General features: G+C 39.5%; 2 protein-coding genes and 1 non-coding gene across 4 annotated transcripts; 2 read left to right on the forward strand and 1 right to left on the reverse strand.

Moving 5' to 3' along the window:
- Positions 1-7,261: 7,261 nt before the first annotated feature.
- LOC126355026 (WD repeat-containing protein 19) lies at positions 7,262-300,418 on the forward strand. Its single transcript, XM_050005172.1, has 25 exons — positions 7,262-7,677; positions 27,658-27,812; positions 48,005-48,229; positions 69,668-69,878; positions 83,698-83,810; positions 88,963-89,136; positions 126,084-126,330; positions 136,645-136,869; positions 149,437-149,559; positions 152,420-152,569; positions 155,327-155,474; positions 156,469-156,667; positions 178,704-178,801; positions 181,037-181,167; positions 213,594-213,745; positions 219,948-220,179; positions 234,108-234,254; positions 246,165-246,331; positions 250,699-250,945; positions 260,054-260,206; positions 260,338-260,434; positions 277,010-277,216; positions 277,482-277,762; positions 278,015-278,091; positions 299,733-300,418. The coding sequence occupies exons 1-25, from the start codon at positions 7,663-7,665 to the stop codon at positions 299,842-299,844; spliced, it is 4,086 nt and encodes a 1,361-aa protein (XP_049861129.1). The 5' UTR covers positions 7,262-7,662; the 3' UTR covers positions 299,845-300,418.
- Positions 177,101-177,175, reverse strand: Trnat-ugu (transfer RNA threonine (anticodon UGU)). Its single transcript has one exon. It is a non-coding gene; the product is annotated as a tRNA-Thr (tRNA).
- Positions 300,419-330,569: 30,151 nt separating the features above from the next.
- On the forward strand, positions 330,570-372,496 carry LOC126355028 (uncharacterized). 2 transcript variants are annotated; one of them, XM_050005174.1, is made up of 7 exons: positions 330,570-330,670; positions 350,937-351,118; positions 351,219-351,340; positions 359,275-359,351; positions 359,659-359,754; positions 359,841-360,062; positions 372,154-372,496. In XM_050005174.1, exons 4-7 carry the CDS (start codon positions 359,287-359,289, stop codon positions 372,335-372,337), a joined length of 567 nt encoding a protein of 188 aa, XP_049861131.1. In that variant the 5' UTR covers positions 330,570-330,670; positions 350,937-351,118; positions 351,219-351,340; positions 359,275-359,286; the 3' UTR covers positions 372,338-372,496. The 2 variants fall into 2 exon arrangements, with proteins under 2 accessions (XP_049861131.1, XP_049861133.1); XM_050005176.1 differs by lacking the exons at positions 350,937-351,118; positions 351,219-351,340.
- The last annotated feature ends 56,102 nt before the right edge of the window (positions 372,497-428,598 follow it).

Raw genomic sequence — 428,598 nt, forward strand, 5'->3', positions numbered from 1 at the left:
ACGCTCCGATCTGAAGGCAGCAGCGTCCACAGACAGGTTGGACAGCCACTGGTTCAAAATGGTTCAAATGGCTCTCAGCACTATGGGACTTAACAGCTTAGGTCATCAGTCCCCTAGAACTTAGAACTACTTAAACCTAACTAACCTAAGGACATCACACACATCCATGCCCGAGGCAGGATTCGAACCTGCGATCGTAGCAGTCGCGCGGTTCCGGACTGCGCGCCTAGAACCGCGAGACCACCGCGGACAGCCACTGGGTCTCGACGCCAGGCCACGCTGTGGGCCCCCACCACCACCGACGCTATACCCCCTTCCAGAGAAACGTGATTGGCCGGCCTACAGAAGCGGACGACGGCCAAGCAGCTCTATAAATATGCATAACACAGCATCCCAACGCTTCGCCAGAAGATGATGGATACAAACCTCATAGAAGTGTTGCGACAGGACTACGCCACCACTTGACTGATAACCCGAGAACAATTCATCATTGGAACATCCCGAGAAAGACTGCAATCACACATTCTTTTTGTTTGTCAACTGTGAAAAGAGTAGCAAAAGTTAAAGCTAAAACCATAAAAGTGAGGTCAGATAGGATTTTGCTGCAGTACTCTCTGTTTATTGCAAAGTATAGTTTTGCAAGAATACAGTGCCAGATTGTGTAAATGTTATTATCAAATTACCTGCTTCACAGGTGATAAAAAAGGCAAATAATTTAAGCTCATTTTAAACACAATGTGGCCTTGATTACTATCATGAATGATTCTTTTGAAGTTAATTAAGCTCAGTGTTGAATTTTTTGCCTTGATAAGTAGAAAATGTACTATTTCAAATGAAGTTAAGGAGTAGCTTTGTTTGAATTAATCTCTTCTACTGAAAAAATCATAGGGCTTGACTAGTGACATTATACTAGTTTGTGGGTCCCCATCATATTCTTCAAATATTAGAAAGACAATTTAACTACTACTGCTGCTACGGAAATTTGATTTATACATATAAAGAGGAGTATAAACAGTGTAATGATGATATCAATTATCTTTATTTGTGGTTTTACATATCAGTTAAGACAGAAGTCCCTCATGTCCAAATTTATTTCAGCACTTCATACAGTAACATTTCAGCATTGGTTTAAGTAAAGATCTTGAGTACAGCTGCTATGGGTTTAGTGCAAGTTTGCTTTCCATAATTACTGGAGTGTGCGTTATTGATAACTGCTGCTACACATAGCTGAGAGTACCCTATGCCAGTTTGTATCCTATGCACTATTCAAAGAGAAATATTGATGAAAGTAACTTTAATAACCATTATCCAATTTTCTTAAACATATATTTCCAAATTAATGCGCCCAATTGGGCTGGCGACCATTCATTTTTTTCAATATGAATTTTACCACTTTCATTAACTCCCAAGGTTAAAGCCTGTTTAGTTTTTCGGTTCATTTCACCATATTCAAAATTATAGTGCGATACCTTTACCCGTTAGACACATGCGCCTTCAAAATTCAAATCTTCTCAGAGGGTAACGTTAGCTTGTTCCACAGCAGGCTAGTGTTATAAATTGTGTATTTCCACTCTTCACTGCTGCTCAGACTAAGACACCCACTGATGTCTCCTGGATTGAGAAGATGCTGCTGCGCCTTTTGCCTCAATTCCTGACTCAACTGTCTATGTTGAAAACTAAACCAGTGGACACTACTGACATGCATCGCACATCTTGACACTGATCCTAATGTAAGTAGTCAGTATAACCATGTACTGAAATGAGACAAGGTGTTGTAGTTTCCCTTTTCATTACTATCCACTACTATAGAGACCTTGAAGTGATTTTAATCCTTTTATATTCATTACTTGTGAAGAAAGTTTCGGCTGCCTTTTTAAACAAACGTGTTTTAGTATTCTTTTTACTTTCATTGCAAATTTATTATATAATTCTATCCCCTGATATAAAATACTGTTTTGAGTTTTTTGTCTGTTTTTCTCAGTATATGCAACTCCAAATTAGCTCTTGTTCCATGATTATGAACAGAGCCATTAGTGCAGTATTTAGTAATTTTTCCCTGGTATGCACTACAGATTGGTACTCACTTGTTGGGCAACAATGCCTGATTTTTTAAATAACTGTTAATGTGTGCCTTTCTACAATTCCCAATTATTATTCTTATGACCCTCCTCTGTAGTTTAAGAACAGTATTCATGTTTTGTGTCTTCAACCCCTAGAAAAGAATATTCACCACAAGACATTTGCCATTACAAACTGATGCTAACACACTAAACGTATGTTTGCTGAAATCAACGTTCATTCTCAAAAACTTTGTGTTTGCTGCACAGTATATTGATTTATCATTTATGTTTAAAGTGGCAGAGCTGCTTTCTCTCTTTGTGCTGAAATGTATAATGTTAGTTTCTTTAGGTTCAATGTTAATTTATTTCATTCTGGCCAATTGTAGATCTCACTGAGAATCTCATTCGCTTTCTCCAATAGGAATTCTGATGTTTTATCAGTGACTATAATGTTAGTACACTCAGCCAAGAGAACTTTCTCTCTTTGTCTTACGCAGCCTGGAAAGTCACTGATATATATTAAGAACAGAAGTGGACTGAATATACTACCCTGAGGAAAACCAATGCTTATATATTTCTTGTTTGACAGTTGTGTTGCTAAAACATTATCATCAGCAGACGTGTAAAGCTTTATCGTCCTGTTTTCCAAGTAAGACTGGAAAAAAACCACATTCACCGTTCATCTTATATTAGATTAGATTCAGGTTTCGTTCCTTAGACCCAAAAATGATATGATTCTCTTAGGTGTGAAACATGCCAGAAAGTATAACATAAAAACATAAAACATTTGAATTTAATACTTACTACCCTCATGATTTGTCAGGAGATTGTCGAAATAGGTGAACACAATGCAGTAAACTAGAACAGCTAATGTTTATATAATTAACACACTGTCAGAATGTCACACTGTCATGCACTATTATTAAAATTATCATACACAAAATTCATAATCTTGACTGTTGTGACCAAGTGCTGTCACAACTGAAATCTAACAGATATTTTTAATTAAGCTGGCTTAACAGTCTCTGTTAGGATATTCATCTATGGAATAGAAGGAGTTGCCTATCAAAATGCATTTCAAACTCTGTTTAAACTGTACTGTATCTGAAACCAAGATTTTAATGGTTGCTGGCAATTTATTGAAAAAGTGTGTTCCTGAATATTCGACGCCAATTGGACCAAGGTAAGTGATTTTAGATATTTATGTATATTGTTCTTATTCCTGGTATTGATACTATGTACAGTCCACAGCTTGTGGTCTCGCGGTACCATTCTCGATTCCTGAGCACGGTGTCCCGGGTTCGATTCCTGTTGGGGTCAGGGATTTTTCCTGCCTCGAGATGACTGGGCATTATTCTGTCATCTTCATCATCATCATTCATCCCCATTACGGCCGGAGGAAGGCAATGGCAAACCACCTCCACTAGGACCTTGCCTAGTAAGCCAGCGTGGGTCTCCCGCATCGCTCCCCTTTGCTCAGTAAAGAAGTATCATCATCATCATCATTGAGCTATTGGTTGGAAATAGAGATGTATTACTTGCAACAAATTCCATTAAGGAATGAATATACCGAGAAGCAGTGGTTAGAATACTAAGTTCCTTGAACAGGTTTCTACATGATGTTCTTGAATTTACAACACAAATGGATCTTTTAACATGCTTTTGCATCATAAAAGCTTTTGCTCAGTTTGATGAGTCGTCCCAGAATATGATCCCATATGACATAATAGAGTGAAAGTAAGCAAAGTATACAAGTTTTTTTATATTTACATCTGACATCATTCCCACTACAAATACATACATGTTTAGGTGCTTAAGCAATTCTGTGGCATGCCCTTCTCAACTGAATTTATTATCGAGTTATAATACCAGAAATTTAACACTGTCAACCTCTTCTATCTGTATGTCTTCATAGGTTATACACATGCTGGAAGGAAATCTCTTACAAGTTCTGAAATGCATGTAGTGAGTGTTCTCAAAATTTAATGATAGTTAATTACCTAGCACTTCTAGGCTCCTAAATAGTCTACCATGGTCAACAGTGTTAAAAACCTTGGACAAGTCTAAGAAAACACAATCATCCCTATCAAGAGCTTGAAGTATCACTTACGTGGACTTTGCTGTGGCTGATGTCATACATCTACCATTTCAAAACCAAACTGTACTTCGTTGAAGAGATTGTATTTTCTCATGTAAGTTATTAGTCTCACTTGTGATTGCTTCAATTATTATTGAGAATGAAGGTAGCAATGAAACTGGGCTGCAGTTTTCAATGCTTTCTGCATTATTTTTCTTAACCAGGTCCAGGATGTATCTGGGAAAATAACTGAACTAAAAGATTATTTTTTTGTGTTTGTTAATTGGTGTTGTATGCTATCTATGCACAGCTTCAGAACGGAGACAGGAACCTCATCTATGCCTGTTGACTTGTTATTTTTTAATTGTTGTATGGTTTTCTTATTTTAAAGCTCATTGTGGAAATTGACGTCATTGTGCTTGATGTGTATGTCATTGTGAGTGCTACATGTGTTGTAGGAAAATATTTTTGTAGCTTCTCTGCAATACCAGAGAAATAATCATTTACAAAATTTTCCTAATTGTTGAGAACTTACTGTTATTCTATACTCATCTTTTATTTGCATTTTATTATCTCTGTATCTGTCATTACCAGTTTCTTGTTTTATAGCCTCCTACACCAATTTGCTTTTATTTTCCACATATATTAATTTGTCATTAATGATTTTTTGACAAGAGCAGTACCCTCCTGTATATTTTTTATAGCTGTGACAGCACTCAAGGAACAGTGGATAAGTGCATCACTTTTGCAAGGAACCAAGACATTTAAGTGTGTGTGAGGACTTTCTAATATGCACAGTTACCCGTCTATTTTCTGTACCTGCATCAACAGAAATGGCTGCTTTTGGAAATGTCATTTCCAAAATTAATTTAAACAATGTGCAAAATTTAGAGAACTTCACAGTTACGTTGCTTCGCACGTAGACTTATCACAGGTTGACATTAAGCTCATTTTTTTGTTACATTTCATTTGCCAATCGCCTCGAAAATGTATGTGTTTTATGCTCTCAGAAAATATTTTTGTAGGCATGCAGTTTGGTAGGCTTCACTGAGCATATCTGTACCTGTCTTGTCTGACAGTAGGATCTAAAATGCTAAAATCTCTTTACAGTTTTCCTTGTCAATTTTTACAAGTAAATGGTCTAAAATTAAAGACAAACTTTTTGGAACCCTTGTAGCAGTGTTTACAATTTGAGCCACATGGAAAATTCTTAAAATATTTAGAAAGTTCTTTATACTTTCACCCTCAAGCCTGTTTTAATGTTCATATCACTGTATAATATTAAGGTAGTTTAGGGGGCTGACACACAATCCAGGACTGAGGTTAATTTGGTGAAAAAAGTGTCCACATTACACTAGGTAAACGGTAAACCAACAGAATGATTAGTTTCTTATAAGCAACTATCGTTGTTACTTCAATGATTGACAATTCAAAATGGTTATCTACACCAATTGTGTTAGGATATTCTCTAGCTATAAAATACGTGCCAATCCTGGTATGGATTCATGATCCCCCATCCTTTAAGGTAGACCTACAATGGCAACTTGCGCATTCACATGATGATGATACTGTATGCTGCACTTAATGATCCCTACACCAGTGCTCTGTAATGCATACTACCATGCTGACAGTAGTGTACTTTATTTAATGCACTGCAGATTTTGATGAATAACTGACAGATAAACAATGTTCTGGGTTGCACTCCAGTGTGGGGCATCAATTCTTGTATACATAGCGAAGTAGTCTCTAAGTTGATTGATCCAATATTAAGCGTGGCAGGTTTTTGTCATTGTCTATCCTAAAACGACCCTCCTTCTCCAACTCATGACAACAGGTATTTGACGATGTGTACCACAGAAACACCTACTATACTCTCACTAATCAGCTCCACAAACTTCCTTACCCAAATCTGTTGGGATTAGATTAGATTAGTTTTTCGTTCCATAGATCCATGCTGAGGAGATCCTTGTGGATGTGGAACATGTCAACTATATATATATAGCTGAAATAACAATACTAATAGTATTAATATATACAAGGTGCTGACGATGCCTATTGTTCATTTCATTGATCCTTGATACTGAGCTTAGTTTCTGGTTACATCTCATGATGAGCATCAGGCACCATAGTTTTCTGGAACCATGGAAATGTCTACTTTTATTTCGTGTATGAATGTGATATTTTAGGTGAAAAGCGAATGACATAAGTGGTTATATTTAAGAGAAAGGGTACCTTTTCGAGCACTTTTTTTGTTTGTGTAGATTTTGAACAGTCATAGATGTCGGACCGTCATTAGGAGAAAAGTATGTTATGTTTTTAAACACATTAACCTACATAAAAAGTGTCATTCTGGAAACCTCCCCCAGGCTGTGGCTAAGCCATGTCTCCGCAATATCCTTTCTTTCAGGAGTGCTAGTCCTGCAAGGTTCGCAGGAGAGCTTCTGTGAAGTTTGGAAGGTAGGAGACGAGACACTGGCAGAAGTATAGCTGTGAGTACCGGGCGTGAGTCGTGCTTCGGTAGCTCAGTTGGTAGAGCACTTGCCCGCGAAAGGCAAAGGTCCCGAGTTCGAGTCTCGGTCGGGCACACAGTTTTAATCTGCCAGGAAGTTTTACATAAAAAGTGAATATGACGTGTTTTATTCATTTGCTTTTGCCTCTATAACGGAGGCAGCGTCCTCATCTATGCCTGCTGACTTCTAATTTCTTAACTGTTGTTGGCCTTCTTAACTTAAAGCTCAGTTGTTGCAGTGTTTATTGAATGGCATCCCGTCAGATTGGAAACAACTCTGCTACCTGCCGTTTTGTACTCCTGCTGTCTGTCTTCTTGATATAATTAGCTGTATTGTTTGTACTTGTGCGAAACCATGCGTCATTTACCGGACGTGAGTAGTTCCGTATCAAAGGCAGTAAAGAGAACGTCTGAATTTGTGACTCTTGCCATTAGGCGTATTGATCGAACGACAAACAAATGTAACAAAACCATCAGTCAAGGCACCAAATAAATCTTCACCTTCCTGTCAATGCTTCCCAAGAACCATGGAGGTATAAGGAGTCTTTACCTCCATGCCAAGAATATTATAACGATATCTTTGAAATTTGAGCGGAACTTACTGGCCAAACAGTGCCGTCCCGGTTGGAATTCTTTGGTGTAAACAATATGGTGGTGCAATTGAACAACAATTTAAGAACATTTTTGATCAAACGACAAATAAATGTAACAAAACCAACAGTCAAGATCCAGATAAATCGTCACCTTCCTGTTAACTCTTGGAATGTCAAAAATTGATTTTTCCTAGCACACGATAATGATATCTTTGAATTTCGTGTGGAACTGGTTAATTAGTGGCGTGTGGAATTCTTTGGTGTAAACAATATGGTGGTGTAATTGACCAACAATTTAAAAACATGTCACTGTAATTTGAAATAAATCACAATGGACACAGATATTTTACGTATTAGTTGTGCAAGAATAGGTAAATGGTTGGTTCAAGGCCCTGGTTAGCTGTCATCCGCTAAGCGCTCGATATGACGACAGAGAAGGTATAAAAAATTTTCAAATGCCATGCACGATATTAATGCCAAACACAGTCTTACAATTTAATGACCCTGTGACATTACATAATCCACTAGTGTGATTTACTTTACTGAAGGCGAATTAGATTGGAATAAATTATGGCAAATATATACACCAATTTTTGAATGAATTTGAGAGGTTGAAACAAAGCGCCAGACACCTTTTTACCGATTACGCGCCATATACAGTGATCGCACGTCGATAGCTAAGTTACACGCCGAAACCTGATCATCCCGAATATGTCTAATGCCATGACTACTGTCCGAAACCTGGCCCTCCCGAATCAAGTCTAGTACCGTTACCAAGTATAACGTAGCCGGTTAATTTTTTAATTGCAAATGATTTTAAGAACTTTTCTTACCATATATTTACCGTATTCATAAATTATAAAAACAGTTAAATTACAGTTGAGTTGCAACAGTTTTCTTCTAATACTCAACAGTGCTTTCCAACACTCTTTCATTCACCAACTTTAATCTACTTGTTTGGAGTCACTTTAGCTAGTTATTAATGTGTTGTATATATCATACAGTAATCGTTATGATGAATGTGTCTAATGAATAAATTGGGGAGAAAACTGCACACAAAGAAAAAGAAAATTATTATGTGAATACTGGCTGACCATATACATACGTCATTTTTTGCCCACAGTGTAAATCACTAATTATTTCTATTCAAAAATTCCTGAAAGGTATAGAACTTGTTACGGAAAAACTTCCTCGATCCACATTTGAAACTGCTTATGCTGTCAGACATTTTATGTGTATGAGTAGATAGTAGTAGCATATTCCATCCCTTTTCGTGTAAAAGTTAGATTCATTAGAAGATAATGCAGATCACTTTTTTCGAATTCAGATGGATTGTTGTTAACAAATTTCCAATTTGTAGGTATATAGAATGGAACTGTCGTATAATCTGTCATAGATAAAGCAGGTGGCAGATTGCAGTGCAATGGTTGAATACTAGGGTAATACAATGAGTCTCCAATGGAGGTAGCATACAAAACACTGCAACCCATCCTATACTACTAATCAAGTGTGTGCGTCATGTACCAAATAGAGTTAACATGGGATATTCAGCATATATAAAGAAGCACAGCACAAATGGTCTATTTTATTATACTCTGTTCTAGTTTGTTTGACGTGTTGGATAGTGTCATGAAGATGCTGAAAGAACTGAATTAGGCAGGTGTTTGAAGATAAATGCAATCGATCCTGTGGAAGCCTACCAAAAAGTTTCTAGAACCAGCTTTGAATAACGAGGAATATTCAGTGCGAGTGGTCAGCTTTTAGCCAGTGATGTAGAAAACATACGACAAATGGTGTGAACAACATGGTGGCTACAATATGATAGCAGTGTTGATTTTTTCAAACAGGTTGAGCTACAGATCAATCTGTCACCAAAACCATTCATTGGTTTTGCCAACTTACAGCCAAACTGTCACATTCCAACCTACCCTAGACCTCGCACTAAGCTACAGATCAATCTGTCACCTCAACCAGATTTTTTCTTTCTTTGATGTTTGTCAGCTTCGCCAACTAACAACAGTACTGTGAATATGTGTACCAAAATGTGACATCACAACAGCTATTAGCACTACATACTGTTCAAACTGATGACTCGTAACAAGTATTCCTCTTGACCCTCAGTTTTAAGTGAGGAATTTAGGATTATATTACACACCACTCCATATTGTTCCTGTAGGAAACATTAGACTAATTATGATGCTCACACAGGATCTTAAGCAATCATTCTGCCAATGCTCCAAGTGTTAATGGAACTGGAAAAAGCTCTAATAATTTGTGTAATAGGGTATACGCTCTACCATGCACTTCACAGTGCTTTGCAAAGTGTAAATGTAGATGTAGTGAATGAATGTACTGTGGGTAATGTTCCCAGCTGCTTAAAGATATGCCTGCAAGATGTATGTATGAAACCCTACACACAATATTAATTACTTCCTCTAGGGCAATGAACACTTTTTCCCTAAGTGAGGAGTTACCTCAGCAAATTATTCCAAAGACATCAGTGAATGAAAGTAAGCAAAATATGGTACCTTACTGACTTCTTTGGGCCCAGAGTTGGCAGTTATTCGGATGACAGTACATAACTGAACTTAAACTTTTTAGCAAGTGTACTTTTTAATGGGTGTATTTTATTGTTTTCCCCTCTTGAAGTTTTCATCAAAATATGCACCTAAGAGCTTGAATTTTGCACCCTTTGTAAATTATTTTAATAAGAAGTGGGATGTTTTTAACTATACAAAGCTGGATGAGCTGTGTGTTTTCCAAGTTAAAGCTGACCAGTTGTGTAAAACCAGTTGGGAACTTAAAAAAAAATCATCATTTATTATTTTCTCTATTGCTACTTCCTTGCTCGATTTTGCAATAGTGTTTGCATATCTGCAAACAGGACTACTTCTGCCTCTTGGTTCAAATAAAGCAAGAAAAGCAGTGGGCCAGTGATTGAATCCTGTGTGCCTCACAACCTAATTTCCTACCATGCAGATGGTGTGGAGTGTCCCTCTATATTACTCAAACAGCCTAAGATAACTTTGGACATTCTGTTTCTTAAACAAGAACAAAAACTGGCAAGTATTGAATGTAGTCAATAAAAACTGGATTTCTCAAATAGAATATTAAATCTGACTTAACAAAATGATCCCAGAAGATCCTAGCTGGTGATATTTTATCATGTAAATATTTAATAATGTGCTCAGATAGTGTACAAATAGCTGACTCAGTAGGGCAGCCCTTTTCAAAAACCAAATTGTGAGGTACTAAGTGTCCCACTACTACACTGGTAGCTGACTACCCTGGAGTTCATTGCATACTCGAAAATTTTAGAAAATAATGTAAGGAGTGACAGTGGGGGGTAGTTACTGACATCTGTATAGTCACCCTACTCATAGAGCGGCCTAGCAACAGCGAATTTTAAAGCTGTATAGGTAAACATTCTGAATTAATTATGCACTATTTAAGTGATAAACATTTAGTGTTTTAGGGACACAACCTTTTAGTGTCCTGTTGGAGATGTTCACCACCATATGAACTTTCACTTTTTATAATGATGATGATTTTCTTTATTTCAGATAGAAATGTAAGCCTAATTTTTAACAATGGAAAATCTAAGATTGAATGTAACAATATTACAAAAAGCACATTGCTACTCACAATATAGTGGAGGTGCTGAGTCACAGATAGGCACAACAAAATGACTCTCACAATTAAAGCTTTCAGCCATTAAGGTTTTTGCCAATAATAGGCGACACACACACACACACACACACACACACACACACACACGCGCGCGACTGCAGTCTCAGCTGCGAGAAGCAGCACCAGTACTTGATGGGAGTGGTGACTGAGTGGGAGTATGGAGGAGGCTGTAGTGGGGAGGTAGAAGGATACTATGGCGGACAATGAAGTGCTGCAGGCAGGGGAGAGGTGGAGTGAGGGGGGGGGGGGGGGAAAGAGTGGAAAAGCAGCATTCCCTTTGTAACTCAGTACCACCCAGGATTGGGGTACTAAATTACATTCGCCACTGGGGTTTCCACTGCATCATTGTGCCCTGAAATGAGAAATGTCCTGGCCACTATCCGTTCCACCCCTCCCACAGTGGTATTCCGCCATCCACCGAACCTAAACTATATACTCATCCATCCTTACACAACCCCTGCTCCCAATCCCTTACCTCACGGCTCATACCACTGTAGTAGATCTAGATGCAAGACTTGTCCCAAATATCCTCCCGCCACCACCACCTACTCCAGTCTGGTTACTGACATCATCTATCCCATCAAAGGCAGTGCTACCTGTGAAACCAGTCATGTGATCTACAAGCTAAGCTGCAACCACTGTGCTGCATTCATTGTAGGCATGACAACCAATGAGCTGTCTGTGCGTATGAATGGTCACCAACAAACTGTGGCCAAGAAACAAGTAGACCACCCTGCTGCTTAACATGCTGCCATGCATGATATCCTTCATGTCAGCTTTTCTGAATTGTGCAGGTAGGAACTTTTCGTGCAATACGTCCTACTTTCTCGTAAAATCCTGGCCTCGACCTTCATTAGTCACTGCCCTCACCCATCCAGCCCCTTCCGTGTTCCCTTCCAGCTCTACATAGCTGTCATTCCATCATCACACCCAGTCTTTTTATTTCTCTCCTTTTCCATTATTTCACCTCACCCCCTCCCCACCTCTTCCCTGCCCTCTGTGTAACCTCCAGCACTTCACTGTCTGCCACCTCCACCATACTACCCCTTGCCCTCACCACCCCAGTCTCCCCCTTACCCCCACCCAATTGCCACTCCCATCATGCGCAGTGTGGTTTCAGTTGCCTGAGACTGCAGTTGTTTGTGTGGTCGAAGGCTTTAGTTGTGAGAGTCTTTTTGTTGTGTCTGTCTGTGACTCAGCATCTCTGCTATATGGTGAGTGGCAAATTTCCTTTTCATAATATTGTTAAGCATAATTTTTGTTTTATTGTGTATTTTTGTTCTGTGCATTTTGGTGTAACTAACGAAGAGAATCCCATTTAATTGTTCTCATCTAGCAATTTAAGCAGAGTGTGTCCATTCATTATTAAGTTCATATTTCTGGAAACTTGTGTGAAACTTAAGTTGTTTGTTTTAGAAACTTTTGCAGTAGTAATTTGTTTACATATAGTTTGCATACGTTAAAGTTACAATAAAAGTTAAATTATATTGTGATTAAGTTAACTAACAGATACTGCAGTCAACTGAGTGCGGAGTTCTTGTTGTAAGTGCAAATAATTAACTTTTTATGTTATGTCATACACCAGAAGCACTAACCTTAGGCCTGATTTTTGCAGCCCGAAGATAACAAAAATTCGTTTAATGTAAAGTGTGGTATGTCTAGAATGCGGGTTGGAATTTCACTTGGGTGACTGTAATGGGGAACTAAGTGTGGTCCTCCTGTGGAACTGCAGGCTCTGCGAGAAAGACAAGAAATCAGTGAATGGGAGGCAAAGATTTATGTCCGTCTGGCTGAATGAGAACATGCAAAATGTGAATTCGATAGGTTGAAGAATGAAACAAATTGTGGGAACAGCGTAAAGGTAACCTGTGGGCAAAAGGGGAACAGCTCATCAGCTTCTTCATCTACATTTGGGCTTATAGTATCAAATAAATTTGACTTGTTGTTTGAAGTATCCAGCTGTAGATCATATTGGGGTGCAGCAGACTTCTAGCAAAAAAAACTCACTGTTGGTATCAAAAGAGCTTAGGAAGAGAAGAAAGTTGCTGCTAGGTAGTAGCTGTGAGAGGGGTGTAGGCCAGATGGCACATGACAAATTAGGAACAGAGTACCAGTTCACAAATATTGTGAAGCCCAGTGCTAGCCTTAGCAAGATGACAGAAGACATAGGGCATTTGTGCAAGGATGTTGGCAAGGAGGATTGTAGTAGTGAGAGCAAACAGCCTGGCTAAGGACAGGAATTATACCATTATGGCTAACTTGGATAAAAATAGGATTAACAACACCACACACAAATGAGAATTTTGTTGAGGCCCTATATTGCCATGACTGCCCAGGGCTAACATTGCTGGGAGACATGTGAACACTTGAGTTGAACTGGCTGCTGCTGACAGAAATGAAAACTCATATGAGAACTGTAGATGGTGCTACAGTTACGAAATGAGGGTGCACTAGGCACAGCCCACAGAAGAATAAGTTTGGCTTATTTCATCAGAATATTATAGGATTGAGTAATAAGGTAGAATAGCTTCTTGTCTGTTTGTAAAATTTAGAATGCTCTGTAAAGATAGACATCCTGTGGCTATCAGAGCACCACATAACCACAGTGTTGGATAAGTTACATGTAAAAGATTATAACCTAGCAGCATACTCATGCAGAACTAATATGGGAAAAGGAGGAGTCGTTACATATGTTAAGACAGAGCAGAAGTTAACAAACATTGAGATAAGTAGTCTTTGTAGTGATCAGCACATAGAAGCTTGTGAATTAATACTGGAAAGTAGTTCACTTTTTATTGTAAGCATATGCTGATCACCACTGGAAAATTTTGAACTGTTTATGAGGAATGTGCATTCCTTCCTATACTGTCTGTCACACAGTAGCAAACAGTTAATGATCTGTGGTGACTTCAATGTAGATTTTCGAAAGGAAAAGGGAAATGTATCTATTGGTAAGAACAAGTAGAGACCCTGTAGTAGTTGCACAGTGCAAAAACTACTCAAAATTACTAAGAAAAGTTATTAAAAAAATAAGGAACATGCACATAACATCACTAATGTGTAATTCCAACAACAGACTTAAGGCTCCACGAAAAATGATCTGGAAATCTTATTTTTATCCTACAATTTGATCTCGGTTATTAACTCTCCAACGTGGCTGTATAAAGAGAGTGATAGTGTTTTCTTTGGTGAAGCACAAAGCAAGAAAATAACTGTTTACCTAGTGATGTATGCTCTCTCTGATCATGATGCATAGTCAGTTAGGATAAATAACATATGTATTATACAGCACAGATACTCTCTCAGTGGAATCCAGTTGGAATAATTAATGACTCCAGGACAAATGTTTTTGAGAAATCTGTGATGAAACAAATGCTGACATAAAATTTAATCTATTCCATGGTAAATTCATTTATGAAAAAAGCTTCCTGCATAAGCTAATTAAAAAGGACATTAAATAGCCAAGTAAAAATACAATCGATCGCTAGAGGGATTAAAGTATCTTGTGAAAGGAAAAGGGAAATGTATCTATTGGTAAGAACAAGTAGAGACCCTGTAGTAGTTGCACAGTGCAAAAACTACTCAAAATTACTAAGAAAAGTTATTAAAAAAATAAGGAACATGCACATAACATCACAAATGTGTAATTCCAACAACAGACTTAAGGCTCCACGAAATTTAGTGAAACGAGACACTGGACAACCAGCCACAGAACAGCATAACACCACTATTGAACTGAATGGAAGGGCTATAAATAATGAGACACAGGTAGCAAATATATTTAATAATCATTTCATAAATATAGTAGAAAGTATAGGGACAAACTATAGTAGAAAGTATTGGGACAAACAGCTCAAGAGAAAAATCACAGCAGTGTGTTGAAAAGCAACTCTCACTAAATTCAATCATATGAATGTATCACCAACTTCTTATGAAATTATTAAATTATACATTCTCTCACAAATAAAAGGTCATCTGGTTTTGATGGTGCTTCCAAAAGAGTGATAAAGATTTCTTCCCATATAATAAGCCTGGTGTTATGTGAAATATGTAATGCATCACTAACTCAAGTCATTTTTGTAAAGAGACTGAAATGCGCCATTGTCACACCCTATTTAAAAAATGTGATAGAAGAAATGTCAATAACTACTGACCTGTTTCACTGCTGACACTATTTTCCAAAATTTTTGAGAATGTGATGCATTCTAGAATTAATAGCTCACCTGTGCGACAATAATAACATCAGCAAATCACAGTTTGGATTTCAGAAGAGTTGTTCACCTGGAATGCCATTTACATGTTCACTCACCAAATTGTACAAGCAGTAAATAATAAAATAGTGCAGGTTGGTATTTTCTGTGATCTATCTAAGGCACTTAACTGTGCTAATGACAGTATTCTTGTCAATAAATAGACCTTTTATGGGATGGATGGCATTGCCAATCAGTAGATGATGTCATATCTAACCAAAAGAATGCAGCAAGTTGTACTTAGTAATTCTGGGGGGGGGGGGGGGGGGGGGGATAATGCATGGGATCCTAGGCTCAATCTTAGGTCTACCATTGTTCCTCATCTATGTAAATGATCTGTCTAATTTACAACGAGCTGAATTACTTTTTTTGCAAATGATAATATTACTGTAATGAATTCAGCCATACGTAATGCAATGAAATAAATGGTAAAGTATGTCCTTAAAATTATTGTAGCATCAGGCCGCTGTCGTCTGCTGTGTTGTTTGCGGTGGTGGTGTCACAGCTGTCAATCATGCACCAACCAGTGATGCTGACTTCTGTACAACTTACTCTTGTCAGTGAATCTTGTACAGAGTAACTCAGTTTTTCCTTTCCCAGCTATGCTGAAATTTGAACGACCGTGTTATTCAAGTAAATAAAGTTATTACATTCTTGGTTCCTGAGAGTGCTAATTTGGACTCTGCAGCTCAGCTTGATAGTATAAAATGACAAAGGTCAGATTGCCGTAATTCAAGCAGTGTCCGACATGTGGTAACCCCTACTTTGCAGTACCTTTGACATCTAAGGAGCAAGGTGGACACCGGCACTGTGCAGATAATTTACTACACAACATTTGGATTTGTCTTTTGCCACTATAGGTTGAAGCGATAATAGTATCAAAAACGGAAATGCTGTCAGACACCGTTACACAGCTTGCAGGCTGGATACGGACGCCATCACCTCTGTTCAGTTTAGCACAGTAACAGAACTGCGCAGCAGTACAATGGCGACAGCAGTTGCATGCACCTAGTACAACTCTTTGCGGCAAAAGTGGATTTACTTTGCACACATCTTATGAAGCTTTTAACGCAAAACTGTGCCACCAGCAATAGAGGACAATACCATAAGAGATCTAGGAGCCATTCGCTGTCCAGTGCTGCATCCTCCAGTACAGACCAATCCACATGCTAGTACCACCACAAGTTCGGTGAATGGGTTTGGAAGTGTACAGTGCTGTGTTCTTTCCCAAATATCAACGGCTGCCAGTGTCATAGGTGCAGCGGAGTGCCTGTCAGCATCTTGGTGCCTGTTTGTCAGTGACAGAAAATCAGGTCAAATATATTTAGTGGACACTGACTCCAATTTAAGTATATTGCTCTGAAAGTTGACGCATCACTGCAGATGGCATTCTGTTCAACAGCAATGAAGCGTCTCTCATATTAGCTTACAGAACACAACGAACAGATTAGATCTGTGGCTACATCACTCTGTAATCTGGGATTTCGGTGTTGACATCATCTTGGAGACAATCATAGGAGCTGATGTTTTAGTTTATTATCGTCTGTGCCAGACGTGTTGAACGTTTGACTAGCGGACAGCATTACCTTCTGATTACCTTGGGATTCTGCTGCAGCACAGCGGTTCACAGCACCAAGATGATGAAAATTAGTAACTGTAAATACACTGCTCTGCTACAACAATTTCAAACTTTGATTAGACCTAAACAAGTGCTGCATAATACAGCACACAGCATTAAGACCCAGTTCTAAGCAAAGAAGGGAAATCAGAAAGGTGTAAGGAGTATATAGAGGGTCTATACAAGGGCGACATTCTGGGGGACTATATTAGGGAAATGGAAGAGGATGTAGATGAAGATGAAATGGGCGATATGTTACTGTGTGAAGAGTTTGACAGAGCACTGAAAGACCTGAGTCGAAACAAGCCCCCAGGAGTAGACAACATTCCATTGGAACTACTGACGGCCTTCACAAGAAGAAGAGATGAATACACTAAGCAGATTCAGAAGGATGTCGGTTGCAGTAAGTACTGGGAGATGAAGAAGCTTGCACAGGATAGAGTAGCATGGAGACCTGCATCAAACCAGTCTCAGGACTGAAGACCACAACAACAGCATTAAGACTGCTGATGACCCACCTGTGTAATGCAGGCACCCAGGCCTGGCTATTGCTAAAATCAAGTGTGACCCTATGCTGAAGGAATGAATTATCTATCAGTTAGCCCATTGTTGTCTCCTCTACATATTTAGCTGTATTCACAGATGATGGCAGCTGAGTTTGGGTTTGTTCAGCACACCTATGTCATGCATCCTCCAACAGCCGATGAGCGTTCAGTAGTGTTCTGAGATTCTGCTGTGAATGTTGTAGCTAATGCGAGCAATAAAGGTAGTCTTAATGAGCAGTTTTTTGGTGTATTGCTATTCCAGTTGTTGCTTGTTGTCATCACTTATGGTGGTGGTAAGGGACACATTCTGCATAAGGAAGCCAGAGACATTGTTTGCTGGGTATATGCTTTATTCAAGTGCTAAGTATGTGCTTGCATGTACTGCAGCTGTTGCTTTGAATCTGCAACAATGCAATTCCTGTCCGTGCCTCGACATGTGCAAACTGGCATAATTTGTGGATTGAACTTGAGTACCTAAGAAGTGTGGAGCGTGGTGCCCTTGTGGGGATTATCGTTCACTTAACACCAGAACTGAAGTAGACCATTACCCAGTACCATTGTTGTGCGACTATAATTACACCTTACATGGAGCCACTATATTTAAAGTCCTGGAATGTGCCAGAGCTTACACTCAAATTCCTGTTGCAGAGGAGAACATGTCCAAAATGGCTAACATCAGTGCATTTGGGTTGTTTAAAAGCATGCATATGACCTTTTGACGTATGAAATTCTGGCATTGGTTTATTGATTTGGGTTTGCAAAGCTTGCCATTTTGTTCTGCATACCTGGATGATATTCTCATTGTTTCTGCCACTGAAGAGCATTATTGACAGAACCTAATCAAAGTGTGCAAGCGATTAGTGCAGTACAGTATGGTTAAACATATGTTTGGACAATCGGAGACCTACGTTTACACAGATACTCTGCAAGCCACCTTAAGGTGCATTTTGGAGGATACCCTGTAGCACTACCTGTCATATCCCTTCCTGTTCCACTCACAAATAGAGGTAGGGAAAAATGACTGACTGCACGCCTCCATAGGAATCCTAATTTTTCATATCTTATCTTTGTGGTCCTTACGTGCGATGTCTGTTGGCAGCAGTAGAATTGTTCAGCAGTTAGCTTCAAACGCTGGTTCTCTAAATTTTCTCAATAGCGTTTCTTGAAAATAACGCCGCCTTCCCTCCAGGGATTCCCATTTGTGTTCCCAAAGCATCTCCGTAACACTTATGTGTTGTTCAGACCCACTGGTAACAAATCTAGCTGCCCATCTCTGAATTGCTTCAGGTCTTCCTTCAATCTGACCTGCTATGGATCCCAAACACTCAAGAATAGGTCGCACAGTGTCTTACATGCTATCTCCTTCACAAGTGAACTGCTCTTTTCTCCCAATTCTCCCAATAAACCAAAGTTGACCATTTGCCTTCCCTACCACAGTTTCCTGGGCCACCAAATCTCTTCTGGAGGCTCCCTACCATTATCAAAAAGGGTCGAAGCCATCCTGCCGATGCCAAAACTGAACATTGTGAAGGAGTTACATTGGGTTTTGGGGATGTTGAATTTTTATCAGTTGAACTGCAACAACCATTAACTGCAGTGATGTTTGGCCCAAATTTTAGAAACAATACTGCAGTTCAGTTTACCGATGCGATGAGTTCTGTGTTTGAAGCCGCAAAACAGAGAATGGCAAATTGTGCACTTCTTGCGCAATCCACGCTGGTTGCATCCTTAATGTTGGTAATGGATGCACGGCAGACAGCTATTGGTGCAAAAGCACAGATGACTCTTGGCAACCTCTTGCATACTATTCACACAAGCTGTCACTGTCACTGCAGAAGTGGAGTGTCTGCAGCCATGATGATCTTCCCCCTTTTTATCAGCCACATTCCATAGGCAAGCTTTCGACAGCTATACAACTTGGGCAACCTGGTGTCCGGCCAACTTTTCACCTAGTGTTGAAGACCCGGAATGGGAAAACCCTGCCATGACTGGACTCGTATTTGTCTACAACGCCAATGTAACAACATGTGTTACTATGTACATGCACCTGTCAGTGATTTCCCAGATACAGCCTTACATTTCGTGCATGTGCACATTGACGCAGTAGGACCATTGCCCCCCCCCCCCCCCCCCCCCGCCCCCCTGAACAACCAATGGTACTTATTGGCAGGAAGCAGTGCCAGTGTACAGTATTTGCACAGAGACATTAGCTCCCACTTTTGTGTTATCGAGGTTAGCTAGATTTGGTTGGTTGTCCTCTGCCCATTACAAGTGACTGTGGATGACAATTTGAGTCATATTTGTTCACCGAGCTCACAAAGTTCCGTGGATATGTGCACTATAAGGCCACTGCTATCATCTAGTGAAACAATGGCATGAACAAACGATGGTACAGTTTCTTCAAAGCTGCTCTTACGTGTCACACTATCTTCTGGACAACCACTCTACCAGTAGATCTCCTTCGTCTGTGGAACACTTAACAACCAAGACATGGATTCGTTTGCAGCAGAACTGGTTTATGGTGAAACATTGTGTGTTCCAGAAGAATCTATTGATGCCAGTTCTCTGGAATTATCATCTCATGATCATCCAGACTTTATGCAATGTTTGTGACACCACATAGCTCACACCTGTCCTCACAAAGCCTCCAGATATGGCACATGAGCACCATGACTTGCACATTGCTGGCATATCACAGCCTTCTTATATTTGCCCCCACCTTGTTTTAAAAAGAGGTTGTGGACACTAGACATTGCAGTGAATGGCAAAAGCACAACCTTCTCTCTCGATTGTGTTGAGCCCACCTACATCTTCCAGGAGGCGTTTCCAGTTGAAGCGCCACGAAGACAAGTTCATCTTCTTGTACCAGCACCATAATCACAACTTCAGAGACAACAACTGCCTGACACACAACTGCAGCTTGTGTGCGTGACTCATTATGGATGTCGTGTGCATTTTCCTACAAGTTTTCTTGATGACATTCTGCTTCCACCATGGGGCGCTCCTGTAGCACCAGACCACTGTCATCTGCTGTGTGTGGGAGACATAGTTGGTGTGGCTGTCAAATTTGTAATTAGATTCCGACCAGCAATGCTGTATGTGCATACTTATGCAGTTTTTCCTGTATCAGTTATGCTAATATTGGAAGGAATGTCCGGCATTCGTGTATAACGTTTACCACTCCTGTTGATTTGAGTGCACTATCCAAGAAAATATAGCCCTAATGTTCTTGATTCCAGAGAGTGCTAGTTTGGGCTCTGCCACTCAACTTGATAGTATATGATGATAAAGATCAGACAGCCATAATTGAAGCAGTATGCGACAGTATCATTGACTGCTTTTCTGCAAATAGCCCCACCCTCAACTTTAAAAAGGCGCAACATACCATATTCATTTCTGCACATATATGGGTTCTACAACACTGATAAGTGTAACACATGCTGAGGAAATAATAAATAGGGTTGAAACTTCAAAATTCTGTGATGTCCATATTGATGAGAATTTAAATGGGAAAAGCATATTATGGAACTCCCAAAACAACTTATTGCAGTCGCATTTTCACTTAGAATCATGCAAATCTTGGGAAAAGATGAGTCAGTAAGTTGAAATATTTTGCATATTTCCATTCAATAATTTCATATGGAATAATGTTCTGGGGAAACTCATCTTTAAGAAAGAAAGTCTTCATTGCTGAAAAAGTGCTGTAAGAATAATATGTGGTGCTCGCCCACAATCATCTTGTAGACATTTGTTTAAGAAGTGGGGCATTCTAACTATTACTCCACAGTGTATTTATTCCCTCATGAAGTCATTTATAAATAATCCACTGCATTTTGAAAGGAGCAATGATGTACATAATTACAATACCAGAAGGAATAATGAGATCCTTTGCTCCACATTAAGGTTACATTTAGCACAGAAAGGAGTGCACAATGCTGCAACTAAAATGTTTGATAACATACCCAGTGAAATAAAATGCCTGGCAGACAGCAAAACAAAGCTTTGAAAACAAATTGAAAATGCGTCTTCTTGGCTACTCCTTCTATTCCATGGAAGAATTTCTGTTATTTTAATGTGTGAAAGGTGGTGGAAAGGAATTATTAACTCACATGTGCATATTGTTTTCTCCTTAATGTTCAACATGTAGACATATTTACAAATTAATGATCAGTGGAACATGCAACTAACTCAATCACTAATGTCATCTGTACTATTTCTTGTGTAGTGTTTTGTTTTCAGTCTTAACCATTTGTACGAATTTTATAACATATTTAAAAAAAGTAATTATTGAAATTACCTACTTTATGTGAAATATTTTTTATAATGCTCCTCTTCTCTGTACAAGAAATAATGCAATCTCTTATGGCTTCTTTCTTTCTACCTTTTTAACGATATTCCACTAAGAATTTTTGGTATGACCTGTCAATTTCAGACAAAATGTGTTTGCTCCTGAACCTTTTTACAAATTTTCTTAACATGTTAGCTATAGTACTGTTTATGATATGAAAGTATTTCTGGATCATTACTTGTTCTGGCTATTTTGTACAGGCCCTTTTTTGTTGTGGAGAAACTCTGACACATTTAGTGATCTGAGGTTTCTTTAATGACTTCCCATGATTAGGCTACCCAAGGGAGAACTTCTTTCAAAAATGGTTACAAACTCATTAAGAAGTGTGTTCAATTTAGAGATAGCATTAGGCTCATTGTAAATTCCACCCCAATCAACATCACCTAAACTTTACTTAAAATCTTCAGTATTTTCATCTTTAATCAGCCTCACTGTTTTCTCAAGGTGCTTTTGAGTTGTACATGAAGCTAAGTTACATAACGTGATCAACCGTGCAGTTTGATCAGATTTTTTGGGTTGCAGCATGTATAACTTTCTTTGCCGAAACAGAGCATAAACAGTTGTGTCTTGTGAATTGTGATTTATTTGTTTCATAACATACATAATAAAAACCAATAGTAAAAACACTATGTCTAATATTAGTATTCAAATGTAAACATCATTTTTAACGAGTGATTACCAATGCAACTATAATAACACAAAAATAAAATTGGCATAATAATGACATTTAAACTACAGTAACATTCTTACCACTAGTTTAATAGCACTGAGTTGCAAGTTAGTATTGTTCTGTTACATAAAAAAAGATGCAGGTCTGTTAGAGTTGGTGATCCATTTGAAGGCTAACTATGTGTTATATTACAATGTATACTAATGAGTTTATAGGGACAGACTGAATTGTAGACTAGCTTGAGGTTAGTCTGTGAGTGAGTTGCTGAGAGTTAGGCAAACCGACAAAGGTATCATGACAAAAAGCTATTTTTGTTAAACTAACAAAGAATCATTCCCAGGTGTAAATAAAAGATATTGATGAAACTTCACAGATATGTAATGGGGTCAAAATAATACAATACATGTTTTTTCACCATGTCTTCTGCATCCTGTTGAATTTTGTTTTATGTTGTGTTGTCTGTCATGTGTATTATGCGAAGAAATGGCTACACTCCATAGAAATACTTTCAGAAACGACTTCCTGACACATAAATCTATACTCGATGTTAACAAATTTCTCTTCTTCAGAAACGCTTTCCTTGCCATTGCCAGTCTACATTTTATATCCTCTCTACTTTGACCATCATCATTTATTTTGTTCCCCAAATAGCAAAACTCCTTTACTGCTTTAATTGTCTCATTTCCTAATCTAATTCCCTCAGCATCATCCGAATTAATTCAACTACATACCATTACTCTCATTTTGCTTTTGTTGATGATCATCTTATATCCTCCTTTCAAGACAATGTCCATTCCGTTTAACTGTTCTTCCAAGTCCTTTGCTGTCTCTGACAGAATTACAATGTCATTGGAGAACCTCAAAGTTTTTATTTCTTCTCCATGGATTTTAATACCTACTCCGAATTTTCTTTTGTTTCCTTTACTGCTTGCTCAATATACAGATTGAATAACATTGGGGAGAGGCTACAACCCTGTCTCACTCCCTTCCCAACCACTGCTTCCCTTTCATGTCCCTCGACTCTTATAATTGCCATCTGGTTTCTGTACAAATTGTAAATAGCCTTTCGCTCCCTGTATTTTACTCCTGCCACCTTCAGAATTTGAAATAGTGTATTCCAGTCAACATTGTCAAAAGCTTTCTCTAAGTCTACAAATGCTAGAAACATAGGATTTCCCTACCTTTATCTAGCTTCTAAGATAAGTCGTAGGGTCAGTATTGCCTCACGTGTTCCAACATTTCTACGTAATCCAAACTGATCTTCCCCGAGGTCAGCTTCTACTAGGTTTTCCATTCGTCTGTAAAGAATTCACGTTAATATTTTGCAGCTGTGACTTATTAAACTGATAGTTTGGTAATTTTCACATCTGTCAAAACCTGCTTTCTTTGGGATTGGAATTATTATATTCTTCTTGAAGTCTGAGGGTGTCTTCCTGTCTCATACATCTTGCTGACCAGATGGTAGAGTTTTGTCAGGACTGGCTCACCCAGGGCAGTCAGTAGTTCTAATGGAATGTTGTCTACTCCCGGGGCCTTGTTTCAACTCAGGTCTTTCAGTGCTCTGTCAAACTCTTCACGCAGTATCGTATCTCCCATTTCATCTTCATCTACATCCTCTTCCATTTCCATAATATTGTCTTCAAGTACATCGCCCTTGTATAGACTTTCTATATACTCGTTCCACCTTTCTGCTTTCCCTTCTTTGCTTAGAACGGGGTTTCCATCTGAGACCTTGATATTCATGCAAGTGGTTCCCTTTTCTCCAAAGGTCTCTTTAATTTTCCTGTAGTCAGTATCTTATCTTACCCTAGTGAGATAAGCCTCTACATCCTTACATTTGTTCTCTAGCCATCCCTGCTTAGCCATTTTGCACTTCCCGTCGATATAATTTTTGAGACGTTTGTATTCCTTTTTGCCTGCTTCATTTATTGCATTTTTATATTTTCTCCTTTCATCAATTAAATTCAATATTTCTTCTGTTACCCAAGGATTTCTACTAGCCCTTGTCGTTTTACCTACTTGATCCTCTGCTGCCTTCACTACTTCATCCCTCAAAGCTACCCATTCTTCTTCTACTATATTTCTTTCCCCAATTCCTGTCAATTGTTCCCTTATGCTCTCCATGAAACTCTGTACAACCTCTGGTTCTTTCAGTTTATGCAGGTCCCATCTCCTTAAATTCCCACCTTTTTGCAGTTTCTTCAGTTTTAATCTATAGTTCATAACCAATAGATTGTGGTCAGAGTCCACATCTGCCCCTGGAAATGTCTTACAATGTAAAACCTGGTTCCTAAATCTCTGTCTTACCATTATATAATCTATCTGAAACCTGTCAGTATCTCCAGTAGAACATAAAAACAGTTTAAAATTTAACACCAAAGTAAGTTACACAAATAATTAGAATAATAATGAACTTCTAGATATTTTAATTAGGTATGTTGAAAATACTGTGACAGCACATTGTGTATGGCTTACTTTTCCAAAGGTGGTACCTCGTCAACTAGCTTTATTACATATGGATGAATGCAGTGTGAAACCTTTTTTAATTTGTGTTATAACACATGTTCTTATTTTCAAAATTAATTAGTGGTGCTCGGGTGTTTGACAAATTTTAAATTATTACAAAAGTTGATTGTACAGTTTTCAATAGTGTTAATTACATTTCAACTTCTGTATGAAACTCATTTCTTATGTGTCATTATCTGCAAGATATTCCCTCTAAACTTAACAATATTAGAGGAGATGCTGAGTCGCGATAGGCACAACAAAAAGATTTACACATTATAGCTTTCGGCCATTAATGCTTTTGTGAGCAATAGACATACACACACTCACGCAAACACAACTTGCACACTTGTCTGCAGTCTCAGACAACTGAAATCACACTGCGAGCAGTAGCACCAGTGCATGATGGGAGTGGCAACTGGGTGGTGGTAAGGAGGAGGCTGGGGTGGGGATGGGGAGGGACAGTATGGTGAGGGTGATGGACAGTGAAGTGCTGCTGTTTAGACGGATGGCAGGAGAGAAGCCTGGGGGGGGGGGGGGGGGGGGGTAAGTAGCAGAAAGGAAAGAAATTTAAAGACTGGGTGTGGCGGCATAATGACAGGCCTTCTAGAGGAATATTTCCTAAACCCCTCACCTGGTTCAGATTCATTGATGACATCTTTGCTATCTGGATTGAAGGTGAGGACACCCTATTCACATTCCACCAGAACCTCAACAGCTTCTCCCCCATTTGCTTCACCTGGTCCTACTCAACCCAAAAAGCCACCTTTTTAGATGGTGACCTCCATCTCAGAGATGGCTACATCAGTACCTCCATCCATATCGAACCTACTAACCACCAGCAATACCTCCATTTCGATAGCTGCCACCCATTCCATACCAAGAAGTCCCTTCTGTACAGCCTAACCACCTGTGGTCGTCGCATCTTCAGTGACGAGCAGTCCCTCTCAAAATATACCGAGGATCTCACTGAAGCCTTGGCTGACATAATTATCCTCCCAACCTAGTAAAAAAAAAAATCTCTCATGCCTTATCTTTACAGTCTCCCGTCACCTCACAAAGTCCCACAGTCCAGCCACAGAGGAGCATTCCCCTCGTAACTCAGTACTATCTGGGACTGGAGCAACTGAATTACATTCTCTGCCAGGGCTTCGATTACCTCTCATCATGCCCTGAAATGAGAAATGTCCTGCCCACTATCCTTCCCACCCCTCCTATAGTGGTATTCCGCCGTTCACCGAACCTACAGAATATACTCGTACATCCTTACACAACTCCTGCTCCCAGTCCCTTACCTCATGGCTCATACCCCTGTAATAGACCTAGATGCAAGACCTGTCCCATACATCTTCCTACCACCACCTACTCCAGTCCGGTCTCTAACATCACCTATCTCATCAAAGGCAGGGCTACCTGTGAAACCAGTCATGTTTTACAAGCTAAGCTGCAACCACTGTGGAGCATTCTATGCAGGCATGGCAACCAACAAGCTGTATGTCCGCATGAATGGCCACTGGCAAACTGTGGCCAAAAAGCAAGTGGACCAACCTTTTGCTGAACATGCTGCCAAACATGATATCCTTCTTCTCAATCACTGCTTTGCCATCTGTGCCATATGGGTCCTTCTTACCACCACCAGCTTTTCTGAATTGTGCAGGTGGTAACTTTCCCTGCAATTCATCCTACGTTCCCGTAACCCTTCTGGCCTCAGCCTTCGTTAGTCACTGTCCTCACCCATCAAGCCCCCTCCCTGCTCCCATTACAGCACTATACAGTTGTCATTTCACTGCCACACCCAGTATTTTAATTTCTTTTTATTTCTCTCCTTTCCGCTACTTAACCCCCTCCCCCCCTCCTCCCCCACGCCACCCTCTCTCCTGCCCTCCATCTAAACTGCGGCACTTCAGTGTCCGCCAACCCGACCATACTGTCCCTCCCCCTCCCCGCCCCAGCCTCCCAGCGTGAGTGTGTGTGCGCGCGTGTGTATGTGTGTCTATTGCTGTTAAAGGCCTTTATGGCCGAAAGCTATAATTGTGTGAGTCTTTTTGTTGTGCCTATCATGACTCAGCATCTCCACTGTATGGTGAGTAGCAACTTTCCTTCTCTAATACTATTACATTCCATCCTGGATTTTTCATTGTTTGATTTTTCCCTCTAAACTCAATATACCAAACTAACTTTCAGGGTGTGTTATATCCCTTAAAAATGAAATTGGGCTAAAATGAAAAAAAATAAGTATTGCATTATTTTGACCTCTTTGCATACGTGCCAAATTTAATCAAGGTTGTTTATTTACACCTGGGGGTGTTTCCTGTTAGCTTGTGATGATGGGCTGATCTCCAGTGTAGCCCGAGGCCTAGGTTAGCTTGGATTATGCCAGCTAGATTGTAAATTGGTGAAGCCAATGAATGTGTCATGTAGAAACATGTAATTAGAGTGAAATGTGTAACAATGAAATGGAATATATCACTATTAGCAACATATTTGGTAAACATTTACATTTTTCATATGTATAGGAATAAAAGAGAAGAAGATGCAGTTACATAAAAATCCTGGCTCTAATTATGGTTATGTTAAATGTTGCTTTTTCTTTAGCATGAAGTGTGTTGTTATTGTCTTTATATTAAATAATTCAGTTGTCTCCGTGTTTTATGTTGTGTTTAACAGGCAGTTTCATCTTTTCACTGTCACTTGTTTATATTGTTACAGTTGTTTAAATTGGATCTTACCTTTTTTATATTGTATTTAATAATAGTTTCATCTTCCAGCACTTCTCTCTTGTATTGTTACAGCTTGTTTTTAAACTGGATCACCCACATGGAACTAGTGAAGTTTTCATCAGCTGGCAACGAGGAAATGGTGTTTATCTGGCCACTACTGGCGCTGATCAGACAGTTGAAATATACAATAGACATGGGAAGAGAATAGAAAAAATAAGATTACAAGGGTAAAAACCAGCTTACTTCCATAAAATGGCTATTCTCTGTAAATTGTTATTAAATAGGAATTTTGACTAGTGATTCTTTTTGTATACCCCACTCTTTTTCATCCCAGTGGCCTTCAGGAATTTCAGAACTAGATAAATTGTTTCTACAAAAAAACTTATCCCTTGAAATAAATATGTAGGTCTGATGTGTCATTAACTGGTTTGGTGATATTAAAGTATGTCATTCTTAAACAAATTTATTCGAAATCTGAAAGGAGAAGTGTTTATTATCATTAGCAACAGCTTGTTTGGAGGTAATGTACCCTAGCATGTTCACTTCCCTCTCCCTGATACTAATGAATGTTAAATGATAGAGTGGATTTTAAATGGTTTACTGAACAGTGCTTCCGTAGTATTCTAAGTTGTTCTTATTCTTACACTATCTGTTTCTTAAAATATGAGCTGCATATAAAAACAAGTTTTCCATATATATTTGTGAGTAAGGAAGTGGCTTAATATTAACAAGAATTTGTTAGGGAAGCTAGTGTGGGCTATTAGTGGAATAAAGAAATTTATGTATGAAATACAACATAGGCTTGTACAGTTTTGTTTCAAGGTCTCTGAATACAGATGTTTGTAGGAGAAACCATTTTTCTTACTTTTGTAAAGGCAAACTACACTGAAAACTAATGGAAATGTACCCCAGTTTATTTGACAGATTGATACATTAAGGAGTCAATGACCTTGCTGCAGTGGTAGCACCAGTTCCTATCAGATCACCGAAGTTAAACACTGTTGGATGGGTTACCATCCGGTCTGGCCAGTGCTGTTTCCAAGTGGGGTACACTCAGCCCTTGTGAGGCAAACTGAGGAGCTACTTGACTGAGAAGTAACGGCTTCGGTCACAAAAACTGACAACGGCCTGGAGAGTGGTGTGCTGACCACATGCCCCTCCGTATCCACATCCAGTGATGCCTGTGGGCTGAGGATGGCACAGTGGCGGTCGGTACCGTTGGGTCTTCATGGCCTGTTCACACGGAGTTTTCTTCTTCTTCTTCTTCTTCTTCTTCCTCTCTTTTTTTTAAAAAAAACCTTTAAGTGAGCACTTGTATATCATAGTGGAAACCAAATCAGTAGAGTGGGCAATCGCGGTGCACTTCCATTGTGCCAACACTGGGGTACAGTTGAAACTGGCTCAGACCAGTCCTGGGCTGGCTTACATACAGGATTCTGGTAGGTTTGGCCTAATCAAGTTGTATTCCTGCTGACAAAATGCCATCTGCTGAGTTCCATGAAGGCAGTGGACAATATGTTATGACAGTTACTTGGTTTTCATAGTGATGTCAGGTTGTGGTACCACCCATCCCCTCTCAGCAGTGACCATCAGGGGGGAGATGAAGAAGCAGGTGGTATGTGGTCCAGCATAGCTGCTGCTGGGGAGAGCGGCAGATCGATGCCCGTGCGCATTGCAGCAGAAGGCCAGAAGCGGGTGAGGTTTGATGAAACTTGCATGAGCCGCCATGAGACTGGACTGTCTGATGGGGGCAGAGAAGCAGGCGATTGCTGACCAGTATAATGGAGGCGAAACTGATTTTGCTGTCACCACAGAAGGCTATGTGCAGAGACCACAATGTACCCCTGATGGGCAGATATTGTCCTGCGGATAGAGGTTTAATGGCATCTGAACTCATGGACTTACAATTGGGTGTCCACATGGAAGAAAGAGCCTCGGCAACAACATGTGCAGGCAGCAGCTGTGGCATATCCAAGAGGATGCTAGGGCAGGCATGAAGCCTTTTCGCTAGGCTGTGGCTTTGAATCAGGGTGACCCTGTAGGTTTCCAGAAAACTAAAGAGGGAATTAGGTACAGTGTTGGTCACCATTTTCTTATGAAGCTGTGTCTTGAAAGTGCAAAGTGTTGTGTGCAACTGTTGGAGACCAGCAGGTGAAATGGAGCAGTATGAAGATGTTGAATCATTTATTAGCACAAACTGTTCAAAGTTATGGAAGGTGAATGCCATCCTGCTGTCTGAAACCAAAGTGCACAGGATGCCTATATGTTTACCAAGCCACTATAGTACTGCCGGAATGGACCTGGGACATGCTGATCTTGCCTACAAGGGCAAAGTCTTTTTCCAAGTCCGCTGTAGTACTGCCAGAATGAACTTGGGACATGCAGAACACTAAAGGGAAATGAGAAAAGGAATCAGTCACAATGAACCAAGTAGAGCCCAAAGATGGGCCAGCAAAATCTAGGTGGATGTGCTCCCATGGATACATAGCTTAGGGGCCAGGCCAGAGAGAGACCTGTTGGGTAAATAGGTCTGATTGGCAGAACAAGGAAGTGCAACTTAGTAGATCTAATAGGCGGAACATTGGTGGACAAGGCAACAATGTCAGATTCAGTACTGGACCAGAACAAATATTGTTGCAGCGAATTTTTAATCTGGGCATGCTCCAGTAGTTAGTGTGCTCCTGTAGCAGTGCTTGTGGATGAAGAGAGGGTAGATTCAAGATGCAGTAGTGGTTCTCATCTGAGAGCCATAACCCAAAATACCTTCATTTGGGTGAAATTGATTTTATCTTGGTCAATAGGGATGAAAATTCTGCTGGGAGGTGTATGTGGCCACCCGGATCAATAAAGTGAGTGATGTGGCATAACTTTGGGTCCTTGTAGAGGGGCAGTCAGTGTCCTGTTGTTAAGGGGAAAGTTGAAATGGTTGTATGCAGATCTGAATCAAGTTTGAAACACAACATTTTGTGGTGGTCAAATGCTGGATCAGGTCCCGTGGGAATTGGGACAGTACGTCTGTGTTAGTGTTTAACATCGCTGCCTGATAATGAACTGAACAGTGATGATAAAACAAGTACGGTGGTCTGTGCTGGGTGGTCCAGTCCCATAAGCGATGCCTCGGACCAAAGATAGTGAGCAACAATTATTGGTCTGTGACAAGGTGAATTTTCTGTCCATAAAAGAATAATTTAAATTTCTGGACTGTTAAGATGATAGCAAGGGGTTTATGTTCCATTTGAGAGTAGAGATGTGGGGAGGAGGATAAAGCTTTAGAAGCATATGCTGTAAGGCACTCTATGCCATCTGGGTTTATGTGCGAGATGTTTGTGCCTGTACCATGGGGGGACAAATTGGTTGCTACTACCAGTGATGGACTAGAGTTACATGTTGCCAAGCATAGTGTCTGCTTAAGGCAGCCTTTCAAAGTCTGGAAAGCTTGTTTAAAGTTAGGTGACCATTCAAAATGTGTGCCTTGGAATAATGAATTCCTCAGGAGGTAAAAGTTTTTAGCTAGGTTTGCAATGAAGTGGCCTTATTAGTTGATCCTACCCAGAAACACTTGTTAAGTCTTTCACATTCACGAGTCGTCAATGGCCATGACATTTTCTTCCATTGTTGCAAGTCCATTGGTCAAGCATTTGAATGCCATATCTGATGAGGATGATTGCATGTAAGAACACTTGCAGGGTTTGCATTTGAGTCCTTGCGTTGCCAGCCTCTGGAACAGGACTTGATCCGTGCATGTGTGCGCATGCATGAATGTTGTGTGTGTATCTCTCTTTACTGACGAAGGCTGTGGCCCAGAGCTAAATGTGAGTGTTATTTAATCGTGCCTGTCTGCAACTTCATTTGTCTACTTTCTAGTAAGTAGCAATCTATCTTTTCCTACATTGTTGATATTGTTAACTTCCATCAGTAAAAAATACCCCACCTCTGCTCTGTCTCTCTTCATAGTCCTGCTAGGAGTGACTGTGGGATTTTTGGACAAATGTTGGTACAAGGGAATTTTGAAAAGTTCACAGAATCACCACCATTAATTCAATGAGATTCCTGCATAATAACAGCTCATCTTTTTTTAGAGGGGAACACATGATGTGTCAGTGTTCTGGGCAGAGTCTATGGTATAGAAATCCTTCTGTCATTGGTCCCATGTAGTAATTTGAGAAAATGGAAGAAATCAAGATTTGAGCAGTGATGAAGTATTTTGTAAAGAAAGCTATGAAAGCAAAGGAAATTCATGTAAGTTTTCAGAACACATTCTGCTTCTTTTTATTCAACTGTTACCAAGTGCACAAACAAATTTAAATTTGACTGGGGCAAGTTAGATGAAGATCCATATAGTGATTGGCTAAGATGTGCCACCAACCCAGGAAAAGTGGAGGATTGTCAGAGACGTCATCTGAATGGGGATACCACATTTTAATAGTATAATTGGATAAGGGTGTTGTGACTCTTAATGGAGAATCAGAAATGCATCAGAATGTAAATGTCCAGACAATGTTTGACCCATTTTTAGAGCAACTAAGAATTTTTTTGTGGCAGCTTGTGACCACAAATGAAACTTGAGCCCACTCCTATATTCCAGACACAAAACAGCAGCCAAAGCAGTGGTACCATGTTGATTCACCACCACCACCAAAGAAAGCGCAGGAAATATGGTCTGCCGGAAAGGTTTTGGTGTCAATTTTCTTGGATGCGAAAGGGATTCTGTCAGTATATTATCTTCCCATTGCCAAAAAATTATGGAACAATGCTGTACTAATCTCCTGGGCCAATTAAAGCAAAAGATACAAGAAAAAAAGCCAGGTTTGGCATGGAAGAAATTCATCTCTCAATAAAACAAAGCATGCCAAAACACAAGTGTCTTTTCCATGGCAAAAATGTATGAACTAATATATGAATAATTGCCATATGCAGCTTACTCGCCTGACTTGGCTGCATCAGACTCCCATCTCATCTCCACCTCAAAATTTGCCTCAATAGATGGAGATTCTCTTAAAATGGAGAACTAATAGCTGAAGTTGATGTGCCTTTTGCGGGTCGGATGAATCTAATTTTCAAGATAGGATGAAGGCACTGGAACATCACAGAGCAAAGTGCATTAGTGAACAGGCAGAATACATTGAAAAACAGAAAAGTTTGATGGAAGTAAGTTGTTACTTTCTATTTTTTTGACAACTTTTCAAACTACCCTCATACTTCAAACATTTCTGTGTGTCTACATGGGATATACTTCCTGAAGCTCCTCCTTCTGGTACTTATCATGAATAGAATTTGTGTCAGTGCCATGTCTGCAGTCCTTAGTATTTAAGATGATTTCAGGTGGTTGAAACATCTGTTAAATTTTATATTTGTTACATGAGAAGGTATTGTTTTTTGTTTACCTTCCTATTTTATTGTTGTAGAGTTGAGAGGTTTTACATTTCAACTACATATCATTATTCCAATTAAATCATATGATGAATTCAAGTGCATAGCTTTTAGAGAGCAAGATTCCATCACTGCAAGGAAACTATGATCCCTTTCATCAATGTGAAGAAAACTAAATTTATCACGAACAGACCATGAAGGCCCAATGGTACTGACTGGCCACTGTCATCCTCAGTCCACAGGCATCACTGGATACGGATATGGAGGGGCGTGGGACCAGCACACTGCTCTCCCGGCCGTATGACAGTTTACAAGACCAGAGCCACTATTCAGTCAAGTAGCTCCTCAGCTTGCCTCACAAGGGCTGAGTGCTCCCCGAATGCCAACAGTGCTCGGCAGACTGGTGGTCACCCATCCAAGTGCTATCTCAGCCTGGCAGTGCTTAACTTCGGTGATCCAACAGGAACCGTTGTTGCCACTGTTGCTAGGTCATTGGCCCTTTAATCAGTCGCGCAACATTAATGCATGTTTGATGTATTTCATAACCACATGTAGATCACTAACAGCTAAGGCTGCATCATAGCCATGCTGCCCCTATGTTTAACCTTTGTATTTACCTTTACTTTACCACTTCCATCAGTACTGTTTACGCTGAAGGCATGCACACTTCTATGATGTCTATGGCATGGTAAGACATTCAAGGTTCTATTACACTTCTCCGTTGATGTTAAGACATGATAATGTGGTGTTTTTAGTTAGTTCCCATAATTACATATGAGTCAGAAATTGAAATAGTTTCAGCCATCTTCCTAACACTTGAAGTGTGGCATGATCCCAGTCATCACTGTATATGACCCCTGCCACTTTCAGAATTTGAAAGAGAGTATTCCAGTGAACAGTGTCAAAAGCTTTCTCTAAGTTTACGAATGCTAGTAATGTAGGTGTGCCTTTCCTTAATCTATCTTCTAAGATAAGTTGTAGAGTCAGTATTGCCTCATGTGTTCCAATATTTCTACAGAATCCCAACTGATCTTCCCCCCGAGGTTGTCTTCTACCAGTTTTCCCATTCGTCTGTAAAGAATACGTGTTAGTATTTTGCAGCTGTGATTTATTAAACTGATAGTTCAGTAACTTTCACATCTGTCAACACCTGCTTTCTTTGGGATTGGAATTATTATATTCTTCTTGAAGTCTGAGGGTATTTCGCCTGTCTCATACATCTTTCTCACCAGATGGTAGAGTTTTGTCAGGACTCGCTCTCCCAAGGCCGTCAGTAGTTCCAATGGAATGTTGTCTACTCCAGGGGCCTTGTTTCGACTCAGGTCTTTCAGTGCTCTGTCAAACTCTACACGCAGTATCCTATCTCCCATTTCGTCTTCATCTACATCCTCTTCCATTTCCATAATATTGTCCTCAAGTACATCGCCCCTGTATAGACCCTCTATACACTCTTTCCACCTTTCTGCTTTCCCTTCTTTGCTTAGAAGTGGGCTTCCATCTGAGCTCTTGATGTTCATACAAGTGGTTCTCTTATCTCCAAAGGTCTCTTTAATTTTCCTGTAGGCAGTATCTATCTTACCCCTAGTGAGATAACCCTCTACATCGTTACATTTGTCCTCTAGCCATCCCTGCTTAGCCATTTTGCACTTCCTGTCGATCTCATTTGTGAGACATTTGTATTCCTTTTTGACAGCTTCATTTACTGTATTTTTATATTTTCTCCTTTCATCAATTAAATTCAATATTTCTTCTGTTACCCAAGGATATCTACTAGTCCTCGTCTTTTTACATACTTGATCCTCTGCTGCCTTCACTACTTCATCTCTCAAAGCTACCCATTCTTTTTCTACTGTATTTCTTTCCCCCATTCCTGTCAATTGCTCCCTTATGCTCTCCCTGAAACTCTGTACAACCTCTGGTTTAGTCAGTTTATCCAGGTCCCATCTTCTTAAATTCGCACCTTTTTGCAGTTTCTTCAGTTTTAATCTACCGTTCATAACCAATAGATTGTGGTCAGAGTCCACATCTGCCCCTGGAAATGTCTTACAATTTGAAACCAGGTTCCTGAATCTCTGTCTTACCATTATATAATCTGTCTGAAACCTTTCTTTGTCTCCAGGCCTCCTCCACGTATACAACCTCCTTTCGTGATTCTTAAACCAGGTGTTAGCTATGATTAAGTTATGCTCTGTGCAGTATTCTACCAGACAGCTTCCTCTTTCATTCCTTACCGCCATTCCATATTCACCTACTACTTTTTCTTCTCTTCATTTCCCTACTATCGAATTCTAGTCCCCCATGACTATTATTTTTTCATCTAACTTGACTATCCGAATAATTTCTTTTATCTCATCACACATTTCATCAATCTCTTTGTCATCTGTGGAACTAGTTGGCATATATACTTTGCTGCTGTGGTAGGTGTGGGCTTCGTGTCTGTCTTGGCTACAATAATGCGTTTTGTTATAACGTCTAGTTCAACACATATATTTCAAAAAGGCACAACACATATAAGTCACAGAGCAAGTTGACAAGCAAGACACGTAAACACGGTAACATTCAAATGAGCACTGAGTCCAAGTCTAGCGGCCGCTGGCTGGCCGGCTGCTTAGGTGGCGCGGCTGCTGCATGGCTGGCAGACGGCGCCGCATGTAGAGTACGCGTGTAATTGTGCGGAGGCACTTTGAATGATCGGTGAGTCACAACACTTTTCCCCCCTTTGAAATTTTATCACTGTTCTTGATGCAGGTGGCCCGTAGATTGCTAACGTCCATAGACATTGTTTGACTGGCCGTAAAGTCTCGAGGAGGACGCTTCCTGTACAGACGGAAGTGTCCCCGATGATAACGGTTCGAGATGACAGGGAGGTAGGGGTCGATTCTGCTAGGGCCCCGTGCACCAATCTGTCTGTTGCGGCAAGTCCAGTTGATATAACAGGAGACATAGGCGATGTGTCGGCGTCCGTAAGAGAAGGAGGCAATTAGATTGTCTCTGACAGATTATGGTCATCTGGTTTCTGCATGGGCACATCTCCTGGTGGCATCCGTTCTTGTACTGGCACTGAGATGATGGTGAGAGGGCTGCGTTGTGAGTAATGAGAGGTGCCAAGATCCCGAGCGTCAGGTAGAGCTGAAGGCGTCTTCCACAGTGTTGTAAGATGCGGCCCGGACTCCATTTTGGCCACCTGCCATATCCCCGTATCCAGACAAGGTCATCAGTGGTGAACTGGCCACGTGAAGGCACCCGCGGCTGTGAGGTGGAAGGCCGCAGAAGATGAAGTAGCATGCGGGGCTGTCGGCCATGTAAGAGCTCAGCCGGGCTGTGGTCGCCCATAGGGCGTGAAACGGTAAGTGTATCATCAGCAGCAGAATAAGTCAGGAGTCTCTGCATCTGAGCCTTAAATGAGCGGACCAGTCGTTTAGCCTCACCGTTTGATTGTGGATGGAACGGAGGGGCCGTGACATGCATAATGCCGTGATGAGCACAAAAATCCGCAAATCGGAAGAGGCAAATTGCGGACCATTATCACTAACAAGAGTAGAGGGAAGGCCTTCCAAAGAAAAAATGCGGGCGAGAGCACTTGTGGTTGCCGTGGTTGTAGGCGACGTGCAACGGACAGTGAAAGGAAAGTTAGAGTAGGCGTCAACTTCGAGGAGCCAATAAGTACCTAAAAAAGGTCCCGCAAAGTCAGCATGAATGCGCTCCCAGGGCGCCTCAGGCGAAGGCCACGGTGACAAAGATGACTTCGGGGCAGCGGCCTGTGACGCACAAGGGCTGCAGGCAGCGACCATGTGTGCTATTTCTCAGTTGATGCTAGGCCAGTACACATGACGGCGCGCCAGAGATTTTGTGCGAGACACACCCCAGTGCCCTTGTTGAAGGAGGCGCAAGACCGAAGCACCCAAAGATACAGGTACCACAACACGCGGCGAAGCATTGTTGGTGGATAGGGGATAACACCATCCCTAGCAGTGAGGCGGTAGCGCAAAGCATAGTAGTTCCGCAACGGGTCAGAAGTCTTAGCGGATGGACGATCTGGCCAACCCTTCTGAATACAGCGTAAAACTCGGGAGAGGGTAGGATCAGAACCCATAGCAGCCACCAGCCGGTCCCCGGTGATGGGGAATCCGTCCACAACCTGCTGCTCGGCAACATTCAGGTGGAAACACAAAAGTTCGTCCCTATCGAACGCCAGATCAGGACCCATGGGAAGGCGAGACAGCGCATCAGCATTCGCATGTGGAGCCGTCGGCCGGAAATGAATCTCATAATTGAAACGAGACAAGTAAAGAGCCCAACAATGGAGGCAGTGTGCAGCCTTGTCAGGAAGTGGCGATGATGGACGAAACAAGGAAACAAGCAGTTTGTGATCCGTAACAAGGTGAAATTTAGATCCATAGAGAAAAACACCAAACTTATGAAGAGAATAAATTATGGCCAAAGCTTCTTTTTCAATTTGAGAATACTTTTGTTGGGCATCCGTGAGTGTTTTGGTAGCATAAGCAATGGGTTGTTCAGAGCCGCCTGAAAAACGGTGCGCAAGGACTGCACTGACCCCATATTGAGAGGCGTCCGTGGCAAGAATAAGATGTTGGCCAGGTAGATAAGTAGCCAGGCACGGGGCCTGTTTCAGCATAGTCTTCAATTTCTGGAAAGGCGCATCACATGATGCGGACCAGTGAAAAGGTATGTTTTTATGCAACAGGCGATGCAATGGCTGAGCCACCGAAGCAGCAGATGGTAATAACGTGTGATAGTATGCTATTTTCCCCAGGAAGGCCTGCAGTTCTGTAACAGATGTAGGCCGAGGAAGGGCATCGATCGCAGCGACAGTTTGCTGAATTGGACGAATACCGTCCCGAGAGTTGAAACCCCAAGTACGTGATAGATACCTGAAAAAATTGTGATACCTGAAGAGTACTCTTAAGACCGGCAGTCTGTAAGACATGAAAAAGTGTGCGGAGATTCCAAAGATGTTCTTCAGTGGTGGAGCCAGTGACAACGATGTCATCCATGTAATTGATACAACCTGGGACAGGGAGCAATAATTGTTCCAAGAATTGCTGAAAGAGAGCAGGGGCACTAGCAACCCCGAATGGCAAGTGTTGGTATTGATGGAGGCCGAAAGGCATGTTAAGGACCAGGAACTGCTGGGACGCAGCGCCGAGAGGAAGTTGATGATAAGCTTCTGACAGGTCAATTTTAGAAAAATACTGACCTCGAGCAAGTTTGGTGAACAGTTCTTCAGGTCGGGGCATAGGGTAAGTGTCGATGAGGCATTGAGCATTTACAGTGGCTTTGAAAGTGACAGGAAGCAAGACCCCTGAAGTAGTGAGATGATCCAGCTCCCGTTTTATCCGATCACGAAGGGCCACAGGAATGGGCCAAGCCCGAAAAAACTGAGGCCGAGCAGTGGGTTCGAGCATGATATGACCTTCAAAGTCGTTTGCACGGCCTAACCCAGGAGAAAAAAGGGACAAAAATGTCGTTGACAAGGAATCGAATTGAGCATAAGGAATAGCATCAGAGACGATATTGACAGAGTCATCTATGGAGAACCCAAAATCGCGAAAGGCATCGAAACCAAAAAGATTCTCTGCATTACTCTGGTCGACCACAAATATGGGAACAGTGCGAACGACGGATTTGTAAGATACCTCAGCATTGAATTGTCCCAAGAGAGAAATATTCTGTTTATTGTACGTCCGTAATTGCTGAGTGACAGGTGATAGGAGTGGAGAACCCAACTGAAGATAAATCTGAGAATTAATTATAGTGGCAGCAGAACCAGTATCCACTTGCATGCGAACATCCCGGCCAAGGATTTGGACAGTGAGGAATAACTTCCCTGAAAGGGAAAAAGTGCAATTGACAGACAACACAGAATCAGAATCAGCGCCATGTTCGTGAACATCATGTATGTGGTCGGATTTGCAAACGGAAGACACATTACCTTTCTTTTTGCAACTGTGACACACAATCTCGTGTGAATGTTTCGTAAAACACTGCAGACATGAAGGAAGTTGCCGGGAGTTTTGCTTCAGTTTGTTAGCGGGTTGTTTATGGTAAGGCCGAGGCTGTGCGTGGGAGCGCACTGCGACCACGTCGGCTGGCAGGAACACGCCTCACGCGTCGTTAACAGCACACAGAGGTTGTATTTCCCTGACATCACCCCACGCCTCTATTTGCTTCCCAGAGGCGCGAGAAAATTCAAAAGACTGCACGATGGAGAGGACTTCATCTAGAGTCGGATTTGCCAACTGAAGGGCACGTTGCCGAACTTCTTTGTCGGGCACCGACCAGATAATAGCATTCCGTACCATGGAATCGGCGTAGGATTCTTTGTAAACGTCAGTAACAAATTGACACTTTCGACTGAGGCCGTGAAGTTCAGCAGCCCAAGTGTGATAGGATTGATGCGGTTGTTTGTGGCAACGATAAAAGGCAACACGAGAGGCTACCACATGCGTTTGCTTTTGAAAATAGACACACAAAAGTGAGCGCATTTCAGCAAAGGACAAAGACGCAGGGTCTTTCAAAGGAGCCAATTGCGACATCAACCGATACATTTGAGGTGAAATCCAGTAAAGGAATGGAGACTTACATGTTTGTTCGTCCGTGGCATGAAATGCCAAGAAGTGCTGTTGAAGACGTTTTTCATAATCAGACCAGTCTTCCACCGTCTCGTCGTAAGGAGAAAAAGGAGGTGTAGCAAACGACGAGAAGCGCCCCGCATTTGACGCCGTGACAAAATCGCAAATCACTGATGTTAGAAGCGTTTGCTGTTCAATGAGACTTTGCAATAATTGCTCGACAGTAGCCATGGAAAACTGTGGGTCAACGATGAAAAGGAAAAATCCCAACCTCGTCGCCAATTGTTATAACGTCAAGTTGAACACACATATTTCAAAACGACACAACACATGTAAGTCACAGAGCAAGTTGACAAACAAGACATGTGAACACGGTAACATTCGAATGAGCACTGAGTCCAAGTCTAGCGGCCACTGGCTGGCCAGCCGCTTAGGTGGCGCGGCTGCTGCGTGGCTGGCTGGCAGACAGCACCGCATGTAGAGGACATGCGTAATTGCGCGGCAGCACTTTGAATGATCAGCGAGTCACAACACGTTCACTAAGCTGTTCATAGTAACTTACATGCGTTCCTATTTTTTTATTGTAGTTTTATAAGGTGAACTTTGTCTGGTGAGTGGATCAACTGGAAAGAAGGGCTCTTGGATCTCAGTTGTTTGTGTGGAAAACTGTTCCCATTCTACCACGAATGATATCGGGGGTAGACACTTTCAGCATGAAGACACATGGGTTGTTATAAACTCCTGTAATATGCCTTTTTCCCATATGGTACCTGTGCCTTTGTAATGTTGTCGCTGTCAAATCAGTGCACTGAGTCACCAAGTTGGGTGATTTGCAACTGAAAGTTAAAAGCAATAGGGCTACTAATTTAAAATTCTTCTTAGTTTTCTCTTTACATTGTCTTTTACAGTCACATTTGTTGCTTGGTTAACCCCTGAAAACCAGTGGCGTTGACAAATTTTAATGGAAACTGGGAGCACTAGCTCCCTTTCCATTCTCTGATTGATATTTTGTGGTACCTCTATAGCCTTCATTTCACATATTTTGTGCACAAATACATATAGCATTTCAACAACTGTCTCTTCAAGGTGCACATCATTTCTTCCTTTGTTCAATCGCTGGACTTATGTATAACATAAAAATAATCGGATGCAGTCAGCTGAAGCCACAAAATCCTCCCCCATTCGGTGATGGAAGGTGGACAGCTAATCACTGGATTTAGCATCTCCACCCAACTTTGGACATGCAACATTCAACTAAAACCCTTCAGGCCAAGAACATATTTGATCAACGTTATCTATCCCCACACCCCCCCAGATGTCTTCCCTGAGAATAAATGTATTAAGTTAACAGGAGGGAAACTAGTTATCACATTTTTTACTTTGATACAAGAGAAAATATTTAAAGAATTTCAGCATGCGAAACAGATTTATCTAAGTGCATAAGTCTACTCATCAGTCAGATATTGGCCCTCATTCTGCTTGTAGTTGTTCCTGCAGTTCTGAATTCCGCAGGGCAAAGGCTGATATCTGATCTTACAAAGATCTACTCTCTGCCTCTACAGTGTCTTCCATCTGCAAGTGACGAGAGTGCGTTTTGTCCACTAAAGCTCGTGACAAAGAAAGTACAGTAAAAATTTAAATATAAACATGAAAATATGCTACAAGTTCTCCCTTGCATTCAGTAACTGAAAGATATTATTCTGCTCTCCTGTGGCTGTTGTATTCGCAGCTGGGCTGGGCAGGTCAGTAGGTGTAAAGCAGTGCTTTAGCAGCACATAACAGTAGTTGTCTCGACACCAAGGTGATGACAGTGCAACGAGGCATTAACTGTTTGGGTGGTGAGGTGTTGATCCAAGTGGCAGCAACTAGCTGGTACTGTGATGGATGCAGTTGGCTGCCTAAGGTGGTGTGGAAAGTGCTGCTCCCAGTGGCATGACATAGGCGTGGGCCAGCTGGCTGCATATCATCAAACTCTTGCATGGCCAGACTTTTGAAATAATAAATAGTTCACAAACTTTTTCCCATCTGTCTCGTTTTCATTTGACTGCCTGTTTTATAATCCTTACCTGATTACTGAGCTTCCCCATATGCTGTCCCTTATGTGTACTCCTCTGCATTCTACTCATTGTGATCAAACCATATTTTTTTCCCTTTTTTTTCTTTATTGCTAACAAATTATGCAGCTGTGCCTCTGAATCTTGCTGGATGTTAATTTGTCATTGAATGGCTATATAAGGGTACCATTCCCCTTCCTACTCTTCTTCTTGTATATGAATATTAAATGTATACAGAGCATTACTACTGTATATACTTTTAATACTCATATGTTTGCTTTTAAAGGCCTGTGTCATATATTTACGTTCATGGTGTGCACTACACAGTTTAAGTAATGACTAATGCTATATAGTGGCTCAAACCATTTTAACTCTCATCTATGAAGACGGTCCAAGACCTAAACCAGTAGATGTTTCGGTTTAAAATAAAAACAGCTGATGGTTTTCAAATATGCATTTTATACATTATGAGATACTGCCCAGATAACTATCATCCATAAATATCACATAGTGAAATCATAATCACTCTAAAGATATTGTATCATAAAACATGTAACATGCATAATAATCTAAACAACAATATAAGGAAAAAGATAGGTTGCTACTTACCGTAACATTAAGTTTCAGACTGGAACAACTAAAAGACACTTACGCATTAGCTTTCGGCTCCAGCCTTTTTCAGAAAAGGAAATACACACACACACACACACACACACACACACACACACAAGCACACAGGATGAGCTGCTAGAGATGGCAGTCGTGTGTGAGAGACGTGTTTACTTGTTTGAATGAATAAGTATGTGTGTGTATATATATCATGTGTGTTTCTATAGCAATCTAAACATTTGCTAACTCAAACATTCAATCCTTATGTGACATTCTTAATGAATCTTTGACCAGGGAGGCATGAAATGCAACCGGTGAAAGTACAAAGTTGCTTGATAGATCAAAAATACATATGATTAATTGCAGCTAACTACATTTTGTTTGTGACTACATTTTGTTTGCGAGTATAGTCTGCTGAAGATGGCTGGGAAAGAAATTTCTATGCTTATCTTAACATTTGTGTTTGAGTTACCTTTTCACATAACACTTTCATTTTATTCTAATTTGTCGTTATCTGTAAGCAGATTGTAGCTCGTTAATTTCATCACAAAACATTCAAGAATTTCCATTCCTTATTATTTGCGTAGTCCTATGTGACACCTGTTAGACAGAGACTAATGGTTTTGTTAAGTAACATTTGCTGATGTTGAAATGTGCCAACTGCACATCTGTATGTGTAGTGCCAGAACACACCTTCACATTATGATACATACAACTATTTTAATGAGATCGGCAAGGAAAGTTCACTGTGTTAGAAATACAAACTATGTTTAGCAGACTATTTAAGGGGATATGCGTAGAGCAGTGGTTTTGCCCCACACTAAATATTGTGGCCATGAACACATTTTCATGTTACGAACGTACAACTACTTGAACAAGATAGGCAAGGGAAGTTGATTGTGTTAGAAATACAAACTATTTGTCTAGCAGAATATTTAATGAGCTCTATGTAGAGCAGTTGCTTTGCTCCACACCAAAATTTGTGGCTATGCAGTGTCTTTTATCTGTACTGGTTATGGAAATACAGACTTCAATTCCAGATAATACTATTCTTGATAAATATGGCCATCTTGTCATTACTATCTGTTTTATATGAAAAACAAAGATTCCAAGACTTACCAAGCGGGAAAGCGCCGGTAGATAGGCACAATGAATAAAACACACACACAGAATTTCGAGCTTTCGCAACCGGCGGCTGCTTCGTCAGGAAAAAGGGAAGGAAAAGGAAAGATGAAAGGATGTGGGTTTTCAGGGAGGGGGTAAGGAGTCATTCCAATCCCGGGAGCGGAAAGACTTACCTTAGGGGGAAAAAAGGATAGGTATATACTCGCGCGCACACACACACACACACACACACACACACACACACACACACACACAGACACAGACACAAGCAGACATATTTCTGCTTGACATATGTCTGCTTGTGTCTATATATATATATATATATATATATATATATATATATATGTGTGTGTGTGTGTGTGTGTGTGTGTGTGTGTGTGTGTGCGAGTATATACCTATCCTTTTTTCCCCCTAAGGTAAGTCTTTCCGCTCCTGGGATTGGAATGACTCCTTACCCTCTCCCTTAAAACCCACATCCTTTCATCTTTCCTTTTCCTTCTCTCTTTCCTGACGAAGCAGCCACCGGTTGCGAAAGCTCGAAATTCTGTGTGTGTGTTTGTGTGTTTTATTCATTGTGCCTATCTACTGGCCCTTCCCCACTTGGTAAGTCTTGGAATCTTTGTTTTTAATATATTTTTCCCGTGTGGAAGTTTCTTTCTATTTTATTTACTATCTACACTCCTGGAAATGGAAAAAAGAACACATTGACGCCGGTGTGTCAGACCCACCATACTTGCTCCGGACACTGCGAGAGGGCTGTACAAGCAATGATCACACGCATGGCACAGCGGACACACCAGGAACCGCGGTGTTGGCCGTCAAATGGCGCTAGCTGCGCAGCATTTGTGCACCGCCGCCGTCAGTGTCAGCCAGTTTGCCGTGGCATACGGAGCTCCATCGCAGTCTTTAACTCTGGTAGCATGCCGCGACAGCGTGGACGTGAACCATATCTGCAGTTGACGGACTTTGAGCGAGGGCATATAGTGGGCATGCAGGAGGCCGGGTGGACGTACCGCCGAATTGCTCAACACGTGGGGCGTGAGGTCTCCACAGTACATCGATGTTGTCGCCAGTGGTCGGCGGAAGGTGCACGTGCCCGTCGACCTGGGATCAGACCGCAGCGACGCACGGATGCACGCCAAGACCGTAGGATCCTACGCAGTGCCGAAGGGGACCGCACCGCCACTTCCCAGCAAATTAGGGACACTGTTGCTCCTGGGGTATCGGCGAAGACCATTCGCAACCGTCTCCATGAAGCTGGGCTACGGTCCCGCACACCATTAGGCCGTCTTCCACTCACGCCCCAACATCGTGCAGCCCGCCTCCAGTGGTGTCGCGACAGGCGTGAATGGAGGGACGAATGGAGACGTGTCGTCTTCAGCGATGAGAGTCACTTCTGCCTTGGTGCCAATGATGGTCGTATGCGTGTTTGGCGTCGTGCAGGTGAGCGCCACAATCAGGACTGCATACGACCGAGGCACACAGGGCTAACACCTGGCATCATGGTGTGGGGAGCGATCTCCTACACTGGCCGTACACCTCTGGTGATCGTCGAGGGGACACTGAATAGTGCACGGTACATCCAAACCGTCATCGAACCCATCGTTCTACCATTCCTAGACCGGCAAGGGAACTTGCTGTTCCAACAGGACAATGCACATCCGCATGTATCCCGTGCCACCCAACGTGCTCTAGAAGGTGTAAGTCAACTACCCTGGCCAGCAAGATCTCCGGATCTGTCCCCCATTGAGCATGTTTGGGACTGGATGAAGCGTCGTCTCACGCGGTCTGCACGTCCAGCACGAACGCTGGTCCAACTGAGGCGCCAGGTGGAAATGGCATGGCAAGCCGTTCCACAGGACTACATCCAGCATCTCTACGATCGTCTCCATGGGAGAATAGCAGCCTGCATTGCTGCGAAAGGTGGATATACACTGTACTAGTGCCGACATTGTGCATGCTCTGTTGCCTGTGTCTATGTGCCTGTGGTTCTGTCAGTGTGATCATGTGATGTATTTGACCCCAGGAGTGTGTCAATAAAGTTTCCCCTTCCTGGGACAATGAATTCACGGTGTTCTTATTTCAATTTCCAGGAGTGTATTTCGTTTTTCTTAGATGTGCAGATGCAGAAAATCCATGCGAGATAGCGTGTAGCAGTTCTGCTTTTACTGAAACTGCAGCTAACATCTTGTTATGTAGCGATTACTGATAGGAAAGTGAAAGAAATGTAATTTAAACAAAATAGTATAATAAAAGAGGATGGAGACTTTTATTTAGATATCTAAATAGAAAAAAATTGAAACTGACATCTAGGGCCCTGCAGGCCCACATAGTTCATACATATCATGAACTCTTTTCATATTAATGGCACTTAACCATCATTTCTGCATGATTGTGGTGTCAAAAAGAACACCTAACACCTTATCTGGATACATCAGTCGATCCACACACCTCACTTTGCTTGATGTACGCACAATACCTTCTGCCCTTGATTTAAGATCTTCCTTTTCATCGTATTTTAATCCTCCGGGAATACTTAGAGTTAGTATTTGTCATATCATGGAGTATAAATGTGTAGTTAAACCTGATACTGTTTTTTTTGTAAGTAACTAATTTACTGAATATTAACAATAAATCATTTATACTTAATGTTATGAAAATATCAGTACATAACCTTATGCAGACACAAGACACTTAAGGAAAAATAGACACCACATGTCATGGGAAAACTAAAATCCAAGTCCCCATTATTAAATTTTAGGAAAAACTCTGTTACATATTTGTTCCACCAATTAAGTTGTGTGTTAAAATTCAGTATTCCGTGACAGTTAGGTGGATTAAATGCAACATATGACAAAGGTGGTATGGCAATAGTTATATCAATGTGTTGTTGACGCTCTAGTTAAAATAAATCACTGCTTTCCTCTTTCAGAGTTGACAATGTGGGGAAAAAAACAGCCTTACAAAAATCTGTTTCCTGTTTTGAATTATTTAGACTGAAATTAGTGTCTGAGGTTTGTTTTGATTCAATATTTAAGCAAACAAAATCTGTAATTAATGGATTTACTACAGATCAGACCTTATAAATATGCCAGAATGACAATGTATTCCATTTCATCTATGTGATTATTTATTTGTAAGGTTTCCTTTCATGATTTGCTTATGTGCCAGTTGAGTTTTTGATTTGTGACTAGTAACATGATTTTTATCTCGTCACCTTGAGCTTTTATATTTGTGTCAGTGGTGTCTAATCTAGCACACAGCTCATCATCATGAGCTTTAATAGTTGTGTTTAATTTGGCAACTAACTTTTCATTGAAGATTTTAAGTAATTCTTCTAACAGTTGCCCTATACTTACTAAGTACTAACTGTAAACCTGATCTTACCTTGCTAATGACTACCATTGCTTATCTACCTCTTCATTAAAAAAATAATATTGGCATTTAAAGTCCCTTACTAACCACCCCTCCCCCCCCCCCCCCCCTACCCCCACCTCTGCCCTCTCCACAAGTTAAATTTGGCTTTCACACAGCTCACATGGTGTACCTCACTGCAATGTGATGCTGATGGGAAGCTGGACTACTATGCTGAGAAAACTGTGTTGCTGGTCAGTGTGTGGCTGACGCAGCCACTGCTTATAGTGTAGTTGTTGAATTGAACTGGTTAAACGATCGTAATCCTGTAAAGTTCCAGCCACTGATATTCCATTTCATAAACCGTAGTAAGTTCTTTGACAATATAATTGTTGTTGATTGAATTAGTGTTTACTCATCGGCACACCAATAATCTGAGGTCTGTTAACTATTTTTAGACTCAATTACTTAACAGTTTCGGTGTGATATTCTGGCTCTTGACCTTGTTTCTGTGGACAACAGCAGTATTTGCCCTTGAAATCTTTCTTGAGAACTGCCAATTACTTCTTGATCTTCTTTTATTGTACTCTTCTTGTCCTAGTTTTATTAAATTTTCATCACAGAATGAAGTGTTCCCTGTGTGTGAAACAGTTTGTGTGTGTGTGTGTGTGTGTGTGTGTGTGTGTGTGTGCCACAGCTGTTCTTGTGCTGGAATCTGGAAGCTTTAACAAGCTCTAGTGCGCATGCACAAATAATAACAAACTTCCAAACAGTTTGCAATTCTAAGCTAATTAGCTAGTGTGGCAGTCGTCATTCATCAACTAAGTAAATATTGGGCAACAAATCACTTACCAAAAGTGGTATGTTACACCACTCTTCCTAGTCTCCTCATTCCAATCTCTCCCTTTTTATTCTTGTATGCAGTATGCAGCTACCTGTGCCTTTACCAAGGCATGATTCCTCCATTTTTCTATTCCTATCTTTTGCCCTTACTGCATCTCCATTTTGTTGCTCTTTTCCTCTTCTTCACTTTTCTTTTTTATTCTCACTGCCCCCCCCCCCCCCCCTCCTCCTCTTCAAGATAACCTACAGCAATGAAGTATTTGTTTTTGCACCTATACACTAAACCAACACCTGTACTGTACAGTGAGCAGTTGTCTTTATTCACTCCATTGCGTAACTTCCTATTGATTCACGCAAAACTCCACTAGAGGGCTAACATTCCAGACCTAAATTTCTGTTATTGGAAATTCTGAATGAAATTCTTTAACTGTGCAAAAATATGAAAATTTACATTCCGTATGTTATTTCCAGTGTGTGCACAGGATTTGACTGGGATGTTGATGGTGACCATCTTGCCATTATTACATCAAACTCCTCACATTTAACCTTGTGGGATGCAAACACGACAAAGAAGTCACACATTGATATTGGCCTGCGAGATCCTATGAGTTGCATCATCTGGGCCAAGAAGGGATCACTGGTTGCTGTTGGTACCTCACGCGGAAATCTTGCAATTTATAATCACAGTACAGCAAAGTTTGTATCCTTAACATTTAATTTACTTTATTTAGTTGAATGTCAACTATTCAATTATAAAGAGTTTTTCGAGAGTGTCTTTTTTTCCTACATTACAGCTAAGTGAAAAGAGCTAAAAGTGTGAATTATAATGCAGTGTAATATATTATGTTGACATACAATTTGAAATGTTTTTTACAACTTCTTGCATGTGCTTCTTTAGATTATTCTCTTAGCTAATTGTATATATGAAATAAAAACATTTTCCTGACTAAGTCCTTAAGTACAAAATGAAATATTATGCATCAATGATAAGATGAATAGCCTCTTAATAAACAGAAAGTCATAAGAGTACCAAGTGCTGCACACAGAATGTAAACTAATTTGAAGTGTTTGGTACAAGAGATATTTCATGAAATAATCATGGTAAGACAGAGATTTAGGAACCAGGTTTTAAATTGTAAGACATTTCCAGGGGCTTATGTGGACTCTGACCACAATCTATTGGTTATGAACTGTAGATGAAAACTGAAGAAACTGCAAAAAGGTGCGAATTTAAGGAGATGGGACCTGCATAAACTAACAAAACCAGAGGTTGTACAGAGTTTCAGGGAGAGCATAAGGGAACAATTGACAGGAATGAGGGAAAGAAATATAGTAGAAGAAGAATGGGTAGCTCTAAGGGATGAAGTAGTGAAGGCAGCAGTGGATCAATGGGTAAAAAGTTAAGGGCTAGTAGAAATCCTTGGGTAACAGAATAAATGATGAATTTAATTGATGAAAGGAGAAAATATAAAAATGCAGTAAATGAAGCAGGCAAAAAGGAATACAAATGTCTCAAAAATGAGATTGATAGGAAGTGCAAAATGGCGAAACAGGGATGGCTAGAGGACAAATGTAAGGATGTAGAGCCTTATCTCACTAGGAGTAAGATAGATACTGCCTACAGGAAAATTAAAGAGACCTTTGGAGAAAAAGGACCACTTGTATGAATATCAAGAACTCAGATGGAAACCCCGTTCTAAGCAAAGAAGGGAAAGCAGAAAGGTGGAACGAGTATATAGAGGGTCTATACAAGGGCGATGTACTTGAGGACAATATTATGGAAAAAGAATATAATAATTCCAATCAGTGTCTGTCCACCAGTGGTGCGGCTGAAAACCATTCCTTGGAGCTAATAACCTTGAGTAGAATACTTAGGGGACTTGTTCCTCTAACCCAACAAACAATCAACAATGGATACGCACCTTGTAAGAGATTTAACCCCAGGGAGTAACCAATCCCCAACTTCTAAGGAAATTAAAAGTAGGCATTCGGATTCTGGGTGCCTACAACAATGAGCGAAGGATGAGTCGGAGCATCCTGAAACCTGCCTTGAGCAAGCAAAAAATAAAATTAAACACAAAAATATAAACTACTTTGCAACGTTCAACGTAAACTCACTTCTAAAAACAGGAAAACTTAAAATGTTAATAAATTTTATAAACCAGAAAAATATAATGATAACTGCACTCCAAGAAACAAGGTATACTGATGAACATTCATTTGATTCAGAGGGATTCAGAATCTTCAAAGGGAAGCCAGGAAAAAGAGTTATGAAGAATGTACCCCAATTTGGAACAGGATTTATTGTAAACCAAAATATATTAAACTCGATAATAGAATTTAAATCTGTCAATGAAAGGCTTTCAACATTAACCTTCAAATCAGTAAACAAACTGTATATCATTGTAAACTCACATGCACCGACAAATGAGAAAAACAGAACACAAAAAGAACAAACAGAAATTTTTTGGCAGGAACTGTCAAACACCTTAGACTTAATTTCATCCAAAAACACAATAATATTGTTGGGAGACTTTAATGCTCAAATCGGCAAAGAACATCATCACCAATCCATAGTAGGCAAATTCCCTGCACATAAAACAACCAATGCAAATAGAGAAAGACTTATTAGTTTATGCAGAGAACATGACATAGTTCAAAAGTCTACATATTTCAAAAAACTCCCTAGAAAACAAACTACATGGGTATCCCCGAATCCAGTCTGTGGGGAGAAACAACTTGACCATGTTGCTATAAGCAGACTGTCTGCATCAGAGATACTCAATGCAAAAGTTGCTAAGAGTGCAAGTGTAGATTCAGATCACTATCTATCTGTCGTTAAATTCAAAATTAGACCAATATATAAAAGAAAGAGCGAATATCAACCTAAAAAGTTTGACACTCAGAAATTAACCAAGGAACACAATTTCAGGACACTTTTGGAAAAGAAAACACCTAAAATATGGGAACAACTTCAAAAAGATATAGTACAGACAGTAGAAGAAACCATTCTCCTTACCAAAAAATGGAAACGTGCCTGGTGGAATGATGAGTGTGACAAACTAATCCTAACAAGACAATGAGGTTGGAACATTTGGAATGCAAACAAAAATGATAAAAATAGGAACTCCCTAAAAGAAGCCCGGAAGCAAGCTTCAAAAGGCCTTAAAAAGATCCAAGTTCAATACATAAAAGACCAACTAGCATCAATAGACTCCAACTTCAAACAAAACAATGCTAGGGACTTTTACAAAACTTTCAAAACTAACTTAAAGGAATACTCTCCTCCTAGTCTATTTTTCACGGACCCAAAAATGCAGAAAACTGCATACAATAGCATAGAGAACTGTAGAATACTTGCTGAATATTTTGAAGAACTACATAACTGTTATCCACCGAAAGAAAAATTTAATTTCAATATTGTAAACCCAACACCACCAGACTCCAAGCCGCCAACCACAGAAGAAATAAAAGAAATCATAAAAGAGCTTAAAAATAATAAAGCCCCTGGAGAGGATAATATAGTTGCTGAACTATGGAAGTACTCTAGTGACAACATGATACAGTGTCTATCAGAAATACTAAAAGAAATCTGGACAACACACAGATTACCACCAGATTGGACATCTGCATTAATACATCCACTACATAAAAAAAGGGAAGAAAACAGATCCTAGTAATTATAGGGGAATCTCCCTCTTACCAGTGACCTATAAGATCTTGTCTAAGGTGCTTTTAAAAAGAGCAGAAGAGATACTTGACAAACAGCTAGGAGAGTATCAGGCTGGATTTAGGAAGGGAAGGTCATGTGCAGAACAAATACTAAATTTAAAGAACATAATAGAAATGAGGAAAATCAGGAACTTAAAATATGCAATTACTTTTGTGGATTTTAAAAAAGCCTATGATTCAATTGACAGAAATACACTACTTGATATCTTAAAAGAATTGGGACTCGATCCTAAAACAACTGCAATAATTAAAGGTACTTTGACAAATACAAAATCAAAGTAAAATTTAGGGGAGAGCTCTCAAAATCGTTTGGAATAAAGTCAGGTGTTCGACAGGGAGATGGTCTGTCACCTCTGCTTTTCAATTGTGTCTTGGAGAAGGTAGTTCGAGAATGGAGGAAGGCTATCAATACTAAAGGGATTCAACTAGGGAGAAATCCAAACAAGATCGCTGTCGACTGTTTAGCCTTCGCAGATGACATGGCATTGATTACAGATTCACTAGACAATGCCCAAGAACAAACAAGAGAACTACAAAAACAAGCAGCCAAAGTAGGACTACAAATATCCTATGAAAAAACAAAGTTTATGACAAACATCTGTGATGCTCCTCAAAATGTTGCAGTTGACAACAACACAATACACAAAACAGATTCCTTTAAATACCTAGGAGAGTGGATTACATACAATGCCAAAGAAAAGATAGCTATAGAAACTAGAGTGCACAAAATTGAAAGAGTGTTTCATATGACCAAAAATGTTTATAATAAAAAATCCTTGTCCGGGAACACGAAATTAAGACACTACCAAACAGTGGCCAGACCTGAAGCTCTCTATGCGGTAGAAACACTTAAACTAACAAGAAATGGAGATCTTGAGAAACTAAAGAAGGTTGAAAGAAGAATTTTAAGGAAAATACTTGGAGCTAAAAGAAACGATAATGCTGAATACAGGTTAAGACCAAACAGAGAGCTATATCTGAAAACGGAGAAACTAACTGATGTAATGAGGAAGAGGAGATTACAGTTTTTTGGACATATATTCAGAATGGATAACAACAGACTAACCAAGCGGATATTCACATTACTCAATAGCTACAAATCCAAGCCAGCATGGTTCATAGAGACTGAAAAGGACATTGAAAATGCTGGAGTTACAATAGACACAATAGAAAACAGAACACATTTCAGAAAGGCAGTTCAAAAGGCAGAATTTCAGGAGAGAAAGAAAATAACTAGACGAAAGTGGACTCAAGAAGAAAGGGAACAACACGCTAAAAGGATGAAGGAAATTTGGAAACTGAGAAAATCTAATACAATGAAGATTAGCCAAAGTTGATTCATCGTACCCTCCAAATGGGTTATTCGAAAGAAGAAGAAGAATTCCAATCCCAAAGAAAGCAGATGTTGACAGATGTGAAAACTACTGAACTATCAATTTAATAAGTCACAGCTGCAAAATACTAACATGAATTCTTTACAGACGAATGGAAAAACTGGTAGAACCCGACCTCGGGGAAGATCAGATTGGATTCTGTAGAAATATTGGAACACGTGAGGCAATACTGAGCTTACGTCTTATCTTAGAAGAAAGATTAATGAGACGTTACATTATAATTTAAGTGTCAAATACCTAACCTTTACATGCTCTTTTATTTAATAATGAGTCTGTTTTCAACAGCTTGATGTTGTTGTCATAGCTGCCTCTCTTAACAAAGATTTTGGACTAATTCTGCAGTCTAGAAACCAAAAGTGTTTTGGCACTACATTGCTGACACGTTCATCATGAGGCTCCATGATAGCCCTATGTTATATGAAGATATATAATTACAGGGTTCTAAGTACCATCAGATTTGGGGGTTCCAACTATCATCTGACATCTATTGTTCATAGTGAATTGGTTGACGGGTCCATATTGAGTCAGACACTGGCAGCCTCCAGGAAAAACTAGTACACCTACAGTCAGTATTAAGTAATAATGGATATTTAACTCTGCCAAATTAAGAATGCTCTGCAAACCATAGAGTTAGATTGCTCACAAAAGTGAGAAGTGACTGGGGATATTCTCAGTTTTTCTTTCGTACATTTCAATTTTTCTTAAAAAATAGCCAGAATTATGTAGAAATATGAGAAGAAATTGAGCGACAAACAGGCCTGCATAGCAGCTTTTTCGACATTGTATTACTATACAAGTCCAATCCCCCTCCCCCCCCCCCCCTCCCCATGAACCATGGACCTTGCCGTTGTTGGGGAGGCTTGCGTGCCTCAACGATACAGATAGCCATACCGTAGGTGCAACCACAATGGAGGGGGTATCTGTTGAGAGGCCAGACAAATGTGTGATTCCTGAAGAGGGGCAGCAGCCTTTTCAGTAGTTGCAAGGGCAACAGTCTGGATGACTGACTGACCTGGCCTTGTAACAATAACCAAAACGGCCTTGCTTTGCTGGTACTGCGAACGGCTTAAAGCAAGGGGAAACCACAGCCGTAATTTTTCCCGAGGGCATGCAGCTTTACTGTATGTTTAAATGATGATGGCGTCCTCTTTTGTAAAATATTCCGGCGTAAAATAGTCCCCCATATGGATCTCCAGGGGGGGACTACTCAAGAGGTCGCCGTTATCAGGAGAAAGATAACTGGCGTTCTACAAATCGGAGCGTGGAATGTCAGATCCCTTAATCGGGCAAGTAGGTTAGAAAAATTTAAAAAGGGAAATGGATAGGTTGAAGTTACATATAGTGAGAATTAGTGAAGTTCGGTGGCAGGAGGAACAACACTTTTGGTCCGGTGAATACAGGGTTATAAATACAAAATGAAATAGGGGTAAAAGTAAAAAAGGTGTCAATCACAGCAGATGAACAAAAGTTTGTTGATAGAAACAGGTATTGTATACTCTCAATAAGTGGTCGTAGTGATGGCAGTAAATTTACAGAACTTGTTAATGAACATAATAAATGTAGTTTTGAAAGAAGCAAAGTGAAGAATATGAAAATAAGATACAACTTCAGATCCTCAGTAAAAAAATGTAATGAAGTTCTGAAAGCTACTGTAATGAAATGAAATGAACTCCCAAAAACTAATGAAAAAAAGACGGTTAATAAGGAAATCGGGAACAGTTCACAGTGTGAACATAATCATGGCAATGCAGTCAATGACTCTTTCAATGAACTCTATTATCCTGGTACTCCAAAACACACGAAAGTGCAATGTGATTTACTCTCAGATAATGATGGAAGAAATCTAGCTGAAACTCTAAATAAACACAGTGTTGTAAAACCTTGCAAGACACTGTCCAAGATACCGACTTGAAAGGTAAAATGCTGCATAGCCCGCACTCCTCTGAAGAAGAATACCAAGTGCCCCAGGTGGGACACTGATTGTGAGAATGCACTCGTCAACAGGAAATTGGCATACTAGAAATACAACACTAGCAAGTCCCCAGAAAATTTTCAGGTGTTCAACGAAACACGAAAGACAACATCAAAAATTATTAGACAATCCAAGAGAAAATACATGAAGGAACAGCTAGACTATAGAGGACAACTTCTGCAGCTACAAGACAAGGGACTTCTGTAGGACGTTTGCACACCACCGAGCTTCTGCTTTAGAAATTGTGACGGAAAATTGGCACTAACGGATAAGGGGAACTGCAAGGTGCTGGCACAGTACTTCTCAGAACTTCTCAATTGCCCAGAACCCACAGAGAGATTCCCAGACGAAGAACCAACAGACACACACAGACTCACTATCCCCGACACAAGAGGAAGTCCACAGGCACATCCTCAGCCTCAAAAACAACAGAATATCTGGTGAAGACGGCATAGTGGCCGAACTACTGATAAACCTTGGACCAAATTAACTCTGAGAACTCACACAGATCATCACAGACATATGGACATCAGAAAAGTTGCCAGATGACTGGAAATGAGCACTGATACACCCTCAGCACAAAAAGAGTGACCCCACAGATGTGAAAAATTACAGGGACATCTCACTAATACAAGTCACGTGCAAGGTACCCTCAGTGTGCCTACTCCAAAGAACACAGAACCAACTGGAACGTAAGATCGGCGAGTACCAGGTGGGCTTCCATCTTGGTTGCTCATGTGCAGAACAAATCTTCAATCTGAAGACTACCCTGAAAATCAAAGCCCTCAGGAACAGTCCAGTTTAATGCACCGTTGTTGACTTCAAGAAGGCATATGTCTCCATCGACTGCCAGTCATTGTTCAACATTCTACATGAACAAGGTTTGGATGGCAAGACACTGCGACTGGTCAGACAGACATTGACAGATACGACTTCCAAAGTGAAGTTCAAGGGGAAATCTCCGAGCCCCTTGAGATCAGGACAGGTGTTTGCCAAGGTGTAGAAGTCTCACCGCTCCTCTTCAACCTAGGATAAGGACATCAAGGAATGGGAGAAAGAGCTGCAAATACAAGGCCATTGGAAGCCAGTGCGACTTGGATGACCCAAGGACAAGCTGGAGATTGGCTGTCAAGCCTTCGTAGACAATTTGGCACTGCTCACAGATAATGAAACTACATCAATCAGGCAGACAGGACTACTCAAAGAGTGCACAGAAAAAGTAGCTTACAGATTTCCTTTCAGAAAACTGAGTTCTTCTGCACTAAATTAAACATTCCAAATTTGAACACAAAGTATGGCAAGATCAACAGGATCACACACTTTAATTACCTAGGTGAAGTGCTCGAACCGACAGGAAAGGAGAAAATTGCCCAGAACGCTAGGTTATTGAAAATGAAGAAAGCCTTATACAAAGCACAGGGTATTTATAACAAGAAATTTTTGTCCACCTGCACCAAAATTCATCACTGCAACACCACCTGCACCAAAATTCATCACTACAACACTGTAATCAAACCTGAGGTGCTATATGCCAGTGAGACACTTATGTTACACACAAAGGCTGACCTTGAGCACATTCTCACACAGGAAAGAAAAATCATTAGGAAAATTATTGGGCCAAAATTCATGGATGATGGATATAGGCTTCACTCCAGGGACACCGCAGAAAAGTTCTCCAACATCACAGTGGACATTATAAAGAGGTGACTAAAAATTTGGGGACACATAAACAGACTCCCACAGACCAGACTCACCAACAGAATCCTCAGGTACATCCAGAGACCCAAGACCACTACACCCTGGATGACACAAGTCAAAATTGATCTGGAAAGAGCTCAGATAGATTCATTGGATGTCATGGACAAAGGGGTCTATAGACACAAGGTGTACAAGTAGGGAGTGATGTCAGAGAAAACAACACCTAAAGCCCAAAGGCCGAAGTGGACGTAAGAGAGAAAGAGAGCCTTTAGTGAATGAATGATGGAGTACTGGAAGAACAGGAAGAACAAGTAGTCATGAATGTTTCTCGTGGCCTGATAAAGGCCTGTAACATGTGTAATAGTAATAATAATAATAATAATAATAATAATAATAACAATAATGTATCCGACAAAAGAAAGAATTGTTATTGTGGAATTTTATTGTTTTCTTCATATTTAAGTAAAGTTTAGTGCAGTAACAAAATAATGTATAAGCTTTCACAACTGTCAATTTTGCATTTTTTTTATAAGTGGTACTTTTTGGTATTTCCATTTTTTTGGACAAACATACAAAATTGTTAACAGATGTATCAGTTCACGAATTTACTTCCAGGTGGAAAATTAGATATTCTTATGCTGCACCCACACAACAACTTGTGCTAACTGAACACATCCTTGTTAAATTTTCGCTTGTAGTCATGCTTATTTGATTTCCTCAGTCTCCCAATCTAGTTCTTCTGTGGGTAGCTTTTCCTGGTAATTTACTTTTCTGTTCCCATAATCAGATTTTCACTCTGCAGCTGAATGTGCACTGATATGAAATTCCATGGCCGATTAAAGCTGTGTGCCGGACTGATACTCGAACTCGGGACCTTTGCCTTTCGCAAGAAAATACTCTACCGACAGAGCTACCCAAGCGTTCCTCATGACCCGTCCTCACAGCTTTACTTGTCTGTTAGCATTTAAAAATAGATGCATCATAGTTTACAGTTATACTGCTTATGAAAGCTGATTCTGCACAGTAAAGAGCCAACTCCAAACACAAAGAGTCGTTTGTGGAAATGATACAACAAAAGTAGTGAAGTCTGCCAACATGGCCACTTGACTAGAATGCAAATGATGTGCTGAGATCCATAAGGGCCTAAAGCATACTACCGCCATTCCAAATGAATATCAGAGAAACCAGTGGTAATAGCTTTTCATGAATTTTCATGTATACAGTGTGGGTCTACAGCACAGACAAACCTGACTCACCATAAGATTAACAGATTTCAGAAGCATGAATAAATGCTACAATCTAAAATTGATTATGATGTGTGTTAGGCCCTTATGATTCTCAGTGGCACTGTATGATAAAAATCATAACTTAATATACTAGGGGCGGTATAAAAGTTTTTAGCCTGAGAGGGTTATCAGAATGTCTCGCACAAACAACACCATCTACTTTTATGGTGACCATTTGTTGGTATGCAGATCAAATTTTGCAGCTCCAGCTTTGTTAATTTTGCCACCAGGTTTTGTTGTACACCATAGTGTAAGCAAAATGGTGAATATCGGGAGAATCAAGAACCATGCTATGATTGAATATCTTCATTTGAAAGGAATGATGCCCAAGGAAATTGCAGGGGACATGCAGAATACACTTAAGGAGTGTGCTCCATCTTAGGCATAAGTGAAAAACTGGGTGTCAGACTTCAAACGTGCAAGAATGAGTGTGGAAGATGCGCCAAGGAGCAGAAGACCTGTCGTTGCTGCCACTGATGAAACAGTGACTGCAATTCATGATACGGTTTTTCAGGATCATTGAACAACATTGCAGCACATTGAAACTACATTTGGAATCTCCCGTGGGTGTACTCATGACATTGTAGTGGATATTTGGATAACGCGGTAAGTTTCATCTCGGTGGGTCCTGGAAGTCTTGAGTGCAGATCAGAGGCGGGAGCATGTTTAGTGTCGTGAATAAATCATCTGCCAATTTGAAGAGTATGAAGACCGCTTTCTTGCAAGGTATGTGACAGAGGATGAAACAGCAGTCACAACGATGGAAAGATCCTTCATCCCCTACCCCAAAAAAATTCCGGGTGCAAAAATCAGCCGGTAAGGTGATGGCGTCGGTCTTCTGTGATGCAGAAGGGGTAATTATGGTGGATCACTTGCAAAAGGCCGTAACTATACATGCATCATACTATTGCACCCTCCTGCACTATTTGAGGGAAGAGATAGAAAAAAATGGAAAATTAGCACACGAAGTTCTTTTCCATCAGGACAACGCGCCATCACACGAAGGTCTCGCAACATTGGAAACTCCATGTGACTGCAGGTTCGAATTGTTACATCATCCACCGTATTCTCCTGACGTGACTCCATCAGACTTTTTTCCTTTCCCAAACCTGAAAGCAACACTTACAGGATGATCATTTGACAATGATGTTGCAGCGATTGCTGCTGTGAATGCTTGGTTGGACTCGAAATCAAAGACTTTTATTTGAAATGTTTGCAGAAGTTATCTGAGCATGCCCAGAAATGTATTAGTGTACATGAGTATTAAATTGAAAAATAAATTGGTATTATCAAATTTCTGCAATTCTTCATTTGTTAGGCTAGAAACTTTTCGACCATCCCTCATACTGTAACTCACTCAGAAACCCACAAAATAGGTTTATTGTCAATACCACTTCAACATATATGGATGTCCAATCGAAATTTACTACAGTATGTAGTGATTGAATTAGCATATATGAGGAGTGTGCTATCATCTAGCAGGATTTATACCAAGTGAACGGAGATAAGAAACTGCCTCAGTGTGCACTGACATAAACTTCCAGTTGAGTGGCAAGGGCTAGCTGTGCACATTGTGAACCGTGCATGTTGTTTATCAAATCCGTATGTATTTTGCTTGTAAGGCAATTATGTCATGCAAGCTGTGCTTGCGAAGAAGCTCCTTAAAACAAACACAACTGTAGCTGTGGTCACTACCCTGATGCCAGGTTTTGTGGAGTCTAGAGGAGCAGTAGTACGGTAGATGTAAGTGCCGTATCTTTCAGATTGCAGCATCTATGTTACATTTAACAGCATTCAAAGAAAAATAACCAATAAATGCACAAGGTGCTGAAAGTTAGGGTGTTCATGTGCTTTTGTGCTCTTACACAGCGGCTGCCACTGCACACTTGTGAATTCAACACCAACAAGAATAACATGTGACTCTCAGGCATGTATTGACCACAGTATTATAAACTTAAGCAAGAAAGACATTGTAGTTAGAACCATTGAGAGCCACAATTCAGATCATAGTGCATTAGTCCTAGAGCTTCATATAGACAAAGAAATTGTATCTCATGGGGACTTTTACCTTTAAAAGAAAGCTAGACTGCCATGCATTGAAGGAAACCCTGGCACACACAAATTGGAATCAGGTAGGCCTATTGAAACAGAAGATATTAATAAAAAATGTGACAAATTTATACAATATTAACCCATTATCTTAATCAAGTGTGCCCAGTGGAAAAGAAATGAAGGAAAACTGACAGTTCCAAGAATCTTAAACTTCCCCCTGATGTGTTAAAATTAAAAGAAGATATTGAGTTATTAATATATTCTTTTCAGAGACACCAAACTGTAATACTTCCAATCTAAATAGAAAGCCTTTTGAAAAACCTACAGGGAAACAATGAAGACATTAAAAGCACAGATGTATGCAAAACAGATGAGGCAATCCAGCAATGTTTGCAAAACAGGGTGTAGTATAGTAAACAAGCAAAGCAGGGGAAACAGCAGTAGAGTGTGTAATAACATAATTATAAGAGGCAATGAAAAATAGGTGAGTGACCCACAGGAAGTATGTGAGAGATTTACAGACCAATGTAGTAAGGGGAGTAGGGAGGATGTGATTGACCTACCACAATTGCTAAATCCCAGTAATGTCAGTAATTGAGTCTTCCTGAGGTGCGTTACAGAATTGAAAATCGTGAAAACCATTTCCAAGTTAAAAGTAAATACATCTAGTGCCAGGCAAATTTCTGAGAGAATGCAGTAAAGAATTAATAAAGCCACTGGAACATTTAATAAGCAGCTCTTTCGGCCAGGGGTCATTTTCTGACTTGTTAAAAGTCACTGAAATAAGACTGGTACACAAAATTGGTACCCAAAATTATAGGCCTATTTCACTGACATCAATACTTAGTAAGTTGTTGGAAAGGCTACTCCTTGATCAACTTGAATCATTTTTCTACGATTATGATCTGCTAAAAAGCTCTCAGCATGGTTTCAGTAAGGGCACGTCTACAACAGCTGAGGCTACATTTTTTAAAGTGGCATTGTATAAACTTGATAATGGAAACAAAGCTAATGGCACCTTTTTGGACCATCCAAGGTCATTTACTGTGATTCATTTTGTTCTTCTATATAAAATAGAAACTTTTGGAGTCAGAGGAGTGGCGTTAGGTTTGTTAAGATCCTACCTTGCTGACAGGAGATAATATGTTAAGCTGTATCATACAACTAGGGGACATACACAAACAGTAAAATCATCTTATAAAATTCTTAACTGTGGAATCCTTCAGGGGAGGATTATAAGATTTTTTTATTGTATACTCACTGATATAATAATTCCACAAAAATAAAACCCTGTAAGTTATGGCGATGATACCTCGTTCATAAGCTGGGGCTCTACAAAACAATTAGAAGTGCAAAATAATACAGAGAACTTTAGCCTCATCACAAACTATCTCACCAAAAACAAATTGGCACTAGATAAGGATAAGACAATTTTGATGTAGTTTCTTCTAAATTATAAATCAAGACAAGTGGATGCTGAGCCAGAGTTATCAGTTAAAACAATTGGTAAACATAAATTCCTGGATATTATAGTAGCTGGACATCTTACATGGAAGGAGCACATCAGCTGTACGTGTAAAAAAACTCTCCTGCTAAAATGCCTTTCTAGCATAAAAGTGCCACCTGTCTTAAGGCAAATCTACTTTGGAATCATACACTCCCACCTACAATATGGTATCGAGATTTTGGATAGAGCACCAACGGTATAAATGGATAGGGCTTTCAGAGCTCACAAAAGTGCAATTAGGATAACAGCTTATACTAGTAAACGTCAGTCCTCTAGAGAATACTTCATTATGTATAACATATTAACTGTGTATTCATTTTATGTTCTCAGGACTATATTCTTTGTAAAAGAAAATATGGAGCATAGTATAATCAATAGTGAAATCCATAATTATAATACAAGAAAAGGACAGGATACCACATAAAATTTAGTAATAAAAGAGCAACAGATCGTAGTCCAATTCCTGCTGGAAGACATTTTTATATCAGACTTTCAAGTAATATAAAACTGTTAAATGGAAACATATTTAAACAAAATTAAAGCAACTGTTAAATGCTAAATGTTTGAACTCCATCAAGGATTTCGAATCTTTTTGTGTATAATTTATCTTTATTTGTAAGCTGTTATTAATGTTCATATATTTATAAACAGACTATGTCTGTGACTGTAAAAGTTATTATGGACAGATAAACCATCCATCATCAGTTATTTTACTGCCCAAATAGCAAAATACATCTACTACACTAGTGTCTCATTTCTTAATCTATTTTTCTCAGCTTAGCCTGATTTAATTTGACCCTATTCCATTACCCTTGTTTTACTTCTGTTGATGTTCTATCTTATATCCTCCTATCAAGATGCTGTTCATTCTGTTCAACTGTTCTTCCAAGTCCTTTACTATCTGTGATAGCATTACAATGTCATTGGCAAACCTCAGACTTCTTATTTCTTCTCCCTGAACTTTGTTTGCTTCTCCAAATTTTTCTTTGGTTTCATTTTCTGCTTGCTCAATGTACAGACTGAATGACGTCGGGGATTGGCTACAACCCTCTCAGTCCTTTCTTAATCACTGCTTCCCTTTCATGCCCTACTCTTATAACTGACATATGGTTTCTGTACAGATTATGTATAATCTTTCATGCCAAGAATTTTACCCATGGTACCTTCAGAATTTCAAAGAGTGTATTCCAGAAAACATTGTCAAAAGCTTTCTGTAACTCTACAAATGTATGAACATAGCTTTGCTTTTCTTTAACCTATTTTCGAAGACAGTGCTCAGTATTGCTTTACGTGTTACTGCATTTCTCCTAAACCAAACTGATCATTCCTGAGGTCGGCTTCTTATTTTTCTATTTTTCAGTAAATAATTTGTATTAGTAGTTTGCAACCAAGAGGTTGTAAAACTGGTAGTTCGGTAATATTCACACCAGTCAGTACCCACTTTCTTTGGAATTGGAATTATTTTGTTTGTCTTTAATGCTGAGGGTACGTCCCCTGTCTCATACCTCTTGCATGCCAGGTGTCATGGTTGGCTCTCCCAAGGATACAAGTAGTTCTGAGGGAATATCATCTACTCCACTAGCCTTGTTTCAACTCAGATCTTTTAGAGCACAGACAACTTTTTCTCGCTATACTGTATCTCTCAACTCATCTTCATCTACTTCCTCTTCCCTTTCTTGCAGCTAATTACCCTTGTACAGATCCACTATACATTCCTTGCATCTTTCATCTTTCCCTCACACAATTAATATTGGATTTTGATATCCATACAGCTCCTTCTCTTATCTCCAAAGGGCTCTTTAAGTTTCCAATAGGTGGTATCTATCTTTCCCCTAGTCATGCACACTATTGCAGCCTTGCATTTCTTGTCGAACTGTTCCTGCTTTGCCGGTTTACTCTTCCTGTCAATCTTATTTTTTGTGAATCTGTATTCCCTTTTTGCCTGATTTATTTGCTACATTTTTATATTTTTTTCTTTCATCAGTTAGATGCAATATCTCGTACATTATCCAAAGATCTCTTCAGGACCTTCTCTTTTTGCCCATTTGAACAACTGCTCCTTTCACTATTTCATCTTTCAAGGCCATCCATTTTGTTTTATGTTCTGTTCCTTAGCCCTACTTCAGTCTAATGCTTCCTAATGCTCCCTTTGAAACATTCAACATCTTTTGGTTCTTTCAACTTATCCAGGTTCCATGTCCTTAATTTCTAACCTTCTTGCAGTTTCTTCAGTTTCAGTCTAAAGTTCATATCTGATGAATTATGGTCAGAGTGCACAACTGCTCCTGAAAATTGTCTTACAATGTAAAATTTGTCTTGCCATTGTTTAATCAGTCTGAAACCTTTCATTGTCACTAGGTCTCTACCAGATGTCTTCGTTCATGTTTCTTAAACCAGTTATTAGTAATGATTAAATTATGCTCTGTGCAAAATTCTTCCAAGTGGATTCTTCTTTCATTCGTTTATCCTAGTCCATATCATCCTACTATTTCTCCTTCTCTCTGTTTTCCCACTATCAAATTCCAGCCACCTACCTCAATTACTCATTCCTCTTTCTTAATTACATGAATAATTTCTTTTATCTCATCATACATTCTTTCAATCTCTTGATCATCAGGAGAGCGAGCTGCCTTATAAACTTGTGCTATTGTGATGAGTATCGACTTTGTGCCTATCTTGGTTACAAAATGCTTTCTCTGTGCCTAAGGGATGGTAGGTCACCAGATTGTGATACTGAATTTCTCTCCTTCATAGGTCTTCAAACTGAAAAGGAAGTAGGCATTTTCCCACTCTGTCTACTCTACTATGTCACAAGAAATAATTACAGTGTGTTTCACAAAGTTTACTGACTTTCCCGAAGTGTACATTATGAAACACTGGTGACACAGTATGATGACATGCGTGGAGGGGGAGAGGGGGCATATTTTCCCTAAAGTGTGTTAACAACACTACATGGAATACAGATATGAATTAATAATAATACTATTGCAAGAAATGTGTATGCAGAGACTCTACATAAATCTCTGCACACTGTTCTACTCTGCTAGAGGAGGAATTGATTCTTAGTCATCCTGTATTGCAGTTGTAGCTTTCTTCCAGGAAAGGCAACTTCCCCCACCATGAGTGCTGCCTGTTTCTCATTTTATGTACAAATGACACCTCCCCAGTATTTTTGTTGCATTCTATTATATGAGTAGACTAAACCACTTCATTGAGCTCATCTTTATATAGTGGATTTATTTTCACTTTATTGAGTGAGTATTTATTTGCATTTATTAAGTGAGATGATGTGTAAACAAGCTAATCAGTGGAGCTGTCAAGAGTCAGTCACATTGGACAGCCTGCTCCAAGTGTGACATACTGTCAGTACATATTCAAGAATGTCTATTTTACTGTTTCAACTATCAGTGGCTGGAATGCTTTTTGCAGTGTGAGGGGTATAAAATCCTTTATCTCAGTCTCAGCTCTTCTGACATCTGAAGAGGCCTGGAGGCTTAAATTAACTCCATATGCAACAGAAGTTGGTCACCTACATTGTATGGAACTTAAGATATTTCAACAAAAGTCAAGGAATGCATTAAAGCAGATTACTGTTCTGGACTTAAAACATGATCTGTCCCATCTCATCAGTCAAATGCACACCCATCTCAAAATATATACTGTGGATTTGTGTTAAGTGGCTCTACTCAGTGCAGCCCACTCTACAATTACAAGCAAATTCTGAAAGGAAGTGATTTATGCAATCTACTAGTCACCACCAAGTGATTACAATATGGTTACATGGCTTTACAATATGCTGTCAGTGGTAGTAGCATAGTGCCACATTTACCAATCCAATAACTTTCCCAATGACACTACATAGCTCACTGACAACATCACACTTGCAATTCTTAGCTTTGTTTATGGGAAATAAAAATTCACTAATAACTATTCACTGAATAAATTGAAAATAATTCCAGTATATAAACACAAGCTCACTGAAGTTACTTTGTCCACTCACACAAGAAAACTGGACAAGAAATACTGGGGAAGTATAGTCTGTCTGTAAAATGAAAAATGAGCAGCTCTGATGGTGGCGGAAAAGCCTTTCCCAGAAGAATGCTACAACTGCCATATAGGATGAATGGAAATCAATTGCCCCTCTATCAGTGTATGAGTGTGCAGGAACATGTGCAGAAGCTGTCTGCAGCATGTAGGGCTGCATCAAACCAGCCTCTGGACTGAAGACCACAACAACAACTAATGATGATACAGTGCTTATCTAACTTCTTGATAGCCCTCTTTGTATTTTCCTATCAGAGACTATCCATAAATAATTTTTAGCACACATTGAAGTATTTACTTCATAACCAGTTATGTTTGTCTACAACATTGCCCCTGCTGTAAGCTCCTTCCTGTTGTAACAGGTTCTTCACAGGGCTGCAGTTTTCCCAAATGGACTGTAATGATGCATACAGAAATAGTTAAAATGTCTTTCTGAAAATCTCAGGGAATACACCCAATCAGAATCCTGAAAGATGGCCAGAAGTTAGGCAGACAAACAGAAATTGTTTCAATCAAATATTTTAATATGGCAATCTATTGAAGAATGAGTTGAGCCCACTTGAACCCTCTGTTATTTTAACATGGAGATAACTAGGCCATCCGCCCCCCCCCCCCCCCCCCCGCCCCCCCCACCCCTCCCATGAACCATAGACCTTGCTGTTGGTGAGGAGGCTTACGTGCCTCAGCGATACAGATAGCTGTACCCTAGGTGCAACCACAATGAAGGGGTATCTGTTGAGAGGCCAGACAAACGTGTGGTTCCTGAAGAGGGGCAGCAGCCTTTTCATTAGTTGCAGGGGCATCAGTCTGGATGATTGACTGATCTGGCCTTGTAACAGTAACCAAAACGGCCTTGCTGTGATGGTACTGCGAACGGCTGAAAGCAACGGGAAACTACAGCCGTAATTTTTCCCGAGGGCATGCAGCTTTACTGTATGGATAAATGATGATGTCCTCTTGGGTAAAATATTCTGGAGGTAAAATAGTCCCCCATTCGGATCTCCGGGCGGGGACTACTCAGGAGGACGTCGTTATCAGGAGAAAGAAAACTGGCATTTTACAAATCAGAGCGTGGAATATCAGATCCCTTAATCGGGCAGGTAGGTTAGAAAATTTAAAAAGGGAACTGGATAGGTTAAAGTTTGATATAGTGGGAATTAGTGAAGTTCGGTGGCAGGAGGAACAAGACTTTTGGTCAGGTGAATACAGGGTTATAAATACAAAATGAAATAGGGATAATGCAGGAGTAGGTTTAATAATGAATAAAACAATAGGAATGCGGGTGAGCTACTACAAACAGTACAGCGAACGCATTGTTGTGGCCAAGATAGACATGAAGCTCACACCTACGACAGCAGTACAAGTCTATATGCCAAATAGCTCTGCAGATGACGAAAAAGTTGAAGAAATGTATGATGAAATAAAAGAAATTAATCAGATAGTGAAGGGAGACAAAAATTTAATAGTCATGGGTGACTGGAATTCAGTAGTAAGAAAAGGGAGAGAAGGAAACAATGTAGGTGAATATAGATTGGGGGTAAGAAATGAAAGAGGAAGCCCCCTGCTAGAATTTTGCACAGAGCACAACTTAATTATAGCTAACACTTGGTTCAAGAATCATCAAAGAAGGTTGTATACATGGAAGAACCCTGGAGATACTAAAAGGTATCAGATAGATTATATAATGGTAAGACAGAGATTTAGGAACCAGGTTTAAAATTGTAAGACATTTCCAGGGGCAGATGTGGACTCTGACCACAATCTATTGGTTATGAACTGCAGATTAAAGTTGAAGAAACTACAAAAAGGTGGGAATTTAAGGAGATGGGACCTGGATAAACTGACTAAACCAGAGGTTGTACAGAGTTTCAGGGAGAGCATAAGGAAACAATTGACAAGAATGAGGGAAAGAAATACAGTAGAAGAAGAATGGGTAGCTTTGAGGGATGAAATAGTGAAGGCAGCAGAGGATGAAGTAGGTAAAAAGACGAAGGCTAATAGAAATCCTTGGGTGAAAGAAGAAATATTGAATTTAATTGATGAAAGGAGAAAATATAAAAATGCAGTAAATGAAGCAGGCAAAAAGGAATACTAACGTCTCAAAAATGAGATCGACAGGAAGTGCAAAATGGCTAAGCAGGGATGGCTAGAGGACAAATGTAAGGATGTAGAGGCTTATCTCACTAGAGGTAAGATAGATACTGCCTACAGGAAAATTAAAGAGACCTTTGGAGAAAAGAGAACTACTTGTATGAATATCAAGAGCTCAGATGGAAACTCAGTTCTAAGCAAAGAAGGGAAAGCAGAAAGGTGGAACGAGTATGTAGATGGTCTATACAAGGGCGATGTACTTGAGGACAATATTATGGAAATGGACGAGGATGTAGATGAAGATGAAATGGGAGATATGATACTGCGTGAAGAGTTTGACAGAGCACTGAAAGACCTGAGTCGAAACAAGGCCCCTGGAGTAGACAACATTCCATTAGAACTACTGACAGCCTTGGGAGAGCCAGTCCTGACAAAACTCTACCATCTGGTGAGTAACATGTATGAGATAGGCGAAATACCCTTAGACTTCAAGAAGAATATAATAACTCCAATTCCAAAGAAAGCAGGCTTTGACGGATGTCTGTACAATTTGTACAGAAACCAGATGGCAATTATAAGAGTCGAGGGACATGAAAGGGAAGCAGTGGTTGGGAAGGGAGTGAGACAGGGTTGTAGCCTCTCCCCAATGTTATTCAATCTGTATATTGAGCAAGCAGTAAAGGAAACAAAAGAAAATTCGGAGTAGGTATTAAAATCCATGGAGAAGAAATAAAAACTTTGAGGTTCTCCAATGACATTGTAATTCTGTCAGAGACAGCAAAGGACTTGGAAGAACAGTTGAATGGAATGGACATTGTCTTGAAAGGAGGATATAAGATGATCATCAACAAAAGCAAAATGAGAGTAATGGTATGTAGTTGAATTAAGTCGGGTGATGCTGAGGGAATTAGATTAGGAAATGAGACAATTAAAGCAGTAGAGGAGTTTTGCTATTTGGGGAGCAAAATAACTGATGATGGTCGAAGTAGTGGGGATATAAAATGTATACTGGCAATGGCAAGGAAAGTGTTTCTGAAGAAGAGAAATTTGTTAACATCGGGTATAGATTTAAGTGCCAGGAAGTCGTTTCTGAAAGTATTTGTATGGAGTGTAGCCATGTATGGAAGTGAAACATTGACGATAAATAGTGTGGACAAGAAGAGAATAGAAGCTTTCGAAATGTGGTGCTACAGAAGAATGCTGAAGATTAGATGGATAGATCACATAACTAATGAGGAGGTACTGAACAGGATTGGGGAAAAGAGAAGTTTGTGGCACAACTTGACCAGAAGAAGGGATCGTTTGGTAGGACATGTTCTGAGACATCAAGGGATCACCAATTTAGTATTGGAGGGCAGCGTGGAGGGTAAAAATCGTAGAGGGGGACCAAGAGATAAATACACTAAGCAGATTCAGAAGGATGGAGGTTGCAGTACGTACTGGGAGAAGTAGAAGCTTGCGCATAATAGAGTAGCGTGGAAAGCTGCATCAAACCAGTCTCAGGACTGAAGACCACAACAACAACAACAACTAGGCCATACTCATAATTCAAACAAAATTAATAGCCAATCATGTTTATGAGGTCAGGCACCATGTTAGTCTCAACTGAATTCCGTTAGAACATTGACCCAGTAGTTTGAATTAAAGGCCAAAATCTTCATTTTGTCATAATACGTATGATGACTAATGTATTCAGTGCTCTGCAACCACAGACTTGCTTCTCTGTTGTAAATCAGTGTGTTGGTTACGTTCGCTGCAATAATATTTCATGGAGCAGATGGTGTGATGTATGTATGTCAACCTGTAACTTCAGGGAATACCATAGACCTCAACCTTTTACATGTATAAATTTCTCTAACAAAACCAAAGTGGCCTGTTCAACAAGGAAGATTGAAAAACTTACTTTATATTGTGCCTTCTTAAAATATCATCACATTTTCCCAGTGCAATGCTAAAGGATTACTGTCCAGAGAGCCTTTTCCTCTCTCTCCAAACAGTTTTAAATTTAAGTGGGTTGATACAACAATTTACTACTAATCTGTTGCTCATGGAAGCTGTTCATGGCGAATGATCCTCCTGTAGATGGTATGGTGGGGTGTTAATCCCTGGATTTGCTCACATGCAGATCGTACTTCTATTTAATTTTGTATTTTGTCCTCATGATTGCTCTTTTATATGATCTAAAACAGCACAGTCCTGCCCACTGTAGGTTTAAATTGTGTAACACCAGAGTTGCATTTGCAGTTTGTGACTAGAGAATGTGAGAGAACTTTTATCTGCCAGAATGATGATTCTACTTGGCTGGAGTCAAATGGACTAAATATTGCTTTTAACATGTGTGTCTTCCTAAATTTACAGAAGGGTGCCAATTTTAGGCAAGCACAATAAACGCATCAGCTGTGGATCATGGAGTGCAGAAGGACTTTTGGCTTTAGGATCTGAAGATCGTTCATTATCTATCAGCAACAATGAGGGAGATACCCTGAAAATGATATCTTTGCGTGCTGAGCCGAGCGATATCCAATTTTCTGAAATGAAAATGGATGAGAGGCTTGGAAGTGAAAATACAGTATGTGCATATAAATAACTATGTTTCTGTAATTACCTTTTAAATAATAAATAAGCCATCCATTTCATATAATCTAATGATGTTAAACTGCTACTCTACATAGTTGGAAACATTGCATGTTAGATTATAGTGTGTGAGTTAATGATACAGTTAAATACTTAAATATTTTAGGTGCATGGTGCTGTGCAGCTTACATAAGTTTCATGGAGAACGTATTATTTCCAAAGAGATAACCCTCAGCCCCATTTAACTAATTTTGTTACCTGGGCAGTTGTTTTGACTTAGCCTGTCTTCAGGGAATAACACATAATATTTACATCTAATTTTGATTATTTCATTACATCTCATTAGATCAGAAAATCCAAATTAATGTAAATAATATGTATAAATTTTTTTTCTCCATCTGTTTATGTAGAAGCAAATCAGTGGTTCAATACATAGTCTTCTGAGCTAGTGGTCACATCATTGAAGTAAAACATGAGCTACATTACAGAACTCGTTCCTTTTTGAAATTTTACATAAATTTCTCCACCTAAGTAACTTGCTATGATGAGTATTTGAATTAAACTGTGAAATTAGTCTGAACAGATATCTAAGTGAATTGTATTTAATGTCTAGTGTGTTATTAACACCATAATCTAACACTTTTATTTGTGCACATTCTTTGAAGATGATCACACAAGCACACTTGTAAATTTTTCTCAGTTTTGAAAAATCCATTGGACACAGATTTTTTTCTGCCTGAAGTGAGGAAACACATTCTGTTTTCTCTTTCCACCTACAATTCTTCTTTTATTGCCTACAGTAATTTGTCATTATCTTACCGTGGTAAGGCTTTCTGCAGCATTGAGTAATCTGAATGAGGCAAATTTCAAGAATAACAGGAATCAAGTTCATTGATCTTTTTTAGAATTAGATATCTTCACAGTGAGCAAATGCTCCCTCATTCGAGGTTGTGACTTGTAAATTATTATTTTTTCCATTCATCTCTGCTTCTGATTCAACCACTTTCAACCATTTTTCTGTTATTTCAGCCTCCTTTTTACCACGAAGAAAATAAATATTCAGTGATGATGTTTGAAATTATCAGATTTGTTATATCTTTTGATCTTGTTGTTGTGAATGATCAGAACTGTTTGACTTTGCTTGGCTGTTACAAACTGCTTCCACATTCAGAGTAACACCTTAGTTTTGTTAATCTCTCAGAAGAGAGCTTGAAATAATTGATATATTCCATTTTCTTCATAATGTCTTGGAAGTGTACATACTGTGCTTTTCTCGTACCATTTGTGTCTACTTGACCCTGTGGATTTGTATTTTACTACCAAATAATCTTGGATGTCGAAGATCTTTCTTCTTTCCTGACTTTTTGTCTTCAAACATCAACTGTGTGCTGTCTTAGGTGAGCTGTTGAGGAGATCCACCACAAAGAAGTTGCTTCTCTCCAGAACTTTGTGGATACATTAGCTTCAAAGAATAGGCATCTCGCTTTACAACAATGAATCTGTTAATAACACATGACTACAACATTTTGTTCTCTGTTATGAAATATTGTGATGATGACTGACTCTTTATTCTTTCAGGAAATTATTTGAATTCAGATTTACAAACTCATTTCTGCTGTCAGTGATTAAAAAATGAATTATCTTTCCAGTTTAGTTTTCAATCAACTTTTTATAAAAGTTTGAATATATGTGAAAGTCCTGGCAGAATGTAAATATTTAGGAGTAAAGTAGACCACTCTCTGAACAGCAGAGGCACTGAGTTGTCAAGAGACACGCACAAAAGAGAATGAAAACTTTGCTATCTTTTGGAATAAATCCTTTGACAAACTAGAGTACAAATACACACACAAAAACACACCTCTTGATGACATTACACCTCTGTTATTCAGTGAACGGTCACTTTACCCCTAAATATTCTTGTAAAACTATTAATAGTTTGTGATATCTTTATTATGTTTTTTGATTGATGTTGTATCCACTATTCTATACGTGTCAGAATAAACTAATCTGAGAAATCTTGTACTTCAGTTGGTTCAAGAGTTCTCGCAGATTGAGGGGTGAAAACTGGGGTATAAGTGAGGAGTGCTTGATGTATAAATCTGTTGCACAGTGGTTGTTAGTAGATTCTTTATACACGAACCATTGGCCAATTTTTTACATAGAACTTTAATTGCACCGTAGTGTAAAAGTTTGCACCCTCATGTGTGATAGGAAAAAATCATCTCAAAATACTGCCTACATGACTTCACCTCATTGTTTCAATATTCAATCTAATTTGTTCAGTCCTTATAGAGATGGTGTGACAAAAAAGAAATAATCACCATATCATTAATACAGCAGCCGCAATTGAATGGCCTTTTTGTTTTACCTTGCTTACTGAAAGCAAATATGTATGTAATTTTGCTATGTAGAACTCTTCTTATTGCTTAATTATTCTCTTCGAATCTCCTGCAAGGATGTCAGAATATGTGAAGGTATATTCAATGAAATCACAAGTAGACAGAGTGGCTGGCCAGTACGTAACTTCAGAAGGAGAAATTATAACTGCTGACAGTTAGCTTTTAGAACTGTTAGTAATTTCCTCGGGGAGGAAACAGGAATAGATTGGGGAGACTCAGAAAGGAGAGAAGGTCACACAGACGTCAGGATGAGTGGAGCCTACATGTCCCTCTTTCCCCCCCGAATGGGTTACTACTAGTCCTGAAAACTAAGCTATGTTTTTTGTATTTCTGTGTGATTCTATTGGCAGTACATAGAATTTCATTTTTTGAAGGTAAGTAATGGGCAGCCATTTGGTTGTCTCATTATTGTATAATTCTCTCGAGAAAAGTTATATTCTGTGTTCACAAATTATTGAATTTGTGAACAACATATTGTCTTGCATGAATGTTATTCACTGGAATGCTTTGACATGTGTACAAATGCTGCAAGGTATACATTACCTGAAAATAGAAATGTGAAGAAAATGATTTCTGTTGCTGCTGTTCCTGACAGTGTATAGTTAGTCTTGCCTTTGCTGTGGCATATCTTTGCTAAGTGGCCATATTTGCTGTAGTTGTATCATCTGGATCCTTAGGAAATGTCACTTGCATCATTCTTGTGATTCTTCCTTTCATTCTGATGAGCAGTGCCACCAGACAGGAATCTGTTTCAAACGTTGCTGTAATTGTATCGTAATCAGGATTTCTGTCATAGAAATAATTTTTCTGAACCCATAATCATCAATTTGTACTTGTCTTATATCCCGACAGGCAACTCGAATGGAAAGGACCTATTTTTCTTTTACTGTAAAATTTAAATATGGTATAATCAAATAATAAAAAGTCCGGGATAGAATAATAATAGGTCAAGGATAGATTGCTACTTACCACGTAGAGGAGGCATTGATTAGCGGGGAAAAAATGCTAGAAACATTTCAGCTTGCAGAAAGAATCGTTCTTCGGAAGTAGAGAACCATACTTTCATGCAGCAACAATGCACATGTTGTTTTCTACTTCTGAAGGACTTTGGCAAAAAGCTGAAATATTTCTAGCATTCCTTAACACTGTTAAATGTTGTAAGAAAAGTTTTGGCAGAATCTAAATTATATAGGAGTGTGGGTAACAACATATCAGATAGTAGAGTCATTGAGATGTTGAATACACAATGCCAGGATTGAAGTTCAGCAAGTATTTGGGCTGTGAGGGGTTGTGTCAGTAGGTGAAGGGAGTAAAGATGCAGGGAGTGGGTGAGAGGTTTGGAGGAGGGTTGTTGATGGCTCAGAGGGAGGCAACAGGTGTACAAGTTTGAATGGTGGAGGGAGAGGGAGAGAACATAGCCTTTTGGCAGTGCTTTTATTATCTATATCATCATGGCTGGGAATGAAGGACATTCTACCCACACTCCTTCCCACTCCCTCTAAACTGATATTACACTGCCACCGAACCTCCACATTATCCTGGTTCATACCTATGTCATACACACATTTCCAGCCCATTGCCACAAGCGTCATGTTCCAGGGGTGACCCAACTGCGAGATCTGTCTGATTCATCCGTCCAGCTCATTCCACTCCAGTCCTGTCACATGATTATTTATGAAAGCAGCCATGTCATCTATCAGCTCTGCTGCAAGTCAGGCACAGCTACTACAGTACTTCTTATCCTGTGCTGCAATTTTCTTTTCTGAGTATGTCTTTTCTCAGACTTATTTTCTATGACAGATTCTCTGCTGACAGCCTAGCTGGCTTGTAGGATGTTGATTATGGCTTTCCGCACTTTACATCGCATATTTGAATTAACTTTTTTCATTCCACACATCTGTGTTTGACCTGTACCATTTCAAAAGTCTGTTACAGCACAAGTGCATGATTCACAGAAAGTTGCACAATACACAGCACTGTAGCCAGTCCGTGTGGGGGTATCAGGTACTCATACAGTGGTAGCCCTCTGACCATGAAAGGATCCCAGTAATGATGCCGAACTGTCATCTCCCCACACATCACTGGCCATCAAGGCAGATGACCTTTGCCCTGGCTGGGCTGCACATATAATGAGAGCCGTTGTTTGCACTAGGCTGGATCGTAGCAGATATTTGATCTCATGAAACGATCTAAGTTAACCGACAGACACAAGGCTCCAGGAATCTCTTCAGACAGACTGCAAACTGTTTGCAGTTTTTTTATGAGTGTAGGAACTTCCCCTCCTTGGCCATATCATGGCAAGGGGAAAAAAACCAAGTGGCTTGGAGACACTTACTCCCCTCAGTTCTGGGTTGTACACAAACAGATGTAGGGTCCTTTCTCTCTACCAAGCTAATGTTGTCGTAGAGAATGTTGAAAATATATTTGGCAAGCTCTCTTCCCTTAGTAAATTATGAATTAGTACTATCTTAATGAAGAACACAAATTGTACCTAGTGCCAGGTATTATTCTCTTTTTAACAACTTGGTGATGTTACCATAACACCACTTAAGAACCTAAACATGGTACAGGAATTGATTTTTCGCTGTAATGCTGAAGATAGATGGAGAACCATGCCAACAGTTGGAGAGGTGTGGGATTCTCTTTGTATGTCATGTACATTCTGGCCTGCTGGATAACTATATTGACACTGATCCTTGCATTTGAGGAGTTTAACTTCCAAAGAAAGTCAAAATTATGCTGCACCACTGCACTGTGAACCCATTTATCCCAACCCCTACGTGGTGCTTTAAATGCCAGCACTTAGGGCATATGTCTCCCCAGTGTCCATATGACCTGATTTGTAGAGACTGGGAAGCCTTTTATGCTGCCAAATGTCTGTGTCAGTTGTGGAAATGACCATCCTCCCCAATCCCTAAGTGTGCTATCCTAATCAAGAAATGCAAAGTTCAGGAATTGGCAGACACAGATTGCCCCTCATATTTTGAAGCTAGGGAAAAATATGACCATTTTTATCTAGTCCCAATAATATTGACTTTTTGTTGGTAGTGTGGCCAGGTTGTCAGCGGCACCTGGCTTATTTACTCCTTTGAAGTCAACCTCTGATAGCTGTGCAAATAAAATTGACCATGAGGACTATGGACCCTCCCCTCTATGTGGATCCGAGCACCATCTTGAGAATCACATTCTGCATCCAGCCTGGGAAGCTGCATCCACCACTGGCATTTACAGGTGGTAGGGCCCCCTTTTGGGAATCCCCTCCTCAGAAGTCCACTGTCAACAACCTGACAAGCCAGTGGCCGAAGTAGCCTTGGACTGTGGGTCCAAGGGCTGCCCACTCTTCATGCATTTGCACACCAGCAGCAGATTCTTGTCCGCCAAAAGTTGTGAAAGAGAAAAAGAAAAAATCTCAAGAGAAGGTTATTTCACTGAATATGGAGGTGGCAGGTCCTCCCACACCATCGGGCTTCAAAATGTTCTTTTATGTTGCTTCACTCCTACTGATGACAGACAGTGATCTGTGCCATGACCTGTCCTGCTGGCGTCTTCACATCTAGTCAGGACAGCATCAGTGTAGTGACCCAGTGGAACTGGAATTGATATTATTGTCACCTGTCAGAGCTACAACAGCTAGTTTACTCTTGTTCTGTGATCTATGTTGCTCTCCAAGGAACACAGTTTGCTAATAACCATTCTCCAACTTTTTGAGATTACCATACGTTCTTTCATAACCATACTGGTCCCGAGGGAGTTCCAGGTGGGATTTGTGTATTGATTTGCACAGATGTCACTGGTGAGTGGAATCCCCCATGGCGATCACTATTTCTAATGGTTGTTTACCTCCAGATAGGGTCAGTTACTTACCTAGAGCAGACCACTTTACTCCAACACCTTGCCCTCCTCTTTTCCCCTGTGAGGAAATGCCACTTCATCTGTGGCAGGAGCCTTCTGATATGTCAGCTTCTTTCTGATTTTGATTTGTGTCTCCTACCAACTCCATGAGTGCTTCCCGTTGCCTTTTCAAACATTGACCTTAGCATCTCTTCTTTCAGTCTCATTGAATTGCTACAGTGGCCACTGTGTGACACTCTTTGTGACAGTGACCACTTTCTGGCGGTCCTGTCACTTCCTTGTCATCACCCAACTTCGTGCTGGGCTCTCCAAAGAGTGACTGGCAGTTTGGTTGTTCAAAGAGTCAACTGGCAGTTGTATGTCTCTGCTGTCAACTTCATCCGCGCTCTGCCACAGTGCACCAGTGAGGTTACGGGAAATTTCTCTGATGTAAACACCCATTGGAACTTCTAGCCCCCCCCCCCCCCCCTCCAATCCTTTGGAGAGGCCCATTTTGCCTTCATCTAGTGCCATGGTGGGCCAAAGGCATTACAACAGCTGTTCAGGATCGCCAAAGGGCCTGTCATCATTCTTAAGTGTCTCTGGTACGACTCAGTATCTGATTAAGTGCAGTAAAAAGGAATACTGAGAGCATTACATCTCTCCATTGGGAACTTATGCCCGTGTATCCTAGGTGCGGGCCAAGCCCTTAGTCTACTGGGCTGGAAAAAGATTGGGTTTACTTCTTATGGTGGCATACCTACTGATGCATTGGTTCTTGTCAAACACCTGGCAACCCACTTTGTGCCTACATCAGCATCCCCTCTTACCTGACTTGATTTGTCATGTGATACCAACTCAGGCCATGACCTGCTTCATCATCAGATGAGTCAACATCTGAATATTATTCAGAGACTTCTTTTGCGTCTGTGTCTTCAACCATGCGTAGCTAGAAGGTTTTTTCCCTTCACAAAGGCAAGATAGTATCATTGTCCCAATCCTTAAACTAGGCAAAAACCGGATGTCCATTGACAGCAACTGTCTGCTTAGCCTCACTAATGTGCTCTGCAGACTGTTTGAAAGGGTGGTAGACCAACAATTATGCCAGGTTCTTGAATCACAGTGTCTTTTACCCATATTAGTGTGGTTTCCAGAAGAGGTGGTCCATTATCGGCCATCTGGTTAGATTCGAAACAGCAATCTGAAAGCCTTTTTCTAAATGCCAATACTTTATTACAGTCTCTTTTGACCTGCTATCAGCTTAACAAGTCACAGTTGCTAAATACTGTCAAAAATTCTTTTCAGAAGAATGGAAAAACTGGTAGAATTTGACCTTGGGGAATACACTCTTTCGAATTGTAAAGGTGACAGGGGTAAAATACAGGGAGTGAAAGGCTATTTACAGTGTGTACAGAAACCAAATGGCATTTATAAGAGTCAAGTGGGATGAAAGGCAAGAGCAAGCAGTACAGAAAACAAAAGAAAGCTTTAAAGTAGGAATTAAAGTCCAGGGAGAAGAAATGAAAACTTTGAGGTTTGCCGATGACATTGTAATTCTGCCAGAGCTAGCAAACAATTTGGAAGAGCAGTTGAACAGAATGGACAGTATCTGAGACATCACGGGCTCACCAATTCAGCACTGAAGGGAAGCATGGGGGGTAAAAATCATTGAGGGAAACCAAGATATGAATACAGTAAGGATATTCAGTAGTTACTCAGAGATGAAGAGGCTTGCATGGGATAGAGTAACATGGAGAGCTGCTTCAATCCAGTCTTCAGACTGAAGATAACAACAACAAGGCATACAACATTGCTGCACTATCCTGTTTTACTTACTCTCCATGACTGGGACCAATGAGGATCCCTACCAATTTTTATTGGTCAGTGTTTATGTTACTGTTTCAGATTGGAGTTGGTGCTTCACTCAGATCCCCATGGATCCAAGAGAGTGGTGTCCCATAGGGCTCTGTGCTGAATGTTAAAATTGCTTGCTATCTTACTGGTATCAATGTGCAAGTGACCTCTATTGGACCAGTGGTCACCCTTGAACTTTACCTTGATGACTTCTGCATTTGGTACATCAGTCAATCTGTAGTATTGGCAAAACACTAGTTCCAAGGCACCATCCACTTTGACTCTACCCCATTGCTTCCAGTTTTCTCCCATGTGAAATGTCGATTCTGACATAGAATTTTATGTGAGTACGCAGTGACACTGTCCTAATTTCTGGGACTCCTCTTTGAATAAAAGCTGATATAGCTACCCCACATTTGTCAACTAAGGACTAGCTTCATGTGAAAGTTTGACACTCCCTGCTAACTTGTCCACACCTCTTAGGGTATGGATCACTACTTTTCACTTCCAACTGTGCCAACTCTTCTTCACTTATGAAATCCATTCACCATCCGACAATTCCCTAATCACCCAACTTATGAAATTCCTTTTGCACGCAAGGGGCACAGCCCCATGACACCTGCCCTTGGGCGGTGTTACCATTTGGAATGTGACTCAAGGCCCTCAGGTAGAACCTCTGCCTAACATCCATAGAATGTCTACCTATGTTTACTGACACCCTCCTTGCCCTTTTTGGTAGTACCCAGTCCACACATTAGGACCAACCTGTTTGAAGAATTTTAAGTTTCAGCCACCCTATGATCTTTTTCATCATCTGTTCCTCGCAGTATGTCAGAAACTTCAGGGTGCTACCATTTCTTTTTGTCCTACTTTGTGTTGGTAGGACATAGTTTATGATCACTTGTACTGAGAGTAACACAGAGACCAGTGGAGCAATTCAGAGTGAAGCAAAATAGTTGTGAGGATGTAAAGTGTGTCCAAATAACAATTTGAATTGAAAACATCAAAAAGACAATGCCAATTACTCTATTATTAATAGCACATACTGAAAGATTTGTAGAATAGTGAGAAAACCGACAGGTGTGACACAATGCACTCTCACCTCAGTAGAAGTCCCTACAGGACATGCCTGTAGATGGGGCGGTGCTGCCCTGTGGCAGTTAACTGTGGCTGGAGTTTTAAGCCTAAGTATGTGTGTTCTGTCCTACCTATTAGTACTCGAGTTGGTCAGGGAATCCGAGTGACTGTCAAATACTACACCCCTCTCCGCCCTTAATCAGTACTTAGGGCCAGAAATGGCCGAGCCTGTGCCAGCTTCATTGAGGAAGGGTGGGAGAGAGGTGCCAGAAGCCCCACAAAAGGCTCCCAGGGTAGTTTCTCAGCGTGATCGACAGAGCTGGATGTTGGTGCTGTCTGTTGGAGTCTCAGCTGATCGATGGGTTCTGGGGTTCAGCTTGGTCCAGTCAACAGGGGAGAGATGGAGAGAACAGTTTGGCCTCCAAGGGATCTCAGTCTGAAAAGATTAATTTCCCTATTGACTGTCTGGAGGGAGCCAGAAGTGGCTTAAGGAGTGGAAGTGGATCCACCTCTAGCAGCTCCCTTTGCTGGTTACTGTCGACCCCCCCAGTCAACACCTGACACAAGTGCAGAGGTTGTAGAAGTAGCAGGCAGCCTTGTCCCTGGTATGGTTGCATAGGTCATACCCAGTCAATGACCATCATTGACATTAAGCTGGTGCCATAATGAAAAATAGGTCCACTATGCCAGGTTGGTGTCCTTAGGCAGGTTCTCTGGCCATTCCTGCCATACATCAGACAATACCCTTCAGAGTTGTGTATCATGACCTGTTTCTCTTGCTTCTTCACCCAGTAACTGGGAATTTATCAAGAGTGTGTCATTGAATTGCGTCTAAAGCAAAACGCTGCACTTTGTGCCCCTCAATCTCTTTATTTGGGCTGTAGAGAAAGTGGGAAAAGGTGTTTACATTTTAGTGGTGTATGATGAGTCAATAATGGATCTTATAGGTATAGTTACTAAGGAATAATGCCGACTGTTGCTGTCACTGTGCCATTTTAGAGGGGTATATTGGATGAGGAGAGAATGACATAAAGAGTGGTTGTGATTGATGATCAAGTGACAGTTCCATACATAAATGTTTGTGAAACAGCTTGCCATTTTATATTATAGCCATTGCCTCTAAGGTACTTTCTAAATTGAGAAAAAATCTATGGCTCTGATCACGCAAATTTAAAAACTTTTTTGCACAATGGTTAAGAGGATGGAAAATCAGGGCTATCTTGGGAATAAATTTCATGTAATAATTTATTTTGTCGAGGAATGACTATAGTCCTCTGAGAATCTTTGGAGCTTGTATGTTAGTTATTGCATCCATATGATCCTGCATAGGTGTGAGCCCTACTTTACTTAATATATGTCCTTGGTTCAATTGAACTACGTTTGCTGAGGCGACTACACAGAGCATGGACTCCAAGCCATGCAAGCAACATCTGTAGATCGCACAGATGCTGCTCGCACATGGCCCTGATAATTAGGAAGTCATCTAAGTACTGAACACAGTTGGGGATATTTTGAATGAGTTGCTCAAGGTATCTCTGAAATATTATGGGAGAACTTGAAACACAAAAGGTAGCCTGTTATAATGATACATGCTGAATGGTGTATTTATCACTAAAAACTGTTTTGTCTGGTCACCTGGTGGTAATAGGAAGTAGATGTCAGTGAGATCTGTCTTTAAGAAATAACACCCCCCACAAGTTCCTCTGGCCTACGAGTTGGATACAGACCGACATGTGACTGAACATTAAAGGTAGACCTAAAATCACCACAAACTCTTAAGTGATCCATATAGATTCTTAACTGCTCCCATGGTCATTGCCCATTGGATAGATGATGCTGGAAATATTACTCCCGTACTTTGTAAACTATCTTGCTGCACTCTAGCTTGATTGCACAGGCTGAAATGCACTGGATATGCTCTACAAAACTTAGCACTCTGAAAGCCTCAAGAATATGTGATTTTGAAAACTTGTCACACTACTTAATGTAGGTTCAAACAATTGCTTATACGCACAAATAATGTATCAAATTGTGGGAATTATATCACAGTTGAAACTAGATTCACTTGGTCTTAAATTTGGAAATCAAAAAGCACAAAACTGTCTAACAAAAAATTTTGGATGTCATCCAGTAGTTGACTATAGCAGGGTTAGTTACCGAACTTCAATTTTATACCTGGATTATGATTTGATCTCTCAATGGGATTGTATGTCCTAATCTATATCTCCATCTACATACCTAGTAGTAGTAGTAGTAGTAGTAGTAGTAGTAGTAGTTTCCTTGCCTATTTCACTCACAGATGGAGTAAGGGAAATATAACTGTCTGGTATACCTCCATTCAAGACCTTTTTGCGTCACTGACCTCACACGAAAGATACATTGGCAGCAGTAGAGTACTGCTGATATCAGCTGCAAATGCCAGTTCTCTAAATTTTATAAAGGGCATTTTGTGCAAAGAACATCGTCTTACCTCCAGGGATTCCCGTTCGAGTTCAAGCAGCATATCTGTAAAACTCACATTTTCATAAAATCTGTTAACAAATCTATCTGCACTCTTGTTAATTGCTTTGATGTTTTCTTTTAATCCAACCTTGTGGGCATCCTAGACATTTCAACAGTTCTCAAGAATGGCTTGCACAAGTGTCCTATACACAGTCTCCTTTATAGATAAGCTACACTTTCCTAAAACTCTCACAATAAACCAAAGTCAACCATTTGCCTTCCCTACAACTGTCTTTACATGCCTGTTTCATTTCATATCACTTTGCAGTATTACACTTCGATATTTAATCATCGGGACTTCGCCAAACAGCAAACCACTAATGCTGTATTTGAACATTATAGGAATATTTTGCCAAGTCATCTGCATTAACTGACATTTTTCCACGTTTAGAACAAGTTGCCATTCTTCACACAAAATAGAAATTCTGCATAGATCATCCTTTATGCTTCTGCACTCAACAATGATATTTTCTATGTACTGCTGTGTCATCAGCAAACAGTTGCAGATTGCTGCTCACCATATTGGTCATATGATTTATGTGTGTAGAGCACAAGAGCAATCCTATAACAATTCTCTCGGACACTCCTGACAATGCCCTTGTCTGTGACGGACACTCGCTGTCAAGGACAATAAAAATAAGTCTTTGAATAACTCACATATCTAGAAACCTATTCTGTGTGCTTGGACCTTTGTTAACAATCTCAATTGGGCATTGTGTCAGATGCTTTTGGGAAATCTAGGAATATGAAATCTGCCTGTCGCCCTTTGTCCATGGTTCACAGAATATCGTGTGAGAAAAGGTCAAAGTTATACCTTCTAAATACATGTTGACTTATGGACAAAAACTTTCTTGTCACAAAGAAATTTATTATATTCAAACTTTACTATATGTTCAAGAATTCTGCAGCATACTGATGTTAAGGGCATGTGCTGAGGATATCATAGGTGTGGAGAACTGATGTGCTGGTACATGTCCACGTTAATCAAACACATGGCTGTGCCTGTGCCCAGCTCGAATTCTGTAGTTGTTCCATTAATTTCCACCTGCAGCATGATCTTCTGCACCCCTTCTGCTGCTACTGCGGACCCTGGCAAGATAGCATGCAGCATACTGATGGTTATCGTTGTTGTTACATACCAGCCAAAGCAAACTGTTGTTAGATGCTCTGATTTGCAGCATGCTAAACAAGTGGTATTACAAAAGGGCATTGACACTATTGATTCCATGGCCCACGATCTGGGCACAATTTGATGACACCAACTTTTTTCGAGCCTTATGACAATTATAGGGAAAAACCATTGTATGAGTGGAGTTCGTGAAGTGAACGACTGGCCAAAACCAAAGTCCAGAGCATAGCAAAATCATTGTGAATGCGCAGTCCAGGGAGCAATCCAAATGAAAAACATTAAATGGACAAGGTCGGTCACTCTAGTATTCTTACACGTAGTCTAAAAAGTAATTACAGGAATCCTGTGTTGCATAGTGTTCAACACCAGGATGGTTACCCTTTTTTATTCAGCTGTAAGCTGTGAGTAATGTCGTCCCATTTCCCAGCAGTGACAAGAAATACAGCATCAGAATGAGATATGTCTGCAATCAGCAACAGCCTGTTGATCTCCATTCCATACAGGCATGTTAACCCAGGATTGATCATGGTGCTGCAAAACTTGCCCTGTATTCCCACTGGTGTATGCAGTTTCTCCTTTTAGCCATATCATTCCTAATACTGTAATAACAGTAGTTAGCCAAATTTTTGTAAAAAAATTTCTTCGCGCCCCACAATTCCTGTCTTATTTAGGAAAATCGTTACACAGAAGATGTGAAGTTCTCTGTCATCTGGTGAAGGTCTGCACAGTATTTGTGAAATGTTATCTTCTGCATGGTGTACCTTATACCAATGGGCCAATACCTGTCCCATGGGTAATCAAAACTATTGTCTTCCTTGTTACTTTTACTTACACATTGTTCTTAATGGCATGCATATATATTTAATGTGGAAATCCTGTTGTTTGAAGATAAATTTTTATATTTAATTTTGGAACTCAATATTTAACTTGCTTGTTATTGAATATTGATATTGATCTTGTGTTTTAAATTTGTAATATTATTTGTAATTCGAAAGTAATAAACCTCTTTCCTCTGTTTGTAGGTCAGTCTTCTGGTGGGAAAGCGAACACTTTTCCTTTATAATCTTCATGACCCTGACAATCCTGTGGAGTTAGCATTCCAACAGCGATATGGCCATGTTGTCACATACAAATGGTTTGTGTACCTTGAATTTTAAAAATAAATATTTTTCATATCTGTATGTTGATGGTAAGAGATGTGATGGTAAGAAATAATCTTAAGTTGTAGGTGCAAAGATCACATCAATGTTTTTAGATATGTGATCTGCCTATGCAAATAAATGAAAGGCTCTTTGCCTTTACAAATGTCTGCTTGTGTCTGTGTATGTGCGGATGGATATGTGTGTGTGTATGTGCGCGCGTGTACACCTGTCCTTTTTTCCCCCTAAGGTAACTCACACATACAAACAAAATTAAAGCTTTCGCAACCAACAGTTGCTTTGTCAGGAAAGAGGGAAGGAGAGGGAAAGACGAAAGGATGTGGGTTTTAAGGGAGAGGGTAAGGAGTCATTCTAATCCCGGGAGCGGAAAGACTGACCTTAGGGGGAAAACAGGACAGGTATAGACTCGCGCACACACACACACACACATATCCATCCGCACATACACAGACACAAGCAGACTGTCTGCTTGTGTCTGTATATGTGTGGCTGGATGTGTGTGTGTGTGTGTGTGTGTGTGTGTGTGTGTGTGTGTGTGTGTGTGTGCGCGCGTGCGCGCGCGAGTGAGTGTATACCTGTCCTTTTTTTTCCCCCTAAGGTAAATCTTTCCGCTTCCGGGATTGGAATGACTCCTTACCCTCTCCCTTAAAACCCACATCCTTTCATCATTCCCTCTCCTTTCCTCTTTCCTGACGAAGCAACTGTTGGTTGCGAAAGCTTGAAATTTTGTGTGTGTGTGTTTGTGTGTTTTTTTTTATTGTGCCTATCTACCAGTGCTTTCCCATTTGGTAAGTCATGGAATCTTTGTTTTTAATATATTTTTCCCATGTGGAATGTTTCTTTCTATAATTATTACATATGTGGTACTGTATTATAGTTATTCTTTTATTGTTGAGTCAGAAACAACAATTTGAAGGGCATCATTCATAAGGTTGGATTATTATTTGGTTCTACTTACATTTGTGATCTTACTGTTCTGTATGCATCATTCTGAAATTGTACTCATTTGTCCTGTGTACACCAGAATGACCAATTTTTTATATTTTCAAACACTTTTCATGTGACTATTTCACTTTCTTTCTTTCACTGTTTGTTGGTGGCTTGTGTTTACAGTGTGTAGTGTTGCCAACTGTCCTCAGGGTTTTTATTCATCTTTTGTTTGTGTTGTGTTGTCTTATGTAGTTTGATATTCACTTATTGGTGTGTGTGTGTGTGTGTGTGTGTGTGTGTGTGTGTGTGTGGTGGGGCCTGCTCTGGTAGAAGTTTTTAAAATGATGATCCTGGTCTTTTATAACAATCACAAGGAAGACACTTCATAGGACCTTTCAGTCTAATCTGTTATTGCAATTGTGAACAGCATGTAGCTATTAGAAGTTTTTATAGGACCCCCATTGTTCTTGGCATGCTGTCTGCATGAGAGACATGAGAGATTATAGATTTCAAACCTGGCCAGTAATGTCATTTGATATGAAGGACTTGCTCAGTTCGATAGAGGGGGAAAAAGGCAAACATATCCTATTCATAGAACCATCTTGAGATTCACCTGATGTGATTTGTAGTAATTCTGGAGAACTGAATGGCTGAATGCAAATCTAATTATGAATCCAGTGTCTAAATCACTGCGGCCACTAATCTCTAATTTTGAAGTATGTTTGCATACAAATTAAGTGCCTTGAGCAGTTTCATTTTGTAATTTGTGTGTTGTTTTTCTTCCATAGTCACAGTCTTTGTTGGTTCAACAAATGAAGATGTGAAAGTAGTTCTCTTAACAATGAAAGCTGATTCATATATTTAATGCTGGAGAAGGGGGTATATCGGTGCCACCTCAGTTTGTTATCCATTTGAATGCCTACTAAGTTCATGCAAGAATACCATTTATTGTGTGCCTGTTGGTCTTTACTCCTGGTGTCCATAAGTCAAATTTATTTGTCTGGATTTTTACATTATAAAATACTGCAAGGTTAAGATTGAAGCAGTTTCCAACGAATGAGTTGTAGTTTTATTGCAAAATTATCCAGCCTATGCCTGGTGTGGATGTGTTTATACCCTTTACTAGTACACTAGAATCTTGCTAAACTGTCCATTCCCTGCACACCAGATTAGTTGAAGTGCCGGATTGTTGAGAGTGTCTAAAATTTAGTACAGGCACATAGGGGATTGTATTTTATCAAATCGAAAGATACATTCATTTTTACAGAAAACTTAGTCGTTGAGTGGGATGAGAAGTTTCTGTCTTATTCAGGACACCTTTTTTCTGTTTTGTTTCACCCATACATGTTTCCGCACTTTTGTGCTATCATCAGTGGGTTTAATTTTTATTTTTAACTGTCAAATTTTCATTACATATTAACATTTGTGTTGTTTATAACATTATGTCAAAGTTCCATTAATAGCTTAATTGGCAAAAAGTTGATGTATGCATTATTTAACGTACCTTAAGGTATGTACATGGTCACTTGGGACTGTACTTTTACGATTTCTCAAAACATAGGCAGAGTTTTTGCTGCCATTACGTCTTGTTGTGGCTTGTGGTGTTCATTTGTTTTCTAGCGTGTTTGGCTGGGTGAGGCGCATGAGTTTGAATTGTATTTGGTGTCAGTGGTGTATGGTTCGTGTGGGTTTGCGTGTGCGTGTTGAGTACTGGAGCAGAGAGAGAGAGAGAGAGAGAGCGAGAGAGAGGTAGAAAGATATTATTATTATTATTATTATTATTATTATTATTATTATTATTTTAATTATTCCCATTTAAAGAGAGTGTTTGAACTTGAATTCCTCTATGATGATAATTTATGTTTTTTCTGATTCCAAATTTTCTTCATGTGTTTACTGTGTTGTTTCTTTCACTCCGCTGTCCATTTGCATCCTGGTCTTTTCTGTGTTGTAGTGTCAAATTTATGTTTTTTGATGATGTTCCTGAATTCAGTTCTATTTTCTGCATCGTTTACTGTTATGTGTGCTTGCCTGAGGTCCTTTCAACTTCTTTTATCCATTTTGTTTTTCCCCTGCCTGAATGGATGGCTTTAAGAATTCGCTTTGAAATTCTGTTTTCATTCAGCCTGTGGATATGTTCGTAGAACTGCATTCCTCTTTTCCTTATTGTATCCGTAATCTTGTCTGTGTATTTATATAATTCTGCTGTTGGTCTCTTCTTCCAGATTCCTTGCTCTTGTGTCAGGCCAAAAATTTTCCTGAGAATTTTCCTTTCTTGTTTCTCTATTTCTTTGATTTCAGTTTGCCCAACTATTTGTGTTGTTTCAGATGCATACAGTGCCTCCGGAAGTATGACAGTGTTGTAGTGCCTCAATTTTGCATTAATGGATATGGACTTTTTGTTATAATAGTTATTATTATTATTATTATGCTTCCATGAGTAGTTTTTTGTTGCACAGTGATGTGTGTTCATTGAGTACTTTCTTTCCTTGGGCTATTGATTTTTGGATGTGACAGTTATCTTCTATAGTTAATTTTTAGTATAAGCTGCTACTAGTTTTTAGCATGTGTAAGTCAGTTTCAATGTTTGTGGCTATACCAACATCAGTGAGAGACTTCAGAACCACAAAATCTGTGCAAGATGGGTCCCCAAGATGTTGCCTGACTAACAAAACAAAGCAAATGGTCACCACTTCAACATTTCTCCATTGCTACCATGGTGAAACAGAAGGTTTTCTGAGCATAATTGTTACAGGGCATGAGAAATGGGTCCATTATGAAACTGAAGAAACAAAAGAGCAATCCAAACTGTAAACCTATTCTCGCTTCTTGAGTAAACGAAAGATGTGCAAGCAAACCTTTTCCATCAGAAGGTACATGGGTACTGTGTTCTAGGACCAAAAAAGAATTTTGTTGAATAAATTTGTGGAACATGACACGATCTTCACTGCAGCCTTGTACAGTGTGACTCTTCATTGTGTATGAAGGGTAAGTCAGAACAAGCGAAGAGGAATGTTGTCATCAACCATTGTCCTTCTTCATGATAATTCTCAGCCACTCACTGCAGTTCTGACAAAGATGCATCTGTAGTGCCCTGTGGTGAAAATGGTTGGTGTCTTTGGTGTAAGAGGGAAGGTTATGGGTAATAGGCTGAAGTTGGTGGTCAGTGAGAGCAGAGATTCTCTCAGTAGGCACATAATAACCAGTCACAATGGGACTTACTGAGTGGTTGGGTTTATGGACATGTAGAAGGTAGGAGTGTCAGTGTGGTAGGAATGAGGGGGGGGGGGGGAGAGAGAGAGAGAGAGAGAGAGAGAGAGAGAGAGAGAGAGAGAGAGAGAGAATCAGTGGAGAGGTCTTTAACAGCCTCAGCACGATGGAATTTGGGAATGGGGCAGAAGGTAAGACCTTTGGTGAGGACTGATACTTCTTGGGGGGCTGAAGTTTTTGGAGGACAGGTTCACTATTATGTTGCTGGTCTCTTTAGGCCACAGTTCCTTTCCTCATTTCTTCTTCTCTGCCCCTCCCCTGCCCCTGCCCCGAGCCCCAGCCCCAGCATTCACCTGATCCAACTGCTGCCCAAGTCAGATGCATTCATAGTCAGGCCTTAATGTCTGGAGAGAGTAGCCACATGGGTATGCATAATTGTGTGATTGTGTGAGATTTATACTTATGAAGAAGGATTTTGTTCAGAAGCTGAAATATTTCTAGTATTCTTTTCATTGTGCATGTCTGTGACCAAACTCCTCCTCCAGACGTTGAGTAGCAATCTATCCTTTCTGTATTGTCATTATTACATTCTGGTCTTCCCATTATTTGAAAATGTAATTTATTATTTCCTTCTCGTTCCAATCTCATCTTTAATATACAACTTGTTTCCCACTTAAGTGTATTGAATTTATAGAAAAAAGAAAATATTGCCTTTTTTGGCAAAGAAAATGCAGTTATTGTGCATAAAATATGCTACTTCGCAAAAACAGTATGGTGAAATCTTTGTTGTTGTGAAATTACTGTACTGTTTTCTTGAAGTGTATTCCTGCATGTATTTCTTTTGTTAATATTAAGGCACTGCAGGGAGACTGATGTTTTTTCCCCACTTTAAAGAATTTTTACTCCACTCAACAGGCTAGAAAATATGAAAGTTTGTCTTAATGTTTGTGCTCTACTGGATTTGTAATAGTGTATTTCTTATCTTAGGTTTGGTGATGGATATATTCTGCTCGGGTTTAGTGCTGGTTACTTTGTGGCCATATCGACACACATAAAGGAAGTGGGCCAAGAGTTGTTCCAAGTAAAGAATCACCGAGATAATCTGAATGATATAGCCCTTTGTCGGTGCATAGGGAAAGTTGCTTCCTGTGGAGATAATACGTAAGTAGCTGCTGTTCACTGCAATGAAGCATGTGGTCTTTACATAAAACCTATGCCATAAATTTTACCAAGGATATCTAAAAAATAACATTGTTCCTGTCAATGTAGAGGGAAAGAAACTTCCACATGGGAAAAATATATTAAAAACAAAGATTCCAAGACTTACCAAGCGGGAAAGCGCCGGCAGACAGGCACATGAACAAAACACACAAACACACACACAGAATTACTAGCTTTCGCAACCGATGGTTGCTTCTTCAGGAAGGAGAGGGAAAGACGAAAGGATGTGGGTTTTAAGGGAGAGGGTAAGGAGTCATTCCAATCCCGGGAGCGGAAAGACTTCCCTTAGGGGAAAAAAGGACAGGTGTACATTCGCGTGCACACACACACACACACACACACACACACATATCCATCCGCACATACACAGACACAAGCAGACATTTGTAAAGGCAAAGAGTTCGGGCAGAGATGTCAGTCGAGGCGGAAGTACAGAGGCAAAGAAGTTGTTGAAAGGCAGGTGAGGTATGAGCAGTGGCAACTTGAAATTAACGGAGGTTGAGGCCTGGCGGATATTGAGAAGAGAGGATATACTGAAGGGCAAGTTCCCATCTCCGGAGTTCGGATAGGTTGGTGTTGGTGGGAAGTGTCCAGATAACCCGGACGGTGTAACACTTTGCCAAGATCTGCTGGCCGTGCACCAAGGCATGTTTAGCCACAGGGTGATCCTCATTACCAACAAACACTGTCTGCCTGTGTCCATTCATGCGAATGGACATTTTGTTGCTGGTCATTCCCACATAGAAAGCTTCACAGTGTAGGCAGGTCTGTTGGTAAATCACGTGGGTGCTTTCACACGTGGCTCTGCCTTTGATCGTGTACGCCTTCCAGGTTACAGGACTGGAGTAGGTGGTGGTGGGAGGGTGCATAGGACAGGTTTTACACCGGGGGCCGGTTACAAGGGTAGGAACCAGAGGGTAGGGAAGGTGGTTTGGGGATTTCATAGGGATGAACCAAGAGGTTATGAAGGTTAGGTGGACGGCGGAAAGACACTCTTGGTGGAGTGGGGAGGATTTCATGAAGGATGGATCTCATTTCGGGGCAGGATTTTAGGAAGTCGTATCCCTGCTGGAGAGCCACATTCAGATTCTGATCCAGTCCCGGGAAGTATCCTGTCACAAGTGGGGCACTTTTGTGGTTCTTCTGTGAAAGGTTCTGGGTTTGAGGGGATGAGGAAGTGGCTCTGGTTATTTGCTTCTGTACCAGGTCGGGAGGATAGTTGCGGGATGCGAAAGCTGTTTTCAGGTTGTTGGTGTAATGGTTCAGGGATTCAGGACTGGAGCAGATTCATTTGCCACGAAGGCCTAGGCTGTAGGGAAGGGGCCGTTTGATATGGAATGTGTGACAGCTGTCATACTGGAGGTACTGTTGCTTGTTGGTGGGTTTGATGTGGACGGATGTGTGAAGCTGGCCATTGGACAGATGGAGGTCAACGTCATATATATATATATATATATATATATATATGCAAATGCGAGTGAAAACACTATTTACACACACATGACCACAGTCTCTGCCTACTGAGTCTGGCCTAGAAGCCAGGGACTGTGGTTGTGTGTGTAAGCTGTGTGTTTGGGGGGGGGGGGGGGGGGGGAGTTGTTGTAAAAGAGAAAAAATTAAATAAAATTAAATATATTAAACGGTACTCCAATGAAACAAATTCTAGCCAAATTAGACATTATCTCTGACTACACCAGTTGCAAGAGCATGAAAGTTAGTATCAACAGTTTTGTGGCACTACTCCCCACCTCCCCATCCCTCCTTCCATCCTTCCATTTGTTTGCTAACAGGCAATGATGTCTGTTAAACTGACATGTATTTATCAAATAGCCTTTGATACATAAATGAACAGCTTTTGGCAGTCTTATCTGATCTATCAGTACTTACTTACACTATAATTAAAATTCTACCTATGGACATTCTTTTTTTTTCAGCAGCATATCACAAGTTAACTAATTGATTCACTACTTTAATGCCTACATACATTACATACCTTAACAGGTAAAGCTTTGTTCACAAACACGTTTGATCATTTAGCTTTACATTTATGGGGATTTGTGGTCCTTAGACTCAGAGACACCAGGTACAGCAGAAATGTGTCTTTAGAACTGTTTCATCAACATAATTTTGTTAGCAGCTGAAACAGATAAGCCTCTACCTGATTCCTCATTTATCACAAAATGTCATACTGAATATAATTTTCACCCATTGTTGCTGATGCTGTATCATCTGCTTGTAGAAAGCATCTACAAAGCTAAATCTGTATACTAGCCTGAATCGTAAGTACATCAACTTAATAATTCCCAATCATGTATGCTGCATCCTCTATGAGACTGGGCTAAACTGTGTTTTCCAATTAGTATCTTATGTATTGATCGTTTCACAGAACAAGACACAGGATTCATTCACTTTTCAACAATATAAAGTTTTAAATAAAAATAAGTCCAGGTCACAATACTTTTATCGATTCTGGTAACTGGATTTGGTCTTTTAAAATGATCTTTAGACCAGGGGCTTGAGGTGACATTAGAGCCAGTTCACAGAGTTGCTGAGTAATCAGTACTGGTACCTGTCGCAACTGCTGTAGTACCAGTGGGTTTTTCTGAAGATCGTCTTATAGACTGAAACTGGTTATCACACTAAAATAAATAAACTATTGTGACCTGGATGTTTTTTTAATTAAGATCACTGTTATGATCAGTGTAGTTACACAATGATATCAAACATTATTAATATAGTTTCTCATATTGTGAAAATGGAAGGGGCAATCTATATTTAAGTGTACTTTAACTGAGATGTATCCATGATGTATACCACATGTTATATAAATATAAACATTTTACAAATGTGCATTTTTACTAATTATCATGCATTGTAAGAATTAGCGAGCCTTAGTGGATTGCTATGTGTGTGAACAAACCCATTTGCACAAGGTAATTTGTATATGGATTTACTTTTAACAAACCTCTGTATGATGTGCTGTATATTCTCCACCATAAAGACAACATGGCATGAATGATAAACTTGTAATGGCGCATGCTTTATAGCTAAAAATTTTTGAAGCACAGAAGATGACAGTTTCAACTCTCAGGAAACTGGTCATCAATAATTAATATCAATTAATGTGATATTGCCTTTAAAAAGTTTTTTCAAGCAATGGGAAGTATTAATGCTCTATGCTTTAAGCAGTATATAATATAGTTTTTGTTAATTATTTTTGAAAATACGTCGGGTATCAGCTCAGTGTCTTGAAGGTCACGTTGCATAATGCTCCTGTGGATAACAACAGTTGGCTGCTCCCAGAATTAAATCTCTAAAGACAATTACATTTCACATACAACAGGGGACTCTCTTTCATGAGCAATTCTGGATACTTCCATATCTAATAATATACTTATGCCCTTTCAGGAACAGATTCCAGGGAAAAGTACAAAACGCATATGCCATCTATTGGTGCGAGTTTTGTCCTACTTGTCCTCCCAATAAAAAAGTCGTGGAGAGTCTCGACATCCCTTATTCGAACAAGATGATCCTTTCCTTACTGATCACTTTTAGTCAAGGACATAGACAGTTGTAAGATTCTTAAATTTAGAGTCTGCCCGTAAATCTTACTAGAATAGAGCTTAACCAGATTAGCCTATAAAAGTACACTGGGAATCGGAAAAAAATCATACTTTGTGATAAATACAAAATAGAAGCGAAATCTGCCACAAAATGCGAAATTACTTAATAGATGCTGTTTCATAGCGAATGGTATCCAAATCAGCTAGTTGTCAGAGATAGTTTGAAATAGCTTTATTTTCTGCTTACAATACCGAAAATGTAGGCAGTTACTGGCATAGTACAACATCTGGTGAAGCCCAATTTGGGATGATAATGTGCGCAACCTACTTGCAAAATAAATTGTAAAAGCTCAACAATGTATCAATGTGCTCAGTGATCTGGTGCCATGCCACTTGTGGACAGTTGAATGATCTGTTTAAGATACACGTCGCGTAATGCAATGTAGTACTCAGCCATGAGATCTAGCATTTGATAAGACAGACATGTGTATGTTTGTTAGTTAGCTAAAACTCGAAAGATTATATAATGTGGACAATTTTAATATGGTAAGTTAGGTGGCAGATCTTTTGAGCTGCAGTTGCCTTGAATACCGCTAGAGGTCGGGCCTGAATAATGTTGTTAACAATACTCTGCTGACTTCAACAAACAATTGTGTGGTAGCCATCCCCGAATGCGTTTGAATTGTGCATTGCTTGTTTTCTTTTCTTATTTTGAAATAAATGAAATGACTAATCCTGGTCTATCACAAATTTTGATTATGACTCTTACAACACCAGAGGAGATCAGCGATCCCACTGACAATGTGTCAGTTCTGCTGTTGGCTGCTGTCCAGCAAGATGGAGGAGGGGTTTATTTCCCCACCCTACTCCTTCCCCTGTGGCAGTCAAAAGTCTTGTCTATATACAGTCACGACTATCTGCAACAATAGCCTACAGTGCCCCCCTCTGCCCTATAGCAATTGGAAAGCAAAATCTGCAACATTTTTCAGTGGCACCTAAATTCTTCCCCTGATGTTAAAATGGAGTTGCTGTACACTCTGTTCTACTAATAATATAGTAAGTGCCTTGCAGTCCTATCTGTAGCATTGTCAAGCATGGTTTTGTAGGTCTCTAAATGGCAACAGAAGGTTGAAATTAGTAGTCTGCAGATTTTTTGATCTTCACGTTGGGCGGAAAAAGACAAACACAAGGGGCATTTGAAAAGAAAGATGGCACCACTGGCATGTATCGAGGTCATGTTTAGTTAGTAACATCTTTGGAAAGAATGCCAAGTTTCAGCCATACTGGTGTATTTCTTTGTGTTTGGCACTCATGTGAATCAAGGAAGTTGAGTGATTGTCAAAAAACGGACGAAAAACAATTTTGTGTGGTGATTAAACATTACTTTATGAAAGGCAAAATGCCTCAGGAGACTAAAGAGGAGCTTGATAATCATTACGGTGACTCTGCACGTTCAATTAGAACAATTTATAAGTGGTTTCAAAATTTTCGTAGTGGCCATATGGGCACAAGTGATGCTGAGTGTTCTGGACACCCTGTGGAGGTTATGACTCCAGAAATCATTGACAAAATCCATGTTATGGTGATGGATGACAGAAGATTAAGGTGTGTGAGACTGCTGGTGCTGTGGGCATCTCGAATGAACAGGTACATAATATTTTGCATAAACATTTAGACATGAGAAAGTTATCCACAAGATGGGTTCTGCGATTGCTCACTCTTGATCAAAAACGGAATCATGCGAAGTGTTTCAAGGATGGTTTGCAGCTGTTCAGGAAGGATCCGTAGGACTTTAAGCTTTGTTTTGTCACTGTGTATGAAACATGGAGACATTATTATACTCTTGAGACCAAATAACAATCTAAACAATGGGTTACCAAGGGAGAATCTGCACCAAAACAGGCGAAGAGTAGTCCCACGGCTGGAAAGGTTATGGCAACTGTCTTTTGGGATTCGCAAGGGATAATCCTCATTGACTATCTGGAAAAGGGTAAAACTATTACAGGTGCATATTTCTCATTGTTATTGGGCCAGTTGAAAACCAAGCTGCAAGAAAAACACTGGCAATTGGACCGCAAAAAAGTCCTTTCCCATCACGACAGTGCACCAGCAAACACCTCAGCAGTTGTGATTGCAAGATGAATGGAAATAGGGTTCCAACATATTGGTATCTGCACCCTAAGAGTTTTCATCCACCACACCAACGTAGTGGCGTCCTTAGGACATTGGTACAGAGAGCATATGCCATTTCCGACGCAGACAGCTTAACCCAAGAACTTGAGCATTTAATAACTGTTTTTAAGGAAAATGGATACACCAAGAAACAGATTCACTGGGCTATGGAATTTGGACCATCTCCAGAGGCGTACGAAGAGGAACATAGGTCTGTGGCATTTCTTCCTTATGCTGGAGGCTTATCGTTTAAGATTGGATGAATTTTAAAGAATTTTAACATTAAGAGTGTGTTCTGTCCACCTTCTAAGATTAGGGCTCTTCTCGGCTCTGTGAAGGATGATTTGGGACTTAGGAAACCCGGGGTGTACAAAATCCCGTGTCAATGTGGGAAAGCTTACGTTGGCCGTTCTATTTGCACAGTGCATGACAGGTGTGTGGAACATCACCGTCACACGAGGCTACAACAGCCGGAAAAATCGGCCGTAGCAGAACACTGCCTAAATGAGAGACACAAAATGAAATTTGAGGAAACTGTTGTGATAGCCAACATTTCCGGTTTTTGGAATAGTGTGTATAAAGAGGCGATTGAAATTAGGTTGGCTGATATTTTAATCAACAGACACAAAGGGTTTCCTCTTAACAAAATGTGGAATCCTGTATTATCTCGCATCAAAACTGAATGTTCTTCGGTGCGGCCTTGATTGCGATATATCGTTGCCAGCAGTATTTCACTAAGGGCAACGCCACCTCCCTGTTTTGTAAGGCAGAAACCGTGATGGGTGGCGCATGCGCTGTGTACTGAACGGTGGCCTATATAGGACGTTGAATTGCAATCTTGCGTCAGTTCTCAACCGGACTCATCAGCGGAAGCAGCATTTCCTGAAGATGGCGAACAGGTGGATCGCCGAAATATTGAGTCAAGTTGACTTTAGGATCCGGCAGAAAACCCGAAGAGACTTTCAAGACTTATTACGCCGGGAAAGCCTACGTAATCACATCAAGTACCTCTACGGGGAGGAGATGGTGAAATGTGTACAGAAGTTAGATAAACTTTGGAAGAAGAAAGGAAAGCTGTTGAGTACACTCGCCTTCTTGCTGAGATGCCATGGCGAAGGTATTATTCCTAATTTCGCCAGATTTATTCATTCTATTAATAGTAAGAGATCTAATAGGATTAAGGAACGTGCAAGCCAAGCACTTTTAAGAGAACACATTCGTTTTACCCGCAGACAGCTGGATATTGTTTCCAAAGATTTATTTTATTTACATTTGAACTTGTCCTCACCGTTTTCAAGAGATGTTTGGCAGTGGGTTGATGATTCCATGTGAGCGCTCTCAGATTGGACGCATAGGAGCACCGTTACCAGACAATTCCGAAATTTGAACGGCTTCTTTCTCGTTCTACAGCATCAGAAGTGGATAAAAGTCGGCTTACTGTGATTAATCTCTCTAACAAGGCGTTGGATGGGCCCGGAGTGTCAATATTGGAGAAAGGTTTAAATTTTTCGCCCACTCCCAAGATACTTCCTATCACAGAGTTCATATGCTCTGTAGAACAAGCAGTACACAGCCTACCCGAGGATCAAGCAGAGGAAATAAGGCAAGAAGTGTCGCACACATTACGTCGGGCTCGACCACTGCGGGATAACATCTCTTCCGCAGAGAGAGCAGCCATTCGTTCCCTTAAGAATGATGACGAAGTAGTAGTTTATCAGCTGACAAGGGGAATGCCACGGTTGTAATGACGGGGGATGATTATGTGCTAAAAATGGATTCACTTCTCAACAACCCGGCGTACAGAAGACTATCAAATGACCCCACAGAAAGGATCAAACGTAAGACACTTTCACTGTTGAAAAAGAGTTCGTTGTCAGATGATTTACGTAAGAAACTTCATCCTGATGCTGCCGTTCCGCCTAGGTTGTATGGTCTGCCTAAGTTGCATAAGGAAGGGGTTCCTCTACGCCCTATTGTTAGTAATTTGGGTGCACCCACTTATAACCTGGCAAAGTACTTATCATCTGCCCTCAGTCCATTTGTTGGCAAGTATGAGCACCATATATCCACTTCGGTGGATTTTATTTGACGATTGGGATCTTTGAAGTTGAGTCCTTCAGATCTGTTAGTGAGTTTCAATGTGGTATCCTTATTTACACGAGTTCCTCTGGGAGAGTCCCTTAGCTTGATCAGTGAAAAACTGGATGATGAGCTGGTGAAGCTTTGTTGTCATGTGCTGACCTCCACGTATTTTTTATTTAACAGTAACATTTTTGAACAGAATGACGGAGTGGCTATGGGTAGTCCTTTGTCACCCATAGTCACCAATTTATTTATGGAGGACTTCGAGGCCATGGCACTGTGGACTTCAGCTTTGCAGCCAATGTGCTTCTGGAGATACGTGGACGATACCTTCTTCGTCCACCTTCTAAGATTAGGGATCTTCTTGGCTCTGTGAAGGATGATTTGGGACTTAGGAAACCCGGGGTGTACAAAATCCCGTGTCAATGTGGAAAAGCTTACGTTGGCCGTTCTATTCACACAGTGCATGACAGGTGTGTGGAACATCGCCGTCACATGAGGCTACAACAGCCGGAAAAATCTGGCGTAGCAGAACACTGCCTAAATGAGGGACACAAAATGAAATTTGAGGAAACTGTTGTGATTGCCAACATTTCCGATTTTTGGAATAGTGTCTACAAAGAGGCAATTGAAATTAGGTTGACTGATAATTTAATCAACAGACACAATGGGTTTCCTCTTAACAAAATGTGGAATCCTGTATTATCTCGCATCAAAACTGAACGTTCTTTGGTGCGGCCTTGATTGGGATATATCGTTGCCAGTAGAGTTTCACTAAGGGCAGTGCCACCTCCCTGTTTTGTAAGGCAGAAACCGTGATGGGCGGCGCATGCGGTGTGTGCTGAGTGGTGGCCTATATAGGACGTTGAATTGCAATCTTGCGTCAGTTCTCAACAGGACTCATCAGCGGAAGCAGCATTTCCTGAAGATGGCGAACAGTTGGATCGCCGAAATATCGAGTCAAGTTGATTTTAGGATCCGGCAGCAAACCTGAAGAGACTTATGCAGTAGGTTTTTACATACAAAAGCTTAACTTAATGAACATTCAAGTTAACCCTTCATCCTTGATGATGCGATTTGATGCCACTAAGATATTCCTCTTTTATTTTTTATTGCTAATTGTTTTTCTAGATTGACTGGAGAAAGTTATCTTACCAAAGGAATAAGATTTGTTAATTAGCTTCTTTGGGAAAAACATAACACCTATTTTATCAACACATATTAACAAAAGATAAACTTGAATATTTAATGTAGTAGCAAAGAAAGAAGAGATCCTTATTTGTAAAGGTCTGTCTTGACCACAAAAATGGTTGATAACACAATTACCAGTTTAAGACATTGCCATCTTCAGATCTGTTACAAATTGAAAAAAAAAGGGGTAAAGGGAGGAGGGGGGGGGGGGGGATAAAAACCATAGAGGGAGACAAAGAGATGAATATAGTAAGCAGATTCCGAAGGATATACATATACAAGTTATTCAGAGATGAAGAGGCTTATTCAGAATAGAATAGCATGGAGAGCTATGATGAACCAGTCTTTGGACTGAAGACCATGACAGCAACAACATGCTGCTGTCAGTATGTCTTTGGCCGCATTCTTGTTTTTCTTCATAATTGGGACTTGACATATTGTTAATAATCAGCCTAACCAGTTCCCACTTCTTGCGCAGTTTAATTTGCGGACAAAGCACTGGAATGGACCGATTCATCATTTTTAATATGCATTTATCTTTCTCATCTGAGAACAAAAAGCTGCTGTTTTCAATATTTTCCTTATTTCTGACTGAAATTTGGGCATACGGTTCCTCATGGTTCAATTATGTTATTTTCCGCAATAAATTTTTCAGTTTTTTCTGTGTAGTCATACTTGTAAATTACAACAGCCAAATTCCCTCTGTTGACCTTCATAACATAGCTCTTTCCGTTTCCAATTTGCAATTTAGACTTTTACTGCTTCCCCTCCCATGAACCATGGACCTTGCCGTTGGTGGGGAGGCTTGCGTGTCTCAGCGATACAGAAGGCCGTACCGTATGTCCAACCACAACGGAGGGGTATCTGTCGAGAGGCCAGACAAACGTGTGATTCCTGAAGAGGGGCAGCAGCCTTTTCATAGTTGCAAGGGCAACAGTCTGGATGACTGACTGACCTGGCCTTGTAACAATAACCAAAACGGCCTTGCTTTGCTGGTACCGAGAACGGCTGAAAGCAACAGGAAACTACAGCCGAATTTTTCCCGAGGGCATGCAGCTTCACTGTATGAATAAATGATGATGTCCTCTTGGGTAACATATTCCGGAGGTAAAATAGTCCTCCCTTCGGATCTCCGGGCGAGGACTACTCAGGAGGACGTCGTTAATAGTCATGGGTGCCTGGAATTCGGTAGTAGGAAAAGGCAGAGAAGGAAATGTAGAAGGTGAATATGGATTGGGGCTAAGAAATGAAAGAGGAAGCCGCCTGGTAGAATTTTGTACAGAGCATAACTTAATCATAACTAACACTTGGTTCAAGAATCATAAAAGAAGGCTGTATACATGGAAGAAGCCTGGAGATACTGACAGGTTTCAGATAGATTACATAATGGTAAGACAGAGATTTAGGAACCAAGTTTTAAATTGTAAGACTTTCCAGGGGCAGATGTGGACTCTGACCACAATCTAATGGTTATGACCTGTAGATTAAAACTGAAGAAACTGCAAAAAGGTGGGAATTTAAGGAGATGGGACCTGCATAAACTGAAAGAACAAGAGGTTGTACAGAGTTTCAGGGAGAGCATAAGGGAACAATTGACAGGAATGGGGGAAATAAATACAGTAGAAGAAGAATGGGTAGCTTTGAGGGATGAAGTAGTGAAGGCAGCAGAGGATCAAGTAAGTAAAATGACGAGGGCTAGTAGAAATGCTTGGGTAACAGAAGAAATATTGAATTTAATTGATGAAAGGAGAAAATATAAAAATGCAGTAAATGAAGCAGGCAAAAGGGAATACAAATGTTCCAAAAATGATATCGACAGGAAGTGCGAAATGGCTAAGCAGGGATGGCTAGAGAACAAATGTAAGGATGTAGAGGCTTACGTCACTAGGGGTAAAATAGATACTGCCTACAGGAAAATTAAAGAGACCTTTGGAGAAAAGAGAACTACTTGTATGAATATCAAGAGCTCAGATGGAAACCCAGTTCTAAGCAAAGAAGGGAAAGCAGAAAGGTGGAAGGAGTACGTAGAGGGTCTGTACAAGGGCGATGTACTTGAGGACAATATTATGGAAATGGAAGAGGATGTAGATGAAGATGGAATGGGAGATACGATACTGTGTGAAGAGTTTGACAGAGCACTGAAAGACCTGAGTCGAAACAAGGCCCCCGGAATAGAGAACATACCATTGCAACTATTGACGGCTTTGGGAGAGCCAGTCCTGACAAAACTCTACCATCTGGTGAGCAAGATGTATGAAACAGGCGAAATACCCTCAGACTTCAAGAAGAACCCAAAGAAAGCAGGTGTTGACAGATGTGAAAATTACCGAATCATCATCATCATCATCATCATCATCATCATCATCATTTAAGACTGATTATGCCTTTCAGCGTTCAGTCTGGAGCATAGCCCCCTTATAAAATTCCCCCATGATCCCTTATTCAGTGCTAACATTGGTGCCTCTTCTGATGTTAAACCTTTTACTTCAAAATCATTCTTAACCGAATCCAGGTACCAACTCCTTGGTCCGCCTCGACTCCTCCTACCCTCTACTGCTGAACCCATGAGTCTCTTGGGTAACCTTGCTTCTCCCATGCATGTAACATGACCCCACCATCTAAGCCTGTTTGCCCTGACTGCTACATCTATAGAGTTCATTCCCAGTTTTTCTTTGAGTTCCTCATTGTGGACACCCTCCTGCCATTGTTCCCATCTACTAGTACGTGCAATCATCCTAGCTTCTTTCATATCCGTCACCTCAACCTTGTTGATAAGGTAACCTGAATCCACCCAGCTTTCGCTGCCATACAACAAAATTGGTCAAAAGGTTGAATGATGCACAGATAACTTATTAGTCTTAGTACTGACTTCCTTCTTGCAGAAGAGAGTTGATCGTAGCTGAGCACTCACTGCATTAGCCTTGCTACATCTCGCATCCAGTTCTTTCACTGTGTTGCCATCCTGTGAGAATATGCATCCTAAGTACTTGAAACCGTCCACCTGTTCTAACTTTGTTCCTCCTATTTGGCACTCAATCAGTTTATATTTCTTTCCCACTGACATTACTTTCGTTTTGGAGATGCTAATCTTCATACCATAGTCCTTACATTTCTGATCTAGCTCTGAAATATTACTTTGCAAACTTTCAATCGAATCTGCCATCACAACTAAGTCATCCTCATATGCAAGACTGCTTATTTTGTGTTCACATATCTTGATCTCACCCAGCCAGTCTATTGTTTTCAACATATGATCCATAAATAGTATGAACAACAGTGGAGACAGGTTGCAGCCTTGTCTTACCCCTGAAACTACCCTGAACCATGAACACAATTTACCGTCAACTCTAACTGCTGCCTGACTATCCACGTAAAGAGCTTTAATTGCTTGCAAAAGTTTGCCTCCTATTCCATAATCTCGTAGAACAGACAATAACTTCCTCCTAGGAACCCGCTAATATGCCTTTTCTAGATCTATAAAGCATAGATACAATTCCCTGTTCCACTCATAACACTTCAACATTACTTGCCGTAAGCTAAAGATCTGGTCCTGACAACCTCTAAGGGGCCTAAACCCACACTGATTTTCATCCAATTGGTCCTCAACTAATACTCGCACTTTCCTTTCAACAATACCTGAGAAGATTTTACCCACAACACTGACTAAAGAGATACCTCTGTAGTTGTTACAATCTCTTCTGTTTCCATGTTTAAAGATTGGTGTGATTACCGCTTTTGTCCAGTCTGATGGAACCTGTCCCGACTCCCAGGCTATTTCAATTATCTTGTGTAGCCATTTAAGACCTGATATTCCACTGTATTTGCTGAGTTCCGACTTAATTTCATCCACCTCAGCTGCTTTATTGCAATGCAATCTATTGACCATTTTCTCCACTTCCTCAAACGTAATCCTATTTCCATCATCATTCCTATCCCATTCTATCTTGAGATCTGAAACATTGCTGACCGTATTTTCACCTACATTGAGCAACTCTTCAAAATATTCCCTCCATCTGCCCAAGGCATCCATAGGATTCACCAACAGTTTTCCTGATCTGTCCAAAATACTTGTCATTTCCTTCTTACCTCCCTTTCGAAGACTGCTAATTTACACTCCAGAATGGTTTCCCAGCAGATTGATCCATAGTCTCCAACCTGTTTCCAAAGTCTTCCCAAGATTTCTTCTTGGATGCTGCAATTATCTGTTTGGCTTTGTTTCTTTCTTCAACATAACTTTCTCAGTCTACCTGAGTTCTAGTATGTAGCCATTTTTGATACGCTTTCTTTTTCCTTTTACAGTCTGCCTTGACTGTGTCATTCCACCAAGCTGTTTGCTTCATCCTACTTTTACACACTACTGTTCCAAGACATTCTTTAGCCACTTCTAGTACTATGTCCCTGTACCTTGTCCATTCCTTTTCCAATGACTGTAATTGACTACATTCAACTAACTGGTACCTTTCTGAGATTGCTGCTATGTACTTGTGCCTGATTTCCTTATCCTGAAGTTTCTCCACTCTTATCCTCCTACATATGGACCTGACCTCCTGCACTTTGGACCTTACAATCCCAATTTCACTGCAGATTACATAATGATCAGTGTCATCAAAGAATCCCCTGAATACACGTGTGTCACTCACAGCCTTCCTGAATTCCTGATCTGTTATTATATAGTCAATGACAGATCTGGTTCCCTTGCCTTCCCAAGAATACCGGTGAATGTTCTTATGTTTAAAAAAGGAGTTTGTGATTACTAAGCCCATACTGGCACAGAAATCCAAGAGTTGTTTCCCGTTCCTGTTGGCCTCCATATCCTCTCCAAATTTACCCATAACCTTTTCGTTTGAAAGGGCACGGCCGATTTCCTTCCCAATCCTACCCTAACCTGAGCTTGTGCTCCGTCTTTAATGACCTCGTTGTCGACGAGACGTTAAACACTAACCACCACCACCACCTCCATAACCTTTTCATACTATTCTGCTCGATTTCCAATCCTGGCATTAAAATCACCCATGAGCAGAACACTGTCCTTGTCCTTTACTCTAACAACTACATCATTGAGTGCCTCATAAAAACTATCCATCTTATCTTGATCTGTCCCTTCACAATGCGAATATACTGACACAATCCTAATTTTCTTGCTAGACACAGTCAAATCTATCCACATCAGTCGTTCATTTACGTACCTTACTGCAACTACGCTGGGTTCCATTTCTTTCCTGATGTAAAGCCCTACACCCCATTGTGCTATTCCTGCTTTGACTCCTGACAGGTAGACCTTGTATTCTCCCACTTCCTCTTCTTTCTCACCCCTTACCTGAATGTAACTAACAGCTAAAACGTCCAGCCCCATCTTACTTGCAGCCTCTGCCAACTCTACCTTCTTCCCAGAGTAGCCCCCATTGATGTTAATGGCTCCCCATCTCATTACCATTTGTTTGCCAAGTCGTATCTTAGGAGTCCCTGTTTTGTCAGTTAGAGGTGGGACTTCGTCAGCTCCTAAGGTCCGAGGCATTTTGCTATGATTGTTGCCAGCATCATATTTAAAGTACCAGGGAAGCAGGTTGCTAGCCTTACTTGCCCCGAGTCCCATTGAGTTTTACCCCTAACGGTTGAGGGACTAACCGGTGGATTTGGTAGTCTTTGCCGTATGAGCACAAAGGTGACCTCGACTCAGAATATGTCCGAGATGCCCAGCCTTATTCCAAAGTAGCTGGTATCTCGACTGTCGGGACCACTTACTTGGCCACTCATACGTTGCCTGTGGTTCATGAACTAGGACATGACTACAGGAACCCACACCATGAACCAGAACTATCAGTTTAATAAGTCACAGCTGCAAAATACTAACACGAATTCTTTACAGACAATGGAAAAACTGATAGAAGCTGACCTCGGGGAAGATCAGTTTGGATTCCGTAGAAATGTTGGAACACGTGAGGCAATACTGACCTTACGACTTATCTTAGAAGCTAGATTAAGGAAGAGCGAACCTACGTTTCTAGCATTTGTAGACTTAGAGAAAGCTTTTGACAATGTTGACTGGAACACTCTCTTTCAAATTCTGAAGATGGCAGTGGTAAAATACCTGGAGAGAAAGGCTATTTACAATTTGTACAGAAACCAGATGGCAGTTATAAGAGTCGAGGGGCATGAAAGGGAAGTAGTGATTGGGAATGGAGTGAGACAAGCTTGTAGCCTCTCCCCGATGTTATTCAATCTGTGTATTGAGCAAGCAGTGAAGGAAACGAAAGAAAAATCCGGAGTAGGTGTTAAAATCCGTGGAGAAGAAATAAAAACTTTGAGGTTCGCCGATTACATCGTAATTCTGTCAGAGACAGCAAAGGACTGGGTAGAGCAGTTGAACGGAATGGATAGTGTCTTGAAAGGAGGATATAAGATGAACATCAACAAAAGCAAAACGAGGATAATGGAATGTAGTCGATTTAAGTCAGGTGATGCTGATGGAATTAGATTAGGAAATGAGACACTTAAAGTAGTAAAGGAGTTTTGCTATTTGGGGAGCAAAATAACTGATGATGGTCGAAATAGAGAGGATATAAAATGGAGACTGGTAATGGCAAGGAAAGCGTTTCTGAAGAAAAGAAATTTGTTAACATTGAGTATAGATTTAAGTGTCAGGAAGTCATTTCTGAAAGTATTTGTATGGAGTGTAGCCATGTATGGAAGTGAAACATGGACGATAAATAGTTTGGACAAGAAGAGAATAGAAGCTTTCGAAATGTGGAGCTACAGAAGAATGCTGAAAATTAGATGGGTAGTTCACATAACTAATGAGGAAGTATTGAATAGGATTGGGGTGAAGAGAAGTTTGTGGCACAACTTGACCAGAAGAAGGGATCGGTTGGTAGGACATGTTCTGAGGCATGAAGGGATCACAAATTTAGTATTGGAGGGCAGCGTGGATGGTAAAAATCGTAGAGGGAGACCAATAGATGAATACACAAAGCAGATTCAGAAGGATGTAGGTTTCAGTAGGTACTGGGAGATGAAGAAGCTTGCACAGGATAGAGTAGCATGGAGAGCTGCATCAAACCAGTCTCAGGACTGAAGACCATAACAAAAACTGCTTTTGTATGTTTTGCATTATTACATTCATGATGACCTACTTTGCATACACATTTGTTTGTTTTTATGACTATTCTTTGAGTTTATGGCACAAGCAACTTTTTCTTTTGCAATAGTATTTTTGATTATATTTCGGCCGAATTTCGCGTTATTACTTAAATGTAGATCCTTATTTAAAAGATCAATTTCATTGTCTGTCATTTTTGTGTTCTGTCTTTTTTATGTTCGTGAGATTAGCTATCCTTTCCACAGATGTATGTTTGAGTGCCTGCTTATTACTATTCCACTATATTTCATATGTAAATTAAAGGTTTTCTTGCTATGTCTCATTGTGGTCTTTTTCTGTTCATTGCCTTCCATGTTATTAATACCTTTAAAAATACATGGAAATTGTACTGGTGGCAGTAACTAACTGAAGTTTGAATGCTTCCGAATTACTGTCTTCCTTATTCATGTATGCTTCCCTGATCTCAGTCTTGATTGATACAAATTCAGTTTTATGTTTCACACATACCGCTTCTGCAGAACGATTTTTAATCCTGGCGCTAACATACTTGGGAATAATCTCCTCATCTAAACAGAATTTGTTAAACTAATTTTCATTATATCTTTCATAGTGCAAATTTTTATTTTAAGGAACAGTTCTATCTCATACTTGGCCTGACTAGGCACAAATTTATTAATTGAAGACGTGGAGTCCATAAATGAGTCTGTGCTCGCTTTATGGCACTTTAATTGTTGAGTTCCATTTTCATCGCAAAAATTGAACACTTCACTATTATCTGTTTTGGCCATTGGCAACTTCAGATCTATTACAAACAGGAAGACAGTGGAGTAACTAACTAGTTGCAAGTTCAATTAGCTGAAGCAAAATCAACAACACACCTAGTGATCATGACATTTGTACAGGAATATGGTGTCTGTTGTTTTTGCATAAGTCACGATTCTGTTCAGAAAGTTTTTGTTGTCAGATGAGAAAGAGAAACATAGATTAAAGATGATAAATCTGTCAATTCCAGTGCTTCATTCACAAATTAAATTACATAAGAAGGGGGAATTACCTAAGTCAGTTATTAATTATGTGTCATGTTCCAATTATAAAGTTAACTGTGAATGCAGCCAGTGTCTGAGAGCAGCATATTCTTATAAAAAGACTTACTATATCAAAAATAATTATGACATTGTGAGGGACGTTAAAGGTGTACCAATCCTATCTGGAGTTACATTGGCTTCTTTTGACATTATTCACCTATACAGGGTGTTACAAAAAGGTTATGCCAAACTTTCAGGAAACATTCCTCACACACAAATAAAGAAAAGATGTTATGTGGAAATGTATCCGTAAACGCTTAATTTCAATGTTAGAGCCCATTTTAGTTTCGTCAGTAGGTACTGTACTTCCTCGATTCACAGCCAGTTGGCCCAATTGAAGGAAGGTAATGTTGACTTCGGTGCTTGTGTTGACATGCGACGCATTGCTCTACAATACTATCATCAAGCACATCAGTATGTAGCATCAACAGGTTAGTGTTCATCACGAACGTGGTTTTGCAGTCAGTGCAATGTTTACAAATGTGGAGTTGGCAGATGCCCATTTGATGTATGGATTAGCATAGGGCAATAGCCGTGGCGCGGTACGTTTGTATGAAGACAGATTTCTAGAACGGAGGTGTCCCGACAGGAAGACGTTCGAAGCAATTGATCGGCATCTTAGGGAGCATGGAACATTCCAGCCTATGACTCGCAACTGGGGAAGACCTACAACCACGAGGACATCTGCATTGGACGAGGCACTTGCCTGCGAAAAGCAAACGTCCCGATTTCGAGTCTCAGTCGGGCACACAGTTTTAATCTGCCAGGAAGTTTCATATCAGCGCACACTCTGCTGCAGAGTGAAAATCTCATTCTATTTTTTTCTGAGTTAGCTGGCTTTTGTCAGAAAGGGTATAAGCTGCTAGTGAAAAACTTCACAAGAAAGAGTACCACTATATCTGTCAACCAAAAAGGAGACAAAATGAAAAGGAATGTAGAATGACTGTAGAATGTTAACTAAATCTAGGAATGAGGAAACAAGAAAAGTAACGGTTAGAATAAACAGTCTCCAATCATAACAGACAAAAATAGAACAACTGAAGTCGATGTACGGAGGGGCAGAAATGTTTAGAAAAACATTGGGTGTCAATAAGCACGTCATGTTTGTTTCTGCATTGAATTTTTCAAAGTTTCAAGGTCAGCAACCACCACGGCTGTAACCAAGTAATGCTGGCACCAGTGCTGCAGTTGCCAGGTCCCGCCACTCGCTTCTGTCGCTGGGAGAGTGAATACAGTTTTTCATTGTGCAATAGCAGACGGATTTAGCCAACACTGCCATTAGAGTAGCAGATGTTGGCGATGTTGATGACGAGTAGCTGCAATTCTGAACAAGGTCCGTAGAAATGTAAATGGCACCAAGTGCCACAAAGAGCTGCCAGCTGCTTATATAATGAGTATACCTATTTCCATATTTTTGTAAGTTGTACTAGTTCTAGTTTGAAGTTATGGGAAGGTTTTTTATAACTTTATATGGTCTTTTACTGAAAGTACTTAAGGGAATGGAGTTGTTAGTGGGCAGAAACTTCTAGTAACACAAAATTAGTGCAAAATATGATAATATAGCTTTGTGTTTCTTCAGTATTTACCAGAATAAACCATTATCTGCAAATTATTCCAAGATGTTTCCATTGTGATGAGAGAGTAGAAGAAGAAATACAGAATCACAGAGCACTTTTACTCAATAATTGGAATAGTTGTGAAGGTAGAATTATAGGAGTGTAACAAGAAAACTAAAAACATATTTTATAGATGATTTTAAGTGACATTTAAAGTAAATAATGTGGGAGATGTGTAAATGCATTCAACTTTATAAAATCAGAATAAACTATTGATAAATTTTCTAAGTGTTGTATTTCTTGATGCAAGGTTAAACAAACCAGCTCATGGATATGGATACAAAATTGCTGCCACAAAAAGGTTTATGTGTAAGTATGTCAGCAAGACTGGAGAATATGTAAGGCATGACACCCATGATTACAGACAAGAAAATAGTGGCCTCTGATAGTCCAGAGCAACAGAAAAATATTTGAGAGAAAATAGCAGCCTGCAGTCTTCCAAAGCAACAGAAAAATAGTGTGGTGGACAATGAGCAGAAAAAGATCGCAATGAGACATAAGAAATGTAATGGAATAGTAGACAGAAAAGAAGGAAGTCAAAAATCAATTTGTGGACAGGGTAGTCAATCTCACGACAGATAATGAAATGGATGTATTGAATAAGGGTCTCAATTTAGTATTACACTAAAATTAAGCCTGGGCATAATAAAAAATACGATTACAGAAATAAAAAAAAAATGCTTGTGACATAGTCAAAGTGAAAAATTGAAACAAGTGGACGTAGCAGCAAAAACTAACAAGTGTTTATCCAAAGTAGGTCGCCATGAACATAACCACACAAACAAATAGAAGCACGTAAAAGCCTAAATCATAAATTGGAAGTGGAAAGGGCTAGGGTCACAAAGGCTGACAAAGAGAATTCGGCTGTTGTAATTTATGTTTATGACTACATACAAAAAACTGAAAAATTTCACTTCATTCACAAATTAAATTGCAAGTGAAGGGGGAACCAGTTAGGCAGATTATTAACAATATGTCATGTCCCTATTATAAAGTTATAATGCAACCAAAGACAGACTGAGAGCAGCATGTTGTTGTTGTGGTGGTGGTTCTGAGTCCAAAGACTGGTTTGTTGCAGCTCTCCATGCTGCTGTATGTTGCAGGAGCATTGTAATCTCTGAATAACTACTGCAATCTATGTCCTGAAACTGCTTACTATATTCATCTCTTCATTTCCCTCTATGGTTTTTACCCCCCACACTTATTTCCACTACAAAAGTGGTGATCCCTTGATGTTTCAGACTGCATCTTATCGACTGATCCCTTCTTTTAGTCAAGTTGTTGTTGTTGTGGTCTTCAGTCCAGAGACTAATTTGATGCAGCTCTCCAAGCTACTCTATCCTGTGCAAGCTTCTTCATCTCCCAGTACCTACTGCAACCTACATACTTCTGAATCTGCTTACTGTATTCATGTCTTAGTCTCCCTCTATGATTTTTACCCTCCACACTGCCCTCCAATACTAAACTGGAGATCCCTTCATGGCTCAGAACATGTCCTACCAACTGATCCCTTCTTCTAGTCAAGCTGTGCCACAAACTTCTCTTCTCCCCAATCCTATTCAATACTCCCTCATTAATTATGTTATCTACCTATCTAATCTTCAGCATTCTTCTGTAGCACCACATTTCGAAAGCTTCCATTCTCTTCGTGTCCAAACTAGTTATTGTCCATGTTTCACTTCCATACATGGCTACACTCCATACAAATACTTTCATAAACGACTTCCTGACACTTAAATCTATACTCGATGTTAACAAATTACTCTTCTTCAGAAACGCTTTCTTTGCCATTGCCAGTCTACATTTGATATCCTCTCTACTACTACCATCATCAGTTATTTTGCTCCCCAAATAGCAAAACTCGTTTACTACTTTAAGTGTCTCATTTCCTAATCTAATTCCCTCAGCATCACCCGACTTAATTTGACTACATTCCATTATCCTCGTTTTGCTTTTGTTGATGTTCATCTTATATCCTCTTTTCAAGACACTATCCATTCCGTTCAACTGCTCTTCCAAGTCCTTTGCTGTCTCTGACAGAATTATAATGTTATCGATGAACCTCAAAGTTTTTAGTCAAGTAGTGGCAACAAATTTCTTGTATCCCCAGCTCTAGTCAGTACCTCCTCATTAGTTATGTGATCTATCCATCTAATCTTCAGCATTCTTACGTAGCACCACATTCCAAAAAAGTCTATTCTTGCCTAAACTGCTTATTATCCATTTATCAGTTCCATACATGGCTACACTGCAGACAAATTATCTTCAGAAAAGACTTCCTAACACTTAAGTCTATATTCAATGTAAACAAATTTCTCCTTTTCAGAAAAGATTTTCTTGCCATTGCCAGTCTACATATTATGTCCTTTCTACTTCTGCCATCATCAGTTATTTTGCAACAGCAACATATACTTATAAAAAGACATACAGTGTCGAAAATAGTTATGAATTTGCAAGGGATACTAAAGATGTACCAGTCCTAGCTGGAGCTACATTGGCTTGTTTTGACATTGTTAACTTAAATACCAATGTCCCAGTAAGTAATACATTGGAGGTTATAAGAAAGAACTTGGTAGAATTCAAGAAGATTAGTCAAGTGAAAAGAGTAGAACTCTTGAAAATTTTAGAGCTTTTATTGTCATTTAATTATTTTAAATTTAATGGTGTCATTTTTATCAGAAGGATTACAGTGGATACTGGTTTGTGAGGTACTTTAGTTGAGATCTTCATGAACAAAATACTTATGTTTGTGAAAAAATTATGTATTACAGATGCTGTGTAGACAATATCGTACTACTGTGTAAAGTTGATGGTCACTAGTCCTGTTGGTGATTTTGCTTCAGCTAATTGAACTTAATTAGTTACTCCACTGTTTTTCTGTTTGTAACAGATCTGAAGATGGCAGTGGCTGAAAGTGGTAATTGTGATATGTACAGTTTTTGTGATCAGTACGAACCATTACAAATAAAGACCTTTCCCATTGCTGCTACATAAAATAGTCAGGCTTTTCTTCTGTTAATGTGTAATATATCATGATAAAACTGGTGTTACATTTCTCCCAATGAAGCTAATTAAGGGCATGATGACTTTCTCCAATCAATCTAGAAAAACCATTAACAATAGAAATGGAAAGAGCAATGTCTAATTGGCGTCAGGCTGCATTAGTTGCTCAACTCACACCGAAAAAAAATTCGGCAAGAATTGCATCCTTTTGAAAGAGAAAATTAAATATTTAAATAATAGTCCATTAAAACAGATCATAGTCAAATTAGACATTACCTGTGATTATCCCAGTTACTGTCAACAATTTGTGACACTACACTATTACACACTAGGATTAAGTTTAATCAGAGCACACAGACAGTTTTGTCTCTACTGGTGACATGGGCACTCCATGCTGATGCTTCCAGTTTGTTCATAATAATTGGCACTGAAGAGAGAGAGAATGTAGATGTGTGGACAAATTTGAAGAGATTGGTTATTGTGATGTTGAATTTATTCTTGATCAGCTCGAGGGAAACAGCAAGCAGCACACTAGTGAGAAAGGAGACCATAAAGTCTCTGTTATGAAAGCAGCCATTGAGTGGAATAGACAGAGTTCCTAATGTAGTGCTGGCATTCACTGACATCAGTGCTTAATATTGCAATTAGATTTTTGGCCATCTGGTACATAGATTCACCTATGTTGCTTACAGTAAGCCATAGTTATCTTCTTTATCCAGTATACTTACTGCTTGGATTTACTGAATAATAGTTTTTTGCTTTATCTATATTTCTCAAAAGGTAATTCTGTAAAAACAACAGGAAATTAATGTGCACAAAATAGGTCTTGTGGTATACCATAATTGAAATTGTCGTAGTGGGCCCGTATCAGTTAGAGGGCCCACACAACAGACAAGCAAGACGGGCTGCCGACTTCCCTTCAAGAGCTCATATTGAAATATCGCCAGTGGACGTAAACAATAACAGTCTTTCTGAATAAACACGGAACTACAACCCAAAATACACGTGACAGTGTTCCACCAGTTGGAACTCATGACTCATGCCACCGACTTGGTATTATAAGCACACCCGAACACTCCGTGAGGACAGCTCTGGCCAGTACTTTTGCCAGCTTTAGCATAGTATACTCTCGCCATAGCATTCAGTAGCATGTTGTGTCTTGTAATTGGTAGAGTAGATTTTGGTCTTTATTTTCTTTCATTGTCTTTTATTCTTATCTGGTTTTGCTGCCACAAGAATTGTGTAATTTTTTTTTTTTTTCCTCGCGTTTGGAAATTAGTGCATGCCAAGAAGGTTTTTTTTTTTTTTTTTTTTTTTTTTAATTATAATGAAGTGTGTTCAGACTTGACTGTTTGTTCTTTCCTGCCAATTGCAGGACACTGTGTCATGTCCTGACATAGGTGGGAGAAGGAAAAAAGGGTTTACTGGTCAGTCTGCGCTCCCAAGCAGTACAGAGCAGGAGACAGAAGGACAATTCACAGTGAAGGCATTTGATTGTTTTCTTCTGCCTGAGCCAACACTAGTACAGGCATTTACTAAAAATGCAGATGGTGAGACTCGGTAGGGAACTTTTTGTGGAGACTCTTGGACAAACAGGGTTTTGAAGTAGTTGTTTATTCCAGACAGATATAACTAATACACTGGTGGCTAGTTCTAGGGTTAGAAAAAGCATGAATAACACTGTTACTACAGAAGCCAGTGCAGAAGTCCCAGGAGTGGATGCTAACCACAGTAGCAAAGACTAGGAGCATCTTAAGGCAGCAATTTAGTTGCAAAACAAAACCTACTGAATGTGACACTATTCACTGAGGCACTCCAAGAGAGAGAACAGACTTACGCGGAGCTGGACCGAGGCTGGAGTTGAGGGATGCGGATTTGGCACCCAGACTGAGAACTCTGCTAAAAGGCGGAATCTAGGGGTTTTAAAAAGTCGCGAGGGGGCACTGTTTTTCCCACTTAAAGCCACCCAGCCAATCCCGTAGGTCTCTTGCAGGTGCTTGCAAATCAGGGTGATGTTAGGTTCCCTCTACTGTTCCTAAGGTGGGGATGTTAATGCAATTGCACTAAGTCTGTATTTGGTATCAATATTGTTCAGCTGAAAGGTAAATGAAACTGCTTTGCCAAATAAGGCTTGCAACATTATTATTATATGTCATTTAGTCCCGCCCCTCAGGCTCCCTGGAGTAGGGACTGCTAGGTCAACAGTTTTTGGTGTTTTCACTTCCTTTCTAACCCTTGTGAGCCTACTGACATTGCTGTTCTCAGGGCTGGTATCAAGCTGGCGTTATACGCTACAACGTGCCTGCTGGTTACAAAGTTGTACAGTGGCAACCTACCACAGCATCTAGATGACATTTGAAGTAACATGTTAATTCCTTGAAGAGGAACTAACACCCTGGGACTGCGTCTGGGGGTGTGTGCATTTTTGCAAGGCTCTCACCTTATCGTTCACTTCATGTAACAATACCTCTCCTAGTTTCATCTGCTCTCAGTATCGTTTCTGCTTCCGCGCCTTGGAACGCATGCTCTCCTTTCTCACAGCTTCAAGATAACACTACAGTAGCAAGGAATAATCAATATATTACAACTAGTTATTGGTGATGAGGATAAAACTTTCATTTTCGAACGAAATGGCCTCCTAAGAGGAACTTCTTCAGTCCTTAGTGGAAACTCTACAACAGATTCAGGCAGCGCTCACAAGGTCAGAACTTCGCCATCACTCCTCAGCATTGCAAGAGGTAGCTCATAAAGTTGATTCCATCGCAGGTAAATTGAATACTTTGCATGTGGCTTCACCCACGTTTCCGGTTTTCGTTGAAGTGAGGCCTCTCTCTCTATCTCTCCTCTCTCTCCCCCCCCCCCCCCCCCCTTTTTTTTTTAGAAGCAATGGTCGGTCCACAGGTGTATTGTTTAATTCAGCATTTGAACCCTGAGCCGTCCCCTCACAATCTCTCGTTTACCCATATTAAGGGCTGTCTTTTTTGTACTTTGACGCACAAATACACGTCAGCTCTGCCCATCAGACTTTCTTTTCTTGTTGAAAGTCCCCAGGTCAGACACATCAGGAATGGATTACGATGCTCCAGGGTCTCTTCCATGATTGTAAATTCCAGTGCACCAACATTACCTGCAAGCAGTCTTATACCTCTTTGTTGATTCACAATATGGTGGTGCTTCACACACCAGATGAGGGTCTTTGGGCTGTTGCAGGACCTGTCCCTTGACACCTGTCTGCCGATAATTCATATGTTTGAACAGTCTTACTGGCTACAATTGCCGCATCTTGATCCTGCTGTTTTCGCAGCTCGCCAGTAGCATAGCGCCAAGCGGCAATCTCTTCGATCCATTGGTCCATCCTGAGACAGAAAGTCTTTCACCAGGTTTCCATCCTGTCCGGACTATTTCCGGAATCACCAGCAGTCAGAGTGCCCCTGCTGGCGAGCAAGGTGCATGACTTGCAGTTGAGTGGGCCATATTGCCGAGGTGTGTCAGGCTTCGCAGAAACATCATGTAGTTGCCACACTTCCTGGGGATGCACAGGTTTTTCACAAATTGTCACGTCAGGACCTGGAAGCCTCGCATTCCATTGGCAACCAAGTATTCTCCATCATTTTCCAGTAGGGAGCCCATTTTCTTATTACCTTGGAGATTGCGCATATTCCGGTGGTCTTCCAAATTGACACGGCATCACCCATTTCTATAATGGGTAGTGCCACGTACCAACGCTTGGGCTTTATCCCTGTACACCCATGCCTTGTGCTTTTTCAGTAATCATCCTATATCAGTCGACGGCATTTTTTTCCACACCAATCTCTTACAACAGTTGTTCCTTTACCACTCACTTTTTTGGTGGGCGGATCCTCTGGTACTACTAAGCTTCTGGGTGTGTACATTTTTGATCGTCTGGGTTTGTCAGTGCAGGACGCGGTACAGACGGTTTCAATCCCCTCATTGAATATCCTCCTTGCCCTGTTGCCCAACAAGTATAAAATGTTCTCATCCTCCACACCAGGGGTTGAGCTTCTTTCCACTGCTGTCCATAATTTTTTTTAAGGCCCACCCACTTCCCTTTGCTCTCTGAGACAGTCTCCAGGTGGAACTTCGCCTCTTACAAGACGAAGGCATCCTTTCTCCCGTTGCGCACAGTTGCTAGGCAATGCCTATCGTGATAGTCGAGAAGCCGAATGCTGCTTTACGCATCTATGGTGATTTTAAGGTCGTGGTCAATTCTCGGTTTGTCATCGATGCATATCCTGTCCAATCAATTGATGAAATACTCACGGGTCTCACGGGCTGAAGCATTTTCGCCAAAATTGATTTGTGTGATGCTTATTAGCAACTGCCATTGGAAGAGGACTCGCAGCAGATCCTAGTCATAAATGCCCCTTATGGCCTTTTCCAGTACAACCGCCTTCCATTTGGCATTGTCAGCAACCCTGCCATTTTCTAAAGTTATTTGTAATGCCTCACAAGCCAGGTGCCTGGTGTGGCCAATTATCTGGACAGACATTATCGGTGGCTCATCTGCGGTGGACCTCGCGGACAAGCTGGATAGGCTGTTTCAGGTATTTTCTGAGGCTAACCTGCATTGTCGAAAAGGAAAGTGTGCCTTTTTTTGCATGAGAGGACAGTTATTTCGGGTTCATGATTGATGCCCGCAGCCTGCATTCCTCTAAGGAATATGTCGAGGTGATACAAAACCTGCCTCCTCCCTCCAGTGTGAAGCAACTGCAATCAGACCTTGGTCAAATCAACTATTATCAGTGTTTTATACTCCACACCGCTGAGATTTTGGAGCACCTGATCGGGATATTGTGCAAGGGTGCATGTTGGGTTTGAGACATGACATGTGAGAAAGCTTTCACATGTTCAAGTCAGCTCTCTCCCACCCTCTTTGTCTGGCCGCTTATGATCCTTCACTGCCCCTCATCGTTGCCGCCAATGCATTGGACTATGGCTTGGGTGCTGTCCTCTCGCAAGTGGTCGATGGTGTTGAGAGGCCGGTGGCTTTCGCATCCAAAAAATTAACCAGCACTCAAACCAAATGTAGTCGTATTGAAAAGGAAGCTTTGGCGCTAGTTTTCACTCTGACAAAATTCTACGACTTCGTTTGGACATCATTTCTCTCTGCAGACCGATCACAAACCTTTGGTGTCTTTGCTTCACCCGGGTGTCACAGTGCCCACCCAGACCTCTGAATGGCAAGCAAATGCCAATTTCCTGTCCCAGCTGCCTGCCTGGGCAGAGTGTGAGTTTGATGCATCCCTCATGGTTTGTTTCTATGTGGAACCAGACGTGGATGTATCTCTGGACGCTCTTCTGTTGGATGCCAATGTGGTCTGGCAGGCCACTACTCAGGATCAGACACTGCAAGCTCTCCGCCACCAAATCCCTGCGGATGGCTGACCAGCTGTCGTAGCGTCTGCGATTCAGAGGTCCAGCGTTTTTGGGATCATTGGCACAGTCTCTTTTTTTCGCAGTGACGTCATCCTTTTGCATAGTGATTCAGAAGTTCCCCAGGAGGTCATACTGCATGCATTGCACTGCTGTATCCTCGACCTCCTCCACGCTGGCCATTGGGGCATTGTTCTCACCGATACCTTTATTGGCACAGTTTGGATAAAGACATTGCCTCACTCATGTCAGCCTGCACTATGTGCTAAACATGTGAGGTAGCACACCCACACCAGTATTTTTCATGCTCGGATATAGTTGCTTTTTGGGAACATCTCCATTTGGATTTCACGGGGCCGTTTCATGATTCCCAGTCGCTCAACTTTGGGTCAGGATACCCTTATGTCTCCCGCATGGTGAACATCACTTCTGCTAAGACTATCAAAATTCAACTCTGGATCGGGATACTCTTAAGTTTTCCACATGATCAACACCAGTTCTGCTGAGACTATGAAAATTCTCCGGCGCCTCTTTGCTGTTGAGGGACTCCCCAAAATGATCATTATGGATAATGGTTCACAGTTTACTTCAACCAAGTTTAAGCAGTTCTCTACTGCCAATGGAATTTCCCTCGTCCGTACCACCCCATTTCACCCTGTGTCAAACAGCTGGGCAGAACGTTTTGTGCAGATGTTCAAGACCCAGCTCAATAAGCTACTGCGCCATCACCCACTGGAGGGTGCCAAGCTCCTTTTTTTGTCTACATACCGCGCCGCCCCTCATGCCAGTGAAAGTTCAGCCTAGATACTTCACAGTCGAAACATCGCCAGTGAATGTAAACAATAACAGGCTTTCCGAATAAACATGGAACTACTTCACCAGAAGACATGTGACAGTGTTCCAGCAATTGGAACTCCTGTAGCATTCCGCCAACTTGGCAGTATAAGCACGCCCAGGCAGTCAGACCGACATTGTTTACGTACCGCTAGGACAGCTCCGGCCAGTACTTACACTGGCTGTAGCACAGTATACACTCACTGTAACATTCAGTAGCATGTTGTTGGTTGGTTTAAAAGGGGGAAAGGGACCAAACTGCTTGGTCATCGGTCCCTAGCATGTTGTATCTTGCAATTGGTAAAGTGGATTTTGGTCTTTATTTTCTTTAATTGTCTTGTATTCGTATCTGGTCATGTCGCCACAAGAATTGTGGGTTTTCTTGTGGTTATTGTATTTGAAAATTAGTGCATGCCAAGAAGGTGGTGTTTTTTTTTAATTATAATAAAGTGTGATCAAACTTGACTGTTGGTTCTTTCCTGCTGACCACAGGACACTACAGAAATATTAATTTATTTCTTACTGTATTTTCTTGATGATGATGCCTTTGGTTCTTTTGGCCTTATGATCTGTCTGCATTGGTGTTGCAGTTAAACATTCTTGCACCACATTTCTAATCTTTACCAGATAATGTATGAAGTCCTATTTGAAGTAATAACATTTATATTGACTTCTGCAGTACACATGAAACAAATTGCATCAAGATCAACCACAGAATGACTCTCAAAACATTTCCTTTGTTTCTCACGCTGTAATTGTCTAGTGTTCAGGTACAGGTTGGCGCATGAAAAACTTGCACCGACTTGTAGGCTGCTGATTGTCGTCCTCCAATTGTCATCTGTGTAGACCTTTGCAGTAGCTTATTTATCTAATAATTACATGTTCATCTATTTGTTGTTGAATCTGCTGGTGGTTGATAACAATTCGTGCATAATTTGCGAGCAGTCTACACTTGGTACAAATTATTTGTGCACCACCATTTATATATAATCTTAGGAATTCGGCACATCTCCAAAACAGGGAGGTGATCCATGGAACTTCTATATTTGTGTCCAAGCAAGCATTTCCTCTCATGAGGTTTCTATGATGGCTGTCCTCATCCCTCGACATGTGTAAATAAAAATAACAATCTCACAAAATATCTGCACCTTTACATCTGATGTTTTATTTTCTAACTTTTTAGGTTTTAAATAATGTTCATCTATAAGGAGACATAAGGATGCATTTCTCTCGAAAGGAGCAATGTGGATCACCACATATCCTGCCACTTAAACAAATGATCTCATTGTAAACACATCTACTTGCTCTACTTCCTGTGTATGTTTTTTTTAGCTGTTAAATATCTTTCTTGAATTAGAGATGAGCTATTTTGATACATTTCTATAAACATTAAGAAGTTAATTACATGTCTTATAGGGAGAGTAATGTGATCCCCTTTTGCACGTATCATTATTTTTATCTTCTATTATAGTTGAAGGAATATGAATTGTATTTCATTATCATGACAGTTAGTTGTCACTGATACTGACAGATGGTTCAGTCTTTTCTTGAACTTTTTGTTCAGTGAAATCATTTATATATTCTTGTAAGGTTGCAAAAGCGAAAGCTGTTTAATCTGAATCTTTACCTCATTTTAAAATATTTAATCTTATGCCAGTGTCTGAAATTTGTTTTGAATCTGTATACACGTCATTAAACTCTTCATTTATCTTATTTCTAACTAAATCAGATCGTAATTTGCCTTTTAAATTTAGTATCATGGATGAAATCACATAAAATCCTGAATGCAATAATGACAATATTATGTATAGGATAGATTGCTACTCACCATAAAGTGGAGATGCTGAGTTGTAGACAGCCACAACAAAGAGACTGCTAAACAAGTAAGAAGTAAGCTCTCAGCCAAAAGACTTTCTTCTGAATTAGACTACACACACACACACACACACACACACACACACACACACACACACACACACACACACACAAATACAACTCACACACACATAACCACTGTCTCTGGCTGACAAGGCCAGACTCTGGCTTTTACACAAATAAGGACTGCAAGACAAGGTCAAAGCTGCTATTATTGATTGATACAGTGAACTGTGTACACATGGGAAACTCTGTGACAGCAAAAGAAGTTTGGGACAAGTTACAGGATGTATTTTAAGATGATGGCCATGATACCCATACAAGGAAGGTCAGATTGATCCATTGACTCCTAGAACGTGGACGATTACGTCAACAAGACAAAATCCACATTGAATTGATTGAGGGACATTGGGTTTGAGATTGCCGATGAAAGGGTAGACATGTTATTGCTAGCAGGACTGCCTGAAAAATATGCACCCATGATTGTGAGGTTAGAAAGCTCAGGCATAACAATTATGTGAATTAGACTACACACACACACACACACACACACACACACACACACACACACACACACACAAAAATACAACTCTCACTCACATAACCACTGTCTCTGGCTGTCAAGGCCAGACTCTGGCTTTTACACAAATAAGGACTGCAAGACAAGATCATAGCTGCTATTATTGATTGATACAGTGAACTGTATACACATGGGAAACTCTGTGACAGCAAAAGAAGTTTGGGACAAGTTACAGGATGCATTTTAAGATGATGGCCATGATACCCATACAAGGAAGGTCAGATTGATCCATGAACTTAGAACTACTTGACTCCTAGAACTTGGACGATTACGTCAACAAGACAAAATCCACATTGAATTGATTGAGGGACATTGGGTTTGAGATTGCCGATGAAAGGGTAGACATGTTATTGCTAGCAGGACTGCCTGAAAAATATGCACCCTGATTGTGAGGTTAGAAAGCTCAGGCATAACAATTATGTGAATTAGACTACACACACACACACACACACACACACACACACACACACACACACACACACACACACACACAAATACAACTCACACTCACATAACCACTGTCTCTGGCTGTCAAGGCCAGACTCTGGCTTTTACACAAATAAGGACTGCAAGACAAGATCAAAGCTGCTATTATTGATTGATACAGTGAACTGTGTACACATGGGAAACTCTGTGACAGCAAAAGAAGTTTGGGACAAGTTACAGGATGCATTTTAAGATGATGGCCATGATACCCATACAAGGAAGGTCAGATTGATCCATTGACTCCTAGAACGTGGACGATTACGTCAACAAGACAAAATCCACATTGAATTGATTGAGGGACATTGGGTTTGAGATTGCCGATGAAAGGGTAGACATGTTATTGCTAGCAGGACTGCCTGAAAAATATGCACCCATGATTGTGAGGTTAGAAAGCTCAGGCATAACAATTATGTGAGACAGTGTAAAAGTGAAAATCCTTCAGAACATGAAAGTATATTAGTGTGCCTTACTTCAGAGAAGGAAACAGCTACAGTATTTTATTCTAAGAAGAGAAAGAAGAAACCAGTCATGCGCTACAACTGCCAGAAGATGGGTCACATGGCACCCCAGTGCCACTGAAGGTCAATTTCAAGAAAAATGATATGATGCAGATAGTCCAGAGAGAGAACTGCTGATCAAGGCAAGTCACTGTCCATTTTTCACTCTTTAGGACTAATGAGTAATAGAGAACCAGAATTTATGTTAGGTTCGGAAGCACCAATGCATATTATTAGTGACATAGTAGCTCTTTATGATGTCAGTAATAAAATCCATATTGGTATATTCACAGCGGATGGTTCCAAGTAACAGTGTTAGCTTGCTGGGAAAGTTGATCTTAAGACAGTTGTAAATGGAGAACAAGAAAATATTACAGCACATGATGTATACTATGTAAAAGCTGTTGCGGCTAACTTGTCATCTGGAAATGAAATAGTCAAGAAGGGAAACAGAGTAACCTTTGATATAAATGGAGCAAAAATAGTTAACCAGTGGAGGCAAATGAAAGGGTAATTTTGAAGTTAGATTCTGTTAAAGATGTAGGTGAAATTGTAAACCATTCTGTGAACTCTACAAAAGGTTTCTTCCGCCATAAAAGACTTGGGCACCTAAATAGAAAGGGCAATTGGTTATTAAAGGATATGGTGACAGGAATGAAGATTGCTGTAAATGTAAAGAGATCATAACTATATTTATTTTTTAAGTTCTAAAGAACTTTCATAATGTGGACAGAAAAAAATGGGGAAGAAGATTAAAATTGTCAGATCTGGTAATGGGACAGAGTATATCAGCCAAAAATTCAAGGAACATTAGAAAGAAGTAGAAATTAAACACCAAACCATCATTAGATCCAGTCCAGCCCAGAATGGAGTTGCAGAGAGAACAAATAGGAGTACAGGGTGATTCAAAAAGAATACCACAACTTTAGAAATTTAAAACTCTGCAACGACAAAAGGCAGAGCTAAGCACTATCTGTCGTCGAATTAAGGGAGCTATAAAGTTTCATTTAGTTGTACATTTGTTCGATTGAGGCGCTGTTGACTAGGCGTCAGCGTCAGTTGATGCTAAGATGGCGACCGCTCAACAGAAAGCTTTTTGTGTTATTGAGTACGGCAGAGAATTGGCTGTTAGAGAATTGGCTGTTCCCTCAGCTCGAACAAGAAGCACAACAATTCATATTTCAGCAGGATGGAGCGCCACCACATTGGCACTTATCTGTCCGTAACTACCTGAACGTCAACTACCCGAGGTGATGGATCGGCCGCCAGGCAGCCCGTGACAGAGCACTTCATCACTGGCCTCCAAGAAGCCCTGATCTTACCCCCTGCGATTTTTTCTTATGGGAGTATGTTAAGGATATGGTGTTTCGGCCACCTCTACCAGCCACCATTGATGATTTGAAATGAGAAATAACAGCGGCTATCCAAACTGTTATGCCTGATATGCTGCAAAGAGTGTGGAACGAGTTGGAGTATCGGGTTGATATTGCTCGAGTTTCTGGAGGGGGCCATATTGAACATCTCTGAACTTGTTTTTGAGTGAAAAAAAACCTTTTTAAATACTCTTTGTAATGATGTATAACAGAAGGTTATATTATGTTTCTTTCATTAAATACACATTTTTAAAGTTGTGGTATTCTTTTTGAATCACCCTGTATTATTTTTTGGAATTGAGGCTAGTACAGACCCTGAAACAGTTGAGAGGAAATGGGACCAAAAGTCTAAGAAATATATTTTTGTAGGCTGTTTTGGAGACTGTAGGGGTTACCAACTCATGAATCCTATGAATAAGAAGGTACTGACTAGTAGAAATGTAAAAATAATAAAAAATAATAATAATAAACACAAAATAAAAGAGGATCACCAGGAGAGTACAACTCCTTCATTAATGTCATAAAGTTCAAGAAATGCTAATTTTGAAATAGAAACAGAAAATGAGGAAGAGGAATAAGAAGATGGCAATGAACACGAAGGGACATTCTATGAAGATGAAGTTTTAGAGGATGAAGAGGAGGAAGAAAGTATTTTGAGACATTCATTTCATTTACGTAAACCTAATGATTATCCTGATTGTGATATCCATATAGCCCAACCTTTTAATGGTGAACCTACAACAGTTGAAGAGGCTATGAGTGGTCTTGAAATCTCAACAATGGAGAGATGCTGTGGAAAGAGAATGTCGTTTTATCAAAGAAACTTTCGAACAAGTTCAAATATCAAAAAGGAAAAATCCATTACAATCACAATGGCTGTTTTAACGTAAAAAATCTTGAGAGTGCAATGCCAAAATATAAAGCACGACTTTTACTCAAGGGATGTTCACGAAAAGAAGGGATAGACTAAAGAGAAACGTTTTTGCCAGTGGTAAAATGTGAATCACTTAGATACCTTTTAGCCCAGGAAATAAAAGAAGATTTATTAATTCATGAGGAAGAGGAATAAGAAGGCAGCTTACTTAAATGGGAAATTAGTTGAAGAAATATGTGTGAGTCCATGAGAATAAGCTAAAAAACTCTTCTAGAAAAAGAAAAGAAAGAAGAGGTCACAATAATGGCTATATTGTTGAATGAAGAAGTCATTCTAACTAAAGATGAAGAATAGATGAACAATTTTAAAAGACAATTATAGATCAAATTTAACTTACATGACTAGGGAGAGGTAAAACCTTACTTGAGTACAAAGATTTTTAAAAATTAGAAGATGGAAGAGCTATGCATAGAATAGTCGTCATACGTAAAGATGATTTTGAAAAAGTTTGGCATGAGTTCCTGTAAACCCACACCAATGCAAACAGGAGCCAAGTTAATAACCAATGAAGAAAATATAGAATGCAATGATAATGTACCATATTTGGAGGCAGTGGGAAGCCTTTTGTATTTGTCACAGACATTGAGGTCTGACATTGTTTTTGTCACAAAGGCTGTAAGCATATTCTGCAAAAGCCCAAGAAAGGAACATTGGAGAGCTGTTGAAAGAATCTTTGGATAGCTAAAGGGAAAAACAGACTATAAATTAAGGTATTGTAATATGGGAAATATAAAACTTTAGGGCTGCAGTGATGCAGATTGGGGAAGTGAGCTGGAGAGTAACCATTCCATTACTGGGTGTTGTTTTAGATGAATGGGGGGACTCATATCCTGGTCTTTTAAAAGACAGAAAACAGTAGCCTTGGGCACTGTAGAAGCTTAGTATATGGCTGGATCACACACAATTCAAGAAGCATTGTGGGTCAGGACTCTAATAAGTGGTATAGAGCTTAATATTAGTATGGAACCCACCGAGATATTCTGTGACAACAAGGGAGCTATAAACTTAGCCAGAAACAATGTTACAAGTGCCAGAGCCAAACACATCATTATAAAGAACCATTTTAAAAGGGATCACATAGAGCAAGGGAATACTGAAGTAGAATATTTGTGCTCAGAAGAGATGTTGGCTGATCTGATAACCAAACAAGGAGAAATTTCAGAAGATAGTGAGACAATATGGTTTAACTGCTAAAAGTGACATCCAAAACACCTGCTCAAAGGGGGGAATTGAGGATATATGAACAATATATTTCACATATGAATGTGTGTGTGACGCTGGCCATAGTGGCCGATTGGTTCTAGGTGCTTCAGTCTGGAACCGCGCGACTGCTAGGGTCGCAGGTTCGATTCCTGCCTTGGGCATGGATGTGTGTAAAATGTCCTTAGGTTAGTTAGGTTTAAGTAGTTCTAAGTTCTAGGGGACTGATGACCTCAGATGTTAAGTCCTGTAGTGCTCAGAGCCATTTGAACCCTTCCCCCCCCCCCCCCCCCCCCTCTCCCTGTGTGTGGCAAAGTGTGCTACATGGAGTGTAATAGACCTCTGTGCCTATGCTTTGTATACTCTGTGGCATTGCCTTTATGACATATTTTACTGCACTGTTCTATGTGACTATTGATGTCAAAATATAACTTGCCTCATTTCTGCATTGTTTGTATTCAGAATTACTTATGTTGCTGTGCTAGATCCAACACACTTCCTCTATGTTTTCTTTCAACCCTGCCCTTACTGCCACACCATGTCTTTTTTCTTTCTCTTTCCCAATGCAGTAAAGCCTATATCCACTGCTCTCTCCTCCTGTTCATTAAGTCCAACACTTTCTCCACCTTTGCTGTCAGTGTCTGTTCCTCAGTGTATCAAATTTTAGTCTTTGGGAATAACTGGGTTGTCTTCCAATATTTGCATTCCTTCTGAGTATTGTGATGTCACAGCATAGAATTTCACATTCCACTACACTTCAAAGCATGAAATGAAGAATCAGGCATGTCAGGATTTTCTATCATGGAGAGGAATGTGGCCAGTGAGGTGCAACATCAGTTTTATGTCACAAGCAGAACTTAGAAGACGCCACATTGCATGGAACTAAACTCCATATTTGGTGTTTTTGTGTTATTATAAAGTACATGGTATGAATATAGGCTGTTTAAAAGAATCAGCAGATTGTGGATCTCTTGAAAATGCATTGTTTTAATTACAATTTGTTATAATAAAATTGATGCTTTCAGTGTTATTACTTGTGGGCTATAAAAGTATAACATTTCAAAGCAACAATACAATGATGACCTATCAAAAGCATGTCTGGTGCAATGTGTCATAGTTTAATATTAAATAATGAAATTTGTTGGTACAGCTTTTACACATTGTATATCACCTGTGGAGATGCTGCTACCATGTTAAAGCTGCAATGTAGTTGTATACAGCTTGATGTTCGCTTCGATAATGCCTGTCTATTATGTCAGAAACTAAACAGTAAACACAAGTTAACACTGTAAGCTTTTGCTGTTATGAAACTTCCTTCAATATGCTTTTCATGTCTATCTCTTGATTTTATGGGCTACCTCATGTTTGTATCTTGCTGGTAAATATTGTTTCATTGATGATGAGCAGCTTTCAAAAATCTCTTCTTCCATTCTGATGGAATTAGGAAATGAATGCCAATCTTGAAAACTAAGAGGTTATTTCAGAATGATGGTAGTGAATACAGCTTCAAGAATATGGATATTGTGCACATACAAACTGACAATAGAAGCTATACTTCAACTATATTCAGTTTAAAACAAAAAAATGAGATAGAGATTCAACTGAGTTAACGAGTAACTTCTGCTAGTATGTAACTCAGATCGTTGTACAGCAATTTGTCATTCGGGCCATTGATGAGTCCAGAACAAATGTGAAAATATTTAGTTTTCAGTGTTTGAACTGAAACTTTGGTTAAATATCTTCATCCAACAATTCACACAGTGAACACATACAATAAGGAATAAATGTAATTGGATATATAAAAAAATTGTTGATGTACCATAAGGAGTTACTGTTTTAAATATTTTATTTGTTTATGTTGTGTTAATGACATATATGTCTCCTAACATTAAACTGCTTTTGTCAGAGTGAAAGTGCATGATGTGAGCAACCTTCAAGAAACAAGTGCTGTACTCACACTAGAGGATGAGGTCGGGGCCCAACACCTCGCATGGAGTGAGGATGGGCAGCTACTCGCTGTTGCTGCAAAAGGTGGAAATGTATTTGTTTTCCTCAGCCGGCTACCCCAGTTGTCGGCGACCAATGCGTGTCGTGTTGCAGTTCTTACTTCCCTCACAGAACTCACTGTCTTTTCTTGTGATGCAGAAGGCAAGGTAAAATATCTTAACTGTTTCATAGTTTTGCAGACTAACACTTTCTATATGCTCTGTCATTGGCAAGCATAATGTAACTAGAAAATTATAATTTTTAAGTAGCCAAATTTTCTGATAATTCGTGTTGCTAAAGGAGGAAATCCGTCATTACTCAATCTAAGAGCGGAAGAAGCATGTATCGTAATTGGCTTGAAAGTCATAGAGAAAATGTGTCAAAACTGTTACTGAGTGATATATTTTTTCCACTTGTTTCTCTTTTAAAGGTGCATGTCCAGGGCGTATCTTTGGGTGTGAGGTCATTCCTTTTGTCATGTTGCCAGTGAATAGATATTTTACATCCTGGATTTTCCATTGTTTGATTTAGAATATGGAATTCAAATACGCGTATCATAACTGTAGCTGACATAATATGTGGCACATGAACTCACTGTGACACACTTGTGTCACACTTCGTTAATACCTGTGACTACCTGTAAATACCACAAGCAGCCCAATTAGCAGAGACAGCTTCTTTTTGGCAGTTGGGTCATAATATCATTGTTAGACATACTGTAAATCATCATGACAGTAAGCTTTTTAATTCATTTGATAATTCATGTATCATTAATTTGGGCCAAAGTTCAGTTTAATGTAAGGTTAAGAGCATTAGAAAAAAGAATGGAATCACAGAGCATCAGTCCTGCGTGCAAGATATTCATGCTTGTAATACATTGATTAAACTGGGATGAGGTGGGGATAAAAAATTACCAAAGTGAAAATTCATTGAAATCTTGCAATCGTGCTTATCATACAAAGAGATGGTATCTGGGGAATATGAATCTAGGCACCACGTACTTAGAGACTTCTGAAAATATGTTAACCATGTTGTCCCACACTAAGACGATTGTGCAACAAGAGTGGCTCATCGCCAGAAGAGAGTACATGTTCCGGATTTCCTGCAGACTCAGTTTTGCTGTCGTACAGATAACAGGTGTGTGACAGGGTGTGATTGAAATGATATGGCAGCTTAGAAATATACGCTGAAGTTGAAGAACATAGGACAGTATGATTCTTGCTAGCAAAATGTCTAAATTGTACACAGAGTCACCATGAAATTTGGTGGTACTCGGACCAAATACGAGCTTGCATCTAGCCGTAGTGAATTCGTGCCACCAATTTGACTAAGGCCACACAGACATAGATGATGCTGATGTGAAAGTCCAGATCTTACATCATGTGATTTCTATCTTTTTGGCAAGCTGAAAGAACATTGAGTGGATCTGTGACCAAGGAGTGGATTTCTGTTGTCAGAGGATTGAATGATTGGTGGAAAGTTCGGTCCATTGTTCACAAAGGCTTGGTGACTATGTTCGAAAATAGTGCCATGTATCTGTGTCACATTTAAGTATAGTGCAGTTTTTGTTAACAGTTACTTGGCATGCCACAATAATATGTAACTTACTTTTTGAAGTCTCTTCATGTAAAAGTAATACAATTTTTTTTAGTATTGATGCTGTTATTTATTCATATTAGTTAAAATGTGGTCTTGTGTGGGAATCTATGTTCTGAATCTAGTGCTTTCACATTATGCCTCAATTGAAATAATTTTGTTATGAAATAAACTGTATCTAAAAAGTTTCCAAAACCAAATAGATCAGTGCTTATCTATCAGGTTTGATGCAATTAACTCCTGTGAGATATCCCCTCAAATCTTTTTCTTTCACTACAAATAAAATGTGCATCTGGTGGCAAATATATAAACGGTAACAGTGTTAGGCGAAATTTTGGAAAGATAGAGGAAATTTCCAGCAGTTATATGTAAGCCATATTGTTGCATGAGAACCAACAATTAATATGTGAACATTTAGGTTAGAGAACCAAAGAACTTTTGTTGAGGGGCTGTGAGTCAGATATAAAAGTCAAGTTCTTGCTATTGATCTTCAACTGTGGAGAGTGGTGAAATATGAATATAAAATTAGGAACACATTACAGTGAAAACAGGGAAGGTAAATAGTACAAGGAAAATAGCATGTCAACATCCAGAGCCACTGATGAAGACAAGCAAACATACACTGATGAGCTAAACCATCATGACAATGTGTTGGTCCACCTTTGGATGGAATACAGGTGTGATTCTGCATAGCATGGATTCAACAAACTCCTTTGTACATTTCCAAAGGTTTATGGCAACAGATGTCTGTGCACATGTCATGTATTCCCATAAATTACAGGCCAGTGTTTCATGCCATGGAGGCCCAGGTGATTGTCCCCCTAGACATTATACTGCCACCACTGGTCTGCCATGAAGGTTTCAAACAGTGGTTCACATGTATATGACCCTCAGTCTAGTGTAACAAGAAACGTGATTATTCTGACCAGGAAATACATTTGCATTGATCCTTTGTCCAATATTAACGAGAACATGTTTGGTTTGGGTCAATTTCTGTGGAGCCTCATTTTCAACAATGTGCTCATAATAGTATGCTTCAAAACACTGGTGCCTGCACCAACATTGTACTGTGTCATCAGATTCACCACGAATCTCCGCCTATTCTGCTTTGCAGAGCAGGCAAGCCTCCAACCTCTTGTCTTCATTACATGATGAGGCATGGACATGCAGCACTTTGTTGTATTCTTGTGGTTTCACAGTCCTTCAACAACTTTCTGTAGAGGCTCACAATAGTAGCATTCAAGCAGCTTACCAGCTTCACTGTTTCTGATATGTGTGTCCCAAAGTGCCAGACCATAACGATCTGTCCTTTGTCAGATTCTCTTAGGTCAGTGGATTTCCCCCTTTACAGCCTATATTGTTATCAGAATGATTCTGCAATCATGTGTGCTGTGCTTATATACTTTTCTTACTGTGTCATGTGCCTGTAAGACTACCGGATGGCATTCAATCTCATTGTGGTAATGGTCAAAATGTTGTGGTTAGTCAGTTTATTTTGAGTGGATTTTTTTTATAAATGCAGTGAACTATTATGTCCTGTGTCCTGTTCGTAGTTTGTTCATTGTTACTACATTTCCTTTGAATCATTTCTTTGAGGACAGTCATGTAATTTCAAAAATTTGTTTCCATGGGAGAAAATAAGATATAATTTAGACACTGATTAACTTTACCAAATTTTAGCTGAATATCTAGATTTTGTAGTCAGGTGAGCAACATGAGAAAGCCTCACAGACCAAGTGTAGTGCATTTGGTTGTTTTTATCATTAAAATTTAATTTCAGTTCTACATGTATATGTTCTGGTTCATTTTTTAAATCAGTTTGGAGTTATCTTTCCCTTAATCTAGAATCTTTATCTCACCTGGAGATAGTGTTTCCTATCATTCTACTTCACCCAGGAAAAAAGAGGTTAAACTAGGTTTATGTCATCAATTAATAGGTTTTCTATAACTTTTTATTGAGTTGTCCGTCATTATTGATTTACTTCCTTTTGCTAATGCTATGTACTCTGTGGTATCTACTTTTGTTAAGGGACTGCAGTAGAACCTCACTTTTACACTTTCCAAGGGTCTTCAAAAATGTGGTGTAAAATGTGGAAAATTACATTTTAAGCTGTAAAAGTTATGTATAGGATACCCTCTTGCATTTTTGCACTTTATGTATGATATGTGTACATAACAGGCATGAAAACAATTGTCAGGCCTGTGTTTATTATCTAATAGATGTTTATTATCTAATAAAAACTGCTGAAGTAACTGGAATCGATAACTTTCTGGGGAGTAGTAACGTTTGACTCAATTTCATATGTCATAATTGAGGTTTTTGAAAGCCTGCAACTGTTATCCATTTTTAAGTAATGAAATACTGCTCTACTTACATATTTTTTCATGCTTAGCATGGTTAGACACTGGACTTGCATTTGGGAGGACGACGGTTTAATCCCGCATCCGGCCATCCTGATTTAGGTTTTCCGTGGTTTCCCTAAATCGCTCCAGGCAAATGCCAGGATGGTTCCTTTCAAAGGGCACAGCCGAGTTCCTTCCCCGTCCTTCTCTAATTCGATGAGACCAATGACCTCGCTGTCTGGTCTCCTCCCCCAAACAACCCAACCCAACCCATGCTTAGCATGACATATTTCGAGAATGTTTTTCTCGTTGTCAGGTCAGATATGTACATAAGTATTTTGTGTGGTGTTTGAGTATGTGTTATTCTGTGTCTCTTGCACTGTAATTGACTTTTTGAGTTTATCAGGTACTGCGCCTCCTCAGTTATGTAGAAAACCACACACATGCAAACTATCACTCACATTGTCTTTTGTGTAACATCACAAAATATACGTACGTAAATACTGCACTTGACCACGAGAATAAATCCTCGAAAAATGTTTCACTCAGCATGAAAAAGATACGTAACCAGCATTTTGAAATGGTTGTGGTTGGTCATGATATTTCATTTGAACAAACCTAGTTATCCCATCAGCCACCATTCCAGGTAGAGCTTGGCAGTGGCAGGAGGTAATGGCACGAGTTTTTCCAACTTTTACACATTTACTGGTTCAGATCTGCTGAGCAGGATGCCCTGGTTCAAGACACTTAACTACTGGATGGCCAACATGCCAGTGTCATTTTATCTCCATGAACATTTTTTCGTAATGCACAAATTGCAGGAAAATTATAAATATGTTGACAAACAATCAGGTGCAAATTAACATCGTGGGGCATAGGAAATTTACCGGGAACAATAAAAAAATGTTGTAAATGGTGGGGTAACATTAATTCCAGGAATGTAAAAGTGGGGTTATACTGTATTTGACTTCTGAGATATTTTGTAGCTATTACTGGGTTTGGCAGTCTCGGCTTTGGAATTTTATTGATTTGCTACGTTTATCTTCTTCTTCCCTTGCCTTTTTCCATTTTCTGCTATGAGACACTACCACTCCCCACCACCCAGAACAGAATCTGTGTACCCTGCCTTTGTGTTTCTAGAGTAAATCTATGGTCAAGTGTGAGAACGTTTTCTAAACATTTGTGTATTGTGCACCAGAGGTGGAATCTGGGTGCCAGCCTAATATTTACTAGTTGAGTGTGGGGAAGGCAACTAAAATCTACATCCAGGCTGGCCATCTCACCAGCCCTTGTCATTAATGTGGGAGGCAGATTCAGTCCACGGCAGACTCACCTCCTCGAATCCCAGAAGCAGCACTTCAGTGCACTCAGCTATACAGGCAGATCTGATCTGCTATTTTATGTTACTCTTACACTGAATTATCTTTTGAATACCATTAAATATATTTAATATATCTTTGGTCTCTTCAGTGTTTCTTCCGGTAATTGTAAGGATGGTATTTTCAACATAGGTGTCATAATTATAGGTCATGTGGACGCGGATTTCTGTCGAAATCAACAGTAATTGTTATCCTGGAGATAAAAGCATGTGCTGTAGCATATATCCACAATAATAATTGCCTTTAGTTAAAACTAAAGGATAATGTCTGTATTAATATATGCTTATCGACAAATTGTGTTACCTGCAGTCATTAAATAAGAGTGTACGAATCGGCATTGCATGTCTGTTGTAATGTTAGCTGAAAACTTGAAGTATGTGGGCCCAGGTAAAGTTTAAGCCTGTTTTTGCATTTACCTTTTGGCTATGACCAGCCTAGCTGCACCCAACGGACCTGCACATAGTGATATGTGTTGCCATGACATTATCTTTCGTGCAGTCTGTGAAGCAGGTGCTGGCTGACAACCCTGGCCACAGGCTACCTAACAGGAACTAGTTGCCAAGTTTCTGCTGCCTTCACTTAACACTTTGTAATGACTGACTGACCATGCAATGTATGCGTCACCGCAAACATTTGTGTGAATGCTTTAATGAAATGCACACCATGGACAGAATTCCATGTAAGGTGAAACTAGGTGATTTCACATTATTGCAAGAAGTCCAGTTAAAATCATCACTCAGGAAGAAATATGCTTATATGATTCATGATATAAGAAAAACAAAGAAATAAGGGCTCATTTTGCATGTGAAAACCTGTATTCATACATTGGACCAAAAACTGGGACTTCAGATTTGTTAAAATCTGCGCGAGGCTGAGCAAAGTAGTATAATTACTTTTTAAATACTAAGAGAGACGTAAACATTTCTTGGAGTCACACCGAATTTGAAGGTTGGTGCAACAAAAACTCATGTGTTGTCAGCAAAGCCATTTTATCTTTCAAAGTTGCATGTGGAAATGGATTTCTCGAGATGTCCAGTTCCTTATTGATTGTGCACTGATTGACAAGCAATTTTTATCTCATCTAACCACTATTTTAAGAAATTTAAATGACAGCCCCGATCACTTGTATGGAGCTGTTTGTAGAGGAGTGAGGAATGTTTTCAATTATTTAGGAGAGGCAGTAACAGTCAATTATGTTCATAATTGTGAAGAAGGAAAATGTGTTGTGCACCAGAAATTTTGAGAGAGAGGTTTAAAAAACTGGAGAAAATATTGAACATTAACTGATAAAAATATTATGGTCATACGATTTATTCAGAACTGTGCTAAACATCATGTTTGTTGCCAACAGAGGTCAAAACATTGTAGCAGCACTTCGCCAATATAAGAAACACTCTTGTTCAGCACACAGCCTCAATACTCTGTTGGAGCACATGACTCCAGGAGATATCAGTGATGAGAATAGTGATGTATGATGATTAATGAATTTTTGTCAAAATGTCACAACATTTTTTAAAGGATCTTGCCTTCAGAACTGGCTGCAGAAGTTGTTAAAAGGAGATGTGGACATATGGTGGTACAGCAAACTAGATATGTTTGAGCCAATTACCTTGCAGTGGTACAATGCTCTAGCAACTTTGTCCAACATAAATCAAGACAAATTTAATTGACTCTGTAACATTTTATCACAGCCAGCTCTTGGAAGGTGAACAACCCTATTCTTGGCTGGCTAAAAACAAAATAAGAACTAACATTTGTGTCCCAACAGGAGAAGAAATGAGTAACAATCCCTATGTAACAGTGCACTTGGACCATCTAGACTGTCTGATATGGTAAATGATAGCTGTACCACGGTGTGTAGTGGGTTCTGTCTATGACGTACCTGCATGTTAGCAGCATAGTCAGCCTTTGCAATTTCTCAATTTGTAACCTATCTCACTACATGGAGCACATCCACTGGTGCATTGTTCATCACACTGTGAGTTCTGCACCTCTACAAAATCATAAGGCTAATGCAGGAATATTAAGGTTTGCCATTAGTAAACAAAGTAACAAAGTTTTGATAAAAATTAAGTGTATTCTTGAGATGTGTTGGCCTCTATAAGACCTTAAAAAGTTTCATAAACACTACCATTTTCGTACAGCGCAATTCAGAATCAACTATGATGGCGGTCGTGCTGTTATACCCCTCAGTGTGATGCTTATGTCACTGGTGCTGCCTCCATCCGGTTCAGATTTGTAATGAATCTTGTCACAGTTAGGCTAATCTCAGTTGTGCTCTCCTGACTATAATGCTCTTTTTGCCATGTGAGTCTTCATACATAATGCCAGGATCCTTTACAAAGGGATGATACAAGACTACACAGTCCTGTCCCAACAAAGTCCCACAACTGACATTAGTTGCGATCTTAACTAACAGATTATCATCGATCATTGCTTGACCGCAAAAGAGAAATGCAGCAGCAGGAGCAAATGTAGCAAGTGACTTACCATGTCCAACAGCACTTGTGTTGTTGCACAGAAAAAGCTATGCTAAGTGAACTACATTCATCTATACCTTTGATGTTGTCACACTCCAAATCAAACTTTAGTTCACTGTTATAAAATTCCATAACCTACATGCAAATAATTTCATACACACTGGTTGCATTTTGAGCAAAATGTGAAGCTTATTTATGAGATTTGGGCTAGTGATTCTGATGCACATCCATCCTGTGTGACCCAGAGCTCCAAGTGCATAACTATGGTGCTCCTGTCACCCTTCCCTCTCTTTCTGCCTCTGTAATGTCAGCCACCATCTTTTCCATGATATTGAATGTGCTAAAGTTTAACTTGTCCTTGTTGACTCCCCAGTACTCAAATTACAAAATTGTGACTTTATATAATTTTTGTCACAGCTTCCTGCTTTACGCTAATTGTTTCTGACAGAATTATGTTTTATTTGACAGTGGGCACTGGTAGGACCAGTCTACTTTTCACAGTATGGAAAGGTATCTGCCCATGGATACTTCATTTTAGTTTTGCCCATCTCTTCTTAAGCTGTGTTCCTCCACCTCCTTGTTTGTGCAAGTCACTGCACCCTCACGCTAGCACCTGCCTCTGCTCACTCTGTAAGCATTTGACACTGCTAATAATGCAATCTGTATGGGCTCACTTCAAACACAATATAAAATTGAATGCTGGTTTGCCCCTCTTAATTAAACCCTCTATTGCTCGTTTCATTGCTCATTCAACAACGATATTTGCTTCTACAATAATTGATTACTCTTATTTATGGATGTTACAGATTAAAAGTAGCTAGAGTGTGGAATTTGTGCTCATCACATTCCCATGTTTCATGTTGACAAAGAAATGTTGGAAGATGTAATAAGCCTTCAGATACCATTTAAAAATGTCTCTCTCCAGATATTTTTAGTATTCTCAACAACAACATTTAGCTTCAAACTAACATTTGTGAAATTTTATGAAACTTAATAGTGATGGTATGTTAAGTGCCTCTCTATACTTTTAACACATATGACAGTAATATTAATCTAGAACTAGCTGCTTCAGCTTGTGGACTGTCTTGCTCTCTCTGATCAGCCAAATGGGCCATTACAGCAGAGCCACCCTTCTCTCCCCCATCATGACAAAAAGATGAGAAACACAAAGTTAAATTACAGGAGTCAACACACTTTGTTACGCACGTTCCCAGCCATTGCTTCATAGGCCTTCAAATCTCTTTCTGTTGCCACCATAATTTATCATTGGTGATATTAATTTTACCATGTCCTGGTGTGTATCTCCTAGCCCTGAACTTTGAATTATATGTTACTTTCCTGCTTAATCACTTGAATCAACTTTGTTGTTCTATCCTTGTGCCTTCCTTTGATTTTAAGGTCTTGATGATTATCAGTTACATAATGCAATGTGTGTGTGATAAATATTACAATTAATTTTCCCTGTGCTGTAAGAAGTGACAGAGAGTAGTTTCAGTGGATTGGATACTATTCAGCTAGGAGATGAACTCAGTGCTATGGAAGCATTTCATATGCTGGGATCCTTATAGATATAGATTCATGCTGAGAATACATATTTTTGAGTGGCATACAAAACTTAACACAGTCTGGGAAAATATTGAAGATGGACAGTGTACTGGAAATCTGACACCTCAGATTGATAAATATGTGGCCAAAGTACAAGGTATTTGGCTGTGATCACTGATTACATTTGATAGCAGAGTCACTAGATTTAGTGAATTTTTGTGTGCACGGAGTTGTGATTATGGATTTGCAAATGTGGACCATGTCCATGGCACTGATACTGAATGTTTTGTCAGAGGAGTAGAAGGAAAATTGTGCAATGATTTATCAGCAATGTTTAAAACATTTGAAGACAGTACCAAATTCTTTGCACAGATTTATAACTTAGATTTCATGTTATAATGTGCGGATGAAAAGACAAAGCTCTGAGTAATATACAAATACTCCTAGGTCCAAAAAAAGACTTATGTGGGCAAATCAGGAGTTGCTTATAATGAAAACTGTGTGGACTACAAGATATTTGTGCCTGCTGGACAAAATGTGAATGGTAAATTGTGGGCCGATTTGCTTCAAAGTTTGAGTGTTATGGTCTGTTGTGACTCAAGGAAGTTCACCAATATGTGGATACTCCATTGTGATAACACATCCAGTCATAAGTTGTTAACTGTGAGAGATGCTCTTGCCAGACACTTATGGCAAGACTGCCTCAACCACTCTGCAGTCCAGTCACCCCCCCCCCCCCCCCCCCCAACTCCCTCAATCTTCCATTTGTTCCCTCAGATCAAAAGGAGCCTGAAAGCATCATTTTGACTCAGTGAAGGTGAACCAAGTGGATTTGAGGGGGTGCCTAACTGAGCTTCTGTTTGGTGACTTCTGGCAGCTGTTTGTTGATGCCAGAGTCATATTTTATAATAAAATCTCCTGCAGATTTGTATTAATGATCTAGGTCCAGTACTTACAGGAAATATCTTATGTAGTTATCACCAAACACAAGCTTAGTTGTCCTTTCCCTGATTTTCAGTACTCTTTTATATGAGATAAGCTTCTTACTTTATTTTGGATGTTCTATTTGTGTAAAGTGTGTTTTACACTGATTGTTAAAGTTTATTAAATTATGCTTTCATGAAGTTTTTCTTCACAGAGTAAGGCATCAGGAGTTGTTGAATTGGCAGTGGAGCCAAATTTCATAGCCCTGGGTCCATACCACTGTGCAGCAGGCATGAACAATCATGCATGGTTTTACGAGTTGGGACAGCAGCCAGTACAGAGTTTATCAGAGCATCAGTATGTGGGAACTGTCAACAGTCTCCAGCTAGGACCTGAATATGCCTCAGCTCTTACTGAGGGGAAAGTGCAGCTGCATCTGGTGAGTAACAGTTTTTAAATGCAACTGCTGCTTGTGGCAGCTGGAAAGCGAACTCCAGGAATTTGCATGCTTTGCATGATTTCTGTTTTCCTGCTGGAGCTATATTAGTTTGAAAAATTTCAGACACACACACACACACACACACACACACACACACACACACACACACCTCTGCCACTGCATAGTAGCTGATTATAAAGGGTATTTGTTTTATTGTTTTAACTCAGAACAACTAAATATATCAAAAAAGATGCATCATATAAAAAAATCCCAGATGAAAAGTTAATATTTTCAAAGTAGACATCTCTGTGCTAAAACTGGCCACCCCATAACCACCTCTGCCCCTCTGGGAGATCAAAACTTTATTTTCAAATGGGAAGCCCCTCTCTTTACTGCATATTCTGATTCCACACCAAAAAATACCTAGGATTTATCTGATAAATTTTGTTCTGTTTGTGGTAGATGGCACTGTATTGACAAAATTTGGTTTTTCTTGTTTTTGCTGTTAAGAACCAACTCATTTGATTCTACTTTACATTTTTGATAAAAATGTAAACATTTGTTCTAAATTGTTAATATTATTGTTAAAAACTTAATTGGTTTGTAAATTTGATTTTACAGTTTCACATTTAGTCATGTTAAAGTCAGGCAAATAAGCTACATTTAATGTAACATAACTGATTTCAGTGTGTACTTCCATATAACCACCGTAACTTCTCTTACTATCATGTCTCCTATCTCATTTTTATCTACTTCTTCTTCTGTTTCTCTTGTATGACTCTGTACGTATTGCTTCCACATTCCAACTTTCTTCTCCTTGATATCCATTCTGCTGTTTCTATGTTCTGAAGAAAAGATAAGCAGCATGTATCTTCTCTGTAGTTATGCATGCTTCTACAGCTTTGCATCTAGCCTCTAGCCATCCTTGCTTAGTCATTTTCCACTTTCTCTCATTTTCCTTTTTTAGGTGACTGCTTTCTCTTTCGTCTCCTTCCTTTACAGTATTTTTATATTTTCAGCATTTATCCTCTAGCCATCCCTGCTTAGCCATTTTGCACTTTCTGTTGTTTTCCTTTTTTAGGTGACTGTATTCCCTTTTGCCTCATTTCAGTACAGCAATTTTATTTCTTCAACTTTTCTCAACTAAATCCAACATTCTTATTTTATCCAGGGCATTCGACTAGGTGTTTTCTTTATACCTATGTGATTCTCTGCTACCTTTCGCATTTGATTTCTCAATGCTACGCCTCATTATTTGTTTTGTTGTTTTCACCTCTTCAGTCCACAATTGCCTAATTCTCCCTCTTAAACTTCTAACAGCCTCTGAAGCTTTCAATTTATCCAGGTCTCATCACCTTAATTTCCTATTTTTCTCAAATTTCTTCGGTTTTAATCTACAGTTAATAAACAATAAATTATGCTCAGCGTCACTTATGCCCCTGCAAATGTTTTACAGTTTAAAATGTGTCAGGCTATATATAATCAGTCTGAAACCTTTCATGTTCCCAGGTTTCTTGAACATATACAACCTACTTTTGTGGTTTTTAAAATGTCTATCAGGCAGCTTCCTCTTTCATTCACCTGTCACAATTAAATTTTCATCTCTCTTAACTGTCTTACAAATTTCTTTTATTTCATCATACATTCTTTCAATCTCTTCATCATCTGCAGAACTTGTTGATGTACGAACGTCTACTACTGTGGTAGGTGTTGGCTTTGTTGCGTGGTCAGAATAATGTGTTCACTGTGCTGTTCATGTAGTGTACCCACATTCCTATTTTGTTATTCATCATTGTCCCACTACTGTTTTACCCCTGTTTGATTTTCTGTTAATAACCCTGTATTTACATAAGCAGAAGCTCTCTTCTCTTCATCCTAGTGTCACATTTCACTAATTTCCATTATTTCTAACATCAACCTGTTCATTTCCATTTTTAAATTCTTTAACTTACCTACCTGATTAAGTAATCTAACATATCACACACTGGCCCGTAGAATGCCAGTTTTATTTTTGCTGATGTACCTCTAACTAAATGAAACAAAGTTATTTAATTAATAGTCCTGCCTTTCTCTTCCCCCCACCCCTTCACCCCCATCCAAATATTACCAATAAACTATTATCAGGAGTTCCTGCTAGTATAATCATATAAAATTTCATTCCCTATATTAGACAGGCCATTTTTACTGACCCAGTAACTGAACAAGATACATTAAAAATCATGAGCCACAAAATCATCGTACTCTTGTAGAATTGACAATATCCCAGATTATTTATTAAAGTATATTTCTGTGGGAATTGTTTTACCTCTGTGTAATGTGATTAACAGCTCAATAAGTGGAGGGTGTTTCCAGAAGTATTAAACACCTCAAAGGGAAGTACAACCTTCAATAATGGGGATGCTTATGGTGTAAACAATTATTGCCCTGTTTTTATTACTCGCAACTATTCCTAAGGTAATTGAGAATCATACTCAGTCATATAACAGCACTTCTAATAAAAAATAAGAAAAAGGGAGGTTGTTGACCAAACATCTGGTTGGATTTGAGACAAAATTTTCTGGAGTGGACCGATAGCACACATTGGTGGGACCGCCACAGAGACAAACTGCTTCTTTTAAAAAAACAAACAAACTGGGCAGTCTCAGCTATATATTCAGAATCCTCAGGCAGTTATAGGATATAAACACTGTAAAATGTTTGTGCTACGAACATAACACATTTTATAATAGCAAATCGCATCCCTGTAATCACTGATACAGAAAAATTTTCCTTGTGCAAACAAGACTGATGAAAATAATATACAGAGTACCAATGCTACAACCAAAGAACTAAATATGTTGTCAGTGATCTGTATTTACATTCCAGAAACAAATTCTACATCTACATGATTACTTTGCATTCATACTTAAGTGTCTGGTTTAAAGTTCATAGAACTACTTTTATATTATTTTGCGGCTGTTCCACTCTTGAGTAGAACATGTGTAAAATGAACACCTAAATTCTTCTCTTATTTTCTTACAGTGGTCATCTCTCCATAAGTAGGTGATAGTGATCAAAATATAATACAGAGGCCTTCCGGTTTCAACGTCGCTTTGTTTTCTTCTACATTTCACTGCCATGTGCAAGAGCTGTACTATCAACAGTTAAATTACAAAATAAACCGTATGCACAATCCGTAGTTGCTGTACAAATTGGAGGAAATATATAGCAGAGCAGTTAGTGGGGAGGCTTGCATGCCTCAGCCATACAGATAGCTGTACTGTAGGTGCAATCGCAATGGAGGGGTATCTGTTAAGAGGCCAGACAAATGTGTGGTCCCTGAAGATGGGCAGCAGCGTTTTCAGTAGTTGCAGGGGCAACAATCTAGGTGATTGACTGATCTGGCCTTGTAACACTAACTAAAATAGTCTGTGGTGGTACTGCAAACGGCTGAAAGCAAGGGGAAACTACAGCCATAATTTTTCCTGAGGGGATGCAGCTTTACTATATGGTTAAATGATGATGGCGTCCTCTTGGGTAAAATATTCTGGAGGTAAAATAGTCCCCCATTCGGATCTCTGGGCGGGGACTACTCAGGAAGACATCATAATTAGGAGAAAGAAAACTGGCTTTCTACGGATCGGAGTGTGGAATGTCAGATCCCTTAATCAGGCAGGTAGGTTAGAAAATTTAAAAAGGGAAATTAATAGGTTAGAGTTAGATATAGTGGGAATTAGTGAAGTTTGGTGGCAAGAGGAACAAGACTTCTGGTCAGGTGAATACGGGGCTATAAATACAAAATCAAATAGGTGTAATGCAGGAGTAGGTTTAATGATGAATAAAAAAATAGGAGTGCAGGTAAGTTACTGTAGACAGCATAGTGAACACATTATTGTTGCCAAGATGGACATGAAGCCCATGCCTACCACAGTAGTACAAGTTTATATGCCAGCTAGTTCTGCAGATGATGAAGAGATTGATGAAATTTATGATGACATAAAAGAATTTATTCAGATAGTGAAGGGAGATGAAAATTTAATAGTCATGTGAGACTGGAATTCAATAGTAGGAAAAGGAAGAGAAGGAAACATAGTAGGTGATTATGGAATGGCATTAAGGAATGAAAGAGGCAGCCGCCTGTTAGAATTTTATACAGAGCATAACTTAATCATAGCTAACACTTAGTTGAAGAATCATGAAAGAAGGCTGTATACATGGAAGAGGCCTGGAGATATTGGAAGGTTTCAGATAGGTTATTTGATGGTAAGATAGAGATTTAGGAACCAGGTTTTAAATTGTAAGATATTTCCAGTGGCAGATGTGGACTCTTGACAACAAACTATTGGTTATGAACTGTAGATTAAAACTGAAGAAACTGCAAAAAGGTGGGAATTTAAGGAGATAGGACCTGGATAAACTGACTAAACCAGAGGTTGTATAGAGTTTCAGGGAGAGCATAAGGGAACAATTGACAGGAATGGGGGAAAGAGATACAGTAGAAGAAGAATGGGTAGCTTTGTGAGATGAAGTAGTGAAGGTAGCAGAGGATCTAGTAGGTAAAAAGAAAAGGGCTTGTAGAAATCATTGGGTATCAGAAGAAATTTTGAATTTAATCGATGAAAGGAGAAAATATAAAAATGCAGTAAATGGAGCAGGCAAAAAGAAATACCAACGTCTCAAAAATGAGATCTACAGGAAGTGAAAAATGGCTAAGCAGGGATGGCTAGGAGACAAATGTATGGATATAGAGGCATGTATCACTAGAGGTAAGAGAGATACTGTCTACAGGAAAATTAAAGAGGCCTTTGTAGAAAAGAGAACCACCTGTATGAATATAAAGAGTTCAGATGGAAAACCCATCCTAAGCAAAGAAGGGAAAGCGGAAAGGTGGAACGAGTATATAGAGGGTCTATAGAAGGCTGATATACTTGAGGACAATATTATGGATGTGGAAGAGAATGTAGATGAAGATGAAATGGGAGATATGATACTGCGTGATGAGTTAGACAGAGCACTGAAGGACCTAAGTCGTAACAAGGCCCCGGGAGTAGACATCAGAACTACTGATAGCCTTGGGACAGCCAGCCCTGACAAAACTCTACCATCAGGTGTAAATGTAAATAGCCTTTCGCTCCCTGTATTTTACCCCTGCCGCCTTCAGAATTTGAAAGAGAGTATTCCAGTCAACATTATCAAAAGCTTTCTCTAGGTCTACAAATGCTAGAAATGTAGGTTTGCCTTTTCTTAATCTATCTTCTAAGATAAGTCGTAGGTCAGTATTGCCTCACGTGTTCCAACATTTCCATGGAATCCAAACTGATCTTCCCCAAGGTCATAGCTTCTACCAGTTTTTCCATTCGTCTGTAAAGAATTCGTGTTAGTATTTTGCAGCTGTGACTTATTAAACTGATAGTTCGGTTATTTTCACGCCTGTCAACACCTGTCAAAGATTGCATCAGCATCGAAGCATACTAGTGTTAAGTCTGTATCTATTCTTGGGCGCCATGACCTCATTTGAACTTTTCTGTCGATAGTGAATTTGGAGATGGAACGGCTGCGTATGTCGGGTGCAGGGTCACACATTGGTGTGGTCCCTGTTGATCCTCTCAATAGGTTGGATTAAACTAGGCATGGCCTTCATCTCAAGAGGAAAGGGAAGAGTAAACTGGTTTGAAAAATAGCAGGAAAGTTAAAGGGGGGAGGCATTGTCATAAGTGATAAAATACCATTGGTTATAGGGTTCAGAAAAAGACCCTTTTTTAGGGAAGGGAGGACAGAAAGAAACCGAATTTTAAGAGAGGTTGGGACTGAGACAAACCTTCAGTTTGAGAAAGAAACCAAAAGAACATAATTCTAGCTTATTACATCAGCATAAACAGCTATTGGTTAAGAATTTTCAACACTCAGCAGATATTTCAACTCTGTCCAATTTTAACTCAGTCAATGTGAAATGTCCGCTGTCTTTATTGCATCAAAATATTTGAGGACTGAGAAATAGAATTAATGAATTAACTATCTGCATAGATGAATTGGAGTCCTCAAACCCAGCTGACATAATCTGCCTCTCTGAACATGATGTGACCACTGGAATAGAACTTTTAAGTGTTACAGGGTTTAGGTTAGCACCTCACTTTTGTAGAACAGAAATGGAGAAAGGAGGAGTTGCCACATTCATCAGGAACCGTCATAAATTTAAGAACATAGACATTCATCATAAATTTTGCTGAGAACAACATATGGAAGCACGTGCAACAGAAGTAGAATTTCACAAAAAATCCTTCATAATATTAGGTGTATATCGAGCACTTGCAGGTAACTTTAACCTGTTCATAAACCACCTTGAAGCTGTACTGGCCCAATTAACAACCAAAAACAAAGAAATAGTGGTTGCTGGAGATTTCAATGTAGATTTTCTTAAAGACTCTCCCAATAAGAACTTATTTGAGTTAGTAACACTGTCATTCAACTTAATTCCCACTGTAAAGTTCCACACTAGGGTAGCCAATTGCTCACACACAGCCATTGATAATATCTTTATAGAAAAGTCCAATGAACAAAATTATATTACAAAACCAATAGTCAATGGCCTCTCAGACCGTGATATGCAGTTCCTTCTGTTAAATGTTAATACTGAACAGGATATAAAATCTGTGAAATCTGAGCTCAAGAAGGTAATCAATAAACCAAAAATGGATTATTTTTAGGACACTGCTCAGAGACATACACTGGACTGATGTTTACAGTGCCCATGGCATTAATGAAAAATATAACACATTTGCTAATATAGTGCTTACCTTATTTGAACACTGTTTTCCCCCAAAACTAACCAAGGTTAGAGCAAAGTCTACAAAGAAGCCATGGATTACTCAAGGAATAAGGGTATCTTGTAAAACAAAAAGAAAACTGTATCTGTCAATTTGAAACAGTTCTGATGTTGATGCTATAGCACGTTACAAGAAATACTGCAAAATATTAAAGACTGTCATAGCAGATAACAAAATAAAGACAGTATGGGATATAGTGAAGGAGGAGACCAGTAGAACCAGACATGAAGAGAGACAAATAGCATTAAGAGTAAATGGTACATTGGTGTCAGATGTGTGTAGTGCTGCAGAACTTTTTAACAAACATTTTATAACTGTTACTGAAAAGATGGAGTTGCCAGGTTCTGTAGATGCTGCTATGGAATACCTCAGACCAGACATTTCAAGTAACTTCCACAATATGAATTTGATCCTACCTATCCCAGCAGAAATAATGTCCACCACAAAATCTTTAAAATCAAAAACATCTAGTGGGTATGATGCAATATCAACAAAGTTAATCAAAGATTGTCATTCTGAGTTAGATAACATATTAAGCTATCTGTGTAACCAGTCGTTTATCAGTGGAACATTTCCTGAATGGTTGAAATATGCTGAAGTTAAGCCACTAAGGGAGATAAAGAAACAGCATCAAATTTCCGTTCAATTTCGCTTTTGCCAGCATTCTCAAAAATTTTATAAAAAATAATGAACAATAGGCTTTATGACCATCTTATCTCAAATAACATACTGTCAAAGTCGCAATTCGGATTTCTAAAGGGTTCTGATGTTGAGAAGGCTATCTACACTTACAGTGAAAATGTGCTTAATTCATTAGACCAAAAATTGCAGGCAAATGGTATATTTTGTGATCTGCCAAAGGCATTTGACTGTGTAAATCACAATATCCTTTTAAGTAAATTAGAATATTATGGCATAACAGGAAATGATGGCGTCCTCTCGGGAAAAATATTCCGGAGGTAAAATAGTCCCCCATTCGCATCTCTGGGCGGGGACTACTCAAGAAGACGTCGTTATCATGAGAAAGAAAACTGGCGTTCTACCGATCGGAGCGTGGAATGTCAGATCCCTTAATCGGGCAGGTAGGTTAGAAAATTTAAAAAGGGAAATGGATAGGTTGAAGTTAGATGTAGTGGGAATTAGTGAAGTTCGGTGGCAGGAGGAACAACACTTCTGGTCAGGTGAATACGGGGTTATAAATACAAAATCAAATAGGAGTAATGCAGGAGTTGGCTTAATAATGAATAAAAAAAAAAAATAGGAGTGTGGGTAAGCTACTACAAACAGCATAGTGAACGCATTATTGTGGCCAAGATAGACACGAAGCCCACGCCTACTACAGTAGTACAAGTTTATATGCCAATTAGCTCTGCAGATGACGAAGAAATGTATGATGAAATAAAAGAAATTATTCAGATAGTGAAGGGAGACGAACATTTAATAGTCATGGGTGACTGGAATTTGTTAGTAGGAAAAGGCAGAGAAGGAAACGTAGAAGGTGAATATGGATTGGGACTAAGAAATGAAAGAGGAAGTCGCCTGATAGAATTTTGCACAGAGCACAACTTAATCATAGCTAACACTTGGTTCAAGAATCATAAAAGAAGGTTGTATACATGGAAGAAGGTTTCAGATAGATTACATAATGGTAAGACAGAGATTTAGGAACCAAGTTTTAAATTGTAAGATGTTTCCAGGGGCAGATGTGGACTCTGACCATAATCTATTGGTTATGAACTGTAGATTAAAACTACAAAAAGATGGGAATTTAAGGAGATGAGACCTGGATAAACTGAAAGAACCAGAGGTTGTACAGAGTTTCAGGGAGAACAGAAGGGAACAATTGACAGGAATGGGGGGGAAGAAATACAGTAGAAGAAGAATGAGTAGCTTTGAGAGATGAAATAGTGAAGGTAGCAGTGCATCATGTAGGTAAAAATACAAGGGCTAGTAGAAGTCCTTGGGTAACAGAAGAAATATTGCATTTAATTGATGAAAGGAGAAAGTATAAAAATGTAGTAAATGAAGCAGGCAAAAAGGAATACAAAAGTCTCAAAAACGAGATCGACAGGAAGTGGAAAATGGCTAAGCAGGCATGGCTAGAGGGCAAATGTAAGGATGTAGAGGCTTATCTCACTAGGGGTAAGATAGATAAAAAGACCTTTGGAGAAAAGAGAACCACTTGTATGAATATCAAGGGCTCAGATGGAAACCCAGTTCTAAGCAAAGAAGGGAAAGCAGAAAGGTGGAGGGAGTATATAGAGGGCCTATACAAGGGCAATATACTTTAGAACAATATTATTGAAATGGAAGAGGATGTAGATGAAGATGAAATGGGAGATAATATACTCGTGTGAAGAGTTTGACAGAGCACTGAAAGACCTGAGTCGAAACAAGGCCCCGGGAGTAGAGAACATTCCATTAGAACTACTGACGGCCTTGAGAGAGCCAGTCCTGACAAAACTCTACCATCTGGTGAGAAAGATGTATGAGACAGGCGAAATACCCTCAGCCTTCAAGAAGAATATAATAATTCCGATCCCAAAGAAAGCAGGCGCTGACAGATGTGAAAATTACCGAACAATCAGTTTAATAAGTCACGGATGCTAAATACTAACGCGTATTCTCTACAGACGAATGGAAAAACTGGTAGAAGCTGACCTCGGGGAAGATCAGTTTGGATTCCGTAGAAAAGTTGGAACATGTGAGGCAATACTGACCCTACGACTTACCTTAGAAGAAAGATTAAGGAAAGGCAAACCTACGTTTCTAGCATTTGTAGACTTAGAGAAAGCTTTTGACAATGTTGACTGGAATACTCTGTTTCAAATTCTGAAGGTTGCAGGGGTAAAATACAGGGAGCGAAAGGCTATTTACAATTTGTACAAAAACCAGATGGCAGTTATAAGAGTCGAGGGGCACGAAACGGAAGCAGTGGTTGGGAAGGGAGTGAGACAGGGTTGTAGCCTATCCCCGATGTTATTCAATCTGTATATTGAGCAAGCAGTGAAGGAAACAAAAGCAAAATTCAGAGTAGGTATTAAAACCCATGGAGAAGAAATAAAAACTTTCAGGTTTGCATTGTAATTCTGTCAGAGACAGCAAAGGACTTGGAAGAGCACTTGAACGGAATGGATAGTGTCTTGAAAGGAGGATATAAGATGAACATCAACAAAAGCAAAACGAGGATAATGGAATGTAGTCGATTTAAGTCAGCTGATGCTGATGGAATTAGATTAGGAAATGAGACACTTAAGGTAGTAAAGGAGTTTTGCTATTTGGGGAGCAAAATAACTGATGATGGTCGAAATAGAGAGGATATAAAATGGAGACTGGCAATGGCAAGGAAAGCGTTTCTGAAGAAGAGAAATTTGTTAACATCGAGTATTGATTTAAGTGTCAGGAAGTCATTTCTGAAAGTATTTGTATGGAGTGTAGCCATGTACGGAAGTGAAAGATGTACGATAACTAGTGTGGACAAGAAGAGAATAGAAGCTTTCGAAATGTGGTGTTACAGAAGAATGCTGAGAATTAGATGGGTAGATCATATAAGTAATGAGGAGGTATTGAATAGGATTGGGGAGAAGAGAAGTTTGTGGCACAACTTAACTAGAAGAAGGGATAGGTTGGTAGGACATGTTCTGAGGCATCAAGGGATCACCAATTTAGTATTGGAGGGCAGCGTGGAGGGTAAAAATCGTAGAGGGAGACCAAGAGATGAATACGCTAAACAGATTTAGAAGGATGTAGGTTGCAGTAGGTACTGGGAGATGAAGAAGCTTGCACAGGATAGAGTAACATGGAGAGCTGCATCAAACCAGTTTCAGGACTGAAGACCACAACAACAACAACAACAGCAACAGCAACAGCAACAACAACAACAACAGGAAATGATGCAAAATGGTTCAAATCTTATATATCTGGCAGGAAACAAAGGGTGTTATTGGGAAAAAGACATGTATTAAGCTATCAGGCATCATCCAACTGGAAACTAATTACATATATGGTCCCACAAGGTTCAATGTTAGGTACCCTACTTTTCCTTGTGTATATCAATGACCTTTCATCAGTAACATTACCAGATGCCGATGATACAAACATAGCAATAAATAGCAAATCAAGTGTAGTCTTAGAAAGATCAGCTAATAAAATATTTGTGGACATTAATCACTGGTTCCTAGGCAATTCTTTGTCACTAAACTTTGAGAAAACACACTACATGCAGTTCAGAACTTGTAAGGGGTGTCCCACGAGTATATGCCTAACATACGATGACAATCAGATAGAAGAAGTGGACAGTGTTAAATTCTTGGGATTACAGCTTTATAATAAATTCAACTGGGAGGAGCACACCACATAACTGCTGAAGTGTCTTAACAAATCTCTGTTTGCAATGCAAATTGTGTCAGACATAGAGGATATAAAAATGAAAAAAGCTGGCATACTATGCTTACTTTCATTCTATAATGTCATATGGGATTATTTTTGGGGGTAATTCATCAAGCGAAGCTGAAGTTTTCTGGGCACAAAAATGTGCAGTAAGAGTTATATGTGGTGTGAACTTAAGAACATCCTGCAGAAGCCTGTTTAGGGAAATAGGGATACTAACTACTGCTTCCCAATATATTTATTCCTTAATGAAATTTGTCATTAAAAATATATCACTTTTTCAGACCAACAGGGCAATTCATGGAATCAATACTAGAAATAAGAATAATCTTCACATGGATTTAAAGTCTCTTACTCTTGTACAAAAAGTGTGCATTATTCAGGAGCACACGTTTTTAATAACTTGCCAACAGCCATAAAAAGCTTAACAACCAATGAAATTCAGTCTAAGAGAAGCATAAAGGATTTATTGGTGGCCAACTCCTTCTACTCCATTGATGAATTTCTCAGTAGGACCAACTGATCTGCACCATTTTAGTGCTGTAATCTGTTAATTGTAAAGTGTGTGTGTGTGTGTGTGTGTGTGTGTGTGTGTGTAAATACAATCTAACTTCTGCACCATTTCAGTGCGGTAATGTGTTCATTGTAAATAAATATTGTAGTAGTTCTATTACATGTTATTACCTCATAAATAAAGAAATACCTTTTTATTTTAAATTTAGTGCATTAGTGTTTGTAAAATGATTCTTTCATATAGTGTTCATTAAAAAAAAGACTATCATTCCACTTGGGAAGGTGCATTAGCTTATTTGTTTCAGTTGTAAATATTTGTCATGTATTACTGTTTTTCTGACATGTTCCACATCCTGGAAGACCTCCTCACTATGGATCAATTGGTATGAAAATAAATCTAATCTAATGTTATAAACATATCACTTTCATAACAAGACATATTTATAACAAGTAGCTGTTATACAGAAATGTATTTATACTTCCCTATAAAGTTTTGATCATAAATTGCAATTAGAGAATATTTATCAGATTCTGTAACATTTTGTCTTTTTATGTTACTTTTAATCTAACATTCCAGTAATTTACTGGAGAGAGCGAGAGAGAGAGAGAGAGAGAGAGAGAGAGAGAGAGAGAGAGAGAGAGAGAGAGAGAGAGGGGGGGGGGGGGGGGTGTTAAGCATTTTTCTCTGTTTTCCTGTTGATCTTTTTAATATCTTGTTATTAGTGACCTAGTCTAACAGTTTTCTGCTGATGTCATAAGTTTTCTTATTTTCTTGGTGTTTTGAAATGCTTTACCCACTATTTAGATGATTTGCTGTAACTGTGAAACTTGATACAGTGTAATAAAGTTACTGTGCATGCAGATTGAACCGGGCAATGGCAGTGATGAAGATCGTGAAATGAAGATGTTCCCAGATGAAACCAAGCAGGAAATGAACATCACATGCCATTCTCTTACAACTGATTTTCTGATATATGCTACTGATGTAAGTAACATGTTTTATTAAGAAGTTTTCTGTGGTGCTTTAATTAAGGTCTGTGTTTTTGTTTATTTGTTGCACAGTTTTACAAATACACAAAAGTATCTAAATCAAATGGAAATGTCCAAATGTAACAAACAACCTAGAGCACTCAAGAATCACTTGCTCATATCTCTATCAAATGCTTATAGTGAGCACTCCTTAACAATGTGTTCTATTCTTTGCTCCTCCACTCTGCAGTCAGCAGGTGAACAGAAACCCCACTTCTTCAAGGTGCAACAACACCTCCCTTCACCTACCCTAATGCTGTTCAGTCTCAACTATGTTTGGCACAGTAGTTGGACTCTTTCAATCTTCTTTGTCTGATCTCAAACCAGGTGAGTGTTGCTGGGTTGATGTTCATTCCAGAGCTGTTGACACTTGAAGGTCACATTGAAAGAACTGATATTTTCGGACTCAACAAAAGGTGATTGTGTGATTTCAGATGAGTTGATGGTGAACCTTGTAGGAAATTGCACAATGGTGAGTTCTTATGAGAAGTGATCTTCTTCAGCATATTTATCGTAGCCACTTTCCTTTTTAGAGCTTGTGAACCAATGTTAGCTAGGACAGGAGACCACTGATTCAGTGGTCCCAGCAATAGCTCTCATGGTTTCATTGATCTGCACATCAATCTTCATTGTGTTGGTGGTGTTTTCCCACATACAATTGCATTATTCACCAGCAGAATACACAAGAGCGAGTGCACCAAAGTGTTGGGTGTTGGTGTCTGCACCCCAACTTTATCCAGCAGTCTTATGAAGTAGATTCACTCTTGAGCCAAGTTTCATAGTTAACTTGATGTACTGTTGTTTGAGTGCCAAGGACCCATTCAGAGTGATTCTTGTATATATAATCAGGTTGTAGTTATTTGGTATTTCCGTTCTGCCAGATATTACATGTAGTCTCCTTTGAACCTAGGTGAATGAACCAGAAATCAGTGAGAATGAAGTACGTAGATTTGTGTGTGTGTGTGTGTGTGTGTGTGTGTGTGTGTGTGTGTGTCTTGTGCATACTGAACTAGTGTACTGTATCCGATGACTTTGACAAATATTGGATATTGATGCCTAATGACCTTTACATGTATGGAATGTTAAACTCTAACGTTCCTTCCTTCATCCTTTTTATATTGACCATCCACAGTTCACTCCACTGTGATGTAGAGCTAGCAGAGGCCACATTTCAGGCACATGAGAGTACATGAATAGCTCTCAGCAGGTACCAGCTATATAGCGAAATTATACTGTTCATTGTGTCTGCTGAGGATGAGCAAAACTCCAGTGTATGTGGATTTTCTGAGGATGAGCAAAACTCCAATGTATGTGGATTTTACATAGAGCAGATTATGATGGCTGGACTACTTGGAATGTCAGGGGGGGGGGGGGGGGGGGGGAGTGAGCCATTTACATACTGTAGTCATTAATATCGGTTAAAGTTGTTTACATGATTATGGAATCACTAGTTGATATAAAGTTAGTCGTTTGAACGTCTGTTTATCTTTCTAGAATTTGGAAGTCTGAGACTTCTCCACTCTGTAGGGCTAAATAGGTGTCAATCTGCAACACAAGTGATAATGAAGTAAGAGGAAGGCATAAGTATTTATTAGGATACATTTCGTGAAATGTGCTCAAAAGAAGACACACACTTGTCTCTTCCTTAATGCAATAACACTTTTAGTTTGGGACATATTAATATCAAGACTGGATCACGGAACAAAAATAACAAATTGGCCGCCCAAGTGAAGTGTGCTTCCCTTCACGCCACATTGACAATTATATAACCATGTACCATTTTTCAATAATTGCTTTCTCAACACTTACATTGTGGGATGTAAACAGACCTGCAGTGTTCATTTATTCACAGCAGCTCATATCACATGTTGAGTAAACAGTGAGGCATTGTACTCTCTCACTCATATCATCCCACACTACACTACAGTATACCAGGCCTATCCAGAAAGAAACAGATATTTTGAAATAAAAAAGTAACAATAGGGGAAAACCAAATTTTAGTATATACATTTTAAAGGTACTCTCTTAAGCTGTTTTTCTACCTACTTGCCATTCAAACTGACACACTTATTATATCATGGCACAAGGTTTTCAATACAATCTCTGTAGAAACCTGCCACCTGCAATTGCAACCACTAGTTTATACCGGCATTCAGCTCGGTGTCAGTATCAAAGCACTGTGTAGCGAGCCATAGTGCAAAGGGGCTTTGGAGCCAACAGCTTGTTGAAGAGCTGCATCCCATGCTCACAGTTCTGGTACACTGGTATTCAAATAGTGATGAAAACAAATACACAAACTCCTGCTGTTATGTCACAGCACTGTGTAAGAACAGTGTGTGTGAAGTCTGTTTATATGTTTAAAGTCTTATTGTATTACTTGTATTAAATGTTGTTTGTTTCTTTATATTTTTATGCTTACAGTATAAATAAATAAGCAAAATGAAGCTAGTCAATTCCAGTGTTGTGCAAAGGTTTTATGTGGTTTAGAGTAATATACAGAAAGAGGCATTAAATTTTGAAATTTGGGAAGCAGATAAAATTCCTTCAGGACTTCTTGGCTTTTTTCTTTTAAAAATAAAAAAAATGTTTGTTGAGGCAAGACGGAATTTATATACTTTTTTGTCTTTCCCACTTTATCTTTAACTTCATTATTTGGCTACCAAAGAATGCTGTTCTAGTCACAATAACTCCAAACATAGTAAGTGCTACTGTGGTTTGCTACGAACTTAGCCTCAGCTGTAATAGTTTGCAGTAGTTAGAAGTGAATTCCAGTTACATATCTTATTCATGCACTTTAAATTTTTAATTTTTTACAGATGGGCCATATCCATTACTTCTTCATTGAAGACTGGAAGATAGTGGTAGATTTTCAGCACACTATTGGAATACGCAGTATCTACTCAAACCAAAGTGGAAGCCGTGTCATTTTCATTGATGACAAGAGTGAAGGCTACATTTATAATCCTGTGAGAAATGATTCCACATCTTAAATATTTGGCCTAGCAAAAGTTATTGTTCAAACAATGGAAAATACAGGATGGAATAATGACAATTTTATGAAAGACATAGATTACTACCCTCCATATAGCAAGATGCTTAGTCACAGACAGGCACAGCAAAAAGACTACTAAACACAGAAGCTCGTGCCAGAAAGGCTTCTTCTGAAACAGACAACATACACCCACACATTCACACACACATTAGCAGCCAGAGACAGTGCATATGTGTGTAAGCTGTGTTTGTGTGAAGATATGTGTGTATGTTATCAGTTTCAGAAGAATGCCTTCTGAAAAAGCTTATGTGTTTAGTCTTGTGCCTGCCTGCAACCCGACATCTCTGCTATGTGATAAGTAGCAAACTATCCTTTTCACAATATTGTCAAAAGTTATTGTTCCCTCTAATGTTAATTATTATTCAAGAAAAATCAAATAAGAGTTTTGTTACTGTTTTAATTTTAAGCAATCCTTACTCTACACTAATAGTGTTCATTTTGAAGAATTTTAAGCTACTGTTACATCCAAATAACATATAATTAAGAAATATATAAACGTGAAAATTTTAAATTGCATATGGACTGGTCTCGGTACATACACTGTGTGATCAAAAGTATATGAACACCTGGCTGAAAATGACTTACAAGTTTGTGGTGCCCTCCATCAGTAATGCTGGAATTCAGTATGGTGTTGGAACGTTTCTTGCGGAATGGCAGCCCATTCTTCATGGAGCACTGCACTGAGGAGAGGTATCGATATCGGTCAGTAAGGCCTGGCATGAAGTCGACATTCCAAAACAGCCCAAAGATCTTCTGTAGGATACAGGACAGGACTCTGTGCAGGCCAGTCCGTTACGGGGATGTTATTGTAGTGTAACCACTCCGCCACAGGTGCTCGATCGTGTTGAAAGACGCAGTTACCATCCCTGAATTGCTCTTCAGCAGTGGGAAGGAAGAAGGTACTTAAAACATCACTGTACACCTGTGCTGTGATAGTGCCATGGAAAACAACAAGGGGTGCAAGCCCCCTCCATGAAAAACACGACCACACCATAACACCACACACTGGCAGATGAAGTTCACTGGGTGTTCGCCATACCCACGTGCTGCCTTCAGATCGCCACATTGCGTACCGTGATTCGTCACTCCAAACAACGTTTTTACTCTGTTTAATCATCCAGTGTTTACACACCTTACACCAAGAGAGGCATCGTTTGGCATTTACAGGCGTGATGTGTGGCTTATGAGCAGCTGCTCAGCCATGAAATCCAAATTTTCTCACCTCTGGCCTAGCTGTCATAATACTTGCAGTCGATCCTGAAGCAGTTTGGAATTCCTGTGTGATGGTCTGGATAGATGTCTGCCTATTACACATTACAACCCTCTTCAACTGTCGGCATTCTCTGTCAATCAACAGACAACGTCGGCCTGTACGCCTTTGTGCTGTACGTGTCCCTTCACAATTCCACTTCACTATCACATCAGAAATGGTGGACCTATGGATTTTTAGGAGTGTGGAAATCTCGCATACAAACATATGATACAAGTGACACCCAATCACCTGACCGCATTCGAAGTCCGTGAGTTCCATGGAGCACCCCATTTTGCTCTCTCACGATGTCTAATGACTACTGAGGTCACTGATATGGAGTACCTGGCAGTAGGTGGCAGCACAATCCACTATGAAAAATGTATATTTTGGGGGGTATCTGGATACTTTTGATCACATAGTGTATCTCTGATGTCTTCTGTCTCTAATTCCAAAAACAGTTAGTCTCTTTTTCCAGCATTTGGTTGATTTGACATTTGGCTAAGCAGGCAGGTTCTCTACAAATAATTAAACTGAGTGGTTATTAATTTAAATTAATCTTTATTAGTTTTATGGCAGTTCTTGCTGAAATGACATGACACAGTTGCAAACATTTCCACTGTATTTAATTTTCACGTTAGATCTTCCCCATCCACCATTATCACTTTCTCCTGGCATAGAGTTTCTCCTGATTTTCACAACCTGCTCATTGTGTGTGCCATAACAAACATTCTTGCAATTTTGTTAGGCCTCCAACACTTACGTTTGTTTGGCGAGAGACATATCCTCTAGCAAAAGATTGCATTTTGGCTTCCCATATTGGTATCATTGGATATTTAGTGCACCAAAACTAACTTCTAATCGGCTGTTGAATAGAACTTGTGGCATATGATTCATGTAATGGCCAATAAATTTACCGGCTCTTGTATTCAAACTCCACTAAAAACAGTGCATGTTTCCTGCTAGATAAGAATGCAATCAATTGCTTACATTACAACATCAAATTTACCTCTTCAAAATAGTGGAAAGGTTATATAGTTACATTCAGTTTATGAAAATTAAACCTTATGAAACTATCCAGTGTCTTGTAATCACATTTATTTTCAAAGCACAGGCTAAATACTGCAATAGGAATCATAACAATTGTAAAATAATTTTATTGTGAGTTTTTGGAATCCTTGAAAAATTTGTCTGATTGTGTATTTAACACAAGTTGGAAATGCTCTTTTACAATTTTTTGCTTTAGAGGCCAATAATCTTCTTGTACAATAAACTATAATGATGAAAAATTATAAAGCTGTCCTCCTTCTGTATCTTGATATAGGTCCAAATCAAACCTGCCTTTGTTTTTAAAGTATTACAAATAGTGATGTGCTTTAGTATAAACTGCAAAAAGTTGTGAAAATAATTCTTAAAGCACAGGTGACCGATCAGGCTCTGAAGATCCCTGACTTGCCAGCAAAATGTCGTGGAGTACTGTGGGACTCAGCTTCTGAAGGACGAGACACGTTTGCTGCTTTTGATGACTCTGAAATTGTAGTATATGTGTACATAAGAAATTCTGTCAATGGTATGTAAATTTGTTGTATATGTTACTGGCTTTAGTGTTAATAATTCTGAAGTCTCACAATATGCTATAGTGTGTCTTGATTATATTAATAAGAAAAGCAGGACATATGGGCTGTAAAAATTGTACAGACAGATTTCAAGAGATTATAGAGGATGTCTTGTGGAACAATTTGAGGATAGGAACCCAACCCTAGAAATGCCATCCACTGACTCTGTGTGACAAACACTTCACCAGCAAGTGTGAGGTTGTAGGTTGACAGAAATTCTCACAATAAGCCTGACAGCATTCCAGATGTTAGATGACACTGAGAGTGTCCTTGCATGTTAAAACAACACTATGGAGACTGTTAGGCGCAGCCTCACTGTAGAAACTCACATTTGTTGCTACACATGTCACCTAGAGGTAGGTGTTGGCTTCTATGAACTCAACATTCTGTTGTGTCATTTGATGGCATTTTCAGATGTGGGTTCCTATCGAGTTTGTTCCTCAAGACACTCTGTGCAACCCTTCTGAAGTTTGTTGCTGTCTTTTTTTACTCCATGTTTACCTCCTACACATTATATGATGGCATTCGGAGTACAAATGTAATAATTATTATCATAATAATCATCAGCTGCTTGACATCTGCTGGTGAATAAAGGCCTGCTCCAGACTCTTCCATCAATTACAATATTCCTCATATAGTGGTCAACGAATCTCTGTGTGATGCGTCAAGTTTAGGCTAGAGGGTAGAGACAGTGACTTACAATGCTATCTGCAGTGTATATTGATAGCAGCCCATCCATACTTGTTCCTCACGAACTACTCTATCAAGTTGATACCTTATGGGTAATAACAGCTGCACTGCGTGGACATTTGCATTTCATTCTTGTCAGGTGTTGTCTTACTTATAGTTCTCTTGTCAACAAAGTGCTCCAAAATTTTTGAAATTTGAGTATTTTGTCTTTTGAGTTGTGTCTGCCATTCTCTACAGACTTTGGTGTTCTGCAAGCAGGAACGGGTGTGGAACAAGTGAGTACTACTCGACTGCCAGCCAACCAGGTGCCTGTATTGATGGTCGGTACACAGGTAGAGCTGATTACACTTGCTGGACGGCTCATGTCACTTCCTCTGGGACCACAACCCCCTGCTGGAGCTTCTACATCCATTGACTACCTGGAGGAACTGCTGCAGCACCAAATCACACTGTGCAGGTAACAATTACCATTCATCAGGGCCTAAGTCCCTTTGTTGCTGCAGTTGAGCTTTTTTCCACATCAGATTGTACTATCTTTACAATGCTAAAAGTGAACACTGAGCTTTCACTTGATAAAGTCATCAATAGAAAGAATTCATTTTGTTTTGTTTGCAGCTATTATACTATGGAGCAATTAAAATGGCCTTTCCCTTGCCCTTGTGTTTCCTTCTCCTGTAATTTTTAGTGAGAAGCTTTTCTTTTGGCCTTATGATTATAAATACATGTTGTTATAACAACATTAACACTAATGTGATGGCTGTCAGAACAGCATCATAACAAAATTACATCACTGAACATGTGCCTTTCACTAAATATAGTTCATAAGGTAATAATGCACTTGACTCACACAGTTCTTACTGGTACACCATACTCCTGTTCAACAGTGGAGCTTATCTCAGTTACCAAATAAGACCCCCATTCTCAGTTATGGCAGCTCTGTAAGTTTTCTGTGTCTCATATTCACTGTGAAGCGCACTTGTCTGCCACTTGTGCAGAACTGTAAGTTCGAGTCTCTATAAAAAAAAAAGTCTCTTGCCTAAACTCAAAAAGAACCTCTTCTCTCTCCAAAAAGCATTTTTCAAGCAATGAAAACTCCAGATATTTCTCAGGCTTTCTCTCAATTGCTCTTTTTCATCCATTATATGAAATCTGACTGCTTTGCTATTCTCTTCCCAAAGTAAGAAGGTTCCACGACAATGGTACTTGACCACAGGGATTACATAACAGAGGGACTATTTCCATTCTCAGACATTTCCTTGAACAAAAATATTTCACAGTCTCATTTCCTCTGCCCAGACTGAACTGCACAAATACTTAAAAATCATAGGGTTCAACCAAAGTCCTTTAATTGTACTCATTTCTCCATTTATTTTATTAGCCCCCTTCCTCAGGTTTCACGGAACCACGGTAACTTAAATACTCAGTTATGGAACAGGTCACTAAATAATTCACAGAATACTAATGATAAATTTAAAAATTTAAAAACAAATTTTTTTGCCACGAATGGTTTGACATCCTTACCTTCTGCTTACTTTGTAAAATTTGCATAGAGAACGGTCTTGGCTACCCAGTTGTGGAAGGCTTCAAAGCAACTACTGAACACATGACAGTTTTGGTTGACCAGAACGTCTGATCCATCGTGCAGAACTTCCCATGCTATGTAAAAGTTACCAACACTTCCTGGATAATTTAATCCATTCCACTCCTCTTCCACCATAAACTTTGCTTGTGAACATTGATTTCTTTACACCAAAGTCACATAAAAAGATATCCTCTTAGCTCTGGAACGCTGTCTCTCTCAATATACACCAGAAGATTCCAAAAACTTTGCTTATTGCTGTATTAGCTCCTTTCATCCTTACCCAAAGTATCTTAACTTTTTCATGGGCTGCAAGAAAGGAGGCTTCCTTATCAACGTGAAACTGCAACCTCTGGCTCATTAAAGGCTGATAGATATCCTTTTGTCACCCAGGAACATGAGGCTTGAAATATACTCAAGATTACTGCTCCAGGGCTAATACTTTCTCAAGTTTATCCAGAAATGGGACAACCTGTCCCTAACACCCTCCAACTTCATCCAGTGTTGCCTTCCATCACATTCATAACCTTAGTAAAATCATTGTTAAACTACATATCATTTTTAGAACACTGTCTCTACTCCAAGATTTATAGATCTACAGCTGTTCCCATTATAAGACCATATGACGCACGCACCTGGTAAACCGGCTTTAGCCCAGCTGCTAGTTAATCTTACAGTATTAACTTTAGGTGACATATAAAACTACAGGTATTGTGTACCAGGTGACTTGTGTTCACTGCAAGGCTTGTCATATAGAGATGACCATCACAAACTCCAAAATAAATAAATGTCAACAAAACAATCAATTTTTGAAAATATAATATAACTGTATAGCTAACAAATCTACTTACAAAGTGGCAGCAGGAGAATACACTTGTAAAAGATATTATATATGCAAGATTTTGGAGCCTGTGACACCTCCTTCCGGCACAAGGGTTGAAAGGGAAAGAAGAGGGGAGAAGGAAAAGGACTAGTAAGGTTTAGAAAAAGGGGTAGAGTTAGGAAAAATTACCCATAACACTGGGTTACAGGAGAATTACCGTCCAGTAATACCTTTTATATGTGTAATACCTTTCATATGTGTGTTCTCCTGCCACTGATTGGTGAGTAGATTTTTTTGTGTGGCTAGGGCCTTCCATTGGGTAGACCAGTTGCCTGGTGCAAGTCTTTTGAGTTGACACCACTTTGGTGACTTGCGCATCAATGGGAATGAGATGAGGGTTTTATTTTATTTTATTTATACATCAAGTTTCGTAGGGCCAAATTGAGGAGCAAATCTCCAAGGTCATGGTATGTGTCAGTACATGAAATTACAACATAAAAGTAATAACAGATAAAAATAAAATGTATATGAACCCAAAAAAAGTCAGTCCATAAGTTTAAGTAAACGCATTCACCAGTACAAGAATCAGCTTATTTTTTCAAGGAACTCATCAGTAGAGTAGAAGGAGTGACCCATGAGAAAACTCTTCAGTTTTGATTTGAAAACAAATTACTGCTAAGATTTTTGAATTCGAGTGGTAGCTTATTGAAAATGGATGCAGCTGTGTACTCCACACCTTTCTGCACAAGAGTTAAAGAAGTCCGGTCCAAATGCAGGTTTGATTTCTGCCACGTATTAACTGAGTGAAAGCTGCTTATTCTTGAGAATAACCTAACATTCTTAACAAGAAATGATAGTAGGGAATATTATTGAGAGGCCAATGTCAAAATACTCAGACTCGTGTACAGTGGTTGACAAGAGACTCATGAACTTACACCATTTATTGCCTGAACTGCCTGTTTCTGAGCCAAAAATATCCTTTAAAAATGGGAAGAGTTACCCCAAAATATAGTACCATATGACAAAAGCGAATGACAATAAGCAAAGTAGACTAATTTTCATGTTGAATGATCACAACACAACACCCAGTCCCTGAGCGGAGAAATTCTCCCATCCAGCTGGGAATCAAACCCAGGCCCCTTAGCATGGTATTCCATTGTGCTGGCGACTCAGCTATCAAGGCGGACCATAGAATACATAAAAAGAGACATATGAGCTGCCTACATTGGGAATGGCAAGTAACCATTTGGTTTGCATACTGTTTGGTGTAACTAAGAGTCTTTAATATCTTCTTCATCTCACAAGCCAATTGGATCTTGCGACCTAAGTTCATGAACCAGTTGGATACTTCAGCCTAGCATCAGTTTCCCTGAATTTCAGAGATGTAAATTTGTACTTCCACATATCCTCATGTCCTGATTCCTCATTAAACTTAATCTCTGCTAGTTTACCCCCCTCCCCCTCCACACACACACACACACACACACACACACACACACACACACACACACACTCTCTCTCTCTCTCTCTCTCTCTCTCTCTCTCTCTCTCTCTCTCTCTGTTACCAAAAAGGTAAAATGTTTTACACATGCAAAGAAATAGAAAGAGACCCAAAATTATCTTAGCTTATGTACCAGTCATATAATTTTTAAAGGAGGAAAGTTGAAAAGATGGACAAGGCACTCAGATGGTAAGCTAAAAGGGATCCACTTTTTTGTATTCTGCTGGTAACAACAAAAAAGTAAGATGACTTTATATTTTTATGAAAAAATATTTATTTATCCATCAATATTCATGTCGTTCCCTTCAAAGCAATTCCCCTCAGACACAATTGTCCCCTTCAAAGTAATCCCCCTCAGATACAATACACTTGTGCCAACGCTTCTTCCAATTGTCAGAGCACTTTTCATAAGTACTTTTTGGTACTATCTTGAGTACTTCCAGTGATTCAGATTTTATTTCCATAATCACTGAAAATCTTCTTACTTTCATAGGTCTCTTCAGTTTTGTGAACAGGAAAAAATTGCAGAGGGCCAAAGTGAGTGAATATGGTGGCTGAGGAGTGATTGTCATATTGTTTTTGGCTAAAAACCTCTCACAAGCAACAATGAATGAGCAGGTGCACTGTTTTGATGCAAAAGCCGTGAATTGTTCTTCCACAGTTCTGGATGTTTACTGTGTATTGCTTCTCACAAACAGCACATAATGCCAAGGTAATACTCCTTATTGACCCTATGACCTTGAGACAAAAATTCATGATGCTCTATGCCAAGGTAATTGAAACAGCAGTGAGCAAAACTTTGACATTTGATTTAACTTGATGTGCTTTTTTCACTATTTGCTCTCCGGGATGCTTCCATTGGGACGATTTTTTTTTTTTCCCCCTCCTTCTTCGATATCATAGCTGTAAACCCATGTTTTGTCACCAGTTATGACCCTTTTGAAAAAAAAATAGGATCATTATTGATGTTATTCAAGAGTGCACCTGAGTGATGCTCATGCAATGGTTCTTCTGATAAAATTTGAGAAGTTTTGGAACAAACATTGCTGACACACGTCATGCTGAAAACATCCGACAAAATTGCATGATGAGCCGCTGATATGCCAACATCCTCAGCAACTTCTCTTACAGTAATTCGACAATTTTCCAAAACAATTTTCTTCACACCTTCGACATTATCATCTGTTGTTGATGTGCTGGCGCGTCGTGAGTGAGGTTCGTCATTGGTATCTTCTCGGGCATCTTGGAAGAGCTTGTACCATTTGCAAACATTTTTTTTTACTTGGAGCAGGCTCACTGTATGCCACTCTCAACATTTTTCACACAAAATTTGTTGCAAATTCTTTGCTCAATTTTTTGTAATAATGGAAAATTGCCGAGCACACTAAAACATGCCTAACCTTGCCATCTGTCAAAAACAAACGAAGTATGCTGTACATTTGAAACTGTGAACATGTACCAACATAACAAAAAAAAAAAGATTGATAATTGAAAGTACATGAGATGCCCAGCTTAACCTGCAGGACAGGACAAGTAGTTTAAATTCTGGAAAAGAGCCGAAATAAGGGGCTGTCAGTTAAACTTGAACATACAACTTACAACTTTATTATTTGATCTCTACATTACAAGAGGCTCCTCCCCCCACCCCCCCCCCCCCCCCCCACCCCCCACCCACACACACACACCTTCAAAAAAAAAAGTTTTTTAAACACACAGCTTTGATCTTTGGGACTTCATTACTGGCTGAAAGCTACTTTAATTTAAAAACAACTGAAGGCCAATAACTTAAAACACAAGCATAATCAAAAATTTAAAAGGCAAGCCTTATCTTACAACCATTCTTTATTTAGGTTGAAGGCCCAAAGAATCCGAGATTTTCAGGGCAACAATTTGAATTCAAAATTGGCTGAAAGAAAGCTACCAAAATACAAATTTAAAAGGCAAAGCCTTACCTTAAAACAGTTCTTTAGTTAGGCTGAAGGCCCAAAGAACAGCCGATTTGAATTTAACTTGTTTGAAGGCCTAACACTTAAAACCCCATAACATTATTTTTTTTTTAAGTACCAAAGGCCTTACGTGAAACAGTTCTTTAATTTAGGCTGAAGGCCTTAAGAGCAAAGCAACTAAGTCTCAAAATCGGCTGAAGGCCCTACACTTAAAATTCAACATTAAAACCTTTAAAATGCTAAAGGTCTTACGTGAAACAGTTCTTTAAATTAAGCTGAAGGCCTAAAGAATCTTACACCTTAAGGGCAAAACAACCTTAATTAAAAATAAATAAATAAATAAATAAAATAAAAAAGGGGGGGCTGTATACCCAAGGGCACTCAGATGTTCGAGGGTCAGCCTGGAATTCGAACACTCATGCTTGCTTAAGTGAGACAGGCAGTCGGGCTAACCATTCATGATCCAACAACAACCCAACGCACCGACAGGATAACTTCCACCTCACCCGACCAAGGCACAACAGGGTGTTCAACGGAACAATGTAGAAGATATTGGTGCCCACAACCAATCATACATGGAGCTGTCAAACTACGCACCATGCTGGACAGCAACAACACAATGAGGAAACTATACTACCTGAAATTTACGTCAACGGCCAGGGTGGGTAACCGGAACATTAATGGCCACAAGGCAGAAGATTTTGCTGGTGCACTTCAATTCAAATAACCAAATACAGTGAAACTCCACTGGAAGGTGGCTAGGATTTTCCAACTTGAAAACCATGTTGTTGCTCACAAGAATATCCCAACAGCTGACAACGCACTCCAAACAACACAATGTGAACAGTCTTGACTTGCTGGTAGATTAAATCAAAACTCAACTTTCATGTCCAGGGTCAGTGAGCCACGGACCTTGTAGCAGTGGGAACAGCCCCACACACTCTGACACCGCGCAGAGACCGCCAGTGGCCCCGGCCAAACTACATCCCGCGGAACATTCCTCGCTGGTCCACACCAACCAACTGACTGGTCGCACACTGCCCATCCGGAAACTATAAGCAGCAGTCAAAGATAGTCCAAGGTGTGAATATCGATACACACTGCTGCTGCCACCTGCGGAAGGAGAGGATAAGAGCATAATCGCAATAATGGCGGGAGGCTAAACACAGAAGCACAATGAAGGATTAATCCAATGCCTAGCATGAGCCAGCCCCGCCTCAACCTGTCCCCCTCAAACTTAACACAGGAAAGGGGTATTTTAACCCCTGAACTACCTGAACTTAACTAGGCTAAGGTGAACCCGATATTGCTTACCTGAACTGGTCTCCTTGACCAGCAGATTTACTGGGACTAAAATAGGCATGATAGTGCAAGGCCCCAGAAAACGAGGAGTAAATTTACTAAGAATCCCGCCTCGCACCTGCCTCCCCAGGAAATTGCGGACATAAATTTGATCCCCAGGTCTGCCCTTAAAGGTTTCTCGATTGCAATTATAACACTGAGCTTGCTTATTATAGGCTTTGTGTATATTACTCCTGGCCCGTGTCCAATTTTCCTCGATAACACGGGGACTAATATTGGCTGGAATAAGATCTTGAATTTCCCACAAGTTTGAGAGGGGAATTAAACGGATAGGAAAGGATCAAGGAGGCGGGCGTAGCTCGCAGGGCTTCGTGACTGGCGGTATTAAAGGCAAAACTAAGCCAGGGAAGACTGGAGTCCCATTTACTAGGGGTTTTCTGATGATAAATAATCATCGTGGACTTAAGATTTTGGTTAACTCTCTCCGCGAAAGACCTCTGGGGATAATATGATGTGGAAGTGATGTGTCTGACACCGTTATGAAAACAGAAGGCCTTGAAAGGAGCCAAAAGAAAAGCAAGAGCATTATCACTAACAAGCTGTTTGGGTGGGCCAAAAATACTGAAAATATTAGTTAAATGATAAATAGTGGTGGCAGCAGTAACGTTACGCTTCGGGAGGAGCCAAGTAAATGTGGAGAATGCATCCATAATAACTATTACATATCGATGACCCTACTTAGTACTAGATAAAGGTCCTAAATAATCAATATAGAGTTTGTGCATAGGATATGACTCTCATTCATAACTCAGCAAACCCTGTTGAAGAGCATTCTTGGGTTTGGCTACATTACACAAGCAGCATTGGGATATCATCCCTCTCACATCCCGGTTCATGGAGGGCCAAGTTAAATGCTCCTTGATTTTTTGGAGAGTCTTATAAGTACCCAAGTGGCCACCAATCAGTGAATCATGAAAATGAAGAAAAAACGGGCACACCAAAGTTGCAGGAAAACAAATCTACACACCTTGCTGGAAAGCAACAACATGATGAAGAAACTGCACTGCCTGAAATTTATGTCAGTGGCCAGGGCAGGTAACTGGAATGTTAACGGCCACAAGGCAGAAGATTCTGCTTGTGCATTTCAATTCAAATAACCAAATACAGTGAAACTCCACTGGAAGGTGGCTAGAATTTTCCAACTTGAAAACCACGTTGTTGCTCACAGGAATATCCCAACAGCTGACAACACACTCAAAACGACACAATGTGAACAGTCTTGACTTGCTGGTAGATTAAATCAAAACTCAATTTTCGTGTCCAGGGTCAGTAAGCAATGGATCTCGTAGCAATGGGAACAGCGCCACGCACCCTGACACCACATAGAGATCACAAGTGGCCCCGGCCAAAGTACGTCTTGCGGAGAATTCCTCACTGCTCCACACCAACCAACTGACTGGTCACACACCACCCAGCTAGGAACTTTAAGCGCCAGTCAAAGATAGTCCAAGGTGTGAATATCGATATACACTGCTGCTGCCACCCGCAGAAGGAGAGGATAACAGCATAATCATGATAACGGCGGGAGACTAAACACATAATCGCAATGAATTTTTAATTCAGTGCTTAGCATGAGCCAGCCATGGCTCAGTACGTTGCCCATGTAATATTGAAAGTAACCTTACTTTTTGAACAGCCCTTGTGTATTATTAAACCACTACAAGCTGTGGTAAGAGCTAATTATTGCTCTAAATTAGAGAGACCATGAATGTTTTCTAGGTGAATCTCACTTCATACTGTAGGAAAATATAGATCACTACTTACCGTAAAGAAGACATTGCAGACAGGCACGATTAAAAGACACTTGTGTAAAGCTTTCGGCCCAGCCTTCATCAGCAAACGAGAAACACATGTCATTCACAAACACAAGTAAGCACATCTCACGCCCACATGACTGCCGACTCTAGCAGCACGGGCCGGAATGTAACTATCGTGTGGGACACAAGCAGCAGTCTGGAGCAGGCGGTGAAGTGGAAGGGATAGTGGTGTACGGATGAAGGGATTATAACATCCCAGCTTCCTCAACCAAATTATAACATTTCAGCTTCCTCAACCAAATTATAACGTCCCAGGACTTTCTGCACCAAATTATAACATTTCAGCTCCTCAACACCAAATTAAAACGTTGCATTAGGAGGTGTCTGCTTCGTGCAAAAGGTCTTGAGTTCATATTGACGACAACAAGTAATTCTTCATTACAGACGTTTATTTACAAACAGAACTGACAGACTTCACAGACTCAACAACTGACTCTCCAAGCTAACCGCACTGCATATCCGAACTGAACTGGCAACTGACAACTCCTAGGTGTATTAATATCTTTCCAAACAATGAGAGTCTTTGACAATGTTTTGTTTACAATACGATAGCAATTCACGACTTAAAACTAAATTAGACATTACAGAATTTTAGTACAGATTAAAGTAAGTAAAAGGATCAGTACATATAAATTCTTACAAGCATAATTTCCAAATAGATTTTATAACATTTTTCTACCAGCTTCTGGATAACCTTCACCAGATTTGTACCGATGTCTCCAGAAATATCTTGACATTTGAGTCTGGATATTTCTTGAGTGATTTAGAACAACTATCTATATGTAAAATGATTTAAATCGTGTTTCAAAACGTAAATAAATCTTTTTTAGCAATATTTCTTGATACAAATCGTCTTTCGAAATTAGGTTATGAAACAGTTTTCACAAGTTTTCGTATTTTTGCGATCATAATATAGAATTTCTCCATAGAAAGTTCCAGAAGTGTGCATTAAACGTTCATTTTCAGACTTTCTCTTTAGCTGGTGAGTTTTTAAAAGTATCTTGTCCATATTATACGAAATAATTTAGCTCAAAACTGATAATTTATACAATTAATCAGAGCTACAGCAAACAGTGAGTCTTTCTTTTACAAAATGAAATATAATTACAAAATTGAATGAAAATAGGTTACTAACACTAATATATATTTACATTAATTCTATTTTTGTTCTTTCTGTGCAAAATGTCCTAATATTGACACAGTACAATATTTAAACATCACCAAAGTTTCCCTTTACATTTTGCATATCTGTATCGACATCTCCTAAAAGTCTACAGTATCGAATACTTCAATATGTCCCAATATGTCCTGTAATGTTACACAAGCCCCCATCAGCACTTCCACGTGAAACAGGGAAGGGTTGATGTCCTTACATTACAAAACAGAAAAGTTTTACACATATCTTTGGTGTCTTCTTTCTTGAAGACCGGTGATCTTCTTTCTTGAAGGTCGGTGATCTTCTTCCTTAAAGGTCGGTATACCTCAATGCCACACACTGTATTTCAGTCTCATTTTCACAGTCCGTATGGTTTCCATATACACTGCAGGCTATCACAGGCTGCAATAGCACAGTCCGCTATGAATATACAGCATACAGTGGTCAAACCCAGTTAAACATTAGCAAAAGCATTTAATAGTCTTTGGACCGGTTTTTAAGGACACAGAAATTTGAATTCTCTAAAGTCTAATTACTCAAGAAAATTTACTCTAAATAATTTCTTAAAGCTAAGAGAGGATAGACTGACAGATGGAGAAAATTGATTATACAGGATCACAGAATAAGTGTAAGATGCAATGCCAGAATACGAAAATGAAATATGACAATTGCATAGCTAGGGGACCTAGTGCTCGCCAAACACTTAGCATACAAAGAATGTATGCTCCCCTGAGGAATCAGATAAATACAACATAACAAAGTATACAAAAATATCCTGGTAAGATTACATATAAAAGTCTATAAACATCTATTATCTAAAATACTTTTTTTACATTTTTTTATACAATTTCAGTTCGGTCACGTTTCGTAGGCCAAACAGTCTGCCAGAATTTGGGTAGACTAGACGGTAAGCATTCGGATGAGGATTGTCCTGAATCTTGAAAGGTCCAATGTATATGTCAAAAAACTTTTTTAATTCACCACTGATGGCTTTAGACTTCTCTTGTGTTTTAACAAGGACCAAGTCTTCAATTTTAAATTGAGTAGGCTTCAATCTTTTGTCATGTCTACATTTCCTCTTATCACCTTGAGATTTCATGGTCTTTCTCACTATTTCCTCTCTCTCTTGAGTACTTAATGGTTTGCAGACTGGAAAATCAATGAAATCACTAATTGGATGTGGTGGTTTGCTATTATACTGTATTTCATAAGGCGAAAACCCTGTTGAGGAATGCTGTAGGCTGTTCACAACATCTTCGAATTTCTCAACATAGTCAATCCAACTAGCATGATCAGTATTGCAGTAGGTTCTAAAGAATCGCCCAATTTCCCCTCATGTATCTCTCCGAAGGGTTTCCTGACGGATGATAAGCTGAAATAAGAATGTGACTTATATTTTCATCTTCAACAAAAGCTTTCCATACTCCAGAAGTAAATTGAGTCCCATTGTCTGATAAGATTTTCTGAGGTTTTCCAACCCTGCCAAAACAGTCTCCTCTGATTTTTGAAATAATACTCTTACTGTTTGCCTTGCGAAGAGGGTATAACTTAATGAATTTTGAAAAAACATCAACCATAACAAAAATGTAGCAATAGCCTCCTCTGGTCTTTGGTAATGGTCCATATAAGTCGACAGCGACTAACTCGTGTTGTTCTTTTGGTAAGATGTTTTGCATCAATCCTCGACAAGTTTGGTTGGATACTTTTACTCTTTGGCACCTGTCACAACCCGTCAAAATTTTTCTAACCCTTCTGGCTATGTTGTTAAAGTACACATTTTCTTGGATTTTCTGGATACACTTTTGAATCCCACAATGACCAAAACTTTCATGAATGTACTTGATGAGTACATTGATGAACTGTTCAGGCCAACATAATTTCCATACATCGCTATCTACACTGTTTCTCTTGAATAGAATCCCCTTGTAGATTTTGTAATAATCTCCCACTTTTTCATGTCCCTTTTTCCCTAAATAACTTTTGACCAGTTTACAGTTCTCATCGTGGTTCTGATTCCGTCGGATGTCATTACAAATGTTTCTGATTTCTTGTTCATTGTTCACCCCTCTTAAATACATAATTTTGAATTCTTTTTCACATTCCCCACTGTCATCTTCAAAGTCACCCCCCACAGGTAGTCTAGATAAAGCATCAGCAACTACATTATCGGGTCCTCTAAGATATTTTATTGAGTAATTAAATTGTTGTAACAAGAGTGCCCACCTGGTAATCCTTCCATGATGCAACCTACATTCTTGAATATAAATTAATGCCTTATGGTCTGTGTAGACAACTACCTGGTTTCCCAATAAATAATTTCTGAATTTAGAAAATGCCCAGTAAATGGCCAAAAGCTCTTTCTCGGTAACAGTGTATTGCCTCTCATGTTTTTTCAAGGTTCGACTAGCAAAAGCAATAGACCTGTGTTCTATTTTCCCATTTATATTTACTTCTTGGAAAAGGTGAGCACCTAGGCCATAATCACTACTATTTGCCATAATGCAAAAAGGTAAACTTAAATCAGGACGGTACAAAATTTGACTGTTACATAACTGTGTTTTTATTTCTTCAAAAGCAGCTTCACATTCCTTATCCCAAACGCACATTGCGTTTTTCTTCAGCAATCTGTTAAGACTTGGAGCATTTAGAGCTTGGGTACTAATGAACTTTCTGTAGTAACCGCACATCCCGAAAAATGACTTTAGTTGTTTCTTGGTTTTTGGAATTGGGAATTTTGCAATTGCCTCGAGTTTTTCAGGATCTGGCAAAATACCTTCCTCAGAAATACTGTGCCCCAGAAACTTCAATTTTTTCATACCAAACTTACATTTAGATAATTTAAGTGACATTCCCCCTTTCCTTAATCTATTGCAAACCTCCCTCAAAGTATTAACATGTTCTTCCCAAGTTTCTCCAGTGATCAAAATGTCATCTACATACATAGTTAATTTTGATAAAAGATCTTTTCCCAAAACAAAGTCAAGTGCTGTAATGAATTTGGCTACTGAGACATTCAGCCCAAATGGTACCACGCAATACTGGTAACATCTTCCCCCATACAAAAAGGCAGTATACTTTCTGGAATCATTTTCTAATTCTACTTGGTGAAATCCTGATGTGAGATCTAAACTGGTCATGTATTTCATTCTTTAAAATTTATGAAGTAATTCGTCTATATTCTCGGGATAATCGGTCTCTCTTTCCAGATACTTATTTAGGTGTCTTGAATCTAGTACAAGCCTGACACTGCCATCACGTTTTGCAACCACTACCACTTCTCTCAATGATGCCCCACTCTTCCATCTTTTGAAGTTCCTTTTCTACATCTTTTCTCTTTGCAATGGGTACACTATAAGGTTTTATAAAGAATGGCTCATGTGGTTTTAATCTGAGTTTACATTGATAATTCTTTACTCTGCCAGGTCTATCATCAAAAAAATCACAGTAATTCCACAGTAATCTTTCTAACTCTACCTTCTGTTCTTGGTTCAAATTATCTGATTCCCGTAATTTTTCTTGAACTATATCCCCATAGTCTCCATCATCATAATCCTCAGTAATTTCCTCTACACAATAACCACTGTCTTTAGAAAATGCAACGTCCCTAATTTCAATTCCCTTATCAGCACAGTTTTGAACCAACATGTCAGTACTGGAACATACTCTCGTCTTAGGATCAATAAAGGTAAACAAACTCTTTTCCCAATCAAATGCTGCATTAGCTTTTAATATCCAGTCCATACCCAACAGTACATTCTCATTTAGGTCACTTATTACAAGACATCCTTGAGTAAACTGTACATCATTTATATTGAAGGACAACAACACCTGTCTATTAACAATTTTGCTCAGTTTGCCGGTAATGCCTCTAATTTTTATTCCAACAACTGATAATTCAACAAAGTCAGGATCATGCTTAATTATATCTCTTAATTTGCTTGAAATGGCACTAATTGGACTCCCTGTGTCAATCAAACAATACCCCTCCCAACCTGCAGCTTTAATTTTTATGTATGGACTACCAGTAGTGGTGTTTTCCCTTTCTTCCTGTTCTTCATACAAAAGATCTTCTGCTATCTCATCATACCTCTGTTCCATATTTAGGTTTTCTTTATTAGGCAATACTTTCTTCAAACTTCTAGGTCTACTGGAATTTTTTACTGGAATGCCTGTATTACTATTTACCTCACACGCATCCTGACTAGTACCCCGTTTGATGATTTCATTAGGCTTAAAAGCAGAAACTGGTTCACAAATTTCCCTTAATTTGATTTTAACATCATTGTCATCACTGTTATCTTTAAATTTGTCCCAAACAGATTTCAAAATAATCTCAGATGCATCAGCACAATCAACCCCCCTGTCTCCTGATGTATTACTAAGCTGAACTGGCACAATCTGATTCTCATGTGGAATGTAGTTAGAGTTCCTGGCACAACTATTCTCAACACTATTGCTTATAACATCCTCCTTAACTTCAACATAAACTATTCCATCCAATTCACCATCAAAATCTTCTAGTACATAATCACCATTAGCCTTAACATCAACATTATCATCATCATTGCCTGAGCTTACACTACAAACACTACTAGTATCACCAACATTACTCACAACACCATCTTCACCAACCACATCCACATGAATATCAGACTTTCCAGAAACTTCAGTACGAACATCATTATGACAACTTACATCTAAAACATCACCACACATAAGTTTGTACAATCCAAAATTATCAAAGTTATCCTTACATTTCATTTCAGCATTAGGTGCTTCTTCTTGATTATATAAATTTGCAATTATATCATCTTCTAAGCCTACTTCATCAAAGGTAGCCTGGTTCCTATTACAGTTGTTTCTAGTATTTTCTCTGGTGACATTCCAAAATTTCCTGTCAAATTTAATTTTTTCATTCCCTCTATCTACAGATCGATCATAAGCATACTGTCTATACTGGTTAGGTCTCTGATTATAGTGCTGTCTGTTCCGGGTGAAATTAGCCTGATTTTGAAAATTCCTTGCCCCAAACTGACAGACTCCCAGTGGAGCATTTAGTCGTTTAAAGGCCTATGTCTGTCATTTCCCTGCCTCGGGTAACCTTCTCTCATGTCATTACCCCAGGACCTGTTTCGATTTTCCCATTCTCTGTTTGAATTAAAGTGCTGATCATTCCTACCAAAATTTCTTCTGTCATTGCTATTATAATTATCCCTGTTGTTGTTAAAGTTTCTTCGTTCACTATTATTGTTATTATTTCCATGGTTCGGTTCCCACCCTCTGTGTGATGAACCTACAAAGTCGTTAAATCTGTTGTTTTGTTCAAAGGCTCTATCAAGTTTGTCCACATATTTCAAGAATTGTTCTATGGACTCATCTGGACCATATACTAAACCCCATTGTACTCTTTTCGGAAGTCTCCGTTTTAGTGCATCAATTTGAGTTAGCTCATCAAATGGCTTATCCAGATGCACTAATTTTTGCAACTGTTTCTCACAATAGGCTTTCATTGACCCATCACATTCTCTGTAACTAGGACCATTCAAGAATTCACTTTTGATTCGAGCTTGCTCAGTTTCAGACCAAAATTTGGTTAGAAAACATTTTTCGAAATCTTCAAAGGACATTTCCGCGGAACAATTCTGATTGGCCCACGAAAGCGCCTCACCATCAAGTAATTTCTTTACAAATTTTATCTTAACACTATCTGTCATTATGGACGTGAACTGCTCCTTGCAGAATTGCATGAAGTCTTTTGGGTGTATATTCTTGTCACCGGGATAAGTTTTAATGGGAAAATTTCCCCATACCCCATTACAACTATTACTAAAACCTTTTTGCAACATAGTTTCTTGTATTTCTACAAATTTTCTGTCTACAGTTTTTTTGACATTACCTACTCTACTACAAATTTCTGTGACCTTTTTGTCAGAATCAGATTTGAAAGATTCAATTTCGCTTTCAAAAAATCGTTTTGTCTGGTCAAATTCATTTCTCAATTGAGAATTTTCCTCATTTACAAAATCAACAACTTTTTTAAGTTTTGACTGGTTATTTGAAATTTCGTTACTTAAATCAGTTTCAAGGACAGAAATTTTGCTCTCATCTGTGTCCACACGACAACTAAGTTCTTTTTGGTTTGATTCAAAAGTAATTCGCCATTCTTCGAGAACCTGATTAGTGTGAGCAATCTGTTCTGTATTTGAATTTATTTCTGATTTTAAATCACACACAGCCTTCAAAATCGACCTGTCCATCTGTTGTTGTGTCTGTTCAATTTGTTGACGTAATTCGGCACGAGAATCGTCCATCTTCGAGTTTAACTCTGAAAACATTTGTTTTAACATTTCCAACATTCCTACACTGTCAGAAGCACTTTCCCTAATAGGTGTACTTGCTACACCGCTGTCAATACTGAAATCTGCGTCTTTTTCCATTATTTTAGAAAGCAGGTACTTATCTTAGTGTCCGTCGGCGGTCGTTGGTGTCCGTGTTTTGCGAAATTTCTTCAATTCCAGGATGGTTTCGCTCAGTTGATTCACTCCTCTTCTTGTGACCCCAGAATCAGCGTATTTACTTCTGAAGAATGACTGGTCCATCGTATATCCTCTTCTTGTGATCGCAAAACAGACGTATTTTCTTCTTGTGGTCCCAGAAGAGACGTATTTTATTTTGAAGAGTCACTGTGTGGTCGTCATATCCTCTGCTTCCTCCACCAAATTATAACATCCCAGCTTCCTCAACCAAATTATAACATTTCAGCTTCCTCAACCAAATTATAACGTCCCAGGACTTTCTGCACCAAATTATAACATTTCAGCTCCTCAACACCAAATTAAAACGTTGCATTAGGAGGTGTCTGCTTCGTGCAAAAGGTCTTGAGTTCATATTGACGACAACAAGTAATTCTTCATTACAGACGTTTATTTACAAACAGAACTGACAGACTTCACAGACTCAACAACTGACTCTCCAAGCTAACCGCACTGCATATCCGAACTGAACTGGCAACTGACAACTCCTAGGTGTATTAATATCTTTCCAAACAATGAGAGTCTTTGACAATGTTTTGTTTACAATACGATAGCAATTCACGACTTAAAACTAAATTAGACATTACAGAATTTTAGTACAGATTAAAGTAAGTAAAAGGATCAGTACATATAAATTCTTACAAGCATAATTTCCAAATAGATTTTATAACATTTTTCTACCAGCTTCTGGATAACCTTCACCAGATTTGTACCGATGTTTCCAGAAATATCTTGACATTTGAGTCTGGATATTTCTTGAGTGATTTAGAACAACTATCTATATGTAAAATGATTTAAATCGTGTTTCAAAACGTAAATAAATCTTTTTTAGCAATATTTCTTGATACAAATCGTCTTTCGAAATTAGGTTATGAAACAGTTTTCACAAGTTTTCGTATTTTTGCGATCATAATATAGAATTTCTCCATAGAAAGTTCCAGAAGTGTGCATTAAACGTTCATTTTCAGACTTTCTCTTTAGCTGGTGAGTTTTTAAAAGTATCTTGTCCATATTATACGAAATAATTTAGCTCAAAACTGATAATTTATACAATTAATCAGAGCTACAGCAAACAGTGAGTCTTTCTTTTACAAAATGAAATATAATTACAAAATTGAATGAAAATAGGTTACTAACACTAATATATATTTACATTAATTCTATTTTTGTTCTTTCTGTGCAAAATGTCCTAATATTGACACAGTACAATATTTAAACATCACCAAAGTTTCCCTTTACATTTTGCATATCTGTATCGACATCTCCTAAAAGTCTACAGTATCGAATACTTCAATATGTCCCAATATGTCCTGTAATGTTACAGGGTGGAGAGGGAGAGAGGCACACAGTCTGGAGACATGTGCAGGGACTAGAATGCCAGCAGGTGCAGGATCAGAAGGCTATTGGGCAGGGAGATGGAGACAAAGGAGTGGAAAAGTGTGAAGTGTGAGTAAGGATGGACAGGTGCATTGGCAGACTGCAGCAAACAGAGAGGGTCTGAGACAAGAATGAGGAGATGATAGGACAAGGGTTGTAAACTTTTGGGTGGAGGGTGTGTGGACAGTATGTTACCATAGGCTGAGGCTGGGGTAATTATGGGAGTGGAGAATATGTTGTAAGGGTAACTCCCATCTGTGCAGTTCAGAAAAGCTCATGGTGGAGGGGAGGATTCAGATGGCTCAGGTAATGAAGCAGCCATTGAATTCAAGCAAGTTGTGTTTAGCTGTATGTTGTGGCGCAGAGCTGTCTACTTTGCTCTTGGCCACAGTTTGGCAGTGACCATCCATCCTCTTGTGACAGCTGGTTACTAGTCATACCAATATCAAAAACTGTGCATTGATTGCAGCATAGCTGGTAAATGACATGGCTGCTTTGACAGGTAACGTGGCATTTGATGTGGTAGGATATACCTGTGACAGGACTAGAATACGAAGTGCTTCATGGTGGATTGGACAGGTCTTGCACCTGGGTCTTCCACAGGACTTTGATTATCTGTCACCATGCCCTGAAGTGAGGGACATCCTACCTGAGACCCTTCCCACACCTACTAAAGTTGTGTTCCATCTCCACTCACCCAGTACTTCGTATTCCAGTCCTGTCACAGGTTTATCCTACCCTATCAGTGGCTGGGCCTTATGTGAAAGGAGACATGTTATCAGGTCTGCTGCAATCATTGTACAGCTTTTTACATTGGTGTGACTGTCAACCAGCTGACCCTGAGGATGAACGGCCACTGCCAAACTGTGGCCAAGAGCGAAGTAGACCACCCTGTGGCACAACAAGCAGCTGAACATAAGGTGCTTTATTTCAATGTCTCCTTCATAACCTGAGCCATTTGGATCCTCCCCTCCACCAACAGCTTTTCTGAACTGCACAGACAGGAGTTGTCCTTACAACAGATTCCCCTTTCCCGTAATTATCCCAGCCTCAAACCACAGTAACATAATGTGATCACACACCCTCCTTCCAACAGTTTCCACCCCGACAGTCATATCGTCTCCTTTGTATTCTTGTCTCCTACCGTCTTTGTTTGCTGCCCTCTGCCAGTGCACCCACCCATCTTTCCCCACGCCCTCTTCTTTTTTGCCCCTTTTTTCCCCACTTCTCTGCCCCACAACCTCCTGACACTGTGCCTGTTTGCATTCTAGTCCCTGCTCACTGCTCCAGACAGCGTTCCTCTCTCCAACACCTGTACATTACGATTCCCTTCCCCTTCCCCTTTCCCCTTCACCTCCTCTTTCACATTCCCCTCACCCTTCCATGCTCCCTCTAGACTGCTGGTTGTGTCCCACATGATAGTTTCATTCTAGCCCAAGCTTCCAGAGTTGGCGATCATGTATGCATGAAGTATGCTTGCTTGTGTGTATGAATGGTGTGTGTTTCTCTTTTGCTGATGAAGGCTGTGGCTGAAAGCCTTATGTAACTGTCTTTTAATTGTGCCTGTCTGCAATTTAACATGTCTTCTTTATGGTAAATAGCAATCTATGTTTTCCAACATTGGTGACATTCCTACCTGGAGTTTCCATTGTTTAATTGTATACTGTTTTAGTCACAATTCACAGATCCATTAGTGTGCCAATGTCACACAGTACTGGAGCTACTGTTCATAAAATATGTTACTTTAAAATACAGAAACCAGCAAATGTGACTTTCTGAAGACAAAATTGTCTTCCCTCGTCAACACACCCTTGGTGCTGCACATAAACAAATTACAAGACACCTAGAATGCTGAAGCTTCATTCAGTGTAACAATTACTGTTGCTTCGCTGATGTTCCTATTTTCTTAATAGCTCATGAAGTGAACAAACACACAGTCTCCTTATTATACACCCAAAATTGTTCTCTTCTCAGTCAGTACCAACTAGCTGTATGTTTTGATATGATGTTGCAGTGTGTGTGTGTGTGTGTGTGTGTGTGTGTGTGTGTGTGTGTGTGTGTGTGTGTGTGTGTGTGTGCACGTGTGTTTGTGGCAACTTCATGTAATACAGTTTTTATGCCAGTAATGTGGTTATATTACTCTGAAAGTGTAACAGCATTTTCTCTTTTACAGCGTTTACAGCTTTCATATTTCATAATGAAATAAGGAAAATGCAAGATGGAACAATGACAATATTACGAAAAGGATAGTTGCTACTCACCAAGTAGCAGAGATGCTGAGTGGCAAATAGGCACAACAAAAAGCTTTTGGCTAAAAAGGCCTTCATCGGAACTGAACAAAACACACACACACACACACACACACACACACACACACACACACACACAAAACCACAGTCTCAGGCTGTCGAATATGGCCTCAGCAGCTGCAAGATTATTTGTATGGCAGTCTTCTTGTTGTACTTATTTGCCAGTCAGCACCTCTGCTATATAGTGAGTAGCAACTATCTTTCTCATAATATTGTCAATATTTCATAATGATCCTTTCCTTGTGGTCCACCGGCCGGGGTGGCCGAGCGGTTCTAGGCGCTACAGTCTGGCACCCCGCGACCGCTACGGTTGCAGGTTCGAATCCTGCCATGTTCTTGGCTGTGTGTGATGTCCTTGGGTTGGTTGAGTTTAAGTAGTTCTAAGTTCTAGAGGACTGATGACCTCAGAAGTTAAATGATAATTAAATGGACACCCTAGCTGCAAACAGGCGTTGATGTACTTCATTAGGGACATGTTGAAAATGTGTGCCCCGACCGGGACTCGAACCCGGGATCTCCTGCTTACATGGCAGATGCTCTATCCACCTGAGCCACCGAGGGCACAGAGGATAGCACGACTGCAGGGACTTATCCCTTGCACGCTCCCCGTGAGACCCACATTCCCAACATGTCCACACCACTACATTCGTAGTGAGCCTAAGAGATGTTTGCCCATCATACTCATTACTCGTGGCAGATTAATCTACCAAGTCCCGTACGAGTTAGGGCATAGTGAAGGCGTTTGCACAAAAAGGTCAATGGCCGTGAAGCCATATTTTAACTATACATGATGATAGTATATGTTCCCGAAAGAACAGTTACCGAAGATGACAATGCAGCTTTGCTAGAAATAAAACGATAATTAAATGGACACCTTAGCTGCAAAAAGGCGTTGATGTACTTCATTAGGGACATGTTGAAAATGTGTGCGCCGACCGGGACTCGTTCCTGGGATCTCCTGCTTACATGGCAGACGCTCTATCCATCTGAGCCAACGAGGGCACAGAGAATAGCGTGACTGCAGGGACTTATCCCTTGCATGCTCCCCGTGAGAGTGGGTGTCCATTTAATTATCGTTTCATTTCTAGCAAAGCTGCGTGGTTATCTACGGTAACTGTTCTTTCGGGAACAGATACTATTGTCATGTATAGTTAAAATATAGCTTCCCGGCCATTGACCTTCTTGTGCAAACGCACACACTATGCCCTAACTCGTACGGGACTTGGAAGATTAATCTGCCATGAGTAATGAGTATGATGGGCAAACATCTTTTAGGCGCACTACCAATGTAGTGGTGTGGACATGTTGGGAATGTGGGTCTCACGGGGAGCGTGCAAGGGATAAGTGCCTGCAGTCGTGCTATCCTCTGTGCCCTCGGTGGCTTAGATGGATAGAGTGTCTGCATGTAAGCAGGAGATCCCGGGTTTGAGTCCCGGCCGGGGCACACATTTTCAACATGACCCTGATGAAGTACATCAACGCCTGTTTGCAGCTAGGGTGTCCATTTAATTATCGTTTCATTTCTAGCAAAGCTGTGTGGTCATCTACAGTAACTGCTCTTTTGGGAACAGATACTATCGTCATGTATACTCAGAAGTTAAGTCCCATAGTGCTCAGAGCCATTTGAGCCAACCTCGTGGTCCATCTTTATGTGAGTGTATATTTGTGTAATGAGCTACTAAAGTATCGTAGTTTTTGCTTGTGCACATCACTGTTTTTGTGTAGTATGAAACAGATTTCATTGGTACGCTAAAGGAAGGATTTTTTATCATAAGTACATTGTGGCCAGGAAAGAGCAGAACAGAAAGATTTTGTATTTTAGTACTATCACTAGATAGACTTCGACATAGTAGCAGAATCTATTGTAATGAATTTTAAATTATTATGTAACAACATTTTTATTCTTTGATGCTAAAGTGTGTCGTTTGAATTCAGTTAATTGTCCTGTTCATAGCTTCACTACCCAGTCTCTGTTGGTTTTAAAAATAATGAAATTCAGACATTGAGTATGTTATAAAATTCTAGTGCAAACAGTGATACATTTCTTTGTTAAAAGTATTGCATTTTTTGAATTTTTTTCTGAATAACAGATTCTCAGATGCATGGAAAACATGCAAACTGTTGAACACCAAGGAATCGTGGACACGTTTAGGAGAAGCAGCACTGAAAAATCTTGAAGTAGAATTTGGTAAGTTGTATATACAATAATTTATGCATTAGGCATAATGAATTGAGTGAAGGATAGTTTAGTTTAATTATTTGTGTACTCCATGGATCATAATTGTGACTTCATGTTCTGTTTTGCATTTATTGTATAATACCCTTTCTCAGTGAAAAATATGGCATCATTCTGACTGTTTTTGCAATTGTCTCAAGTTACCTTCCCACCTCTTTTTTTAATATAATGATTTATACTTAACTATCTTCTGCGCTCACTCTCTCTCTCTCTCTCTCTCTCTCTCTCTCTCTCTCTCTCTCTCCCCCTCCCTCCCTCCCTCTCCCTCCCTCCCTAAGGTGATAAGAAACAAAATTATCTGCCAGTGCCTACAATAGTAAGAGCAGTCAGTTGTTAAAGAGGATAGATGCTATATAGAAAGAAATATTGAATAATTATTCATGCATGCAGCGAGAAACTGTTTGTAGTTTGTAAGGTAAATTTAGATGTAAATTTCAAACATTTTAACACAATAGGGAGAAAGTTGTATAAAGAAGAAAGGTATACCTGGGGACACAGTAATGAGACTTATGTGGGGTGGCAAGCTGGTTGCATGCTGTGGGACAGTAAATTGTGGTTGGAGGATGAGGTATTGACGAATGTGTGTGGACATCTAGGCACAGAAGTGGAAGGGTAAGATTTGCTCTATTGATGGACAGCAGATTAATAAGCTCTAAATTTGTAGGGCAGAAATGTATAAAGCTGAGCAAAAATCTTTGTTATTAGGTCTGTCTTGCCTTGGGAAACAGAAGACTGAGGCTATAGTTCTCCGGTGCAGTCCAAAATCATGTAGTTTTTTTGGTGTGAAATGAAAACATCTTGCAGAAGCCTGTTCAAGGACCTGGTGATACTGACTACTGCTTCCTTAAAGAAATTTGCCAGAAAGTGTTTCTGTTTCAAGCCAATAGTTCATGAAATCAGTCCTAGAAATAGGAATAATCTACAAAAATATTGAAAGTCATGTACTTTGGTCCATTTTTTCAGGAACATACATTTTCAATAACCTACCAGTAGCCATGTAGAGTTTATCTACTAATAAAGTTTTATTTGAGAGAAGCCTAAAGGCTAAAGGATATATTGGTGGTCAGCTCATTCTACTCCATTGTCAATTTTCTTAAGAAAACTAGTTGATTTGTGGATTCAGGATGGGCCACAAGTCATGAAGTCATCATAACTGCTTTCAAATTGCACAATTTTTGTTCCTTGAATGCTGCTGAATTTTGCTGTGGTCAACCTTCCATCCTTCCTCTGTCAGAATCTGAAATGAAAGAGCAGAGAAAAGACTAATTAAAAAATTTATTCGCCGTTACCAGCCCTTTGTGACTTTTGAACAACCCTGTATTATTAACCATCAGATTATGTGATTGTTATGTAAAATCTGACTTCTCCACTTTGTGAGAGCAGTAATCAATATAAGTACGTGTTGTAACATGGATTTTCTTTTTGATGTTTCGTGCCCACTATAAGTTCGGAATTATCATTTGCACCATCAATGTATTGTATATTTGCGTGTTTTATAACAAGTTGATTATTACCTCTTAAATAAAAATTATGTGTAAGATTTTTTGTCTTACACCACACTTTATGAGGACTATTTCACGAAGGATTTGTGGCAGGGATTTAGCTTACCTATTTTGTTATTACATGTTACTTATTTTGTTTTATGACTTGTTCTACATCCTTGAGGAACTCCTCAGAATGGATCCATAAACCAAAGTACATCTCATCAAGTCATATCAAATTAATCTTCCTTTTATTAGAGGTTAATACAGACAATATAATATTTATCATTTTTCTAACTGTGTGATTACTGATAGTCACCTATATTCAGAATATCAGTTTTTATTTCTCCATAAGCAATGGTGTGGCCTCATTCCTTGTTCTCTCCCAAATGATTCAGATCTTAAACTGAGCTGTGACTGTTGTATATTTGTAACATTCTGCATTCAGATTTGTCGTTTCGACTGTTGTTAATTATATATGTCAGCATATTTACCTGCATCATTGTTTGTGGAGAAGGGACATTGGGTCACTCTTAATTTTCCAGTTCTGTATTTTTGTTGAGGAAAAGAACCATAGTAGTGTTCATGCTAAAAGTTAACATTTTATGCTTTTATGAATTCATAAATATTTATTCAAATATATGTGGAACAATAATCCCAACAACAAATATTGCATGAGCACTATATGAAAATTTTATCCTTGCAGCCATTCAAGTGTATCAAGAAATTGATGATGCAGGAATGGTTTGGGCCCTTGAGAATATCCAAGATGAGGAAGACAGGCGACTATTAACTGGTCATATGGCAGTATTCTTAAAGAACTTCGATAAGGCTCAGGTTGTATTATTAAATGTGTACATGATATTGTTTTTAAAAATATGGACTTACTCTTTTATAACTGCAAGTGCAAATTACCTTACAGGAACAAAAGCTGTAAGGGAATTGATGAAAGAAAATAGACAAAATGGAAAAATAATTTTCCTGAGTTTTGACTCGTAGATAGGCACAAAGAAAAAGACTGCTAAAATGTTAAGTTTTCAGACAAAGTGCTTCTTCCAAAGTAGACCACACACACATTCACACAAACATAACTCACGCACACACAGCCACTGTCTAAGGGTGCTGGGGCGTGACTGTGACTGTCTGAATGAGCAGCAATGTGCTGGAGTGGGTGGTGAGGGTAAATGGAGACATGGGACAGGGAGGGGGTGGAATAGCAGGGTAGAGGAGGGAGGAAGATGCTGTGCTGCCTGTGGGAACATGCAATGACATGGTGGGGATAGGATAGGACTGCTAGGGGCAGTGTTGAGAGATCATGCTGAGGGCCATGGAGGAATATTTGGGCGTAGGGGGGGGGGGGGGGGGGGGGTGGTTAGACAGGAGAGGAGAGAAATAGAGAAGGGGGAAAGACAAGTATGTGTATTAGCGGAATAGGAGGTGTATCTGGGCAAGGAAGGGATAAGTAATAGAGGACAGGGAGGAGCACAGAGTGAGGCCAGAGACAAATGAAGATCGAGGCCAGGGGGATTATGAGGACAAAGGATTTGTTGTAGGGAGTGTTCCCACCTGCACAGTTCAGAAAAGTTGGTGTTGGTAGGAAGAATCCAGACAGTGAAACAGTCATTAAAGTGAAGCACATTGTGTTGGGAGGCATGTTCAGCAACTGGGTGGTCCGGCTGTCTCTTGGTCAAAGTTTGGCAGTGGCCATACCTGTGGACAGACGACTAGTTACTTTTCATGCCCCTGTAGAAAGTGCCATAGTGGTTGCAGCTTAATTGGTAAATCAAGTGGCTGCTTTCATAGGTGGACATCCACTTCGTGGAGGAGTGGGAGAGGCTTGCAACAGCACTGGAGCAGATGGTAATGGGGGATGTGTGGAACATGTTTTGCATCTAGTTCTATAGCAGGGTATGAGCCATGCGACAAAGGTTTGGGAATGGGGATCGAGTAGGGTGGGATAAGGATATTGCATAGGTTCGGTGGGTGGTGGGATACCATTGTGGGAAGGGTGGGGAGGATATTCCTCATTTCAGGGTATGATGTGTTTTATTTCAAACCCTGACAGAGAATGTGATCATTTGCTCCAGTCCTATGGGGTACTGAGTCAAGAGAGGAAGACTACTTTGTGGCCTGACAGTGGGTATATGGGGGTGGTAAGTGACTGGAGAGAGAGAGAGAGAGAGAGAGAGAGAGAGAGAGAGAGAGAGAGAGAGGGTGTGGTAGATCTGTTTTTGGAATAGGTATGGACGTTACAGAGTGTATACGACCCGGGACAACTGGGAAATCCGGGAAAAGCCCAGGAAATTTTTCATTAGGGAGAAAACCAGGAAAAACCTGGGAATTTTTCAGAATTCCATTGTTTTTACTTTCAGTTAAATTTTTGTAATTTCAACTGGTAAGAGTTGATTCTCTAGCAAAGAGTGTTACTGTATCCTGCTACTGGAGAATAATACTGCAGAAATAAAATATGAGCGAGAGGGGAAAAAAATAAAATTTAAGTGGCAAAGGAAGTGCACCATTTACAACAACAAAACATTGTGCACGCACAAGTGCTGCAAACAGCAAAAATATGTCAAAGGCCTTAGGGTGAAGACTATGTAATACTTTGTAACAATAAACTGCTTTCTATGAGCATGACGTCACAACTGTATACATTAGTTTTGTTTGACTAGTTGCCAATGGGTTCATGCACATGCGCCGTTGACTCTCTTATGAGCAGTACTTTCTCCCGCTTCCCACTACTTGAAGTGTGGCTATTAGCTGTACAGGCAGTAGCAGCAAGCAGCCAGATGCTAATGAGAGAAATTTTTCTTGCTCACCCTAGCTGCCAGATTCGCGCATGCGCAGAGTTGGCCGAGTTGTGGTGGGGCTGGGGTTAGTCTCCACATGATCCCCGTGTTAAGTGATTAAGATGTTTCCTCTCCATTTACAGCTCCCACATCAAATGAAAACAAAACAGATTTCTGTGCCCTGGAGCTATCAAGTGAATTAAGATATATTCACATAATTATGGAGGGCAAAAATATGTTACTGGTTTCAGTTTTCTGATTTTATTTTATTTCCAAGTTATTATCAGTTAATCATTAATCGCCTTACAGAACAATGAAGCTATTTTTGTGTTTTCTAAAGAAATTTGGCTTTACTAATCGTTCCACTGAGGCAATCAATTTATTTGAAATAAAGTGTTTCATTCCACAGTATTGGCTAGTTCCAACTGTTCACTGAATTTCAAGTGCTCATTTTCATCTTCTGCCATGTATGGCATTATGCCATAATAAAGAACCAAATACGAGATGGTACAGTACTGGTACTCTAAGAAAATTTACATTCCAAAAACCACACTGAAAAGCTTAATATTAGATGGGACCTACTTCATTGTGAATCTGGAAAGAAACAATGTGCACTTCAAGCCAAATTATGCATTTTAGTATGGTTTATGAAATTCTTATGCTCTTGGAGTATCCTCTGATATACTGTTTCTTTTATGGCATAATGTAAGCTCTCTTAGTGCTTTCTACATACAAACATGTGGACTTCCTACGCCATTGCAGCTGCGCATGTGCAATAATGCCTGTTTTCTGGTGCTCCATGGCACCTGCTAAATCAAACAGTCTAGCGATAGTATTGCGAACGGGGGTTTGAAAAGCGTTATTTTCAAAGGTGTTTTTTTTACGCCAGATGAATTATGTTAGTCCTCACTCGCATGAATCATGGACTTTGCCGATGGTGGGGAAGCTTGCGTGTCTCAGCGATACAGATAGCCATACCGTAGGTGCAACGACAACAGAAGGGTATCTGTTGAGCGGCCAGACAAATATGTTTTCTGCAGGGGGGCAGCAGTATTTTCATTAGTTGCAGGGGCAACAATCTGGATGATGGGCTGACCTGGCCTCGTAACACTAAGCAAAATGGCCTTGCTGTGCTGGTACTGTGAATGGCTGAAAGCAAGGGGAAACTACAGCCATAACTTTACCCGAGGGCATGCAGCTTTACTGTATAGTTAAATGATGATGACATCCTCTTGGGTAGAATATTCCGGAGGTAAAATAGTCCCCCATTCGGATCTCCGGGGCGGACTACTCAGGAGGACGTCATTATCAGGAGAAAGAAAAGTGGCATAACACGGATCGGAGTGTGGAATGTCAGATCCCTTAATCGGGCAGATAGGTTAGAAAATTTAAAAACTGAAATGGATAGGTTAGAGTTACATATAGTGGGAATTTGTGAAGTTTGGTGGAAGTAGAAAGAAGACTTCTGGTCAGGTGTCTACAGGGTTATAAATACAAAATCAAATAGGGGTAATGCAGGAGTAGGTTTAATAATGAATAAAAATATAAAAAAACAGGAGTGGGGGTAAGCTGCTGCAAACAGCATAGTGAACACATTATTGTTGCCAAGATAGACATGAAGCCCATGCCTACCACATTAGTAGAAGTTTATGTGCCAACTAGTTCCGCATGTGACGATGAGGTTGGTGAAATGTATGGTGAGATAAAAGAAATTATTCAGATAGTGAAGAGAGACGAAAATTTAATAGCCGTGGGTGACTGGAATTCGATAGTAGGAGAAGGTAGAGAAGGAAACATAGTAGGTAAATATGGAAGGGGGGTAAGGGATGAAAGAGGAAGCCGCCTGGTAGAATTTTGCACTGAGCATAACTTAAATCATAGCTAACACTTTGTCCAAGAATCATGAAAGAAGTTTGTATACGTGGAAGAGGCCTGGAGGTACTGAAAGGTTTCGGATAGACTATATAATGGTAAGGAACCAGGTTTTAAATTGTAAGACGTTTCCAGGGGCAGATGTGGACTCTGACCACAATCTATTGGTTACGAACTGTGGATTAAAACTGAAGAAACAGGAAAAAGCCAGGAATTTAAGGAGATGGGATCTGGATAAACTGACAGAACCAGAGGTTGTAGAGTGCTTCAGGGAGAGCATTAGGGAATGATTGACTAGAATGGGGGAAGGAAATACAGTAGAAGAAGAATGGGCAGCTCTGAGGGATAAAATAGTGAAGGCAGCAGAGGATCAAGTAGGTAAAAAGATGAGGGCTAGTAGAACTCTTTGGATAACAGAAGAGGTATTGAATTTAATTGATGAAAGAAGAAAATACAAAAATACTGCAAATTAAGCAGGCAAAAAGGAATATAAACATCTCAGAAATGAGATCGACAGGAAGTGCAAAATAGCTAAGCAGGGATGGCTAGGAGATAAATGTAAGGATGTTGAGGCTTATCTCACTAGGGGTAAGATAGATACTGCCTACAGGAAATCTAAAGAAACCTTTGGAGAAAAGAGAATCACTTGTATGATTATCAGGGGCTCAGATGGAAACCCAGTTCTAAGCAAAGAAGGAAAAGCAGAAGGGTGGAAGGAGTATGTAGAGGGTCTGTACAAGGGCGATGTACTTGAGGACAATATTATAGAAATGGAATAGGATGTAGATGAAGATGAAATGGGAGATACGATACTGCGTGAAGAGTTTGACAGAGCACTGAAAGACCTGAGTCGAAACAAGGCCCCAGGAGTAGACAACATTCCATTAGAACTACTGACAGCCTTGGGAGAGCCAGTCCTGACAAAACTCTACCATCTGGTCAGCAAGATGTATGAGACAGGTGAAATACCCTCAGACTTCAAGAAGAATATAATAATTCCAATTCCAAAGAAAGCAGGTGTTGACAGATGTGAAAACTACCGAACTATCAGTTTAATAAGTCACAGTTGCAAAATACTAAGGTGAATTCTTTACAGACGAATGGAAAACCTGGTAGAAGCCGACCTCGGGGAAGATCAGTTTGGATTCCGTAGAAATGTTGGAACACGTGAGGCAATTCTGACGTTACGACTTATCTTAGAAGAAAGAGTAAGGAAAGGCAAACCTAGATTTCTAGCATTTGTAGACTTAGAGAAAGCTTGTGCCAATGTTGACTGAAATACTATCTTTCAAATTCTAAAGGTGGTAGGGGTAAAATACAGGGAGTGAAAGGCTATTTGCAATTTGTACAGAAACCAGATGGCAGTTATAAGAGTTGAGGAGCATGATAGGGAAGCAGTGGGTGGGAACTGAGTGAGACAGGGTTGTAGCTTATCCGTGATGTTATTGAATCTGTATATTGAGCAAGCAGTAAAGGAAACAAAAGAAAAATTCGGAGTAGAAATTAAAATCCATCGAGAAGAAATAAAAACTTTGAGATTCGCCAATGGCATTGTAATTCTGTCAAAGACAGCAAAAGACCTGGAAGAGCAGTTGAACGGAATGGACAGTGTCCTTAAAGGAGGATATAAGAAGAACATCAACAAAAGCAAAACAAGGATAATGGAATGTAATCGAATTAAATCAGGTGATGCTGAGGGAATTAGATTAGGAAATGAGACACGTAAAGTAGTGAAGGAGTTTTGCGATCTGTAGAGTAAAATAACTGATGATGGTCAAAGTAGACAGGATATAAAATGTTTACTGACAATGGCAAGGAAAGTGTTTCTAAAGAAGAGAAATTTGTGAGTATCAAGTTTAGATTAGATTAGATTAGATTAGATTAGATTAATACTTGCTCCATAGATCATGAATACGACACTTTGTAATGATGTGGAACGTGTCAGGTTAATAAAAGATGTCTGTACAAGAAATTACATTACACAAAATATTGCATGACACTAATGATTAAGGGTTGTTTTTTTTTTTGTTTTTTTTTTTAATACTTAGTTTATATCTAAAAATTCAGCCAATGAGTAGAAGGAGTTGTCATCTAGAAATTCTTTTAATTTATTTTTAAATGTTAGTTGGCTATCTGTCAGGCTTTTGATGCTGTTTGGTAGGTGCCCAAAGACTTATGTGGCAGCATAATTTACCCCTTTCTGTGCCAAAGTCAGATTTAACCCTGCATAGTGAAGATCATCCTTTCTCCTGGTGTTATAGGTATGCACACTGCTATTACTTTTGAATTGGGTTAGATTATTATCAACAAATTTCATAAGGGAATATATATACTCTGAGGTTACTGTGAGGATCCCTAGATCCTTAAATAGATGTCTGCAGGATGACCGTGGGTGGGCTCCAGCAATTATTCTGATTACACGTTTTTGTGCAATGAATACTTTTCTACTCAACGATGAATTACCCCAGAATATGATGCCATACGAAAGCAGTGAATGAAAGTAGGCATAGTAAGCTAATTTACTGAGATTCTTATCACCAAAATTTGCAATAACCCTAATAGCATACGTAGCTGAACTCAGATGTTTCAGCAGACCATCAATGTGTTGCTTCCAGTTTAACCTCTCATCAATGGACACACCTAAAAATTTTGAAAATTCTACCTTAGCTACAGACTTCTGTTCAAATTCTATATTTATTACTGGAGTTGTGCCATTTACTGTACGGAACTGTATATACTGTGTTTTATCAAAATTTAAAGAGAGTCCGTTTGCTGAGAACCACTTAATAATTTTGTGAAAAACATCATTTACAATTACATCACTTAGTTCTTGGTTTTTGGATGTTATTACTATACTTGTATCATCAGCAAAAAGAACTAACTTTGCATCTTCATCAATGTGGAATGGTAAGTCATTAATGTATATCAAGAACAGTAAAGGACCTAAGACCGAACCCTGTGGGACCCTGTGCTTGATAGCACCCCAGTTTGAGGAATCAGCTGTTGTTTTAACATTACACGAACCACTTATTTCCATTTTCTGCATTCTTCCAGTTAAGTATGAATTAAACCATTTGTGCACTGCCCCACTCAAACCATAATGATTTAGCTTATCTAAAAGAATTCCATGATTTACACAATCAAAGGCCTTTGAGAGATCACAAAAAATACCAATGGGTGATGTCCGGTTATTCAGAGCATTTAATATTTGATCAGTGAAAGCACATATAGCATTTTCTGTTGAAAAGCCTTTCTGAAAACCAAACTGACATTTTGTTAGTACTTTATTTTTACAAATATGGGAGGCTACTCTTGAATACATTACTTTCTCAAAAATTTTTGATAGAGCTGTCAGAAGAGAGATTGGGCGGTAGTTGTTGACATCCGACGTATCCCCCTTTTTATGCAATGGTTTTACAATGGCATATTTCAGTCTATCAGGGAAAACACCCTGCTCCAAAGAGCTATTACATATGTGGCTGAGAATCCTACTTATCTGTGGGGAACAAGCTTTAAGTACTTTGCTGGAAATGCCATCAATTCCGTAAGAGCTTTTACTTTTCAGTGAGTTTATTATTTTACTGATTTCAGAGGGAGAGGTTGGTGGAATTACAGTTGTTTCAAACTGCGCAGGTATGGCCTCTTCTATTAATAGCCTTGCCTCTTCTAGTGAAGATCTAGATCCTATTTTCTCCACAACATTTAAAAAATGATTATTAAAAATATTTTCAATTTCTGATTGTTTGTTAGTGCACTTGTCATTCAGTTTTATTGCACTAAAGTCTTCCTGTGCTCTTGGTTGCCCTGTTTCCCTTTCAATAATATTCCAAATTGCTTTAATTTTATTATCAGAGTTACTGATCTCAGACATGATACACATGCTTCTGGACTTTTTAATAACTTTTCTTAGTACCGCACAATAGTTTTTATAATATTGAACAATTTCAGGGTCAGTACTCCCTCTTGCTGTTAGATACAGTTCTCTTTTACGGTTGCAAGATAGTCTTATTCCTTTAGTTAGCCAAGGTTTTTTATATGTTTTCTTGGAATTATGTTTAACTATTTTCTTGGGAAAACAATTTTCAAATACCCTTAAAAATGTATTGTAAAATAAGTTATATTTCAAGTTTGCATCGGGTTCCTTATACACTTCATCCCAGTCTAGCTGCTGTAGGCTTTCCCTAAAGTTTGCAATATTTATATTGTTAATTGAACGCACTGCTTTGAAAAGTATAGATTTAAGTGTTAGGAAGACCGTTCTCAGAGTATTTGTATGGAGTGTAGGCATGTATAGAAGTGAAACTTGGACGATAAATAGTTTGGACAAGAAAAGAATAGAAGCTTTCGAAAAGTGGTGCTACAGAAGAATGCTGAAAATTAGATGGGTAGATCATGTAACTAATGGTGAGGTATTGAATAGAATTGGTGAGAAGAGAAATTTGCAGCAAAGCTTGGCTATAAGAAGGAATTGGTTGGTGGGATATGTTCTTAGGCATCAAGGGATCACCAATTTAGTATTGGGGGGCAGTGTGGAGGGTAAAAATCTTGGAGAGAAACCAGACGAATACACTAAACAGATTCAGAAGGATGTAGATTGCAGTAGGTACTGAGAGATGAAGAAGCTTCCACAGGATAGAGGAGCATGGAGAGCTGCATCAAACCAGTCTCTGGACTGAAGACCATAACAACAACATTTATGTTAGTGTGTAAAAGTTGGATGCATTTCTTAAATCATAGAGTGATTAAAACTGAGTACTTTGAGGACCAGCCACTTACAAGAATTTCGAGCACAGAAGACCAGACATTTATGTCATTATTTTAAATTTACTGGCACATTTGTGTGATGTATGTTAAAGTATAACACATGCAAAAAAAGATCAATAGTACCTGAGAAAGCTTAGCATCTCTTGTAGTTTGTTAATCTTCAAGACAAACATTATATGTGAAAACGTAGCTTTTCTTGTAGCTATGCTATGTGTATTAATGTAAACCATTAACTTTTCCTCTTTGCCTATAACACGTGTCCCATGCTCTGAGTATCTGCGGTCATTGGCTGATGAGATCACGTGGCATGAAATAAAACTGGCATACAAAAGAACATCGCAATCTTGATTTAAACTTTACTTTAAAGTCCTGTCTTTGGGGCAATTTGAATTTATAGTTTCATAATACGAAAATAAGCAGCGTATTAGTTTCTGCATGTCAGAGGCCTTTCCAAAACTTCTCCCCTTTCTTTTTATCAGAAGTCTTTCCAAAAATTCTCTCTCCTCCGCCCGGAAGTTCTACACCAGTGTATATAACATTAACCATTGAAAGGAGTGATACGTTTTACAGTTCTGAGGGGAAAATCTACAATAAACCTACTATCACTTAGCATGGAAAAAGTGTATTTTTGCCCGAGAAAAAGTATATTTTTTAAATGGGACATCTGAGAAAAATCCAGGATTTTTTTTTTTTTTTTTTTTTTTTTTTTTTCCCTTGTCCGTGTATACACCCTGAGGTTAATTTCACTCTGTGAAGGTCTCAGTGAGACAGTGATGAGAATGGTGCAGGGTGATAAAGGGGCAAGAACTCTCAATGTGTGGTATAAGTAAAAAGCTCTTAAATATAGTTTTATGCAAGAGATAATAACCAGCTTGCCCCAAAACATGAAAATGGACAATACACTGATGGTATGGTGCATATGATGATTCTTAAGCTATTGTAACCATGCATCATCGAAGAGAAAATCAGTTTATAGCACTTATGTATTCCTATTCCTTTATCACGTGGCACCTTACTTGTCACTGTCAATGCAACCTCCTTTTACAATGAAATCCCTAATGCCCATGACTTTGCCACTATTGAACACTATCTTTCCCAACACCCGAACTACTCCAACCTACAACCTCTTTCCCGGTCACCACAACCAATTATATCCACACCCAAAATTATTTCCCTGTGAAAGCATCACCTATAAAGAAATCCATGGTACAGCAATGGGTGTTCGCATGGCACCATCTTTTGCCAACCTATTCATGGGCCATCAAGAGGAATCGTGTGTAACTACCCAGAGTCCCAAATCCCTCGCTTATTTCAGATTCATTGATGTAATGTTCATGTCTTGGGCTGATGATGAGACACCTTTTCGCATTCCTCCAGAACCTTAACCCACCTTCTCATCCATTTGCTTCATGTGGTCCTCCTTAAACCAACAAGCCACCTTCCTTGACGTCGACCTTGCAATGTTCTTAACCGTGATATCAGGTGGTTAAATAAAGTCTGATCAGGGCCTAATACTTCATGTTATTGAGTCTAGTCTTGCTCATCTTATTGTTTCAGCACATTTACCAAGGTCTTCTGATCGAACTCCATTTTGCAAAGTGCTGCAGTTACTGCTGGAAGTTAAGGGTACAAATCCAACCCACACTTCTTTACATAAATACAAGGCTTCTCATAAACAACATATTGTGTATTGTACTCTTGTTTACAGTGACTAGAAATTATAAACGTATGTCAACATTTGGAACATCAAAATTACAGTAATAAAGACTAAGTCCAAAAGAACTCTATCTCATTTAACAGATTCCAATTAAGTGAGTATGTAACATGTTTTCTCTTGTTCTTGTGACTTCATAGTCATTGTCACATCCACTCTTACTCCATGGCGTGCACCATATCTCCAAGCCAGGACCCAGTGACCCAGTGACAATGAATAAACTGCCTGACAAAGAGGTACTGTGGAAGTGGTATGCTGTTTATCATCATCATAACTTGCAGATACAGTACATCCATCCATTTTATAATGCATGTGCTTAAATAAAACATATATCCAAACAGCAGATTATCTAAGTCATTACCAAAACAAACTTTTTATAGTGACAGTCATCATTCAACAGTAATAAATAAATAAATAAATAAATACTCGTGAAACACATCACTTCAATAAAGTGATATGTTACACTACAGATTCCTCCCCTGAGGCGAATGATTTTGTTGCTACTGTGAAATGCTAATCATACAGAAATATTCAAAATATTATTGCAAACCACCGGTGATGGGAAGCATTTTCCTCAACCTCTTTTTGATTGAGTTTCTCAGCCTTTTTACCAGGTAATCATTCTGTTACTATGGATAAGACGCCTCAAATAACTATAATCATATGGATCTTGAAGCAGGTTTTTAGAATATTTCTTGGTTTGTCTGATGACTTACTGTCCAGTGGTCATTTAATCTGATGATCCATATTTCATCTAATCAAATATATTGCTTCCGAAACGCAGGATTTTCTACCCAAGTTCATAACACTTTTGAAAATCACTGGGCTACACCACATTCAAATGAAACCAGTTTCATGGACTAAAGTATTCAAACTTCCTGTTAAAAAAAAGTCTTATAAACCCAACAGTATTACTTACCATCTCCAATAAAAATTAAAAAAAATAGAATTTCCTTTGAGAGGAGTATATACCTCTACAAAACTCTCAGATCTATACTGAGAAATTGCCCTGTGTAGTTGTTACAGGGAACACCAAATTCATTGTTATTAGTCCAGATTCCTCATAAAACACCTTCAGCTTCTGTAAACTGCCAGCAAACCAGAGGAGTTGTGTTTTGAACAATTGACAAGCATTTGTTGTCATACATTTTTTAATTAGTTACCCATATTTTCAATCCTGAAGGATAGCTTACAAAACTCAAGACATTACCTTTTTGTTATGTCATTTTTAAATTAGTAAGTGGTACACCCAACAGACTCCGGTAAATTTATCTACTTTGCTACCTTGGAGGAACCTTGAAACTAATGGTACCAACTTACATAGGAACTGTCAAGATACACCTCTATCGGCAAAAAGATTATCTTTACACAGCCTTTAAATTGATAGTGTCCCTGTTTATATATGCTCCCTTTTTCTCATAGGTATAGCTCATGCTTTTCCTCTAGGGCCACCTATCCTTTCAAATACACCATACAAAATACATAAAGGTTGGGATATATATCAAGGTAACCTACTCCTACTGTAGTCCGTATTCGTACCTGGCTTTTAATCTTACTTTTGTGCTATATTTATTTTACCCTTCTCTACATACTAACTAACTACTGTAACACTGAATGCCCTGATACTGTATGTTTCAACAAGTTCCCTCCTATTATGATTCAACTGTTTTACCTGGATGTTTGCCTGTCATGTTTACACTTCATAGATAAGACCATATCACCCTTGATTCCCCTGTAAAAAGTCACAGAGCTAACATTCACCTCCACTTAGAAAAATACATACTCATCTTAGTTCCACAGTCAATTTGCTGGCTTGAGTTTTTTAATGTCCGTTGTTTGCCACACATTAATGTAAAACTATGTTAGTTGTAAAGGAAAGTTTCTTATGACACCTGTCATTTGATCATATTTTTAGTATGGAGACCTTTATTTTATTTTATTTTATTTTATTCATTGAAAGTGTCTACTAACAAAACAGCTCCAGATGTGAAATACCTGTAATTTTATGAGGTGATTCTTTCGAAGAAGAAGACAGCAACCAACAGCTATTGGTAATAGCAGCTGGTTGCTGCCTTCTTCTTTGGAAGAATCAACCTACATTTTTTTTACACAGCCATGACCTCAAAATGTCAGTTTTTGGCAAAATAGCAATAACTGTATAATTTCATATGGGCCTTCATAACGATGGAATAACATCCTTCTTTTGTTAATTGTGAACTGTGATGAAAGACTTTCTCTAGCACCATGTCATTAAGCTTAAAATACCTTTTCTTGTAAATTGCTAGTTTGTACCTCTTCTATTTCAGGCCAAGAAAAAATTTTCAACAGTGATTCTCCCATGAACTTTTCATTCAACACTTTTACTGGTAAAAGTCCAGTTGATAAGTGAGGTAATTCATTAACGATAACTTGAAACTCTGGAATCATCTGTGACCAGATCATGTGTTTTGTAGAACAAGACCTACAACATAATCTTCCAGTCTCTTCCATAATTCTCTCTGATAACAATAAATATATAATACTCAAGACTTCATCTACAAGTAAGTAATGCCAACATAAATATTTTATTCCTTACTAACAGCCACTAGGTCAAAGAAACATATATGCCCATTTATATAACCAGTAATGATGTAATCATACTTAACATAAAGTGCACAACACGCTAGGAAAAATACCTTCTCTACAATCAAATACCATTACATGTTAAATCACAGTGTAGTAATTATATGATTTGACATGCATTACCTTTAACATCTGTGAGGGATAAATTTAACTTCAATCTTACGCCTGGTCACTGAACCAGTGATTATATTAAGCATCTACATTTCCTGAACAGTAGACAGATTTCTTAGCAGTTTTTTTAACATTGCACAGTGACACAAATTCATCTTAACACTATTCTCAATTGTTTTCTCCTCCAACAATAAACAAATAACTATAAAGGCATTGCCATTGCTTCACGTAAGTAAATAAGAATAAATCAAATTGTAAAAATCTTAACCAACAACGTAGACTAAATAAAAATGCTTCCAGGTCAGATAATAGTTTTTGAGAGGCACACCACATCAGACGAGCCCATATTGTCCTCAGCATAAAGTAATCAAACTACTTTGAGTATTTGGACAATAGTCATTCCTTAAATCTAGGCTTCTGACTCTTTCGTTTTCCAGTATGTTTCCTGCTGTTCAGTACCAAGACTATACATGAAGTAGCTTGCCTAACATTATGCAGGATAAACTGTTAATAAATATTACTGCTTCTACAGATAATAAATTGTGTAATAGTTTACATAAAACACTGTCATAGAATAATGTTCTATTCAGATACATTGCAGGAGCCCACCAAATGCAGTCTCCTACACGAGTGTAAGTAGATAGGCGGAGGTGCAGTGATAGTGTCTGGGGAGCACCAAGACACTAATAAGACATCATTCAGTTACCAGTCACCTATTATCATCAGTTTTATGTTCGCTCTCTCATCTTCCTAGCCCTGCCTAGCAGTGGCTGTGCTGAGCTCGCATTGCATGAAAGTGTAGAGTAACATGTCAGTGCCCCACGAGGAATAGGCTATTTCCCTATGTTAAAAATATGGTTTGGATTGTTGTTATTCTGAGTAGTAACGACATTCAAATATTATTTATGTCAATAGTCTCACAAAATATTTGTTATTAAAAATCATTAATTTTTAGTATTTGGTCATATGATCAAAAAACACACTGTTATTGGCTGAGAATCTGGTGCTAACATAGACAAGGAATAAGATGAAACTAAACCTGCATTATAGTTTTGGCTGAAGGCCGAAGTTGATAGGTTTTTACACACTTTTTCTGCAAACTGCTTAGTTATTTAGTAATGGAAAAATTATTTACAACTTTTAATTAACAATATAAAGGAATTTTGTGAACACTGAAAGTGGAAACTTTTCAGAAGTTGATGTGTTTATGCTCCATCCATTTAGATTGGTGATACGTGTAGGGACAAACATTCTTTTCCGTGCTCCCTGCAACGTCATTGAACTTGCTCAAAATTAAGGAATTTTAGAACAATTTGCAAGTGGGTCTGTATCTTATATTTATATTGCCTACTATCAGTCATGAACTACAACCCAAATCACCATAAAATTGTTGTTGTTGTGGTCTTCAGTCCTGAGACTGGTTTGATGCAGCTCTCCATGCTACCCTGTCCTGTGCAAGCTTCATCATCTCCCAGTACGTACTGCAACCCACATCCTTCTGAATCTGCTTAGTGTATTCATCTCTTGGTCTCCCTCTATGATTTTTACCTTCCACGTTGCCCACCAATGCTAAATTTGTGATCCCTTGAAGCCTCAAAACATGTCCTACTAACCAGTCCCTTCTTTTTGTCAAGTTGTGCCACATAATCCTCCCCAATTTTATTCAATACTTCATCATTAGTTATGTGATCTACCCATCTAATCTTCAGCATTCTTCTGTAGCACCACTTTTTGAAAGCTTTTATTCTCTTGTTGTCCAAACTATTTATCGTCCATGTTTCACTTCAATACATGGCTACACTCCATACAAATACTTTCAGAAACGACTTCCTGACACTTAAATCTATACTCAATGTTAACAAATTTCTCTTCTTCAGAAACGCTTTCTTTGCCATTGCCAGTCTACATTTTATATCTTCTGTACTTCGACCATCGTCAGTTATTTTGCTCCCCAGATAGCAAAACTCCTGTACTACTTTACGTGTCTCATTTCCTAATCTAATTCCCTCAGCATCACCCGACTTAATTCGACCATATTCCATTGTCCTCATTTTGCTTTTGTTGATGTTCATCTTATATCCTCCTTTCAAGACACTTTCCATTCCGTGCAACTGCTCTTCCAAGTCCTTTGCTATCTCTGACAGAATTACAATCTCATTGGCAAAACTCAAAGTTTTTATTTCTTCTCCATGGATTTTAATACCTACTCCGAAATTTTCTTTAGTTTCCTTTACTGCTTGCTCAATATACAAATTGAATAACATCGGGTAGAGGCTACAACCCTGTCTCAGTCCCTTCCCACCCCCTGCTTCCCTTTCATGCCCTCGACTCCAATAAGTAAAGTTTGGAAGGTAGGAGACGAGGTACTGGCAGAGGTAAAGCTGTGAGTACCGGGCATGAGTCGTGCTTCGGTAGCTCAGATGGTAGAGCACTTGCCCGCAAAAGACAAAGGTCCCGAGTTCGAGTCTCGGTCGGGCACAGTTTTAATCTGCCAGGAAGTTTCATATCAGCGCACACTCCGCTGCAGAGTGAAAATCTCATTCAAGTGTTAGCTATGATTAAGTTATGCTCTGTGCAAAACTCTACCATTTCTTAGCCCCAATCCATATTCACCTACTATGTTTCCTTCTCTCCTTTTTCCTACCCTCAAATTCCACTCAGCCATGACTATATTAAATTTTCGTCTCCCTTCACTACCTGAATAATTTCTTTTCTCATCATACATTTCTTCAATTTCTTCATCATCTGCAGAGCTAGTTGACATGTAAACTTGTACTACTGTAGTAGGCTTGGGCTTCATGTCTATCTTGGCCACAATAATGTGTTCACTATACTGTTTGTAGTAGCTTACCTGCTTTCCTATTTTCCTATTCATCATTAAACCTACTCCTGCATTACACCTATTTAATTTTGTGTTTATAACCCTGTATTCACCTGACCAAAGTCTTGTTCCTCCTGCCACCAAACTTCACTAATTCCCACTATATCTAACTTTAACCTGTCCATTTCCCTTTTTAAATTTTCTAATCTACCTGCCCGGTTAAGGGATCTGACATTCCATGCTCCGATCCGTAGAACGCCAGTTTTCATTTTCCTGATAACGACGTCCTCTTGATTAGTCCCCACCCGGAGATCCGAATGGGGGACTATTTTACCTCCAGAATATTTTATCCAAGGGGACGCCATCATCATTTATCCATACAGTAAAGCTGCATGCCCTCTGGAAAAATTACAGCTGTAGTTTCCCGTTGCTTTCATCCGTTTGCAGTACCAGCACAGCTAGGCTGTTTTGGTTAACGTTGCAAGGCCAGGTCAGTCAATCATCCAGACTGTTGCCCCTGCAACTACTGAAAAGGCTGCTGCCCCTCTTCAGGAACCACACATTTGTCTGACCTCTCAACAGATACCCCTTTGTTGTGGTTGCACCTACAGTACGGTCATCTGTATCCCTGAGGCAAGCTAGCTTCCCCACCAACGTCAAGGTCCATGGTTCATGGGGAAGGACCATAAAATTATTCTTAGTAAATCTTAATGCCAATTTCCTGGTACACAATACAGTCAGCAGAGATCTAACAGTGTGCATGTGTACAGTGGTGCAATGGATAGCATATCTGACTACGTATCACAAGATTTCAGGGTCAGAGCCTGGCAGGGTTATGCATTTTTAAAAGTTATACATGTAATATGTAATAACATTAGAACTCGTTGTGGCAGCTGTTCCGATGTGGGATGTGTGACACATAGCTTCACATTAATCTTACCTGAGAAATGGACAACCAAGGATAAATCCGTTTAAATTGCTTAAAAATAATTCACTTTTTTGGAAAGTATTCCTAGTGGTGAAGGTATCACCATGTACACCATGCAGGTGATACAAATGTAAGCACTGTGATGCTTGTGAGTGGAAACTTGCTTCAACTTTATGTAAGATGATGAAACTTTAAACAAAAAGGGTACTAGCTGAACAGTTGTTTCCAATAACATAAAAAGTGTTTGTGATCATATTAACTAAAAACTTTTTAAAGGTGAGATGTGTGAACAGTGGTTGCAGTTGTAAAGTGCACGTAAATGACAAGGAAAACACAACAATAGGCCTATACTGTTTCTGATGGGTGTGGTGAAGTTTTGTAATTGTGATCTGGTTTTCATATGAGAGGACTGTTGACTCATTTTACAAATAAATTAAAATATTTCATCTTGCCACATTTGTACCACTCTACCACCTGAGCTGCTGAAGTGTTACCAGGGTATAGAGTGTAATGAGAATTTTCACCGGAGTTTAATTTCATCAAATGATGCTTTCTTTCCTTGCAACAACTGGAAAGCTTATCTCGAAGGTATATTATTGTTAACAGAGTGCAAAACATTTTTAATTAAGGTAGGGGACTTGTATATCAATGTGGTGACACCTTGACAGTGCAGTGTAAGCACATTTTATGCATCTGCTCATCCTTTGGAACACTCAGAAACAATTTTCAGACGTTTTTGAATATTTATTTGTACAGTGTGATGCTACACACCATTTGTAATCCATTTTCTGAAACAACACAATGAATGCGCTTTGTGACAATAGGAGCAGCAACCTGGCTGGTGATGTCACAGGCATCATGTGACTCAAATGAAGTGTTGTAGCAGACTTTCAAATTATTTGAATTTCATTCAAGAGGAAAAAAAGAATGTTATGAGCATAAAATGACAAAATTATATACTTTAGATGATTTCCAGAAAACAGTCAAATACCCTGTTTGCAGGTGCAGACTCTGGTGTTGTTTGGGATCAGTGCTGCAGCCCCATCGTAAGAGGGTCTGGCGGCTGGCACATTGTTACAACCTATCATGGTTGTGGACATTTGTCAGAGCCTCAGTGCTCTCATTGAGTGAAGTTTCACTTAGCCTTGGCCCCAGAAATCTGCATGCTCCTGTTGTCAGTCGTCAAGATGGTGTGTAGGTGGAAGATTCAACAGTGAAATGAAAGACAGCTCAAGAGGCAGTCACAGCATACAGCCGGTAAGGCAGTACTTGTACTGCACAGGAATGGTGGCAGAGGCACCCGGCTCCCAAGTTGGACAGCTCGCTGAGGGGTAAATTGGTTCTTCATTCATGTAAGATTGCCCCACCCTCATCTGCAGTCCATCACCATTGTGAGCGGTAGGAGCGCAGGTCATAGAGTCAAAGTTCGCTTCGCAACCAGACAGAGCAAAGGACTTGAAGGTGTCAGTGGCTGTAAACTCTCTGTTGTATTCATCAGGACACCTGCAACTAATAGAGCTGACCTTCCATTGGTATCCGTGATGCAGATGGAGTGGCCTAACTCTGAGAGTGTGATTCACCCCGTACAGATGACGAAATGTTCTCCCTTTTTCTGAGTCTGTCAGTGCTCTTGGCTGGCCTGATGTATAACTTCAGAGTTTCAGAGCATTCCTTTATACAAAGATTGCAGCTTGAAGGGGTTCTTTTGTCATCTGTGGGTGGAGTTACTGCATGTTCCTTCATTGCAGAAGACCATTATGTCTGCACTGTATGCACTGTTGTCTGAGTGCAAATCGTGGGTTTGTGGTGTCTTGTCTTGTCAGGCAATGAGCTTCCTGTGTGTAATTCAGTTCTTCCTAGTGTTGACATTGGTTATGCCATCATTGCTTACCTGACAAATGTGTTCCACTAAGAGTAATCCCAACCAGTTCTAATTAAATTTTATTCCTACACATAATTACCATTCTGTTGTGCAACAATGTATTCCTGTTCAAATATTTTTCACTGTGCAACAATGTATTCCTGTTAAAATATTTCTCACAATGATGATAAAAACCACAACATGCTTTGGTACATTCACTCATATCCCACCCCCTCCAAAACAGACTGTGCTCAAGGCTTAAATCTTCATCAGCGTACTGATTACAGTTTAAGCACCTTTCAAAGCTAGGTTTCCGAAAATATTATACTTTAGTACAGCACCATGGACACCTAAATTTTTGCTTAAAATCTACTTCATAAGAATTTGCTGCTTCAGAAATTCCATCATTGGGGCACCAGCAGCTTCCTCCTGTTCCTTCCTTAACCTATCTATCTGTGGTGTGGTATCCACACTTAGATTATGTACCTTCTCAGAGATTTCTTCCTTAGTCTTAGTTAAGTTGTCTCAAATTTTCTGCTGTTTGCTCTCTGTTGTACCTATTTCTGCATTAGAAAGAGGTGTTTCTATAGACAATTCAATTCTTTCTCGTACTTTGTTATTGACTAAATCAACTAGACACTCCTGAAAACTAACATGTGTAGAGGCTGAAATAGGAGCCACATCTGATTCTGCCCTTGTTCACATCTCTAAATTACTTATTCAGTTTATTTTGAACTAAATTTCAGCGTTTCACCATTTCCAAATTTAGTTCCTCCAGTAAGTTGGAAGGCTTTGTCTGTAACTGCAGCACGCTAGTTTGGATTTCATCCTATTCCTTCTGTGACTCACTGATATGCTGTCTCTCCAAAAGTTGTGTTTGTTGTTTTTGTTTCATTCTTTAGTTTTATTTTAGTATTCTCTGTACTAGCAGTTAACTCTTTTATGCTATTACTCAATTGCGCAGTAACCAAGCTGGGAAATATACATTCATTTTTCTCATTACGAAAGGTGTACGGTGTTTACCACAATGTGTTAGCCCTAGCTTAATATTGTAACAGGACTGGCTAGGCTGCTGTTGTACACCCGCAAACTTTGGTTGCAAAATAACTTGTTGTTTACACCACAACAAAACCACCACCACAAAAAAAGAACTTTTGGAAACTAAAGCAATTTGGGTAGTACACAGCTCACTGAAATCCAACTGTAAGTGGATGCCGATGGGAAGCACAGGTCATGCTGCAGTATCAAAAATGGGTGCACCATTGACAATGCAGCTGCTGTAGGTTCATGAACTACAACTGTGATCCACAACTGTTGTTGCAGGCTGATTGTGAGATTAGCACAATTGAAGCCCTCCGTAGCTGTAGACAAAATTTGCTGACTGGTGAATTAGTTATTTTATTCTTAATCATAATTGTAGAATAGGGATTTAATAATTATTTATTGAATATTCAAACCCCTACAAAATTTGTGATTTGCAGTGCTAGCAATTGATTTTGTACTGCAGCATAATTTTGGCTTTTGATCTTTGTTACTATTGACAACAGATATCGACTCCCTCAAATCTGTGTGCCTGAAATTTGCCAGTTCTCGTTAAAATTTCAATTTTTAGTTATTATTATTGTTCTTTGTAAATTATTTTTCTTGTTTGCACCGAGTGGGGTGGCGCAGTGGTTAGACACTGGACTCACATTCGGGAGGACGACGGTTCAATCCCGTGTCCGGCCATCCTGATTTAGGTTTTCCGTGATTTCCCTAAATCGCTCTAGGCAAATGCCGGGATGGTTCCTTTCAAAGGGCACGGCCGACTTCCTTCCTCGTCCTTCCCTAATCCGATGAGACCGATGACCACACTGTCTGGTCTCCTTCCCCAAACAAACCAACCAACCATCTTGTTTGCTGTCAGTGGTCACCACTTGCAGTGTTCCTCTTGTTTTTTATTGTGATATTGGGTGGCAAAGTAAAGTCTTATTGAGAACTAAGACTTCTTGCTATTAAGTTTTGTTCACATTTTATTTCAGCACACTCGCCAAGCTCCTCTGATTTCACTTCGTTTTTCAAAGTGCTGCAGTTACTATTGAAGTTACGAGTATAAATCCAACTTCCCATTCTCAAAATAAATACAAGACTTCCCATAAACAATGTATCCTATATTGTACTCTTGTTTACAGTGACCATGAATTATTTAGTTGTTTCAGCATTCGCAACATCACAATTACATTGATAAGGACTAAATCCACAAATAGTCTATATCATTTAACAGATTCCAATCAAGTGAGTATATAACAAGTTTTCTCTTGCCTCTTGAGATGTCATAGGCGTTGTCATAGTAATTCTTCCTCCATGGCTCACACCATATCTCGAAAGCAAGATCCACCAATACAGAATGAACTGCTCAATAAGTAGACACCACAAATGTAGTACAATGTTTACCATTGTCCCGGCTTGTAGATAGGGTGCATAAATCAATTTCATAATACATGTGCGGAAATAAAACATACATTCTAACATTAAATTATATAATTAATTATGAAATAAACTTTTTACACTGGCAATCATCATTTGTTGATTCAAAAAATGCTGGTGCAACACACCACTTCACCAAAGTGATATTTTACGACTACAATATCCCCTTCAAGGATAGCTACATCAGTACATCTGTCCACATCAGGCCTCGCAAACACCAACAGTACCTCTACTTCGACAGTTGCCACACATTCCAGCCAATAAGTCCCTTCCATACAGCCTAGCCACCAGTGGCCTGTTGACAAGCAGTCTCTCTTCAAATATACCAAGGGTTTCCCTAAGGCCTTCACTAATTGAAAGTTCTCTCCAAATCTTGTCCAGAAATAGATCTCCTGTGCCTTCTCTCTTCAGTCACGTACCACCTTGCACACAACACAGCCTTCCCGTCTTTGGCGCAATACCATCTAGGACTGGAACCGTTAAATCACATTGTCCACCAGGGATTTGACTACCTCATGTCTTGCCCTAATGTGAGGAATATCCTCCCCGCCAGCCGCGGTGGTCTCGCAGTTCTAGGCGCGCAGTTCGGAACCGTGCGACTGCTACAGTCACAGGTTCGAATCCTGCCTTGGGCATGGATGTGTGTGATGTCCTTAGGTTACTTAGGTTTAAGTAGTTCTAAGTTCTAGGGGACTAATGACCACAGCAGTTGAGTCCCATAGTGCTCAGAGCCATTTTTTTTTTAATATCCTCCCCATCAATCCCACAGTATTTTTCTGCCACCCATCGAACCTACACAATATTCTTGTCCATTCCTGCACCCAACCTCTTGCCCCATGGCTCATATCCCTGCAGTAGACCAGATGCAAGATCTGTCCCATACATCCTCCCACTACCACCTACTCCAGTCCTGTCACAGGCATCTCATACCCTAACAAAGGCATGGTTACATGTGCAAGCAGCCACATGATCTGCCACCTAAGCTGCAAACACTGTGCCATTTGGTACATATGCTGGGCAACTAAAAAGCTGTTTGTCTGTGTGCTGGCCACCACCAAACCGTGACCAAGAGATGGCTGAACCACCCAATTCCTGAATATGCCGCCCAACATTATGTGCTTCACTTTGGTGGCTGCTTCACAGCCTGCACCATCTGAATTGGTCCTACCAACACTAGCTTTTCTAAATAGTGCAGTTGGGAACTTTGTTTGCAACATATCCTTCATTCTCATAACCCTTTATGTTCTACACCTTCCTACCCCTTCCTTGTTCCCACTCCAGAATTACGCATGCATTCTATCCCACCAAGCACCTACTAATCTTTTCTCCTTCTCTACTTCTCTCATTTCCTACCTTTCCCCCATACACCCCCTCCCCTCTCCATTACTACTGCAGCACAGCCTCCCAACACTGCACCCAGAAGCCCTATGCTGTTCCCACCATGACCCTGCGTGCTCCCACAGGCAGCACAGCATCTTCCCTACACGTACCCTGCTATCCCTTCCCCTCCCTCCCCTACGCCTTTTCTTATCCCCATCATCCGCCTCAGCAGATTGCTGCTCAAGTCAGGTACAGTCATATTCAGGCCCCAGTATCCAAAGATAATGGCCATGTGAGTTGTGTGTGTGTACGTGTGCGTGTGTGCATGCGCATGCGCGTGTTTTTCTACAGATAAATAAGACTGCCCGAATGCTCAATATTTTAGCAGTCTTTTTCTTTGTGCCTTTCTGTGACGCAACACCTTCCGTGTGTGGCGAGTAGCAATCTATTCTTTCCATAGTGCTTTTATTGCTCCTGCACTTTACATTGGTTGATTTTCCCTGAGTTGTGGTATATATGTTGTAGTATACACTGATCAGCCAGAACATTATGACACCCCATCCAGGCAATAGCAGCATCACCTGACAAGGAATGACTGCTAGTGAGACACACACACAATGCATGTAGTATCAGTGAATGTGCTGTCCATGTGTAGAATGGGGAAGGCATGGGATCTATCTAAGTTTGACCGAGGACAAATTCTGGTGACCTGCAGGCATGCGCATTTCAGAAACTGCATGACTTGTTGGATATTTGAGGAGTGCTATGATGAATGTCTTCAACACATGGCGAAATCCACATGAAACCACGTCCAGATGTCCTGGGGTCAGATGATGACTCCTAATTACAAATGTCGGACGTCATAGGCTGGGCATTCTGTTAAAACAGGACAGGTGGTGAACTGTGGTGGAACTAACATCAAACTTTAATGCTGGGCAGAGCACAAGTGCCTGAACACACAGTGCACTGAACACTCCTAATGAGGCTCCTCCTCAGCTGATGACCAATGCATGTGCCAATGTTAACACCATGACATTGTCAACAGTGACTGAAATGGGAACGTGACCATCAGCACTAGATGTTTGTCCAGTGGCAGTGCTTTGCATGGTCTGATGAATCCCGATACCTTCTTAATCATGTCAATGGGAGGGCATGAATCCGTCATCTTCCAGGGAAACAGTTCCATGATGCCTGTATTGCAGGCTGGGGACAAGCTGGTGGGAGCTCCATTATGCTCTGAGGAATATTTACATGGGAATCCATGGGTCCAGAGTAGCTGCTTGTGAAAGTCGCCATGATGGCCAAGGAGTGTTGTGCACTGGTTGCAGACCATGTACACTCCTTCAAGATGATTTATTATTTATTTATTTATTTATTGTTCCATGGGACCAAATTAAGGAGAAGTCTCCATGGTCATGGAACGAGTCAATACATCAAATTATAACACGATAGTAGAAACAGATAAAATGAAATATAAAAAACATATTCAGGCTACAACACATAAGTTTAAATAAAGAAAATCAACAATGTAACACTGGAATTTGCTTAATTTTTCGGCTCTTCCAGGAGCTCCTCGACAGAATAGAAGGAATGAGCCATGAGGAACCTCTTCAGTTGAGACTTAAAAGAGTTTGGCCCACTGCTAAGATTTTTGAGTTCTTGTGGTAGCTTATAGAAAATAGATGCAGCAGAATACTGCACTCCTTTCTGCACAAGAGTCAAGGAAGTGCATTCCACATGCAGATTTGATTTCTGCCTAGTATTAACTGAGGGCAAGCTGCTAACTCTTGGGAATAGGCTGATATTGCTAACAACAAACGACATTGAAGAAAATATATACTGTGAGGACAATGTCAAAATTCCCAGACTGTTGAATACGGGTCGACAAGAGGTTCTCGAACTTACACCACATATAGCTCAAACAGCTTGTTTTTGAGCCAAAAAATACCCTTTTCGAATCGGAAGAATTACCCCAAAAAATAATACCATATGACATAAGCGAATGAAAATATGTGAAGTAGACTACTTTTCCTGTTGAACTGTCACATATTTCAGATACTGTTCTAATGGTAAATAAAGCAGCATTTAGTTTCTGAACAAGATCCTGGACATGGGCTTTCAACAACAACTTACTATCTATCCGAACGCCTAGGAACTTGAACTGTTCCATCTCGCTTATAATATGCTCATACTGTCTGATCAAAATATCGGTTCTTGTTGAATTGTGAGCTAGAAACTGTAAAAACTGAGTCTTACTGTGATTTAGCATCAAATTATTTTCCACAAGCCACGAACTTATTTCATGAACTACATTATTTGATACTGTTTCAATATTACACACAAGATCCTTCACTACCAAGCTGGTGTCATTAGCAAACAGAAATATTTTTGAATCACCTGTAATACTAGAAGGCATATCATTTATATAAATAAGAAACAGCAGTGGCCCGAGCACCGACCCTTGGGGAACGCCCCACTTAACAGTGCCCCATTCGGACTGAGCATCACTACCACTCTCAGTATTGCGGAGAATTACCTTCTGCTTTCTGTTCTTAAAGTAAGAGGCGAATCAATTGTAAGCTACTCCCCTTACTCCATAATGGTCCAACTTCTGCTGTAATCTTTTGTAGTCAACACAGTCAAAAGCCTTCGTTAAATCAAAGAAAACACCTAGCATTCACAACCTTTTATTTAATCCGTCCAAAACGTCACAGAGAAAAGAGAATATAGCGTTTTCAGTTGTTAAACCATTTCTAAAACCAAACTGAACATTTGACAGCAAATTGTGTGAATTTAAATGCTCCAGTATCCTTGTATATACAACCTTCTCGATAACTTTAGCAAACACCGATGGCATAGAAATAGGTCTATAATTGTCAATATTATCCCTGTCTACCTTTTTATAAAGTGGCTTCACTACCGAGTACTTTAATCTGTCAGGAAACCTACCACTCCTAAAGGAAAAGTTACAGATATGGCTAAGTACTGGGCTAACATACATGGAACAATACTTCAGTATTCTGCTAGATACCCTGTCACATCCATGAGAGTTCTTGGTCTTTAGTGATTTAATTATTAACTCAATCTCCCTCTTGTCAGTATCATGGAGGAGCATTTCAGGAAACAGTCTCTGAACACTTTTTTCTAGGAGTGCTATATGATTCCCTGTTGGGACTAGGTTTCTATTTAGTTCACCTGCTATATTCAGAAAGTGATTATTAAATACTTTACATATATGCGACTTATCAGTAACACGGACATTCCTACTACGCACTGATCCTATATCTTCGTCCTGTCTCTGCAGACCAGCCACTTCTTTTACGACTGACCGTATGGTTTTAATATCATCCTGAGACTTAGCTATTCTATCTGCATACCACATACTTTTTGCCTTCCTAATAACATTTTAAGCACCTTACAATACTGTTTGTAATGGACTGCTGCATTTAGATTTTGCCTGTTTCTAACATTTTGATATAATTGCCACTTTGTTCTACAAGATATTCTTATCCCTCTAGTCAGCCACCCGGGCTGCCTATTTGTGCTAGTACCCTGTTTTGAACGTTCTAACGGAAAGCAACTTTCAAAGAGCATGAGAAAAGTCTTGAGAAAAGCATTATAATTATCATCTACTGTATCAGTGCTATAAAGATCTTGCCACTCTTGTTCCTTGATAAGGTTTACAAAGGTCTCTACAGCAACTGGATCAGCTTTCCTAAACAGTTGATAACTATATTTAACATGTGTTGCAGCACAAAAATCTTTTAGAGTTAAAATTTGTGCATCATGATCTGAAAATCCATTCACCTTTTTGCTAACAGAATGCCATTCTAGTTATGAGGAATGAACAAAAATGTTGTCTATGGTTGTTCTACTGCTCCCTTGCACTCTCGTTGCAAAGAATACGGTTTGCATAAGATTATATGAATTAAGGAGGTCTACCAGCATCTTCCTTGCACAATCACTTATGCAATTAATGTTGAAGTCACCACATGTAACTAACTTTTTGTATTTCCTATAAAGTGAACCAAGAGCCTCCTCTAGCTTTAGCAAAAATGTTGTGAAATCTGTGTCTGGGGATCTATACACACTCCTGGAAATTGAAATAAGAACACCGTGAATTCATTGTCCCAGGAAGGGGAAACTTTATTGACACATTCCTGGGGTCAGATGCACCACATGATCACACTGACAGAACCACAGGCACATAGACACAGGCAACAGAGCATGCACAATGTCGGCACTAGTACAGTGTATATCCACCTTTCGCAGCAATGCAGGCTGCTATTCTCCCATGGAGACGATCATAGAGATGCTGGATGTAGTCCTTTGGAACGGCTTGCTATGCCATTTCCTCCTGGCGCCTCAGTTGGACCAGCGTTCGTGCTGGACGTGCAGACCGCGTGAGACGACGCTTCATCCAGTCCCAAACATGCTCAATGGGGGACAGATCTGGAGATCTTGCTGGCCAGGGTAGTTGACTTACACCTTCTAGAGCACGTTGGGTGGCACGGGATACATGCGGACGTGCATTGTCCTGTTGGAACAGCAAGTTCCCTTGCCGGTCTAGGAATGGTAGAATGATGGGTTTGATGACGGTTTGGATGTACTGTGCACTATTCAGTGTCCCCTCGACGATCACCAGAGATGTACGGCCAGTGTAGGAGATCGCTCCCCACACCATGATGCCGGGTGTTGGCCCTGTGTGCCTCGGTCGTATGCAGTCCTGATTGTGGCGCTCACCTGCACGGCGCCAAACACGCATACGTCCATCATTGGCACCAAGGCAGAAGCGACTCTCATCGCTGAAGACGACACGTCTCCATTCGTCCCTCCATTCACACGTGTCGCGACACCACTGGAGGTGGGCTGCACGATGTTGGGCCGTGAGCGGAAGACGTCCTAACGGTGTGCGGGACCGTAGCCCAGCTTCATGGAGACGGTTGCAAATGGTCCTCGCCTATACCCCAGGAGCAACAGTGTCCCTAATTTGCTGGGAAGTGGCGCTGCGGTCCCCTTCGGCACTGCGTAGGATCCTACGGTCTTGGCGTACATCCGTGCGTCGCTGCGGTCCGGTCCCAGGTCGATGGGCACGTGCACCTTCCGCCGACCACTGGCGACAACATCGATGTACTGTGGAAACCTCACGCCCCACGTGTTGAGCAATTCAGCGGTACGTCCACCCGGCCTCCCGCATGCCCACTATACGCCCTCGCTCAAAGTCCGTCAACTGCACATACGGTTCACGTCCATGCTGTCGCGGCATGGTACCAGTGTTAAAGACAGCGATGGAGCTCCGTATGCTACGGCAAACTGGCTGACACTGACGGCGGCGGTGCACAAATGATGCGCAGCTAGCGCCATTCGCCAGCCAACACCGCGGTTCCTGGTGTGTCTGCTGTGCCGTGCGTGTGATCATTGCTTGTACAGCCCTCTCGCAGTGTCCGGAGCAAGTATGGTGGGTCTGACACACTGGTGTCAATGTGTTCTTTTTTCCATTTCCAGGAGTGTATAACAACAGTTAGAAGTTTAGCTCCATTAAATTTAACCACACCTGCACAACATTCAAACACCTTTTCAGTGCAGTACTTTGAAACATCAATTGACTCAAATGGGATGCCGTTTTTCACATACATGGCTACTCCCACACACCGCAAAGAGCTCCTAGAAAAGCTGCCAGCCAACCTGTATCCTGGTAAAGGAAGCCTCTGAATTATCTCATTATTTAAGAAGTGTTCAGATATACCAATAATTTCAGAGTCAACATCTATAAGCAGTTCACTAACTTTATCTCTAATACCTTGTATATTTTGATGAAATATAATAATTCCCTCATTACTCGGATACCTAAGCTTTGTCAAAAGTGGTTCCTTTGTTAGAGAGACTTCCCTTAAGCAGGAATACCTATCAGCTGAATTCATCTAAAAAAGGTGCAGATCTGACACCCACTACTGCAGGAATTTTCCCATGAGTGATCCCACCAACCCCACCTATGCTGTCACCTATAAGCTTTGCCAACCTCCCCTTCCCTTACCTGTTGAGGTGCAGGCCATGTCTAGTGAACCCCGTTCTGCTGATAGACTCCACCGACACCACTGAAATGTGACCCATGCTTTCTGTCATCAGCGCACCCCCAAGCCTCATGTTGTTATGCCTGACGGCTGTATTAAGATGAGGCTGATCGTGACGCTGAAACAGTTCCACGAAATGCACATTCGTGTTGCCAGTGTGAGTGGCTATCTACATCAGGTCGCCATCTACATCATACTCCCCATCCCTATCAATACCATTACCAGCCCCAACCACAATCACTACCTGATCCTCTTTAGTAAAATCCCTACATAACCCCCCTAAGTTAACAGTCTCCTGGGCCAATCCTGCATTAGGCTTCACAATGCCGGTGACCTGGTACTCACTCCCCAACACTTCCTGCAACTGCTGGCCTATACCTCTGCCATGAGAACTACCTAACAGCAGAACCTTCTTCTTCCTCTTCGACTTTGCAACTGTCCTAGTCACCATAACTGCTGAGGTGTGCTGCATACTTCCTACATCTACAGCTACTTGAGATTCCTCTCCACTGGACTCTGACAGTTGGTCATATCTATTACAAGCACCAATAGTAAAACTATCTGAAAATCTTCTTCTCCTAGCAGATCTCTTGCCAACAGCCAGCTCCCATGCCCCAACCCCCTTCTCCCTCCTCATCCTATCTAGTTCCTCCTGTGCGTTTTTCAACTGATGATAAATGATAGTTTCCCAGCGGCAGTGGCATTTTTCAACAAGATAATGTGCCATGTCACAAATCCAGGAGTGTGAGAGAGTGGTTCGAGGAACACATTGGTAAGTTCCAATTGATGTGCTGGCCCCCAAACTAGCCATATCTGAATCTGACTGAACACATTTGGGATGTGATTGAATGTGGCATCAGAGCTTATTGTCCCCCTCCCTGGAATTTACAGGAATTAGGTGATTTGTGTGTGCAGATTCTCCTGTGAACTACCGAGGCGTCATTGCTTCCATGCCATGACACATCACTGCTGTTATCCATGCCAAAGGTGGACAAACTGGCTATTAGGTGGGTTGTCAAAACATTCTGGCTGATCAGTGTATTTCAAACATTGTGGTCTGCAAGACTTTCACTCAATTAAATTTTGAAAACTGCTTTACCAACATAGTGCCTTATTTTTTCCTCTGATCTGCTTGAACTCATTTTTTACATTAAATTTAAAAATAAATAAATAAAAATATTTTCAAAACAAAGATTCCAAGACTTACCAAGCGGGAAAGCGCCGGCAGACAGGCACATGAACAAAACACACAAACACACACACAGAATTACGAGCTTTCGCAACTGGCAGTTGCTTCGTCAGGAAAGAGGGAAGGAGAGGGAAAAATGAAAGGATGTGGGTTTTAAGGGAGAGGGTAAGGAGTCATTCCAGTCCCGGGAGCGGAAAGACTTCCCTTAGGGGAAAAAAAATATTTTCAACTATACATGCTAACTTTGAAGTAATGTTCGTAAATCCATTGTACTTAACCTTTTATTTGACAATCCTAGTGTGTAAAATCACACTTTTGGGTGGGTATCTAGCTTACTAGTAGTTTTTTAGTGGGACCATTACATTTACTGGTAGCCCCTGACCTAGCAACCACTTCTAGTACTTAATTTTGGAATAGCACATCTTTCCTGCTGCTGTAGCCCATGTTCTTTGTTTGTTTGTATACACTTCAGGTAATTTCAGTTTTGGTTCATGGTAAATGTTGATGTGGCTTAAAATTTGTGTGTAGTGTGCTGCAAGTCATTGTTATGAATCAGCTTTCACACCAAAAAACATAATTATGTGTAGTTTCAATCTGTAACCACTCACAAGTAAGGGTCAAGTCATCTTATCTTCTCAAACATGGACTTTGCATCTCAAACATGGACTTTGCATGAGGCTGACCTCACCACTGACATGCTATATTTTCTTGATATGCCTGTAGTAGTCAATGCCAGCAAAATCTTCAGTGAAAAGAATGCAGAAGACAAAATGAGTTTGAAGCAGTTTAGATGTACTGTTATTGCAAAGCTTGTGTAGGCTGCAACTTGTTCACCAGCAACAAGAGCAAAATTACAATACATGCCAAAAGAAGCTGTGCATTGTGTAATATAGTGATACATCCCCTCACACTATAGTCCATTTAAAATAACTCAATAGTTGATGTCTGTCATTTGGTACTATAGAGTTGCCACATCAGTTACCACTCAGTCAAAGGCAACACACGAACATGGCAGGGTACTTCTCAAGTGCCGAAGTGCTGTTCATGTAACACAGAACAGTGTTGGAAGCTGCTGCCATTAGGTTGGCAAGAATGTGAGATGCTCTGTCCACAGCTGATTTTAAATGACCAGTGACTGAACTATGACAGACAACACAGTTCAGAGTCCTGAAATTACACTCACGCCCTAATCTAAGAACTACTTCTTGATGTGGAGTGTATCCAAGAAAACAACAGTCAGCAACCTGCAGCAGAATTATTGACCATGTTCGCTTTGCTCACGGTGATTAAAGCTGATCTGCATGAGCAAACTCAAGACAGAAAAAAATTCAGTTCCAGTGCTAAAAGTAAAATGTAACTTCCGTTTTTTGCTACTTGAGCTGATGCACTGCCACCCAGTGGGCAGTCATGGTTGGAATTCATTTACAGGTTGTAGCCAACACAGGCAGATTTTAAAAAAATATAGTCAATGTGATATGAAAATGATGCAGGAAAAGATTAAAAATAAAAAAAGGTTGCAACCAATTAATAGAGAATAATAATAATCAGAGTCATTTTGGTAAAGATTTAAAAATTAAAGAAAATTATTAGGAATTGGCGATATTCAAACCTACATCCTTTTGTATCATTAAAGTGTGATGATACCACTGCACTACGGAAAACCTTCAGATTATATTGTTATATTTATAGAATGAGTTGCAATGATCATTTTCTGTTTTCAAAAAGTTTGGTTTTGCACCATGTCATATGAAGTTTACCAATGTAGGCCAATCTCTGTGATGATAATTGAATGTGTGAAGTCAAATCTCATCTCGTGCAAAAGAATCCAGTATTCTTTGGTTAGTGGTGTGTACAAGATGTGTGTATTTTGTTACCATTGTTTTGTGTGTGTGCGTGTGTGTGTGTGTGTGTGTGTGTGTGTCATGCGTGATGAAATGCAATATAAAAGGACCAGACCCAGGATTTGAGATCCAAGTGCAGCAAGAAAAAAAAGCGCAACAAAGAATTTGAGATTAATTGACCATTTGTTGTGGCAGTTTAGCAATGGTGAACAGTTCCAGTATGGCATCGAACACTCTGATCGAAGGAAGATACCTCTAACGCATTGGCAAGTAATTTTAATCAGGTTATAAATGGATGTATCAGACATGTGCTGTTGCACTCTGTGTGAGTAATAAACCAGAATACTATAAATCGTATTTTCTGAAAATACTTTTACTTAAAATTAATTTGAGATGTACTTGATTGTGCCTATCTTTAGAGAAAAATAATTATAAAATTTTTTTACTAATATGCAAAGGATTGGTGGTAATATATCCTGGTTTTGTAATATACTGACATAATATTTAGTGTACAGCTGTAGCAGGACCTTTATTTGTTCAGTTACTTTCTCCTTTTATGTATATCTTGTCGTTCAATTTTGTTATTTATCAAATAGATAATAATTATGCTCAGTTGTGAGTAAATTAGAAAACAAAATTATTTTTATATCTGAAAGTACATATGAATTTGTCAATTTACTCATGAAATTCAGGACATCTCCAAAAATTGTCTATGGGGCGTTTCATGTTTTGTTTTATGTACAAATGCAAACGCAGTCAGCAGTGATTATGTCTCTACAGTTGTGTAATTTATAATACATGTTCTATTTACACTATTTCTTGACACGATTTGAATGCAATTTATTTTATTGGCAATCTGAGTACCACTATTATTTTTCTTTGTTTGGTTAACAGGAATGGTATTTGTCATCAAGTGAACCTGTGACAGCTTTGCACATGCACCGGGATCTTTTGCAGTGGGATCGTGCCCTGCAGTTGGCCAGTAAGCTCGCACCACACCAGACACCGTTCATTGCAAAAGAATATGCCCAGCAGCTTGAATTTACGTAGGTATCACACTGACATGCCATTAGGTGAAGAATGTAAAGTAGTACACTAATGGTAAAAAATACTACGGGGAACACAAACAGTGCCGAAAGAAATACCCCATTCACTTTATAGTGGAAGCACTGAATAAGAGCCAGTTACGTGAAGAAGAAGTTGAATTTTATAACTTAGAAGACGAAATGGGAGATATGATACTGCGTGTAGAGTTTGACAGAGCACTGAAAAACCTGAGTCGAAACAAGGCCTGCGGAGTAGACAAACATTCCATTGGAACTACTGACGGCCTTCGGAGAGCCAGTCCTGACAAAACTCTACCATCTGGTGAGCAAGATGTATGAGACTGGCGAAATACCCTCAGACTTCAAGAAGAATATAATAATTCCAATCTCAAAGAAAGCAGGTGTTGACAGATGTGAAAATTACCGAACTATCAGTTTAACAAGTCACAGCTGCAAAATACTAACGCGAATTTTTTACAGACGAATGGAAAAACTAGTAGAAGGCGACCTCGGGGAAGATCAGTTTGGATTCCGTAGAAAAGTTGGAACACGTGAGGCAATACAGACCCTACGACTTATTTTAGAAGCTAGATTAAGGAAGGGCAAACCTACTTTTCTAGCATTTGTAGACTTAGAGAAAGCTTTTGACAATGTTGACTGGAATACTCTCTTTCAAATTCTGAAGGTGGCAGGGGTAAAATATAGGGAGCGAAAGGCTATTTACAATTTGTACAGAAACCAGATGGCAGTTATAAGAGTCGAGGGGCATGAAAGGGAGCAGTGGTTGGGAAAGGAGTGAGACAGGGTTGTAGTCTCTCCCCGATGTTATTCAATCTGTATATTGAGCAAGCAGTAAAGGAAACAAAAGAAAAATTTGGAGTAGGTATTAAAATACATGGAGAAGAAATATAAACTTTGAGGTTCGCCGATGACATCGTAATTCTGTCAGAGACAGCAAAGGACTTGGAAGAGCAGTTGAACGGAATGGATAGTCTCTTGAAAAGAGAATATAAGATGAACATCAACAAAAGCAAAACGAGGATAATGGAATGTAGTCAAACTAAGTCGGGCGATGCTGACGGAATTAGATTAGGAAATGAGACACTTAAAGTAGTAAAGGAGTTTTGCTATTTGGGGAGCAAAATAACTGATAATGGTCGAAGTAGAGAGGATATAAAACATAGAGTGGCAATGGCAAAGAAAGCGTTTCTGAAGAAGAGAAATTTGTTAACACCGAGTATAGATTTAAGTGTCAGGAAGTCATTTCTGAAAGTATTTGTATGGAGTGTAGCCATGTATGGAAGTGAAACATGGACGATAAATAGTTTAGACAAGAAGAGAATAGAAGCTTTAGAAATGTGGTGCTACAGAAGAATGCTGAAGATTAGATGGGTAGATCACATAACTAATGAGGAAGTATTGAATAGGATTGGGGAGAAGAGAAGTTTGTGGCACAACTTGACCAGAAGAAGGGATCGGTTGGTAGGATATGTTCTGAGGCATCAAGGGATCACCAATTTAGTATTGGAGGGCAGCGTGGAGGGTAAAAATCGTAGAGGGAGACCAAGAGATGACTACACTAAGCAGATTCAGAAGGATGTGGGTTGCAGTGGGTTCTGAGAGATGAAGAAGCTTGCACAGGATAGAGTAGCATGGAGAGCTGCATCAAACCAGTCTCAGGACTGAAGACCACAACAACAACAACAGATTTAAAACCTCTTCTCTTCTCTGGAGTACGCGTGTGATTTGGTTCCAGAACCAAGGCACCTTGTCCTTATTCCTAAACAACCACAACGTCTTCTCTCGAATTAATTTCACTTATCCTCTTTTGCTCAGTGATTGTCTGATCTGAATGTCAACAATCTCATCTCTAATGGACGTATAAGAAACAGTGGCTCTTGTAACATCCCCCAACATAACAACCTAGTCTACAAATCGTGCCGTGTCCTCTAATGCTAGTTTTCTGTCACGATTTGGCTACCCCTTATCATGCCAAATATCCTCCTGAAAGTGATTTCTACACCTTATGAAGTGTATTCCACAGCCCATTCTTGCACTGCTTCTGCATCCAAACCTCTGTCCCTAGCCTGTTTCCTGGCCTCCACCCTTGCCCATGCAACATACGCATTTCTCTTCAAATCTTATCTAACATACTGTCATCCATACTGTTCTCGTAACATTATCCTACAGCTGTTCAGTTCTCTACAGACTGTGTAAAATAATTTGCTTTCCTTCTGAAAGCAAATTATCACTTCTAAGGCTCTGAGACACAGCTCCCACTGGTGGCCACATCTAGTATAGCACTTTGTGTCAACATAATATCTAGTCAAAGGAATTGTCTTCATAGATAAAGGTGTCTAAAAGAAAGCAGATTTCACTTTCAGCAGGCTTCGAGCAGAAAAGAAAAAATGAGTTATAAACCCCAAGTGTTCAAATAAAATTTCAAAGATTTACTTGTGGCGCACTTCATCTGTTCTGTATAGGAGTTCCTTGAGGTAGTCGAGAACTTTTCTCTGTGTTTGTATACTCAGACAACAAAATAATACATCCTACTTCAGAAGTAGAAAAACGCAAACACATTTCACACATGCACACACAGCCACTGTTGTCTCCAGGTGCTAAGGCCTGACTGCAACTGTGTTTGAAGTAACAGCTGTCTAGCTGGGATAGATAGTGAGGGTGTGGATCAGATGTGTCATGGATATGGGGAGGGATATCAGGGTAGGGGTGAGGGAAAATGATAGTACCTATGGGAGTGTGCAAGAACATTGTGAGGACAGGGTAGGGCTGCTAGATGCAGCTTGTAGAATTTGTGCTGTGGGGAAAGGGGTTGGGGAGGGTGCGGGGAAGAGGAGTAGAGAATAAGAAAGGACTTGTATGTGCATTGTCGGGGTAGAAGGTGTATTTAGTACTGGATTGGGAACAGGGAAGGGGATAGCCAGGTTGAAGACAGAGATTGGAGAATGTTGAGGTCAGGGCGTATGGGAACAAATGATATCTTGAAGGGAGTGTTCCCACCTGAACAGTTCAGAAAGCGGAGGAATCCAAATGGTACAGACTGTGAAGCAGTCATTAAAGTGAGCACATAGTGTTAGGTGGTATACTCAGCAACTGGGTGGTAAAGATGTTCTTGCCACAGTTTGGTGGTGGTGATTCATGTGGACAAACGGCTTGTTAGTACTCAAGTCCACATAGAACATGGCACAGTGGTTGCAGCCAAGTTTGTAGATCATGTGACTGCTTTCACCGGTGACCCTGTCTTGGATGGGATACAAGATGCCTGTGATAGGACTGGAGTGGGTGCTAGTGGAAGGATGTATGGAACAGGGGTTGTTATGGAGGTCTATATGACAGTTAGGTTGCTAGATAAGGTGAAATTTATTTGAGCTATGAAATTCTTTGTCTGCTTTGATTCCCTAAGTGCCTTTCAGTCTATTTAACGTACCCTGAACAGAAGTGACTACTGACGATTTAGGTCTAATTAATACATCTACTGAGACAGGAGAAGAAGTATCAGTATCCTGGCTTATGAATGTGTGGTGCTTGTGGTATACAAATTTCTGTGCACCACATTGTGTCAAGAGAGCAGCAACTGTTTTTACCAGCTGCTCTTCCTGTATATTAGGTGGCAATGAGGTAAATGTGTTATATGTTTTTACATCTGTGGATATGTTTCATCTGCTTGATCTGTTAAGTTGGAGATGGTATTGTGAGTCAGGATGGTGACTTGCACATTTTTATATAAGTGGTCCGTCACTCATAATATCCTGGCTAAATATTTTATATCAATTTGTTTGTGTGCTTGTGTTTTAAAAGTAAATTCATAGGCAATGATGATGTAGTAGCAGTTTTAGGTTTTCTACAAGAGAAATAGAAGGTTTATCTGCATGTTAATGAGTGGACTTAATTAAAGATGTTATGATATAAGTTACATATTTTAAAGATTTTATTTGAATTAAGTACTTCACTAAGAATACTAATAACTGCCCTGTTGAACACCTGAAATCCAACATTACTTTTGTGAGCATGGTACTAGAAGTTTTCTGAACTCCACTTCCAATCAAAGACAAGGTCCAATAATGATTTCTTAGATTTCTCTCATGTCCATGAGCCGCCTAATTCAACCTCTAGCAAATTGATCAGGAGGTGTTATAATCCTTGTCCTTCAGCTCTGCAAGGTTCAGTTTACTACCTGTAAGAGAGCAGTGTATTTAAACTAGATAAAAAATGATGACTCATTAATGAAAAAGCATTTTACAGTTATACATTATGTTATCGGTCTAGATTTGACAGCTGCTAATGCTTGTCACACCATGTCTTTCAAACCCTGAATCACTTTTAATGTATACATTCTTTTCCTCAGTGGTTTATTGCTGCTTCCTAACTAATGTTTCTCTGATGCTCATTCTTGAAACATTACAGTGGCATTACATCAACTTCAGGAGTGTGCTAAGGGCTGGCATATGCCAGCCATAACATCTGCAAGGTTCTGCATCCCTGTGCCAAGTGTTGGCCTGTGTCATTCATAACATCTGCAAGTTCTACATCCCTGTTCCTTTGTGAATTCTTATATATGTATTAATTTTATACATGCTCTTCATGTAGTATAATTATAAAGGTATTTTCCATCAACTGGAACTGACTTCAGACTACCTAACAGATCAATACGAAAATTTCTGTTCTGACACTGACAATGTTGAGTGTTCATGGAAAAAGTTTAAGGCAATTGTAAAATGCGTTTTAGACAGGTATGTGCCGGGTAAAACTGTGAGGGACGGGAAAAACCCATCGTGGTTCAACAACAAAGTTAGGAAACTACTGCGGAAGCAAAGAGAGCTTCACTCCAAGTTTAAATGCAGCCAAAACCTCTCAGACAAACAGAACCTAAACGATGTCAAAGTTAGCGTAAGGAGGGCTATGCTTGAAGCATTCAGTGAATTCGAAAGTAAAATTTTATATACCGACTTGATAGAAAATCCTAGGAAGTTCTGGTCTTACGTTAAATCAGTAAGTGGCTCGAAACAGCATATCCAGACACTCCGGGATGATGATGGCTTTGAAACAGAGGATGACACGCGTAAAGCTGAAATACTAAACACCTTTTTCCAAAGCTGTTTCACAGAGGAAGACCGCACTGCAGTTCCTTCTCTAAATCCTCGCACAAACGAAAAAATGGCTGACATCGAGTATGCGTGCGGAACGATTTGAAGTGGAATGATCGTATAAAATTAATCGTTGGTAAGGCGGGTACCAGGTTGAGATTCATTGGGAGAGTCCTTAGAAAATGTAGTCCATCAACAAAGGAGGTGGCTTACAAAACACTCGTTCGACCTATACTTGACTATTGTTCATCAGTGTGGGATCCGTACCAGCTTGGGTTGACAGAGGAGATAGAGAAGATCCAAAGAAGAGTGGCACGTTTCGTCACAGGGTTATTTGGTAACCGTGATAGCGTTACAGAGATGTTTAACAAACTCAAGTGGCAGACTCTGCAAGAGAGGCGATCTTCATCGCGGTGTAGCTTGCTCGCCAGGTTTCTAGAGGGTTCGTTTCTGGATGAGGTATCGAATACATTGCTGCCCCCTACTTATACCTCCAGAGGAGATCACGAATGTAAAATTAGAGGGATTCGAGCGCGCACGGAGGCTTTCAGGCAGTCGTTCTTCCCACGAACCATACATGACTGGAACAGAAAAGGGAGGTAAAGACAGTGAGATGTAAAGCGCCCTCCGCCACACACCGTTGGGTGGCTTGCGGACTATGAATGTAGATGTAGATGTAGATGTAGACTTGATATCATGCAGATTATAAATGGACAAGAATTGAGCAACCTCAATGTGCTGCCTTGCTTGCTTACAATTTCCAGTTAAAACACTCAACAACATGTCATAGAAGCACATTGCAGCAATCCTTATTGACAGGACCTTCCTGGCATCGCCTGTGCAAATGTGCAGAGTGAAATTCGAAAGACCTTTTGTCATTCACTTTTTATCTTATAGCTTCTCATTAGTTTACTTTTTTCTAAATTTGGAGTTCTGCACAACTTTTAAAATTGTTGTTAAATTTTTTATGTAACATGAATGTCAGATCCATATGTACCAGGAAAAAATTCAGCAGCTGTGTTACATGCTAATACAACTACAACTGGTAATAAAATTTATTATTAATTTTACTTTAATAAATGTGCATTTCTATGTTGTAGAGGGAATTATGCTGAAGCATTAATCCATTATGAACAAGGGCTGGCTGAGGCTACAGACAGTCTTAAGGATGCCGAAAGCGGCAGTGAGCAACACGTTGCCGTGTGCAGAGCTGGTGTCGCTCGGACTTCGATTCGCTGTGGTGATGTACGCAGAGGTGTTGCTATTGCAATGGATATTGCAAGCAGCCCTCAGCTTAAGAAGGAGTGTGCTGACATACTGGAGGGAATGAAGGTATATTTATCACAATATTCTGATATGATAAATTCCTCCTTAATATCACACCAGCATGTCCCAGTAGTAGCTTATTTTTAGACACGCCTGTTTTAATGAAAGGAAGGTGGGTCTAAGCAGCATTTGTTTACTGGAAGCTCACCCATACAGGCTTATAGTTGCAGGCCTTCCAGCTTCCAGCAACTTCAGCTGCCTATGCATGTCCTCAGGGTCAATTGAGTCGTAGGGCCCGTATACACTGATGAGCCAAAACATTGTGGCCAACTACTTAAAAGTGTGTTGGTCCACCTCTGGAATGCAGTTTAGCAGTGATTCCACATGCCATTGATTCGACAAGTACTTGATAGGTTTCCAGAGGTTTGTGGCACCAGATGCCTATGCACAGGTCACACACTTCCCGTAACTTATGAACGTTAGTGGAGGTGGTGCCCAATAACATCCCAGTTGGGTTTCATCGGATTCAGATAAGCCAAATTTGCTGGGCAAGACATCAGCATGATTCCATTTTTATGCTCCTCAAACCATTGCCGCATGATTCTGGCCCTGTGACCTGGACAGTTATCCTGCTGGAAGATGCTGTCGCTGATAGGGAAGACATCAAGCATAAGGGATTGCAGGTGGTCCCCAGTAATGTTCTCACAATCCTCAGCTGCCATTTTGCCTTTTATTACTACTGCAGATCCCATGGAAGTCCAGGTGAATATCCCCCATAACATAATACTGCTCTCACTAGCCTGCACCTGCGGCGCGCTGTATGTTTTGAGCTGCTGTCACCAGTCGTATTTGGGCACAACCATTGACCTGGTTGAACAATAAATTCATCTGACCAGGCACCATGGTTCTATTGATCCGTGATCCAGTCTCGATGATCCTGTGCCCACTGTAATCACAACTGATGATGATATTGGGCTAGCATGGGAACATGTAGAGATCCTCTGCTGTGGAACACCATGTTCAACACTGTGTGCTGTCTGATGTACTCCAGAAGAATTATACTTGTGCCAGCAGATGTCCAGCTTCTTGTTGCTTACCCCTAGCTTCAGCATTCTTCAACCGCTTTCTATAGATGCTCATGACAGTAGCACACGAATAGCTGAGCAGCTTCACCGTGTTATTGAGAAAATCACAAGATAATTTCGGTCGTCAAAATATACCAGTGCGTGGCCATTTTCACCATGAAGCGGTGGCAGCCGAGTGGTTAGGGTCCAAGCCCCGTAATCACTGGATCGAGTCCCATTCATCTGTTTATTATTATTATTATTATTTTCAACACAGTCATTTTCTATAATGGAATTGATATAATGGTAAAAATATGTGTAATTGGATGAACTTTTACAATGTTATTTGGCAGTATACTAATTTTTATTATCACAAATGATATAATAATATTCATAACTATCAACTAGTAAACGACCGAACGCATAAAGTGATTCTGAAAATGTATGCTCCATGATTTGAGAAATTCCTTATACCCGGAAGGAGCCCATTACGACTTGTTACCTCCAAGTTTTGACCGGCACAGACAGCTTTCGAAAGATGTACAATTAATCGTCGCTTTCGACATTACGAGTACAAGTTGCAGGATGGCATTTTTCATAAAAACATGGAAAACATAAAGTTAAACGGCACCAGCTGCATTGAATAAATGCTATGTTTCTGCATACGCAAGGTCTTTTGAGGTTTTCTGTGGAAAAACAAACCTCTTGAACATTTTCAAAAACCTCTCTTTCAGCCGATAATTTAGAAGCAAACCATGTATAACGCAGTATTTCCTTGAAAATCGGCGCTGATAATTGGTTATGCAGTATCGAGTGTATTTTAATAGTGTCTTCCAAGAAGCAATTTCTCATTCTCTTTCGATTAAATATGAACAATTTTGAAGACACGGACAAGCATACATTTTCAGTATCACTTTATGCATTTGGTCGTTTACTAGTCGATAGTTAAGAATATTGTATTATTTGTGATAATAAAAATTAGTAGACTGCCAAATAACATTGTAAATGTAATAAAAGTTCATCCGATTACACGTATTTTTCCCATTATATCAATTGTAATATAAATAGTAAAGAAAATGACTATATTGAAAATAATAAAAACCTGACGAATGGAACTCGATCCAGCGATTACGGGACTTGAATGCAAACAACTTTTTTTTTAATTTCATTTTGTTCTATATTGTTCGTTGAATTTGTTTTTTTATTACAAAGGGTAGCTAACACTCTGAACGAACACGCTGAGCTACCATGCCAGCACCACTGGGCTGCCGCCGCTTCATTGTAAAAATGGCCAGGCACAGATATATATTTGACGACTGAAATTATCTTGCAATTTTCTCAGTAACGCTTGAGAAGTACAGGCTACTGCTTACACATTTTGTTGTCCTCATGCAGTACTACGAGAGTACGAAGCTTGAAGTAAATCTGCGTTCCAAACGTTGTGGCCTCCTCTTGTTAGTACTTTAATAACAGCAATATGTAGCTCAGCTGTGACGTCATAAGCCACTCCTTTGGAAAATATGGAGTGAATTTTTACACTCAAATCAGTTCATTTGCATGTGTCCAGATCTAATGTAGTGGTTTACTCAAACCTATTATTACTTGTTTCTGCAATGAGGAAAGCTATTTCTTTATTTAAGTTTTCAATGAATGGATACCATTGCTTTACATTTAAATTCATTAGCTGAGTTCTTGCCCACCCCCCACTCTTCAGCTACAACTGTCTACTTTTTGATCTTAGACTCTCAATAAATGGGCTCTTGCATTTGCTCTAGTAAGAGGGCCAGTGAAGACAAGTGGAACGATATGACATGCACACTATTTGGTTTTGAGTATTGGAAATTCTCTTCTGTGAATTCTTGAATTCTAACTTTTAGTATCCTCTTCCTTGCAGCAGATATCAAGATGGATGCACATGATCTAGTACGGATATCACAGCAGAATAGTGTAGAATGCTGTGATGGAGTGTACATGTGAAGCATGGCACAGGCAGAGCCACTGACTCTGGTGTTGACCTGTCAGCAGTGATAGTCCTGGCCTGCCAGCTCTTGCGTTGATTTCAACTTCTTCATAACTGGCCTTCGCCTCACACTGTGTTCCCATTTGTGTGTTCCAGAGTCAGCTGTTCATGCTGTTCACGTTTGTGTATACCTCCATGGTTGTCTATGTGATGTTTGAATGCTGTGCTCCCCTGTAGATTTATCGCATGTCACATTTTGTTCCCTGTTCTGAGAATAACTCTCAAACAGCCAGTGTTGATGCATTACATTTGGCCGACAGTGACAGCTTATGGCAGTGTCACACTTTGTGCAGAAATGAAAGTAATAACATAGGAGTTTTTTCCCACTCCCCTTCCCAATTGTGTTAAATTGTGGCCATCATGGAGGCAGCATTTTTGCAATACTAGCAGAAGCAGTTGTGCCCCAAGGAGCAGCAACAAAAGCTGCAGCAGGAGCAGATGTAGGAACTACTCAAACAGAATGCAGAATTGCTCCTCTGTCACACCTTGCTGATAGCAGTCCAGGCCCAGGCACAAAAGCTTTCTTCCCACCCACCCGCAATTCCATTCATTGGCTTTGATAAGTCTACAAAAAGGAGGGAGAATTACCTGCGCTAGTTCTTGCTGCACTGTCAGTTGAAGCTTGTCATCAATCCAGTTGATAAGACTGGCTTGTTATTGTCCTGCAGTGTGGGAGTGTATGAAATTATGCAGAATCTGAAGCCCCCTACCAACCCAGAGAAACTTAAGTTTGAGGATCTTTGTCAGTTGCTCAGGCAGTATTTTAGTCATCAAACCCATTGGATGGTGGCACAGTTACAGATTAATTAGCACAGCAAGTGCCCAGGATAGTCACATGTGGTGTGGATCACTGACCTGCTGGGCCTGTTGCACAAGTGTCAGTTGGAGTGTCCCAAATAAGCTACTTTGTATGCGGACTCTATAATTAGGGATGTGATCATCCTGCTGCCAACCGACCCGGGGGGTCCAAAATAGGGCATTTTTCTTGTCCGTACGTTCTTTATGAGAAGTTGCTAAGATAGTGAAATCACATGAAGTTACAGCAGCAAGTGTCATAGTTTGCAGACAATTGACTGGTGTCAAAGTTAGACGTGCTTGGTAAGTGGCCCCTAGTGCCCCATGAGGTGGGTCAGGTGCTCTTGCTTTATGCTGAGCAACCATGTGTTGACACCATTGACAATTCAAGTGCAATGACACCATGGCACTGCCCACCTTCACGTGTCTCAAGCCCTGTGGGTGTGCATCAATCAATGCATTGTAAACTCTACTCATGACATTTTTTGGATTCTGTTTGTAACTCTCCTTCCACATCTGTTTCTGCTCAGTGGGCAGGCCGGCAGTCCTGCCCCAGTTTTCAATTGGTGCATTTTCAACAAGATTGCTCACACTTGGAGGCCATGTGCAGGATATGATGCAAATAGGCCATTTCACAATTTGTGACAGTCTGTGGGCCACAGGACAGCCATCAGATGCCCCAGTTTGTTCCCTGAACTCCAAGGCTATCTCTGAGGGCCCGCAAGCAGTGCCACAGTGTACACTGCTCACATTGGTTGTGGATGGATGACCAATTGAGTTTCAGGTTGACATGGGAGTGACGGCCAGTCTAATTAACTTGAATATGTTTAGGCTCTTGGGCTGTCCTGTGTTACAATGGCCACTACATCAAGTTGTGTCATAGAGTAAACAGTGCATTATGAGACTGCTGAATGGAAGTTTATGCTGTTTGTGGTAAATTCACTGTTGGCATCCACATATTTTTGGGTAAGGCTCTTTTTCTAATTTCGTCTTTCCAGTAGTTGACGGAGTACATTTAGTGTCTCAGTCAGTCCCCTTTCAAGATTGGGATTGCTTATTGTGGTCATACAACGAATTGTTTGCGAATACCTTGGATAAGCAGAAAATTTTGACGCACATCTCCCTTAAGCTGTTGATGGTACCTAAATTTTGTCACCTTTACCCCATTTCCATTGCCAAGCATGACAAGGTCAGGGCTGAGATGCAGTGTTGTCAGGTCCTTGACATCATTTCTCCTATTTCTTCAACTCAGTTTGGCGGTGATTCAGAAATCAGGTGGGCACCGTGCACCTTTGTGACAATTGTAAAGAGTCAATAAACATGGAAGGTGTCATGGATTCATATCAATTTCCACAGCTGGAGGAGTTGTTGGTAAAGCTGTCCATAGGCCAGTATTTTTTGTGCATCAACTTGCACAGTACGTGCCTGAAGTTGCCCTTAAATGCGGCTTTTCGCAATTTCTTGGGGCTTAGCACCCCCTTTTGGCTTTACAGATGTCATTGATTGCCAGTTGGAATTTCGTCTGCACCAGGAGTTTATCAGTTATGTTTGGAGCAGTTGATTCAAGATATTACCTGTTGCATAAATTTCCTCGAAGGCATCGAGTCAACATGTTCAACATGAGAGGAGTGATTATGACATCTGCATGTTTTCTTCCAACAGCTTCTGGAGAATGACCTTAGTTGCAAACTGGAAATCATGCAGATTTCCTCCCTAAAGGTGCTCTTTTTTTTGTGCTTACCAAAAATGAGCATGTCAAAGCCATTGTCAACCTTCTAGTGCCTGAGACCTTGAAGGGGTTCCAGTCCTTTTTGGACAAGATTTCTTATTATGCTAAGTTCATTCCACAGGCTCCATGCTTTTGCATCCTCTTAACTGGCTGCTCCAAAAGGACATCAGGTTTGTTTGGTCCATGGACTGTCGATTGGCTTTTCAGTCCCTCAGGCAGTGTTTGTACTCTGCCTGCTGATTAGCTTCCTTAATGCCAGGTAATTCCTCACAGGGCTGACATTGGAGCCCAGTGTTTCAGCTGGCAGCATGGGTAGCTGTCGGGTGTTGTGGTGCTGCCGGGCGTAGTGGTGGGACTCATTTGTTTGTGCTGGACATCGATCAGGAACAGCTGACCTATCATTCCAGTCAGTTGGACTTGTGGGGCCCCTGCTGCTGCCACTGTTGTCTCTTAAGCCAGCCAGGTGATGGGGTCGGTTGCAGTGTTGGACTGGTGCGGGGCTGCCAATTGTGGCAGCAAGCATCACTGTGGCCACCCTCTCTGCAGCCTCTGTCGTCAATCCTATGACTACAGACTGGGACGCTGACAGGTATATTTCCTATGACAGCCAATGTGGAGCCCATGGAATTTGACACGGTGATGTCCTCCCCTCACTCACTTGTGGCAAGTCCTCATCCCCCCTGATGCAGGTCGGTCAACCATCATGCCAGCCTCTGCAGTCTTTCATCCTTTTGGTAGAACTAGCTGCATCTGTGGTGTCTCCTTCGGTGGTCAATCCACTGCAGGGGAATCTCGCATCCTCACTGACTTGGTGTTTGTGGCAGAAGCCAGGCCCATTTTGGTCCTATATGGCATTTTCAGGGGGAGAGGAGTTTTGTACCCCTGGGAGTAGACAGTGAGGTAGCTACAGATAAGCTGGTATAGACATTTCAGTAGAATAGTACAGAATGCTGCCATGGTGGGATGCACATGAGGTGTGGTGGGGTGGGCAACGCCACTTCCCCAGGTGTTTGTCTGTCAGTGGCAATAAGCCTGGCCCAGCATTTCTTATGTTGATATCAATTATCTCTGGCTGGCCTTTGCTTCACACTGGACACTGTTTCAGCACACTAGTGTCAGTCTTTTGCACTGGTCATATTTGTATTTTCTCCATGCTCATCTGTACATGGCGTTCAGATTCTGTGTACTGACCTAGATTGACCCACATGTTGAGTCTTGTTCCCTTTGCTAGGATTCATCTCCTTGACTTCGCTGTCAAACCGTTGTCAGCTTATATAGTTACATTTGTGCTGACAGTAACAATTCACAGAGATTTTATGCCTAGTTTGGCTATAAAATAACTGGCTATTTATATGAAGTGAACATGAAAAAACATCCTGGTGCTCTACTTGGCATTACCTCTAACATCTTCCCCTGCATGAACATCCAAACCCATAGTCTCCTTCCTGGTAACTATTAATATTATATCTGCACCTGTAACTACTATTCATTTGAAAGTATTACCCAAAAAAAATCCAATGGCAGTGTCATGCCTTCCCATTCATTGACCATCTTGAGGTACCTGTTACTACTAATCATCTTGAGGTACCTGTTACTACTAATCATATGAAAGTATTAAAAACATTGGCAATGTTGTGTTTCCATATTTAAAACTCGGCAAAAGATTTGCGTATCCTAATCTCCTCATTCCTCCAGAACATCAATATATTCTCCCCACTTATTTCATCAGCTCAATGAATAATCAACCTGTGTCACTGATTATCAATATAAATAGGTGTTATAATCAAGTAGTACCCAAATTTTGATAGCTGCATCACAGCCTTATCAAAAATTCCCTCCCTTACATTGTAGTTATTTGTAGACACCACATTTGTAGTAAGAAGCAGTACTTTTTCCATTCTATATCTACATCTACATGATTACTCCGCAATTCACATTTAAGTGCTTGGCAGAGGGTTCATCGAACCACAATCATACTATCTCCCTACCATTCCAATCCCAAACAGCGCGCGGGAAAAGTGAACACCTAAACTTTTCTGTTCGAGCTCTGATTTCTCTTATTTTATTTTGATGATCATTCCTACCTATGTTGGTTGGGTTCAACAAAATATTTTCGCATTCAGAAGAGAAAGTTAGTGACTGAAATTTCATAAATAGATCTCACCGCGACGAAAAACATCTTTGCTTTAATGACTTAGATCCCAACTCGCGTATCATCTGCCACACTCTCTCCCCTGTTATGTGATAATACAAAACGAGCTGCCCTTTTTGCACCCTTTCAATGTCCTCCATCAATCCCACCTGGTAAGGATGCCACACCGCACAGCAATATTCTAACAGAGGACGAATGAGTGTAGTGGAAGCTGTCTCTTTAGTGGACTTGGTGCATCTTTTAAGTGTCCTGCCAATGAAACGCAACCTTTGGCTCGCCTACCCCACAATATTATCTATGTGTTCTTTCCAACTAAAGTTGTTCATAATTTTAACACCCAGGTACTTAGTTGAATTGACAGCCTTGAGAATTGTACTATTTATCGAGTAATCGAATTCCAACGGATTTCTTTTGGAACTCACGTGGATCACCTCACACTTTTCGTTATTTAGCGTCAACTGCCACCTGCCACACCATACAGCAATCTTTTCTAAATCACTTTGCAACTGATACTGGTCTTCGGATTACCTTACTAGATGGTAAATTACAGCATCATCCGTGAACAACCTAAGAGAACTGCTCAGATTGTCACCCAGGTATTTATATAGATCAGGAACAGCAGAGGTCCCAGGACGCTTCCCTGAGGAACAGCTGATATCACTTCAGTTTTACTTGATGATTTGCCGTCTATTACTACGAACTGTGACCTTCCTGACAGGAAATCACGAATCCAGTTGCACAACTGAGACAACACCCCATAGGCATGCAGCTTGAGTAGAAGTCGCTTGTGAGGAACAGTGTCAAAAGCTTTCCGGAAATCTAGAAATACGGAATCAACTTGAGATCCCCAGTCGATAGCGGCCATTACTTCGTGGGAATAAAGAGCTAGCTGCGTTGCACAAGAACGAAGTTTTCTGAAACCATGCTGATTACATATCAATAGATCGTTCCCTTCGAGGTGATTCATAATGTTTGAATACAGTATATGCTCCAAAATGCTACTGCAAACCGACGTCAGTGATACAGATCTGTAGTTCGATGGATTACTCCTACTACCCTTCTTAAACACTGGTGTGATCTGCGCAATATTCCAATCTGCAGGTACAGATCTATCGGTGAGCGAGCGGTTGTATATGATTGCTAAGTAGGGAGCTATTGTATCAGCGTAATCTGAAAGGAACCTAATCGGTATTCAATCTGGTCCTGAAGACTTGCCCGTATCAAGCGATTTGAATTGCTTCACAACCCCTAAGGTATCTACTTCTAAGAAACTCATGCTAGCAGCTGTTCGTGTTTCAAATTCTGGAATATTCCATTCGTCTTCCCTGGTGAAGGAATTTCGGAAAAACTGCGTTCAATAACTCCGATTTAGTGGCACAATCGTCAGTAACAGTACCATCGGTACTGCGCAGCGAAGGTATTGACTGCGTCTTGCCACTTGTGTACTTTACATACGACCAGAATTTCTTCAGATTTTCTACCAAATTTTGAGAAAATGTTTCGTTGTGGAACCTATTAAAGGCATCTCGCATTGAAGTCCGTGCCAAATTTCGCGCATCTGTAAATTTTAGCCAATCTTTGGGATTTCGCGTTCTTCTGAACTTCGCATGCTTTTTCTGTTGCCTCTTCAACAGCGTTCGGACCTGTTTTGTGTACCATGGGGGATCAGTTACACCTCTTACCAATTTATGAGGTATGAATCTCTCAATTGCTGTTGCTACCATATCTTTGAATTTGAGCCACATCTCGTCTACATTTGTATAGTCAGTTTGGAGGGAATGGAGATTGTCTCTTAGGAAGGCCTCTAGTGACACTTTATCCGCTTTTTTAAATAAAATTATTTTGCATTTGTTTCTGGTGGATTTGGAAGAAACGGTATTGAGCCTAGCTATAATGACTTTGTGATCACTAATCCCTGTATCAGCCATGATGCTCTCTATTAGTTCTGGATTATTTGTGGCTAAGAGGTGAAGTGTGTTTTCGCAACCATTTACAATTCGCATGGGTTTGTGGACTAACTGCTCAAAATTATTTTCAGAGAAAGCATTTAGGACAATCTCGGAAGATGTTTTCTGCCTACGACTGGTTTTGAACAAGTATTTTTGCCAACATATCGAGGAAGGTTGGAGTCACCACCAACTATAACCGTATGAGTGGGTATTTATTTGTTACAAGACTCAAATTTTCTCTGAACTGTTCAGCAACTATATCATTGGAGTTTGGGGGTTGGTAGGAGGAGCCAATTATTAACTTAGTGCAGCTGTTAAGTATAACCTCCACCCATACCAATTCGCATGGAGTATCTACTTTGACTTCACTACAAGATAAACCACTACTGACAGACACAAACACTCCACCACCAATTATGCCTAATCTATCTTTCCTGAACACCATCTGAGACTTTGTAAAAATTTCCACAGAACTTATTTCAGGCTTTAGCCAGCTTTCTGTACCTATAACGATTTCAGCTTCTGTGCTTTCTATAAGCACTTGAAGCTCAAGGACTTTCCCAGCACAACTACAACAATTTACAACTACAATTCCGACTGTTAAAGGTCTTTCTGTGCCTTTGCAGACTAAAACTACTCTCCCTACATTGTCCAGAAAAAGATATTCTTTGCCTGATCTGTACTTACACCCAATACCCCTTATTGGTAGCCACCCACATTTCTTACTCTGCAACACCCAGAACTGGAACAGTTGAATGTTATGTCCGTGATTCTTTGACTACCTCTCATCATGTCCTGAAATAATGAATATTTTTCTGACTTTCCTTCCTACCCCTCTCACAGTGGTAACCCACTGCCTGCTCAGCGTATGCAGTGTTCTGTGCCCCAGCCTACCCCATGTTTCATATCCCTATGGAAGAACCAACTGGAAGATTTCCTGTTCCAGGCCTGTCACTGCCATTTCTCAACCTGTCGCAGGCAGCAGTCACATTATATAACTTCTTTTCTGCAACCGCTGCAGAGTTTTTTAATTGGATCTGGCCCTCAACAGTATAACCACACTGTGAATGACCAATATTTCCAAACTGTCACCAAAGGCCGTATACCCCATCTAATTGCAGAGCATGCTGCACAATATGATGTGTTTCACTTTTATGGCTGCTTCACAGCTCATACCACCTGAATAGTCTGTTGTGACTCCACTACCATCACACCATTTTTTTTATTAATGAAGGTGTGAACTTAATGTGCAACATTTTTTTCATTATTATTACCCCCTCCCCTTTCCCTGCCTCTATCTCTACTGAACCTGGCCCTCCACCTCATCACTTGTTGTCACCTCTTTCCATTTTTCTGTCCCATTGTCAACCTCATCCCTCCACTTACTACTGTAATTCACCTGAATATTCCTTTAGTAACATCTTTCTCATACTCTGGACCCACCCCCTTTCTTTTTAGCAGTTTACCATGTGCTCCTAGCATAGCTGCCAATCACCTCTACTTGTTGCTACCTGTTCCACATCTTCAGAGTTTTTCCAAACTTTTTTTGCTGCTCCATTTTCTTTTCACCCTATGCCCCTTCCGTGTCTCCATCAACCATTCCAGTCAATATTGTTACACACTACTGTTGAGCTGCTGTGCTGGAAGACAACAGCAGCTATGTATGTGTCTATGCTTGCACACGTTTGTGTGTGTGGGGCGGAGGGGGAATGAGTGCAAGCTCTCTAAAAGTGCTGTCTGGACACTTGAAAAATTATAAACAGTTATTAAAATGTAGGAACACCATGACAGGCAAAATATATACAGCTTTTGGATCACTTTTCCCCGCAGTAGACCTGTTATTAGTAACAAAATGGATGCATTCAACGTACACATTTTTAATTTCGTACCATTATCATGGATTAATGGATGAAAATAGCACAAGATTTTCTTCTCTAAAATTGACACAAAATCTTCAGTAATTTATAGGTCAAGCTGTTGGATGGACAGGGGCCATTTTGAAAGTTATCCATGCGGTTATGAATTCACATCTGAGTAGAATCAACAGTTTGATTAGGGTCATTTCTGTCACAAAGACTGAATCAGTCCTAGGATGAAACATCTGAACTACAGTCTGCACACAGTTCCCTAATGTATCTGAAGAGTTCTTGTCCACAATTTGTTCTCGTTATGTTAAGTATAATATTGATAGAATTGATAAACTATGGCCCATACCTTCACATAATATACTGGTGTGGTACACAGTTGTCTCAAGTTCCATGAGGCATTTACTGTTGTTTTTCAAACACCTCACATGCCACTGTCTTTGATACACTTCTCCAATTAACAGTAGTTCAATTGTATCCTCTAGCAGAAACTAAGGAAGAACTTGCATTTTGCCTCACCTACATATGAGGCTGGTTTGATTTCTTGGTGTGGTATCCATGTCTAACAGAGAGCAGTTCACTCTTACAATACTTGGTGAAGAGGGGTCTTCAGTATTGTAAGTACTCCTACTGCTGAATTGTGTGCAATAGGAGTTTGGCTAGTATTTTTGTAACTTTTTGAAGCAGTTACATAGACCCATCACAAATTCCGTATAATTTACTTATTTTTTTATTTATGAGACATTCTGACTCATGTCATACACACTGTCAGTGTGCCCTTTGGGCGTGAATACTGCTCATATTTCCTGTACAGTACGTCAGTCATTATGTAACAAAATCGTACCTGAAGTCCTTTCAGTGAACAACAGTACATTATTGTGACTTCTCCATGTAGTGTACTCTAATATATTTGAATGATATTTTCATTTCACATAATTTATGAACAGTATTACAATTTAAAAGTAAACTTTTTATTCACATTACATTACATTTACTAATATCACCTGAGTGTCCCTGTAATTCAAGGTCTGTCTACTTAAACGTTAAAACTGGTGTTACACAAGATATGAGACCAGCATTTTTTGTCACAATGATTTAGAATGCTTAAAAGGCATTTCCTGTGAAACAGTTCTTGTGTTAATGCTGATCAGCAAAGGCCACAGTTTCGATTACCTGAGCGATTTCGTGCAATCTGTTGTATGTGGAGCAGTGATATACATGTACCAGCTGCTATATTACGTAGCTTATAATTGCCGGTTGTGATCCGGTGTGACTAATGGTATGTTGTGTGGTGATATTATGTTGCCATAAACTATTAATATTACATAGTTGGTAGCTGATAGTTGTAAGTCAGTATATCATGATTTTGAGAAAATGGCTAATAGCATGTGATGTAATGTTTAGTTGCCATAAACTGTTTGAATTGTAAATTCAATATGTTGAAGAGTATATGAAAATATCAATGAAAAGAAATGCTTAATGCTTATTTAAATAAATGCATATAATAAGAGAGAGAGAGAGAGAGAGAGAGAGAGAGAGAGAGAGAGAGAAAATTATTCATGATACTTTACTTAAGAAAGCAGAAGTATGGGGCTGGATGGGGATGAAGGTATTTGCAAAAGTCACCCCAAGAAGATTTGACTCAAAGCGTATATGGTGAAAGAATAAATGTTGCATAGATTCTTAAATATCATATTTAGTTCATGTTACAAAAAAGGGTAGCTGAATGTTTTCTCTGTTGCAACAACCCCGAAATCAACCTACAGGCTGCAGCAAACTTTACTAAGACTCCATGACACTTACAGAAAAAAATATTGCTCGAGTGATACAAGGAAGTAAGAGACACTGCCTACCTTAAGAGTTCAGAATCATGTGGTACTCTGACTAGTGAGCTGGTTGTTACCTGTTGTTTCACAAAGATCACTTCCCTGTGCCCACACTATCTTGTAGTGCACCACTCTTATTAACCTTTTCCACTTTTCATTTTTCAGTTCTGACCTCGATTATGATTAATTTATTGTAACCATTGTTGTGTGACCATACAAGCCTTTGCGTAGCTCTCACCAGCTGAGTTCCGAGAGAAAAATATAAATTAGAGAGTGGAAGTATTATCTAGTTATGTCTTCAAGCAGTGTTGTTACTTCATGACATTCATCAAGTAATGGCTACTAAGATGCTTCACACAGCAGTATTATATCACTGAGGTTGTATGTGGTTGGAACAAAATATTAATGCCAGAGGTCTTTGGACTTGTACTATTTCAGAACTAGGTAGCTCTGCACTCCAGAAAATCTCAATAGACAGTATGCCTTGTGCCTTTTATTACTTATTTTACCTCCAAGTGCTACTTCTGTTTGTGTTAGTCATATTATTCCATATGTAAGGTATCTAGTCTCATCATATTTCTCTTTAATTACCAGCACTTGGCAGATGCAGCTCTGCTCTATGAGAAAGGGCAGTTTTTTGAGAAAGCAGCATTAACATACATTCGACTGAAAAATTGGTTTAAAGTTGGTGAGCTGCTCTCGCACATCTCATCTCCAAAAATACATATTCAGTATGCTAAGGTATGTAAGTAGTTTGTCATCGATTGTTCAGTATACTAGCTACAATAAAGGTATTAGCTGCTAATTGTAAGAAAGTAATTTATGTTATGATTTTTGAGTAAAGTCTCAGTTGCAAGTAGAAACATAAAAATAATTTGAGTCTGAAATTTATACTTATTTCTCCAGAAACTGAGGAAATATTTGGACTATAATTTTCTGACTTTTATTTATAGAATAAAGAATTACCATGTGAAGAAAACATGCTTTAATTTGTAATTCAAAATGTGTGTTTGTAAACTGCATTCATGTTACTAATATTTGTCCTTTTTTTAAGAAATTTAACTCCATTTGAACTTATAATAATAGGAGAAAATTTCTTGGTCACAGTCACAGTTCTTTTAGTGACTAGACTGCCAAATTTAGTAGTTTTAGTCTCTTTCTGTGGCTTCTGTGAATTACTTTTTTATATGGAACTATGGTAAAATCCTCCACAGGTCATTTCCCAAATTACTGTTGTTTTCCACACTTCTTGCAGGTACAAAAATATATGGAGCAAGAGAGAGAATATTGTCTTCAGGCTTTCATGGCCATTGCCATTTACCAGATTGTTATTGTTGTGTCACAAAGATGGCTTCCTGATAGTTGTTTGTGTTACTTGTGTACCGTGGCTGAATAGTTACTCAATTTTTCAACCCATAACTCTGGCAGCCTGTAGTCATCATCTTTATTGCAATTACTTTCATTGTTAGGGTTCAAAATTGCTTCTCAGACTTTTGATCTATAAATGTTACAGTATTTGTTAATCACAGAGTACAAAGCTACAAGAAGCAATTTCTATAGGGTGACAATCATGACAATAATATTTTGATGAACATTCCCCTTATCTCATTATCTCAGTTATTGACACTATGTGAAACTTAAGTATTTCTTTCTTAGAGTGTTTCCATTGCTTATTCACTACCTGGTATCATGTCCCATCCAGTGACAGTGGCCCATCGTAGTAGCCTGAAGAATTTTACCCAATAAATCCAGTTCTTTGGAACAAGCTGTGACCTCCTCCTAGTGTCTCCTGGTGCCTTAGCTGGTGAAAGCTGTTGAAAACAGATATAATATCCACTTATAAAAGGATGCTTTCCCACACTTGCATTAGTGGCTAAAATTCGTCAGGTTACTATGACAGCCCCTTCTCCTGTCATTCACTCATTTTGAGGAGTCATTAGAAGGGTGGAAGAATTACTGTGCTGGCTCATGCTGAACTGCTAGGTAAGGTATAACATCAATCTCAATGATAAGGCCGCCTAGTTGTTGTCCAGCCTTACATGGTTATATGATGGTTTGTCGCGTCCCAAGCGTGGGTTTTGCGAGGGATTGAGCGACACGGTTCGTAAACGGGAATTAGCCAGTTGACCTAATTGAGAGGGAGACTTTTGATCTGGCTAAGATGTTAAATTCCCTGGTGTGAAGGTACAAGGCTAGGATGTTGGTAGAAGTAAACTCGTATGGACGTTATAAAAGTTCTAATTTATTCATAAAGAATACAGATCACCCTAACTGCGTAGTGATTGTACCTACAGAATAGCCAAGCCCATTACAGAGACGGTGACTGACTTCCACCGTTCTGGCTGCCTGATAGAACTTTCCAGCACTTTGCTGCCCACACTAGCACCCTACGTCAGAGTCCCGCGGTCGCTGCCTAAACGCTCATCGGCGACTATCTCCAACTGTCTGCCTGCAGCCCGCCCTCAGCCCAAGTCGGCTGCTACTCACGCTGACTACTGTCGCTGCCTAAACCCGAGAGAGAGAGAGATCCCCAGAGCGGCGTGCCTCCGAGTTTTGTTAGCTCTTCCCCTTCGACCCCGCCAGCGCTTGGCATGACGTAGCGTCGAGTGCAACTTTTCCTTATTAGGGATTGTTTTAGTATTAACTTCAGTACTTTTCTTCAGAAGCTGGGTGGAGGGGTAGAGGGGCCTCTCCCTATATGGTCACGCACTGCGTCCTGAGCCCTTCATTGGCTCCTCATGACGTAGTGCGGTCCCCACCTAGGGCCCTCTTTCTTTCTCTCTCCGCTCCCAGACTTCTCCCTCTAGCCAAGAGTGTTGATACTGCAAGTTATTGTTTATTAAGGGACCTGCCCAGAGCGCCCTGTTTATCTTAATAGCTGAGTCTGCTTCCTTGCTTATCACGCGCAGCTGCCTGGCCGCTTGGACCGCCGCCTCAGCTATCTGGCTGCGTCGTTATCTTTTGTGACCCCTCTGACACGCCTGGCGTCCCCTGTTAACTCTATCTCCCCGTATGATTTCTGGTGTATCGTCTGAGAACAACTGCATTTAGACTTGGCTTTTCTGCGGTTACAACACCTCCCCCGCCAGGGAAATTGGCGTTACTCCTCAGAGTAGCGTCAATTGTGACTCTTATTTTTTTTTTTTCCATTACATGCTTTACAGATTTGTTTATTACATTAGCATCTGATATGTTATATTTTTCATTTTCATTTAGTAAAGTCAAATTCACTAAACACACAATAATACAATTACATTATACATGCCTAACATTCAGTTATGTCAAAAGCATTTGCATTAAAATCAAAAGACACTTTCATTGATACATACATTCACATTTCAATTAGAATTACATTTCAAATACAGTTACATTTCAATTACACATTTCAAATACAGTTACATTTCAATTACATATTTCAAATACAGTTACATTTCAGTTACACATTTCAAATACAGTTATTTAACGTCTGTTTCTGAAAGCGACCGTATCACCTTGGTCTTTTCCACATCTTTCATAAATTACTATCTCTTCAGTTTCTTTATTACTGTGTCTTCTAGCTGAACTAGTCTCTGGGTATTGGTTCACTATGGTATTTCTTATACATACTTTTCCACAACAATCACTGTCTTCAAAACATTTCCATATACTTTTAAAACAGTCTTTACAACGTTTACAGTTTTTACAACAGCATGTTATTATGATTAGAATAACTATTGATATGGCTACATACGTAGTTATGGAGTAATGTGTGAAGTACCTGGACTACTTCATTTCCTCCTCTTGTCTCTCTACCATCTTCTGGACATCATCCAGTCTGTTTCCTGCGACTTTCAAGTCGTCTAACTGTGTTATTACCTGGTCCAATGGCAAATCTAATGCTAACGTTGAGACATTCCTTTTTTCCTTGTTTACCACGCAACAATCGAATTCTAGATTGATCTGCGGAACTATGTCTTTCTTCGTCACATTACTCTGAATCACTCTATCTGTTTGTATGAACACTCTAGTGCCATACCCCTTACATTTACTGTAAAAACTAATTTTTCCTACCCCTTTTATTACTAGGTCCTTTGGTGGTTCCCTTCCACACAATACTGTTAAGCCTTCTTCCTTCGGTGCTACATATAGCCATTCGTTACTGTTTAGATGAGTCCAAAGGCTCTGATTCAGTGCGACTATTTTTCGCACACAATCTTCCGGAATTTCTCTTACCGGTTGCAACAATTTGGCTTCGCACTCTTCGTGGTCGAATGTTGACAGCAAGGCGAATGCTTGTTTGCACAGTCTCCTATTTTTACTTAGCTCCTTGCATTTTAGTTCCTCCGCAGAAAGTTTCGCGTACTGCCTTTTGGATTCATCTATTAGTAAGAATTCTTTCTCTGGCTGTATGTACACATATTTACCTTTCATGTTTGGAATTTCTTTTGGTAGTGGGAGTACTCTATACAAATTGAAATTGTTATTATTTATTAATGGAATATTAATTACATATCCTAGTATGCTACCCGAGATGAAAACATCTAAATCAATTATTCTTAACAATAGATAACCTGAGGACTCCGTAAGAGGAACTGGAAACTTTACATCTTTTAGTTCTTCCTGTATTAAACTTAGGTATTTTACAATTTGGACTGGATTAATTATATGAGGCTGTAGTATTCCCTTCTGAGCATTTACAATGGCATTTATCATTTGTTCGTATTCCTCTTCGATCTGACCTAACACTGCCGATAGTTGTAATACTTGCTCTGTTACTGTGGCGAAGGACGCTACACGTTTAAACCCTACATCGGTTTCCTTCACGTATTCCTTCATGAATCGTTCTAGTCTTTGCATACCTGTCTTCAGAACGTGCCCATTTGACTCTAGTGTATATACCGTCCTGTTTACTCCCGCCAATGTGGCTCTTACCACTGCCACCTGTTCCTTTGTTAGCCTCAAAAACCCTTCTGAGTTTTTCTCCATAGCGTCTATTCTTTCCTTATAGTATGCTGCATCTGCTTCGTCCAACGTCCCGAACAGTATTTTACTTACCTGCCCGACGAAGTTGAATACTCCTCTCTTCCTTCTGGTCTCGTGTTTCGTTAGCTGCTGTACTAAAAGTTGCAATCCTGTGATTTTTTCCACATGATGGGTTACTTGTTGGTCTAGTACCCTGCATTCTATTAATCCTACATTTAATTGTGTTAGTGTTTCTCGGCACCTTTGTACCGCTGCCCTGCCATACCTCTCTGCATTCTGAAACCTTTCTGTTATTATATCTAGATTTACGTATGTGACTATTCTCCATGTGGTACTGTATATTTCTACCTGTCCTTTATTATCGTAATATAGTCCTGATGAACTCGGAAATGGCGTCACTTGGTACTCATTTGTTGCATGCTCTGATGCAGTGATGTAGTATGCTGTTATCACTATGACGAATTTCACGACCTGCCACTTGAGTGCCATACCTGAAATTTAAAAGAATTGTTTCAGCCTGTTGGCATGTACTTTTGTTTCCTTATTTCTTTTAACTTTTATTACTACGTTAGGACCTTCCACTTTTACTACTTCAAATGGACCTCTCCATTGTGAATCTAATTTCCGAGATCTACCCCGTCTCACCGACTCATCGTGCAGTAATACTTTATCTCCTACCTTGAAGTTTTTTGGATTTTGTTTCATGTCATACTGTTCCTTACTGATTTTCTTACTTCTTATAATCAAGTCTCTGGCCACTCTGTGGGCTTCCTGCATTCTCGCTCTTAGTTTATTTACATACATTTCATAATTGTAACTTACCTGCTGTGTTTCTTGCTGCAGTACTCCTGGTATGTTAACCTTTCTTCCGTATAGTAATTCAAATGGTGTGTATCCTGTGCTGCTGTGTGGTGTAGTGTTGAACACAAAAATTGCATACTGTACCCATTTGTCCCAAGAGCTTTGATCTCCTGTTACAAAGTTTCTGAGATACTCTACAATAGTTCTATGACTTCTTTCTAGTGCACCATTTGATTCAGGGTGGTACGCTGTAGTATTTATACGCTTTACCTTCAACAATTTACATACACTTTTAAATACATCACTCAGAAAGTTAGACCCTTGATCTGTTAATAATACTGATGGAATTCCATACCTTAATACTACGTTTTCCACAAATGCCTCAGCTACTGTTTCGGCATCTTGTTTGTCAATTGGGATTGCTAAGGTAAATTTACTCAGATCGTCTTGGAATGTTAACATGTACCTTTTTCCTGTATTAGATACATCTAGTGGACCCACTATATCCATCGCACACTTTCCGAATACTGTTTCTGCTGTGTCTGTAATTTCTAAGGGCATCCTAGTTTTCATTTGCGTGTTTTTATTCTTTTGACACGATGGGCATTTCCTAATGTAATTTTCAATGTCACGCTTCATTCCGCGCCACTGCTTGTATGCTTTAATTCTTTCGAGTGTCCTGTGCATTCCTTGGTGACCTCCCAAGGCATTGTCATGCATTTCCTTTAGTATATTTTCTTTTTCTTCAGGACTAATTTCCTCACCACTATCCGTTTCCTGTTCTATTTCACTCGACACTTGTGCTTGCCGCACGTTTACGGAACTTTCTTCCCCATTTGCTTTTGCTGCCGAGATCTCTGTCTCCACCTTCTGCTTCGCATCTATCTCTTCCTTCCCTTCATGCCTTATTCTACTCAGCGCATCCGCATTACTATTTAACTTTCCTGGCTTGTATATTACTTCATAATCATACTCCTCGAGTTTCAATCTCCACTTCAGGAGTCTCGAACTCGGATCTTTGACACTAAATATCCACGTTAGTGGCTTATGGTCTGTCACTACAGTGAACTTTCTGCCATATACATATGGTCTGAACTGTTTTACTGCGTAAACTATAGCCAACAACTCTTTTTCCGTTGTGCTATAATTTAGTTCGGCTTTGTTCAATGCTCTGGATGCATATGCGATGGGCAAGTCTTCACCAATCTTCTTACCTTGCGATAACGCTGCACCCAAGGCTGCGTTACTCGCATCCGTTGTAATGATGAACGGTTTCGTAAAGTCAGGGTACTGAAGTAACGGAGGGTTTATTAATTTCGCTTTTAGTTCTTCGAACGCATTGTTCTGACGTTCGCTCCATCGGTACTCCACTCCCTTTTTTAAGAGCTCATGGAGAGGTTTCGCAATCTTGCTGAAGTTAGCAATGAAACGGCGGTAGTAACCTATCAATCCGAGAAACCCTTTTAGTTCCTTAGTTGTCTTTGGCTGTGGGAAGAACTTCACCTTCTCCACCTTCGCCATATCTGGTGATATTCCTTTGTCAGTGATGCAATGACCTAGGAAGATTACTTCCTTCCTCAGGAATTCACACTTGTCTGGTTGCAGCTTCAAATTGTGCTCTCGCAACCTGTCAAATATTTCCCGGAGCTTTTCGTTATGCTCCTGCAGGTTTTTCCCATAGCATACTATGTCGTCTAGATATACAAAGCATTTCACTCCTTGTAAACCTGCCAAGACTGTATTCATCAGTTTCTGAAAACATCCTGGGGCTCCCTTCAGTCCCATCGGCATTCGTTTGTATTCGTAATGCTGATAGTTTGAGCTAAATGCCGTTTTCTCTCTGTCCTTCTCGTCCGTCAATATTTGATGGTACCCGCTTGCGAGGTCAAGCGTCGAGAAGTACTTAGCTTGCCCTAACTGATCCAGTATCTCGGAGATATTCGGTAGTGGAAATGCATCGCCTACAGTGATATCATTTAATCGTCTGTAGTCCACTACGATTCTCCATTTCTGTTTGCCACTAGCGTCTAGCTTCTTTGGAACTAACAGTAGCGGTGCGTTCCAAGCGCTCTTACTCTCGACAATTATGTCATCTCTTAGCATCTGCTCTATTTGCTCCCTTAGCACTTCCTTTTGCGCTTCCGGGATCCTGTACGGTCTAGCGTTTACTAACTTTCCCGCGTGTTCCGGTGCAATCGGTATTCTGTGCTTCACTGCGGAAGTATAGGACAGGTTGTCCCCTGGTAGATGAAATACATCTCCGTATTCTGCGCAAACCTCTGCTAGAGCGCTTTTCTCTTCAGCGTTCAAATGATCCATTCTTAATTGCCTTCGCAACACACTAGTACGACTTTCTGTGTTTCCTATGACATTACTACAACATTTTACTTCGCGTATTTTCCCTACTTTTTCTAATTCTTCTGTCATTAACCTGACGTTTCCTAACTGCACTCTGTCTTCTGACAAGTTTAATGCACTTACTATGCATTTCCCATTTCGCACTTTTACTAACGCTTCAGGTACATGTACCCCTTGTGCAATCTCCTGCCTAGGAATAATCATTTCCTTTTCGATTCCCCTTTTTACATTTCCTTCCACCTTTAATAACATTATTTTTTCCTCTCGGGGCCCTATTTCCCTGCCTACTTCTGAATCTTGTTCGTTCTCATGTCCCTTTGGCTCTTCCTCTACTACTAAGGGTATATCTCGCCCTTTTAGTCTCACTATTTTACCTGCATAGTCTAACTTAACTCTATGCTCTGTCAAGAAATTTCTGCCTATCAGTCCGTCGTACGGAATATCTAATCCTCTCCCGTACACGTGAAATTTTTGCCCTACTTGCTCAGAACCGTCCACACTTAAGTGTACCTGTACCGTACCTATTGTGCTGACGGCCTCACTGGTTACACCTTTTAGCCAAAGCCTTTCCGCTTCATTAATTGCAAGTGTACTATTTATCGGAATACTCGTTCTCTTGAGCAGACACAACTGTGCTCCAGTGTCTATTAGCAACTTCAAATATCTTTTTAATTCTATGCAGTATAAAACCAAAACGTCATTTTCTGTTGCACAGTTGATTACCCTAACTGAGGGTTTACCTGTCGCAACAAGGCCCGACTGTGCGGCCTTGCCGCCTCTTAGTTTCCCTGCACCACTTTACCGGTTTTGCTCGATACTGGCACCCTGCCTTTTCTCCATGCATGCCAGGGCCCTGCGTGACAATCTTTCGCGTAATGTCCCGGCCGCTTACACTTGAAACAAGCAACGTCTTTTACCCTCGTACACGGAACTCTACAGTTCCCTGGTAGATTACATTGTGGGCACCTCCACTCTCGTAACCCTCCATCAGCTTCCCTATGATTTCCTCTAAAGTCTCTTGTATCTATCGGCTGAATTTTTCTTAATCTTACCCGGCATTCCGCGTCTGTATGTCCTGGCTTGTCGCACCCGTAACAAAAATTCGTAAACTCTTTGCCCGTCATTATCCGTACTCTTCCCTCTGGCCTATTCTTTCTACACTTGCTTGCCATGTGCCCTCTCAATCCACAATTGAAACATTTCAAATCTCTAATATCTCTGGTATTCTTCACCGTTTCCTTTCCCCGGTTGAAAGTTACTCTTGGGGCTAGTCCCCGCTCTTTCATTGACAGTATTGCACTTTCTTCTTGCAATGCTAGTTCCACGGCCGCTGCTAGCGTGATTTCATCGCCTCTACTTCTTACTATCGTCTGTATTCTATCATTGCTTAACCCTTGTATAAAGCATGCTCTTCCTAGTGAATCAACCAGTTCTATTGCGCCCTTTAAGTTCTCCCTAGCCGTAACTCTGCTTACTGCTTCCCTGAAATCCCTTTGCATTTCATCTATTCGGCTTGCCCATGTCGCAATTGGCTCTCCTTGTCCCTGTCTCGATTGAAATATCTTGCACGCGTAGTAGTCAATGGTACGCTTACTCGCATAATTTTCCTCTAGAACATGTTTTACTTCCTGCCATGTCCCCGTGCGTTCCCTTACTTGCAGCCTCGATCTGGCCTCTCCGGTTATTTTGGCTTTAACAAACTTCAGTAACGTTTCGTGTTCCTCCGGTTTCACAAGTTCAAATGCAGCATCTACATTTTCAATAAACTCCCTAAGATCTCTCTTATTTCCTTCGAACACTTTTGGAACTATACACAAGGCTTCTTTCACTGATATCTTACCGCTACTGGAGGATGACGGAACTTCGTTAGTTTGGGCCATCTTACCAACTTAACTATGTTAGCACTTTACAATACAAGATACAAAATTCTTAATATAATTTTATATGTACCGCTTCTCTTGTGGTGCGCCGTCTGTTCCGCTGATCCGCGTTGTGCCGCGCTGCTCCGCGCTGCTCTGCGCTGTCTCTGTGCTCTCTATGCCCGCGCTGCCGCGATGCGTCGGCCGCCGCTCTGCTGGGCTGTGCCGACCCCGTCACTCGCCTCGGCTGCCGCTGCTACGGCTGCTGCCGCTGCTCGGCCCGGACCCCCGGTCTCGAACGCTGGCTGCTTAGGCACCTCTGTGCCTCGTCGCTCCGCGTCGTGCTGCCGCTATCCTGCGTTGCCCTGCACCCGCGAGGACTACTTCTCTGGACTCTGTCGTAGTGGGGCTACTAATGCTGAAAGTTGCGAGTCGCCACAACTTCCTGCTAATTGCCACAGTCGCTGTAGCAAAATCTACTGGCTCCTATCTCCTTTTTGCCTATATGCCTTTGTGGTACCCCACACCTGGCACCAAAACTTTTATTTATGTCGCGTCCCAAGCGTGGGTTTTGCGAGGGATTGAGCGACACGGTTCGTAAACGGGAATTAGCCAGTTGACCTAATTGAGAGGGAGACTTTTGATCTGGCTAAGATGTTAAATTCCCTGGTGTGAAGGTACAAGGCTAGGATGTTGGTAGAAGTAAACTCGTATGGACGTTATAAAAGTTCTAATTTATTCATAAAGAATACAGATCACCCTAACTGCGTAGTGATTGTACCTACAGAATAGCCAAGCCCATTACAGAGACGGTGACTGACTTCCACCGTTCTGGCTGCCTGATAGAACTTTCCAGCACTTTGCTGCCCACACTAGCACCCTACGTCAGAGTCCCGCGGTCGCTGCCTAAACGCTCATCGGCGACTATCTCCAACTGTCTGCCTGCAGCCCGCCCTCAGCCCAAGTCGGCTGCTACTCACGCTGACTACCGTCGCTGCCTAAACCCGAGAGAGAGAGAGATCCCCGGAGCGGCGTGCCTCCGAGTTTTGTTAGCTCTTCCCCTTCGACCCGCCAGCGCTTGGCATGACGTAGCGTCGAGTGCAACTTTTCCTTATTAGGGATTGTTTTAGTATTAACTTCAGTACTTTTCTTCAGAAGCTGGGTGGAGGGGTAGAGGGGCCTCTCCCTATATGGTCACGCACTGCGTCCTGAGCCCTTCATTGGCTCCTCATGACGTAGTGCGGTCCCCACCTAGGGCCCTCTTTCTTTCTCTCTCCGCTCCCAGACTTCTCCCTCTAGCCAAGAGTGTTGATACTGCAAGTTATTGTTTATTAAGGGACCTGCCCAGAGCGCCCTGTTTATCTTAATAGCTGAGTCTGCTTCCTTGCTTATCACGCGCAGCTGCCTGGCCGCTTGGACTGCCGCCTCAGCTATCTGGCTGCGTCGTTATCTTTTGTGACCCCTCTGACACGCCTGGCGTCCCCTGTTAACTCTATCTCCCCGTATGATTTCTGGTGTATCGTCTGAGAACAACTGCATTTAGACTTGGCTTTTCTGCGGTTACAACAATCCCTAATAAGGAAAAGTTGCACTCGACGCTACGTCATGCCAAGCGCTGGCGGGGTCGAAGGGGAAGAGCTAACAAAACTCGGAGGCACACCGCTCCGGGGATCTCTCTCTCTCTCGGGTTTAGGCAGCGACGGTAGTCAGCGTGAGTAGCAGCCGACTTGGGCTGAGGGCGGGCTGCAGGCAGACAGTTGGAGATAGTCGCCGATGAGCGTTTAGGCAGCAACCGCGGGACTCTGACGTAGGGTGCTAGTGTGGGCAGCAAAGTGCTGGAAAGTTCTATCAGGCAGCCAGAACGGTGGAAGTCAGTCACCGTCTCTGTAATGGGCTTGGCTATTCTGTAGGTACAATCACTACGTAGTTAGGGTGATCTGTATTCTTTATGAATAAATTAGAACTTTTATAACGTCCATACGAGTTTACTTCTACCAACATCCTAGCCTTGTACCTTCACACCAGGGAATTTAACATCTTAGCCAGATCAAAAGTCTCCCTCTCAATTAGGTCAACCGGCTAATTCCCGTTTACGAACCGTGTCGCTCAATCCCTCGCAAAACCCACGCTTGGGACGCGACATAAATAAAAGTTTTGGTGTCAGATGTGGGGTACCACAAAGGCATATAGGCAAAGATGAAGCCCCCCAATCAACTCAAGAAACTTAACTTTGAGGACTCTGCCAGTTGCTGACACAGTTTTTTGGACATCAAACCCTTATGGTGGTAGCATGCTTGCAGTTTCATTAGCAACACAAGCGGCCCACACAAATAAATAGTTTGACAAGACATCATCTCTATTTGCTGACAATCAGCTGCAGTAGTGAAGATCCTGTGTTGCCTGTGCACAAAACCTGACTGCTGCGTCTTAGCACTTGTTGGGATGCCTGTTTATTTTTAAATGCTGTTTGTAATCTTCATTTTGTTTTATGGACATGCTTTAGTTCTGTACTTTCAGCTCGATTATGCCCCAGACTATGCATTCCCTAATGTCATTAGTGATCAAGAAGTGCAATATTAGCATATTCTTTTTTGACAGCAGTTTTGTTCAACTGCACATTTTATGAGAAATATTTATAGCATTTAATATAACCCTTTCTCTCCTGCTTTAGGCGAAGGAAGCAGACGGCAGCTACCGTGAGGCTGTAGCTGCATATGAGGCAGCACGAGACTTTGACAATGTCATCCGTGTTAACCTCGATTATTTGAATAATCCTGAGGATGCAGTTGACATTGTAAGAAAAACAAAGAGCTTAGAGGGCACAAAGATGGTGGCCAAGTGAGTCAGAAACTTAAAATTGCACTGATAACAATTAATATTTTAGTCCAAATCCAGGAAGGAATAACAAAAGTATGAAAAGTGTAATTGCTAATCACCACTGAGCAGAACGATAATTTTTTATAGCTGAGTTTTAATAGATTGTTGATGTATTCATGCTCATATTTTGTTCTTCTACATCAATAACTGATATTGATTTACTCAGTAATTAATTTGGAGATTTATGTTTTTGCGAATCAAAGAGTTAGGTGACCAGTATCTAATATCTGCCTGAAATGAGTATATTCATATGACAGTAACAGTAAGTAAGAATTGCATCTGAAACTGAAAGAAAGCACATGAACGTAATTCAATCACACACACAGTAACCTGGTATTGTAATGTTCATGTATGTTACTGGCCAAAACCGATTTTAGGATGAACTACACTCCTGGAAATTGAAATAAGAACACCGTGAATTCATTGTCCCAGGAAGGGGAAACTTTATTGACACATTCCTGGGGTCAGATACATCACATGATCACACTGACAGAACCACAGGCACATAGACACAGGCAACAGAGCATGCACAATGTCGGCACTAGTACAGTGTATATCCACCTTTCGCAGCAATGCAGGCTGCTATTCTCCCATGGAGACGATCGTAGAGATGCTGGATGTAGTCCTGTGGAACGGCTTGCCATGCCATTTCCACCTGGCGCCTCAGTTGGACCAGCGTTCGTGCTGGACGTGCAGACCGCGTGAGACGACGCTTCATCCAGTCCCAAACATGCTCAATGGGGGACAGATCCGGAGATTTTGCTGGCCAGGGTAGTTGACTTACACCTTCTAGAGCACGGATGCACGCCAAGACCGTAGGATCCTACGCAGTGCCGTAGGGGAACGCACCGCCACTTCCCAGCCAATTAGGGACACTGTTGCTCCTGGGGTATCGGCGAGGACCATTCGCAACCGTCTCCATGAAGCTGGGCTACGGTCCCGCACACTGTTAGGCCTTCTTCCGCTCACGCCCCAACATCGTGCAGCCCGCCTCCAGTGGTGTCGCGACAGGTGTGAATGGAGGGACGAATGGAGACGTGTCGTCTTCAGCGATGAGAGTCGCTTCTGCCTTGGTGCCGATGATGGTCGTATACGTGTTTGGCACCTTGCAGGTGAGCGCCACATTCAGGACTGCATACGACCGAGGCACACAGGGCCAACACCCGGCATCATGGTGTGGGGAGCAATCTCCTACACTGGCCGTACACCTCTGGTTGTTGTCGAGGGGACACTGAATAGTGCACGGTACATCTAAACCGTCATCAAACCCATCGTTCTACCATTCCTAGACCAGCAAGGAAACTTGCTGTTCCAACAGGACAATGCACGTCTGCATGTATCCCTTGCCACCCAACGTGCTCTAGAAGGTGTAAGTCAACTACCCTGGCCAGCAAGATCTCCGGATCTGTCCCCCATTGAGCATGTTTGGGACTGGATGAAGCGTCGTCTCACGCGGTCTGCACGTCCAGCACGAACGTTGGTCCAACTGAGGCGCCAGGTGGAAATGGCATAGCAAGCCATTCCACAGGACTACATCCAGCATCTCTACGATCGTCTCCATGGGAGAATAGCAGCCTGCATTGCTGCGAAAGGTGGATATACACTGTACTAGTGCCGACATTGTGCATGCTCTGTTGCCTGTGTCTATGTGCCTGTGGTTCTGTCAGTGTGATCATTTGATGTACCTGACCCCAGGAATGTGTCAATAAAGTTTCCCCTTCCTGGGACAATGAATTCACGGTGTTCTTATTTCAATTTTCAGGAGTGTATTATCAGTAGATGACTGTGTGGATTTGGTTAAACAGGTGGAAGACGCAGAAAAGTTGGAAAAAAGAACATAGTTACAAAAAAGAATGATTAGTTAATAAATAACTATAATGAAACATATTTACTATTTTATTTCTATTCTTTTATTTGGTTTATTTTGTAAAGCTTATAGCAGATACAAACTAGGTGAAATTAGTTCGGACTAGGACGTACCAGTTTACCCTAAAGCATGTAATTTATAAATAAGATAAACCAATTTGACTTAGGCTAAACTGTTTTATCCTATTGGTAACAGCCATTGAAGATTAGCCAGTATTCATACATTGGGCATTTGCAAGCAACATCATACAAAAATATGTGCTTATGTTTGTCAGCCAGCTATGAGCCAAAAAGCAGTGTGGAAGAAATCAACATGTAATGGCAGCCCATATATAAACTTAAAGATAATAATAATAATAATAATAATATGTTATGGGTAGTTTGTCAACTATTTAATAGAAAATCTGATTAGGCATGGACATTTGACATTTTTAGTTGGTAAATACTAGTGTGAAAATCAGTATGTGATTATATTAGCACAGATGTGCATTACGCCTCAAAAATTGTACTGTGAGTTGGAAAGAGTATGATGTTTTCCATTTGACTTTTTAATCCCTGTCAGACTGAAGAGGTGCATGTACATTTGCTGCAATGAGAACCCCTGAACCAGAAACCTTTTACATCTTTTACGCAGTTATTTTACAGAGAGAGAGAGAGAGAGAGAGAGAGAGAGAGAGAGAGAGAGAGAGAGAGAATCCTATTGAGACAGGATAAAATAAATACTAAGCAAAAGGCATAAGGCATGTAGTTGCTGAAGGGAAGAAAAAATTGGAAATGACAGAGCTTGAGAGACAGAAGCTTCGGGAAAGGAGTCAGTAGGGTCATTAGCTGCTTGCTTGAAATGTAGGAAATTGTAAGTTAATGAAAGTGAAAAGGGTAAAAAATCCTGTAATGTTCGAATACATTGTTAGTACTGTGCTGCTCGACACAGTCACGTTGATTAAATATCTAGCATAACATTGCAAAGCAACATGAGATAGAACGTCAGCTTTAGGGAAGGCCAATGGTCAACTTTGGCTCACTAAGTAAATTATAGGGAAGTGCAGCTCATCTGTAAAGTAGGCCACATTCTTGGGTAGAGCATGAATATTTGGACTCCCCTCCAGGTTAGAGTAAAAGAAACCATCAAAGCAGTTCAGAGGCAAGATGCTACATTTGTTACTAGGCAATACAGTCAGCACATTAGTGTTACAGAAATATACTGTGTACTCAAATGAGAATCCGTGGAGGAAGATGTTCTTTTTGCAAAACACTGTTGAGAAAATTTGGAGAACTGGCATTTGCAACAGACTACATAACAATTGTTTGTCCTTTGTAGGCAGTAATCTTCCCATTGCAGTGATTGTGTACACTTCATGGATTGGCAGCTTAAAAACTTGTTTCATTCAATGCATTCCTAGTTTACTTCAGATAAAGTTTTCACTTGTATAAAATCAGTGAAAATGGGCACAGCCATTGTTGAATAAAACACATCTGGAGAAATTTATGTTTCCAGCCATTACTTTGTGCTTAACCACCAGTGTGCCATTTATTATAGCAAACTGAGACAAAACTCCCTTTGTTTGATAAAACTGTAATTGGTGGCATATGATAATATTATTTAATTGGTTGTTGTTGTTTTATTCATCCTTGGATCACTTTTACAAGACTCTGCAGCAGCAAGTTCAAGTACAAAGCCACCTATTAGACACTTTGCGTCAATAATTGTGTAATCCAGTGTGGTACCTGCTTGATCATGTTCGTAATTTAAAATCCGCTTGGTCGTATTTGTAATTTAGAATCAATCTTGCATTGTGATAAGTTCACATTGCTCTGAAAATTAAAAAAAAAATCTGTTGTATACAGGTGTCTTATTGGTATTTGGACATAGTCTGCAATGTGTAATTCCACGTGTGATATCACAATGTTTATACATGAGGATGACTTAAGAATGTCCTAAGGATGCATTAAAATAGTAAATCTGTGACGCTTTTTGATGTGAGAAATTGTGACATTACTATATCTACAACATCTACAAGGAAGTAGTATTAAGGTTTTTTACCCTCTTTTTCATCAGCACTCTTCAATTACAAAAGAATTAAGGATTTAGTAAAGAAATCTTTAATGAAATACAGAAAAAATTATACACCATGTAAGTGAATAAAACATTTAGTAAGGAAGTATTTTAGGAAATGCAGAAAAAATTACACCATATTGCAAATAAATGTCAGTAAAAACCTACTGGGGCAGGAGAGGAAAGGTGGAGCACATGGAATTTAAGAGAAGTTAATGTGCAACTCTCCAGTTCTCTTATATTGTAAACAATAATTAAAAATGTTGAACAGAATTAGTGGTTACCTTTTTTTTTTAATTCCAGTAGATCCAGCAACATTATCTTTTCCACATTGTATTCTTTAGATGGGGAGGTAGCCTTCATATCACTAGTAAAATTAGTGTTAATTAACGTGTTTAATTTGTTTCAGGTTTTTTCAAAGACTTAATGACTATCAGTCTGCAATTCGCTTTCTGGTAATGTCACAGTGCTACGATGAAGCCTTTCAGCTTGCAAGGCAGCATGGGCAGATGGAATTGTATGGCGAAATATTGTCAAACTCAGTAGAAATTGATCCAAGACCAGATGATTTTAGAAGCCTTGCTCTCCATTTTGAAACAGAAAAAAATAGCCTTTTGGCTGGAAAATATTATTTCCATGCTGGGGATTATAATAAGGTCAGTTACTTTCAACTTCAGATTCACTGACACAGGAAAGCAAAATTTTGTACATGGAATTAAAATTTTGAAGTATTCTTTTTACCACAAAATAGATAATAATTAGCTTCATTTAACAGTTCAGCTTCATTAAAATGTGTTGCTAACACTTGTGTTATGAAGAATGCAACTATCTAACACAATTGTTTTTGCTTTTGCTTAATTCCTGAATGTGGTTATTTGGCTGGGATTTTCTTAGGTTCTATTCTTCATTTGTGTGGCCATAGTGTACGTAGTTGTTTATAATTCTTGAGGGTGTTTTGTTCTGTTGTTGCAACTACAAAAATGCTTGATTTTTTTTCTTTTTTTCCCCACCAGATGTGTTTCACTTTAGTAAAGTAAAGCAAATCAAAATGTAAATAATTTAGTTACAGACCAATGATGACGCTTTACTTCAGTAAACCAAAACATGTCTGGTTCGCATTTTTGTAATTGCAACGACAGAACAAAATACCCTACAGAATTCCTAGCTTGTGTTTGTCTGAGAGAGATTCAGAAATTAATCTCTGTTTTCACATAGTGTAGAAAGTTGTGGGGATGATGGAACAGCCACTACAGTGACTTATACAGTAGAATGAACATAGTATTTGAAACACCACCAAGTGCAAAATATGTTCTGTAATAAAGTTCTTATTGACATTTATAATGAGATTTGTGCTACAAATAGATTCAATGTGATGGTGAAGGTGTTAGAGAGTGTTTAGCAAAAGATCAGGGATGAACAATTAGGTTACCACAAGTTCTGTGCTCGTCGAGTTCCAAAATACCTTTCTCATAACCCGTAACCATAATACTCAGTCACATGTTGGCTGCAGTCTCATGTGACGGAATTTTCTGCAGAGGGAGATTGTTAACTTTTAAGAGATATTAAAAATACTTAAATTTGAATGGTGCTTAGGTGTAATTTTACTGTTTTTCTAATAAATTTGCACTATATAATGTATAGCCTAACAAAGGTTATTTGCTGGATAGTCCTCATATGTATGTCTTGGTACCATCTGATAAGTACAATATATTTTTGTTATAAATTATAGAGTGCAGCAATCAGTCATCCTTTTTTAGATTTTACTACGCAAAACCAGATTTCAGCTATTGGATATCCTTTCTCAATGTTAAAAATACAAGAAGTACATAGTCAGGTGATATAATAAAAAGTTACAACTGCTGGAACAACTTAACGGCCTGTATACTTCATATGTACCAAAATTTTATATTCTTGATGCATGTAAGTCCCTGTTCTTTGGGTGTCAGTCACATTTCTTTGAGTTGTTGTTGTTGTGGTCTTCAGTCCTGAGACTGGTTTGATGCAGCTCTCCATGCTACTCTATCCTGTGCAAGCTTCTTCATCTACCAGTACCTACTGCAACCTACATCCTTCTGAATCTGCTTAGTGTAGTCATCTCTTGGTCTTCCTCTACGATTTTTACCCTCCATGCTGCCCTCCAATACTAAATTGGTGATCCCTTGATGCCTCAGAACATGTCCTACCAACCAATCCCTTATTCTGGTCAAGTTGTGCCACAAAATTCTCTTCTCCCCAATCCGATTCAATACTTCCTCATTAGTTATGTGATCTACCCATCTAATCTTCAGCATTCTTCTGTAGCACCACATTTCGAAAGCTTCTATTCTCTTCTTGTCCAAACTACTTATTGTCCATGTTTCACTTTCATACATTGCTACACTCCATGCAAATACTTTCAGAAACAACTTCATGACACTTAAATCTATACTCGATGTTAACAAATTTCTCTTCTTCAGAAACGCTTTCCTTGCCATTGCCAGTCTACTTTTTATACCCTCTCTACTTCGACCATCATCAGTTATTTTGCTCCCCAAATAACAAAACTCATTTACTACTTTAAGCGTCTCATTTCCTAACCTAATTATCTCAGCATCACCCGACATAATTCGACAACATCCCATTATCCTCATTTTGCCTTTGTTGATGTTCATCTTATATCCTCCTTTCAAGACACTATCCATTCCGTTCAAATGCTCTTCCAAGTCCTTTGCTGACTCTGACAGAATTACAATGTCATTGGCGAACCTCAAAGATTTTGTTTCTTCTCCATGGATTTTAATACCTACTCCGAATTTTTCTTTTGTTTCCTTCACTGCTTGCTCAATATACAGATTGAATAACATTGGGGAATGACTACAACCCTGTCTTACTCCCTTCCCAAACACTGCCTCCCTTTCATGTCCCTCAACTCTAATAACTGCCATCTGGTTTCTATACAAATTGTAAATAGCCTTTCGCTCCCTGTATTTTACCCCTGCCGCCTTCAGAATTTGAGAGAGAGTATTCGAGTCAACATTGTCAAAAGCTTTCTCTTAGTCTACAAATGCTAGAAATGTAGTTTTGCCCTTCCTGAATCTAGCTTCTAAGATAGTTGTAGGGTCAGTATTGCCTCACGTGTTCCAACATTTCTACGGAATCCAAACTGATCTTCCCTGAGGTCGGCTTCTAATAGTTTTTCCATTCGTCTGTAAAGAATTCGCGTTAGTATTTTGCAGCTGTGACTTATGAAACTGATAGTTCGGTAATTTTCACATCTGTCAACACCTGCTTTCTTTGGGTTTGGAATTATTATATTCTTCTTGAAGTCTGAGGGTATTTCGCCTGTCTCATAGACCCTCTATATACTCCTTCCACCTTTCTGCTTTTCCTTCTTTGCTTAGAACTGGGTTTCCATCTGAGCTCTTGATGTTCATACAAGTGGTTCTCTTATCTCCAAAGGTCTCTTTAATTTTCCTGTAGGCAGTATCTATCTTACGCCTAGTGAGATAAGCCTCTACATCCTTACATTTGTCCTCTAGCCATGCCTGCTTAGCCATTTTGCACTTCCTGTTGATCTCATTTTTGAGACGTCTGTATTCCTTTTTGCCTGCTTCTTTTACTGCATTTTTATATTTTCTCCTTTCATCAATTAAATTCAATATTTTTCTGTTACCCAAGGATTTCTTCTAGCCCTCGTCTTTTTACCTACTTGATCCTCTGCTGCCTTCCCTACTTCATCCCTCAAAGCTACCCATTCTTCTTCTACTGTATTTCTTTCCCTCATTCCTGTCAATTGTTCCCTTATGCTCTCCCTGAAACTCTGTACAACCTCTGGTTCTTTTAGTTTATCCAGGTCCCATCTCCTTAAATTCCCACCTTTTGGCAGTTTCTTCAGTTTTAATCTGCAGGTCATAACCAATAGGTTGTGGTCAGAGTCCACATCTGCCCCTGGAAATGTCTTACAATTTAAAACCTGGTTCCTAAATCTCTGTCTTACATTATATAATCTATCTGAAACCTGTCAGTATCTCCAGACTTCTTCCACGGATACAGCCTTCTTTTATGATTCTTTGAGTACTACTGTATAAAGAAGGGAGGCTGTGTGGAGAACACATCGGTTGGTTGTATGGCGCCCTTATATGAACTATCTATGTAATATTTAAGAAAAGGAAAAGACTTCAAATTTGCATGGGACTTACATAAAATAAAACATATGTAAAATACTTTACAGAGCTGTCCGACTTATTTCATGTCTGCCAGTAAATGTAGAAATATATATAAGATATTTCCAAGTTCACTCCTTGTGAGTCAGTTGTTTTATTCTTTAAACACCTAAGTAATGTCAGATGGGTACAACCCTTTTTTTTAAATTTTTATTTATAAGACACAAGAAGGCACATGCTATATGCAACTATTAGAGTTGATCTGATTTAAATGTTTTTATCTTTGTATGATTTTTTCTCTTTATATAAACATCATGACAGGTTATGTTGTTCCTCTTATTTACTTAATAGTTCATAGATGGCACCAAATGTCAGTCAGATGGATGGTTGGTGTAACTTGGCATTCCATTCCAAATATAGAGGGTACTAGTCTTTTTGTCACTTTAAACCGATTTTACTTATAAATACAATAAAACAAATACACTGAATTGCTGTTATTAACAGTGTACATGCATCTGAGCTAATGTACCATGGAGAAAGTTCTTGGTGTCAGTGTTATAACAATCATACTCGTACATTATTATGCCAATGGTTCTTACATATTGGCAAGACGGCAGGAGCTACTTCATTCCCCCTGGGTCAAACCTTACACTGTATCCTAGCAACAAGTTTTCAAACAATTCCCAGAACAGTGCATTTTTCATAATGACCTGATCATTAATCAGGTTGCTGTTGGAATTCTTGTGATGGCAGAAGATCTCCAGCTCTTCTAGGAGGTCAAGGAACCCACCCTTCTTGCATTTATGCAGCAACCTCACATTAGACTTCAAAGTCTTCATCTTATGTTTCGTTGTAAGTAAATGGGCAGCCATACTCAATTTCTCCGCCGTGTCTTTCTTTCCCAACATAACATAATGCTACTTACCATAAATTTGAAATTTAACTACTTTAATTTTAATGGGGACACTTCTTCCCAACAAGACCGTCTCAGTATGGGAAGCTCAATATCTGGAACGCTTGCTGACATCTTCATTAATTACCTAGAAAAGAGATTCTTTTCCAAAAATCCGTCATTGGCACACATAATTGTTTACTACTTTAGGTATGTAGATGACACACTACTGCGAATACAGGGTAACTATGATGTCATCAACACTATAGTAGCCAAACGTAATAACTTGCATCAAACAATTAAATTTACTTGTGAGACTGAAACAAATAAAATTATTACTTTTCTAGATCCATCAATTCGGAATGAAAATTGCAGGTTCACATTTGGTATCTTTCACAAAGATACTTGTACTGATGGCATTGTGGATTTCACTTCAAACCACCCAGTTCAACATAAAAAGGCATTTTTCAATTTTGCTATCAATCAGTTGTTCAAAATTCCGTTGTCAAAAGACGAACCTGATGATGAAATGGCAACATTAAGGCAGGTTGCAAAAGTGAATAACTATCCACATGACTTTGTAGGTACTATATATAAGAACATAGCTAATAAATACAAAAAAAGGATGGCGCTTTACAATAATATGGCTCCTAAAGATAATACTAAGTATGTTAGTTTACACTAATATGGAAAAATGAGTACAAGGATTGCAACTATCTTTAGAAAGTACAATGTGATAGTGTCTTTTGGAACAAAACAATAACCTAAGATGTATTCTGCAACACTCTGTTGATGCAATGAACATATTTCATGATTCTGGAGTTTAAAAAATTGATTGCCCTGACTGTAGGGCCTGTTATGTAGGCCAAACAGAAAAGAGGCTGGATTTTAGTTTTGGGGAACATGTTGTGTTGGGAAGTAAAGACATGGCGGAGAAATTGAGTATGGCTGCCCATTTACTTACAACGAAACATAAGGTGCAGACTTTGAAGTCTAATGTGAGTTTGCTGCATAAATGCGAGAAGGGTGGGTTCCTCGACCTCCTAGAAGAGCTGGAGATCTTCTACCACCACAAGAATTCCAACAGCAAACTGATTAATGATCAGTTCTGCACTGTTCTGGGAATTGTTTGAAAACTTGTTGCTAGGATACAGTGTAAGGTTTGACCCAGGGGGACGAAGTAGCTACTGCTGTCTTGCCAATATGTAGGAGCCATTGGCATAATACTGTTTGAGTATGATTGTTATAACATTGACCCCAAGAACTTTCTCCATGGTACATTAGCTCAGATGCATGTACATTGTTAATAACAGCAATTCAGTGTATTTGTTTTATTGTATTTATAAGTAAAATCGGTTTAAAGTGACAAAGAGACTAGTACCCTGTATATCTGGAACGGAATGCCAAGTTACACCAATCATCCATCTGACTGACATTTGGTGCCATCTATGAACTATTAAGTAAATAAGAGAAACAACATAACCTGTCATGATGTTTATATAAAGAGAAAAAATAATACAAAGATAAAAACATTTAAATCAGATCAACTCTAATAGTTGCATATAGCATGTGCCTTCTTGTGTCTTATAAATAAAAATTAAAAAAAAAGGGTTGTACCCATTTGACATTACTTAGGTGTTTAAAGAATAAAACAACTGACTCACAAGGAGTGAACTTGGAAATATCTTATATATAATTCTATATTTACTGGCAAACATGAAATAAGTCAGACAGCAATGTACAGATTTTTACTTATGTTTATTTTATGTAAGTCCCATGCAAATTTAATTTTTTTTTTTTTACTTCTCTTAAATATTATATAGATAGTTCATATAGAGGGTGCCATACAACCAACCGATGTGTTCCCCACACAGCCTACCTTCTTTATACAGCAGAAATGTGACTAACGCCCAAACAACAAGGACTTACATGCATCAAGAATAGAAATAGTGGTATGTAATATACAAGCCATATAAGTTATGCCATCAGTTGTAACTTTTTATTATATCACCTGACTATGTACTTGTAGTATTTTTAGTATTGAGAATGGCTAGCCACTAACCAAAATCTGGATTTACATGATAAAATCTAAAAAAGGATAACTGATTGCTGCGCTCTATAATTATAAGCCACATAACAGTCACTGAGTGCACCCACTTTCTGAATGGAAGGTAACCTAATATATTTTTATTTTATTGTGGTCTTCAAATATATGTTAATTTTGTGTACTGTGATTAAAGCCAAATACAGGTGTCTTTTGGAATCCACAAATTCATGGATTATCTGGAAACTGGATGTATCTGCCTTAAGTGACGGATTTATTTTCTCAGTTAATGTAGAATACTTGGTTTGCTTTTTTCATTCATTGTTATCGGCATAAAAAACTTCATTCTGTGCACTTTATAGTGAACTTGCCTAAGTCTGAACATGTACGTTGTTGCCATTATGTTATTTGGTTTTTGGTGACATGTTCATTTAATTGAGTTTATAGTTTAATTATGTGTATTTATGTCAGAGGAACAATCAGTATATGGAAAGTTCTTGTGTGAAAGTAACTGAAGAAATGTCTAGTTTATAGTACCCTTTTGCAGGAAATATGCAGGTTGGTCTTCAGTTAGTGACCACTGATTTTAAGACCAAACTGAAATGTTGAGATGTCTCCAGTCCCAGTACTGTCAAATGAAAAGTTCTGGAGGCAGTAGTCTACACATTCACTGGGGTTGCACACCAGATCAAACTATCCTCTTATGTTAAATCAAATGGTGGAAAATCCAGGATGGAATAATGACAGTCTTATGAAGAGAAAAGGTTTCTACACACCATACAGAGGAAATGTTGAGTCGCAGACAGGCACAGTGAAACAACTGAGCTTTCAGCCAAAAGGCCTTCTTCTGAATTTGAAGACACACACACACACACACACACACATCACGCAAATGAAACTCATCTCACACATGACCATTGTCTCTGGCTGCCAAGACCACACTGCAAGCCACTGCGCATGCTTGATGGGAGGAGCAATCTGAGCAGTGGGGGTAAGGAGGAGGCTGAGTGGCGAGGCGGATGGATGGTAGGGTAATAGTGGGGACAGTAAAATGCTGTTTGTGGGGGCATACAAGGATAAGGTGGAGAGAAGGTAGGGCAGCTAGATGCATTTGGGAGGTTAAACGGAGGGCAGGGTTGAGGGGAGGAGCAGAAAAGGAGAGAAGTAAAAAGACTGTGGATGCCTTGATGTAGGTGTGAAGTGTTGGAATGGGAACAGGGAATGGGATAGGTGGGTAAAGTATAATGACTAACAAAGGTTAAAGCCAGGAGGATTACAGGAATATAGGATATATTGCAGGGAGAGCTTTCAGCCGTGCAGTTCAGAAAAGTTGGTGTTGCCAGGAAGGATCCTTACGGCACAGGCTGTGAAGCAATCATTGAAATGAAGAACGTCATGTTGGTCAGTGTGCTTGTTGGTTGTCACGCCCATGTAGAACACAGCACAGTGGTTGCAGCTTAGTACGTAGATCACATGACTAGTTTCACAGGTAGCCCTGCCTTTGGTGTGATAGGTGATGTTTGTGACTGGACTGGAGTAGGTGGCAGCACGAGCATGCATGGGACAGGTTTTACATTTAGGTCTGTTACAGGGATACAAGTCAAGAGTGCAAGGAATTCGGAGCAAGCGTTGAATAGGGATGGACAGGACACTGTGTAAATTGGGTTGGCAGCAGAATACCACTGTGGGAGGGTTGGGAAGATTACTGGGTAGGACATTCCTCATTTCAGGGCACAACACAAGGTGGACAAAACCCTGGTGGAGAAAGTGATGTGAGTTGCTCCAGTCCTGGGTGGTACTGAGACTTGAGGGGAATGCTCCTCTGTGGCTGGACAGTGGGATTTTGGAAGGTACTTGGCGAATAGAGGGATAAAGCATGGGAGATCAGATTTTGTACAATGTTGAGAGGGTAATTACAGTCTGTTAAGGCCTCAGTGAGGCCATTGATATTGTGCGAGGGCGTCTAACTAGCTTCGCAGACCGTAATTACTCTCCCAGCATTGTAAAAAATGTTGCTGACTGTCATTTTTTGACAGTCGGCAACAGAAACCAAAACATTGCATTAAAACATGCGTTCAGTGCATAGTGCTATGGAATGTGGACAAAATCTCAAATTGGCTCTCATAAGAAGAAAAACAACACCAAAAATGCAACAGGAGCGTAATATGTAAGAAATTGTCCACACAACCTGCCACTGATGTCTTGCAGAAAATAAAGGCGAAACGCGTATGGCACTAAAATTGTTTTTTATTCAGTTGCTGTCAGATGGTCCATAAGTAAAAATTATCAATATACGGTAATAACTACACAAGTGTGTGTGTGTGTGTGTGTGTGTGTGTGTGTGTGTGTGTTTGTGTGTCAATGCTCAGTTGTATAGGGCATAAGATGAGAGACTGTTGTAAATCAAATTGTTGCAGGTATGTCATTGATAAAATGAAGTTTGTATTCTTTTTTACTTAGCACTATAAACTATTATTGCAAACAGGAAGTGCATAAAAGTCAAGTTCATTTAAAGTTGCCCACAGGTTCAGAGACAAGAGAAAACTACATGTCTGTACAGGTCAGGCATCTTTGTACCTAGCTCTTTTCTTTGTACTGATGAGAGACATTGTTGATATCTTCTCTTGTCGTTGTTAAAGCATGAAGTGTGTCTTATTAAGCATGAAGTGTGTCTTATTATTTGCAGGCATTGAAACACTTAATGAAAGTACTTAAAACCAATTCTGAAGATCCTGAAGCCATATCTTATGCAATTGATGTTGTGGGTGTCGCAAACGATGAACACATTGCCAATCAGCTCATAGAATTTCTCTTGGGGGATACGGATGGCGTTCCAAAGGTAACTTTGCAGATTTTCATCATAGAATCATTACATATAGCAAATAACAAGACCATTTTTGATCTGCTGGTCAAATAACACTTAGGTTGGATTCAAAGTCATGTACTCCCATGTTTATTTCTTGTTTCCAGGATCCAAAATATTTGTTTCGTCTTTATATGGCAAGGAAGCAGTACAGAGAAGCAGCCAAAACTGCGCTAATTATAGCCAATCAAGAACAAGTAAATGGTATGTAGCTTTACTGCTCTATACTGAAATAGTCATGCATTTGATTGACTATCCATTTCATGACAAAAGCACCTGAAATTATTGAACTTTGTTAAGGATAATAACAAAAATACAGGGCTACTATACATGATACATTCATTTTCAGAGTTATATATTTGCCAATATGTTACATCTACCAATATGATTGATGCTTTAATAGAACCATAAACTTGCTGAGTTTGTACTGTGCCCATCAACTGGCATGAAAAGTCCAGTGCCTTTACAAAACGGCAACAAAGCAAGAAAAGAATTTTTGTGTGATGGAATATGTGTGACCTTCCATTTATATTGAAAGATTAATTACCACAATGTGAGAGTATGCGGCACTGAAAATCCTCATGAAATTGTGGCAAATGGATGATATTCACCTAAGGTTAATATTTTCTGTGCGTTGTCACAGGTGACGCTCTGTGGATTCTTTTTCTTCTGTGAGAAGACTGTGATAGGTACCTCTTACTGTGAAGTGTTGCAGTTATGGTTTGTTTCCAAAACTGACTGCTGATTCTGAGAATTTCATTTCCCTGCAAGAAGAGGTACACCCTCATTGAAATTTTGATGTTCATTACTACCTAAATGATAAACTTCCCCATCTCTGGATTGGGGACCCCGCAGGTTATTTGACCTAATGCCTTCTGAATTTTTCCTTTGGGGGCATATTAAAGACTGTGTCTGTGTATCCTCACTGCCAATAATATTGGAAAAGCTCAGAGAATGCATCAATGATATTGTGCTGACCATTGACAGGAGGTTGCTACATAAGATATGGAATGAACCCAACTACCACTTGGACATATGTTGTGTGACCAGAGGGGCACTTGTAGAACATTTGTAGAGTGCAGAATGCAAACTTGATGGTTTATGGTTAAAGCTATGCATCAATCATATTTGAACATGAAATGCTTAGAAAAATATAGGGCTTTAAAGAAGAGTGAATCATTTGTAATAGCCCCTTATAACTGAAATAGTTCAATTTTGCAGGTGGGCCTGAAATTTATAAGGAACCAAATATCAATATTGATTGTAATGTATTTCAAGATAAATTCTTGTCATTATTTGAAAGTAACTTTTGTAATAAAACAATTAGAAATGACATTAAAAAGACCAGAACATGTAAAGCTTTTGTGACACTCAGCACTCCATTCTACCCTGTGCAGGCATATTCATTTCTGAATAACTGCTGCAGCCCACATCTTTCTGAATCTGCTTACTGTATTCATCTCTTGCTCGCCCTCTACAATTGTTACCTACCGCACTATAAAAATTATTCCTATTTATAACATTTTGTCAAGTAATTGAAGTTTTCACAAGGAAAATACACTGCTGGTCATTAAAGTCAGCAAACATCAAATTTGCATGAAATGTACTATGTGCTTGAATTTGCAGATGATTTACATTCATTCCTCTGGCACAAAGTAGTTTTGTGTATAAGGAAAGGTTACTCTGTGGGAGAACAAACACTGCCAGATTGTTTTTGTCATCATCATATGAGCCCAGTACATGTTATGCCAGTAGGGGGTTGCATTGCGTAGACATTATGATCACTTCTGATTTGCATAGCACACAGTCTGAACATCAACCATTATGTCTAACACCAATGACTGTGGCTTATCGTGCAGAACAGGTTATCATAGAACAATGTTCTAGCTCCTATGTTGTTTAATATTCATACCAGTGATCAACTGCTGACTAACAGCATGTTGAATTCACCAGAGATGGGTGCTGAGGAATAGGTGGATGCTCTGACAGATAGCAGAAATGATTAGCAGCACTTGTAATGTCAGTGGCGCAATAACTTAACTTCAAGAACAAGTCCAAGAGAGAGTCTGTTAATCAGAGCCTAGCTGTCATACACATTTACAATCACAGAAATATTGCTATAACTGGCGAAGCTCAAGCCGATACTGCTCGTAGTTGAGTGGGCTGGCCTTGTTGCAGTCTCCTCTTTTGCCAGCTTGGTGGTGGGGCTTCGTGCATTTGCAGCAGGTGGTGTGACATTGAGCCAGCTATGGGTTGGCGAGGCTGTAATGTGATTTTCTGCCGGCATCGGGATGCACTCTACCCCAGGTGTGGTATCAGTACTGTGTGATGGGAGAAGAAGAAGAAGGGAAACAAAGAAAAGAAAAAAGAAAAAAAAAACACCTCGATGCTGTCATTGTATATTGGCATGGCTGGAGTGGGGGAAGGGGGGGAGGCAAGCCTGGTGCCACTGAGGAGGCAGGAGCTGAAACTGCAGGTGATGACAAGCTCTCCCATCATCCATCTTGGTAATGCCCAGAAGCATTGGCCAGAAACCTAGCCATAGGGTGCACACCTATACCCAGAGACAGCAAATCTTCTCACATTGGCAAAGGTGCAACAGTGCCTGGAGGGTCCATGGAGGCTCACTGGAAGGTGGTAGGGTGAAGGGGGGAACCTCTTGCAACTGGGACTGTGGTGACTGCAACAGCAGTGGCAGTGTGTCAGCGGCCATTGGCTCTCCGTCTGGCACCTGTGGCATGAGACTACAGGATGTGAAGGTGGCTGAGACTGCGGGGTCCTCCTTGACAATGAATCTGTAAAGGAAAAACCCATGGCAAGATCACACAGCTCACACAAGCAAAGCTGATTCTGCAGTTTGGTAGGACCCTGTAAGACAAAAAAAGGAGCGTCCCAACATTTTTTGGCTGACAGCTTGTTCTCATTTAGAACTCTATGCAAGATGAGCTGACAGCTGCTGAGAATTCAGCAACTGAAGCTGTGGCTGCCACAAGGAAAATCACACCATTTTCCTGCCAAGATAAGAGTTCTTGTGCCACCTAATCTCAGGTAGTGTGAGGGACTGGCCATGTTCAGCGAAACTAAAGTTATGCGCTGTCTTCCATACCCTCAAAATTATGGCTTTGCCTAGGCAGTCTTTATAAAGATCACTTAATTGATTGCGAAGTTGAGCTACACTGTTCATAGGCATAGAAGAGTTCTCAGAGAGAACATTGTCCTGAATTTGCAAACCAAACAAATAAAGTGAATCCGTGCCAAAAATATTTTCCCTGTCATGTGGGCACAACACTGTAAATGACATTGTTTTTGTAACAGTATGAAAAGTGGTAGGCAATAGTTTTGTTGCATCAAAAGATTTATCTTTAACTTGACTTTCTGTTAATTCCCTTCAAGTTTTTGCCAATTTGTCCCATAGTCTTTTAAACTCATTGGTGCTGTTTGTGACTTTCTCACTGGAAAGCTGCCCATTTTTTAAAGTGCAGGAAGACTCCTGAAATTTCTGATCTAACAGTGTTTGTAATTTTTCATTGAAACCTGAATGTGCCATATGCGAGTATATGGAATCCCCTTTGTTGCTTCTCTGTTGTAAAATTTCTATGCATGTTTGTGCATCTATCATCTAATCTTTTAACAACTTACATTCTGTTTCTGCAAAGATATGTAAACTGTCTACATCCATATGCAGATCTTTAATATGTTCATCTATCTCTTCCCTAACTAAGTCACATTCTTTCAGGACTTCAGTGTGTGTTCCTTCTCTTAACACATTGAGTCTTTGACCTACCTGATGTCCTGAATGCACCTCTAACGCTTCATGAGTGTCTTTAATCTGAGTTTCTGATTCTTTTTGCAGTCTGTTTTGTTTTTCCATTACTTGCTCATGAGTGTCTGTAATGATTTCCTAAGCCTTGACATAGTTCCGCAAACTTATTAATAGTCTCTTGACATTTACCATGACTGTCCATTACTTTTACGAATCTATTATCTATCACGAAAATTTTTTCATTAGATTGTTCTATTACTAGGAAAGCTTTTCATTTGGCCGTCTCTGTACGTCTTCCAGTTTTTGTAATAACATTTCCTTACTAATCTCTGTTGACATTTTCCTCCTTATCACCAGCATAAACACACTCACATATATTACTGATTCACTGCACTACTGTCACAAAAACAATTTTGCAATGAAATACTGGTGCAGCTCACCGTAGTTGTACTGTTTGCTGGTGATGGTTTGGTTGTCGACAATGGTGTCATGATGATGCAATGGTTTAGACAGAATGCTGACATCATGGTGGTGTAGACTGTGTGCTAGTGTCACAGTGGTGTAGACTGCGTACTGGTGTTACACTGGTGTAGACTGCACTCTGGCGATGGCCCAGTCGTCTACAGCTGCATGCTAGCCTGGCGTTGCTGGTTGCATGCTGGCTCTTGGCAGGTCATCTATGGCTGTGTGTTTTATCAGTTTAGACGGATGCACTTAGCCCAGGCACATCGTTGTAATCCCTGTTGTCCTTGGCAATGCGTCTTCTCTTTGCTGATTTATCACAAAATTTATTCCTTACACTGCTTTTTTTTTTTTTAAAAAAATGTGCCGCTTTCCACTTATAACCATACAGTCACCACATGGAGTGTTTTAAAATGGCTAATGACTGCTTGAGCAGCATCTGTTCTAGACCTATTACTCCATGCAGTTACCACTGACACCACCATTTTAATGCTCCCTTATTAGATTGTTGGAGAGATTCAACCTGCAACTCATGTGATTTATCTCTCTGTCCAGCTATGCTGTGCCCTGTTCTTCTTCGGCTTTGAACTTCTTCCTTCCGTGCAGATTGCTATAAGTGAAGTGGCTATAAAACAAAACACTGCTTCTGTAGTTACATAAAGTGTAGATTGGTTCCAATTATCTCTTTATATTGTCCCAAATTTTCATAAACAGTTACATGTTACATGGGAAGTTACTACTCCCAGAACCAGAATCAAAGTCATCTCATTACACATATGTGAATAGTATAAAGCAACTATCGCTCATATACATAATATTTATCCTCCTTGGTGTCAGATTTCTTCCATAGTACCAGAGCTACCTCATTCCTACTTGCTCCACCGAGATTACAAATGCTCTCCAGCAGATAGACTCTGCACCTGTTGAATAATGCTCTCCAATAGTTTGTGGTCGGATGTTTACAAACTAATAGCGATCATGCACATCTTTACTAAATGACATATGTGAGTTCTATATTTAAGTGCATGAGACGCCCTTCTAGAATGGCAGGGATCACTACAATGACCATGACAGTTTATGTTTCCACAGCTGCAAATTATATTTATTCATAATGGAAGCATGTTTTTGTGGTATTTTAACTAAGTAGCTCTGTTTCATTAGCAGTGTGTCACCTCTGCTACTTTCCTCTTGCTGATTTTTCTGTCACATTTTGTGTAAATGGTGCATCTGTGATGTGCCTTTTCAATTGGAAATGGAACAATGGCTGATCCTTTAACAAAGGAGATCATAGTTCAAACTTCTATTATGAAATTTGCTCATCAAATCACAGTTGCATCCATTACATGAAAACAATCATCTGGTCTAGTGTGGTAAACCTGCATAGCCAAACAAATGCAGCTGATGTTGAGTAATAAGTGGAGCATAGTTATACAGGGACAACATTATAAGACTGCAAATCCTTGAAACATGTGTAGATCCTCCTTGGAGATGGAGGGAGGGAGAGGGTGGGAGGGTAGAAAGTTTCTGGGATGCGATTGACAAAGAGATGCAGGAACTTATTTTCTCAGTTAGCCAGTTGAAGTTCAGTATAGTGAGGTGCCAAGAACTACCAATAAGAAAGGGTATGCTCAACACATTGTTCTGATGTTCAATCAAAATAACTACATCATTGATATGAATTACAGTAAATGCCTGATTTATTAATGTCCACTTTAATGTGACTTTGGATATAACACAGTGTCAAAAACTTTTTACACTCTGCATGTAGCATTTCTGTATTATCATTTACATGACAAAGACATTATCAAAGCTGCACAAAGTGATAGTGATAAAGCAGTTGAAGATAAGAATTAAGGAGAAGGATGCATAGATGGAAATAATGGATGATGCAAACAAAATGATTCAGTGAATGGACAGACAAAGTAAGCCAAACCACATTCAGTTGTTGCATCTGATGAAGATAAAACAAAAAGAAAGTATGTGAAGTGACCTGCAAAAAGTAGATAACCAACTTTTTTAAAAGCAGTAAAGAAATGACCATACAGTAGCTTGCAGATAGTGTTGTACATAATTGTGTATTTTGTATACCACAGTACAGTATTTTAATTGGTACTAGTGTAATGTCAATAGTTGGTTCATCGTTTGAGTGAAGGTTATCAAATTGCTGTATTTGATAAATTTCTTAAATAGTTTACTTGTAATATCCTTTAAGTTTAAATACTGTAGAATAAATAGTGCAGTATAACATTGCATAATGTGCTATTCCAAACTTCCCATGCATCATTTATCATTTCACTGCTCACTATTGACATATTGAAGTTACTTCTAACACCTCATTATATCGGGCTTCTACTTATCTGAAAAATGGCAAAGTACATCATTTTTAAACACATCTGTAGAGAATAACTCATGTTATTGTACTGAAGATCAGTTCTGTATAATTCATGATATTGCTCTAACATACTGTTTTTTCCTACTCTTCCACTTAGAATGAGATTTACAGAGAGACTGCAGACGTATATTGTTATGACACACAAGCAATGAGACACACATATAGTTGAAAAAGTTATACCACACTTGCAAAAACTTGTGTCCATATTGCAAGAAAAAATTAGTTGCAAATAGGGTCTAATTTGTATTAAAAAGGTTAAAACCATTGGTTGCATCCTGAAGAACATAAAAAATGGGCATCGTGCACTGGCATTCATTCCACAGATGAAATATATCAGATAATACAGCAGTGAAGTCTTTTACTTGGATGATCCTGGGTGGACAATAATCCAACTTGCAATAAATTATCATGTTCAACAATATTCCTAAGTGCATTATATACCCTCATATGGTGAGAGGTTGGAACACACAATGCACCCAGGAGCGTTGTTGAACATGATTGTTTTGGAGGTCCAGATGTTATGTTGTGGGGAGGCATCAAGAGGAGCTCTTAGAAGAAGAGGATATTCAGCATTCCCCTGACTTAAACTCCATCAAGCCTGTGTGGGATGTTTCAGAGAGACCTCAAGAACTCCTTACCAACCTTATGGCAACCATGGGTGTATGTTACGGAGTCTGTATCCTGTCCATCATGAACACAAGCCCTATTAAGAACCGTGTCCTGCTGTTTGTAATGCCCAAGGGACCATCTTAAATTGCAGGGACTTCTGTATAATTATTGTGTCATTTCTGTTCATTATGTATTTCTTTCTGTACCTTCTGTTCTATACTATAGCAGATCTTACTATGTATGGTCCAAATTTCATCGAGCGTATGTTACTTGGCAGTGACACGACATGCGAAAGTAATTTTGGTTGTAAGTTTAGCAGTCTAGCTTATATCCGCATCAGTACATCCCAAAGAACTTGCAGCTAGAAGGTTGAGAGTGACTTGCAATCAATCCATTTCCAGTAGGCACTGCTTCAAATTGGAGATGCAGTCCCAGTAAAGGAAAGAAATTTGAAGAGGAGTTTGGGAACTGTAATTATTTAGTTAAAAATACTTTCAATGAAATTAATATCAGTTCTTCCATGTCTGGCAGTAGTGATGACTCGGGAGAATCAGTTATGTATGACAGTGATAGCAATTGAGTGTGATGAACCTACTTTTCAGTTTGGTAAAACTAGATGTCATTAGTTTTTATTTTCCATATTTAGAAATGATGTGTGTATTGTAGTAGTGTACACTGTTGCATTTAGCATCTGAAAATTACTGAGTTGTTTCAGTTTATCCAAGATATTAAAGTATTTATTACACCTGAGGCCAGATTTAAGTTGAGAGTAGGTCCAAGTCCGGAACAAATCAGAATTGCTGATTCTTAGGTTGCTGGGATTGCACAAGGGAGGTGCTACTTATTTCCTCCTTGTCTTCTCTGTGTACCATGTCAGTTATAGGACAGAACAAGTTCACTTATGGTTCTGTCTTGAAGATGATGATGATGATGAGGTCCCATACTCCGACGAGCGTAAGGAATGATGCTGGAGACCCGCACCGCTGACTAGGCAAGGTCCTAGTGGAGGTTCTTTGCCGTTGCCTTCCTCCAACCATAATGGTGATGAATGATGATGATGAGGATGACACAACACCCAGTCATCTCGAGGCAGGAAAATCCCTGACCCCGCCGGGAATTGAACCCGGGACCCCGTGCGCGGGAAGCGAGAACGCTTCCACAAGACCACAAGCTGCGGATGGTTCTGTCTTGAGCAAACACAAATTCTTCTTTAGCATCAAGACAGTGACACAGTGTGTGTAAGAAAATACAGGTTACCTAGAGGCATGAATAAGTAGAAGCAACAAAGAAATCATGAATGGGAACAAAATATCAGCTATACTGCAAATGACAGACAACCATGTAAACATCAGTATGAGATACTGAGAAAATTCACTGAAATGTACCGGGTGACCAAAAAGTCAGTATAAATTTGAAAACTGAATAAATCACAGCGTAATGTAGATAGAGAGGTACAAATTGACACACATGCTTGGAATGACATGAGGTTTTATTAGAACCAAAAAAATACAAAATTTCACAAGTGTAAATACAACAAATACAGTTTGCACATTTCCATGGCAGTCTTCATGTAAGCCAGTCACAGTACAAGATCCATGATGTCATGGAAACATCACTGATTCATCACGCAAACTCATAAACATTGCAGTTTGAGTGCACAAGACATTAGATGCCTGAATGATTAGAAATAAAAATGCTAAAATCTATAACCATACAATGAAGCTAACATACACTGAATTAAAGATCTCTCCAAAACACATCTGTTAGTACCATTTGTTGTGGTAAACTGTCAGGAATTGTGACATTGTGGGATAAGAAAGCTACCTATAGATTTTATCTTGAAGTTGGATTTTGATGTTATTTAGTAGCTGATCATGAAACGGAAAGAAGATACAGTAAGTAAATGTTTGGCTAGAGTGTGATATCTTTATCTTGAAGTTAGCTTTTGATGTTATTTAGTAGTTGATCATGAAATGGAAAGAAGATACAATATGTAAATGTATGGTTATAGTGTGATATTGCTCCCATCTCTCTTTTCAGATCTTGGTTGTAGTGACAGTCTGATCTGGAGTGTAGCCTGAGGTCTAGGTTAGTTCTGATTGATAAATATAGCTGCCTTCCCCAATATGGAGACCATGAGGTGCGCCTGCCAGAAAGTAACAGACATTTTGATCTATCATTGCGGTGGGTGGGGCCACAGCTGTTACCTTGGTGCTGCAATCAAAAATCCCACCACCGGTGAAGTGTGTTCTGTGATTAGATTTGTGTTGACAAAAAATGTAAACCAGTTGAAATTGATCACAGTCTTTGTAATTTGTATGGAAAAAAGGAGTAACAGGTTTGGGATACACTTATTGCAAAAGTCTTGTTTTTCATTACAAAGTGAGTCCACACACAGACAATTATACCTGAGAGCTCCTGCGAGGTTTTGGATGGGACGAGTTTGATCATCCATCATATAGCTCAGATTTGGTACAAAGTGACTGCAACCTCTTTCCAGCAATGAAGACATGGCTTGCTAGACAATGCTTTGATACTGATGTCAAACTGCGTGCCATTATATACCAGTGGTTCCAACAGCAAATGCCAGATTTCTACAGAGATGGTACTCAAAGATATTGGACCACAGTATGATAAATACCTCAGTTTGAATAGAGATTGTGTGGAGAAATAACTTAAGAGAGTACCATTAAAGTGTATATAATAAAATCTGTTTTTCCACATTGTTAATTTTATATATCAAAACATCTGCTGCTACTTTCTAGATAGCCCTTATACCAACAATTTATGACGAATATTAAAAAACTTTCTTTTACAATTACAAAGCTGAACCTTTTCTTTATTTTAACTACAATTTCATTCGGTCTTAAGATCATCTTCCTGTTACATAAGAAATAATTAACTGACAACAGTAAGGATAGGTTGCTAATCACCATATAAAGGAGATTTTGAGTCGCAGACAGGCACAACAAAAAGACTTCTACACATTTAAGCTGAAGCAGAAAACACACACACACACACACACACACACACACACACACACACACACACACACACGACCACTGTCTCTAACTGCTGTACCCAGACTGATTCACAATTGTGTCTGATGGGAGCAGCAAACCAGTGGTGGAGGTAATGAGGAGGCATGGAAGGGAGAGGGAGGGGACGATAGAAGGGTTGGGTGGGGTAAGTTGTATAGTTGCTTGTGAGAGTGTGCAAAGATATTGTGAGGACAGGGTAGAGGCTGCTAGACATAGTTGGGAGGTTAGGGAGAGCGGGGGGAGGAGTGGAAATGGAGAGATGTGGAGAAGGGGAAAAGGAGTAATGGGTGCATTGGTGGATTAAAAGGCTGTGTTGTGCTTGGGTGGGAGCAGGGAGCAAGGAAGGGGATAGTTAAGTAGTTCAGAAAAGATCGTGTTGGTAGGAAGATCCAGGAGGCACAGGTTGTGAAGCAGTCATTAAAGAGAAACACATTGTGTTGGACAGCATGTTCAGCAACTGGGTACTCTGGCTGTCTCTTGGCCAGTCTGTTGTGGCCATTCATGCAGACAGACAGCTTGTTAGCTGAACATCACACAAATGAAATTTCTTTTACAGAATGTGAACCATTAAATGATACTATCAGTACAAAATCCGGCACAATTATGCAAATATTCAATGATTGACAGATTACTAATACAGTCTTTGTTGTTCTTCATGCAGCCATGAAAGCATTTTTAAATATCAAAAAGCTGTGTGATACGAATATTGCTTAAACAAAATATTAAACATACATTAGGCTGGAGTATTTGAACTATTCGTATTTGAAGAACACCAGTCAGCGTCATCATCCTCAAATATATTGTCGAGAGACTCGGGATCGTGTTAGAATTTGTGCTGCAGCAGTAAGTGCCGCAAGCTGCTAACCCAAAGGAGTGAGGAATAGAGTCAGCCAAAAGATGCAGTGACTACAGTTAGATGTGTAACTACTTGAGTGAATTACTTGTCAAATACAAACAGAAACATGGATAGTTATGTAGAAGAGGAACAAAGAGATTTGAACTTTTACCAAACTGGTATGCAAAGTTGGATCTCTAGCTTAAAGTATATGTCTTAACCAAGTAGATGTTCATACATGCTTCTAGGACATACTGATACCAGATGATTCAAAAAGAATGAGCAGATTTTAAAAATTACAGGCAGATTATAAAAGATAGAAATATGTTGCCTGTGTCACTGGATAGAGGAAGGCTCAAAGTTTTGGCACAGCTGTGGTGTTGTTTGTAGCAACATGGTGACTACACCACAAGAGAAATCTTTTGTTTGTCGGAAATGCATGAAGTCAATCCATTTTTCAAGTGCAACGTGCATTCCATCACCGATTCAACTAAAAGCTGCCTCTCCACAAGAAGATTCATGACTAGCAAACACTTTTCCTGAACGACTCATCTTTTCGGATGAATCGATGTTTCATCTGTTGGGTAAAGTGCCCGTAATGAAAGAATTTAGGAGCCACAAAAGCCTGGTATCATTGTGGAATATGAAAGGCACTCACCAAAACTGAATGCGTTTTGTGCCATTTCTGCTCACAAAGTTTATGGACCTTTATTTTTTATGGAGGAAACCGTGACAGGAATCTCATACCTAGACATGCTGTAAAATCGCTTGTTTCCTCAACTTCACAAACATTCCAATGATTACATTTTAGTGCATGACAGCTTCCCACCTCACTTCCACTTGGAGGTGCAACATTATCTTAACAACACCATACCACAACGCCGGAATAGAAATAGTGGGCAACGAGATCTTGTTCACTGATTTTGGCCTCTCGGGTCATTACACATCACACCTTCCAATCTTTTTCTGTGGGAGTATATAAAAGGCAGTCTTTGTCTCACCTGTGACAGTGGCAGCTACTCTTAAAGAGCAGAGAAGTCAAATTGTTGCTGTCAATTCAATTAAAATCTGTTGGTTTGATGTTTCTCAAGCAACATATGGTGCTCCTGTTGAGTGTATGGTATAGCGTCTGTGCGAACATAAAACTTTGAACCTTCCTCTATCCAGTGACATTCACAATGTGTTTCTACCTTTCACAGTTTGTAATAAACAATTGAAATCTCTACTTTCATTTTGGGTCACCTTGTACTTTTAATTTAAGTATTTATTTGCAGACAGTATAGATGGATCTTCTGCGAATGTATATGTGCTGATAGCACCTCTGCTTTTACAAAAGTTACTCTGCATTTGATTCAGGCTGCCATGTTGTTGTGGTCATCAGTCGAGAGACTGGTTTGATGCAGGCCTCCAAGCTACTGTATCCATGTGCAAGCTCCTTCATTTCTGAGTAACTACTGCAACCTACTTCCTTCTGAATCTGCTTAGTGTATTCATCTCGTAGTCTCCCTCTATGATTTTTCCCTCCAAGCTCCCCCCCAAATACTAAATTGGTGAACCTGTGATGCCTCAGAACATGCCCTACCAACTGATCCCTTCTTCTGGTCAGGTTGTGCAACAAATCCATCTTCTCCCCAATTCTATTCAGTACCTCATCAGTTAAGTGGTCTACCCATGTAATCTTCAGCATTCTTCCGTAGCACCACACTTTGAAAGTTTCTATTTTCTTCTTGTCTAAACTATTTGTCAACCATGTTTCACTTCCACACATGGCTGCACTCCATACAAATACATTCAAAAAAGACTTCCTGACACTTAAATCTATACTCGATGTTAACAAATTTCTCTTCTTCAGAAATGCTTTCCTTGCCGTAGCTAGTCTACTTTTTATATCCTCTCTACTTTGACCATCATCACTTGTTTTGCTCTCCAAATATCAAAACTCATCTACTACTTTAAATGTCTCATTTCCTAATCTAATTCCCTCAGCATCATTTGATTTAATTCAACTACATTCAGTTATCCTCATTTTGCTTTTGTTGATATTCGTGTTACGTCTTTCTTTCAAGACACTGTCCATTCTGTTCAACTGCTCTTGCAGATCCTTTGCTGTCTCTGACAGAATTACAATGTTGTCGGCAAACCTCAGAGTTTTTATTTCTTCTCCATGGGTTTCGATTCCTACTTTCTTTTGTTTCCTTTACTGCTTGCTCAGTATACAGATTGAATAATATCGAGGATAGGCTACAATCCTTCTCAACCTCTTCTTCCCTCTAAAGCCCCTTGACTCTTCTACGAGCTGCATCTGTACAAATTGTAAATAGCCTTTTGTTCCCTGTATTTCACCCCTGCCTCCTTCAGAATTTGAAAGAGAGTATTCCAGTCAACATTGTCAAAAGCTTTCTCTAAGTCTACAAATGCTAGAAATGTAGGTTTGCCTTTCCTTACTCTATCTTCTAAGATAAGTCCTAGGGTCTGTATTGCCTCGCGTGTTCCAACATTTCTACAGAATCCAAAATGATCTTCCCTGAGTTCAACTTCTATCGGTTTTTCCATTCATCTATAAAGAATTCATGTTAGTATTTTGCAGCATTGATGTATCAAACTAATAGTTCGGAAATTTTCACACCTGCTTTTTTGGGATTCTAATTACTATATTTTTCTTGAAGTCTCGGGGTATTTCGCCTGTCTCATACATCTTGCTCTCCTGATGGTAGAGTTTTGTCATGGCTGGCTCTTCCAAGACTGTCAGTTGTTATAATGGAATGTTGTCTACTCCCGGGGCTGTGTTTCAACTTAGGTCCTGTTCTGTCAAATTCTTCACACATTATCGTATCTCCCATCTCTTCTTCATCTACATCCTGTTCAATAATATTGCCCCCAAGTACATCACCCTTGTATAGGTGCTCTATATACTCCTTCCACATTTCTTCCCCTTCTTTTCTTAGGACTGGTTTTCCATCTGAGCTGTTGATATTCATACAGGTGGCTCTATTTCTGCAAAGGTATCTTTAATTGTCCTGTAGGCAGTATCTATTGTACCCCTTGCGATATATGCCTCTACATTTACATTTTTCCTCTAGCTATTCCTGCTTAGGCATTTTGCATTTCCTGTCAATCTCATTTTGTAGACATTTGTACTCTTTTTCGCCTGCTTCATTTACTGCCTTTTTATATTTTCTTCTTTCATCAATTAAATTCAATATCTTTTTTGTTACCAAAGGATTTCTACCAGCCCTCTCTTTTTACCTACTAGATCCTCTACTTTCTTCACTATTTCATCTCTCAAAGCTCCCCATTCTTCTTCTACTCTATTTCTTTCCTCTGTTCTTTTCAGTCGTTCTCTAATGCAATCTCTGAAATACTCTACAATCTGTGGTTCTTTCAGTTTATCCAGGTCCCAACTCCTTAAATTCCCACCTTTTTGCAGTTTCTTCAGTTTTAATCTACAGTTCATAACCAATAAATTGTGGTCAGAGTCCACTTCTGCTCCTGGAAATATCTTACGATTTAAAATCTGGATCCTAAATCTCTCTCTTACCATTATATAATCAGTCTGAAACCTTCCAATGTCTCCAGTCCTCTTCCATGTATGCAGCCTTCTTTCATGATTCTGAAACCAAGTATCAGCTATGATTAAGGTATGCTCTGTGAAGAATTCTATCAGGCGGCTTCCTCTTTCATTCCTTACCCCCAGTCCATATTCACCCACTACTCCTCCTTCTCTTCCTTTTCCTACTATTGAATTCCAATCCCCCATTGCTATTAAATTTTCGTCTTCCTTAACTATCTGAATAATTTTATCAAGCTCTTTATCATCTGTGTAGCTAGTTGGCATACTTGTACTACTGTGGTAGGCATGAGCTTCGTGTCTATCTTGGCTACTATAATGCTTTCAATGTGCTGTTCATAGTAGTTTTACTGAACTTCTCTAATTCCCACAATATCTAATTTTAACCTATCAATTTCCCTTTTAAATTTTCTAATCTACCTGCCTGATTAAGCAATCTGACACTCCACGCTCCTATCCGTAGAATGCGTTTTCTTTCTCCTGATAATTACGACCTCCTGAGTAGTCACCGCCCGGAGATCCGAATGGAAGACTATTTTACCTCTGGAATATTTAAATGACCATGGCATCGATGCCATCGTCATTTAACCATACAGTAAAGCTGCATGCCATTGCAAAAAGTTACAATTTCGACCTGCTTGCAGCCGTTCACAGTACCAGCACAGCAAGGCCATTTTTGTTAATGTTACAAGGCCAGATCAGTTAATCATCCAGTTTGTTGACCATGCAACTACTGAAAAGGCTGCTGACCCTCTGCAGGAACCACACAGTTATATGGCCTCTCAACAGATACCCCTCTGTTGTTGACTGCACCTATGGTACAGCTATCTGTATCACTGAGGCACAGAAACCTCTCCACGAATGAGAAGATCCATACATCTACATCTACATCTACATCTACATCTACATCTACATCTACATGACTACTCTGCAATTCACATTTAAGTGCTTGGCAGGGGGTTCATCGAACCACAATCATACTATCTCTCTACCATTCCACTCCCTAACGGCGCACAAGAAAAACGAACACCTAAACTTTTCTGTTCGAGCTCTGATTTCTTGTATTTTGTTTTGATGATCATTCCTACCTATGTAGGTTGGGCTCAACAAAATATTTTTGCATTCGGAAGAGAAAGTTGGTGACTGAAATTTCGTAAAAAGATCTCGCCGCGACGAAAAACGTCTTTGCTGTAATGACTTCCATCCCAATTTGCGTATCATATCTGCCACACTCTCTCCCCTATTACGTGATAATACAAAATGAGCTGCCATTTTTTGCACCCTTTCGATGTCCGCCGTCAATCCCACCTGGTAAGGATCCCACACCGCGCAGTAATATTCTAACAGAGGACGAACGAGTGTAGTGTAAGCTGTCTCTGTAGTGGACTTGTTGCATCTTCTAAGCATCCTGCCAATGAAACGCAACCTTTGGCTTGCCTTCCCCACAATATTATCTATGTGGGTTTTCCAAGTGAAGTTGTTTGTAATTTTAACACCCAGGTACTTAGTTGAATTGACAGCCTTGAGAATTGTACTATTTATCGAGTAATCGAATTCCAACGGATTTCTTTTGTAACTCATGTGGATCACCTCACACTTTTCATTATTTAGCGTCAACTGCCACCTGCCACACCATACAGCAATCTTTTCTAAATCGCTTTGCAACTGATACTGGTCTTCGGATGACCTTACTAGACGGTAAATTACAGCATCATCTGCGAACAACCAAAGAGAACTGCTCAGATTGTCACCCAGGTCATTTATATAGATCAGGAACATCAGAGGTCCCATAACGCTTCCATAGTTCATGAGGGAACAAGATGCCATATAAAATACCATTTGAAGGAAAAATACCTGATATATTATCTGATGATATTAATTTTCTCCACAGATATGACCTTCACCCCTTAGACATAGTACTAACACTGGCAGTTTTGCTCTGGAGGCCCAAGTCACAATTTCCTTACAAACCAGAGATTATCTTCAGTGATTATCACTTGCTTCAAATACTCAACAGAATACGAGACATGTTAACTATTACTTGTGATTTCCTGCACTTGTTTTCAAAGAGGTTACAGCACAAATTATACATCTGAACTATTGTTTTAGGTAATTACAGAAATGCTCATGATGTATTGCTGGGTATGTACCAGGAGCTTCGCAGAAATGGTATTCGTATACCATCTGAAATGCAGATCAATCTATCCCTACTGCACTCCTACATCCTTGTACGCCTGCATGTTCGTCAAGGACAACATGCAAAAGGTGCACGGATGCTGATCCGAGTTGCCAAAAATATCTCAAAATTTCCTTCTCGTAAGTAATCCCGTACGCTACTTTTCCTATTTTTAAATAAAACTGAGAATTTTAGGTGTAGGATGTTGTACAGAAGAAGTAATTATTTCAGTGATGATAATTTGAGGTACCTAAATTTATTTTTTACGTTGTTAGTTTTTCTTTCTGGTGTATTTTTATTTTTTCCCTGTAAGTGTTAAATACCAATAACTAAATAAATTGGGAAGTATTGTAAGAGTACATACCATTACTTTAGTAATTCCATGGTCGTTGTTGGTTCTCACAGATATTGTTCCTATCTTGACATCCACTGTGATCGAATGCTCACGAGCAGGTCTCAGGAAATCAGCATTCACTTATGCTGCAATGCTCATGCGCCCTGAATATCGCTCTCAGGTGGATCCGAAATATGCAAAGAAAATTGAAGCAGTAGTAAGGAAACCAGCAAGAGGAGCTCCTGAAGAAGATGAATCAGTTTCTCCTTGCCCATATTGTTATTCTGATCTTCCCGACACAGAATTACAGTGTCCTCGTTGCAAGAACACTATCCCATTTTGCATTGCTACGGCAAGTATCATAAAATTCTTTCTAAAGAACTTTGGAAAACATACAAGTTACATTTTGTAATTAGATTTATAGACTAGGAAATTGACTTGATATTCAACAGTCTCTTTCAATATGTGACTGTGCAAACAAAATATGTTGCAGAAAGTTTTGATGTAAATATTTCATGTAACTGTTAGCTTCATGTAACACTAGTTGTACTACCAGCTTAAGTTATTTCCCATTGATAGAAATTTGTATGTTTATTTTATGCAGGGGCGTCATATTGTCAAGGATGATCTCACAGCCTGTCCACATTGTGATTTTCCAGCTATATATACAGAACTCGTCACGTAAGTGTTAAGTGAATGTGCATGGCAGTTAGTAATATATAAACAAATGAATTAGTACTATTATATTTCATGAATGACAGTTGGCAAGTTCCTAGGATTATAGGATTAATTAATGACATGAAAATAGTATCAGCTATATATGAAATACTTTATATTTGGTATTAGAAGCATTACAGATGCCTATAACTAATATGGTATTATGAATTTCTTTACAACTGAAGACAAAGTAATAAAATCTAATTTGATTTCAAAAAAATAATACAAAAAAAAAAAAAAACCCTGGAGCTGCAGAGGTCTCTGACTCACTCTACTGTATTATGCCAGCTGCTCATGAATGATGTGTGATGTGAGAAGTCATCAGTGTTCTTCAGAGCATATTATTTTATTATTGTTAGGAGCCAACCAGACTGCCCGCACTAGCGAGCAGTCGAGTGGCCAGCCACTAGCTGGCTATGGACCCCGCATTGGTCTCGGAGGGTCAAACCAGCAACCAGCCATGGACTGGAATGCTGGTGCCCCACCTGCTGCTGCTTGTAGCTGGTGTTGAGACATGTCCCGCCGTCCAGGAGAGCTGCCACACTTTAATCTCCCTCGTTAGAAAACCAGCACCTATTTATTCACGGCTGTGTGCCTCTGTTTTGCTAACGTGCCACTCCGAGTCATGTACTCATAACACCTATGTTGTGCTAGTGGGCCCTTCTGCCTGTAACTTGTGCCATGCAAACCACTGCATTTACTCTTTTCGGTGGTTCTACGGCCCTGTAGCCTCCATTCTACTTCGCAACTGCTGGTAAGCGTAACTTACTGTAACCAGGTTTGCGCCTGGCTGTAACTTGTGTGCTCAGAAATGTTGCTCCAAATCTAACTTTTTCCTAGATTAAATGGTGGTGTTGCTACATTATTGCCCCCTTTGGTAAGACCCGGTCCCCGGGTCGACCTCTAACTACTGTTAAACTTGTTTGGATCGGCACATACTTATGACATATTTACTACTACTATTACAAAACTTAGATGTGGTCTAGTCCTCTTAAAACACATGACATGAGACAAAACGTAAAAATTCCTTACTGGATGACCACTCCACTTAATGCTTGATTAATCCCTTACCTACCCGTCTTACGCCCTCGGTATCCAATCCACTGGGATTTGGACTACCGTCGGTCCACTCTTGGAATTTGCTCTCTGCCTGATCAGAATGAAAACAACAGAGTTAATGCTGTGATGGCACTTGTAACAGAGGAGCTCAAAACAATTGTTACTTGCTGTTGCCTCTCCCTATATTGAGCAACATGTTGCTCAAGCTATTTGGCTGATATGCGCTCCTCTTGCTCTGAAATGAACTGGTTTATGGATCTCAACAGACCTGACTCCATAGTTTGGTTTAACAAGGTCACATTCTGCCTTGGCAAAAACTCTTAAAGTTGCTTCTGGCCAGTGTAAGGGGCTGTGTAACATTCAATTGTGTGGCTCCTGAAATTGACGCAGGCAGATGGAAGATCGGTCCTATTATGTTACATGCAGTTCCATTGATTAAAATTCCATTCCCCTCGAGCTCTATATGTTTTGCTTCTGCAAATACTTCCTGCTCAAAACAGCTTGCTACTACTATCAAATTTTCGTAATTGGAGAAGATCCAATGCATCCCAACCTATTGGAAGCTCAATTTTGGCTCCATGATGTCCCTTGGACAGTCTATTTATTTCCTCCTGGTTAAAAATAACTGCACCGTGCACGTGTCCGATTGGTGCTTATCACCCTGGCTCGACATACCGTTACCTTCCCTCTATGGCAATTCCTTAATTCCTCCCTTGTCATCTTGACGTACTGGCTGTTAAATGCCAAGATCAGCAATACCTCCTCAGTTTTTTACTTCTACCAACTTGCTCGACACTCCCCTTTTCAGTGACCTGAGGATAGTGATCACCATCACCCTTCCTCCCTCTTCAAAAAGACTGCTGTCCCCAGCAGGCTCACAATACTCGAAAACACATAAAACATATGAAAATACAATGCCTAATTAATCCACACAAACCCGATGATACTTAACAAGAAAACATAAAAACTACAAATACTACTTTCTGGATTGCAAAGTATACGGTACATCAAGCTGTACTCTATCTTCCTGGTTTTCCCTGCACTTAACACCTCTCTTCACTCTCTCTCTCTTTCTTTCTCTTCCCTTCCTGTGGCATGCCTGGAATCACATCCGCGCAACCTTTAAATTTCCACAACTGCCCAATGTGTACTATTGTTGTTCTAGTAGGCAAGCTTAATATTAACAGGAGATGCGGTTTCAACTACTTGGTATGGCCCTTGATACCTTGTGACAAACTTCTTCGTTTTCCCTTTTTGTGTATAGGTGCTGGATAACATTACCCATTGCCCTACTCTATACTGCATTAAACTTCCTTTCCGCTTCACTGTGCCTTCCTGCCTTTCCAAAGACTCCGTATTTGTCTTTTGTACCCATTTCCAAACATCCTGAATTCTTTTGCTACTGCTAGGTCATAATCTATGACTTCTATTTTTGCCACCTTTCTACTCAGTGCATCCGCATTACCGTGCTTCTTCCCAGGCTTGTGCACCACCTTGTAGTCGAATTCACTAATCTTCACAGCCCACCTAGCGAGTCTTGTGGATGGATCCTTCAACCCCAACAACTACTTCAACACAGCATGATCTGCTACTACCCAAAATCTTCTCCCATATAAATAACATTTAAAATATGTGATTCCATAGATTACACTGAGCATCTCCCTCTCTGTTGTTGAGTAATTCCTTTCTGCAGCATTTAACTGCCTAGACACATAGGCTACAGGATGTTCTTTCCCATAAATTTCCTGACTAAGAACACACCCTAATGCTTGATTTGATGCATGGCATGTTAGAATAAATTCTTTTTCAAAATCTGGAAACAAGAACTGGACTAGATGTTAACACTTCTTTCAGTTTGTCAAATGCTTTCTGATACTCTTCTGTCCACTCAAATTTCACACCCTTCCATAACAATCGCGTCATTGGCTGTGCTAAATCTGCAAAACCCTACACAAACTTTCGATAGAAATTGCAAACTCCAACGAATGATTGCACTTCCTTAATTGTTTTCGGCTTTCAAAAATCCATTACAGCCTATACCAATCTCGGACCTGTTCGCACTCCATCCTTACTGATGGTATGACCTAAATATTTCACTTCTTCCAATGCAAAATGACACTTGTCCAGGCTCAATGTCAAATGAGCTGCTCTTAACCTCATAAAGACTTCCCTTAACTGCTGTCTATGCTGCTCCATACTACTTGAAAACAATATAATGTGTTCCAAATAGACAAGACACTGCCATGGTTTTAAACACCTTAACACACAATCTAGCAAACTCTGAAACATTGCCGAAGCATTTTTCAAACTGAATAGCATTCTGATGTACTGGTAATGGCCTCCAGGAGTATAAAAAGCAGTTTTTGGACAATCCTCTGGAGCCACCTCTAACTGATGATAACCACTTGTCAAATCCATCCAAGTACTGGCACTGTTCTAAGTGATCCAAAGTCTCCAATATATTCCATGTCGTGAGCTCAAACGTCGTACTGTACAGACAACGCCCCCTATTATGACACCAAATATAGATGTTGGCACGTGGTGGAGGAATGTAAGACATGATGGAAACTGTCATGATGTGCTGTATTAAAACTTGACCGTGATCTTCAAGTGTTTTATTATTCCCAGCTACAGTGTCGTGTTCCTCTCTGTCTACATCACAGGGTCCTTCAGTGCCGAGGACACCACTTCGCTGTCTGTAAAACAGCTTGGCACGGAAGGGCTGTCTCAGCGACCCGCCATCCAGGAGAGCTGCCACACCTTAATCCCCCTCGTTCGAAAACCGGCACCTATTTATACGCGGCTGTGCACCTCTGTTTTGCTAACGTGCCGCTCCAAGTCATGTACTCATAACGCCGATGTTATGCTAGTGGGCCCCTTCTTCCTGTAACCTGCGCCATGCAAACCGCTCTGTTTACTCTTTTCAGCGGTTCTATGGCCCTGTGGCCTCCATTCTACTTCTCAATCACTGCTAAGAGTAACTTACTGTCAACAGGCCCACGCCTGGCTGTAACTTGTGCGCTCAGAAATATTGCACTGAATCTAACTTTTTCTTATCTTAAATGGTGGTGCTGCTACGTGTACAATGCCATCCCAGTAAAAGTGTAAATGTTAATGTAGAAGAAGTTGAATAATTTATTGGTATGACCATGCTTATGTCCATTATTCAACTCCCAGCAATAAGTCGTTATTGGTCTCAACATTTGGGCGACCCTGCTGTAAGTGACATAATGAGCTGTAACCAATGGGAAGAAATAAAATGCTGCGTATGCTTCTGTGATAACAGTAATCTAGTCCCCACTAGTGACCCCAACCATGACAAGCTTTTCAAAATTCGCCCAGTGCTAGACCAATTGTGTGGATGACTTGTGAGTACCAAAAGAGGAATTTTTAGCTGTGGATAAACAGATTATTCCAACAAAGTGCAGATCTTCAAAAAAGCAACCTAATTCTAATAAAGTACATAAATGGGAGTTCAAAACTTTTGTTCTCAGTGGGGTGTCAGGATTCAACTATGATTATGAAATGTTTACTGGAGGTCAGAATAATCTGGTGCTGTGAAACCAGGAGTTAGCAGCAATTTTGTTGTGTGTCTTACGCAAACAGTCCCATGACATGTGAACCACAAGCTTGTTATTGGCAGTTGGTTCACCAGCATATCTGTGGAAGTGTATTTGCATAAGGAGGTAATACAGTCACTAGGAACAGTCTGTGCCAATCTTGTACCAGGTTGCGTTTTTCCTAAAGAGGCAGCAATGAAGAAGAATCCGAGGTAACGTGAAGGAGAAGGTAGCAAACAGCAGATGGCGTACAATTGTCACCAGTATGCTGGTTTGGCAACAGAGTAGTCAACACTTTGTCCACATGTGTTGGATCCAAGCCAGAAGGTGAAAATAAGATGCTTTTCAGAAAGGTATAGAAATACAAAATGGTACCTTGTCCACACTCTGTGATGATCTACAGTGACTACATGAGTGGTGTCGATCTGTTAGATTCTATGCTTGGATATTACAGAATTCAGATCAGATAAAAAAAAAAAAATGGTACGTGAAGATATTCTTTCATCTAATTGATCTAGCTTTTGTTAATAGCTCACTACTTTGGAGAAGGAGAAATACAGACTACATGCCCCTAGCGGATTTCATGGTAGCAGTTGCAGATGCCCTCTGTAAAAAGGGCAAAACATTATCCAAGATGCGAGGTAGGCAAAGCAACGAAGTCCGAAAACAGCTGGACAGTAAGAAGAAGAAAGGTCCTTTGGCAGATCTTCCATAGCGTCAGGTATGACAGGATGGAATAGTTCACATGCCAGTCTGTCTCGAAAACCATGGTTGATGCAAGTATCCAAATTGCAATGGAAAATCCTACATAGCATGTCGGAAGTGCAGTGCATCTTTATGTTTGAATAAGGAGAGAAACTGTTTCATGAAATATAGGCTAAATGATAAATAATTTTGTGCGATTTCTGATAAACACATAAATTAATGAACAGAAATTGTATTTATTTAAAAAAATAATCTTACTTCTGCTAATGTACGTTTATATCTTGTAGTATATTTTCAAAGTGTTTTCTCATCCAGCCTGTAATTAGCATCACAGTATGTTAGCCATAACAGCGCTGTCCCACATATGGCACAAACCCTTAAATCAAAACTAATGGAGCACACATAAGAGATATAATTTTTATGTATTTTCCCAGACACCAGGACACTGAAATTAACCTGTGACATTTTTTTCACAGCAATAAAAAAAGTCATGCAGTAAGGGGTTAAGTTTTAAATCAACTAAATTTTGAATGCTGCAGCTATCTTGTGCAAAATAACATTTCTTTCAGTTCCCACATTTTTTAGAGGCGTACATTTATGCCTGTTTTATAGTTAGGTAAGCTTACATTAATTCTATGAACATAACAATCTACACTCCTGGAAATTGAAATAAGAACACCGTGAATTCATTGTCCCTGGAAGGGGAAACTTTATTGACACATTCCTGGGGTCAGATACATCACATGATCACACTGACAGAACCACAGGCACATAGACACAGGCAACAGAGCATGCACAATGTCGGCACTAGTACAGTGTATATCCACCTTTCACAGCAATGCAGGCTGCTATTCTCCCATGGAGACGATCGTAGAGATGCTGGATGTAGTCCTGTGGAATGGCTTGCCATGCCATTTCCACCTGGCTCCTCCATTGGACCAGCGTTCGTGCTGGACGTGCAGACCGCGTGAGACGACGCTTCATCCAGTCCCAAACGTGCTCAATGGGGGACAGATCCGGGGATCTTGCTGGCCAGGGTAGTTGACTTACACCTTCTAGAGCACGTTGGTTGGCACGGGATATATGCGGACGTGCATTGTCCTGTTGGAACAGCAAGTTCCCTTGCCGGTCTAGGAATGGTAGAACGATGGGTTTGATGACGGTTTGGATGTACCATGCACTATTCAGTGTCCCCTCGACGATCACCAGAGGTGTACGGCCAGTGTAGGAGATTGCTCGCCACACCATGATGCCGGGTGTTGGCCCTGTGTGCCTTGGTCGTATGCAGTCCTGATTGTGGCGCTCACCTGCACGGCGCCAAACACGCATACGACCATCATTGGCACCAAGGCAGAAGCGACTCTCATCGCTGAAGATGACACGTCTCCATTCGTCTCTCCATTCATGCCTGTTGCGACACCACTGGAGGCGGGCTGCACGATGTTGGGACGTGAGCGAAAGACGGCCTAACAGTGTGCGGGACCGTAGCCCAGCTTCATGGAGACGGTTGCGAATGGTCCTCGCCGATACCCCAGGAGCAACAGTGTCCCTAATTTGCTGGGAAGTGGCGGTGCGGTCCCCTACGGCACTTCGTAGGATCCTACGGTCTTGGCGTGCATCCGTGCGTCGCTGCAGTCCAGTCCCAGGTCGACGGGCACGTGCACCTTCCGCCGACCACTGGCGACAACATCAATGTACTGTGGAGACCTCACGCCCCACGTGTTGAGCAATTCGGCGGTACGTCCACCCGGCCTCCCGCATGCCCACTATACGCCCTCGCTCAAAGTCCATCAACTGCACATACGGTTCACGCCCACGCTTTCGCGGCATGCTACCAGTGTTAAAGACTGCGATGGAGGTCCGTATGCCACGGCAAACTGGCTGACACTTACGGTGGCGGTGCACAAATGCTGCGTAGCTAGCGCCATTCGACGGCCAACACCGCGGTTCCTGGTGTGTCCGCTGTGCCGTGCGTGTGATCATTGCTTGTACAGCCCTCTCGCAGTGTCCGGAGCAAGTATGGTGGGTCTGACACGCCGGTGTCAATGTGTTCTTTTTTTCCATTTCCAGGAGTATATTATGTTTTTTTAAGTTGTTATTACTAGTTTTGTGCAAATTAGGCTACCTAAAACTAAAATACAGAAGTGTAACAGTACTTCAAGGATGAGTGTGGCTTTAATTTTGATGTGGTGTGCTATGACTGAGTATAACTTAATGGTCATCCTCCAGATGGACAAACGCAACCTAGAAAATTGAGCTTCTCATTATTCTGTAGGGATTCAGTTGTAAACTGTCACCTTTTGGCCTAAACAACACACATCTCACATAGTATGCAGAATAGTTTGTCAATCAAATTACAAACTTGATGGCCAAGCAGTTACACAAAGTACACAGACAAAGAATTAATAAATAATGGCAAAATAAGAATATATGCCACAGGATAAATAACACTGGCAAATTGCACTGAAATAAATATTAACTTCCAGTGTGTATTTCAACAAAAGAAACCCCAAAGAAATTACGTACAAACTCTGGCCATGGAATTCTGTTATGAAAATAATTAAAACTATGAGTAGCAAGCAGAGTCATAGTCAATATCCCATGCACTATTTATCATTAAAGTTTGAACTGGAAATAAATCACTGTAGTAATCGTCAGCTATGTGAGAAAAAGTTCTATCCCCACTCACAAATATGGTATTATCAAAGTCTGTCATTACTAAGAGTTCTACCTTTTGGACAGGAGGACTTTAAAAACTCAGTGCACCAACAGAAATTTACACAAAGTACAAAATGCACAAATATTAAGCACTCTATATATCCGTGGCACTCTGGGCCGCACAAAATCTCACCAGTCTTACCACAAACCTTGAACAAAATACTCCAGTGAAATGACTTCCACCAAAAAAAGCATCAAGGCTCAATCTGCCTGCTTATTTAAAGTCTTGGCCAAGTGAACTACTGCTGTACACAAGACACAAGCTTCCCGTGCCACATTATTGTAATATGTACGGTTTTTTTAAGCTCCATGTAATTTATGCACATACAGTAAACATATTCTCCATTTATTATGTATCTTCATTACATTCATTATTCAAATGGGTGTAAGTTTTTGACAAAAATTATATATGAGAGTGTACTGAAAAGTAATAACTTTTATTCTGTTCTCAATATCAGTTGAAGTATTACATGTCACACATATTATTCTGTTGACTTTTCTGCTTCCCTGACACAAGTTGTTACCCTCTGTCACTAGAGGGCTCCGAATTGTAGCGTGTAGTAGGGAGATGTGTAATGTAACTATATTGATGTGTAAGAAACGATCCTCAGAAAACTGAAAGCAAGAATTCAGAGAGTTCATACACACATGGAGTACCCTCTGCTTCAGCATGACAATGCCAGACCACACACAAGCACTGTGATACCTGCAACAGTCCGACACTTCAGCTTCACTGTCTTTGATCATCTTCCTTACAATCCCAACTTGGCTCCTTTTCATTTCCTTCTGTTTCCAAAACTTAAAGAACACCTTCGGAAACTTTACTTCGGTAGTAATGAAGCAGTGCAAACGGAGTTTAGGCTGTGGATCTGTCAATAAGTGAAACATCCCACAGTGATGTTATCAACAAACTGGTTTCTCATTGGAAGAAATGTGTTTGTTGCCAGGGTGACCGTGGAGAAATAAATATGTAGACATGAAGAATAAAGACAGAGAATTTTAATAAAGTTTGTTTTACTAAAAAAAGTTTCAAGAGTTTTCACGTAAATAATTTGGAGGCCTTACTTCTGAACATCTCCTTATAAATTACACTTGTACTGAGTGCATGGCCCAGCACAAGTCAAATGCACGGCTGACTTCAGCATGCTGTGGCAGCACCATGCTGGTCAAATCAACACTGTTAACATTAATAATTAGTACAGTATTTATTTGTGCTAATAATTACAACATGCTACTGAGTGGTTACAATTAAACTGATGGCATTCCAAAAAAATCAGTGCAGGATACGTACATCACAGGACACTGGAACATTGTAGGTGTTGTGTTGTTGTGGTCTTCAGCCCAGAGACTGGTTTGATGCAGCTCTCCATGCTACTCTATTGTGTGCAAGCTTTTTCATCTCTGAGTAACTACTGCAACCTACATCATTCTGAATCTGCTTGGTTTATTCATCTTTGGTCTCCCTCGACGATTTTTACCTTCCACACTGCCCTCCAGTACTAAATTGGTGATCTCTTGATGCCTCTGAACATGTCCTACCAACCGATCCCTTTTTCTAGTCAAGTTGTGCCACAAATTCGTCTTCTCCCCAATTCTATTTAGTACCTCCTCATTAGTTACATGATCTGCCCATCTGATTTTCTTCTGTAGCACCACTTTAGGAAAGCTTCTATTCTCATCTTGTCTATTCTATTTATTGTCCATCTTTTACTTCCATACATGGCTACATTCCATACAAATACTTGAGAAAAGACTTCCTCGCTCTTAAATCTATACTCAATAAATTTCTCTTCTTCAGAAACACTTTCCTTGTCATAGCCAGTATACATTTTATATCCTCTCTAGTTCGACCATCATTTGTTAGTTTGCTCCCCAAATAGCAAAACTCCTTTACTACTTTAAGTGTCTCATTTCCTAATCTAATTCCCTCAGCATCGCCCGACTTAATTTGACTACATTCCATTATCCTCGTTTTGCTTTTGTTGATGTTCATCTTATATCCTCCTTTCAAGACACTGTCCATTTTGTTCAACTGTTCTTCTAGGTCCTTTGCTGTCTCTGACAGAATTACAATGTCATCAGCAAACCTCAAAGTTCCTATTATGTTCATTAATTGGTGCAGTCACAGAATATGTTAGAAAAAATGATAGTTCCGCCTTCTACCACCAGGTGAAAATATGATACTGTAAGAAGCCAGAATGTGTGTGGGTGCACAAAAAGCTGAGCAATGTTCAAACATACGACAGTGGTGGTTCTGGCACTTTTATTAGGATATATTCACACGTTATATCAGATCTCCTGATTCAGCGACATGCTGAATCCATAAAACAGCATTGTCAACAGTTGGTCACAAAAAATCCAGTGTAATCAGAACAATATGTTGTCGTATGGAAGGCAACATCTTCAAATTGTTAAGAGACGATGTGGTCATTACCAAAGATTTCTCAAAGCAAATATTTCACCTAGCAAGTGACTTGTGCTGGTGCTGTACCTTGCTTCAAAATAGGGGTGTGGAAACAGTTGTGTGCTTGCAAACCTGGAATCACATGTTGCACAAGGAGGTCTGTATAATTTGCAGATGTCACTGTACACACAACATGCCCATGAGGTGTCATCGTGAAAAAGAATGGACTGAGAGTGAAGGATGTTGTGAAATCGCGTCTCACAGTCATATAATCTGAGTACGGTGGATGTTCCTGCACAACATGTGACAGAGTAGAACCCCATATGTGACAGTTGTGTGCATTCACGGTATTGTACAGAGTAAAATGTGCCTCGTCCATTCAAAGAATATTCTCTAGCCACATGTGTACCAAAAAATGAAGGGCACAGTCACGGTGTTGTAGTCTATCTTGAGACTTCATTTGGTGCACATTCCAAATATTATAGGGATACCAGTGTAAAGTGCACCACAAAATCTTTAGAACTGTTGACTAGGGGAAACACAATTCTAAAGCTGCTGTTCTGATAAAACAGCTTTATCAGCAGTGCACGATTTTCCTTCTCAACAGCCATTGCATTTCATACAGAAAACTTCAGCCTTCTTAATCGTTTACACTAACAGTCTCATCACTAAAGAAATCAGCACATGTTGCCAAGCTGCAAACTTCACAATGACATCAAAAGAGGAGAGATTTCTCATTCTGACTGCTTATAGTGCCATATTTTCACCTGATGGCAGAAAGTGGAACTGTTATTTTTAGCGCACCGATTAATGAAGATACCTACAATTTTTCAACATCCAGCAATTTATATAGCCTGCACTATAGCACTTGGAACATCATTTAACAACCCAGTAGGCTATGTGTTGCAAATGGAACAAGCTAGTGCTAGTAGTTTGTGTGCATGTTTTGGCCAATGTTTCAACAGCAATAAATAATTTGTTTAACAATTTATGTTATCTCACTGGTAACTGAAGTCAGCACCTTTTCACTGGTATTTCATACATATTCTTAACTTGTCTGAAACAATTGTAACAGAGATATAAATAATAAATGTTTAAAAGTTAACAATTCTTAAACAATAAATGCTACAACTCTGGTGATAATTTTTTTGGAATCTAGAGCTGATGTCAATTTGGAAAGTGTCTTTGGATTCTCTGTAGCACTGTTGCAAGTAATTTTAATAGTTTATGTGAATATCTAGTATATTAAAAACAAAGATTCCAAGACTTACCAAGTGGGAAAGCGCCGGTAGACAGGCACAATAAAATAACACACAAACACATACACAAAATTTCTAGCTTTCGCAACCAACGGTTGCTTCTTCAGGAAAGAGGGAAGGAGAGGGTAAGACGAAAGGATGTGGGTTTTAAGGGAGAAGGTAAGGAGTCATTCCAATCCATACATATACAGACACAAGCAGACATATGTAATGTCATACACAAATTTAATTTCATTTTATTTTACTGATATGCAAGTGCAGTCGCAATAGTCTTCAGTAAGATGTAAGCTGGATCTTAAGTGAGGAAGATCCATGTGCTCACAGAATCTTGTATTGAAATTTCTTCTGTTTATCCTATACATGTCCTCGGTCATGAACTGCGTCTAACCTTGTATATTCTACATCTACATTTATACTCTGCAAGCCACCGAACGATGTGTCGCGGAGGGCACTTTACGTGCCACTGTCATTACCTCTTTTTTCTGTTCCAGTTGCGTATGGTTCGCAGGAAGAACGACTGTCTGAAAGCCTCCGTGCGCACTCGAATCTCTCTAATTTTACATTTGTGATCTCCTCGGGAGGTATAAGTAGGGGGAAGCAATATATTCGATACCTCATCCAGAAATGAACCCTCTCGAAACCTTGCGAGCAAGCTACACCGCGATGAAGAGCGCCTCTCTTGCAGAGTCTGCCACTTGAGTTTGTTAAACATCTCCGTAACGCTATCACAGTTACCAAATAACCCTGTGACAAAGCGTGCCACTCTTCTTTGGATCTTCTCTATCTCCTCCATCAACCCGATCTGGTACGGATCCCACACTGATGAGCAATACTCAAGTATAGGTCGAACGAGTGTTTTGTAAGCCATCTTTGTTGAGGGACTGCATTTCCTAAGGACTCTGACTGATTGTTTGGTTTGCTTTTATTTTTGAAGTTGTTGATGTTATATTGTTACTTGTATTACATTCTGTTTTAACATTGATTCTTCGAAAAGATTTGTTAGTTAATATAAAAGTCTTTGTATCACCTGAAGGTAAGTATATTGGCTGGTCATAGTGTCTCTCTGTTATTTTTTCAAGTGAATTTTTTTCTTTAATAGAATAAAACTGAGTGTCCCTAACTGTAAATTATTCGTAAATATATGACTTGCAAACAGTAATATTTAAATAAGTTGTTGTTTTGCACAGGGCAGGTGCTGCTATCAAAATACAGTCAACATGACAAATATAATGATAAGGAAAGTTACCACTGATCATATACCGGAGATGCTGAGTCACAGACAGGCACAACAAAAAGACTCTCACAATTATAGCTTTCGGCCATTAAGGCCTTTGTCAACAACACACACACACACACACACACACACACACACACACACACAAATGCAACTGATGATTGCAGCCTCAGGCAACTGAAACCACACTGTGAGCAGCAGCACCAGTGTAAGATGGGAGTGGCGACTGGATGGGCGTAAAGACGAGGCTGGGGTAGGAAGGGGGGGATAGTATGGTGGGAGTGACAGACAGTGAAGTGCTGCAGGTTAGATGGCGGGCAGGGGAGAGGTGGGGAAGGGACTGGAGGGGGGGGGGGGGGTAGTCGTGAAATGGAGAGAAATAAAAAGACAGGGTGTTATGGTGGAATGAAGGCTGTGTAGTGCTGGAATGGGAACAGGCAAGGGACTGGATGGGTGCGGACAGTGACTAACTAAGGTTGAGGCAAGGAGGGTTATGGAAAGGTGGGATGTATCACAGGGAAAGTTCCCACCTGTGCAGTTCAGTAAAGCTTGTGTTGGTGGAAGGACCCATATGGCACAGGCTGTGAAGCAGTCATTGATATGAAGGATATCATTTTCAGCAGCATGGTGATCCACAAGTTTCTTGGCCACAGTGGCCATTCATGCGGACAGACAGCTTGTTGGTTGTCATGCCTACATAGAATGCAGCACATTGTTTGCAGCTAACCTTGTAGACCACATGAATAGGTGATGTTAGTGGATGGACTGGAGTAGGTGGTGGTGGGAGGATGTATGGGACAGGTCTTGCATCTAGGTCTATTAGAGGGATATGAGCCATGAGGTAGGGGATTGAGAGCAGGGTTGTGTAAGGATGGACAAGTACATTGTGTAGGTTCAGTGAGCAGTGGAATACCACTGCGGGAGAGGTGAGAAGAAAAGTGGCCATGAAATTTCTCATTTCAGGCCACAACAAGAGGTAATCGAAACCCTGGCGGAGAAGATAATTTGTTTGCTCCAGTCCTGGGTGGTACTGAGTTGCGGGGGAATTGCTCCTCTGTGGCCGGATGCTGGGACTTTGGGAGGTGGTGGGAGACTGGAAAGATAAGCCACGAGAGATTTGTTTTTGTACAAGGTTGGGAGGATAATTACAGTAATTGAAGGCTTCCATGAGACCCTCAGTATATTTCGAGAGGGACTGCTCGTCACTGCAGGTGCGATGACCATGGGTGGCTAGGCTGTACAGAAGGGACGTCTTTGATGGGACGAGTGGCTTTGCTAGTGGTTAGTAGCTTTGATATGGACAGAGGTACTGATGTAGCCATCTTTGAGTGGAGGTCAACATCTAAGAAGGTGGCTTGTTGGGTTGAGTAGGACGAGGTGAAGCAAATGGCGGTGAAGTTGTTGGGGTTTTGGAGGAATGTGGATAGCGTATCCTCAGCTTTGGTCCAAATAGCGAAGATTTAATCAGTGAATCCAAACCAGGTGAGGGGTTTAGGATTCTGGGTGTTTATAAAGGATTCCTCTAGGTTGCCCATGTATAGGTTGGCATAGGATGGTGCCACGCGGGTGCCTGTATGTGCATAGCCGTATTCAGATTTGTTTGTAGGTAATGCCTTCAAAGAGAAGTAATTGTCATTGAGGATATAGTTGGTCTTGGCAATTAAGAAGGAGGTTGTTGGACTGGAATCCGTCGGGTGTTGGGAAAGTTAGTGTTCAATAGTGGTAAGGCTATGGGCATTAGGAATGTTAGTGTACAGGGAGATGACATCAGTCACCATGTGATAAAGGGACAAGAACTATGGAGAATTGGTGGAGGAAATGGTTGGTATCTTTTATATAGGAGGGAAGGTTCTGGGTAATAGGTTGAAGGTGTTGGTCTACGAGAGCAGAGATTCTCTCAGTGGGGTCATAGTAACTGTCCACAATGGGGCATCCTGGGTGGTTAGGTTTATGGACTTTAGGATGCATTTAGAAGGTAGGAGTGTGGGACCAGTAGGAGTGAGCAGAGAGATGGACTCCAGGTAGAGGTTATGGGGTGGGCCTAAGGATTTGAGTAGTGACTGGATTACTGTAATGGGGTCACTGCGGTAATATTTGTAGGTGGAAGTATCTGACAGCTGGTAATATATAAAAGGGAAATGTTATCAGCAAAAGTCTAGAAATGTTCTAACCAATTAACCTTAAAAATGGAAAAAAATGAAAACGCAGGTGTCTTTTTTCCTTCATATTTTGTATGATTTATTATGATTCTGAGTTCAAATTGTATGAAGTGATAATGCGAAGCCAGACTTTGTGTCCTGACACAATTCCCATGGTACCTCAGATTGGGATGTATACCCATTTCCTGTTTAGCAAAAGAAATGCGTGGCACAGTTGGAGTGATGGGAGGGATTGGTTGATAGGCTTATTTTCAGACAGCAAAGAATAATCAGTTTGCTCATGGAGGAAAATGTGGGGTTAAAAAGTTGTGAAAGGAGACTGAGGCTTGACTACAGTAAGCAGCTTCAAGTGGGTGTGGATCATAAACATGCTGAGACTTGCACAATGTAGGCTAGCATGGAGAGCTTGCTTCGAACCAGTCTTCAGAATGAAGACCACAACAACATTGGTATACTATCCATTAGTCAGCAGTTGTACATCAGCATGGGTTCATAGTAGAAGAGACCCATTTTAGGTCCATTATCTTGAAAATGAGACCGCCACACAGACCTGTTTGACCCAAAGCTTTCTTTGACAGTCTGTTTGTTGTACCTATCTGTGACTCAGCATCTCTGCTATATGGTGAATAGCAACTATCCTTGTCATAATATTGTCGTCATTCCGTCCTGGATTTTCTATTGGTTGATGTTGTTTTATATTCAACTTAGGGCATTCCATTACCATATTCACGTTTTTTTCCATTATGACAAAACATCTTTTATAATATACAAAAAAAGCTCTGGTGCTACGTAAACTCAAACAGATCAGTACTTTCCATCCAATTTATTGTGACTCCCATCCAGTTTATTGTACATCATCAGTTTTAGAAACTGAAGACAACTGGCAGATATTTGAGTTATCAAGTTACGTATTTAAAAATGCTGATTTATATGAGGATCAATAGTTTTCCATTGTTTGATCACTTCATAAACTCACTAATGGATCAGCCTTAACCTCCATTAACAGCCTTTCAGTTTTTCAAATGGTAGCATGTAATTATTTAGTAATTAATTGCCTACTTTTATTTTTGTTTTGCCACTCCTCTCTATTTTTAATGATTTGTCCTTCCCACACTCATACAATTTTTTGATTGTAACAGTAATATGAAAAGAATACTCGCTACTTGCCATATTGCAGAGATGCCTAATTGTAGATAGGCACAACAAGAAGACTCTCACAAAATGAGCTTTCAGCCAACATGGCCTTTGTTGAAAGTAGACCCAACCACCCCCCCCCCCCCCAACCCCCCCACCCCCACCCCCCACACACACACTAACACACACACACACACACGCTAACACACACACACCCAGTCTCTGGCAGTTGAAGCTAGACTACTAGCAGAGTGCATGATCAGAGAGGCAACCAGGTGGGGGTGAGGAGGAGACTGGGGGGTGGGGGCTAGTGCTGTAGGGGTGGGGGACAGTAAAGTGCTGCTAGTAAGAGCATGCAGGGACAAGGTGGAGAGAGGGTAGGGCTGCTAGATGCATTTGGTTGGTTAGACGGAGGGCAGGGGAGAGAGGACCGTAGCAGAAAAGGAGAGAAGTAAAAAGACTGGGTCCATTGCTGGAATGGGAGTAGGGAAGGGGCTAGATGAGTAAGGTCAATGACTAATGAAGGTTGAGGCCAGGAGGGTTACGGGAACAGAGGATATATTGCAGAGAGCAACCTGTTGCTGAGCACACTGCCCATTACAATGTTCTTCATTTCAATGACTGCTTAACAACCTGTGCCATCTGGATCCTTCCCACCAACACCAGATTCTCCAAATTGCGCATATGGTACTTCTCCATGCAATGAATTCAACATTCCCCCTGTGTGCTCCCCAGCAGCACCACTGCACTGTCTGCCCCCCCCCCCCCCCATCCTACTATCACTCCCCCTCCCCACCCCAGCCTCCTCTTTACCTCCACCTGCCCTCTCCCACCATGCGCTAATGCTTGTAGTCTGGCTTCCTGTGGTTTTGTGTGTGTGTGTGTGTGTGTGTGTGTGTGTGTGTGTGTGTGTGTGTGTGTGTGTTGTGCCTATCTGCAACTCAGCATCTCCTCTATATGGTGAGCAGGAAATTGTCACATTTTATTGAGGATTTTCTGTTGTTTAATTTTTTGATTGTATAATACATGCCACACTTCAAATATTTTCCTCCTGTTTTTCTTTGTTTTCTTATGTTTACTACTCACTCCATCCCTACTATCAGACATAGTTCTTATCAATGTACATCTTACTCTCTCTTTTGCATTTTCCTTCTTGTTTGCCTCCTAACATGTGAATTTCTCCCATGTCCCCCCCCCCCCCCCCCCTCTCCCAGTCTGACCCTTGCCAGTGTTCCCGAATCACTCTTTCTTTCCACCCTGAAGAAGCAATGTACTGGTTTCCAAAGCTACGATTAATACCTTCTATTTTACGTGTTATTACAGTCAGTATCAGGAATCTTGCTTACTGTGTGCTTGTGATAAGACCTATTTAAGGATACTAGGGCATATGCTAAGCTTGATCAATATGATATTCCTGGAGGAATTCTCTCAAAGAATTGACGCAGATTCAGGTGACATAACTTGAGTAGAAAACAGCTTTATTTATATATTTTTGAACTTGATAATCTTGCAAATAGTATATATTGGTGATTAGATCAAGTCCTATTCCTACATTGTCTAGCAGTATTTGACTCTGAACCACATTGTTAACTGATAACAAAGATACAGTCACGTGGAGGACCTTCTGAAGTTGTGTGTTCTGACTGGTAGAACCCAGTACATTATGCCGAGCAGTGATTGTTTAGCAGAAGTGAACATAGCATTGGGTGTGGACCAAGGTGTTCTCAGTTCACACAGAGTTTATCTTTTAGGGCCAGCAGCAAAATTTGCTTCTGCTGCTTATGATGATGATGATGATGATGATGATGATGATGTTGGTGGATAAATGTTGTTGCCAGCTGACTGTAAGAGAATGTGAAACAAATTAGATACAATCTCCTCTTGATGTATGGAATGGTAGTTCCCTCTAAATGTGGTTAAAATGTTGGTAATGCCCTCACCCCTACTCCCCTCCCCCAGCTTTATCCAACTACAAGAGTGATGAGTAACTCCTGGAGCCTGTCATGTAATGTAAATGAACAAGGGTAATAATACAAAGCAGTATGGAATGGATAACTGTCAAATCAGTACTAGGGAAGGCAAAGGGAATGCTTAAGCAATGGAGAATCTGGAATGGAATAAAAATGTGGATATGAATAGATTGCTGTTCAATATATAGAAGAGGCATTGAGTGGCAGACAGGCACATTTAAAAGTAGAGCGTTGGAAACCACTTGGCTAGTGTTTTTCTCTGTCATCATTAAGCCTCACCCTCTTCATCATCCTCACACACCAGCCCATACTTGCTTTGACCTTCATGACACACATGGTTGGACAATACCTTTTTGACTTCAGTACCTTCATTCAGATAATTTCTCTTGCCTGTACTTAATGACCTACAGCTCCAGTTTTCATGAAACCTTGTCTTGCTTCCAGCCCCAGAAAGTTTGGCATGTAGAACTGGCATATTTAAATTCATTCTTCATCTGGTGCCACTTATGAACATTCACTTCTGTGTAAAGTCACTTTATTCCCGACACAGAGTAATTCAAATGAACTGCAGTTTGTTCATAAAAAAACAAGGTATGTAGAATGGAGTCTAATTGTTGTCAGCACAGCAAAACTTCCAGTCCACTCATCCGAACTCCCCCCCATCCCCCACCCCACCCCACCCCACCCCAAACACACACACACACACACACACACACACACACTGACATTTGTACTAGTGCTCAGCCAAGCTGGTGCCACTGTTTCCATTTCCAAGCCTCTGATATCATCAAATTAAATCTGCTCATGATCTCATTTACCCAAGCTTCATCTGCAAATGTAAGACAATCCCTATATTAAGCTATTACACAGAGTAAACACATTGACCTCAGGAAAAATAGCTTACTAAGCAAACATAAGACGACCCTGTATTTCTCGAATAACAAATATGGGGGAAAATCTCATTATATAGTCGACTAAATATGGAAACTGTTATGCTACTGTTATTGCTGCAGCTTGATATAGCCTGCTTAAAAATGTTACAAGTAAGCTGATGGAACTTAAATAAGAGTTGGAAGTCTCGTGAAAATCTTCTCTGTCACATATCCCTGATACAGATGACTCTCAAAATCAAGTGAAAAATCATTGAAAGGTCACCTGTTTATACAAGAGTAACTTACAGTCACTTGACTCACCAAAAAATATCTATCATAAAGCCAACATCAAGTGTACTATATCCCACTTCATATTGAAATATAGCTTGCACTTCTGCATTTAACTGTTAGTTGAGCATATTACCTTTTCTTAAATGCATTGAATTAGAAGTGTTTATTCTTTGTACTGTTTGCAAAGAATCCATGTCCTACCTTGTTCTTTTTCCATCACAGAAACCTACATTTTACTACATATACTGGTTGAGTCAGGAGGAAAGGCACGTGTTTTGACGGGTGATAGCATTACTGATTCTAAACAAAAACTTGATGTAGACATATGCCCTATTCTGAATGGTTTCCAAGATAGAACACTGTTAATGTACATTTCTATTTATTTTCTGTATTATTCATTGTCATTGTTTACAACATACCACCGTAATGTAGAGGCAGTTGAGATGAACATTTTGATACAGGATGCTTGTGGTCTATCAAGTCAGAAAACTACCTCAAACTGGTCTTCAAAAAGTACCTAAGCTACAGCGCACATGAGTCACACGAGGTTTTCAATATTCCTGCGATCTCTCCGTGCAAATTGTTAGTCCTAGACAAAAAATAAATAGGACCTTTTTTGTAGCAAATTTAATTTAGTTTAATTGTGTACTGAGACATGTTTTTGTTGGAGTGTGCAGTTTTCGAGTTATTAAAGAAAAATGTACAAAAGTGATATTAAACATGTTCTGTATCGGAAACCGTTCACAATAGGACATATGTCCACATAAAGTTTTTTGTTCAGAATCACTAATACTATTGCATCTCAAAGCATGTACCTTTCCTCCTGATGCACCCTGTATGCTACTAACACACTGTGGTCACAGCAGTGTTGTTAGACTGTGTTCACTTGTAGTGATGAGTCTCCCCAACACTGTTTCAGTAGGCATTAGCCTGCAGGTGTTGTGTCTTTGGGGCTGGCACGGACTGTTGCCCACCTATTAAGCTACATACTGTTACACTGTACCACATTGTCCATCTGTTGTGGCCTCACCACAGCATGTCAGTTTCAGCATTGGTGATGCTATAATGTGTAGTACTTGGAAAACATTGTCTGGAATTCCAGTTCTGCATGACCTCCCACTTGCATTGCTCATAGAGGTTGATCTGAATTCTTCAACATTTCTTATCTGGAGATAGCCTGGTGTGAAGTTTCATTTAAATTGTATTATTTTGTTTACTTCATAATTTAGCATTAATAGAGTCTAATGAAGCAAATACAAGCATCACCTATACTCCTGGCGAAATTAATTTTATTTCCCCTCACTGTGACTGATAATAGTTCACACATCAGTGCAAATAAAAAAAAATCTTTTTGATAATCTTATTGTTTAAATTAACTGAAGGTTGTCTTTAGTAAATCTCTGCCCGTTGGTAATTGTGTCTGTTGAATAGCAATAGCCAGCTGCTCTCTGCAGATTTCATGACACCGGAAAACATTATAACTAGTATTAATGAATGAAATTGGTAGTTACACTCTTCATATTTCTCAAGGTTTTTCTTCATCATTCTCACTGCTTAATAAATTACAATTATCATCTTAGATGTGAAACACAATAAAATTGGCAAGAGTAAGTGGATAGATGAGTAAAAGTACTAATTTTAATAATTTAAAGTGAACTACAAGTACTGGTTGATAGTATCATTCTAATACTTATTCCCTAATTTTCTTTCAGTTTACCAAGCCTGATATCAAGGATAAATCTGTTGATTTGCTACTTAGTGGGGATCTCAGTTTGGAATCCAGCCACCCTAATAGACATTATTTTTTTACTTGCTTGACTTGAAGGTATAAAGTTTTGTGGATGCCAGTTATGCCAAATTTGAAAGACTGTTTGTTTCTAATTATTATTCCTGAAACAACCATATTCGTGTGTGTGACAATAGTATTCACTAAATAGCAGCAGCCTGTGTGGCACAAAGAAATGGACACCAACTAGCTTAGTTATTAAACTGAAGAACTATATTTCATTCTGTATGTTACATTGCTTATTCAACATGGTTGTTTTAAGGCTGGTCTTTTACTGTCTTAATGGTCTGTAATTTTATCAACTATCATTGTCATTGATGATTACCCTAATTCACAATGAGAATCTTCAGAAAACCTTGGTTGAGAATAACAAATTATTTAGTAACTCCTTTATTTCTAATTAAATGAAATTAGTTTGTTTTGAAAAGTGAAAATAGTGTTCTTTTGTTGACAGGATTGTTCAGTCAGGCGAACCGTGTCCAATGTGTTCAGAAACTATAGATCCTAACGATCTTACAAGGATACAGAGTGCAGAACTATATCTCTTCCCACAAGGACAAGAATGAGGATATAATTCCAGTGATCCAGTCCTTCTACAGTAATAATGAAATTGCCATAAAACATTTAGCACTGACAAAACTCAGGAAAACAAGAAATGGAATCAGTTTCAGCAGGAACAACACTTTGTTTACTGAAACTGGAGGTTTCATTACCAAAAATGCCTTCTTTAGATGAAAATAAGAAATAAAAGGAAAAATAATGTGAAGAGAGATATGTGAGAAAGCATCTGATAGTTGGAGAGCATCAGTCATTTCCAAATGTTCTGGATATTAGAAAATGTCTTTCTGTGGACTATTTTCTCTTATCTTCTCCATACTTTAGTTTCTCGTGTTTCCAAATGAAGAATTTCTGCCACAACTGGGTAAAATTTAGTGTTTTATGTTTGTAACAGTTGGCACCAAATTTGCTCCTGTGAAATTTCTCTATCTATACTTTCTGAAATTTGTAGCTTTTATGTGTGATTTTATTGTGTACACGCAGATGTTACATACACTTTGCTCCATTATTTTATAATAAAAATAACTTATTTATCTAGATGTTGTCCAGAATATGAAGCAATAAAATTTTGGTTCATATTAATTGCTTTGTACATTAAAATTTTGAATGCTACCTTACAAAGATTTGTACTAAAAATAACAGAATGTGGTATTGAGGACTGTATTAGAAGAAGAAGGAGAAAAAGTATAGAAGTAGGAGGAAAACCCTAGCCTGCATTATTCTGTCTCCTATTTGCTACATTATTGTTTATGTTTGTACCAATACTTTAGCAAACATTGTTTGCAACTTGGAAAGAAATATATTCGTGCTGTCTGTGTCATTTATGCATAATGTCAGGCATGAACTGGAAACTGCTTCCAACTAAACTCTGCCTTTTTACCAAGTCAACATGTACTCCCTTCAGTTGCTATCCATGTTATGTTAAGATATTTATGGTCCCCCTAATATGCAGATTCTACAACAACTTTATTTTAATTTCCATTTAAGTTCTGCTTTACCATATTATTGATCATATTAGACTGGATACACTGTTTGTTTGATAGATCTAAAGCATGGTTATCCTCAGGTTTGTGGATCATGCCAGAAAAACAAAAACACACAATACATATTACAAAAAAACTAATATGCTAAAGATAAGAAATATGTCAAATTTTAAACAATGGAAAATCCAAGATGGGATACTGACAGTATTACGGAAAGGATAGATTGCTACTCACCATTACAGATAAAACACAGCAAAGAAGAGAAAAAGGATGGACACTGATTAGAGTAATGTGCTAGAGGATAGTAACATTCCATAATACTGTCTTACATTTGAAACATATTTTCATTTACAAATTAATGCCAAAATTGTCACAAATATGTTACTAAAGTGTATCATCATCATCATTTAAGACTGATTATGCCTCTCAGTGTTCAGTCTGGAGCATAGCCCCTTATAAAATTCCTCCGTGATCCCCTATTCAGTGCTAACATTGGTGCCTCTTCTGATGTTAAACCAATTATTTCAAAATCATTCTTAACCAAATCCAGGTACCTTCTCCTTGGTCTGCCCCGACTCCTCCTACCTTCTACTGCTGAACCCATGAGTCTCTTGGGTAACCTTGCTTCTCCCATGTGTGTAACATGACCCCACCATCTAAGCCTGTTCGCCCTGACTGCTAGATCTATAGAGTTCATTCTCAGTTTTCTTTGATTTCCTCATTGTGGACACCCTCCTGCCATTGTTCCCATCTACTAGTACCTGCAATCATCCTAGCTACTTTCATATCCGTAACTTCAACCTTGTTGATAAGGTAACCTGAATCCACCCAGCTTTCGCTCCCATACAACAAAGTTGGTCGAAAGATTGAACGGTGCACAGATAACTTAGTCTTGGTACTGACTTCCTTCTTGCAGAAGAGAGTAGATCGTAGCTGAGCACTCACTGCATTAGCTTTGCTACACCTCACTTCCAGTTCTTTCACTATGTTGCTATCCTGTGGGAATATGCAACCTAAGTACTTGAAACCGTCCACATGTTCTAACTTTGTTCCTCCTATTTGGCACTCAATCCGTTTATATTTCTTTCCCACTGACATTACTTTCGTTTTGGAGATGCTAATCTTCATACCATAGTCCTTACATTTCTGATCTAGCTCTGAAATATTACTTTGCAAACTTTCAATCGAATCTGCCATCACAACTAAGTCATCCTCATATGCAAAACTGCTTATTTTGTGTTCACATATCTTGATCTCACCCAGCCAGTCTATTGTTTTCAACATATGATCCATAAATAATATGACAACAGTGGAGACAGGTTGCAGCCTTGTCTTACCCCTGAAACTACTCTGAACCATGAACTCAATTTACCATCAACTCTAACTGCTGCCTGACTATCCATGTAAAGACCTTTAATTGCTTGCAAAAGTTTGCCTCCTATTCCATAAACTCGTAGAACAGACAATAACTTCCTCCTAGGAACCCGCTCATATGCCTTTTCTAGATCTATAAAGCATAGATACAATTCCCTGTTCCACTCATAACACTTCAACATTACTTGCTGTAAGCTAAAGATCTGGTCCTGACAACCTCTAAGGGGCCTAAACCCACACTGATTTTCATCCAATTGGTCCTCAACTAATACTCGCACTTTCCTTTCAACAATACCTGAGAAGATTTTACCCACAACGCTGACTAAAGAGATACCTCTGTAGTTGTTACAATCTTTTCTGTTTCCATGTTTAAAGATTGGTGTGATTACTGCTTTTGTCCAGTCTGATGGAACCTGTCCCGACTCCCAGGCCATTTGAATTATCCTGTGTAGCCATTTAAGACCTGACAGTCCACTGTATTTGATGAGTTCCGACTTAATTTCATCCACCCCAGCTGCTTTATTGCACTGCAATCTATTGACCATTTTCTCCACTTCCTCAAACATGATCCTATTTCCATCATCATTCCTATCTCATTCTAACTTGAGATCTGAAACATTGCTGACCGTATTTTCACCTACATTGAGCAACTCTTCAAAATATCCCCTCCATCTGCCCAAGGCATCCACAGGATTCACCAGCAGTTTTCCTGATCTGTCCAAAATAATTGTCATTTCCTTCTTACCTCCCTTTCGAAGACTGCTAATTACACTCCAGAATGGTTTCCCAGCAGCTTGACCCATAGTCTCCAACCTGTTTCCAAAGTCTTCCCAAGATTTCTTCTTGGATGCTGCAATTATCTGTTTGGCTTTGTTTCTTTCTTCAACATAACTTTCTCAGTCTACCTGAGTTCTAGTATGTAGCCATTTTTGATACGCTTTCTTTTTCCTTTTACAGGCTGCCTTGACTGTGTCATTCCACCAAGTTGTTTGCTTCATCCTACTTTTACACACTACTGTTCCAAGACATTCTTTAGCCACTTCTAGTACTGTGTCCCTGTACCTTGTCCATTCCTTTTCCAATTACTGTAATTGACTACATTCAACTAACTGGTACCTTTTTGAGATTGCTACTATGTACTTGTGCCTGATTTCCTTTTCCTGAAGTTTCTCCACTCTTATCCTCCTATATGTAGACCTGACCTCCTGCACTTTGGGCCTCACAATCCCAATTTCACTGCAGATTACATAATGATCAGTGTCATCAAAGAATCCCCTGAATACACGTGTGTCCCTCACAGCCTTCCTGAATTCCTGATCTGTTATTATATAGTCAATGACAGATCTGGTTCCCTTGCCTTCCCAAGTATACCGGTGAATGTTCTTATGTTTAAAAAAGGAGTTTGTGATTACTAAGCCCATACTGGCACAGAAATCCAAGAATTGTTTCCTGTTCCTGGTGGACTCCATATAGTCTCCAAATTTACTCATAACCTTTTCATACCCTTCTGTTCGATTTCCAATCCTGGCATTAAAATCACCCATGAGCAGAACACTGTCCTTGTCCTTTACTCTAATAACTACATCACTGAGCGCCTCATAAAAACTATCCATCTTATCTTGATCGGTCCCTTCACAATGCGAATATACTGACACAATCCTAATTTTACTGCTAGACACTGTCAAATCTATCCACATCAGTCGTTCGTTTACATACCTTACTGCAACTATGCTGGGTTCCATTTATTTCCTGATGTAAAGCCCTACACCCCATTGTGCTATTCCTGCTTTGACTCCTGACAGGTAGACCTTGTATTCTCCCACTTCCTCTTCGTTCTCACCCCTTATCCGAATGTCACTAACAGCTAAAACGTCCAGCCCCACCTTACTTGCAGCCTCTGCCAGCTCTACCTTTTTCCCCCATTGATATTAATAGCTCCCCATCTCATTACCATTTGTTTGCCAAGTCGTATCTTAGGAGTCCCTGGTTTGTCAGTTAGAGGTGGGACTCCGTCACCTCCAAAGATCCGAGGCATTTTGTTCTGATTGTTGCCAGCATCATTTTTAAAGTATCGGGGAAGCAGGTTGGTAGCCTTACTTGCCCCGAGTCCCGTTGAGTTTTACAGTTGAGGGACTAATCGGTGGATTTGGTAGTCTTTGCCTTATGAGCACAAAGGTGACCACGACTCAGAATATGTGCGAGATGCCCAGCCTTATTCCAAAGTAACTGGTATCCCGACTGTCGGGACCACTTACTTGGCCACTCATATGTTGCCCGTGGTTCATGAACTAGGATGTGGCTACAGGAACCCACACCATGAACCACACTAAAGTGTATCAGGTAATTAAAACACTACACATGCACTGAAGTTGTGTGTCTTCTTCACAACTTCAGTGCATGTTTAGAGGTACTTGGCAACAATAGTGTTATAAAGTGTATCAGATAATTAAAACACTATTGTTGCCAAGTACCTTTAAAACATGCACTGAAGTTGTGAAGAAGAAACATATTATAGAGAAATCATAATGTGATATTACTGTATTAATGATACATGCATAAATTGGTGGTTCTAATAAATTGGAATTGTTACAGTTGACTACTCATATATCCTATGTGCCTCTCTCAAACTGTAGTTTAGTAATGATAAACATTTCCTTGTTGGTGTTGGAAAATAAGTGTTCCCTAATGGAGGACACCTTTCTGGACTAAGGTTAGGATTTATAGTCTTTATGTAGATTAGTTTTATTCCTAGTATTGATTGAGAACAGAGATATTTATTATTTATGATATATTTTGTTAAGAAATAAATATACTGGAAAAAGTTTTAGACATGCCGTTCTTGGATTCACGCCACAAATAATTCTTATTACACAGTGTCAGAATTTGAACACTTAAGCTTCATTTGAAGAGTTACCCCAAAATATTATATTGTAAAACATTACAGAACAAAAGTAAGTATATCATTTCCTCCTTTATTTTTGCACCACCTGAGTCTTAACAACATTTACATTCTCAGTACACCTGCCCCATCGTTAATTCATTGATTGGACTTGTTCTGAGACTGGCACACCACCCCAAATCCCAGAAGCTGCATGCTAATGTGTGCAGCTGTATGGGTGGGTCACTTTCTGAACTGCATCTAGTTCCTTTTTGAATTATAATTACAATGAATTGGCTAAAAACAATTCATTAACATCCATGAAAATGTCATTAACAGCTCTCTCCAAACTCATTTGTTTTCTTATCACAATGCTTTCGTCATTTGCAAACAAAACAAACTTAGTATCTAGTATTGTTACTGATGAATCAATATCACCACATGCAAGTAGCCTTCTGTTGGATGATGTCTGATTAACAAGTACAGAACACTTTCCTTTTGACACATATTACTTGAACCATTTTGTAGAACTTTTTTTTTTTAAATGCCATAATATTCTAAGTATTTTCTGTTTACTTGTGTCCACAGACTTGCAGTATTTCACAACAACATGTACCACCTGAACTTCTATTGGCTTTGGCTTTGGCTTTATTTATTTTGGACATCAGATTTTGACATATGCGCCTTTATTAAGTGATAACTTGCAAATAAGTACCTCAAAACATATATTCCTTACTGTTAAAAGACATTGACCTTCTGTCCAACTATATTACTGTATATCACTTCATTTGTATAATAATAAACAAGTTCTTCATTGTCTGTATAAGAGGAGGACAGGGCACTACATTTATAACTCATATTGAATTTTTTGTAAATAGTATAAGTTTCACACTTTTCTTGCACTAGGTGATATGTTACCTCATTCTTTGACCTAGTTATCCTAATTGGGAAGCTTATGGTTGTAATTAAATTGAAGATAATGTAGCTGTAATTATTTTGGTCATCAACCTTAAAGTTGATTTGATTCAGCTCTCCATTTCTGTCAGATGCCAGCTACCACCTTCATTTCAGCCACATCCCTCATTGTGGACAATCTGCCTATACCCAGGCATGGCCCTTTAAATCTTATCCTCGACAGTCACTTCAGCTGTTGTGTTTGCAATGCTTAATATTGTGATACGTGCCCAACCATTCTCTGTCTACTTTTCATTATGGACTATACTAAGAGATCTGTTCTCTCACTGACTTGTTGCAGGATATCTTCATCTCTTACTCATAACAATCCATCCATCTGATTTTCATCAGCTTCCAGTAACACTACACTTCAAAAGTTTCTTATAGTTTCATTTATGCTTCTCTATTGTCCATGTGCTCCAAACAAAGCTTTCCATGATTTTTATTTCAATTGTATTTTATGATGTCAATTGCTGTTTCTTGCTATTGAAATATCTTTTGCCTTGAGCGACCCTTAATACTGTATCTTCCTTGTATCTTTCTTCTTTATCTGTACGACAAAAACCTCTAGTCCTAGTTTAAACTAATAAGTTTTGAGACAGAATTTCTGGCTAGTACTTACCTTCCGGAGGAAAATTTCATTACACACACATTATCCTAACTTTAGGAACTAACATTCCCTCCCCAGGCAGGAGAGATAGATAACATTGAAGAAGGTTCAAAGGGAAAGGCAGACCACACAGATCTCAGGATGAGAGGAAGTTTTTCTTGACCTACTTTAACATCAGCATATCCACCATCAGCATACTTGTGCCAAACACACACACACACACACACACACACACACACCATGGTTTTCAGTTTGTTTAGGCACATATTGCAATGAGCGTAAAGAGAGTGAATTACCTTTCTGTCAATGTAGTTTATACCATGATGCCCAAGAATGGAAGCATTTTATTCCATTCCAGATTATCAAATGCCGTCTCCAAATCTATGTATGCAGTGCATGTTTGTAAATATGCCCCCTATCATTAATGGCTATGTTAAAATTCCTCGGGGCTCCTGCTTCTCCTAAAACTGACCTGGTCCTCTCCTAATTTACTTTCAGTTTTTCCTTGCATTCTGTGATAAAGCACTCTTGTGGATATTTTGGATGCATAGGATACTAGACTGATTGTGCAGTAATTTTAAAATATATCTGCTCTTATTTTCATCAGAAGTCTAAAAGTTATTTTGTTTTTGAAACCCGATGGAATTTCTCCATTTACATAAATTTCATTCATAAGCTCATATAGTTCTTCAACCAACTCTTGGTTTGTAAGACTTTTGCTGGTTTGCTCTCGTGCTGGTTTTGAATCCGAAGACTGGATTGATGTAGCTCTCCATGATAGTATATCCTGCACTCATCTTCATCTCCAAATAAGTCCTGCAATCTATATCCATTTGAATTTGCTACTGTATTCAAGGTTTTGTCTCCATTTACAATTGTTGCCCCCAGCACTTCCTTCCATTAACAATTTGACAGTTCCTTGATGCCAAGGAAGAAGTCAAGGGTGTGGGTGGGGTTGGGTTCCACCCCCCTCCCCAATCACTTAAATGAAGTCACATGTGACCTATCTGCCGTGAAGTGAAATTGAAAGATATTTTGATTTTCATTCAAATGACGAAAAAGGAATTCGCACAACCATAGTTTTAAATTAACCATAGTTTTAAATTATCGATATGTCAATAGCACTATCAGCTATCGCACTTCCATACTTTAGCCAAGACTAACTAACACACATTGTTGGCCTTACTTGAGCTCAGTTATTTTGCTAATCAGTTCAGTTCTTACTTGCAGTTGAATTTAATGCAAGTGCTTCCATTAATTGTTTCTGCTCTATGTACTGTTGTGATAACTTCTAATTACAGGTAAATTTGTAACAAGAAATTACAGGAAAATCAAATTTGATTCATGCACTAGTGTTCTGGCAAGTTAAAAATATGTACTCTCTATTGTAACAGTCTAATTACCTATTTATAGCAATTTAATGTTAGCACGGGAGTTGTTATTTGGAGACTGGTAGAGCTTTGGGGTTGCAATATTTCAGTGTTTCACAGGGTAGCAGAGCAGTAAACACAACTGCAAATAACATTAAATAAAAATTGGTGCATAAAAATACACTTGGATTTGCCTATGTTGTTGAAAAATCACATTGATCAACAAAAATATTGCCCAAATGGTGATGGTTGTATTTCCATTAAAAAATTGCTCAAAATTCTGTCATTAATAGCCCAAATTGCCCAATCTGGTCACTTGGGTGATACTAAACTACTTCCTCCAATATGTAACAATGGGGAGGGATTTTTGGAGAGAGGAAGAGGTACATGATGACATCAAATACTATAGTTCATTCATTTCTAAAAGATTTTTCAGCAGGTTTTTGAATTTGTCCAAGTCGACTGCACCTTGCATCCCTGACCCTCCCCTCATTTATAACCTAATTATGCTCTTGTAACACTATAATAACTGAAGCCTCTTCAGAATTTGTATCATTATCTTCAAACTGTAAGGTTTTTAAGCTGTAGATACAACTACATAGAAATTAAGGTTTTTGTTACTTTTGTAACAGTTCTAATCTTGATTTGGAGACTAGTTATTTGTTTCTCGGGCAGACAGTATTTAATTTTAATGTTAGTTTGCGTTAGATTCTGACAGTATGTGTAGTTCAGCGATATTTGCACTGGAAGGCAGCTATTGATCGTCATTTTGTACAATATATTTGTGCATAAAGAAGACTCACCTCAGGTTTTACTGCAAGAAAGGTACTCTACTGTGAGATGTCTTCTTTGTAATATCCGTGGAACAGTGAGTCCAACTGTCACACATTTGTAAATTAAAAAAAAAAACAACAACAACAATGGAAAATCCGGGATTGATGTAACAACAGTGTGACATATGTATTTGTAAAAAAACGTGATATAAGCAGTAATGTACATTGTACATCACAGATGAGTCTATTAGTTTCAAAGACTGTGGCTCTGTATTATTGTGGATGTACACAAACTCATTTGTGACTTCGCATACATTACGAGTCTAACTGAAATCATCAATGTGTGAAGCAATAGCAATGTTAAGGTCCCAAAACCGTACCTCACAGTAGTTTTGCATTCAATTTTGTTTTATAAATCAATTTGTGGAAGTTTCTTTCTATTTTTCCCATGTGGAAGTTTCTTTCTATTTTATTTAGATCATGACTATTGAAATAATAATTTTAAAAAACGTTCTCGGTCGCTTAAGGAGATTGAGGAATTTCATGAAATGAAAGGTACTTAATTTGAGAGTGAATTGAGAAACTTGGGATGTGTTGATGTGCTGAAGAAATTTTGACTTGGTTTCAGATAATTATCAATGAAATTCGCCAACAGCTGTGTAATTGAGATGTTATTTTATTTTATTTTGACTACTAATTTTGGCATTCCAGTATGCCATCTTCAGGCCCCATATGCATCTCTAAAAAATAAACAATATTGTCATACAGTGCCATATATTCCTGGATGTTGTGAATTCAAAATTGTATCCACATGCTTCATTTGGAGACTTCATTGCAGTCAAGTCTTCCTATGAAGCATGGGGAATACTGTTTTATGACAGCCAGGAATATATAGCACTGTACGACAATATCGTTTACTTTCGAGGGACGCATATGGGGCCTGAAGGTGGCATAGTGGAATGCCAAGACTGTGGGTCAAAATAAAATAAAATAATATCTCAGTTACACAGCTGTTGGTGAATTTCATTGATAATTACTTGACTAGATCCCCTGTCCATGATGGTTTCAGATAAGTTGGAAATTTAAATACAAAATTGCAATAGGAGAAAGATAGCTGTTGTCAGAAGAGGTTTGAAGCCTTTATCATTCTAAGTTATTCAACACAACATTAAGATTGTTTTGCTGTGTGGTAGCAAACCTTACATTAGAAGACTGACCCGTGTTTTGTTTTTTACCATATTGCCAGAAATGTTTTTCTTGTTTAGTTTTGTAGACCAAATACTATTAGTAATAAGGGCACCAGAAAGCAAATTATAAAAACAAAATTAAAAAATAAATAAATTTGTTTTCACAATAAATAAAAATATGATCCTTCGTAAGATCCCCTTTAAGAAATCGGAACCCCCCTGCCACCTTTGACAAAATCTTGGTTACATCCCTGTTGGTGCCTATCAATCCCTTCTCCATTCAAGTTGTTTTCCTCCAATTCAGTTCAGTACCTCCTCATTAATTATTCAATCTACCCGTCTAATCTTCAGCACTCTTCTGTAGCACCGCATTTCAAATGCTTCTGTTCTCTTCTAATGACAATGGTATGAAAAAGGGTAGGTACTACTCACCATATAGTGGAGCTGCTGAGTCCCAGATAGGCACAACAAAAAGAAGCTTGTGTGTGTGTTTTGTCTAATTCCAGTGAAGACCTTTTTTGCCGGAAGCTTGCTTGTTTGATAGTCTTTTTGTTGTGCATCTCTGCTTTATGGTGAGTAGCAACTGTCTTTTTCATAGTATTGTCAGTATTCCATCCTGAAGTTTCTGTTCTGTTCGTGTGTGAACTGCATATTGGTCATTCCATACAAGACTACACTCAAGGCAAATACCTTCAAAAAAGTTCCTAACACTTAATTTATATTAAATGTTAACTTTTTTTTCAGAAATGCTTTTCATGCTATTGGTATTCTCCATTTTATATCATATCTCATTTTAAATCTACTACATCCCACTACCCGTGTTTTACTTTTGTTGATGATCATCTTATAATCTCTATTCAAGAAACTATCCATTATGATCAATTGCTCTTCCAACTCATTTTCCATCTCTGACACACTTACAATGTCATTGGCAAACCTCAGAGTTTTTATTTTTTCTTCCTGTACTTTAATTCATTTCAGAATTACTCCTCAGTTTCTTTTGCAACTTGCACAATATGCAGGTTAAATAATATCGGGAATAGCCCTCAACCCTGCCGCCCTCTGTTCTCAATTGCAGATTCCTTTTCATGTCCTTCATCTCTTGTAACAGCAGTTGGATTTCTATGCAAGCTGTAAATAAGCTTTAGCTCCCAGTATTTTACCCCTGTTATTTTCAAAAGATATCTTTAAATCTACAGAAGATGTAAATGTAGGTTTACCCTTCTTCAACCTATCTTCTAAGTATTGTCTTGCATACTCCTGTTTCTCCAGAACCCAAACTGATCTTCCCTAAGGATGGTTTCTACCAGTTTTTCCATTCTTCTGTAAATAATTCGCTTCAGTATTTTCCAATCATGACTTATTAAATTGATATTTCAGTGGTATTCACACCATTAAGTACCTGTCTTCTTTATAATTGGGATTATTACATTCTTATTGAAGTTTTGGGTTATTTCTCGTGTCTTATATATCTTGCACATCCTGTGGAAGAAGTCTGTCATGGGTGGCTGTCCCAAGCATCTCAATTATTCTGAGAGATTAGGGACCTTGTTTCTAGTTAAGGCTAACAAGTTTGTCATGGGTGGCTGTCCCAAGCATATCAATTATTCTGAGAGAATAGGAGCCTTGTTTCTAATTATGGCTGTCAGATTCTTTTCGAAGTATCATATCTCTCATCTCATGTTCCCTTACTTCCTCTTCTCTGTCTATAATACTGTCAAGCTTATTTCCCAAGTATAGACCCTCTATATATTCCTTCCACATCTGAGCTTTCCCTTCTTTGCTTGCCATCTGAGCACTTGATATTCCTACAACTGCTTCATTTTCCTCCAAAGGTGTCTTTAATTTTCCTATAACAATATCGATCTTATCCCTAGTTATATATGCTTCTATAGTATTGCATTTGTCCTCTAGCCATTCCTACTAAGTCACATTGCTTTTTCTGTCAATCTCATTTGCGTGCTTCCTGTGCTGCATCTTTGTATTTCTGCTTTCCATAAATGAAATTTGATATTTCTGGTGTTACCCAGAGATTTCTACTAGGTCTTGTCTTTGTCCCTGTGTGATTATTACCATTACATAATTGACCTGAAACCTTCCAGGTCTCATTAATATCAACATTTATAAATGTATAGCATTTATTAATGATTGTGACAATGCTTACTTAGCCTGCAATTATTCTACACAAATAAGATGCAAACCTAAATTATATAATACAAAACATATATGTACCAGTAATCAAATGATGTTCATAGGAGCAGATTATAATTGTGTTTGATGATGCTGAGACAATTTTACCTGTTGCTCCTGTACGTAAAATAATTATCAGTTGTTGTTGTTGTTGTTGTTGTTGTTGTTGTTGTCTTCAGTCCTGAGACTGGTTTGATGCAGCTCTCCATGCTACTCTATCATGTGCAAGCTTCTTCATGTCCCAGTACCTACTGCAACCTACATCCTTCTGAATCTGCTTAGCGTATTCATCTCGTGGTCTCCCTCTATGATTTTTACCCTCCACACTGCCCTCCAATGCTAAATTTGTGATCCCTTGATGCCTCAAAACATGTCCTACCAACCGATCCCTTCTTCTAGTCAAGTTGTGCCACAAACTTCTCTTCTCCCCAATCCTATTCAATACCTTCTCATTAGTTACATGACCTATCCACCTTATCTTCAGCATTCTTCTGTAGCACCACAGTTCGAAAGCTTCTATTCTCTTCTTGTCCAAACTAGTTATCGTCCATGTTTCACTTCCATACATGGCTACACTCCAAACAAATACTTTCAGAAACGACTTCCTGATACATAAATCTATATTCGATGTTAACAAATTTCTCTTCTTCAGAAACGCTTTCCTTGCCATTGCCAGTCTACATTTTATATCCTCTCTATTTCGACCATCATCAGTTATTTTACTTCCTAAATAGCAAAACCCCTTAACTACTTTAAGTGTCTCATTTCCTAATCTAATTCCCTCAGCATCACCTGATTTAATTTGACTAAATTCCATTATCCTCGTTTTGCTTTTGTTGATGTTCATCTTATATCCTCCTTTCAAGACACTGTCCATTCAATTCAACTGCTCTTCCAAGTCCTTTGCCGTCTCTGACAGAATTACAATGTCATCAGCGAACTTCAAAGTTTTTACTTCTTCTCCATGAATTTTAATACCTACTCCAAATTTTTCTTTTGTTTCCTTTACTGCTTGCTCAATATACAGATTGAATAACATCGGGGAGAGGCTACAACCCTGTCTCACTCCCTTCCCAACCACTGCTTCTCTTTCATGCCCCTCGACTCTTACGACTGCCATCTGGTTTCTGTACAAATTGTAAATAGCCTTTCGCTCCCTGTATTTTACCCCTGCCACCTTTAGAATTTGAAAGAGAGTATTCCAGTTAACGTTGTCAAAAGCTTTCTCTAAGTCTACAAATGCTAGAAATGTAGGTTTGCCTTTTCTTAATCTTTCTTCTAAGATAAGTCGTAAGGTCAGTATTGTCTCACGTGTTCCAACATTTCTACGGAATCCAAACTGATCCTCCCTGAGGTCCGCATCTACCAGTTTTTCCATTTGTCTGTAAAGAATTCGCGTTAGTATTTTGCAGCTGTGACTTATTAAACTGATAGTTCGGTAATTTTCGCATCTGTCAGCACCTGCTTTCTTTGGGATTGGAATTATTATATTCTTCTTGAGGTCTGAGGGTATTTCGCCTGTCTCATACATCTTGCTCACCAGCTGGTAGAGTTTTGTCATGACTGGCTCTCCCAAGGCCATCAGTAGTTCTAATGGAATGTTGTCTACTCCGGGTGCCTTGTTTCGACTCGGGTCTTTCAGTGCTCTGTCAAACTCTTCACGCAGTATCGTATCTCCCATTTCGTCTTTATCTACATCCTCTTCCATTTCCATAATATTGTCCTCAAGTACATCGCCCTTGTATAAACCTTCTATATACTCCTTCCACCTTTCTGCCTTCCCTTCTTTGCTTAGAACTGGTTTGCCATCTGAGCTCTTGATATTCATACATGTAGTTCTCTTCCCTCCAAAGGTCTCTTTAATTTTCCTGTAGGCAGTATCTATCTTACCCCTAGTGAGATAAGTTTCTACATCCTTACATTTGTCCTCTAGCCATGCCTGCTTAGCCATTTTGCACTTCCTGTCGATCTCATTTTTGAGACGTTTGTATTCCTTTTTGCCTGCTTCATTTACTGCATTGTTATATTTTCTCCTTTCATCAATTAAATTTAATATTCTGTTACCCAAGGATTTCTAGCAGCCCTCGTCTTTTTACCTACTTGATCCTCTGCTGCCTTCACTACTTCATCCCTCAGAGCTACCCATTCTTCTTCTACTGTGTTTCTTCCCCCCATTCCTGTCAATTGTTCCCTTATGCTCTCCTTGAAACTCTGTACAACCTCTGGTTCTTTCAGCTTATCCAGATCCCATGTCCTTAAATTCCCACCTTTTTGCAGTTTCTTCAGTTTTAACCTACAGGTCATAACCAATAGATTGTGGTCAGAGTCCACATCTGCCCCTGGAAATGTCCTACAATTTAAAACCTGATTCCTAAATCTCTGTCTTACCATTATATAATCTATCTGATACCTTTTAGTATCAGTTGCGCGTACAAAAATGTATCGGATGCAATTTCTTTTTAATTGATCAACTAGAGAAATAATCAATTTTTGAAAACATAATGTAACTGGATAGATAAAAAATCTACCAACAAGGAGTAGCGGGGAAAATACATATATAAAAAGTATTATGTATGGAAGCTTTCAGAGTCATGTGCTCCTTCTTCTGGCAGAGGTGTCGAAGGGGAAGGACGAGTCTATCCTTCTCATCCCGTCTGGTAACTCTCCCTTGACCTAGGGTTCTGCATAACTTTTCTGAAGTCTGCCCCTTTTCCTAAACCTCACCCGTCCTTTTCCCTCATCCCTCTTCCTTCCCCTTCAGCTATTCTGCCAGAAGAAGGAGCCACTGGCTCCAAAAGCTCGCATGCATCATACCTTTTATATATGTCTGTTTTCGTGCTGCAACTTGGTGAATAGATTTTTTATGTGACATGTTGGTTGGTTTCCCATTCACTGGTATGTCTAGAGCCTGCATGCTTCTGCGCAGAATAAATGTGGTCCAGTATATGGAAGCTGGAATGGTAGCTTGACACAGTTTGTCTGGAGCATTACATGTGAACAGTCCTCAAGATTGCCGTGCACAAAAATGGACAGAGAACCATGCCTGGAGGCCTTGAAGGGTGATATGCTCATGAAGGATGGATCTCATTTCGGGGCAGGATTTTAGGAAGTCGTATCCCTGCTGGAGAGCCACATTCAAGGTCTGATCCAGTCCCGGGAAGTATTCTGTCACAAGTGGGGCACTTTTGGGGTTCTTCTGTGAGAGGTTCTGGGTTTGAGGGGATGAGGAAGTGGCTCTGGTAATCTGCTTCTGTACCAGGTTGGGAGGGTAGTTGCGGGATGGGAACTCGCCCTTCAGTATATCCTCTCTTCTCGATATCCGCCAGGCCTCAACCTCCGCTAATTTCAAGTTGCCGCCGCTCATACCTCACCTGTCTTTCAACAACTTCTTTGCCTCTGTACTTCCGCCTCGACTGACATCTCTGCCCTTACTCTTTGCCTTTAAATATGTCTGCTTGTGTCTGTGTATGTGCGGATGGATATGTGTGTGTGTGTGTGTGTGTGTGTGTGTGTGTGTGTGTGTGTGCGAGTGTACACCTGTCCTTTTTTTTCCCTAAGGGAAGTCTTTCCGCTCCCGGGATTGGAATGACTCCTTACCCTCTCCCTTAAAACCCACATCCTTTCGTCTTTCCCTCTCCTTCCTGAAGAAGCAACCATCGGTTGCGAAAGCTAGTGATTCTGTGTGTGTGTTTGTGTGTTTTGTTCATGTGCCTGTCTGCCGGCGCTTTCCCGCTAAACATTTATATGGTGATGTAGATTAAGGTTCAAGGTATCATATCCTGCAACCATTCACCCTTGTGTGCCCATGTTTCCAAATAGTTGACAGAAAAAATTTTTGGAATTTCATGTTATGGTATATAGAATACTAAATGCTAAAGGTTATCAAACTGTTGCCATAGCACAAGAGTTACAGTGTGAGTTCAAATCTTGTCAAGTGCTCAGAATTTTTTATAGTTTTTAATCTGTATGGAAATGCCTTTGACTTTCAATTTTTAAAATTTCTATTCCTTTATTACATCATTTTAATTGCTGTCATTTCTTCTTCCTGTCATTCTTTTTCAGCTTGGAATTTTAATTATCATTATGTATTGATTTCGATTTAATTTCTTCTCTTTTATAATCTCATGCTTTGCTCATGTCATTGCATCCATTATTTTTATTCCTCATTTTGCTGGAATTTTGTTTTACATACAATCCCTTCTTTCATTTAAATCTCCATCTGTGTTATTTTGTGCATAGTGTAATAAGAGTTTATGTCTGAAATGTTTATACAGCTGTTGCCTTCCAGAACAATGTACAACTTGTAACAAAAAAATACATTTATGACACCATTGCACAGCCAGCATAAATAGATTATTTTATCTTTTGTTTTTTAACTGCTAAATGAGAATTTTTAAATGTCTAAATATTACAATAGATTAATAGAAATTTTTTAATTCAAATGCACAGAGATTCCAAGTGGAAAAAGGATTATAGGAAGAAGTAATGAAAGCAACTGAAACAGTTAATAATTAACATAGGATCATAAATAAAAAAATACATTTAAACCAGTTTACTGAATGAAAATAACAGTCAAAGTAATTTCGATAAAGATTAGAAAATAAAAAATTTCAAAACATCTGGTGAGATTCAAACTCACAACCTTTAGTACATGAGATCCACATGATAACTGCAACACTATGAAAATATTTTTTTGTTGATTATACACAGACAAGGGCCCACCAGGGTGAATGGCTGCAGGGTGTGATACCTTGGACCTTAGATTGTTTCAAAAGTCGATCCCACTGCTGGAGATCTCTCCTTCCTTGTAGGTATGCAAAGAAACAGCACCCTGTACAAGATGAAGTTGATAAATCACTGCCAGGTTTGCGCAGCATAGCGTGGTCTAAATGTCATGAATTAGCTTTAGATAACTTCAAAGGCATGATTATGTCAGTCTTTGGTATATCCTCTGCTGCCACAGGAATGTGGATGTAGGCATTTGCACAGTCGAGTACACTGAATATTGTCGCCCTGTGTAGTGTGTATTTGTAGTCCCTCAACAATGACACAGTGTAGCGATCAGGTACAGTTCAGGCATTCAGTGCACAATAGTTGCCACACAGGCACCAGGTTCCTACCTTCTGTGGAACTAGATACAGAGCAGATGGCCATGAGCTATTTGTAGGTCAGATGATACCATATTACAGCATCGTGTTAAATTCAGCCTTGGTGATGGCGAGGGCCCCTGGCACTAACTCTCTAGATGTACAAGACAATGGCAGTCAATCTGTATTATGTAAGACTTGATGTGATGCACCTGGATGTCTGATAGATCAGAAACTCTCAGAGCAACAAGCAGTATTCTTCATCAATGACCTGGATTACCTAGACATCATGTCCTCTGGCATTATAGATGGTATTCTTCATCGAAGACCTGTGTTACCATGACATCATTTTCTCTGGTATTACTGTGGTATCTGGTGGCTGCAAGTCCTGTAACATTGTCCACTACCGGAACATTGACCATGTATAGCAAGAGTTGGTAATGCACCAAAAAATCTGCTCCAGCAATCGCCTTGGCAACGTCCGCTACTGTAAAATCCCATGAAAACTGAGTCATAAATTTAATTCTTCTTGTTGCGTGCTATATGTCTCAATGGCAGAATTGTTTGCAGCGGGCAGACGAAATAATGTTGGTACCCTACCACAATGCACCAACATCCTGGACAGATTACTCAGGTCGGACGCTGTATCTATTATCTAGTGACTACATTCTTTGTAGTGCTTGTGATCATCTTGTGACAATAATGTGCCGATCTGAGCACACAGAATACCCACTTTTGTTGACAGAGCATCAAAATGTGCACGAGACTGGGATGTGTGATTGCACTGCTACGTGACACTGACACAGCACTGACCTGGCATAGAATTACGACTTCTTGAATGCAGTTTCCCAGATCCGTTTAGGAGCCTCTCCGTTTGTAAAGCAATGATTGCCTTTCTTGCAATGGCAGCCGGCTGCTCTGAAAGGTGTGTAGAATATGGTCAGGCACCATCCTGGTGTCCACCATACTCTGGAGATGCTGCTGGTACCATGATGGTTTCTGATCATCAACATCCTCCTGTGTCTGTATACAGCCCAGATGTGACAACTCTATGAATCAGTATTGTTTTCAGCATGTTGCAGGCATTCTCTAAAGGCAGTACTGGTGTAACCAAAACTGGCCTTCACCTGAGCAAAGCTGAGTACCAGATTATGTGGCCAAAAAGGGGATAAATGAACAGCCAGTCATTACACTGAGGGTCACTCCATCTTCTCGCAATTCTGCAGTACCAGTTTTTTAGTGTGTATCACATTGGGGTCACCACTGACAGGAAAATTTTTGGATGCAACTTTATTGTAATATCGATCAACTAGAGAGCTATAGTCAAGCTGGCATAAGTTCATCTCTGGCAGCTCGCCACACTATTGCCAGCTTTCAACTGTGAAGTGCTAATGGCTACAGGGAAAAACAGTAGCCATCTACAGAGTTGTGACAACACTCAGGCATTGCTGTAGGGACATCACAAAATCACATTATATTATTGGTCAAAATAGATATGTGTTGCTGCCAAATCTGGCCCACTGCAACTATCAGGGATCAACTTGTGCTGACTGCACTTAATACAAGTTTAGTTGCTAAGAGCAATTCCAAAATCCAACAACAAAAGAGAATACAAAAAAAAATTACAATAGTAACACACCGAAGAGTAAACAGACACTGTACCATTTCACTGCAACAGCGTTGCTGGATGGCGCAAAGGATGTTTTATGTGCATGACTATGATAACTGAAGCTTGTAGTGTTCACTACAGTCACTTTAATTGTTCCGAGTATTTTACGTCTATTGAATTATAACCATGTGGGAAAAAAAATGGTGACTGTTGAAATTGGTTGACAGCTGTCAGCAGTCAGTAACTGCATGTTCAGTAATAAACACAGCCTAGCTGGAACTCTAAATCCAAAAATGTACTTCAAAGATTGTCTCTAAACAAGTGAGAAATATCTCACAAGTGTTTGTACATAGAGCATCATCTTCATTCTGCGTACATGTTGTGCATCATATTTCAAGGATGCACAATATTTCATAAAGGTTGAAATCGTCTTTCCCATCTTGATTGTTTATTACTTTGTGAACATCATTTTATTTAGTGCATGTGCATGAATGCCCATTTTCAGCTTAACAGACTGTGTTAAAGTAAGTTAAGAATGTAAAATGTGAGAGAAAGAGTATATGTGCATTGAAAATATTGCCCAGTAATTAATAAAATCACAACTGTGGTAACGCATGTTAGAAAAATTAGACAAATTTTAGTTATAATAATTTAATTTAATTCCTTTAGTGATTAAAAAGCTGGTATAATTTGAAACATATTGGCCATTGAAGTAGTGTATTGACCTGAGCAGCTGCTTTCACTCATTTTTGCACTACTTAATGTGAAACTTTGGTGTCACACTATAATGTCAGAAAAGTGTGTACAGTTTTGTAATAGCAGATGAATTCAGAAGTCACCGACTATGATTTTTGTCCATCTCTCAGTAATTTATTGTACTGAATTTCTGAAGGAGAACATGTGCTCTCACTATGGCAAACAAAACATTACTTATTTTCCACTGTAAGCTGCAGCCTTTTAGTACCACTCTAAAACGACTAAGCCTCTTCCCCAATTTCTAGTTCTAGGGTGCCTTTGTTGGTTACAGCAGAGAGAATAAACATTGCTCTAGTCATAAAGTGTAACACAAGTGTTTTGTGAGGTTTAGATAGGGAAACAGATCTTCTACATGAAGCACTTAATCTTGCCAATTTCCAGGGGACAGACAGAGACAGAAACGGGAAATCCACAAAATATTCTCCGTCTGTGTAAAATGAATCACACATCCTTCTTAGTTTGTGCACACCATTCTTGTGTAATGAGTATCAAAGACGTAGATGAAAGAGGGGGGGGGGGGGGGGGGGGGGGGAGTTCCAGGGGGTCTGGACTCCTCTAATTTGCAGTGTAGTAAAACTGAAAAATATTTTGATTTTTGTAATATGACAAAAAAGGGTTATGCACTATCTGTAGTCAGCAAGGCCAATGATAAAGGTAAACTATCTGTACATCTATCGCCCATGCCTATTTTAGCCAAGACAAATTGTTGGCTTTCTTGACCTCAGTTGTTTTGTTAATTAGTTCAGTTCTCACTTGCAGTTGAATTTAATGTAAGTGCTACTGTGTATTGTTTTTGTGCTGTGTGCTATTGTGATAGTTTCTAATTATTGATAAGTTTGTAACAAGAAAGAAGAGGAAACCTGATTTTGATTCGTTTGCTAGTGTTATGATAAGTTAAAAATATATACATACAACTATACCAGCCCAATTAGTTACCTATAGCAATGTAATGTTAGCACTGGATTCGTTATTTGGTGTCTGGAAGAACTTTGAGGTTGCAATATTTCAGCATTCCACACACAGCAGAGTGGTAGATGTCATTAGAAGTAACATTAAATTAAAAATACACCTGAATTTGCCCGTGTCGCCCATATATAGCGTGATTTAAAAAAAAAAAATCCCCCAAACGGTGATGGTTGCATTTCATAAAAAAGAAAGTGAAATAAAAGGAAATGCTAAAGATTCTATATTTAGTAGCCCAAATCGTAATATTTATTTATGCTCTTGTAATAATACAATAGCCGAATCTTAAAATACACATGCACGCATGCACTATCAAGTGACTATACATGAATTAAAGGAAAACATACAATTTTAGAATTCAGTTTTTTGTTAGGATTCATTTTATTTCACAACAGTGTACAACAACAAGTTTTTCCAAATTCTCCACCATCTTTGGGTAGCATTGTGTGATGAGCCTCTGAAGTAGCAGTTCCTGGTTTCAGGAGGCAAGGTGGTATGAATCCATCTACTGGCAACCTTGAAAATGGATTTCAGTGGTTTCCTGTTTTCAATTTAGGCACAGGCTGGAGTTGGTCCCTTACTGTGGGTCACAGCCTTTCCTTTCTGAATATCTTTCTTTCCTGACAGATTCCAGTTCCCTTAAAGAAGTAGCTCCTCTGCTCAAATGAAAAGAGCTTCATCGAAGGTGAGCCAAGCACCACTTCAGAGACTCCCAGCACTATAAGCCATATGACAAATAAATAATAATACAAATTCTCATGATTTAGGATGGTGCATTCATATACTGGGACATTCTTTAATGTGGAAAACAACCTTTCTTACAATGCAAGAAGTGAAAGATGCATACTTAAATGAGGAAGTTTGGAAATTTGTAAGGCTGAATAATTCCAGATCTTAAGCATTTTTGCCACTGTAAATTGTTCTAGCATCTCTGTTGAACAGTTACATCATTACTCCAAAGCCCCTGTTGGTAATAATCATGGCATCCCAAAAAGTTAGCACTCATCCATTCCTGATCTCTTCCCAAGCTCAGATCCAGACTGAAAGATGTAGAATGTAAAATGACCTTGCAGGATGAAGAGAAATTGGAGCATGACTGCTTCTTAGTAGATTCCCAAATACACCACTCGTAAGTAACTGAGGTGTCAAAAGTTAAGGAATATCTCCTACCACCCTCTTTTTGCCGATAATAGTGCAGCAACTCGAAGTGGCATGGACTCAACAAGTCATTGGAAGTCCCCTGAAGAAATATTGAGCCATGCTGCCTCTATAGCCATCCATAATTGCGAAAGTGTTGCCAGTTCAAGATTTTGTGCACAAACTTGAACTCTCAGTTATGTCCCATAAATATTTGAAGGGATTCATGTCAGCCAATCTGGGTGGCCAAACATTTGCTCAAATTATCCAGAAAGCTCTTCAAACTAATTGCAAACAATTGTGGCCCAGTGACATGTTGCATTGTCAGCCATAAAAATTCCATTGTTGTTTGGGAACATGAAGTCAATGAATGGCCGCAAATGGTCTCAAAGTAGCTGAACATAACCATTTATAGTGAAGGATAGGTTCATTTGGACCAGAGGACCCAGTCTATTCCCTGTAAACACAACCCATACCATTATGGAGCTACCACCAGCTTGCACAGCACATTATTGACAACGTGGGTCCATGGCTTTGTGGAGTGTGCACCACACTTGAAACCTACCATCAGTCCTTGCCAAATTAAATTGGGACTCATCTGACAGGGCCTCAGTTTTCCAGTTGTCTAGGCACCAACTGAAATGTTCATAATCCCAGGAAATGTGCTGCACGCGATGTCATAGTGTTAGCAAAGGCATTCGTGTCATTTGCCTGGTGCCATAGCCCCTTAACGTCAAGTGTCATCACTCTGTTCTAATGGATACATTGGTCGTATGTTCAACATTGATTCCTGTGGTTATTTCACATAGTGTTGCTTGTCTGTTAGCACTGACAACTCTACGCAAATGCTGCTGCTCTCGGTTGTTAAGTGAAGGCCATCAGGAACTGCATTGTCCCTGAAGAGAGGTAATGCTTGAAATTTGGTATTCTTGGCACACTTGACACAGGTAATTCCTGTCATGTGTCCACAATCATGTTGTAAACCTTTTCACATGAATCACCTGAGTACAAATGAAAGCTTGGCTAATGTACTGCCCTTTTGTACCTTGTGTCTCTGTGTTACCGCCATCTGTGTAAGTGCATATCACTATCCCATAACTTATGTCACTTCAGTGTATCTCTGCTTGGTGAAAAATTCGAGTTTGTTGACGAATGAAATGGTTGATTGTTCTTTATGGAAGTTTTCATAAATAAAAAAAGCCGTCTTTAATAAATCAGACCCCCACCCCTTCTTTCACAAAATACTGGCTACGTCCTTGTGAGTATAGAATCTCTTGTAGTTAAAGAAAGTAATAATATTGTTTTCATTTTTCTTTGCGTTTTTGTTTTGAAAGTAACTTAGAAATGGGTACATTTTCTCTCAATTATTTTTTCACCAATGTCATAATGTTCCCTAAGCTTATAACTTACCTCCCTAACTACATTCCTAATGAAACCATGTTTATGTTATAGATCCCCCCCCCCCCCCCCCCCCCACCACCACCACCACCACCACCACCACCACCTTTCATCTATGTCTGTCCTCATTCTCACAACAGATGAACCCCTTTCAGCCTGGCATTTAAGTGACCTGCCTTTTCTTCCAAACCTTTCCAAATCCATCCCTCGGACCACTGCATATGCAGGCAGCTCAAACCCTAAGCCTGAAGGAAGCAGAAAGATCGGCCAAGTTAGCTAGCAGCTTATTGACACATCACTTAATGGAGTTGGAGAGATGAGAAGAGTAGGAACACAGTAGAGCAAGATGCAGCAGAAATAAATAATGCTACAGTGCCACTTCTGGGAAGTCTTTAGCTGATATACTAACAACAAACTGCTAGTGATTCTAGCGCATGTCAGGAATGCTCAAACGAAGATAATGGCCTCTGTGTCTCAAAGTATAGGCCTTGCACGATGATAAGCAATGCTGGTATATGATGTGGGAGCTTACAGCAATCTTCATCAGCATAACCCCAGGGAACAGGGTGCAGCTGGCCGGAAAGTGTTTGTGACAAAAAGAGCCACTTTATTCAATGAAAGCTGAAATGCTCACTGACACAAAGTGGTGGCTTCAGCATTGGGGGTTCACTTATGGCAGGGGATGCCAAAAGTGCACTATAAGACTGGGGGTACATTTGAGTGTGAGACAGTCACTCAGAGGGACTCCCATGTCAGTTGAGCCTTGGGCAGACCTAGAGTTTGCTCTTGCTTCTGCCACTCAATACTTTGCGTCGTGTGTCTTCTCCAAGCAAATTTTGTTCTTGTACTGAGTCAGCTCTTGTCCTTCGACCATTTGCTTATGCAATCATTAAAAGTAGCCAGTTGGTGTTTTGTGTTGTTGTTTGTGTGTCCAAATTTTCTTCACAGAGTTTCCTAATTCAGAAAATATTCAATTAGACAGTACCACTTGACAAGTAGTTGGGCAGACTTTCTCTGATCTAACGTGAAGCAACATCTAACTGCTTGCTGAGTGCATCAATTTCTTTGCAACGATGGAACTAATAGCTCCAAGAGGTAGGATAGTTTCTCATATTTTTATATATCTATCGATAGGCCTAAGAATATTCTCACTGGAAGATAAGTATTGGCGAACCATTCTATCTCATAATTTATTGTTTTCTCAAGTGATTTGTCCTCTTCACATTTGAATACTTAAAATAAAAAGGAAGAGGTAGGTGGCAGGAATATGGCACAGAGAAAGAATGCTCAGGTGTAAATGGAGATACAGGACAAATTTTCTTTGTGGTCCCTATGGGAGAAATACATGGAGAAAGGGGGGGACTGAACCCTAGATTCTTCACGTAATAGTGATTCTTGAAACTTCATAAGTAGATCTATAAATGGTTATTTCCATGGGATACTAAATTCACCTACATTTGTCTTATAGTCATTCAGTGGTAACATAAATTTGACATTAAAAAAGTATGCCCATCATTCAGTAAGAGTAGTGGGTAACTTTAATTTGCCTCATGTCCAAAGCCCACACTTGAGATAAATATTTTAGACCTCCTGGCTACACGGGGATACTATATTTTTGAGAATATTGTCAGACAGAGGGAGGGGTTAGCAACCATGACTCTATCAAAGTGATATTGAAGACAAATAGTTTTCAAGAAGTCTATGAGAGTATTTGTGTTTCGTAGTAATTGATGATCACAAACCTGCTTAACATTTGAACTGAGCATATTTAGTTTAAATTTAAATAATGTATATGAGCTGACACATCAGATTGAGCAGCAAAATCTTGAAACTTAACTATGTTTGGCAGAACAGTTAACTGCGCTGAATATCTTTAAGTGTAGATATGCAACATCATACTGAAAGCCTTTGAAATTCAATAAATGCAGACCTGTTCAAAAATGCTGATTTAGGCAACACTCAAAATCGTCTATGATTCAATAAGAGTTTATCATGCCAAATTAAATGTGCTGGTGCTCTGCAAATTGAGCATGAAAAATTCTGTTGTAAACCAAAACAAGTTTGCATGTCCGTCTCACACAGATTACTCAACAAACTGTTAACAATTCCCATAGATTTCCACTGTCCAAGTTCATTTTGCAAACCAGCTGCTATTCTCGCAGTATCGATGAAATTAAATAGCTTTATAACTTCTATGTGATTCATTAACATGGCTCATCCACTGCTGAAGTTACTGTTAAACACATTCTGACTACCACAGGAATCTTTAGCTGCCAGTTCTACAAAACCAACCCACCAACTGCTCCTACCACATGGCTGATAACCATCAGGGTCCCACACTAATTTCTCTACTTGCCATCAGTCCCTGCACCCCTGGCTTCCTATTCCTCTAGAGACTCATCTCCCTGGCCTCTGACATCATAAATCGGTGTCAGAATGTGTCTCACAAGTACAATGCAAATTATTCATAATTTCCATAATACATCATGCGCTTATCAATGAAACAAGAAAGATGTTAAAAACAAAGATTCCAGGACTTACCAAGCGGGAAAGCGCCGGTAGACAGGCACAATAAAATAACACACAAACACACACACAAAATTTCTAGCTTTCGCAACCAACGGTTGCTTCATCAGGAAAGAGGGAAGGAGAGGGAAAGACGAAAGGATGTGGGTTTTAAGGGAGAGGGTAAGGAGTCATTCCAATCCCGGGAGCGGAAAGACTTACCTTAGGGGGAAAAAAGGTAGGTATATACTCGTGCGCGCGCCCACACACACACACACACACACACACACACACACACACACACACATCCATCCATACATACATATACAGACACAAGCAGACATATGAGAATATGTCAGACATGAAATATGCTTATGAAGTGGAAATTGGAATCTCTTGAAGAAAGTTACGTGACATTGTCACAAATGCCTGTGGGATAAATTTCAAGAACTGAAATTTAAGGAAGAATGCAAAGGTCCATGCTTTGAAGAAGACTAACTTCAATAGCTGAGCTGTTATTTTCAACTTTCCATGTATGTGTTTATCAACTAATCAGTACATCCATTATATAATGAGTAGTTGACTTTTTTCTTGTAGAAGGTAAGTTATCTACAATTTTTTATTTGTCATGAAATGCCAAAAGTAACAGTGAAATGGTGTGATGTATTCAGCCTGTAAGTTTAAGTGTAATTACCTATGATATTTTCTCAGTTTCAAAAGGGCTGGAGCCAAACTGATATTATTGAGCACTGTTTTCAGAGGTTATCAACACTTCATTGTGCTTTAATTTATCACAAAATTGAATTGGTTTATGTTGTTGTTGTTGTGGTCTTCAGTCCTGAGACTGGTTTGATGCAGCTCTCTATGCCACTCTATCCTGTGCAAGCATCTTCATCTCCTAGTACCTACTGCAACCTACATCCTTCTGAATCTTCTTAGTGTATTCATCTCTTGGTCTCCCTCTACGATTTTTACCCTCCACGCTGCCCTCCAGTACTAAATTGGTGATCCCTTGATGCCTCAGAACATGTCCTACCAACCGATCCCTTCTTCTGGTGAAGTTGTGCCACAAACTTCTCTTCTCCCCAATCCTATTCAATACCTCCTCATTAGTTATGTGATCTACCCATCTAATCTTTAGCATTCTTCGAAAGCTTCTATTCTCTTCTTGTCCAAACTATTTATCGTCCATGTTTCACTTCCATACATGGCTACACTCCATACAAATACTTTCAGAAATGACTTCCTGACACTTAAATCTATACTCGATGTTAAAAAATTTCTCTTCTTCAGAAACGCTTTCCTTGCCATTGCCAGTCTACATTTTATATCCTCTCTACTTCAACCATCATCAGTTATTTTGCTCCCCAAATAGCAAAACTCCTTTACTACTTTAAGTGTCTCATTTCCTTATCTAATTCCCTCAGCATCACCCGACTTAATTTGTCTACATTCCAGTATCCTCATTTTGCTTTTGTTGATGTTTATCTTATACCCTCCTTTCAAGACACGGTCCATTCCACTCCTCTACCAAGTCCTTTGCTGTCTCTGACAGAATTACAATGTCATCGGCAAAACTCAAAGTTTTTATTTCTTCTCCATGGATTTTAATACCTACTTCAAACTTTTCTTTTGTTTCCTTTACTGCTTGTACAATATACAGATTGAATAACATCGGGGAGAGGCTACAACCCTGTCTTACTCCCTTTCCAACAACTGCTTCCCTTTCATGTCCGTCGACTCTTATAACTGCCATCTGGTTTCTGTACAAATTGTAAATAGTCTTTTGCTCCCTGTATTTTACCCCTGCCACCTTTAGAATTTGAAAGAGAGTATTCCAATCAACATTGTCAAAAGCTTTCTCTAAGTCTACAAATGCTAGAAACGTAGGTTTGACTTTTCTTAATCTTTCTTCTAAGATAAGTTGTAAGGTCAGTATTGCCTCACATGTTCCAGTATTTCTACGGAATCCAAACTGATCTTCCCCGCAGTCGGCTTCTACTAGTTTTTCCATTTGTCTGTAAAGAATTCGGGTTAGTATTTTGCAGCTGTGGCTTATTAGACTGATTGTTCGGTAATTTTCACATTTGTCAACACCTGCTTTCTTTGGGATTGGAATTATTATGTTCTTCTTGGAGTCTGAGGGTATTTCGCCTGTTTCATACACCTTGCTCACCAGATGGTAGAGTTTTGTCAGGACTGGCTCTCCCAAGGCTGTCAGTAGTTCTAATGGAATGTTGTCTACTCCGGGGGGCTTGTTTCGACTCAGGTCTTTCAATGCTCTGTCAAACTCTTCACGCAGTATTGCATCTCCCATCTCATCCTCATCCACATCCTCCTCCATTTCCACAATATTGGCCTCAAGTACATCGCCCTTGTATAGACCCTCTATATACTCCTTCCATCTTTCTGCTTTCCCTTCTTTGCTTAGAACTGGGTTTCCATCGGAGCTCTTGATGTTCATACAAGTGGTTCTCTTACTCAAAAGGTCTCTTTAATTTTCCTGTAGGCAGTATCTATCTTATCCCTAGTGAGATAAGCCTCTACATCCTTACATTTGTCCTCTACCCATCCCTGCTTAGCCATTTTGCACTTCCTGTCGATCTCATTTTTGAGACATTTGTATTCCTTTTTGCCTTCTTCATTTACTGCATTGTTATATTTTCTCCTTTCATCAATTAAATTTAATATTTCTTCTGTTACCCAAGGATTTCTACTAGCCCTCGTCTTTTTACCTACTTTATCCTCTGCTGCCTTCACTACTTCATGCCTCAAATCTACCCATTCTTCTTCTACTGTATTTATTTCCCCCATTCCTGTCAATTGTTCCCTTATGCTCTCCCTGAAACTCTGTACAACCTCTGGTTCTTTCAGTTTATCCAGGTCCCATCTCCTTAAATTCCCACCTTTTTGCAGTTTCTTCAGTTTTAATCTACAGGTCATAACCAATAGATTGTGGTCAGAGTCCACATCTGCCCCTGGAAACGTCTTACAATTTAAAACCTGGTTCCTAAATCTCTGTCTTACCATTATATAATCTATCTGATACCTTTTAGTATCTCCAGGGTTCTTCCATGTATACAACCTTCTTTCGTGATTCTTAAACCAAGTGTTGGCTATGATTAAGTTGGGCTCTGTGCAAAATTCTACCAGGCGGCTTCCTCTTTCATTTCTCTCCCCCAATCCATATTCACCTACTACGTTTCCTTCTCTCCCTTTTCCTACAACCGAATTCCAGTCACCCATGACTATTAAATTTTCATCACCCTTCACTATCTGAATAATTTCTTTTATTTCATCATACATTTCTTCAATTTCTTCGTCATCTGCAGAGGTAGTTGGCATATAAACTTTTATTACTGTAGTAGGTGTGGGCTTTGTATCTATCTTGGCCACAATAATGTGTTCACTATGCTCTTTGTAGTAGCTTACCCGCATTCCTGTTTTCCTATTCATTATTAAACCTACTCCTATTTGATTTTGTATTTATAACCCTGTAGTCACCTGAGCAGAAGTCTTGTTCCTCCTTCCACCGAACTTCACTAATTCCCACTATATCTAACTTTAACCTATCCATTTCCCTTTTTAAATTTTCTAACCTACCTGCCCGATTGAGTGATCTGACATTCCACGCTTCGATCCGTAGAACACCAGTTTTCTTTCTCCTGATAACGACATCCTCTTGAGTAGTCCCCGCCCGGAGATCCAAATGGGGGACTATTTTACCTCTGGAATATTTTACCCAAGAGGACGCCATCATCATTTAATCATACAGTAAAGCTGCATGCTCTCGGGAAGAATTGGTTTATATTGCTACATAAATTCAGATTTCCCATTGCCAGAAGTTGTCATCATTTTATTTCCAAACTAGTAATATATTACCATTTGTATCAATTTGTATTAAGGATTATCTTGATTTTTTTTCTAGTCCATCTGTTTTCTCTGATCTCTGTACAGATGGTTTCAAACAGAAATTAGAATTTTGAGTGTTACAAGGTTTTTCCATTGAATATTAAGGTTACTGTATAATTCCTGTTAATAACCATCACTACTTTTCCTGTTGAAATGCTAGGGATCTTCACTGAAGTGTGACAGTCAAATGCAGACTACAAAACCTGTAATTCTTTTTTACACTGTACTTAATTATTTTTATTAATTACACCTGTCTTAATCATTTAAACTCATTATTGTTACTTTTGTCAGTATATATGCAGGAATAACGAAATGAGCAAAGAGAAGTTAACACATGCTATTTTTCTTGAATCCTGAAACAAATAAAAATGCAGCTGATACACAGTTTACTTTATAATAGCAGTTGCCAGCAGTTGCTGAGTGCCTGAAGTTGTTTGGTGTTATGTACACGAGGATTCAAAATTATTTTATGGAAGCCCCAGTCATCTTCATTTCTTCAAAAGTTGTGAGTATAGACATGAGTGGGGGGAGGGCAAGGTGGGTGGGGATGGGGGTTGGGGTGGACGTGGTGGTTATGGGGGGGGGGGGGGGGGGGGAGAGAGAGAGACAGAATGATATGATAAGTGATTTGAAGTATGACAAGAAGTATCAGTCACTCAAGTGAGTGGTACAAAAGAGAATGAGATATTAAAGAGGCCTAAAACTTTCTTTTCTCCTTACAGCACAAAAGTTTTTAGAAATCTTTTTTTCCTTCCTAAGCACCAAATGGTGTACTTTATTTCCAACATTTACTTACAAAAAAGGAATATTTCATCGTTTATTGGCATTCTTTGTATGCTGGGTTGTCAAGTAATTCTATCAATCTGTGGAACTTGAGCAGCTGTTGAGGATAAATGACAAACTGCCATTTGTCAGAAGATAATCTTCCCATAACTGTGAGGTACATACGGCAAGGCTTAACAGTACTAAAGATTTCAGGATGTTTTGATGTTGTCATGGATACTGGCACAGTGATCAATGGTCCTCTCCATTGATTAGTTCACCTGATACACATGAGGAGGCATTCCTGTGTTGTATCATTCAGCTGTGTGGCTTCATGGTATGCACTACATTGTCATCTCCACCGCAGTTTATAAATCTCCTTATTGGTAAGGTTCTTCTTTACATTTCATGTCCAGTTGAGAGCAGCTGTTGTTCTCACCTGCTTTATTAATTCCTTGGTTTACAACTATACAGTTATGAATTTATGCATTAACAGGAAGTTTCTTTAAATATAGAGGTTTTATTAGGAATTGCTTTGCTACCAAACATGCATTTTTGTATACTTATTTTCAATGAATCTGACCTTTCTGAAAAGTTATGCTTGTCTTGTAAGTGTTACAATGAAATCCTGTAGGGATGATATTAGTATTACAGAAATGTTTTTGGAAAAATCCAGAAAACAATGCGTATACTTGCAACACATTCATTTTACTTTTAATTTTGCATTATTTACTATGATAATTCAAAGCCATCCTTTGTTTCTGGTAATCTGTAGATCATGTTAGAAGTTCCAAAATTACCAAACTCCAGTTTCAGATGATCTGATTCTTCAAAACATTTGTTAATGAAAATCAATAGAAACACTTGCTGTTTGCAGAATTGTCTGCTCTTTTGAAGGAGTATGATAATTTCAGTGCTAATTTAATTTATACATTTAGTATGCTGACTTTCACATTTGAACAAAGGTTGACTTGCTTCCTCAGTAAGATCAGTTACGTGTCTCGTGATCTGTAGACAAAGAGTTGCAAAACTAGAGGAGACACCAAAGTCCAGTCCAGTCCAGTCACGTCACTCATGCTGTTCAACTATTAGCATTCATAAAGTAACAATATTATGAGAAGGAAGTTGCTACTCACCATATAGTGGAGATGCTGATTCACAGATAGACACAACAAAAACACTCTATCTTTGCCTATCTGCGTCTCAGCGTCTCCACAATATGGTGAGTAACAACTTTCCTTCTCATACATTGTTAAATTCTATCCTGGATTATTTATAAAGCAACTAATTTTATGGACCACTTCATATGGGTGGGCTGACCACTCTCCACAGAGCAGACATTGTAGTGTACGAGTCACTGTTAGCAGCCCTCTAGACTTTAATGCATTATGTATAAGAAAAATTGGACTGCTAGCAGACAATATTGACTAGAAGTTTTTACTGGCACTTGATCTTTACACAAACTGGTCACGTTGCTTATATGCTATAAGATACAGAAGCACTTAGCTCTGGGCTAAGACTGCTGCCAAGGTTTGGCACTGTTCACATATCTCATCAAACTTTTCCAACCATAACAAACTTGTGTGTAATAGGTACATTTTTCGGTGACTGTACTGCTACAAGGAAATTCCTGCAACTTCATTATTCCAACCCAGGTGAAAGAATGTTGTGGATTGAGAGAACTCAAGCCAACTTCTGTGGACACACCTTGCCACATGATACTTGGTTGCATAAACAGTAACATGAAGCTTGCAAACGCAACTGCTTCTACTATTTTTTATTTCAGTACAGTAAACTGTGAAATTTTAGGAACAAAAGGTAATGTGGGAGTGTCTCAAAAGAACTTGAATAACAACATATGGGGTATTGTAGTGTTATCAGAAGTATTGATACAAAATGAATACCCCGTACTAAACAGAATTAAACTTCATATTTATTACAAGGGAATAAAGCAGAAAAGAGCTTTAGTTACCGAATAAAGGAAAACTAATTATACTAATGTTGAATTAATCTTTACACAACAGAAAGACTTGTTTGAAAAGTAAACAAAAAGTATACCTCTGAAATCATCCAAGTTTGTTGACAAATCTGCTGACATTCTGACAAGGAGGTAGAAGACCTCTGTAATGAATTGGAGAAATAGATAAACAGCAGCAGACTGCTCTACAAGATGATAATGCAGGATTTTAAAAGAAATTAAGACAAAACTAGAGAATGATTCTACCCCATGACATTACAGGTGTAATACTAAATATAACGGATCCTTTACATTAGTAGAGTTTGTTAAGAACATCTTCTCGGTTTGAATCTCATTCTTCAAGAAAAAAAATTGACTCACCAAGGTCCAATCAGAGCCAATGATGGAATGGGCTGTTATTGATAAGAGCACCAAGAAATTAGGTGGAACTTGTATTGAGTTGACCTCACATTTTTTGAGTTATAATGGCAAATGGGGTGGTAAGTGATGCACAATCATTCCAAGATTTCTTTAAATGTTTGTGCAGTTCAAGATATGAACCAATGCAGATTATTAGTAATGGTAATAATAATATTGTGTGTTAAATGTCTGAAGCGATTTTGAGGCCTCAGAGGAAAAAATGTGAAACAATCAAAGTTAGATGAAAAGTAATGCAAAAGCAGTAACAATTGTGTAAATGTTCTACTTGAGAAAAACTATAGATCAGTCAACCATATGGGTTATGTACAAGATATTCGCTAATATCATTACCAGTAGCACAGAAAAAATGTTGGATTTTAATTTACAAAAGAAAATGCTGGCTTCAGAAGACACATGTAACCAAGTTAATGGAAGAGAAAGACAGGGGAGGTCCATTGAGTTTTTCCACGAGATAAAGAAAAGAAATAATATGATGTAAGAATAGGTGGGAAGATGACAATATGCAAGAACAACATGGATGTTTATGTTTGAAGACTGGAAGGCATTTGCAGCCTCTGGCCTCTTGTTTCATTTCTTTTGAGTTAGTCCTTGTACATGAAACATGTTGGTAGAGTGCAAGAACATGTCTATAGTGACCTGCTAGTCAACTGTCAATGACACTCACACTCACTCCATCTTCAGGCCACAAGTGGCCTACCGGGACCATCCGACCACCGTGTCATCCTCAGTGGAGGATGCGGATAGGAGGTCAACACACCGCTCTCCCGGGGTCATTATGATGGTATTCTTGACCGAAACCACTACTATTCAGTCGAGTAGCTCCTCAATTGGCATCACGAGGCTGAGAGCATCCCAAAAAATGGCAACAGCGACTGGTGGCCTGGATGGTTACCCATTCAAGTGCTGAACATGCCCGACAGTGCTTAACTTCGGTGATCTCACGGGATCCGGTGGATCCACTGCGGCTAGGCTGTTGCCAACTGTCAATGAGTTGATTGACAAATTTGAAACTTGTCACATCATAAGGACACACCACTTAGAACCACATAATAATAATAATAATAATAATAATAATAATAATAATAATAATAATAATAATAATAATAATTTTTACCCCGTGGAGACCCGGGAAAAGAATAGGCCTACAGTATGTTCCGCCAGTCGTAAAAGGCCATGAAAAGATCACAAGTATACACAACATTTATTACCAGATATCCAGAATTAAAATTTTTAACAGAACAATGACTAGCTGATCAGATCCGTGTAATAATCAAAAATAGCTACACTAAATATACACACTAGGCAGAGATCAGAACAAACCAACACACAGAAGAAACCCACAAGACCAGCATGGCAACACAGGCTACAGATCAGAATAGAAAAACTGAGAAAATACATTGGACAACTAACACAGTTTATAAGAAATGAAATATCAGACAAAAAACAAAACAGGTTAGGTAAAATCTCACAACAAGAAGCGATAGAGCAATTAGATGAAAAGAAGCAGAAATTGCAAGCATTGGCCAAATGACTTAGAAGATACAAAAAAAGTGAAAATTGAAGGAAACAAAACCAAACATTCAACACAAACCACGGAAATTTTATCAGACAATAGATAACACACACATTAAAATAGACAACCCACCAAACATAACAGACATGGAACACTTCTGGAGCAACATATGGTCAACTGATAATAGATGCAGAGATGACATATCAAGCTAAAACTAAACAAAGGTCGCTTTACCAAAAAGCTTTTGATAGTGTTGGTTAGTGATGGTTACTAAAAATATTGGAAATATACAAACTAGATCCTAAATTGATACAGTTTCTAAACATAGTAATTAAAAATTGGAAAACCACACTTAATATCCAAACAAACTCAAATAATATCACATCACAGTCAATACAGATTAAGCGTGGAACATATCAAGGATACTCATTAAGTCCTTTCTGGTTCTGCCTTGCTCTGAACCCACTATCCAACATGTTAAATAATACAAATTATGGATACAATATTACTGGAACATACCCACACAAAATCACACATTTGCTATACATGGATGATCTAAAGCTACTGGCAGCAACAAATGAACAACTGAACCAATTACTAAAGATAACAGAAGTATTCAGCAATGATATAAATATGGCTTTTGGAACAGACAAATGTAAGGAAAATAGCATAGTCAAGGGAAAACACACTAAACAAGAAGATTGCATATTGGATAACCACAGCGACTGCATAGAAGCGATGGAAGAAACAGTTGCTTATAAATATCTAGGATACAGACAAAACATAGGAATAGATAATACAAATATTAAAGAAGAACTAAAAGAAAAATATAGCCAAAGACTAACAAAAATACTGAAAACAGAATTGACAGCAAGAAATAAGACAAAAGCTATAAATACTTATGCTATACCAATATTGACCTACTCTTTTGGAGTAGTGAAATGGAGTAACACAGACCTAGAAGCACTCAATACACTTACACGATCACAATGCCACAAATATAGAATACATCACATATATTCAGCAACAGAAAGATTCACATTAAGCAGGAAGGAAGGAGGAAGGGGATTTATCGATATATAAAACCTGCATTATGGACAGGTAGACAATTTAAGAAAACTCTTTCTAGAACGAGCAGAAACCATCAAAATACACAAAGCAATCACTCATATAAGTACATTGGCTACACCACTGCAATTTCATAACCACTTCTACAACCCTTTAGATCACATAACATCAACAGATACAAAGGAAGTAAATTGGAAAAAGAAAACAATACATGGCAAGCACCCGTATCATCTAACACAGCCATACATTGATCAAGACGCATCCAACACATGGCTAAGAAAAGGCAATATATACAGTGAGATGGAAGGATTCATGATTGCAATACAGGATCAAACAATAAACACCAGATATTACAGCAAGCAAATTATTAAAGATCCCAATACTACAACAGATAAATGCAGAGTTTGCAAACAACAAATAGAAACAGTAGATCACATCGCGAACGGATGTACAATACTAGCAAATACAGAATACCCCAGAAGACATGACAATGTAGCAAAAATAATACATCAACAACTTGCCATACAACATAAACTAATAAAACAACACGTTCCCACATACAAGTATGCACTACAAAATTTACTGGAGAATGATGAATACAAATTACACTGGAACAGAACCATTATAACACATAAAACAACACCACATATCAAACCTGACATGATACTCAGTAATAAAAAGAAGAAATTAACACAACAAATTGAAATATCCATACTGAATGCAACAAATATACAGAAGAAAACAAGAGAAAAAAATTGAAAAATACATCCAACTGGCTGAGGAAGTCAAGGACATGTGGCATCAGGATAAAGTTTATAGTATAATTGGTATAATGTCAACTACAGGAGTCATACCACACATATATATATACAATTACAGAAATCTGTAATTATTGATACATGTTCAATTACCCGAAAGTTCCTAAATGCAATGTAACATATATCGTACAGTTCAAAGGAAGTCACGCTTCATCAAGGTCCGCGTCACTTTACATTTTTGACCAGACATATAACATCTGAGAAGAGAAAGAATAATAATTTTATTGTCTTTAAGCCATTACAGCAATAGACAAAAGTCACACACATAATACAATACAGTACATGCTATAAAAGAACAGAATTGTTAATAACGTTACAGTTTAATATCACAGGTCATGAAATCCTTAATAATGTAGAATGGGTTTACAACTAATCAGTCATAAAGTGTTTGTTTGTATTGTCACTCTGGTAAATTTTGTATAGCTTGTGGAAGTTTGTTAAATAATTTGTGGCCTGTAACTTCAAAACTGTTAACTGTTTTTGACAGTCTGTGGTAGGGCGTATAGATACACCTGTTTGTCCTAGTGTTGTAACAATGTATGTTTGCCCTGCATTTTACTTTAGGTAAGTTCTTTTTTGTGTAGATTAAAACATAATAAATATATAGGTTTATTACTGTCAAGATTTTTTGTTGAGTAACGAAAGGTTTACAATGAGCCTTGTATGGTGAGCCTGTAATTATCCTGAGAGGAAAAATTTTAAACAATCAAACTTAGATGAAAAGTAATGCAAAAGCAGTAACAATTGTGTAAATGTTCTACTTGAGAAAAACTATAGATCAGTCAACCATATGGGTAATGTACAAGATATTCGCTAATGTCATTACCAGTAGCACAGAAAAAATGTTGGATTTTAATTTACAAAAGAAAATGCTGGCTTCAGAAGACACATGTAACCAAGTTAATGGAACAGATAGACAAGGGAGCTCCATTGAGTTTTTCCAAGAGGTAAAGAAAAGAAATAATATGATGTAAGAATAGGTGGGAAGATGACAATATGCAAGAACAACATGGATGTTTATGTTTGAAGACTGGAAGGCATTTGCAGCCTCTGGCCTCTGTTTCATTTCTTTTGTGTTAGAACATGTCTATAGTGACCTTCTAGTCAACTGTCAATGACACTCACACTCACCCCATCTTCAGGCCATGAATGGCCTACTGGGACCATCCGACCGCCATGTCATCCTCAGTGGAGGATGCGGACATGAGGGGCGCGGGTTCAACACACCGCTCTCCCGGTCATTATGATGGTATTATTGACCAAAGCCACTACTATTCAGTCGAGTAGCTCCTCAATTGGCATTACGAGGCTGAGAGCATCCCGAAAAAATGGCAACAGCGACTGGTGGCCTGGATGGTCACCCATCCAAGTGCGCGACCACGCCCAACGGTGCTTAACTTTGGTGATCACACGGGAACCGGTGGATCCACTGTGGCTAGGCTGTTGCCTACTGTCAATGAGTTGATTGAGAAATTAGAAACTTGTCACATCATAAGGACACACCACTTAGAACCACATAATAATAATTTTTACCCCGTGGAGGCCCGGGAAAAGAATAGGCCTTCGGTATGTTCTGCCAGTCGTAAAAGGTGATGAAAAGAACAAATCGCTAATAGGGCTAACCCCCCTTTTAGTGTGATTAGTTGGTTCAGGACAGAACTAATGAAGCCTCGGACATGCGCTGTCATGGTCGGGGGCAACGCTTGAACCCTATGCCTGTCCACAATGGTAACAACACTGCTAGCCACATGGAAAATGATTTAAATGTTGCCATACAACATAAACTAATAAAACAACACGTTCCCACTTACAAGTATGCACCACAAAATGTACTGGAGAATGATGAATACAAATTATACTGGAACAGAACCATTATAACAGATAAAACAACACCACATAACAAACCTGACCTCATACTCACCAATAAAAAGAAGAAATTAACGCAACTAATCAAAATATCCATACCTAATGCAACAAATATACAGAAGAAAACAGGAGAAAAAATTGAAAAATACATCCAACTGGCTGAGGAAGTCAAGGACATGTGGCATCAGGATAAAGTTGACATTATACCAATTATACTATCAACTACAGGAGTCATACCACACAATATCCACCAGTACACCAACCCATACAGCTACATCCAAACTAATATATACAACTACAGAAATCTGTAATTATTGATACATGTTCAATTACCCGAAAGTTCCTAAATGCAATGTAACATATACCATACAGTTAAAAGGAAGTCATGCTTGATCAAGGTCTGTGTCACTTTCCATTTTTGACCAGACATAACATCTGAGAAGAGAAAGAATAATAATTTTATTGTCTTTAAGCCATTATGGCAATAGACAAAAGTCATACACATAATACAATACAGTACATGCTATAAAATAACAGAATTGTTAATAACGTTACAGTTTAATATCACAGATCATGAAATCCTTAATATTGTAGAATGGGGTTACAACTAACCAGTCATAAAGTGTTTGTTTGTATTGTTGCTCTGGTAAATTTTGTATAGCTTGTGGAAGTTTGTTAAATAATTTGTGGCCTGCAAGTTCAAAACTGTTAACTGATTTTGACAGTCTGTGGTAGGGCGTATAGATACAGCTGTTTGTCCTAGTGTTGTAACAATGTATGTTTGTCCTGCGTTTTACTTTAGGTAAGTTCTTTTTTGTGTAGATTAAAACATAATAAATATATAGGTTTATTACTGTCATGATTTTTTGTTGAGTAAGCAAAGGTTTACACTGAGCCTTGTATGGTGAGCCTGTAATTATCCTAATAGCTTTCTTTTGCAGCAATAGTATATCATGCACACAAGCGGAGTTTCCCCATAAAATACCATAGGATATGATGCTTTGGAAAAATGAGCAGTAAGATACTCTAACATAATTTTTAGTTACACAGTGCATTAATCGCCTTAACAAATAGATTACTAGACAATTTACCACTAATATACATAATATGTGGATTCCAAGAAAGTTTATCATCCAAATATACCCCCAAAAATTTAACACAACTAGGATCATCTGATGGAAATTTGTCTTTTAAACTGAATACCATCTGCTGGGTTTTGCTTTCATTAAGCAAGAACCCATTTGCTTTAAACCAGAGTGAAGCTTGCTCAATTGTCTCTGTAATACATGTTTTACGGCTATTAAGATCATTACTGCTGTTCAGAAATGTTGTATCATGAGCATAGAGTACTATTCTGGATTTAATAAATGATGGCTGGTAATTTATCATTATTAGGAAAAGGAAAGGGCCCAGCACGGATCCCTGCGGAACACCTACCTTAACTGGTTCTATACTGGACATTTCTTTCCCAACACAGACGGCTTGCTTACGGTTTTGTAAATATGATCTTAATAGCTTAAGGCTGTTACCTTTAACACCATAAAAGTCCATTTTTTTGAGTAGTAGTGTATGTTCTACACAGTCAAAGGCTTTGCTTAGGTCACAGAAAGTCACTTGAGCAAAGCATTTATTTTCAAATACACTGTAACAAAATGACTAATTAACTTAAATGGATAACTCAGAGTACAAAAAATTCTAGTGCCATGAATAGGAAACTCCACAGTGAACTGAAATATAAAAAACAGGTATTTTACTGAGTATGCTCTTCATTACAAAGCTATATTTAAAAAAGTTGGTAAGGCAGCCAAGCAAATGGCAAACAATAAGTTCATTGTACAAGATAAAAATAAAACAAAAACAGTGTGGTCTGTTGTCAAATCAGAGTTAGGTGTTGGAGTTAGTAGTAATGAAATATCTAGGATTAAAGTTAGATGATAACTTTATTGTAAACCCCAGTTGTCTTCAAAAGGCTGTTTGCTCTCATTCCAGTGCTCTGACCAAAGTAAATTTCCTCCCAGTACTTGCAATCGTAGATGAGTCTTCCATCAGACAGTCAAGACTTCAGACCATTCAGTTGCTGGGGCAGGCCCTGTATGCATATGCCGTTATGAATAACTTAATCTTTTCCCTGTCTTATCTTTTCATCATTCTGGTTAAGAAATTTGCAATCATCAGTGATAAGAGATTATAATTTTTGCATCTCCCATCTCATTTCCCATTATTCCACTGTCAGTGGTTGGTACTGACATTTTTAATATTACCTTCTTACTTTCATTACAGTAATGGTAATTTCAGGATGTAAACATACACCGAGATGGTATGAGTGAGAAGGAGATTACATGAGAAAAAGAATTTTAAAAAAGACCAATATGAGAACTAAAATGAGTTATTTGCGGCTTCTAGGAAGATTGGTAATAGCTTGATATGAGTCCAAATTTAGTCAAATAAAAAACAGCACTTGTAGAAACTTCTGAATATATTCAGAATTTATAGATATCTGCAGAACCTTTTTAAGGAATGACATTTGTAAGAAATTAGTTTCCATATCTTTATTCTGATAAATCATTCATGTATAAATCCATATTAATCTATAATGCCTGATAAAAATAAGCTAGATTGTTCACATTAATAAGGAACAGTCTGTTTAGCATACCAGCACATGACAACTTCTGATCTCAAATTTGTGAAATGTGGCTTATTTGTCTCATGAAGTACATAATCTGAATCATTTGATTCAGGTTCAGGAGACACTTCAAACTGCCGTAAAATTTCACCGTAAGCACAGAACAGCTGATGTTAAACATAATAATAATAATAATGCAATTTTGTTATATGTACATACAATAAAATCTACCCCTTAATTACTCCTTGTTCAAATTATCATTTCATCCTCAATGGATTCTTCTATCGAATAACAGAATTTCTACAACAGAATATTTTTAAAATTTCTGGCTTCATGTTAAATATGTTTTTTCCCATTAACTTGTCATAAATTGTCATCCCCTAATACTGGGGTGTCCGTGCATATAATTTCAACTGGTGTGTGGGTAGCATAACATTATTTTTATTTCTTGTATTTTATGTGTGCTTGAAATGCTTCTCCTCAAATAATTTTTGTCTGCTGTGTAGGAAGATTATAATTTCATGAATTTATATGTAGGGAACAAAAAGGATTTGTAGTTTCCGAAATAATGGGTGACAAGACTCTGCTGTGCAGTACACATGTAGCTAACAATTTTCTTTTGTAGTTTTAGAAATCGAGACACATACTTGGATTTTCCCAGAAAATGATATCAACAAATTCAAAATAACTATGATAAGCATTTTTTTCTGTACTCAAGTGAATGAAATTTGCTAGTATTTGCATTGCAAATACAAAAGTACATTGTTCATTTGATATGAAGTCAATATGGGTATTTCATCTTAAGTTCTTGTCCACATTTAGTTGCAAGAATTTGACTGTATCAACTTATTTCATAAGTTGATTGTTATGTTGTATTTTAGGTTTCACATGTTTTCAGTGTTAAGTTTTGAAATGCACCGTATAAGTTTTTGCAATGTTTGGTTTCAACTCCTTTAACTGGTACCAGTTTTCTAAGGTGTCCAGTGTGCTTATGATGGAGCTCGGAATTTTTTCTGCATCGTCATCTTCAATCGAAACAGAAGTATCGTCTTCAAACTGAACTGATGGGGAATTTATTTTTATGGGTAAGTTATTTACACATAATAGGAACAGGATTGGCCCCAAAATGGAGCCTCAAGATAAGCCCTGTGATACTGCACTCCATTTGGAATCATAATTCACTGCATCTGAGAGGATAGTTACCCTTTGTTTTCTGTTGTGTAAGTATCATGTGAGCCAATTATAAGCATTGTTCTTAATCCTGTATTTGTCTAAAGTGTAGATAGGCAAGAGATGGTTCATGGAATCAAATGCTTTAGTGAGATCATAGAAGATACCTGCAACTTTACTCCTCTGAGCCAATGATTTGCATATCTTTTCAGTAAAGTTATTCACTGCATCCAAAGTGTTTTTTCCTGGTTGATATCGAAACTGGTTTCTTATAATAATATTACTTCATAATAAAATTTTTCACAGCTATTTTCTCTAACACTAAAGAACCTTCTGAACAAGAAGTTGTAGCCCAATTCCAAAACTGAACATTAAGTGCTGGGGTAGTGATATGCTGTTCAAAGGTCTGTGTCAGTAATGCTGTCTTGCACTGGCTGAGACAGAAGATGAAGCAGTAGTCCTATCTCATTTAGGATGACAGTGACATGGATGTTAGTTTTTAAGTATAAAAGTACTAAAAGAAGAAAAAACTACTCCAAATTCAAGATCAACACAAACCAAAGGTGCAGGGAATGATTCCGAAGTGACAATGGACAAACAGTGAAAATTCAGTGTCAGCTATTATAATCAGTGTCAATAAATGGGCTGTTGACATCAGTAGCTCAAAACTGAGGACTGACCCCACCCATGAGGAGGGAAGGGGAAGGAGTTGGTGAGGGCTTGAGCCTCATTCCTTTGATTGACACTTTTGAATAGAGCGAATAAACAAGTAATGTTATGCACAACTTGACTTGAGAACATTAGTGCTTTACTGGCCTTGGTCCTTTTGGAGGTAATATGCTTTGCCTTCCTCCAACCTCAGAACCGACTTACCTAGACTGTTTCGGGAGGGTGGGGATTGGTAGGGGGGCGGGGTCATGGACCTACAGTTCAGTATAAATCATTGCCAGACAAAAAAATTCTAAGATAGTGTGGGGACCGAAGTTTGGACCTTCGGATTGTAGTATGGCACATACCTGCTGAGCATAGCAACAAAACAAAAATAAACAGAATGTGTGTGGCTGTGGTACCACTCTACTTCATTCAAATGCACAGGGCAAGTCAATACACAGCTGATGAGACAGCTACCTATATTTCACCACTGAGATAGGCATAAGCTCCCAGTCAATTGCAAAAACAACAGGAAGTCTCATTTTTCAGTGCACTTCCACTCCATTTCATTAACTTTACTAGCCAATATTTAGTATTTATGAACAAATGAGGCACTGACTTCATGGTTAATGCACAAAATAACTATTTTTTTTTTATGCTTTGCAAGGTCAAAATTTAAGAATACATTGTTATTCAGAATTGGCAACTGATGGCAAATTGTTTTGTTTTTCTATGAAGACAAAAAGAAGAAATGTTATGGAAAAAGTTAATTCAGTCATGCATGGATGGCATAACTGAGATAAACAGAATCAAAATGAACTCTATTTTGAAAACAATAATACTCTGAAGACAGTAATTTTAAGACCTACTTTATTTCTACATCAACACAGGAGATGAATGTCTTGAAGACCACCTAATAAACACACACGTGAAAATATGAATTAACCTATCAGAGTCCAGAACAATATGATTGACATTTTTGAGTCCGAAAATAAAGAATTTCTGTTGTAGGCTGTAGAGGCAGCTGAAATTAGTACCAAGGAGCAAATGTCTCTATATCTACATCCATACTCCACAAGCCACCTGACAGTGTGTGGCGGAGGGTACCCTGAGTACCTCTATGAGTTCTCCCTTCTATTCCAGTCTCGTATTGTTTGTGGAAAGAAAGATTGTCAGTACGCCTCTGTGTGGGTTATAATCTCTCCGATTTTACCCTCGTGGTCTCTTCACGAGATATACATAGGAAGGAGCAATATACTGCTTGACTCCTTGGTGAAGGTATGTTCTTGAAACTTCAACAAAAGCCCATACCGAGCTACTGAGCATCTCTCTTGCAGTCTTCCACTGGAATTTATCTATCATCTCCATAACACTTTCGTGATTACTAAATGATCCTGTAACAAAGCGCTGCTCTCCGTTGCATTTTCTCTATCTCTTCTATCAACCTCATCTGGTACGGATCCCACACCGGTGAGCAGTATTCAAGCAGTGGGTGAGCAAGTGTACTGTAACCTACTTCCTTTGTTTTTGGATTGCATTTCCTTAGGATTCTTCCAATGAATCTCAGTCTGGCATCTGCTTTACCGACGATTAATTTTATACGGTCATTCCATTTTAAATCACTCCTAATGCCTACTCCCAGATAATTTATGGAATTAACTGCTTCCAGTTGCTGACCTGCTATATTGTAGCTAAATAGTAAAGGATCTTTCTTTCTATGTATTCGCAGCACATTATACTTGTCTACATTGAGACCCAATTGCCATTCCCTGCACCATGCGTCAATTCATTGCAGATCCTCCTGCATTTCAGTACAATTTTCCATTGTTACAACCTCTTGATATACTACAGCAATCTCTTGGAATAAGGCATATTTAAGATGATGCTGATGTTACCTGTACAATGAAAGAATAACTTCTAGCTATTGTCAAGCTTCATAAATTTGATGCAAGAAGTAAAGAAGGTACTGTTCTGCAATTCACAGAAAAGGTAAGATTACAGAAGACTAGGCTTACTGGCTTAGTGTTCAATGGCTGCTTTACAATGGCTGGTAAAATTCTTGGTATTCAAGAAAGTATCATGATAAATTTCCAGAAACTGTGCCTGTTCATTGTGGTTCCCATCAGTCAATTAATCGTCAATGATGTTGATAATGTACCAGAAAATACAAGTACAGTTGAAGTGATAAAATGAGTGATCAGATAATTTAAGGACAGCACTCTTAGAAAGATGGAACTTGCAACCCTTGTCTAAAAGACCTGAAAAATGCAAGTCTATATTACTGTTTTCTAAACATTTTATAATGATCAAGGAAATTGTAAGTCATTTCTGTAGTGATCATGAGGTGAAGCCAGAAAGTTATATATTACTGTTTTCTACACATTTTATAATGATCAAGGAAATTGTAAGTCATTTCTGTAGTGATCATGAGGTGAAGCCAGAAAGTTATATATTACTGTTTTCTACACATTTTATAATGATCAAGGAAATTGTAAGTCATTTCTGTAGTGATCATGAGGTGAAGCCAGAAAGTTATACACAAACTTTCCAGTTACGTATTGCAACATTCATTTGTGTGTCAAAATCATATCAAGATATTCCTCATGTCTGGAGGCAGATGCAAATAAATAAGTGTGTGGAGTGTGTGTCTCAGTCTACACACCACCATGTAGAAATAGGAACTTTTAGAGATTTTTTGCAAACACAGAGTCAAATCAAAAGACAAATTTTATGATTTCCATGGAATAAAAAATACATATAAGTTTTTGACGCTCATCATTCGGATGCTCAGAATTTTTGCATGTCAAACTCATCATTTGAACATTCCTATGGCCACTCCACTTGATTATACTGAGTAAAGCTTTTTATTACTTACCTATACTTTCCGGTTATGTCACTTGAATCATGATTTATAGACAACAATGAGACCCCATTGCAAGCAATTTTAAATCATACCAGTGTTACTGAAAATATAAGCATAGGTATTTTCATCAAAGCTGTGAAGGCAATGGCTGAGATTTATGTCGCAGGAAAAATCTGGAAGTAGAAGTTGTTATTTTTTATTGAGAAACAGAGCTGTGATGAAAAAGTGACCTCCTTTCAGAAACAACATTGTTAAGACGATTTGTTAAGATTAGATTAGATTAGTTTCGGTTTAAATTATATGATAATTTGACCAACAGTGTGCACTGCTGAAATGTCATTTAGAACCCTCAGCTGAGTAAAGATGTAGATGAGTTGCACAGTTAGTTAAGAGAGAGAAAAAACACAAGCAAAACTTTCACTTTGCTTTTTACGGAACTACAATACTAGATATCTGTGTAGCATTATCATTTCATGTCACAATATTTTCCTAAACTTGACTGTAACTTTAATTTTTTTTGTTCATTCTTAGCTTCTACATAACAGAAGATAATTGATTCTAAATGTAGTTTTAACGTATAATCTAATATTTATTCTAAATTTCGATAGCACTCTTTATTATTCACTGCAGCATTTGTTCTTTTTTGCATTTCATCTGAATAAATAAATTGAATAGATCAGAAATTTGCATTCTAAAGTTATATTAGTTGTTTCATTATTAATTACCAAACAGTGTCCATTATGTTTCATAAATTTCAGCATTTTCTACATTCCAGCCATGAATACATTAAAGATTTTCTTGCCTTGCCTTAAAAGTCGTCAAATGGATATTGAAAGAAATATCAGTAGAAACAAAAGTGAGAGGTAAAGAATGCTGCTACACAGTACCCAGAAATCTTCAATAGTCCCAGTCTGCTTTGTACTCATTGATATATAATGAGTTAAAAAAGGCTAAAGCTATATATTTCAATTTTGTTTACAAAACAACTTTACCACTTTCAGAATACTCTCTATTATACTAAATACATTTATTCAACCAGAGATTCAATTTTAACAAACATTCTAATACTTATCTGTAGGGGTGACAGCCAATTTCTCTGTCATTTTTTTTCCTTGGCTGCTTCTCATCATCAAATTGGTGTCCTTTCATGCCTCTCTTCATCCACTGAAACAAGAAGAAATTTCACAAAGCTGGGTCAGGCAACTAAGTTACATGGGAAAAGGGAACCATATTCTTTTTGACCAACAACTGGGACATTGTGATGGCTGTGTGAACTGTTTGAAAAACCCGTCTCCTCCTGCCACAAGTTCAGTCTTTTTAGACCTTTACTGTTCTGCAGTCATCTCAGAACCTCCAAATAAAAAAGCTTAGATAGGGCCTGAGCTGCTAGTGAAAATTCTAATTACGCTATCAGCCTCACAGCATAAAAAAGTACTGTCATAATGTTTAGCTTCTCTTGATGAATTTGTTTAGTATGAAATGACAGTGACACTTCCCATTAGCTTCCCACACTTCTAAACATCCCTAGGTCCACTGTTTCCAATGTGATAGTGAAGTGGAAATAGGAAGGGACACATTAAAGCACAAAAGCTTACAGGCAAACCTCGTCTGTTGACTGACAGAAACCCCCAACAGTTGAAGAGGGTCATAAGGTGTAATAAGCGGACATCTATACAGACCATCATAGAGGAATTCCAAACTGCATGAGTATCCAGTACAAGTTCTATGACAGTTAGAAGGGAAGTGAGAAAACTTGGATTTCATGGTCAAGCGGCTGCTCATAAGCCACACACCATGCCAGTAAATGCCAAACGACACTTCACTTCGTGTAAGGAGCATAAACATTGGATGATTGAACAGTGGAAAAACATTGTGTGGAGTGACAAATCATGGTACAAAATGTGGCGATCCATTGGCAGGATGTGGGTATGGTGAATGCTCGGTGAACATCATCTGCCAGCGAGTGTAGTGCCAACAGTAAATTTCAGAGATGGTGGTGTTATGGCGTGGTCATGTTTTTCATGGAGGGGGCTTGCACCCCTAGTTGTTCTGCATGGCACTAGAACAGCACAGGCCTACATTGATGTTTTAAGCACCTCCTTGCTTCCAACTGTTGAAGAGCAACTAGGGGATGGCGATTGCATCTTTCAACACAATCGAGCTGCTGTTGATAATGCATGGCCTGCGGTGGAGTGGTTACACAACAATAACATCCCTGTAATGGCCTGTACAGATTCCTGGCCTTAATCCTGTAGAACACCTTTGTGATGTTTTGGTATGTCAACTTCATGCCAGGCCTCACTGACCAACATTGATACCTCTCCTCAGTGCAGTACTCCATGAAGAATGGGCTGCCATTCCCCAAGAAATCTTCCAGCACCTGGCTGAATGTATGCTTGCATGAGTGGAAGCTGTCATCAAGGCTAAGTGTGGTTCAACACCATATTAAATTCTAGCATTACTGATGGAGGGTGTCACAAACTTGTAAGTCTTTTCAGCCAAGTGTCCGGATACTTTTGATCACATAGTGTATCATTACATTTGAGTTCTGAAGATTCAATAACAAATGGCTGTTAAGGATATTGGACAGCAGTTTTGTGAGACACTCCTGTTACCCTATGGGTGTGACCTGTGCTTTTATCAAACCATTGAGCCTGGTTTTTTTTTAAGCGATCTGCAGTAGACTATGGATAAAAGAGGGGCTAACTATCCACGAATTCATTACCAGATCTGATACATATTCCATTGGGTCCTTGAACTTTGTTAATTTTAACACTTAAGTTTTTTCACAACACCTCTGGCAGTAATATCTACATCACTCATATTTGCAGTGGTGCAAGAATTAAATTGGGGCAATAACTTCGGATTTTCATTTGTAAAGGAATATTAGAAAACCAATTTCAGCATTTCTGCTTTTGCTTTGCTACCCTCTCTTTCAATCACTGTCTTGTCCATGAGTGTCTTGCCCTGACTTGGTACCACATATACAACACATATGATCATAATTTCTTGGGGGTTTCGTGAGAGATCCTTTGATAATTTTCTGCTACCGCAGTCACATTTCACTCTTGACAGATAAATGCATTTCATTCAGCATTTTCTTATCTCTACCCCAATGCTCTTTTTCTTTAGATATTGCTGTACAATAATTATATCCCTCTAATCATGAACTGTTCTATTAGGTACACATGTATAAAGTGCATGGTCAATTGTTCTTCCAAACCTGTCCCACAGTTCATCTATATCCTCCTCTCTCGGACTAAACATTTTGGGTTCATTATTGAGGTGTGACATGTGTACATGGTCAACTATTCTTCCAAACCTGACGCACAGTTCTTCTATGTGCTTCACTGTAGAACTAAATATTTCAAGCTCTTTATTGACACTGCTTCCTCTTTATAGTTCGCTGAAAATAAAATCTGTAATTATTGTTGTTACAATTGGCTCATAGTTAATGACGTAAGTGTCGATCTGGGTACCCCAAAGAGGTCAGGTCTATTTGTTGCTGTTAGATCCTATATATTCCCACCATGAATGTGCTTCCAAATAATCGGTTCTGGGTAGTTCTCAGAGAATGCATTTAGTGTAATGTTTCACAGGACATCTTGTCTTGCCCACCACTTACAAAATTATAATTAGCCACTTGATTGTTGGATGATTAACCCCTCTCCAGTAGTGAACTCAGGTTTTCTCTAAAAAATTGTATCACATCTAGATGGAAGTCTGGTGATTGATGGAAGGATCTGGTTTACATCCTACCTTGATAATGAGTCTTGCCCAGAAAATCTCAGATGTACCTTCATTGTATACCTTGGCAGATCTGAGTATCTTATTTACTGTGACAAATACACCACCTCCATTTACCATTAACCTCTCCTTTCAATACACACTTAAAGTTTCTCCAAAAATCTTACTGCTTTCAATTTTGGGTTTTAATCAGCTTTTTGCAGCTAGTATTATGTGAGCTCACTGCTTTTTTAGGAGCAGTTCAGGCTCTGACACACTATAATGAACATTTCAGCAGATAATCATTAGGATTTTAAATACACTCACCTGTAGGGGACATTTATTTCGACCTTATACTGACATTTCTGGGCCCCTACAGCTGTCATTATTTGGATTGACTGACACACACACACACACACACACACACACCAGGGTAGTGGCATCAGATATGTAGTGCACACCTGTCCCATTTAGGAGGACTCTACAGTTGTCAGTCCCTTGGTACAAGTCCAGGAAGTCATAGCTTAGCTAGACATACGCTATGTGATCAAAAGTATCCATACACCTGGCTGAAAATGAATTACAAGTTCGTGGCACACTCCACCAGTAATGCTGGAATTTAATATGGTGCTGGCCCACCCTTAGCCTTGATGACAGCTTCCACTCTCGCAGGTATATGTTCAGTCAGGTGCTGGAATGTTCCTTGGAAATAGCAGCCCACTCTTCATGGAGTGCTGCACTGAGGAGAGGTATCAATGTTGGGAGGTGAGGCCTGGCACGATGTCGGCGTTCCAAATCATCCCAAAGGCGTTATATGGGATTCAGGTCAGGACTCTGTGCAGGCTAGTCCATTATGGGGATGATATTGTCATGAAACCACTCTGCCACAGGCTGTGCATTATGAACAGGTGCTTGATCGTGTTCAAAGATGCAGTCACCATCCCCAAGTTGCTCTTGAACAGTCGGAAGCAAGAAGGTACTTAAAACGTCAATTTTACACCTCTGCTGTGATAGCGCCATGCAAAACAACAAGGGGGTCGAAGCCCCTCCATGAAAAATATGACCACACCATAACACCACCACCTCCAAATTTTACTGTTGGCACTACACACGCTGGCAGATGACATTCAGTGGGCATTCGCCATACCCACACCCTGCCATTAGATCGCCACATTGTGCACCATGATTCGTCACTCCACACAATGTTTTTTCCACTTTAAATCATCCAATGTTTATGCTTCTTACACCAAGCAAGGCGTACTTTGGCATTACCGGCGTGATGTGTGGCTTATGAGCAACCACTCGACCATGAAATCAAAGTTTTCTCACCTCCCGCCTACTGTCATAGTACTTGCAGTGGATCCTGATGCAGTTTGGAATTCCTGTGTGATAGTCTGGATAGATGTCTGCCTATTACACATTATGACCTCCTTCAACCGTCAGCGGTCTCTGTCAGTCAACAAATGAGGTCGGCCTGTATGCTTTTGTGCTGTGCGTTTCCCTTCACTACCAAACTGGAAACAGTGGACCTAGGGATGTTTAGGAGTGTGGAAATCTCGTGCACAGATGTATGACACAAGTGACACTCAATCACCTGACCACGTTCGAAGTCTGTGAGTTCCACGGAGCACCCCATTCTGCTCTGTCATGATGGCTAATGACTGCTGAGGTCGCTGATATGGAGTAATTGTGCACATTGCACCTAATATGAAAAACATATGTTTTAGGGGTGTCCAGATACTTTTGATTACATATTGTAGAACCCTCAAAGTCTTTTGTTAAGTCATTTCTCTCACTTCAAAACCAGGGGGGGGGGGGGGGGGGGCATAATCTGTTCTGATGACAGTGCTGCAAATTATGATTTTCGTTGAAACTCTGTTAGCAAGGCTGGTGTTCTCAATCTTCCTATACTATACTTAATGTCCGACTGACCGTGTGTTCTATTCTTTCAAATAGGTGGTCAGCGCTCCCCAATACTTGCTGCAATCACACACATTCACGTTGCATGTATGATAGTAGGTAAAAAGAAGGATATGAAGAAAGACACAAAGAAGTGTGAAAAGTCCGATAGCAGTGCTAATTTTGGCAGCTCTTGGGGAAGTCATATGCTAAGATGAGAAGCAGCTATATCAGATTTGGTAAGTTTGTGATTGCACTAACATTGACATATTACTCAATGAAAGTTTTTGTCAGGCTGACCACCAATCTGTGCTAACATTTATTTTTTATACATTGTAGTGATCTACATGAGGAAACAACAACCCTTGAGCTAAGTGCATAGTGTGACTACTTTGAAGAGTTTGCCAGTCAGCAATTTTGATCAAAGGTCCACATTATCAAACATCAGAACTCATAAAAAGGTTAGAACATCAGTTTTTACATGGCTTCTGTCTAAAAGCTATTCAAATGATTTATTTTTAATTTTTCAAAGCTTTCTTATAATGCAAAAGCAGTGAATGTATGAAAATTGTATGCCACAGTACTCCTTTCATACATTATATTCAGAATAAGCTAACAGCAAACATGAAACACCTTAGACTCAATAATTATGATACAATTGTATTAACAGTGATCCACTGTGTACAAAGTCCTATACTGTTCCTCCAGGGTATATATGTGACTAATTGGTATGTTTCAGTCATATTTTAATTACTCTTAACATTAGAGTTATCTCATTCCCATGTGTAATGATGAAACTACTTAATTTTTTTATTCCACTTCAAGTTGAAATTTTTTCATTTGACTAGTATACAAAGAAAGCTGCAGAGATAGCCAGTTTGTCATACACAATTTTTCCCCCAATAAAAAATCATGAGTTTACAACTAGAGATCAGATATTAGCTTTGTATACCCACTTTAAAGACATGAGCAAATCCTATAACATCATCTCTGTCCATGTGCTCAGAGACTTGTCTTGTGAGTCTCTGCCGCCACCCATTTAAATGGGAACTCATCACTTGAGTTTGTTGTTGGGCAAAAGTGGATCTGACCCATGTATAAAGGAGAGTGCACTTAACGAGCGATGTTTCGCATAATGAGTGACGATTTAGTGTGGCACCACCAGCCATTCCTACATGACGGCGGAAACGTTCAACAATATGAATATGTTTCATTATCAGAAGCAGTATGTGCATAATGCCTTTAGTACATACTGCAGTCTGCATTTAGCACTCTTTCTGTTACCATCTTAGTACAGCTTGTGGTCATACATTTTTGTAAACTTGTGTTTACACAGAGTTTCTTAGTGTGCAAATTTTAATAACCTTCACAGAAATGTCCCCAAAGATAGAGCTACAAGAAGATGACCTTATAAGAAAGAAAATTACCTTTGAAATGAAATGTAAAGTCATTGAAAAATGTGAACATGGTGTGAGCGTTGCTGATTTAGCATGAACACACAATGAGTCTACATCCTCAAGAACAAGGACAAGATTAAGGAAATAGATGCTTCAAGGAGTGACAAGAGTATCTAAACAATGGTTTCATATTCTGTGCAATGTCGAAAGGTTGCCCCTTATATGGATAAATGAAAAGCAATTGGAAGGTGACACTATTAACGAGAACATCATTTGTCAGAAGGCAAGAATGATTTTTATGGACCTTGTTAGGAAGGCCCCAGGATCATCAGCAGCCGAAGAATTGTTTAAGGGAAGCCATGGGTGGTTCAAGAAGTTTAAGGAAAGAACTGGCATCCAGTATGTTGTGAAGTATGGCAAAGCAGCCAACTCCAACACAAAGGCAGTAGAGAACTTCATCAGGAACTTCAAGATGATTATCTGCTGCAACAGATTTTTAATTGTGACAAGACGGGTATACTGTGGAGAAAGAAGTCAACGTGTACCTTTATAACAACAAACGAGAATGCATTGCCTGGTCACAAGTCAATGAAAGACCATCTCACACTGCTACTCTGTGCCTATAAAGGCAGCATTTTGCAAATTAAACCACTACTTGTTTACCATTCAGAAATTCCATGAACCTTCAAGAAGTATTAAATGCTGAAGAGCAGATTAAATGTGATGTGGAGGTCCCACAACAAGGCTTGGGTGACATGGGATTTCTTTGTGATTGTATCAATGAAGTGTTTTGTCTTTTGATGAAAAAACTATATGCTTGAGATGAATCTACCATTCCGTGTGTTACTTGTTATGGACAATGCTCCTGCCCATTCTCCAGGCCTACACGACCACCTCCTTGAAGAATTTGAGTTCATTAAGATCCAATTTCCACCTTTTAAAACCACACCATTATGCCAGCCTATGGATCCAAATTATTTCTAATTTTAAGAAGCTCTACACTATAGCACTCTTTGAGCATTGCAGTGAGTTGATTGAAGTTACCAATCTCACTCTCAGGGTGTTTTGGAAATATCACATTAAGAATGTTGCATGCATGATAAAAAAAAGGCATGGGAAGGGGTTCCGTAGAGAACTCCCAGTTCTGCTTGGAAGAAGCTTTGGACTGAGTGCACTGTCAAATGTGGCATTTGAGTCAGTCTCTGTGGGGCCTGTAGTCAATGAAATTGTGCCTTTGGTCAAGAGCTTGGGACTAGAAGTGGATAACAATGAGATTGATGAGCTGGTAGAAGATCACAGCCAGGAAATGACCTCCAAAGAACTTATGGAGTTGCAGTGTATTTCACAGCACAAAGTTGTGGAGAAGAGTTCTTCAGAGGAAGAGGAGGAAGAGGCAGTAATAGCAAAGCAGCAATCTTCTGGCCCAATAAGAGAAATGCTGAAAGCATGGGAATCAGTTGCATTACACTGAAACTCATCACTCCAATAAAGCAGTGGCTATGCGTGCTACAAATTTGACAATAATGCTGTATCACATTTTTGCCAAGTGTTGAAGTGTTGGCCAAAACAATTAACTATAGACAGCTTCCTAGTAAAAAAGAATTATTTATGTATCGTGACTATTAAAGTATATAATACTGTATGTATAATTTCCTTTGAATAAAAGGCCTGAATAAGATAAAAATTTTAGTACTTTTTCTGCATGGGAGGCATTATAGTATTTTAAATTCATTTATATGGGATGAATTGTTTCAATTAACAAGTGTTTCACACTTGCTATCTAAGGTTCCACTGTACATATTTATGGGATGTGTAACAGTTATGTTAGCATACACAGACTTTTGAGGTGTTACCAAATCTGTGATGAATGTTCAAGAAAACATGATACATGGACGAAGTGCTTTCTCTAAATGTTGATTAATTATAAAATAAATTTACAACTGTCTTCGAAAAAATTAAAAAAATGAATTGTAAGTTGCACAACTCGCTGTCAGTCCATAAATGCAAGTTGCCATGACCAAAAGAATGTGGAAATAGTGTGCTTTTTGATTGCAGGGACATAACAGTAATGTTACTCTACTCTGTGCCTAGTTTTCATTTGATGCAGCTCGTATGTTTTCTCCTGGTGGACGTGGATAAAACAAGAACATAACCAATTTGTTTGCACTGCACAGAAATTGTGTTTTTTTGTCTGAAGTGTGAACCATAGCATGGAACTTATTCCAGACATCACTCCTCACTCATTTGCAGTTGTATATACTGCATCACTTAATCCTCGTATTGCACTCTCCACAATCTCCAAAACACACCTTCGTTAAATGCTATCTGATTCCTACAACTGATCATTTCACTTGTCTATTTTACAACAGCAAGACCATGTACTCAGCTTCCGCACTAAGTCACGATTAGCCTTACACTCCTGCACACTTCAGTAAAGGAAAACAAGCTGACATATATGAAGGGACCACAGGGCCTCATTTCTCAGGCTCATCATACTTGCAGACAAACAGTGTGATGGAAGAAAGGTGGCCATGATTTGCAAAATATTTAGCCCACGACATTAGACTCATATTCACTCTATTTCTGACTTATATTTACAGCTAATGTTATGTTCCTACTCATCATTTATCCTTGCCAGCAATGCCTGCTTAAGGCTACACTGGAACAACACTACAATTCTTTCTGTGCCTATTGAGAACACTCCATGTAGAGTAATATTCTGAACAAATAATACTCAATTCAGTCACAGGTCCAGTAAAACAGTCCATATAAATTTATTTTCTTTAGCAGACAAGAGTGTAGTATTGAGATGAAAGCCTCTATAGGATTAGAAATGAATTTTACTTGGATGTCTTACTCTCCCCACTTGACATCTACAAACTCATAGTCTTTCTTCATTATAACCCTTATTTATTTGTAGAAAATCAATTTCAACATCATTACAATGTTAATTTCTTCGTATTCTGTTGGCCTCATGCTGCTGTTCATAGCCAGTTATAAACTGGGCTATAAATAATGGTGCAAGACTGGAAAAATTTCACGGTCTGGTTGGAGTTCAGGCAAAGAGTACAAATAATAGCAAAACTCACAGCATGTGAAGTAGATGGGAAGAAGTCAGCCATCAAAATATCATGTGTAAAACTTAAATAATTACAGCACAGAATTACTCAGGGTGATTACTGTTGTGCAAAAGCAACTTTGATACAGTCTCATGTAGAAATTCTGAGAGATATGTTAGCTCATTCCCTCAGAAAGATTTCAGTAGCACAGACTTTTTCCCCCATCAGAGTCCTTACTACTTTGCAAAAATTTTCAAGTTTTAACACATGTGAATCAGCTAAAATTTGAAGCACCTCTATTACACATCTGCTTTCATACACTGCAAATTAGTACAAAGTGCATGGCAGAATGAACTTTCTGATCAACCATATATAAGGGTTTTTTCACATTCTATTCATCTGTGAGAGTTATTAGCTGACTTCTAATTTCGTAATTTCTGCAGAATGTTCATAGTTTCTGTTGCAAAAATTGATTATTGAAATTTTGCAAGTGGGTTTTATCGAGCTGTATGATGCCTTTCTCTGAACTTCTTCCAGATAAGATTTTTCAAAATTTCACAGAATATCCAGTCAAACAAACTTGTGAAAATTCCCACTTCTTCGTCTATGACTGATGTCCCCTATTTGTCTGATGTGGTATGGATCATACACATTTAATGAGTATCCCTCTAAATGCAGTACACATTTGTGTAATAAATCAGTGAAGCTAACAATGCTTCACAATTGCTAAATGTGTACGGGACTGGAAGACTGATTAGGAATTGAAGTCACTTATACTGAATAGGAAGTAGATCAGTTGGGATTATTGGTATATGAGGTGTGAGAGAGAGATCTCCAGCTGATGGGCCTGTGAGGATAGGGGCTTCAGTGACAGTATTACAAATAGTTTTAATCTGCAAATGGGTAGAGTTACAAAATTTGGATGATTCAGATTCCATTGCAGTATTCTAATCATAACTCAATAAGCCCGAAATACAACTTTTCTGTTTTCTGTAAAACTGACAGTTAGGAAGAAAACAAAATAGAACACTGTTGAAAGAATATATATTTGGGGAAACAATTAGTCTAATGGTTTAAACAGTCAGCTGTTGTAGTTAAAACTGACTGCAAAAAAGAAAATGAAACAGCACATTTTCACAACACAGCATTTTCTTTTTCACATTTGGTTTTAGCAGAAAACCTGTACACTATCATTTAAAAAGTATGTAGCCTATGTCCGCTTGCATGTTTATTAGTGTATCATGTAAAAAGTTGAAATAAATTGGTCAAGAATGTTTTGAGATTTTTTCTGACAACATTCCTTCATTATATATCGAATGTATTACATTTATATAACATGTTTATTAGAGTATCACGCAAAAATTTGATATAAATCAGTGAAGTACTTTTCAAGACTTTTGGTAACAATGTTAAATGAGGACGTGTCTTAAATAGTATTACAGATCTCTCTTTGTTGAAAAACTATGGTTTTTCACTACCCTACCAACGAATAGAAAACTGCAATTTTCTTCACCTCTGTCTCAATTTTACAGAGTCAAACAAAGGAGACATACTATAATGTAATTGGATAGATAAAAAAATATGGAAGTTTTTAGAGCCAGTGGCTCCTCCTCCTGGCAGAAGGGTTGAAGGGGAAGGAGGAAGGGTGAAGAAAAATGGCTGGTGAGGTTTAGGTAATGGGTCAGAGTTTGGAAAAGTCACCCAGAACCATGGGTCAGGTGAGACTTACCAGACCGGATGAGAAGGAAAGACTGATTGTTGGGGACTGCACCAGATGAGATTATTTCAAAACGCTGTCTAGAAATTATATAAAGAAAACAAACTAAGTAATAAAACACAAAAAGAAAACTGTAATAGAATACACTAACAAAAATCTTGTCCAGTGTAGTCCCCAACGATCAGTCTTTCCTTCTCATCCTGTCTGGTATATCTCTCCAGACTTGGGGTTCTGGGTGACTTCTCTGAACTCTACCCCTTTTCCTAAAGATCATTGGTCCTTTTCCTTTATCCTTCTTCCTTCCCATTCAAGCATTCTGCCAGAAGTAGTTGCCACTGGCTCTGAAAGCATGTATGTGTAATACCTTTTATATCTGTGTTTTCCTGCTGATGCTTGGTGAGTAGATTTATCCATCCAATTAAAAGAGAACAGACTGTATCTTTAAACATTGTCACTCCTAGGTACTTGTATTATATGACTGACTGGTTGTGATACCTTATATATAGAAATATAAAGTGCACAATTTGACATTTCTTTACACTAAGATCTGTTTGTCAGGACCTTAAATGGGTATTAATCATGTTGTTATTAGATAAAAACTGTAGATAACTATTTCTGTGAAAAGCCATAGAATGCAATAAGCTGCTAGGTCATTGCTGTATAACGTGAATAGATAACCTTATCAAATTTATGTGTGGCACACCAGATATTACTTCTGTGTCTGTAGACTCCATTCAGACACCGCTGTATGCTGCCTGCCTAGAATTTTGCAGTCCACACACACATTTGGTTACTTACTCCAAACTAGCTGTTACCTACAGTTGCACTTGTGTATCAGTAGTTTTTTATGATGAATAATTGTGATTAAATAAGCTACTATAAGTACAATAACATTAGCTGACCTCATGTGTGTGTCTGTTAAGGTAAGCATAGCATGTGACGTGTGCCCTGCTCTCTCCCCTCCGAAGTTGTTCTAACGCACAATGGTGTGGCAGTCACAGTGTCACTGCCAAGTAGTCCGTACATAAGGGCATGGGCAGGAGCGAGCTAAGTTCATCAAAATCACTTCATTGGTTTAGTCATGAAAACATAACAGAATTACTTTCACATTTATAATATAAGTAGGATAAAACTAAGTTATGATTTTTTTGCATGATATGATTTTGATGAAATAAAACTATGTTGTCCCAAGCTACACCCAAGTTAACTGTGAAAACCCCATGAAAATATGTCTGGCGGTTTTAGAGTTAGCATGTTCAAAGAGACAGACACAATGGTTTTTATACTTTTATTATTAGTATAGATTAAGAAGTGTCCTATCATAGGTTCTGCTGTGATCATAAATAAGAAATTTTACAAAAGTCACTTCAGAATGTTTGATCAGACCCCTGACAATAACTAGTGTGTCCTGGCACTTTGTTATTGTGAACCATGGATAGATTATTTTTCTGACCATCAGTTGCTTTTATTTTAAACCCTAATATTGATCAGTTTCACACACACACACACACACACACACACACACACATCCATCGCACATGTGTGTGTGTGTGTGTGTGTGTGTGTGTGTGTGTGTGTGTGTGTGTGTGTGTGTACCTGTCCCTTTTCCCCCCTAAGGTAAGTCTTTCCACTCCCGGGATTGATTGGAATGACTCCTTATCCTCTCCCTTAAAACCCACATCCTTTCGTCTTTCCCTCTCCTTCCCTCTTTCCTGACGAAGCAACCGTTGGTTGTGAAAGCTTGAAATTTGTGTGTGTGTTTTTATTGTTTATATTGTCTCTATCAACATACCAACGCTTTCGTTTGCTAAGTTACAGCTTCTTTGTTTTTAGATATATTTTTCCAATGTGGAATGTTTCCCTTTATTATGTTCATATAACATAATTTTCTATTCTCAAATGTTGTGCATACCAATTGTTTTGAAAGAGATGGGATTTTTGAATATTTGCCTCCACAAAACTTATGTCAGGCTCTGTAATATTGTCTCATTTCTGTGTTCCTTTAAACTTATTTTCAGTCTCTTGCCTTTTGATTTTTCCTAGCAGTCTCATCATATTCCTTGGCTCCCTGAATGTCAGAGGACTTTCTGGTTTGTGGGAAGAATCTAGGATTGGTCAATATAGAACCAGCTGCTACACTAAGCAATTACTGTCAGTAATAATAGTTACCAAATTTTTATCTGTTTATGACTTCTGTATTTCAGATTTCATTAATGTTTCAGGTTCATCTGTTGATGGCACAAACAGTTTATGACTGCAGGGCTATTGAACTTCTGGCTAACATTGTTATATCAACAAAGTAAGTGCTAGGACAGAAACTCCATTTTATCTAAAATAAAAGCGAAAAATGGACTCTGATGATTTGTATCATTGTTACCACATAGTGTGTTGGTACAGACAATTGAGTATTTGTGATTTGTTTTGATGTACACTTGCTGTAGCTGAGTGCTATGAGCTATACAAAATAAACTTACGGCTATTAGAATTCTTATTGTTATATTAATTTAATTACCAAGATAGAAAACCTTTGTAACATTTACACACAATTGACTGAAATATATTGATACTGATAAATGATCATTTTACTATTTTTTTTTTCCAAACAGGTGCTCAACAGATATCCCATACTGCTGTAATAACACATATCGGTGCTGTGTGTACAACAGAAGGCACGAAGAACTTTGGGAAACCTGGTACTTCTGGTAATCTCAATTAAAATATAACACATAAAAAATATAAATGACATTCTTTTACTGTTTTGTGAATAATAAAGTGATTTTCAACACAGGTTAGGCATTACACTGATTGCCCTGTTTGTGCTGACATCTGCACTCTCATATGCTGTGGCATACTTCAAAAGAAAGCAACAAAATTTGATCCGCATCCACAATGTGGCTACTCCCAGCAGTCCACCAATCAGCACTGTCAGTGGACCTGGAGGAATAATACAGCCCAAGATCGATTACAGCAACAAGGGTTCACATTTGCGTGCCACAGCATTCATAACAAGGTCGGAATGACTGCTTGCTTATTACTTACACCTGAGGCAATTTAAACTTTTGCAGTTTAGAAGTAGCAAAAACACTCTGAAAACCAAGCCCATGCTGTTGCGTTGAATGCCCACCAGACTAAATTGAACAAGATGACCAATAGGCAGTGGCAGTGCTTATGAAACACTGCAACAGCCAAGATAGAATCACCTGTAGTTCCTCCCATGAATGCTTCGGCCTACAGCTCTCACTGCAGCCAAGATAATTACAGCTGCACAACTTCTGATCCATCAGTCTGGTTTTTGCTTCTGTTGTGTATAGTTGCTACCACACCTGACCCCAGATTGTCTCTACTATGTTACTGCATAGTCTTGGTGTCTAGCTTGGTCACTCTTTGTAATTTATTTGTCGTTCACTTGTCCATCTCGTGTGATAACCTAGAACACTATGACACTTCTTGTTTGTTCCTTGCTTTGACCTTGCGTCCTCCCTGACCGCGGTCTCTGATTGGTTCTTCCCATTCCATTGGAGATTCCACTGCCTTGTGACTACAGCACTTCCCATGCACCATTCAGGAAGGGCACAAAAAAATGGGGAGTATGGGAACAAAGTTACTCTTTGCACACACTCTGTAAGGTGGCTTGTAGAGTATACAAGATAGGACCTTAAATTAACTGAGACTTATTTGTTGTGATGGAGGGAAAGTAATAATGTATTCTCCTGCTTATTGCTTCAATTCTGCTGCACACTCTTTCGAATTAGTTGAGCAACCATCATCTAGGAAGAAGTGCCAGGTGAATTGTAATGATTGTTTCCATAAACACTTTTCACATGTTCAGTGATATGGAGGCCATGCATTCCTGGATAAACAGAGGAACAAATCCAATGAGCATTTGAGTGGAGACCCCACAAGTCTACGCATCATGCTAGCCAAGAACTTGCAACACCAGACGTGACAGTGTGACATGTGTTATGGCAACGTTTAGTTCTCAAACCATACCAATTACAACTGGTACACGCTCTTTGACATACTGACAAAGTGAAGAGCGAATGGACTTCAGCAATGCTATTCTAGAGGACATGGAACATAACACTTTTATGTGATGGTTGATATTCAGTGATGAGCCAACTTTCCATATTAGCAGTAAGGTTCACCGTCGTAATGTGCATATATAGGGAGGCTTGAAAATTCTCATGAAACAATTGAACACGAACGTGATTCACCAAAAGTGAGTGTTTTTTGTGCTGTTTTGCAAAGCAAGGATTATGGACACTACTTTTTTGAGGAAGAAACCATAACAGGACAATCATATCTTGCAATGCTACGGAACTGGTTATTCCCACAACCTGACTCTGACAATTTCGTCTATCAGCAAGATGGAACACCACCGCAATGGCACAACAATGTGCGCAGTTTCCTCAATGGCAACATGCCTCAATGTTGGATAGGGTATACAGGACCACAGGACCAGGCTTTATACTCTTGGCCTCCTAGGTCCCCTGACTTAACACCATGTGATTTCTTCCTGTGCAGATATGTTAAACAGTGTGTATTAGTTCCTCCCTTACCTCATGGCATTGATGAACTAAAAACCAGAATATCAGCTTCTGTAGCTTCAGTGACAGAGACATCTTATGCTCGGTTTGTGATGAAATCGGCTATCGGCTAGATGTTGTCCATGCAGCCAATGGAGGACATATTGAACATTTATGATGGATTTTTATAAAATTCTGTCTTTTCTGAGTAATTTATTATGCAATTTGTTGGTATTAAGCCCTTCTTCCTAATAAATAATTCATTTAAAGTCGGGTTATTCTTTTTGGGACACACTGTATGACGCTCTATTCAATTTATTTTGTCTAGACATCACTTTTTTGTGATTCTCTTAAGTTGTTCTTTTTTTAATGACCACATTCATTTTTTTTAACAATAAGATTATAGGATGGTTTTAGATTTTAAAGGAATTCGGTGCGGGAAAGTATTTGGAAAAAACACTGAAAACAACTCGGTATCCGATGGTCGTTACTCTGTCCATTAACTCAGAATATTAGCGTCCATGGGGGATATACAGTTTTACATCCTTTACATTGTATTTCCCCTTCTGTAATCCAGTTGTGGGATCTACTAAAAATAACGTCTTAGGATGGACCACAGTTTGTACCCGGTATGGTCTCTTTCCTCAGCGTCGAGCTGGGAAGATGTTTTATAAGAACCAGGTCATCAACTTGGTACTGAGGTTCCCTGGCCTTTTTATTATGCTTACTTACTCTTTGTTGCGCCTTTTCATTTAAATTCTTAGAAAGTACTTTCTGATTTACTTCATAATTAACACTAGGTTGTTCAGGCCAAAAAAATACTTAATTAAAGGTTCTCCTACAAAATGTTTGCCTATAACATCTAAAGATGTCAACCCAGTCAATAAATGGGGTAGTTCATTTAGGATAAGTTCAAAGTCATTAATTTTCATTGCCCTCAAAGTATGTTTTTCGTGGCAGTATGTATGACATAATTTCCTAATTTCGTTCAGTACACATTCAGATGGATCTGATCACAGGTTATAATTGGATATTAACACTTATCGAATACTTTCCCATGCTAGGAATTCTCTAAATTCGTTTCTCACAAATTGTGGTCCATTATCTGTAAGAAACCATTTCGGTTTACCTACCTCTAGAAAGTTTTGTTGTAAACAGTGTATAACCATCTGCGTATTTGCTCTTTTAATAGAATATAGTTTCATGTGTTTTGACCAGCAATATATGATAACCAAAATATGTGATACTCTCCCTTTCCTTGTGGAACTGGTCCAAAGAAATCTATGGCTGTAAGGTCGTGTAATGACTTAGGGATAAGTGGATACATTCTGCATTTCACGTGAGTATTACTCTCTTTTACTTTCTGGCAAGTTCCACAAGTTCTAATCAATAATGCTATTTTATGCCCTAGTTTCTTGAAATGATAAAATTTATTCATATGAATTTCATATTTGTATAAATTTATTTATATGCATTTTTTGATTCTGAAGTGTCCATACAAGTTCGTCTTCCATTACCTTCAGAATACATAAATGCCAACGCTGTGATGTTACACTGTCCCTCCAAAACAAGTTATGATCTACAATTTCCCCAATTGATTAGGAGGTAACAAGTTCTGGATATACATAGAAAATATTTCTGTGAAATAAAGATCATGATGGATATTCTCTGTTATTCTTTGAACCTGGTATTCGGATATTCTGCTGACATAAAATTAACGGCAAAAATAATGCTGGGCCCTTCGATACCTTTCAAGTCTTCTATTCCTATGGGTAGACTCGATAATGCATCAGGTACTATATTTTCGGAACCTTTTACGAATTGCATCTTGCATCCAGCACATCAACCTACTGTGTAGTAATCGACTGCTCATCAGAAAGGGTAAAGCTTGCTGATCAGTACAAATATGGATTTGTGATCCCCATACTGGTGTTTGAAACTTTTGAATACTCCACATAATCGCCGATAGTTCTTTTTCAGTAGCTGTGTAATTTAGTTCATGCTTATTTAGGCTACAGCTAGCAAGAGCTATGGTTCTGTGTCCTACATTACTCAGTACCCATTCTCCTTGGAAAAGTTCGGTACCAATACCGTAGTCAGATGCATTTCGAAATTGGATGATGTAATACGAGTGCCTCAATAAGCGCTCTTTTAACATTTTCAAATGCATCATTTGCACCTTGATCCCATGTCCACAGTACTCCCTTTTTTAATAAACATAAATGTCTCAGGTCATTTAACCCCTGTCCTCTTACGTACCATCGATAGTATCCGGCCATACCTATAAATCCTTTTAATTGTCTTACATTTCTGGAGTGCGGACATTCTTTGATAGTTTTTATATGTTCAGAGTCTGGTCTAATTCCCTCTACCCCTACAATATGCCCTAAGAACTTAAGTTCTTGGTACGTAGAAAATGATTATGTCAACTTCACTGTAATAGCTTTCTCTTTAAATTTTTTCAGAGTCTTGCACAAAGTTAGACAATGTTCCTCCCAAGTAGCTGATATTATTAGGATATCGTTTACATATATCATATTATCAAATCTTAACACACTTATAAATATGGACACAGAGATATTAAATCCGAATGGCAATACATTTGAAATGATAGGATTTTCCATCAAACAAAAAGGCTGTATACTTTTTGGATTCTGGATGTAATTTTATCTGTCAACATCCCACAGTCAAATCCATCATGCTAAAGAGTCTTGCCTTTTTAAATTTGGACAACAATTTGTCAATATTAATCAGTTGGTCTCTATATGTCGGTTCAATGTTCGAGCGTCTAAAACTAATTGTACCCCACCTGTAGTTTCCTTCACCACAACCAGGGTATCATTTATTACTAGGAACTTTGTTCTATTATAATATTATTATAAATAATTTTGTTAATCTCATCCCAAACTGCTCCCTTCAAACTCACTGGTATTGGATACCATTTGCAAAAGAATGGAGTGTCATCTTTGATTTTGAACTTACAAATATATTACCTGGACAGTTGGAAAACACTACTTCATACTCCTTTAAAAATTTTATATAAATCTTGTCTTGTATATTAGCTCGATGTGTTCCTTGATCAAAATGATTGATTTTTGGTGATAATTGAGCTATAGGTGTTAATCACAGACACTGACACTCAGTTGTTTGTTCCACAAAGTAACTATTTGTCACAAAAGGTGTCCAGCATCTGCTGTCCCCTTTACCAAAACAACGTTTGTCAAAGTTTAAGATGACTTTAAATTCTAACAACCAATTTAAACCAAACAGTACATCTCTATTAATATTCTCTACTGTTAATAGCATTTGACAAAATAATATATTTCCAATACTGCACTTCGCGTGATTTTCATATTTTACAAGTTTACTTTTTGTTCCCATTATCCCATTTATGTATACTCCAGTCACTGGCAATAACGTTAAGTGCTGTTTATTCTGTATCAAGTTAAAGAATGCATTCAAGATGAGTGATACTTCACTTCCCGAATCTATAAATATTTAATCTCGGAATTGTGGGTTAATAGTAGCTGAGCTTGGTTCTTCAAGCAACAACCATTCCTTTGTGGATATATTTGTGCGTAAAGTGAACATACTTATAAGGAAAATGGCCTCCTAAGGTATTTCCATGACCTGAGCCCCAGCCCTGGATCCAGGTCAAACAATGTATTCCTCATTACTAATAATTAAACCTGCACACACAAACATGTGACGCACAGTAGGTATGATTCTACAATCCCACACTTATATCTAGAATATCTTGTGTTTTAGACGGCAGAATTTACACAGAAATTCTCAAATCACTGGTGATGATGATGATGATGATGTCCCATATTCCGAGGAGCATAGGGGATGATGCGGGAGACCCGCACCACCGTACTAGGCAAGGTCCTAGCGGAGGTGGTTTGCCATTGCCTTTCTCCTACCATAATGGGGATGAATGATGACGATGACGAAGATGACACAACAACACCCAGTCATCTTGAGGCAGGAAAAAAAATCCCTGGCCCTGCCGGGAATTGAACCCGGGTACCTGTGCACAGGAAGCGAAAATGCTACTATAAGACCATGATCTACGGCCTCTCAAATCACTACAATATGAAGAACCAAAACTAGGAGAAGAGGAATGAGGACAATTTAAAAGTGCTGTGTTAAAAGCTGTAGTCACTGTATGCTGAAGGACAAGTGGCAGAAAAAGACACCACCGTGGAATGAAAGAGTCAAAGAGGCAGTGGGAAGGAGGAACAAGGCCTGCAGACTGCATTTCTGAGAATGGAATGAATTAGCAGGAGAGGAGATAAGAAAAAGAAGAAAGAGACAAAGAAGATGGTGGAGCAATACAGCAGAGGAAATCAGAAAGTTGTATATAGAATAGTCAAAAGAAAGCGGAGACGTTTTGAGACAGGACAAAAATGGATAGAAATGGGAAGGTTAATAACAAAGAGACACTGAAGGTAAGTTAGAAGAAATTCTTTAATCACTTGTAAAATCCAAACCAACTTGGAGATGAAGATATGAGACTAAAAGAAACAGAAATTAACTCTAGGATGGGGGAGGGGAGGTAATGGGGTGGACCTTACATTGAAAGAAATTGGGAATGGCACAGGACAAAGTGAAAGGAGGAAAGGCACCAGATACTGATGTAAGTGTTGAAATAGTGAATGCAGCAGGGGAGGTTTGCAAACAGTGGCTGATGCGCCCCGCTTAAGTCCGCAGGACAGGTAGTTGGAATTGTGGAAAGGGATCAAAAGGGGGTTGTCAGTTACACTCAAAGACCTAACTTTATTTAGTTGTCCAAAGAATACAGCAAAAATTTTTGAACTTAGTTATCGTTTGAATGGGCCACACTATCTTAAGCCTTAAGGGCACAACCACTTAAATTTAAAAATGGACGAAAGCCATAAACTTTAAATTTAGACTCAAAACAGAATGCCTTACGTAAGTAACTTCTATAAGTTGGCTGATGGCCCAACAAATCTAACACTTGAAAAGCAAACAAGTTTAATTTAAATACAACTGAAGGCCCATGATTTAAGACTGGATGTAAAATTAATTAAAAAAGAAAAAGAAAAACGACACAAGGCAGATGGCCTTATCTTCAGTTTGGCTGAAGGCCCCACTCAGTCTGATACTTGATAGACAAGAACTTTAATTTAAAAAATGGCTGAAGGCCGATTACTTAAAACAACTAAAATCATTTTTAGTAGTCAGAAGGCCCAAAGCTTTAATTCTTTAAACAATATTTTACACAGGTTGAAGGTCCAAACAATCTAAGGAATTTAAATTTTAAAGCAGCTGAAGGCCCATTACTTAAAAACACAACTACAATAAATTTTCAAAAGGCAGAAGGCCCAAAGCTTTATCCAAAAAATATTTTAAATGAGGCTGAAGGCCTAAACAATGCAAGACTTGACAAGTAAGGAACTTTCAACTTTAAAGCAGCTGAAAGCCCATTATTTAAAATCCAACTAAAAGCATACAAATTCAAACCATCAAAATACACAATCAAACACCAATAAGAAAAGGCAGTGCAGCCAGCGGCACTCAGAAGTTTCCGGGGGTCGGACTGAACTTGAAATATTAACGTTCACTTAAGGGAGACAGGTAGTCGGCCCAAATATATCCAATCCTCTGGCAACCCAACCAAGAGACAGTCAATGGACCCACCGACAAGATGACTTGCTTTCCACCTGACCAGTTCACAAGGAACTCCAAAGCCAAAATGTTAAAGGTGTAGCCGCCCACAACCAAGTATGCATACGCTGTCAGAACTGCACACTCACATGCTGGACAGCAACAACACGGTGAGGAAAGGACACTGCCTGAATTTTACATCAGTGGTATTCGGAACACTAATGGCCACAAGACAGAAAATTCCGACGGTGGACTTGGACTTCAAATAACCAAAATACAGCTAACCTCCACTGGAAATTGTCGAGAATATCCCTAAAACAGCCAACCATGAAAACCAACGGCAAAATGTGGTGAACAGTCTGGCTTCGGTAAATAAATCACCACTCAACTCTGATGTCCTAGGTCAGTGAGCCATGAACCCCGTAGCAATTGGACCAGATCCCACACACTCCGACACTACGTAGAGACCGCCAGTGGACCTGGCCCACTGTGCCATGCTGAAATTTCCGGGCTGATCCACACCAACCAACCGACCAACCAACTCCTCAGAGCCAGTATGCCAACAACACTAGTAATTGAAATTAACATAACGAGGTGGTATTACAGTAAAAACCGGATGTCAAATGAGATGTGGCACAAACACGAGCCACGCAATGCTCAACCCCCCCTCCCCCTCAAACTCCAACAAATGCCAAAATGAAAGCAAGACAATTGCTTAGAAAAGTCGTACGTGAAACACTTGCTCGGACACGCCCCTGCAGAAGGAACATGCCCACTGGCTACCCGACATCCCTACACCAGGAAGGGATTGACCTAAGTCCCACAAGACAAGCAATTCAAAACCATTGCTAAGTCAACAATGAAAATAGCATGATACCCGCTTGGACTTCAACACTGCAGAGGAAACATGTCAATAGGCACCCCAACATCCCTACACTGAAGAAGGCACTGAGCTAAGATTCATAAGCCGATGAAGTTGACACCCAAAGAGCTACCAGAACCTTAAGACCAGAAGAAGATGTCTTGAAGTAATGCACTAACATTCCCACACCCTGTCCAACTGACTGTCCATTGGTTGCATTCTTAGGAAAACACAATAGTGTCTTCAAGGCCTCTGACAGCCTTAAGCAAAATTTCAATTGCCACTCCTATCTCATCCACCAACACCCATGTGATGTCAAGCAGCTGCAGCATGGCAGCACGCAAACGGGCTACTAATTCCGGAACACTTCCTTCAATCAGTTGGTGCCTTATTGCCAACTCGTAGGCAAGGTGGTCTTTCCGGAGCAGGCTGATCCCTGGACACTGACTGCCATTTTGACAAGCACCTGAAACAAGTCACAGCCAAAGCACCACCAAAGGACCAACAACACAAACAGAAACAAGAGTGAAACTGACAGCAACTAGAATAGCAAGCACAGGCGCAACCACGCTCCACTACCAGTGAAACACCCTGCTTAAGTCTGCAGGACAGAACAGGTAGTTGGAATTGTGGAAAGGGTCCAAAAGGGGGCTCTCAGTTACACTCAAAGACATATAACTTTATTTAGTTGTCCAAACAATACAGCAAAAAAATTTTAACTTAGTTATCGGCTGAATAGGCCACATTATCTTATGCCTTAAGGGCATAACCACTTAAATTTAAATGGCTGAAAGCCATTAACTTAAAATTCAGACTCAAAACAGAATATTTAGAAGCCAGAAGGCCTTATGTAAGTAAGTTCTATAACTTTGCTGAAGGCCCAGCGTATCTAACACTTGAAAAGCAAACAAGTTCAGGTAAAATTAATTAACAAAAAACACAGTGCAGAAGGCCTTATCTTCAATTAGGCTGAAGGCTCCACACAGTCTGATACTTGAAAGACAAGAACTTTAATTTTTAAAAAAAGCTGAAGGCTGATTACTTAAAACAACTAAAATAATTTTTAGTAGGCAGAGAGCCCAAATCTTTATCTTTAAACAATATTTTACACAGGTTGAGGGCCCATTATTGAAAAACACAACTACAATAAATTTTCAGAAGGCCCAAAGCTTTATCCAAAAAAACATTTTAAGTGAGCCTGAAGGCCCAAACAATGCAAGGCTTAACAAGTAAGGAACTGAAGGTCCATTATTTAAAATCCAACTAAAAGTATACAAATTCAAACCATCAGCTATAAGCCATTAAGATACACAATCAAACACCAATAAGAAAATGCAGTACAGCCAGCGGTTCTCAGAAGTTTCTGGGGTGAGACTGCACTTGAAATATTAACGTTCGCTTAGGGAAGACAGGTAGTCAGCCCAACTATATCCGATATGCCGGCAACCCAACCAAGAGGCAGTCAACGGACCCACCGACAAGACGACTTGCTTTCCGCCCGACCAGTGCACAAGGAACTCCATAGCCAAAACATAAAAGGGTAGCCGTCCACATGAGGAAAGGACACTGCCTGAATTTTTCATCAGTGGCCAGGGCAGGTAACTGGAACGCTAATGATCACAAGACAGAAAATTCCGCCAGTGCACTTGGACTTCAAATAACCAAAATCAGTTAAACTCCAGGAGATCATGGCCAAACTTTTGCCTACTCGAACACTCATTGTTGCTCATGGGAATACCCCTAACAGCCAACTGGGTTTGTGAGCCATGAACCCCGTAGCAATTGTCACACCTCCCACACACTCCAACACTGCCTGGTCCACTGCGCCACATAGAGATTTCCTGCCTGATCCACACTAACTGACCAACTCCTCAGAGCCAGTATACTGACAACATTTAAAATAACTTGTCAGTCACAATCACACAAACTACACACAGTTTGAGGCATACATGAAGAACTAGACAATGCTAACAGCAGTGACGTACAAAACAGGGACGAATCACAAGTCGGCACACATAGGCAACCCATAAGAGATCGCCAGCCAAATACACATCCTCCAGCAAGACGACCAACCGACGAACAGACCAACCAAAGTTTTCCCCACTCCAGCCATGTGTGTCGGCAAGCGTCGGGCGAGTCATGGTGGTCCAGACCTCACTGCTGCTGTGCCCCGACTGAACTTGTGTCGCACGCCAACTCAAACACTGCCAGGTCCAAACTCCACTGCTAGCCCATTCCAAATGAGTGGCAGATCCGAACTAACTCACAACACACAAAAACCGGGAAGTAATAGCAGTCAGCAAAGACAATATGCCAGGGCTTATATCGATAAGTGCCACTGTTGCTGCTCACAGGCAGGCAAGGCGGTAACTCAGTGACCCCAGTAATTGAAATTAACATAACAAGGTGGTGGTACAGTAAAAACATTGACGTCAAATGAGATATGGTGCAAACACAAACCATGCATGGCTCAGTGGCTGTATCATGTGATAATGGTGGTATGGAACGAGAAGAAGGTTCCTGGAGACTGGAAGAGGGCAGTAATTGCCTGTATACTCCAGGGAGTAGAAAGGGTTGTAGAAACTACAGGGGAGTCACACTGATACCACACTCTGCCAAGGTATATGAGAAGATCCTGGAAAGTAGATTCCGAACATGGGTCAAGGATGAATTGAGAGAAGAATGGCATTGCTTCAGACCTGGGAGATTAACTTTTGACCCGATATTTGCAGTGAGACAGCTCCAGGAGCACCACCATAAATTGGAGATTTTTTGACAGCCTTTTTCAATATAGAGAAGGCATTTGATAGCATCTGTAGAAGAAAGGTCTGGGAAGCACTAGAAAAGAAGGGAATGGAAAGTGAGACAACAAGCAGAGTGGAGGAGATTTACTGTGGAAGCCTGAGTTGTATGAAAGTGGGAAATGAAAGGATAGATTGGTTCCAGCAAACAGATGGTATGAAACATGGGAGTGCATTGTCACCTCTCCTCTTCATTATGGTCTTGGATGAGATAATGATTAAGGTGGCAGAAAAAACTGGAGGAGACAAGATAAATGCAATGGCATTCACAGATGACTTGATTACCTAGGAAAACAGGTAGGAGGAGATTCAGGAACAGCTGGATGCTTGGGAAGAAACTATGAGACAGTATGAAATTAAATTTAATGTCAATAAATGTGAGATCCTGGTTACAACTAAAAAGAAAGATGGACCAACCAGCAGAATAAGAATCAGAAGTGAAAAATCAAATAAGAAACCGTGTGTCAAGTACTTGGGAAATGTGATAGAGGAAAATGGAAGAAATGAAAAGGAGATCAGTGAACGTGGCAGACAGGGAGAAGCATTCCTGCAAAGTGTCAGGATCCTGGTTTGGAGCAAAGATGTCTTACCAAAAAGCAAGAAAGTAATATATAGAAGTTACTACATCCCAATACTGACCTGTGCATCTGAAATGAAGTTCCTCAGAAGTAGGAAATGAGCAACAAGAAGAAATAGGATGAGAAATGAAAGGGCACGGAAAATAGTGAAAGAGGAACTTGAAGGGTAGTACAGGAACATCATGACTAGGACGATATGGGCACTTAAAGAGGTGAGAACCAGAGCGAACACGGAAGGTGGTAAGAAAACATGGCTAGTACAGAGGCTTAAGTTCACACATTTTCCACCCCTCTCCCTTCCTCCCTCCTCTGCCTCAAATGCTGTAACCTCCATAATTCTTTTGTCTTGTGCCGTCTTCCCTGTCCAAACTAATGTGTGACACTGCTTGACATGATATCCCAAAGTTTTTTTTTTTTCCTTTTATTTAATTTCATTTCAGGTTACTGCTCTTAACTATAGATGTATTGTTACCTGCCCGTCTAGTGTCTTGAACCCTGTCTCAGCTGTCATAAATAATTACATTAGTTAACAATTTGATATCTGTGCATAACAGATATTATTTTTTTGTGTTTTTGTACTCACCATAATGTGATATGTGTTAAGGAACTACTCACACCACCTTCATGCAAATTGTTCAGGATCACTGATATACTGACATACAGAAACTTAACCCATAATGACAACAGTTTGTTTGTCGAACAGTCCTGACCTATACCTGGAGGATTTTACTGGGCCTCTGGATCCACCATATCCAGCAACACAACCCATCACGGTGGTCCGCGGCAGTGTCCCACCCCAAGGATTTCGCCACACGCAGCACTACACAGAGCTGGTGCTCCCACCTGGTTATGTCGATACTGATTACCATTTCAAGCACACACTATGAGAAGAACACTGTAAATAAATTTATGATTATATATCTTCGGCTAAGTGAAATAATCTGTGTATGTGTGTACCTTCTCAAGCCTGTAGTACAAGATAACTGTGAAATCTCTCAGATCATCACGTAACACATGAGTAACTATTATGTAAGATTTACTTAAAAGCAATTTACCAGTCCTGAACAATCCACAAATAAATAGAAATTATGTTGCTGGAATTCAGCAGACTTGCATACATAAGTATATCATTCAGTATCATCTTAGCTTTGGGAAATATATATATATATATATATATATGTGTCTTGCAGTATTACCTGTAAAAAAGAACTTCACAGTATTAAAATTTAGATATAACTTTTTTATGTTTATCATAACCATTTCACATTCATCACTTAGTTTCACCTAGGTGTTTCTTTTTTATGGACTGAAAGATACTTTTTGTGCACCCATACAGCTTGTGTGTTTCATTTTTCAGAATAAAATCCATAATTCAAATAGATGTCTGACAAGGGTCTTCCCTGTCATTTTGGAAGGCCATAATGGATCACATAATTGTATACTGTTTGACATTATATTTATTTATCGTTCTTTGTATACTTATGGTTGCTGTTTTTCAGCTTCAGTTTCTACATTCATATATATTCCAGTCTTTCACTAATTGTAATATAAAATTAGACTATCTGAGAACAAAATTTGTTAATTACCATAAGAGAAATAGAATCCATAGAACCCCAAGAACAAAATCTGACCAAATGTCACAGCCAAAGTAAGTCATAATATAGTCAACTTCTTAAAGACTAATTCTAGTCTAGCCAAGAAACAGCTCTGTTTTTCAGAACAATTATTTTTGTAGGAACAGCAAGATTCTCAAAACTTGTTCTATGAGTATTTCCAAGATAATGTTAGTATTACTAAATACAATGTGTTGGGCTGGAAGCCATGAGACCATCCATGCACATGAAGAAAGACTCATTGTTTTATGGCTCTGGCAGGATTGTTATTCACAAACAAGACATTTAATTTATGAAGTGAAGCAATTGGTCTTAAAAAGAAAGTTTAAGCTGTATTACTCTTTTAGTAACCCAACACTAAGTACCATAACAAATCAATACAGCGTGTAATATCTTGTAACTTGGGAGTAGCCATACATATTTTGCAGCTGCATATAGCTAAGCACTGTTAAAAATAACTAACATGAAAACGCCATTTAACAAACTGCTGGATGATGCTTTCAACATGCATAAAAGATGGGCTTCTGAATGTAGATACTCTTAACGACTAAAGAAGCACTTCAAAGGAAGGAAGATCAGGCTTAACATCTCATCAGTAATAAAGCCATTAGAGATGGAGCACAAACTCAAATTGGAGAAAGAAAGTGATTGTGTCCTTTCAAAGCATTCATCCTAATATCTTGCTTAAGTGATTTAGGATAACCATGGAAAGCCTAAATCTGGATGGCCTGGCCCTGACACAGTGATTTGAACCATGCTACCCCAGAGGACAGGAGAAGATGCTGACTTACGCAGTTACTAGATTTAGAGTGATGCCTTATACTTAACAAAGATTCAAGGCAAAAATGATGTGTGTGTGTGGGGGGGATGTACACACATGTGCGCACATGCCCCCCCCCCTCCTCCCACACACACACACACACACACACACACACACACACACACACACACACACACACACACACACATGCGAAATGCTTCAAGTTTACCATGACATTTCTTCTCTGTTTCTGATACTAATTAGGATATTTAAACTGAAACAGTCTCAGGTACGAGAATTAACAGAACTGTCTTTAATAAAACACAAGTCTATAGCATAGAATTATCTGAATATACATTCAGCCATTGTGGAGTATTCATGACTGTTGTGAAAGGTGATTATTCTTTTTCCAAAATAAAAATGGCTCTCTCTTTGTCAATGTTATCAGAAGAAAATGAAAGAGAATGAATAATGAGTTTTCTAAAATAAAGAGACTGCTTGTAAAAAATCATTTATTTAGTTGAGGGGTAATAATAACATCAATTCTTGAGCATTTCTGTTCATATTGATGCTTATTTAAATTTAACTTTGTGTACAATTATTTTATGTAGTTGTTAGTATTTTTAATATTGTAAGTGTGTTATCGTTCTAGTTAAATACATTCTTTAAAAATAGACCAAATGCATCCTCCCCACTTTTTCAAGTGTTATGGCTTTTAGCTATAAGCTTTATGTTACTCCTGCTTGTTTTCTAATTCATCTGTCCACTCTCTCTTAGGTCACCATTTTAGTTGTCTCTTGTAATGAAGCAAAGAACAACTATGGTCCATCTACTGGTCATTCACATAACTGTATGTCCAGCCTACCTATGTTACCATCATAATTATGTGTTGTAGTTGAGGGGTTTCTGGTTGGCAAATTTGTAAAAAATGTTGATGAACTAATTTTGGTCTTGAGTATTATTTATTCTTCTTTACTTTATAAATAAGTACAACTGGATTGTAGATACAATATTTATTATGTGAACATATACGATATATTCAATTCAAGTGAGCACACACACCAGATGCACTCCTCTGATATCCACACTGTTAACATATACGATATGTTAACAGTGTGGTTTTCAGAGGAGCGAATCTAGTGTCTGTGCTCACTTGAATTGCTTGGTACTTGTAGTTATAGGAAAAAGCAGCAGATGTCAAAGTAACAGCTTTCGATGTAGGGGGCAACTGCATGTTGCTTCCTCCATGCTCATTTGAACATGCTGCATTATTTGATTTAGGATGTTCAAATTGCACAGTTGGCTGCAGGGCATGATGGGAATTGCATGGTTTGGTTTAGCGACAAAGACCACTTTCATTTGGATCAGTTCATCAATAAGCAAACTTGCCACATTTGGGGGACTGAGACTCTGCATTTCATGATGAAGAAGTCTGTTCAACCTCAACAGGTGAGTATGTGGTGTGCAACGTCCAGCCATGCAATATTCCTTGATGGCACAGTGACTAATGAATGGTACATGATGGTTTTGAAAGATAATTTCATCCTCTCAATCCAGTGACCCAGATTTTGACAAGATGTGGTTCATACAAGACAGCTTGAGAGTGCTTGATATCCTGGAGGAGCACTTTGGGGACCGCATTCTGGCTCTGGAGTACCCAGGGGCCACTGGCATGGGCCTCAATTGGCCGCCATATTCTCTAGATTCAACACATGTGACTCCTCAACACATGCAACTCCTTTTTGTGGCACTACATTAAAGACGAGGCATACAGCAATAAGCCCAAAACAACTGATGAGATAAAAACAGCCATTCACGTGGTCATCGACAGTATCTATATTCTGACATGTCAACGGGTCATTCAGAATTTCGCTATTCGTCTATGCCACTTCACCACCAATGATGACAGGCTTACCGAACATGTCGTACCCTATATCCAAATACCTGTAGTGGTGTTTACTTGTTGCATAAAGTGTGTGCATGCTGTATTTTTTTTTTTTTCATGTAGTTCAGTGATTGTCACCCTGTACTTCTATATTTATACTCTGAAAACCATTGCAAAGTGCATGGCAGACGGTATGTCCCATTGTAACAGTTATTGGGGTTTCTTCCTGTTCCATTCACATATGGAGTGCAGGAAGGATGACTGATTGAATGAATGCCCCTGTGCGTGCAGTAATTATTCTAATCTTATTCTCACAATCTCTGTATGAGCAATACATAGGTTGTATATTCCTAGAGGAATCATTTAAAGCTGGTTCTTGAAACTTTGTTAATAGACTTTCTCAGAATAGTTTATGTCTGTCTTCAAGAGTCTTCCAGTTCAGTTCATTCAGTACCTCTGTGATACTCTCCCATGGATTAAACAAATCTGTGACCATTTGTGCTGCCCTTCTCTGTATATGTTCAATAACCCCTGTTAGTCCTATCTCGTACGGTTCCCACACTCTAGAGCAATATTCTAGAACTGGTCGCATGAGTAATGTGTAAGTAATCCCCTTTGTGGACTGATTGCACTTCCCCAGTATTCTACCTATAAACCTAAGTCCACCACTTGTTTTACCCATGACTGAACCTATGTGATCACTCCATTTCATATCCCTATGAAGTATTACACCAGGTGTTTGTATGAGTTGGCCGAAACCAACAGGGACTCATTGATATAATAGTCATAGGATACCAAATTTTTTTTGTTTTGTGAAGTACAAAATTTTACATATCTGAACATTTAGAGCAGGTTGCCAATCTGTGCACCACACTGAAACCTTATCAAGATCTGACTGAATATTTATGAAACTTCTTTCAGATCGTACTTCAGTAAAGATTACTGCATCACCTGCAAAAAGCCTGATTTTACTATTAATATTGTCTGCAAGGTCATTAATATAGAAGAAAGGGTCCCAACACACTTCCCTGGGCACACCTGAAATTAATTCTATATATGACAATGACTCTCCATCAAAGATAACATGCTGCTTCCTCCTATCAAAAAGACCTCAATCCTGTCACAAACCTCACTTGATACCTCAATTTCATCATACTTTTGACAACAAGGATAGGTGCGGTATTGAGTCAAATGCTTTCAGAAATCAATAAATACTGCATCTAACTGGCTGCCGTGATCCAAAGATTCCAGTATGTCAGTATGTGAGAAAATTGCAAGTTGGGTGTCACATGGTCAATGTTTTCAAAATCTATGCTGATTGGTATGGAGAAGGTCATTCTGTTGAAGATACCTCATTATGTTTGAGCTCAGAATATGTTCTAAGACTGTACAACATATCAATGTCAAGGATATTGGACAATAGTTTTGTGGATCACTTCTACTACGCTATTGTAGGTGGGTGTGACATGCCTTTTTCCAAGAACTGGGCATGGCTTTTTGTTAAAAGAATCTACAATAGGTTATAGTTAGAAGAGGGGCTAACTCAGTCACAAATTCAGTACAGGATCTGACAGGGATTCCATTGGGGCCTGGACCTTTGTTTAATTTTAGTGATTTCAGCTTTTTCTCACCACAGACACAAATACTTATTTCATTCATATTTTCAGTGATAAGAGGATTAAATTGAGGCAGTTCTCCTGGATTTTCCTTTGTAAACAACATTTGAAAACTGAGTTAAACATTCCATCTTTTGCTTTGCCACCCTCGATTTCAGTTCCTGTCTCCTTAATTAGGGATTGGACAATAACTCTGGCGTGACTAACAGCCTTTACATTGGAGGGAGGGGGAATGTTATGGCATGGGAATTGGGTAAGTAAATGGGTCTCTCTCATACTATTGCAGAATATGTACAAGAGACATGAAAAAAGCTGAACAGGAAGAGAAGATTAAAGGCCTTGAGGTGGAACTGGATAGTGCTAGAGAGGAACTGATGAGGTTAAGGGGGGTAGCAAGGAACCGGGGGGACATAAAACAGTATCTGACAGTTTCATCACTGGCACAACCAAGAGATTTGCCTCACTATAAGGAAGAGGCTCAGGAGGATGAAAGTATAGTCAGTGCTCTACAGACTTTCACAGCAAACCAACAGCTTCAAAAAGTAGAAAGCAGGAGGGAATTTGTGCTGCTAGGTAGTAGCCAAGGAAGAGGTATGGGCCAGATCTTGCAGGTCACAAGTTGTTTCAAGGCCAGTGCATGTCCTTCTATTCCATGGACGAGTTTCTGTTTCAGAACTAGTAAAAAAAAATAATAATAAAATAATAATAATAATTTGTACCTCTAAATGTAGTTGCATGTGTAGAACTAAAAATTTCAGTAATATTAATATTAGCACTATTCATGATTGTGTGTGTGTGTGTGTGTGTGTGTGTGTGTGTGTGTGTGTGTGTGTGTGTGTGTGTGTGTGTGTGTATATCTTGTAATCTGACTTGTTCCTCACCATATCAATAACATAATCATGAAAATGATCTACAAAACATCTCATAACCAAAGTAAACTAATCTTAACCAAGTGACGGTAAAAATAGCATCTGCAACAAATCACACAAATGGTGGCTTAGTTTCTTTCATGTGGTATGATTGGCCCCATTTGAACAGCACTGTCAGGAGGGTCAATATGGAGCTAGATCAGCTGCTTTGGGAGGCTACTTTGTCAAGCATAGGTTTGAGTCCTGTTGATGGTATTGGTTAATGTTTGGTAGGACTTCACAAGACATGGTCTCTCAGTAAGAAAGGGAAAAGGGTAAATTGGCCAGGATGATAGCAAAATCTTTAAGGGGTGAGGGGCACTGAAACTCATAGGAGTACCTCTTTGTTAGGCAAAGATCAGTGTCCAATGATTCAACACTGAATAAAATTAAGTTTGATGAGAAGCTCAGGCAGGCAGGTAGTAGAAATATTAAACTAGCATAAGATTCTAATAAAAATACAGCGAAAAATAATGTTGGTATATTGTATCAGGATATCAGGGGATTAAAAAAAAAACAAAGTAGATGATCTTGTTTGTTTAGAAGATTTAGAAACTGGGGTTGGAATACACTACTGGCCATTAAAATTGCTACACCAAGAAGAAATGCAGATGATAAACGGGTATTCATTGGACAAATATATTATTCTAGAACTGACGTGTGATTACATTTTCACGCAATTTGGGTCCATAGATATTGAGAAATCAGTACCCAGAACAACCACCTCTGGCCGTAATAACGGCCTTGATACGCCTGGGCATTGAGTCAAACGGAGCTTGGATGGCGTGTACAGGTACAGCTGCCCATGCAGCTTCAGCACGATACCACAGTTCGTCAAGAGTAGTGGCTGGCGTATTGTGACGAGCCAGTTGCTCGGCCACCATTGACCAGACGTTTTCAATTGGTGAGAGATCTGGAGAATGTGCTGGCCAGGGCAGCAGTCAAACATTTTCTGTATACAGAAAGGCCCGTACAGGACCTGCAACATGCAGTCTTGCATTATCCTGCTGAAATGTAAGGTTTTTCAGGGATCGAATGAAGGGTAGTTGCATGGGTCATAACACATCTGAAATGTAACGTCCACAGTTCAAATTACCGTCAATGCGAACAAGAGGTGACCGAGACGTGTAACCAATGGCATGGCATACCATAACGGTGGGTGATACGCCACTATGGCGATGACGAATACACGCTTCCAATGTGCGTTCACCGTGATGTCACCTAACATGGATGCGCCATCATGATGCAGTAAACAGAACCTGGATTCATCCGAAAAAATTACGTTTTGCCATTTGTGCACCCAGGTTCGTTGTTGAGTACATCATCGCAGGCGCTCCTGTCTGTGATACAGCATCAAGGGTAACCGCAGCAATGGTCTTCGAGCCGGTAGTCCATGCTGCTGCAAATGTCATCTAACTGTTTGTGCAGATGGTTATGTCATGCAAACATCCCCATCTGTAGGGATCGAGACGTGGCCGCACGATCCGTTACAGCCAAGTAGATAAGATGCCTGTCATCTCGACTGCTAGTGATACGAGGCCGTTGGGATGCAGCACGGTGTTCTGTATTACCCTCCTGAACCCACCGATTCCATATTCTGCTAACAGCCATTGGATCTCAACCAATGCGAGCAGCAATGTCACGATGTGATAAACCGCAATCGCGATAGGCTACAATCGAACCTTTATCAAAATCGGAAACGTGATGGTACGCATCTCTCCTCCTCACACTAGGCATCACAACAACGTTTCACCAGGCAACACTGGTCAACTGCTGTTTGTGTATGAGAAATTTGTTGGAAACTTTCCTCATGGCAGTATGTTGTAGGTGTCGCTACCAGTGCCAACCTTGTGTGAATGCTCTGAAAAGCTAATCATTTGCATATCACAGCATTTTCTTCCTGCCACTTAAATTTCACATCTGTAGCATGTCATCTTCATGATGTAGCAATTTTAATGGCCAGTAGTGTAGATGTACTATGCCTGTCTGAACACCTTATAGTCGCAGATATGGAAAAGATAAATCTAGGTGTATATAAGTTTTCAGCACATGTAGGTAGAGAGACTATGGAGAGAGAGAGAGAGAGACTATGGAGAGAGAGAGAGAGAGAGAGAGAGAGAGAGAGAGAGAGAGAGAGAGAGAGAGGGAGGAGGAGTTGCCATATGCAAGGTGCTATCCAAAATTTTTGGGACTGGTGCTGCCATTTGTGGAAAACCTTACCTTTGGACTAATGGTCACCATCACCCACAAAGTAGTTCCCATGTGCATGTACACACCGATCTCAGCACTTCTGCCACTGGTAAATCGTTTTCTGGAAGTCCTGTTCTTTGAGGCTGTTTATCACTGTCAGTGATGCTTCTTGAATCCTTTCTAGAGTGTCGAACTGACAGCCTTTCAACTTGAGTTTCAGTTTTGGGAATAGCGCGAAGTAGCAAGGTGCCAAATCTGGTGAGTACGGTGGGTAGGGTACAACCGCCATGTTGTTTTTTGCCAAAAATGTCCTGATGAGCAAGGACATGTGACAGGGTACATTGTCATGAAGCAGAAGGCATTCCCTTGATGCCAAAGTTTGGTCCACTGTCGCTGCACATTTTCATGGAGCCGTCACAAAATGTCCCAGTAGTATGCAGAATTCACTGTTCGGTTGGGTGGGACAAAGTCTTTGTGCACAGTTCCCTTGGTATCAAAGAAAATGATGATCATGCTCTTCAATTTGCTCTTCTTCTTTCTGGCTGTTTTGGGTCTTGGAGAGCCCAGGCTCTTCCACTGGGATGATTGTTGCTTTGTCTCTGGGTCGTAACCATAAATCCAGCTCTTGTCACCGGTGACAAGAAGGTTGGATCATCAGATGCAGTCTGACGAAGGCCCGTGCACATTTCAACACACTGTGCCTTCTGATCGGCAGTCAAGATCCTTGGCACTAATTTTGCGGCGACATAGTGCATGCCCAATTCATCAGTCAACATTCCTTGACATGTCCTGTAACCAATACCCTCTTCCATCTGCAAGGTCTTGAATAGTTCAGTGTCAATCCTCACGAACCAATTGTTGAAGCTTGGAAGCTCGGCAACAATGTCTGGTGTTGTGCAGCTACTGGGCCTTCCATTGTGAGCATCATCTTCAATGTCTGTACGGCCAGCCCTGAACCAAGCATGCCACTCAAACACACACACATCCGGCTCTTGCTCTGTCCACCAAACACTTGTTGAATCATTGCAAGGGTCTCTGTAGCACTTTTCCTGAGATTCACAAAGAATTTGATACACAAACGCTTTTCTGTTCACGGATCCATTGTAAAATCACCACACACCAAACACAGAGTATCACGGAAATCATTGTGGACATGTAACGCGTCCTTCCAGCTGAATGCCACTCTGCACACTGACTTTCCGACATGCAGCTCTCGCCACATACAGTGGAAAGATCTACTACTCCTTTCCAGATGGCAACGCCAGTCCCGAAAATTTTGGATTCCACCTTGTAAGTTAAAGTTTATTATAGTGTGAAAAATTAAGAAACTAAAAAATTTTTGTATACAGCAACATACAGAAGCATGTGCATGTAAGCTTCAACTCCGTATCGGCCCCCATTAGGAAGTATTCAAAACTTGGATTTTTTGTTGTGATATCTGTCAGAGAGGGGGAAGCAAATTATCGTTTGTGGTGATTTCAATGTAGATTTTCTGAAAGAGTCCAATAGAAAGCTTGACACTGAGGTATTACTTTGTTCTTTCATTTTGTTACCACTTCCTTATAGATAATGTTTTTATAGACCAAGATAAATTTAATCAAATGGAAACAATTCCTGTTAAGAATGGTCTGCTGATCATGATGCACAGCTAGTTAAGTATATGACATAGCTCCATACAGTAATGGAAAACAGCCCTCCATAGTAGTGTGTTCAATTAATGATTTCACAATTCAAAATTTTAGGGAAAGCTTGCAACACTTAGACTGAGATGAGGTGTACTGGTAACATGATGCTAATTTAAAATTTAACCTATTTCATGATACCTTTGTGAGTATATTTGAAAACAGTTTCCCTAAGACAACAGTGAAATATAATTGTACGAAAACATCTAAAAAGCCATGGCACTAAAGGGATAAAAATATCTTGTAGACAGAAAAGGGGAATGTATCTTATAGCTAGAAGCAGCTATGATCCAAAGATAGTGAAAAATTATAAAAACTACTGCACTGTATTAAGAAAAGTCATTAAAAATTAAAACAATTTAGAATATTGTTAAAAGGAAAACATGGCAACCGAGAACACAGGTATGAAAAGTTTGTCAACAACAAGTCATAAACAGAAAACGTTTGTAATAATCATTTTTAAGTGTTGTAGAGAAAATAGGATCCAGCTATTCATTGGAAAATGCAAGGCAACGTATGGAAGAGGCTATACCTATGCAATTTGATAAAACTGAAATTAGGAAAATAATAAATTCACTCAAAAGTATAAGCTCACATGGAATTAATGGAATTTCCAAAAGAGTACTAAAAGCTTGTTCCCAATAGATAAGTAGCATACTCAGTCACTATAATAATAATAATAACAATTATTATTATTATTATTATTAATGAGTTAGTTTTTTAATGTGTAATTAATGATTGATTAGTCAGGAGGAAAGCTAATAAATGAAAAGTAAAATGACTTTAAATATCTCATCCGCATATGCAAATCACTTTCTTAATCTTTTTTACATTTTTTGTTGTTTGAAGTGAAAATCAGTAGACTCTTAACGTGCTGGAAAAGCATGTAGTTTGCGATCTTAAAATCTCAGTGGAATGGGAATTGGGGATTGACAACCGTTACTATGAAATGAAAGTGGAAATGCCAAATTAAGCAATTATTATTTCACACAGTAAGTTTTTTATACAGCCGTCTGAAATCTCAGTTTTGAACGAAATAAAGAAAGAATTATGCCATATTTCGGCGAAACATATAGAAATTACAGTAATCTCAGCTCGATTCTGGAGCGAAAGAAAAATATTCATAGTAAAGTCATTTCGGTAATCGCAATTGCCTATAATAATGACACAACTACACAAATTCCTGCGGGCAGGACACAATATTACACCACATCTGTAGTACTTCACTGAAACATGACATGTTTCCAGATAGACTGAAATACGCTATTATTATACCATTGCCTAAAAAAAAGGGATAGGTCTGATGCTAACAGCCGCTGCCCAATGTCACTTTTGACAGCTTTATTAAAAATTCTTGAGAGAGGTAATGTATCCTAGAGTAGCATCGTGTATGTGTAAAATTGAAGTACTCACAAAATGTCACTGTGGTTTTCAGAGAAGCTTTTCAAGAGAAAGGGCTACACATGCTTTCACTAATCAAATATTAAATGCTCTGAATAACCAAACATCACCTACTGGTATATTCTGTGATCTCTTGAAGGCTTTTGACTGTGTGAATCATAAAATTCTTCTAGATAATTTAAGTATTGTGGTATAAGTCAGACAGTGCACAAATGGTTTAATTCATATTTTACTGAAAGACTACAGAAGGGTGAAATTAACAGTAAAGATATTCTACAAAAATCAGCAGAATCCTCTAACTGGGGAGGTATCAAGAATGGTGTCCCTTATAGTTCTTAATACTGTATTAGTGACTTGGCACACTATATTCATGAAGATGCGAAGCTAATTCTTTTTGCTGATGATACAACAGTAATCAAACCCAACAAACAAGAATCAACTGAGGAAATTGTAATTAATGTCTTTCAGAAAAATTAAGTGTTTCTCTGCAAATGGACTCTCACTGAATTTTGAGAAAACACGGTACATACAATTTTGTACTGCAAATTGCATAACATCATTGACAAATACAAACTTGGAACAGTAGTCTGTTGCTAAGACAGAATATTCAAAATTTCTGTGCACTGATGAGAAACTGAACTGGAAGAAACACATTGATGATCTGCTGTAACAGTTAGGTTCTGCCACTTACACTATTAGGACGATTGCAAATTTTGGTGATAAACATATCAGTGAATTAGTCTACTATACCTGTTTTCATTCACTGCTTTCATATGGCATCATATTTTGGGATAATTCATCAGTAAGAGAACAAGTATTCCTTCCACAAAAGCATGTAATCAGAATAATAGATGTAGCTCACCCAAGATCACCTTGCAGATGTTTAATTAAGAACTTGTGATATTCACAGTACCTTTGTAATACATATATTCTTTTATAAAATGTGTTATTAATAACTCATCTCATTTCAAAAATAATTGCGAAATGCAGAGCTACAACACTAGAAGAAAGGGTGATCTTCACTTTTCTGTGTTAAATCTGATTTTGGCACAGAAACGAGCGAATTATTCTGCCACAAAAATCTTTGATCATTTGCCAAATAGCATTAAAAGTCTAACAGATAGCCAACCAACGCTTAAAAACAAATTAACGGAATTTCTGAATGGCAACTCCTTCTACTCAATAGATGAATTTTTAGATACAATGTACTGTAGTAAAAGAAAACTTACCTATGTTAATGTTCCACATCATTATGAAATGTCGTATTCATGATCTATGGAACAAGTATTAATGTAATGTAATGTAATATCTGGTGGTGGATTTCACTCTTTATATTAGGAGTTTGTAAATGTGGTTCCAAATTTGGACAGGTGGCTGTCTCTAACATCTTGCCTCATCTTATGATTGTGGCAAGAAAAAGTGAATGACAGGCTAGTGAAATATATGATGTCAAATATTGTCCAATCTGTAGCTGTGGAAGCATGTTCATGTACAGCGGATTTGAGAACCAACCCATGTATCATAAAAGGTGTTACCTATCGGTTACTCCACACTTTGTTGTTCAAGACTGGACACTCAAAAACAACTCTTTTCTGAGAAGGAAAAGTCTGGGGCGTTTATAAAGAATTGTATTGAGGAAAATGTATTTAATTTAGGAGTAAATCCCCAGCATCTTAATAAGATTTCTTTTATTACCGACTGAGGTGCTAATATGCAAGGCAATGCAATTCTTTCCGGCTTAGGCATGTATTTCCCATATTTTGAATATAATCCTCAAACACATTTTTGATGATGATTATTGGAAAAATGAGACTGCAATGTTTTATAGCACAATTTATGCTGCCAAAGACACTGTATGTTTCATGACGAAAACAGGTGATGTGAATTCATTACACACAAGCTTGAAGCAACAAATGAAGACTAAGTGGAACAGCCTATTTAGAATGCTACAGTCTGTAGTTTGCCAGTATGGCAAAATCATGGAGATACTTGCAGGAGAAGGGCATCCAGAAAATCTTAATGGTCACCATAACGAAACAGCAAAAGATCTCTTGACAATTCTGCAGCCATTCAAAGATGCAACAGAAGTGCTGGAAGGCAAAAAATATCCTACAGTCCAGTTTGTTTTGTTATGGATCAAACTGAAAAGTCACTGCAGTTCAGGGCACAATACTACAGAGATATGTTTCTTCAAATTATTCTAAATGTTCAACACGTGCTGTGTGCCCAGCACAGAATAGTTAAGAGAGAACTTTTTCTAAATTTCTGATTTTTAATTGGTAGCATACACACATGTAAATCTGAACCAATAAAGCAGATGGTGTTATATAAAACAGCAAAGTATTTTTTTTTTTTTCACTCCACGACCAACCATCATTACCTATGTTGGTAGTTCCTTAGCTTTTCTTTTTGTATTTTTTACTGATACCATTCTTCTTATCTAAAGTAAGCTTTCTTCTCTCTTATGGGCCATAATGATATCACGATTAGACACTACCACGCATATTCAAGTACACGTAATAAGCAGTATACACATAACTTGAGAAGTGTGCATAACCAATTTTACATCTGCAGAATAACTAAATGGATCATAGGGTAGCTCCATCAGCTGCGGGGAGTAACACCAGCCTACAGAGACATGGACCTGCTACAACATTCATAGCAGCAAAGTGGTGAGCACACCTGACTGGGCAGCCTCCAGGTTCCAGCCTCCCCTCCCTGTGGCCCTCAATCATCCACAGCCTGCTCACGCATACCGTGACCAAGTGCAGCAAGTACAAGTGAGCAAAAGCTCCAGTTTGCAGACCTCTAGTGGATATCAAAATTGAACTGAAACAAGCTGACAGCTACAACTACAAGATTTTGTCTACTCATTTTTGAATACTCAATCTTCCTTGGTGATTCTAGATATGCCCACTCGACGGGACTCCTCTAGCAGTTTGTGTGGTATCGGAAGCTCCTCGATGTATTTGTTTCGATGTATGGGCATCTGTTAGTGAACTCCAGCTGCTGCACACTGCCCAGGACAAACGCACCATTCTTTCCACTCCATGGCATATCTGGTACAGCAACTGGGGTATAATTTCGAAAGAAAGAAAGTCTTGGTTGCAGGGCAAACAAAATTTTTAGTGACGTGTTTCACACTTCTGGGGCATTATCAGATAATCTATAAAAAGTAAAAGATTTACTACAGAACTTACTTAAATATACTGCGAAATGTGCATCTATCATTTCTGTGGACATCATTTTGTGTACCGATACGTACATGGCAGAGACTGGTAAAATAATTCAGCTATTGAGAGCTACGGTGCAGGGTGTGTGTCTATATATATATATATATACACACACACACACACACACACACACACACACACACACACACACACACACACAAACTACAATTAAAGTTAAACTTTCAAACCGTTGTAGGATTAACACCACTGGTCAGAATGACGTCAAATTGCAACAGAATATTATCAAAGATGGAGAAAAAATAGTTACAAAATGCAGCAATAGATGGTGCTGTAAGCATTATAATTTAATAGTGGTTGATTACAAATGACAAATGAATCATACAATAATGCCTAAGGTGTACATTTGACATTAAACAAACTGTACTACTCAGTGTGCATGGCTGTACGGGTGTGATACTGTTAGTTACGTAAACCCATCCACCACAGCAAAATCATATCACATCAGATCCTGAGGCCAAATACCGCATAAAAAGCATAACTCACATTGGTTTTTAATTGTCCTGAGGCCAAAAACTGCACAAAAAGCTACAATCAAAATCAAATCGGACTATTAATTTCTGTGTGACTGGTGCAAAACCTGTTCAATTTGCTGTCCACTATTATCTGTAACACGGTGAAACTGAGAAACAGCATGTTCCACAACTGATTGAAGTGTTTCTGGGGTCACATTCAGAATGTGTTGCACAATGTGTGCCTTCACTGCTGCTAAGTTTGCAACGGAGCACTGAACACATCTTTCAGATAGCCCCACAGACAGAAGTCACACGGATTAAGATCAGGTGATCGGGATGGCCAAGCTGTAGGAAAATAGTGGCTGATAATTCTAGCATTTCCAAAATGGTACTTCACTGCTTATTCGGTTTTGCAACATGCGAGGTACGCCATCTTGCATAAAAATGATCCCACCCACACATCCATGCTGTTGGAGAGCTGGAATGATGTGGTTGTGCAAAAGGCAGTCATAGTGCTTACCAGAGAGGTTGGTGAGGAAAAAAATTACAATCCGTCCAAGAAAATGGCCCAGCTAGCACCACAAACCCGCAACGAGGCAGTTATCTATGAGATAATTGGTAATTAAATAAGCCGTTAATAGGGATTTGACACAATTGCACATTTTAATGATTTGAGTGAGTCTTTACTGTGGCATAACATTTGTATGTGGCAACACGACTTGTATATGCGAACAGGGTGATATATTTAAAAGATGCAGCAACAGAGTGATACAATAAAAAGTTTATTCTATTATTGTGTTCCTAGACAGTGATTTAGCTTATGTAGCTTAAGTTAATTTTTTTATTTTTTAACCAAACTATGATTAAACTGATTTTGGTCATATGTTTCTGCCTTGATAACATAAAAACTACTATTCTTTACATGTGTAAGAAGTGCGCCACACGCCCACTCATATTACAAAAAATGCTGTGCCACTGGAGGATTTAGGAGTAATAATTTATATGTATGTGAGTGCTTTAATATTTTAGTTTCTTTAAGCACGCTTAACTTTTTGCCTTTTGGGGCTTGGTGCAGGATTTGAAGACATTCTAATGTAGGTGGCTGGTGCGCACAATCTAACTAAACTTCACCCTTGTTAGTACGCATATTTTGTAGAATCTAGTTTTGAACATTCTGCCTGTCTGTCCTAAGCAGGGTTTTGCACATTCATGATATCCTAGTTTATACATGATGTAATGTATCTATCTCTGTACTGACGTTCATTATGTAACTAGCTGTTTTGTGTTTTGTTGTGGATCATGACCGTTGGTCTAACATCACAATTTTTTAAGAGTTTCACTAGTTGATACAAAATGACCCCTAGAAAAGGAAGTACAACGTGCTTAGCTTTCAGGGATACAGGGTTCACTACTATTTGATAAGTTATTTAAAGAAAAAATAGCAAGAATAAACTAATTACTATTCTGTTGTTACATCCACTATTTTGAGCCACATGCTTCAGGTTACTTAACTCCTAGCTGATAGCCACCAGGCATAGGGTTATGTGACACAGGCAGTCAATCATAGAATTTAAAGTCGTTTATGTGAGTGGGGGCGATGGAAGGTGGTGTGTATCACTGAAACACATGTGGTAGGTTTGAGACTTGTGAGTAATTTTTTTTTTTTTTTTTTTTTTTTTTTGTAGAGCGTTAAACTCTTTTCTCAATAGGACCTTCAAAAACAAGTATTACATCGTCAATGTAATTACAAGATAACAGAATTTGATTAAAAAGACTAAAACCTTCTCTTAACTATTTACATTTCAAATAATTGACAAATACATCAACAAGACAGTTACCCAACAATAATGTATCTTCCTGATTATGCATATGATTATTAAAGGAGAAATAATTGTACATCATTACTATCCTAAGCAGTGAAATCAGTTCTACAATTTCATCATTATTGAGTTGACCAAACCCGGTTAAAAGAATTTTCTTGGCTAATACTTATCATCTCCTTCGCATGAATGTTTGTATAAACGTTCTTTGTGTGAAACCAAGCAACACTCCAGTGGGAATATCTTGTCTTCCAATTGCAGGACCCAAATCATTTCTACTGGGAGATTGAAAACTCATGTTAATACACAAATGTTTTACATATTAATTTCAACAGAAATTTGGGGGGAAAGTTCACCAGGATTACCTATCCTATTCATTAAAGGATGTATGGAGAGGTGCAACTTATGTACTTGTGCACAAAGAGCAGGTGCTTTCAGATTCATTACTTTAATCTGCTTTGATTAACCAGATTAATTACATTATTGCAGCTTACAAGGCATGCTTTAAGCTACTTAAGGTAGTTATCTGTTGGGTCATAATCTATTTGATAAATGTTATTTTCTTCACCTGCACTGTTATCTTTATCTGCTTGGACGATCATTGCTTCAACAGATTTAAGCTTTTTGTTGACAGAAATCATTCTCATGGTGGTCTTTATTCTTGACTTATTTTGGAAGGATTTTTTCTATCAGATACCTTGACAAATACTTTTTCCCCCTGTAGATTATCTGATGGTGCCCCAGAAGAGTGAAACACATCAATAAAAATTTGTTTCCCTCCAACCAAGACTGTTTTTTCTTTCAAAACACAAATATTTGTAGTAGCACATAAAATGGTATCCAAAAATGTGTGCCTGCACTTTATTTTAAACATGCTCTTTAACATGGCATTAATAAATGACATGCCTATATATAACAATGAGAGTACAGTAAAATTTTACATCTTGGCCTTAAGGGGCAAATCCAAATCTAACTATGCAAAAATTCTATACCCTCATGTAGACTGTTTCCTGTATTTGAAATTCTTGATATGCACCTCTCCTTTGCTCCCTGAGCTGCATTCAGTTATTTTTTTATTGGTATTAGTCTGAAGTGGTAGCTCACACTGACTGAAAACTCTTTACTTCAGATGCAGTAGAAGGAGAGTTTTGGAAACCCTATTAAGTCACCAAAAGCATTCCAGGCCATGTTTCTTCTTCCCTTCTTTTCCTGTCCATGCTGTAGCTGCTTTCAACAAATGAAGGTGATTTACTTAACACATATGCTTTTCTCATTTTTTCAGTTGAAGTGTCTGGAGACTCGCTGTCAGATTCCTTTCAATTTTGCATTAACACTATCTTCAAATCTAATGCATGCTGTTAACATTGATTTATACACAGCATCTCTCGTAAGTGTCAAACAGGTTCTTTTCCCTGGTGTTTCGGCAGATATTATCAGTTTAGTTTTTGCAATGTGTAGGTGGAGTTGACCTAATTAAATACCATTCTTCAAGTTTCATGTGATGCCCAATGTCAACAGAAAGCATTAGTTTGTTCCCTATTACAAGTAAAATTATTTTTAAAGTGGAATTTGAAGTGTCCATTCTATAGAGTGGTCCCAAATTAGTCTAACACGATATTCATATCATCAATCAATAGTAAAAGAGGCAATAATACAGGAAGAATAACCAGTACTCCAGCAGCAACTGATCAGCACTGCTGCACAGTGGTAGCAGGCCAAGTGAGTTGTTGCTGCTGGAGCTCTGGTTATTCATTATGTTTTATTGTCCTTCATAACACATACAGACAAAACAAATATTGCACCAGACAAAGTTCGAACCTGTATGTCTGATTAATTCCACTTTGAAAATAATTTTGTTTATAACAGGAAACATAGCAACACTTCCTACTGACACTGTGTGGTGCCACATGAAAAGACGTGATGAGCAGTATTTGTTTGGACTGACCCCAGCTACACATTGCAACAATGAAACTGCAAATATATGTCAAAACACCAGAGAAAAATGTGACTGATGAGTTTTAGGAGAGAGATCTGGTATATTATTCAGTCCACTAAACTAGTCTGAATCAATGGCTTAAGGGCTTTTAGTATAAATGATGTCAATACTGAGTGAAAAGCTTTCTGAAAATCTTTGAAGTTCAGAAAATGTGGTCTTTCATACTCCTTGCTCTGAGCTACAATTTAGTCCATGACTTAGAAATGGCCCATTGTATGATATTAGATTCTAAAGCCAATGTGATTGTTTGCCTGATTAAAATTTGACATTACTTCAGTACAGATAGTGCAATTTTAGTAATTTTTTTTTCCTGTTACCGAGAGTGGGCCAATATGTCTCTAGCAAGACAAAGGCAAACATTTAACATTTCCCCCCTTGATACCTGCAAACTGCAACAACTTTCTAGAGCCACGGACAGTCACAGCACCTTCTGCATTCCCTGTCTTCTAACAACCTCCTTCATGTCAACAACTATGAGGACACCAAAAATTATGGAGTGCAATTAAAATCCAGCCCGCTGTCTTGTCTGCAATATACCCACACAAAGTTTTGTACTATTGTACACAACCCGTATTTTTTGTACAAGAATGTCTATGACACTTGGAAACTGATACCAACTGTCAAGGTTTTTTTTTCTTTTTGCCCCCCCCCCCCCCCCTCCCATTCCAAGATGCAATAGTTAAATCTAACAAACTGTGGAGGCAGAGGAAAATCACCAGTTAACTGGGAGGAAGTAAGAAGTCTTAATGGCAAATAACAGGCTCTACCAATTGCAAAAAAAAAGCACTTTACTATCAACCAATGGCAAAGAGCAGGCTAATGTTGGTATCTCAAAGTATATGAGACAGAGACCGAACAATTAAAAAGATTGCACACACCAGAAGTTATTGAGTTGCATGTCTGATGTCACTATCTACAAAAATATTTATCATTTAAGGGAATAAAGGCCATCAAAGATCCATCTTCGTTTAGCTATGCTGGAAGAGAATGAAATGTTCATAAGTAATTACCAAACTGGTATTTGAAAAAATGAAACAGATGTGAATGTGGGAAGATTCTTGCTAGCAGTGAAGTGTGTCAATTATTGGTTATATTTGCATGCAGTATAGTGAGCAAATTTCGGAAATTTTTCAATTTAATTTTGATTGAATGAATGGTATTTGTTCTGTGTTATCATTATTTAGTGGTTGTATGATTCCTGCTCATTTTGGATTAGCAAAAGTTGGTTTTCAGTAGGAGCCTCACATAGTTCGATTGAATTTTTTTGTCATCAAATGTCATGTTTTATGTTACAATACTTTTTGGAGAATTATATGAAAACAGACTACTGCACACTTGCTAGAACAGAGAGTGCAGGGATACTGATAAAGAAAACTTAATAGCATTTTATGTATCTACAAGAAGGATTATGCATGAACCCTACAATAATTTTTATAGTCAGATTGAGGTGGTAGATCTATTAGAAAGTCCTAGGAAATTCTGGTCATATGTAAAGCCAATGAACAGAGCCAAACCATCCATTCAGTCTCTTGTGGATAAGTCTGGTGTTGGAACTGAACATAGCAGGCAGAGAACAGAAATATAGAAATATAGAAGTCTACATTTAAAAGTGTATTCAGACCCACAAATATGAGATAAGCACTTCAGATATTGAAAAATATCATTTAAAACAAACAAGGCACCTGGTTCTGACAGAATTCCAGTCAGATATTATGCTGATGTGGTACGGAATTAGTTCCCTTCATGGCACATATTTATTGACACTCTGCTGTACTGTAAATGGTGGTGTGATTGGAAAAGAGCAGGGGTCACTCATGTTTACAAAAAGAGTAAAAGAACAGACACACTAAATTACGGACCAGTATTACTAGTACATCTGTCAGAAATATGCTACAGCAGATTCTAAGCTTTATACCACGATTATCCTGTAGAAAGACATGTTTCTTGTAAAGAATGACAGAGTGTTCAGGAAAAGTTACTAAGGAAAATCCAGGATGGAATAATGACAATATTATGAAAAGGACAGACTGTTACTCACCATATAGCAGAGATACGGAGTTGCAGTTGAGACTGGATTCGAGCAGATGCACATGATAAGAGAAGCAGGCCAGAAGGGTTACAGGACTGTAGGATATATTGCAGTGAGAGTTCCTACCTGTGCAATTAAGAGAAGCTGGTGTTGGTAGGAAGGACCCACACGAAACAGGCTGTGAAACAGTCATTAAAATGAAGAACATTGCATTGCGTGATGCGACCAGCAACAGGGTGGTCCAGCTGTTTCTTGACCACAGTTTGTCCAGTTTATAGGTGGCCATGCATGTGGATGAAGTGATGGTGGGAGGACATATGGAACCGATCTTGCATCTAGGTCTACTACAGGGATATGAGCCATGAGGCAAGGGGATGGGAGCAGGAGTCATTTAGGTATGGACGAGGATATTGTGTAGGTTCGGTGGGTGGTTAGTTGGTTTAAAAGAGGGGGGAAGGGACCAAACTACAAGGTCATCGGTCCATTGTTCCGAAGGAAACAATGCCACAAGGATGAGAATAAGACAATGCGACTTACAACAAAAAAAGAAAGAAAGGAAAAACCACAACAATGACTGAAAGGCAACAAACACTTAAATGGACAGAAGGGGACAAGAAAGTCACAAAGATGCAAGAAATAGGTAGAAAAGGTTAAAACGAGAAAGAAGGTTACCATGGCTGGCTGATCATGAAGATAAAAAGCAAATGACAGCCACTCTGCAACACATTAAAAAACCCTATCTGAAAGCACTAGGGTGGAGGACACACAGGGACAAAGGACAGGTGCTAAAACTTAGAGCTTATGATAAAACTCACCCTCATGAATAAAACGTAAAACTAAAGCTGCTGTTGAGGCAGTGTTGTCCTGCACCGAAGGTAGAGTGCTGGGAAAGTTAAAAGTCTGCCACAGAGTGGCTAAAAGTGGGCACTCCAGCAAGAGACGGATGACCGTCATTCTTGAGCCACAGCGACACTGAGGTGGGTCCTTGTGACGGAGGAGGTAACCTTGCATCAGCCAAGTATGACCAATGCGGAACTGATAGAAAACTACAGATGTCTTCCACACATTCGTAGTTCCCTTAATGGCAAGCAGCTTGTTGTGCATACTGAGGTTATGCCATTCTGTTGCCCAAAGCTGCAAAGTCTTGTCGTGTAATACTGAATGCAGGTCAGTTTCAGAGAAGCCAAACTCCATAAGTGGTTTCCGTGTAGCCTGTTGGCAAGTTCATTGCCTGCGATTCCGACGTGACCTGGGGTCCACACAAACACTACTGAATGACTACTGGACCATCCCAGGGCACAGTTGGACTCCTGGATGGACGCTACCAAAGGATGACGAGGGTAGCACTGGTTGATAGCTTGTAGGCTGCTCAAGGAGTCAGTACACAGGAGAAATGACTCGCATGGGCATGAGCAGATGTGCTGAAGAGCACGAGATATGGCCGCCAGCACTGCAGTGAAAACACTGCAGCCATCTGGTAAGGAGTGCTGTTCTGTAGGTCCTCCATGAACATAGGCACAGCCAAGGTGACCATCAGCCATCGAGCCATCGGTGTAAACCACTTCATGGCCCTGGTGCAGGTCGAGAATCAAGAGGAAGTGACAGCAGAGAGTCGCAGTGTTAACTGAGCCCTTAGGGCCGTGTTAAATGTCCATGTGAAGCCATGGCCTAAGTGTACACCATAGAGGTGTTAATGAATGAACATCAAATAAAGGGGGCAAAGGCAAAGACTCCAGTCCAGAGAGAAGGGATCGCACACGAACTGCAATTGTAAGCCCGGACCTGGGCCGCCAATGAGAGAGATGAACTGGGGGGGGGGGGGGGGGGGGAGGGGGTAATTCAGATGCGCAGGAAAACTACAAATGTTTGCAACGTAACTGGAGAGCAATTGCGCATGCCTAATGTGCAATGGAGGGACTATGGCATCCACCAGGATACTGGTCACTGGACTCGTCCTAAAAACTCCTGACGCTAGGCAAACACCACAGTGGTGCACTGGGTCGAGTAAATGCAATACTGAGGGTGCCGCTGAACCATAAACCACACTCCCATAGTCAAGGCAGGATCGAACAAGGGCTCTGTAGAGCTGCAGCAGTGTAGAGTGATCTGATGACAGTTAGTGTAGCTTAGGCAGCGGAGGGCATCGAGTTGCTGCCAGCACTTCTGCTTATGCTGATGGAAGTGAAGAAGCCAAGTCAATTGGGTGTCAATAACCAGTGCTAAGAATCAATATGTCTCCACTACAGTGAGTGGATCGTCGTGACGGTAAAGTTCTGGTTCCAGATGAATGGTACGACGCCGACAGAAGTGCATAACACACGAATTTGCGGCCGAAAACTTAAAACCGTGGGCTAGAACCCATGACTGAGCCTTATGGATAGATCCATGTTGGCGCCACTCAGCAACACCAGTACTGGTGGAGCAGTATGAAATGCAGAAGTCGTCTGCATACAGAGACAGTGATACAGACAGCCCTACACCTGCTGCTAGACCATTAACGGCCACTAAAAATAGAGATACACTCAATACAGAGCCCTGTGGGACCCCATTCTCCTGGATATCTACATCTACATCTACATCCATACTCCGCAAGCCACCTGACGGTGTGTGGCGGAGGGTACCCTGAGTACCTCTATCGGTTCTCCCTTCTATTCCAGTCTCGTATTGTACGTGGAAAGAAGGATTGTCGGTATGCTTCTGTGTGGACTCTAATCTCTCTGATTTTATCCTCATGGTCTCTTCGCGAGATATACGTAGGAGGGAGCAATATACTGCTTGACTCTTCGGTGAAGGTATGTTCTCGAAACTTTAACAAAAGCCCGTACCAAGCTACTGAGCGTCTCTCCTGCAGAGTCTTCCACTGGAGTTTATCTATCATCTCCGTAACGCTTTCGCAATTACTAAATGATCCTGTAACGAAGCGCGCTGCTTTCCGTTGGATCTTCTCTATCTCTTCTATCAACCCTACCTGGTGTGGATCCCACACTGCTGAGCAGTATTCAAGCATTGGGCGAACAAGCGAACTACTGTAACCTACTTCCTTTGTTGTCGGATTGCATTTCCTTAGGATTCTTCCAATGAATTTCAGTCTGGCATCTGCTTTACCGACGATCAACTTTATATGATCATTCCATTTTAAATCACTCCTAATGAGTACTCCCAGATAATTTATGGAATTAACTGCTTCCAGTTGCTGACCTGCTATTTTGTAGCTAAATGATAAGGGACCTATCTTTCTATGTATTCGCATCACATTACACTTGTCTACATTGAGATTCAATTGCCATTCCGTGCACCATGCGTCAATTCGCTGCAGATCCTCCAGGGGGAACTATGAAAGGCACCAACTTGAAAGTATGAAGCATCCGGAAATTGAGTATAAAAATCATGAGTGGGTCTCAGAGACCCCACTCGTATAATGTGGCACAGATATGATTTCGCCAGGTTGGGTCACAGACTTTTTGAAAATCAAAAAAGACGGCAACCTGGTGTTGGCGTCTGAAAAAGGCTGTTTGGATGGCAGACTTGAGGGACACAAGATTATCAGAGGTAGAGTGAATCTGGCCTAAGCTGCCTTGACATTGAGCCAGTAGGTCACGTGACTCCGGGACCCAACCCAACCGCCAACACACCATACTTTCCAGCAGCTTACAAAGCATGTTGGTGAGGCTGATGGGCTGATAACTATCCACATCAAGTGGGTTTTCACCAGGTTTAAGCACTGTAATTCCCTCATGAACAACGGACCTTGCCGTTGGTGGGGACACTTGCATGCCTCAACAATACAGATAGCCTCACCGTAGGTGCAACCACAACGGAGGGGTATCTGTTGAGAGGCCAGACAAACGTGTGGTTCCTGAAGATGGGCAGCAGCCTTTTCAGTAGTTGCAGGGGCAACAGCCTGGATGATTGACTGATCTGGCCTCGTAATGCTAACCAAAATGGCCTTGCTGTTGTGGTACTGCGAAAGGCTGAAAGCAAGGGGAAACTACAGCTGTAATTTTTCCCGAGGGCATGCAGCTTTACTGTATGATTAAAAGATGATGGCATCCTCTTCGGTAAAATATTCTGGAGGTAAAAAAGTCCCCCATTCTGATCTCCGGGTGGGGACTACTCAGGAGGACGTCGTTATAAGGAGAAAGAAAACTGGTGTTCTATGGATCGGAGTGCGGAATGTCAGATCTCTTAATTGGGTGGGTAGGTTAGAAAATTTAAAAAAGAGAAATGGATGGGTTAAGGTTAGATATAGTGGGAATTAGTGAAGTTCGGCAGGAGAAACAAGACTTCTGGTCAGGTGAATACAGGGTTATAAATACAAAATCAAATAGGGGTAACGCAGGAGTAGGTTTAATAATGAATAAAAAAAAATGCGAGTGTGGTTAAGCTACTACAAACAGCATAGTGAACGCATTATTGTGGCCAAGATAGACATGAAGCCCACGCCTCCTACAGTAGTACAAGTTTATATGCCAGCTAGCTCTGCAGATGATGAAGGAATTGAAGAAATGTATGATGAGATAAAAGAAATTATGCAGGTAGTGATGGGAAACGAAAATTTAATAGTCATGGGTGACTGGAATTAAACAGTAGGAAAAGAAAGTGAAGGAAACCTTGTAGGTGAATGTGGATTAGGGCTAAGAAATTAAAGACGAAGCCGCATGGTAGAATTTTGCACAGAGCATAACTTAATCATAGCTAACACATGGTTCAAGACTCATTAACGAAGGTTGTATACATGGAAGAACCCTGGAGATACTAGAAGGTTTCAGATAGATTATATAATGGTAACACAGATTTAGGAACCAGGTTTTAAGTCGTAAGACATTTCCAGGGGCAGATGTGGATTCTGACCACAATCTATTGTGTTATGAATTGTAGATTAAAACTGAAGAAACTGCAAAAAGGTGGGAATTTAAGGAGATGGGACCTGGATAAACAGACTAAACTAGAGGTTGTTTAGAGTTTCAGGGAGAGCATAAGGGAACAATCGACAGAAATGGGGGAAAGAAATACAGTAGAAGAATGGGCAGCTTTGAGGGAAGAAATAGTGAAAGCAGCAGAGGATCAAGTAGGTACAAAGACGAGGGCTAGTAGAAATTCTTGGGTCACAGAAGAGATACTGCATTTAATTGATGACAGGAGAAAATATAAAAATGCAGTAAATGAAGCAGGCAAAAAGGAATACAAACGGCTCAAAAATGAGATTGACAGGAAGTGCAAAATGTCTAAGCAGGCATGGCTAGAGGACAAATGTAAGGATGTAGTGGCTTTTCTCACTAGGGGTAAGATAGATACAGCCTACAGGAAAATTAAAGTGACCTTTGGAGAAAAGAGAGCCACTTGTATGAATATCAAGAGCTCAGATGGAAACCCAGTTCTAAGAAAAGAGGGGAAAGCAGAAAGGTGGAAGGAGTATATAGAGAGTCTAGACAAGGGCGGTGTACTTGAGGACAGTATTATGGAAATGGAAGAGGATGTAGATGGAGATGAAATAGAGATATGATATTGCGTGAAGAGTTTGACAGAGCACTGAATGACCTAAGTCGAAACAAGGGCCCGGGAGTAGACAACATTCCATTAGAACTACTGACGGCCATGGGAGAGCCAGTCCTGACAAAACTCTACCATCTGGTGAGCAAGATGTACGAGACAGGCGAAATACCCTCAGACTTCAAGAAGAATATAATAATTCCAATCCCAAAAAAAGCAGGCGTTGACAGATGTGAAAATTGCCAAACTATCAGTTTAATAAGTCACAGCTGAAAAATACTAATGCGAATTCTTTACAGACAAATGGAAAAATTGGTAGAAGCTGACCTCAAGGAAGATCAGTTTGGATTCCGTAGAAATGTTGGAACACGTGAGGCAATACTGACCTTAAGAGTTATCTTAGAAGGAAGATTAAGGAAAGGCAAACCTACGTTTCTAGGATTTGTAGACTTAGAGAAAGCTTTTGACAATGTTGACTGGAATACCCTCTTTCAAATTCTAAAGGTGGCAGGGGTAAAATACAGGGAGCGAAAGGCTATTTACAATTTGTACAGAAACCAGATGGCAGTTATAAGAGTCGAGGGGCATGAAAGGGAAGCAGTGGTTGGGAAGGAAGTGAGACAGGGTAGTAGCCTCTCCCCAATGTTATTCAATCTGCATATTGAGCAAGCAGTACAGGAAACAAAAGTAAATTTGGAGTAGGTATTAAAATCCAGGGAGAAGAAATAAAAACTTTGAGGTTCGCAGGTGACATGTAATTCTATCAGACACAGCAAAGGACCTGGAAGAGCAGTTGAAAGGAATGGACAGTGTCTTGAAAGGAGGATATAAGATGAACATCAACAAAAGCAAAACGAGGATAATGGAATGTAGTCGAATTAAGTCAGGTGATGCAGAGGGAATTAGATTAGGAAATGAGACACTTAAAGTAGTAAAGGAGTTTTGCTATTTGGGGCGCAAAATAACTGATGATGGTCGAAGTAGAGAAGATATTAAAATGTAGACTGGCAATGGCAAAGAAAGCATTTGTAAAGAAGAGAAATTTGTTAACATCAAGTATAGATTTAAATGTCAGGAAGTCGTCTCTGATTGTATTTGTATGGATTGTAGCCACGTATGGAAGTGAAACATGGACAATAAATAGTTTGGACAAAAAGAGAATAGAAGCTTTCGAAATGTGGTGCTACAGAAGAATGCTGAAGATTAGATTGGTAGATCACATAACTAATGAGAAGGTATTGAATAGAATTGGGGAGAAGAGGAGTTTGTGGCACAACTTGACTAGAAGAAGGGATCGGTTGGTAGGACATGTTCCGAGGCATCGAGGGATCACCAATTTAGTAGTGGAGGGTGAAAATCGTAGACGAAGACCAAGAGATGAATATACTAAGCAGATTCAGAAGGATGTAGGCTGCAGTAGGTACTGGGAGATGAAAAGCTTGCACAGGATAGAGTAACATGGAGAGCTGCATCCAACCAGTCTCAGGACTGAAGACCACAACAAGAACAACAAGCATTGTAATGATGGTGTTCTCCCACCATTGCGATGGAAAGATGCCATCATACCAGATAGAGTTGAAGATGATGAGGAAATGTTGATTGTAGTCAGATGAGAGATGATTTATCATCTGACTGTGGATCCGATCTGGCCCATTAGCATGGTCAGAGCAATGAGCAAGGGCAGCGAGAAGCTCCCACTCTGTAAATGGGGTGTTTTAGTGTTCACTGTGGTGTGTAGCAATGAGAGGACTTTTCTTCCCATCCGCCATTTGAGGGTGCGAAAGGCTGGGGAGGGGGGGGGGGGGGGGTAATTCTCCGATGCAGAGGACTAAAAATTGTGCTCAGCAATCGCGTTTGTGTTGGTAGATGACATGTCATTGATATTAATGCCAGGGACACCTGTTGGGGTCTGGGGTCCGCAGCTCGTGGTCTTGCGGTAGCTTTCTTGCTTCCCGAGCACGGGGTCTCTGGTTCAAGTCCCAGTGGGGTCAGGGATTTTCACCTGCCTCGAGATGATTGGGTGTTGTGTCGTCTTCATCAATTGAAAAGCACCTCCACTACGACTTTGCCTAATACGGCGGTGCGGATCTCCCGCATCATTCCCCTGTGCTCTGTCAAGGAGTATGGGACTTCATCATCATCACCCAAAAAGATGTCTGATCTTCATCCAGACTTGGGAGGGTGATGTATGTCATCCAAAGGTAGAGATGTATCTCTCTCAACATTTTTGCTTCCATCTTTTGATAAACTGGTGAATGTAGGCACAGAGCTGCTTAAAGCCTATGAGGTGCTCCAAGGAAGGATGCCACTTATGCCACTGTACAGCTTGCTGACGCTTCTTAACTGACTCAGTAACTTCCGGCAACCACCAAGGGACTGCCTTTCGCCGGGGTCACCCTAAAGAGTGAGGGATCACATTTTCCACCACAGTAAGAATTGTTGTAGTCACCTGATCAACCATCACATCAATGACACCATGTGGGGCTGAGTCAACGGTGACAGCAGAGGTGAAAGTTTCCCAGTCTGCCTTGTTTAAACACCATATCGACAGGCGTCCTTGGGCCTGACACAGGGGCAGTGGCAGGAAGATAGGTAAGTGGCCACTACCACACAGGTCGTCATGTGTTCTCCAGTGGACAGATGGGAGTAGTCCTGGGCTGCAAATTGATAAATCAATGGCCGAGTAACTACCATGAGCCACACTGAAATGTGTGGCGGCCTCAGTATTAAGAGACAGAGGTCAAACTGAGACAGTAAAGTTTTGACATCTCTGCCTCTGCCAGTAAGTACGGTGCCACCCCACAAAGGGTTATGGGTGTTAAAATCTCTCAAAAGTAGGAAAGGTTTAGGGAGTTGATCAATCAGTGCAGCTAATACATTCAGGGATATTGCACCATCTGGAGGAAGATATACATTGCAGACAGTTATTTCCTGTGTCGTCCTTATTCTGACAGTCACAGCTTCAAGTTGGGTTTGAAAGGGCACAGTTTCATTACAGACCGAGTTTAGGACAAACACAAACTCCACCTGACACTCGATTATAGTTACTACAGTTCCTGAAATATCCCTTATAGGTGTGGAGGGCAGTTGTCTGCATTGCCAAGAACCAGGTTTCCTGGAGGGCAATGCTGAATCCAGGAGGTGGAAAAAACCGCTGCAATTCCACTGGAGGATAACGTCATCGTGAGATTGGGAGGGCGTGGGACATTCAATGATTCAGTTTACTCCTCCCATGTTCCAGATGGGAGCCCTCAGTTATCATTAAGTCTCTTTATCTGAAACTCTTCTTTAGTTTTTGTAACTTTTCCCACAGTCTTTGAAATTCTGCCTCTGTTTTCTGTACTTTGTATCAGCTGATGAATGAGGTGTAATGACAGATGACTCGATCTTTTCTAGTATTATTTGTTCAATTAAATCGCTTACTCATTCCTGCAATGTTGTGAAAGTGGAACCTTAGACTGCAGCTTTATCTGAATCTGTAATTTCTTCTAAAATCTTAAGTAGTCTTACTGTAGTGTCTGAAATTTATTAATGAACCTCTACAAAAGATTGATCAGTAAATTCCTTAACACAGACTTTTATCAATAATGATTTCTTTAAATTGTTCATTTATTTTATTTCTCATTAAATCACACTGCTTGATTATGTCAGAATGTAATTCCCCCCTTAAACTTAATGTATTAGATTATAATTTTGCTATTTTTTTCATTTATTTCAACTTTTTCAATATGTGAGCAAGCAACATGTTGATCTAATTTATTGGCTTGCAGGTCAGTCTTAGGATTGTTGTTGTTGTTGTTGTGTTCAGACCTGAGACTGGTTTGATGCACCTCACCATGCTAATGTATCCTGTGCAAGTCCCTTCATCTCCCAGTACCTACTGCAACCTACATCCTTCTGAATCTGCTTAGTGGATTCATCTCTTTGTCTACCTCTACTATTTTTACCCTCCACACTGCCATCCAATGCTATATTTGTGATCCCTTGATGCCTCAAAACATGTCCTACCAACCGATCCCTTCTTCTGGTCAAGTTGTGCCACAAACTTCTCTTCTCCCCAATCCTATTCAATACCTCCTCATTAGTTACATGATCTACCCACCTAATCTTCAACATTCATCTGCAGCACCACATTTCGAAAGCTTCTATTCTCTTCTTGTCCAAACTATTTATTGTCCATGTTTCACTTCCATACATGGCTACACTCCATACAAATACTTTCAGAAATGACTTCCTGACACTTAAATCTATACTCAATGTTAACAAATTTCTCTTCTTCAGAAACGCTTTCCTTGCCATTGCCAGTCTACATTTTATATCCTCTCTACTTCGACCATCATCAGTTATTTTGCTCCCCAAATAGCAAAACTCCTTTACTACTTGAAGTGTCTCATTTCCTAATCTAATTCCCTCAGCATCACCAGAATTAATTCGACTACATTCCATTATCCTCGTTTTGCTTTTGTTGATGTTCATCTTATATCCTCCTTTCAAGACACTGTCCATTTTGTTCAACTGTTCTTCCAAGTCCTTTTCTGTCTCTGACAGAATTACAATGTCACCTGCGAACCTCAAAGTTTTTATTTCTTCTCCCTGGATTTTAATACCTACTCCAAATTTACTTTTGTTTCCTGTACTGCTTGCTCAATATGCAGATTGAATAACATCGGGGAGAGGCTACAACCCTGTCTCACTCCCTTTCCAACAACTGCTTCCCTTTCATGTCCCTCGACTCTTATAACTGCCATCTGCTTGTGTGTGTGTGTGTGTGTGTGTGTGTGTGTGTGTGTGTGTGTGTGTGTGTGTGTGTTCCCCTAAGGGAAGTCTTTCCGCTCCCGGGATTGGAATGACTCCTTACCCTCTCCCTTAAAACCCACATCCTTTCGTCTTTCCCTCTCCTTCCTGAAGAAGCAACCATCGGTTGCGAAAGCTAGCAATTCTGTGTGTGTGCTTGTGTGTTTTGTTCATTGTGCCTGTCTGCCGGCGCTTTCCCGCTTGGTAAGTCTTGGAATCTTTGTTTTTAATGCAATATTGTAAAGGAATTGATAAATATTGGTATTATGCAGGAGGATTTCTTTTCCATTTGTTAGCAATGTCTCTTTGGCTAGGGGAAGAACAGACAAGGTAATTTACAAGGAGCATAATTTAGGACACGCTAACATCAGTTTTAAAATTAGTAACAAATATATGCCTTTGTAAATGAAAAATTAAAATTATGTTATATTAATAAAATTTTTAATGTATAACTTGATGGCAGGAAGTGCTTGCTAGAATAATATACATGTAAATTATTAAGAATAGATGGGTACTTAGAAAATGAAGATGAGACAAAACTAGCCAGCCCTCTCCTATTTTTCAAAGTACGAAAAAAACCCTCACTTTAAAAAAATGTATAGAAGAAAGAGTTATGAATTTTAAAAGGATGTTGTGCATTATGTACTATAGTAGGAAATAGGGTAGGTGCAAGTGTTGAGACAACAGAGAAATAACACAAAAGGGACACAATCTCTATGAAGATAGGGAGAAAAATGTGGTGAAATATGAGAAGTATGTCTGATGAAAGAGGTGTGTAAGATTGTTTCATTAATAACTGATTTTACTAGTTAATAGTATATCCAGTGTACATACCCCTCTTTTGATGACTCCTTGTGGGCCTGTATATGGATGTTGTAGCACTAGCTTTGACACCATATGTAAGTAACATGACATGCTTGCATGTTTGAAAGTCACAGTGCAAATAGGTAGATGTTTTTCAGTGTCCAGATGCTTGATTAGGGCGAATGCATGCAATATGTTCTCTTAGGCAATAAATGAAGTCTGAGCAGTCATTATCAGGTAGCTGTATGGGACCTGGATTGATGAAGTCACCAGGCAATCTAAGTGCCTCACCATACATGAGATCCACTGATAATGAATTCAAAACCATGGGTAAGGCAGTTGTCCAACTTGTTTGGTGACACATCAATGGAACATATGAAGAATGGTGTGAACATTTCATCATTCAGTTGCTCAGACTCTTGTCCTGTGTTGGAGAGCGCTGCAAAACTTACGGAGCTGAGTAAACAACTCTGACTCGAATTGTCGGCCATGTCCTTGGAGCAGTGCAGCAGACAACTGAAGCATGAAACCCACTTTGATGCATCAGCTGATATAGCTTCTGGCCTATGGATGAAATGATGAACTGCAATCAACAGATAGTGTTGACCACTCAAAGGTGGAAGTGGGCCTACTGCTACTATGTGCACACGTGTGAAGTGTGTTTTATCTGTATTATTTCCAAGTGGCACATGCACATGATGACATATCTTACTGCACTGACATTGAAGGCACGTATGAGCCCACCTGTGACAATCATTTTGCATACCAAGCCAGATAAAACGTTTTCAAACCTGGTGTGTTGATGGTCTAATGCCATGATGGCATCTGTCCAACAACAGATGTGCATCCAGTGAGGGGTGTGCCATGAGTGCAGCATTTGCTGTTCTTCATTTTGCTGCCTCAAAAGCAGAGTGGGGTTGGTGAATTCACCTTTGTCTTGGGTCCACTAAGAGCTGTAGTCAACAATTCTTGTGACTCAGCTAAGCGAGGCAGATGGTGCCAATGAAATTCTAGGTTTCCAAGAATGGTTTCTGGCCATGGGAATTTAATGACCATGTTGATGAAATTAGATGGCCTAAGAAGATAACCTGTGGTCTACCAAAAACACACTTGGAAGTATTTAACATCACACCTTGGTTTTCCAAGTATTGGAAAACTGCCAGTAAGTGGTGCCTGTACTGTTCTGCAGTGACTGGACAAGAATGACAATCCTTGTAGCACAGAGTCAATGAACCTTTGTCAAGCTATTGTCTCTTAATAGGGGTACTGAGTGTCCGTGTGGAACTGTCCTTGCATTAAGTGCATGATGATCACTACACAAGCACCATTCTCCTCACTTCTTCGGTACTGTATGGAGAGGTGACAACAGATTGCCGGAAGGGCAAATTACCTTCCCTGAGCATCAAGTCAAATTCTGCACTAACAATAACAAGACAATTCAGAGCTAAATGCCTAGGACAGCATGAAACTGGAAAGGGGGAGGGGGGGAGGGGCATTAGTTGCTTTGATGTAACGCATGCTAATGTGACATACATCCCTCAGGGTGCCTGGCGGTCATGTTATGGCTAGAAACTGGTCAAGCGATTATGCATACTTGCTTCATGCCACATGCATGAGCCTGGCACTGTTTCGGAATCCAAGTGATGGTGTTGACAAGTTGCCACATCAGGTAGAAGATGGTGATACAGCAGGAAGTCAGTTCTGACTGTTGGCACCGTAATATCAGAAAGCGTAAAATTCCAAATGATGACAGTCCAGCTCAATATGTCCATACCGTATGAGGTTATTGGTCAGTTATCCACTGTAAAATGGCAGAACAAAGTTGGTGGCCGGGAAATTATACAGCTGAGACTGAGGGTAAGTGCATATATCTGAATCAGTATCCAGAGGAAATATGCATCCAGTCTTCGGATCACTAATATAAAGTGGCTGAGATGCTGTCTGGCAATCTGATGCCCCTTTAACTGACTGCCACTGCTGTTTGGGTAGGCACAAGAAGAGGTGCACTTGCGGGCCTGACCTCTAAACTTTCGGTGATGCCAGCATGCCACAGGGAACTGCTCTGCACCTCTCGAGACTGACGAGTTCATCATGAAATGACTATGTGACAACCTGCAACAACATCCTCTGTCATTGCTGGAGTTGCAACAAGACAACAGTTCAGTTATCTGTCTAACGGGAGAGTCTACCTTGACTGTCATGCTATTATACTCTAAAAATGCCAATGCCAATGGTGAAGCACTGTTGCATGGCGCCGCTACTGCTTTGGTTGTGTTTTAATCCTGTTAGCCAGATCTGTGATGGTGTCTGATGGAATTTCTGTCTGAGATGCTATTATAGCTTTAACCCGGACTGCAAGATGGCTACTCTGAAGCATAAATAGCGAAGTGTTGGGTACAGTTCCTGCGCTGATTTTACTGCATATGTCTCTTGGGTATTGTGTTGCCATGTCGTCTCCGAATGCCTCTCTGTGTTAAAACTTAATGCACATGCTCTTCTAATGAAGAGTACACTCGGTGAATCAATTCTGTCTTGAGTTTGTCAAAAGAATCTTGTGCAGGAGGCGCAGTAATTATGTCTTCGACTTCAGCCACAAAATGGTCAAATTACTGACCATTATAGCAAATTTGGTTGAATTGATGGTTATTACTGCATAATGGAAATTTGCTTCTAACTGATTAAACTAAAGTGCTGGATTGTGATGCCAGAATGGGGCAATCTCACTGCATTTCATTTGCATGTTTGAGGAAATCAGCAGAAATAGTATACAAAATATAAACACCTGTGCACCATGAACATTAAAATTTACTAATGAATACAGAACACATAGAAGGAAATCTGTAAGAACTTGAGTCCATTTAATTGCTGGAATAGTACTAGTCAAGATCTGTATCCCTTCTCATGGAAAATTGCACACTGTCACTATGACACAAGGTCACAAAAAATAAAGAGAATAAATCAATGATACCCAACAAGAGTGCCCCTGGCAGCTGGTGCGCAAACTCTTTGAAAGCTGTAAAACACAAACACAGTGATTGACAACCCTGATTGTTACATACATACATACATACATACATACAAAAGATACTCCTATATTTTTCAAGAAATGTAGGAGTAGCAGTATCACATATCCTTATAGCAAATAATCAAGCAAGGGCAGACAATTTTTTTCATAACCATATTCAAGGCCAAGGTGGAGCAAAAGAACTAAATTAATGGAATTTAAAAAGACAGTTTAGATTGCACAATGTTCTTTATTAACTCAAGAATGACGTGTTTCACCCGAATAGGGCATCATCATGTTATATGGAAATATAAGAGGACAACAACACTACAATAAATCCAGCTTGGTCCTATCCTGGACTACTATAAATAAGTTTCTAATTCTGACTGAATAAAATTATACAGAGAAACAATGTAACTCACATTAAAAAAAACCATGAATTATTCTGCCATAAAGCATCCAGCAAAGAGGGGATGATCCCAAATAAAATGTAATAAAAAGCAATCTACACAGAAAAAACATTAAAAATCAACAAATAAAAGCACCACGATCAGACATGAGTAGAGAACGAAGGAGAAACTGAAAGATGAATATTAACTCATGGAGTCGAAGACAAGCATAGCAGTGCAAAACAAGACCTTGTGTGCAAAATGTAAACGCAACCATACATTAGAAAGGTGCCAGAGGTTTGTCCGTATTCACAGAGTGCATATGTATAAATGAAAGGAGCTCAATGGGCTAAAAGTAATGACAGGTGCCAAGCAGTGCTGCCATTGGCTGTACAGTGTGAGAACAGCATTAAATTCAAATATTTACAGACAAATTGAGGGGGAAAAAACCAAAACCATACTAGTGCTTCTGGGAATATAAATAATGCAGGACATGCTCCATCAAAAGCTATGTAGAGAGAATGTAAACCCTTATGCTCAAATGCCGTGTAAAAGAATATTGTTTTGGTCTTCAGTCCAAAGACGGGTTTGATGTAGCCCTCCATGCTACTGTATCCTGTGCCATCCTATTCATTTCTGAATAATTACTGCAATCTACATCCCTCTGAATCTGCTGACTGTATTTATCTCTTGGTCTCCCTATACGATTTTTAGCTCCCACGCTACCCTACAGTACTAAACTGGTGACCCTTTGATGCCTCAGAATGTGTCCTACTATACGATCCCTTCTTTTGGTCAGGTTGTACCACAAATTTCTCCCCCCGATTCTATTCAGTACCTCCTCATTACTTATGCGATTTATCCACCTAATCTTCCTCTGTAGCACGACATTTCAAAAGCTTACATTTTCTTCTTGTCTAAACTGCTTATTGTCCATGTTTTGCTTCCTTACATGGCTACAGTCCACACAAATATTTTCAGAAAGGACTTCCTGACACTTACACCTATACTCGATGTTAATGAATTTCTCTTCTTTGGAAACATATTTATTGCCATTGCCAGTCTACATTTTATGTCCTCTCTCCTTTGACCATCATCAGTCATTTTGCTTCTCAAATAGCAAAACTCATCTACTACTCTAAGTGTCTCATTTCCTAATGTAATTCTCTGAGCATCACCTGATTTTATTAGACTACATTCCATTACCCTTGTTTAGCTTTTGTTGATGTTCCTCTTATATCCTGCTTTAAAGACAATGTCCATTCCATTCAACTGCTCTTCTAAATCCTTTGCTGTCTCTGACAGAATTACAATATCAGCAGCAAATCTCTAAGTTTTCATATCTTCTCCTTGAAGTTTCATTCTTACTCCAAATTTCTTTTAGGTTTTCTCTACTGTTTGTGCAATGTACATACTGCATAACATCAAGGATAGGCTACAACCCTGTTTCACTCCCTTCTCAACCACTGCTTCCCTTTCATGCACCTCAACTCTTATAACTGCCATTTGGTTTCTGTACAAATTAAATAGCCTTTTGCTATCTTTTTTTACCCCAACCACCTTTAGAATCTGAAGAAGAGTATTCCAGTCAACATTGTCAAAAGCTTTCTCTAAGTCCACAAATGCTATAAACATAGGTTTGCCTTTAATTAACCTATCTTCTCAGATAAGTCGTAGGGTCAGTATTGCCTCGCGTATTCCTAGATTTCTCTGGAATCCAAGCTTTTCTTCCTGGAAGAAGGCTTCTACTAGTTTTTCCATTCTTTTGTAAAAGATTTGTGTTAGTATTTTGCGGACATGGCTTATTAACCTGTTAGTTCCGTAATTTTCACACCTGTCTGCATCTGCTTTCTTTGGAATTGGAATTATTATATTCTCCTTGAAGCCTGAGGCTATTTCACCTGTCTCATACCTCTTGCTCACCACATGGAAGAGTTTTGTCTTTGTTGGCTCTCCAAAGGCTATCAGTAGCTCTAATGGAATGTTGTCTACTCCCGGGACCTTGTTTCGACTTGTCTTTTGGTGCTTTGTTAAATTCTTCACGCAGTATCATATCTCCCTTCTCATCTTCCTCTATGTCCTCTCTCATTTCCATTGCCCTCAAGTATATCTTTCTTGTATAGATCTTCTATATACTCCTTCCAACTTTCTGCTTTGCCTTCCTTGCTTAGGACTGGTTTTCCATCTGAAATCTTGATACTCCTTTTTCCAAAGGTCTCTCTAATTTTCCTGTATGGCAGTATCTATCCTACCCCTAGTGATATACCCTTCTACATTCTTACATTTGCCCTCAAGCCATTCCTGCTTAGCCATTTTTCACTTCCTGTCACTCTCATTTTTTAGACATTTGTATCTGCTTCATTTATTGCATTTTTATATTTTCTACTTTTATCGATTAAGTTCAATATGTCTTGTGTTACCCAAGCATTTCTACAAGCCCTGTTCTTTTTACCTACTTGATCCTCTGCTGCCTTCACTGTTTCATCCCTCAAAGCTAGCCATTCTTCTTCTACTGTATTCCTTTCCCCTGTTATTGTCACGTCATTCCATAATGCTCCCTCTGAAATGCTCCAGAACCTCTGGTTCTTTCAGTTTACCCAAGTATGATCTCCTTAAATTCCTACCTTTCTGCAGTTTTTTCAGTTTTAATCTGCAGTTCATAACCAATAAATTGTGGTCAGAGTCTATGTCTACCCCTGGAAATGTCTTACAATTTAACATCTGGTTCCTAAATTCCTATCTAACCACTATATAATAAATCTGAAAACTACCAGTGTCTTCAGGTCTCTTCCATGTATACAACCTTCTTTCAAGATTCTTAAACCAAGTGTTAGCTCGTGCCTTAGAAGCATGGGGAAAGCAGGAAGAGGAATAATAATAATAATAATAATAATAATAATAATAATAATAATAATAATAATAATAAGAAGAAGAAGAAGAAGAAAAAGAAGAAGAAGAAAAAGGAGGTCACCATAGGGAATTCTGTTTACTGATCCGCCATGCAGTGCTGCCACCTTAGGTGTGCATGTTTGCTAAAGAACGACAGCAGATACAGTGTAAACTGCACATGCAAATAACAAGATTGAAGCTGTGTTGAAGAGATCAAGGGTGGCTTCTTCACTCATTATGTTTTTTCCCAGTTGAGTTTACACTCAGTACAAAACAAAAGAGCCATCACTTTACAGCAGTGCTACAGCTGCTACATCGCTGAGATCAGCACCACTTGTGATCTTAGTGCAGTTGACAAACAGTCTGTAGCTTGTAGAAGTTTTGTTGGGTGTTTTGCCTTTTGTCGGGAGGGGGGGGGGGTCACAAAGCAGTATAAAGGGCACAATACGGTATTAATGAAGGATAAGGAAAGGTGCACTGGCACCTTCACCCACCATACTGACATATTCCTATAATATACCCCCGCCATTTGAAGTTTGCACTTGACAGAACCTGACACAAAACATTTCGTCGGCTTCACTGTAGTGGTGATACAATAGCTTCCATTATACAATAGCTAGAGTTTTCCATTATTATTATTTACAACTTGCTATGGGTAGCTGTTTTTGGAAAATATATGCATTAATATAGACACTGTTTTATAAGCCCCATAAGTTTTAATTCTATTCCGATTCGCTCTAACAATGGAAGCTCTTCCGCATCAATTGCCACAAAAGCAAGTTTTCTGCGCAGCAGGAAAAATCAAAGGCCTTCTCGGGTCAACCAATGACCCACACGGCACCAGGTGTGTACAAGATTGGATGCGAATGTGGGATGCAATACATAGGACAGACGCAGCGTTGCATCTCACGGCGCCGCAGTGAACACATTAGGCATGTACGCTTGGGTCAGACCAACAGATCTGCTGCGGCGGAACATAGTATTGATGAGAAGCACACCTTCGATTTTGAGGAACAAAGAAAATATGCAGTACAAATGGATTTTGGGACTCAATAGTCAAAGAGTCAATAGAAATACGATTACACAACAACCTAATCAACCACGATAGTGGCTACCATCTCAGCACAGCCTGGGAGTCTGCAATCAGAAAAATCAGAGAAGAACGTTCCGTTCCACAAAGGGCCGCGCACGGAGCAGACAGACATGGATGCCAGGACTTGAACCCCGTGCACGGGTCCCCCCAACCACTGGCCGATCCGGGCAGATCGGGTGATTCCGTGGGTGCGTGATTGGCCGTCAGTGGGAAACGGAGAGCGGTCCAGCAGAGATATAAGCCTGCGACTGACGATACCCCGACACTTCGCCTGAAGATGATGGAGGCGCATTCCACCGAAACATTGCTACTAGACAACAATGCTACTCGGCTGACAACCCATGAAGACTTCATATATGAAATTCGCCGAGAAAGCCTGCATTCACATATAACAAAAGCAAGTTGTTCATAAACTCGGAAGACAGCTATACAATAATTGTAACACCACTGCCAGCTGATTTTCTATGCTGTATTAATTTTGGTTCACACGGTGTTGGCATTCGTTTCTCACTTGTTAGTCTGCTATCGCACAAACTCTCAAGTGAAAACTTTGGGCACAGATGCAGCAATGTTTTGAGAAAGTGTATTATAGAGACATTTATGTTCAAATGTGTTGCTTATTTGTAGTAATGAATAAGAAAATATGTTAAGCCTATTGTAATGAAATTATTCAATGATTTGTTACGGTTGGCAGTACCTGCGAACAGAACACAACGGCTTCAAATTTCTATTGACAAGAAGGGTGAGGCTGAGTGGGGCCGGGGATGGGAGGTGTGAAACTACCAAGAAATACCTTACAAGTTACGCTGACTTGACTTACACTGACATGTACTGATCAGAAGAATGAAACGAAACTCAGCATGGCATACATGAGTTAAAGAAACATTTTAAAAAAATGTTAGTTACATGTGCATAGATTCTGTGTTGTGATTACCTGCAGTTTTTGTCACTTTTAATAGGGCGAAACTAATATTTCATCTATAATAAATGGCAGTATGCCTTCATTCGCATTGCTTTTCCAGAAGTCTGTTGTAACACTAAAAAATTTACACTTTGTAAGGGCTTTTTCTCATTTGTTTTTTAACTCTTTCTACAGTTTTGAAATCAGTAAACTTATAAGTGCGGTTTTATCTGGCAACTCATACCTGCTATGTAAGGTATAAACAATTTTTTTCAAACCTTGATGGTCGTAAGTTCTGTACGGCAGCATATCGACAGCAGTTATTTATGTATAAAGAGAAACAATTTGGTTGCACCTCTTGCACTTGATCTAGCTCACAAGTTGATCCCTCGCCTTTCAATTCTGTTACTAATTCATGGTTCCTAGTTTTTCACCATAATTTCGTTCTAGTGGTCTCTTAAACTAGCTCTATTCCCTGATCACGTTTATAATCTTTAATGCAGATGGTACACTTCACAAACTGACTATTATCTCCCACATCCTTAACAAAATTCCACACAGATGATTGATTTTTGCAGTTTATTTTCAAAATGATAACAGGTGACTATTTGCACAATTCCTACATAAACAAAATAGTCTTGGAAGCACGGAATTTCCTTAGCCAACATAGACTATCGGTGGCGTGTGAAAAAGCACTGATCGTTTCATATCGGCACCATTCAGAACACTTCTTCACTCCTGTGCTCTTTGTCTCACTGCTGCCAACAACGCAGATTCAACAGTTGTGACACTGTAGTTGTGTGATGAAGAATGTTGTGTGGCGTTTAAATAATGACATGATTGACGAAGAAGCCATTGTTGGCACATTGAGATCACATCTTACAATACACCATTGAGCTAGAAGATTGAGGCATAAATCTTCCTCATGATGCTCGTAAAATTATTACTAAGGTTGCAGAATGATGTAAACTCAAAAAATGGAAAAAAATAAAAATAGAATTAATCAGAAGTTTATTCACCCGCTTCACAAGTTTCAAACAGGGGGTTTCAGCATAAATGGCCAAGAGCTTAAGAAATACCTACAAGACTTGGAGTTTTGCAAAAAACATTCCTGGACGTTCATGGTCAGCTCTTGGCAAGAAGAAATTAGTTTTGTCTCACATCTACTGAAACTTTTACATTTCGCCCAAATTATTTATGAATAAGCACTGAATGCTGTGAAAGCAGATAATTATTAAAGTATACAGCTGATTTACATGCTATGGCCAGGCACAATACAAATAAAAAAAAACTTGACACTCAACGATTTGTGCTTTTGATACACTCATTTCTGCGGAGCTGGTGTGTCCTTGAAGGAACAAACTCCGCTAATCGGCCGCAATATGGGCAACCATTAATTATATTTGTGCTGCTGCAAAAGCCGAAGTGACGCAGGGGCATGAGGATTGCATTAACATGTACAACTCGAAACACTTGTAAGTACAATGAGGACTCAAAACAGAAGAGTACAGTAACAGGTGTGTTTAATTAATAATGACAATAATTGTATTTATTTAAAAAAGCATTATACAGTACAATCAGAAACACTTAACAAATCTTTAAAATGTCATTTTTTCCTCTACTGCCCGCAATGTATTACAACAGCCTTATTTATATTTGTATTCCTTGCTACAAGTAAGCAAGCTCACACATTTGAAGATGAAAATCAGTATAATGTGCATTCACGAATCAATGTTATTTAACGTATTTACTCGAATCTAAGCCGCACTTTCTTTCCGGTTTTCGTAGTCCAAAAATTCGCCTGCGGCTTAGAATCGAGTGCAAAGCAAGCGGAAGTTCTGAAAAATGTTGGTACGTGCCGCCATAACTAACTTCTGCCGTTGAATATATGTAGCGCTACACAGGCATGCTTTGTAGGCACAAAGATAAATACTTGCGCCAAAACCTCTGCGTCAGTAAAGTTTTTTTTAAAAAAGATGGAAGACGAGCTTTTTTTCCTCCGCCCCGAGTTTTGACCACTGCATTTTCATACATTATCCAACGAAGTAAATACAAATTCCGTATTGTTCATCTTCGAATGTAGCAGAATTTCAGTGTACTACGAAAATCCGACTGGCAAGACTGGGATGTTTGTCAATATGGCCAACTCTACGTTCTGAATTTTTTACTACCTGTGAGAAGAGATGGTTGCTAATAGGAACCTGTAGAAATTTGAAGCACATAGTGTATTCTCTTCACCATAAGAATAATACGAATATAAACATTTTGCCATGTATTCTTTCGTGTTTGTTGCTGTCTCATTTAAATCCTGTCTGCCTAATAAACTACGAAACTAGAGTGAGACAACAGCAAACGCGGAAGAATATACGTATCGTGTGGTGTTTATATTCGTATTATTCTTATGCGTAATAGTGATACAGTCAGAAATGAAGCACGGCAACTGACTAGATTTTTAAATCTAAGGTGACTAATTTCTGTGCAGAATTTGATGTAATAAAGAAGCGGCCGCAAAGATTTTGAAACGGAGAAAAATTTTCGCCCAAACCTCGTTCAGAACATGTTCTATCATACGCAGTCTATTATTTGGTTCTTGTTGATCATTATGAATGAAAGTAGCAGTGTAAGTAGCAACAAATAGTAGTCTCTTGCCATTGTTTCGCTAATGAGACGATTCCTCTCTTTTTTTTTTAAGTACGTGGCGGTAGCGCGCACAAAAGCAAGCCATGCCGCGATCCGCGACAGGCCGTAAACACGCACAAACAGAATGCGACAAGCAATTCATGACACAGTGCAGTAATGCATTTTCAGCTAAGAGTGACGCAAACACCTATAACAAAGAAAACGGCACTTATCAGATCAAAGCAAAATAAGCAATCAACTCAAACCAGACGAAGCACGTGAAAAAGGAAGGGTATCCGTATAAATACGGACGGAGCGCCTGACGCACAGCAATGGCTACGTGGTAAAGCTTAACTGCTAAGCTTACGGCTCGAACCAAACTGCTGCAGCTGTATCGTCAGTATTCATTCGACATAAATTGTTTCTCATATTACAATGGACCAACTTTGTTTCGATTTGGAGGTGCGGCCTAAAACTTTTCTCTCCCCTTGAATTTCGAGTCTCAAAAATTTCAGGTGCGGCTTAGATTCGAGTAAACACGGTAGACAATAACAAAGTCGGCCTTCAGTTGCAAGTCAATTTTTTTTAGTTTACCTAGGTTTCAATGCCAATAATGGTTTCTTCTTCAGAACAAAAATTAAATTATTCTGATTATTTTCATTAAAACCTGCGTAAACTAAAAAAAATTTATCCTTGCAACTGAAGGCTGAATTTCTTATTGTCTGTACAATTCACGGTTGCTTAAGCGCTACATGATGTTAAAAGATTTGTAAACCATGATATTTACATGTGTAGTTTTTAGCTTAAGCATATGATCGGTCCCTTAAATCCACGAACCAACCAACCAACCATCCAATTGGTACGAGATGCGCAAAACGGTGGTTTGTCATAACTGGAAGACAAATAGAAAAATTCTCTCTTTCATGACCCCTCCTCCAAAGCGACCAATCTATTAACAACATAGTTTATAAACAACTTAGACTGGCTAATGTGCCACCATATCTTTTGTTGATTAAATACCTCCAGACAATCTACTTTCCCTCTGCACTCCAAACGCCATGGTGGTAATAGGAACCAACAAATTTTTAGGCACCATTTCAAAAACAATTATATTATAAAAGATAGGACTATCAATAGTTAAACCAGTCTACCGATACTCATGACAGTGGAGATGCTGCCGAATAATCGGTAGTTTATCGATGTTTAAGTAACACTAATTATTAAACCTACTCCTGCACCACTGCCAATATTTAATTTTGTATTTATAACCCCGTATTCATCTGACAAGAAGCGCTGTTCCTCCAGCCACCACACTTCACTAATTCCCAAGTTAACCTATCCATTTCCATTTTTAAATTTTCTAACCTGCGTGCCTGATTAAGGGACCCAACATTTCACGCTCCGATCCATAGGACTCCAGTTTTGTTTCTCCTGGTAATGACATCCTCCTGAGTGGTCCCCACTCAGAGATCTGAATGGGGACTATCTTACCCAAGAAGAGGTCATCATCATTCAACCAAACAGTAGAGCTGCATCCCTCGGGAAATATCACGGCTGTAGTTTCCTCTTGCTTTCACCTGTTTGCAGTACCAGCACAGCAAAGCTGTTTTGGTTGATGTGACAATGCCTGGTCAGTCAATCATCCAAAATGTTGCCCCCCTGCAACTAGTAAAAGGCTGCAGCCCCTCTTCAAGAACCACATGTTTGTCTAGCCTCTCAACAGATATCCTCGATTATGGCTAGCCGTATCACAGAGGCACGCAAGCCTCCCAGCAATGGCAAGACCCAGTGGTCATGGTTCATGGTTCAAAAGAATTTGTAGAGCAATAAATTAAAGATTATACTAAAAATATAAGGCTAAAAGGTAACAATACTAAAAAGATAACATGCAATTGCTTACACATGACAAGCAACCAAGGCTCTGGCAATAAAAATCTAAAAAGTAATACATTATTTGAAAACGGGAAACATGCCATCATAAGATTCTGATTTTTGCACGTTTTTTAAAATTTTTTCTCAATTTATCAATTACTATTTGAATTTTATGCCATTATCACATTGCACATGAGACAGCAGAACTGCATGGTGCCTAATCATTATTACTAACTCAATATTTTGCTCGTGCTTCTACCATTCATTTGTATGCACTATGTGAACACAGATGGGCCTCTGGTGCCTTTCTAGTGTATGGCTGTGTTTACAGTGTGCACGTAAGGTCCTATTCTGCACTTTTATGCCTGTCATTGCCTCCATAAGGTAATATGCAATTTTTGGTTTCTCCTTCGTTCTCTACAAAATCAAATATAGTTAATGCAGGAGCAGGTTTACAAATGAATAAGAAAGTAGGAATACAGGTAAGCTACTAGAACAGCATAGTCACAGACATGACAGACACGAAGCCCAGGCCTACCACAGCATGAGAGACTGAAGAAATCTATGATGAGATAAGAGACATTATTCAGATAGTTAAAGGAGATAAAAATTTAATTGTGATGGGAGACTGGAATTCAAAAGTAAGAAAGAAGAGATGGAAAAATAGTAGGTGAATATGGACCGGGGGAAAGGAATGAATGAGGAATCCACCTGGTAGAATTTTGCGCAGAACATAACTTAATAATCACTAACGCTTTGTTTCAGAAGGCTGTATGCGTGTAAGAGACCTGGAGACACCGGAAAGTTTCAGATTGATCAAGTAATTGTAACAGATTTAGGGATCAGATCTTAAATTGTAAGGCATTTCCAGGAACACTCGAGACAATACTGACCCTACGACTTATCTTAGAAGATAGGTTCAGGAAAGGCAAGCTTGTGTTTATAGTATTTGTGTGGAGTGTAGCCATATATGGAACCGAAACATAGATGATAAATAGTTTAGACAAGAAGAGAATAGAAGCTTTTGAAATGTGGTGCTTCAGAAGAAGATTAGCTGGATAGGTCAGATAACTAATTAGGAGCTAGTACTGAATAGAATCGGGGAGAAGAGAAATTTGAGGTACAACCTGACTAAAAGAAGGTATTGGTTGGTAGGGGACATTCTGAGGCATCAAGGGGTCACCAGTTTAGTACTGGGAAGTAGTGTCAGAGCTAAAAATCATAGAGGGAGCTCAAGAGATGAATAGAGTTAGCATATTCAGAAGGATGTAGGTTGCTGTAGTTATTCGGAGATGAAGAGGCTTGCACAAGATAAAGTATCATGGAAAGCTGCATCAAACCAGTCTTTGGAACGCCGCCGCCGCCTCCACCGCCGCCGCCTCCACCGCCGCCGCCGCCACCGCCGCCGCCGCCACCACAGAATTGTACAGTTGTAAAAAAATTCAAAAAGACTTCAACATCTTTCAATTAGGTAAACGAAACAGAATGCCTGGGGGAGGGGGAGGGGGGGGGGGGCACGAAAGAATTCAATTAAAAGATTGGGGTTGGTTTGTACCTGCATAAAATACCCTATAACACTCATTACACTTGCAGAGTGTACACATAAATGGAGATGCAAATTTGCTGAGTCTATTCTCAGAGGACACCCACGACAATGAGATGTTGAGTGGTAAGCATTCCCTTCCTGACATGTGGACCCAATTATATACAACAGTTGACCTAAGATTAGAATATAAAGTGGCATTTCACTGCAAATGAGGATAAACTCTGATTAGCAACCTTTTGTGGATCAAGTCAAGTTCACTTGCTATCATCATTTGACAACCTAGGGACAACAGAAAGAAAAGATATTTGTTGAAATACAGATCATCAGAGGTCTTTCAGCGCCATGATCAGCCCTGGGTAAACATTGCTATAAGACATGTTAACACTGAGCTGAAAAGGATGCTCTATAGACACCAGCAAAATCTTACATGAGTGTTGTTCCAGTAAATGCTATTGGCAGGTGGGGATACATTACACATGGCCTGCACCTGAATAGGATGGGGAAAAATAAGTTAGCTTCTCTATTAGCAGAAACTGTAAGGGGGTCCACAGTCACACAAGAGGGTGATCAATTTGGTTAATGGGTCCAGGACGACAGATTGTTTAGGTTAAAGCCAAAGTTCAGACAGATGACAATCAAGATAAATAGAATAAAAGAAATTTCATGTACAGTAAATAGGGGTAAAGCTAAGGGCAGTATCAACTTGCTTCATCAAAATATCAGGGGAATAAAAAATAAAGTAGATGAGCTATTAGTGTGTTTAGATGATCTCAAAAATAAGAATGAGATTGATACACTATATCTGTCTGAACACTATGTAACTGTGGGCATGGATAGTGTCAGTATAAGTGGGTATAATTTAGAATCTTACACTTTTTGATCTAGGATGGATAAATGAGGAGTTGCCATTTTCATAAAACAAGAGTATAAATTCACAACTATAGAAGTAAGCAAATTTTGTGTTGATCAGCACTTTGAGGTTTGTACATTTGAACTTCAGCTAGATTATTAGGAGACTGGGAGCTATTCATAAAAAAGTTTGACTCCCTACTATGCTGCCTGTCAGACAAAAAGAAGAAGTTATTAAGCTGTGGTGATTTAAATGTAAACTTTCTAAATAATTCTGAGAGGAAAAGTGAACTACAAGTGTTTTTAACAACATATAACTTGGAATCAGTGATCAATTTCCTTACACGTATAGCTCAAGACAGTAGCACACTAATACATAATGTATTTGTAGAGTCAGAGGATGTAACACACACACACACTTTCCCTGTGGTAAATGGACTGTCATACAATGATGCACAACCGATTACTGACTGGCGACTCCATAGAGTCCAGTGTGTGCAATGACCATATATGTTAAATTAAAAGGAAGGTCAGCGTTGGCCGTAATATTGATGGTTTATTGATAGCAAAATTGATTTTCAATCATATAGTGTTCATCTTCAGTGCTGTGTACAAATTAAACTCCTACACACTGGTATCAAGTTATTATCAGTAACCAAAACTGAGAAATGATCACAATAACATTCATTTTAATGTAACACAACTGATTAACTTACAAAGCCTAACACGGTGTACAGTTTGGAAACCATTAAGTAAAAGTGTAAGGTCGCTCAACCCAGTATCTATGGAGTACTTCAAAGAAAGATTAAGAAATGTTAATTGAGATGTACATAATGAGCCCAATATTAATGATAAATGCAATAGATTTCTTGATAAATTTATATCCCTTTTTAAACATTGTTTCTCAAAGAAAATTACTACATGTAACATGGCACACTTTTCAAAGAAACCTTGGATTACTATAGGTATTAAAGGGTCTTCAGAAAGGGAAAGAAAACTTTACAAGACAGCAAGAACTAGTAAAGATCCAGAAGTAGTTTTACACTATAAAAATTATAGTAACATAATGAGAAAAGTAGTGAGGAAATCAAGAAACATACATGTTAGAGAAGAAATTAACCACTCTGGTAATAAAATAAAATCAATATGGAATGTTGTTAGAAGGGACACAGGAAATGTAACCACTGAGGTAGGTAGTATTACTATTAAGGAGAACGAGACTATCCTAACCAACAGTACATGAGTAGCTAATGTATTTAACAACCATTTCTTAAGTGTAGGAGAAAAAAATTGGTGAGAAGAGTTCAAAAGAAAAAGCCAGGCAGTAAATGGAAGAGTTTGTTTTGAAAAAAATTTAGTCAGATTAAATTTCATCTAAAACCCTTTTGTGAAATAATTAAAATTATTAAATCTTTGAAAAATAAATGTTCTGTTGGAGTAGATGACATCTCTAATAAGATATCAAAATAATGTGGAGCAATTACAGCTGATGTTCTGAGTCACATATGTAATGCATCACTAACTCAAGGTATTTTTCCCAGACAGGTTAAATATGCCATTGTCAGGCCACTCAACAAAAAGGGGGACACCACAGATGTCAATAATTATCAGCCAGTATACTTGCTTACAGCATTTTCAAAAATCTTCGAGAAAGTAATGTACTCGAGAGTGGTTAGACATCTCAACAGTAATGGGATACTTAGTATATCACAGTTCAGATTTTAAAAATGCTTTTCCACTGTGACAGCAATATACAATTTCACTGTCCACATAAGAGTGTCTTCAAATAGTAAAATGTCACCAATTTTATGTGACTTGTCCAAAGCATTTGACTGTGTGAACCATGACATTATGTTACAGAAATTGCAGGTCTATGATAAATGGTATATCATATGAGTCGTTTAAGTCGTACCTACAGAACAGGAAACAAAAGGTTTCCTCATATGGGTCAAATGATTTAAATCACTTTGACACTTCAACTAGCTGGGGTGAAATTACATTAGGTGTTCCACAGAGTTCACTCACGGGTCCCCTTCTGTTCTTGATATATGTGAACGACCTCCCTTCCTATCTGAAACAAGAAGCTGAACTGACGCTGTTTGTTGATGATACAAGCATCATTATTAATCTAGTAAAAGAAACTCCAATTGAAAATGATACAAATACAGTTTTTGGAAAAGTCATTAATTGGTTTTCTGCAAATGGGCTTGCTCTAAACTTTGAAAAAACACAGTACATCCAATTTTCTGCTGCAAAAAGGACAGTTCCTTGAATAAATATCACACATCAACGTAAGTCATTAGACAGGATTGAGCATACTAAGTTTTTGGGTGTACACGTAGATGAGAATCTGAATTGGAAAATTCATATTTTGGATCTTCTAAAGTGACTAGGTTCAGCAACTTTTGCAACCAGAATAATTGTCAATTTTGATGATATAGAAATTAGTAAGCTAACGTACTTTGCACACTTTCACTCTCTGATGTCATACAGAATAATACTTTGGGGTAACTCAACATTTAGACAAAAAGTATTCACTACTCAAAAGAAAGCGGCTAGAATAATGTGTGGGGTTCATAGCCGCACATCTTAAAGGCATCTTTTTAAAAGATTGGGAATTCTTACAACAGACTCACAGTACATTTACTCACTTATGAAATTTGTTCTCAACAACATGAATGAGTTTAAAACCAACAGTGGCGTTCATGATTGTGATACCAGAAAAAAGAAAGACTTACACTATCCTTTACTCAACCTATCTTTGACAAAGAAAGTGGTAAAATATGCTGCTATAAAATTTTTTGACAAATTACCAGATGAAATAAAATGTCTGACAGACAGCAGTAATAGCTTCAAAAATAATTGAAATCATAGCTCCTTGACAACTACTCCTATACAATATATGAATTCTGGAATGGGAATAAATAAATCTATAAATAATGTATATGCATTAACTCTGTATTGTGAAACAAAGATTCCATGACTTACCAAGCGGGAAAGCGCTGGTAGATAGGCACAATGAACACACACACACACACACACACACACACACACACACACACACACACACACACAGATATATATCCCTCCGCACATGCACAGACACAAGCAGACATTAGCATCCTCCTACAGGCCAACCGCAAATTAGAACAGCCCACCTCAAAAAACTATCCAATCTCCTGGTTTCCCACCTCCGGAAAGGCAACTCACTCGCCCTCCACAACCTTTCCAACAAATCTCAACCTCCTCTCATTGCACACAGACCCAGTCTCTCTCATCTACTCAATCTCCCACGTCCAGCTCCACTCCCCCCAACACCTCAAAATTCTAGTCAACACAATCTGGAACCACAACACCCCAAATCAGTAGTTAACCTTTCCTCCAAACCTCTCTCCCAATCCGAAACCTCTGTCCTATCCAAAGGCCTCACCTGCAGCCCAACTCCCAGGTTCAACCAAACTGCCCTTGTCCAAGATTTGCTGTCCTACACTCGTAGTCTCTGCTGGAAATATCACTTTGCCACGAAGAAAAATAATCCTGATTCCACTCCCCAAGACACTATCCAAATTGAACCCTGCCTGGAACAGTGCCGTCCTCCATCAGAGGGGGACCCACCTCCTCTTCCTCAAAATCACCCTCTCCAAACCTTCCAGGAATTTCTCACTTCCAGCCTTGCCTCTCAATCTTTCTTGAAAAACCTTAATCCTACTCCCAACATCACCACAGCCAAAGCCCAGGCTATCCGTGATCTGAAGGCTGACCGATCCATCATAATTCTTCTGGCTGACAAGGGTTCCACGACCATGGTACTTGTTTGTTGGGAGTATGTGGCTGAGGGACTGCGTCAGTTTTCAGACAACTCTACATACAAAGTTTGCCAAGGTAATCGCATTACTGATGTCCAGGCGGAGCTTCAAGGAATCCTGACTCCATCAACCTCCTGACCCCACCGACACCTTGCACTCCTACCTTCTACCTACTTCCTAAAATTCACAAACCCAAACATCCCGGGCACCCCATTGTAGCTGGTTACCAAGCCCCCACAGAACGTATCTCTGCCTACGTAGATCAACACCTTCAACCCATTACATGCAGTCTCCCATCCTTCATCAAAGACATCAACCACTTTCTCGAGCACCTGGAATCCTTACCCAGTCTGTCACCCCCGGAAACCATCCTTGTACCCATTGATGCCACTTCCCTATACACAAATATCTCGCACGTTCAGGGCCTCACTGAAATCGAGCACTTCCTTTCACGCCTATCACCTGCCACCCTACCTAAAACCTCTTTCCTCATCACCTTAGCCAGCTTGATCCTGACCCATAACTTCTTCACTTTTGAAGGCCAGACATACCAGCAATTAAAGGGAACAGCCATGGGTACCAGGATGGCCCCCTCGTAGGCCAACCTATTTATGGGTCGCTTAGAGGAAGCCTTCTTGGTTACCCAAGCCTGCCAACCCAAAGTTTGGTACAGATTTATTGATGACATCTTCATGATCTGGACTCTCAGTGAAGAAGAACTCCAGAATTTCCTCTCCAACCTCAACTCCTTTGGTTCCATCAGATTCACCTGGTCTTACTCCAAATCCCATGCCACTTTCCATGATGTTGACCTCCATCTGTCTAATGGCCAGCTTCACACATCCGTCCACATCAAACCCACAAACAAGCAACAGTACCTCCATTATGACAGCTGCCACCCATTCCATATCAAACGGTCCCTTCCCTACAGCCTAGGCCTTCATGGCAAACAAATCTGCTCCAGTCCTGAAACCCTGAACCATTACACCAACAACCTGAAAACAGCTTTTGCATCCCGCAACTACCCTCCCAATGTGGTACAGAAGCATATTACCAGAGCCACTTCCTCATCCCCTCAAACCCAGAACCTCTCACAGAAGAACCCCAAAAGTGCCCCACTTGTGACAGGATACTTCCCGGGACTGGATTAGACTCTGAATGTGGCTCTCCGGCAGGGATACGGCTTCCTCAAATCCTGCCCCGAAATGAGATCCATCCTTCATGAAATCCTCCCCACTCCACCAAGAGTGTCTTTCTGCCGTCCACCTAACCTTCGTAACCTCTTGGTTCATCCCTATGAAATCCCCATACCACCTTCCCTACCCTTTGGCTCCTACCCTTTTAACTGCCCCCGGTATAAAACCTGTCCCATGCACCCTCCCACCACCACCTACTCCAGTCCTATAATCCAGAAGGTGTACATGATCAAAGGCAGAGCCACGTGTGAAAGTACCCATGTGATTTACCAGCTGACCTGCCTACACTGACGCTTTCTATGTGGGAATGACCAGCAACAAACTGCCCATTTGCATGAATGGACACAGGCAGACAGTGTTTGTTGATAATGAGGATCACCCTGTGGCTAAACATGCCTTGGTGCACGGCCAGCACATCTTGGCGCAGTGTTACACCGTCCGGGTTATCTGGATACTTCCCACTTACACCAACCTATCCAAACTCCGGAGATGGGAACTTGCCCTTCAATATATCCTCTCTTCCCGTTATCCACCAGGCCTCAATCTCCACTAATTTCAAGTTGCCGCCACTCATACCTCACCTGTCATTCAACATCAGCTTTGCCTCTGCATTTCTGCCTCGACTGACATCTCTGCCCAAACTCTTTGCCTTTAAATAAGTCTGCATGTGCGCGCGCACGTGCGTGTGCGTGAGTGTATACCTGTCCTTCCCCCCCCCCCCCCCCCCAAGGTAAGTCTTTCCACTCCCAGGATTGTAATGACTCCTTACGCTCTCCCTTAAAACCCTTCCCTCTTTCCTGATGAAGCAACCGTGGGTTGCGAAAGCTAGAAATTTTGTGTGTGTGTGTGTGTGTGTGTGTGTGTGTGTGTGTGTGTGTGTGTGTGTGTGTGTGTGTGTTTTATTGTGCCTATCTACCAGCGTTTTCCCGCTTGGTAAGTCATGGAATCTTTATTTTTAATATTTTCCCATGTGGAATGTTTCTTTCTATAATATATATACTTGACAAGCTCCACATCATAATGGTTATCGTACCATGCGATTGCTTAATGGAACACACAGGCAACTAACTAAGTAAGTAAGTAAGTAAGTAAATAATACAGGAAGTATTTGTTAAAACTCTCACAATATTGAAGCACACTTTTTTTTTAGGTTTTCGTAGGATTTTTATCCAACACTTATATTTTTCCACCTTTTGCAATGTTTGTTGTCACAAAAAAAATGCTGAGTCGCACTGTGGTTTGGAGTCCATCTTAAACTTCAGTTCGCCCATAACTGGTGGGCCACTTGGAGGAAGGTAACAGCATACCATTTCTAACAGGACCATGGCCTAGTAAAGCATTGTGGTGTTTTGGATTGATGACAGCTTTGCTTTATTAAAGTTATATTAATGAGGATATTGATGACATTAGTATTGAGAGCAGATAACAATCCTTGTAGATGAGAAAAAGTTTTAAGATACATTCGAGACACTAAGCAGCAGAGCGAAAAATGGAAATTTGGACTATCTGTGGTGAAGAATTATGTATGTGAATCTGATAGCAGCCAATAATTACAGGACACTGAGGCGTGGCACCTTATAGCACTCGTGTCTGGAGCCTGTGTATCGGGAAAATGACTCGTGCACACACACTGACAGAGGGTCTGTAGCAGGTTCAGTGGAGTACATAGTTCTAATTTTCATCTGATAGAGGCCAGTAGCGGACAGGACTAAACAGAAAGAACTGTAATGTAGTTAAAAATTTTGACGGCCTGTGTCCAGTAGTGCACAGAGACCTTCAAGAAACAGGTCAAGAGAATTTTTTTGTGAAATGTTCTATTTATTTCTTGAAGTCTTTTTTGTTTGTTTATTTTTGAACAGTTTTGCAATGTGAATGATGTGTGAATGTGGCCTAAAGTAAATATGTAGATCATTGTTCTACTGATGAATGCTGTACGAACTAGTATGAGAAAGTTTTAAGACAGTGTGAATGCAGACAATGGGGAATTTTGTATCATAATATGTTAAGCAAGTTTATGGTGCAAGTAAAGCTAATTGGAGTGCAACTGCAAATAGTTAATAATGTAAAGTACAAACAAAATATCAGAATGTTAAATATTTATTTTGGGAAAAAGTACAGTTCGAAAGTGTTTTATTTGTTGATTGGTTAGTCATGAAAAGTGCAGACTAATGCAGGAGAATATTGTTCTTCCTATTGCTATTAAAGAAAAGTGACCAATCAGAACAGTGTATTCTTCAGTATTTTCTCTTGGAGGTATAGAATGTTACAACAGCCTATGTGGCCAGGGCCCAGCATGTCAATGGTACGGTCATGTGTAGTATGAGCTCCGAAGGAAGTTATAATTTGCCAGTTTTAGTTGGAATACATGTTTCAAAAGTGTTTTAAAGTGAAGGCATATTTATTCCTATGTGTTTTTTTAAAAAGAAAGTAAGGAGTTTCAAAGTACTTTTGTGTATGAGAAAAGACAGTATTACAGGTGATTCAAAAATATTTCTGTTTGCTGATGACACCAGCTTGGTAGCGAAGGATCTTGTGTGTAATATTGAAACAGTATCAATTAATGTAGTTCATGAAATAAGTTCGTGGCTTGTGGAAAATAATTTGATGCTAAATCACAGTAAGACTCAGTTTTTACAGTTCCTACTCACAATTCAACAAGAACCGATATTTTGATCAGACAGTATGGGCATATTATAAGCGAGATGGAACAGTTCAAGTTCCTAGGTGTTCGGATAGATAGTAAGCTGTTGTGGAAAGCCCATGTCCAGGATCTTGTTCAGAAACTAAATGCTGCTTTATTTACCATTAGAACAGTATCTGAAATAAGTGACACTTCAACACGAAAAGTAGTCTACTTTGCATATTTTCATACGTTTACGTCGTATAATATTATTTTTGGGGGTAATTCTTCTGATTCAAAAAGGGTATTTTTGGCTGAAAAACAGGCCGTTCGAGATATATGTGGTGTAAGTTTGACAATCTCTTGTTGACCCCTATTCAATAGTCTGGCAATTCTGACATTGCCCTCACAGTATATATTTTCTTTAATGTCGTTTGTTGTTAGCAATATTAGCCTATTCCCAAGAGTTAGCAGCTTTCACTCAGTTAGTACTAGGCAGAAATCGAATCTGCATGTGGAATGCACTTCCATGACTCTTGTGCAGAAAGGAATGCAGTATTCTGCTGCATCCATTTCCAATAAGCTACCACAAGAACTCTAAAATCTTAGCAGTAGCCCAAACTCTTTCAAGTCCAAACTGAAGAGTTTCCTCATGGCTCACTACTCCTATTCTGTCGAGGAGCTCCTGGAAGAACTAAAAAATTAAGCAAATTCCAGTGTTACATTATTGATTTTCTTTATTTAAAGTTACGACTTGTCACCTAAATATGTTTTTTTTTTTAAATATCATTTTATCTGTTTCTAATATTGTGTTATAATTTCATGTATTGACTTGTTCCATGACCATGGAGACTTCTCCTTAATTTGGTCCCACGGAACAATAAATAAATAAACAGTAATTCCGCATGGCATATCTGGCAGATCGCCGACTAAAAACCTGAGCGCATTAGACACTGAGAAACTTTTAGTGTGGCAAGCATTTTCATTAAAGAACAATCCGTGCTTAGTAGCTGTTCAGATTTCAGTAAATACGATACCATAAACCTGCTAATGTGAATGAAAGGGTCTGTGCATTACTGTGTTAAGATTAGCATGGGCTTGGCAGTGAACGTGTACATTCTCAGAGTTCAGAATATACCCAAGTTTTGCCAGTATTTCCACCTTTCATTCAAAATCAAGACCTTTTCCCGATTCTTAGAATAGTTACGTTGTATGCGGCCTAGTGTGAGTTGCAGTACGGTAGGTTTCTGCTCGACTTTCCTACTGGTGATCTGCTGCAATGACTTCACAGGTAGTTGCAGGTAATGGACAAATGTAACCACACAGCCACAACATCTCTTAACAAACCTACTATCTAGTCTTGAACAGCAGTAACTACACAATTCGTATAACTGCCAAACATGTGCTCAAATTGCTATGAAAACTGTGTGCGTGCCCGCCCACACACACACACACACACACACACACACACACACACACACACACACACACACACAGCACATAAGTTAATAAGCACTACTGTGTTTTATTTACCTAATACCTAACCAAAGTTGTGTATCAAGGGTTGTGTGTTGGCCCCTATGGTCATAAAAGGTTGGTGTTCAAGTCTAGGTTAGGCTTAAAGTCCTTCTGGATTCATCCAAAAGGCAGCAACATTCTCACTCCTGTTT

This window comes from Schistocerca gregaria, chromosome 3, assembly GCF_023897955.1.
Source record: "Schistocerca gregaria isolate iqSchGreg1 chromosome 3, iqSchGreg1.2, whole genome shotgun sequence".
Classification (NCBI taxonomy): Eukaryota; Metazoa; Arthropoda; class Insecta; order Orthoptera; family Acrididae; genus Schistocerca; species Schistocerca gregaria.

Excerpts from the sequence above, each read along its gene's own strand:
- LOC126355028 (XM_050005174.1), top strand. The coding sequence starts at position 359,287 with ATGGCACAAACAGTTTATGACTGCAGGGCTATTGAACTTCTGGCTAAC. Across the intron at positions 359,352-359,658 it reads AACATTGTTATATCAACAAA|GTGCTCAACAGATATCCCAT; the intron begins GTAAGTGCTAGG and ends TTTTCCAAACAG. Across the intron at positions 359,755-359,840 it reads TGGGAAACCTGGTACTTCTG|GTTAGGCATTACACTGATTG; the intron begins GTAATCTCAATT and ends TTTTCAACACAG.
- LOC126355026 (XM_050005172.1), top strand. Across the intron at positions 83,811-88,962 it reads CATGTTGTCACATACAAATG|GTTTGGTGATGGATATATTC; the intron begins GTTTGTGTACCT and ends TTCTTATCTTAG. Across the intron at positions 149,560-152,419 it reads TTCTGATATATGCTACTGAT|ATGGGCCATATCCATTACTT; the intron begins GTAAGTAACATG and ends AATTTTTTACAG.